This window comes from Takifugu rubripes, chromosome 1, assembly GCF_901000725.2.
Source record: "Takifugu rubripes chromosome 1, fTakRub1.2, whole genome shotgun sequence".
Classification (NCBI taxonomy): domain Eukaryota; kingdom Metazoa; phylum Chordata; class Actinopteri; order Tetraodontiformes; family Tetraodontidae; genus Takifugu; species Takifugu rubripes.
Window position 1 is genome coordinate 7,511,169 of NC_042285.1, and position 576,716 is coordinate 8,087,884.

At 41.6% G+C, this 576,716-nt stretch overlaps 8 protein-coding genes, 2 long non-coding RNA genes and 1 pseudogene across 34 annotated transcripts; 6 read left to right on the forward strand and 5 right to left on the reverse strand.

Moving 5' to 3' along the window:
- Positions 1–2,084: 2,084 nt before the first annotated feature.
- Positions 2,085–81,398, forward strand: LOC101072745 (protein shisa-6-like). Of its 7 annotated transcripts, none has more exons than XM_029834834.1 (9): positions 2,085–2,162; positions 2,440–3,315; positions 4,872–5,032; positions 11,981–12,082; positions 69,757–69,819; positions 70,963–70,983; positions 73,803–73,955; positions 77,010–77,113; positions 78,964–81,398. In XM_029834834.1, exons 2-9 carry the CDS (start codon positions 2,792–2,794, stop codon positions 79,801–79,803), a joined length of 1,968 nt encoding a protein of 655 aa, XP_029690694.1. In that variant the 5' UTR covers positions 2,085–2,162; positions 2,440–2,791; the 3' UTR covers positions 79,804–81,398. The 7 variants fall into 7 exon arrangements, with proteins under 7 accessions (XP_029690694.1, XP_029690697.1, XP_029690707.1 ...); XM_029834837.1 differs by having other exon boundaries at positions 77,013–77,113; XM_029834847.1 differs by lacking the exon at positions 73,803–73,955.
- Positions 42,850–45,416, reverse strand: LOC105418689 (uncharacterized). The gene is made up of 2 exons (XR_965780.2): positions 44,468–45,416; positions 42,850–44,389 (listed from the first exon to the last, which is right to left on the reverse strand). It is a non-coding gene; the product is annotated as an uncharacterized lncRNA (long non-coding RNA).
- Positions 81,399–90,953: 9,555 nt separating the features above from the next.
- Positions 90,954–260,719, reverse strand: dnah9 (dynein, axonemal, heavy chain 9). 4 transcript variants are annotated; one of them, XM_029831089.1, is made up of 78 exons: positions 259,799–260,689; positions 257,196–257,386; positions 256,879–257,034; positions 256,077–256,207; positions 253,774–253,985; positions 253,368–253,601; positions 252,664–252,831; positions 252,154–252,270; positions 251,756–251,906; positions 250,972–251,086; positions 250,712–250,780; positions 248,670–248,796; positions 248,327–248,473; positions 247,440–247,548; positions 238,469–238,710; positions 238,199–238,334; positions 235,812–236,008; positions 227,264–227,520; positions 226,782–226,943; positions 225,927–226,149; positions 225,556–225,722; positions 223,543–223,686; positions 223,247–223,406; positions 222,818–222,973; positions 221,925–222,057; positions 221,418–221,695; positions 220,950–221,080; positions 220,742–220,868; positions 220,188–220,340; positions 212,726–212,851; positions 209,898–210,137; positions 209,572–209,732; positions 200,791–200,947; positions 199,759–199,863; positions 194,293–194,450; positions 194,070–194,208; positions 191,568–191,855; positions 185,244–185,454; positions 185,045–185,172; positions 182,680–182,788; positions 182,389–182,536; positions 181,036–181,210; positions 180,172–180,345; positions 179,730–179,937; positions 178,999–179,164; positions 178,231–178,333; positions 176,988–177,149; positions 171,815–171,976; positions 170,812–171,017; positions 169,670–169,832; positions 168,941–169,064; positions 167,918–168,060; positions 166,124–166,285; positions 165,702–165,935; positions 161,894–161,974; positions 161,432–161,611; positions 150,603–150,833; positions 149,763–149,957; positions 148,363–148,482; positions 147,421–147,609; positions 143,274–143,509; positions 143,070–143,192; positions 141,154–141,358; positions 131,635–131,799; positions 130,823–130,963; positions 126,085–126,255; positions 125,794–125,916; positions 123,131–123,324; positions 122,252–122,400; positions 118,451–118,578; positions 112,366–112,593; positions 106,696–106,887; positions 106,374–106,565; positions 99,514–99,684; positions 95,541–95,723; positions 93,565–93,818; positions 93,351–93,486; positions 90,954–91,287 (listed from the first exon to the last, which is right to left on the reverse strand). In XM_029831089.1, exons 1-78 carry the CDS (start codon positions 260,153–260,155, stop codon positions 91,060–91,062), a joined length of 13,317 nt encoding a protein of 4,438 aa, XP_029686949.1. In that variant the 5' UTR covers positions 260,156–260,689; the 3' UTR covers positions 90,954–91,059. The 4 variants fall into 4 exon arrangements, with proteins under 4 accessions (XP_029686949.1, XP_029686875.1, XP_029686913.1 ...); XM_029831015.1 differs by having other exon boundaries at positions 176,910–177,149; XM_029831053.1 differs by having other exon boundaries at positions 91,060–91,287; positions 170,812–171,008; positions 176,910–177,149; positions 259,799–260,690.
- On the forward strand, positions 247,434–262,317 carry LOC115247997 (uncharacterized). The gene is made up of 3 exons (XR_003887034.1): positions 247,434–247,566; positions 248,347–248,443; positions 261,981–262,317. It is a non-coding gene; the product is annotated as an uncharacterized lncRNA (long non-coding RNA).
- Positions 262,318–314,138: 51,821 nt separating this feature from the next.
- myocd (myocardin) lies at positions 314,139–405,212 on the forward strand. Of its 6 annotated transcripts, XM_029834762.1 has the most exons (13): positions 314,139–314,250; positions 361,840–362,012; positions 389,840–389,905; positions 396,644–396,825; positions 397,637–397,741; positions 397,848–398,149; positions 398,287–398,443; positions 398,526–399,059; positions 399,131–399,628; positions 399,719–399,859; positions 400,180–400,308; positions 400,971–401,028; positions 401,714–405,212. In XM_029834762.1, exons 2-13 carry the CDS (start codon positions 361,865–361,867, stop codon positions 402,328–402,330), a joined length of 2,937 nt encoding a protein of 978 aa, XP_029690622.1. In that variant the 5' UTR covers positions 314,139–314,250; positions 361,840–361,864; the 3' UTR covers positions 402,331–405,212. The 6 variants fall into 6 exon arrangements, with proteins under 6 accessions (XP_029690622.1, XP_029690634.1, XP_029690624.1 ...); XM_029834774.1 differs by lacking the exon at positions 400,180–400,308; XM_029834764.1 differs by lacking the exon at positions 389,840–389,905.
- Positions 405,213–422,774: 17,562 nt separating this feature from the next.
- Positions 422,775–448,228, reverse strand: LOC101064151 (dual specificity mitogen-activated protein kinase kinase 4-like). Of its 4 annotated transcripts, XM_011619605.2 has the most exons (15): positions 447,697–448,228; positions 447,482–447,624; positions 447,095–447,214; positions 446,486–446,638; positions 441,015–441,050; positions 435,605–435,707; positions 434,709–434,883; positions 434,425–434,544; positions 434,131–434,250; positions 434,004–434,055; positions 433,787–433,914; positions 433,599–433,676; positions 433,339–433,487; positions 433,203–433,248; positions 422,775–423,762 (listed from the first exon to the last, which is right to left on the reverse strand). In XM_011619605.2, the coding sequence occupies exons 1-15, from the start codon at positions 448,035–448,037 to the stop codon at positions 423,649–423,651; spliced, it is 1,878 nt and encodes a 625-aa protein (XP_011617907.1). In that variant the 5' UTR covers positions 448,038–448,228; the 3' UTR covers positions 422,775–423,648. The 4 variants fall into 4 exon arrangements, with proteins under 4 accessions (XP_011617907.1, XP_029695477.1, XP_029695487.1 ...); XM_029839617.1 differs by having other exon boundaries at positions 447,482–448,227; XM_029839627.1 differs by lacking the exon at positions 447,095–447,214 and having other exon boundaries at positions 446,486–446,608; positions 447,482–448,228.
- Positions 448,229–448,515: 287 nt separating this feature from the next.
- On the reverse strand, positions 448,516–451,842 carry LOC101064816 (radial spoke head 1 homolog). Its single transcript, XM_029843242.1, has 8 exons — positions 451,677–451,842; positions 451,485–451,598; positions 450,281–450,386; positions 450,113–450,203; positions 449,894–450,029; positions 449,264–449,335; positions 449,049–449,127; positions 448,516–448,901 (listed from the first exon to the last, which is right to left on the reverse strand). The coding sequence occupies exons 1-8, from the start codon at positions 451,677–451,679 to the stop codon at positions 448,843–448,845; spliced, it is 660 nt and encodes a 219-aa protein (XP_029699102.1). The 5' UTR covers positions 451,680–451,842; the 3' UTR covers positions 448,516–448,842.
- A 3,014-nt stretch (positions 451,843–454,856) lies between these two features.
- Positions 454,857–460,315, reverse strand: LOC101065031 (radial spoke head 1 homolog). Of its 7 annotated transcripts, none has more exons than XM_029851508.1 (8): positions 460,152–460,315; positions 459,093–459,206; positions 458,609–458,714; positions 458,422–458,512; positions 458,184–458,319; positions 457,579–457,650; positions 456,987–457,065; positions 454,857–454,911 (listed from the first exon to the last, which is right to left on the reverse strand). In XM_029851508.1, exons 1-8 carry the CDS (start codon positions 460,191–460,193, stop codon positions 454,880–454,882), a joined length of 672 nt encoding a protein of 223 aa, XP_029707368.1. In that variant the 5' UTR covers positions 460,194–460,315; the 3' UTR covers positions 454,857–454,879. The 7 variants fall into 7 exon arrangements, with proteins under 7 accessions (XP_029707368.1, XP_029707389.1, XP_029707370.1 ...); XM_029851510.1 differs by lacking the exon at positions 454,857–454,911 and adding an exon at positions 456,619–456,748; XM_029851529.1 differs by lacking the exon at positions 457,579–457,650.
- A 426-nt stretch (positions 460,316–460,741) lies between these two features.
- On the forward strand, positions 460,742–478,303 carry LOC101065257 (myosin-7-like; annotated as a pseudogene).
- Positions 478,304–479,928: 1,625 nt separating this feature from the next.
- On the forward strand, positions 479,929–525,745 carry LOC101076389 (growth arrest-specific protein 7-like). Its single transcript, XM_029836054.1, has 17 exons — positions 479,929–479,966; positions 480,041–480,075; positions 480,280–480,413; positions 480,493–480,676; positions 503,749–503,866; positions 506,975–507,052; positions 507,633–507,715; positions 508,417–508,470; positions 510,373–510,462; positions 511,777–511,892; positions 512,086–512,160; positions 516,478–516,556; positions 518,700–518,828; positions 519,401–519,524; positions 523,612–523,691; positions 524,233–524,331; positions 524,642–525,745. The coding sequence occupies exons 1-17, from the start codon at positions 479,960–479,962 to the stop codon at positions 524,753–524,755; spliced, it is 1,599 nt and encodes a 532-aa protein (XP_029691914.1). The 5' UTR covers positions 479,929–479,959; the 3' UTR covers positions 524,756–525,745.
- Positions 525,746–551,948: 26,203 nt separating this feature from the next.
- Positions 551,949–556,967, forward strand: uts2r (urotensin 2 receptor). Of its 2 annotated transcripts, none has more exons than XM_003978734.3 (3): positions 551,949–552,015; positions 553,786–554,498; positions 555,793–556,967. In XM_003978734.3, exons 1-3 carry the CDS (start codon positions 551,979–551,981, stop codon positions 556,168–556,170), a joined length of 1,128 nt encoding a protein of 375 aa, XP_003978783.2. In that variant the 5' UTR covers positions 551,949–551,978; the 3' UTR covers positions 556,171–556,967. The 2 variants fall into 2 exon arrangements, with proteins under 2 accessions (XP_003978783.2, XP_029692074.1); XM_029836214.1 differs by lacking the exon at positions 551,949–552,015 and adding an exon at positions 552,067–553,015.
- Positions 556,968–576,716: the final 19,749 nt, after the last annotated feature.

Consider the following 576,716-nt stretch of genomic DNA (forward strand, 5'->3'; position numbering starts at 1 on the left):
CTCATTGTCCGGGGTGCTGTGGGTCTCCTGAAGAAAGGTCACGCTCAGTCGTTTGCTGGTGATGAGGGCAAACACTGAGGCTCTTTTTGTGTCCTCCCGAGCACCATTAATGTTCAGAGTTCCTACCCTGATATCTGCCATGATGAGGTTGCTTGACAACACAGAGGGAACGTGTGAGGCCTAGTCGGCGCCCTCAAGACTAGACCGAACCTTCTGCAGCAGTTTTTTGAGGCGGTATATCTCCTGGTCAGTAAAAGAGGGCTCGCCGAGGCTCCCAGCCCTCATGAGGTGCCTGACGGACTCCTGAAATAGCTGGAGGTCCGGGAAGTAGTCCCCCGCCTGTACCGACCTCATCCCCTTTGTGTTCTTGAGGAAGGACCTAATCTTTGAGAGAGAGTAATGATGATGTGTCTCCACCCGAAAGTCATCACTATCATTAAAGGTCTCCTGCATGTCCTGTGAAACGTTGCTTTCCTGTGTATCTAACAAAGCGTTTTGTGCACTTTGTGTGTCCATTGGGGTGCTTTGTGCGTCCTGTGAGTTGTGTGTGTCCAGTGAGCTGTGTGTGTGAGGTGAGTCAATTATAACCTGTGTGTGCTGTGGTGGGGAGGTTGTGTGTTGCGACCTTACCATGACCTGCCCGTCCTGCAGGCCAGGTGCGTCCACCGCCGGCCCAAAAGCAGAAGACACCTGTTCTTCGGTGGACAGTTTCTTTATCTTATCATTTTTTGCCTTCGTATCTGTGTTTTTCCTTTTGATCGACACATTGAGGCCGTTCTCCTCCACGACAGCATCCTCCATCTCTAGGACAGTCTCAGCCACTCTTATGGCCGTCTGCTCCACCAGCTCCCTGGTGATACGCTCACTCCCCAGTTCTAGGTGGTCTCCCTGCATCCCTGCTGGCTCTTCCGCCTCCACGGTCGTGCCTGCCATTGTGCCCTGTGTGTGTCCCAGTGACTCTCTGTCTGTGTTGTCCGTAAGCGCGATCTTACCTGTATCACCCTGCGCGGGCTCGCTGTGCCCGTCATGCGCGTGCGGCGCTGCACTGACGGGCGGGTCGGCTGGCTGGCGAGCCTCCGCGCCCTTCGGGCACGACCGGATCAGGTGGCCCTCCTCCCCACAACAAAGACATTTCTGAGAGTCGGTGGTGACAAACACAGTATAATCGTAATCATCCACCCTGAAACGAAGACTCAGCCGGAGCTCCTCCACATTATTGCTCAGGACCATGGATACTTGCCGTCTAAACGACACGACATGCCTCAGCAGCGGGGACTTGGTCCCGAGAGGAATTAGCCTCATCGGGGACACTATGCGCCCGTGCCTGCTGAGCTCCCGCAACAACATGTCATTCTTAAAAAACGGAGGGACGTTGGACACCACCACCTTCTTTACCGGGTTCGACAGGGGAAGCACCGGCGTCAGTTCACCATTAATTACCACCCCCGTCGTCACCAGCTGATCGGCTTTGTCCGTGTTGTCCACAAACACCACCACCATTTTACTCATTCTGGACGCGGACTTCACATTTCCGTGCCCCACAATGTCCCCCACAGCCAGCGCGCACTCCTCCACGGACACACCGGTCGGTGGAGAGAGTTTGACGCCGTGTCTGCGGGTGAGTTTTTCAAACGCGAAGGCTCCCGGCGCCGCTGCCATGACGGGCACGGCGGCCGTGGCCACCAAACAATTTGACCAAAAACAGTGAATCAACGCTCGAAACTGCAGAGAAGTGCTCCCCCAAAGTGAATAAACACCACCCGGTGTGACAATAAAAATTAGAATATAGGGAAAGTTTTGAAAAAACGTGGAAATCTGTCTCTCACTCACGGAGCCGACGCACTCACCACCCTCACGCTCAGAGAGAGAGAGAGAGAGAGAGAGAGAGAGAGAGAGAGATGAGAGAGAGGAGGGAGAGAGAGGAGAGAGGAGAGAGAGAGAGAGAGAGAGGAGAGAGGAGAGAGAGAGAGAGAGAGAGAGAGAGAGAGGAGAGAGAGAGAGAGAGAGAGAGAGAGAGAGAGAGATGAGAGAGGAGAGAGAGAGAGAGAGAGAGAGAGAGAGAGAGAGAGAGAGAGAGAGAGAGAGAGAGAGAGAGAGAGAGAGAGACTCGTGACTTTCAGAGACCCAGGCAGAGCAACTCCCCAACGGTTATCCTGACTGAGGTAGGCCAGCTACATTCAACTCACATTACATAAATATATGAAGGAAAAGGAAATGTCCCTGTTGACTCAAAAAGAGGGTGAATAGACAGAATTGCAATGAAATAATACAGCAGGAATACATGACTGTGTTTGTGAGCTGAATAGAAATGAGATGGAAATCGAATGGTTTTTTTTACGTCTAAAATCTGTCAAGTGGAATGGACGCCTGCCTCTTAGATTAATGACGCCATTGTGACGTGATGTTAATACCTAACGAGCTATTAATGGGTTTATCCAGGTGAACTTTGGCTGAAACAGAGAACAAGCAGAACCGCTCCTAGAATCAGCACGACGGACAGCGACACTGCTAGGCGGAGGAGCCCGCACCGCCCGGCCAGCCGTCTCTCGCCCACCGATGAGGATATGCTGCCTTCCTGCTGCTGCTGATGGGTCGCTTTGGGCTTTTATAGAGCGTCCATTGCGTAATAACAGCCGATGAATGCCCTTAGCAGAGTCGAATTTAGCATGACGGTGACACCGGAGCGGGCAGGGAGATACTTAGTGGCGAAACTAAGACAAGACTAACCCCCCGCGTGTTTCACTATAGTTTAAGTGCAGTGAAGATACGACTCGAATAGTTCCGCGCTGCCATGGAGACAAAGTACCTCCTGCTACTGATCTATCTGGACATTCTGTGCGTCATGGGTGCTGCTATGAGCGGCAAAAAGTCCAAACAGGGGGGAAGAAAGGATCTCAAACCCACCATAGTCCCGACTGTCGTCCCGCACAAGACCCCGCTGCCGCCCTCCCCCAGCAACCATGATGTTTGCCTGGGCTACTACGACGTGAGCGGCCAGTACGATAAAATGTTCGAGTGTAACAATACGGACCACCGGTACTGCTGCGGTACGTGCTACTTGCGCTTCTGCTGCGAGTACAAGAAGGACCGGCTGGAACAGAAAGCGTGTAAGAACTATCAGACCCCGGTCTGGGTGGTGACAGCCGCCCCATCGCCTATTCCGACCGGTGATACCTACGACCCGAGCATGGACCAGACTAACACGGCGGTCTATATCGCCTGTGGGATCATTGCCTTTATCATCGTGTTGGGAGTCTCAGCCAAAGTCGCGTATGACAAAGCCACGGAGCCACCCCAGGAAATGAATATTCACAGGTAAGCAAGCCTTTAAAGACCCCGATTCACACACTAACAGGCATGGCATATATTATGAGACCAAGATTTATAGACAAGTTTGACTTTTTCTTTGGCTGTAAAACCAAGAAAGACTTGGAAACAAATAATAAATGCTAAATGATAGTAAATGCTCAGAGAGACCAGTTCTTGGACCCAGGTTTCTCAAATAAAGCAGATCGGTCAACAAATTTTCACATTAATACTGTTAAAGGGAGATCACAATGTGTTTAATATGATCCAAACATAGCTCCTGTCAATTTGTAAAGGGTAGATATTTATTCTTCTTAGGATCATAATATCAAAAGTTGTTTAATCTTAATTGTCTTACCTACTTTGGTATTCTTTCTTGATCTGAGAAAAGGGATCCCATATTTTTTTTCCACCTTTATCATGATTTATGTCACAATTCATGTTTGTAAGCTTTGTGCCACTTTGATTGCTATTTCCTAAGAAAGTGTTTTCCTAAGAAAGAAGATTAATATATACACAGAATACACAGGTGGGGGTCAGGGTGCTTTCCTATAACCTCAGAAGCTCTAGCATAGAAATCAGGTTGATAATCTGTTTTATATAATTTACAGATTGTTCTATAGAGTACGTTCAGATTAGATCCTATCAGATCCTGAATCTGAACAGAAATGTACAGTATTTACAGGATAGCCAATTGAGGTGGTGGAAGTCTGATGTGTAGAGTTTATTTGTGGGAAAGATATTTATATTCATAATATTTATATTCAAGCATATTTACTTTCATGTTTGTTAGCTCATCCTGTATAAATTAAAAAGTAAAAATAAAAATGTCATCTTTTATTTCTATATAGTGCCCATAAGGCACCCAAAAGGTTAGCTATGTTAAGATCTGCCACTGACTCCATTTCACCAACTCAACTGGTTTCAGCCTCCTCCAGAGGCTTCACCATAGCAGTGTTATGACACATTGTGGTCTATTTGTGAACATTGCTGACACACATTATTTCCTCAGGATACTTGAGCAATGTTAAGATGGTAAATAATGGATAGTGTTAACATTGGAGCAGTATCAACAGGTCGTTTGACATGTATGCGCCCGTGCACAATAAATAGCGGGGATAGAGGGTAGATGAGGAGTGGGGCCAAATTTTAAAAGCTTGATGTCCTTAATGTTTTTGTCATGCAAAAGCCTTGAGATGAGGCAATACTGCAACAGTAATCTGTTCCTGTCTTTTAAAAGCAGTGCCAGGAAAAGGAAACACATACCTTTTGAACTTTTTTCATTGTAATTGCTGCTTTCTCCTTCCCATCCCACTCAAGGGCTTCATCCTTCCATATGCACCTGGTGGGTTCTAAAAAACATACTCAGCCCAATTAGTCATGTGCCCAAAACAATGATTATAATGACCAGAACTGAGTCACCCATAAAATCACAATACCGTCCCAACAATAATGAATCATTTGGAACAGAGCTGAAACAAAGATCTATCACAATTTTAACATTCAATCCCACTGCACAGAGCTAACGAAGCAAAACGACTCAGTGTAATTCTGTGGTTTCCCAGGGCGCTTGCAGACATCCTGAGGCAACAAGGCCCTATCCCCATATCGCAGTATGACTGCGAGAACTTTGCAGCGATGAATGGCTCACCAAAAGACAACACACCTGCCAGAACTTCATCAAAGAACCACTACACCCCTGTGCACACCTCCAAATCCAACCATGGTAAGAGCTCTTTCATCAAACTCTCCGTTTGCTTGCCACTGTTCCTGCCTCAGTTTGTATGAGCAAAGAACAAAAAACTACTAGCAGAAATAATAATTGGTTGGTATGGTAAAGTGGTTCTGCAGTGCCTGACAGGTGAGAAGTGATGACCTCTCAGTCGCTCTTTGGCATGATTTAAGACCTCCGCTCCAGGAAACAGACAGGGAAAATAAATCAGTGATTATGGCTGAACACTGGAAAGACTGTGTTATCAGATTGGCATTGGAAAAGGCACAGATGGAAAATAATGAAAAAATACAAAGGATTTACACTGTAGAAAATATTATTCTTATTATCTTATCATTCTTATTCTTATTCTTCTTATTGTTGTTGTTGTTATACCAAGAAGAAACGACAATGCTGATTACTTTAATGACTGATGCACAAGTAAGCTTAAGTTACTTCTGTTTTCTTTGCATTAAAAATGTATCTACCATCATCATTTGGATTAGATGTATTTTTACTAGGTTCTCTTTATAGGATCATTTGGAATCTGAAACATGACAGAAGTCCCTTCCTCTGAAAATACAAGGCAAATACCCCTCTGCATGTATTTGTTGTGTGTGGGATTTGAGCTCCACGAAAGTAAAAAATATTGATTCCTTGTAGATAAAAAATTATACTGTCTTGGGCCTGCCTAAATGTGGCCTCTTCTCACCAATTTGCCATCAGTCAACTATTTCCTGTAGTTCTGGGTTCGCAGTGACCAAAAGGTGTGGTCATTTACTTAAACTCCCTGCCAATCAGCTGCTACAGAAAAAGGCGTTTAATGGTCACTTGGCTTGCCACACGGCAGACACAGCTGAGGCAAAAGCTGTACGTGCTTTGCTTGTATTTCATTTCTAATCTGTAAAGGTCGGCCTCACATCATCAGCTTAAGTGGTCTGGGTTTTTTCCTGCTTACATAAAATCTTTGATTCAGAGTGATATAGCTCAGTCTGCCCCAGCTAAAAACACACACGTGCGCGCGCACGCACATACACACACTCCCTCCAATCACAGACCATAGTAGTCCTAATGGGGCTGGACATGAAAGGTGCTGAAAGCTCAGGCGGAAAGCATGGCTAATGTGCACATACAATTTGGGAGTTCCAACCTGTGTTATGAAATACTTTGAGGCGCCACTGAAAAGGGATGAAGAGTACACTCATATTCATCTGTACTTAAACAGGCATTAACAGCACAGTGAACCATGGCTCTTCAGCTGCAGTCACCTCAAGTAATTACATTTCTTGAAATGATGACAAAATAGGCTACTTGCCCTGTCTCCTTTTCATACATTTCATGCATAGTACACCAAGTTATAACAAAAGTTACCAAATACTTTTGTTGCAGGTACTACTTTCAAACAGTTGTACTGTGTTCAGTGTCTTGCATGCAGTCATTTAAATTTGTGTCACATTTAAACTACCAATGTCTGTTCTACCCAGAGTTTGTGGAGTATCTTTCCCACTTCATCAAGTACACTTACAACAAATATAACAACTAGCATTTAAGGATTGATTTGTAGTGCTTTCTAACATCTTTCAAGACTTCTGTGTAAAAAAAAGGTAAGTTGGACTTTTTCTCCAGGAGGGTAAAAATGAACATGAACATAGTGATTGTGCCCCGGTGTCCTTGTTATGTTTATTTTACTTTTTTTTTAAAAAAGCAAAGGGGGTTTGAGGTCATCAGATTATCTTTTTTTTGGTTCAGGCGCAAACACAAAGCGCCCACTGCAGCAAAAACAGACGAAGACAAAAATGCCTTGTGGGACTTTGCCTTTGGTCAAAGTAAACAATAAACATGTCTGTGAGTAATGAATTTGGCTCCTGGTTGACATCTCCCTTCCTGATAAATCTGATTTATTTACTACAGACTATATTTTGCCTTTTTTTCTTTGTGAGTATTGCTTAGCTTTCTCTTTACACACCAAAGAATAGAATTCTACATCTCCATTCAGCCTCAGATTACTTGACAGAAATTCTATACAATACCTCTACTACTAAAAAGGTCAATCAAACAGGGTAACTGACTTCAGATTAATGATAATTCATGATTAATCGTTCCTCTTGGAAAGGTTGAAAATAGACAGGGTAATAGTTTAAGATTTACATAATGAAGCTTTAATCTCAGCTGCTGTAGATAATCAGATGTCGTACAATTAATAATTAATATACAGCATGTAGCCATTTACCCAGCCTTGACATGACCTTCAGTTATTTCTATTGTTCCTCTTCTCCAAGCATTATCAAAATCAAAACCAGTCATAACAATTGCTCAATGAACAGATGAGTCATATGTCAATAAATCTTTTATTTGTTGTTAAGAAGGTGGAAATATATCTTGCACGGATACCCAAATATTTCTAGTTTGGGCATGATAATGACTCTATTTGGGATTAAAGATGATGTCATCACATGACATGACAGTGAATAAAAAGGATGTCCTTTTTATCCACAACAATGTGCCCAATGCAATTTCTTGCAGTGAATTCATGAAATAAAACCAAAAACACACACTAAATTTTGTTATACTTAAACATTTTAAGCTTTTCTTTCTCACTTTCTGGTTTGGAGACAGTATCATTAAGGTCATAACGAACATTTTTAAAACTAATGTAATGTTTTAATTAAAAAAAAAACATGAGGACGGACAAAGCTGAATGTCCCCATCTGCACTGCTGGCTAAAACATAATCACAGCAAGAGGATTTTCTTTGCCCGTGATGAAGTTTAAGCAACGTGTGAGCTTACCATGGCCATATCATCATTTAATATTTTTAATTTTTCCACATTTTTCCACCTTTATAGGTACTTTTGTTGTACAGATGTCAAGAAAAGAGGAAGAATATGTAGAATCATTCTGGATTATTTAAGGATTACCAGAGTGAGTGGTGGAGCCACCTACAAATCACAAATGTAACAAATGTTTACAATGCTTGACTTGCAGCTGCTGTTATGATGGGAACAGCTGTGTGTCTGCAGCAACTGGAATTGCAGGGAGACAGGAATGAGTTAAGAGTGCACTGATATGTGGGTATTTAATCCACATTTATTTTTCGTTGCTTTTTTCGACAACTGCCCTTTAGCTGTGCCTGAAGATACGGCTCCATGTTTAATTTAATGGTGATCATGGAAAAAAGACAAGTTCTTTCTATTTTATCATTTGTAAGAACATAATCGATGAGCTGCACTTGATCAATTCATCTTAGTTTTGTGTTTTCATACCTGCCCCTGAAAAATGTTAGCTACTGCTTTTTAAGGAAATTATGTCTTTTCACTGCCACATTGTAGGCCCACCTGACCTAAAACATTCAAGATCTAAATGAATTGTTAACATCCAGATTTATTTCTCAAAACTTTGACTTTTGGACTTCAGTGATTGATTAGATCAATGAGTCACTTGGTGTTTGACATGATCACTAGTTTTCTTATGTTTGTCAGATGGACCTTTGACACGAGTGACTACTGTGACATGTTTATGATCTTTTTTCCTTTATATATTTTCCTCACACAAACCATGTTTGAATTCTATTATTATTTACAGTGAGAGTCGAGTCAATCCAAAGACCACACAGATGTTATATTAAAAGTCTATACTTTGTTATCTATAATTTTATTTTCCAGTGCATTTTTCAAAATTTCAAATAATTTTTAAAATGTCATAATTATAGACTGTGACTTGTAACTGCAGAATATCACAACTTGGGAGCAGTCTTTAGTGAGCAGCATGCTCTCTCTCTGCCACCTCATCGCCCTTATGACTGTGGCATCGACCTCCTCCCAGGAGCTTCTCTGCCTTCGAGTTGGCTATACAACATCTCATAGCCAGAGCAGGAAGCTATGGAAAGGTACATCAGTGAGTTCTTGGCAACTGGCCTAATCCGCCCTTTCTGCTTCCCTGTGGGAGCGGGGTTCTTTTTTGTTTAGTAGAAAGATGGCTCCTTTCGACCCTCTATTGATTATCAAGCTCTGAATGACATCACTTCCAAGAACAAGTACCTGTTACCCCTCATCGATGTGGCGAATTGGTCCTCTCCACAAGGCTCGGGTCTTTTCTCAGCTTGACCTTCGCAATGCTTACCATCTGGTTTAGATACGTCAAGGTGAAGAATGGAAGACAGCGTTTAACACACCCTTGGGCCACTTTGAGTATCTGGTCATGCCTTTTGGTCTTACCAATGCCCCAGCCGTGTCCCAGTCTCTGGTTAATGATGTCCTTCGCGACATGCTAAATGAGTTCCTCTTCGTTTATCTTGATGACATCCTCATTTTTTCTGAAATGAAGGAGGAACATGTAGAGAATGTCTGCCTAGTTCTCCAGCGCCTCTTAGAGAACAAGCTTTTCATTAAGGCAGAGGAATATGACTTCCACAGCACTTCCATTGCCTTCCTGAGATTCATTGTTGGGCAGGGATAACTTTCACCTGATCCTGCCAAGGTGAGTGCAGTGGCGGATTGGCCCACCCCAGCTTCCCACAAATGGCTCTAGCGGTTCTTGGGGTTTGCAAATTTCTGTCGGCACTTCAATCACAATTATAGTAAAGATGTTGCTCCCCTCACCAAGCTAACTTCCTCACTAAGGTTTTTTCAGTGGTCCCATGAAGATGAGGCAGCTTTCAGTCACTTAAAAACCCTGTTTTCCTCCGCGCCGATTCTGTCTCACCCAGACCCCAGCTGAAGGGGGATGCTTCGGACATTGGTGTCAGCGCTGTTCTCTCCCAACAGGACCCAGCTGATCAGAAGCTCCATTCTTGTGCCTTCTACAGTCGACGACTGACGCCGGCTGAGGTAAATTACGATGTTGGGAACAGAGAGCTGCTTGCAGTCATGCTTGCCTTGCAGGAGTGGAGACAATGGCTGGAGGGTTCTTCCCACCCGTTTGTAGTGTGGACCGACCATAAAAACCTGCCATACGTTTGAAACACAGAGGTTGAACTTCCGGCAAGCACGATGGGTGCTTTTCCTTGACCGTTTTTAAATTCTCCCTCACTTAACACCCAGGTTCCCATAATGTCAAGCCAGAAGCCTTGTCTCGCCAGTTTTCCCTAGATCCCTCCAGTTCAGAGCTAGGCCCCATCCTGTCTCTATCCTGCATTGTTGTTGCTGCTTCATGGCAGGTGGACAGAGGGTCCTAGAGGCAAAGCAATTGACTCCAGAACCTGGGAGCGGCCCACCTAACCGACTCTTTGTTCAGAGTTCTGGACATCCTGGTCAATCTTCCAGATTTCCCTGCCACCCTGGTCTCTCACGGACTCTGCACTTCCTTAGGCAGTGCTTCTGGTGGCCTTCCATGGCTCGAGATGCCAAGGCTTTCATAACAGCCTGTCAAGTTTGTGCCCGTGGAAAGTCCTTCCACCAACCTCTGGCTGGCCGCCTCAATCCAATAGACACCTCTCGGTGCCCCTGGTCACACATCGCTGTGGACTTTGTCACTGGTCATCCCCCATCAGATAGGAATAATGCCATCCTCCTCGTGGTGGATAGTTTTTCCAAGGGTGTCCACTTCATTCCTCTCAAAAAACTCCCTTCCGCAGCAGAGACTAGGGATCTTCTGGTCCAACTTGTTTTTTGTCTCCATGGTTTCCCTACAGATATTGTGTCAGACCGATGACCCCAATTTACATCCCAAGTCTGGAGAGCTTTCTGCACTGCTCTGGGAGCCTTGGTGAGCCTCTCATCTGGATATCATCCGCAGTCCAATGGTCAAGCAGAGAGGACCAGAGTTTGGAGAGTGCCCTCAGGTGTGGGGTTGCTGAAATCCTGCTTCCTGGAGTTTGTTTCTACCCTGGGTGGAGTATGCCCATAACTCGCTGGTCTCTGCTGCCAATGGATTGTTGCCCTTCATGGCTTCCCTGGGATACCAACCACTATTTTTTGAATTACAGGAGTATGAAGTGGCCATGCCCTCTGTCCGGGCCAACCTCTGTCATATTTCTCGGGTTAAGCCAGTCACTGGATCAGATCTGGTTCCTCTGTCCGAACCCCTGCCTCTCCCTCGTGTTATTGATGGTAGCCCAGCCTACACAGTTCAGCATATCCTGGACGTCCGCTGGCATGGACGTGGCTTACAATTCCTGGTGGACTGGGCAGAGTACAGTCGGGAGGAGCGGACATGGATTCCCAGGCATTACATCTTGCATAACAGTCTCCTGCATTATTTTTACAGGGACCATCCTGGCAAGCCCGGTAGGGTGCCAGGAGGTGACCATTGAGGGGAAGGTACTGACAGGGTCCTGGGTGTTTGTTTTGGTTTCTTTGGTGTGTTTTCCGTGTCCTTGTCCTCTGTTCTGCCTCCAGGGGGGGGCGTGGTGGAGCCTCTTTCTCACAGCTGGCATTGGTGACAGCAACATCTGCTGTTAATCGACCGGGGTTCCTGTTCACCACTGTGGTGTTCCGTCAGTTTTATGCTTCACTCAGGGTCACCACGCCTCCCTACTTTCGTGAAGAATTGGGCAGGATCTTTTCCCCGTGCTAAGTGGGTTTTTTCTCCTCGCAGCTTTTGAGGCTTCTTTCATTTAAAATAAACTTTTTTGAGACTGAGTTGGCTGTTTCCTGTCTGCATTTGGGTCCTGTTCGAACTAAACCGTAACAGAATAGGTCTTTATGTTCATGCAAAAGTGACTGAATTTTAAGTATAATGGGAGTATTGTGGTTAAGTACTGTGGTTATGTGACACATTGGCACAAGAAATATCATGAGGACAAAGTTAATAAGAACGGAGCCAAAAAACAATCTCCTTAAAAGACAGAGTCTTTACTTCTCTAAAATAAAACCTTTACTTCTAAGACCATACAAATGATTAGTAAATTAATGTGTAAAATAACTGGATAGTGGATTTATTTGAAATTTAACAAGTCTCCGTTGCTCCAATTTTTTTTCCTTTTTTAACTGACATTGTGTGTGTGTATGCATATGTTCTTGAACAGGTCTTCACTATGGAAAGGAGAATATCAGGAGTAGTGGAGGTGCCAATCATCATAACTTCATCTCCTCTGGCTTTGTGACACTGGGACGAGGTCTTCCGAAAGGTAAAACCACTCTTTTCCTATTCCCTCTCTCTGTATAGAGTAGAATAAAATTATTCCTTATCTTCTCCCCACAAATGAACAGTGAACTGAAAGCTAAATTCAAATTAGCTTGTAACACATTTGATAGACAGAATGTTCTCATGTTAAGCTTCCTCCTTGAACAATACACACCAATACTTGTTTCTGAAGCGAACTTGCACAATCATGTTGATCGAAAATCAGAGTGAAAAAGGTCCACACACACACATAGGTGCACATATGCAGCCATTAGTCAGTTGAGGGTAAAGTATTCCTACTGGGTAATACAGATTACGTATTCAACTATATTGTCCAGGCTCTGGTGATTTATTCCATTTCCCTCTAGCAATGACGACCTTGCAGAGCTTGTCTGGTAGATGTTGTGCATGTTTGGGGCAAGCTCTTTTGCGTGATGCTGATTTGAAATGCCTGTCTGGAAGCTTAATAGTAGCTTCAGTATAGCTCTTCCTCTATTCGTCCCCTCAGATTTCCTGATCTTCTACCTTATCACAGATAGCTCAGAACCTGCTGTCAAGTTCAGAAATACAAGTTAGCATTAGTACTAACCTTGCTTGTGAGGAACTTGCAGGGGTCTTTCTACTTTTACCTCTAATGAGGAGCCATTTATGTATATAATTGTAATGCAATTAAATATATTCCTGTCTGTATGAGCTGCAACATAACTACATTCCTGCTACTTCTCTGTCTCAGCTTTGCCAGAACAATAGCACAAGGATTGAGTGAGTGTTATGAATCAACACAGCCAGCACCATGTTTGCTAGTAGCTTTTGATACCTCTGCTGCTGCTGAAAAAAGGGACAGTGTCAGATTAGGATCTTCAAAACATCTGCTGACTGTAGAATTTGGTACAAATAAAAACGGGATTATGGGAAACGTGTTCAGTAAGTCTTGGTTCTAGTATTCTTTCTTTTGACACTTGTATGCATGAAATTCTGACTCATGCACAAAGGCAGGTATTACTGAGGAATGAGTCTGAAAATCAATTAAATGCAGCCGTGACGTGTGACCATAGTTTGGTGTTATTGTTAGTGATTGACCAGAGAACAGTCACCTCATAGTACAGAAGAAACTGAAGAATTTAAAGATCTCACATCTATGTCTTTGTTCAAGAGCCATTTAAATGTATACATGCAACTCATCTCAAAAAAAGGCAAAAAGCCAACTAGAAATTTGTGTATGGTTACTCATAAAAGTGGGACAGTGTAACACTACTCCTCTTCCATCAAAAATGTAAAATCATTATTAAAAATTATACCCTTTAAACCCTTTATCAGACAAAATAACATGTAAAATAGCATTCCACCACTGCTTTCCAAAAAAAAAAAAAACATTCTTTTCGAGGGCTTTTAAATGGAGGATTCAGATTCACCAGCAGTTAAAAACATGTCAATAAAGTAAAAAGAGTTGTCTCGTAAATCCTTTTGGAAGACTGCTTACTTGTTAATTAAAGGGTGAGCTGTACCACTGTGTGTTGCAATGCAGCCCTTGGGAAGGACATGTAAGGTCACAGCAGCTGGATGTATAACATCTGTGTAGCAGGGTACAAAACAACCTAGTGGTGAACTCCAAAAGGGAATTGCCTCAATTGCTGGGATGGAAAATCTCCAATCCAACCTCTGGAGCTTGCAGCTTGAGAGTTGTTTTTTCTAATGTACCTGATGCTGACATTCCCCTTAGCTCAATTGTGTGCTATAACACTTCAACCCCTGTTCTAGTTTGACTAAAACACCTTTCAAAAGCACAACAATTGTTTGCCCCAGAGTTCAGACTTTCAGTTTGTGTCCTCATTTCACATTTCAACAAATTCAAGTGGTTTGCAATAAACTGAGACAATGCAAACAAAATAAAAATCTGACCTGCCCTTAGCAACCCGCTAATTTGTCATTATTTGATGTGTGCCAAGCCATACTATCAAACCGCATATGGTGGCATTATGAGCTGAGCAATAAAACCCTCGATAGACTTGTAAACTGACGTTTTTTTGTCTGGATATTGTCAACTTTTGTCCTTGCTGAATGTCATGCCCACTCAACTCTGACTTCTGCACTTTATTAGGGGTTTCTTGTTGTGAATGATTATACTATACTACTCTCACCATCTGAAACTGGTGAAGACTTATACATTCAAAGGTTTTTTGAACATTTTGCAGCTTCTAAGTCTTAGATGTAAGATTTTTCTAAAGATCAAATCAACCTTTATTTATATAGCATCTGTTACAATAAAATTGTTTCTAGGCGCTTTACAGAATCCCAAGGCCTGACCCCCAACAATCAACAGTGGCAAGGAAAAACTTCCCTTTAACAGGAAGAAACCTTGAGCAGGACCGGGCTCATGTCGGGGGACCCTCCTGCTGATGGTCGGCTGGGTAGAGAGAGAGGAGAAGGGGGGCGGACAGGTAGAGGATAGAATAGGCAGAGATCATAGAAATACATTAATAATACAAGCTGCTGGATTAAGAGTAGAGTGGGTCAGCAGGGTCGGAGGTCGGCAGGCCAGCATACAGCTATAAAGGCGGCTAAACCTGTAGATGGATATGGGGGGAGGGGGGTTTGGCAGAGAAACTATACAAAAAATAAAATCATCAATAATTTACTCGGAGAGGAGAGGAGAGGCAGTCATGACCCAACAGGGTGATAGAGGTCTTTCAGGTGATCATGATTCTGGACCCTGGCAGCCTCAGCCTATAGCAGCATAACTAAGATGTTAACCTGATAATTAGATGAACCTCTACGTATGAGAATTTGTCTGTCTAGGATAATAACTGGAACTACAGAATCAATGATAATACGCTTTTTCAAAGAGCTAGGTTTTAAGTCTAATCCTAAAAGTAGAGATGGAGTCAGCCTCCCATACCTGGACATGGAGCTGGTTCCACAGCAGGGGGGGCTGGAGGCTAAATGCTTGGCCCCCCGTTCTACCCTTAGAGACTCTGGGGGCCACAAGTAAACCAGCATTCTGAGAGTGGAGCGGTCATTTGAGATGAAGGTGTCACTAGCTCTTCCAGGTAGGATGGAGCTAGGCCTCTGAGGATCTTATAGGTCAGAAGAAGAATTTTAAAAATTATTCTAAATTGAATGGGACTCCAGTAGAGTTATGTGATCTCTTTTTTCATGCCTGTCAGAACTCTAGCTGAGGCATTTTGGATAAACTGGGCATGTACAAGGTGAAAAGGATTGGTCCAAGTACAGAACCTTGTGGAACTCCATGGCTAACCCTACTGTTTGAAGAGGGAACACCATGAGCAAACTGGTATCTATCAGATAAATACGATCTAAACCAATCTAGTGCTGTCCCTTTAATCCCAATCATATGTTCCAATCTCAACAGGATGCTGTGAACTGTATCAAAGCTGCACTGAGGTCCAACAGAACCAGCATAGAAACCAGTCTATGATCTGAAGCTATAAGAAGATCATTAGTAACTTTAATAAGTGCTGTTTCTGTGTTGCGGTGAGCTCTAAAGCCTGACTGAAACATCTCAAACAGACTGTTTCTCTGCAGGTACTCCAGTAACTGAGTCACCACCACCTTAAGAATTTTAGAGATAACAGGAAGGATAGATATAGGCCTATAATTTCCAAACACATCGGGATCTAGTCATGGTTTTTTAAGCAACGGTTTAATCACTGCCACCTTGTAGAACCGGGGTACATAACCTGTCACTAAAGAACAATTGATCTGGTCCAGGATAGAACTGCCTATCATTGGTAAGACATCCTTCAACAGGTGTGTTGGGATTGGATCTAAAAGACAGGTGGTGGACTTGGATTTCTGAATTAGCGAAGATGCCTCAGAGAATTATATAGGGGTGAAGGAGTTTAAGGGCTCGTTGGAGACCCTGTATATTCCCACAGTCAGCACATCTGGTGATGGTCCAGTGTTTGGGATGGCCTGGTTTTTCTCTGATAGCTAGAGCTTTATCAATGAAGAGGCTCAGGAAGTCTTCACCACTAAGTAAAGAAAAGATACGTGGATCTAAAATGCTGTGATTCTTGGTTAATTTGGCCAGTGTTAAAAGGAAATCTGGGGTTATTCTGGTTGTCTTCAATTAAAGAAGTAAAATAGTTTTAACCTTACCTTTTTGTAAGCTGCAAGACAGTTTGTCCAGGCTAAATGGTAGGTATCTATTTTACAAGAATACCACTTCTATTGTAGTGTTGGCACTTTCTGCTTGAGGGTCCTAATGTGTGAATTATACCAGGGGGCACACCTCCTCTGATTTACTATTTTCTTTTTCAGGGGGGGAAACAGAATAAAGCGTGATTCTCAGTGAGGTTGGTGCACCTTTAGCAACAGAGTCGACCTTGGCAAGCTGTCTGTGTAGATTCTCAATCATCCAGGTCATTGACATAGAAAACTACCTTGGAGACCTTGGCAAGGCTAACATGATTGATCCCTGGAGAAGCACATGGTGGTCCTGGGATTAGCATCGGGATCGCTTCCTTAAACTTAGCTACAGCATTATCTGAAAGACATTTGCAATAGTAAGACTGTGTTCTGAACATAGAAGAATCCTTAATCATAAATGTAAACATGATCAAAGAATGATCTGACAGGAGTGGGTTCTGAGGGAACACTAACACATGTTCTACCTCCATACTGTAAATCAGAACTAGATCAAGGGTGTGGTTGAAGCTATGAGTTGGTTGATTTATCTGTTGAAGAAAAAACCAACTATCTCAAGTAATGAAATGAAACCATTTCTAAAGCTGTAATTTATAACATCTACATGGATGTTAAAGTCACCAATAATGACTTTATCTGCACCAAGTACCAAGTCAGATAAGAAGTCAGAGAACTCAGACAACATTTTATTTCAAACAAAATTCCTCAAATATATGGGGTTTCTGCAGGTATTTCTGTTTCATATCACAGTCCAATGGGTGCATTTTAGGCAACTGGAGACTCTTAATTGCTCCATGGAGTGAGTGGATGAATTTAGGCTTTATTGAGCTGACATGCTTCCATGGTCTGTTCCAATTTCTCACAGATGAACCATGGAATAAGGCCCATGGTTATAAGATCTTGATATGCGCAAAAGAGATCTCATAATAACAATGAGATGTTCTTTTGTTTCATTATTTCCTTGACTGAAAGTCTGTTTTCAAAGACTGTTCAGGTCAGTTTGGGTGTTTTTACATTATAGTTGCAATATTTCTTGGACTCTCTTGAATGTAGTCATAGGCAGTGAAGCCAGTCATTATGTCTTTTGAGAGGATTTTACAGCGCAACCAGGCAGGGTCATTTTGTTTGTTCCACGCTAAACTGTGTTTTGCACACAGCTGCTCAGCTCACTCCTATCCTCTCAGCCATCGGTCCACATAAATATTCAGCCTCAGACATCCCTCTGCTCCTGCTCTTTGCTGTCCTTTTGTCCAAAGTATGGAGGAAAGAAGATTAAGGTTGCTATCAAACTGAGACTAGCAATTCAGTTTTTCAGCACTGTATAATGTCATTTTTTAAAAATTTATTCAAACCATCCATTATCAACATTGTCACAGCACATGCATTTGTTTGGATTGGATACTTTTGTAGTTGTTTTGGGCAGCAGAATTTGCCTGATATTTTATCATAGTATGTTTTGTGATCATATGTGAAGAGTTATTTCTTGATTTGTAGTAATTTTTGCCTCCATTTATCATGCTGCTGGAGTTTTGGTATGGAAACATCAATGTGCAGAAATGTAAATCACTATACTTTTATCTCAAGGTGAGCTGGCAAAGGTCAAATTCAGGCAAAGTCTGTATGTAGTTCAGGCTTATAAAGATCATTTTTGAATTTCCTTTTTGTCACAAAACTTTGACAGACTTTATTGTTCACTCAGTGCGAGTCCCAGTGTTGTAAATCACTGCTCTCTCTGTTGCTACTCTTCTTCCTGTATCACCTTGATTGATTGAATTTTTCTCTACCCAGACTGGCTTGACAGCCAGCATGCTAATGTGACAGTGTAGTATAAATGTGGTTTACAATGCATTTGGTTGAATGCATACATTTTAATATTTTCCATGTCACTCTATTTGATATGAGACACACCAGAAGCATAAACAGTGGTGATTACTTCAGACAAAGGCTTCATCCTTGACTTGAGAATTTTACTTCTTTAACTTGCTAAACAGAACTTTTATTTCAGCTTGTCTGAGGAAGTAAATTTAGATTTCAGGCAGGCAATCATTAGCTTTTTTCATTCAGTAATTTGTGTCTGGTATGAGTATGTGAATGAGTTGAATATGGTGCTGGACTTGCAGAATTAGTTGTAGATGTTGTCACAGGACTTCTGTTTATGGTGCAATGTTGGCACATTAGGGACTCAAAATCAGGCATTTCTTCTGCAGCAATTTGTGCAACAGTACAATTTGAAGACACTCAAGTAGTAAAGAAACTGTACACTGTCATTTGGTATCACAGTTACGGGCTAACAGCTTCAATGTCCAAAACTTACCTAGGTTTTTAGCTATATTAACTACTTTCCCATTAAAAAAAAATCCCATTATTATTTTAATCTGCATGTCAACATGCAGCATTTTCTATTAGGTGTAATGTTCAACTAGCGCAAACAGGATAGCATCACCAAACAAAGCAGTCACTTCACACTTTTCACTCATGACTCATTGATGATTTTTGCATTTTGCTCTGAGGTCCCACCTACAGTTGCATTAATTAAACTTTAAAACATTTCTAATTTCTTGTAAACTTGTGTTCTGTTTTTAAAAATTGATTTTGGTTCTCCTAATATTTTCTGCCTTTCACCCCAAACCTCAAAGTTATTAAATTTATAGAATAGAATTTAACTTTTTTTTGTGGAGTTCATCTGTGAGACACAGCAAAATCTGTTATCTATCTTCTGAAAGTACAGTGGTCACAAACCCTGTTCATTTCATCACTAATGGTCAGAAAATTGCTTCAATAAATGTAAACTAAAAGCTGCTTGCTTTCCACAGCTTTTTAACTTGCATGTGATGACAGAATTCTAGTTTTTCTTAATGCTTAACAAATGTTTATAACATTTCCAAAAAATAATACATAATTCTAAGTATAAGCACAAGCAATATATACTTAACAGCATAACATAATATGTAAAATACTGACTCATGGAATCCAAATATAAATTTTTAATATTAAATTATATTTTCATGCAACACTGACAGGAAAATAAAGATAATGTAGACAGTGAATATATATATATATATATATATATATATATATATATATATATATATATATATTAATATAAAAAACAGTATTTAATCCAACTGGTCTATTAACTTGTCAAACACTTTTGCCCATCATATAAAATCAAATCACTAATATCTTCTGAATGTAGATTAATTCTGATACTTTTTGTAATCTTCCTTATTTTATTGAGGGGCCCTCCTAACTCTGTTTGAAGGGGGTGAGGGGGGCATGAAGAGAGCCATCATTTTTAGTATTTTAGTATTCTAGGATGTCAGTTAGGTGGATGACAGCATCATGCCATCTGTGGATTAAAACTCTTTTGAAATATTATAATACTATTGGTTATTGTCCGCAAGAGAAGTCCTTCAGAGCCAAACTGAGTGATTATATAAAGTTCTTGTGTTGTTGAAAGAGGAGAATACAAGATTTCTATCCTCTAAAATTTCACTGAAGAAAAATAATCTCTTCCTAACCAATTCGAATGCTATAGTATTTAAAATATTCCCCTGAATATGTGTGGACCACTCCATGTCCCTCACCAACATGTCAGCAGATGAAACATCCTCGTTTACAAAGAGATATGGGTACAGATCTGAGCAGTCAATCTGCTTAAAAGAACAATTCAAACCATATTCATAATGGCAGGTGATGCAATAATGGGTTTTTTGTAATTAATCTCATTTTAAAAAATCCTAAAAGTACATAATAATGAGTAACTGGATAGCCACTTTGAGTCATTGTGATTGACCAGAAAAATGAAAGCATTGTAACTCATATTATGTTAAGGGTCAGTTTGACCTGTTTCAGATTTTGTGTTGTCCAAAGTGCTGGCTATCCTTTTTTTCTTTTTTTTTCATGAAATTTGGTGACTTTTCCTCATTTAGGGTCATGAACAGGTGTGCAAAATCTGGATACGTTGGTGTGTCTGTGCAGTGTTTAGATATGTTGATGATGTTGCAGTTCAATTTGACCCGGACATGTTAATAGGGGTGTGTGTAATGTAATGAGTAAAATGCACAAAGATGCATCTCTGAGCATTAGAGAAGACAAGAAGCCACAAATGATCCTGGACAAAGTAACAGCAACATACAGCTGCCAGCGCAAGACTGCCCATTGGCCTTTGTTGATTTTTTTTTTTTTTCGCCACATTTTGGACATGTCTGCTTATAATGCCTATGTCATGTGGACTGAAATCAACCAGCAATGGAATTCCAACAAATTGTACAGACTTTGGATTTTCCTGGAAGAACTCAGCAAAACGCTTGACACTCAAACGAGCCAGGCCAGCTCGATCCCCAGTGGCTGCAGCCATGATTGAAAAGGTCAAGCTCAGGACACCCAACCAACCTCCAGTGGACACAGGTGGGAAAAGAAAGGAAAATATGCCAGGTCTGTCCCTCCAGAGAGGACAGTAAAACAAGTACCTCTTGTATGAAATGCAAGAATTACATCTGCAGAAGGCACACAGTAACACTCTGACCATCATGGAGAACAGTGAAACTGTTGAACATTCAAGATTTACTTTATTCATCCCCGTAGGGAAATTGAATTGTAGTAGCAGCCTACACATGGAGGAATATAACTGTATTTACAAAGTACAGAAATAGAATAAATAAAACGCAAATAAGATTAGAATGTGGACAAGAATAAATTATAAGAATATTTACATAAATATAGAATAATATAGAAATAAAATTACAACATAAACATTAAACACCTATTGTGATTGAAGGGTTTGGACCTGAGCTGATGCATAAGTCCAGTCAAGAGAGCTCAGCTCTGACAGAGAGGGATAAATTATACAGTTCGATGGCGGACAGCAGGAATGACTTCCTGTACCGTTCCTTAGAGCAGTGAGGCTGCAGGAGTCTGTTGCTGAAGCTGCTTCTCAGTTTGTCCACTTTGTTATGGAGGGGGTGGGAGGGATTGTCTACCATTGTCCAACCATCCCGTCCCTCACCACCTCGTCCAAGTTTGCAAGATTACAGCCAGACCCTGCCTTTTTAATGAGTTTGTTGAGTCTGTTGGCATCCTTAGCTTTAATGCCTGCTCCCCAGCACACTACACCAAAGAAGATGATGCTAGCCATGACAGACTGATAGAACATGTGGTGCAAACACTGAAGGACCTGAGTCTCCTGAGGAAATAGATTCTGCTCATGGTCTTCTTGTAGACAGCATCAGTGTTTGTGGACCACTCCAATTTATTGTCCAGCTGAACACCCAGGAACTTGTAAAATGGGACTATTTCCACATCTTTCCCAGTAATGCAGACCGGGGAGGCTGGGGACTTGCTTTTACTGAAATCCACCACCATCTCCTTTGTCTTGGTCATGTTGAGCTGCAGGTAGTCCTCCCTGCTCCACCTAACTCTCCACAAGGTCCCTGCATTCCTCCTCTTATCCATTCTCCACACATCCGACTATGACTGTGTCATCCGAGTACTTCTGGAGGTGACATGACTCAGGGGGACAGCACAGTTCCTTGAGGAGCCCCAGTGTTGCTCATCAGGGGGTCAGACACACAGCTCTGCAGTCTCACAAACTGTGGTCGACTTGTCAGGTAGTCCTCAATCCAAGAGACAAGGGGAGCATCCATCTGCATGTTCTCCAACTTAGCCCTCAGCAGTCTTGGCTGGATGGTGTTGAAGGCAGAAGAGAAGTCAAAGAACATGACTCGATGTAATTTTTTTCCCCAACATAATATGAGGGTTAAGTGGTTTACTTTTCAAATAAATATAATATAAAGGTGATAAAGTGATTTTTTTTCTTGATAGCCAGTCAAAAATGTAAAACGATGCAATGCCTTTTAAATCTCACAAATTATGTACATTAAACGCCAGCTGTAGTGTTTAGAGGTGGCTTTTCTTTGAGGCAAATTTTTTGTACATATTTTGATTTTTTTTGCTGTTTTTTTTAGTGTAGTGTTCTCCAACCAGTATGAGCTCATAAGTCATATCAAAAAGGCTATATGTTCCGCACAAATATACTTACATTTAGAACTAAAGTATGAGCGGATGGAAGATCACCATTGTCACTGAAAGTACAATATACTAAGCAAAAATTAGTTGACTGAATACCCTCAGCAGCTGGTCCACTCCGTATATAAAAACATGACATTGTTATATGAACAGCCAATGTCCTTCACAGAGCAGCTCCGAGTGATGAAGCAGATATTATATATATAAAAAAAGACAATCTAAGGTCATTTTAAGCATATTTCTCTGAGTATTTTTGAAAGAGGGCTACACAGACCTCAAGGAGCATCATACGTACCTTTCTGCAAGGAAAATTCCCGCTCTCATCTGTAATCTATTATTCATAGCAAAGAGGAAGAGCCTGGGGAAGGCAGATAGCTTGGTTATATTTTTGTGCATCTAGCCACCTCATTATGCAGAGGCCATTGTGTGTGAAAACAAATAGATTGTCTTTTGTTGTATAAAAGGAGGCAAGAATTTGTTTTCTGTACAGAATTTGAATGCACACTTGCTATTTAGAGCCCACAGCTACAACTACCAACCACATTGTGCAGACCATGATGAACAGGACGGATCAAATTAAAATGTATCCAGAGATCCATCACAGAATATATTTCCAGCAGATGAAAATTTTAAAAAGACAAATTAGACTGTGCATTTTCAGTTTGGTGTTGATTTGTTTTGTCACATTTTTTAAATGTCATCATTTCAGTGTTTACATTTATAACAAGAATTTAATGTTAACACAGCAGTGTGCCTTTTAAAAAAAAAGATTACTTTGGGTTTTTATATTTGTACCTGAGAAATAATTTATATCTGGCAACCTGGGATTGGAACAGCTGGTCGAACACCAGACCAGCAAAGCAGAAATTGGGCAAACATAAAAACTTGCAATTTGCTGTGTTGCTGTGTTGCTGCGCTGATCCATGTTCAGCCATGCATCTTGTACATCCGTGTACATAAATATTTATGGCAAAAACTAACTTTGCTGACTGTACAGGACTCTGCCTGTACAGCAGCCATGGCGGATAAATTGTCTGATGTGCTAATCAGTTAATCAAATCAAATCAAATCAATCTTTATTTATATAGCATCTTATACAATCACAATTGTTTCAAAGCGCTTTCCAGAATCCCAGGGGCCTAACCCCAGACAAGTAACAGTGGCAAGGAAAAACTCCCCTTTAACAGGAAAAAACCTTGAGCAGGACCAGGCTCATGCAGGGGGACCCTCCTGCTGATGGCCGGCTGGGTTAATCATTATCAATATTCAGTCCTTAATAGTTTACTGAACAATTCACTAATTTGTCATTCAGATGATAATCTATTAATAGCCAAAGTCTGCTTGTTGCTATTAGTCAATTAGGAGAGTTAGTCTAATTTGTTAAACTGGTCAGAACAAAGTTTTCATTGTGCATTTTAATTGCTGCAAACTAACAAAGACAAGCAAAGTCAGTATGACTGAGCCAGGCAGCTTTTCCAAGGCTTAGAATTTCACAGCACATAGTGCAAACATAAGTGACAAGGTTCAGTACCTTGTCAAACCTGGCATCAGTCTCCAACCCAAGAACATAACAAGACACAAGGGAGTCTCAACATGTTGATAGGAGGCCCGATAAGGCTGCTGGCTGAAACACAGCCAGATTTACATCCATCATCAGTGCCATTTCTCCAGCTGTACATAATCTCTCTACTCATACATACTGCATACATTCATACAGGTATACATACATGATAATTTACTGAAATTATATCCTCTCTGGAAAATTGATCCTGCCTTGCCACAATTGTGGTATCTATGAACATTTCACATGGCACTGGACTGTTTGAATTATTGCACATTGAGGCTGTGGTTATTCAAGATAACCAACTAGTCTCTGATCTAATTGATAAGGAGAGAGAGTGGCAAACCATATTATAATTGAAAGGATTTTAACAGCATCAACAAGAAGCTTCCAGGTTTGAATCCCTGGAGTTGGTCTGCATGGAGTTTACATGTTTGTGGTAGAAAATGGATGTGCTTGTGATTTAGGACAAATATATTGTTAACTAATTAATTAATTAATTAATTAATTAATTAATTATTAATGATAACATGTATCTGTAGCCTGAATGAGGTGTTTTGATGCAGAGAAAGACAAATATAGTTTTTTATTACCCAACAACACTGCTACCTTTATTATATTAGTAAAGTGCTATTGTGTACTATTACACACAGTAAACAATGTGGCTTTGAAGCACTTTTAAATAGTCTGTCAGGGTGCCAAATCTGACGGATATGTGCTTTTCAATCCTCTTTCCAAATGGCTGAAGGATGTCCGTGTCTTAATTACTGCATATTTAGTACAAAGCTACAGGGAGATGGGGGGCTCTGCTGAGACACTTGAGTACTTGCAGCTAACATGGCAAGGATGACAAGAGCATTATTGAAGAAGGACACAGATCCCCAAGGATGAGCAAAAGAAAAAGGAAGCACTAGCTCAAGGGACAATCCCCCTCAGGCACATCTGGCAGATTTGAAATATCCATATGCTGGTATAAAAAAGTATTCAGAATATTGGAAGCTCACAATATTTCATTCCTTTTGAAAGGATGCACTGGGGTTTTTTTGCATAAAAAAATCCCTCGAGAGTGCTGACAGAAGTAGATTCAAGATTTAGAAGCTAGAAGATCTAGATCAGAAATGTCACAGTCAATATAGCATAGACAGCAGCATTTGTTGTCTTATAAAAGGTTGTCTTATAAAACCAAAAGTTTGCTTTTCTCCACTGGCAACTCACATACTCATTTCTTTGGTTGGGGTGGGTGACTACTTGCTACTGATGATGCAGGTATGAAAATTTAATTGGCACACTGTCCCTGTAGGATGGTTCTAAAAAATGTCAATCGGTCAAACAGGCAGGTTACCAGCTGTTTTGTTGTTTATACCCTCTGTGACTTACTGTCTGTATTTTGCATTTTAATCACTGGCAATTTACAGAGTGCTGTTCTTTTTGACTGCATGCTGTGAATTTTGTCCTTTACATATTATTGGAATATGATGCTGACAGACTCAGCAGGCATGGAAATAATAATAATGGGGTGAATACTGACAAATACAGGGAAAGTTGCAAAAAATAACAATCTTTCCAAATACCTTAAATTGTGTAGTATTGAAAATAAATGTAAGTAATCCCACCAAATGGAGCAAATAGATATACGCAGTATACATTTCCAGCCCTTCTGCACTTTCACAAACACATCACAGTTGTCTCTTTGGTCAAAATCCAATCTGAGTATCAGAGGTTTTGACAGTTACTCTCGCCAAAATCAAATGTCAGTAGGTTCAAAACATTTAAATTAGTTCAGCTCATGAAAATCAGCTAAATTTTAAAAACTCGATCTCAAAACGTGGAAGAAAAAAAGAATGAACAATGTCCAGTTAGTGTTTTCTTCTGCACCAAAAAACTTGACTCTTGCATCCAAGTGACAACCATCTGCTGCCTAAAACATGTTTTCTCCGACTTTTAGTTGTGATAACCAGGTGACTGTGAGTTAGCCATACATAGAGGTCAGTAATATGACAATAATGCAGCACATTACAGGCAAGGTAGCTATCTAAAACAACTGATTGGTGTCCCCATTGACAAGCGAAGTTTCTGTTCTGCTGCTCTACAGTCCACCATGGCTTCATGTTTTAGCCTGTGGTGTGTAACTGCTGTCTATATTAAAGTACCCAAAGTAGATCAGCCTCCAGTTCAGTTGTGCTCCCTTCTCTATTCTGTCTCTGACCCCTTGATCCATCCACTCATAGCTTTGTCTGTGCCAGCCTGACTACTGTCATCAATATTGAATAAGCTTCAGCCTAACCAGTTCAGCACTCATTTGTAGTCCATCTTGGGGTGGAGAGAATAAAATCCACACCTGCCTTCAGCTTGAGACGAGCAAAGTAACTCAAATGGCAGTAGATTTCATTTTATACACCAGAGGGCAAAGTCCAGAAGGTGAAGGTGGGGAAATGATAATTTGGGGCGATGCAGAAAATGACTTTTACATTATTAATAATCTCTTACATTAATTAGCAATTATCATTTTTTGTTAATTGGCATTTGGTTTTTTTCATTATCCTGGAAGCTCTGCTCAAAACCCACATAGGATCTAGGAGAGTATTACTATTGTGTTGTCGTAGTTTAAAATGAGTATTGACAATTATTTTTAGAACTGTGTACGGTTGGTGCCACCCAGCCTTATTTATAGGGACAGAAGTGGTGCCGGCCTTGTCCCAAATCCCAGCAGATTTTTTATTGGCCCTGTCCCCACATTTCCAAAGACAATAGCTGTTTATCTGGCAGTCGCAGCAATGGGGGGAGGCATGAAGATATTAAATTAAATCAGATGGGATTCAGTCATGAAGCTGCCACAATGCAAAATTTAGTTAAAGGCAATAAAGGTTCCTCCCAATGATGTCTACATTGCTGTAGGTTCATTGTCATAAAAATTTGCGTTGGTGATTTGATAGCTGCTATTACCAAGCAGATTCTTGCTTTAATTAAACAAAGCTAAAGATTGAATCTCCTGGTGAGTACATTGAATGCACAAACAGAAAGTAATAGCTGCTGTTGATCAATTGATCGAAGTTCTTGGGTTAGCAGCTTGGCTAGCTAATGATCCCATCCAATGCCATTGGCTGCCATCAGATGCTAATTTTAAAGCACTCGCTGTGGTACTGACATTTTCATCTAAGAAAATTACATTTATAAATAAATATTTTCAGTCTCACAGGTCACACATCTGCATAGTAAAATAGTAAAGGCATATAAAGACATCTCACATCCAGGTATCTATGTGACAACATATATGTGAGAATACAGCCCAACTTCATAGTTTTGACAAAGTTGAAATTCAGACTCATACTCAAGGCAACCTTATTGTAACTATGTGGAAGTAACAATAAAAAAATGGATGGATTTTCATAATTCTAATGGCAGGAATTTGTTTTTAGTGCTTTAACATGGGTCGCTTAAGCAATGATAATGTAAAGAAAATAAGGGTGTGAATAATTATTTAACCATGCTCAATTACGTTCTCTGTAGATTTGAGTTCATGGTGGAAATAGCAACCTCAGAGCCCCCAAACAGGCTTGCAGCAGTGGAGATACCTCATTTTATGGGGTTAGAGCTAACACTCTCTCACTGTTCCACCGTGGAGATGCATTGCCATGTCAAGTCAAGGTCATCACAAACATATTCCTCCCAAAATACTTTTGACAGGAAAAACAATGACAGTCCTGGAGACAGACGGTGAGTGATAGCACTCAGGTTTCTTACATAAATAACATAGTTTCTATCTTTCCTTCACAACTTCCCTTCCCTGACAGACTGGTTGATTAGTAATGCACACAATCCATCATTTTTGAGGGCAATTCATTGAGCTAAGCAATCAAAGATTACTGTTGTAGCAGAGTCAGCCGGACCCTCCTAAGAGAAAAAAGCATCGCACAGGTGTCAACTGCAGACCCACTAATCACTCTATACTTTGAGACTATGAAATCAAAAAAAAAAAAAGCATTATCTCCACAGACCTTCGATCTGTCACCCTGACTCACTCTCGCCCTTTGACTAGGTTGCATGCCATATGAAATATGATGTTTTGCCATAGGGTGGGAACGTGCTACCATGCTGTAGTTAAACACAGCTGTAGTTGTCTCCTCTCATCTTCTTAACTGCTTTATCCCTTTCAGGATCATGGGGAGGTCACACAACGGGTGACAACAGGGTCCACCCCTAGATGAGTCACCATTTCATCGCAAAGCCCTGTATGGGGCTTGCTCAAGGGTACCTCAGCAGTACTCTGAAGATGTTCTGGCACCTTCCTCTATTAACATGTGCACTGGGGCTTGAACCGAGAACCCTTCCAATTCTCAGCCCAGTTGCCAACAGACTGAGCTATCACAGCCCACTGATTTCTCATGATATCTGTAGAGAAATGGCATGAGTACAAAAGCATGCCTTGCTTGTACACCATCAAAACCAGTCTGCCAGAGATTGATGTGTTTTGATGCAATCAGTCCGAGCACGGCTAACAGATCCTTTTGATGATTTCTGCTCTTAGGGAGAGAAAACATTTTTTTCTCCTAAGGATTAGACACACACTTATTTTCTAATGATTATATATTGGATTATCTCTTTTTCTCTCACCATGTGTTTAATATATTTGTCAACATATTGAATATATTATGGCATTAGATCTTATTTGATCTGTAGTTAATCACAAGTTTGACAGATATATGACATATAAATGGAAACACGTGACACTATCACTGCACCACTGCAATGAACGCTAAAGGAAGCAGAAAACCTTTTCAACAAGTTCCTATTTTAGCAAAGCAAATGTTAAATGAACAACAATGTTGTTCAATCAATTCCTTGAAAAAAAATGATGAAATGAACATGACTTGTGTTTTGTATGTCAAACAAATTTGGTGTTTGTCATTCTGAACAATGAATTTTACAGATTTGTATCCTTGGCTCTTTCAGCTTTTCTCTCAATGTGGGTTATTACCTAATTGCATTTTAGGAAGACTCCCCTGACTCTGACACTTAACCAATTACCATGCATCAATAAAAAAAATGACGTGTACAATATTATATTTTCACAATAATGAGTCCTACAATAAAAAACGTCTGTCAGAAAACAAACCCAGGAATGGTCAAAAGCACACAATTTTTGAAAACTATGAAGAACAATGTTTCCAGCGACACAGTAGTGAAGGCCTTTAAATGTGGTGGGATTGAGAGCCATCATTCCAGAAGAACCTTCCTGCCATATTGCATTTTAAAAAATAAATCTTTGTGGACATTTTGAGAGATAATATGAATAAATTAGATTAGATTAGATTAGATTCAACTTTGTCATTACACATGTCACAAGTACAAGGCAACAAAATGCAGTTAGCATCCAACCAGAAGTGCTTAAGTAGCGAATAAAACTGTGATGGGTATATACAATATATACACACAATGATATATGTTTATGATATCAATCTACAGTATATGTTTGTATTTACAGAGTTCACAGATATGTAAAGGATATATAACAGTCTTTACAACCAAGATAAATATATATACAGGCTGTAACTATGGTGCTGATGTGCAAAGTATGGAAAGCAGTGCAAGTAACCGGATGTGGGTAGTGCAAATAACAGATGTAAATAGTGCAAATAACAGATGTAAATAGTGCAATTATTGTAACAGATGTAGTCAGTGCAAATAGCGTGAATGTACAATCAGTCAGTCCAGACGGGGTTATTGTGCCTGAAGGGAGGTAAAGTGAGAGGGGTCGGAGTTCAGTAGGGAGACAGCAGTGGGGAAGAAGCTGTTTCTGAACCTGGTGGTTTTTGTCCGGAGGCTCCTGTAGCGCCTCCCAGAGGGCATGAGGGTAAACAGTCCATGCGCTGGGTGACAGGAGTCTTTAGAGACCTTCTTGGCCCTCCTGTGACAGCGCCTCCTGTATATGTCCTCGATGGAAGGAAGAGAAGCTCCAGCTATTCGCTGGGCGGTCTTCACCACCTTCTGCAATGCCTTCCGGTCTGAGGCAGAGCAGTTCCCATACCAGACCGTAACACAGCTGGTAAGGATGCTCTCGATGGTGCAGCGATAGAAGTTCACCAGGATGTCTGAAGAGAGGTGGTGTTTCTTCAGAGTCCTCAGGAAGAAGCGACGCTGGTGAGCCTTCTTCACCAAACTGGAGCAGTTAGTCGTCCAGGTGAGGTCCTGTGAGAGGTGGATCCCCAGGAATTTGAAGCTGGACACACGCTCCACCACTGCTCCGTTGATGTGGATGGGTGGGTGGATGTCCGTCTTCCTCCTGAAGTCCAGGACGAGTTCTTTAGTTTTATTGGTGTTGAGCAGCAGGTTGTTGTTGTGGCACCACGTAGCTAAACGGTCCACCTCCTCCCTGTAAGCTGACTCATCGTTATCCTTGATGAGGCCAATCACCGTGGTGTCATCTGCGAACTTGATGATGGTGTTGGAACCATGTAGAGCTCTGCAGTCGTGGGTGAAAAGGGAGTAGAGGAATGGGCTCATCACACAGCCTTGTGGTACTCCGGTGTTTACAGTGAGGGTAGGGGAGCAAGGATGATCTAGCCGCACATGTTGTGGTCTATTGGTCAGAAAGTCCAATAACCAGTTGCAGATGGAGATGCTGATGCCCAGGTCCCTGAGTTTGGTTATCAGCTTGGAGGGGATGACAGTGTTAAATGCTGAACTGAAGTCTATGAACAGCATTCGGGCGTATGTGTCTTTATTGTCCAGGTGTGAGAGGACAGAGTGCAGTGCTGTGGAGACTGCATCTTCTGTGCTCCTGTTCTTACGATAGGCGTACTGATGGGGGTCCAGGGTTGTGCCAAGACCAGCTGCTCTAAGCACTTAGTTATGATGGGAGTGAGTGCTACTGGACGATAGTCATTGAGACAAGCCGGGGTGGAATGTTTTGGTACTGGCACGATGGAGGTGGATTTGAAGCAGGTCGGCACAACTGCATGAGCCAGGGATAGATTGAATAAGTCCATCAGGACCCCTGCTAACTCCGCAGCACAAGTTCTGAGCACGCGTCCAGGGATGCCATCGGGGCCCGCAGCTTTGCGTGGATTGATCCTGCTCAGTTCCGGTCTGACATCAGTAGTGGAGAAAGTTAAGGGTTGGTGGCCAGCAGTCAGCTCTACCTTGCTCGCTTGTACTTGATTGTCCTTCTCAAACCGAGCATAGAAGTTGTTTAGCTCATTGAGGAAGGAGATGTCAGTTGAGGGGGGAGAGGCATTGGTGGGCTTGTAGTTGCTGATAACCTGAATGCCCTGCCACATAGATCGGGGGTTGGAGTTGGAGAAGTGCCCTTCTACCTTCAGCTTGTAGTCGTGTTTGGCTTTCTTAATACCCCGCTTCAGGTTAGCTCTGGCTGTGCTGTAGGTTTGTGCATCCCCCGATCGGAAGGCGATGTTACGGGCCTTCAGCAGGAGACGGACATCCCTATTCATCCAGGGCTTCTGATTAGGGTACATGGTGATCTGTTTCTGGGTGGTGACACTGTCTATGGAGGTGGAGATGTAGTCCAGTACAGATGAGGCATAGCATTCAATGTCAATGTGAGAGTCACAGGTTGCCTTAGTGGCAAATGTATTCCAGTCTGTGTGTTTGAACCGGTCCTGCAGCTTGGAGTCTGTCCCCTCCGGCCACACCTTTATTGTCCTCACTGTGGGTTCGACCCGTTGAATGAGTGGTGAATACTTTGGGGAGAGAATGAGAGAGAGGTGGTCTGACTGTCCAATGTGGGGGAGGGGTGTAGCTTTGTAAGCTCCAGCTATGTTGGAGTAAACATGGTCCAATGTTCTGTCTCCTCTAGTGTGGCAAGAGACATGTTGATAAAATCTGGGGAGGACTGTCTTCAAATTTGCGTGGTTGAAGTCCCCCGCAACAATAAAAGCAGCCTCAGGGTGTGTTGTCTGCTGTTTGCTAATGGCTGCATGTAGTTCTTTCAGTGCAAGCTTAGCATTAGCATCTGGTGGTATGTAAACAGCAGTAACTATGGCTGATGTGAGTTCTCTAAATCTGCTTTTAGTCTTGGTTTCAAATGGTATTAAAATACGACGCTGACCCAAAACAAATGTCAAAATAGCTGTTATTAAAGGACACAAAATCCAAAATCCTGAGTCTAGATCTTACCCTTTTGAGAATTCCTAAAAAAAAAAAAAAAAAAGACTCGCTAACTACTATTGATGACTATTGGGGGTACATAATTGTTTTGGTCTCCATGCATCCATATTCTGTGGTTACAGTGTCTTTGAATTAATGCCTCTATAAATTAACAAGCCTATGGTTTGGGCTGTTCCAACGTAGCATCCTTATCATGATCACTGTCTTAATGTAGTAATTGTAGTGTGATTGTATGCAGCACTTGTACTATAGCAGGCATGCTAAATTAATCAATTTTATTTACCATATTTTCACGACCATAAGGCGCACTGTAATAAAAGGCGCAGTCTCAGTTACGGGTGCTATATCTGTATTTAAAACATACATAAGGCGCACCGCATGCTAAAACATACAGTAAAAAATGACAACAGAAGTAAAATGGTGAGTTTCGACACATTTATTGAACAAAATATTCATTCTTCCGCCACAAAACCATCAAAGTTTTCATCTTCTGTATCTGAATTAAACAGCTGCGCTATTTCAATGTCCAACATCCCGAATTCCTCTTCAGAATCAGAAGCAGATTTATTGCCATTGTTCATGTAATACACAGTATTACACAAACTAGGAATTTGTCTTGGTGAGACGCTGCGACATTCAACATAAAGAAGACCACACTAGAATAAGATAAATAAAATAAAAATAAGACATATATACAGTATATACATAAATACTAAGTGGTAAGAGGTAAGTGGTAAGAAATAGTGCAGGTCAATGCAGGAGTAATGTGATGTATTGTCCGTGAGTCCGACTGGCTGCTGTACATGGTGCTTAAGTGATAAGTCACTTGGTGTTCAGCAGCCTGATGGCAGAGGGGAAGAAGCTGTTCATGTAGCGGGAGGTTTTGGTCCGAATGGACCGTAGTCTCCTGCCTGAGGGGAGGGGGGAAAACAGTCCGTGACCAGGGTGGGAAGGGTCGGCCGTGATCCGACCTGCACACCTCCGGGTCCTGGAGATATACAGGTCCTGGATGGATGGCAGCCTGCAGCCGATCACCTTCTCGGCAGTGTGCACGACGTGCTGCAGCCTCAGTCTGTCCCTGACGGTGGCACCAGCAAACCACACGGTGATGGAGGAGGTGAGGATGGATTCGATGATGGCCGTATAAAACTGCGCCAACATCCTGGGAGGCAGTTTGAGCTTCCTCAGCTGCCGTAGGAAGAACATCCTTTGCTGGGCCTTCTTGATGAGGGAGCTGATGGTTGGCTCCCACTTAAGGTCCCGGGTGATGGTGGTGCCCAGGAAGCGGAAGGAGTCCGCGATGGTGATGGGGGAGTCCATGAGGGCAAGGGGGGGGCAAAGGGGCTGTGACTTTCCTGAAGTCCACAATCATCTCCACTGTCTTCTGAGCATTCAGCTGCAGGTTGTTGTGTCCGCACCAGGACACCAGTCGAGCCACCTCCCTCCTGTAGGCAGTCTCATCGCCATTGGAGATGAGCCCGATGAGGGTGGTGTCATCCGCAAACTTGATCAGCTTGACAGACTGGTGGCTTGAGGTGCAGCAGTTAGTGTACAGGGAGAAGAGGAGGGGGGAAAGTACACAGCCCTGGGGTGATCCAGTGCTGATGGTGACGGAGTCCGAGACAGTCTTCCCCAGCCGCACGTACTGCCTCCGATCCGTCAGGAAGTGGGTGATCCACCTGCAGAGGGAGTCAGGCACACTAAGCTGGGACAGCTTGTCCTGTAGCAGAGCGGGGCGGATGGTGCTGAATGCAGAGCTGAAGTCCACGAACAGGATCCTCGCGTAGGTTCCCGGGGAGTCCAGATGCTGCAGGATGGAGTGAAGGGCCAGGTTGACCGCGTCGTCCACAGATCTGTTAGCTCTGTAGGCGAACTGCAGTGGATCCAGGAGGGGGCTGGTGATGGACTTGAGGTGTGGCAGGATCAGGCGCTCTAAGGACTTCATGACTACAGAGGTGAGCGCCACAGGTCTGTAGTCGTTAAGCCCGGTGATCCGTGGCTTCTTGGGGACAGGGACGATGGTTGAGGTTTTCAATCAATCAATCAATCAATCAATCAATCTTTATTTATATAGCGTCTTATACAATCAAAATTGTTTCAAGGCGCTTTCCAGAATCCCAGGGCCTGACCCCAGACAAGCAACAGTGGCAAGGAAAAACTCCCCTTTAACAGGAAGGGGCAGGCTGGCACCTGGCACGACTCCAGGGAGGAGTTGAAGATGTCTGTGAAGACAGGAGTCAGCTCCTCTGCGCAGTGCCTCAGGGTGGAAGGAGACACGCCGTCCGGGCCAGGGGCCTTGCGCGGGTTCAACCTGGCGAACTGCCTGCGCACATCCTGTTCACTGATGGTGAATGAAGGGGGGGAGGAGGGGGGAACTGGTGGTAAGTGATGGGGGGGGGACTGATGGTGAGTGGAGGGGGGTGGGGACTGCCTTTGATGGAGTGAGGTCCATGGGGGCAGTGGCACTGGGGGGAGGGGAGGTGTTGGGCATGGCTGACGAGGTGTCAAAGCGGGCATAGTGGAGGGACAGACTCTGACAAAGGGCTTTGTCGTCCTGACCCTTTGAAGCCTGAGGCCTGTAGTCGGTGATCTGCCTCAGGCCTCTCCACACAGAAGCAGAGTCGTTAGCAGTAAACTGCTGCTGAAGTTTCTCCGAATACACAGATTTAGCTCTCCTCAGTTCCTTGCTAAACCGGTATTTGGCCTCTCTGTAGCAGTCTCTGTCTCCACTTTTCAGCGCTGCTTCCTTTTCTTTCCTGATCTGTCTGAGTCTCGGTGTGAACCAGGGCTTGTCATTGGAATAACTCACCCTAGTGCGCGTTGGTAGAATGCGCTCCTCACAAAAGTGGATATATGAGGTCACAGTGTCTGTGTACTCATCCAGATCATGTGAGGCCCCTTTAAACATGTCCCAGTCAGTTGTATCCAGGCACGTGCAACATCATCTGAATCAGACTCACCGACCGGTTCCGCTTCAGCGTTGATGCTGGCTTTTGTGAAAGCTCTTACAATACATGAAGTCGGTATCATAGCTCATGCGTCTACAATCCACCCGCATAGGGTGGCATAACTTGCACACCGCTGCCTCATAGTCTTTGTGAAGGAGTGTTCGCCTTCCGTCATCCAGCGCTCTGTCCGTTTCTGTGGCAGCCGAGAACCACGGTGAACGACGACTTCTCATGCCCCGTTGTGCGTATCGCCACCATGCTGGTCCCTTTTTTCTCCACTGTGTGGGTAAAAGGGATGTCAAAAGTCAGAGGGATCTCATCCATGTTTGTGATGTGGCTGGGCGCGGTTATCTTGTTGCGGCAGTAGGTGCGGAAGATGGCCACCCTCTCCTGGTAATCCGTGCAGCCGCTGTGCAACAGCGCGTATGGAGAGATGCCACCTCCTCATAAAGTGGAAACGCCAAGACGGACCTCCTTGGAAGTGCTCAATGTCCATTCCTTTAGCAATCGCTTTGGCCTTTTGTCGAATGGTAGTAGAGACGCCCCTTCCAGTTGTTCGCTGTTCCACAACCAACTGTTCCACTCGGTCTTCCAGCTCGGGCCACCTTGCTTTGTTCCCACGGAAACTCAGCTTTGTCTTCCTCACTTGGCGCAGTTCATTTTCTTGTTTTCTCCACTTTCTGACCATGGACTCATTTACAGTAAAATGTCTTGCAGCTGCTCGATTGCCATTTTCAGCCGCATATTCGATGGCCTGCAGTTTAAAGGAGGCCTCATACGCGTGTCGCTTGACCGGTGCCATTTTAGGAGGTCCTTATGCATAGGTGTGCCGCTAATCGATGGGCGGAGCGTTTACCGTAGTGCACCCACCAAAGGCACACAGATTTTGGAACTCAGTGCACACACAAGGCGCACCATATTATAAGGCGCACCGTTGATTTTTGAGAAAATCTCAGTGTTTTTGGTGCGCCTTATAGTCGTGAAAGTGGCAAGGGAAAAACTCCCCTTTAACAGGAAGAAACCTTGAGCAGAACCAGGCTCATGTAGGGGGACCCTCCTGCTGATGGCCGGCTGGGTAGAGAGAGGAGAAGGGGAGAGGACATGTAGAGGAGAGAGTAAGTAGGAGAGGAGAGGAGAGGTAGAGGAGAGAATAGGCATAGATCATGCAATACAATACAATACAATACATACATACATACATACATACATACATACATACAGAAGTACATTATAATAAGTAAAGTAAGGTGCAAGTTGAGTGGGTCAGTGGGGTCGGAGGTCAGTATGCAGCTCTGAAGGCGGCGATACCTGCAGATAAATACAGAAGGAGGGGGGTCAGAAAAAGAGAGGAGAGGAGAGGAGAGGAGAGGAGAGGAGAGGAGAGGAGAGGAGAGGAGAGGAGAGGAGAGACCATTTCCCAGTGGGTTGACAGAGGCCTGTCAGGTGATCATGTTTCTGAACCCCGGCAGCCTTGGCCTACAGCAGCGTAACTAAGATGTTAACCTAATGATTAGAGGACCCCCTAACTATGGCAATTTGTCTGTCTAATGTAGTAACTGGGAGTACAGAAATAGTGAAAATAGGTTTTTTCAAAGAGGTAGGTTTTAAGCCTAATTTTAAAAGTAGAGATGGAGTCAGCCTCCTGTACCTGGACAGGGAGCTGGTTCCACAGCGGGAGGGGGGCTGGTAGCTAAATGCTCGGCCCCCCATTCTACCTCTAGAGACTCTGGGGACCACAAGTAGACCAGCATTCTGAGAGCAGAGCAGTCTATTGGGCTGGTAAGGTGTCACTAGCTCCTCCAGGCTCCTCCTCCAATTATTCTAAATTTAACGGGCAGCCAATGAAGAGATGCAGGAGTAATGTGCAGGAGTAATGTGATCTCTTTTGTCAATACCTGACCAATATTATCTCGAGTGATAATGTGATCTAATCTATCCCCGAGAGGTTCAGGACCAAACACCATGACCTCAGTATTTCCTGAATTAAGGAGAAGGAAATTTGAAGACATCCAAGACTTTATGTCTTTAAAACAGGTCTGAAGCTCTAATTACTGCTCTGTCTCCTCTGGTTTCATGGATAGATATAGCTGAGTGTCATCGGCATAACAATGAAAATTTATCTCATGCTGCTGAATAATGTTTCCTAAGGGAAGCATGTACAAGGTGAAAAGGATTGGTCCAAGTACAGAACCTTGTGGAACTCCATGGCTAACCCTACTGTATGAAGAGGGAACACCATGGACATGAGCAAACTGGTATCTATCAGATAAATATGATCTAAACCAGTCTAGTGCTGTCCCTTTAATCCCAATCACATGTTCCAGTCTATGTAACAGGATGCTGTGATCAACTGTATCAAAAGCAGCACTGAGATCCAGCAGAACCAGCATAGAGACCAGTCCATGATCTGAATCTATAAGAAGATCATTAGTAACTTTAAGAAGTGCTGTTTCTGTGCTGTGAAGAGCTCTAAAGTCTGACTGAAACATCTCAAACAGGCTGTTTCTCTGCAGGTGCTCCAGTAACTGAGTCACCACCACCTTAAGAATTTTAGAGATAAAAGGAAGGTTGGATACAGGCCTATAATTTGCTAGTACGTCCAGATCCAGTGATGGGTTTTTTAAGCAACAGCTTAATCACTACCACCTTGTAGGACCGGAGTACATAACCTGTCACTAAAGAACAATTGATCAGATCCAGGATAGAACTGCCTATCATTGGTAAAACATCCTTCAACAGGTGTGTTGGGATGGGATCTAAAAGACACATGGTGGTCTTGGATTTATGAATTAGCGAAGACGCCTCAGAAAAATATATAGGGGTGAAGGAGTTTAAGGGCTCGTTGGAGACTCTGTATGTTCCCACAGTCAGCACATCGGGTGATGGTCCAGTTGTTGGGATGGCCTGGTTAGCTTTTTCTTTGATAGCTAGAACTTTATCAGTGAAGAAGCTCATGAAATCTTCACCACGAAGGGAAGAAGGGATACGTGGATCTAAAACACTGTGACTCTCAGTTAATTTGGCCACAGTGCTGAAAAGAAACCTTGGGTTGTTCTTGTGTTCTTCAATTAAAGAAGGAAAATAAGCTGTTCTAGCCTTGCGAAGGGCCTTTTTGTAAACTACTAGACAGTCTTTCCAGGCTATATGATAGGTATCTATTTTACAAGAACACCGCTTCCTTTCTAGTCTTCGCACTTTCTGCTTAGGGGTCCTAATATGTGAATTACCATATTTTCACGACTATAAGGCGCAACTAAAACACTGAGATTTTCTCAAAAACCGACGGTGCGCCTTATAATATGGTGCGCCTTGTGTGTGGACTGAGTTCCAAAATCTCTGTGCACCTTTGGTGGGTGCACTACGGTAAACGCTCCACCAATCGATTAGTGGCACACCTACGCATAAGGATGCCCTAAAATGGCTCCATCGAATATGCGGCTGAAAATGGCAATCGAGCAATCTTAGTGTTTCCTCTTAATGAGGAGGCGGCATCTCTCCATACGCGCAAGGACAACTGTTGCACAGCGGCTGCCCGCAGGAGAGGGTGGCCATCTTCCGCACCTACTGCCGCGACAAGATAACCGCGCCCAGCCACATCACAAACATGGATGATATCCCTCTGACTTGACATCCCTTTTACCCACACAGTGGAGAAAAAGGGACCAACACGGTGGCGATATGCACAACGGGGCACGAGAAGTCATCGTTCACCGTGGTTCTCAGCTGCCACGGAAACGGACAGAGCGCTGGATGACGGAAGGCGAACACTCCTTCACAAAGACTATGAGGCAGCGGTGGGCAAGTTATGCCACCATATGCAGGTAGATTGTAGAGGCATGGGCTATGATACCATCTTCATGTATTGTAAGAGCTTTCACAAAATCAACGCTAAACCGGAACCGGTCGGTGAGTCCGATTCAGATGATGAAGAAGAGGAATTCGGGATGTTGGACATTGAAATAGTGCAGCTGTTTAATTCAGATACAGAAGATGAAATCTTTGATGGTTTTGTGGCAGAAGAATGAAAATTTTGTCCAATAAATGTGTCGAAACTCACTGTTTTACTTCCGTAGTCATTTTTTACTGTATGTTTCAGCATGCGCCTAATAATACGGTGCGCCTTATGTATGTTTTAAATACAGAAATTGCACCCATGACTGAGACTGCGCCTTTTAATACAGTGTGCCTTATGGTCGTGAAAATATGGTATACCACGGGGCACACCTGATTTACTATCTTTTTCAGGGGGGAAACAGAATCAAGTGTAACTCTTAGTGAGGCTGCTGCACCTTCAGCAACAGAGTCGACCTCGGCGGGGCTAACATTAATGATTGATCCCTGGAGAAACACACGGTGGTCCTGGGATCAGCACAAGGATTCATTAAACTTAGCTACAGCATTATCTGAAAGACATTTGCTATAGAAATACTGTGTTCTGAACATAGAAGAATCCTTAATCATGAATGCAAAAATGATCAAAGAATGATTTGACAGAAATGGGTTCTGAGGGAACACTGACACATGTTCTACCTCAACACCATAAGTCAGAACTAGATCTAGGGTGTGGTTGAAGCTATGAGTTGGTTCGTTTATCTGCTGGAGGAAACCAACTGACTCAAGTAATGAAATGAAGCCATTTATAAAGCTGTCATTTACAACATCTATATGTATAATAAAGTCTCCAATAATAATGACTTTGTCTGTTCTAAGGACCAAGTCAGATAAGAAATCAGAGAACCCAGACTGGAACTCTGAATTTCACCCAGCAGGGGGCCGATATACAACTACAAACAAAAGTGGCTTTTCTGCCTTCCAGTTCAGATGGGTGATGCCAAGAGTCAAATGAACTGGAGCCATGTTTTGGTCTAGGATTGATTAATAACTTGGAGTGATAGATTGCTGCCGCTCCCCCTCCTCGACCAGTAACAGAAGGAACATGAATGTGTTTCAGTATGTCAAAATAAGAAAATAGCACTGTCTGTACCTAAAGCTTTCATCAAAAAAGATACTATGTATTCCTGGAATGGATGAAAGGCCAAAAGTTTTTTGAGAAAGATATTTTTTTAATAGACATTTCACACTGTGGTGTGATATGTACGATCAGACAGATAAAGAACAGCAAAACTGAACAGTATTAAATCTACAGCACATGCGCCATATATCATCATCCCAAGTTGTCTAGCTGCACCAATTTCTGGCAAGTCAAAAACGAATCAGAATTGCTGCAATCAGTGCCACTATTGTGACTTCTCTGAAATGTAAATAAAGCCATATTAAATAGTCCACAGTTGCCCCTTGTTGCTCACTAAATTTCAGTGACATATAAGTGACGTTCCACACTGCCAGCAGCAATTAAAACACCACAGAAAGGAATTCTGTCCTTGGGCATTTCTGCTGACATGACTGATTCACTTTGCTAGACTGAGCAGGATGCTTGGGATATCAGTAGGCAGTATGGTGCATTAAATGCACTCAATAATCAGTTGCCTAATTTCACACCTTAGGCACACCTTGTCAAATACTGTCAGCCTTTAAGCTTCAATCTGTGTGGAAATGTTGCGGCTATCAATGTCCTGTCGTATTAGACTATATTCCAAATGAAAAAATGTCCCTTAGAAATGTCATAATTTTTTTCCCAAGAGCTAAACAGAATAGAAGGCAATGAAAAGGAACCTAAATGGCGTAACGGTCAGATTTTCTCCCAGCATGTTGAGAACTGGTTAATATTCAGCCCATTCTCTGGATTTATTCCTTATTCAAGGAGGGCAGAGCAAACTGAAAAATATGTAATTTTCAATGAATGTGTCAGGGTTTTAACTTCACTCTTTCTGCTGCCTTTTGAAGAAACACATTTCTATTCATGAAGAAAATCCTCTTTATTCATGACGCTGCATACATGTGTCTTTTGTCAAAACTTAAAAAAAAAAAGTTAATTAAATTGCAACTGTGGTTGTCCACTGCATGCACCTTTATCCTAACCAATGACTGACAATTGAATAGAACAAAAGGCAATACTTTCTTTTTTCCCCTTCCAAAGTGAAGGTGCTATACCTACACTTCCTTCTTTTGTAAAAATTATTGGTGTGTCTCTGCTGTTAATGAGTTTTAGAATTAACTTGCAGTAACTTGAAGTGGAATGTGAGGCGCCCACTGAGCCTGATTGTGCTGTTCAGTGGAGAACAGTCAGGGTCTCTATTTCGAGGCAGAACTCATGTGTGCAGATATCTGTGTCTGTTGATCACTCACTGAATAGCTGCCAGCGTTGTGAGGACATCATACTTTCTGTGTCCGTTCATTTACTTTAAGGGATTGGTTTTATTGAGATTTTATCAAGCAGTTAAATTACCTCAAGCTTAAAGTCACAATGACTCCATTATTCCACTCTAAATATTGCTCATTAGGAGACATTTGGCTACACTTTGGCTGTGTGTGTGTGTGTGTGTGTGTGTGTGTGTGTGTGTGTGTGTGTGTGTGTGTGTGTGTGTGTGTGTGTGAGCTAATAGTGGACTAATACTATTTAAGGGACTATGTCTCTCGGCTGGTCTGGGAACGCCTGGGGATTTTCCCGGAGGAGCTGGAAGAAGTAGCTGGGGAGAGGGAAGTCTGGGCCTCTCTGCTTAGGCTGCTGCCCCCGCGACCCGACCTTGGATAAGCGGTGGAAGATGGATGGATTTTTCAAAATGGAAAGTGTTTAAAAACTTTTGCAGGGAAAAGTGTGTGAAAATAATGGGCACCCTGCACCAGGAGGTAGTAGTCAGATCTGTGTGAATGTGGAAAATAAAGCTATACGTGAGTCTTCAAGAAATAAACATTGGAAAAGAGCAAATTTTTAAAATTGATTCCCAATGTTTACATGTGACTCATGGAGTAAAATTTAAGGATTTTTTTTTGTTTTTCTATATTTCATATTACTGAGTAGAACCAAGTGACCAGCTAAAATGGATTTATTCCATTCTACTTTTAAAATAACCTATGGTTAATATGTTAAAAAAAAACATTTTAAGTGTAATAACAGTAAACAAGGTCAAAAATGATCAGATTCTAAAACATGGTAATATCAATAAATACACTAAGTCAGATCTGAATAAGAATTATATGATTTGAGGGTCAGTTACACCAAATACCAAACTAATTTAAGTAATTTCAGGATGCAATGTGATGACCCTGGATAGATGCTCAGATATGGAACCAAGTTTCACTGTCTGCTGGATGTGGAACACAGGGACATTCCTCAGTGCTGCAGCAAAGATCACAACTGCCATTTTGGAAAATGCATATCTTATAGGTGCAGCGCAGTGACTGCAAGTGACCACTTGATGATTCATAGAACTAAAAGAGCATTTTCCACTTTGATTATCCATAAGTGTGTGAAGCACTAAAATAACTCTACCATTCTTTATTGAATCACTGCTGTCGCTCTCTAAATCTTTCCCTTGCTCTCTGTCTGAACTTGGAGGATACAATAGCTGTATGAGATGTCAAGATAATGGCAAAAGTTCCTTTACCCTTCCCTATAAGAAACCATTAAATTTCAGCAATGTTCTACTCCAATTTTCTTCATGACTTTCTGAGCAGCTGTCATTCTTTACAGTCCCAGATTCTAAGCATTAATTCATAAACATTTAACACATTCCCAGTCCCTTGAGAATGCCTTGAGCAACAGCAAAAGCTATTGCAACAGTGACTCGTGAGGATTTTCTTGGTGGGTGTACCCAAACGTCTAACGTTGAGTTGGGGTGGGGGGTTTGAGACATAGAACAAAATTAATGATAAAAACAGCACACTCTACATATAATCATTATTACAGCTCAATATCATAGAATAATTTCAAATACATAACTCAACTTATCACATATATAACCTGACATTTATAAAACTGGCGAGGGCAACATTATTGAGGATGAGGTGCTGAATTTCTTTGCAGTCAAAATTAGGATTTTAAACCAGGATTAAATCGTTTTATTGGCTCGAATAAATTTGACTCCAAGAGGATTGGATCCTCGGACAATTGTTTGACCTCTATGTCATGTAACAGCAGAATGTCGCGCACAAAAGACAACAAATTGAGACAACAATTGCATTAAAAGCTGTTTTAAAATGTTCAATGGTAATGGGACATTCCCTGATTTTGCATTACCTATAACTGCCTTCTGTGTCCTTTTCCAACATAGACACATCAAGCCTGTTCGGGAGACTGGAGCTCATATATGCTGAACTTTGCTATTTGCACAAAATGATGCAACTACAGGCTGTCATAAGTAAACTCTGTCATTAAGGATGTTCTTAACAGTGAGTGCACTGCAATCTCCCAATGATCTGACTGTCATTGATGGTTTGGTGAAGCCAAGTGCAGGTGTCGCCGTGGTGTCGGCTGACGTGGCTGGTGCTGTGCAGGAGCTGGCATCCACAATGCAAGGTACACTGGGTCTGAATGATAGTGATTGGCAATCACCTAAACTTGAAATCTTCAAAAAAAAAACAGCAGTAGAATTCAGTGCTTTGATTATTAGTGAAAGAAAGCTGGACAGCTATGTAGCCTTAAGAAAACCACTAATCAATGAGACTAATCAGGGGGTAAAAAATTAAATTGCATGTTGAGTGCAGATTTATCCTGTTCCAGAGTGATGGGTGCATCACAGTAAGAAGAGAGGCAGAAGAAGTGATGCTTTACAAGCCTGTGGAGGCAGTGCTATGATCTGTGGTTGCTGTAGTTGGCTGGTTCTAGGTTCGGCTACATTATGTGCCCAAAGAATGAGTTCACACTAACTGAATATCTCATCTTGGCTACTTAACAGCCTAACCCTTTCAGGGTCATGGAGAGGGTACATAACAGTCAGAGGAATGGTCTACCCCTGGATGAGTCATCAGTTCATCATAGGGCATATTTGAGCATTTGTGGGTTCTGCACCTTGCTCAAGGGTACCTCAGCACAATGATGGAGTGGTCAAACAGCTTTACTGACAAGGTGGGGGGGGGGAGAACACACAGAACATGAAGGCAGCCCTCCAGGACTGCATGGCACCCAGGGAACGGGTGCGGCCCTCCAGGCAACACAGAGCACGAGCGGCCCTCCAGGAAACACGGAGCACGAGCGGCCCTCCAGGAAACACAGAACAGCAACACACAACGAAGGAGACGAACAGACACGCTCACACGACAGTCACTCAGACAAGACAAACAGACACCCTGGCACTGACAGGCAGGCACAACCTGCTTAAATAGGCAGCAAGATATAAATTGCCTACAGGTACGCCTGCCCACAGTGCCAGCTGCCACCAATTGTGCTCCATTCCACCCCCTGCAGGACAAAGACCGACAACCCAGAACCCCAACATTGCCTCCCCCTCAACGGGCACCTCCTGGCGCCCTACAAGTACCATCAAGGCGGGCACAGCAGAAGTAATGGGGAACGTTACTGTCGGGGGGGGTGTGTCTGCAGCTCCACCGCATCCTGACCCGCCTGGTCCACACTGGCCAGGGTGTTCTGTTACCAAACGGGGTTGAACAGGACCTGAACGCAGACCAGGACACAATGGTGGAGTGGTCAAACAGCTTTACTTACAGGAAGGGGGACACACACAAAGGCAGCCCTCCAGGACTGCATGGCACCCATGGAACGGTTGCAGCCCTCCAGGGCGCAGGGAAACAGACGTGGCCCTCCAGGGCGCAGGGAAACAGATGCGGCACTCCAGGGCGCAGGGAACAGACGCGGCTCTCCAGGGCACAGGGAACAGACGCGGCCCTCCAGGGCACAGGGAACAGACACAGCCCTCCAGGAAACACAGAGCAGCAACACACAACAAAGGAGACAAACAGACATGCTCACACAATGGTCACACAGACAAGACAAACAGACACCCTAGCACTGACAGGCAGGCACAACCTGCTTAAACAGGCAGCAAGATGTAAATTGCCTACAGGTGCGCCTGCCGGCAGTGCCAGCTGCCGCCAATTGTGCTCCATTCCACCCCCTGCAGGACAAAGACCGACACAACCCAGAACCCCAACAAGAAGGAAAAAGAAAAAGACACTGCAAATTCCACAACACAGGAAAAGGGTTTCCAGGTGATATTTAAAACTTATGCTCATGGAACATAAAGTACCAACATCTTGTTATAGGGCTAGAGGAGGTAGTGGTGCATGTACAGTATATCTACAACAGAAGAGCAATTTCAAATAAGAATTATTCACTGAATTTTGGACAGACTTCCAAATGGTTTGATTTGTTAAGATCATACTTTTTTCTGGACTATAAGCCGCACCTGTATCAAATTTTAGAAAGTAAATCAATTTTGTACTTATACAAGCCACACCTGTCAATAAACCACATTTAAACATAGGTCACAGAAGAACTCAGACACAGACCTCTGCCAGCTTATTCTGCAGTTCAACTGCAGAACGCTACTTTATTAAACACTGTACAGAAGACGCATCAACGAAGGGAGGTCTTCAATCACACACATAACCTGGCTTATGGTGTGCAGGTGCAAACAGTAATTAAATACATCAACAACCAGAACTCAATAAATAGAACACTAACATTGAAAGTTGCAAAAGAACATTTACAACAAACAAAAACAGGGTTAACACCAACCTGAACCCATAGACACACTGCCACAAAGCATGCTGGGAAATTCCCACACTGACCCTCCCCAACACGCTACACTACCTTTGCTTTTCAAACAGTGCCTGTGACGCGGCAGTAACATTAAAATAACATACCGGTAAAAGTCACTCAGACGCGGCAGTAACATAACAGCAACACGGTAGCACAGCACCAACAGGGCTGGTTAAAAAATCAAAAACATACAGGTAAGTCAGAGAGCTGTCTTCATCTTCCTCCTGTGTACTGAAACCATGGAAGTCTTCCTCCTCCGTGTCAGATTGTAATAGCGTCAGAAATCCTGCTTTTTTCGTCTTTTTACATTGCTCCAGTTCTTCCCGCTGCCGTTTCCAGCGTCTCACCATCGATTCATTTATGTTAAGTTTACGTCTGTTTATGCTAATTTTATTCATACACAAAACGCAAAGTTACATTAAACTTTGCGTCTTCCTCGACACATATTGTACCTGTCTCACTCTTACCTTTTCTGCTCGAGCGCCCCTAGAAAAAAAAAAAAAAAAAAAAAAAACCTAAATAAGCCGCACCGTAGAATAAGCCGCAGTGTTTAAAGTGTAGGAAAAAAGTAGCGACTTATAGTCCGGAAAATATGGTAATCGTGCTTGAATATATTAAAATTCTGGTTTTACTACCCAAATACAAATTGTACTTCATGTTATTGGCAAAGTACTTGTTACGGTTCGTGGTGGTTTAGGACCCGAACGCAGGCAAGACGCAGTAATGAACGATCCAAAAAATGGTTTTATTAAACAAAAAGGGCAGCCACAAAAATCTCAAAAAAAAAAAAAAAAAACCCAACAAAGTTACCAGATCCACCTAGTCACACGAAATCATCCGACACTGGTAGGCCAGAGTCTTAGGCCTTAAATAGGCGGCTGATCACTGATGTCCTGCAGGTGCGCCAACAGGTGGCCGGAGCATGGCTCCACCACGCCCCCTGCAGGACAAACAACTGGGAATCCTGGATCACAACATTACCTCCCCCTCAACGGGCACCTCCTGGCGCCCTACCAGGTCTCTCCGGGTGGGGGCGGTAGAAGTCACGGGAGAGGTCGCTGTCCAGGATGAAAAGGCGGGGGGCCCACGATCGCCTCGTCGGCCCGTAACCCTCCCATTCGACGAGGAACTGGAACTCTCGTCCCCGTCGACGGACGTCCAGAATGCGCCGGACTCTGTAGGCAGCCCCCCTATCCCTGACCTGGGGGGGAGGCGGGGGCTCAGACGGAGGGACCAGGTCCGATTCAGCGACTGGCCCCCCCTGGAATGGGAGGTGCTTCGTAGGGAGGCAGACCCTCTGGTCAGGCTGATGGGACAGGGCCGGAGTCCGGTGCCGATTGGCCTGCCGTTGAGAGCGCTGGGAAGCACAACCACGTCTCCGCTCTTTCCTCCACCGCCGTACGTCTGCCGGCACCGAGGGCACCGCCACCTTGCCCTCTGGGACGAACAGCCGGTTCGACGGAATCCCACCTTGATCCAGAACTGATTGCTGGGCCGCTGGGACCGTCTTCTCCACTTGCCAGGATGTGGCCCCCAGGAAAACTGCAGCGGCTCTACTCCCGCGGCAGAGCGGACCACCGACCGTGGACGCCTGGATTGCGCCCCCTGGACGCACTGCAGGAGGGCAACGTCCCACCCTCTTAGCTTTCCTGGCGGAGTCCGAACCACCAGGTGTGGCGGTGAGTGCAGAGCGAAGACAGTTGGCCCGACAGGCCACGCTCCAACTCACTCTCCTGGTTGACCAATCGATCTGGGGTTGTGGCGAGCCAGCCAGGGAGACCCGAGAACCCCTGGGGAAGAGGATGCCAGGATGACGAGCAGGCGGATCTGCTCCCGATGGTTCCCGGAGACGATGAGGGTGAGGGGTTGGGTCTGGTGCGTTACCATAGCCGGGCTTGCACGGCCAAGTCCTGGCTTATGAAGCTGTCATCTGCGCCCGAGTCCACCAAGAATGGCACAGAGACCGACTCCTGGCCCCAGCGGAGCGTGCACGGCAGGGTTAAGCGGGGCAGCACGGAACAGGAAGCGCTCGCCAACACTCCCACGCGTGTTGACGAGCCTAGTTCCCCTGGCTGGGTCGGGCAATCAGCGACGAAATGGCGAGCCTGGCCGCAATTAAGGCAGAGGTTCGCCGACCGCCGGTACCGCCGCTCCGCGTGGGAGAGTCGGGATCGTCCCAACTGCATAGGTTCGCCATCCTCCTAAAGGTGGAGCAGGGGCTAGAGTTGACGATTTAACCGGAGCTCCACTTCGCCCGGACGCACTCTCCGAACTCCTCTCTGGCCAGCCCCTGTTACTCTGCCGGTGTCTCTCCCGCAGACGATTGTCCAGCCGGATCGCCAGGCTGATGAGCGTCTCCAGGTCCCCGGACTCCTCCCGGGCGGCCAACTCATCCTTGAGTGCCTCCGCGAGTCCTTGGGTGAACACCCCCTGGAGGGCCGCGTCGTTCCAGCCGCTTCTGGCTGCGAGAATGCGGAACCGGATGGAATAGTCCGCGACGGAGCTGGAACCTTGGCGCAGGGACAGGATCTGGGATGCCGCTTCTCCACTCTGGACCGGATGATCAAACACCCGCTTTAATTCCGCAGTGAACTCCGGGAAACCGGAAGAAGTGGGTGTCTGGTTCTCCAGGACTGCCGTGGCCCATTGCGCCACTCTCCCAGAGAGAAGATTCACGACGAAGGCGATCTTCGCCCTGTCGCCAGGGTAGGTGAGGGGCTGGAGATCGAAAACCAGAGAGCACTGAAGCAAAAAACTGGCACACACGCCAGCCTCACCAGAATATCGCTCCGGGATTGGTACGTGGGGCTCCCATGGTGCAGCGGCCACTCGCTGCGTAACGACTTCCAGCGCCTCCGGGGCTGGAGGAGACGGTACCTGCTCAGCCCGTCCCGAAGAGAGCAGGTCCGTTACGCTCGTGTTGAGCGACTGGAGCGAAGCCCAAATATCTGTGAGGAGCTGGTTGTGCTGTCCTAGCAACCTCCCTTGAGTCTCCAGCGTGCGGCGCACTGCGTCTTGATCTGCCGGGTCCATCCTGGTCGGAGGATTCTGTTACGGTTCGTGGTGGTTTAGGACCCGAACGCAGGCAAGACGCAGTGATGAACGATCCAAAAAATGGTTTTATTAAACAAACACAAAAGGGCAGCCACAAAAATCTCAAAAAAAACCAACAAAGTTACCAGATCCACCTAGTCACACGAAATCCTCCGACACTGGTAGGCCGGAGTCTTAGGCCTTAAATAGGCGGCTGATCACTGATGTCCTGCAGGTGCGGCAACAGGTGGCCGGAGCATGGCTCCACCACGCCCCCTGCAGGACAAACACAACTGGGAATCCTGGATCACAACAGTACTTCTGACAAAAGTTAAAAGATAACTTCTGAGCTGCATATGGGTGCTTTGAGTAGAACATAGAAACAAGTTCTTGTGGGAACACTTTTCACAGGTACAATTTAAGTAAACTTTCTTTAAGGTAAACTTTAAGGGAAACTATAGCGTGAGCAGATTGATTTATAGTGAAATAAACCCTGACTATATGGACAGAACCCTTCAGCTTTGACTGTGGGTCCTATCCATGATTTAACCAGCTATTGATGAAACAATGCAATGTCATGAATCTATAAACTACCTCTGGAAAACAGTTAAACAAGTGGCATCCCTGGCAATAGCCTATTACACAGAAAAAACACCTATGACTGCAATAATTGTTCATATAGAATACAGCACCTTTCTATGATTCATATGTCCATGTAAATATTTGAGTACTTAATGCCACACTTTTCTAAACTGTTTTTAAAGAAAAAGGTTTCAATTACTTTTTGATAATTCAAAGAACCTATTTAATCAATCTATTGGTTGATTATTTGGAATCTTTAAAATTATTTTATTCAGAGACATGATGATATTGATCAGGGGATAGGTGGAGTTTAGGAGCTGAACAGCCACAAGAAACTCTCCTCTTTGTGTTCCCCCATAAATTATGCCTATAGCTGTAAAATTGTTTTGGCATTGTCTCCTTTTATTTATCACACTACATCTTATTTAGTATCACACACACACACACACCAGAAATAAAAAGTAAGTTTGACAAAATACAATTGAGAGGCAACATTGTCAAAAAGTCATTTAAGCTGTTCTCATTTAATAAAGTAGCTGATGTTGGCTGGTGCTGGAGGAAAGGTTATGTAAACAGCTTTGTCAGGGCCTGATGGCAATCCAGCACACCCAGCAGTGCTGGAGCAGTTGTGTGTGTGTGTGTGTGTGTGTGTGTGTGTGTGTGTGTGTGTGTGTGTGTGTGCGTGTGTGTGTGTGTGTCTTTGTTTAAGAGAGAGAGACAAATCACACAATATGCTTTCCTAATATTATACACTGCTGTACAGATTTAGACAGATAAAGGCTTGTATTATTTGAACTGTTATGTTAATGATGAGCAAAGAGGTACACATGCTCGTCTTTGCTCAATAAGGTATTGATTAAAAGGAAATAAGTAAATGGTTGCTTAACAAATGTTTTGTTATGCCCCGATATCAAGACAGATATTTAAGTGATACATTTAAAGTTCAAAAGAGAAAAAATACTTTGTAAACAATGGAATATCAATGCAGGTAGTAAACAATGGAATGTCACTGCAAACACTTAACCATTTGTTTCAAATATTTAAACAAATGACTATGAAGATCAATTACTCTTTTAATTTTCAGTGGTAATGTCTGAAACACTAGGGATCTAGCTGTCACAGCTGCGGGCGATCCCGCCCGGGAGTCCTAGTACGCCCCGCGCACCTGGATCTGGCAGGGTATTTGCCCGGGCCTTGCTGAATACCTCGGCGAGGTCGTGGTAACACTCTGGAACCCCCCTGCCAGATCCAGTGATGTGCCGGCAGGGGCCGCGGTCCCCCACAGGGCTGGCGCTGGTATCAGCCAGGACCGGTGACACCGGCGGAGAGGAACTACGACGTGGGGAGCTGCTGGCCGTCAAGCTGGCGTTAGAGGAATGGCGGCACTGGCTGGAGGGTGCATGCGTGTGTGCGTGCATGCTATAACTGACCCACTGAGTGCATCTCATGTCCAAAAAACAGAGCCCTGTACAGTACACAATCACAACCAGTGCTGCTTGTGATTGTGCTGCCAGCTACATTTAAAAGAAATTCTATTTGGGTTTCCTGGTCGATAAATTCCCATCACTGGGTGTCAAAAAAACACTGACAGCTTCCCATTATCATAGTACAGTAGTCCAGGAAGCGATTTTCTAATGCCTGAGCTCTTCTTTACTAAAATATAGTCAGAACTTGAATGCCTCAAACTTCAAGGTTTGTAACAATTTTGATTTAAATAATGTATTTTCATGACCATAAGGCGCACTGTATTAAAAGGCGCAATCTCAGTTATGGGTGCTATTTCTGTATTTAAAACATACATAAGGCGAATCGTATTATTAGGCGCATGCTGAAACATACAGTAAAAAATGACAATGGAAGTAAAACTGTCACAGCTGCGGGCAATCATGCCCGTGAGCCGCTTCGCCCTGCACACCTGTTGTACACCAGGACTCTAATGAGCGCTCAACTTAAACCCTGGAGACACACCTGCTCTCTGCCAGATTGTTATTCATTCCCGATGACTTTCCAGCGTATTCCTGTTTGCCTGTCTGCCCGGTTCCGACCTTGCCTGTTCCTGACCATTCTGTTTAGCCTGCTCCCCTGTAAACTCTGTCTGCCTTCTTCCCGATCTCGACCTTGCCTGTCCCCGACTATTCTGTTCTGCTCGCTCTCTGGTGAATCCTGTCTGTTGTCTGTGTGTCCGACAATAAAGCGGTGTTCAGCCAAACTCGTGTGTCACATTTGGGTTCTTATCTGGTCCCTGACAGTACGATCTGGCCAGTAATGAACCCAGCGCACAACCTGTCCCAGCTGGACCGACTGGAACGGATTGAGGGAATAATTCAGCTGCACAAGGAGGCGGTGGCGGCTGCCGCCGCGGAGACGAGACGCGCCATGGAGGCGAACGAGCGGCCGCTTGCGGAGCTTTCCTATCTGCTCAGCCGACTGTCAGCGCGCCTGAAACCGATGGCGCCTCCCGCTTCTTCCGTACCTGCGTCAGCTCCTGTAATTCTGCAGCAGGACCCCGAACCTCGGGTTGGCGAACCCGAGCGCTATGAGGGTAATCCGGAGTCCTGCGACGCCTTCGTGGTGAATTGCTCCCTGCTGTTTTCCCTGCAGCCTCGCATGTTCGCTACTGAGGCAGCCAAGGTAGCGTACACCATTACACATCTCACAGGACGGGCATGGCTCTGGGGAACGGCCGAGTGGGAGCCTTCTCCGAGTTTGCTGCCGAGCTCCACAAGGTGTTCGGGCAAGGGAACTCCCGGTCCTCTGCAGGACGTCGACTGCTGGCGCTCCGCCAGGAAGAGAGGTCCGTGTCGGATTACTCAATTGACTTCCGCACCCTGGCCAGCCGGAGCCAGTGGAGCCCTGGCGCGCTAGTAGATACTTTTATACATGGATTAGCAGCCCACATTAAGGACACAATGGTGGCCTACGACGTTCCCAGTTCGCTGGATGGGGCCATTGACTAAGCAACCCGGGTGGATCTGAGGGTTCAGGCTCGTCGGCGGGAGAGGGCTCCGTGGCGACACTTCGTGGAGGCAGGCGAGCTCTTGACGGGAGTTCCTCCTCAGCCCGCAACATCTTCCAGCGAGTAGGAACCCACGCACGTCGCTCACGGGATGAGCGCAGGCGGCGGCGTGTGTTCAACTTGTGCCTCTACTGCGGTGGGCAAGGTCATTTTGTGGCGACCTGTCCAGTAAAAGCCCAGACTCACCGGTAATGGGGGGAATACTGGTGAGTCCTATTTCTGCTTCCTCTCAACGACCCCGCCTTTCACTCCAAGTTCGCTTCCTACTTCCTGGGGGACCACAGGACCTAGCTGTCCTTGTTGATTCTGGTGCTGACGCTTGCCTGATCAGCAGAGCAGTGGCTCGGCAGCTGGGTCTTGGACACGAACCACTGGCATCCACCATCCCAGCCCAAGCGTTGGACGGGCATCACCTGGGGAACATCCATCACCAGACGGGCCCGGTGAAGATGCTGCTTCAGGGCAATCACTGGGAGGAGATACGCTTCCACATCCTGGAGGGGACGCACTTCCCCTTGGTCTTGGGCTACCCATGGCTCCGCCGTCACAACCCGCAACTCAACTGGGAGACAGGGGAGATCCTGGAGTGGGAGGCAGACTGTCACTGGTCCTGTCTAGCGCCAGCCCTGAGGGGGACCTCGGCTCCTGACGTTACGCCCCCAGATCTGGTCGGTGTTCCAGAGCAGTACCACGACCTCGTCGAGGTGTTCAGCAAGGCCCGGGCGACCTCCTTTCCACCGCACTGACCATACGACTGCACGATTGACCTCCTCCCAGGCACCGCACCACCCAAGGGAAGACTCTACTCCCTCTCTGAACAGGAGCGAAAGGCCATTGAGTGAAAGGCGAAAGGCCATCTCCAGTTCTCTGTCTGCTGGGCTGATCCGGCCATCCTCCTCTCCCGCAGTTGCAAGATTCTTCTTTGTGGAGAAAAAAGATTAGTCTCTGCGACCCTGCATCGACTACCGGGGCCTCAACGAAATTACCATGAAGAACCGGTACCCGCTGCCTCTTGTCGCCTCTGCCTTTGAACTGTTCCAGGGGGCCACTGTCTTCACAAAATTAGATTTACGGAACGCCTACCACTTGGTTCGCATTCGGGAGGGCGACGAGTGTAAGACGGCGTTCAACACTCCGGCTGGCCACTACGAGTATTCTGGTAATGCCCTTTGGATTAACCAACGCACCGGCCGTCTTTCAGGCCTTAGTTAATGATGTTCTTCGGGACATGTTAGATCGGTTTGTCTTTGTGTACCTGGACGATATCTTAATCTTTTCTAAGGGGCACAAGGATCACGTGCGACATGTGCGGGCAGTACTACAGCGGCTACTGGACAACCAGCTGTTTGTTAAAGCCGAGAAGTGCCAGTTTCACGCCCCATCAGTGTCCTTCCATGGATTCATCATTGCGCCGGGAGCATCCAGATGGACCCAGGGAAGGTCTCGGCAGTCACGGACTGGCCACGCCCCGAGTCCCGCAAGCAGCTGCAGCGATTCCTGGGGTTCGCTAATTTCTACCGGCGCTTCATTTGGAATTATAGCTCCAGTGCAGGGCCACTCACGGCACTTACCAGCACCAAGACGGGGTTTGCTTGGACCCCAGAGGCGGAAGCAGCCTTCCGGGAGCTCAAGAAGCGGATCGCGACTGCCCCCATCCTGCAACTGCCAGACCCTAGCCGCCAGTTCGTGGTCGAGGTGGACGCCTCCGACACGGGGGTGGGAGCGGTGCTGTCAAAGAGGGCTCAGGAGGACCAGAAGCTGTACCTGTGCGCGTTCTTCTCCCGCCGCTTGACGCCAGCGGAAAGGAATTACGATGTGGGAAATCGGGAGCTGCTCTACTGCAACCTCTGCTGGTTCCTCGTCGACCCTGGACACACATCGCCCTGGACTTCGTCACTGGGCTGCCCCAGTCTGCGGGGAACATTGTCATTCTGACCATCACCGACAGGTTCAGTAAGATGGCTCACTTCGTGCCCCTGCCTAAGCTTCCGTCGGCAAAGGAGACGGCCCAACTTGTGATCCAGCACGTTTTTCGGCTTCATGGATTTCCGGAGAGTGTGGTGTCAGACAGGGGCCCTCAGTTTGCCTCTGTCTTCTGGAAAGAGTTCTGCGGGCATCTGTCCTCAGGATTCCACCTGCAGACCAACGGCCAGACAGAGAGGATAAATCAGGACCTGGAGATGGCCCTCCAGTGCATGGTGACACGGGACCCGGCCACATGGTGGACCTTTCTGGGCTGGGTCGAATATGCCCACAACTCCCTGATCAGTTCGGCGACGGGAATGTCGGGAGCAGCTTATTATGCCCGCCACTGCAGGTGGACGTGGGCCCAGGCTCGGGCCAATCTTCTGAGGTCACGGTACAAGGCGGCGGCCAACCGACACCGGCCCCCAGATACAGTAGGACAAAGCGTGTGGCTATCTACGTGGGACCTGCCTCTCCGGGGTGAATCCAGGAAAATGGCCCCGCGGTTCGTGGGACCATTTCCCATCGTCAGAGTCATCAGCCCGGTGGCAGTCAGACTCCGGCTTCCCCGGTCAATGCGCGTGCACCCCACCTTCCACGTTTCTCGGATTAAGCCTGCCCACGAGAGCCCCTTGGTCCCAGATCGCCCGGCCCCACCTCCCCCGCTGCTAGTGGATGGGGGTGCGGCATACACCATCAGTCGGCTCCTGTGCTCCAGACCCCGCGGCAGGGGTCTCCACTACCTGGTCAACTGGGAGGGTTATGGACCCGAGGAGAGGTCCTGGGTACCGGCACGTCACATCCTGGACAAGGAGCTAATTCGTGACTTCCACGCCAAACACCCGGATCAGCCTTCACGACCCAGGAGAGTGTCTGCCCGGTTCCGACCTTGCCTGTTCCTGACCATTCTGTTTAGCCTGCTCCCCTGTAAACTCCGTCTGCCTTCTTCCCGATCTCGACCTTGCCTGTCCCCGACTATTCTGTTCTGCTCGCTCTCCGGTAAATCCTGTCTGTTGTCTGTGTCCGACAATAAAGCAGTATTCAGCCAAACTCGTGTGTCGCATTTGGGTTCTTATCTGGTCCCTGACATAAAACAGTGAGTTTCGACACATTTATTGAACAAAATATTCATTCTTCTGCCGCAAAACCATCAAAGTTTTCATCTTCTGTATCTGAAGTAAACAGCTGAACTATTTCAATGTCCAACATCCCGAATTCCTCTTCTTAATCATCTGAATCGGACTCACCGACCGGTTCCGGTTCAGCGTTGATTTTGTGAAAGCTCCTACAATACATGAAGACGGTATCATAGCCCATGCTTCTACAATCCACCCGCATATGGTGGCATAACTCGCCCGCCTTTGCCTCATAGTCTTTGTGAAGGAGTGTTCACCTTCCGTCATCCAGCGCTTTGTCCGTTTTCGGTGCAGCTGAGAACCACGGTGAACGACGACTTCTTGTGCCCCGTTGTGTGTATCGCCACTGTGCTGGTCCCTTTTTCTCCACTTTGTGGGTCAAAAGGATGTCAAAAGTCAGAGGGATCTCATCCATGTTGGTGATGTGGCTGGGCGCGGTTATCTTGTCACGGCAGTAGGTGCGGAAGATGGCCACCCTCTCCTGGTAATCTGCGCAACAGTTGTCATCGCACATATGGAGAGATGCCGCCGCCTCATAAAGCGAAAACACTATGATTGCTCGATTGCCATTTTCAGCCGCATATTCGATGGCCTGCAGTTTAAAGTAAGCCTCATTCATACGCGTCTTGCTTGACCGGCGCCATTTTAGGGGATCCTTACGTGTAGGTGTGCCGCTAATTGATAGTGCACCCACCAAAGGCGCACAGCAGATTTCGAAACTCAGTCCACACACAAGGCGCTCCATATTATATGGCGCACCGTCGATTTTTGAGAAAATCCTCAGTGTTTTAGGTGCACCTTATAGTCATGAAAATACGGTAACAGGAGTGAAGATATTGAAAGGAAGTGGGCATGTGCTATTTTGCAGTGTTTTCTCAGAGTTTACTTTGGTCTTAAAGATGGTCCAAAATGTTGTTTGTTCAGTCCCGCTTGCTGCAAAACAATGAACCATACTTTTTTTTGTCTGAACAAGTTCAAAAGAGCAATGTAAGAATGTTTGAAAAATTTTGTAGTTTGTAGTCAGTTCTTATGCTCAAATACTCACTTATTGTTGTTAAGCTCATGCCAACTAGAATGCTGAACACACAATGCAGACCAAGACTGGAAACAGTTCAGAAGGGCTTTTAATTGCCAAAAGAAAAACAAAATGGATTTATCCAGGGAGAAAATCTTCAGGCTTGAGGCATACAATCTACGACTGAATGTGGCAGAAAGGGCTGGAGACAGGGATAAACAGATGACATGGAAAAAAAAGCAGGAATCTAAAAACACAATCCACATTTATGGTCTTCTTTTAAAGATAAACTGAGCCAGTTCAGAATAGTTACTACAACAGGGATGAGGACAAACTCGGAGTGTGTGGAAAAGTGAACAAAAGTTAAAAACAGCAGTCGACAAGCAGGTGAGATTGATGTGTGTGAGCTGGGCAGGCATCAATGGAGGAATGGTCTATGGAATGGATCAGCTATGCCCAGCCTGTACAGACAGGAGAGAGAGACAACACACAGAAACGCAAAGGGGAGGGAACACCAGGAAACCAAATATATAACGGTCCAAAACAGGATGTGAAAGATGAAAGAGTGGAGGTGTCCTCCAGAAGAAACACAATCATCTCTCTGCCTATGTTGCATTAAATTTCTGTTTTTCAACTGGAATAATATTAAAGGTCATCATGGAAAAATCTTCCATGACCCATTTAACATAACATTGTAAGGGATCAAATCAATGTTCTTACCTTTTCCTCTAAACTGTCCTAGAAAGTCTAAATGATGAATACTAATTGTGCTCATCAAGAAGTACTGATCAAAACTGTGTATAGAATCTCAGGAAATAAAATGGTGAATTTAAAGTTCTACATAATCTCATATTGTATTATTATTTTATAGAGAGTATGCTGGATTGAAGAAATGCACATTATATAAACAAGAATCTTTTTTTCTTTACTTTTTAATTATTTTCATATGAATGGATTATGTGTTAGCACATGGTGTTTGCACATTTCTCATTGGGAATTTTCTGTAAACCACCCATTGTTATCAGTACACTCATGCGGAAATAGTTTGCAAATCATGTTCATCAGTGTAATCACGAATGTACAATGTGCGCTTGGTCACTGTGTTTGGTTTAAATTCAGAAGTATTGTGCAGGTCATGTAGAGTGGGGGCAATACACCCCTGGAGTTTTGTACAGCTGTGTGGGAGGCCAAGGCCGTGAGAAGCTGATGATCAATCAATTTTGACTTATTTTACCAACTCTTTTCTTCTTTTTATGCTTGTTCCTTTACATCCTAGTTCAAATTTTGGATTTCTTTTTTTTTTTTTTTAGTCTTCAAAGTAATTCTAAATTCTCTTTCTCCAAAATAATTCAAACACATGTGTGGTGATTTCATGCTTTTCATCACAGTGCTTTGTAACACTGACCCTCTTGGGAAGATAAAGCGTGTATGTATATAGTCGATATCAGTGCACAGGAAATTCTTTCCAGAACCACCCATATCTGTATACAAGGTATGTTTTTATGACATGGCTGCACTGTAGAGGATGTAATTCATAAAATTAGGTAATTGTGTTGTTGCATTTTTAGAGACTATGATTATCATGATTGCAATAACTGGGCATTGAGTGTGAATGTGTTGCTCTAAGCTAGCTGTGAGTAAAGACTCCACTCTAATAAATAACAACTTGGTTCTGTTTTCTAGGGGAAAAACATTGGCCAGTCCGTTCCCAGAGTCATCATAGTAGGGTATGACTGTTTTTTAAGGGTTAAAGGTGTCTCTAACCACTGATTTTTCTCTTCTGAGTCTATTAAAAATTTAGATAAATTAAAATTAAAATATTTTATTGATCAGTGTTTGGAGGCACCCAGAGTTCCTTTTGTGGTGCAATGCTTTCATTTTGAACTTTTTTCTATCTGCAAATCTAACCTGTGTATTTTCACCTTCACCTTTCCTCTGTGTGTATAATGAATATGTGAACAGTCTGATATCCGTGACAAGCTTTGGGGTGGAACAGTACATTGAAGCCATAATTTGCTTAAATGAAAATTACAATTGGCCAAATTATATATCAGAGGGGAATAAAGTGAGCCAATAATTGGTCACTATGAACATTTTTAATTGTCCTGTATTTTCCAAAATATAACCCAGGAGGGAAATCTGTCAAGATTTTTTCTCCAGTCATAGTAACTCCAACATTTTGGTATTCGTGATCTGTTTGCCGTGTTTACCCAATTTTGGTCAAATTTGACCTAATGTCTGTAATTATTGGATATAGTTGTTGGGAATAAATGCATTTTGTGCTAAAGTACAGAGCTTCAAATAATTTCTAAATAACATAAACTACCTCTTTGTTTAAATTTTCCAATCTCAGGTTAATATGGCTGGTTACAGTCCATCTAATTAAAACGAAGAATAGAAGAAATGTACATACTGTTACACCCTGACTTGGCTTTGTTAAATCAGTGGTTTGGGAATGTGAGCTTGATTAAAAGTAATTATTTTCAGTTGGGGTACACTTTAGTTGTCAACTAAAAGTAGATTCAGTGAAGGCTTGTGCCTTATAAATGTAAAGACTAACAGATCTAGGACATTCTATGTGAACACTAGACTATTTTGTGCTGTTGATTTTTTGCTGCAGTTGGCCCACATTTTGCTTTATTTTAGTGTGCTATGCCTTATAAAGAAATGGTTCCATGTCACTCTGTTGTAATCTCTTCCTTTTGAAATGTATGTTTTGAACTGTTTCACTAAACCCTTTCTCTGTGTTACCCATCTGGCTGAAGTGAGTGTCCTAACTTTTGTGGTGTGTATGGTTTTCCACTGTGTCCATCACATTGTAGAGGAGGGTTGGTCATTAAAGGTATGGATAAAGGCAGTTTTGATGATGTCACTTCTTTTATTTTAAGAAGACATCAGATAAATCTGTGCTTATCCTTGCTTAAGATATACGTACCCTAATCTTCTACCTCCTCTACCTCTTCCTCCGCCTTCTCTCAAAGGAAGTCTGCTTCTCAACACCTTGCAATTGGAGCCAGTTGGTATGGTATGCCAAGCAACTATTGAGATAAATGGGGTTTTTTTTATATTTATATATAAGTGTTTTATTCTTGTGACATCTGATGAAAATGCCAAACTGTTTGATTTTCAGGAAAATTGATTACCTTTCAAACCTACTGAATCACATCTGCGTTGTAGTGAGAGAACAGTCAAAGAAGACAAGCTCTCCAGGAGCATCGTAAAGCACTTCTTCAATAAAATAGATCTTTTATTGCCTTTTAACAAGCAGGGTCACAATAGTCCACAGTGGGTTAACTGTCTATCATGTATCAAATTAAACTGGATATAAAGCCTCATTTGAATCTCCACCCTTGCTGTGGATGTCTTTGCACATTTATAAAGCCAAACAGACAGTGACACATCAAGTAACTGTTTGGCCTTTGGTGTCATGGGGTTGATTGTGAGTAATGACATAAAGACTGACTGTTATTTTTTTATAGAGATCGAAGCGATCTGCACTAGGGTTTTATTGTACTTGCAAGTAGCATGATGGATCTCATCCACCCCCGGAGCCTTTTTTGACTACCTTGGCAACTTCAGCCCTGGAGATACAGTATGAGAGCCTGTCCCCAGGTCCCCAGGCCCGAGTTAATGTCAGCAGCACAGCATCGCCACTATACACAGTGCTGACAGTGCACAGCTTCCCCTTCCTCAGATGCCGGATGGTGGTCCAGAACCTTTTCAAAGCCGTCCGGAAGTCGTTCTCCATGGCCTCACCGAACTCTTCCCATGCCCGGGTCTTTGCCTCGGCAACTGCCGTAGCTGCACTCCGCTTAGCCTGGCGGTACATATCTGCTGCCTCAGGAGTCCCACAGGCCAGTAAGGCCCGATACGACTCCTTCTTCAGCCTGACAGCATCCCTCACGCTAGTGTCCACCAGCGGGTTCAGGCATTGCCGCCACGACAGGCACCAACCACCTTGCGGCCACAGCACCCGTCAGCCGCCTCAACAATGGAGGCATGGAACATGGTCCACTTGGACTCAATGTCCCCCGCCTCCCCTGGGACATAGTCAAAGCTCTCCTGGAGGTGTGAGTTGAAGTTCCTTCTAATGGGAGACTCTGCCAGGCGTTCCCAGCAGACCCTCACAATACGGGTCTGTCCGGCATCCTTCCCCACCGTCGGAACCAACTCACCACCAGGTGGTGATCAGTTGACAGCTCCGCCCCCTCTTCACCCGAGTGTCCAGAACATGCGGCCGCAAATCTGATGACACGACCACAAAGTCGATTATCAATCTGTGGCCCAAGGCGTCCTGGTGCCAAGGGCACATGTGGACACTTTTATGCCTTAACAAGGTGTTCATTATGGACAATCTGAGACGAGCACAGAAGTCCAATAACAAAACACCACTTGGGTTCAGATCAGGGGGGCCGTTCTTCCCAATCACACCTCTCCAGGTCACACTGTTGTTGCCAATGTGAGCATTGAAGTCACCGAGGAGGACGAGGGAGCCCCCAGAATGAGCGCTCTCCAGCCCCCAGAATGAGCGCTCTCCCTCTAAGGACTCCAAAAACGGTGGATACGCTGAACAGCTGTTTGGAGAACAGTCAGGGTTCATCCCCCCATCTGAAGGCAAAGGGAGGCCTCTCATTCACTGGGGTAAACTCCAACATACAGGCACTGAGCTAGGGAGCAATGAGAATTGCCACTCCTGCCCATCGCCTCTCACCATCGGCAACTCCAGAGTGATAGAGAGTCCAACCCCTCTTGAGAAGACTGGTTCCAGAGCCCTTGCTGTGCGTCAAGGTGAGGCTGACTATATCTAGTCGGAACTTCTCAACCTCGCGCACCAGCTCAGGCTTCTTTCCCACCAGAGAGGTGACATTCCATGTCCCTAGAGCCAGTTTATGTAGCCGGAGATCAGACCGCCAAGGTCCCTGCCTTCAGCCGCTACCCAACACCCAATGCACCCGACCCCCTTGGCCCCTCCTGCAGGTGGTGAGCCCACGGGAAGGGGATCCCATGTTACCTCTTCGGGTTGTGCCCGGCCGGACTCCATGGGCAGAGGTCCGGCCACCAGGCGCTCGCCAACGTGCCCCATGAGGGGTCCCCGGTGACCCGCATCTGGGCAAGGAAAACTTGGGACTAATAATCTTTCTCATCATTAGGGGGTCTTGGGCTATGCTTTGTCTGGTCCCTCACCTAGGACCTGTTGGACCTGGGTGGCCCTACCAGGGGCATAAAGCCCCAGACAACTGAGCTCCTAGGATCATTGTGACACGCAAACCCCTCCACCACGATAAGGTGGTAGCCCAGGAGGGGCTATTGAGAAATTTCATAAATTATTCTCAACAATAAAACAGTATTGTATAAAAAAGTATTGTATAAAACTCTTTCATTTAAACATAAATCCTTTTTCATAGAATATCTCCATCAAAAGAAACACAACCAAATTTCTGACTCTATAAAAAAAACTATTCTAGCATGTTTTACTTTTAAATGCATATGTGCGACCAATATAATGCCAAATATATGAATACTTAATCTTTATTAATCTTAAATATTGATAAAATTAAATATTTTATTATTAAATCTATGAATTACTCACATGCGTCATTACACACAAGAAATAAATTAACATAGAATATATATGCAATCATCGAGAGCTGTAAGGTGCTCTCGACAGATGCTCTGAGCATTTGGCGATTTGGGGCCGTGCTCACAGGCACATTGGCATGAACTCATGCTGGCTAATGCAGGCTCATTGAGATAAATAATATGGACTGCAGTTGAACTTTAATGTCGAGTCAGTAGAATGTTGAATGTGGTGCTGGCTGGATGTGTGAATTATAAATAAAGTTAATAAATCAGTAAATCATCAAACCAATCAGCTGCTGTTCAGGGCATTAAGGGGAAAAAAATAAATGTATGCAGTTTAACAAAAGTGAAAGACATCCAGTTTTGTAGCTTCATCCATGTTCACCTGCAAGCAGATTAAAAGAAAATAAAAAATAAATGTCTGAACTTAAAAAAAATCAATTTATACTCCTAATAAGAAAACTGTGGCTTCTAATGCATGCATTTCTGTTGTAAAATGCTTTTGATTCTAGAAATAGTCTTTATTTATGAAGTTAGGAGAGGTGTAGGAGTGAGTGTAATGCTTCAGTAGTTTTGAATTACCCCTGTGTTATTGCTTGTCAGATTGGGTTCCTAGTGCAGTTCTTCAAATTCACCTTTACTTTATTGGCTTCATGTGGTTGCATACAGTTTTGCCAAGGGTTTTCTGTTGTTTTCATTCTTATTTTTTTTTGTTATGTCTGCTAACTACTTGGTTCATTGCTCTGAACATAATTTTCATTTGTACTAACTGACTGAAAAAATACTTTCTAAACTCTATAAAAAATCCTTATACCACCCAGTCTTTACACCATGCAGTGCAGATTGTTTAGATTATTGGTTTATTCTCAGTGTGATGAGTGAACAATAATGGAAAAAGTTGTATTCAAATAGAGACAATCACTATGTTTAGACCCATATATAAGGAAGACAGACAGACAGACAGACAGACAGACAGACATACATACATACATACATACATACATACATACATACATACATACATACATACATACATACATACATACATACATACATACATACATACATACATACATACATACATGTAACTGGTCTGAAAATTGGAGGGTTCGTTGTTCAAGACAAACAAAACATGGAACGTGCTCTGTTAGCGGGGAGAGGTGCCAGGATATCTTCAGAGCACTGGCGAGATATCTGTGAGCAAAGTACCGAGTGTTCTAAGGGATTGTCTCCAGCACCCGCCCTGTGAAGGGAGAGTGGATGCAAACACTTGACTTGGGGTATCTGCTGAGTTAAAAATTAACACAGAAATGAATATAGAACACAAGAATTATCACAAAGAGTGTAACTGGATCAGAGTAAGCCTCTTGCTCAGCCAGTAGAATGAATCCAGATGTAGAAACTCCTTATCCCTACAGTTTTGTCCATAGCTGACTGAAATGGAGCTATTATGACAGTTAACATTTAGAGATTAAATGTTAACACTTTTTATCAGTTGTTAAATGCCAATCCCACCATGGCTTCCCTCTCCTGCACTGCTGAAGCAGGGTAGAGAGGCAGCTATATCAGCAGGCAGAACATCCACATTCATATCTGTCAGGCACATTTTATACATAAGCATATATGCACTCTCTGATCGCCATGGAGCCACCAGCTCTTCTGGGCCTTTCATAAGTCCTGTATTGCCCCTTGGCAGGGCACAAGCAACAGCCAGGCTGTCAGGATGTCATAAAGAGAGCAGAACAATGCGCAGCAAATAATTCTGGGTTGGTGGGGATAATTTAGGGGTGAAAAGTTGCCTTGTGATCATTAGCCCATGTTCCATTTTTTATCCCTCTCCCAGGCACATCCATTTTTCCCCCTCTTATCTGCTTTGTGTCTGGATTTATCTGCTATCCACCATATTTCTATTCCCTTTCTTTACTGACTTAAACCTCCCCCCCTCACATTCTAATGAAATACCGAGCCTTTAGGGTTTCCATTATGTTGAGCCCGTTTTTGTGCAGTGAATGTTTTCTTGAACATCTTCATTTTTAGAGCAGTTCATTGGCTTCAATGCTCTTAAATGCTTGGTTTTTGGGAACTTTATCGAGAGGTCTGTGCTGGTCCTTTAGAACCATTTGACCTTGTGATATCCAGATATATTTAGTATTTAGTCAGAAATTATCAGATGTACTATTGTTACAGCCTTGAGTCCAAGTCTCAATCAGCTTTACACACCTGAGTGGTTTTCCACATTAACAGCCATTGTTTTGCTGATTTTTTTTTTCTTCTCCCAAAATTGCTGTTGTCTTCCAGATTGTCCCCAAGGGTTTTTTTTCGTTTTATTGTAAATATTCATGTCCAACAAGTCCTACAGGGCTGAAGAGAAGCAGCTCAGTTGCACAATGCTGAAGCCATCATTCTTGGTAATAATGTGGTTTCTTGTGATTTTCTTGTGTTTGCCATCCATCAATCCACAGCAAGTGGCTCAGAACCTTAACATCTTCCACTTGAGTTTTTGTGAACTGTAATCACCATCTCACGAAGATGTAAAAGGAAACAGTCTGGACTGTAGTCAAGATCACTGAGGACAGAAACCTCACCATCGAAGTCTACAGAAAACCTAAACATACCGACCAATACCTCCAGTTTGACTCTCACCACCCACTGGAACACAAGTTGGGAGTGATCAAAACCCTCTAACACTGGGCCAAAGAAATACCCACCACATCCCAAGGCAGGAAGGAACAGGACCACATTAAGACAGCTCTCAAAACATGTGGCTACCCAGACTGGGCCTTCACCAAGTCCTCAAGAAAACGAGACCCCCCAAAGAAGAGGAGAGAAACAAACACCACAGCATTTCGATCCCCTATCTGTCCGGGGTCTCTGAGAAGTTTAGGAGGATCCTCCAGAAATACAACATACCAGTTCAGTTCAAACCAAGCAATACTTTCAGACAGAGACTGGTACACCCGAAGGACAAGACACCAAGACACAAATAATGTAATGTTGTTTATGCTGTACAGTGCCAGGAGGAATGCAAGGAACTGTACATTGGGGAACCCAAACAACCTCTCCAAAGAAGAATGGCACAACACAGACGTGCCACCTCTTCAGGTCAGGACTCAGCAGTCCACTTACACCTAAAGGAGAGCGGGCACTCCTTCGAGGACAGCCAAGTACAGGTACTGGCCAGAGAAGACCGCTGGTTTGAGAGGGGTGTCAAGGAAGCTATCCATGTCAAATTAGAAAAACCATCCTTAAACAGAGGTGGTGGGCTGAGGCACTTCCTATCACCCACGTACAATGCAATCCTCCACTCCTTCCAACAACAAACCAAACATTCACACCATTCCAGGAGACCTGGTGACTCACCACCAAGTGAGCCAGCAGACAAAGGGGAGACACATCAACCGAAACCAGGTGAACGACCCTACCAACAACCCTGTCAACGACTCTCAGGTGACCACTCAGATCATTAACATGCCAATGGTCCACAGGGGCTATATTTTCAAGCTCGGTCGAGTTCAGAGCTGAAGGAGCCTTCTGGATAGAAGGTGAAACGTCTTCAAAGAGAAGAAACACATTCCAGTTGCTAACATCGCGTCCGACAGGAGGAACATCAAAAACATCAGACCGTGAGTTAACATTTTACACGGAACACAGATCACTTTGAAGAGCAGACACCGGTGCGGAGGATCTTAAAATTTTAAGTTTTATCGATCTCGCGGAGTCACCTGCCCGCTGCTAGCACGGTGCTAACCTGGACTCACCTCCGTGTGCTGGCACGGTGCCTAGTGTGGCTGTCCCCCGGCTCAGGCTGCAGGCATGATGGCGGTGTGTGAGTCCTGCCTCCCCACATTCTCCAAACTGAGGGAGAGCTCCAGTCCGAACTCAAGGAGAGGGACAAATTCATACTCGAGTCATCTGCTGTCGCCTCGACCCAGGAGAAACATATCGCCCGTTTGAGGTCCGAGGGACAGGGTCTGCGGGTCGACCTGCTGGACCTCTCCACTGTTGCTATGTCCCAGGTGAAACAAATCGCCCTCCTGAAGGCATCCGGCGCTGGTGACCGGAGCACAACGGCCACGAATGACACCACCCTGCCATGGACCGGGGCCATCAACGCTGAAATTCCAGCTACAGCACCGGCGGAGTCCCGCCGGCACCGCCAGGGAGCCATGCCCAAAGGAGCGGCTCATTCCACCTCCTTCCTCCGCTCCACGGAATCGCAGGGTTTCATCGCCAGGGACGGAGCAGGAGCCCTAGTGAGCTCAACACCGCTCAAACCAAGGGAACCCTGGTCGGTGGTGGCCAGGGGCACTGGGGCTCATCCATCTCCCCCTCCTCCGCCCCCGTATCTGCCACTGGATAACAGGTACGATATCCTAAGCCTGCAGGACTTCCCTCCCGTGGGCGCTTCTTCCAGTTCGCCTCCTGGTCCTGTCCGTCCAGCTGGCTCTCACCAGACGAGGAACCAGGGTCAGCTCGCTCGACATGGCCCTCCGCTACCATCCTGGTCAGGAGCAGCCACGACCCGGCGCCACCATCCCCAGGCTCCTCGCCGCCACCGCCGCACCTCCAGACGATCAGAGGCGGCCACTCAGGTGCAGCGCACCCCCACGGTGCTGGTGGTCGGGACCTCAATGGTCAGGCATGTGGCGGTGCACGATGGCCGGACCTTCTGTCACCCCGGTGCCCGTGTTGCGGAGGTTACATCCTCGGCCCTGCAGCTGAGTGCACAGTACCCCTCGGCCTCCACGCTGGTTCTGGAAGCCGGCATCAACGACCTCAAATTTCAGCAGTCGGAGGTTCTGAAGCAGGACTTCATCTCCCTGGTGGACCGTCTGCTGGACACGGGGAAGCAGCTAATTATCTCCGGCCCGCTTCCCCCACCTCGCTACGGTGACGTCATCACCAGCCGCCTTCGCCAGCTGCACCTGTGGCTGAAGGGGTACTGCTTGGGCAACAGTTTTTGGTTTTCCTCAACTCTAAATAAGACATTTAACTTGATATATTTAAAATTAATTTTCCCATATTGACTAGTTCTCAGCTAAGGTCGGAGCTAAACATCACTGCTCTGAAAGTATAACCGTTTGCCACAGATAAATTAGTCATTAAAGTCTGTAGAGGTAGAGATATCTTTGAAAATCATTTGTTTTTGGTTTCACTTGTCTAATTTTATTATGACCTTGTAGTAGTTGCATTGGCCTCGCTTGACTTTGATGAGGTAGCTCACAATTGGAATCTACTCACTTGTTTAACTTTTACAATTAGTGTCCATTTGTCTCATCATTGCACCTATCTATCTTCTTACTAATAACAAAAGTCTTATCTAGAGAGCTGACTGTCATGATGCTGCTTTGCTTATTGAACCTGAGTGCAAAAAGAAAATGATTTTTTTCCCCCAGATACCACTTTGTATGTGACTACAGTAAACAGTATAAATGATAAATTACCTTGGCTCAGGTTTCAAGGTTGTTTCATCTTGGCTGTTGACAGAGAATAATCCATCTAATTTGCACTTAAGCTGTAGAACCAGGGGGACATGTCAGTCAAATGATTTGTGATTTTATAGGAGCTACTTTTTAGTAGCAGTCTGATCGGGCTCTGTTGTATGTTTTCTTATTCAGTGATGCTTTTTCTTTGCAGCAGCTTTATGGTAACTTCCCACATGGGGGAATTTTTTTTGTCATGCCAGCTTAAAGAGGTGGGCAAGAAGGCATCGTGTGTTCAGGGCCGATAAGAAACCTCTGCTCTAACTCTTCAAGCTAAAGAGCAGGTCTTGCTTGGAGTCTTTCTGAAAATGGCTAATTGGCCCCAGGTTACAAAACTAAACACTGACAGCAAGGTTTTTAATGAACCTTTAGTCTTTTGTGTCCTCTTATTGGCCTTTCAGCCCAGCACATGTCTTCTGTTGCCTCAGAATGAACTTTGCTTGGGCAGCAGCAGACTTTGATGAAAAGCTTTATGTTATAATGTACATTGTGTGACACTGGTCTCTGTCTGGGCTTTCTAATTGAACATTAAAACAAAGACGTGTGTGGTCAATTCTGTTACATAATAAAACTGTAAAGTACAGAAAGAATCCTTAATAACACATCCCAAGAAAATATTTACACAAGCAAAAGACTGAGGGTTATTCATCTTCATGTCAATCAATTTGGGATTCGATTGACAATTACGGAAAAGGTAGAATTATTAAATGAAAGACCATTGCAATTCACAAACGTCATCTTTTCCTATTGGACATTTACACTTTTTAAAATTATCTTATTTTAGCTACTAAATTTACAACACTATCTGTGTTTGGTTCTGTGCCACCTTGATAAATTCTTCATTTGAATAGCAAAAAACACTTTCAAGCTGCAGCTAAATTAAAATGATTCTCTTTATCATTTTAAGCAAACAATCAATCATCTAGTGATGATTTCCATGGTTTACCATCTTATAATCCTAGTAATCTTGTGTTGTTATTAAGTGTCATTTTCATTCCATATGAGCAAATTCACCAATTTGCTTTCAAGGTAGTTGAAAAAAGTGCTTAATAAATGAATGGTATTGGGTTGCTTATACTAAATTTAGATATAAAAATTAGTGCTTTGGGTATTTACAGAAAATGCTTAAATTATTGTATGAATTTCAACTAGATGCATGGGAATAATACCTTTCTGGTAAAAATGTCCCGTTGGGTAGGACCCCCATAGCTCATATAAACGAATTTGATATCTCTGTCTGGCTGTAACTTATTTTCTTCTCGTAACATCATAGAGTAGCTAAGTAGACGTGGATTTTCAGTGTAATGTATTGGATGTATTCCAAGCATAGTCTCAGATGATTCACTGATCTGCTTGGAGCTCTATAAAGTATTTATATGAAAAGAAAGACCCACAGCATCCCTCTCTATCACTCACATAAATATTAAAATCCATAATCAGAGTGTCAGAACCCCCTCTACTCCTTCGCTCCTGTGGCTGATGTGGATGGAAGGTTCAACCGTTTGACTCCACTGCATTTTTAAACAGAAAATTAACATGTAGCACCAGCAAATGTCTCATCCTCATGTGTAAGCACCTTTAAACCAATACACCTGCAGTCCAGCATACCACTATCATTTATCACCTTCCTTATTATAATGGCTTCAGGAAAGGCCTTCAATTAAAGCACCTCCACACTGGTGCCCAGCTGAACATTGCATTTCAGTATGACATTCCCTGTCAGCTACAAACCTTCCTGGGCTGTAGAATAAGTGGACAATTGGCTGAGGCTGTTTCTGCTGATTAGATCATCCTGCCGTGGCCAGAGTACCCCAGAAAATACTGCAGTGACCAGAGACGCTGTGTGTTTGTATATGTGCATGTGTGAGCGGGTATACGTGTTTGTGATGGAGGTCTTTATGATATGTGCTCTGAGTAGACTTGTTAAATTACATAATGCAGATTGTGATGAATAGAAAGGTCCTGCGTGTTCCAGGACGGGATTTGATAAATAATTTGTGTGGGCTTGTTTTTCCCTCTGTTATGTTTTTCACCCTTTTTGAGACTTCTGCTGTAGTACATGGTTTTATGGATTCAGTTTGATCTGTTGTAACATTTTTTGCAGAAAGGTTATAGTTCAGTCTACCTCCTGTACTTTCAACCATTCTCATTTCTGTTTATTCTAGCTTTATTCAAAGAAATTAAAGAGATATTTCACACAACTAAATAATATGCTACACAATGTTACTTGAAATTTCATATAAAAGAATAAAATATAAAGTTGTTCTTTTTGTTACATATGATCACACATGTTATCTACCACCTGTAACTCATTTACAAAAATGTTGCATTAATTATCTCTTTAATTCCCCTCTTACATTGCTACAAGCTTTTTGGTTTTCTCATGGACATTAAAAAGAGTTTCGTTCCTTTTGTCATTTCAGGTACCCATCTGCACAACTATAACCATGTGGCTTTAGGTAGCCCTACACGCACACCTAAGAATGGTAAGATAATGAGATGGGGAGGAAAAGGATTTCATAGTGTTGATTGGAGGCCATTAAAGCCAGAAATCACTAAATAACTGAGTAGAAAAGAAAAGTTCATTTTTCTGCAGGAGGGTAATAGCCACATATTGAAATATGACACACAAAGGCATGGCAACAAAGAGAGACTTTTTAATATAATACATCATATATCAGTTCATGCCCCATGCTACATGCTGTGACTCGGTTTGTTGAAAACCGAGTCACAGAAATGTCACATTCCATGCTCTCTCTATCTATCCCACTATCTACCTCTTATGACACACAAAGGCATGGCAACAAAGAGAGACTTTTTAATATAATACATCATATATCAGTTCATGCCCCATGCTACATGCTGTGACTCGGTTTGTTGAAAACCGAGTCACAGAAATGTCACATTCCATGCTCTCTCTATCTATCCCACTATCTACCTCTTTCCACCCCTTCACTGTGGGAGCAAAATTGCTGTGAATCACCTTAATGTTCTGTTGAGGTCATTCTGTCATTCATTGGTTGACACAGCATTTGTAACCCACAATGTTATGTATTTTTTTTACCAAGCAAATGTTAATAACTTCCCCTCATATGAAGATAAGCAAATGGATAATGAAGGGAGGTGGGGAGCAGAAAGATAGTGATGATATTACATCATTCTGATCTCTTTAATTGATCAGTCTTCTGTTTATTTACATTACAATTGTGGAAAAGGTCTAATTTTCTCTCAGGCAGTCCAAAACTGTGATACAATTCTCCAACCAGAATGCTCTCTCTCTCATTCTCTCTCTCTCTCACTGTTTTTCCATCCTGCTGCAAATGCAACAGTGGAGAAAGGCCTTGGAGATCTATGGAAAACATGAAAAATCCATTTGCAACAACACATGTAACACAGAAATTTCAGACTTCATCCTGTGGTGTGTTTTCTGAGTAGACTGTGCCTTGGTGCATTTGCCAGGAAATACATCTGTAAAAATACACTGATGCATGTGATGCATCTGGAAATAAAAAATGATTTAATATGAATTCTTTTCAGAGAGAAGAATATGGAGTAGCATATGTCTTTATTCCATTTTTTTCCCATCATTAACATGTTTCTGAAATCTTTGTTTCACCCTGGTTTGGTAGCTCCCCGTTCATTGAGGCGTGGTAAGTCATTTGATTTAGTGGAAAACCTCATTTCTTACACATATATGTGTATGCACACATCAGATACCAACCTGTACATGTGTATTTATTTCTATTTCAGACCTGATTTAAGTAGCATTTGTGAAGACTGATTGCTATTTTTTTAACCTTTCCAAAGTCTGGGACATCACATGGACCAAAATTCTCATTAGAATGCTTTTTCATTTGAAAAGAATGTTTCAACCACAACCAACAATGTCTCAGTCCAGTCAATGTCCTTGAGTGACCCTTTTCAATGTCCCTCAGTAGCTGAATAATCTAAAAAAAAAGTTCAAGCTGTCTTAATCTTTGTTAAGGAGATAAAAAATATTTGATATATGGGTCATTATTGACTCTAAAATATGCTGAAAGACTGTTTGAATCAGGTGTGACTTGTTTTCTTCATTGTGCTGAAGCTGTAAAATAAACAGCAGCATGCCACAGTCTGTGTCGATTTTCCCCATTGCAGTGTAGCAGTCTACTCAATGTGCCAAAGTTCTTCCTTTCAGGAACCCCTGCTGTTACCTGGCCCTGTTGCTGCCACTTAATTACCTCCATACCATTTTCTGTCCATACTGTACGAAACTCTATTTTATTTTCTTCTAGATTTTCATATCTCTGCCACCCTCTCACCATCCTGCAGCAGCTACTAAATATGTATTCTTATCTATTAATTGGAGGTTTGTTGGAAATCACACCCATGCCCACTGCTCTGTACTGCGTGACAGACACACAGCTCACTTGGGAGGGAGGGTGAGAAGAAAAATTAGAGCAAGAGCACTGGACAAGTAAGAAATAAAGAGTGAGGGGGTGGCAGCATGGCTGATTGGCAGTGTGAAGACAGCAATGAATTTGACACACTGAGCCAGAACATGTGTGGGAAAGAGTGATAAAGAACAATGGTGAGCATAAAATGGACCTTTGGTTCAGACACCCCACCCCCTTGCATCTTCTTGGCATCATATTGCATCACATCAGCGATAGCCAGTCCAAGCTCTGCTCCCCGCTCTGCCCCAGATCACATCACTGCACTCACATACAGGGGTCACCAGAACACATTGTGTTCTGCTCTGTTCTCTCCTCTTTTGGTTTTTCTCTTTCTAGCCCATTAGTTTTCTGTCTCGTCAGACCACAATGTCACCTGTCAAGTCCACCCATTCAGTTCACTGATGTGATGTGTTGGCTTTGCTCCCTGATTGCTGCCACCAGCAAGCTGGAGGTTTAGATATGCTTGCACTCCTTAATGCCTAGAACTTCAAAAGACTAACATATCTTGAATATTTATGTTTAGTTAAAAAAAAAAAGAGGGGGGGAAAGGACAAAACTGATTGTTGCTATTCAGACCACAGTTTTTTAAAGGCAACATTCATATACCGTATTTTCTGGACTATATGTCGCTCCCGAGTTTAAGTCGCACTAGCCAAAAAATGCATAATAAAGAAGAAAAATAGACTGGACTATAAGTCGCATTTTGGTGGAAAATTGATTTGATAAAATCCGAGACCAAGAACATACATTTCATCTTGAAAGGCAATTAGCAAACCATTAGCATGGATTAGCAATAGGGTTACGGTATGCTAATGTAACAAATTCAGCTACATGACCCACAACGAACTGAGTACGTGTCTGCTTTGTTAACGTAACATATTAACAGTTATTCAGATAACTATAGCATAAAGAACATCCGAGCAAGTTCACCAAACAATGAAGTCTAACTCCATAGACGAAGCACCACTTCTTCTTCTGGGTTGCTGAAGGAACTCGTTCTTCAGATACACATGCCTAGAGCGCCCCTTGTGGTTGTCAATGTTAAAATAACGAACATGTGAAATTCTGTAATAATGTATTTATTTAACATATTAGTTGCTCCGGAGTACAAGTCGCACCCCCTGATAAACTATGAAAAAAAGTGTGACTTATAGTCCGGAAAATAGTAGTAGTTATATATAGGGCTATAGTTACTCAGACTGTGAATCTATAGAGACAAACAGTAACAAAGCTTTTAAAATAAATTTAAAGATGGAACACTGTAATATTTGTTTACTTTCTTAAGCTTTTGAATTAAATTAAAATCAAATTCTAAAAAAAAACAGTCTAAAGAAGAAACTGTATCTTGTAGTATTTCATTTTATACTTTTAATTACTATATTTGTGTTGTCTATAACCTAAATTTTCATGAGAGTAAATGTTTCACATCATATCACTCCTCAGAATGTCTAATGGCACAACACCAGTCCCCAATAAATTTGGAATTTTGGTTTTAAACTGCCTGTTTAATTACATCATATTTGTTAATTCGTAAAATTTCCGTAATCTTTTACATTCAGGTATCAGCAATGATCACTTGCGCTGGCTGTCGGTTAAACCACCACATGGGGAGTTGACAGCTAGGAAACAAAACAAGCTAAAATTACGAGATTAATGATGTACAATAATGTAATGTGATTCCTTAAAGGCATATACAGTATAAAACCATGAAATCAAAGTTACATGTAATAATTGAACCATTTAACAACATTTTTATATGTACAATTATTTCACCCCTAAGAAATACTGGTGTATCCAAGCTATGGCCTCAGCTACAATAATCAAGTTTTTTCAGCCATTTGTTTTTTTCTACCAAATGAGAAGTACTCATGACACTTACACTCAGGCCTGCCTCCATCCTCCTGATAAGTCAGTCTCAGCAGGTGGTGTTCCATGATGATGCTGGATTTTCTTTTTTTTTTAAGATAGCTTGCCTACTTTTCTTTTTCTTTCCTTGTCTGTGTCTGTATATGTACGTATGTATATGTCTCCAGAAAACAATCGGATAAGCAGCATCCTGACGTCACAGACGGAGCCATATGACCTGTCTTTATCGCGCTCCTTCCAGAGCCTGTCGCACCTGCCACCTTCCTATGAGGTGGCCATCAAAGCTGACCTCAGCCGATTCTCATCCTTGAAGAAGCTCAGTAGGTCCATATTTGCAGCTGTAATGCAAGAGTTGGTCAACAGCCTCTTCGTCCCGCATAAAAAGAAATACTGTGTTATATTTGCATATAGTTATAGGTTATAGGTATCTACCAAAAATCAGAAAGTGCTTTAAATTAAAATAGAATTAAGATAAAAAATAACAGGATTGGCGCTTTTGTCTGCGAGATTGTCATGATGACAACCTGCAAGGTCATAAAATACTCTCATCGATACCACATATACTATATGATATATGTTTATTTTCAAATGCAATAATGATTTTTCCATACCTTCTCTTAATACAGTGAAATGTATACCAGTTACTGTAGCACAAATATTTAATATGTCATTGTTTATGACGTCCCATAAGCAAAAACTTTAAGATCATGCTGCAATATTTCTCTTGGTGCGTATGCATTGCCCGTGGCAATGGTTTGATAAGCTTCTGCAATGTCCTGTCTCGTCTTCTTGACCACTTTATCCCTTTCGGGGTCATGGGTAGAGGACACATATGGGCGAAGGCAGGGTCCACCCCTGGATGAGATGCCAGTTCATCACTGGGCCACATGTGAGCATTTGTGGTTTCGGCAGTGCTTTGAAGGTGTTCTAGCACCTTCGCCTACTGTCAGAACACCTTCTTCTTCAACAATGTCATGAGAATTATTTCTCTGAAGTGCTACATTAATTTTCCACCAAGATCTTGTATTGATGTCGGGAGAGTTGGACCACTGTGCTGTGCTCCATCACATCTCATAGGGTGAAGGTCAGGGCAAGAAGGTAGCCAATCCATGTGGGAAAATGATGTCTCAAGATTCCTAAATCAATCTGTGAGAATTATGAATTCTGGCATTGTCACCTTGAAAATGCCCGTTCCAATTAGGGAAGAAAAAAATCCTTTGGTGGAATAATCTGGTCATTCATTGTATCCGGGTAGTCAAATGACTTCATTCATTGGGCACATAATGTCCCTATTAACCTCATTGATTAGTGGTTTTCTTAAGGCTGTTCAGTTCAAATTCCTTGATTTCCCTTTGCATAGTGCATGTGGAAATACTGGTTCACTATGAACGTAATACTGAGTTAAATGGTTATTTTTCCAAGATTTGATTTTACCCAAAATTTAAGGGATCACGGTCCGACCACATTTCTTCCTCAAACGCAAATGTTTTCCCACTATCCTTCAGGATTTAATAAGTGCGTTGGATAGTTCTTAACCCAAATTTAATAGCTTGTGCGACCTCTTTTGATTTTCCCATGTTTGATGCATGCCAATGATTGGACCTTTCCCGAACAAGATTAACATTTTTTTCCACTTGAAAGACCACAAGATACTGTATGTCTTTCAACATGGATTTTTTTTAGAAATGAGAAGCCCCTTATTGCATCACTTGAGAGTTATATAAGTTGTTTCTAGCTGAAATATAATTATCAATGCAGTATTTAAATCTTGGTTGTGACTTTTTTTTTGGTCATAGTAGCAGTTTCTGATACTTGGCCTTGCTTGGTATTGATTTCATAGTGCTACACTGGATTTCTGCTGTGTAATGAGGTCTCATTCCAAGCAGGATGCCAATGTCCCTCTAAGGCTTGTGAAATTTCATCATGACTGCCACTTACTACTGCCTCGCAGCTCCGAATGAAGGCTGACGATCTACAACTCATCCCATCAGTGCTCACTCGGTGTTGTCGTGTAGCTGCTGGGCACCATTTCAAACTGGAACAGGCTTGCACGATATTTTACTTGTCCTTATAAATAAAAGCCATGCAAATGTATGTAACAGGACTGCCAGAACATACCAGTAGTATTTCCTGAGAGGAGATAAAACACAACTAAATGAAATAAATCTTGTCAAATCCATTAGCCCACAAAAAAGATATCTTGTTAAAATGGAGGGATTTCCTCAGGCAGTGTACTTCAGTCCTACCAACTTTCTTTTATTCTTCCAAAACAAATTACTTGTTGTAAGTAAACAGCAAAAATACGCTGCATTGTTTTCGCTGCTCAACTAGTGTCTGCACACATATCATGACAGGTTGTGCTGGCTTTTCATTGTTGACACAGTAAAAAAGAAGAATGCTGCTGCCCATTAATGCTAATTGGTTTCAAACTGAAGCAAAGCACCTAGCCTGACAACCTGACAGCACACGTGTGTCAGGCTAAATGACATGACTCCTGAGTTATTTGTTTCATTCCAAGGTAATATGGTGGATGAGTCTATGGCACCCTATCCAGATTTGGAAGACTATTGTGCTTAAGAAAGAAACATTTTGTTTTTATTATCTCTCATAATATTTTTTAGTGAGCATTATGGGGAGTTTGGGTGTGATCGTGAAAAGTGGCATGAACACTGAAAAAGATGGAGACACCCGCTCTCTATAGCCTATTTCTTCCATTTTAATAACTTTAGAGTCATTTATGATAGCATGATGTGTAAACATCACATCTTTCTACTAATATACCAATGAATGTTTCCTTTGTTAATGTGTTGTAACAACTAATGATCTTGATAGTTTTTGTAAACCTTGCTGTGTGTCATTCTGTTGTTATAGGTCTCTATGCACCTTTTTGCTACAGTCAAGTCTGAACTGTGGACATTTTTTTTGTGTATTTTTGTGTTAGGAAATACCTCTAAATGCATGTTGTGAATCACAAATAAGAAAAGATTGACGCCTGTGTATGAGATGCCTGTGTGCTTCCCTTCATCTGTCTATGGTATATACAGTATGTCGGCACAGTCTACGACCTTTCAAAAGTTTGCCCAAACAGCCAGACATGCCTGTAGAATCCCAGATGAACCTTGGATATGAGGATGTTGTGTCAAGCATGTACTACACTTCAAATGTAATTCCTTCGTCGTTTTCTATTCCTCCTTGAGCTTGTAAAGGTGAAGCACAGATGGTAGCATAAACACTTTTCTCTGATTTCTGCTCAAATTTCCCCAATACTACTTGATTTCAACCCAAGCATTCAAACACCTACCCTTTTCTCTTTTGCTTTTGCCATCTGAACCCTGTTCTTAACTCATTTTTTTTATTCCCATTTTCCCCTGCAGCAGATAAAGAAGTTGAAGACTACTACACTCGTAAACGCCATCTGCCTGACCTGGCAGCAAGAGGCACTCTTCCCCTCCATGTTCTCAAGATCAGTCAAGAGCAGGTGGGCACACAAGGGCTTTTTTAAATGGTGCAGACATTCAAGCCATTATTTCTTATGGCTCTTTCTACCATGCTTGTGCTATTTTTGTGCCAATTAATGTGTTTTCTCTGAGTTATTGTTTAGGATTTCCTATTTTTTTAACTTTATCTCAGCCGCATATGGTTTTAGAAGATGGAGCTTTTTTCCCTCATTTAGCTCTTTTGCAATATGAGGGTTCTTATTAATGCATGAGAGAATAGAGATCAGTATTGTGAATACTGTATCCTTTACAATAGCTTCATTTTCAGAGATTTCAGGATTAGGGCTACTCTAAACACTCACTGAAAAAAGGGTATGAGCACCGCAGGCTCATATCCATTTAGCCTTTAACTTTGGGCAGGCACGATGGAGGTGGCTTAATGCATTTTGGCGCAGCTGCTTGGCCTACAGACAAATCGAAAATGTCCATTAAAACGCCAACCAGCTGCTCAGCACATGGCCTCTGTCCACATCTTTTGGTATTTCAACAGGGCTAGCAGCTGAGTATAGAGCCAAGACCGTAGCGGCAAAGAGTGGCACTTATAGTCAAGTCATAGTGCTCTGCCACATACGTTTCAGATGGCAAAATGATCTTTGGTCAACAATAGAAACCACAGTTTAAAAAAATCTCATATTTCATAAATAAGGATGGGAAAATGTTGCATTTATGGGTGTGATATGCTGTAAAGACAAAAAAAAGAAAAAAACACCATGTCTTTGTCTTTGCCTGGAACAGGATTTTAATCCTGGTTAGACAAGAGACATGCTGATAGAATTTTGAGAGCAGTCTCTTCAAGATAAAATGATTGAATGCACTCCGAACAATGAAAGCAATCTTTGGGGTTTACTTTTTCTTGTTTTCTAATGGCTACATTTCAGTTTCATCAAAGGGAACAGTAATGAATTAAATGACGTTATTATTGCCTACTCTCAGGCAAGCATTTGTCTATTGTTTTTTTTGGGTTAATTCTCTGAATGCTATTAAATTTATTGGTGGGGTTGTTAGCTCTATCCAACCATTGAGCTCATTAAAAGTATATCACCATTTACACAAAATACTCTGTGCCAGACTTATCCTCTATTTTGTCAACTGAAATTATGTCTGTTTTGTCAGTTGAAATGTGCCTGACTTGAGCTTGTCTTTAATTAGGGTATAACATTAAAATGAGCTTGATGACAAACTTTAGCTTGTCAGATGCACAAAAGAAACAAGCAAACAGAGAATCAATTGTCCTGCTGTGGCTAAACATAGATCAAATCAAATCAAATCAAATCAATCTTTATTTATATAGCATCTTATACAATCAAAATTGTTTCAAGGCACTTTCCAGAATCCCAGGGCCTAACCCCAGACAAGCAACAGTGGCAAGGAAAACCTTGAGCAGGACCAGGCTCATGTAGGGGGACCCTCCTGCTGATGGCCGGCTGGGTAAAGAGAGAGGAGAGGAGAGGAGAGGAGAGGAGAGGAGAGGAGAGGAGAGGAGAGGAGAGGAGAGGAGAGGAGAGGAGAGGAGAGGAGAGGAGAGGAGAGGAGAGGAGAGGAGAGGAGAGGAGAGGAGAGGAGAGGAGAGGAGAGGAGAGGAGAGGCACAGAGCACAGAGCACAGAGCACAGAGCACAGAAACACACACAAAAATACACTATACAACGGGTCAGCGGGGCCGGAGGTCATCATGCAGCTCCGAAGGCGGCAATACCTGTAAACAAATAGAGGGGGGGAGGAAAAAGAAGCAGAAAAACTACACAGGAATCAGCATAACTAGTCTGATAGATGAATTTTGTGTTTTTTTAAACCTCAGCTTGTGATTAAAAGCTCTATCTTTTGCTCAACAGCATCGAGAGCAGCAGCACCAGAGTCAGGCCCTGCAGTCCTCTATCTCCCCAACTCCAACCTCATCAAAATCCTCACAGCAGCAGTTGCAGCAAAGGCAGAGGCCTCGTCGAGTTCAGCGGGCCATGTCCCAAGACCGTGTCTTGTCCCCTCAGAGGGCCCCACAGCAGGAATACAGCATGTCCTCCAATGGGATGTCACCATATGGAGGCAGGATCCTGTCTGATGAACAGCTCCTATCTGCAGAACGTCTTCGATCCCAGGAGCATCTTCTTCCACAGGACCGTCATACTTCCCAAGAACGCCTCTGCTCCAAGGACCGCATGTTTTCCAAAGACCGCCTGTTGTCCCAAGATCACCTTTATTCAAAAGACCGCCATTACTCTCAAGAACGCCTCTTTTCACAAGAACGCCTCTACTCTCAAGACCACCTCTTATCCCAGGATCCCCTGCTCTCGCCAGACAAATTAATGTCGATTAAGCGTGGCAAGGTGAGCAGCATCTCTGGTGGGTTTTACGGCAGTGACTTATCAATGTCCCGTGCCATCTCTCACACAGATGTGTTCATACCAACAACACCACTTATGGACCGCTATAAGATGACCAAAATGCACTCACATCCCAGTGCATCTAACAATGGTACTGGTGGGGCACAGGGAGCAGGAGGAACTGCACACTCCAACACTTTAGTAATGAACCAGACATCTTCTAAGAGGCAGGCATTTGCCTCCAGACGGACTCACACTGTAGAACAACTCCACTATATCCCACAACACCAGCAGCAGCAGCAACCACAGCCACAGCACTACCGTACAGGTAGCAAGACTGAGGTGACTGTGTAATGGCATTCACAACTAGTTTAACTGCACATGAAGAAGAGATATGTTGAATGAGGTTTCTGCAAAGGACCACAAAACATCTACCAACTTACTCTAAGAGACCGGAACAATGAGCTACACTGTACACTGCATACATGGGACCTGGTAGATCCAATGCCAGAGAGGGTGGCAGATGGATGAAGATAACATTTTCCAGTTAGATTCTTGTTCCACTGTCTAGGATATCTTGTTCATTTATTGCCTTGTCCCTGATTCTGCACAGTGACCAAACACTGATTATGTCGGTTCAAGCCTTTATTACTAAAACCTTTATCCAACAAATCTCTTCTATGACCTTTTCTGGTGAAATTTCAAAGGGCTTTGCATGGATGAACACGGAGAGCGACTGCTTTTGAGACAGGCAATGAACTAAAGTGGGGTACACACATAAGGATTTTAAAAAAAAAATCTTAAGAGATTTTTTATCGGGTAGAGACCCTACACATTCACATAAAAAAATGAGGCAAAAAGTTTTGACCATACTGTGTGTGGTGTGCTCACATGATCACATGTAATCTAGCAGAAATAAAGAACAAAACAGTGAAAACTGGAAAATACACCACGTGGAGGGCGTGGAAGAAGGCAGGTCATGGGACTATCTTTAAAATAAAATAAAAAGGATAAAATCTTGAAAACAGCAATAAATTCACTCATAACAAACGTCAGACCAAAGGATAATCTTTAGATAACTTGGCGTTTTCTGTCCTTGGTTGGTAAGGGACAAAATCGGGGCAAAATCAGCACGATCACGTTATGTGGGTACCCCTACGTCACTGTAGATGAGCCTGTAATAACTTATTATTTATTTGTTTGTTTGTTTATTTATTTATAGACACACACTTATTTATACATATATATATAATATACATACTTATTTATATATAGAAAGATTTTGTTTTTGTGACTTACCCTATTTTAGTCATAGTTCTAGATAATCTCAGATAATCTCAATCAGAAATGGATGTTATTAGCACTTCTACCAGGTACCTCTGACAAATGTTCCATTTATTCAAAGTGATTTTGTGGGTTATAAAGCACAATTAATAAAATTTTGTTTTCTTATTAGTTTATTTTTTAATAGTGCTGGATAACTTTTTTCTTTCTAAAGCAATGGCGGTTTATTATGTTTCAAGTAGATGATTGTAAATAAGCTATTCTAGCAGCAGTATTCTGGACAAACCTGTACTGGATGGACTTTGTAATAGATTGTCTGTTTTCAGTAGATTCTTCAAAAACAAATATGATTCATCGCTGTTTTGTGATTTCAGATTAGAAACCCACGTAACCAAGTATATGACAGGATCAATTAATAACATACTATGTGTATCTTTGCCAAATTGTAGAAGAAGTGAATGAATGTGCTGTGACAAGAGATATTCAGCTGTTCATACTTTGATGTAGACTGTGATCCATTGATTTCAGAGGATTTGGGTACCATGGAGATGGATTTTAATGGTTGTTGTAGAAAGATTAAATAAACCATCCATATTTTTCGAAACACTTATTGGTATTTTTTGGAATCAGTGTTTTTGTGTGCGAATAAATGTCATCGACATACTCATCTATGTTTCACTGAATCATACTTGTTTCACCTCAGTTGCCCAGCACCAGCATTATTTCATGCTGCCTTTCTATTGGATCATAGCAGCAGTCATATCCTGAGGGAATTTTTCAAAGTTTTTGTTGGCAAGTTGTGAGTATTTCACACAGTGCGAAGCAGGGTTTCCTTGTTCAATCACAACTGCTGATAATACCATATTTCTGCCACAAATGAACTTGCCTCCAACAAACCAAATCACGTGACCAGCATACATTCCCCATCAAATACAAAGACGTGTTTGGATGAATGCAGTATGTTTATTACTTAGTGTTAAATTTGAACGACCTAAAACATACGAGAAACAAATTAGGCAACAGCCTTAAGTTTTACTTGCAGCAAGGAGGACGGAGAGATGTGTTCAGTTACAGATCTCCAACACGCCCTGAGGCACATCTTCTGCCATCCTTCTTTTATTGAGATAAGAGGTCCCTAGTTACACAGAATTCAAACGTACCTAAAGGGAGGGGGAAACACAAGATAGCAGATCCCATACAAAGCAAAGACTGTAAACCATAATGGTGAGTATATGAGTAGGTCTTCACTGATTTAATTAACTTGGCTCGCATCCAGCACGTTCTTCCATAACAGATACATAAAAGAAGAAATCCTCCTGCCCCTCCCGTGTCATGCTCTGCAGCACTATCTCCAGTCAATGTCACTTCCTAATACTCCTTACAGCAGTTGCATTCCGGTTGTCCTTGAACAAAGGGGTGCGAGCTTACACATCAAGCATCATGAACATTAAGCATTAACAAATAATAAGAAACATTAAGTAATGAGAAACAATATAACAAGAATAAAGAATATAACAAGGTAAAAGCAAATAAGAGATAACTTTATTAATAATGACTCTAACACTTAGAAAGCTAATTAGTTGAGATTAACATACATGAAATCTTTATGCTGAGGTTGACTCGATTGCTGAAGGTGTAGCAACCTCACTGAGAATCACGTTTGATTCTGTTGCCCCCCAGAAAAAGAAAATAGTAAATCAGAGGAGGTGTGCCCCGTGGTATAATTCACACATTAGGACCCTCAAGCAGAAGACTAGAAAGGAAGTGGCATTCTTGTAAAATAGATAGCTATCATGTAGCCTGGAAAGACTGTCTATTAGTTTACAAAAAGGCCCTCCGTAAGGCTAGAACAGCTTATTTTTCTTCTTTAATTGAAGAACACAAGAACAAATCCAGGTTTCTTTTCAGCAGTATGGCCAAATTAACCAAGAGTCACAGTATTTTAGATCCACGTATCCCTTCTTCCCTTAGTGGTGAAGACTTCATGAGCTTCTTCACTGATAAAGTTCTAGCTATCAGAGAAAAAGCTAACCAGGCCATCCCAAGAACTGGACCATCACCAGATGTGCTGACTGTGGGAACATACAGGGTCTCCAACGAGCCCTTAAACTCATTCACCCCTATATATTTTTCAGAGGTGACATCGCTAATTCAGAAATCCAAGACCACTATGTGTCTTTTAGATCCCATCCCAACACACCTGTTGAAGGATGTTTTACCAATGATAGGCAGTTCTATCCTGGACCAGATCACTTGTTCTTTAGTGACAGGTTATGTAGCCCGGTCCTACAAGGTGGCAGTGATTAAGCCATTGGTTAAAAAAACCATCACTGGATCCTGATGTCTTCGCAAATTACAGGCCAATATCCAACCTTCCTTTTATCTCTAAAATTCTTGAGAAGGTTGTGGTGACTCAGTTACTGGAATCAGTTACCTGCAGAAAAACAGCCGGTTTGAGATGTTTCAGTCAGGCTTTAGAGCTCATCACAGCACAGAAACAGCACTTCTTAAAGTTAGTAATGATCTTCTTATAGCTTCAGATCGTGGACTGGATTCTATGCTGGTTCTGCTGGACCTCAGTGCTGCTTTTGATACAGTTGATCACAGCATCCTGTTACAGAGACTGGAACATGTGATTGGGATTAAAGGGACAGCACTAGACTGGTTTAGATTATATTTATCTGATAGATACCAGTTTGCTCATGTCCATGGTGTTCCCTCTTCATACAGTAGGGTTAGCCATGGAGTTCCACAAGGTTCTCTACTTGGACCAATCCTTTTCACCTTGTACATGCTTCCCTGAGGGAACATTATTCGACAGCATGGGATAAATTTTCATTGTTATGCTGATGACACTCAGCTTTATTTATCCATGAAACCAGAGGAGACAGAGAAGTTAGTGAAGCGTCAGACCTGTCATAAAGTCCTGGTGTGACGGGTGCAGTTTGGACCCAAATGCAGCACTCTGGAAAGCTGGACCGTGGTAATGACTTTTATTAACACATGGGCAAACAGGAACTCAGGCAGACAAGGAAACACAGGAAATTGTCCGTTCTTCAGGCTCAGAGCCTGCACAAAGTCCTGGTCCTGAACCTCTCAGGGATAGATTAGATCACATGATCACTCTAGATGGTATCTCATTAACATCTAGTCTCTCTGTGAGGAATCTAGGAGTAACTTTTGATCAAAATCTCTCCTTCAACTCACACATTAAATTAGTCTCTAGAAGTGCCTTTTTTAACCTGAGGAACATCACAAAGATTAGAAAACTACTGACGCAGCATGATGCTGAAAAGTTAGTCCATGCATCTGTTACTTCAAGGCTGGACTATTGTAATTCTTTATTATCAGGGTGTCCAAACAACTCTTTAATAAGCCTCCAGCTGATCCAAAATGCTGCAGCCAGAGTTCTGACAGGTATTGACAAAAGAGATCACATAACTCCTGTAATGGTGTCTCTTCATTGGCTGCCTGTTAAATTTAGAATAATTTTTAAATCCTTCTTTTGACCTACAAGGTCCTCAGAGGCCTAGCTCCATCCTACCTGGAGGAGCTAGTGATACCTTATCAGCCCAATAGACCGCTCCGCTCTCAGAATGCTGGTCTACTTGTGGTTCCCAGAGTTTCTAGGAGTAGAATGGGGGGCCGAGCATTTAGCTACCAGGCCCCCCTGCTATGGAACCAGCTTCCTGTCCAGGTACGGGAGGCTGACTCCATCGCTACTTTTAAGATCAGACTCTGATCTGATACCTCTTTGAAAAAGCTTATTGTTACTAATTCTGTAGTTCCAGTTACTATTATAGACAGACAAATTATCATACTTAGGGGGTCATCTAATCATTAGGTTAACATCTTAGCTGTGCTGTTATAGGCCAAGGCTGCCGGGGTCCGGAAACATGATCACCTGACAGGCCTCTGTCACCCCACTGGGTCATGGTTTTCCTCTCCTCTCCTCTCCTTTCCTCCTCCTCATCAAGCAGACTAGTTATGCTGATTCTTGTGTAGTTTTTCTGCTTCCCCCCCACCCCCCTTCGAGGCTTCGAGGGTGCATGGGAGTTTTCCCAACCAGTCCACGTGTGTTTTGTGGACAGTCATGGTATTGAGGGGGTCCGGTTTGGTGACCTCAGGATGTGGTCCTGTTGGCGTCATCGGCCCGTGACCTCCAACGATCACTGGATCAGTTCGCCACCACGTGTGAAGCGGTCGGGATGAGAAGCAGCACCTCCAAATCCAAGGCCATGGTTCTCAACCGGAAAAAGGTCAAGGAGGAGATCCTGCCCCAAGTGGAGGAGTTCAAGTACCTCGGGGTCTTGTTCACGAGTGAGGGAAGAATGGAGCAGGAGATCGACCGGCGGATCGGTGCGGCGCCAGCCGCAATGCGGACTCTGCACCGGTCCGTTGTGGTGGTTGTTGTGGCGAAGCTCCCGATTTACCGATCTTAATTCCTACCCTCACCTATGGTCATGAGCTTTGGGTAATGACCGAAAGAACAAGATCACAGGTACAAGCGGCCAAAATGAGCTTCCTCCGTAGGGTGGCTGGGCTCTCCCTTAAAGATAGGGTGAGAAGCTCTGCCATCCGGGAGGAGCTCACAGAAGAGCCGCTGCTCCTCCGCGTTGAGAGGAGCCAGATGAGGTGGCTTGGGCATCTAGTTAGGATGCCCCCTGGACGCCTCCCTGGTGAGGTGTTCAGGGCATGTCCCTCCGGTGGGAGGCCCCTGGGAAGACCCAGGACACGTTGGAGAGACTATGTCTCTCGACTGGTCTGGGAATGCCTGGGGATCCCCCCGGATGAGCTGAAGAAGTAGCTGGGGAGAAGGAAGTCTGGGCCTCTCTGCTTAGGCTGCTGCCCCTGCGACCCGACCCCGGATAAGCGGTAGAGGATGGATGGATGGATGGATCTTTATGAGAAAGCAACAAGCAAGCATTTCTATTATTATTTTCCTTTTATAGATTGTTTAAATATATATTTATTTATATTATATTTATAAATATATTATATTTATAAATATTTATATATTTATAGATTGTTTAAATATATATTTATTCATCTGAGACAAAATGTTTTATTTTTATTCCTACAGTTTTATCTGGGCTGTGGTAGGTCAGTCTGTTGGGGACTCGACTGAGTTGTGGAGGGTTCACAGTGGAGCACTTTCCAAAACATGAAAGGTGTTCTGGTCGTAGGGGGAGTCGCCTTGCGATGATTTGGCGACTCATCCAGGGGTATGCCCTGCCTTTGCAGCCAGGATAGGCTCCAGCACCTTCCTCATGACTCCAAAAGTGATAAAGCAGTTAAGAAACGTAACAAAACAATTTTTATCGATTATATTACTTCAAATATAGCTTGATCGTATTTCAATGAGCAACTGTTGTCAGCTCCAATTAGGCTAACGTTTTTTACAAATAATTGAACACACACACACACACACACACACACACACACACACACACACACACACACACACACACACGACTGCTGACTGTAACTGTAATTAACCAAACTGTAATTAATCAAATAATAAATTAGATAAAACTAGAAAATAACATAAATAATCCAGTTTGCCAGCAACTGATTCAGTTTGCTGATTTTTTTGGGGGGTGGGTGGGTATCTTACATATATAATAGGATTTTAGATTGATGTTCCAGTATAACCTAAATAAGAGTAATTATGACGTAAATAAGAATAATTCATCATAATTTTATTTTTCAAAAGCTACCCTCTGATCTTAATTCATTTTTTAAATGAATAATTGCACAAAACAAGAGGTAGTCAACATTGAAGGCTGCAATCTATTCTGCCAAATGTGAAGTGAAACCGCACAGAAAAGGTTCGAGACATGAATAGAAGTGGAACTTCTTAATTTCCAGTTAGCTGGATCCTGAAATGATGTTAAATTATTACTGCTGGTGAGTGAGGCTAGTATATTTAATGTATAATCTGGTTAGTTTGCCAGGTTTAAAAAAGAGAAAAAAAAGTTGTTCAAATAAATAATGCTTTTCTTTTCTTAGGCCTTATCTAAAGGAACAGCCAGACCGTATCTTTAACTGCCGCTGTCACCATGATCTATGGCACAACTGGTGGCCTGGGCACTACTTCAGTCTGACACCTTAATTCTTTTGTCTTTAATTCTGGTCAGTGCAATTTCAGCCCTCCCTTAAATTCATGACAATCTACATTGCAAACAATAGCATTGTGCTCCACCACCATTGGACATCAAGGAGAAATAATGGAAAGGGAAATGCAAAATACATTTGGCTTTCCAATTTACACTTATCATCTCCATCATCAACATTTAAGTCAAAATATGAATCAGAAATCAAAAGGAATCTGTGGTGAGAGAAAGAGAGAGAGCATCTGAGATGCAAGATGGCTACAATGGCTGGACACAAGTTCAGCAAATCAAGTCGGGGAAGAAGAGAGAGAGGTGAACCTGGATTTCCAAATAATAGTCAGCTGCTTTCAATCTGTCTCTGCACATTTCATAATAGACATGGTTCTTCAACAATGTATTTCATTACCTTGCTCTTCCACTTTTAATGCAACCATGATCTCGAGAGCAGCGGTTATTCTGACGTTGAAATATTTAGTGTCAGCTGGCTGTACTCCATTTCTCCTTTGCTTTTGTACTTCTGCCAGAATGCAAAAGCTTTCTGGATTTGAAAGACTTTGGATTTTGATCATCAGAGGGTGTCATGGTGAAAAGCAAAGAAGGACGAATCACACTTGAATGTCAAACCCTGGAGGTAAAGAAAATAACTGTTTTCACCCATTACTGCAAATGAAAAAAGTACAGTACATATGTTTTCTTTCTTTTCTTTTTTTTTTTTTTTTTACCAGTAATTACATTTCAGACAGTTTGAAAAAACTGGTATCTGGATCTGAAATAATATTGAGGTATATTAAATGTGTCCAACTAAGGAAAAACCAGGAGCAAGTCTCCCAGTGGGTATTTTGAGTTACCGTATTTTCACGACCATAAGGCGCACTGTAATAAAAGGTGCAGTCTCAGTTATGGGTGCTATATCTGTATTTAATACATACATAACGCGCACCATATTATTAGGCGCATGCTAAAGTAAAAAGTGATAACGGAAGTAAAACAGTGAGTTTCAACACATTTATTGAACAAAATATTCATTCTTCCGCCACAAAACCATCAAAGTTTTCATCTATTTCAATATCCAACATCCCGAATTCCGCTTCTTCATCATCTGAATCAGACTCACCAACCGGTTCCGCTTCAGCGTTGATGCCGGCTTTTGTGAAAGCTCTTACAATACATGAAGACGGTATCATAGTCCATGCGTCTACAATCCACCCGCATATGGTGGTATAACTTGCCCGGCGCTGCCTCATAGATGTGACTGGGCGCGGTAATCTTGTCGCGGTAGTAGGTGCGGAAGATGGCCACCCTCTCCTGGTAATCCGCGGGCAGCCGCTGCACAACAGTTGTCCTTGCGCGTATGGAGAGATAAAGTGAAAACACCAAGATGGACCTCCTTGGAAGTGCTCAATTTTAGGGCATCCGCTAATCGATGGGCTGAGCGTTTTCCGTAGTGCACCTACCAAAGGCACACAGCAGATTTTGGAACTCAGTCCACACACAAGGCGCACCATATTATAAGGTGCACCGTCAATTTTTGAGAAAATCTCAGTGTTTTAGGTGCGCCTTATAGTCGTGAAAATACAGTATTTATAGATCCTGAATGTGTAGTTTCTAAGCTTCTAATGTGAATTAAGTAGGTATGTGTTCACATTTCCTCTTTAATAATTATGTAAATTTCTGAGTCCATTTGGTTTTCAGTGACTCTTTTCAGTGACTCTGTTTAAGTGCAGTCGGCTGGAGTTTCTATGAGGTTGCTCTGTTCACTTGACAAACCTGATAGTGCTCTCACCATCTGGGCAATTTGAGGATGATTTCTGCATACTCCAGATCAGGTTGCTCAGTAACATACAGTATGTTCACCCTTCTGCAGTTTTTCAAGCTGTGCTCAATATGCCCTGCCAGCTCAGTTACTCCTACCCTAAACTGTTCACAATCCCGTGGCCAACCGCTGGAAAAAACTGACAATCGAAGCTTCAAAGATGCAGTATGTAAGTTTGTTGCTAAAACTGGTTCTGCAATCACATTCAAAATAGTATGAATCATAGTATCCTCTGCTCCCCCATCAGACTAGTGGTTGACCGATGTACTGTCTCAATTACATTTGTTTTAACATTTTCTACAGCGTCACAGCATTTGTGCGAGAGATACTCGTTAGCAATGACAAATCACGGTTTTATTTATCAAATATTTTTTTACCTAATCGATTCAATGACCCACCTGCATATGTGTTACTGTACTATGAACGGACATTCATAACGTCATTCAACTGTTGAGAATATTTCAATTTTCCGTGCCTAAATAAATTATGATTATGATTGTGATTTTCAAATGCATCTTTTTATAAAGGCCCATGCTTTGTTTCTGACTTTCCCCAACATTGGGAATTATAACAAGGCCATTTAGGTTTAGTGTGAAGAGAATTGTGATTGCTTTTTTTCTATATGTTTCTGTTTTCTGTTACAGTTGGTTTAGAAGTCAGGAATAATATAATCTATGACACCAATTTGAAATGTTCGTAGCAGAAGCTCAGTGGTAACTGGCAACCTGGATGCTGAAATGCAGGCTGGAGCAACAGACCATAACACAAAATGAATTATTTACATTATTTATGGATGAAAATGTAATTATAATTCATTTGTTCCAGGACATTTTTTTTCTCTTATCGATGTTCTGATATAAATTTACTTGACTAAATTAAATTGAATTCTCCCTGTGCGTAGGCCCAGATGAATGTACAATCACGATTTACGTGTGAATCTTGTTAATGTAATTATTATTAACCTTCAAACCAATTCAATAAATATTGTGCTTACATCAAATACACACCCATGTATCTCTGCTGCATTCCCACATGCTTCACTGCACTGATCTGTAACCTAGCAACTGTCTACATCTCACACAAGCAAATGATTAAAGGTACCTTTTTTCATTCTAAGCATGAACCCTTTGGATAGATTCCTCCTCTTCAAGCTTTCTCTCCTCTGTAGCATACCAAGAACACTCATATTACCGACAAAAATGAAATGTGAATTGCTGCACCATTCTGCAACCTTCAGATTCAGATTCAGATCCTGAGTTCTATCCTTGTCATGGAAGGCAATGGCCTGTCATTAACCTCTCTGAAGAGAAATTAGTTACAGATACTGTTTCAAATACAGTAGTTGTTCTGCTGAGAATGCTCGGAAACTTTATATTTATGGTTCTCTGCATTGCTTAAACATGTCAGTGTCAGAAGAGCTTGGATATTTCAACCATGTTATATATAAAATTAAGTGGTAAAAAATGGTTAAAGATACAGGTGAGTTTTGGATAAGATTCAGGAAAGATTATTTAAAATTGAAGAGATATTTTAGAGAGGACTCCAAATTTTTGCTTTGGTTAGAGTTACTTCATCTCCAACACTGAAGAGAGGGGAGTGAGGGAGGAGAAAAGAGTAAGAGAGCGTTGGACATTGGATGGGGTTGTAAGCATGAAGGAAGGCTTCTTCTTCTATCTAGAAGAAGCCCTCTGGATAGAAGGCAAAACATTTTCAAAAGAGAAGAAAAACAGTCCAGTTGACACAAAAAACTACCTTGGACATCTATGAATCAATAGATTGTAGCGGTCACTTGTATATCATAATTCACCATAATTGTTCATATCTGTTCCATTGCCATAGTCCTGTTGAGCATTTTGCTATGTATGAGTTCCTCATTCGCTCGCACTATTTGCCGACAACTAAGTCGGGTAATTTGGCACGGCCCCTTTAACGGACCGTGGGAGTTGAGGGGCGGGGGTGTGTTTTTCCCGCTCTGATTTGATTTTTTCTACTACTTGTGGTGGCTTCAATAAAAGACACACACGATTGTGTGTCAATGGTAATCTAAGTTGTATTGCCTTTACTTTGCAAACGCAACACGATTCAGATTCAATCTAACCAGCCATCATATCCAGCCACAATGTGTAGCTTTGGCGAACCCCTATATAATATCATATTGAATATCACATGTGACATTCTTTTTTGTAATTATGTATGTGTCTAATATAAAGTTGTAATCTATCACTACATTTTTAAATAAAAAATGAATTTACATCAAATTTATAGTGCCAGAAAAAGAAAAAAAGAAAAGATTATGGAAGAAATCAGTGACAATGTTTATTTCTTTTGATTTCTCAACCTGATACAAGCTGTTGAAGTGAAACCCCTTAGAGGTCCCAAACAAACAAGGATTTTCTGTTAACTCTGCAGCAGCATAGCCACTCCAGCTAAAGTCCACTTGGATGCCTTCTCTTTGGTCTTTAGATTGAATGTCCACACGTACGTGGGTCCCCTTTGGCGGGTCTTGTAGACGGGACACTGGTACATATTCTTGTTGTCTTGTTTATCTATAGGAATGGCTCTGATGAACAGGACTGGCATAGCTGGTGTAAGGTCTTTCAGGCGAGCTTCAACAATCATGCAGGACTGAAAGACAAAAAACAATAAAAATTGGTGTCTGCTCCATTTTGCTGGATTTAATTATGTGTAAAATAACAAATAATATACATTAGTGATGTTAGAATTACATTGCTATACCCTTGAGAAGTGGATAAAGTCAGCAGACTTCACTTATATTTACTTAAGAAAACACACTTAAACACACCAAAACAGATGTGTCATTTTTATTAATTAATTTGCCAACATTTAGCACCTGACAGAAGTTTCACCATTCATGCACGGTGACTTTCAGGAATGAATATAATCCTGATGACTTTGGAAAGCTCTGAGGAGAAATCTCTAATTGCATCTGCATTTCCTGTAAAACTTGTCTCACAGCCAAAACTCTGTGTTTGAGTAAACTCAAACCGCGCATCTTAAAGCAGGCCACCAAGGCTCAGCCACATTCAATATAACGACGACACCACAAACACTGTTCCTACATCAACTTATATCTGGATTTTTGGGTACAGCACAGTATAGAGGTGATGACAACAGTAGGTCATAAAATCATAGAATGAAGATTCCTTTGTAAGCAAAGACTTAGGTTTTTTTAACAAGTTTTTAGATTTTGAATTTAGGCACTATGACAACAACCTCTTTGATTATAGATAGCATGGATTTATTAATTACGTATTTAGCTTCAGGCATGGTTACAGTCAATGTCTACAAATAATTTATTGGATACAGACAACAAAAAAGTGGTGAAATGACATATGCGATGGCATTTGTATTATAAAAAAAATACCCTTTAATAGCATGTAAGAGATGTTTCCATTCCTGAGAGGACACCTTTAATTAATTTCAGAGGTAAAAAGAACTCATGACAGGTTATCCTGGTGAGCATCTTTATCATATTTAGCACACATGAGCATTTCTCACTCACACACTTGTGTGTGAAATCCCTGGGTTCATTAAAATAGATGATTGCATTTATGATACATTGGACTCTTGTTACTTCCAAGAGCTTTGTCAATGGACTGTAGTTGCCTGTAGACTGCTTTTCATTCAAAATTCTGTGCAAGGAGGACACGGTGAGAGGAGGACTGAGGCAGAAGGCTGAAGGAGCTGCTTGGAGAGAACTCCCTGGACTTTCTGTCTTCCTGTCAATTTGCATGCAACTCCAGCTTTAATGAAGAAAAGAGAAAAGCGCTCCACTAAGGGGTGATTTAAATGTTCAAGTGCAAAGTGTGCACATTCCCTAATTAAGGGGTCTACAGGGATGCTCCTTGAAAGCTGGATGCATTTACAGAAGCTTTCTGTTCGTGGACAGATAGAAGCCTAGGAAGCTGACGAATGCAACACACTCTTGGGACTGGGCACAAGCAAGCTGCAGAGCAAAAAATCAGGCCACAGAGGGGATATGGAAACCCTTCAGCGACAGGTTTCTTTGCTCGACTCCATTTAAGGATGAATTTGAGGTTAGTTCACCTCATGCTCATGTGGTCTTCTATCATCCATCATCAGAAGAAATGAGTAAAGGAATCTTTCAGGATGTAAAGTCTGAATCACAGTATACATTTGCTCATTTATAGCTTACAGTTAAACATAGCAAGACCAAAAAGAGTAGAATCTTGGGACCTGCAGCATCTCCATTAAATTCAATGTACTGTAATTTAGCATCATTAAAAGAAAATTAAAGACTGACAGGTTTTTATACTAAATACATAGCCCATAAATAAGGATACACATTTACTTATTTTATTTGTAGTAAATTATGTTCATAAGTATGTACAGTATGCCTACTCTACCACCTTTGACAAATGTGCAGAACATTAGTGTGAATTGGTGAAAGGACTCGTCACACCAGATCATTTAGCTTCTAATGCTTCTCGTTAATGATGATGGGAAAGACACCTTTATGTTTCAGCTGCTATTGAAATAAACTGTGAGAATGATGCTCAAAGTGTAGGCTATGTTTCACCCTCATTCAAGTACTTTTCTTCATCTGAGCTGTTAAAGGGCCATGTCAAAAACCACAACTCCATTGCCCTTGTGTTCAAAAATGAAAACAGACAAAAACAGACAGAAATCAATGACTGAATTAGTACCTGTGTGTCCCAGCGTGCACCTTCCATGTAAAGCCCATGAACATAGGCCCCCTCACGTGGTGCAACACTGAAGTCCTCGCGATTCTTCTTGGTAACATCGCACTGCAGACACATGCTGTCCAGAGGCCACTTGTTTCTATCATGCAGAGATACAGAGATGTTCAATCAAATACTAATGTATGGTCATCTCAACTGTCGTCATGTATTTCACTACCTTCGAGCCATAGTTTGCATGATAGCTGTGAGAAAAGACTGCGGATTAAAGAAGCCAGCCAGCCACACTGCAGAGGGTAACAGGAAGTCAGATGACCAGGTGTCCAGCTCCCTAATCCTGGCCAGCAGGTCAATGAACCACATGGTCAGGCCAGACATGGATGGGTAGGCACGCATGTTCCAACTGTCTGGCACCATATCCAGGAAGACAGCATTCTGGAGGCTCTCCATGCCACTGGTCATGGTTAGCTCTCCCTGAGGCAACACGAAAGGACAGAATTCAGCTAAAATAACAACAGAGCATGGCCTTAATTGCTGTTTGATAACTTTTTTGTCATGTGTAAAGAGATACACTTGCATGTGTAAAGAGATACTTATAAAAATACAATTTAAAAAATTTGAGACATGTCAGCAAGCTTTGTTTTGTATGTCTAATTTAGTCATCCTATTTTTTTTTTTTTTTACAAAAATCGCCAAAAAATGTTCTAGGCTCTTTACAGAATCTCAGGGCCTGACCCCCAACAAGCAATGGTGGCAGAGCAGCTACAAGCATGTTTACGGTCGCTAAACTCCGCAATCTGCGAGTAGCAACGGTAGAGTATTTTTGCTTTTCGTATCCTGAAATTTCTTTCGTAACAAGAGGAAACATTTTCCCGTTGAGACGTGTCGTAACCTGAAAATTCCGCATGTAGAGACGTTTGTAAGTAGAGGGCCCACTGTACATCCATCATGACAAACATGTGTCCACATCATACAAAATAGAGCTTGTTGTGCTCTCAATGTTCTGAAGCATGACAGATGCATGAAAGATGCTTCTGCCACCAACAAACAGAATAAAATTCCTAGCTGGTGTGTGAACATTTATCCCCAGGTATTTGATCTGCCATATCCTATTTGTCTCAGCAGCTCAACATCAGTTTTGATACCACAGAGCCACAAATAGAATTCATCACTGCAAAGAAAAACAAAGAGAACTTTGCAAGATATTGTCAATATTGTTGAAGACTACTATGATAGTGACTGTACAGATATCCATTTATAAGAATCATAACAAAACTTTATTATCCTGTTCTATAGAACAACATACCGTTGAATTTAAAGTAAATCTCACACCCTTCTACTTAAATGTCAGTTCAGCCACACCTGCATGACTATAGTAAACCACGTCACCAGCAGTCTGGTAGATTCTATTTATTCCGCTATAAATGCGAACTCAGATTCCATTTGCTGGTACAACAGTCAACATGGCTTTTAAATCACTGAGTCAATTTATTGGGGCTTGAAGTGATAGAAGATCGAAGTTTCAAACCACGTGACAATCACTTTCACATGTTTCGGTCACTCCCTCCTTTTCTTATTGTTTAGCTGTCAGCACATAACTCAGTCAGGCTTCAAACCTGCATACACTCACATGTACACTCACACGTACACCCACAGCAAGGACACCTAATTTCTTTCTGCTGCTCTTTAAGGGACAACCTGAGTCACAACAGAGTAAATGGTTTTGTTGTGCAAAAATGTTAACACAGCAGAATCAAAATCAATGCACCATCGGTGTTCACAACAAATTAAGGGGACTCTGGTTGATTTTGAAGGGCAGTTCACTACATGTTTATGCGTTTTATTGTAGTAACCCTCATGCCATGTGGAATTTAGACAAGAAGCCAACAGATGAACATCCCCCATGTTTGCAGCATTTTTTTAAATAACATATTAGCTTTGAGTTGCCTTGCTGAATGATGTCATAGAAACAATGGTTCATCACAGAACAATTGTAGTAACTAACTAAAATGTTTGAGGTCTGAGAAAGATCAGCACACAACTATTGTTCACAGATTAGGTTATCTATCTAAAATGTATTGGTGGGTAGAGACATGCATGCTTCAATGAATCTTCAGAGGTATCACATGTCTACTGACACATGATAGATGATGCCCAAGACTCATTAATTAGCTTATGAGTGCCATCTCTCTTCACCTTGAGTCCCAAGCTGAGCTCCTGGAGGGAGCGTCTGATCTCCTGTGTGAGGATATTCATTCGTTCACACTCCTGCAGCGCCACCACTTTGTAGGGAGTCTTCTCCTCTGCCTTTCCCAAAAGTTCCCCAATGTTGAACTCATATGGAAGTTTCTCCAGTATCTCCTCCAGTGTAGTACGCACCTGTTAATGCAAAAGTAAAAAAGTGGGACAGTGACTGAGCTTAAACGCAGATACATGATACCAATTATTGATCCATGTTATTGGTACAAATGAAAGTGTTGTCGGCAAGAAACACAAAACAAGTAGAGAATAAATGCACAAACACTTGGGTCATAGTAATTTGCTGGTTATGATAAGACAACACTGCTAACAATGGCAGCCATTGGAACAGGGGTGCTCAATACGCCGATCGCGATCTACCGGTCAATCGCCAACGTACTATTGGTAGATTGCATGACAATAAAAATAAATTAGACAGCCTATCATCCATCCCGTCACTTGATTGATCTACAGGGCAGCCAGTCAGATGACATCTGAATTTTTGACACTTTTGACTTTTGGTCACTGCGCATGCGCAAACAATGGCTCAAAGTGCAGCAAAGTTAACAAACTAGTCAGTTTGTTACTGTTAATTTTTCGATTTTGTTTTTTTCTCTTAAACTTAAGAAAGGGTATAAAAAGGAGTGGAGGAGCTGGACCAAGTAAGAAGAATAAAACTAACCCTAACCACTTTCATATGGAATGGGAGGACGACTTTTTTCACGATGACATTTTCAAAGAGCGTTTGCCTCATCTGCCCGTCTACCATCGCAACACCAAAGAAGGGAAGTGTGGAGTGCCATTTTTGGACTGTTCATGGAAAATACACTGAATTCACACGAAAAGGGAGCTGAGAAAAAGAAAGATGAAGGAACTAAAATCCCAGTTGTTTTTCCATAATGGCAAAAAATGTACATAGTTAATTATGTTGTGTTGTGCAACATATGCGGTTATGCAATGTACATCGACAAATTGTAAGAATCCTGAATATATTTCTAAATAAATATAATGGGGTGATCATTTTGACTTGCTCATTTCATAAATAGCTCGCTGTAACGTTCTGGGTTTTAATAGGACCCGAAAGCAGGCACGAATGCAGTGGTGTAAAATCCAAAAATAGGTTTTATTTAACCAACACAAAAAGGGCAGTCCTCCTGCACTACAGGGAAGCACTAGTTCAAACTTCTGGTGCGCACAGAGAGCTCCAGCACGGAGCCAACACAGGAGTCGGGTTCTGCACGATTTTGAAGTCCAGCCGGACGGCATGAAGATAGCCAGTCTGACCTCCTGCTGAGAGGTGCGTGACTGTTTTTTTCCTCCCTCTAATACGTCATCACATCAACAATGTCAACATTATGCCTTTATATACACCAGGGACACGTCGGGGTAAGCAAAGGACAGCATGAACGTCAGAAAGTCGATGGTCAGTGTTGTTTCATGCTTTGCAATGTTGGCCCTTTTTAAAAGATTTTAATAGATGATATCTGAGTATTTAGTCAAACTTATTGCTCCAGTGATTAGTTTACTAAGTAAACTAATTTATTCCCAAAGAATTTGTCTAAACAATAATAATAAAGACACCGTGTGCTATTTTCATGCAGTGTGAAAGGGACTATAGTCTGCCAATTCTTGTGTGTCTATGATCAGTGTCCGCTGTGCTCCAATGTCTCCTGTGCTCTGTGGTTTCATATTGCAGGAGACCCGCTAATTTCCTGGGTCCATTGCAGGGCCATTCGACCCAGACAAAATGCTGTGACAACCCTTTTACAATGCCAAAACAACCCACGTAGACCTGGGATGACGTGTTATTTTATGCGCTGTGCAAGGGGCTTTAGAGTGACTGGTTGGATGCACATTTAATTGCACAGATCAACAGCGAGACTGTCTTTTATGAAAGTGAAATATTTTCTGTTTCTAAGCCACACATGTACACCAAATGGAATGTTTCAAATAACGCTATACATTCTGTTATTTACGCTTCCACTAACTAAATACATATTTAAACTGCTCCAAATGTGTTATGTTTTGATTATCTTTTGAGTATTATTTCAGATCCCTAAATCTAAGGATTTGAAAAGGAAAAAGTTAAAATGCTAATTAACGGCACATAAACATTTAATGTAGTGACAAAGGGCTTAAATGCACTGGAAACATATGTAACACAAACACCCTCACCAAAATTTGGAAAAAAAATCCTTTTAAGATCTGGGATTATGAGGATAATCAAGGTTCCTTTGTATGTGTGCACATCCTTCCGTCCCTTTGTAAAGATTAAACAAGTTATGCCAATGATGATGGCCGGCTGGGTAGAGAGGGAGGAGAAGGGGGAGGACAGGTAGAGGAGAGATCAGAGAAATACATTAATTATAACAAAGTGCTGGTGTAGGAGTTGAGTGGGTCAGCGGGGTCAGGGGTCAGCACACAGCTATGAAGGTGGCAAGAACGATGGACACACAGAGGGAATGGGGAGAAAAGCAGAGAAACTACACAAGGAAAAACATCACTCAGCTTTATTTATCCATGAAACCAGAAACCTGTCCATATTGGCGTCCCTCCTAACCAATGGGATGACAGGAAGATGCTAAGCGATAGCCAATGGCAGAGCAGCTACAAGCATGTTTATGTTTGCTAAACTCCGCGAGCTGCGAGTAGCAGCGGTAGCGTATTTTTGCCTTTCGTATCCTGAAATTACTTTCGTAACAAGAGGAAATATTTTCCCGTTGAGACGTGTCGTAACCTGAAAATTCCGCATGTAGAGACGTTCGTAAGTAGAGGGCCCACTGTACATCCATCATGACAAACATGTGTCCACATCATACAAAATAGAGCTTGTTATGCTCTCAATGTTCTGAAGCATGACAGATGCATGAAAGATGCTTCAGCCACCAACAAACAGAATAAAATTCCTAGCTGGTGTGTGAACATTTATCCCCAGGTATTTGATCTACCATATCCTATTTTTCTCAGCAGCACAACATCAGTTTTGATACCACAGAGCCACAAATAGAATTCATCACTGCAAAGAAAAACAGAGAATCATAACAAAACTTTATTATCCTGTTCTATAGAACAACATACCGTTGAATTTAAAGTAAATCTCACACCCTTCTACTTAAATGTCAATGATATGCCAATGATTACCAATAACATAATTTAATGTGGTGGTGGGAAACGGGAGGATGATGGCTAAACTGTCATCCATGTTGAACAACACATCCCAACCCCTACAGGACACCCTGACAGCACTGGGCAGCTCATTTAGTGAGCGGCTGCTCCACCCTCGCTGTGTGAAGGAGAGGTATCGCAGATCTTTCCTGCCGGCTGCTGTCAGACTGCACAATAAACATAACACCCGCTAGCACAATCTGAATATTATATATTCTGATATGTATATTGTATTCACTGTGTGGGACAATAAAGGATCTGAATCTGAATTAAATTAGTATTTTTAAAGACACCACATATGTACAACACTAAAAAAAGGTTCTGTGCCGGTCTACTGTGGCACCTGTAGATTGATTGGTTTACTGCATCTTGCTAACCAAACACACCAATAGGTTACCGGTAATTAGGAGAATAACTCAGTCTTAAAACAACTGCATGATGAAGAGATCTTATTTCACCTTTGAAATAAGAAAATTGGTCAGGACACACTGTATATGCACCAAGATTGTACATACAGGAAGGTGCACTTAAGATGAAAAAAATAAACCCTTAACCTTGACTGAGTACATTTTGTAACTAGGATAGTTAATAATTTTCCCCAGAAAAAATTGTGCATTAATCAGTTACCTTGATGGTACAGATTTATCCACCGACAGTCTTAAAAACAATCACTATTTAAATAAGCTACATTTAATTGGGACACCTTAATGATGGTGGACCAAAATGACATTATTGCTTGCTTTCTTGTATGACGAGTTTTCTTTACCTTTTCTTCACAAGTAGTCCCGCTTCCCTCACAGACTGCACAGTCCCTGGGCTGCATCTCCAGTAAGGTTCGGAAAAGCTTCTCTGAAGTCTGTGTGAGGAAGCCAATCTCAGCATTGGGATGAAGACCATAGAGGTACGGGGACTCTGGAGGTAGGGTGTTATCAATGTACTGTGCAGGGAAAAGAAAAGTATCAGAAATATAAGGAACAGTTTAACAATCTGAAATCAAGACTCTGAGCTTCATTTAAATTTGTTGTTAAAAAATCATTTAAAAGATCAATTCAGTCATGTAGCTGTAATAATTTTATGGAAACTAAACAATAATTGAATCATGAGGACAAAAGTTTTAAAAAAAAATAACTGTTTACATTCATTTCAAACCTCCAATCAAGTTTGAAAACCTGGTCTAAGAATATGAATTTAGCATGCATTACAGAAAAAACACATTGCAGGCTGCATAAGAAATTTTGAACAAGGGTTATCAAGTAAAGACGTTCTGAAAAACAAGAAGAAGTAGTGTTTTAATCCTCAAAATTAGGACACCTTAAACCCAATTTAAAAGGACAATGTTTCAATAATTATGTTAAAACCCTCTCATAATAAACATATTAGAGCTTGAAAGCTGGCAACTTTGTTTTGTCCAGTCTGAAAGTCTATTTTTTTCCTTTTCTAATCTTTCTTATGTAGTGATGCTGACAAAGGACAAGAATGGAGACATATCAATGATGAGATACGTCTCAAAGAGATTCGAACATTAAGGATCAATGACAGCCTGTTAATGACTATTGTCACGGAGTGAGCCGTGCCACTTACGCACACACTTCATACGCACACACAAACATTTCATTTCCATTCTGTTCTGTCTTGGGTTACTCGGTTTAAGCATTTCACACACACCACTTTTTTACCATAGCTCACCAGCAGGACATACTTCCTCATTTGGGGAAACCGAAGGACTGGTCCATGATTGTATATATGGAGGGGTTTCGCGGGGTGCTACGGCACAATCTATTTTAGCGGGGGTGTTTTATTGGGGTAAATTGAACATGTATTTTACTGTGCACTGGGTGGTTGTTGGTGGATGAAATTTGTTTTGGAAGTTTTACGCATATTTTGTATTTTCTTTTCGGTTGTAATTTTGAGTTTGTAAATGTATCAGTTAGCGTAATAATTTTGATAATTGGTTTCACCTGTGGGAGGGGCTACAGGTATAAAAGCCCTGTAGTAGGCCCAAGAGAGGGCTTCTTGTTGGTTGTTGAGTTGGTTGGTCATTGTTTTGGAGGAAAAAGAAAATTGTTGGAAAAAGAGTTAAAGGAGTGGTGTGTAAGAGTGTGCAGGGTCTGTATGTATTGTATGGATTTAGCCTGTCATCTTCTGACGCCACTTTATTTTTGGTAAATAAAAAATTGCATTTTTGGAGTAAAGAATCTCCCATCTCCCTCTGTCTCCTCCACCGCCGTTCATCCTTGCGACAACTATAACAAGGAGAAATAAATGTGGTATTTTCCATCTGCTGCTCGATAATGCTTTAAAGTTTTTCCAGATAAAATAAGTTCAGGCTGCTTTTTGTCAGTCACAAAAATTAAATAGAAAAAGAGGAAAAAAAGATCTTCTAATCAGAACCCACAGATGCTGTGATGGCGAAAATTTTGTTTTTAATAGAGAAACACTTTGAAGTTACTCCTCTGTAAGTGTTGGCTAAATTTAGCTGGTTTAGCTGGTTTCAAATCATTCTTCATCTTGGTGAGCTAACAGATCAATGCCAAAAAGCTCAAAACACTCCACCATGTGCCAGTGGTGCTAGAATCCTCCTCATGAGCAGTACCCAGACTCAGGAAAATTAAGCTACTCCCTGTGTGAACACATGGACTAAATCTGAACAGAGTTACCGATCACATTTGAGCTACAGCACAAATACAAACAATCATTGTTAGTTCACACAAAACCATAAATCAATCCACATTCATCCATCCATCCATCCATCCTCTACCGCTTATCCGGGGTCAGGTCGCGGGGGCAGCAGCCTAAGAAGAGAAGCCCAGACTTCCCTCTCATTTTGCCAAATGAATCAGCATTCAGACTAAACCAAGAAGTGAACAAACGTACCACTTCCACATGTAAATCCACTGCATGTACAAACACCTGTAAATTCTCAGGATTGATATGTATGTATGTATGTATGTATGTATGTATGTATGTATGACATTATATTACATGCCATTAGTGAGGTGACATCTTCAGCAATAATACTGACTCCTTATTTTAGTGACATATAGTGACTTATTTTCATCTCCTCTCCCCCTCCCTCTCCTTCTCCTCTCCTCTACCTCCCCTTCACTTTACCTCTCCTCTACCCCTCTCCTCTCCTCTCCTACCTATTCTATCCTCTACCTGTACTCCCCCTTCTCCTCTCTCTTTACCCAGCCGGCCATCAGCAGGAGGGTCCCCCTACATGAGCCTGGTCCTGCTCAAGGTTTCTTCCTGTTAAAGGGGAGTTTTTCCTTGCCACTGTTGCTTGTCTGGGGTCAGGCCCTGGGATTCTGGAAAGCGCCTTGAAACAATTTTGATTGTATAAGACGCTATATAAATAAAGATTGATTTGATTTGATTTGAGTATATAGTGTGGCTTAATTTAAAAGTGAGGCAACCACAAGGTATATTTTTATATCTTTTGAGCCATGTTGTTTACTGCTAATGTTTGATGCCTCATACTACACAAAACACATCAAATGTAGTAATCATAGGTACACAACGAATAAATTAATGCTGTGAAAAACCTGGTCACCTCTTCAAATGATTAGCATCAGTGTGAAACATTAACCTTTCATCTCAGAGTCTCACACCTAAGCCAGACAACATGAAATCACAGTCCTGTTGATGGTATTAAATTATTTTACTTTTGGTTGTGCCCTGTGGCGATGTTTACAATGTCATCAGCTAATATGATTCTGTCCTGCAGAAAAGTTATATCAGCTCCACAAAAGGTCAGACACTGTTTGCGTTGATATTATTTCATAGGTCCTTGGCTAGGCAGGACACATTATTCTTCCTTCGTCTATGCAACCAAGAAAACAAAATCTTTAAAACAGAAGATAATTGTTAACTGATACCTTACACACAAACCCCCCCACACAGCCACTTGGAGATGGATGCTACACTGTCTAATTAATGCATGTAAATAGAAATTAGAGATGGTGTTGTAAAATAAATCACAAACATCAGAGCTCCTTAATTACTCATAATAATAAAAATAAAAATAAACAAAGCAGTTGACAGTCACGTTTTATAGGGATTTACATAAAATACTTGTATGCATTTGAAAGTGTCAGGGTTTTTGGGTTGTGTCGGTCGTTGTCCTACAGGGGGTGGTGTGGGGCACAATTGGTGGCAGCTGGCACTGCTTGCAGGCGCACCTGTAGGCAATTTACATCGGGCTGCCTATTTAAGCAGGTTGCGCCTGCCTGTCAGTGCCAGGGTGTCTGCTTGTCTTGTGAGGGTGTTCTGTTCGTCCTGTCAGGGTGTTTGTTTGTCTCCCTCGTCGTGTGCTCCTGCTGCTCTGTGTCTCCTAGAGGGCTGCTCCAGCTGCTCTGTGTCTCCTGGAGGGTTGCTCCAGCTGCTCTGTGTCTCCTGGAGGGCCGCTCCAGCTGCTCTGTGTCTCCTGGAGGGCCGCTCCAGCTGCTCTGTGTCTCCTGGAGGGCCGCTCCAGCTGCTCTGTGTCTCCTGGAGGGCCGCTCCAGCTGCTCTGTGTCTCCTGGCGGGCCGCTCCAGCTTCGTGTCTCCTGGCGTGCCGCTCCAGCTTCGTGTCTCCTGGCGTGCCGCTCCAGCTTCGTGTCTCCTGGAGTGCCGCTCCAGCTTCGTGTCTCCTGGAGTGCCGCTCGAGCTTCGTGTCTCCTGGAGTGCCGCTCCTGTTCCCTGCACCCTGGAGGGCCGCCCCTGTTCCCTGCGCCCTGGAGCGCCGCTCCAGCTTCGTGTCTCCTGGAGGGCGGCCTTCGTGTTCCTCGTGTTCTTTGTGTGCCCCCTCCCCCCTGTAAATAAAGCTTGTTTGACCATGTTACCACTGTGTCCTGGCCTGCGTTCGGGTCCTGATCACCCCGTCCGTGACAGAAAGGATCTATAATTAGATTTCAAGATGTTGATAGATATCCTCTCCTTTAGGCCTTATCTCCTCCTCTCCTTATCTTCTCCTTTATGCTCCTCATCCTCTCAGGTCAGTGATGATGTCATTAACACATTTTCTTGTGTAGCTTTTGTGCTTGTCACCCCACCTCCTCTCTCTGTAACCATCTGAAGGTATTGCTGACTTCATAGCTGTGCACTGACCTGCCAACCTCTGATCCCCACTCAACTCTATGTCTATGTTTATGTCCATATCTGTTCGCCTCTCTTCTCCTCCCTCTCTACCCAGCTGGCCAACAGCAGGAGGGACTACCATATGAGCCTGGTCCTGTTCAAGGTTTCTTCCTGTTAAGGGGGAGTTTTTCCACTGCAATAATTCCAATAATTTTTTTAATTTCCATTTGCCACTGTTGCTTGTTGGGGGTCAGGCTCTGGGATTCTTTAAAGTGCCTAGAGACAGTTTTGATTGCAACAAACGCTATATAAAAATGAGTTTATTTGGTATTTAGAATATATATGTATATATACTGCTCACAAAAATTAAAGGAGCACTTTAAAGAAACACATTAGATACATCAGATCTCAATATGAAGTTGGATATCTATACAAATAACGACAGGGCAGTGTCTTAGGAACAAAAGGATGCCAAGTCTTTTAATGGAAATAAAAGTTTTCAGCCTACAGAGGGCTCAATTGTGTAGACACCATAAAATCAGAGTGAAGTGAAGATGTGGCAGGCTAGTCCATTTTTTCCAAAACTTAATTTCTGCAACTCAAAATGCTTTTCAGTATCTTGTGTGGCCCCCACGAGCTTGTATGCATGCTTGACAACGTCGCGGCATGCTCCTAATGAGACGACGGATGGTGTCTTGTGGCATTTCCTCCCAGATCTGTGTGAGGGCATCCCTGAGCTGTTGTACAGTCTGAGGAGCAACCTGGCGGCGCCTAATGGACCGAAACATAATGTCCCAGAGATGTTCTATTGGGTTTAAGTCAGGGGGTCGTGAAGGCCATTCAATTGTTTCAATTCCTTCATCCTCCAGGTACTGCCTGCATACTCTTGCCACGTGAGGCCGGGCATTGTTGTGCATTAGGAGGAAACCAGGACCTACTGCACCAGCGTAGGGTCTGACAATGGGTTCAAGGATTTCATCTCGATACCTTATGGCAGTCAGAGCACCATTTCCTAGGCAATAGGTCTGTGCGTCCCTCCATGGATATGCCTCCCCAGACCATCACTGACCCACCACCAAACCTGTCATGTTGAACAACATTGCAGGCAGCATAACGTTCTCCTTGTCTTCTCCAGACTCTTTCACGTCTATCACAGGTGCTCAGGGTGAACCTGCTCTCGTCTGTGAAAAGTACAGGGCGCCAGTGGCGGACTTGCCAATTCTGGTGTTCTTGAGCAAATGCCAGTCGAGCTCCACGGTGCTGGGCAGTGAGCACAGGGCCCACTACAGGACGTCGGGCCCTCAGGCCACCTTCATGAAGTCTGTTCCTGATTGTTTGGGTAGAGACATTCACACCAGTGGCCCTCTGGAGGTCATTCTGTAGGGCACGAGCAGTGCTCAGCCTGTTCCGCCTTGCACAAAGGAGCAGGTATCGGTCCTGCTGAGGGGTTGAGGACCTTCTACGGCCCTGTCCAGCTCTCCGAGAATAACCACCAGTCTCCTGAAATCTCCTCCATGTTCTGGAGATTGTGCTGGGAGACACATTAAACCTTCTTGCTGCAGCGCGTGTGGATGTGCCATCCTAGAGAAGTTGGACAACCTGTGCAACTTCTGTAGGGTTAAGGAATCGCCTCATACTGCCAGTAGAGATAATTACGCAAGCCAAAATCAGCACGAGTGGAAAACCAGCCAAAAAAGATCAAGAGGGAGAAACTTGAAATGACCTTCACATGTAAAACCAGTCCTGTTTTGAGGGTTTTCTAATTGTTGCCACTGAAGTGCACCAGTTGTTAATTCCATGAACACCAATACAGCTGAAATTGATTAACGAGGCCCTCAGCTGCTTAACCAACCAGAAAATTATCAGACAGGTTTAATTCAATTCATGCCAGGCCCAATAAAAAAAGTGTTCCTTTAATTTTTGTGAGCAGTGTATATATAGTATGTTTCAAAGTCATTCATTTCAAGGTCAGCCTGACTAAACTACGCAATTTCTCTTCAGTACATTTTGTGGTGAAAGTTTCTAGATTTGGTACCTAACATAACTTGCTTACTATTGCTTGGTATTTTTCTTACTCAGTCTTAGCACTTCAGTCCCTGTTTCAATTTTACAAAAGCAAACTGTTCCCACAAACGGAATAAGCTCTAGCTTGCAGAATTATTTCAAACTACAACGATGATCTATAATAAGACTTTTGTTATTAATAATTAATTAATAGTTAACATTAAACAGTAACAGTACTGTATGTGTAAAATTATGATGGTTGAAATTAAAATGTTAAAGGCAATGACAGCACTATATAAGTATTAAAGTGTAAGTTTGTAAGTATCTATCTGAACATGATTTCTAGATATCCATTGAAATACCAGGGTCATTTTATGATTACTTCAAGTAAATGTCTTATGTACTCCTTGTGCTATTAAGCTGTAGCTGGCCACACAGAAGCCTGTTACATTGAGTGTCACAGTGTTTAAGGTTTTAGTAGTTATGGGTTTTTATTGCTCTCTTGTTTCCATTATTTTTTGATTTCTTCTTTAAAAAATGTAATTATATGAGTCAGTGCCTCACCTGGTGGTAACTGTTGTAGTCCATGTTTCCAGGCAAGGGGAAGCCAGGAGCAAGATATAACTCTTCCTCCATCATTTCAGGTTTAATATACTCCTCCAGGTATGTGCGACATAGGCGGCGGTCCCAGTCATCAGTGATGTGACCCCCATACATGATCTCCCCAAATAGGTAGCGCAGGTCATCAAATGGCACCTAGGACTCAGCTTTGTTAGAAAAGTTTCCTGGGTCCTTTGCTGACATATGTCCAGGTTTTCCATTAAGATTATAAAAGGTGGTCTTTGTACACCAAAGAGAGACTAAAAGAAAAAAAAGAAACATTTACCTTAAGATTGGCTTCCAGGTAGTTGTAGAGGACATTAATGGAAATGGTAAGGTCTCCAGTGTTAAAGGGATACGATCTGTTCCATCCTTGAGGTCCAAACTTCCTCCTCTCTGCCACCACTGCATGGAAGTAACACAGGGCAAACCATATGCCCTTGAACTCATTCTCCCGCGCACACATTTCCAGCGTGTTCTGAAATAAAACAAGAAACAATGTTTGAGTGCTCGGCTGTGCAATGCCAGTTGCTGAATCTAAATGAAACCAGATGATTAAACCAGTACTAAATTTACTCCTGTGTTTAAACTTATTGTAAAATTTGTAAACTTTGGCGCTTACATTTTGGCCAGAAATCCCTGTGCGCATTGAACTCTGACCCTTCGTTATAATTTGCATTTTTTTGACAATGTAAACACAGTTATAATATGACATATACATATACATTTAATGTAATATTACAATACATCTCAGAATATTCAGTCAGGTAATTAATAAATTGTTATTTTGCCTATGTCAATATCCATCCATACATCTAGAGGTATTATAAAAAATGTAAGCCTCACCCTATCTTTAAATTTTTTTTTAAAAAAAATAGAAATTGACTTTGAATGTCTCCAGTGGATCTTCAGTTATGTTTTTTTCCCGACCCTCATTGCAGAACTCTGGCAGCAGGAAGGAGGAGCTTTTCACCAGTATTATGGTGTTTAACTGCCTCCTTTCTACTGCTGCACAATACTCTGCCCCAGTGGCATTGTTTAATCGGTTTTCAGCCTGCAATTCCTCTAACCTTTCTATTAAAAGCTCAACAAACTTTTCCACCAAAAATGGGTCAAAATGAAGCCAGAGTTGGTTTCATACTGTAATTGGCTAGTGATTCTTTGCAAATAGCACATTGTGGGAGTGGAGTATCATCAATGCCTGCGCACTGTAATACAAACTTTAAATGAATGAGATCATAATATCTGTACTTTCTGCCAGGGCCATGTTACGGAACAGTTAAGGAGGCCAGGACCCAGACGCAGAGTGCAAACAAAAGGTTCTTTATTGACAAAATATCCAAAACATTCAAACCAAGTAACAATGAAAGGTCTGAGACAGTAACAACGGAAAAGAAAAGAAAAAATCACCATAAAAATGGGAAAAAACCGTCGAGGAAAAAGTACAACTGAAAGGAGTGACTAAGCACTGAAAAGCTTACTACTTGAAAGAACAAACGAGGCGAAGGGCTAGTGATCACAGGGAGCTGGAGGTAGGTTCAAAAACACAAGCATCAAGCTACATTCGCAGTAGTTTTACATCAGCGATTGATGACTGACCGCTTTGAAATTGCATTCTGGGAAACATTTAAGCCATTGCATTTTTTTTCTAAAGCATCCACCATCTTCACAAGCAGAGTGTTACACTTCTGTCAACCACATGATCAAATTAACAGAGACAATGACTAAATGGCCATTAAACCAATGATGAGAGGCTCTTTTAATTGTCACAACTTTTAAGGCATTTATAACCCCAACTATCTTCCAGTCTCATTACGCTAGACAAAAAAAATAAAATAAAAAATGGATATAAATGTGTTTTAACCTCGGTTAGAGCCAGTTAAATGACCATGCCTAAAACAATCTCTTCAGAAAAAAGGACGGCTTAATTTTCCTTGTTCCAGCATATATCACGGTGAGTGCCTCAGTGAAAGCTCTTCTTGGCGCAGTGCCCCCGAGAGCTGACAGCATTCACAAGTACAGTGAAGACTGACTACCACACACACCCCATGGGAGATTTAGTTAATATTCTGCATGGTACTCCTCTGCACAACACGAAAGAAAGTGATGCATAAGCAGCCAGCTCATGGACTGGAGGAAATAACGTGCAGTCAGTCACACAAGAACACATTCACTGAAATACCTAATTCAGTATGTCTGAACAGAGTAACAAGAAGTATGTGCAAGTCTGAATAACTAGGAAAATTGAAAAATAAAGGATTGATCATGTTTAACATTAGTAAACAGAATAATCCATACTCATCGGCAGAATTACATAAATGTTATCTGAATAAAAAAATAATTTTACCAGATCTTAACTTCAATTCACCACAGCTCCATCTTACAAGAATGAATACAGGCACTAACGCTTGCAGCTGAAAAGGTCAAGAGTGACAAAACAGTCATTTCTTTGGCTTAGCCAAGGGACTATTACAGGGACTTAGTCTAACAATGCTTAGCTTTCAATGACTACAGATACCTGTAATATTCCCTCCTTTATTTATGTTCTGCATAATGCAGGTTTCACAAGCATAATGCTCTGATTAGCCATTTACTCAGACAGCAAGATGTATTGGCAGTGAGGCTGTGTTAAGGCTTCAATGCAGATAAGATAAAGAATAACTGGAAGAGACAGCGGCGCACTGCATCACAGCTTTATAGCTATAGGGACTAAAGAAGAAGGTTGAAATATGCTGCCTTAACACTGGCCTTCGATCAACATTTGGACATCTTCACATTACCAATGGTAGCAGGTCTGACCTACTGCCAAGAGGGGAATCACTGTTTCCATCTCCCAACCCCCACTGGAATTTGTGGCTAATCTGTAAAGCTTCTAATGGATGAAATTTGATTTATTTGTTGAATACACAACTCTGGTGATTAGGCTGCTAAGCAAAAGAGTAATTCCCAGAGGATTTGTCGGTAGATTTCTTTGAAAATGGATTTATGTTGGCGAATGGACACAGAAGGTCCTGGTGCTACTGAAGCTTGCGATGTGTTGTGGAGGATTTTGTTCAAAAAGCACTCTGGATACTTCTAAAATGAAAAACCACAAAGCACCAATCGGGAAGAAAGTTTATATTGCGAAATCTGTAGACAGCAAAAGTCCAGTACAGGTGTACATCAGAAAAGTGCCTCCCCGAAGTGAAAATTCAGACAGAATATATAAAACATTGAGCCCTCATACAAAAGCGAAATTCCCGCTCCAAACCCCTGCCTACCATTGACATCAGAAGGCTGAGTTTCTGGAAAAGATGCAATCATCTTTCCAAAGTAGCCAGGTACCTGTTGTTGTCCAAATGATAAATTCAACATGGCTCTAAAAGTCAGAGAATTTCCTTAGTGTCGAGAAGCCATATACTAATTTGAAAAATTCACAATAAGGCTGCCTATTGTGTCTCAGGCTGATAATATTGCCATAAATAACTGTGTCGATGAAAGCCCGAAATCTGCCGCCAGATCTCTTCTCCACAGAAGCTGAGCAGTTCACTGCCAGGACCAAAAAGTTCTATCATATCACTATCACTTTATGCAAGAAATCCACAATCTGTGGAATTTCCCGAGCATGACGTACCTCGCATTCGTGCTTTTCATTAAAGATTGTGTAGCTCACATTTGATTTGACAAATCTAAAATAGTCTAATTTAACATGACAACAAAAAGACATAAATAATATTTGTAATACATTGCTTGGCTGATTGAGTTTAACTAAGAAACTAAATAAGAGCCTCCTATTGGATAATTACTGCATTTAAGCTGGCAACTAGTTATTTAACCCCAAATAATGTAATGAGCTTTTCGTTTCATGTCAAAGAAGAAGAATCATGTCAAAATGCACATCCTGTCGTTTTGAAAAAGATGTAAGTCTCTTTGAGAATGGTCAAATCATTGACGTGCAGCAAACAGTGATATCTAAAAGGATTGCAAAAACTACTAAAACTGGGTAAATAACTTTCGAAAGTATTGGTAAAAACTGGAAAGTTAGTGGGGAACCATCATCTTCGAGGAAGACATGTGATAGGGTAAGAACCCTGAATGACGTGTTAGGGTTAGGGTTAGGGTTAGTGTTCAGCAATCATTTAAACTAGTCAAATCAAACAGTAGAAATCAGGGTTATGTTTAATAGTGATAGTAAGCACATTTCCACTTGTACAATGCAAAGTGAACTCAAAGGATTGTGACTTAAGGAATCCACTGATCAGTGAAACAATGGAATAATCAGACAGCCAACAGCCAACGCCCTGCGGAAGCCCGGGAGTTCCCCAGCCCGAACACCTTGCGGAGCTCGGCAGCGAACACCGAAAAAGTGGAGCAAGCCTCCGACTGACGCTCTCACTCGGCCGTTCCCCAGAGCGACGCCCATCCGGTGAGGTGCGAGATGGTGTACGCTACCTTGGCAGCCTCCGTTGCGAACGTGCGAGGTTGCAGGGACAACAGCAGGGAACAGTTCACCACGAAGGCGTCGCAGGTCTCCGGATCGCCTTCGTATTGTTCAGGTTCACCAACCCGAGGTTCAGGACCCTGTTGCAGAAACTCCGGAGCTGACGTTGGTACGGGAGAAGCGGAGGGCGTCGGCGGGTCCAGGAGCGCTGACAGTCGGCTGAACTGTCCAGAAAGTGCCGTGAACTGCGCGTTTGCCTCTGCGGTGCATTCCGTCTCCGTGGCGGCAGCCGCCACTGCCTCCTCATGCTGCTGCAGGATCCCCTCTATTCGCTCCAAACGGTCAAGCGGGGACAGGTTGTGCGCTGGGTTCATTGCTGGCCAGATTGTACTGTCAGGCAGCAGACGAGAACCCAAGAGCGACACCAGAGTTCGGTTGAACACAGCTTTATTATCAGGAACCGAAGGCAGACAGGATATTCCAGGGAACAGGAAAAACAGAGTCGTCAGAAACAGGCAGGGTTGAAACCAGGAAAACAGGCAGGCAGGAAAACACTGGAGAGTCATGTGGAACACAGAGGACAATCTGGGAGGGAGGCAGCGTAGGGCAGGGGCTCTTGATTCCTGATTTGCCCCAGGTGCGTGGAATGAGCGAGGACACACGGGCGGAATTGCCCACAGCTGTGACAGTGCTATGATCTGGATTTGCTGCAGTTGGTCAGATCAAGGTTCAGCAACATACTGTATGTGCCCAGTTTATATAGCATAGAGACTTCTACCCTTTAGTTTACAATAGTGTCACTTTAAGGTGTTTACATATTTTGCACCTTGTTTGTTTGCACTGTATAATTTTTAAATAATATTTCTTTTGCCATTTTCACTAGTTTAATACTCTTATTTTTACACTTTTACTTACTCTCTACTTTTTTTTACACCCAATGTTTTCCCTATGGTAACACTATTGGTCCTTGAGTAATAATATTTTAATACTCTGTATGTGTAGTACACTTAGATTAAGGTCAGCTGACCAACTGAATATTCTGAATGACCAGGTTATTCCATCAATTGATTTTTTTTCTTTCCTGATGGCACAGGCCTATTCCAAGATGAAAGTACCAGGATGGTTCAGGGAGCATGAGAAATTATTTTCACACATGAATTGGCCACCACAGAATCCAGATCTTAACCCCATTGAGAATCTTGTGCAGTGGTCTGACCCTCCTATTGTCAATACAAGCTATTGGTGAAAAATGAATACTGGATGAAAATAAATCTTGTGACTTTGCAGAAGCATTTTTAAAACAAAGCCACAGCGAACACCTGTCGTAATCAAAGCTAAAGTTGTTCTGGGGAAATATTAGCATATGTGACCTTTTTTTGGTACAACTTTTCTTTTTTGACCAAGCAGTGTAATTGATTTGAAAAAAAAGTTTAATTTAATTGTGCTAAACTATGCTATGATCTTGATTAACTTGATCTTGTCTCAGAGAGCTAAGAAATATTATTCTAGTGACAATAATTAGCCCTTTGTTTGTACCTGGCTAAAGTTGTCCAGTGCCTTGTGCAGATTGGCATGCATCCCTGTAGGAGGCTCATTGGTGATCTTGATTGAGTTCTCCAAGATTCCTTGTGGGATTTTGTGGCCTTCAGGGGTGGAGGAGGGTTCGGCACTGACAAATACCCTGAAGTTCTCATGGCTTGCCTCTGCGTGCTGCTCCAGTCGTTTCTCTAGTGTACCTAGCCAGCTAGCTACCAAGTGGATATTCTGGATTAAGTGTAAAAGAGAACAGAGGTTACAGAGTTAATTGCAGCTAATATTTAACTTACATGAAACAAGAAGTCAAAACATTGCATTTAATGAAGAAATAAGACTTAAATGATTAACTGCCGGGCAGTAATAACTCAGTTTGTTGCGAGTCTGGGCTGAGAAGTGGAGGGTTCTTGGTTTGAGGCCTGATGCCAACAAAACATTGAAGGTGTTCTTGAACCTTCCTCCACTCCCAGAACACAATCAAACCACTGCTGAGGTGCTCTTGAACAAGGTACCGAACCCACAAATGCCCACATAGGGTGCTGTAAACTGGCAACTCATCCAGGAGTGTACCCTGCCTTTGTCCATATGTGTAACAGAAAAAAGTGGTTAAGACAAGAATAAACTTTAGAACTGTGCAATGTAACAGGCTGCAGTGAAGGTAGTGGAACTGATGTCACAAACTGTTTTTTTTTTAAAAATTATTTATTTTTGTTTTTCTTATTACAATGACATTGATTCCAGCAAATTAAAGGGTAAAATGTATTTAAAACCCACATCAGAGTTTTTGACATTCAGTGGACATTTTTTGGTAGCACATCATTCACACTTTTCTGCATATTCATCTGTCAAAGCAGCACAGTCAGTGACTTCACTGTGACTGTATTGCACAAGCCTGGATGAGGTCATTTTTCCATCTTCACTGTTCTGACAGTTAGAGGATATCTTGTGAATAAGGATAAGGATAAAGGATAAAAAACTTTATTGATCCCACATCGGGGAAATTACATGTTACAGCAGTAGCCCGTGGTGTACAATACAGAATAGTACTAAAAGAAAAAAAATTAAAAGACTTATATTATGTAGATTACTATGTACATTATACAGTATATACAGAAATTAAAAATTATGTACAGAAGGAATGTCAGACAGTGTGAAGAAAAATGAAGGTGCAAATAAGATGTGCAAATAAGACATTCCAGAGGTAGGATGATTAGTTAGTGCAAATATGCCAACGTTGGGTTATTGGTGCTACATTAAGAGTTGTGAATGTTGTACAATCTGACGGCAGTTGGGATAAATGACCTGCGGTAACGTTCCCTTTTACACCGTGGGTGTAACAGTCTGCTGCTGAAGGAGCTGTTTAAGGCCCCCACAGTCTCATGTAGGGGGTGAGAGGGGGTGTTCATAATTGATGTCAGCTTGGCTAACATCCTCCTCTCACCCACCTCATCAACGGAGTCCAAAGAACAGTCCAGGAGTGAGCCAGCCCTTCTTACCAGTTTTTTAAAGAAGCCTTACACACAAGTCTAACCATGCAGCACTGCGTACTCCCTAAATCCAATTACAGCACTAATAACTGCAGTCATTAATTCATAAGCCTCTTGACTTTGTCATTTCTCTTTGCCCCTCATTTTTAATCTTCCTTGCAATGGCTGAAGTTGGACTGCTTTTCAAATGAAGGGACCAGAACACCACTGAGGTTGGTGTATGTAGGGGGAGTCATTTTCAAACATGAAAAGAGGAAAAAACAAAACAGAAAGCCAGAAGGAGCAAGGTGCTGTATAGTTAGTTTGCCTAAAAGTGCCCCAGAGAATAATGAATAGTTTACAAATTAAAAGTCTTAACCCAAAAGGTTTTTCATGAAACCAGAGTGTAATGCTTCCTTCTGGCATGTAAAGAATTTGGCAGCAAAGACCAAACAAAAGAAAAGTGAGAGACTGCCTCAGAACTCATCACTGTAATGAAACCATTCATCCTTGGGTGAGAGAAAAAAAAGAGACAAACAAACAAGACAGAGGAGCAGCCACTACTTTATGGCTTTTTAATTAACTTTCAGGTGCAGTACTTTTTGTTCCCTTAACGTCTTCTTGATAAGGGCCTCTCAGCTTCTGTGATGGCTGCACAGATACTGCATCAAACAGTCAGCTATTTACATAATAATATAAAAGTGGAATCTAAAACTGTTTAGAAGACACCACTGGCTAGGTCTTTGAAGCATCACAATCAAATACAACGTGAGGTAAAGTGCAACACACATGCATGTGAACTGGAAAATTGTTTCTCTTTCACACACAGAAATCCATTCAATAGAGATCAACAGAGACAACAGCTGCATAGCTGGGCTGCAGTGGTAAGGACACATTCTAGAGTTGTGAACGAGACAGATGCCATACTGACATAAGCAGTAAGATAAACATCTGAAGGAAAATTGCTCACTCCATTACATACACTCACTGGCCAATTTATTAGGTACACATGTAAAACGTCTTGTTAACACAAATAGCTAATCAGCTAATCACATGGCTGCAACTCATCTCTTTTAGGAATGTAGGCATAATCAAGATACCTTGATGAAGTTCAAACTGAGCATTAGAATGGGGAAAGAAGGGGATTTTAGTGACTTCACACATGGCACGGTTGTTGGTGCCAGAGGGGCTTTCTGAGTATTTCAGAAACTGGTGTTGGGGTCCAAGGTTCCGGGTTGTGTGTTTGTGTGTGTTTCTTCCTGCAGGGGTGTGGAGGAGCCGATATTGGTAACAGCTGGCGCTGCAGGCAGACGCACCTGTTGGCGGTCTTCATCAGGCCACCTATTTATGGACGGAGCGCCTGTCTACCAGCGCTGGAGAGTTTGGTGTTTCGCCATGGTGGAGCTGACTCTTGTTTCCTCTTCACTGATTGTTCTACAACTCGTTGATACGCTTCTCCCTGCACGTTCGAGGTCTCCACGCCGCCCAGCTGGACTGGAGAACACACAGGACCTGACTCCTGTGTTGGGTCCGCGCTGGAGCTCTCTGTGCGCCCCGGAAGACTGGACAAGTGCTTTCCTGCGGTCCAGGAGGACTGCTAATTTGATGTTTTGAATAAAGACTTGGTCTTGAACTTTTACCACTGCGTTTTGCCTGCTTTCGGGTCCGGGAAGAAACTTAAACCCTAACAACTGGAGATCTACTGAGATTTTCATGCATAACCATCTCAAAGAACGGTGTACATAATGTGTAGAGAGAAATTCCTTGTTGATGTGAATGTGACTTGTTTGAGAATGGCAGCAGTAACTCAAATAACTACTCATTACAGGCAAGGAATTCCAGACACCATCTCTGAACGCACAACATGTCAAACCTTGAAGAAGATAGGTTACAGCAGCAGATCACACCGAGTACCCTCCTGTAAGCTAAGAACAGGAAGTGATGCTCATCAAAATTTGGTCTTACAAACTGGTCTTACAAATCTTGATTTCAGATGCAACATTCCGATGATAAGGTCAGAATTTAAAATGATGGATACACTTTGTTCATGACCATAGGTGAGAGTAGGAGCGTAGACTGACCGGTAAATCGAGAGCTTCACCTTGCAACTTAGCTCTCTCTTTACCATAACAGTCCAGTACAAATGACTGCATAACTGCAGAGGCTGCACCGATTCACTCTCAATCTCATGCTCAAGCTTTCCCTCACTCGTGAACAAGACCTCACGATACCTGAACTCCTCCACCTGAGGCAGGAGGCAAACCACCCTTTTCGAGTTGAGAACCTTGGCCTTGGATTTAGAGGGCACTAATTTTCATTCTAGCTGCTTCGAACTCGGCACCAAAACCACTCAAGTACATGCTGGAGCTCCTGTTTTGATGAGGCCAACTGGACAACACCATCTTCAAAAAGCGGAGAAGAACTCCTGTGGTACACACACTGGACTCCCTCTGGTCCCTGGCTACGCCAATAAATTCTGTCCATAAAGATTACGAACAGAACTGGTGACAAAGGACCGCCCTGCTAAAGTCCAACATGCTCTGGAAACAGGTCTGACTTACTGCCAGCAATGTGAACCAAGCTCCTGCTCCGGTGGTACAGAGACCAAACCCTTAACAGAGGGCCTCAAACCCCATACTCATAGAACACCCCCCATAGAATACCCTGGGGGACACGGTCGGATGACTTTTCCAGATCAACAAAACACATGTTGACCGGTTGGGCAAAGTCCCATGAACCCTCAAGCACCCTGCTGAGGGTATAGAGTTGGTCCAGTGTTCCACATCCAGGATGAAAACCACATTGTTCCTCCTGAATCCGAGGTTTTACTATCGGCCAAATTCTCCTCTCCGGTACCCTGGCGAAGACTTTGCCAAGGAGGCTGAGGAGTGTGATCCCCCTATAGTTAGAATAAACCCTCCAGTTTCAAAAAGAGGTACCACCATCCTTCAATGGCAGTGTTCCCAACTACCACACGACGTTGCAGAGGCAGAGACATGAGGTACTCAGGGCGGATCTCATCCACCCCCAACGTCTTGCCACCAAGGACCTTGTTAACCATCTCGGTGACTTCAGCTTCGGTGATGGCAGAGTCCTCCTCAGAGGACTCCCCAAGCTCTACTTCCTCAGTGGAAGGTGAGACAACCTGATTGAGGAGCTCCTCAAAATATTTCTTCCACTGTCCAACAATATCCCATGTTGAGGTCAGAAGATCCCTATCTGCACTATAAAAATTGTTGGTGGAGTGCTGCTTCCCCCTCATAAGGTGCCAATTGTGTAATCATCTTACAAGATTTTGCTGTTCCACTTTAAGTCAACAATAGTGACCAAATTTAGCATTATGTATACAATAATCGGCATACCTTGTTTTCAAGATTTTTTTTTTCTTTTGTGTTGGCAGTGACTGCCCACTTCTGAAAACATGTTCCATCTGATATGTTCCTTCAAATGATGCAGTTCCTCAAATATTGCACCCAAACTGGCAGAAAAATGCTGAAAGTATAGCTACATTAGTCTCCTGGTTGGTATGATTTGAAAACTCATTTAATCGTGACATCTTAACCTGTGCTTGATGATTGGAGAGTGTGGCTGCAACTTTTTTGGCATCTTGTAATTAGAGCAAGTCAGAAAGAATGAAAACATACACATAAACAAGACTCTGTCTCCATAAGATACAGCAGGGTAAGAAAATGCAGGTGTTTGTACTTAACTGTGCTAACTGTGAATGGGGACAAATCAAATAATATAAAGCTGTGGTTCAAAGTCAAAAGAACAACACATGAGATTTTGATCACAACTAAAAAAATATGGTAAGTCTATTTTATTTATCCACTCTCCCCACTTGAGAAGGTTAGAGTGGTGATGAGAACTATTTCCTTTTCTTGGTTTTCCTCCATGCCACAGAGATGGCTCTCCATAGGCAGACAGCTGATGATAATGCAAGTGGGAGGTTTGTTGCCAAGGGGACAATGCAATTTTAAAGCTATCGATTGGGATTCTTATGCAAAGGTAATTACACAAGTGCTTGTCTTTGCTATCCTGAGTCTGAGGCAAAGAATGATGGCACCCTTTTTAATTGATTTATTTTTTATACTTCTACCAGCTGTTTAAACTAAAAGAAAGAGGGTGTCCTGCAGTGGCTGGCCTGCAGCTCATGTCTGTCGATACTTCCCATTAGAATTCCACCAAGGTTTCCACTTAAAATGCAAACACCAGAGTTGCCCTCCAGATAAGACCGGAACAGACACAGCTGCTGTGTGTGTGTGTGTGTGTGTGTGTGTGTGTGTGTGTGTGTGTGTGTGTGTGTATATATATATATTTATTATATTGTATTATATCTAGTACAGCAGCACTAGATATAATACACAAAAAATTCAGTCTAGAGTTAGTGTACCATATGTGTTCAGTTATCTAAAAATGCTAGATTCCTGAGTGCTATTCTTGATATAAATTAGTTCTAAACTTGCAAAAGATATATCTAATAGATTTTACAAATGGGCTATTTCACACTATAGTTGTCTGAGTAAATATACACTCAACTTGGGTATATACAAAAAACATTAAAGAATGATTGACAGAGCGAGAACAACAAAGAACAACAAATCTGAGACGTTTCACTGTACCTGCAAAATAACCCAGTGACCTTTCTTGGCAGCCAGCTCAAGTGTTTGTTCCGCAATAATTTCCTGACCTTGACCCAGAGAAACATTGTGGAAGTTGTTGTTGTCAAATGTAAAACCAAGCTTCTTTCCTGAAACAAAACAAGATATTATGATGGGATTTCATACAAAATGTCACAAATATGATGTTTTTGGGGGAAAAAATGGAGGGTGTGGTATAAGGGAGAGGTGCCAGAACACTTTCAGAGCAATGGCAAGGTACTTTTGAGCAAGGTACCAAACCCACAATTGCTCACATAAGGCCCAGCGATGAGCTTGCAAATCATCCAGGGGGGGGATACCCTATGTTCAACAATATGCAGCTGGGATAGGCTCCAGCACCCTCCCCGTGACCCTCAAAAGTGATAACATTTCAAGAAAAAGAAAATAAATGAAATAAAGTTCTGGAATAGAGGCACCATCATTGGGGAGGAGCTCAGATGAAACCATATCACCCCATTATAAAGAGCCAGATGAGCAGTTTGGGCAACTGGTTGGAATGCCCTCTGGAGTGTCCCTGGTGAGATTTTCAGGGCACATCCCACTTTGAGGAGGCCACATGTAATACCCAGGGCATGGTGAGGTTTAATGCCTCCCTACTGGCCTGGGAATACCATATTTTCATGACCATAAGGCGCACTGTAATAAAAGGTGCAGTCTCAGTTATGGGTGCTATATCTGTATTTAAAACATACATAAGGCGCACTGTATTATTAGGCACGTGCTAAAACATACAGCAAAAACTGACAGAAATAAAACAGTGAGTTTGGACACATTTATTGAACAAAATATTCATTCTTCCGCCACAAAACCATCAAAGTTTTCATTTTCTGTATCTGAATTAAACAGCTGCGCTATTTCAATGTCCAACATCCCAAATTCCTCTTCTTCATCATCTGAATCAGACTCACCGACCGGTTCCGCTTCAGCGTTGATGCCGACTTTTGTGAAAGCTCTTACAATACAGTACATGAATATCATAGCCCATGCGTCTACAATCCACCCGCATATGGTGGCATAACTTGCGCGCCGCTGCCTCATAGATGTGGCTGGGTTATCTTGGTTGTCTTGTCACAGCAGTAGGTGCGGAACATGGCCACCCTCTCCTGGTAATCTGTGGGCAGCCGCTGCGCAACAGCGCGTATGGAGAGATGCCGCCTCCTCATAAAGTGAAAACACCAAGATGCACCTCCTTGGAAGTGCTCAATGTCCATTTCTTCAGCAATCGCTTTGGCCTTTTGTCGAATGGTGGCAGTAGAGACGCCCCTTCCAGTTGTTTGCTGTTCCACAACCAACTGTTCCACTCGGTCTTCCAGCTCGGGCCACCTTGTTTTGTTCCCACAGAAACTCAGCTTCGTCTTCCTCACTTTTGTTCGCTTTCTTGTTTTCTCCACTTTCTGACCATGGACTCATTTACATTAAAATGTCTTGCAGCTGCTCGATTGCCATTTTCAGCCGCATATTCGATGGCCTGTAGTTTAAAGTATAGTATTAAAGTACTAGTATGAGTATAAAGTATGAGTATCGACTACCGGGGCCTCAACAAAATCACTGTTAAGAACCGGTACCCGCTGCCCCTTATCTCCTCAGCCTTCAAACTGCTCCAGGGATCAAGGATCTTCACCAAGCTGGATCTATGAAATGCTTACCACTTGGTCCGCATACGGGAGGGCGACGAGTGGAAGATAGCGTTCAACACCCTGGCCGGCCACTACGATCACTATCTGGTGATGCCTTTTGGATTGATAAAGCTGTGTTCAACCGAACTCTGGTGTCGCTCTTGGGTTCTTGTATGGTTCCTGACACCCCTTTCAGTAAATCTCCAACCTCAAACTGAACACTAGAGAAGCTTTTGTCTCATATTAACCCTCTGCAGAGCATGCAAAAATCACATTGCCTATCGAATGGAAATCTAATTGATGCCAAATACCAATTAGAAACCCAATAGTCACAGCAATAAATGAAAAGCATCTCTCGTGGTTCAGTGTAACATGGCTCATGCTATTCATCATCTTGCTCTCTCTGTAGCAGAGGCCGTGATTGGTTACTTTCAGCTTTAGTGCAATTGACTTAAATTGAGGGCATTGCTATTTATCAACAAAAGCCCTTATAAACAGGAGAGCTCTCTGCTATTGTATTGGCAGAGGATTTTCCCAAAAAGCAGCCAAGAATTCTGTGTGTGGCAACTTTACAGTTAATTTAACTGATGTTGTGTCAATCTAATGCTATTTAAAATATAAAACTACACCACATAAAATAAAAACAAAATATTTGTATGAATTTCCGATTGTGTCACCTATAGGTCTGTTCAGTTCCAATTCAGCAGTATTTAAACTGAGTGTTGCTTAATGTTACCTTTTATCTAAAAAAGAGACAATTAATGTCTTCTTTTTTTAATTGATGCATATTGAATAATTATTGATTGAATGATTAAATTATAAAATATTCCTCATTGTGTTTATTTTATTCTTGATATTAATCTAACTATTTTCATATTCCTGCAAATCAATATATTTTTGTTCTCGCAAAAGATTCAAAAGTGTCCATTCAGTGGATTTTCAGTTGTTGCTTTTCAGCCAATTTGAGGTCAAACATAAAATCATATCATCTTTCCGCCATCAACGTTATTTAAATAGTAATGCAAAATATGACATTTTCTTTTTGATGTCTCAAACAAGTGTAGTGATCTCATATATTCATGACCTTTAATACAATCCCTTCAATCTACCCAGAAGTTGTTGTGCATCAGCAGAGATGGCTGATAACGGCACCAGCACACAGCAATGTGTTGGAAAAAACACTATTTCTTGTCAAGTAGTAATCCACCTGGAAATCATGCAATCTTAACTATAACAGGCTTTCTCTTTATAAAGGACTTTATATGTTGAAATGACGAGATAATAGGAAAATAATATTAATTAAAAAAACAAAATCCATCCATCCATCCATTCTCTACCGCTTATCCGGGGTCGGGTCGCGGGGGCAGCAGCCTAAGGAGAGAAGCCCAGACTTCCCTCTCCCCAGCTACCTCCTCCAGCTCATCCGGAGGGATCCCCAGGCGTTCCCAGGCCAGCCGAGAGACATAGTCTCTCCAACGTGTCCTGGGTCTCCCCGGGGGTCTCCTACCGGAGGGACATGCCCTGAACACCTCACCAGGGAGGCGTCCAGGGGGCATCCTGACTAGATGCCCAAGCCACCCCATCTGGCTCCTCTCAACGCGGAGGAGCAGCGACTCTACTCCGAGCTCCTCCCGGATGGCAGAGCTTCTCACCCTATCTCTAAGGGAGAGCCCAGCCACCCTACGGAGGAAGCTCATTTCAGCCGCTTGTACCCGTGATCTTGTTCTTTCGGTCATTACCCAAAGCTCATGACCATAGGTGAGGGTAGGAACGAAGATCGGCCGGTAAATCGAGAGCTTCGCCTTTCGGCTCAGCTCTCTCTTCACCACAACGGACCGGTGCAGAGTCCGCATTACTGTGGACGCCGCACCAATCCGCCTGTCGATCTCCCGCTCCATTCTTCCCTCACTCGTGAACAAGACCCCGAGGTACTTAAACTCCTCCACTTGGGGCAGGATCTCCTCCTTAACCCGGAGAAGGCACTCCACCTTTTTCCGGTCGAGAACCATGGCCTCGGATTTGGAACAAAAATCCGAGGCCAAAACAAATACTCAATGCAGTGTTTCTGTTAAGGCATGAAAATAAACATACTTAAAAGGCTGAATTTAATGGCTCAGTATATATAAAAACAAATGGAAAATATTACCATGTTTCTCCACATCCTTCAAAGGATCAACTCCAGGAGAGAGGATGAAAAACATTGGTGTAGCTGGGCCTGATTCTTCAAAAGAGACAGCGAAGTCCAGTGTTCTGCCAATCACATACTTGCTCCCGAGTTTCTCCTCTACAAAGTCTCTGTGGGGAGAATATGAATGACTCAGTTCTGCTCAACACTTTTTTATTATCTTAGTGCGACAAGCTGCATAGCTGCAGGAGTTCTGTAGCAGTTACTTATACGTACTGACAGCTGCATAAAGGAAACATATTAACTTTAGTCACGACTCAGCAGTCACTGGCACTTTTTAACTTCCTGCATCCATTGAAGGGCTAATTTGAAGGATGCTTAGTTCATCAAATATACTGATACAATATCACAGATTTATTCTGTGTGATAATCGTTGGGCTTTATACAGTTTGCTGCTTCTTACCATTGCTAATTTCTGCATTTCATAATGATCCAGAATCACATTTTTAATCGCTTGGCTTTTATACATCACCACAGTGCGCTTGATTGCATTTTTCTAAATCACTAGCAAGAAATAAAAAAATGTTACTAATAAATGCATTTTTCAATGCAGTTAATTAGCCATTATCACTTACTAAATGTAATTTCAAAAGGAATTTTAAAGTCTCTTTCAAAAGAATAAATGCCTACATGTTGCAAAATAACAAAGAATTACCATTCAAATGACAATTAGAACTAGTATAGCATGTATCTGCAATGAAAAATGTGCTGCAGCAAAAGGAGGGTTGCAGAAGTTAAGTTGTTAGATAAACGCCAGAGGTTAAGATGTTTAACATTTTCCCTTTCATCAAATGTGCAGGTCAAAAGATCAAGAAGTAAAGCTATGACCCCACTTCTCACCTGACTGCGTATGTCATACGGTCAGACCTCAGTACTCTCATCATGCACAGTTTCTGGAGTGATGTTTTATTCTTCCACTCCTGTGGAAATTTCTCTTTTTCTGGACACTCACACTCCACAAACTTCTTCCAGCATTTGGCTGAGCCCTCAATGTCTCGGTCTAGATCTTTGAACTGTTCCATGGAGCACAGGGCCTGGTGTTGACGACAAGAAAAATAGCACACCCAGAAAAACATGAAAAAGCTAATGTATTTTTAAAAGCTCTGCTAGTCTGTGTTCAGTGATGCATGTTACATTTCTTGACCACTTGAGCAACATTTGGCTGTGCACAGCAAAAGCATAAACTTTGTTTGCAAAAATTGGTGAAAAAAAGAAACCAAACAAAAACGCGATAAAGAACAGAAATGTGTGCTTATCTGTACTCATGTGTATAACAGAAATGCTGAGTAAACAGCATCTCTTTCATAATGGGTTGAGGGTTGAATGTGCATCCACTGCAGAAATGGTTTGATGTGATGCTGTAGATGACAGAAACCTTATTTCCTAAAGAAGACAGCAGTGTCATATTGCACAGCCTCCAGCTGGTCTGCGCCATGATGAGTACACAGACACACACACGCACAGCCTTTTGGACTGCAGGGTGCTCAAACTAATAGCTGAAAGATAAAATAATGTGTCAGAGAAAAAGGAGATTCCATACTGAATAATTAGGAGATTCTATACTGAATATCAGAAATATAATTTTGGCTGACAAAAATCAAAAGCATGAAACTCAAATGTAAATATTACGATACATAATCAAACCAGCAAGGGAGGAAGATTCCAGTAGTTGAATCTTAACAACTGGACTGCATCGCAAAGCATTGAGCTGACTGCCAAAGTTACCTCTCCTGCTAGTGGTTACAGTATGATCAGTGACCGTTCTTGAGGTATGGACTATAGCTAGTTCATTGCATGTGTGTGCCCTATGGATTCCTTCCTTCCTTCCTACAGCTTCACCTGCAGGTGAGTTTATTGTGTATTAATCTCTGTTGGTATAGGCTGCATGTGCACTGCCTCCCCCCAGCAGTTTGTTGTCTGTTTTGCTGGACAATGGTATATTTCCTCAGATCTGTTTAGAATAATGCTTTACTCTGTTTTCCTGGTGGAATATTTGTCAGTGATAGTTTCATTTGCACATTTACCTCCTGACATCTAGTGATTGAAAGAGCCAACTTTATTTGCTTGTGGACTTTTTGGTTGGGTGTGTCACCTTTTGTTGGTACACGCCGTGAGTGTGCTGCCTCCCACCAGCATAAGGTTGGTCTTTGCTAAACAGGGGTTACAGGTGGTATTGCTGTTATAAATACCCACACTGTGCATGCTAATGGGAATATTTATTGCCTACTGTAGTTACATTCATAACTTTTCATTCTGTAGGATACAGTGGCAAGTTAGAGCAATTTTTCAACAAGGCTTCTTCAAGAGTTCAAAATTAAACCCAAAATGTCACAAACTGAGTGTTGCCTGAAGTATATATTACTGCTTGCTTAGCTCAGTAGATGTCACGGAGTTATTGTCTTTCAGATAGTTCCTCTTTCCATTACAATGATACATGTATAAAATATGGAGTCTATTTCTCTAATTTCATTTAACTATGTTCCCTCAAAATTTTGGCCACAATGACTGTAACTTCAACAAATTTGATGATCTCCAGCTACTGTACGATGGTGGGTTTCCAGTCACTATAAAATACAATACTTACTTAAGGAAATCTTAATTTCTCTTGGGCCATTATTCTGATATATTTATTTACAAATAGCATTCATTTATTTTAGGAGGTAATATTAAATATGTTGATTGAAATATGGGATAAAATGCAAACAATTGTATATTGTATCCTAGGAAGAATATCCTAGTACAGGGTGAAAAATTCATGCGCATAGTGGGCTAAAAACATACTACTGGTTGGTTTAATCTGCAACTAAACTGATATGACAAGACAGGGAAGCTCTGCTGCTCTACATCCCAATGCTGCTTTGCCAGACGTTGTTTCTGTGAGTTGTTTGCCAGGCAAAATTTGTTCCAGTGCCCTTTCAATGTTGAAATGCAATAGTGTCACAAGGGTAAAGCCCTGCAGTCTGAGTGCTGGTTTTGCTCAAACACAACCCTGATGGCATTTTCAAGAATATTTTAGGAAACCATATCACTGAATGACTTGGCTGTGCAAATTATGTCATAATAACAACATGAGCTAAGTGCTTAAAGTACTGGAGGCTAAAAAAAACAAAACCACTGTTATCTTCCTCCAAAATGACAGGCATAAAGATAGGCCAAAAGAGTCCAAAAATATTTTACATAAAATCATTTTTGCAAACATAAAATAAAGAGGTCTTGAGTTGGAAAACTCATTATGTAATACAATTTTGTAAAAATTTTGACTACATGTTTTTGCAGAAGCAGTGTGGACAATGGTGAATCACAGTGACAGAAAAGTGCAGGTAGGATTCTGGGATGGATAACTAAATTCTGGACAAAACTAATAAAATTCCTAAAATAATTTTTTTTCTTTTCATCTTTGCATGCGACAAGAAATTGTACAACAAATCCAACCTATAAACACAAAAGAACAATACTCTTTTATATTTAAAAGCAACAATGATGTGAGTAGCTCCATTCTGTACCTTGATTCCTCCCCAGGAGTGGTTGGACAGGAAAACTACAGGTGATGTTGCACCTGGCTGGACAGGATATCTTAGAAGGAAATCCAGTTCTGCAGTGTTTATATCTTTATTGATCATCAGAATCTTGAGACACAGCAAACAAGAATAAGTTTAAATGAAAATATTTTTAGCATGCAACATTTCTCTTTTTTGCTTAATTAGATCCAAAAGGGGATGGCAGGTCTTGGGCAAGTAATCGATTTAGCAGTGAGGCTGCAGCATAACAGATATGCAAGTGTTCCATGCCTGTACCTGGAAAGCAAGCTGAGCGATGTATGTAAGCTTGTCACACTCAAACAATCCTCTGGTCGTGTATTGGAAAACAGAGGAGGTGATGCTCTCAATTAGGTTCAACACCCGTTGTTTCAGATCCTCGTCTGGCTCAGCCTTCAGAACCGCTTTCTGGAAGACGACACTGAACGCCTGAGGGTTTGCAAAGTAGATACGACATTCAGTTCAATGTCCATATGTACTACTGAACATGAACCAAAGTAGTCAAAATCATTATACATTCCATAGGTGTATACAGTTTCTTTTTTTGCATGTTTGTCACACTTTTTGTCATGTTTCAGTTTATCAACCAAATTTAAGTATTAGACAAAGATAATAAAGATAAACCCCTTCATTTACTATTGGGGGGGAGGCAAACCTTTCCTGTATGGATAAAGTGAGTACCCATCCTGTTAAAGCATAGATTAAACTAGCATTTGTTTATCATTCAGTGTAAAGTAATACAGCATTTCAGAAAAGGGACATCATACTAGCAGTAAAATTTGGTAGTGTAATGATTTGGGATAGTAGTGCCCAACCCAAAGGGTCTCCTGGGGCACCACCTTGCCTGATAAGAGAGGGAAATGATGCAGAATAGATTTTTACAATTTCAGTCAAATGTTCCTTTTGCCTAGTTGTGTGACTACATGCATAATGAATTATATAAACTACAATTCTTCCAACTGACATTCATTCACCACTGAATATCAATAGACACCAATTCATCTTGGGGCACTGGTCTCAGTGCCCCAGCAGTGCAGCAAAATAGCCAGTTGTGGATAGTTGCATGGGATAATTAATAAATATTATGGCCACTCAATACCACAGAATTTTATTGCCTGGTGCTGAAAATATTGCCCTCTATACAGAAAAATGCAAAAATCCTGGTTTAGAAAAGAAAAGGTTGTGGTCATGGTGAGTCAGTCAATCAGAGGGATGATGGAAAAAATAAGGAGCGAGGTGCATATTCCACTGAATTTGGTGAGATCCTTATTTGTCTACAAATTCACAAGGACGATGGAAGAGAAAATCCGTGTTAAGAAGCTGAGACCTGACAAGCCTGACCTTATCATCACCCAGCAGACCAAGGAGAAAAATAAAGCCAAGAACTGGAGTTTTTGGAGGAGTGCAAATTGGGGCTGACAGGCTGTGGGAAAGCTAATGTACTTTTCTGTTTTCCCTGCATTTGTAACATCTCGATAACATTCACCTTTGAAACACATATTATTATATTATTATAAAATATTTGATTTGCATAAATTCAGCTGATCATACATAAAGTTCTCTCAAGAACTACAATAATGTGTATGTGTGTGTGTATATGTGTGTGTGGGTGTGTGTGTGTGGGTGGGTGGGTGTGTTGACAACCATCCGTACCACTACCATCACTGAGACCAATCTGCTGATGTATGCAGTGGCAACAGTAATCCTACAGATGCTTGGCTATAAGATGAAGAGCATTAACAGCCAGAAGGAGCAAATGGCCCCATGAAGGAGAAGGCTAAACTGTCTACGATTGTCCACTGGAGACTGCTAAGCAAAGGCTCACAGCCCTGGCTACCCGACCGAAGCGGTACACAAGAGAAGTGGAGGCAAGGAAAATAAACAAGGTGTTCTCCACCAAGCAAAGGTCTACTCTCAATGGCAGGGCAACAAGATGACAACAGACCCACCCAGGGCTGAGACTGAACAATACTGGAAGAGTATCTGGGAGAAAGGGGCAACACACAACACTAATGCCCAATGGCTGTAAGACCTATAGTCAGAGCACAGCCAACTTACAGAACAAGAGGCAGTAGTCATCACCTTAGTAGATATCCAAACAAGAGAGTCCAAAATGAAGAGCTGGACAGCACCAGGGTCTGATAAGATCCATGCCTACTGGCTTAAGAAGCTGACTGCACTCCATGAACGCCTGGCAGCACAGATGAACCAGCTGCTAAAATCAGGGAACCACCCAGCGCGGCTAACCCAGGGCCGGGCAGTCCTCATAATGAAGGACCCCCAAAAGGGCACAATACCATCCAACTACCGGCCCATAATTTGCCTCAGCACCACATGGAAGCTCCTATCAGGCATCATAGTGGCTAAGATCAGCAGGCACATGGATCAATACATGAGCAGAGCACAGAAAGACATAGGCAACAACACCAGAGGTGCCAAGCACCAACTACGGGTCGACAGGGCAATCACCCAGGACTGTAGGACACAACACACCAACCTGTGCACTGCCTGGATTGATTACAAGAACGCCTATGACTCGATGCTGCACACGTGGATACTGGAGAATCTAAAGCTGTATAACATCAACAGGACACTGAGAGTGTTAATCCAGAACTTCATGAAGCTGTGGAACACGACTCTGGAGGCCAACTCAAAGCCAATTGCGCAGGTGAGCATCACATGTGGCATATATCAAGCAGATGCCCTGTCCCCCCTGCTGTTCTGCATGGGCCTAAACCCCCTCAGCCAGATCATCACAAAGAGTGGCTAAGGGTACAAGTTCCGAAGTGGAACAACCATCAGCCACCTCCTCTACATGGATGACATCAAGCTGTATGCCAAGAAAGAGCGTGACATTGACTCCCTGATCCACCTCACTGGGATCTACAGCAAAGACATCGGGATGTCATGCCAAGTAGATAAATGTGGGTGCATGATATCTAGAAGAGGAAAGGTGATCGCAACTGATGGGGTTGAACCACCAGAAGGTAACATCACAGATGTGCAGGACAGCTACAAATACCTGGGGATCCCACAAGCAAATAGTTACCATGAGGAGGTAGCTAGGAGCTCAGCCACAGCTAAGTACCTACAGAGGTTAATGCAGATCCTGATAAATAAGCTGAATGGTAAGCATAAGATCCAGGCCATAAAAACCTATGCCCTGCCAGTAATCAGATAACCTGCGGGCATAATACCCTGGCCACTGGAAGAGATACAAGCCACTGACATCAAGACATGGAAACTCCCCACCATGCATGGAGGGTTTCACCCTAAGTCCAGCGTCCTGAAGTCCAACTGTACACAAAGTGAAAGGAAGGGGGCCAAGGACTAGTAAGTGTCTGAACTACTGTCCATGAGGAAACAACAACCCTCTGAGAGTACATCAAGAAGATGGCCCCCACTGACCGGCTGCTGAGTGAATGCCTCAGGCAACAAAAGCCTACCAAGGAGGAGCCTGAGGGATCATGGAAGGATAAGCCCCTGCATGGTACGTACAACCAACAAATTGAGGAATTGGCTGATATCGAGAAAACCTACCAGTGGCTGGATAAGGCCAGACTGAAAGACAGCACAGAGGCACTACTCATGGCCACACAAGAACAGGCCCTGTATACCAGAGCAAATAGAGGCCAGGGTCTACCATACCAGACAAGACCCCAGGTGTAGGTTGTGTGGAGACACCCCTGAGACAGTCCAGCATATCACAGCAGGGTGCAATATGTTGGCAGGCAAGGCATACATGGAGCGGCATAACCAGGTGGCTGGCATAGTAAACAGGAACATCTACACTGAGTATGGACTTGAGGTCCCAGGGTCCAGGTGGGAGACACCCCCAAAAGTGCTGGAGAACAAGCAGGCCAAGATCCTGTGGGACTTCCAGATCCAGACTGAAAAGATGGTGGTGGCCAATCAGCCTGACATAGTGGTGATAGATAAACACCAGAAGACAGTGGTGGTGATAGATGTAGCAATTCCAAGTGACAGCAGCATCAGAAAGAAGGAACACGAGAAGCTGGAGAAAAGGGGGAATACACTTCTCCCCTCCTGCACATGTGTCTGTACATTTGCAGACATACATGTATATGTGTATTTTTGCTTTTGTTGTCTGACTCAAAATGTATGTATTGGTTCTATCATATCATTATTATCATCATTATAATGGGCGATACAGGAAGTCGTTCCTGCCGCCTGCCATTGGACTCTATAATTCATCCTTCTCTGTCAGAGCTGTGCTCTCTGAATTATGCATCAGCTCAGGTGCCCTCCAAACCCATTCAATTACAATAATTGTTTAATGTTCTAATCTTATTTCTATATTATTCTATATTTATGTAAATATGCTTATAATTTATTCTTGTTTTTATCTCTATGCCTACATTCTAATCTTATTTGTATTTTATTTTATTCTATTTCTATCCTTTGTAAATACACCTGCTGCTATTTGTGTCTATACACTATAGTTATATTCCTTCATGTCTATAGTGCTATGACAATTCTATTTCCCTACAGGGATGAATAAAGTAAATCTTGAATCTTGAGACTGAGATGGGAATATGCGGGTGGATAAGAAAAATGATTTTAAAAAAACTCTCTAAGTGCTTTAATATCTTTAACCTTGTGTAGACAACACAGATGATAACAAACATTTTTACGACATTCTGTTCAGGACACAAATATGCATACATACTCTGAATGTATTTTCATTCTATTATGTTGGGTAATAACTTGTGCCGAGGCAGCTACCTGCCAAGTCAAGAGTGATTGCAAACCATATCTCAGACTGCCTCCTCTCAGCGCTTGTTGGCCAACAATAAGAAAGACATTGTGCTCTACATTACCACATTACCGAGACACAAACACAATAAAAGAAGGGCAAAGATCAGAAAGACCATAGAGCAAATGGAAGGAAGACAGTTAGAATGAGTTTAAAGAGGGGTCTCAATGAGGACCAGAAAGGCATGGAGGAAACATAATGTGTCAACAGATCAGCTACCTTGAGAGAGAACTGGTACATGGGGTGGATTTTATTGAGGTCGTTCATTATGAAGTACAATAAAGAAGCCTGTGCAGCTGCTGGTCGGTAGTGCTCCCGAGCTTCATTAATTTTAACCTCCGTCACCTTGGCTTCCTTTACCTACAGTGAAAATAACGCAAGAATGTGACACTCAAGGACACAGACCAGGACACACTTAAGACTCAGCAGTCAGCTAAACACAAAATTAAGTGCTGTTCAATAAAACAACCTCCAGTGAAGAGCAGAGCTACTTCAATTGCACGGTTCCACTATAAATGTTTTCACAATGAGAACTTGAAACTGATGTGCTTCTTACTTTCTCTTCCTGTCTTCTGCAGCAGACGTACATCTGCACTAAATTTGTCACTGACAGACTGCAGAACAACACATTATCTCACAGTGCTGTCTCATAAGTATCTTGAAATATAAAATTAGTTAGTTATACTCTTTTGAAATTACACAATAAGAATGTAGCTAAAGATGACAGTGAACAATATCCTGCAAATTACAGATCAAGCACTGCTGTTAAGCCGACCTGCCTGCTTTGGTACAGAATAAAGTGTACAATGCACTACATACTGTATGATATGAACAGTACGGCACTTTAACATTTGATCTAAGACAACTGTAAACCTGGAAATGTAATTAAAAAAAATCAATTGGTAAAATTTGAGATGATGCAACATGTAGTGAGCATAAAAATATTATAAAATGAGATTTGAAACTTTACTGTATATGAATAACTGCAATAAGAAGAAGATCAGAAGTGCAGTATATGAGCTGTAGGCAACCTTTTCTTCAATTTCAGCTGCGGTATGTTTGGTTATTTCCAGGTTTTCCACCAGCTCATTATCACCCAGGAAGTTTCCCGAAGCTGCGGACAGATGGGATAAGAGGTTGTCTTCCAATGTCTTCAGAGTGATCTTGAAGCCATTCTGCTCCTTTGTCAGGTCAGACTAATAAAATAAAGAAAAGCAGAAGCATCTTCAATTTTGCAAATCCACACAAGCATCAGACATTGCACACGGACATTAACACTATTTTTGATAGTCCGCGATATTCAAGGTGTGGGTCAAATTAGAGTATGAATGCTGAAGGGTGCCACAAAGGTGGAGTCAATTTGGCATCAGTTATACGGGCACATAAAAGTGCTCCTGGCTGGATTAGAGGGATTCCGTCTAGTTACCAACATCAAACATTTGCTGGGTGACCTAACCCTAAATGTGATAAGACTGTCGATTTAGTCGAGGAAGTAGAGAAACTTTGATGGTGGAACACATACATCCATTGACGTATTTTGGAAGAATATGCACTAATGTAATGAGTTACCTAATCCTGCCTGTAATCCAAGTAAAATCATATTCAGACATTTTAAGGTTCAGCAAAATGTCTGCCTCTTTGTCTGTTTTATTTTTTATTGATTCTCAGATGAACAAAAGGTTGGCCATTATTATTCTAATTATTTATATAGCTATTATTTATATTATATTTTTATTATTTATTTGCCCTTTCTATCAGTTTGGCATTAGAAGCATTCCAATGTGTCCAATATTTTAATCATATTGGCCAGAATTGTTCATACACAACTGATCATCTTTTTTAGTTGTAAATTTAAAAAATCCTAAAGAAAAAAATATAAAAAACTGACCATATAAACATTATGTTAGTTTTTAAAAAATATAGACTGATATATCTGTGCCACTCAGCTGCTTGAATTTAATATTCACCGCCCACCTATAGTTAAAAAAACCTTGTAAATCTAATCCATAACTTTTGCTTGCAGCAGGGCTTCAGCAGAGGTAACTAATACAGGCATTTCATAGACTACACACATCCATGGTTCTCTGTTAATAGCTTTTACTCAACAAATGGATTACCTGTCCTCTAATAAGGTTTAAAACAGTACTTTTTATGCTCCATTTAAACAAAACATTTGGCCCTTTAAAGGCTACTGTTTGAAAGCCATTGAATGAGCAAAGTATAGTATGTTTTTACTGCTTCATCTCTCTTTAAAATGTGTGGTGTTCGGTTGAGCAGTTTTGACTAGTTAGAGTTTCCATAAACATTAGTCTCTGTGCTCTTGTAATTACAGGGATGCATGGTTGTATCATTCATCTACTCCAGTTTTGCTGGGATCTGATGTTGGTTTTTAAGCATCATGGTAGATGGAAACCCCCACCCACTTTAATCACTGCAGGTGGCAGCTGTGGGAGCGTTTCCCCTCCACAAAAAACATGCATTTCTCAGATTGTACCACAGAAAGTTAAAGAATTTTCTACTAATCTGCATTTTTTAACCAACCCCTAAATAACTGGGTCCTAAAAAGGGTCCCAATACATACAGGTACACACATTTCAAACTTCGATAGATATGAACAATCAAAACGCCTTTTAAGATATAGCTTTATTTGAGCAATAGCAAATAGTGTAGAAAAGGTTTAAAACTAGTAAAATGAATTTTGTAGTTGTGCTTCCAACTGAGGCAAATAAAACAAAGGTATTAACAAAATTCACGTCAATTGTAAGTTTGAGTTACAAGCTGAGAAAATTCACCAAAAAAGAGGCATTTGAGATATTTGCGAGATGTTAAGCTGAGACATTAAGGGGTCAGCTTTCTGTTACAAAAGCACATCATAAATTTTGAGTGGTGGACTTCTAAGCAGTGTGAGTTAGCTGTGACCTTGTATCTTGGCACGTGTGTGTGTGTGTGTGTGGGGGGGGGGGGGGGGGGGGGGGGGGGGGCACAAAAGCATTCTAAACTCGGGGATCGGGTAATTAGTAAATTTTAAAGATTAACTCTCCTCTGGCACAGTGTGCTTCTAATTACCCTTTCTTGCGGGAAAACAAACACTTAACAGTCAGCAGAAGACACTAATTCGGATTAAAATGAAATATTCAGTCTATCATTTTTCTAGGCAAATGATTGCAGTGTACCATAGAGCTGCTCTGTTAATATCGTTTGGGAAGTGGAGCATTTAGTATCTCATTAGGTTTGAATTATTTCAGTGCAAAAACTCAAATACATGCTTGTATGTGCACAAGGAGGTGGTGCTGCTACTTATTGTGGTAAAAGGTTATTCAGAGCATTATTTGAGTCCCAGAGCTTTTTTTCAATGTGCACCCTCTGATCTCAGCAAAATGCTAAATGAACAAGCTTCACTAAATCACAATTGACTCCCTTTTCACTGGAACTTGCTGAAGCAATATGAACTTAAAATAACTTTTTGATTTTATTTAGTCTGAATGTGCTGCTCCACTTATTTAAAATGCTTCTGATTTGGCCATGATGAAAGACTACAGGTCTGCCTATAGAGACTTTATTCAAACTGGAACACCTCCAGAAAAGCCATCAAAATGCAAATAGAGCTTGGTGGGTGTTAATCTTTCAGTTCTGTTAGCAGACAAACTACATTATCTCCCATTTCAGATTTTTAGAGTCACATTTTTTTTGTTTCTATTAGCTAATAAGAGGTGCAATTAAGGAGCTTTGCTGTGTTACTTTAACACTACTTATTGATAGATCTAAAATGGCAAACAGGGGTTAGGCATCATTAGAAGCTGCAGCTTTGATCAAGTGAGTTTCCCATTGATTACAAACATTTACAGTCAGACTGTGGACCATATAGTGGATGTGAAAGTTATGTGCTGATCATTATCTCTCCAAAGCCAGCTGTGCAGCTGGCAAGCAAGTACAGAAGCTGCCATTAACTCCAACAGCTTTGAGCTACAGCTGTTTACATGTCACAATCAACAAAGTCGGCTCAACATGAAAGTCATTTACATCACAAAAGAACACCACAACTTAACAAATTTGACTCTGATTTGATCTTTGGAGAGGTGAATATATGATCATAAACAAGTGAAATCAAGTGAAAAGAGAAAAAGTTGCACCCTGGAGGAAATCACCAGGGCATTATTTGACTGACTTTAGGTTTGAGTGCAGCACACATTTGCTGTGGCATTGTTTTTATAATGTCTAGCTCATTTTGTCTTCTTAAAAACTTTATCCTTTTTGGGGTCATGGGGAGGGTACACAATGGACGAAGATAAGAAGGCAGGGTCCACCCCTGGATGAATCACCACTTCATCACAGGGCCCTATATGAGCAACTCAAAACCAATGGTTCCCCACTATCCTTCCAGTTTTTAATAATACGTTGGATAGTTCTTAACCCAGTTTTGGTGGTTTCTTCAATCTCCTTACATCCTTTCTCTGCTTGGTGCATGCCAATGATTTCATTTTGCACAACCACTCCCAAGGCTGAGTGACTGTTTTTAAATCAAACTCTGAACCTGCTGTCTTTATAAGACACACATTTTGTTTGAGATCTGTCCTGTTACAGGTGGACAGTGAAACGTGACAGCAGTGAAGTCCTGCTGCAGCTGTAAGAGAGTCAAAATATGTTAACAAGGACTTTTGAAGATCCCGCTCTCCCAAACTTTTTTCGACCTTCACTTTTTCTAGCCCCCTCTCCACCCGCTACCGCCCGGAACAACATCGTAGAGAGATCGCAACGTCATGACACGCTTTGAAATGACAAGTAAGAGTGCAAAACAAAATAAAAAAGACTCCACGCCTCCCGACGCCGCGACTGCTAACGAGTTTAGCATGGCCGCGCTAACAAGCCTCCTAGACCGGCACAAGGCCGATTTAGCTGCGGAGTTCAAGACAGCCTTCACGGTGCAAAATCGACCTCATCCAAACCACCGTGTCTAGTCACGGCCAACGCATCGCCTCTCTGGAGACTAACGCGGACTCGGTGGATGGCTGCCTGCTCGGCCTTGAAGCTACGTGTGCGGAGCTAACCGCGGCTAACGAGAAGCTAAAAGCCAAAACAGCAGACCTCGAGGGTCGCAGCCGCCGCAACAATGTCCGTATTATAGGACTTCCTGAATCGATTGAAGGCCCTCGACCGACCCAACTGCTGGGTGAGGAGACACTGCCGAAACCACCTGTACTGGACCGTGCTCACAGATCCCTGGCCCCAAAACCTAAACAAGGCGAGAGACCACGGCCGGTCATCATCCGATTCCACGACTACCAAACCAAAGAGAGGGTCCTCCGTGAAGCCCGCAAGAGGAGGTCCGACCTGCGATATCTGGAGAGCCCCGTGGCAATCTTTGAGGACTTCTCCCCCGAGGTGATGGCACAACGGGCTGCATACCGAGAAGTCATGGCCCTCCTCTAAAAGCGTGGCCTGAAACCCAGTCTTCGCTACCCTGCGAAGCTGTACATCACCACAAACAACGGGGAAAGGATCCTGCTTTCATCGGCTGTAAAGGCTAAAGAATACCTCTCCAGTGACAACACTTGAAGATGACCCTCGATCACACGGTAACAATACCTAATTTGCTGGCCACTTAGCACTTTGATAACACTGAAAAATGTGGACTGTGCAATTCCAACTGCACAAATACTTAACTGACAAAGGTGGCTGATTTTGTCCATGGACTCTGTTTACATCCAGTTAAGCATCTTTATAATGTGTATGAGGCACCTGTTGTAATTTATATTCAGATTTTCCCTTTGGAAGTTTATAATGGTAGACATTCATGATGGTAATGTTTTAATTCTTTGCTCCCAAGTTCCATTATAAAGTTGGGGCCTGTTAGGCCCGCTTTTCTTTCAATGTTCCTTCTGATGCCTCATGTGTTAAGATTTCTGTTTTACTATAACATTGCTAACAACATTAGGAAGAGGTTCTCAGGCAACGGTGTAACACCATACCAGCATTCTTTTTTACTCCTTTTTTCCCCTTTCTTTACACTGCGGGTTAATTTAGATTCATGCAGCTTTACCACTATATACTGTTTGTATGCATATTGTTACTCAATAGGGCTGCTTTGTAAGAAGGTGTTATATATCCTCCTGGTTTGTGGCCTAGTTTTTAGACCCAAGTTTAGGCAAAATGCTTTGTGCTCCATCTTTGTTGATGCTCTCCTGTCCTTATTACTTGGAGAGGAGTTGGGCAATATGTTTTTGACCAATGGGAATGGGATAGTTAGAAAGCAATTGTATCTGGAAGATACTCATTGTTGTATTCCTACAAGGATTGGTTTTTGTGTATGTTCCCCCCCCCTTTTTTTTCCTTTTTTCCTCCCCCTCCCCTCTCCCCATGGGCTCAGCAGAATGACAGCAGGACCAGACAATGTCGATGAACGACAAGAGTATTCGCCTCATCTCCTGGAATGTCAAGGGGATGAATAATAATGTCAAAGCCAATAAGGTAATATCTCACTTGCAAGATCTTAAAGGGGACCTATTTTTCCTGCAGGAGACTCACCTGCGCAAATTGGAATTCTCTCGCATTAAGAAACCTTGGATGGGTCACCTTTTTCACTCTAGGTTCTCTGAGAGGGCGAGGGGTGCAGCCATTATTGTACACAAAGACGTTGCCTTTGAATCTTCCTCTGTTGTTTCCGACAGGGCAAATTACAAAATACTCCTGTGGTCCTGGCCTCAATATATGCTCCAACATGGGACGACGACAAATTTATGTCCAAAATCTTTTCAAACATCCCAAATGCTGCAGATCATCACATAATAATTGGAGGTGACTTTAACCAGGTCCAGGACCTTGACCTCGATAGATCTTCCACCAGCCAGTCCAGCCTGTCTAAAGCAACCAGTATGTTAAAGTTTCACGCAGACCAATTAGGCCTATCTGATCCATGGAGAACTATGTACCCTCACACGAAAGCTTTCTCTTTCTTCTCGCATGTTCACAGGTCTTACTCTCGGATTGACTTTTTCTTACTCGATAATAGATTATTAGACAACATACAATCGTGTGAGTACCACAGCATAGTAATTTCTGATCACTCTCCGATCACTTTAAATATTAATCTCTCTCAAGACAAATTGCCTACGAAGCCCTGGAGATTCAACTCCCACCTATTATCCGAACCAAAATTCAAAGACTATCTAACTAATCAGATTCAGCTCTTCTTCGATACCAATGATACGCCGGATATTGGTAGTGGTGTGCTTTGGGAGACTCTTAAAGCTTATTTGTGTGGTCAAATTATTTCTTTCATCTCTGGCTTTAGGAGGGAGGAGCGCACCAAATTGAAACAAATATCAGATGAAATACAACTGTTAGATGCCCAGTATTCAGTTAACCCCTCAGATGTGCTATATAAAAAACGAGTACAGCTCCAGTCACAATATAACTTGTTAATCTCCGGTCGGATTGAGAAACAACTTTTACACACTAAACAGCGCTTTTTCGAGCAAGGTGATAAAGCAGGCAAACTCCTGGCTTACTAAGCACGAACTGAGGCCGCTTCTAGACTTATTCCTCGGATCAGGTCAGCCCCTGACAACATCACGTCCAATCCTATCGCCATTAATAATGCATTTGTGGATTACTACGCTAAACTGTACTCTTCCGAAACCTCTCTATGCGATTGGGATGACCCAAACCCTCTCGACATGCTCGCATACCCTCAACTTGACCCAACGACTGCGACCAAGTTAGGTGCTCCAATCACGATCTCTGAGGTCAAAGATGCAATAAGTTCTCTACAGAGTAATAAGTCACCAGGACCTGATGGTTTCACTACGGAGTTCTACAAAACCTACTCCGAAGCTATTGCCCCAACTCTAGTTAGAGTTTTCAATGATGCTCGGGCAAAAGGACTCCTACCTCCCACAATGTCAGAGGCTTCAATCACACTCCTATTGAAAAAGGACAAAGATCCACTTCTTTGTAGCAGTTATAGACCAATTTCCCTTTTAAATGTAGATTTTAAGATACTGGCGAAAGTCTTAGCCAGCCGTCTCCAGAGAGTAATTTCGGCCCTAATCCTGACCAGACTGGCTTTATTTTAGGGAGGCATTCATCCTCAAACACACGCAGATTACTTAATGTTCTCTACTCTCCCCCTACTGACTCTCCTGAACTAGTTTCGTCCTTAGACGCTGAAAAAGCGTTCGACCGCGTAGAGTGGAAATACCTCTTTTTTACCCTTAACAAATTTGGCCTCAGCCCTGACTTTGTTGATTGGATTAAACTACTTTACACTTCTCCCCTTGCCTCTGTCAGCACTAATGGGGTTAGATCACGCCAATTCTCCCTGCACAGGGGCACTCGACAGGGTTGCCCCCTTTCCCCGCTTTTGTTCGCCCTGGCAGTCGAACCTCTGGCCATATGGTTGCGTAGCGAGAACGGGTTTGAGGGTATCACTCGTCATGGACAGCTTCACAAAATCTCTTTTTATGCTGATGATCTTTTACTGTACATGTCCAACCCTACCTCCAGTCTCCCTGTAATTTTAGATATTTTTGAAAAATTTGGCAAATACTCTGGTTACAAACTCAATTTTGGAAAAAGTGACTACATACCAATTAATTCAGCTGCCGACCTTTTACCACAAGGTCTCCTACCCTTTAGGAAGGCCTCAGACGGTTTTAAATACTTGGGAATTTTAGTGACAAGATCATTTTCTGAACTATTTGCCAAAAATTATATCCCATTAATCGAACGTTGCAAATCAGACCTTGCCAGATGGTCCTCTCTCCCCCTCTCTCTGATCGGCCGTGTCAACCTAATAAAAATGTCAATACTCCCTCAGTTCCTCTATCTTTTCCAACATATACCAGTCTTTATCAGGAAATCATTCTTTTCAAAACTTGACCAGCTGATTAGTTCCTTTCTCTGGTGCAATAAACGGGCACGAATTGGTCGCTCAGCTCTCCGCCTTCCTAAACCCCTGGGAGGTTTAGCGCTCCCAGACTTCCGTTATTATTACTGGGCTTGTAACATCAATAATCTTCTTCACTGGAACACTGGTAAAGCTGTATCTGAATGCCCACAATGGGCCCTGCTTGAAATTTCCTCCTCATGTTTTTGCCTCTGGTCTGTAGTATGCTCCCAACTACCACTGTTAGTTAAACAGGTCAGCCCCAATCCAATTGTAACCAACACACTGATGATTTGGAACCAGTTTAGAAAAACTTTTGGCCTCCACACCCAATCAAGTTTATCCCCAATATTCCGTAACCACCTTTTCGCTCCTTCATGCTCTGATCTTGCCTTTCGTACCTGGTCTGAGAGGGGCCTAGCAACGCTTAATGACCTTTTTATTAATGGTGTTTTTGCTTAATTTACCGATTTGGCAGCAAAGTTTAAACTACCAAATTCTCACCTCTTTCGTTTTTTTCAAATAAGACATTTTGTGAAATCTTGTTTTCCCCAGTTTCCCAACGGACCCCCGAACTCTCTTATTGACCAATTCTTAACCCTTAACACCAGGAAGAAAGGACTCATAGGGATCACATACAAGCAAATTTATACTCTGTCTCCCCATCAACTGACTTCGCTAAGAGCCGCTTGGGGCCAGGACCTTGGAGCTCCCTTGCATGATGAGCAATGGGAAAAGATATTAAAAAATATCCACTCGTCCTCTATTTGTGCGAGGCATAGCCTTCTACAATGTAAAATTTTGCATAGAGCCTATCTCACTAATGCCAAGCTGGCCAAAATCTATCCTGACAGAACAGATTCATGCAACAGATGTGGGCAGGCCCCTGCCGATCTCGTTCATATGCTTTTGTCGTGCCCTAAATTATCTGAATTCTGGACAGCAATATTTGAAACAATTAGTAAAATAACAGGTCAAACCATCCTGTTCGAACCCCTCACTGCCCTCTTTGGATTATACTCGCCACACACTGTGCCACAAATAAGATCATTGCATTCACTACATTGCTTGCCCGAAGACTTATTCTTTTAAAATGGTCCCACGTTTCCCCCCCAACCCATAATAAATGGATTCAGGATGTGCTGCAGTGTCTTACACTGGAGAAAATGAGGTTCTCCCTCAAAGGGTCCCTGAGCAGTTTTTATAAGATATGGCAGCCCTTCATCACGCACATCGACTCTCTGACCATTGTAGCAGAACCTGACTGAGCCCCAACCCCCCCCCGAACCATTAATTTTATTTAATTTATTTAACTATTTATTTTTGAACAGTCTCGTATGTGGTTTTCCTTCATTTTCACCTTTATCATTTTATTATTTATTTTTCTATATATGGGTATGTATATGTGTGTCTGTGCATGTGTGTATATATATACATATATATATATATTTTTTTTTTTTTTACTATTGGAAATTTGTTACACTGCTATACCAATGTTTTTGATTCCCTATCTGTGAAAAACATCAATAAAGAAAGTTTGTATAAAAAAAATATGTTAACAAGGAGCAATTGATTGCTCTCAGAACAACTAAACCATGTGAGAGACATTTAGAAAACTTAGATAAATGTCAGAGATCTGCCAAAATTTTCACTTATACTTTCTCACCTTCAAATGTTCAAGGTCAGGTCTCTCCATGCTGACTACAGCAGCCAGCAGCTGGTCCTCAAGTCCGTCTTTAGTGACGGTAAAGTTTATTAAGGTGCACTGAGCCTGCATCTCAGGTTGGTAATGAGGACTGGCAAGCTTGGTGTGCAGGATGAGGCGGAAACAGGGATTAAACTCACACTCCTTGTCTCCAATCTTTATGTACCTGTTAGGAAAAATAAGTATCAAAACACTACTCTTCATTTACAGCTCTGTGAATCAAGGAAAGTAGGTACAAAAGGACTTCACGATAGGCAGTATTTCAACTGTCACGACGTAATTACTTGCCATTATTTCAAAGATTCAGAATAGTTCTTACAAGTCCTGCTTCTTCTGACAGACACATTTCGAATCAACAATTCTAAAAAATATTCTGCTCACAAATCTGTTCAAAGTTTGTTTTACCATCAAAAGACAAAAACTGTGTAATCAATCTTGAAATATTTTCAATTTCAATATAAATTGTACAACTTTTTGATTGTATAATGCACGATACGCCATCTTGTACTGTAAACATAAAGTTTGTAAAGTTGTTAAATTCTTATGTATTGATACACATAATTTTGTCAAAATTTCCATAACATGCATGCAGGTAAGTTAACATACATTGCCCATATAAAAAAAAGTTGCAATCTGGAATTAAACAAGTAACCTAGTAACCATTGTAATATATATTAATGGCAATATCTAACAATGGTGCCAAAGCTGCCATTAATGTTAACAGTGTTTTCTGCACCATTTCATGCATACTATTATATCCACCTATGTAATTGCAAAGACGTAGGCGTGTTAATTATTGTTCATCTGTTTATTGCTAATGTGTGCATAACCCTCAGGAGTGCTCTTTTGAACATTATTAACAGTTTCCCAGTGTACCTCTGAGGGTCACCAATAGCTAAAAAGCCCTAGAAATCTGTGTCTGCCAGCTACACATTTGGCATCGAGCACCGCAGATTTCCAAGGTTATTCCACTCTTGATTAATATGAACGTGAGTGTAGAAAAGTGTTTGTACATGAGGCACCAGTTCTTTCGGTCAAAGGACTTTTTCTTCTCTGATGGCATCAACATATTCAAAAATGACAAGGTGAGGATTCAACCATCTCACATTGTGAATTAGTGGTCCAGAGAGCACGAGAGGTCATTTTGACTTATGGCTTGGCCACTATCGATAAGACCGCAGTCCCAGAATCTTTGGGATGTGATGGAGAAGACTGAAGTCAATATAAGGTCCTAGCATAACATTATTGTAACTCTGGAAAGAAAAAAAAATGTTAGAAGCTAAAATTCCACATTACAGGAAATGGGTAGTCAAAGTAGTTAAATGGAATGTTAGAACACATAAATGTTTATTTTTGGATGGGTCAGTGCATCACTCTGCATAAAGGGTATGTCACTTATGATAGATTGTATGATGCATGATGCCGATATATCCCCATACACTTACAGAGGCCAGCTTTTATACTGTGCACTCACGAACAGGATAACCCCCATTTCTCTCTGTGGAAAGAAGGCTGTCCTTTCACTTCACAGAAATGTAAACATTTTTATCTTATTCTCTGTAAAATGTTCAACAAGCTATTTAAGCATCACACACTCCTAACAGTGATTGTATATATAAGTGCTATGACAAACACTAATACAACACACAATACTTGGGAGTCATCTATGAGTCAAAAACTGACGTTCTTTGTATTCTATGAAAATAGCTTGACTGATGTTCTCAAAACATTTAAAATAAACATTAGAAATATCAATGATAAACGATTCACCTGTTTATGGAGATCATTTAAAAAGTCTGAAAAACACTTCTAATAATAAAAATATAGATTGTCTAAACAGCAAAATTTACTAATCAGCAACAATGACATCTTTTTACCTGCCCTTCTTGATGGTTTCTCTGCCCATCAATGGTCCAAGAACAGGATCCAATGTTTCTTCTATGTTCTCAATCAAAACTGCATCACCTGCTGCCAGTGCTGTCTCTATGGCATCCAGGTACCTTTAAAAAAAATATCAGAATCCTTCCACAAAATTTTTTAACATAGGAATATGTACTCATCTTTTTTCATAGCTTCTTTACCCTTTCTGTCCAGTGTGAATGACCTTTAGATCATTGCCATATTTGTTCTTGATCCACTTGATTCCTTGCAGCTGTGGGTCTACCATGAGTGGCCAACGCTGACAGGAATTGAGAATGGTGGCATTCTCGGTGGACATTCGGTCAGCAGGCAGGCCTTCATTTTGCCATGCCGCAATATCCGCATCATCTGTCAGCATGGTGAGAGGGTCCAGGTCAGGCGTCACTGGGATGGGAACCTTAAAAAATAAGTGGGACAGAAAACATTGCTTGGTTATCCAAAATAACCACAGTTCTTAGAATAACATGAGTGAGGTTTGTCATGATGGGATGCAGACTCCTGTTGCCCTGACAGAAGCATTTATTGCAATCTGCCAATCTGATTGGCTGGTAAAAAGTGTTCAACCGTGCCACAGCCAGTAGTCCCATCTACTATATAAGAGTTTGGTGAAGAAGGCTCACCAGCGTCTCTTCTTCCTGAGGACTCTGAAGAAACACCACCTCTCTTCAGACATCCTGGTGAACTTCTATCACTGCACCATCAAGAGCATCCTTATCAGCTGTGTTACGGTCTGGTATGGGAACTGCTCTGCCTCAGACCGGAAGGCACTGCAGAAGGTGGTGAAGACCGCCCAGCGAATAGCTGGAGCTTCTCTTCCTTCCATTGAGGACATATACAGGAGGCGCTGTCACAGGAGGGCCAAGAAGGTCACTAAAGACTCCTGTCACCCAGCACATGGACTGTTTACCCTCATGCCCTCTGGGAAGTGCTACAGGAGCCTCCGGACAAAAACCACCAGGTTCAGAAACAGCTTCTTCCCTACTGCTGTCTCCCTGCTGAACTCCAACCCCTCTCACTTTACCTCCCTTCAGGCGCAATAACCCCGTCTGGACTGACTGATTGTACATTCACGCTATTTGCACTGATTACATCTGTTGCAATAATTGCACTATTTACATCTGTTATTTGCACTACTTACATCTGTTATTTGCACTACCCACATCCGGTTACTTGCACTGCTTTCCATACTTTGCACATTTTTACCATGTTTTATCATTATTGTATAGTTAAAACATTCACATAGTTAAAAACTGCATAAATAACCTCTATTGATTCCCGTAGGAAATTCAGCACCATAGTTACAGCCTGTGTATATATATATATCTTGGTTGCAAAGACTTTTATATACCGTTTACATATCTGTGAACATATAGATTGATATCATAAACATATATCATTGTGTGTATATATTGTATATACCCATCACAGTTTTATTCGCTACTTAAGCACTTCTGGTTAGATGCTAACTGCATTTCGTTGCCTTGTACTTGTGACATGTGTAATGACAATAAAGTTGAATCTAATCTAATCTAATCTAATCTACTATAAAGAGTGCATGTGGATAACATCCCCTCAATTCAGTAAGCAAACCTCTTCTCACCGCCCAGCCAGAAGTATTGTTCAACGAGATACAAATCTTAATGTTGAACCATAATGTTCCTTCGGTGTCTTTCCATGGGATATGGCAATTCCGGTATTGCCAGACAGCTTATCAAACAAGTTCCGGCCAGTAGGGAGGATCCCTAAGTGGGTAGGACTCACTAGCCACTAGAAGACTCCACTAGCCATGGAGAGCCCTGACACGTAAAGCATGTAGAAACGAACAAAAGGGAGAGGAGACTCACCGAACTGCTACTAAACAGATACTCCCCTAAAAAGAGCCCAGAATGCTGCCATCCCTTCGGTAGAGCCCGCATGCAAACCTATGAGTTGCTGCAGACTCATGGTCATATATGTCAAAGCTATAGGCTCCACATCCCAGTGGGCAAGGTGTTGCTTTGTGACTGACTGTCCCCTCCCCTCCCCTCCCCTCCCCTCTCGTCTCCTCTCCTCTCCTTTCTATCCTCTACCTGTCCTGGCTGATGCGATCAGACCCAGCAACCAAAGACAGTCTGAACTGGACGGAACTGCGTCGAATGAAGTGGCACTCTCTGCAGTGAATAACATGGAACGCAGGTATAATCTGAGAAAGATATCTCCTGTGCTGGAGTTGGCTTTTTTCCATATTTATCACCACACCCAATTCTACTATGTATTTCATGACAATGTCTGTGTGAACCCTGGCCTCCTGCTTGGACTGTACCAACAAGAGCCCATCATGCATAGGTGGTCAACGATATGCCCCGGCCTCTGAGCGGGGCGGCGGCAGCAGCAGTGTACCATATAAAAAGCTTTGGGCTGAGAGAGAGACCACAAAGGAGAACCTGGTATTCATAGCACATCCTCTCATAAGTCAGATATATTGCCTGTGAGGGGCTAAATGGGAATGGGAAAATACGAGTCTTTCAGATTCAGGGATGAAAACATATTGTTCGGACTTACTGCACTCAGCAGTGCTGTTTGTGTCAGCATACTGAACTTGTATTTCCGCAGAAACTTGTTCAAAGCCTGCAAGTTTAGGGCGAATTCATGTTTTCCTCCTTCCCACATTTGGGAATGAAGAAATATCTGGTGAAAAAAATCTGACACTCTGCTCAGGAGATACAATAGAAAATGGTCCTTAATCTAACAGAGAAAGGATTTCCTCCTGTAAGACTTGAGCTGATTCCCCCTGTGCTTGTGATTGTATTTCACCAGAGAAGCGGGGAGGGACGCGGGCAAATTGGACACCCATGGCGAGGCTGCATTCACTGTCCAGTTTTCTAGTTTGTAGCTGAAAGACATCTTGCAGCCTCTGTTCCATCACCAGAGGAGCTAACAGCTGTGGCAGAGCTGCAGAGGGCTCAAAAGCCACTCTGCTTATAGACAGGGTATTTTCGCTTGATTTGGCTTCTTAACCATCTGCACCTTTGTCTCGTGGCTTGGCTGTGACAGACCTTTTACACGAGAGGAACAGTGAATGGCAGGATGCTCCATCCAGAGAGAGGAAGGCAGTCAGGCTGCTCTCTTTTTCTTCTTCATCTGGGAGACTGTGGTGGGACTGCGGTCAGGGCAGGAGATTTTCTGTGCTAGCCAGCTCAAGGCCCTTTTTTGGCCGGAGGGACAGCTGGACTGTTGCAGCCACTTTGGAATTTTGAAATGGAAACCGGATTGAGCAAATGATTTTCGCTTGTACTTCTTTGCCTCACATCTTTGCTGCATCAACATCAATGCAGAATCAAAGATGCCCCTTGGGACGATTGGCATATCTAGTATGTCACCCCTCTCCCTGTCATTCAAATTGGCAAGTTGCTTGTTCCTGAACGACAATGGTCACCATAACCTTGCCCGAGGCCTGGACTGAGACATACTGGATATGGAGGGACAGGTCAGCAATGACTGCCATTTCCTCCCATGTGTCAGCGTTCTGCTCATCAGCGGCTGCCCAAACCAATCTTCCTGGTAGGCAGTAAGGATGGACAGAGCGCTGAGAGCAGAAGGAGGATGCAGGCTTGTGCTGCCTGGGCAGAGATGTGCAGCTACAGGGGCTTCCATGGAAGGCATCAACAGAAGTCAGAGTTCCAGTCCCAGGATAGGGATAGTGTTGCTGTATGAGCAGTTACTCCAAATTTTGGACAGCCCGGCCAGCATCTCGGGAAAGACAGGTAGCTGTTTTACAGCACGCCATAGTCTCCTCTGGTGTGAGGATCTGTGGCAGTAGCCTTTTTGTAGACAAGATCGGAAAAATGGCTGTGGCTAGCTGGTGTGACAAAGGCAGAAGCTGGTGACGGAAAGCAAAGATCCATCTGGTAAACTGTTGAGCTAGCGAGCTATGATGTGAGAAGCCCCTTTTCTCAGTTGAGAAGAGGTTTTGAATTGAGGGGGTGTTATTCTACTGGGAATACTGGGTTCAGCCAGGATGAATACTTTTCACCGACCAATCAGGATTGGCGGATTGAGATTAATCTATCAGGGCTACAGCCAATAGCGAGACACAAGTGAATATTATGAAGAACTGATAGTTCCATGAGATCTGAATAGACCAACTCTTATACTGCTTCTGAGACTCAGCATGTATTCAAATTTACTGTGGATTAAAGCAGACTAAAATGTCCAATGAGTGGATGCCACTTTGGAGAGTCCAAGTCCTGTTATAAATTCCTGCTATTTTTGATTTTGAAACCTAATGATAAAGAAGCATGTTTTGTGCACACAAACAAGTTCACATACTTTGAGCTGGCTGAGATAAGGCTTCCAGATGTTGTCCATCAACTGGACACGATAGTGTTTTGTGAAATATCCCAGGTAGGAGATGAAGGCTGTTATGAGTAGGACATCACCGCACAGAGTTTTCTCCTGTTTCCTGAAGTTCTCCACAGCCTCTGCCCAGCGGACATTCTCCAATGCTAGACCTCCAACCTGCAAGTAAGAGGCAAAGATTCATATCACAACAGAATCCTGGCGATATGGCAATACGGTAATCCTTAAATTGACTACCTTTGTTTTCAATATACAGTTCATTTTAACATTATGAACCTTTTGTCAAAAGTATTTTTTCTCAAAGTATTTTTTCCTCAAAAGTATTTTTTTTATTCTTCTTGCAATCACCAGAGCATCAGATTATAAAAAAATCAGCATGTATGTTGTAACACAACAATTGTATATGGCTGTCTGTGTTTCTGCTCGTATAAATGTCATCTTCTGATCTCAAGCAGGCTTTCTCCCTTTTTAAATATCATACAGTATATACCGGTATGTCTGGGGACCTGCATCTTGCCGCTGATTTGGCAGGTTTATGATTATAACTATTATCACCTCTTTGCTTATGTACCAAGACCATTGTTTGCAGCAATTTCCTCTCAAAGTTCAGTAAAAAGGTGCCCTAATATCTTATCCCTCCCAAACCATTGGTACAGACTGCAACTCCTCCTGAAGTCAGACTCTCAGCCTATTGTTGATCTTTTCAGGTTTTCCATTTGAAAACTTCCTGTCAATAATTTAGATTATCATTCAATAACTTTTTTTCTAATGTGCTGGTGTCAGCAGAGCATTTCCCTGAATGTTGGAAGGGACAAAAGACCTGAAGATCTATTCAAATGTTTTTCTAACATTCACTCAGTTGTGTTTGAATAATTCCCATAACAAAACATGTAAACATGAATGTATTCTCACCAGACGATTAGCAAGAGAAATGGTGTACGCCGTTGATTCTGCTTCCTGTTGGCAATTGAGCTTGTCTGCAGTGGCTTTCTTAAAATTGGTTGTCAGCTTGGCCAGGTTCTTATTTAGTTGCTGATAGTGCAAGCGGGCATGTGCAAAACAAAGAGGAAGAACAGTGGCATTTGTTAACTCAGATTGTGACAATGATGTCTATAGAATCCAAAACAATGAGAACTGAACAGCAATAAAAGCGTGTGGATACTTTATTTGGCATAGAGAAGAAAATTGGCACAAGGATAAATGGATGGCAAGAGACAGATTCAGTAGATTAGTATGAGGATAGTATAAATTCCCTTTAGCTTCACACCTACATTTCGCTCAGGAGGACAAACTGACAAACCACGTTGGATCCAATTACGAGCTGCTTTTTTTGAATGTGAGTATTGTGTTCATCCATGTGCTGAATGTGAAACGCCACTGTAAATCTATTGTTTACAGCCTCTTAATTTGATAGAATTTTTTTAAAATGGCAGTATAAATGACAATATAAAATCAATTTGGGACGTTTACAGTTGCCTATGAATTGTTCAGTCCTCAATCAGAGTTCAATCTGAAACCTCCACACCAAAAAGAGCCCACCCTCTTATTGTAGTGTATAGTATTTTAATGCATTATTGTCATTTTACTTCAAGGCTTTCGTGTCTACCAAAGTTACAGCTAACCCAGCTATCATTTAAAGGAAAGTTCTTTAAACCTAACCCGAAACAATGGTCATATCATTAAAAATGGACAATGCCAGAACAATATCTTAGGATTTCCGTTTAAACCATAATAACGGCCTGCACATCAGCTACACTTGAAGTATAATGACATAACACTCATTCAAAAAGGTTTGCCTGCATCAATTCTGCAGAAGAATTAGTTATTTAGGATTTGGAAAATGATTGTTTGGAGTCAATTCCTGTGGGAGCTGTTGTATTTTTGGTGTTCTGCAATACTTTGTGTTGTCATCAATGAATCAGGGTATGGACATTTCTGTCCATAAATGCTCATTTAGACTTGAGTCTGGATACTTTCCTCTTGTTATTTCTGTGATGCTGCACATCAGGTGATGTCAGGATCTTCACGTCAGTGATATCTCTTTGATATCTCTTTGATTCTGATTAGAAGCTCAGCCTTTCAGAAAGAAATCAATTGGTACATTTTTCTGAGAATTTTGGAGCAGCTAGTTGGTTTTTCTGTCAATTGTCATTCTTGATCATGTCTCAACCCCTCAATTTTTACAATTTTAATAGTTTGTGCCAGTGCAAGAACAAGAGAATGACACAGTTGTATAAAAGTTTTACATTACATTTTCAACAAAATGGATGGTGTGGTTGCCCAAACACAATAAAACTGATGTCCCAACTTACATTAATCTTGGTCTTGATGGCACTTAGTTTTTCCTGCGCAACTGCAAGCTCTGCATTGGCCTTGTTCAGAGCCTGACGCTTGGGCTCCACTTTGCAATAAACCTCATAAAACTTGACAATGTTTAAAACCCAGGAGCACAGGCCAGCAGCTGCATATGACTTGGAGCCCACCAGATCTGGCTGGAACTCTGGATCCTATTGACAAATAACAAGGTAAAGCAGATCTCAGGTCATTGATATTCAGGAAAAGTGTCCCTGTAATTTCATTTAAAACAAAGTCACTAATGTTTTACTGAAAGCAATTACACAACTGAGGAAAGTGAAAATTATGTTTGGAGGCTACAGCTATTTCAGGCACGTGGTCAAACATAATGATAGAAAATAATGACCACCATAATATATAGATTTTATTTAAAGTCTTTTCAATAAATGTTTTTAGAAGAAATAATTTGATCGGCATTTATTCAAATTGTGCTGTTTTCATTGTTGAAATGGCTTTACCCTATTTTTTTTTTATTGTTACACATATTTATAATAATGTATAATCAATCATCTCTGAACTGAATCTCTGCGGCATACAAAGTGAATTTAAACTTAATTTAATATCTAATGGATAAACTTACCTTTTATCTGCTCCACTGAATATCACAATTAGAGCGATTGTATAATTTGTAACAATTTAGCTGGTAATTTTCTGTACTGTCAGTTTTAACCCCAGTGAATTGTATGGTCACACCCCTGCCAGGTTTTTGACTTATCTTTTAATCTTGTTAAGTAGCAGGTGCTGCATGCTGTGTATAAACTGATGTTCATCAATAGAAACTGAAGTTAAAAGCTCACTTGTAAGTATGGCTGAATGGCTTTGAGGCAAGTCTCAGGGATGTTCTCTTTGTCGAAATTTATCAGAGCGTCCAGGAATGCGTCAACTTTGGCCATCATCACCTTTGCGGCCTTCCAGCTCCGATCCTTTGGGATTCTGCCCCCGGGAGCCATCAAAACCATGACCGCCGCTGTGACATTGGTCACAGCAGCCACCGGTGAGCCAAACGACTTCAACTCTGTTAGGTTGCTCTGTAGTAGTCAAAAGCAAGTAACGGGCAGCAAAATAAAAGAGTTGTGCATTAGTTGAGTTTGGACAAGCACATATCTCTATTGTGTGCTGGAAGGAAAGGGAAAAGTAACAACAATGGATTATAAGGAAGAAAGAGAGACCTGTGATGACAAAGCAAAGAGCAGAGAATGCTAATTAGGGCATCTTTTGAGAACACTAAGAAATGACTGAACTGTCAGTTCTATGTGTTTGAATAGAAAACACCTTTTAAATAGTCTGTTTTTTTTCAGTCCTGGCTACACATAGAACAAAACGTTATAGCTATAACTTCTGTTTCCTGAAGGAGAGGAACGAGGTACAACACATTTGTATGGGATATCACGCCCTCGCGTGGTCTGCTGAAGCAACCTCTATTCATGCCTTTTAAGGCAAATGACCCATAGTATATGACCCATATAAATTCTCATCGCCACGGTCATTTCTCAGTTCGATAGCCACTCTTCACCGAGCCCGGCTGCACAACCTAGTGTTGTACCTCGTTCCTTTCCTTCAGGGAACAGAAGTTATAGCCATAACATTTTGTTCCTTTTCAGTCGATTCATTCGGTACAACACATTTGTATGGGACATGTATACACGCCCCACAGAGCGGCTACCAAACAAGAGTTAAAACCTCAACACGCTAGTGTATTGTTGACCTAGCAGAGAGGACAGAGTGAACCACCGAAGGGGTTGCCACGTCCAAACGATAAAACCATACAAAAGCGTGGAGTGATGACCAACTGGCCACAGAGCAGATGTCACTCAAAGATACTCCTTTTATCAAACACACTTTAAACAACTGGTTGAATGAGCTCTCATACCTGGAGGCAGGTGTGAGAGCTGTTGTACCCCAGGGAGACAGCCTCCACAATCCAGCTGGAAAGCCTCTGTTTAGACAGTGCTTTGCCCTTAGCCGGATTAGCATAACAAACAAACAATTTGTCACATAAACGCTCACCTTGGGTGCGGTCCATATACAGTGGTGGTCAAAAGTTTACATACACTTGTAAAGAACATAATGTCATGGCTGTCTTGAGTTTCCAGTTATTTCTACAAATCTGATTTTCCTCTGATAGAATGATTGGAACAGATACTTCTTTGTCACAAAAAACAATCATGAAGTTTGATTCTTTTATGACTTTATTATGGGTAAACTGAAAATGTGACCAAATCAGCTGGGTCAAAAATATACATACAGCAATGCTAATATTTGGTTACATGTCCCTTGGCCATTTCTACTTCAATTAGGCGCTTTTGGTAGCCATCCACAAGCTTCTGGCAAGTTTCTGGTTGAATCTTTAACCACTCCTCTTGACAGAATTGGTGCAGTTCAGTTAAATTTGTTGGCTTTCTGACATGGACTTGTTTCTTCAGCATTGTCCACATGTTCTCAATGGGGTTTAAGTCAGGACTTTGGGAAGGCCATTCTAAAACCTTAATTCTAGCCTGATTTAGCCATTCCATTACCACTTTTGATGCGTGTTTGGGGTCATTGTCCTGTTGGAACACCCAACTGCGCCCAAGACCCAACCTTCGGGCTGATGACTTTAGGTTTTCTTGAATAATTTGAAGGTAATCCTCCTTCTTCATTGTCCCATTGACTCTCTGTAAAGCACCAGTTCCATTGGCAGCAAAACAGGCCCACAGCATAATACTACCACCGCCCTGCTTGATGGTAGGCATGGTGTTCTTGGGGTTAAAGGCCTCACCTTTTCTCCTCCAAACATATTGCTGGGCATTGTGGCCAAACAGCTCAATTTTTGTTTCATCTGACCACAGAACTTTCCTCCAGAAGGTCTTATCTTTGTCCATGTGATCAGCAGCAAACTTTAGTCGAGCCTTAAGGTGCCGCTTTTGGAGCAAGGGCTTCCTTCTTGCACGGCAGCCTCTCAGTCCTTGGCGATGCAAAACACGCTTGACTGTGGACACTGACACCTGTGTTCCAGCAGCTTCTAATTCTTGGCAGATGTGCTTTTTGGTGCTCCTGGGTTGACTCTTCACCCTCCTGACCAGTTTTCTCTCAGCAGCAGGTGACAGCTTGCACTCCACTTCCCGTGGCAGTAACAAAACAGCGCCATGCACTTTATACTTACAAACCTGCAGCTGCTTTGAAATGGCTCCAAGTGACTTTCCTGACTTGTTCAAGTCAATGATTCTCTTTTTCAGATCTGTGCTGAGCTCCTTTGACTTTCCCATTGTAGCATTTGTGGGTGTTTTTATCCAATGAGCCCTTTTTAAATGGCCTCAGAGAAGTCACCAGCTGAGGCCATGCTATGAAGCTCATGTCATTGACACAACTTTCTAAGTCTCCAAAATTGCTCATTCATGTTGCTGTATGTATATTTTTGACCCAGCAGATTTGGTCACACTTTCAGTTTACCCATAATAAAATCATAAAAGAACCAAACTTCATGAATGTTTTTTGTGACAAAGAAGGATCTGTTCCAATCACTATATCAGAGAAAAATCAGAGTTGTAGAAATAACTGGAAACTCAAGACAGCCATGACATTATGTTCTTTAGTGTATGTAAACTTTTGACCACCACTGTACTGTATGTGCGTAATGCACACACAGGGCATAAGGAGTGCAACCTCCTCTGCTCCTCAGAAGCAAACGGAGGAGGAGAGAAACTCAAAATTTCAAACGCCATAGAATTAATAGACAAGATAACTTTAGGTAGATAAGCTGCACTGGGACACAGTGTAACTTTAGAACCATCCTGAGTGAACTGGGTACATGAGGGATGAACGGACAAAGCATGAAGTTTTCCCACTCGCTTCGCCAAAGTCACAGCAAGAAGAAATGCAGTCTTAAGAGAAAGAAACTTCATATCAAAAGACTCAACAGGCTCAAAAGGGGAATCACAAATAGCCTCTAGCACCAACGGCAAATCCCATGAGGGAATGCTGGGCTTAATTACAGGTCTTAACCTGCGGACTCCCTTTAAGAATCGCATGGTCAGAAGGTGAGCATCTGGCGTGATCCCATTAAACCCGACATGACAGGTAGAAATTGCTGCCAAATAGACCTTAATTGTAGAAAAGGAAAGACCCTTATCCAATAGTTCCTGAAGGAATGTTAACATATTCACAATGGAACACTAAAACGAGAGAATATTTTGGTCCTGGCACCACTTCTCAAATGCCTGCCATTTGTAGGCATAAAGGCCTCTAGTAGATGATGCCCTTGCACTCTCAATCGTCGCCACCACAATAGGGGGTAAACCAGTAGCTAACAAGTTGGACCTTTCAACAGGTAGGGATGCAGCTGCCACAGTTCCGGTCGTGAATGAAGAATCTCCCCCACTGCCTGGGAAAGGAGATCCCTGCGGAGAAGAAGTTGCCAGGGTCTGGTTGCCAGTAAACTGATTATCTCCACATACCATGATTTTGCCAGCCAGCAAGGGGCCACCAGGATCAGGGACAGCCCCTGCTGGCATACTCTCTCCAGCACCAGCAAAATCATTTCCACTGCGGGAAATGTGTACTGCAAAGTGAGGAGCCATAGTTGCGCTAATGCGTCCATTCCCAAGGGTGCGCTGCAGTCTGTCATGGAAAAGAACAAGGGGGCAGTGGGTGTTTGTCCTGGAGGCAAACAGATCCACCTCTGCCCTGCTAAAACGGCTAAATATCTGTGCCACCACAGACGGTTGGAGCCTCCATTCTCTCACTAGAGAACTGCCTCTGGAGAGAAGGTCCAGTCCCAGGTTCAAGTGACCCAGAACATGCATAGCTCTGAGAGACAGGAACTGCGCATTGCAACAGAGAGTGAGACAGGTTCAAGAGGGGAAGAGAACGAGTCCCTCCCTGTCTGTTTGTGTAAGAAACCACTGTCGTATTGTCTGTCCTGATCAGAACATGACAGCTTGTAAGAACAGGATGGAAATGTTTCAGAGCCAAAAATGTTGCCAACAGTTCCAAATAGTTGATGTGGAGCCTGCATTTCAGCGTAGTCCACAACTCTCTCACTACTGCTCTGTCGCACAGTGCCCCCCACCCTGTCAGGGACGTAAAGTGGTGTCCACAGATGCGTCCCTGATACGGTGGAGGGCACTGTGCAAAAGTGGACACCACTGCGAAAAGACATCCTCCCTATAGGAGATCCTAGGCATTTTTTTTCCCCCACTCGGCGACACACCCGCTGAGAAATCGACTCTGGTAATTGGCGACCCTGTTTTGCGCTACATGAAGCCGACTCCAGCGACCATAGTTAAGTGCATTCCAAGGGCCAGAGCGGGCAACACAGAAGCCAATCTAAAGCTGCTGGCGAGAAGTAAACGTAAATTCAGTAAAGTTATTATTCACTTTGGAGCAAACGACACCTGGCTTCGTCAGTCGGAGGTCACCAAAATTAACATAGAGTCGGTGTGCAATTACGCTAAAACGATGTCAGACTCCGTAGCATTCTCTGGTCCCCTCCCCAATCTGGCCAGCAATGAAATGTTTGGTCGCATGTCGTCGCTTCGTTGCTGGTTGTCACGGTGGTGCCCCAAAAACCAGGTGTCTATAGACAATTGGAGCAGTTTTTGGGGAAAACCTGGTCTGATTAGGAAAGACGGTGTCCATCTTACCAGGGATGGTGCCTCTCTCATTTCTAGTGACTTGGCCAATTTGACTAGACCCAATGTGACCTGACAAACCAGGGTCCGGACCAGGATGCAGAGTTGTAGTCTTACACACCTCTCTGCTGCTTCCATAGAACCCTCATCCACCAACAATAATATATTTAACACTATAGAGGTAGTGTCTGTTCCACGGTCAAAGCTTCACCAAGCACAGAGCAATCCCCATAATCTCATTAAAATTAATACCGCAGCACAAATTGGAGAAACTAACATCACAATTAAATGTGGACTATGAAATATTAGATGTCTTTTGTGCAAATCTGTTAGTGCACGACCTGATAGTGGATCATCACAGGAGGAGGAGTATGTTAGCTTAAATGAATCTACTCCTTTTACCTATCTTAATCATCAAATTCCTCGTGTTACTGGTCGAGGAGGGGGAGTGGCAGCAATCTATCACTCCAACATATTAATTCATCCTAGACCAAAACTTGGTTCCAGTTCATTTGAAAGCCTGACTCTTGGCATCACCCATCTGAACCGGAAGGCAGAAAAGACACTTTTGTTTGTAGCCCCCTGCTGGACCACATTCAGAATTCCTATCTGAGTTCTCTGATTTCTTATCTGACTTGGTCCTTAGAACAGGTAAAGTCATTATTATTGGAGACTTTAACATCCATGTAGACATTGTAAATGACAGCTTTAGAAATGGCTTCATTTCATTACTTGATTCAATTGGTTTCCTTCAACAGATAAACCAACCAACTTATAACTTCAACCACACCCTAGATCTAGTTCTGACTTACGGTGTTGAGGTAGAACATGTGTCAGTGTTCCCTCAGAACCCACTCCTGTCAGATCATTCTTTGATAACTTTTACATTTATGATTAAGGATTCTTTTATGCTCAGTACACAGTCTTACAATATCAGATGTCTTTCAGATAATGTTGTAGCTAAGTTTGAGGATGCCAATCCCAGGACCACCGTGTGCTTCTCCAGGGATCAATCATTATCATCTTAGCCCTGCAGAGGTTGACTCTATTGCTGAAGGTGCAGCAACCTCACTGAGAATCACGCTTGATTCTGTTGCCCCCCTGAAAAAGAAAATAGTAAATCAGAGGAGGTGTGCCCCGTGGTATAATTCACATATTAGGACCCTCAAGCAGAAAGTGCGAAGACTAGAAAGGAAGTGGTATTCTTGTAAAATAGATAGCTATAGATCATGTAGCCTGGAAAGACTCTCGTAGTTTACAAAAAGGCCCTCCGTAAGAATAGAACAGCTTATTTTTCTTCTTTAATTGAAGAAAACAAGAACAACCCCAGGTTTCTTATTAAAGTTACAAATGATCTTCTTAGAGCTTCAGATGACGGACTGGTTTCTATGCTGGTTCTGCTTTAAAACAGTCTCTAGAAGTGCCTTTTTTTCACCTGAGGAACATCTCCAAGATCAGGAAACTACTGACACGACATGATGCTGAAAAGTTAGTCCATGCATTTGTTACTTCCAGGCAGAACTACTGTAATTCTTTATTATCAGGGTGTCCAAACAACTCTTGAAGAAGCCTCCAGATGATCCAAAATGCCGCAGCCAGAGTTCTGACAGGTATTGACAAAAGAGATCACATTACTCCTGTACTGGCATCTCTTCATTGGATGCCCATTAAATTTAGAATAATTTTTAAAACCCTTCTTCTGACCTACAAGGTCCTCACAGGCCTAGCTCCATCCTACCTGGAGGAGCTAGTGACACCTTATCAGCCCGATAGACCGCTCCGCTCTCAGAATGCTGGAATACTTGTGGTCTCCAGAGTCTCTAGAGGTAGGATGGGGGGCCGACCATTTAGCTACCAGGCCCCCCTGCTGTGGAACCAGCTCCCTGTCCTGGTACAGGAGGCTGACTCCATCTCTACTTTTAAAATTAGGCTTAAGACCTACCTCTTTGAAAAAGCTTATTGTCACTAATTCTGTAGTCCCAGTTACTGTCATAGACAAATTATCATACTTAGGAGGTCGTCTAATTATTAGGTTAACATCTTAGCTATGCTGCTATAGGCCGAGGCTGCCGGCGTCCAGAAACATGATCACCTGACAGGCCTCTGTCACCCCACTGGGAAATGGTCTCCTTTCTGCTCCTCTCCTCTCCTACCTATTCTCTCCTCGACCTGTCCTCCCCCCTTCTCCTCTCTCTCTACCCAGCCGGCCATCAGCAGGAGGGTCCCCCTAAATGAGCCTGGTCCTGCTCAAGGTTTCTTCCTGTTAAAGGGTTTTCCTTGCCACTGTTGCTTGTTTGGGGTTAGGCCCTGGGATTATGTAAAGCGCCTAGAAACAATTTTGATTGTAAAAGACGCTATATAAATAAAGATTGATTGATTAATTGATTGATTGATTTATTGTAACAGCCACAGGAGGAGAGTCGTCATGCAAGATGGCGTTATCACCAGTTTTATTTGGAGGTGATATGGTACACAAAGCCAGTGAGATAGCATCTAGTGTTGAAACGCCCGCATCTTTAACAGCCCGAGTAGTACCTCTGCGATCATTGACGCCATCATGCCTGTCAGCTGTAAAACCATTCGGAAACGTAGTCTGCGTCCCAACTGAAATTGAGAGAGACAGCGGTGAAACGCCACCACCCTGTGCTCTGACAGACGTGCCTGACCTGAGAGGGAACATTTTACCAACCCGAGGAAGGAAAACTGTTGACTGTGGATCATTGAAATTTTCTGAAGATTTACTGAACACCCCAGTGCTCGGATGTGCGTCAGTGTTTGTGACAGCTGCGCAGCTGCCCACTCCTAGGAGCTCGCAACTAAAGCCCAATCGTCCAGATAGGCTAATATGCGAACACCCGTTTGTCGAAGAAGAGCCAATGCTGCCTTGAAACATGCGGGGAGCAAGCAAAAGACCGAACGGCAGAACCCAGTATTCATAGGACGTGCCTTCAAACGTGAACCTCAGAAACTGCCTGTGGTCTGTGTGTATCGCTATGTGAAAGTAAGCGTCTGTGAGATCGATCATTGTGAACCAATCTCCTGGGCTTATAGTGCTCAGCAGCTGTCTTAGTGTTAGCATCTTGAATCTGTAAGTGCATAGGAATCTGCCCAAGGTAGTTTTCTCCGTCAACTGGACTGTGTTTTTTCTCTTTGAAGACGTTTCGCCTTCTATCCAGAGGGCTTCTTCAGTTCTGAACTTGCTGGCAAGTTGGCATGTTAATGATCTGAGTGGTCACCTGAGAGTCGTTGGCAGGGTCGTTGGCAGGGTCGTTCACCTTGTTGAGGTGTCTCCACTTTGTCTGCTGGATCACTTGGTGGTGAGTTACCAGGTCTCCTGGAATGGTGTGAACGTTTGGTTTGCTGTTGGAACACCACCTCTGTTTAAGGATGGTTTTTCCAATTTGACATGGATAGCTTCCTTGACACCCCTTTCAAACCAGCGGTCTTCTCTGGCAAGCATCCGTACTTGGCTGTCCTCGAAGGAGTGCCTGCTCTCCTTTAGGTGTAAGTGGACTGCTGAGTCCTGACCTGAAGAGGTGGCACATCTGTGTTGTGCCATTCTTCTGTGGAGAGGTTGTTTGGTTTCCCCAATGTACAGTTCCTTGCATTCCTCCTGGCACTGTACAGCATAAACAACATTACTTTGTTTGTGTCTTGGTGTCTTGTCCTTCGGGTGTACCAACCTCTGTCTGAGAGTGTTGCTTGGTTTGAACTGAACCGGTATGTCGTGTTTCTGGAGAATCCCCCTAAACTTCTCAGAGACCCCGGACAGATAGGGGATCGGAATGCTGTGGCGTTTGTTTCTTTCCTCCTCTTTTTTGCTGGGGTCTCGTTTTCTTGAGGTTTTGGTGAAGGCCCAGTCTGGGTAGCCACATGTTTTGAGAGCTGTCTTAATGTAGTCCTGCCGCCTCTTTCCCCATAACTGTATATACAACACTGTAGAAACGAGGTGGCCAAACTTTGAACTGTAAACGGTAGACTGTGGCAACGGTCCTCTCGACCCAAGGTGAGACTGCGCATGCGTGCCACCGAGGGAGGTAAACAGCCAGCCGACTGACCTGCAGTACTGTGGGACGAGGGACTGTCGCCCCCTGGCGTGCTGGTGGGAAGCGGCATTACCAGTCCACCCCGATGTTCGTGATTCACATTTTTTTGGGAAAATAATTGGACCTTTATTGAACTTAATTGCACATTTGGAACATTCAAACAGTGAACAATGGGCACCTTTATTGGGGCATTTGTGTGATCTGAAACAGTTTGCTTGGGAGACTGTATGGGGAAAACGGAGCGCCTCTCGGGGCTCGTTGTCCAAACAAAATGAAAGCGCAGCCTTTTGGCAACAGATGAGGGTCAGCTGTGTCTCCCTGCTGCATAAGCCCCTCCTGAGTCAATCCTAAATCAGGACGACTGAGGCTTTTTTCGTCTGGGTGCTGAGCCTTTGTGAAGGCCACGCGGCGGGCCCGTGTTCCAAACCAAGTAGCGTGGGTTTCCACCAGACAAACTCTTTGTTGGCTGAGGCTCCAAACCCGCAGCTGGTGCCGATCTTTTAGGAGGATGCGGTAGGGCAGATCTGTGGAGGTTAGCAGGCTGTTTAGGTTTGATATTGCACCTGGGAATTATGCTGCTGAGAGCTTCAGTGTGCTTCTTCCTCTGCTCAAACTTCGTCTGGATGGCATCAAGTGACTGACCAAACAAGCCACCAGCCGGTAAAGATTCGTCCAGATAGATTGCCCGGTCCCTCTCTGGGACATCAGACAGAGTTAACTACAGGTGGTTGTGCCACAACCATGGAAGCCATCCCTCTCCCCATGGAGAGCACGGCACAGCGGGACACATGAAGGATATGATCCGTAGCGATCCTAACTTCGTTAAGCAGAGGGACCAGTGGACTATCTGGAGGCATATTCTCCCTGGGTTCTGCCAGAGACATAGTTTGGTATGTCTGGAGCATAGTGATGGAGCCCAAAGCACGAGCTGTGCATGCCTGCGACCGGTAATTTTTTTCCAGTTGTGAAGCAAAGAACCTGCAGTGCTTCAACGGGAGTGTGGCAGAGCCACCGACACCATGATTATAGTATGGGGCCAGGTACGAGGCCAAGGAAAATTCAGCTTTTTTCTTGCAATTGTAGACAGCATGTGCTTGTTCCCAAGGCCAATGTGCAAGTAAAAAGTAATGTGCAAATGATCAAAGAAATGTGCAAGTGCAAGAATGTCTTTTTTTCTTTCAAAATGGTGAAAACATGAGCATACTTGTACTAACCCAAGAGTTCCACCAGACATTCTTCAAACATGGATGTTTTCCAAAACACCAGCTTGAACACTGCTGTGTATCGTGGCAGGAATTACTTCATTACTACTGTTGATGCTCTCCATGTGTTCATCATCAATAGGTGGGATTTGACTTTTCTGAATTCCTGGAATTAACTTATACAAACCTGATTCCCCCCCAAATTGATTCAGATATTTTATTTACAGCAGAATTAAAAACTATAGTTAGTGCAATATACCAATTAGAATAGCCCCTGTTGTCTTCCCGACTGAGTATTGTTGAAGAATCTTCATATGAAATTATAAAATATGAGAGGCCTCAAGGTGCAAGGTGTTGGATACTATATACAGAATCATATTTAATAGGGTCAGTGGGAAACTTCCCAAAAGGTACCAGAAAGAGTCTCCTATTACAAGCTATTGTTTGTTTTGTTCTGAGATAATGGGCGTTTCTAAGAGGCATGAATTTAGATACATCCTCTGATTTGCCTTTTCTACACTTTAATTATGTGTGAATGGAACTTATTCCACTTAAGTTGGGAAGAAGAAATCAAAGACAGAAAGAAAGAAAGAAAGACAGAAAGAAAGAAAGAAAGAAAGACAGAAAGACAGAAAGAAAGACAGAAAGACAGAAAGAAAGAAAGAAAGAAAGAAAAAAAAATAATAGGAAAAGGAAAAAAGGAAGATCAGATGCTGGTATGACAAAACAGATCGATATGGCTCAGCAATGCGTTAATAGGAAATCTGACCTTATTGAGAGTGTTAAGGGCATCCTGTGCAGCCAGGAGAGCTGGTTCCGCTTTCGCCAAATCCTCCTCACAATCCCTCTGTTTTCCGCTTACCACCACAGCAATGGCCGCCACTTTGCGTTCTTCCTCATCAGCTACAAATTTCTCCTTGGACATTTTCTCTGTTTCTATACCAACAACCTGAATACAGCAAATAACATTTATCGAGCTGTAGTTTCCAGTCCAAGACTCTAGTTTTATAACAAAAAAAGAAAAACTTGCAGTCCAAGCAATTTGGAAAGCTGGCAAAACTCAAGCTAGTTCACAGTAGATTAGCTCCCCCCCTTCATATTTGGTACAGTGCACAAGACAGATATATGAGCAATTTAAACTTAACACATGGCTGAACCATCGTAAAAGTATGGTAAATGGGGAAACATATGCATTTGACTGTTAATGCCTGTTCAAATCCAATGCTCTTGCCTGAATCAGCTTGTCAGCATCCTTGTTTTTTTGCTTCAGGTTAACTTCCTGAGCAGCCAGCTTGGCCTTGAGGTCATCCACCTGTCAACACATGAGATGAAAAGGTCAGGGATATAAAGGACTGTTATAAAAAGAAAAAATAAATAAATAAAAAAGGCAAAGACACCTTTTAATTCAATTTAGGCTAATCTAAGAGTCCTACATCAGTATAAACCTACTAAGAACATTTCAGCCAGAATGGAGTTTTATTTGCTTTTTTCTTTTCAGTTGACCTGATGTGACAGCATCAAAACATAGGATTTTGATGTTTTGCAAAAGATCATATTTCAGTTTTTTGAAAGTCTATTCTCTCTATCATGATATTTACAATATTTTCTTTATTTAACACTTATTAGTTATTTTGACTGCACTATACAAGAGAATTCTTACAGTGACTTATTTTGGTTCCATTTTGTGGTATAAGTATCAATCAGCATATGTATAAAGGACTTGATTGGACAATGATTAGGCCACTATCACAATCATAATAATCCAAATCTCATTTATTTGGATGATTTTCAAAAAGGTTATTCTTAAAGCCTGGTCTTTGGTTTTGTTTTCTGACAAAGGTTTGTTCAATAAAACCTCTTTGTGTGTTAATATGAATACTGAGGTTTTTATTTTTCTATTTATTTTATTAGTACAATGCCCCTTGGTCAACATGTCAACAAAAAACATCTGGCAAAGTATTTCCAAGCTGAGCATTTTCTATATTGTAGAAAATTATCAAACGGATTGGGTGACAAAATAAATGCATGATTGTTCAGTGGGTCATGCACCATGACCTTTAATCCATTACTACAAACAAACCTTTTTCTGACAAGGTGGATCAAGGCAAGGGAAAAGGAATACATTAATGTGATAAATATATGGTGCAAATAAAGCCTTTGGAATCAAGAGCTAATATCAGGGGACAGAAATACAAAAAAGAGCCCAAGGAAGGACGTAAAAATAAATTAAAGCTCTTACACTGAGAACTGCCCATAAAATGGTCCTTGACTATGCTGTCCAAGTCCATCAATATTTTACTCATGGGAAATCAAAGCATAATGTTTTCCATGCTTGTCTTTCAGCTAATTAAGAAACAGCAAATCAGGATGTCAGGAAGGGAGCTGCAAGGATGCTAAAGATTTGGTCAAACATTAGATGAGCACCAGGTGACCTATAAACATGATGAATAAGTACAAAATGAGGAGGTTTGGGGGTGGTGGGGCTGAACTAATCAGTCGGAGAAAAGATTGATGCTCAGTGCATTTGTTCATGTGCTGCAGCCAATTATCTGAACAAGACATATTTGTACTGAAATGGGTACACAAAACAACCTTATTCTGGATAACACAGTTCAATTACTACTACCACTAGTTCTAATGCCAATATCTTATTTATCCTAATTATGTACACCTTTAGTTTTACCTTCAGTAAGGAAGTTATATTGTCAGCATTGGATGTGTAATATAAGGAGCGTGTACGGATGTGTTAATGTACCAATCAAAAAGGTTAAGTACCCGTCATTGACATCTCAGAGTTTAAGAAGTGATGAAAAAATGGAAAAGCAACACCCAATCCAAACTTTCAACAATTGCTGAATATTTCGTTTTAAAAATTAACAGTACTGATAAATTTAACAAACCTTTTAAAATGTGAATTTTGAAACCTTATTTATAAGTATCAAAGACGATCTCCCCAGTCATCTTAACTGTAATCGTTAGCATTCAGTTTAAACTCAGTTAAAATGAAGGTACTCACTAATTTCCTTTACTTTTTTCCAGTGCATACCTGCATTTATTCCAAAGTCCTTTTTCCACAAATATGGCCTTTTGAGGTATGAAGGGGTTCCCCACTGCATAAGTCCACAGAAGCCAACAAAAGATAGTAGTATGGCAATGCTTAACTTTTTATACTACTTGAATACCAACTACTGCCATACTACTAAATGGCTACCAGTATACAACCAACCCTACACTGGATACAGAAAAATTATGAATCCCCTTCATATCTGGAATCATCATTTCATCTTCCTGCTCTGTGTGCTAGTTTGGAGCCTAGTAACAACATATAGTAGTCTAATCTGCATATATGGAGACAATTCTGTAAAAATAGTGATGCTCTGATTGACAATTTATAAAAAAAACAAACACCTTATGTTTCCTCCTTTAATGCAGGCTAAGGTATTTGAGTTGTGGTTTCAGAATGACAAATTGTGGTTTCAAAATGGGATATTTTTTAAGCTTTTGAAGCTCCTTGCTTCATTTCAGCAGCTACCTGAGAAATTTCTCATTTATTTAGATACCTTCAAGTAAAAATCTTACTGAAAGATGTATGGATTCTCTACACTCAAGAAAATACATATATTGAGATCATCTTAAAATATTTAATATTTTAAATATTCTCTTGTATAAATTACTACTATAGTCCATCCATCCAACATCCAAAAAATGCACTTCCTTTGACCACTCCTGCTATTATACTAGTAAAATGTGTACCAGTAAAATATTCACTATTATTACTGCAGATATTATCACAATTGGTGGTGCCAACCTGAACCATGTGTGCAGATGACTAATGGTATCCCCAAAACACATGCCAAAAAACACACTAACCTTTCTTGTTTGTCAAGACTAGAGCAGCCCCCATGAACCATCAATTCTTCACACAATGTTAAATAACAGCACTCATAGAAGTGCTGTGTTAGCTGTGACTGCACTACCAAACACAAACAGTGCATTAATGGCTTCTTGCTGCTGTAAAGGCTGCACTAAAAGCTTCTCATTTGCCATCCAGTCAATGTGTGTTTGTGCATCTATGTGCTCTATCACAGAGGGTGGCAGGAAACAAAAAATGCAGGGCCCTGTGAGTTATTTAACACACTGATGTTACTAATATGTAAAGGGATGCACATGGGCTTGTTTATGCAAGTGTTTCAATGCATTTATTTACCAAGTGATCATTTGTATATGTTTGTGGTTTCTTTCCAGTTTACCATCTAAATAGAGAATCTACAGCCATAGACTTTGTGTTGATGCATATTATTTTTGTAAAATTGTGAAATTGCAAACACTTATACAAAGAAGACCAATGCATTAATATTAAAGACACCAAATTATGAAAATATAAAATAAGGAAAGGTGGAGCAAGTGATTGTACAATGTGCGCCTTAATTGGGCTACCTGATAGTCTGAATAAAACAGCCAACAGCAACCCCTAAAACTGATCAGACCATTGCTGTGGTGGTACTCCTAGCTATTTCAGTAGATCTGTTATAGGAACCCCCCCTCCTGATATTAAGATCAAATTAACTACATATACATTTCTGTGATGTAATTGTTCTATACCATAAATAGAATAGAATCTAGGTATTTACCCTGCAATAAGCTTGTGACTTGACCAACATGTACACATCTAAAAGGAAATAAAGGAGTCAATGATTGATCTATAGACATAACCTCAGATGAAGAAGAGTGGTTACTACACAATTCTGACAAAATGTGTTCAAGCAAGAGAGTGTGGGTTGATGTCAAAACTCTCCAACAGATTCAACAAAAGGCTTTTGCTCCACCCATGCCCCACTTTAAAACTATCAGGTCTGGCTCTAATCTTTGAACTGCCTGGTTAATTGCTTCTACAATTGGAGATCGTTTTTTACACAGATTTTTGACTGCTTTAGGTTGGGATGTTTACTGAAGTGGAAAAATGGTTAAGAAAACAAGGATTTCCTCTTCAATTTGTTTGCACAATTGCTCATTAGAAGTTTGGAAATGGGGTACGGTACCTGTGCAGAGGTGCTGTTGAGCTTTGTCAGGCCATTCTGCAGGCGCTCCATCTTGTTGCTGAGGTCTTTGCTTTTTTGGCCCAGAAGACTACAATATAGCTTGATCTGCTCCAGGAAAGACTTGGGAGTTGTGTAATTGTAGCGCCGCTCATTGGCCAGGTACTCTTTGGACTTGTCATTGACACTCATGTGGACATATGCCATAAACTTACTGAATGACTCCTTCATTTGTGGCTGCATGAATCATATTTACAGAGTTGGTTGATGGAACATTTAAAAAAAGAGGTTTCTGCAATTTTGGTTCTTAACTTCATTTTCAGGTTCTCAGGTCATGTGTCAACATTTTTAATTGCATTTTGACTGCTTCAAAATCACTTTTGGGTTTGTACTTGAATAGACAAAAACATTCATTCTTAACTCACCTCAATATTTTCTACTTTCTGGAGAAACTTGAAACTGACTGACTCCAGAGCCTCCTGTGGCCACTCATGGAACCAGTCAATGGCTGTGCAATTCACTACTGCAGGGAACTTCCTACTGCGATCCCTGAGTTTATTACCAACTGGAGAAAAACAAAGAGCCACCTGAAGTAGACACACAAAAACAAGGGCAAACAGAGCAAAATGTAAAGCCTGATGCGAGAACAAGATTATAGTAATTTTAATTTACTCTATTAGAACGACTCAAAAATGAGTTAAAAAGGGCAACAGTGGATTCTTGCCCTCACATCACTTCTTCACAGTTGGGGGGAGACGGAAAACAGTAAATTAATTATTTGAAATCACATCATTAAGTAAACACAGCCTCCAGCCAGAATATGAATTAAAAGAGTGTGTTCAGCTGCAGGCCCCATTGTCTGAGTTTCACTGTTGAAGACAAACAGCTGGCTTGTTGCGAGGCTCAGCCAGCTGCTTGATGCCATTAGATTGAAGAAAGAAACACACGGGACGCAAAGACACTACTAATGATAATGATGTGTAAAGCAAAATGTGCTAATTTAGAAAACTTCATTAATAATAATGCATAACCCTCATAAAGGTACACAATTTTATTTATGCTACATACAGGTAAAGAGGTTTAAAATTTGGATGCTCTACTGTATCTCACATTGCTACTTAATACATCTCATAATTGGTTGCATATCATTATAAACAAGAAGGTTCAATATCAAAATGTGGGCCTCTGAATTGTAAATTTTCTCCACAGGAGATTACCGTAGCCTTCGCCAATAGGAGGCACATACCTAGATCTATCAGAGTATTGGTCTTAAAAGATTTACGACTAGTATATAGATGTTTAATCACAGGCAAGAGGGACATCATTCACATTTGGTTTGGTTTCATTTGAGATTGATTAAAGAGACTACTGATGGTCTCACTAGTCAAATTAAGGCAAGTACATTTGAATGTTTGAATATTTTTAAATTCTATTAACAATATGTAGTGTCAATTAGATGCTTTAGAGGTTAAGTGCAATTTGATAGCAATCCCAAATTCTTAATATGAGTTAATGTAACAGAATGTGCTTCAGGCAGCCAGCTTAAACATTTAGAATCAGATTTTATGCAAGAAAGTGTCTTTTTCCAAACATTCCCATAGTAACACCGAAAACCAACTGATTTGAAATCCACTCTTTATGTTTATACCCACAGGCTTGCCTTTCCCATTTATTCACTTTCCATTGCAGGGAGGCTTGAGGTACAACTGAGGTGGCAATGGAAGATGTGGGTGGTAGTGATGGGGGGAGGTGCAATGTTATAATGGCAAGATAAGAAACCTGCTGGAATCCTCCTCTCCCCAGGGGAATCAAAAAAGTCTACACACTGGTGAAATAATGTGCAGTTAAATAGCACCTTTTTGTGTTCCCACTAATGCTTTATAATAATATCCAGTGTCTTGGAAAGTATTCATGTTCATATAAAAATGTTGGGAAAAAAATGCCTAGGCGAAGCTCCATAATAAAGTCAGATATTGATCAAAGAGTGAGGGATTCAATACCAGACTGGTAAATTACAACATGAGGGGGCAAGATATGACTATATTAAAAGACACTAGTAATCAAATTGTGATGCAGTCCTTTGAAACAGCTCAATAGCAAATATCTTCCCCCAAGGAAAATCATTGAGAACAACTTTTCTCTGGACGATTAGCTGTGAAATGCCAGGAAAAAAAACAAAACAAAAAGAAAACACAAGTTGTTCTCTACAGAAGTCTTACCTTAAGCTGTCTACGAACTCGGTCGATGAAGAACTTCCAGCAGTTTTCTTTTGTATCCATCAATCCTAAGGCACAAACCTCTGGCATCACGCTGCCAATGATGTGTTCCACCTCTTCATCTGGGAACATGTCGGGAATCTCTCCTTGAATAAGAAAAATTATGGATGTCAATGAAACAAAGACAAAATATGCAGATCCAGAAACAAACTGTACATGAAGTTCTTTAGGACCAATATATAACCACCTCAAACATCCTACAAACCTTTTTAGCTGATTGAAGATAGATTACTTACTTAGGATGACAATGATAAACTATGATAATATATATGTACCGTATACACCGTATATATATACACATATATATATATATGTATATGTATATATATGTGTGTATATGTGTATATATATATATATATATATATATATATATACACATATACACACACACATATATATATACATATATATACACACACACACATATATATATACATATATATACACACACACATATATATATATACATATATATACACACACACACACATATATATATATATATATATATATATATATATATATATATATATATATACTGTATATATATATATATATATGACATGAACCTCAAGAAATTACTTCAATTCACTGACATAAATTTTGGGACACCCTCTTAATATGATTGCAGTAAACTGATAGAGTCTGGTGTTCACCACAACAAGTGTTAGACATTTCCAAGAAAAAAAAAATCAAAATTCCTTATCAAAATATTGGCACCTTATCATGTATGAGGAAGGGGTCAGGATTATTTATTTTTTAGCTCATAGTGCTACAGTCTAATGGAACTGCCAAGAAATTACAGATGTACCAATAATTCTGTATGTTTCTATCTGATATAAATTTCATTGAGGCACTGCTTTCTTTTGTTTTTGATGTGTTACAGCACTAAACTAAAGGCAATGAAGCAATCAGGTTAATGGGTTGCAAAACACAGCACATGGAATCAGTGGGGTATGGTGTTACCCGATGCTAGCAAGTCGTTGACCAGAACTAGGAACTTTTCATCAGCCACTTGAGCGTCAGTCATTAGGAACATTGTGCCGATGTTCTTCATGCCAGCTTTGATGTAGAGAGATGCTAGATCCATCTAGTCAGACAGTGATATACATAATCAAAATGAGCTGACACTTGAGGGACAGGTCTGAGATTTCCCTTACTTTTGCTCTGTAATACAGTGTCCAGTATGAAGTGACAAACTAAAGATAATGAAACTAGGAAATAGAAATGTTGTTGACATTTTCTAACAAAAAGCTTAATACAAACACTGAAAACTGTGATTAACAGCAGGCTAGTGCAGTGTTATTTGATTTTTTTGTTTACATTGGGCAAATTCTAAGAATTAATAGGATATTTAGTGTAGCCCAGCACTTCTGCAACATTGTGTTACAACATTCCCTTTAATTGTAAAAAGTAGCTTTAGACAAGACAATTCAATAGTAATTCAGTTTAAACTTTCTGTAATGTGAAATCTTTTGTTGCTTTTTTGTTTCGCTGCTCATAGAAGCCATTGTTGTCCTGTATTCTCTTATTTAAAGACAAAGAAACATATATTCTTGAGATAAGACAAGACGCTGGATTAAAAAAAATGTCATTGTGGACAAAATATTTTCTTGAAAAAGGCTTATTTGCAATTATACAACACCCACAGATGATGTGAGCAGCAGCTGTATTGTTGATGAATGCCACACAAACCTTGAGGTCACTGACACTGTAGCCTTTTCTCAAGGTGATCTGGAAAACGTCCAGACTGGAGATGAAAGCAGCCAATCGAGCCAGGCTCTGCTTGCCGCTTCCGCCCACTCCCACCAGCAGCGCATTTCCCCGTGGAGACTCCAGAATTCGGTTTATATGGCAACTACATGCGGAGGTGCAGACAGTCAGTTGTAGGAGGAAATGTGTAAGGGATAAAGAAACTGACTCATGAAACCAAAAACAACGCATTCTTTCCATCTCTTTTCTGAGCTCTTTATACCATGTGACACTATCATTCAGATATAGTTGCAAAAATGCATATCAAACATTAGCTGATACAAAATCTATAGAATCTGTAAATTCTGTAAGATTTTTTTCATTTGAGGGAAAATTCCTATATTCTTACTTTTTTATTTGAACTTTGCCACATCACTTTGCAAAATGATACTTGATCACTGGTATGTCACATGTCTATTTAACCACTTTCATCTTTCTGTCAATTTATGGTGCTTTATCTCCACTGTTCATCAACATCTGAAGTACATTTCTGAGGTAATTTTAATATACTTTCCAGCACAGTAGTGATATAAGGTGTATATATGCTCAAAATATATATATTTCCTGCACTATCTCATGTAAAATAGAACTACGAAATTTTCTTGTGATTTACATGCAGCATCAAATGCTAAAAAGCAAAACATTTGTCACTTCGTCTTCAGAAATCAGGACAAACCAAAGACAATATTGTTATTTTTTTGTGAGCAGCAGCATCCTCTTAAACTTCCAAATCGTACTAACTTGTCAAACTGGCAGAATTTACACATGACAGATAAGCAGTTGGCAGGAAAAAGGGAAAAGTATTGTTATTTTTGGTGCTCTAAAAGTCCCCTTTATGGTATATGAAAGACACAACCTTGATGTTGCAGTACAATTTTATGCTGACAGACTGAAGCAAATATAATCTGTCCATGGTACACAATATGCTTACAGATTACTCATTTTGGCACTCTCTGAAATGAAACTACAATTCTAACCTGCTAAAGATGCCATTTAATTTTGCTGACAGACAATAAAGAAACAGACAAAATCCTATTTTTTTAAAACTTCTCCACATTTCCCAGATGTTCCAAGCTCTCACTCACACATGAGCCATGGCGTCTTCAAACAACACCAAGTTTAGGGTGGCATTGACCTCGTTGTAATTGTCCAGCATCTCTAGTAGGGTTCTGTTAAGGCTGCTCCAGGACTCTGCTGGCATGTACCTGGCCTCCCCCAGCCCATGGGTAAAGTGGCAGTACACATTCATCTGCCTGGTCTGTGCAAGTGTTTCCTCCACATCCTCAGGGACCAACACAGACACACAGAAGTAAACATAAAAACCCACACAGTGACTTTGTCAGAATCAAGTTAGTGAAGTTTAAACAGCGCAAACAAGGACTCAACTGAAGACTCCAGCTGCACACAAGGTGATCAAGTTCTCTTTCACTCCAGAAACTCTTGTTTTCAAAATTATATTGGGACACATATTTCATATAAATCACATGAATTTTATAATTTTAGGACTGGACATTGTATGTTCAAAACATATCTTTGTTGTCATAACAATCATTGGCAGATATATGGCAATTATTCTATTTTATAACCTAAGAACCTGATACTCAATTTATCAGCCCATTAACCCGTTTCTCAAATAAACTCATAATAAACTGATACAAGATAGTATTAGGACAGTATTTTACTGAATGTGTAATCTTTAAATCTAAAAGTACACTTGCTGGACTGGACAGTGCTATTCTCAGCTCTTTCTGTAGGAATGGATACACAGACACTTGTCAGGTTCTTCATTCTGGCATGACTTGTGTGCATGCTGCAGCCAGGAAGGGTAGAGAGCAGAGCAGGAAACCATTAAAATGTTTTCCAATTTGCCAGGCAGAGAGTGCAGACTCTGACAGCTGGACTCCCGTACCACACTGATTGACATTATCTCCTACCCCCTGCAGGAGCCTCCATGCTAATCTTTTTTTTCTTGCTCTTACTAGGTTGGATACTAAAGTCCAGGTCCAGACACAGAGCAGACAACCAAATGATTCTTCCCCTCTCCCTCACCCCTTGCACCTTTGCCTTTTGAAGTTTTAAGATTCTCACCTCATATAACTTTTTTACAGTGTCTCTTTGTAGCTTATCAAACAGTTGAAAGTCTTTCTCTTCCACCAGCTTGTCTCTGTAGACCCGGTTGGACTCATGCAGGTAGATTTTAAGCAGGTCTGCAGGGGCTTTGAGGCACTCGCTTGTACAAAAGAGAATGCCCTGGGAAGAGAGGGAACAGAGAAATGCTTCAGCTGAGACATTCTGCAGTGGATCTGTTCTGGAACATTGTGGTCTAAAAACAAAACAAAATCTTTCAAAAGGTGAATATTAGTCAGGGCAAACCTTTGCCCTTTCAGCAGCTTAAGGCATCATGGCCTTATCGAACATTAAAATGGTTTAAAAAGATATGTGTAGAAATGTCGCATGTGACCATTCAAATGTCCTTTCAGTGAACAAACATATGTTCTGGATACTTTTTCTGTAAGAAAATTACAAGTACCGTATTTTCACGACTATAAGGCGCACCTAAAAGCCTAGAATTTTCTAAAAAATCTACGGTGCGCCTTTTAACCCGGAGCGCCTTTTGTATGGATTACGGTAATATTGGTTAATCGCGGCTACCGTAGTCAGTAGGCGTGGCCGAGGTAACAGCAGTAAATTCAGTCCCAAACCATTTCTGTCTGTAAAGACCCCAAAATGGCTCCTTGCAAGAGACGCGCTTTTGACGCAGAGTTCAAACTGAAGGCTATCAGTCACGCAGTTGAACACGGAAATAGAGCAGCGGCAAGAGGATTTAACGTGAACGAATCAATGGTGCGGAAGTGGAGGAAGCAACAAGACGACCTGCGCCAGGTAAAGAAGACTCAACGGAGCTTCCGAGGAAACAAAGCATTAAGTGGATTAACAAAGGAACTCCAGCCGCTAGATATTAGTGTCAACGGGGCATTCAAAACTAGACTGCGAACTGCGTGGGAGCGGTAGATGACGAACGGCGAACACACGTTCACCAAGACGGGGAGACGGCGCCGAGCGTCATACGTCACTATCTGCCAGTGGATCGTAAATGCCTGGGCATCGACCGTGGTCCGAGCTTTCGGGAAGGCAGGGATTGTCACTGAAATGCCAGACAACACCAGCGACACCGACCCTGATGACGACTTTGACGAGACGGAGCCGGCCATGTTGGACGCCGTATTAGCACAACTGTTCAATTCGGACACCGAAGAAGAAGAATTCGAGGGATTCCTGGATGAGGAATGAACTGATAAAGTGATCTTTACGTGTTTCTTTTGTGTGTTCACAACTTAACAAGGCTGGTCATACTGTGAATATGGACATTACCGTTTGAACAACGTTGTTATATTGCTATTGTTATATTGCTATCGCTTTGCACTACTTCGAGAGTTCGAGTTACCGTATATTGTGTTTGCACTAACGTTTGATTTACCGCAACGGTACTACGTGATAAAAATGTTGCACTAAATCGAAGATTTATTAAACTCCACTTGTGATAAAAATGTTGCACTGCCTGTTATAACTCGCTGTTATTAAACGAACTGTGTTACGCAAAAACACTACGTCACTCGGGGAAAAAAAATAAAACAGCTGTTTATTCGTTTTGGGAGTGAATAGAGTTGTGAGAACGACGGTTTGTATTCTATTAATAAAGTTTGACTGACTTATCTGGCTGTTTTATTGACATTCCTTTTAGCGCAGCTCGATCTAGTGAACGCGTCATGAAACCACAGGCACTACGCAGTTTCTATGCTATGCGCCTTATAACACGGTGCGCCCCGTGTATGAAAATATTTCTAAAATAGGCTGTTAATTGAAGGTGCGCCCTATAATACGGCGCGCCTTATGGTTGTGAAAATACGGTATTGGTAAAGAGTGTCCTATTAATGTGCAGAGCACGATTGAGCACAGATGCTTTTTAAAAAAAAGCCAAATGTGAAAATGCTTTACTCACAAATAAATTGCGAATGCCCTTTTAGTTGCCTTTCTTGCAAAGAAAACAGTGAAAAACCCTTGTGGATGCCCAAGTGACCAAGACACCCTGTAGAGGTTTGTTTTCACCTCTCGGGTGCAAATAATACAAATGTTGTATTTGAGGATTAAATATATTGATGATTTTACACATTAATGTACTTGAAAGGGAATAAATTCATTAAAGTGCCCACTTGAATATTTTTAAGAAAGTAAGATAATGTGATTTCTGGCCTCCCTGATTTTCCCAATGGGCCACCTACTGACACAGACAATAAAGAATCTGACTTTCCACTGTGTTTTACATGCTGCAGATTATTTATTCACTGCAAAATTACTCTTTGGTTCAGAGGACCAACAAAATATGCTAGCAAATGCACAACCATTCATTACTCACCTTAGTTCCACTTTGGAACAGAAAATGCTTCTAATAAAGAGAGAAATGAAAAGGAAAGCATACTGTGTCTTGTGTGTGTGTGTGTCTTGTGTGTGTGTGTGTGTGTGTGTGTGAATAAAAAAATGTCAACTTTTGGTAATATGCTAAATATCCTCGCTTGTAAGTTTAAATTGGAGTAAGATCAGGACCCTCGAGCTTAAGGTTATGAATCCCTATCTACAGTAGATTGGATATATATTGTGCTACAAGGGAAGAAAACAAGCACAAGCCTGATAGAAAATTTGGTTTGCCATCAGTGAAAGATATCACTGTACCAGTGTAGCAAAAAGGGAACTCAGTTTGGGCCAAACATTGGGCTAAATTTTCACCATTTGGTAAGGAGGGTGTGAAGCTTTATATTTGTTTTGCAGCAACTTCAAATTTTAAGTTTTTAACCTGCGGCCACACAATGATATAATCCCAGAAAACCAGATGAAACTGAATAAATTGTTACTTGTCATGTTAAAATATTTTCACAGTTGATCTAACCATTGATTTTTTGGCACCTAGTCAGCAAAAATGTTGTAAACAGATGTGTTTGCTTGATTGCAGGTCATTACTGTCATTTGGATCTGGATAATTAGCAGGTAAGAGATTAATGAATGACTGATAAATAATGTGCTTCCACAGGAGGCCTATGTGACATGCTTGCTGGGTCATGAGAACAATGGTGGTGAGGCAAAAACAATTTTTAAAAAAAATCACAGATGCTGTAGTTTGTGACAATCAGGAAACCCAAGTAACGCTTCCTCACTTCATCCAGCACAAAAGAGATGTTGCGGGTTCACAGCCCCACAACTTATTCTAATCAACAGAACCATCAACAGGGATAAATACGGCTTACTTTAGTCCATCCTTCATCTATCCAAGTCTGATGAATGTGAAAATCAGTTCCTAAATCCACTGTGTATTGACACAGATGGGAGGTGTGTCTGTGTGTGCCGAAAATTCAAACTGAACTTGATGGCTGCTACCAAGATGTTTTTACATGCGTATAAATGAATGATCTAATACTGACTTTAAATAGATCTGCATTTTCAACTCCATTTAATTATTTAATGGCGTCAATCATGTGTCAGCTCTTGGGCCGCTCTGTCCTTGGATTCACGCCTCTACTCAGCCTCTACTTAGGAGACTGACTTTTCTCCGTGTTGCCATGATTTTTGCCTCTAGCCTTCTCCTCCATTGGGCCACTTGCTCCTTATGACTATTCATGCTCTTCATCTTATAGCCCAGCATCAGATTCATCTGGTACTTTGTGTGTTAGCCTTGGCAGGGACGTAGTTGAGTTCCCCCAGGACTTCATGATTCTCTCTCTCAGGTCAGCTGCCCTTGTCCTGATTCCGTCTGTCATTGGGGCTTTGTACCCAATCTCGATATTGATAGGTGATGATGAAATTACCCCAATACTGACCTGGCGTCCTGGCTCCCCCTTGCCGTAGCATATTTGTTCCGTGGGTGAGGCTGAATCTCTAGCTGTGATAGCAGCTTCTTATTGTGGGCATTCGAACACTGAGCTAAGAGCTGCTTCTTGGTCTGGGATTGGTTTCGAAGTACCCATTTCTCCCACATCCTCTGCATGTACCCTCTCTTGCTGGGGTTACTCCGGTAGTAACACTCCATCAGTACCACGCTCTCTGCCCTGCTCCATGAATGCCTTGTTCCAGTAGCCAATTTGACATCAGGTGGCCCTGGTTCCCTGACGCGGATCTTGTTGACCCGGGCGACGTCCGAGCCGGTATGACTATCAGTTATCGTTCCGCTCATACCCAGATGTAGGCATATATGCGCAAGGAGCCATGCTTAAGGGCTCGCCTGGATTCGAACCGATAATCTTCCGCACCAAAGTCAGTGGTGTGTGTGTATATGTATCACAGTATATTTACCAATGTACATTTGTTGGGAACTGCAAACTGGGCTGAGAAGAGGAGGGTTCTCCATTCAAACCCCAGTGCATACAAAGCGTGGACGGTGTTCTGGTTCTAAGGGAAGGTGCCAGAACACCTTCAGAACACTGCCAAGGTACCCTTGAGCAAATTACCGAACCCACAAATGCTCATATAAGGAACTGCGATGAACTGTTGACTCAATCAGGAGTGGACCCTGCCTTCACCCGAAGTGCACCCTCATCATGACCCCGACGGGAAATAAAGTGGTTAAGACAAGACAAGACAAGATTTACACACATTTGTAATCACATTTAAATAATAATTAATAACTGTACAATTAAAACTTTTGGAGGACTTACACGTAGTTAATTGGTCTAAGAAAGTAGTTCTGTTGCAAAATAGAGAATAATACATTTTGTAGTTCATACAACAGTGGAGAGACTCTGCACTGTTATATGTAGCGTGGCTGAAAGCATTAATTATAAAAGCTAGTGTGGTAAATGAGGGAACCTATCCTCCATGAAACCGTGTAGGATTGTGACACAAATATGCCCCAAAGCCTATCCGTGACAGCATCCTTGCTCTGATAGTATATTCATTTAAATACATTAAAGCATCTCTAACTCCCGCAGAAGTACAAGTCAATTCTATTTTCTGTTACACTTATTTCACACCTCTTTCTAGCTCTCTGACCCAGCTTTTGAATCAATAATAATTTAGATGAGAAATTAGTGACAGAAGCTTGAATCTCTGCAAGTGGATGGAGAGCTGAGAGAGACTGTTTTGGTTTGGCTTAAAAGTAAATACAGTGATTTGAGGTTGAATTTCAGTGTGTCTTCACCTGGAATATGTTGGAGAGGTCTCGCAGGTTGAAAATATAGTGAAATTTGATTGCAGTAGGAAGGAAGGTGGAAGAGACCTGCTGGTGAACTGCTAGAGCCAGCTGAACCAGCTTGGGACAACTGTTGTGCAGGGCAGCCATAAAGCCTTCTCCTTTCAGGTGCTGGGACAGGATCGAGGTGTAGATTGTGGTCAAGGCTTCAACTCCAGGAAATGATAGGGCAAAGACAGAGAAGTGGCGCTACAAAGTGAGGAAAAATATTATTTAATTATTAAACTTAAATATAACTAATAATAAGTGTAATGAAAGAACTAAAAGGCAAGCATACTGTGTTACACTTGGAATCGCTGTTGGGGTGTAACATGTTCCAAGCAACACGTAATCAGTTCAATTTGTTTTACTTTTACCATCATAACAGTTCATTTTAGCCTCAATTTCCAAGCAATAAACAGACCTAATAATGATTTAAGGTAAAAAAAAAAAAAAATGTTACTACTGTTGGGCAAAATTCTGAAAAAAAACCAAAACCTTTGAGATTAAGGATCTAGAGTCAAATGCAAAAGTAAAATCAGGACAATTATTCTTATGCATTTGTGTTTAATTTCTGTAGCAGGATAGCATGAACTTGTATGTGTGAATGTTGTCAACAGAAACAGGAGCAGGAAGTCAAATAGCTAACTCTCGTAGTCCTTTGGCATAAGCTAATCTTATACTGTGCATTAAGTGAAAGAAAATGTATAAATATTTTTGTTGGAAAATCATTTGCACAATACACCCATAAGTCAATCTGTTCAGTTTAACAAATAAATTGGATTTATGACTGCTGAATTAAGAATTAAATAAAATCAATTATTTTATAATAATATTATAAAAAATATTACTATCCAGACATTGTGCAAAACAGGCTTGTAGAAGAAACAGCTTTAAATTCCTGGGTAGGTTATTAGATGTACATTACAAAAGACAAAAATATTTTGTCAAAATATTATTGGGAGCAGAGGTAATACATCATCTTTTCTTCAGTTCTAGCAAAGCAGTGACCTATATAATGCTTCTGTACAAATAAGAAGAAATATTTGGTGCTGTCTGAAGAAGCAATTAAAACATTACCACTGTTTAATAAACTGAGTATTTAATTAATGTCATAATTTAAAAATAAATAACAACCTACAAGATATAAAGGAGTCTCCAGATACACTTGGAATTTGTGATTTATTTATTTTCATTGTACCATGGTCATGAAAAATGCTTCTACGTTTCATTCTCTACAAGGATTCTTTGGACTGTCTGCGTGCGTACGTGCGTGTGTATGTGAATGCACCTGCAGTCGTGGGTTGATTGTAAAGCTGCCGGCTGTGGGGTTCATACAGGATACATATTGAACATTGTGTACTTCCTTCAACAGGATCTTATTACGATCATACCTGCGAGTGCACACATATACAGAGAAAAGAGAGGGTGTGACATAACCATTAATCTGCAGTATATCCACACTGATTCTCCCTCATTATTTTTTCCCCATGTTTTTTGATATGGAAACCTGATCTCTTATTTAATCTACTTTATTTTGGCAACATATTCTCTTCTCTCAATTTAATACCTGATATGTTACTACTATAGCTGTAATAGGGTGACCATATAAGTCAGTCAGCCTATGGCTGATGCAGTGGAACCCTGTTCTGAATGGCTGTCCATCATTTAAGCAATTACAACAATGAGCAGTTGAGGTTCCTTTGGACCAACAATATGATCCTAAAACTCAATTATGATTTTGTATGGAGTAGGTATGAAACTCAATCACTTTTGACTCATCCATTGGAAACATTAATTCTGTGTAGAACCTTCATAGAAACATACATTTTACAGGTAAAGCCCTTATAGCCCTGATATATTTTGACTTCCTTTTAACAATTTTGTAGTTGAAATAATCGTAATGTGGTTTCTATGTCAAACCCTTGAAACACAAAAAGGAATAACGCAGAACTACTGAGGTTTCACGTGATATTCACTGGTTCTTCTAATTAAACGTGATCATGTTTGACAACAAATTGGTGTTTATACATATACCGAATACAAATGACAGCCATACCAGTGACTGTAGTCCATGTGTTGTCGTATGAGTGTGTGCGGCTGCACCGTGCCATATGCGTCCACCTCAGGCATATTCATGTCATCTAAGAAGTAGATTAGCCTTTTACTGCCTGGAGGTCCGTAGTTACGGCCTGCTTTCTTCTCCAGGGGCTTTTCCAACATGGCTGCATGAGAGGAAAACATGAGCAAAGAAAGGAAACAAAACACGGTGAATGGCAAGTTTAAGAAAAACAAGGCAAAAAAGAACTGTGAGATCAAGAGAAATATATGATTCATGACATGGTGGATACATCTGACAACTACAGATACCAGGGGTGTTAAACTCAGGGTTTAAACAACACAAGTTTAAAATTAGAATACTGTGTGGATCTGGTTTTAAGGTAGAGAGATAACAAGTTCCATGTACTTTTCAGTGCCTTTTTTCAAACTATATTACCAAAAATATTTTACATCATTGGGGCCAATGTATACAATATTTTCTACATATTTTTTCTTCTGCACTTTCTTTTGAAGAAATATTTCTCATGCTTTATAGACACTGCTGACAGAATATAGAAATAAACTAAACTCAAAATCTTATTCTCCATAATTGTGAGTCGCACAAGATAAATGCTATCCTTAGTGTTAAGCTGATTGTATAAAAAGCATTATTTGTTTCATTTTAAGAGCTGTGAAAATATTTATTTAAAAAAAAAAAAAAAAAAAAAAAAAATTGAAGCAACACGATACCTTGAAGCATAGCTGATGTGGTGTAATAGTTAAATGGAACATTCTTAAGGACATATTTCTCTGTGTCCATTGACCCCAGTTTTTCTCCAACTAAGACAGATTTCCCTGTCCCAGCATTCCCCACCAGCATGAGGGGACGTTGACGTTCCAAGAGACGATCCATGAAATATCGAATCCTAATAGTCTCTGTGGTGTGAACCAGACACACCTCCACATGGGAAATATAGCATACATGAAAGAATTAAAAACTGATTTCAATTGTATTTTTAATTGTCTAAATGTCATTAAACAATGTCAGGGTATCAGAAAACTGGATAATAAAACAATACTGTGATATTAGCAAATGGATGCAAGCTTTCATGGAATAGTCTACACATAAAAAAACATTTAATTTTATTTTAAAAAATCCCTTTGTTAGAACAGTTGTAATAAAATGTCATACCTGAAGAGGTATATCTGCATCTATCTCAAATCTGGGCACCATCTTGGACCAGGGTTCAAACTTTTTGCTTTCAGGATCGATATAATAGTCAAACACAGTGCCCTGGGATGGGAACTTGATGGCTTTGAACTCGGTCACCCACCATTTGCTGAACTGCATTCTACAGTCAATCAGCTAGACTCACAAAGAAAAACAGAAGCAGTTAGTGTGTGGTCAATGCCCTAAAAAGACTTCCTATATCCCCCCGCTCCCCACCACCACACTGGCCATAAATCTGTATGGCCAGTGGACAGATAAATGTGACAACACTGTAACAGAACCACAGCTGCCGCAGTGTACAAAATGAGAGATGGCAGGTCCATATATCTATCTGTCTATTTCAGACAGTGAAAGAGCCTCATTACCTGCTGCCTGGCAAATCGTCGCCGTCCTCCAATTCCTCCTCATCCCTAGATACCTGTCTAGTCTGTTCAGTACAAACTCTCTAGTCAATAAAACCACTTAGCATTTAAATGCATATGTGATGGGAAAATAAAGTGCAGTGCATTTGTAACAATGGAAGCACTGTTTTATCCCATAACTTAGATGGGCACACGTACAGTAGAGTGATAACTGGATTGCTTAGCAACTGCTTCAATACAGCTTTCTTATGATTTATATTCTGCTAGACTATTCTGCTAGCCCACATTATCTCAGAGGGAGATCTGTAGTTTTGTTTTTTTTTCTGAAACAATTTCTTCAACTAAAAATAAACTTCAAATGATGTTTCACAGCTACAGAGTGTGTTCAGTCATAGCTATTAAAGATAAAATAGTAATCAAGAAACATCCATGTATTGCAGACCATCACAGCTACATACAGTACCTGGTCTTGGAACAAGGCCCCCCCAAAGGCCCAGACTGCAGCAAAGACAAAATAGAGCTCATAAACTTCCTTGGCACAGTCTGGTGGGGTGTTTTCTGGAGTTAGGAGACACTCTAACAGATAACAGAGCATCTGGACCATACTCTGCTCAGGGATGGGAATGATCTTCTTAAACCTGATCAGATAAGATATGTAACAAGAAAAATAAATCCATAAGATATTAAAATAACAAGATAAAAGAAATTCAATGAAACTACACTGTATTAGAAATGGCAGCCACTCACAAACAATCCAAAGCACACTCAATTCCCAACAAAGTAGATGACGTATGTTAATATTCATGATCAATTATTCCTTCTCTGGCTCTTTTTTTGTTGTATGCTCTCGAACCAGTGGTGGTAGGTATATTGGAAGGGGCGGGTTCCTGATATATTACGCGTAATGGCATCCACTTCTTCTGAGTCAGTTGGTTTTGTTTCAAATTGTTACAATATTTTTGTCTTATTAAAACCTGACTCAAATTGAGCAGACCAGTGAAATCAGGCCTGGCCACAAAGATGACTGGGGCCCTATTAAGTGAATGCCAAAATCTGTTTTACAAGTCATCAACTCGGATCAAAGAATGTAGGGTTTTGTTGCTTTGGTTTGGCTTTTTTTGCTATTTAAAAAACCAAGCAACATTAGTAGCACATAAATTAGTGCTGGTTTCAACTGAAAAATGTATACTAAACAATTAATAAAAACTAAAAAGCCATAGAACATTTGTGAATGTGAATATTAATGGGGACAAAATAAATAAAGTTCAGAATTAATATTAATATTATCAACATTAGGACAGCAACTTTTTCAAAATCATAATTTTTGTGAGGTTGAAGTACAGTTTGTTATTACCTCTTCCTTCTGTGAGGATATGGCGACAATAAGTATACAGCTGACATAACTATAATGTCGGTGAGGACTCTACAGACTAATGTGTACATCACCTCCCTTATTAGGAGATGATGTACACATCACATATGATGCACAGAGCACATGTGATGCACACAAAGTGTGATGTTTATTGTGTAGATAAGGATTATTGAGATATGCCTTGCATACTTTTCCCATGCATTCAAGCAATGATACACACTGAAATACACCTGTATTAGTCTTTACTAAAATATCCAGCCCAAAAAAAGAACATTAATAATCAGATAAGCTGTGGTTGTAAAGTAAATGCAATGCAGCAGAAATACAAAAAATAAGAAAAAAATGTTCATTATGGGAATTGATAGATGCATCAATAGGCTACAGTGCAATGCTCTGCATAGTTGATGGACATTAATAATTCAGAAGCCGCTGAGGAGTTACTACCTTGTTCTGAGGGTATCAAGACAGACTGGCAGATACTTGTCAAACAGTATAATCAGGTTGGCTTTCTCTGATTGGACCTCTCTCCTATCAATCCAGCTTGACACTGGAGGGTTCCAGCCCAAGTCTCCTGGATTAATATACAGGATGCCTGTAGAAGTAACCAGGAATATATCCATAAATGAACCAACTGTACAAAAGTGTACAAAGACAAACAAAAAAAAGCCTGCCTGCCCCTACAGCAGTAATGGAGGTAATGAGGTAATACCCTTTCTAAAGCAAATAGAAGGGTACCTGCTCTTGATACAGTAGCGGGGGTGGCAGTGCAGAGGTGGCTGATCTCAAACACCAGCCTCATGGTGGGATTCAAAGGAATCCGCTCATTACTGGCCAGAGTCAGAACCTGACAGAAGGAAACAGGGTGTTTAAACAGTGGATGCAGTGTTGTTTACACAGTGTTAGCCTGGATTACCACCTGCTATTCTCAGCTCTTATTCTTCTCTTCTCACTCACTATATCATCTGGTGGTTAATGTATACTGTCCCATATTTCAACCAAATGTAGTTCTGACTTACACATAAGCTTCTATCAAATACAGTGAGAGTAAAAAGTATTTGATCCCTTGCTGATTTTGTTGGTTTGTCCACTAATAAAGACATGATCATTCTATACTTTTAATGGTAGATGTATTCTAACATGGAGAGACAGAATATCAGGAAAATAACTTTAAAGAATTTATTTTAATTTATTTGTTTTTCATTGAGGGAAATAAGTATTTGATCCCCTAGTATGCATTAGGAGTTCTGGCTTTCACAGACCAGTTAGACGCTCCCAAACAACTTGTTACCTGAATTGAAGACACCAGGTCTAACTAATCACCTGTATGTAAGACAACTGTTCACAGAATCAGACAATCAGACAGATTCCAAACTCTCCACCATGGGTAAGACCAAAGAACTCTCTCAGGACCTCAGAGACAGGATTGTTGACCTGCATAAATTGGGAATGGGCTACAAAAACATTAGCAAATTGCTGGGTATTAAAGTAACAACTATTGGTGCAATTGTGAGAAAATGTAAGAAGTATAACATGACCATCAATAGACCTCGGTCTGGTGCTCCACAGAAGATTTAACCTCGTGGGGTGGCAATGATCATGAGAACAGTGAGAAATTGGCCTGCAACCACACAGCAGGAGTTAGTGAATGACCTCCAGGCAGCTGGGACCAAAGCCACCAGGAAAACAATTGGCAACACTTTGCGCCGCAATGGATTAAAATCCTGCAGTGCCCGAAAGGTACCCCTGCTTTAGAAGGCACATGTGGAGGCTCGCCTAAAGTATGCCAATGATCACCTCAAAGATGCACAAAGTGATTGGGAGAAGGTTCTGTGGTCAGACGAGACCAAAATTGAACTATTTGGCCTAAACTCTACTCGTCATGTGTGGAGGAAGAAAAATGCTGCCTATGATCCCAGGAACACTGTGCCCACCGTCAAGCATGGAGGTGGAAACATTATGTTTTGGGGGTGTTTCTCTGCCAAGGGCACAGGGCTACTTCACTGCATCACTGGGAAGATAGACGGAGCCATGTACCGTGCAGTGCTGAGGGACAACCGCCTCCCCTCTGCTAGGAAGCTGAAAATGGGCCGTGGCTGGGTCTTCCAACATGACAACGACCCAAAGCATACAGCAAAGGCAACAAAGGAGTGGCTCAAGAAGAACCATATTAAGGTCATGGAGTGGCCCAGCCAGTCTCCGGACCTCAATCCAATTGAAAATCTATGGAGAGAGCTGAAGGTCCGAGTTGCCAAGCGACAGCCCACCAACCTTAATGATTTAGAGAGGATCTGCAAAGAAGAGTGGGCCAAAATTCCCCCTGATATGTGTGCTAACCTTGTGGTTAACTACAACAAACGTTTGACCGCTGTGCTTGCAAACAATGGCTTTGCCACCAAATATTAAGTGCTTTTGGATAGAGGGATCAAATACTTATTACCCTCAATGAAAAACAAATAAATTAAATTCTTTAAAGTTATTTTCTGGATTTTCTTTTTGATATTCTGTCTCTCCATGTTAGAATACATTTACCATTAAAAGTATAGAATGATCATGTCTTTATTAGTGGACAAACCAACAAAATCAGCAAGGGATCAAATACTTTTTACTCTCACTGTATGTGTCTCCTGTCACGGAAAGGGTCATGGAGATATTTTTTTTTATTGAACTGTAGATTTGGAGATTTCCGTTAGATTTTTGTTTTTTATTTTCGTGATGACTAGTTGACCCATGGTTTAAGCAGTTTCTTGTTTGTATACGTTGAAAACAGGGGGAATGCACATTTTGATTGCCGACATGCTCTGATGCAATTGCTGTGACAAGCTTTTGTTTGCTATAATGAAATGTTACAGTAATGCTGTAATAAGAAATACAGGAAGACTGTGCCGAGTTACACACAAAAGTTACACAACTCCGATACACCCAGTGGAAATTTGAATAAAAAGTATTTGTATTGAGATTTAGGACGTAATAGGTCCTCAAAGATCTTGATCTTCTGTGTCAGTAATGAATTAGCCATAACCTTCAATTATATCTAAATGCTATTTTAATCAGCACAAACAGACTTTAGATGGGGAGCCCCCGCTACACATTATCATCACACCTTGTTGTCATCCATCACTGTGTTGAGTGATTCAATCCACATTGGATCAATGTCTCCATCCAAAACAATCCACTTGGGTCCACTGTGGCTGATATTAGCCAGTTCACGCATGATGTTGGAGAAGAGGCCTGTCAGGAGGCATTGCATAATAAACTCTGTGTACTGATCCAACAATGCAGTTGCCATACTCTGTAATCACCATCTTTCCACTCTCTGGTTGCTGGGTTGATGATGCCGAACAGCTCGTCATTGGTCACGGCTTTTGGGTTAAGGTCCGCCCACACAGGTTTGCGTTTCATGTTTTGATAGGTCCTTTGCAGTGACCTCATCACCTCACTCTTTCCAGTGCCTGCATTCCCGATAACAAAAACAGAGTGACGGATGGCCAGCAGCTCCTCCAACTGCACAACCTAACACACGAAAACAGAAATGAAACATTGTACTTATGCTTTGTTTCAGTCGCACGAAGGGTACTGTTGACAAGGTGCACATATGAACAGTGACCCTTTAACAGAAGCACTGTCAATAGCCTGGCATTTCATGGCCCAGTACACTGTGACACTCTACTTGATGGCATTCTTAATGCTTGATGGTGAGCATAAAATAATACAGGCTGAGGGAAGACTGACAGGGTTACAGTGCTTACACACTAATGAAAAAAATTATGGCAGCACTCTACATTAAGGACAGCTATGTGCAACCCCACAATTGCAAATCAATTCAAATACCAGTCTTGTAATTATCCATTTATCTTGGATTATTATATACCGTATTTTCACGACTATAAGGCACACCTAAAACACTGAGATTTTCTCAAAAATCTACGGTGCGCCTTAGAATATGGAGCGCCTTGTGTGTGGACTGAGTTAGAAAATCTGCTGTGCGCCTTTGGTGGGTGCACGATGGTAAACGCTCCGCCAATTGATTAGTGGCACACCTACGCATAAGGATCCCCTAAAATGGCGCCGGTCAAGCGAGACGCGTATGAATGAGGCTTACTTTAAACTGCAGGCCATCGAATGTGCGGCTGAAAATGGCAATCGAGCAATCTTAGTGTTTTCGCTTTATGAGGAGGCGGCATCTCTCCATACGCGCAAGGACAACTGTTGCGCAGCGGCTGCCCGCGGACTACCAGGAGAGGGTGGCCATCTTCCGCACCTACTGCCGCGACAAGATAACCGCGCCCAGCCACATCACCAACATGGATGAGATCCCTCTGACTTTTAACATCCCTTTGACCCACAAAGTGGAGAAAAAGGGACCAGCACAGTGGCGATACGCACAATGGGGCACGAGAAGTCGTCGTTCACCGTGGTTCTCGGCTGCCACGGAAACGGACAGAGCTCTGGATGACGGAAGGCGAACACTCCTTCACAAAGACTATGAGGCAGCGGCGGGCAAGTTATGCCACCATATGCGGGTGGATTGTAGACGCATGGGCTATGATACCGTCTTCATGGATTGTAAGAGCTTTCACAAAATCAACGCTGAACCGGAACCGGTCGGTGAGTCCGATTCAGATGAAGAGAGGAATTCGGGATGTTGGACATTGAAATAGTGCAGCTGTTTAATTCAGATACAGAAGATGAAAACTTTGATGGTTTTGTGGCGGAAGAATGAATATTTTGTTCAATAAATGTGTCAAAACTCAGTTTTACTTCCGTTGTCATTTTTTTACTGTATGTTTCAGCATGCGCCTAATAATACGGTGCGCCTTATGTATGTTTTAAATACAGAAATAGCACCCATAACTGAGACTACGCCTTTTAATACATAATAATAATCCAAGTACAGTGCGGTTGTGAAAATACGGTATATGTATTCTTTTTTATATATTTTCTATTCTTATTTCCATTTTTTTTCTCTACTTGTTTTTGCTGCTGTTGCGCTGTATATTTCCCCATTGTGGGACAAATAAAGGAATCTGAATCTAAAAGTTCCTAAAACTCTTGCCAAACCTAAGCTAAATGTGTCATTTATTACATTGCCATCACCTTAAAAGTGCAAAATTTACATTCATACATGTAAGTTGACACGTAAAAAGTCCTTGCAGACAATACAGGTTTGTGAGGTGACAGCTGAATGAGAGATTTTCTCCCTGTTTCCTTTCAAACATACGTATGTGTGCTCAATCGATGCCATCGACCAGGCTCCTTGCAGGTCTCCATTCAGCCAGAGGGCAGGCTCACTCTGGCTCTCAACAGCCCAAGCTGAATTCTGCTTTGGTGTAGGCGAGCCTGATGCTGGCACACGCTTAAGTTAAAGGTATGCAAGCTCTCACTGCCACCGCACACCCACCCATGCCATCTAAAATCAAAAGTAAAAGTTCAGGCTCTGGGGTGGATGGTTGTTATTGACCACTCTCCCATTCTGTCTGTTTCACAGTGTTTTTCCCTCCTCTTTGTTTATTTTCACTAGCGTGATGTCAGGGTTAAGTGGCATGGTGTGGAGCCAGCTTTCATTGATGGAGTGTTATGTGTTTCCCCTGTCTGTTTGACCTGAGGCAGATTGCACTTATTTCCCTTGGTCCTGTGTTCATCTGTCTCTGACATTTATTGACTTATGTGTGCACGTGTGTGTTTGTGCATGTAACCGCATGTTTCTATTTCTATTTCTAATGTAATGGCTGAAATTAGGTCAGCAACTCGGGCACCTGAACTCTTATTGCCGCGAAATGTTGGTTTTCAGCAATATTTGGCCAATTCATCCAGATGCTGTAGACTTGTGTGACACTAATGTGTATTTCCCCCAGAACATTATGACATGAGGTAAATAACTTTTAGAAAAAAACAAGATAAATCTAAATGAAAGCACTACAGCTGTAATAGCTGTTGAAACTACTGAAGATGAAAGCTCCATTTTGGGATTTCTTGGTGACTTGTGATTTTGTTTGTCTCAGTCCACACTCTTAAAAATAAGGCTGTTAAGTCAATCCAACAAAAGAGTTGGTATTGGATCATTCTAATTTTTCAAAATTCAACCAAAATGTTTGTTTAAAAGAAAAACTACTTTGGGAGTAAAAAGTTGAATCAGTTATTAAAAAGGAATTTTGATTTACCAGGGTAATTATAATTACCCGTGGAAAAAATGTTCTTGAACCCAAAACATTCCTGAAAAAAGTACTCAGGGTGGAACTAATTCTGTGGAATTTTGCGTGCTGAAGAATGAAATTTGTTGGAACATAATTGTAGCCTTTATTTTTACTTCTACATACTTCATGTCTTTTGTGTTTTGAATAGTGATCAATAGCAAATAATGATATGCAAAATAGATAGACAAAAGGGGGTGGGGGGTGGAGCATATTTGAGGATATGTAACAAATAATGAGAGAGAAACTCATCATGTTTCTGTTGGTAGCCTGGGTCTATAATAAGCTGAACTTACTCTAACTTACCCTGAAAGACTGTTTCAACACAACCCTGTGGGATGCATTTAGTGACGCCCACGGGGAGGACATTGACAACCTCACCCACTGCATCACGGACTATATTAATTTTTGTGTGGAGAACACCGTACCCACCAGGACTGTACGGAGCTTCTCCAACAGCAAGCCCTGGATCACCCCAGACATAAAGGCCCTCCTGAAGGAGAAGAAGAGGGCTTTTGTGTCTGGAGACAAGGAGGAGCTGAAGACTGTGCAGAGGGAACTGAGGAGGAAGATCAGACAAGAGAAGGACAACTACAGGAGGAAGATGGAAAACCAGCTGCAACAGAACAACATCTGTGGGGTATGGAAGGGACTGAAGACCATCTCGGGCTTCAAGAAGCAGAAGTCCCAACCTGTGGGTGACCAGGGGTGGGCTAACGACCTGAACTTGTTTTTCAATAGATTTGATCAGATACCCACCCCTCCCCCAGCCCAGTCTCCTCTGCTGCTACCCCCACCACTGTCTGTGCCCCCAATAGACTGTTCCTCCAGTCCCCCCTCCCCCTCTCTCATGACCTTCAGCTCACACATACCTGACCCTTCACACTCTGGCCCATGCCCATCCCCCCCACCAACACCTCCCTGCTCTAGCCTGTCCCTCACACACCAGGTGAGGAAGGCCCTGAAGAAGAACAGGGCCAGGAAAGCGATGGGTCCGGATGGCATCAGCTCCAGGCTCCTGAAGTCCTGTGCAGACCAGCTGTGTGGGATCTTCAGTCACACGTTCAACCTGAGCCTGAAGCTGCGGAGAGTGCCACAGCTGTGGAAGACGTCTTTCATCGTTCCAGTGCCGAAGACACCGCACCCTAAGGAGCCCAACAGCTACAGGCCGGTGGCTCTGACGTCCCACCTGATGAAGACGCTGGAGAGACATATCCTTGCCCACCTGTGCCCACTGGTGAGCTCCTTCATGGACCCGTTGCAGTTCGCCTACCAGCCGAGCATCGGGGTGGATGATGCCGTCATCTACCTCCACCACACCTCCCTCACTCACCTGGAGAAGGCTGGAAGCACTGTGAGGATCCTGTTTTTAGATTTCTCCAGTGCATTCAACAACATCCAGCCCAGGCTGCTGGGGGACAAGCTGCAGGTAGCTAGGGTGGATCACCACCTCGTAACATGGATTCTGGACTACCTCGCACAAAGACCACAGTTTGTGAGGGTGAAGGGCTCCAAGTCAGATTGGCTTCTCTGCAGCACTGGTGTCCCACAGGGAACAGTTCTGGCTCCTTTCCTGTTCACCCTCTACACCGCACCGACCACTTTTCACACAGTACGTCTTCATGTCACCTCCAGAAGTTCTCTGACGACTATGCTGCTGTCGGCCTCATCACTGATGGGGACGAAACGGAGTACAGAGGACTTATTCAGGACTTTGTGGACTGGAGCCTGTGGAATAACCTCCAGATCAACGCTAGCAAAACCAAGGAGCTGGTAGTGAATTTCCGCATGCGTAACAACCCCCCGCCTGCACCAGTGAACATCCTGGGAATGGATGTTGACGTGGTGGAGTCCTATAAGTACCTGGGTGTTCACTTAAACAATAACCTGGACTGGACACAGAACACAGACGCCCTTGTCAGGAAGGGCAATAGCCGACTGTTTCTTCTCAGGAGGCTGAGGTCTTTTGGTGTGCAGGGACCACTCCTGAGGACTTTCTATGACTCTGTGGTGGGATCAGCCATCTTCTATGGGATTGTCTGCTGGTCCAGTAGCATCACGGAGAGGGACAGGAAGAGGATGGACAGACTGGTAAGGAGGACCAGCTCTGTCCTGGGATGTCCCCTGGACTCGGTGGAGGTGGTGGGAAACGGGAGGATGATGGCTAAGATGTCATCCATGTTGAACAACACGTCCCACCCCCTACAGGACAGCCTGGCAGCACTGGGCAGCTCATTCAGTGAGCGGCTCCTCCACCCTCGCTGTGTGAAGGAGAGGTATGGCAGACCTTTCCTGCCAGCTGCTGTCATACTGCACAATAAACATAGCACCCGCTAGCACAATCTGAATATTATATATTCTGATATGTATATTGTATTCACCCTCTGTACTATGTACAGGTATACAGGGTATACCTGAGTATCCATTTATCTGGATTATTGTAAATATACATCCTCTTTGTATATTCCGAATTCTATTCTATTTTATTTTTATCTTAATTGTCTCTGAGTGCTCTTGCTGTTGTTGCGCTGTAAATTTTCCCGTGTGGGACAATAAAGCACCTGAATCTGAATCTGAATCTAACTATGAGAACTAATATGGCTAGAAAATTGACTGTAGCCATACAACAGCAGACAAAATGATTTCTCAAGGAGGAAGGTTTTAAGCCTAATTAAAAATGTGATGCCAGGTTCCCAAAACTTATTTGGGCAGACAGAGCAGTTTGCTCTACATGTTCAAAATCTGACAGATACAGACCAAATGTTGCAGTAGCACTGACAATTTCTGTGGTAAAGTGGTTCCCCTTGGCTGAGAGTACAAGCAGAGTAAGTTTTGGTGCTGGTATAAATTGCCGTATATGTTTTTTACTAGTCACCCATCCATCTACTGACACCTACAGTATAGCTAATGCCCTAATGAGTCATTAATGCGACACTGATACCAGCTGGTCGAGGCACGAATGGAAATGTCCAAGATGCAACATGAATAGAGATGTTTCCCTTTCCTTATCACTTTTTCTTCTGCCCAGAGTCAACTCCAAGGTAAACAGTCTGTCAAACAGCTTGACCACCTTTGTCCTGAGAAACACAATGCGCACTAAATCCAAAAAAAACACAGCTTGTGAAACTCTGAAAGATCGCCAAGCTACGAAAATCTGACAAAAGTAGGTCAGGTTGTTCTATCTGCCTTTATTTGCCCTCTACAGAGCAGTCCCTGAAAGCAAATGACTTTGAATCCAGCTTGTTGTTTAGTCTCCAAGTATCTGACAACAGAATAAGACAAGAGCAGCTGCTCTAAAAGACCACATATGATTTGTACCTTTATTTTACCTGTTGACTTAGCAACAACTGATAGTTGTATTTAAAAGATTAAATACAAGTTGTTCCTGTGCTAAATTGATGTAGGGTCCTGAGATAACCGTGGAGTCATGCTCACCTTGAGTACAAAGTTGTCCTCAGCCTGTAACTTCAGTTCTAGAATGGATTCCCTCACATGCTTCTCAAACTCCTGATCTCTCTTCCTGGCCACATCCAAAGCAGGGAACAAATCACCAATGAGTCCCATAAACACAGGCATATCATCAGTAATAATTTTAGGGATATTGAAGTCTCTAAGAGCTCGCATCAGCACTTGATCCTCTTCTCGGCCAGGGTCTTCTCTCTTCAGAGAGCCAGCTACAACCAAGACTGATTTGATTGCTCGGAGGCCCCAGTCATAGTGATCCTTTGGAAAAGTGGAGAAACACATTGTTAAAAAAAATTAGAGGAACACTTCGAAAACACATCAGATCTAAACGGGGGGAAAGTGATCTTGAATATCTTTCCTTCTGATAGAAATGAAAATGATCACCCTATAGAGGGGGGAACTCAAAGACACCCCAAAAATGAAAGTGAAAAAATGATGCAGCAGACTAGTCCATTTTGCCAAAATGTCATTGTAGCAACTCAAAATGATTCTCAGTAGTTTGTGTGGCCCCCACGAACTTGTACGCATGCCTGACAACGTCGGGGCATGCTCCTAATGAGACGACGAATGGTGTCCTGGGGGATCTCCTCCCAGATCTGGACCAGGCCATCACTGAGTTCCTGGATAGTCTGAGGATCAACCTGGCGGCACCGAATGGACCTAAACATAATGTCCGAGAGGTGTTCTATTAGGTTTAGGTCAGGTGAACATGGGGGGCAGTCAATGGTATCAATTCCTTCATCCTGAAGGAACTACCTGCATACTCTAGCCACATGAGGTCGGGCATTGTCGTGGACTAGGAGGAACCCAGGTCCCACTGCACCAGCGTAGGTTCTGACAATGGGTCCAAGGATTTCATCCCAATACCTAATAGCAGTCAGGGTGTCATTATCTAACCTGTAGAGGTCTGTGCATCCTTCCAGGGATATGCTTTCCCAGACCATCACTGACCCATCACCAAACCGGTCATGCTGGATGATGTTGCAGGCAGCATAACGTTCTCCACGGCATCTCCAGACCCTTTCACATCTGTCGCATGTGCTCAGGTTGAACCTGCTCTCATCGGTAAAGAGCACAGAGCGCCAGTGGTGTAGTTGCCAATTCTGGTGGTCTATGGCAAATGCCAATCAAGCTCGACGGTGCTGGGCAGGGAGCACAGGGCCCACTACAGGATGTCGGGCCCCCAGGCCACCCTCATGGAGCCTGTTTCTGATCGTTTGGTCAGAAACATTCATACCAGTGGCTTGCTAGAGGTCATTTTGTAGGGCTCTGGCAGTGCTCATCCTGTTCCTCCTTGCACAAAGGAGCACATACCGATCCTGCTAAGGGTTTAAGGACCTTCTACGGCCCTGTCCAACTCTCCTGGAGTAACTACCTGTCTCCTGGAATCTCCTCCATCCTCATGAGACTGTGCTGGGAGACACAGCAAATCTTCTTGCAACGGCACATATTGATGTGCCATACTGGCGGAGTTTGACTACTTGTGCAACCTCTGTAGCGTCCAGGTACCACACCATGCTATCAACAGAGATGTTGATCTTAGCCAAATGAATAACTACAGCAGTAGAAAGTCAGTCAGTAAGAAATCAGCCAAAAGAGATGGAGGGGGAAAAAAAAGTATCAGTGGCCTCAACCTGGAAAGCCATTCCTGTTTTGGGGGCCATCTCATTGTTGCCCCTGATGCTCCTGGTGTTGATTTCATTAACAACAAAGCAGCAGAAACTAATTAACAACCCCATATGCTACTTAACTGACCAGATCAATATCCCAGAAGTTTGACTGATAGGTCGCTATACTCTGATTAAAAAGTGTTCCTCTAATTTTTTTGAGCAGTGTACATCAATGAGTCAGAGATCCTCAATTTATCTCTAAAACTTTTGTGCATTTGTCAGATTGATAATGGTCAGATTCCCTAGTCTACACAAACACACACACACAAACACGCACACACACACACACACACACGCACGCACATAAACACACACACACACATAAAACACATAAACGTTAGTAACAGTTCAGGGTGTTTAACATAAATTTCCCCTGCTTAATTTTAGCACATTGTAAACACCTTAATATGTATAGCCATGTCATACATGACCTGGATGCTGTACCGTGAAGTATTTTCAAGGACAACCAATATGCAGTCAGCATGCTAAAGTACCCACAGTCCTCTGCAGTTGAGCTTGGCTCATGTAGTCTGAAGGATGTTGGTACGTCACATTTATTATTATTTGCATAATTCTGAATGAATTTTGCTCCTCAGAACAATAGGGGTTTAACTGGTACTTCTTTTATTTCAAACAATTGTCAATATGTGCTAATGCCACTTAGTTTGGCTCTTTTGTGAAGGAATGCTGCATAATTTAAAGCATCTGAAAGTATAATTATAAAGAGACACTTGAAAAGGGAAATAATGTGGTATAGCACTTAATTTGGTCTGTGTACACTGTCAAAGGACACTGGCAGTACCTGTTTGGACAACAGCTCCTTACACAGAGTGTAAAGCGTGATGAACTTTCTTGCAAGGGCCCGAGCATTAATGAAGCCTTCAGCCACCAGCATTATTTCACATATCAGCTCAAAGTCTGGCACCACCATGGCACATGGTCTGTGGGAGATGGCATTAAGGGCAGAGCTCAGTGGAATACCGTTTTCTTAGGATCAAAGGGGTTGAACCAATTTGGAGAAATACCTGAACAGAGCCTTGAGGTTCTCAGGAAGCTCAGTCCTACCGGCATAACCTGGATTCATCGTGATGAAGATGCCAACAGAAGGGCAGAGATTTACATCCTCTCCTAAGAAGTTAAACCTCTTCTTCTTATCTCGAATAGCATCCTGGATGCTTTTGACCTGCATATTAAAGAAAGGTTTTATACTAAAAGTTGTGGAACTATGGCAAAAAAGAACATATCCAAAACAAAGAAGTAACAGAGTTAAAAAACTTAATGCCATGTTGTAGTTATTTCCACAAAAAAGCACAATGTGTGATACTTACAAAATAGTTTACTTATTTTCACACATCCTTTGAGTTTCATTGCTAACATGTTAAAATGGATGCCGAGACAAATGCTCTCATATTGTTAATTTACTTGCAACTAGGGGAATGCTTAGCTGGACATCTTTTAAGTGTGCAAGGGTGACTAAAAATATATATATAAAACATTTTATAGGCTAAACAAGATTTTCTGAATCAAACATGCATGTGCTAGAAGAATGTAGTCAGCCAACAGCTGGAGCAAAGAACATCTATTCATGGATGAGTATTCAACCAAACATCGCTCACTCATACAAACAGGGCACAGCGGTCACTAAACACAAAAACATAAATTACAACAGGAAAATAAAGAATAAGAAAAAGGAACCAAATTTGTGATCACAACATCATCAGCACTTTGGAGTTTATGTGTAGAACAACAGAAGCCCACCACTGTAATCCAAGAGAGACTGTAAAAAAAAACCCAAAAAAACAAACAAAAAAAACCCCAGTAAGAACAGAGAACAGATGCAAACAAGTGATCCAGTGGATCTGGGCTGTGTCTTAGAAAGAACCAGCCTACATTAGGTTCACTGTTGTCATTCTCTGAGCTGGTTCATGGATGACGTGAGATAGCTGAATATTCATTTTTACTTTTTCTTTTCAAGTTTTTAGTTTTAATCAGTTTTCCTAAGCATACTTACATCTTGTAGTACTTTTTTTCTCACATTTCTGCCTTTGCCTTCTGTTCCTCATAAATAACTACTTTATTCAGAGATATACCGTTATCTTTTTTCATAGGGTGTTTTATCATTATGGTAATCGGAGATGCCAATGTTTAAATGTGGAAAAAGGGGATAATATGGAATCATTACTGTCACATCAGTCTCAAAACCTATTTGAGGTGGAATTTTTAAAACATATTTGCAGACTATATATCTAGAATTGATTAATGCTTACAGCTTATTTTCCTGTCTCCCAGAACTGCCAGCATTAGAAAATCCATCACTGGGTTGATTTTTCATACAGAATAGTTAATCATGTCAGCTGGAACCAAAGAATGAAGTATGGGCTGTGCTTGGTGTCAGTATTTTTATTTTGTTTGTCTTACATTTATAAAATAAAAGACACAGCACTGAGATTGCTTGTCAAATTAATTTAAAATGGCAACATTTTAGAATAAAAAGCACATGAGTCCCACACTTTTGCAAAGCAATCATAAAACTGTCATATGTCTAAGGTAATGTTAAATGTCTCAAACAGTTTTGAGTTTTATATTGATTATTGATCTATCACAATATCATTGTGGTCCATACCCATGCTCTGAACATTGTATTGTGAGCTTTGCTGTCATTTAACCTTTACTTTTGACCTTGTTTCCCATTCACAAGCCTTTTGTTTCTCCACAACACATTGCAGCTCTACTTGTATGAATTGAACTTTTTTGGGTGATGAGGGTCACATGTTCAATCTTTGTGTTTAACTGTATCAGATGTGTGTTTGTGTCTGACAGCCTTCTGTGAGGTTCCAAACTATTTGATGTTGAACCAGCGACCACACAGGTGTGCAAGTGAACCCTATTGGAGGCTGAGTATGTCAGCAAGGTATATGCTAGGTGGTCACTCTGTCAGAGGATGAATTGGGTGTGCACTTTAGCGAGGAATGTCTCCACTGAAGCATAGTGAACTTTGGTGCTCAGCTGTCATCAAAGCACAGTGATGCTTCTCTGATTGCAAGGTCTACTTCTCAATGTAGCAGCTCCTGTGATTTATTATTCAGCACACCAGCACCCTTTCATGCTTTTGGCCCTTCAAGATTTTCTAAGCACTCCAGACATCTGCAGCTAAATGAAGATGACTGCTTGACTTTTATTGTTGCTTAAAAGAGACAAAAGGAAGGAGCCGACAAGTCAGGTTAGGTTTAGTGATGAATTCTCCACTATCATCACTCAGTATCAGTATTGCTGTTCACATTGTGCTGTGTACAGTGTTGTCTGTGAATACATTTATCAATGTAATCTACCAGAGGGGCTTAAACAAGAGAGAGGAGACTGATCTGGGGTAACAGAATGCAAGATGGCAGGAAAGCTAGCTCAGCTGAACAACACAATGTTTGGCTGAATTTTCCTTAGACTGAAAACAGAGGTTTGGATTGCCCAGAGCACATGTAGAACTGAGCATTAAGAAAAATGACAGGGAACATTTTTTTTTTTTTTCCGTAAATATTTAATATCCACTAAGGGTGGAGGTACAGAAACATTTTACTGCACTGGTAAATGTGTTACCTTTGGAACTGTGTTTTTATTGGAAAAAAGCCCCAATGTCGATACACACAGGCCAAAAGTTTCATTGGTTAATAGGAAAACTAGCGCTGTGCTCTCTTAAATAAAATTAAAGGTCTTTATCCTTAAGGTTATATATTTTTTTGTGCTGGCCTGTGGAGATTTAATTGGACATTTGTTATATGAGGTAAACCATGCGCAGGCCATGCCTTTTTCTGATCAGGGATCAATTTGAATACCGTATTTTCATGACCATAAGGTGCACTGTATTAAAAGGCGCAGTCTCAGTCATGGGTGCTATTTCTGTATTTAAAACATACATAAGGTGCACCGTATTATTAGGCGCATGCTGAAACATACAGTAAAAAATGACAATGGAAGTAAAACAGTGAGTTTCGACACATTTATTGAACAAAATATTCATTCTTCCGCCACAAAACCATCAAAGTTTTCATCTTCTGTATCTGAATTAAACAGCTGCACTATTTCAATGTCCAACATCCCGAATTCCTCTTCTTAATCATCTGAATCGGACTCACCGACCGGTTCCGGTTCAGCGTCGATTTTGTGAGAGCTTTTACAATACATGAAGACGGTATCATAGCCCATGCGTCTACAATCCACCCACATAACTTGCATAACTTGCTGGCATAACTTGCCTGCCGCTGCCTCATAGTCTTTGTGAAGGAGTGTTCGCCTTCCGTCATCCAGAGCTCTGTCCGTTTCCGTGGCAGCCGAGAACCACGGTGAACGACCACTTCTCGTGCACCATTGTGCGTATTGCCACCGTGCTGGTCCCTTTTTCTCCACTTTGTGGGTCAAAGGGATGTTAAAAGTCAGAGGGATCTCATCCATGTTGGTGATGTGGCTGGGTGTGGTTATCTTCTTGCGGCAGTAGGTGCGGAAGATGGCCACCCTCTCCTGGTAGTCGCTGCGCAACAGTTGTCCTTGCGCGTATGGAGAGATGCCGCCTCCTCATAAAACGAAAACACTAAGATTGCTCGATTGCCATTTTCAGCCGCATATTCGATGGCCTGCAGTTTAAAGTAAGCCTCATTCATACACGTCCCGCTTGACCGGCACCATTTTAAGGGAACCTTATGCGTAGGTGTGCCACTAATCAATTGGCGGAGCGTTTACCGTAGTGCACCCACCAAAGGCGCACAGCAGATTTCGGAACTCAGTCCACACACAAGGCGCACCATATTATAAGGCGCACCGTCGATTTTTGAGAAAATCTGAGTGTTTTAGGTGTGCCTTATAGTCGTGAAACTACATAAAAATAGTTGAAGGGTCATGCTGCATTATTCCAAAGAGGAAATGCCTTTTTAATGGGTGTTCAACAAGACCTCAAACACACCAGTAATTGAGCAACATGTTGGTTCTCCATCAACAGGATTAATATTATGGAGTGGCTAGCCCAGTCTCCAGACCTCAAACCAAAAGAAAATGTGCGGGATAATCAAAAATGTTGCTTCTGAAACAAAACAAAATTAATTGTGGAATGTTATTTCAGTGATTTATAAATTAGCTAAATCAAGCATGTTCTGTTTACACAGTAATTATTTAACTTCATAATTAAAAATGGATACAGTGCTATTATTTCGAACAGCCAGCTTTTTTAATGTCTGTAAAATTATAAGCCTTATCATTTTTCTTAATTTGGAATACAAGGAGCACTGTTTTTGATGTATTTTCATATATGAATTCAAAACCTTTTATAAATATTTTGAGTTTAATTAACTTTTTTACGCAGAGTGTTATTATTTTGAACACAAGTTCCACATACTTGTAAAAACAGGAAGCATGTATTGGTTAAAAAATACACTATGACATTGTTCTGTCATATCATAAAAAAGGAAAAAGTATTCAATGTCAAACTGAAGACTAACAAAGATAATCCAAGTAATTGGCAGTCAGCTGAGACCTCTGTCTGCAAACATGTTAAAGCAGACGGAATGTATTACAGCCGATTTTGTAGATATATATCTGTTTGCATTTTGAGATCTGATGATGTGTGTCGGACCAAAATGCAACAAGAGAAAAAAAAAAGAGGTCACAGGACCTGATGGGAGTATATCTAATACAATAAAATGCAGCTAAAAGATATGTCAGCCTAGTTGTTATAATAAATCTTGTTACAACCTCCTGTGAAGTCTGTCAGAATTGCTGCTATTAATGCAGAAAGAGGCTAGCATCATGGCTAGCTCTGAAGACAACCAATAAATGAGAAATTTTTGATTCGTGAATGAGGTCAGTGAATGTCCAATTATATCCCTTAGTACAATGCAAATATACAGCCATGGTGGATTAGTCTCAGAGCAGAGGTGATGTGAAGCATACAATTAGTGATGATAAGGCTGTTTACTTCTGTTGGTGTTATTTTTAATCATAATTAAACCTGGATAAAACTATTTCACAATTTACATATAAACATACTCATTTAAGAAGAACGGGAATCACCAGACCCTATCAAATCCATTCTGACACTGTACCATTGTCTTATAATATTGTGCTTTGATAATGCTTTACTTAATGATTGCTTTGATTAGCTTTACAATACAAAATAGCCCTGATTGAGCATAGTCGGCAGAGTTACACATTTAGTTCTGTGGACTGTCGAGCTCTTGGCTGGGATAGGGTGTGAAGGGTCAGGAGTCTTGCCTGAAATCGAACAACTCCATGGCATAATTCACGTGAAGTTACTGGGGCAGTTTTTGGTTCCTTCCACTTTGAGGATTGTGGCCCACAGTTAGGTGTGGCTCACTCTATCAGATAATAAGCACTTACTACCATCTAGTGGATAAGATTTTTTTTTCTGGTACTAGTAATTTTTGATTATATATTTATGCATAAATGAGCTGTTTAGTCTTGACTTGAAGGAAGAGGAGCCCGGTCCTTACCTGCACAGCCACCACAGACAGCACCTCCACTGAGATCCTGTTAAACTCATCAAAGCAGCCCCATGCCCCTGTCTGAGCAAGGCCTTTGTAAATGTTACCACAGGACTGTTGGGACAAAAAGAGACAAAGACAAATAATCAAATACCAAAAAATAAAAAGGGGTCGTGGCACTTCAGAAATACATGAGCGTGTTTTTCATTTATTAGTTTACTTAACTCATGAGTCTTAGTCTTATTTCTCATGAAATGTTCTGAACAGAAGGACAAGAGGACAAAAACATTTTCCTCTAAAATCATAAAAAGTGCCTTGACAAAACACAGGTACCGTAGTTATCATTACTGTTATTGTTGATGTCTTCCAGAATGCTTTCACCATTTCTCCCCCTTTACGGTCAGTCCTCTGTGGGGGTGATGGCTGATTGACTCACTGATAAGCCCAGGCATAAATATGACTAATTACTTTGAAGATGCACTTATTGTACAGGTGACTAGCCTCTAGCTTCTCTCCAATTACAGGGCAAGGAGACCTTCTCTGGCGCAAACTGAGGGTGACTGTGGGATTAATTCAACACTGTAGGTGTGTGCGTGCATGTTTGGTGTTCTTTCTGGAGTGTACTTGCTCTTCTCTCAGACACTTCATCGTGGTACATAGCCAGAGGTGCACCTATACTGCAATGATGAAGCCAATGATAAGATTATGTTGAGGCTCCCTTTAGTACTGCAAAAACAAGTGTTTATGAGCACACAGTAAAGTGAGAAGCCGAGATCCGATAGGAAGTTTTTTAGGACAGGGTTTAGCATAGAAATAATGATCATACTTTTGCTAATCACTTCATCTTTCATTGGGGAAGCAGACAAATGATAGCTGAAAGCAGAAAAAGATGAAAAGAGGAGAGTTTAAAGTCAGACTGATGACTTTAATGAAAAATGCACAGCATATCGCTGACAAAGTCAAAGAGGAAAAGGAACATGCATACATATTACTGGATGCTGCAAAGGCACCTAAAGGATGGGCATGGGCTGTAAATCTCACCTTGTAGTCCATCTGTTCAGAACAGTTAAATACATAGACCATGATGCCCAAAGCACGGCCTAGATCTTTAGTCGTCTCAGTCTTTCCCGTTCCAGCAGGGCCTGCAGGAGCGCCACTCATGGTCAGATGAAGGGACTGGGTCAGGGTGATGTAGCATCTAAATTGGAGCGAAATCATTCCAGAAGTTTTATTGATATCATCTGAACATGAGCATTGGATTTATAGCAAAAAGTTAAAAAATAATTTCTTTTAGGTTAAGGTAAGCTCGATCAGCTAAATCACTACCAATGTTTGGCTGACAAAGTGGGAGATTGCACATCTGTCAAATCAGTATTTATCAATGGCTTATATAACCTTTCAATATCAGTGCTTGACAGAAAACAAAACCAGCAGATAAAAAAAGGCTGTAGAACCTTGCAACAAGAACCAGAACTAGAAGCAAATGCATCACTAGCCAGAAAGAAGAAATATTTTCACATATTTTAATGATAAAGTTATTGAAAGGCCAACAAACATGCCACAATAGTTGTCGATGCTCTTCCTTAGGTCAAGGCCACCTGTCTTGGCTTGTGCATTTTGTTTTGTTGTCTTGTTTCTCTCTCTCTAGGGGGTATTGTGGATTCACTTTTGTGTTGCGTTCACTGGTGACGTTACACCTGCAGCTGGTTACAAATCAACAGTTTTCATAAGCTGCTACCTTTTGTTCACCAGCTTCTGATCGTTTCGATTGTGCGTGCGTAACACCACCCACTCTGATTTCCTATTGGCTTCATTATTGCTTCTAAATAGCAAGCAGTGGAATAATATGCTCTGTCACAGCTGTGGGTGATCCCGTCCCTGTGTCCTCGCTCACTCCGCGCACCTGTGGCAAATCAGTAATTAAGAGCCCTTATAGTTCCCTGCACTACACTGCCTCCCTGCCAGATTGTCCTCTGTGTTTCACATGACCCTCCAGCGTTTTCCTGCCTGCCTGTTTTCCTGGTTCTGACCCTGCCTGTTTCTGACGACTCTGTTTTACCTGTTCCCCGGTATATCCTGTCTGCCTTCGGTTCCTGTTAATAAAGTTGTGTTCAACCGAACTCTGGTGTCGCTCTTGGGTTCTCATCTGCTGCCTGACAATGCTCTCATACATATGCTAACTACACAGTGTTTGTACAATACACTACACAATCAAATCAATAGCACACATTTGTAGACACATCTATCTGTAGAAAAAACTGACACATCCAGTATTCCCAGAAAGGAATTACCATTCGGGTAAACATCCTCAGGTAGATGGGAATGGAACTGTCAACTACAAAGCAGTAGAGTAGTCTTTTAATTAATACATCTGGGGAAAAACTAAAATGATTTCTACAATAACTGCAAACAAAGGAAAGAAAGATAAGCTCAGAGTTGGCTTCTTGGAATCAGCATTAATGTCTGAGCTGTCATCAGATATAACCTCATTAAATGATTATACAATCTGCTCCTATATGCTTTGGATTATCACATTGTCTGATTAGCCATACTGGTCATTGCTCCGCCCTGCACAACTTGTCAGGATTAGCAGTGAGCCCATCTCATATCAATAAACACTGGCAACGTAACCAATGTAAACTGAGGGAGGCAATCAGGACTATATACTGCAATGACCACAGTAATTTGTCTCAATTATCAATACAGCAATGATTCTAAACATCTGCTGCTTAATAGATAATTTATGGAAGGGAATAGTGTTAGAAAACACAAGAACAGAGGAAGCTTGGGGAAGAAAAACGGTCCCATCTGCAAACATGTTTTCATGTGGATACCAGTGCCAACCGGTTTTACAGTATAGATTTTCCCATGGCCAAAACAGAAAGTGGAATAAGGATGTGCTGGATGGGAATAATGAAAAATTCTGTTACATAAAGGGTGCAAAGGAATTTTAAAAAGTGACTCATGAGAAACAGCCGTAAAATCATCAATCATTATTAATTTGTGTTGACTGCTTACTAAATATACATATGAGTAAAAACATTCAACATACTGTACAACTCTGAGGAACCTGGACTATCTATTGAACAAATAATAACCCCTTGAATATACTGGTTCTATTTCTATAGATTAAGGAACATAATTTCTTTAGGCATGTGAGACATACTGTTTGAATTTGAATTTGAATGCCGGACCGGACTGCATCAGCCTACAAGTGCTGAAGAACTGCTCCAGGCAGCTGTGTGGAATACTGCAGCACCTGTTCAACCAGAGCCTTCATCTTCAGAGGATCCCAGTGCTTTGGAAGACATCCTGCCTGGTGCCGGTGCCGAAGAAGACCCATCCTGTGGCACCGAGTGATTACAGGCCAATAGCACTGACCTCCCACATTATGAAGGTCATGGAGCGGTTGGTGCTGACACACCTCAGACCTCTGGTGAGCCCCTTTCAAGACCCTCTGCAGTTTGCCTATCAACCCAAGGTGGGGGTTGATGACACAGTGATATACTTGCTACAGAGGGCTTACTCCTCCTTGGACAGACTAAACACCACAGTGTGGGTCATGTTCTTTGACTTCTCTTCTGCCTTCAACACCATCAAGCCAAGACTGCTGGGGGCTAAGTTGGAGAACATGCAGATGGATGCTTCCCTTATTTCTTGGATCGAGGACTACCTGACAGGTCGACCACAGTTTGTGAGACTGCGGAGCTGTGTGTTTGACCCCCTGATGAGCAACACAGGGGCTCCCCAGGGAACTGTGCTGTCCCCCTTTCTGTTCACCACCTACGCAGCTGACTTCCAGTACCACTCTGAGACATGTCACCTCCAGAAGTACTCGGATGACAGTCATAGTCGGATGTGTGGAGAATGGACAAGAGGATGAATACAGGGACCTTGTGGAGAGTTTTGTTAGGTGGAGCAGGGAGAACCTTCTGCAGCTCAACGTGACCAAGACAAAGGAGATGGTGGTGGATTTCAGTAAAAGCAAGTCCTCACCCTCCCCAGTCTGCATTAGTGGGAAAGATGTGGAAATAGTCCCATCTTACAGGTTCCTGGGTGTTCAGCTGGACAATAAACTGGAGTGGTCCACAAACACCGATGCTGTCTACAAGAAGGCCATGAGCAGACTCAGGTCCTTCAGTGTTTGCAGCAGGATGCTCCACATGTTTTATCAGTCTGTCACGGCTAGCACCATCTTCTTTGCTGTAGTGTGCTGGGGTGCAGGCAATAAAGCAAAGGATGCCAACAGACTCAACAAACTCATTAAAAAGGCAAGGTCTGTTGTTGGCTGTAAACTTGAAAACTTGGACGAGGTGGTGAGGGAAGTGGTGGACAATCCCTCCCACCCCCTCCATAACACAGTGGACAAACTGAGAAGCAGCTTTAGCAACAGACTCCAGCAGCCTCGCTGCTCTAAGGAACGGTACAGGAAGTCATTCCTGCTGTCCGCCATCATACTCTATAATTCATCCAAACCCAGTCAATAACAATAATTGTCTAATGTTTATGTTGTAATTTTATTTCTATTTTATTCTATATTTATGTATATATGCGTATATATATTAGATGTGTATGTGTGTGTGTGTATATATACATATACACACACATATATATACATGCATACACATATATATACACATACATACATATATACACACGTGTATATATATATATACACACACACACACATATATATATATACACACACACACACACACACACACATATATACACACACGCACATACATACACACACACACACATATATATATAAGATGAAGAGCAGGAATAGCCATAAGGAGCAAATGGCCCCATGGAGGAGACGGCTAGAGGCAAAAATCATGGCAACACGGAGAGAAGTCAGCCTCCTAACAGAGCTGAGTAGAGGCGTGAATCTAAGGACAGAGCGGCCCAAGAAGTACAACAAACTGTCCATACCTGAGGCACTGGAGACTGCTAAGCAAAGGCTCACAGCCCTGGCTACCCGACTAAAGCGGTAAACAAGAGAAGTAGAGGAAAGGAGAATAAAAAGGGTGTTCTCCACTACCCCAGCAAAGGTCTACTCTCAATGGCAGGGCAACAGGATGACAACAGACCCCCCCAGGACTGAGACGTAACAATACTGGAAGAGTATCTGGGAGAAAGAGGCAACGCATAACACTAATGCCCAATTGCTGCAAGACCTACAGCCAACTCCCAGAACAAGACCCAGTAGTCATCACCTTAGCAGACATCCAAACAAGAGTGTCCAAAATGAAGAGCTGGACAGCACCAGGGCCCGATAAGACTGGATTGTAGGATGCGGCACACCAGCCTGTGCACTGCCTGGATTGATTACAAGAAAGCCTATGACTCAATGCCGCACACATGGATACTAGAGTGCTTAAAGCTGTATAACATCAACAGGACACTAAGAGAGTTCATCCAGAACTCCATGAAGCTGTGGAACACGACTCTGGAGGCCAACTCAAAGCCAATTGCGCAGGTGAGCATCAGATGTGGCATATATCAAGGAGATGCTCTGTCCCCCCTGCTGTTCTGCATAGGCCTAAACCCCCTCAGCCAGATCATCACCAAGAGTGGCTATGGGTACCAGTTCCGAAGTGGAACAACTGTCAGCCACCTCCTCTACATGGACAACATCAAGCTGTATGCCAAGGACGAGCGTGACATCGATCTACAGCAAAGACATCGGGATGTCATTCGGGCTAGACAAATGTGGGCGGACGATATCTAGAAGGGGAAAGGTGATCGCAACTGACGGGGTTGAACTACCTGAAGGGAACATCACAGATGTGCAGGACAGTTACAAATACCTGGGGATCCCACAGGCAAATGGTAACCATGAGGAGGCAGCTAGGAGGTCAACCACAGCCAAATACCTGCAGAGGTTAAGACAGGTCCTGAAAAGATCCAGGCCATAAACACCTACGCCCTGCCAGTAATCAGATACCCTGCTGGCATAATACCCTGGCCACTGGAAGAGATACAAGCCACTGACATCAAGACAAGGAAGCTCCTCACCATGCACGGAGGGTTTCATCCTAAGTCCAGTGTCCTGAGTCTGTACACAAAGCGAAAGGAAGGGGGCCGAGGACTAGTAAGTGTCCGAACTACTGTCCAGGAGGAAACAACAAGCCTCCAAGAATACAGCAAGAAGACGATCGGGACACTAGGGGCAGTAACACCCAACCTGAGTAGATGGCTCCAACAGATACCAGGAACCGCACCAGAGATCTCTGTCCAGAAGAGCAAAGTCCTAGGAACAGCTAAGATCCTGCGCAGAACCCTCAGACTCCCAGGCCTCTGGTAGAGGACCCGAGTCTGAAGGAAGGAGGCACCCCAGGAGGGCGAGGAAGAGATTTAAAAAAAAAAAAAAAATATATATATATATATATGCTGTATATATGCTTATAACGTTCTAATCTTATTTGTATTTATTTATTCTATTTCTATACTTTGTAAATACAAAACCTACACTACAGTTATATTAATCCACTTTAGGCTGCTACTACAATTTAATTTCCCTACGGGGATGAATAAAGTACATCATGAATCTTAAGTCTTGAAAATTCTCTCCATAAAGATTTTATTTCTGCAATATTTGATGAAGATTACATTTATAACATTAACAAACAATACAAGGATCAAATAATTACTAAAATTTATTTTAGATGGCTTACAGATCTCCAACTAACAGATGAATTAGCTTAAAACTTGGAAGGCCCTGATACAGTAACAGAAAGTCATATAGCAATATCCTCACTCCAGTCAGGTAAAAGTCCAGAGACTTATGGATTCTGTGTACAGTTTTATAAAAAAAAAAAAGATGTTCGTATTCAACAAAAATATTGAAGAGAATGAACTCCAAAATCTATGTACTTAGATATATTATAGTTATCTCCAACAAAGTAAAATATTTAGAATTACGTGCTTTTTATCGCCCAATTATCCTACTTGAAGTGGACGTTAAAAGTATCGTATTTTCACGACTATAAGGCGCACCTAAAACACTGAGATTTTCTCAAAAATCGACGGTGCGCCTTATAATATGGTGTGCCTTGTGTGTGGACTGAGTTCCAAAATCTGCTGTGCGCCTTTGGTGGGTGCACTACGGTAAACGCTTCGCCAATCGATGAGCGGCACACCTACGCGTAAGGATCCCCTAAAATGGCGCCGGTCAAGCGAGACGCGTACGAATGAGGCTTACTTTAAACTGCAGGACATCGAATATGTAATAATATATGCGCGAGGACAACTGTTGCGCAGCAGCTGCCCGCGGATTACCAGGAGAGGGTGGCCATCTTCCGCACCTACTGCCGTGACAAGATAACCGCGCCCAGCCACATCACCAACATGGATGAGATCCCTCTGACTTTTGACATCCCTTTGACCCACAAAGTGGAGAAAAAGGGACCAGCACGGTGGCGATATGCACAAAGGGGCACGAGAAGTGGTCGTTCACCGTGGTTCTCGGCTGCCACGGAAACGGACAGAGCGCTGGATGATGGAAGGCGAACACTCCTTCAAAAAGACTATGAGGCAGCGGCGGGCAAGTTATGCCACCATATGTGGGTGGATTGTAGACGCCTGGGCTATGATACCGTCTTCATGGATTGTAAGAGCTTTCACAAAATCAACGCTGAACCGGAACCGGTCGGTGAGTCCGATTCAGATGAAGAGAGGAATTCGGGATGTTGGACATTGAAATAGTGCAGCTGTTTAGTTCAGATACAGAAGATGAAAACTTTGATGGTTTTGTGGCGGAAGAATGAATATTTTGTTCAATAAATGTGTCGAAACTCACTGTTTTACTTCCGTTGTCATTTTATATTAATAATACGGTGCGCCTTATGTATGTTTTAAATACAGAAATAGCACCCATAACTGAGACTGCGCCTTTTAATACAGTGCGCCTTATGGTCGTGAAAATACGGTACTCGCCAGCCCAGCTATAGTTATAGAGCCATTAGCAATTGCTTTTTGACCTACAATAGTAAAGGAATGGTGATAGGAACAACATAGCACAACTTCAACTTTGCACGAATAATATCCTCTGATCCTTAACAGGATCGGCCGCTAGGGGCGCTCGAACAGAAAAGGTAAGAGAGACAGGTGGAATATATGTGTCAAGGAAGACGCAAGTTTAACGTAACTTTGCGCTTTGTGTATGAATAAAATTATCATAAACAGACCCTCATCATGGAAAATGCAAGAAGAAATTTTACCGGTATGTTTTTTTAACCAGCCCTGTTGGTGCTGTGCTACCGTGTTGCTGTTATGTTATGTTACTGCCGCGTCTGAGTGACTTTTACCGGTATGTTTTTTTAACCAGCCCTGTTAGTGCTGTGTTACTGCTGTATTGCTGCTGTGTTACTGCCGCGTCACAGGCACTGTTTGAAAAGTAAAGCAAAGGTAGTGTAGCGTGTTGGGGAAGGTCAGTGTGGGAATTTCCCAGCAGGCTCTGTGGCAGTGTGTCTGTGGGTTCAGGTTGGTGTTACCCTTGTTTTTGTTCGTTGTAAATGTTATCTTTTGCAACTTTCAATGTTAGTGTTCTATTTATTGAGTTCTGGTTGTTGATGTATTTAATTACTGTTTTAATTACTATTTGCACCTGCACACCATAAGCCAGGTTATGTGTGTGATTGAAGACCTCCCTTCATTGACGTGTCTTCCTTTCAGTGTTTAATAAAGTAGCTGGCAGAAGTCTGTGTCTGAGTTCTTCCACGTTCTTCCATGTTTCCATGCGGCTTATAGACAGGTGTGGCTTGTATAAGTACAAAATGGGTGGGAGAGAAAACTCCTCAATAACTACTGCAATTCAGCTCCAATGTTGTAACTATGGTGTCGGGTTGGTAAGTTGATGCTGAGAAATGTGTTTAAAAAAAATAATTATAGGGTAATGTAATATAAAAAAGTCTAGAATGTCACCACACTGCTGTTTTGTGTCTATATGAAAATTGTGTAGCCTTAGCAGAGCTCAGAACAATAAAGTTCAAATTAGTTTAAATAATTTGAGGATGATTCCTTAAAATGATCAGAGCTTCCATCAGGCCTACAATTAAGATGAGAAGTGGTTTGTCCAGCAGATATTCTGGAATAGTTAATGTAGATTGTATCTTTTGTTTGTGTTATTTGTAAATCTTTTCCAAATTGTGACTAAAACAGAAGAAAAACATAAATCCCAGTGTTTTGTTTTTTTACATTTTGCTTCATTCTTCTTTTAATGTCATTTCATTTGCAGCTATGGTGTTTTAAAATGCATTTACAACATAAATCATTGAACTTTTTGTAGCTGCAAATAAGTTGGGGGTGATTAAAAAAAAGATGTTTTGGGCCGTTTTCAAAAGTCAAGGATTAAAGGATTTATCACCCAGTGCATTGGTACACCATTCATTGTGGAAATGAAAGCCAGTTGCAAACTGTGCGTGTCACAGCAAGGGCATGCACCAGATGGTGAGGTCTTGCTGCATTGCTGCTGATCAGCCCATCAAAGCCCATTGGTTTTGTTTGTTCAGGCTTCAAAGGGAACATTGGTCAGTTCGGAAAACCACACAGGCAAATGCCGCAAACTGCCCAAGAGTTCTGGGAAGCAGCATCTTTGTCTATTTTGAAATGTATCAAAAATCCCATATAGACCTGTACATGTGAACAAACAAGCTTGAGGCAAAGTGTCTGCACTGTTTTGAAAGTTTTGCTTTTTATGACGTAGAGGATTGCTAAATGTTGTTTTTAAAAATGTGTTTGAGATACATTAGCAGTAATTCATGGCATTTGGAGGATGAAGTCTAGTTTAGCCTTCAGAAGATGAAGTCTACAAACCTGTCTGTGAGAGGAGTGATGACTAATCGTGGTGTGTTTCCCAGGTACTCATAGGAGTAGAGGAATTGTGCATCACAAATGTTGGCAAAACAGTGTTTCTTCTTGTCATCCCATCGGTGTCTCAGCTGAGAGAGCCACAGAAATGCTTGAGAATTCTCCACCTAAGGTGCAATAAATTACAGCCATGAGTAATCAATGCTTTTCCACTTTCTGATTACTATAATGACCTACTATTCTCCATTGTATTAAGCGTATTCACTGCGTAGAGTCAGCATGTGAATAAAATGAAGTGTGCCTCACCATGTCATCAAGCTAATATGGTTCACCTTCTGAGCGATCATCTTCGCTATGATGTCTCTGGCATGGACGTCAATGGTGCAGATGGTCATGATCTTTTGCCGATCACCCTGTGTGAGCTGTCCAATCAGCATGGAGATGAGGGTGTTAAGCTGGGACACCTGTTTCCTATAGTACTCCTTGAGAGCATTATCATAGCCCTCTTCCATGCGGGTAAAGGCAATATTTACATCGGAAGTCCACCATATCTGAGTGCACGTCAGTGCCACCTGGAGCAACAGATGAAAAATTACATAGTCAGGCTCTTACTAGAAACAACCAATCAGAATAATGTAAATGTAAAGGAAATAAACTAGGTCCTGAATTGTTGCTACATGTTTATGCAACAAACCTCGGGAAGGGGGGGGCTTCTCTGTCACTTCCAAAATTATTGCATTTCAGGGTTGTTTGGTATTTAATAACCATAGAATTTTAAGAATATTGTCATTTATGTATTTTTTCCTTGAAGGAAAACACCCAGCTGATATTTTTCAGAGACATATTATTCTTATCAGAAAGGATATCCTCTCTCTTTCCATCTCTACCTGTCACACCCATCAGATATGATTCAAGACTGAATATGCCCTCCAAACCACTACAGAAAATTACTTCAATTGACTTACAAATGATTATTCAGACTCTTTCCATTCAGATATTGTATTTAATGATAGATGTTCAATTTTGTCACATTATTGGACCACAAATGTACAGGGACTCATAGAAGAAATGTGTTTTGATTGCAGTTTGTAATGCACACATTTGAGAAGGGACAAACAAAGGAGAACTGCAAACTGAACCTTATTATGTATTTATGTCACACTATTTGAATCTGTCACTCTCTGTCTGGACAACTGTAAAAGATTATCAGAGACAAAAAATGGAACAATTCAATAATCAAAGTACTCTAATCTCAGCAGATTGCAGAAAGGTGTTTAAGTTCAGTCAAGTTCAAGTTGACCAATAACATCAGTGTTCTGGGAAATTACAGGACTATCTCAACATGATTTATTTTTCTAATTTCTTTGTTGACTGTGCTGTTGTTTTTAAATTATTTAAATGTAATAAGGTTTGTCACAATTAATGTAATAAAAGATTAATCCATCATTATGGATTAATCCATCATTATGGTTCATCTGGTTAAAAAAGTTAAAATAACCGATCTGTAGAGGAGAATGACTGGCCAGCCCTGGTAACACATTTTGGGCAATTTGTCCAAGGAGAGTAACCATGACGCATGTGCAAATAGGCATTTGGTCTAGTAGTGAGAGGCAGAAGAAACTGTTCCAAAAAACCCCATGATGGAACAGTCAACCATCATACAGTACTATACACACTCTGCAGGAAGGTGTTTTCTTTTCACTGAGGCATTTCTAGCGTAAATAAAACATTAACGCGAAGCATGTTTTTGTCAGGTTTCTGCTAGCACTTCTGCTAATGTGTCACCCAGATTGTGACAAATCACCCTTTCTTATTCCTAGAGTCTGTCTGCTTATGCAAAATACAATGCAATTAATATTTAATCATGAAAATTAAAGTAGTCCACAGCAATCCTTTGATTAATCTGATTAAATGTTTTACATTTTTTGAAAGCACTAAATGCAAGTTAAAGTAATTCCCTGTTTGTTCGGTTGGATCCTACCTGTGGAAGGCCTTAAGGCTACTTGGAATTAACTGAATATTAAAGTAATATTTGAGTTTCGTTACATGCATGTTTTACAATTTTTTAGTTTAACAGAGCTCTGAGCAGCAATAGTATGACTCTAGTGAGGTGAATTTATCCATGATAAATATTTGTGAAATCACTGTTTTCACCAGGACTATTCAGCAATCTCAAAGAAATCCCTGCACTCATCTGTTCCTGCAAGTTCTCCTCCACTGGCAGAGTATGTCTGCTGGGCAGTACCGGTAGTTGATTTTGAATGAGCTGCTGCAGTGGAAACTCTGAGCGTACACAGGCAGAATACTGATTCTTACACTGCTCTCACATTTAATATCAATTCCAGCATGCGCATTTGTTCTGCTGATAGTTCATTTTGAAATATCTTTAAACAACCAAAGACCACATTTGACAGAATTTAGGAAAACTTCAAACTAGCACCTGAGATAATGACATAGAGGATGTTCTAATTGCAATCATCTGGAAACGTGTCATCCAATGAGAGTAAAGGAATAGGCAGAAGACTGCAATCTGTAACTTTTCAAGCGTGATCAGGATGTAGAAGCAGCGTGACTACCGATCTCCTTCCCATTCTGCTTCATAGCTCCACACTGGGTAACAACTGCATAGCACTCTAATTCTTGACTTTTGTCTGCTTTGTACATATAATTTCCTTATAAATGTTTGGCCTCATTTATAGCAGAAAGACCAGTTTATGGCAATCTATCAGTTAAGTTGTTGGTCATGATTTAGACTCATTAATTGATGTTTAGGGGAAGGGGCTGCTCCTTTATATATCTATGATTCTGGGAAGGGAATAATTAAGGAAATCAAAAAGACCTGGAAAACAGAAGAATAATTAAATCCTGAGAGAATTCCCCAAATATTTAAGTAGTGAGAACATTAGACTCTGTTTTTCAGATGTTTCATCATGTGTGAGTCCTTTAAAAAATTGGCAAACCCGATAACGTTGATTCAGTCATTTTTGTTGCAATTTCTGATCAAATTCATGCCCTTGTAAGCACTCACACTGAAGTGAGGCACTAAACTTTGCATTTTCATGAAAGAATGTCTGCAATACTGGCTCCATTCTCTGTAATGGCTGGGGATGAGACCGTCCCAGTGTTGCTAGTTAAATTCATAATAGCTGAGTCAGTTTACCTGAGCTGGATAGTCAAACAGCCACTGTTCCCTGGGTTTGTCTTCATAAGCTAGGACTGCCTCGGTCATCTCATCTCGCACTGTGGAGCGCATGGTGTCCAGAAGACGGGTCAACCACACCTCCACCTTACACACGTAAAAACACAACACACATAAAGATGAGCCTCAGAATACAAATGAAAAACAGGACTATATAGATCCTCTCCTGGGCTACCACCTTATTGTGGTGGAGGGGTTTGCGTGTCCCAATGACCCTAGGAGCTCCGTTGTCTGGGGCTTTACGCCCCTGGTAGGGCCACCCATGGCAAACAGGTCCTAGGTGAGGGACCAGTCAAAGCATAGCCCAGGACCCCCTAATGACAATTAACAACATTGGTTCTAAGTTTCCCTTGCCCGGATGCGGGTCACCAGGGCCCCCTCCTGGAGCCAGGCCTGGGGGCAGGGTACGTTGGCGTGCGCCTGGTGGCCGGACCTTTGCCCATGGAGTCCGGCCGGGCACAGCCCGAAGAGGCAACATGGCCTTCCCGTGGGCTCACCACCTGCAGGAGGGGCTAAGGAGGTCGGGTGCATTGTGTATTGGGTAGCGGCTAAAGGCAGAGACCTTGGCGGTCTGATCCCCGGCTGCAGAAACTGGCTCTAGGGACATGGAATGTCACCTCTCTAATGGGAAAGGAGCCTGAGCTGGTGCGTGAGGTTGAGAAGTTCCGACTGGATATAGTCGGCCTCACCTCGACGCATAGCAAGGGCTCTGGAACCAGTCTTCTCGAGAGGGGTTGGACTCTCTACCACTCTGGAGTTGCCAATGGTGAGAGGCAATGGGTAGGGGTGGCAATTCTCGTTGCTTCCCAGCTCAGTGGCTGTATATTGGAGTTTACTCCGGTGGATGAGAGGGTAGCCTTCCTTCGCCTTCGGGTGGGGGTACGGATCCTGACTGTTGTTTGTGCCTATGGCCCAAACAGCAGTTCAGCGTATCCACCCTTTTTGGAGTCCTTAGAGGGAGTGCTGGAGAGTGCTCCTTCTGGGGGCTCCCTCGTCCTCCTTGGTGACTTCAATGCTCACATTGGCAACGACAGTGAGACCTGGAGAGGTGTGATTGGGAAGAACGGCCCCCCTGATCTGAACCCAAGTGGTGTTTTGTTATTGGACTTCTGTGCTCGTCTCAGATTGTCCATAACAAACACCTTGTTGAGGCATAAAGGAGTCCACATGTGCACTTGGCACCAGGATGCCTTAGGCCACAGATCGATGATCGACTTTGTGGCCGTGTCATCAGATTTGTGGCCGCATGTTCTGGACACTTGGGTAAAGAGAGGGGCAGAGCTGTCAGCTGATCACCAACTGGTGGTGAGTTGGCTCCGATGGTGTGGAAGGATGCCAGACAGACCCGTATTGTGGGGGTCTGCTGGGAATGCCTGGCAGAGTCTCCTGTCAGAAGGAGCTTAAACTCACACCTCCAGAAGAGCTTTGACCATATGCCGGGGGAGGCGGGGGACATTGAGTCAGAGTGGACCATGTTCCGTGCCTCCATTGTTGAGGCGGCTGACCGGTGCTGTGGCCGCAAGGTGGTTGGTGCTTGTCGTGGTGGCAATGCCTGAACCCGCTGATGTCCACCAGCGGTGAGGGATGCCGTCAGGCTGAAGAAGGAGTCGTATCGGGCCTTACTGGTTTGTGGGACTCCTGAGGCCGGTTGCCGAGGCAAAGACCCAGGCATGGGAAAAGTTCGGTGAGGCCATCGAGAACGACTTCCGGACGGCTTCGAAAAGGTTCTGGACGGCTTCAAAAAGGTTCCGGACGGCTTCTAAAAAGGTTCTGGACCACCATCCGGCGTCTGAGGAAGGGGAAGCAGTGCACTGTCAACACTGTGTATAGTGGCGATGGTATGCTGCTGACCCCAATTCGGAATGTTGTGGATCGGTGGAAAGAATACTTCAAAGACCTCCTTAATTCCACCAACGCGCCTTCCAGTGAGGGAGAAGGGCATGGGGACCTGGGGACAGGCTCTTGGATCTCCGGGGCTGAAGTTGCCGAGGTAGTCAAAAAAGTCCTCGGTGGCAAGGCCCCGGGGGTGGATGAGATTCACCCAGAGTTTCTTAAGGCTCTGGATGTTGTAGGGCTGTTGTGGTTGACTTGACTCTGCAACATCGCAAGGACATCGGGGCGGTGCCGCTGGATTGGCAGACTGGGGTGGTAGTCCCTCTTTTTAAGAAGGGGGACCGGAGGGTGTGTTCCAACTATAGGGGGACACACTCCTCAGCCTCCCTGCTAAGGTCTATTCAGGGGTACTAGAGAGGAGGTTCCACCAGATAGTCGAACCTCGGATTCAGGAGGAGCAATGTGGTTTTCGTCCTGGGCGTGGAACGGTGGACCAGCCTACAACCTCAGCAGGGTCTTCGAGGTTGGGAATTTGCCCAACCAGTCCATATGTGTTTTGTGGACTTGGAGAAGGCATTCGACCGTGTCCCTCGGGGGGTCCTCCGAGAGTATGGGGTGTCGGGCCCCCTGATACAGGCCGTCCACTCCCTGTATGATCGGTGTCAGAGTTTGGTCCGCATTGCTGGCAGTAAGTCGAACTCATTTCCAGTGAGGGTTGGTCTTCGCCAGGGCTGCCCTTTGTCACCGATTCTGTTCATAACCTTTATGGACAGAATTTCTAGGTGCAGTCATGGTGTTGAGGGGGTCCGGTTTGGTGACCTCAAGATCGGGTCTCTGCTTTTTGCAGATGATGTGGTCCTGTTGGCATCATCGGCCCGTGACCTCCAACGATCACTGGATTGGTTCACCGCCGCGTGTGAAGCGGCTGGGATGAAAATCAGCACCTCCAAATCTGAGGCCATGGTTCTCAACCGGAAAAAGGTGGAGTGCCTTCTCCGGGTCAAGGAGGAGATCCTGCCCCAAGTGGAGGAGTTCAAGTACCTCGGGGTCTTTTTCACGTGTGAGGGAAGAATAGAGCAGGAGCTCGACAGGCGGATCGGTGTGGCGTCGGCAGTAATGCGGACTCTGCACCGGTCCGTTGTGGTGAAGAGAGAGCTGAGCCAAAAGGCGAAGCTCTCGATTTACCGGTCGATCGTCGTTTCTACCCTCACGAGCTTTGGGTAATGAACGAAAGAACAAGATCACGGGTACAAGCGGCCGAAATGAGCTTCCTCCATAGGGTGGCTGGGCTCTTCCTTAGAGATAGGATGAGAAGCTCTGCCATCCGGGAGGAGCTTGGAGTGGAGCCGCTGCTCCTACGCGTTGAGAGGAGCCAGATGAGGTGGCTTGGGCATCTAGTTAGGATGCCCCCTGGACGCCTCCTTGGTGAGGTGTTCAGGGCATGTCCCTCCAGTAGGAGGCCCCCGGGAAGACCCAGGACACGATGGAGAGACTATGTCTCTCGACTGGTGTGGGAACGCCTGGGGATCCCCCCGGACAAGCTGGAAGAAGTAGCTGGGGAGAGGGAAGTCTGGGCCTCTCTGCTTAGGCTGCTGCCCCCGCGACCCAACCCCGGATAAGCGGTAGAGGATGGATGGATGGATGGATGGATGGATGGATGGATGGATGGACGGACGGATGGACTATATAGATATGAGCATGAATGGGTTCCCTTATCAACAGACGCTAATGAGGTTATTAATAAGGGTAAAAGTAAAAAAAGGAGTCTGGCTAATATTATGGAATATAATGGAAAATGAATGAATTTGTAGACTTAGATTTTCAAAATCCTGGGCGGTAACAGAATTTCAATTTAATTTGTTGATATGATTATTGGACGGTGAAAATTATTGAGAATTGCCTTATATAGCTGTCAGATTCGTTTAGACACAAGGCATGTGTCATTTTTGCATTGAATTAAGATTAAGATTAAGATTAACTTTATTCATCCCCGTGGGGAAATTGAATTATAGTAGCAGCGTATGCAGAGTAAAGAGACAGAAAAAAATAAATACAGATAAGATTAGAATGTTATAAGCATATATACAGCATATATTATAAGCATATATATAATATATACATAATATAATATATACATATTATAAGCATATATACATAAATATAGAATAAATTAGAAATAAAATTACAACATGAACATTACACAGTTGTTGTTATTGGCTGGGTTTGGATGAGTTATATAGTCTGATGGCGGACGGCAGGAATGACTTCCTGTACCGTTCCTTGGAGCAGCGAGGCTGCAGGAGTCTGTTGCTGAAGCTGCTCCTCAGTTTGTCCACTGTGTTATGGAGGGGGTGGGAGGGACTGTCCATGATTGTCCGCAGTTTCAACACCATCCTGTCCCTCACCACCTCGTCCAAGTTATCAAGTCTACAGCCAACAACAGACCCTGCCTTTTTGATGAGTTTGTTGAGTCTGTTGGCATCCTTAGCTTTAATGCCTGCACCCCAGCACACTGCAGCAAAGAAGATGGTGCTAGCCATGACAGACTGGTAGAACATCTGGAGCATCCTGCTGCAAACACTGAAGGACCTGAGTCTCCTGAGGAAGTAGAGTCTGCTCATGGCCTTCTTGTAGACAGCATCGGTGTTTGTGGACCACTCCAGTTTATTGTCCAGCTGAACACCCAGGAACCTGTAAGATGGGACTAGTTCCACTTCTTTCCCACTAATGCAGACTGGGGAGGGTGGGGACTTGCTTTTTCTGAAATCCACCACCATCTCCTTCGTCTTGGTCACGTTGAGCTGCAGAAGGTTCTCCCTGCTCCACCTGACAAAACTCTCCACAAGGTCCCTGTATTCATCCTCCTGTCCATTCTCCACACACCCGACTATGACTGTGTCATCCGAGTACTTCTGGAGATGACATGTCTCAGAGTGGTACTGGAAGTCGGCTGTGTAGGTGGTGAACAGGAATGGGGAGAGCACAGTTCCTTGAGGAGCTCCTGTGTTGCTCATCAGGGGGTCAAACACACAGCTCCGCAGTCTCACAAACTGTGGCCGACCTGTCAGGTAGTCCTCGATCCAAGAAACAAGGGGAGCATCCATCTGCATCTTCTCCAACTTCGCCCTCAGCAGTCTTGGCTGGATGGTATTGAAGGCAGAAGAGAAGTCGAAGAACATGACCCGCACTGTGGTGTTTAGTCTGTCCAAGGAGGAGTAAGCCCTCTGCAGCAGGTATATCACTGCGTCATCAACCCCCACCTTGGGCTGATAGGCAAACTGCAGAGGGTCCTGAAAGGGGCTCACCAGAGGTCTGAGGTGTGACAGCACCAGCCGCTCCATGACCTTCATAATGTGGGAGGTCAGTGTTATTGGCCTGTAGTCACTCGGTGCCACAGGATGGGTCTTCTTTGGCACCGGGACCAGGCAGGATGTCTTCCAAAGCACTGGGATCCTCTGAAGATGAAGGCTCTGGTTGAACAGGTGCTGCAGTATTCCACACAGCTGCCTGGAGCAGTTCCTCAGCACTCGTGGGCTGATGCCGTCCGGTCCGGCAGCCTTTCTCTGGTTGAGCCTCTCCAGCTCTCTCTTCACCTGGCCAGACGTGAAGGACAGTCCTGTCGGGGGGATGGGTGACATGCTGGGATCCATGTAGGGTGTCAGCAGGGGGGAGGGGGAAGAAGTTGGCAGAGGTGTTAGGGGCTCTGGGAGGTGTGAAGGGGACCCATTGTTATCCAGAGGAATATTGGGACAGCTGGGGGAGGGGGAGCTAGAGTCAAACCTGTTGAAAAACTGGTTCAACTCATTAGCTTGGTCCACGTTCCCATCAGCTGAGCGTATTCCTTTCTTCTGGAAGCCAGTGATCGTCCTCATCCCACTCCAAACATCCCTGGTCTGGTTCCTCTCCAGTCTCTCCTCCAGCTTCTTCCTGTAGGCGTCCTTGCTCTCCTTCAGACTGCGTTTCAGTTCCTTCTGTACACTCCTGCGCTCAGCCGGGTCCCCAGCAGTGAAGGCCCTCTTCTTCTTATTCAAAAGGGCCTTCAGGTCACTTGTCACCCATGGTTTGTTGTTTGGGTAACAGCGTACTTTCTTGGTGGGGACGGAGTTCTCAGTGCAGAACTTGATGTAGTCGGAAACACAGTCTGTCAGTCCATCCAGGTCCTCACCATGTGGTTCACAGAGAGCAGACCAGTTGGTGGTCTCCAGGGCATCCCGCAGACAGTCCATGGCACCATCAGACCATTTCATAACAGTCCTCACAGTGACTGGTTGCTGCTGAACCACAGGTGTGTATGATGGGGAGAGCAGCACGAGATTGTGGTCAGACTTGCCTAGCGGAGGGAGTGCAGTGGAGGTGTATGCATTGGTGATATTAGCATACAGTAGATCCAAAGTCTTCCTGTCTCTCGTGCTGCACTGGACATACTGGTGGAATGTAGGGAGAGTGGACTTAAGGGAGGCATGATTGAAGTCACCTGTGATGAGGATAAAGGCTCCGGGATGTTTAGTCTGCAGGTCAGCTGTGACAGAGTGGATGACGTCACAGGCCGAGTCCGCTTTACCGGTCGGAGGAATATAAACGGTGATGGCGATGACGTTAGTAAACTCCCGTGGCAAATAGTATGGACGGAGTCCGAGAGCAATAAGTTCCACGTCGGGACTGCACACGCGTGAATATGCTCCGGGCTGCACCACCTGTTGCAAATGAACACAGCAAGTCCCCCTCCTTTCTTCTTACCGGCCGCGGTGGTGTCTCGGTCCGCTCGCAGTGGTGAAACCAGCGATCGTCACATTAGAGTCCGGTATCAGTCCATGGAGCCATGTCTCCGTGAAACACATGATACTGGCCTCTCTGTACTCCCGCTGGGTCCGTGTGAGCGCCTCCAGCTCGTCCATCTTATTTGCCAGGGACCTGACATTCCCCGTTATGACCACGGGGACGCAGGGTTTAAAACGTCGCCTCTTCATCCTCTGTTTAACTCCAGCCTTAGTCCCTCGTTGTTTCCTCCTCACCTCCTTAGGGATTTGGGGCTTCTCTCCGACCACGAAGGATGGTGGTCTTAGAGCCATCAGCTGGTCGCGTGTATAGACAATACCGCTCCGCTTCTCGGCACAGCTGATGGGGGCCGCGAATAACCCAAGCACCGCAAAACAGAGAAAAAAGTATTCGAGCCTCCAAAACATGGTGTCTGAATACTCCAGTTGAAAATGGAAAGAAAGAAAGAAAATCCAAATAGAAAAGAATGTAAACAAGTATAGAAAACACTACGAAAGTTTAACAAAGAACAATTAAGTTTAGGGAGCTGCTACTACTGGCTGCCGCCTGAGACAGCGCCATTTTGAGAATTTTTTTTTTTTGTGTCCCTACGCTAAATATTTACAGCAAGCTCAATTATGTGAGACATTACACAATCAAACTATTGATATTAATTAATTAGGTTGCTAGGATTTAATTTACAAATCCTTTTAGAACCATTTAAATTAAGATCTTTTTTTTATTTTTATAGTTGACCTCCAATTGGGGTCACTACGAGCTCAATCTGTACTCTAAAGAAGTGAATATGCCCCTTAAAGATCACAAGCTCACTTACCTGTCCGGTGCATTCACAGCAATGGCTAAATGGAACATACTCTTCCTCTTTGCTGTACATCCCCAGACCAGTCTTGGAAGGATTCCCCTCTTCGTCTGTCTCAAATCGCATCTCAGCTATGTTGTCAAATAGCTTTGACAAATGTTTCTGGACCTGAGAAAACAAACGGGCACTTTTAACGTGAGGGGGCTGGGGATGCACTGTGCAAACAAATAATGTTTCATTACTGTTTTTCAGAAGGATAGAACCCACATTTTGCAAAACCCTGCTAACTTCCTCTTAAAGAGATTTAGTGGCAAGTTGTGCATAACAGTGATTTCATTCAGTGAGGCGATGCATAGGAAAGCATCCTTATGATGGAGCTGGGAGAATTGCAAAACTGTGAGAGACAGCCCCCCTGAGTGGACGATGGGAATTCTGCAGAATCAGAGCTTCACTAATAAGTGGACAAATTGTACAATCAAGTAGCTGAAAAAACAAATCTGTAACATATTTTCAATTACTAAACAAACATATTTAAGCTATTAATGCCCAGTATAAATTAGCATAGCCACCTGCTGTGGGTTGGTTCCATTAGAAAGGATGTCCAAGAGATCAGCGGAAGAGACAAAGTAAAACCTGGGGAAAGCCAGACGCTTGGTGTCCAGATATTCTCTCAGAGCTTTTTCACACAGAGATAGCCTGCAGAAGAATACAAGGTATAGGAAATTTGTGCGAATCATACAAACTCTGTGAAAATGATGATGGCTGATAATGGCTCACCTGCTCTGGATGCCTTCCAGTTTACTAAACAGACCAGGTGTAATGGTGGATTCCACCACATTGGGGGTCTGATAAGCAGCATATGCGAGCACTTTGAAATCAGCATCAATCCCTTCGAAGCGTTTGGTGTCCTGCAAATTATTTTAGCAGAAATTCGCGTCAAAGTGTTACGTTTCCAGAAAGAGACAGAAAGGGGGTAAACGGGTTGAATAAGAGACATGTAAGTTTACATACAGCCATAACATTACAGTAGGAATAAAGACTGTTTAAATAACCTCTGAAACTGTGTTTTGACCAGTTCCAAAAATGAGAAGATAATTTAACAATGGTTAAAACAGTCTTTCATATTGATCAAAATCTTCCCATAAATAAGCAGGAACATTTTTAATTGCCTAGTGTTGACACGCGGTAACGTCACAACACCCACACAGTTGTAATCAGCTGTGCGCGATCAATTCAGTGCATCACCTCAGGCATCTGGGAGCGGATGTCCTCGGAGCCAATAAAAATGCTTTCCAGGTGGGTCCATGTACGCTGCACCTCGAACCAGATGGAAATGACAGTGTCGACCACAGATAGCCTGTTCTGCCATGAAGACACCTCATCCAGGAAGTGGGCCACATATTTGGATGATATGAGGTTCTGCAGCTGCACCTGGTTATCCTCCAGTATCTCCATCAGCTCCTCATCCATGCACAGCAGTGGCACCTGCGTCCGGTGGTGCAGCTCGTACTGAAACTGCCTCCCTGTGTGAAATCAATACCAGGAGTCATTATTGATGCCGCCAGAATGTAAAAAAGCAGAAGGGAAAGTTTAAAGTTGTTGAGTCCCCATATTTTATTTTAAATATATAGTAAACTGAATTATTTTCACAACGAGCAGATTACGAATGATGAAATGTTATACTAATATGGATGTTGGCTTTCAATCGGCCAATGAAAAAGGTTTCCATGACTTCCTGCCAGACTCCTTTACCTCTCCATGTTGAGTTGAGCTCAGAGAGGACTTTCTCCATCCCCATCTCTTTTACAGCCTTGTCCACAATCCCCTTCACGTCCTCTTCAAAGCAGTGAAGGTTCAGCTGCAGAAGGTCAGCCAGGGAAATCTCCTGCATAAAAAATAAAATAAAAATTTGGCCCTGCAATTTTTCTGATATTATCAGAAGAATTTAACTATAGAACATTGAGTGTGATTATAGGTTTTAGCTTAAGGCAAGTATGAGGTGGTCAAAACCAGCCATTAAAATCAAAACACATAGTGACTGGGTCACAGAAATACAACATAGTGACATTGATAAAGACCGTGGCCTAGTTTGCAATCCTGATTTCACATAAGCTGCCATACTTTGGAATTTTAAAGAATTCTAGTTCTCCACACACAATGGTCTATTAATTTTCTAAAGCGTATCACAAACAGGTGAAAATCAGCTCATTCCTGTCAATGATCTTTTTCAGAGAATCCATTTCTTATCCAGTTATAGAAGGAATGTTCAGAGAAGAAATAACTAAAGCAGAATGAATCCAAAATTATGGAAAAGAAACAGTTTGTCGAACTACCTGTTTGTCCAATCAGTTTATTAAATTAAAGCGCTATCCTGTGATTGTGTAAGAATATGATCCCTGCAACAGCTGCTGAATAATTTATCTAACTAAGCATGCAAAAGCAGCAGTTCCTTGTGGAGACATGGAACATGATTTTGCCCAGAATGATTCCATTCCCACTATTGATTTTTTTTTTTTTCATACTTGTTGGATTTATGTCATTGTTAAGGAACGTTAAAAATGTTCAGCAAGACTACTGACTCTGGACACAGGGACTACAAGTGTATTGCATGTATACATACAATATATCAGGAATAAAGCAGAAACCTTATCCATTGTGAAGTGAACACCAGTAGCAGCCATTAGCTGATGCCAGTGTCGGTCTCGTATGGCCGGATTTTGGAGCTCAGTTATGGCCCGCAGGGATGTGAGAAGGTTCCTTACTTTACTGTCCAAACCAGTAAAAGCTTCCCATGCTCTGACCTGACATAGAAACAGGCCAGGAATAAGTATAAAGACTTTTTCCACAGACATTTCAGTTTTTTAGTATTGTTGATATTTAATTTGGCACCTCTCAGAATTCCTAGAGCCTGAAACTCCATGGTGAAGTTAAAAAGTATGAAAGAGGGGCTTGCTGATTTTTTTCATGACAAACCACTTTTAAAATGAGGATTCCAGCAATCATGTCTGTAGCCACAGTATTGTCAAATGCAAATAGTCAGTCTAATTATATAGATTACTTCTCTCTTCACTCACCTCTTTATCCAGAACCTTTATGTCTTTAGCAAACTGTTTGCACTGCAGCTCCATGTCCTCCACATTAATCTCCCTCCAGGGAGTTGTGCTCCATGCAGCTATGCTGGATTCCACCATGGTGATCATGTCCCAGAGTTCCTTTAGCAGGACCACATCATGCCTTTGCCAAGGACAAAGTCACCAAAAAATGAATGAAAGCAGCACCATAACTTGGAACTCAATGCCTCATATAAAGGCTCCCCAGTTTCAAGTAGAGCACCATTTTGTATCTTCTCCCTCCTAGATTTAAACTTTACCTGCATTGCTGAAGCTGTTTGTACTCTGAGACAGTGACCTCGAACAGGCTGGCAGACTCCACCAGTGAAGCCATCACTGCCTCCCTCTCCTGGATTTGTTGGTGGAACTCATCCAACATCTGGTGGGGGCTCTTGCTGTCAAATCTGGGCCAAAACACCAGCATCACACACACACACACACACACACACACACATTTTGAACATACTCAGTGTAAATCAGACTGTGTTGAGGTAATAAAGAGCTGCAGTAAATGCCAAAGCTGACTTGGCTTCAACATAACAAGACCAGTCTCCAGCTCCAAATGCATGCAATTTCAATTAAAAGCGACTTCAGTCGCATTAATGGGAAAATAATCACCAATTACAAACATAACTAATCTGACAATTAGACATTATGATGAAGCATCTATAATATAACTATGAATTAATTATCATTATGATAAGATTCAATTAGACTTGTCAGATGTAAGTGCAACAAGACAAACCTCACTAAACTACTCACAACAGAATGAGAAAATGTAACAATTCTATGGTTTGAAAGAAAAATGTAGAAGAAAATAGAACATGTACATCTGTTTCACTGTATTCAAGATTCCAATATAGAATACACTGCATGGCAAAAACAAACAAACTTGGATTTAACGAAGCAAATAGGTAAGAGCCTCTTTGGAAAAGTCCTGCATGGGACGAAAAACACATCTTGTGGTCGTGGAAAAGATATTTTGAGAAGGATAGTGGAGAACCATCCACTCCAAGGAAGAAATGCGGTTGGAAAAAAATCCAGAATGATCGTGAATGACAATCACTTCAAATCATAGAAAAACAACAGTGGTAACAGAACTAAAGTAAGAGACAAACACATAATGCAAAGGGAACTCAAGATTGGGAATGAGCAGCTGTGTAGCCTGTTGGGGAGAAAATGATCAGTTTTCTTCCCGTGCTGTTGCCATCAGAGGAATGAGACGGAAGCTTCAGTTTACTTGCTGCAAGGGCAACCACACGTCTGCAGTGTGAGCTACAAGTGTGGGCCCTGGTGAGGTTTATTCTTATACTAGCACACGAACATGTAAGATTACAATAAGCATAAGTGTAAATGTCATATGATAAAGCGCAAGTGTCACATGATAAAACAAAGCATGATATATACAAAAAGGAACATATAAGGAAATGAGGGATGTGTCACAGGATGTTCAGGTTGTCCCCTGCTATCCCGAGGTGATAGAACATCAGCTAAAGTAGGTCACAGGGTTCTGCAAAGGAGTGATAATAAGTATATGAACAGTTTGAACCTAACATAGCCTTAAGAAAGCCACTAATTATTCAAACTAATCAAGGACAGCCTTCAATTTGCTTTAGAACATAAAGATGGGACTCCAGCAGTGGAAAGTCAAGTGGTCTGATGAGTCCAGATTTGTCCTACTCCAGAGTATGGGCGGATCAGGGTAAGAAGAGAGACAAATGAAGCTGCACCCATTCTTTTCTTCACTAACAGCATGGGTATATTCCAAGATGACAAAGCTAGAACAGGACTGAAATTAGGAAAGAGTGGTTCAGGGAGCATGAGACATCATTTTCACACATGGATTGGCCACCGCAGTCGAGACCTCAACCTTGAGAATCTTTGGGATTTGCTAGAGAAGACTTTGTATCATCAATACAAGATCTTGGTGAAAACTAAAGCAAAACTAGACAGAAGTAAATCTTATGACATTTCAGATGCATATCCAAACAATGCTATCTTGACTGCTTGCCGTAGTCAAAGCTAAAGGTGGTCCAACCAAATATTACAGTGTGTGACTTTTTTTTGGTGGTGAGTTTTTTATTTTTTGCCAGGCATTATGTTTATATTTCAAGAGAAATCACTGTAAATATTGAATGTTCAAGCTGTGTAAAGATTATTATTGGTATTGCCTTTAATGGGAATCTGTTAGATTTAAAATAAATATTTATATACAGCTCTGAAGCTATACATTAGAGGTGTTCGTGTAGAATTCCCTAGAAGATCATTTATACCTGAAGGGTCCGTGGTTGCGAAAATTCACCCTGAAGGTACACTGTTCAACATCGAACGCAGTGCACTTTCGGCGCAGACTGACCACTTCAGTCGCCTGCAGCGGTGCCACCTTCTGTTTGACTACTGCGGCCTGCTTCCGCACACTGTTCCATCTCTCTGGCAACTCCTGTGGAGTGACAGTCAGATAGAAAGTTAGATGTAGAAATAGGGAGATGAATGGAGAGAGGGAAACGTGAAGCAGACAGGAGTGAGCAGGAGAATAGAGAGAAGATGGGCAATTGTAAGACACAAAGAAAAAGTAATGAGTCTGTCTCAGCTGAGAGAAAATGGGCTGGGGAAAAGAATGTGATGTGGATGAACGGCAGTTTACCTCTAACTGCTTATAGACAACATCAGGCAGTTCCTGTTCGTACACCTTTAACAGGGCAATGGTGTGCTGCAGGGGCTCAAACATGGTGTCTGTGGCATTTTGTCTTTCCTTAACAGCCAGCAGGTGACCCATGACCTCTACCAGACTAGTATAATTTCCTTCCTCCACTGTCTGGCTCAGGCCAGCCTCTACCACGATGATAAACTTCTCCAGGTCTGAAAGACTGTAAAATACAGGGATCTCAAATTCAAGAAGAGACTGGCCACATTCACATCAGCCACAAAAGGATTGAATTTGTCCCAAAAAAACAAACAAATTAAATTTGTGGTGCTGTCTGAATGCATTCCCACTCTAATATGAGGTCCCTTATCAAATATTTCTGACTTATCATATAAATGCTCATGCATTCTGAATAGATTTTTTCCATTTAATTAAATTTTGGCTCTGCATGTGTATAGACCTACCGCCAACTGTTTTACTATTTTTAAATATATATATGTGTGTGTGTGTGTGTGTGTGTGTGTGTGTGTGAGAGAGAGCTCTGTTTGCAACATAGGGGTGGTTGGAGAAATATTGCAGTTAACCCATATGATGTGTGTTAAGTCTTGACACTATGAACAAGAATGGAATATAAATCCATCAACATCGTTGTCAAATACACCACACATTGGAGAATGTTATGTTTTCAACTCTTAATTGTGTGCAACCCTTTTTTTTTTAGATCGTGTGATATCAACTGCTGTTTTTTACAATCCTAAAATGGTATGTTAATTAGGACTGGTAAAACCAATACTGTATTTATCTCCAAAAAAAGTCAAGCAAGAGCTCCATTCAAGTCAAAATATGGTAATTTACCTTTTAGTTACATGGTTAATAAGGTGCTGTTTGAACATGAAGCTCCATTTCTTGATGATGTTGAGCAGAGCAATCTTCACAGCGTGACCATCTACCCTCAGCCATCCCAAGACAATATGGATAGGCTCCAGGCCCTGGACCTCATCATAGATTTTCTCATAGCTGCAGGGTAACATTAACAGTTTTCAAAAAAATAAAATAAAAAAGGACAAACATGCCTTTATATTCTGCGAGCAGTGGTAGCTCAGTCTGTAGGGGCCTGGGATGAGAAGTGGAGGGTTCTGGGATCAAGCCCAAGGCAGACAAAACTTGAAGGGTGTTCTGGTAGCAGGTGCCAGGACACTTTCAGAGCACTGCTGAGGTACCCTCGAGCAAGGCACTGCTATGAGCCAGCAACTCATTCAGGGATGTCCTGCCTTTGCCCTTGTGGGTGCCATCTCAAAAGGGACATACTGTAGCTGTCAAGAAAAACAAATACTCACTGATCCACCTGCTCCTTGAATTTGTCCAGAGTTGGCAGACTTTCAGACATACAATCATGACTGAAATCATCCATCTCTTGGCTGACGTGACCATTTAGTAGAAAATCCCGCATAAACTCCTTCCTGTCATCCACATACAGGTAGCTATAGCACTCCAGGAAGTTTCGAAACTGGCAGCATGATGCCATGGCATCTTTTACACGCCCCATGAGGAGCTGACGCATGTCAGCAAGATCTGCCATGTCCTCCATGTCGGCCTGTGTGCACATGTTGCATGTTGATGGGACAAGTTACATTTTGGAAAACTGAATGTAGCGCCTCTCTAGTGTATTTTACTATTTGAGAGGTGGCTAACCTGAGCTTTTTCTAAAATATGAAATAATGAATAAGGTTTCTGCAATGAACTTAAACCAAGGAATTCAAAGACCAACACTGTTTCAGTGGAAAATAAAAAATAAAAAATAAAAAAGATTTACCCAACAAATAGATTCAAGAACATTAACATTTGTAAACAGGCTTCATTCACATATTCAAAATATGCACAATAAACCGTTACTGTGGGGCCCCCAATAAAATAAAATAGCCGGCAATACGAAGTTAAGTTATCGTAGCAGGCCTGGTTGCAACTCAGGTACGTGGTAGGCTCCAACGACTGGCTACTTCACCTTACAGGCCAAAACAAAAGTGTAGCTGTGCCTCAGGTGTTACCTCAGGTGAGAAGAATAACTGCTGAAACAGGGGAAGGGAGGATCCAAAGGAAGGTAAGAAACTCCGGACTCAGATCACTCCACCGCGGACGACGATCCACCTCTGCTCGGCTCCACCAGGTTGCTAGCCGCTAGCTCGTTAGCCAAGTTCAGAGTTAGCAGCCACTTATTCAGCAGCTACGTGCACTGTCCTCTTCGTCCGTTTGTCATATCGAGTTCTCCACTCAACACTTACTTGAAAGTCACCACTCAGTCTTCAAAAAGAGTTCTGGTCGAACACTAGAATGACTAGAATGGCTATAATGACAAACTTCTATCACACTTGATCAACCTTCTTCGTTTTTTTTTTTTTCGCGCTCCTCTCTCTCTCCTTTCTCCGACTCTCCTCTTTTTTTCCCGCTGTCCCACTAACCTCACTCACACCTGTGCATTAGCTTTTCAACATAAAATACATTTTGTTCCACTTGTCTATTTCTTCTGTTTCCCCGGGACATTATAACATATACATTCACAGACAACGCATCAAACATGCAATATACATCTTGGAAAACACATATACTTCACAGAACTCACCCCCTACCGCTAAATCACTCCGTCATACTTTTAATCTGAAGTGGCCTTTTAATTACTAACTTATTTATCATGAACTGTTTCTTTTTAGCCCTAACTGCTATTTATTCCTTTATTTATTTTAACTGATGTCTTTGTTTTTTAACATGCCTGGTTTTACCCAGGGCTACACTCTCCCCCTTTTTAAATGTCTGAGTGTCCTCATCAGACACTAATAAACGTAACTAAGGAGACTTAAGAGTGTAACAACTCAGTCTGACTTGTGTTTTCCTATTTTAATGACTATTCCTCTGTGCACAATAGTCAATGGCTGATCTCTTGATTTACCAGGCTCGTCATAGGTAAGTCTAATAGTTGTCTTAGCCGTTCTCTTTGGTCTAAGTCTAGGCTCAGGTCTGATTACCACTCTTCTGTTCTGGTCCTCTTCTTGGTCAGACTCCGATCCAGTTTCGCTTGTCTCTTCCAATGTTATTCCTCGTTCACCCTCTTCATTCCTCTCACACTCAGGTTCGAGGTCAGGTTCCTGGTCATCCTCTTCAAGGTCAGAAATGTTGTCATTGACAGGTTCAGGTTCAATGTCCTTCTCCTTTTCTGTGTCATCGTCCAGTTCTGTTTCAGGATCAGGTTCCGTGTCCACTACTGACTTTGGGGTTATTGTCACTCTCGGGACAAAGTCCTTCCGATTGGCAGAATGGGTTATATAATACTCCATGTCAGAGGACGAATCAGAAAACTCCTGATACTCCTGAGTCTCAGGTCTTGCATCTCTTTGACTTTCCCTACGAGTGACTGCTCTGGTTTTAGGCCTAGCAGGGGGATCTTCAACCTGATCAGTGGATGGTACTCTCACATGTTGACCAATTGGCAGAAGGTGATCCCTGTGGATGGTCTTTGAGCCTGGTCTTCCATCCTCCCTCTTGACCTTGAACACAGGTAGGTTTGGCATTTTTCCGACGACAACATAGGGGGCAGGGTTCCACTTACTCTCAGCTTGTGCATACCTCTGAGGCCCAAGTTCCGGAGCAGAACTCTGTCACCAATGTCAAGTGTCCGAAATGTAACTCTGCAGTCATACAACCTCCGGTTTCTCTGATGTCTCTTGTCTGCGGCCTCGGAAGCTAACTTGTAGGCCTGCTTCAAGTCTTCCTTCAATTTTGCGACATAGCGGATGTGGCATGCAGTCTCAGTGCCATCTGGGGACGTCCCAAAGCATACATCTACAGGAAGCCTCGCTTCTCATCCGAACATCAGGTGGTATGGTGAGTACCCTGTGGCATCACACTTTGTGCTATTATATGCATGGACCAAATAAGGCACATGTTGACTCCATGAACGTTTCTTCTCTCTGCCCAGCGTACCCAGCATAGAGAGTAGCGTTCGATTGAAACGCTCCGGCTGAGGGTCTCCCTGAGGATGGTATGATGTGGTCCGCGACTTCCGTATCCCCATCAATGTCAATAATTCTCGGATCAATCTGCTCTCAAAATCCCTACCTTGATCCGAATGGATCCTTGAGGGCAGACCATAGTGCACAAAGTATTTTTCCATTAGGACCTTGGCCACCACTGGCGCCTTCTGGCTTCTTGTTGGAAAGGCCTGCGCGTACCTTGTAAAATGGTCCATGACGACCAACACATTGCTTATCCCTTTCAGGCTCCATGGAAAGAAAGTCCATGCACACTAGATCCATAGGCCCATGGCTAATGATCTGGTACAACGGAGCAGCTCTTTGTACTGGCGTCTTGTGAGTGACACACTCTCCGCAATTTTTAATATACTCCTCCACATCTAAAGACATTCTCGGCCAAAAGAATCTACTACGGAGCAGGTCAACTGTTCTCTCCTGCCCAAGATGCCCAAGGTCGTCATGCATGGCCCTCATGACCATCTCCCGGAACTCCTTTGGCAGAACCATCTGACCGACTGTCTCTCCAGAGGATCTTTTACTGTAACGGTACAGCAGTCCATCTTTCATGGAAAGCTTTCTAGCCTCTCGCTTCAACCTTGTCACCTCTGGGCTTAGGTTTGCTTCACTTGGCCAGCATCCGGTTTTAAGAGCCTTGATGGCAGGTCCAGTGACCTCATCTTTCTCTTGAGCACTCCTGAGGCTCGCCTTACTCAGGAGTTCAAGTGACTTTAACTCCATGTGTGTTGGACAAGCATAAACATCAGGAACACAGTGGGAAGATGCGCCAAGTTGGGCAACATAAACAGGTGTATGGCGGTCAGTCTCTGGGACGCAGACTTTCTGACAGATTGTCTTAACCCCAGACGGAGGTATAGTCACCCAACCATCACCATCCGCACCTAGCATGTTTCGTGACAACAGGTCAGCATCAATGTTATGGCGGCCAGGGCGATATTGAACGTCAAACTCATATGTCGATAGAGCAGCTAGCCAGCGATGGCCGACTGCATTGAGCTTGGCTGTGCTCAAAACGTACGTTAACGGATTGTTATCAGTACGCACAGTAAATCTTGCCCCGTAAAGGTAGTCATGGAATTTGTCAACCACTGCCCACTTCAACGACAAAAATTCCAACTGATGAATGGGATAATTTGTCTCTGCAGAACTCAGTTTACGACTCGCAAACGCAACTGGTCTCAGACCTTCAGGGGATTCTTGGTTTAATACAGCACCGAGACCCTTCAAGCTCGCATCCACATGGAGGATGTATGGCATTTGTGGATCAGCGAATGCCAGGACAGGGGCATGGGTCAAACAGTGGATGATCTGGTGGAATGCATCTGTGCAAGATTTGTCCCACCTATCTCCAAAGGGCTCTGATTCTTTTAGGTAGACTTTGTCTACATCGGGGGCACGCTTGATTCTTTTTTGAGGTGGAGCATAGCCCTTGGTGAGTTCAGTCAGCGGCCTAACAATGGCAGAATAGTTCTGTATAAATCTGCGGTAGTAGCCGCAAAAGCCAAGGAAAGACTGTAGCGTCTTCAGGTTTGTTGGCTTAGGCCAGGAGGTAACAGCCTCGATCTTGTCTGGATCGGGAGCAACACCTTCGGCAGACACAATATGCCCTAGGTACTTGACCCTTGGCAAGCAGATCTGACACTTATCCACCGAAAGCTTCAACCCAACTTCTCCAAGGCAATCCAAGACCTTGAGCAGTCTCTCTTCGTGTTCCTCAAGCGTCCTTCCAAACACAATCAGGTCGTCAAGGTACACCAACACTTGCAAGAGGTTCATGTCCCCTACCGCTTTCTCCGTCAACCTCTGAAAGGTTGCTGGAGCTCCCGTAATGCCCTGCGGCATGCGGTCAAACTGGTAAAACCCTAACCCTAACCCTTTTTTCTTTGTCCTCTTCGGACATAGCTATCTGGTAATAGCCTGAACGCAAATCCAAAACAGAGAACCACTGACTCCCTGTGAGGGCATTCAGTGTATCCTCAATGCAAGGTGTTGTATATTGGTCAGGTACGGTTCGACTATTCAACAGCCGGTAATCTATGCACATCCTAATAGCGCCAGTCTTTTTTCAGACTACAACTATTGGGGAGGCATAGGGGCTTCGTGACTCAGTTATGATCCCTGCTTGAAGCAACTCTTGTAAATGCTTTCGAACATCTTCGATGTCCGCAGGGGCCAGTCGGCGGGATCGTTGACGAAAGGCCGTGAATCAGTGAGCCGGATTTTGTGCTCCACACCTTTGGCCAAACCCATGTCCCACTCATGCATGGAGAACACATGAGACTTTTGAGCCGGTTTCTTTCGTAGTCTGTCTTTCCATTGTTCGGAAATGGGAGAATCTCCAAAGTTAACAACACTCTCATCAAATTCTGAGTGGGCAGCCTCTTTGGGGGGAATGGTAGTGACAGAATCAACGTAATACATACCACCAATCACTGCCCCCTCAGGTATGGATGTTTCTCTGGAGGACTCATTCTTGACTAGTACTCTCAGGCTGTTGACATGGGCATAACCATGGGAAGGAGAAAAACGTCAGCAGGTAAGGCAGCTGTTGGGGCTGAACCTACCATCAGTATTTCTTGTTCAACAGGTTTGTTCAACTCCACTTTACAAAGCACCTGAGTGTCACCATCAGGGGATAAGATCAAAGTGCCTGGACCCATCCACCTGACCCGGCCAGCCTCATCATCACTTGTGGGAAAAACCATCCCCTTGAGGGCAGGCTGACCCTCTTGGACATTAACTCAAAACCCAAGTGTTTTTGTGACATCAATACCTTCCACAATGCATTGGTTCACCAAGCGTCTGACATGGCTAGCGTTGGTGCCCACCACCACAGATGCCTCGTCCGATGTCCTTGGGCTGGGGCAAATGAGTGCAAGGACAGTGACAGTCTGGCTTGTCCCCAGCACCTCTGCTGGATACTCTAAATCAACCACCACATATCCACGGTAGGGGTAGCTAACTCCAGACTCACTCAAACCCCACAGTGAAAGACCGGACACCGGCTGAATAGGGATATCCGATAGGTGTTTCTGATACCAGGGCTCAAATATGATTGTCACTTGTGAGCTGCTATCTAACAGAGCAGTGCAGGGTTGCTCATTAACTTTCAATGACACCAGGCTAGGTGGACCCACCAATCCATCAGGAAAACCTGCTTGGTCTGACATGTCAGCAGCGCTTTCCTCCACTGAAGTGTTAACCCTACTAACTGTGGCATCAGTTGATGACTTATCAGTTTTTGACAACTTCAAAGCCTGAATAAGTCTCTTGATAACTTTAGCCTGGTTTTCTGGGTTCCGGCACCTACCCGCATAATGTCCATTTTCTCCACATCAATAGCAGAAATGTTCATCTGGGACTTTAAAGGATCTTTGTGGAGAGCCGGCAACTGGCTTCAAGGCGTTAATGGCTGAAACAGAGGCTCGAGGTTCAGCCACTTTATTATTGAATTTCTGCTGTAGATGCTTTAACTGTTTTTTTAAAGCTGCTACTTCACTATCAGAACTGCAATCACTGGTTGTGGAGTTTGGCAAAGCTTTCTCGTGGCTAGCTGGCACTTCTTGAGCTGTTTTGGAAACAACAGCAGCAACTAATGACTTGAGTTCTTTGATTTCAGACCTCAAATTTTGAATTTCAACTTGCTTTGCCTCAACATTTTGTTTGTTCGCACCATGCACAACAGGCTCTATCTGCATAACCAGGGGAAATACCACCTCTCTGCACGACCCTACCCAACGACTGCTCTAGCCGTCTAAGGAAATCAGAGAGCTTCTCTCCTGATTGTTGCTGCAACAAACGAAAAGCAAAATATAACTCTTCCCCTGATTCTGCGGTCCCAAATGCGTGTTCAAGTGCCTCCAAACAGTCCTCAGGGCACACATCAGGATTGCTGGCTCGTGCAGATTTTACAATGTCAAGAGCAGGACCTCTAAGACTTTCCATCGTTCTCCGCCTCTTTTCTTTCAGTGAGCAGTCGCACTCTTCCACTATGAGCCGTGCTTGACCCAGCCAGTGATCAAACTGTTCTTCTCCAGCTGGGGTGGGAGATATGGCAGAGAAAACCCGTAGGCGGCGATAGCTTCCATGTTCACTGGATGACTTGGATGTTTTGTCCAGCAAATTGCTCACTGCTCGCAGTATAGCCTCGGTTGACTTGGCTGCAGTATAGCCTCGGTTGACTTGGCTGCAGCGTCTTCTGCAGGGAACAATGTGCTGAGGTTTTCCACGGGCTGAGCTTCAGCTGGTGACCGCCCAAACACAGGTGCTTTTGGATCTGTGGTAATAACGGGCCATGGCCCCCCACCCTGAGTAGGAAACACTTCAGGGGGAACTATGTCACCTTTCACCTCTTCCTTGCATTCACATAAAACATGGTACTTGTTGTGTTGCAGGTTGAAAATCCGACCTCTGACGCGCACACGTCCCAAACACTTCACTGAGTGCATCGTCTCTTCAATGGTGTCCGTGGATACATCTTCTTGAGTGATAATCATGACCACATGAGCCTCATCTAATGTCTCTCCACGGCACCATCCCTTTAGCTCTGATACTCAGCTTGAGTTCCCATTTTAACTTTAGTTAGCACAATTTACTTAAAAAATGCTAATTTTCCTTGAACACATACAAAAACCCAACCCACAGTAGAATAACACAGTAAAATTACAAAAATCCCAGCGGTGCCTCCATTTTGTGTAGCGCCTCTCTAGTGTATTTTACTATTTGAGAGGTGGCTAACCTGAGCTCTTTCTAAAATATGAAATAATGAATAAGGTTTCTGCAATGAACTTAAACCAAGGAATTCAAAGACCAACACTGTTTCAGTGGAAAATAAAAAATAAAAAAGATTTACCCAACAAATAGATTCAAGAACATTAACATTGGTAAACATGCTTCATTCACGTATTCAAAATATGCACAATAAACCGTTACTGTGGGGCCCCCAATAAAATAAAATAGCTGGCAATACTTAAGTTATCGTAGCAGGCCTGGTTGCAACTCGGGTACGTGGTAGGCTCCAACGACTGGCTACTTCACCTTACAGGCCAAAACAAAAGTGTAGCTGTGCCTCAGGTGTTACCTCGGGTGAGAAGAATAACTGCTGAAACAGGGGAAGGGAGGATCCAAAGGAAGGTAAGAAACTCCAGACTCAGATCACTCCACCGCGGACGACGATCCACCTCTGCTCGGCTCCACCAGGTTGCTAGCCGCTAGCTCGTTAGCCAAGTTCAGAGTTAGCAGCCACTTATTCAGCAGCTACGTGCACTGTCCTCTTCGTCCGTTTGTCGTATCGAGTTCTCCACTCAACACTTACTTGAAAGTCACCACTCAGTCTTCAAAAAGAGTTCTGGTCGAACACTAGAATGACTAGAATGGCTATAATGACGAACTTCTATCACACTTGATCAACCTTCTTCGTTTTTTTTTCGCGCTCCTCTCTCTCTCCTTTCTCCGACTCTCCACTTTTTTTCCCGCTGTCCCGCTCACCTCCCTCACACCTGTGCATTAGCTTTTCAACATAAAATACATTTTGTTCCACTTGTCTATTTTTTCTGTTTCCCCGGGACATTATAACATATACATTCACAGACAACGCATCAAACATGCAATATACATCTTGGAAAACACATATACTACACAGAACTCACCCCCTACCGCTAAATCACTCCGTCATACTTTTAATCTGAAGTGGCCTTTTAATTACTAACTTATTTATCACGAACTGTTTCTTTTTAGCCCTAACTGCTATTTATTCCTTTATTTATTTTAACTGATGTCTTTGTTTTTTAACATGCCTGGTTTTACCCAGGGCTACATGAAAATATAAACAATAAGCAAAAATCACCTGATAGTGAGGGAAAGTGCTGTGCTGGGCGACACGTGGTACAAGGGAAGAAATTCTGAAGACGTCATTGATGAGTGTCTCCACAAGCTCGAAGAAACTGTCTCCTGCTCCAAAGTCCAGAGGTGGTGTAAAGACCAGATGAGGAACCTTGAGATCCAGCTGAGCCTCAAACAGAGGTGCCACAAATGGTCTCTGATCTAGATGAAAGAAAATTAATATTTAGATGTAGCCGACAGTTTTTTCACCAAAACCAAATTAAATCCTGCATAAATGCATGAATCCTTTCATGCATGAAGAAAAGAAATTAAATTTTACTAACATACTGTATCCAGACCATGACTGTACAATTTGCAAACCTGTTTTTACTTCCCTGCTCCAGTCACAAAAGCTGCTAAAGCGGCTTTTATTTTCTTTTAAATTTTCATTTTTCTAATTTTCCAATATGTCCGTTGAGAGCTACAGGAAGACAGGAGCTGTTCCTTTTAGCCTCTTGGTTGCATAAGAGGCATCAAGCTTATTAACATAAAAAGGTGAATTCTATTTATTCACAAGGTAATTGCATAGATCAGATGCATGGGAGGTTAGAAAAAAGCAAAGGAGTTAGGGCTTGCATGAATCACTCAGTACCTTTCTCACGTGACATTATAGATTTCTGTCCCTCCCCCGCAATTTCAATAAGAGAAAAAAAAATGACTGCTTAACTATGTGATGTTCAACATACTCTCAGAATGATGCTTTAATATTGACACTAAATTTAAGTTTCAAAAACACTCGTTTTTTGAAATGTCATTTTCAAAAACATGATGTGTTCAAAAACATATCAAATCCCACATTGAAAACAATAAAAAAAAGACAATAAAAAGATTGCTAATGTCAGAGTCATTCTTAATCCAATGTCTACTGTCTACTGCACTCACTACAGAGCATTTTCAATCATTAAAGGCTGACTGCACAAACAAAGGGATGGAGGGGAAATCTGAGAAAATTGAAATTAAAGGACATGTAGAGAGATAGAGGACAACACTGCCTGGCAACAAGCCTGCCTGTCTTAAACCACATATAACCTCATATAAACAGCTTGTCAAGACTCCTGCTAGCGAGTATGTCAATATTTATTTCCTGTCTCCAGCCAAAATAGGAGATCAGAATATCAATCCCCTGAAGACATGTTGTTGACAAGCTGTCCAACCCAGCACTGGCACAGAAAGGATGTTAAGGGGCTAAGTTAAGGACATGTGACACTCTACTTATGATTTGGGATGTGTATGTAGCTTTTCATATCTCAACTTTATTATTAGTTTGTTCATCATCCAAGAAGACTTGAAATTGTTCAAAGGTCTTTACAAGCAGAATAGAGGGCCTGATTTACTAAATGTTTGTGTGTACTGCAAAACAGCACCTACTGTCCATTTAGCATCTTGGCCCTAATGAATATGGAATATAGGGCATTTCTGCCCAGGTGAGCAAAATACTGGGATGACAAAATGCAAATAAGAAATATGTATATGCAGTTGGATTGACTGAAGTATTTGCGGGTGTTGTGATTGCATTTAAATATAGTACATTGGAAGGGAACATGAGAATATCTTGTTGCACAATCATATTTTCAACAGGAGACACAGAAACAATGAAGGCAAACACCAAAGGCAGATTTTTCTCATCCATGTCAGTAACCAGCTCATCTTGGAGCTGGAGGTTTGCTCTCAGATGTGTTAAATACAAAGATACTAAGAATGGGCAGGTAGATAAAACTGTTTTAAGCTTCCCAAAAGTAATCAGACTGTATACATTTATTAACCAGCTGCTCGGTCTGTGTAGAAATGGCCCGAGGGATTTTTATTTTGTTCTGCTGGAGCACATGGACCTTAATGAACACTGCTTGCAAATAGCCTGTGCAAATAGCCTGTGATCTAGAGCTGCAGACTGTTTCATTTTTGTTTTTTGTAATTCCAGCAACATATTCTTAAGAGAGTTTGTCAGTCGGACATCTTATTAAATCATGCCCTTAGTTTATTGAGTAAATTTGCACAGAAGCTGCAGAAAAATTCTGTTACATTGTAGGTATTCTTGACTCCCAATTGTGGTAAAATGTGTTTTAACTCAAGATGATGTAAATTCAAGACCACAACATGACAGATAAAATAAAATGCAGTAAACTAATATTTATCTGAGCCTCCTATAAAGCCAATAAATTAGTGCCGTTGAGATGATTCCCTTTAATTTAGAAATGTGTTGGATGACAATGTGAGAAGGAGCAGAAGGATTTAGAATTTTGGAGGTTTGGAGATGATGGGTGTAGGGGAGTGTCTTCAGACATACTGAGGACAACTGTAACCTTTGCAGGGATCGTAATCTAAAGCTGAATATTCTCATCATCAGCACCTTACCAGTATTATTCAGGAAGAACCGAAGTGAGCACTCAATGCTGTTGAAGAGTCCATCGATGACCATATCATCAATATACTCTACGTAGGCCTTCCACTCCTCTGAGTCATGCTCGGCTCTGAAGAGCTGCAGGTTTTGCTAAGACACGAAAAGATATCACACTCACATTTGAAAATTACTGTGGGATTTTCAAAGTAAACCAAGCACCTCTTAATGCATGATAACAAAAGTTAGCGTTATTAAGTGTGCAGAACCAAATCTTTCTTACCCACCTTAAGGAGGACGTGTATCTTCTCCCCAGAGGAGCAGATCACACCATAAAACTTGTTCAGTCTCTCAGCCCTGTCCTCTAGGCTCAGCAGTGCATCTTTTCTGCCATCCTTCCTCTCAAACACCGGCGTCACCCAGGACCTCATGTAGCTCTGCATCTCCTCGACATTGTCTTTGGTTCTCTGAAGTCGACTCTCCAGGTCACTTACTGAGTCTCTCACCTCCTGGATGTATGGCCAAATATCTGGAACACCATTGTGATCAAAAACAATTTACATAGTGGGATTAGTGGGAAATCTGTTGCCATGGAAGTGGTATTCTGTGACATTGACCATGCAAAGTATAGTTTGACACAATCAGAAGTAAAAAAGTAAAAAAAGCTTAAATGCTTTTTTCTTACTGTACGTCATTTAGGTCAAAAGGGTCTGTTAACTCTGGTTTGATTCATTGGGTTTAATTGCTGTCACATTTATGTTTCAGGTGATACATTTAAAAATGCAAAACAGACTTTACTGCCTGAATAACTGCTTGGTGCTGAGAACAGGTCTTAATACTTGACAAAGTGTTAGTCTGCGCTGGTGTTTGATTTGCATTTCAGAGTATCTTGCCAGAGTAAATCATTGTCACAAAATCAATGACAGTCTGCAGTTACAGTAGACAGAACCAGCCTCCATCTGCAGCAGAGGCATTTTAACAAAACGGAATATCAGAAAGACAGATTAAAAAAACCTAGACTTGGTGAAATTTCAAATAATTATTGGATAACTGGAGCATTTGAGTTTTATATCCATCATAAAATGAATTGTCTCTATAGTATGATCTGTTGTGCTACATTAAGGTAAAAATAATTCCCCACTCAAGTGTTATCAGAGCAAAATGATAAAGTGTGACAACTGATGCACTGCAAAGACAGGGTAGATTGTCTCTACATACAAACCAAATAAATCTACAACATGGAGAAACTTTCCCCTTATTCCAAACTGAACTGCCATTTGCTCTCGATTCCTGCTGAGGAAACATAAAAATTCCTATGCATCATTTTCATCATTCTTATACTCCTGCTAGGCTCATCAGTGTGAGTGAGGAGCCTAAGAACATGCTTTTTTTATGGATTAAACACCATCCACTTCATTTATTCACGACAGACATTCATTACAAGTTTCTGTATTCATGGCTACACGTGTCTCTGTCCTAGAACTGGCAAGGATGGATGGAAACACCACGGAGCAGAGCTGAGGAGGAGAAAAAGTGTTCCTGGTTCAAGTGTGAGTTCAAAACCTTCCAGAACCTTTCAGATATAAATGTAATCTGAGGTCAAACTTTCTGAAAGTGTTTTCAGCAGGAGATTTTATTAAAGCTTTTAAGAGGGACCAAATAGGGTAAATAAATCTCATTCTGGGAGTGAAATTACCAACAATGGGCTTGATATCTCTGATAGAAAAACTGGGTAATGTGCATGCCAAAAGGTCTGCTGAATGTTATGCTGATTTGTTCCAACTCTACAACTGATATTGATTTTTATTAGTTGAATAAATAAAGGTAAGGTCTGAAATATATTTGCTTTGTGTACTGACCACAGCATTGTATAGGTTAAAATTTGATGGTCAAGTCTGTTAAAAACATAAAGATGTCCAATATAGTAAAAAATAAATAAATAAATGTTGAGTTTGGGGCGCGGTAGCGGAGCAGCGCACCTGTGTAAATGGGAGCGTGGTTTTGCCATCTACTGGGCGGAGTTGACATTGCACCTTCAGGCGCTTTGACGGCACTCACCCAAAACACCGCGGTTTTGATGACGGACAACGGTAGCGAAGCATCGTAGTTCCAGCTGCTGAGCTAGAAAGCGTTCCAGCCTTGGAGACCATTTGTCTGTAAGTCTGTTCTATACAGAAGTTGTAGCTGTACTGTAGATTCTGTAGCGTTAGTTTAATTATTCTTTGCGTTGTTAGTCCGTGGTAATTAGCGAGTGATGCTAGCTAACATATTAGCACGTGGAGCTGTGTCGTGAGTTATATATAGATCGTCTGAGTGTGTTTGGAGTACGTGAGTTTTTTATGCTGTTCTATTTTCTGTATTGTTTCAGTTTTACAAAAAATAATGGATAAAAGGAAGAAACAACACAGTTGAGCCTTGTTGTGGTTCTTTCAAACTCCATACTGTTAGCTGACTGCCTAGCCTCGCCCGAGAGAGAGAGAACGCGTCGCGAGGGCAGTACAGTAAAAAGACAAGAACACAGCGGGCTGAAGAAAAGGGTCAGCTTAGCAAACATGAGTCTACGATCAGGAAAGTATTACTTGAAAGAGTTCCCTCTACTTCAAGATAAAACAAATGAAGAACCACCAGCACGTGCTACAGAAAACACAAGCCAGGAGCCTCCTATGTGGGAGGTTGTGGAACAAGAGGCTACGAAGGAAGACCCTTCGAAAACAATGGATGCCAGATCCCAAATATCTAAATCCACCAGAAGCTCGCAACGATCATCAGCTTCATCAGCAGCAGCAAAGGCTTATGCGAAGGCAAAGGCAGCCAAAGCCCAACTTGTCTATGCTGAAAAGGAAGCAAGTGTGATGAAACAGAAGGCAGATATGGAAGCAAGTATGTTAAAGCAAAAGGCTGACTATGATGCCAGCCTCCATCTTCTCCAGTGCCAAAAGGCTGCTGCTGCAGCTGAAGCAGAAGCCACCGCCTATGAGGAAGTCGAAAGCGGGGAGCTGAGCCAGATCGGGGATGAGCCCATGGACATAGCTAAGCGCACCAGCGACTATGTTCACCAACAGTCCCAGCTTCTCTTTTCTGAACAGCCAGCAGAACGGGAGACCAGGGAGCTACTGGAGAAGAAAATCAGCAGAATGGTAATATCAGACACCAGACCAGCCTCTCCAGACGCAAAGAATACCACACAGACAGCTTACAAAGAGGTTAAAGGAGAACCAACAGCACAAGCTGAGGCTCATGAGACAACGCCTCATCCATATCCATCACGCACAAGCTTCCCAGAAAGAGGATATGTCCCCGAACCCCAAGGCGCACAAGACCTTGCAAGATATCTCATCCGCAAAGAAATGGTGAGTTCTGGCCTCCTGAAATTCGACGACAAACCTGAAAATTATTGGTCATGGAAAGCCTCATTTATAAGTGCAACAAAAGACTTAGATCTTACAGCCAGAGAAGAGCTTGACCTGATGACAAAATGGCTTGGACCTGGATCGTCAGAACAAGCTAAACGAATTCGTGCAGTCCACGTCTTCAATCCCGGAGCAGGAGTCAACATGGTCTGGCAACGTCTTGAGGAATGTTATGGGACGCCAGAAGTCATAGAGGATGCTCTTCTAAGAAAGATTGAACAGTTTCCAAAACTGCACAACAGAGACACTGTCAGGTTAAGAGAGTTAGGTGACATTCTCCTCGAACTTGAGTGTGCAAAAGAAGATGGTGCACTTCCGGGTCTTCTGTATTTAGATACAGCACGTGGAATAAAGCAAATTGTGGAGAAACTGCCATACAACCTGCAAGAAAAATGGACAGGTTTTGGAAGCAAATACAAGGAGGATCACAGAGTTGCTTTTCCTCCCTTTTTTGTTTTCTCCAACTTCGTCAGGCAACAAGCAAAGATAAAAAATGACCCAAGTTTCACCATATCTACTACCAACAGTTCACCGCCTATGAAGACAGACAAACTGGAAAGACACTACAGCAAACCTTTTGTGAAAGTGCACAAAACTGACGTTCCTGCGGAACCACCAGACACACGAGGCAATCTCTTCATAAATAAACCAGAAGAGCCAGATCGCCAGTGCCCCATACACAAAAAGCCCCATCCATTGAGAAAATGTAAACTCTTCAGGGAAAAACCATTAGAAGAACGCAAAGTGTATCTCAGGGAAAATCGCATTTGTTTCAGATGTTGCGGGTCTGTACAACACATGGCAAGAGACTGCAAAATAGATGTCAAATGCTTTGAATGTGGCAGTGATAAACACATTTCAGCGTTACATCCAGGTCCTCCTCCATCAAGACTACAGAACCATGCAGCTGGCAACGATGCCGAAGAGCAAACTGGAGGCTCATCTCCTTCTGTCACCTCCAAGTGCACAGAAGTATGTGGAAATGTTGAAGGTTCCCGCTCATGTGCCAAAATACTTTTAGTGAAAGTGTATCCTGCCGGAGAAAAAGAGAAAGCAGTGAAGATGTATGCGGTGCTGGACGAACAGAGCAATAAGTCTCTCGCCAAAAGTGACTTCTTCGACCTCTTTAACATCCAAACCAACTCCACTCCGTACACGTTGAGAACGTGTTCAGGAAAAATAGACACTTCTGGGAGGAGAGGTACCAATTTTATCCTAGAGTCTGTAAACGGGAAGTTGCACCTTCCCCTTCCACCATTAATTGAATGTGACATGGTGCCTGATGATAGAGCGGAGATTCCCTCCCCAGAGATTGCACTACATCACCCCCACTTAAAGCCAGTTGCTGACAAGATCCAACCCGTTGACGACGACGCTCCAATTCTTCTGCTCATTGGAAGAGATATGGTGAGAGTCCATAAGATTCGTGAGCAAATCAATGGGCCTCATGATGCACCTTACGCACAGCGGCTTGACTTGGGGTGGGTGATTGTGGGGGAAGTTTGTTTAGGGCAGGCACATAAGTCGTCAGAAATCAATGTGTACAAAACAAACATGTTACACAGCGGTCGCTCATCGTTTCTCCCACCTTGTCCAAACACCATGTTTGTAAAGGACAGCTATGCTTGCATGTCACAGTGTAATAGTCTTACAGTAAGAGAAGAAAGCGCTAAACCAAGCCAGCTCAAGGACAACCTAGGATACTCAATCTTTGAAAGGTCCAAGGAGGATGACAAACCAGCGTTATCAATTGACGACAAAACCTTTCTTGCAATTATGGATGCAGAAGTCAAACAGGATGAAGGAAACAGCTGGGTGGCACCTTTACCCTTTCGTTTGCCCAGAAGACAGTTGCCTAACAACAGGGAACAAGCCTTGAAACGTCTCCAATCTCTCAGAAAAATGCTTGAGAAAAAACCGAAAATGAAAGAGCATTATATCAAGTTCATGCAGCAGATGATTGAAAACGATCAAGCGGAACCAGCCCCACCTATCGGCAAAGGTACAGAATGCTGGTACCTGCCAACATTTGGTGTTTACCATCCCCAAAAACCAGACCAGATAAGGGTGGTTTTCGATTCAAGCGCTGAATACGAAGGAATATCCCTTAATGACGTGCTGTTGAAGGGACCGGACTTGAACAACTCTTTGCTCGGAGTTCTAATGCGGTTCCGGAAAAACCCGGTAGCCCTGACAGCCGACGTCCAGCAAATGTTTTATTGTTTTATCGTCCAAGAAGAGCACAGAGACTATTTAAGGTACCTCTGGTATGAAGATAACGACGTCAATAAAAAGGTAGTTGAGTTCCGAATGAAAGTCCACGTGTTCGGGAACAGCCCTTCACCTGCTGTCGCCATCTACTGCATGAGAAGAGCCGCCGAAACAGGTGAAGAGGAACATGGTTCGGACGCAAGACAGTTTGTTGAGAGGCAGTTTTATGTCGACGACGGTCTCACCTCAGTTCCTACTTGCAAAGAAGCTGTAAATCTTTTGACCCGAACCAAAGAAATGTTGGCAGAATCCAATCTGCGACTGCACAAAGTGGCGTCAAATAAGAAAGAGGTAATGGAAGCCTTTTCTCCAGAAGATCTCGCCAAGGATCTGAAGGATCTGGAACTTGGAGTGGATCCTCTCCCACTGCAAAGGAGTCTAGGGCTCTCTTGGAATTTGGAAGCAGACTGCTTCACTTACCTTGTGTCTCAAGAAGAGAAACCATTTACCCGCAGGGGAGTGTTATCAACGGTCAACAGTTTGTACGACCCCTTGGGCTTCGTAGCTCCCATAACAATGCAGGGAAAAGCACTAGTCCGTGAGTTGTCATCTGATCAGACCGAGTGGGATGCTCCTCTCTCCCCAAAGAAGGAATCAGAATGGAATTTATGGAAAGACTCTTTGAAGGCACTCGAAGACCTACAGATACCGAGGTGCTACATCTCAACCTCTTTGTCTTCCAACCAAAGAAAAGAACTTTGCATCTTCTCAGACGCCTCCACCAAGGCGATTGGCGCCGTAGCCTATCTGAGAATAACTGACACTGAAGGACAACATAACGTGGGTTTTGTTATGGGAAAGTCAAAGTTGGCCCCACGCCCTGCCCACACAATTCCCCGTCTAGAGCTTTGTGCTGCAGTTTTGGCTGTGGAGCTATATGAGTTGATCAGAGACGAGATTGATGTAGAAGTGGATGTTGTGAAGTTTTTCACCGATAGCAAAATCGTGCTTGGTTACATCTGTAACTCCACAAGAAGATTTTACATGTATGTTTCAAACAGGGTCATCCGAATCAGAAGGTCCACTCACCCCGATCAGTGGCACTATGTACCCACAGAGCTCAATCCAGCTGATGTGGCAACCAGAACCATACCTTCAACCCAACTCCAAAGAAGTATTTGGTTCTCTGGTCCAGCCTTCCTGTATCACGACAAAACAAGAGAAACAATGGAATCAAGCTCCTTCTCACTGGTTGATCCTGAAGCTGATGAAGAAATTCGTCCTGAGGTCAAGACCTTTGTTACCAAAACTTCCAATGGTCAGTTGGGCTCACATCGTTTTGAGAGATGTTCAAGTTGGACAGGCCTCAACAAAACGATAGCCAGACTCATTCACATTGGAACGTCTTACAGAAGATCAGTAAATGCAGGGAAGAAAGGTTGGAGATGCTTCAAAGAGGAGGTGAGCTTGCACGAACTCGCACAATCCAAGACTGTGATTATTCGGTCTGTCCAACAGGAAGCCTTTAAGGAGGAATTGAAATGTCTGGGAAAAGGACACAAAATGCCTGGACGCAGTACACTGGAAAGGCTCAATCCAATCATAGATGAAGATGGTCTGCTTCGCATTGGAGGTCGGCTATCTTCAGCTGATTTGTCAAAAGAGGAGAAGCACCCTTTGATTATGCCTCACAACCACCACGTTTCAACATTGTTAGTAAGGCACTTTCACGAACAAGTAGCTCACCAAGGGCGACACATCACCGAAGGAGCACTACGAGCTGCCGGCTACTGGATGATGGGCAGCAAGCGCTTGGTGTCTTCAATCATTTACAAGTGTGTCATGTGTCGCAAGCTACGAGGCAGGTTAGAAGAACAGAAAATGGCAGACCTGCCGCCTGATAGACTCAGTCCTGAACCTCCATTCACTACTGTCGGTCTTGACATCTTCGGCCCTTGGGCTGTGTCAACGCGACGCACAAGAGGAGGAAGTGCAGATAGCAAGCGCTGGGCAGTGCTTTTTACATGCATGGCAACCAGAGCAGTCCACATCGAACTTATTGAAGCCATGTCAGCAGACAGTTTTATTAATGCATTGAGAAGGTTTTTCTCAATTCGAGGCCCAGCAAAACTTCTGCGATCTGACAGAGGAACCAATTTTGTGGGCGCTTGCCGAGAATTGGACATGGCAACAAACGATTCGGCAGTCAATAGGTTTCTCCAAGAAAAAGGATGCTCCTGGGCCTTCAACCCTGCGCATGCTTCTCACATGGGTGGCGCCTGGGAAAGGTTGATTGGAGTTGCCAGGCGCATTCTAGATGCTATCTTGCTCCAAAAAAGTCCAATTCGCTTGACGCATGAAATCCTGTCTACATTCATGGCAGAGGTGATGGCAATAATCAATGCAAGACCCCTTGTGCCCATATCAACCGACCCAGAGATGCCTGCAGTTCTTACTCCGGCGATGCTTCTGACCCAGAAAATGAGTACTGTCTCCGCTCCCTCTGGAGACTTTTGTTCAGCTTCGTTGTACAGGAAACAATGGAAACAAGTCCAGTGTCTGGCTGACACCTTCTGGAAGCGGTGGAAAGGAGAGTATCTTTCAACGCTGCAGTGCAGCAGAAAATGGACTAATGTAAAGCCAAATGTGAAGGAAGGAGATGTGGTCCTACTGAAAGACAGCCAGGCGCACAGGAATGAATGGCCTGTTGGACTGGTTGTGAAAGCGTTACCAAGCAGAGACAGTAAGGTCAGGAAGGTGGAGGTACGAGTTGTGAAAGAAGGGAAGGCCAAAGTGTTCTTGAGACCAATCACAGAGATTGTAGTTCTTCTTTCAGAGATTTAAGTGTGGTGTTATATTTGGTAGAAATTCATATTTTGTGTTTGTAGTGATATAATGTTATTATATCAAGCGGGGAGTGTACTGACCACAGCATTGTATAGGTTAAAATTTGATGGTCAAGTCTGTTAAAAACATAAAGATGTCCAATATAGTAAAAAATAAATAAATAAATGTTGAGTTTGGGGCGCGGTAGCGGAGCAGCGCACCTGTGTAAATGGGAGCGTGGTTTTGCCATCTACTGGGCGGAGTTGACATTGCACCTTCAGGCGCTTTGACGGCACTCACCCAAAACACCGCGGTTTTGATGACGGACAACGGTAGCGAAGCATCGTAGTTCCAGCTGCTGAGCTAGAAAGCGTTCCAGCCTTGGAGACCATTTGTCTGTAAGTCTGTTCTATACAGAAGTTGTAGCTGTACTGTAGATTCTGTAGCGTTAGTTTAATTATTCTTTGCGTTGTTAGTCCGTGGTAATTAGCGAGTGATGCTAGCTAACATATTAGCACGTGGAGCTGTGTCGTGAGTTATATATAGATCGTCTGAGTGTGTTTGGTGTACGTGAGTTTTTTATGCTGTTCTATTTTCTGTATTGTTTCAGTTTTACAAAAAATAATGGATAAAAGGAAGAAACAACACAGTTGAGCCTTGTTGTGGTTCTTTCAAACTCCATACTGTTAGCTGACTGCCTAGCCTCGCCCGAGAGAGAGAGAACGCGTCGCGAGGGCAGTACACTTTGAATTGTCGCTTTAAATGTTTTTGCTAGAGTGAGGCCTAGATTTGTATTTCAAAGAGAACTGACCTTCACTGTTCCACTTCAGACTCTCCTCTGCCTTTTTGAGATGAACATCAATGTCTCTAATTTGGCCCTGAACCAGAGGTTTCTCCACATCAAGCACAGAGTCGATGACCTGGGGAGAATGACAGAGGTATTTTATAATCTAAGCTTCTTTGTTAATGTTTGCAGGAATATCATATCAATGAAACTTCAATGTGAAAACTGAAAGGTCACACAGTGTCCCTGGGCAACAATGAGAAGGATGCAAGGGAAAGGACTTCACTCTCATTAAGTTTTTTTTTTTTTTTAGAAAAAACATTCGGTTGCATTAACTTAATTGGACTTGAACTTTTAGCAACCTGAAACTGTGGTATTTAATATGCAGTCAGTGACTGAGGTAGCTGCTGAATTTTTGTCCTCTTCCACCAGTTAATTAAACTGCCCATCGCTTCTTCATTGTTCAGTGTTATTATTAAAATTGACTTTTTGCCCCCAAGCCCCATTACAATTATGACCAACAATATAATCAAGTGTGTGATAGTGTCTCCAGCAAAAAAGAAGCATTCGGTATTTTATGCACCAAATCACATCATACACAATCAGAAATTCTACATTATAGGTCATTCTCTAGGCAAATTTGGGAAATAATCACTCAGTTTGTTAATGTCACTCATCCAATGGAATCACTGGATCAGAATGTAAATGATCCAAACCACAAGCTTACCTATTAAAAGCTCAGACAACAAAAATATTTACAAAAAATAAAGCATCTCTACAGACCAGCATACATTATTCTTAGCCATGTGGATGTCTGTGAGGTTGCAGTAGCTTAAAGATTACTGAACAGCTATGTTATCCTACATTAATCTGTAATTTTTAAGTGCTAAGGCTCATATCAGGCTTATTATAACCTTGTTATATCTGCCCACAGCCATCGCCAGGTTGGTCACATACTGCCACAGCTGCCCTCTGGTGGTGTAGATCTGCATCGCAGTGACAGGGATCGTCTCAGTCTGTCTGAATTGCAGGTACTTCACTTCTCTCAGTACAGATGCAAGCTGGCCAAAGGTGTAAAAAAAATGGAAGCATTGTACAAAAAAACCCTCTGAAATTAAATGAATACTCTATATTGTGCCGAATTTCCAAGAAATTAGCATAATATTTTTGAACAAATAAGGACAATCAGATGGACATCCAAAATCCTTTACAACAAGTCAGGTTTTCAAGCATGCAGATCCAAAACACTAAATAAACCTCTTGGTTAAAGTTGACCGATATGAGCCTTGTGACGGAGTCTCTGATGATTAACGGCAGGCCAAGGTTGTACTGGGAGCTCTCACTCACACTCTCAGTCCATGTTGTGTACAGCTCTGCACAGTATCTGGAACACAGAGAACTCAATCAAGTTTAGGATACAACCACAGAAAACACTGGTAAATATAAAACAGCTAACAGGTGTTACAATAACCTGAGAATACATGTTGAGGTATCATGCTAGAAAATTATATTGATACAATGATTAATGACATATATCTTCTTAGCATTTTATTTTTAACCTTTGTGCAAATTAAATATTTTTTCTAACTCCCTTTCTCCTAACTAAACCATAAATGCTTTGTGTTCACTAGAATTAGTTTCTATAAATCATTTTTCCAATTTAAAAGTAAACATATTTCTTGACAAGAATAAAATAATTTTTAAAAGTTCCCTTTTTTAATTTATATTACATTTGCATTAAGGTGATCTACCATTATTTACTTCGATTTCTATATGTGTCTATATCTGGCAAGCTCCCCTGATAAGCTCTCTAAACTCTTCTGTGTTCTTGTTATGAGTTGTGTCTAAGTCACAGTGACTGCTGAAATTTCTTGTAGCATAAATTACTGTACTCATGCAGCCTAATCAAATTGACATAATAGGATCATCAATATTCTGTAATAAACGGTAGAAATTTTGCCACTACTCCAAATAGAACTGTTTCACATTAATGTTGATGGAAGGCAAAGTTTTATTTGATAGAGCCACAGTTTAATTTAAGATGTTTCCCCCAGTTGTAAGCAGAGGCAGGATTAATTTGTCCATTTTAAATTGACAATCCAGAGATATAGGTGTAGGTGTGTGTTGGAGGTTTCTGGGGTAGGTATATACTGATTCATCTTGCTCGTAACAGTGAATATGCCAGGTGTCTGTGCAGCTATGTTAATCTGTAAATCGCCATAATTATGATGAGTGCCTCGCCGTGATCTCCTTATTGGATTTGTGCTGTGAGGTTCATTTCCTGACAGCGCCACTCCAGACGCAGAAGCAATCAAATGCCTCCGTCTTGGTCGTAAATCATGCCACATTTTGTCCATGGAGGAAATAAGTGTGCGCAGCCATCCTGCTCCTTACTGGAATATGTATAATCCCGTGGCAGTTCATCAGAGGCAGCAGCAATGATTATGAAAGTATAACAAGGGTTCTAATTTCTGATGGGAGTAAATTGAGGGTAGGAAACTGATGCCGTTCATCACTGCATTTTAACATGGGGCGGGCCATGAAACAATGACATATTAGCAAGCATGTGAAGCTTAAACAACTGGTGATTTAATATGCTTAGGAGTGAGAATGTGGATAAATGCAAAAGAGATTTACTTTTGCTCATAAATATCAGGACACACATTACAGAAACTGCAAGATTTCTTAATCACTTTTGAAAAATATTTTGAAAAAAATAATTAGTGTAGAACCTTTGCACATGCCATCATTTCACATACATAAATCTTTGAAAAACACCAAAAGAGGGCAGCTCAATGTGTCAGTTATATGATATGAGAGCGTGAGATCTTACATGGCCAAATTACAAATGTTACCATAGTATTTCCTATGATGTGTTAAAAAAAATGTTCTCGGTTCCTCTTTGACCCTTCTGCCACATAGCATTTTGCTTCACATCAGTTGTTTTATCATGCATGAATTGATATTGGATGTGGTCCAAAAGGCTATATTCTCAGTAAGGGGATCATATGGGATTATGTGAACCCTGTGAAACAGACTGCAGAGAAGTGGTGCAGGCTGAATGTCTCTATGCTGTTCTACTAGGAACAGCTTTACAACATTAACTCATAAACTGCACAACTCAACAAACAGAAATATTTAGTATAAAAAACATATTGGTCTGAAATTAGGGGAAAAAGGTAATCCAGAGCTACTTCTGTGTTGAAAGAAGCTGAAAAGAACGTCTGCGTATTCATTCAGGAAGTATACATCTAAGCATGATGATATTTGGTGTAGTGGGCTTTAAAATCCACACACACCTATCCAGCCATTGCATCAAAACCTCATATTTTTGCAGGACCCTGACACCGTCTGGAGTCTCCAAGCACCTGAAGAGAAGAACACAATTTAAAAGTCATGCAAAGCTTTTATCTGAAATCTTCCCAGGGGCCAATGATCCAAAAACATCAGTTCATGAAGCATTTAAAGCATCTTGTTGGGCAATTATCACTGCAGATGGATGGCCATCATGAAGTAAAATTCATAATCTGTTGTACTGGGAGTAAGAGAGTACACTCACGGGTAGTAGAGATGTCTGAACTTGGAGAAAGGGGTTTGGATTCGCTGCTGGAGCTCCTGGACCCAATTAAGACCTCCAGCTACTGCTGGCATATTCTTATTCACTAAAGGCCAACCTGAAGAATCAATAACCATTACTAACAGGTAGAAGAATACACACACGATATAGAATACACATGATGCATTTATTATCAGTTGTAGAGTACTTTTCCTGAAAAAGTTGACCCCGGTGGAAGCTCTTGTTGATTACTGTAGTAGGATGGAGTATGACAAACGTGTGTGTGTGTGTGTGTGACATGAGTCAAATGACTTTAAGCTGCATCAATAAGTTGGGAACCTTCAGAAAAATTGTTCTGGAAGACTGTACTATATATTTGTATTCACACTGACATACACATTTACTAGACTCCTAACTGATGGTAAAGCTGGTCAAGCAACTTTACTTAGTTATCTTATTTCAAATTTATTTCAAATCAGGTGCTACCAATGGAATATATGTCAGTCTAGTCAACATTAGGATAAGGGGACCTGGTATGGCCAAGATCTTTGGGTGTTAACCAAAGATTTGCCACACAGACATAAGTGGCAAAATTAATTTTAGCACTCCGATATAGAATTAGAATTAAAAATTGAATTAATAAATAATGATAAAAAATAATAAATTATTATTGAAAAATAAGTAATGTATATTAATTATACTGTCAGTATTTCATCGCAAATCATCCAATAATCTTGAGAACTAGGAAATTGTTTTGAAAACAGCCCCAGACTGTTTGGACTCTCACCCAGGTCCTCTAAGGTTTGGACGTGTCTGTCAAAAATCACTTTGCAGCAGTCCAGCTCTTTGTCAAACATGGCAATGAGGCGAGGGTATTGGTTCAAAGCACATGCAGCCACCAGGGGACGCTCCAGCAAACTCCCAAACATATCCAGGACCTGCATGGATTAGTCAGACTAGAATAAACTATTTTAAGCCATGCTTCAAAATTATGATGTTGATTTGAACCACATATAGTTGGCTTTTTTCCACCCGGAGAGTACAATAAGAAACCTACCACACCAATATGGAGTAATCATTTAAATATTTGAGAGAGTGAATTGTTACACACAAGCTGGAAGAACCATTAAAAACCTTTTTAGTGCTTTATGTAAACATGCATGTGGTGTGATAGGGTTCTCAGACCTTGAAGGCATGTTCCAGGCTAGCGGCATCTTCAAAGGCCTGACAGAAGATGGTTCCTAGCTGACATTCAGTATCATCCACCTTACATTTGAACTCTGTCAAATCATTTTCAAATTGCTGTAAGACAGAAAACTACACTCAGCGCCATCCAAGAAAGCAAGCTAACGAACATGCCAACATGGCATACAGTATATCCCCTTTACATCTAACTACCTGTAAGTTATTCAAAAGCAAGAATCCACCAGCTCCTGAAGGAAGAGCAAATTGCTTTTTCTCTCAAGAATGAAGCAACATCTTGGTTGAGCTATTCAATGGCATTGGAAAAAAGGTCTTTTTGGGCTAAGGAAAGGCAGGAGTGACCTGCCTGTTTTTTGGGTTTGCTAGCTTGGAAAAAGGTCACCTATTGAAAATATTAAACTACATAGCAGATTTTCCTGTGAAAATGAAGAGAGCTTTAACACTGAGTCACACAACAAAAAAACATGAGAAAAGCCTTCCTAGTTATGTTACCTTGTTGTCAAGGTCCAAACAGTCGTAGTGTTTCTCTGCGAAGACTTTGTACACTTCCATGAACACCTGCTGGAGCTGCAGGATGTGCAGGCTCAGGGCTCGGCCTCGAAGACCTCCAACCTCTAATTTCTCCAGCTTCATCATATCCAAAGCTGTCAGCAGGATGTCCTACAACATTCAAATGCAACTCATAATAATCAAATGATTTTACATCTCACTACTAAACCACGATTTTTTTTTCACTTTCTTCTCACTGCCCCACTACTTCATAGTTAATATTTAAATAAGGATGTATTTTTAAAAGGCCTTAAGTTGCCTTTCTTAAAAAATAAACCCATCGAAGAAAACAAAATAAAATAACTTGGTAATTGACCTTTTTTCAACAGATTTCTTTCCTGTTTTTCATTAAATGCCCCGAAATTGTCTTAAAAATCTTTTTTTTAATGATTTTTACTTTAAATATATTCCAAATAAAATTTCTCACATTTACTTTGAGACAATTTGTTTATTTAATTTACAGTTCTCTTTTTTTATAAGTATAGACCGAACTAGAATATAAAAACATTTCTGAATAGTATTTTCTAATATACAAGTAATTTAATATACTCAATATGTTGTAAACCTGTTGCAAAAGGAAAAAAGAATTGGAGCATTAAATGTCATCACATTAATTAAGAAATGTGAGTCCATGTATGATGACTTACTTTAATGGATTTCACTCTGTCCATAAACTGATTGAGTCCAGAAAATACAAGCAGTGTTGAAAAGTTCCATGGCCTCACAGAGGCGCCATTCTTCTGGTAATTGTTCAGATTGGCACGGCGGTCCTCGTAGATGGTCCTGAAGAGCTCCAGGATCTCCAGGCTTGTCTGCACCTTTAGAAGACTCTCAGACACCTCTCCTCTCAGAATCTCCTCTGGGACTAGATACAGGCGGGCCTAGTGTTGGACCACAAAGACAAGTTAGCTCTGCTATTATCTAAAATATATTGAGCTCATTAAACAGTGTGATCAAAAAAGAATCACTTCACACACATCAGTGACTGATTACAAATTGTTAAAGTCATCTTTCATCAGATCAAAGAGAGGAGAGTGATTGGCTGCAGCTGACCTGCTGTATGAAGAGGTTACAGGTCGCCTGCAACAGAACAATGATGCGTGCTGGACTGTTGTAGTATTGGGAGTTGGCCCATACCAGGCACACCATGTGCATCAAAGGCCTGATCTGAGCCTTGACGTCAGGGAACTCCGTGTTCTCCAGGTCCGCAAATAAAGGCTGAAGAGGTCTCAGGTACCTGCAGATGTCTCTTGCCTCCTCTAAGGCTGAATAATTGAATTCAGTTCAGGGACAAGGACAACACAGAAATCTCTGGATTACGGGCAATAATTGATGAAAACCACATATTTTGTTATTAGTAGTAGTAATAGCAGTAGTTGTAGTAGTAGTAGTAGCAGTAGTATTAGCAACACGCCTATTAACGTTCGTTTGAAACGATTAACGATTAACATTAACAGACCGAACTGGACTTAATAACAGGAGTGCATATAAGTTTAGTAAATTATTCCGGTGAGTATCAGCTGCGCTGGGTATGTAAATCGGGCATCCTGCTGCGGTGCTGATCCGACGACTCTCGTGCCAAAAATCCAGACAAATGTCACTTGATCAAGCTGCATCACATCAGCTGACTCTGCGTGTGCAGTTTGTGCACTGTGCACAACGGTGTGTACTTTGTGTGTTGACAACAAAAACCCATATATGAAAGTGGTGCGCAAAAGCAGTTCTTGTCCACTCCCAAAAAAAGCAGCAGTGCGGTGTGGCATCAATGCTCTCATCGCATGCGATGGAGTAAAAATCAAAAGCACAGGCTTTATCCGACAGTTTCAGTTTAATGTTGGCTGACATTTCTTCATTGTGTCGCACAACTGTATTTCTGGACATGCTGACGTGGTAGCAGTCTTGCACTTTTTCCGGGCACATTATTTCGGCGACTTTACCGAGGCAGTGTTTTATGAGGTCTCCATCTGAAAAAGGCTTGCGATGTCTTGCGTTGGGCGACCTCATAGCACAGACCACATAGTTATTGTAGCCTTTTCCTGGACCTTTTGAGGACGAAAAAAAAATACTGTTCCTGAACCAGCAGGATAGCTACCATTTGCTTTACATTCTGCTCTTGCTCAGCACCAGTGTTGGCCGCATAGGCCTGATGTTTGTTTTCAAAATGATGTCTGACGTACATTATACTGTTTCATAACTGCCGCAGTTTCAGTGCAGATCAAACACAAACACTTTCCCTTGCATTCTTTGAAGAAATATTGACTCTCCCACCGTGTCTGAAATTTTCTGCACTCACTTTCATCCTTTCGCGTCTTTGTATCTGCCATGTTTAGTAACTTTGGGTAAATTTCTTCTCTAATTGTCCTTTTTGGTGGAGCAACTGCCTTGATCAACAGTAGGTCACCCTGGTGTTAAAACTAAGAAGTGCAATACACTCAAGCAAAAGTTGAAGTGCGGGCCAAATTCTATTCTGTTTATAAAATTTCTTGTGGGCCAATTAAAAATGGATGGCCCACGGGCCGTAGTTTGGGCACCCCTGTCTTAGGCAAAGTACTTAGAAGCCAGTCTCAAAGCAGCACCTCTCTAACTGGATTGTTGAGTCTATTGATTTAGCTTATAGCTATTAAGGTTTGGACTCACGAGAGGGATGCCTTGCACATTCTACCAGGGGCTTTGCCACCTCTTGGGCTTTTTTCAAATGAATCTCCATTTAGGAGATTTGTCTTGCAGCAAGTTTCACTTCTCTATAGTAAAGGTACCTTTACTATGTTCTAGACATTTTTCATCCATTAGCCCATTCAGTGGTACCAAGAGACCAAACCAAAATTTTAGATTACTTGCATAACCCTGGATCTCTGAGTAGCAGGTGTCTCACCAGACCACCTTTCTTGTTTGTAGTGAGGAAGAGATGATTTTTTTTGGAATGAGTGATGATGCTGTGTAGAGGCCTTTTATAGGGGTGGGTCTCTTATGTCAGAATGCAATAGGAGCATCTGATGATGTCGCTCCATAGGCTTTTCCAATGTGAGACACACTTACTCAAAGAAACAGCTTATGCAAGTAGCCTAGTTATTGCTGGCTTTGGCATTAAATAACGTAAAACTTGAGATAATGAATTCAGTATGGCCCCAATACTGAGCGGCAGAGTGCTTACAATACCATCACTGGAATGTAGGGAATATGTTATACAACAACAGGTATCAGTGGGCCTTTCATGAAATGTTGCTTGTCTGTTTTCTTTCCAAACAGATTTAGTTCATCATCACTACATATTTTATAGAGGTCGAGAGGTCCCTTAACATACTATCAGGTGAAAGCATAGATGGACTCCAGACATCAGCAAACAATTATTTATTTACCTGCAAAGACGTGTTGTTTCATGTTATCAAAAGCAGGACAATAGCTGCTCTCCACAGCCTCTAGTAGCATAATCATCTTATCCACCTTGGAGGATTTGAGTTGTGAGTGGATGCATTCCAGATCCAACAACCTTCCAGGATAAAATGAAGTGAAACGTTTATTATTATTATTATTATTATTATTATTATTATTATTATTGTTGTTGTTGTTGTTGTTGTTGTTATTGGTGGTGTTGTTGTTTAAACAAGTTGAATATGTTACACAGCTAGTCTGTGTGAATATTTGCTGAAATTTACTATATTGTATAAATCTCCATGACTCTGCCTGAAATGCATGACACATTTTAACACAATACAATCGTGCTATAACTTTCTACAGTGTGAGATACAACTGGAATAGCATATTTTAGGTTTTTCTAAATGATTAGAATACAGGATTCTGTACTTACCGTACATACATTGTTCATGTATAGTGTACTACATCATGCTGTGTATGTATGAATGACTTTAAAGGATGTATATTGATAAAAAAAAAATGGAAAATTGTATTATTAAAATTGAAAGGACAGGGTGTTTTCAGGCAAATGTTAAATCTTAGTACTCATGTAAGTATTAATCTAAGTATTTATTATTAATAATATTGTGCTATTCATTTGATAATTAGTAAAAATAGAAAAAACAAATGACAAAAGTCATAGATATCCCTAAGTTTGCTACACCAGCCGGATCATTTCTGATTTCAAATCAAGGTTTTTTTTTTTTAAATGAATGTCACCAGTCAGCACAGTGTCGAGGCTCTGACCTGTTTTTCCAGAATAGCAGCTCTGTTTGAGGCATCGGCTTTCTCCTTTCCAGCAGAACTTCACACGAATCTTTCCTTAAGATTCTGTGAATCTGAGGAATCCACTCAATTACTGTTGACTCCAGTGAGTAAATGATGCTCTTATCCACCTCCACTCTGTGAAATACAGCAGTCATGCTCAATAAATAATATGAATTAGTGATTTTTACTGAACAAAGAAGTAGTTTTTTTTTTAATGTCATTAAATTCATGCTTCATACTTATGACCCAATGCACTTGGGAATGTAAATGTGAACAGCTGTTGTCTGAGGTGTCACCTTTGGTCTTTTCCAAGGGCAGCGATTCCCTCAGCTACTGCTGGGAGTGCTAGCAAAGTCTTGCCCTGGACCTGTCCTGCCAACACAAACATGCTGGTTCTGAGGGCATGAACATGGCGCCCCATGTCTTGAGATAAGGACTGCGTCCATTCAGACTGGTTGTTTGTGTTAGACAGCACCGGAACCACAACCTGAGACACAGAGGAAAGAAAAACCGAAATGTTTAATTTTTTTTTTTTTAACAGAACAGTCAGATTTAAATATTTTTAAAAAATGGAATAATAAATGCATGAGCCTGTTGTCAAACTCTGGCCTGTGGGCCAAATTAGGCCCGCAATGTAATTATATTTGGCCAGCGAAACCATACCAATCAATTATTAGAGCTGGCCCGCCGGTATTGTCGCTTAAAGCACATGTGCTAATACTACAGAATGCTCTGCTGGTGTCTTGGTGTGAAAATCCACACTTTACATCAGTTGTTGGTGGTAATGCACTAATTTGTGGCTTGCCAACCACCAAGGAAGCCCACAAAGATGAAGGAGTCATAGCGACCTCATATGCTAACGCTAATTTTGGCACCGCATTACCCCTCTGAAAAATGGTAAAAAGAAAGACAGAAAACAGGACCTTTTTGGAAAAGTGGGAGGCAGAATATTTATTTAGAAATGTAAAAGATGGATCTGTCCCTCTTGTATGTGGAGCCAATGTACATTACATGGAGGACAACATCAGATGACACTATAAAACGCAACACCAACATAAGCACCTGGATATGACTCAAAGGCATACGATTTTTATTTAACTTTTATTTAAGAAATGAATGCTAGTGATGTGTTTTTTTTTATTATTTGAATTTCAGTTTTGCATGTGAGCAGTAATAAAACACATATTGTATAGTGTTAAGCTTTGCTTGTTCCATGTTCAGTTGTTAAGCAAAACTAGTTTGGGTTGTTATCAAAAGGTTCAGCGTTATAGCTGGAGGAAGATTTTTTTAATAAACATCAATGTTGGCCCACGACTTTATCCCAGTTTTGAATTTTGGCCTATTGGGTATTTGAGTTTGACACCTCTGTTAAAGTCTCAATCAACTGTGTAGATTCTCAGTCATCCAGGTCATTGTATCCAAGGTAGTTTTCTCTGTCAACTGGACTGGGTTTCTTCTCTTGAAGACGTTTCGCCTTCTATCCAGAAGGCTTCTTCAGACTGGGCCTTCACCAGAACCTCAAGAAAGCGAGACCTCAGCAAAGGAGAGGAGGAGAGAAACAAACACCGCAGCGTTTCCATCCCCTACCTGTCTGGAGTCTCGGAGAAGTTTAGGAGGATCCTCCAGAAACACGACATACCGGTTCATTTCAAACCCAGCAACACTCTCAGACAGAGGTTAGTACACCCAAAGGACAAGACACCAAGACCCAAACAAAGTAATGTTGTTTATGCTGTACAGTGCCAGGAGGAATGCAAGGAACTGTACATTGGGGAAACCAAACAACCTCTCCACAGAAGAATGGCACAACACAGACGTGCCACCTCTTCGGGTCAGGATTCAGCAGTCCACTTACACTTAAAGGAGAGTGGGCACTCCTTCGAGGACAGCCAAGTAAGGATACTGGCCAGAGAAGACCGCTGGTTTGAAAGGGGGGTCAAGGAAGCTATCCATGTTAAATTGGAGAAACCATCCTTGAACAGAGGTGGTGGCCTGAGGCACTTCCTATCACCCACATACAATGCAGTCCTCCACTCCTTCCAACAGCAAAACAAACATTCACACCATTCCAGACTCATCACCACGTGACCCAGCAGACAAAGGGGAGACACCTCAACAGAAACTAGGTGAACGACCCGACCAACGACCCTGCTAACGACTCTCAGGTGACCACCCGGATCATTAGCATGCAAATGGTCCACAGGGGCTATATATTTTCAAGCTCTCTCCCCAGCGATTTCAGAACTGAAGAAGCCTTCTGGATAGAAGGCGAAACGTCTTCAAGAGAAGAAACCCAGTCCAGTTGACAGAGAAAACTACCTTGGTCTCAATCAACATTAATAAAAGAATTTAAGAATTAGTGTTTCTTTTACACCCTGGTATGTCCAAGCCAAGTCATGCACTTTTATGGTTAACTCAACTCAAGTCACCAGTTAAAATGGCAGGAGATCATGACGTTTAGATCTGCCAACTATTATAAATCTGCAGTAAACACCACAGTTTTGAAATGGATCACAGTCTCTCAGAGCTACATATTTTCACTTGACACCAACTCAAAACATCATTCAAAGACTTTTAAGGATCTTTTTTATGTAATGTGTGTCAATATGCAAACATAACTGTGGTCAGGAAAAAAGGAACAGACACTGGGGAGGTTTCTCCTGTGTGTGAGTGTGTGTGTGTGTGTGTGTGGGGGGGGCACTCCCACTCCCATGATGCATTACTACCAAGTATGGGAAGTTACCACTGGTGAGATTACCACTGATGTACATGCATGAAAGTTCAGGCTATATTTCTGATACTTAACTCAGTGTTGCATATCTTCCCTTATCGTGCCTGTTTTAAGTTTGAGTTTACTATAGTCACACACACACACACACACACGTTTGGAGCCTCTCACCTGCTGAACTACAGTAGAAAACTGGTTCAGCACAGCGGGACATATTTCTCCATACACCAGCTGTTCCGTCATTAAATCCGGATTGAGTGTAGCTCCGCTTCGCTTCACAAAGTAAACCGCCTTGTTTCTGGAGGCCATGAACGTGGTGGAGGGCTGCAGTAACCCGGCCGTGGTTACAGAAACCACCAGGGTCCTGTTCTCGACCCGGTCCAGGAATTCCTGTACGACTCGCCTGTTTTCCTCACTGAACAGGAGCTTCTCCCACTTGCCCTGCTTCAGTTTCAGAGTCTTTAACACATAGTCGCAAATAAAGTCCAGCCTGGAGTCCACTGCGGGAGACTCCTCCGTGTCTTCCATGGCTGTGGTGAGCAATGCTCTCTGTGTGTACGCACTGATTGTGTCCCTGCTGTCATGGAAACGCGGTGTTTGCGATTATTCTTCGGTCGCCCGGGGACGCAGGGGCGGCCCATTCCTCTTTCAGTCCACCTGGTAAACAACACTTATTGTTCCTCCATGACTTCTCTGTTTGGCAGGAAAGGCTGTTGACGCACTCAATGATAATGTGTTTAATTTGAACTTTGGCATTTGGCATGTCCAGCATCAGCAGCAAATACCAACCCCAACACCAATGTTATCCCAGTACTGCTGCAACCTAATTGTTTTTCTTTAAATGTATATAGCAACTATCCATTTTGTTGTCCTTCTCGTCCCTCATTTGTTTGATGTTAAGGTCCATCGCTTTTAGTACTCCAGTAGTTCACAGGCAGTTCACAGGTATTTCGGGCAATAGCTAGGAAAAAAAACATGAAATTTGAATTGCCTATTCAAAAAATGTATAAAATCCCCCTAAACAAGTGAAATATTTCAATCATTTTGGATACCACTCTATGTTAAAACATTAATTTCATAATAGGCCTCGCGGGAGTTAGTTAAATAGATGCAATGGGGCACCCTTTTTGAAGTATACCATACTCAGCCACAAGATAGAGCTAATGCGCTGTTGAAGATTATTTTCCAAAGGAAATCCGCATTTCAGATGTGATTTCTTGCAGTATCTACCCTGCAAAGACAAGCTTTCTCCATTTTCCTTTGTTGTGTGATGGCTATAATCTGAAAAAACCTTCACATTGTTCAGGATGCTATTCTACACTGTAATTATATTTACAAAAAATAAACTAGAATGACGAAAATGAGGGCCATTCATAGACCATTTTAAGATTCAGATTCAGATTTCCTTTATTTGTCCCACGCGGGGAAATTTACAGCGCAACAGCAAAAGCACGCAGTGAAAAAAGTAAAATAAAATAGAATTTGGGGTAACATATACAGAAAAAGGATGTATATATATATATATATATATATATAATAATCCAAGATAAATGGATAATTGGCCCTTGTATACCTGTACATGGTACAGACGCTGTATACAATATACACATCGATATACATATCAATACAATATACTTCTCAGAATATATTGATGTCATTACTTGATAACCTGACGTTTTTCTGACAATGATTTGCTGGTCTCACAGTTGTATTAACAATGATTTACCAGCAGAGGTGAGGAACGTTCCAAAAAATAATCCCTCCTTTAAAAGTTGGATGTGAGCGAAAGATGATGTTGGGTTGGCATGGACTAGGTCTAATTGATCTTCTGTGACCCCGGTTGGATGGTCAGGTGTCCACTGGGTGGGGAGCAAAGGGTTTGAGTTACCTGTTTGTGTACCGGTAAGTCTATTTGTGAGAAGGTGAAAAGGAATCTAACCTAGAGACGAATTTACCACTTGACAACAATTTTCAAATTGTTCTTCAAATTCTGAATGGTACCGTACATTTTCTGTTCAGCCTAAACTCTAACACTGTCTGAACACAGTAAACAAATTAAAATAAAATAAGGGTATGGTAAAAATAAAGCTGTGGTATTTCAGCCAATCAGAAATGGGCAGCACTAAAGTTCCCACCTCAATGTTCCTACAATGCTTTATGGTTCCTGGTGAAGATCTGATCTAAAAGCAGCTTTAGTCAATCACACAGCAGTTCACTCTGTAAAGCTGACTAATTTCCAAGTTCACATAAAAACTGATGCGGTATCCAAGAGTATTTAGCAACTTGTAAAAATTATTCAATCATTATTGAAATTGTGCCAGTCACTTTTTCTTTCTTGCTTTATTGCTTTCAGATGTGTAATAGCGGTGGTATAAGCAAGCCCAGTTGGATTCCATTCAAGAGAACTAAGGTTGTTGGTATTTGTGTGAAAGTATCTGTCAACACATCCTTATTTCTTGCATAATAAAGCTGAATGCAACCAAGTCAGAACATCAAACATGTCCAAGTTTGTGAGTCACTTGCATGTTTTGATACATGTTGTGGGGCCTCATAAACATTCTTTCACGTCTGAGCTTTTTAAATGGCTTGTTCTTGATCAGAATCCAGGTTGTCTGGTTTGAACACGAACTGAAAAAAGCTTTTGTGCTGGGTCTTTTGCACTTTTTATGGTTTTTATTTAAAATATACTATTAAAATAAAGATATCCATCCTTAATTGTAGAGGAAAACTCAGTAATGGTCTCCATTTGAGTATTTCAGTAGTTTTGGGGTGGAACTATCTTACTATTTTATCATAGTGCATATGCATCTAGCTGCAGCATTTCCACTCAGAAACACTGTTCACTATATTTTCCTCAACTTGGTTTCTGATACACGAATGATATAATTCTGTCAATTCTATAATTCTGTTTTCTTTATGCTTGTCTGTTTTACAGCTAGCAGTATTATGTAGACACTCTTCGCATATTTGTGTTTTCCTATGTCTTTTTTCTTCTTTTTTTATTTTATTGTATGTAAAGAAAAAGGATGATAAGCCAACAAATAAAAAATAACTCAAATACTCAGCATTTCAAAAATCAAAGATATTTGTTATTTGGAATTAAAATTCATAGCAGCCTCTGTTAGTCATTCATCAGAGCTGTGTTTTTCAGTGGTATCTGTGTGAGCACTATGGTGGAAAAGTGTGTGATGGCTGTTTTCATTTCAAAACAATGTCCCACTGGCACATTATACCAATTTCATGCAGACTATCAGAAAACTGTCTCACAATATTTCCTTTAAGGAATGTTAATTACATTACAAACTGCAGCCTGTCATCTGCACAGGGGACAGTTACAGCCTTTACCACCCACATTCATGTCCTTGTAAACCTCTCACCAATCTCTCTCTCTCTCTCTCTCTCTCACTCTCACTCTCACTCTCACACACAGACACGCACACACACACACACACACACACACACACACACACACACACACACACACACACACACACACAGCTAATTGGGGCTATTTGCTGTCAACTTTAACAGCTTCAGACAGTGAAATCACAAGAAAATGTCACAAGAGGACATTAAAAAGTAATTCTTCTTCCATCATTTACTACTGAAGTCCCCACAATTTGCACTTGTATTTTCCATGCTGTTGGAAATGCACACTCACTGTCTAACCTCTCCCAATTCTGCGGAACCATTATTTACCCTATTACCAAGCCAAAATTGACAACCCTTAGTAACACAGCATCTGACATCTGATGCTGCATGACTGCTCTCATGGAATCAGATGAACATTTCACCCTCTGTGGAATGTCAGTAATCCCGAATGTTTCTGAATAATGCATCTTGGTTTGGATTCACCCCTTGACTTGTGCTGTCTTCTATGAAATAATGTTGGAGGTGTAGCTTAATTTTAATGGCAATCTCGTAACAGATGGTAATCATTTGCATCAGCATGGCTTTAGAATCCCTTCCTGTCATTGATCTAAAAATGCAAAGTGTGAAGTATGCAAGTTAAGACATGTATCCCAGTAATATTTTGTGTTACTCTCTGCCAATAGTGAAGGAGAACAGACAGATACAGCATGTCAGGATATTTCTGGGTCTGACACTGCAGATGGGGGCATGTGACACACTGAGCGAAGCAGGGGAAAAAGCAGCTGGTCTCGCCCATGTGAGGAAACTGATAAGAAGCTGGGAGGAAGCTAATGACATTCATCTTTAACTGTATTGCCTTGTGGTTGCTTAAAGAACTCAGAAATATCTTGTTCCACCTTTGATTGTTGGTAGTGGGGGGATGCTGTCAGCGGCAATAGTGCTGAGCATGGTCAGAAGAAAACTTGATGGTCTCTAAAGAGTGGATGATTTTCGAGATAATTTTCATAATTTGGCAGTTAGTGGTGGAGAGCGAACAGAAACAAGATGGAGTCTGAATCTCTGAAACCTGATTTTTGTATGGCCATTATGGGACAGCAGAATGACATAAATGTTAGGCTTGTTTTCATCACCAGCAGAAAACTAGACAGCTAGCAGGATTCTTAGCCTACTGCAAGGTCTATGTTTATTGCTTGTTTATTATTAGATTACATTTTAATAATAGATTAAGAGACTTTGGTGGTTACCAAGGATTAAGCCGACCTTGATTCAAAAGAAGACACCAGACACTCAGACGTGCCCTCACACACCACACAAACCACCCCACAACACACACACCGACATACACTCACATACTTATACGTGCACCTCCACATATGCACACACCCACACAGAACTGAGCCACAGCCAATTTCGTCTTAAATGGACAGTTTGTGTGGGCACTCCAGAGCACAGATCCCCACACCTCACCAATAGTCATGGTCCTGAATCCTGAATGATTATGATCAGAGATCTTTTGGTGAACTCTATTGTTGAAAAACAATAGTAGAACTCAGAGGTATGTTCAATTGTGAAAGTGAGACCTTTTCCACACGCACAATGTGAAGGGAACTCAAGGGCTTGGGACTGAACAGCTATGAAGCCTTCAGAAAAAAATAATCAGTAAGACTGATTGGAAAAAAGGCTCCAGTTTGCTACAGAGCATACAGATTGGACTCTGGAATATAGGAAGAAAGTCATGTGGCCTGAGTAGTCCAGAGTTAGTTACCCTGTTTCAGAGTGATGGCTGCATCAGAGTAATACGAGAGGCACATAAACTGAAAGACCCATCATGCTCACTGTCCCCTGTACAAGCCTGTGGGGGCAGTGCTATGAACTATAGTTGCTGCAGTTGGTTAGGTCAAGGTTTAGCAGCAATATGTGCACATAGAATTAGGTCATCTGACTAACTGAATATGACTAACTAAATCCATCAATGGATTTTTTTCTTCCTTGATGGATTAGTCCAAGCTGAGAAGGCCAGGATTCAGAATGCTCAAATTGTAAAAGAGTGGTTCAGGGATTGTGGGACATGATTTTCACACATGGATTGGGCAACACAGAGTCCACACCTTAACCCCATTGAGAATCTTTGGGATGCGCTGGAGAAGACTCGAACTCTCCTATTATCAATACAAGACCCTGGTGAATAAATCTGGTGACATTGCAGAGACTTATCAAAACAATTCCACAGCGAATATATGCTGTAATCAAAGCTAAAGACAAAATATTAGTGTCTGACCTTTTTTTCTGGTGATGATTTCTATTTTGGCCGGCCAGTGTATTTTTAAGACAGAAATAAAATGGAACAGTTCTGATTTGTTAGTTTAAAGCAATTTGTCTACACAGGAGTGTTTTTCTGATTCGTACATGTTAAATGTAAATCATTACAATCTGAATTCTATGAGGGACATTTAAAAGTGAACCTCAAACTTGACAAAGGCGACCACACCCATGCTAAAGAACCTGCCTACAAGAACACAGACCCACAAACTCTTAAATGAAAATAATGCTGGGAGCTTTTTTTCTTTGTGTTACATTTGGTGTTAGCAGTAAATGTTTTTACTGCTTAATAATAAGCCTTTATGTTTTATTTTATTTGTGTTATATTCATCAATCATCAATAAATGTGTTCATGTGTTAAAAGTGTAACAAGGTACCATTTGGTATTGGAAAAGAGGTTCTGTTTTGGAGCAGGTACTGACTGGTCAGTTTTATGATTTATATATCCTTTTTTTTTAACCACAATGTATCTGCATTATTTAGTCCATCATTATTCTTTAATTACTCTTGTTTTTTTATTTTCTTTCTTTTTTTGTTAAATTGAATAAAATTACTTGAGAATCAGAGAAACATAATATGCTTAATTTAGGCTATAACTGTAGGCCCTCTGTGTTTTAGCCCCACAGTGACACTTTACTTAGGTTTCATAACAATGTCTGCCAGACCTTATTGGTCCCACTTTGTGGCCTGGCCTCGATCAGTTCTGACTCTTAATAGCCGCATAATTAAGTTCAATTATCATTTTAGTAGTTGCAAAGTTTTACCTCTGAGGTCAGTGTCCATTTCAGAGCTGGATAATCAACAGTTTCAAGAATCTACAGGTCCATGTACAGGTCCGAGCCATGATTGTATCAGTTTTGTTGTTATAATAAAAAGCAAACTTCATTATATTTTAATAATACATCAGATAACATCATCTCATGTATGTAAACCAAACGTTGCAGCATCGACCACAGTTCAAAACTGATGAACTAAAGTAGAATCACAGAAAAGACTGTAAATTGATTAAAAGGTATTCAATTTTCAGTGTGCTGATGTTCTTCATAAATACAATTGTCTTAAAAGTCTACATAAATATTAGAATCACAAAACAACCTGCCTCATCTGCATTCCAGGAAGACTTTGATCTATGCCTGATTCTGTCTTAGCCTGCATCTTGCCTGGTTTCTGTCTTCCCAATCCTCAAACCTTGGATAAATCGAGTCCCTGGATTGTCACGTTTTGGATAATTTACCCATGGGATTTAATCTGTGGATAATTTCCTGTCAGGCTTTACCTTCTTTTGTGTGAGTCTGGTGATGTCTTTAGAAACTTGGTATCACATAGCAGACTGTAAACAACTTGGTGGGATGCTTTTGTGCCCAGGTCAGCAAAACATAAGCAAAATGCAGCGGATATATGGATTGCATATGTTGCAAGTTTTATCATATGGAATGATTTGTTTTGGCATGATTTTATGGTTGAATTTTTATTCTGCATGGTTTTTATTTATTTGTTTTTATTTTATTATTAGTGTGTTTTACCTGGTGTATTTTGATTGGTTTGCTTCTGCATATTTTGAAATAGTTTTGTTATATGCTGTCATGCACCTCCAAGTTTTGATGAACTGATCAGTCACATATGGTGAGGTTAGCATCATCCTACAGCCAATCACAAAATCGCATGGAGACCCACACTGAAAAGAAGAGTTGCCTGGAACAAAAGGGTTGTATTATGCCACAGAAACAATGAGGACAGACACCAGGGATATAGAGCTACTGAGGATGAAGAGCGTGTGGCCATACAAATTACTCCCAGCAAGCCAACACAGTGACCAAAGACATTCAGCAACAAAAGGTTACCTGCAGGAGTAGACTTGAACTTATTTTTTATTTTCCTAATTAGGTTTTAATGTTTAATTGCAATAATGGGTAAAACCATGTTAACCATAATGGTTTAATTTTAGTCCATTTTTAGAACATGTTGGTAAAGACATTTTTACAGTTTTTAGTTTTAAATGGGGGTTAACACTGTACACTCCCAATTAGATTTAAAAACAACATGTCTGACCAGCCATGAATTCATTATTGCCTCACTCCTTTTGACCACTCTCAGCGTTCCTCTCCCCCGCTACAACACCACAAACAGGCTATAGCAGTAACTTACTCTTTTAAACTACACACTGTAAACTACTTCATTTGACACATAGGCTAGCTCGCTGTCCACATGCTCTTGTACATTGACTCACAACCACGCTCTCGGGGGGTATTAGTCTAACTTCATTCAAAAGCTACTCCAGTGACAGAGACTGGTATCTAATCACAAAAAGGATCAAGACCCATAATGCAGCCTGTGCAAAGCTGGTAATGAATCCGCTGAGGGTAGCTGCATTTTCTGCTTTAGACTGATCACGTGCTGGTGGATAAATAGGCAGACAAAGCAGCAGTATATACTGGGAAGAATGAACACTATAAACTCAAAAAAACAAAGATGAAATGAGAAGCCAGAGATGTTGTAGGGAGTGAAGAGCCTCTAGTAGAACTTTGAAGCTTAATAGGGCACATGTAGGAGATATATTTGATGTTGTAGCACCTCTAGGCATTACTATGTCTAGATGTGAAAAAAATCAACTTCCATTGGCTCCTTTTCACACATTTTTAAGCTCTCAAGATAAAAAACTAATTTAATTCCTTTCTTTAAAGACTTATTGCTGTTATTGCTTTATTTACAACTTGAATTCAAGAAGTTGGGAAGCAATTCATTTCTCGGTGGGCCATGCCAGACACAGAGCAGCTCAAATGTCACCAAATGCACAGTAGTCAGTTTTTCTGAGTAGGCATATGAGCTCAATTGTTGTTGAAAAGATGTAAGATGACATTAAAAGATATCATCTCTGGCATGGCTGGTGAGTGTCCTTTAGCTCACAGATTCCTGTGATACGGCTAAAGTAAATTTGGGCCTTGCTGTATATGCCTTACAGAAGTATACTGTTTATTTAACATCTCCAGTGTGCTGAGTTATGACTAGTAATGATTACTCAAATGCCCAGTGTTTGGGCCGTTGTACCAGCAGTGCCTACAAACAGGCCTGCTGATGTTTATTTGAATTTTCCATTTTATATTGCCACGTGTCATTAGGTTGTTTAGAGTTTACTCAGAATGATGGATCATTTCCTTCATGCCTCTGCTAAAAATGTGCTGGATGGTGAATCCGTGTCCTAAAGGTAACCATAACTTGAGATCATGGCACCAAAAAGCTTGACAGATGTCTTATGTCATCACAAGAGCGAAAACCTCAGATCAGGCTGACACTAAAAGAAGCAAGAACTAATCTTAACTTACCCACCTAACGTAACACTTTATGTATATACACAGCAATAAATGCAACCACTACCTAAGTTGGTCATTTAAAGTTCCTGCACATTTAAACTAACTGTATCATTAATTAAAAAAAAACATTCAAAGTCCATCACATTCCCTTAAAAGTTAATACTCTTTATATATTTAATAATAAAAATTGACTGTCAACTAAGTTTTGATTAATTAGAATTTAGTATTCAGGTAAAACATGCAAAAACATCAATTAAAAAGCCAAATGTTTGTTTTACGATTTGTTCTGAAGGCTTGTATTTTGTCAGCCTGCATTGTGTCCAGGTTTAATGAACATTCTCTTGTTGCACAACTCATATTGCTTTGCTCCTTTTAACTAGAAAATAAAATGTTTAAACCTGGGTTTAAATCTATTTGGAGGGGTACTTTTTTGGTTCAGAATCTGACAAATAGTTAAAGTACAAATGCCAAAACATTTGAAGCCCTGAATTGTTATCTTTTCTTTGATAAACTAAATTTTAACAGCGGAATAGTCGTTTCCCAGCAAAAAAGAAGTATTTTTACAAACTTTAGCTATTGCTTTTTCTCCATCTGTTATTTCCTGTTAAATCTGTAATTACAATAAAGTGAAGCAGTAATAGTAATTTTATACTATGCATTTTAATTTTGTAAGACTTGACTTGAGAAGACTTGATCTTGTTCAGTTCGGCTGCAGTGTATTGATGGAAGGTTCTGGTCACATTAATGTGCCTTAATGAATGATCATTTCATGACATGAATCATTCAGAGATCAGAAGTCTGAAATGACAGAAAGAAATAAAAAGACAATGTTATGTGGACAATGAAACAACATTGGGGATGTGTTTTTTGTATGCTAATGAGACTCACTATCAATGTAAATTTTGGAGATGCAGCTAGTCTAAACTCAGCATTCCGACAAGGAATTGATATCTGAAGTTGTTGTTCCTGGCTGAACCTGTCACTCGGTTAGCAGGAGGAAAGTTTTTCCAAGATTCTTTCCAGCTAATTTAATATCTGATATGACTTCAGTTTTGTTTTGCTTTTTCACCTACAGTCAAAGGTTTACTGGGATGGGGGGGGGTGGGTCCTTGTAGGAGAACCTACAAACAAACCCGTTTGTACAGGCACAATTTCATGATGAGGAATAAAGCAGAGTACCCTGAGCCACGAGCTCATTCTTTTTCAATATCAGATGTTATTAAAACAAATGAAAGTAGAATAGTGCAGGATATTTACAATGAAGTGAAAAAACTGAAATTTTCATACTTCTCAGACAAAGTGTTCTGTACCTGCTTACTGAAGAGGAGTGCTTTGGTGTGTTTCTTTTCAGCCCTGAAACTAATGAGTCAGACAAGAAAGGGCTCATAAATTAGCTTCCTCTGCAGTCTCCACACCTTGGCTGACTGTCCCAAGTTGTCCTCCAGGACTTTCAAACCAGCAGCGTAATGTTTATGTTGGCTGATGGAGAATATGCAGCAACCTTTAGGTGATGTATTGGAGACACCACTGTATTTTCTACAGTCAGGCAAAAGCCTGGTGGATAAAACCAGTTTTGTTTTTCTATCTGTTTGAAGTTAGAAATCAATCAAGATAAGAGCTTTGACTCTATGGTCTTCTCTGTTTCATGTGCAGCCTTGAGTGATAAGGTGTGATGAACTCCCAATTGTACACTCATTGCACGAGTAATTTCATGAAATATTCATGTGAATTAAAAAATGTGTGAACAGTATATTTGAGATTGATCTAAAAATAAAAGATTTTCCTGCCATTTTCCCCTGAAGAAATAAAGAATCTTGACATGAAACAGCCTGGATTGTCACAATGGCCACAGAAAAAAAATACTTGTAACATAAGCATGGCGTCAGAACACACGCTAACACTGAATTCTTTCATGATATTTATGGTTGAAGTAAGCCTGATCGAGATGATCCATGAGAACATCAATATCGTTTGACAGAGTAGGGCTTAATATGAATAGCATACACTCATAAATCTTATTTCACACCCAGTTGTATGACATGTCTGAAAAATGGAAGCATACATGTGAGTTAATTTTGATGATGATCATTGTTATGATGAAAAGCATTTTAAGATACACTTTGTGAAAACCTTCTTGTGTCTGTATATCACATAATAAGCAGTTTGGAAGTCAAATGAAGTATATAAGGATAAAATATTTTCATTTATTAATTAACATGACTGATAAAATAACTGATGTGATCCAAAAACTTGATATTGTGAAAAATGTTCACTGTAAATGTTCATTGTTAAGCTCTGTATTTTTGACTAGGTCTACTAGGAACCTCAGAGGTCTAAATCTTCACATTGAGAAGGGAAGTCTAACCATTATGATAATTTTTACAACATTTTTCTGAAAACTGTTTACTGTTAGGATATCAAAATAAATGTTATATTTATCAAACTCAATAGGCATGTTCGTGGAAGTCATGTCAACAGCACCAAATTACTTGATTGAAAGGATTCCATTGCAAGCAGTGAAATGCTAAATCAAATAGTTGACATTCAACTCCTCACAGTGCAGGCCGATCACATCGTTCCTGCTGCATTCTCTGGCCGAGAACATATTATATTAAATTTGTTAGGAGTTTTCCTTAGTGTTTTCCTCTCCCCTCCCCTTCTGTTTCTTGTCTGTGTTTCCCTTGTCTGTCTGTTTCCAGGCTGGGCAGGGCTGCTTCCTGGTTCACTCCCATTGTGCAATCTACACACCTGCAACTCATCTCCAGATAATCATCTGCACCTTCCTCCTGTTTTAAAAGACTGTCCCCCGCTCCCACCTTTACCAATTTGTTGTTCAACTCTCCACTCATTCAGATCCCTGTTCGTGCTGCCCAGCCTGTTCTGGCCAAATAGTTTTCCAACTTTGGTTCTTTGTGGGATTCTCAGCCTGCTCTGACAAAGAGTTTTCTAATATTGGTTCTTTGTGGGATTCTTCCGCCACATTTTCAGTAAAGTCTAATCTGGTCAAATCTACTCGGTCCTGTGTGTGTCTGCTTTTTGGGGTTTAGTTCATGTCTACCGCTCCTAACAAAATTAAAGAATGGTGATAGTGCCAATAGAGAGTGGCAGTAATTAGAAAAAAAATGTATCCAGCCTAAATGCAGGTGCGTCCTGAATTTAGATTTACAAAGCACCGGGTTGTTTCAAATAAGACATTGATTTTATCTTTGAAAGTTTATTTACATTTGAGATATTACTTATTAATTGACTAGTTATCTAGTACAGTAACTATTTTCTAATTAAATATTGATCTTAACAAATATCTGTGAATAAAAAACGATTATGAATACCCTGTCCATTTAAATATGTTACACAATAAGTGCAAATTTGTCTCTCCATTGTCAATCCTCAAAACTTTTTAAAGAACTGAAAAAAATCATGATGTAAAAACAGATAAGCACATTTGTTTGGCCTTGGTTCAAATTATATCCCATTAAAATTTGGAACTAGTTAAAAAAAAGATCTTAAAAAGAAGCTGCTTTAAACAGTTCCCTAATATTGCAAGACTAGACCATCATTACTGTAATAGCTTTGGGCTGTTAAAAATAATGTGAGAGGGAAAATGGTTCAAATCATTTGGCTTGTCACCAGTCAGCACATCAGGCACGAAAGTCCTTGTAAGGCTAAATGTTTAAAAGAGATGCAATCTAATCAAATGTAAATGGTAATTTTCCAAAAAGGAAATGTTTCTTTCAGCAGAAGGACTGCATATATCAACTTAAAACCAACATTACATGTATTCATAATGGTTTCTCAGTATTTTAGAATCTATCTATCTATCTGTCTATCTGTCTGTCTATCATAGATAGAGCTATCTATGATTGATAGAAAGATATGTAATTTTAGTGGAAAGTTAAATATATATTTTTATAAACTGAATCATGCATCATTGTCTCATCTTTCATTTCGCATCAATCTGCAGTTCATACTAGGGTTTAATTCGATGTACCCTACTATTTTTTTTCACAAACAGTAACATTTGGGGTGGTTATGGGGGATGGGGGGTTGAGTAAACCCAGACCACCTGGCAACTCTGGCCCTCTTTTACTCACTGTGTGAGTAGTGCCGCTATCACTCTGATCATGTTTTCGGTTTGAGGCACTAAAAATAAAATATCTGGATGTGAACACCCCGGTGCTTGTTTTAACAGCACGGTCCATGTTGGGCCGAGTTCAACATTACATTAGTTGTTATTACGACTGGTTGACAGCAGCCTTTCTGCCCAGTCTTCCAGCACGGCTGAGGTAATTCCTGGGTCGCAGGCCAGAAATCTATGCTCAGCACAGGGATAGGCAGTCAAATCTAAATTTAGGGTATTGTTAAGTAGACTCTGTCACAGTTTCATCAATCAAACAGGATGACATCCCCTTATAATGTTTTACAAAAGAAGGTTTTCTACATTTTATTGCTGTGTATCAAAGATTACGTCATTTGCAAAGCACTTGGTGGTGTCACATTTAAAATGTCTGACTTCAACATAACTTTAGTCAGCTATGTTTTAACCCCAGATACATTTTTCCTCTTTACTTTCCACATGTGTGCGCTCCACATGACCAAGAACTGAACCCCTGCCTGACAGAAATTGAGAGAGTCTTATCCTCGAAAGAGTGCTCAGAAGAAGGTTCTCTGCTCATCCTCAGAATGTTTTCATACTTTGGTCTTGATCTGAGGTGAATGATGCAAGCTTCTGGTAAATACCAAACTGACTATAAAATATTAGCCCTATTCTTAAAGTAGAGTATCACATGAGCTTGCCTTGGGGCGTCACTCAGAGCTCTTAATGCCTTCCACTCCACTGCAATGCCACTTTTCCCAGGAGCTGAACTGTCTGTCAAATTGCTTTCTTTGAGGAGATAAATCATATAATGTTTTTTGGCAAAAATAAATTTCATTAAAACATCTTGCTGAATTTAGGAAAGGACACTTACAGACAGACTTATTTAGCTCCTACAGCATTTGAGTCCCCAGTATCAAGAATTACTCTTCGCGTAGGTTTGCTTATATATGTCTTCATTTACATTATTATAAAACTAACACATTTTCAGTACAATGTTATATTGCAGAAAAATATAAACCTTTTTACTAAAGATTAAACACCCTGAAGTGCTTAGTGCCAGAGGAGACATGTTTGGGTTTTTCTGCATTTGTTTCAGCTCATGAGACCCTGAAAATGCTCAATAGAATTAGAACAGTAAATAAAGAAATGAATCTAAAAATAAGAAAACAGAATTATGTTGTGTTTCCAATGTGTTTTTGATATAAAATAGACAAAACTAGTGTCACCATGCATGTACTGTTGCATTTGTGCACAAGGTTATAGATTCATGTTAAAAAGTCCCGGATGTTTATTCCCTTGTTTAATGTATGGATATAGGGAGTATACCCCTCCTGGGTTACCACCTTATCATGGTAGAGGTAAAGAGTTTGTGTGTCCCAATGATCCTAGGAGCTCTGTTGTCTGGGGCTTTATGCCCCTGGTAGGGCCACCCATGGTCCTAGGTAAGGGATCAGACAAAGTGTAGCCCAGGACCCCCTAATGACAAGTAACAATATTGGTTCCAAGTTTCCCTTGCCCGGACGCGGGTCACCGGGGACCCCTCCTGGAGCCAGGCCTGGGGGCGGGGCACATTGGTGAGCGCCTGGTGGCCAGATCTCTGCCCATGGGCGCTCTGGAGTCCGTTCCGTTGGGTAACGTATTGCGTCACTTCCTTCTCAATAGTTTGTTGGTGCACTGTGCACGGTGTGTGTTGGATTCACTTTACTTAAAATTGAATACTCGGGAAACTCTAGTCATTCGATAACAACCGTGAGAAATAACCCATATTAAACAAATACAGGACTCCGCCGATTATTAGCAATAGCATGGCCTCACCGTCTGTTTCATCCAGTGTCTGTGTCTGTTCAGAGTGTGAAATGTTTAGCTACTCCTCTGCCTCCTTTAGTGAAGGGAATAGGTGCAGAAAGGGTAGTTTATTACTGGCTCTGGAGGCAAGACTTGACTCTGGAGGCTTGAGACGCGGTTCCCCAGCTTGGAGTTGTCTGGAGTTGCGTCAGGTAGCCAGGAGAAGGTAGCTGCTGCGGAGCTGCCTAGCGTAGCTACAGCTAGCGGTCCCCAGCAGCCGGCTAGCCAGGGCGGTTGGGTGACGTTCACAGGAAGTGTAGCCCAAATCAAAGGCCCATGGTGCACCACCAACCGCTTCCCATGGCTAACCGTTTTTCCCCACTCAGCAACACACCCGCTGAGAAACCGACCCTGGTAATTGCCGACTGTTTTGCGCTACATTAAGCTGACTCCAGCAACCATAGATAAGTGTATTCCTGGGACCTGACAAACCAAGGTCTAGACCAGGATGCAGAGTTGTAGTCTTACACACCTCTCTGCTACTTCCATAGAACCCTCATTCACCAACAATAATATATTTAATGCTATGGAGGTAGTCTCTGTTCCACGGTTAAAAGTTCACCAAGCACAGAGCAGGGGAGTGGTCAATCACCATAATCTTATTTAAAATAATACCAAAGCACAAATTGGAGAAATTAACATCACAATTAAATGTGGACTATTAAATATTAGATCTTTTTTGTGCAAATCCCTGTTAGTGCACGACCTGATAGTGGATCATCACATTGATTTATTTTGTCTTACTGAGACCTGGCTTCAGGAGGAGTATGTTAGCTTAAATGAATCTACTCCTTCTACCCATCTTAATTATCATATTCCTCGTGCTACTGGTCGAGGAGGGGGAGTGGCAGCAATCTATCACTCCAAGTTATTCATTAATCCTAGACTAAAACATGCTTCCAGTTCATTTGAAAGCCTGACTCTTGGCATCACCCATCTGAACCGGAAGGCAGAAAAGCCACTTTTGTTTGTAGTTGTATATCGGCCCCCTGCTGGGCCACATTCAGAGTTCCTGTCTGAGTTCTCTGATTTCTTATCTGACTTGGTCCTTAGAACAGACAAAGTCATTATTATTGGAGACTTTAACAAACATATAGACATTATAAATGACAGCTTTAGAAATGGCTTCATTTCATTACTTGAGTCAGTTGGTTTCCTCCAGCAGATAAACCAACCAACTCATAGCTTTGATCACTTTTACATTTATGATTAAGGATTATTTTATGCTCAGTACACAGTCTTACAATAGCAGATGTCTTTCAGGTAATGCTGTAGCAGAGTTTAAGGAAGTGATCCCTGTGCTAATCCCAGGACCACCGTGTGCTTCTCCATGGACCAATCATTATAATCTTAGCCCCGCAGAGACTGACTCTATTGCTGAAGGTGTAGCAACCTCACTGAGAATCACGCTTGATTCTGTTGCCCCCCTGAAAAAGAAAATATTAAATCAGAGGAGGTGTGCCCCCTGGTATAATTCACATATTCGGACCCTCAAGCAGAAAGTGCGAAGACTAGAAAGGACGTGGTATTCTTGTAAAATAGATAGCTATCATGTAGCCTGGAAAGACTGTTTGGTAGTTTACAAAAAGGCCCTCCGTAAGGCTAGAACAGCTTATTTTTCTTCTTTAATTGAAGAAAATAAGAACAACCTGTTAGATCCATTATATTAAAGTTATCTCTTATTTGCTTTTACCTTGTTATATTGCTTCTCATTACTTAATGTTTCTTATTATTTGCTAATGCTTAATGTTCATGATGCTTGATGTGTCAACTCGAACTTCTCTGGTCAAGGGCGACAGAAATGCAGCTGCTGTGGAGAAGTGGCATTGACTGGAGATAGAGCTGCAGGACATGACCCAGGAGGTGTTCTTTTAATCTGTCTGATATGGAAGAATGTGCTGTGTGCGAGCTAAGCTAATCAAATCAGTGAATACCTACGTATAATCTCACCATTATGATTTACAGTCTTTTGCTTTGTATGGGACCTGCTATCTTGTGTTTTCCCCCTCCCTTTAGGCACATTTGAATTCTGTGTAACTAGGAACCTCCTAATTTCAATAAAAGAAGGATGGCGGAAGTTGTCAGAACGTGTTGGAGATCTGTAACTGAGCACATCTCTCCGTTCTCCTTGCAAGTAAAATTCAGAACTGTTGTCTTTGCCTCATTTGTTTTTCTCATGTTTCAGGTTGTTTGAACCTAACACAACCCCAGGTTTCTTTTCAGCACTGTGGCCAAAGTAACCAAGAGTCACAGTGTTTTAGATCCAAGTATCCCTTATTCCCTTAGTGGTGAAGACTTCATGAGCTTCTTCACTGATAAAGTTCTAGCTATCAAAGAAAAAGCTAACCAGGCCATCCCAACAACTGGACCATCACCCGATGTGCTGACTGTGGGAACATACAGAGTCTCCAACGAGCCCTTAAACTCCTTCACCCCTATATATTTTTCAGAGGTGACATTGCTAATTCATAAATCCAAGACCACCACGTGTCTTTAAGATCCCATCCCAACACACCTGTTGAAGAAAGTTTTACCACTGGATCCTGATGTGTTAGCAAATTATAGGCCGATATCCAACCTTCCTTTCATCTCTAAAATTCTTGAGAATGTTGTGGGGACTCAGTTACTGGAGCACCTACAGAGAAACAGCCGGTTTGAGATGTTTCAGTCAGGCTTTAGAGCTCATCACAGCACAGGAACAGCACTTCTTAAAGTTAGTAATGATCTTCTTATAGCTTCAGATCATGGACTGGTCTCTATGCTGGTTCTGCTGGACCTCAGTGCTGCCTTTGATACAATTGATCATAGCATCCTGTTACAGAGACTGGAACATGTGATTGGGGTTAAAGGGACAGCACTAGACTGATTTAGATCGTATTTATCTGATAGATTTCAGTTTGCTCATGTCCATTGCAGTCCCTCTTCATACAGTAGGGTTAGCCATGGAGTTCCACAAGGTTATGTACTTGGACCAATCCTTTTCACCTTGTACATGCTTCCCTTAGGAAACATTATTCGGCAGCATGGGATAAATTTCCATTGTTATGCTGATGACACTCAGCTATATTTATCCATGAAACCAGAGGAGACAGAGCAGTTAGTGAAGCTCCAGACCTGTCTTAAAGACATAAGGTCTTGGATGTTTTCAAATTTCCTTCTCCTTAACTCTGGAAAAACTGAGGTCATGGTGTTTGGTCCTGAACCTCTCAGGGATAGATTAGATTACATGATCACTCTAGATGGTATCTTATTAACATCTAGTCTCTCTGTGAGGAATCTAGGAGTAACTTTTGATCAAAATCTCTCCTTCAACTCACACATTAAATTAGTCTCTAGAAGTGCCTTTTTTCACCTGAGGGACATCACAAAGATCAGGAAGCTACTGACCGACATGATGCTGAAAAGTTAATTCATGCTTTTGTTACTTCCAGGCTGGACTATTGTAATTCTTTATTATCAGGGTATTCAAACAACTCTTTAAGAAGCCTCCAGTTGATCCAAAATGCTGCAGCCAGAGTTCTGACAGGTATTGACAAAAGAGATCACATAACTCCTGTAATGGCATCTCTTCATTGGCTGCCCGTTAAATTTAGAATAATTTTTAAAACCCTTCTTTTGACCTACAAGGTCCTCAGAGGCCTAGCTCCATCCTACCTGGAGGAGCTAGTGATACCTTATCAGCCCAATAGACCGCTCCGCTCTCAGAATGCTGGAATACTTGTGGTTCCCAGAGTTTCCAGGAGTAGAATGGGGGGCCGAGCATTTAGCTACCAGGCCCCCCTGCTATGGAACCAGCTCCCTGTCCAGGTACGGGAGGCTGACTCCATCGCTACTTTTAAGATCAGACTTAAAACCTACCTTTTTGAAAAAGCTTATTGTTGTTAATTCTGTAGTTCCAGTTAATATCATAGATAGACAAATTATCATACTTAGGGGGTCGTCTAATCGTTAGGTCACATCTTAGCTATGCTGTTATAGGCCAAAGCTGTCGGGGTCCGGAAACATGATCACCTGACAGGCCTCTGTCACCCCACTGGGTCATGGTTTCCTCTCCTCTCCTTTCCTTTCCTCTCCTTTCCTCCTCCTCATCAAGCAGACTAGTTATGATGATTCCTGTGTAATTTTTCTGCTTCTCCCCCTCCTCCCCTCTCTATTTATTTACAGGTATCGCCGCCTTCGGAGCTGCATGATGACCTCCGGCCCCGCCGACCCATTGTATAGTGTATTTTTGTGTGTGTTTCTGTGCTCTGTGCCTCGCCTCTCCTCTCCTTCTCCTTCTCCTTCTCCTTCTCCTCTCCTCTCTCTTTACCCAACCAGCCATCAGCAGGAGGGTCCCCCTACATGAGCCTGGTCCTGCTCAAGGTTTCTTCCTGTTAAAGGGGAGTTTTTCCTTGCCACTGTTGCTTGTCTGGGGTTAGGCCCTGGGTTTCTGGAAAGCGCCTTGAAACAAGTTTGATTGTATAAGACGCTATATAAATAAAGATTGATTTGATTTTGGAGTCCTTAGAGGGAGTACTAGAGAGTGCTTCTTCTGGGGGTTCCCTCATCCTCCTGGGTGACTTCAATGCTCACGATGGCAGCGACAGTGAGACCTGAAGAGGTGTGATTAGGAAGAACGCCCCCCTGATCTGAACCCGAATGGTGTTCTATTCTTGGACTTCTGTGCTCATCTCAAGATTGTCCATAACGAACACCTTGTTCAGGCATAAAGGCGTCCACATGTGCACTTGGCACCAGGAATGCCTTAGGCCACAGATTGATGATCGACTTTGTGGTCGTATCATCGGATTTGCGGCCACATGTGCTGGATACTTGGGTAAAGACAGGGATAGAGCTGTCAGCTGATCACCACCTGATCATCACCCGGTGGATGCCGGACAGACCTGTATTGTGAGGGTCTGCTGGGAATGCCTGTCAGAAGGAGCTTCAACTCACACCTCCGGGAGAGCTTTGACCATGTCCCGGAGCAGGCGGGGGTCATTGAGTCCAAGTGGACCATGTTCCGTGCGTCCATTATTGAGGCGGCTGACCGGTGCCTGTCGTGGTGGCAATGCCCGAACCCGCTGGTGGACAACAGCGGTGAGGGATGCCGTCAGGCTGAAAAAGGAGTCGTATTGGGCCTTACTGGCCTGAGGGACTTCTGAGGCAGCAGATAGGTACCGGCAGGCCAAGCAGAGTGCAGCTACAGCTGTTGCCGAGGCAAAGACCCGGGCATGGGAAGAGTTCAGTGAGGCCATGGAGAACAACTTCGACTTCAAAACTTCAAAAGGTTCTGGACCACCATCCGGTTTCTGAGGAAGGGGAAGTAGTGTACTGTCAACATTGTGCATAGTGGCGATGGTGTGATGCTGACTTCACCTCGGGATGTTGTGGATCGGTGAAAGGAATACTTCGAAATCCTTCTTAATCCCACCAGCGTGCCTTCCAGTGATGAAGCAGGGTATGGGGACCTGGGGACAGACTCTTGTATCTCTGGGGCTGAAGTTGCCATGGTAGTCAAAAAACTCCTTGGTGGCAGGGCTCCGGGGGTGGATGAGATCCGCCCGGAGTTCCTTCAGTTCTCTCGATGTTGTAGAGCTGTCGTGGTTGACTTGACTCTGCAACATAGCGTGGACATCGGGGGTGGTGCTGCTGGATTGGCCAACCGGGGTGGTAGTTCCTCTTTTTAAGAAGGGGGGCCAGAGGATGTGTTCCACTCCTTAGCCTTCCTGGTAAGGTATATTCAGCGGTACAGGAGAGGAGGGTCCAATGGATAGTCGTACCTCGGATTCAGGAGGAGCAACGTGGTTTTCGTCCTGGGCGTGGAACGGTCGACCAGCACTACACCCTCAGCAGGGCCTTTGAAGGTGCATGGGAGTTTGCTCAACCAGTCCACATGTGTTTCGCGGACTTGGAGAAGGCATTCGACAGTGTCCCTCGGGGAGTCCTGTGGGGGGTTCTCCAAGAGTATGGGGTGTCGGGCCCTCTGATACAGACCGTCCGCTCCCTGTATGATCGGTGTCAGAGTTTGGTCCGCATTGCTTGTTGAACTTGTTTCCAGTGAGGGTTGGTCTCCGCCAGGGCTGCCCTTTGTCACCAATTCTGTTCATAACTTTTCTAGACAGAATTTCTAGGGGCAGTCGTGGTGTTGAGGGGGTCCGGTTTGGTGACCTCGGGATTGGGTCTCTGGTCTTTGCAGATGATGTGGTCCTGTTCGTGTCATCGGCCCGTGACCTCCAACTATCGCTGGATCGGTTCGCCGCCGCGTGTGAAGCGGCTGGGGTGAGAATCAGCACCTCCAAATCTGAAGCCATGGTTCTCAGTCAGAAAAAGGTGGAGTGCCTTCTCCAGGTCAGGGAGGAGATCCTGCCCCAATTGGAGGAGTTCAAGTACCTCGGGGTCTTGTTCATGAGTGAGGGAAGAATGAAGCAGGAAATCGACAGGTGGATCGGTGCTGCGGATGCCCCACCGAAAGAACAATACCGAAAGAACAAGATCACGGGTACAAGCAGCCGAAATGAGCTTCCTACGTAGGGTGACTGGGCTCTCCCTTAGAGATAGGGTGAGAAGCTCTGCCATCTGGGAGGAGCGCGGAGTAGAGCCACTGGACCTCCGCGTTGAAAGGAACCAGATGAGGTGGCTTGGGCATCTAGTCAGGATGCCCCCTGGACGCCTCCCTGGTGAGGTGTTCAGGGCATATCTCTCTGGTAGGAGGCCCCCGGGAAGACCCAGGACACGTTGGAGAGACTTCGTCTCTCGGCTGGTCTGGAAATGCCTGGGGATCCCCCCGGATGAGCTGGAAAAAGTAGCTGGGGAGAGCGAAGTTTGGGCCTCTCTGCTTAGGCTGCTGCCCCTGTGACCTGACCCCAGATAAGCAGCGGAAGATGGATGGATGGATGGATGGATGGATAGGGAGTATAGGGAGGTATATGACTCTATGGCGGATCTATCCATCACACTTTTTTTGTCTTGCCTGTAGATGGTGTCTTACATTACAGATCCTGCTTTGATATATTAAAAAAACAATTACACATAGATATAAATTACTATAAGTCTACTAGTATGTTTTTTTTAAAAAAGCAGGGCATGGGAGATGATTTCTTGTATTTCAGTTCTCATAAAGTCTGGACCTAATTTATACATACATTTTTGGGGTTTTTTGGTTTGGTGTTTAACATGTTCTTGAACATAAATCCAGAGTTCTAAATTCAATTGATTTGGTGCTAGCATGCGACTGGAAAAAATGTCGCAAGACTGACCCCAAAGAAACACTAAACATAGTTCTAACTGAAAGATGCAATTCATGCATTTTCATTAAGTGAGGGTTAAAAGATTTAAAAAAAACTCTCATTAAAATGAATCCAAGAATGTTCATTGTGTCTATTTTTCCAACTAGCGCTTTCTTTTCTTTCCTTGTGTCAGACATGTAGTTAATTTGTTTCATATACAGTATACCTAATATGCTTTCAGTGTAATTCAGACAGATCAATACATCAGAGGTGATGAGAACAGAAGCATGCTGTCGAAACATGTTAGATAATTAAGAAACAAATTATCTATGCGCCTGACACAAAAGATGCCGAAGAAGAAGTCATCATAATCAAGTTTATTGCCACACTGAAAATATTAAGACTAGATGTGGCCTGACAAAAAAGGATAAGGAAATAATATGACAGAGACTAAATATCATTAAGTAGTTTGTCTGAACTTAAGATCTTGTAGATATGAGAACAGAACGTCAAAGATCAAGGCAGATGAAAGAAAGCAGTGGTTAAGCCTGTCTGAATGATGGCAATGCCACTGAGCCACTGAAACTCATCAATTATAAGCAGTGGTATGCTTGCATTGTGGAAATTACTCTTATCCCGTGACCTCACTATGTTATCAAAGATAAGTTAGTGGAGGTAACAACCCCGACTGCAAACAAAACCTTTATTATAAATAGTGCTTCACACTGCTGTGCATACACACATCCACACACACACAGACTCACGCATGCACATGCACACACCGAGCTGGACATTTACAGCTGAAGCCTGGCTGGGCAAGGACACCCCCTCACTGGATAAAGATTACCCAGTCAAGTCTGCACTGACCAGATCGTCTGTGTTATGCAATACATCCTCCTTCATCTTGACAGTCTGATGCATACCCAAGGTAAACCATTATATGAATAGAATGCTGTGTGTAGATTGTTTATTTCATCAGGACATACTTTTATAAGTAAAGCAATTTGTAAAAGCAAGGTTAAAGCATAAATAATGGTGATAAAATATTGTGTCATGTCATTCATCAATGATTGCACAGCTCTCATGTCCTCTGTCTGACTCTCAATTTTAAGTTCTTGTAGGATTTTCTTTTGTGCTTCACTCCTACTTTTTTGATCAAAGCGTAGCAGAAAAGGATGATGATATTTCACCAAAGTATGCATTGTGATATTCAGTTCAAAGGCAGCGCAGTTTTAGGATTCATAACTGCAGGCTTTGGATAGGTATCTTTAGAAAGATTTTGGCCCTAGCACACATTCAGGGTGATAATGCAGAGTTGAAATTGTTTTTCTCACTCTGGGGGAGAAGTGGTGACTAGTTTGTGTGTCAAGGGGGGGTCAGGTAATGAACACCTGGAGAACTGAGAGAAAACAGTGCTTTGGCAGAGTGAATGAAAAAGGTGAGACATGAGAAAGAGCATGGAATGATGGTGTAGTTACTCAGTTATGATATTAAATCTACTTCAGTGATATTTTTTAGAATGATACCTAGGTCATTGTATTTTTTTACAATTTCTGTAAAAAATACTTCTTATATTTCTGTCAACAACTATATTAGTAAAGCACTGACATGGCTACATTATAGAAGATAGTAAACATAAATCAAATTTTAATTCAAATCTAAGATAAACAGGTAATCACCCAAAATGTCAATTTCAGTATTTCTTTATAACAGGTTAGACAGACAGACGGTCGGACGGACAGACAGACAGAGAGAGAAAGGAATAAAATAATCCTAAAATAAAGTAGGAGCAAACATCATGGAAACTAAGAAAGGTCACACTCTTCATATGTTCATGTATTGGAAGGAAACTTGACAACTGTTGCTACCAAAGATTGCAGTTTTTAATGTGGTTTATGTCATTTTCAACAATATGTTGTAACTGATAACCTCTTGCCAAGCCCAGATAAATGACTCAAGCACAGGTTTGGAATAATCTCTACTCTAGAGTCAAGAAAACATTGCTGTGTCATTTCCAGACAAGTTCATAGACATATAAGTTATATTTTTTCATCAAGTGGCTAAAACAAATGTAAGAACAGTACCCAAAATGAACAATGACCTGCTGTAAGTCATTCAATATCTATTGTTTACTGCCAAGCTTTACTCTACTGTTTATCATCAACAATTATTTTAAAGATGCACACTATTCATCAAAAAGGACATTTAACATATAGACTTCTAAGCACGGCCGGAGGCCTCACTCAGCTGAGGGAATCAGAGGACAGTTGTTTATAGAAGCTGAGACATTCAGGAGGAACCTATCTTCTGTCCTGATCCCAGGAGCCAGGCCTAATTAGAAACAACTGGTTTAAATTCACTTCAATGGCTGCACATATCTCTCTTTTTATGTTACTTGGCTGCTGCTGCGTGTTCATCAGCTGCACCTTGAGGCTCATCTCCATCTCTTAAGACTCTTCTGGCTGCTGTGGCTGTTTGTGGATTACATGGATGGTAAAAAGAAATTTGAGACTGGCCAGTGCTGTAAAAAACACAAAAAAGTCATACTTGAATAAGTAATAAGTATACTGTGTTGAAATATGAATAAAATAAAACTTTATGGAGTTACAACAAAATGAGAAATAGTAAAAAGACACATTTTTCTCTTACCTATAACCAACTCCTTGTCACAAACCATGAAGGAAAAAAAAAAAATTTTGTTTCATCCTGTAATATACACAAGGGTAAATACACTTAGCAGTGGTCGCTACAAAATTTTGTCACTCAATTGAAAGATCATGATTACACTATGAATCTGCTTTTTATTATTTTAGTTAAAGAAAATGTAATAGTAGGTCTTTCAGAAGCCCCCAGACATGTCCTGGGCCCCCAATAAATTCTCTGCTTAACCCCTGACTCTTCACCATTCTTTTTTTCTCTCTCTCTCCCCCTCCCTCTCTCTGTCTGAGCTGTGATTGAGGAGCTGAGGGCAAATCGCTTTCATTCATTTTTTGTGCAGTTTTCAATGGAACTTCTTTATGTTTTGTTTGTTAAAGGGGTTGTGGATTAGACTTTGTGCACATGTGAGTGAGTGAGTGAGTGAGTGAGTGAGTGAGTGAGTGCCACGTTTGGTTGGCGTCATGCCAGTGGTTGGGAGCGCACCTGTGGAGTTTGAGAAGCTGACTTGCCGCCATGTTAGCGAGCTGGTCGAGAAAGGGTCATACACACCACTTTCACCACCGTTTCCCCTCTCAGCAACCCAGCCACTAAGGTGATGATCTTCAGTGTACCCCTGTTCATCAGAAACAAGTCCCTTGTGGAGAAGCTGTCACGGTATGAGCAGCTGGTTTCCCCCATTAGGATGGTCTCTCCGGGCTGCAGGTCACTGAAGCTAAAGCACATTGGGCCAGATTCACGAAACGTTCTTACGAACAAATTTGTTCTTAAGTCCCACTTACGAACATTTTATGAAGATTGTGGCATTCACCAATTTATTCTTATCCTGGATTTATGCGTAGGTAAGAACAAATCCTACGAACACTCAGGAGTACTCTTAGGCACATTTCAGTGCCGACATGTTGGCATGGTTGTGTTTTCTTCTCTTGTGGAGTTCAATAAAATTCAATATTACAATGATAATTATGTCATATTTATTTATTTCCTATTTTTGGTGATTCACGGAGAATTTTAAAATTACGTAAATGTGCCAATGACTTAACTTTAATCAACCAAATTGTAAACCATGCCAAAACTGTCTTTTTATTTGATTTTATCTTGATTTGTTTTATTAGGGGATGAGGATATGCCCTGGCTCCCTGGTTGTTGACACCACTGACCAACCCTCAGACTCCACAGGAAATTTTATTCAATCAGATGCATGCGCGCAGTCGCTCCACCATTGAACGCACCATCGGCATTTTAAAGGGGCACTGGATGTGTTTGGACACAGAGCCACAACCCCCTGAGGATGTGCGTCCTGACGCAATGATGGGGCCAGACTGCAGGCACGCGGTTCACGTTTGAGCGCGATTAATTGCCCGTTTGTGAATAAAATGCATTATTGTCACAATTTTAGTCTAACAGTCTTGATTCACTTCAAAAAGAAAAAAATAAGAGAGACCGGTGTCAGAGCACAGCTTTTACACGTTTTTATTCTTTTTACATTCTTATTTTTTTTACATTCTCGTTGATTTCTTTAAGCATGTTGGCTATAGTCATCAGGGTTGAGGCAATTTTATCAAGCATGTTAGCCATCCTTTCTTGATTGTTCAACACGGCGTCAGAAATCAGGCGTGGAGAGGCAAGCTTTGGGCATTTCGCTTTGGGCATTTTGCTGCTTTTTGCTCTGTCTACAGGGTCCTGCTGCAGTTCCTTTTATGGGCATTGGTGGGTGGTGACTAATGCTAATCATATGTTAATTAGACTCACCTGGCACACGCTTTCAACTTACGAACAGATGGCATTCATCAATCTAAGAACACAGCTGCGAACAATTCTGGGGTTTACGAACGCGTTGGTGAATCCAACAGGGTTTTCTTAAGGAACTTCTTAAGAACAACTTAAGAAAGAATCTAAGAAGATTCTTAAGAACATATTGGTGAATCTGGCCCATTGTTTGCCACAGGACACAGGTAAGGATGATCCTCAAAGACAAAGAAAGTCACTAAACCTGTCCTTCTCTCTAATCTTTGATGGCTTTAACAACATGGTGTTTGCATCCTCTGAGAACATGAGGTGTTTTGGCTGTGGAGCGGAGGGACATCAGGTCCACTCCTGCCCTGAGAAATGTGGGGCTCAATGGACCCAGCCAGCCATGGCTGTCGCTGCTGCTGGGCCTGTGAGTGCGTTTCCGCGGTCTTTTGCTGCTGCTGCTGTGGCTGGGACGGCCCCGGCACCAGTCGCGGTTCCAGTGGATTCTGCCGTTGTTGTGGTGCCGGTGGCTCCCACTCCGGTGGTGGCGCTCGCGGAGGGGGTTTCCCCCACTGCGGACTTGCCCTTGGTCATGGAGGCCCCAGTCACCGTGGAGAACAATATTGTGGGAGAGAGTCCCGGAGCTTTATTTGATCCATCAGTGGATGAAACTTTTGTCTCACAATCAGGTAGCAAAAGTGAACAACCAATGGATGACTTGATTGTTGTCAGGAAGAAAAAGAAGGGGGGAAAAAAGGGTAATCCCTGAGGAAACACTGGTGACAGAAATGTCTGTCGATGACCTAATGAAAATCTCCCAGAAAAGGCAAAACATGGATTAAGAGCAAAAGACTCAGCCAAAAAAGGCCGAACAAAGACGTACCAGTGTCGGCTGAGCCGGAGAGTGACAACTCCGTCCTGAGACTAAGAGAAATTGTTGGGGAGTTCTTCCCTGATCTTTTGTGAGATTGGCTGGGGTTTCAACTAGGAAGTCATCGGGGAAGAGTAGTGAGGACTTACTGAACGATCAGGAGGTCTATCCTTTAAGAAAACTTGTTTGAAGGGTAAAGAACCAGCTAATCAATGATGATGATGGTTTCTAGGTTGTTGTTTTTTAACCCTTTCAAGAATGTGTTCACTGCCCTTTTTTTTTTTTTTTTAATCAATGTGTGATTTTAATATCAGTACCTTAAACCTTAATGGAGCTAGTACTGATTTTAAATGAAGGGAACTTAAGCATATTGACGTTATGCTAGTTCAAGAAACCCACAGTTTTCCCAACATGGAAAGTGAATGGAGGAGAGTTTTTAATGGGGAGGCCATTTTAAGCCATTGGTCCAGTCTGAGCGAGGGGAAGGAATTTTTTTTCGAGGATAGGGGTGTCCAAACTTTTTTCACTGAGGGCCATATACATAAACATATAGGAGGGGCTGGGCCTCTTAATAGAAATTAGGTATACAGCCTTAACTTTAGTGTATCAAAGTTAGAAAAATCCATTAAAAGTGGTCAAATATTTTATATTATTGAATATAATTAAAGACAAAACTGCCTTCATCACAGCTTTCCATAAATGGATTTTAGTGAGTTGTTCCCAGAACAGCAGCCTCAGATTTCTTCTTAGACAGAAGATTTACAGTACAGAGAAAAAACAATTAAGGGAAAAATGGAACTGGAAAATTTCAAGCGTGTTATTTAAGTTATTAGGCTTAGGAACACGCCTAATAACGTTCATTTGAAACGGTTATCAACATTAACATTGACTGAACTGGACCTAATAACAGGAGTGCATATAATTTTAATAAATTATTCTGATGAGTATCAGCTGCACTGGGTATGTAAATCGGGCCATCAAGCTGCAGTACTGATCTCACACCACTTGTGCCAAAAATCTGGACAAATGCCACTTGATCAAGGAGCAAATCTGCATCAGATGAGATGAGCTGCTTTTGCGTGTGCACTGTGTGCGCTGTACTCAGCAGTGTGTACTCTGTGTGTTAACAAGAAAATATAAGAAAGTGGTGCGCAAAAGCAGGGTTCGTCCTGTTTGGTGGAGCAACTGACTTGATGCCAACAGTAGCTCTCCCTGGTGTTAAAACTAAGAAGTTGAAGTGCGGGCCATATTCTATTCTATTTATAAAATGTCACAGTTGGCTCGCAGGCCGTAGTCGAGGAGGTTTCTAGCTGTCGCTTTTACTATTGATGAAGTCATTCCCGGTGTTTTATTGACAGGTAAAGCTGTTTTAAAAAAATGTGAAAATTGTGCTTTTAAATGTATATGCTCCCATATGAACCGAGTGGAGAGAATAGCATTTTTCAGCAAGTTAAGTGACTGTGTAGCAAATTCTGTTAAACATGGTTTTATGATTTTATGAGTGAGGATTCTCAGTGCATTTAAAATCCCCACTCAGACAGGAACCATCCTGAGCCACACCCAGCTTCATCCCACATGCTCAGACAGCTGATAGAGAGTTGGGAGCTGACCGATGTGTGGACAACTTTTAAAATGAAGGGAGGGCAGTACAGTTACAGTCACAGAAGGGGAATGAGTTTATCCGTAGCCAGACTGAACCACTTTTATTGTTTTAAACACCATTTAAATATTTTCAAAGGGTGTTTTATCAATCCTGTGGTTTTTAGTGATCATCGTCTTGTGTCTTGTCATGTTTTTATTAAGAACATTCGTGTAAAGAGTGCCTGTTGGCATTTTAACACTGCTCTTTTGAATGACCAGGATTTTCGAAACAGTTTTAAACTTTTCTGGTTGTCCCACCCAGAGAACAGGCCTGCCGTCGCCAACATATAGCGGTGGTGGGCTTCGGTAAGGCCCAGGTGAGGCAGCTCTGCAAGCAGTTGACTCGTGGTGTCATCACGGACTTGGCGAGGGAAATGAAAGATCTGGAGAGGCAGGTAGGAGAGCTGAGCATTTCAGCTGCTTCTACGGAAAACATGGGGCTACTTAATGGCCTCAAGTCAAAAAAGTCAGCTTTGGCAAACCTGTTGGGCGTCTCAGCCCAAGGCACTCTGGCCAGGCACAGGTTCATGATCGCTTCCCAGATGGATGCTCTCTCCTGTTTCTTCTTTGGACTAGAGAAGAACAGACAAAGGAATATCATTCATTGGAACTCCTAACCTGGCGCCGTGCGAGTGGCAGCCTGTAACAAGAGCTCCTGCTCACCTTCGAGCTTTTCTTTACTTTTTCTTCTTTTCTCCACACCTACTACTTTTGTTTTTGTGTGTTCGGTTTGTTTTCACTTATCTTCATCATGTACATAAGACTTGTGGAGTTTGCATTGTTGGCTCTACTTGTTTTTTCACTTTTCGATACCGTGTCCGGAGACCTATCACAAAGCCGCGGCTCACTTGTTTACAACAGGGACCAGCTGTTCGCCCTGCGGAGCTCTGCAGCGCTGCCTAAGGAGCGACCCGATGTGCCCCTTGAGCTGAGGAGGAGGAAAAGGGGGACGCTGCGCCGGGGTCGAGCGCCATGCCAGGAGGAGACGCTATCGGCCCGTCCCGCCCTCCATCATCATGGGGAACGTCAGATCTCTACCCAATATGATGGACAAGCTGGCGGCGGTGACCCGGCATCAGCGGGAGTACCGGGAGTGCAGCCTGCTGCTGTTCACGGAGAGCTGGCTAACCGTGCTAACTACGGACATGGCCACACAACTTGACGGATATACAGTACTCTTCTGCGGGTAGACAGAAGCAAGGAGAGTGGTAAGAGGAAGGGAGGAGGACTGGCAGTGTTTGAACGACAGATGGTGTAACTCTGGGCACATCACTATCAAGGAGCAGCACTGCTGTAAGGATATTGAACTGTTATCCGTTAGCATTAGGCCTCACTACCTGCCGAGGGAGTTCACACATGCCCTCGCTGTGGTTGTGTACATCCCCCCCTCTGCTAACGCTGATGCAGCCTGTGATGTCCTGCTCTCAGCAGTGAGCAGGCTGCAGACATAACACCCTGACGCCCTCCTCCTCATCTCTGGAGACTTCAATCATGCCTCTCCATCATCTTCTCTGCCCAAATTCACCCAGTTCGTCACTTGCCACACCAGGGACAATAAAACACTGGACCTGTTCTATGCCAACACCAAGGAGGCATACCACTCTCTCCCCTGGCCCGTGCCGACCACAACCTTGTAAACCTCCAGCCTGTGTACAAACCTCAGAAGTCCCAATCTGTGGGTGACCGGGGGTGGGCTAACGACCTGAACTTGTTCTTCAATAGATTTGATCAGGCACCCACCCCTCCCCCAGCCCAGTCTCTGCTGCTGCTACCCTCGCCACTGTCTGTGCCCCCAATCGACCATTTCTCCTGTCCCCCCTCCCCCTTTCTCATGACCTTCAGCCCACTAATGCGCGACACTTCGCACTCTAGCCCATGCCCATCCCCCCCACCAACACCTGCCTGCTCCAGCCTGTCCCTCACACCACACCAGGTGAGGATGGCCCTGAAGAAGAACAGGGCCAGGAAAGTGACGGGTTCGGATGGCATCAGCCCCAGGCTCCTTAAGTCCTGCGCAGACCAGCTGTGTGGGATCTTCAGTCCCATATTCAACCTGAGCCTGAAGCTGCGGAGAGTGCCGCAGCTGTGGAAGACGTCCTGCATCGTCCCAGTGCCGAAGACACCGCACCCCAAGAAGCTCAACAGCTACAGGGCGGTAGCTCTGAGGTCTCACCTGATGAAGACGCTGGAGAGACTCATCCTCGCCCACCTACGCCGACTGGTGAGCTCCTTCATGGAGCCGCTGCAGTTCGCCTACCAGCCGAGCATCGGGGTGGACGATGCCGTCATCTACCTCCTCCACACCTCCCTCACTCACCTAGAGAAGGCTGGAAGCACTGCGAGGATCATGTTTTTTTATTCCTCCAGTGCATTCAACACCACCCAGCCCATGCTGCTGGGGGACAAGCTGCGGGTAGCTGGGGTGGATCACCACCTCACAACATGGATTCTGGACTACCTCACACAAAGACCACAGCTTGTGACGGTGAAGGGCTCCGAGTCAGATCGGCTTCTCTGCAGCACTGGTGTCCCACAGGGAACAGTTCTGGCTCCTTTCCTGTTCACCCTCTACACCGCAGACTTTTCATACAGTACGTCATCATGTCACCTCCAGAAGTTCTCTGACTCTGCTGCTGTCGGCCTCATCACTGATGGGGGGATGGACAGACTGGTAAGGAGGGCCAGCTCTGTCTTGGGATGTCCCCTGGACTCGGTGGAGATGGTGGGAAACGGGAGGATGATGGCTAAGCTGTCATCCATGTTGAACAACACGTCCCACCCCCTGCAGGACACCCTGGCAGCACTGGGCAGTTCCTTCAGTGAGCGGCTGCTCCACCCTCGCTGTGTGAAGGAGAGGAATCGCAGATCTTTCCTGCCAGCTGCTGTCAGACTCAAATCAAATCAATCTTTATTTATATAGCGTCTTTTACAATCAAAATTGTTTCAAGGCTCTTTCCAGAATCCCAGGGCCTAACCCCAGACAAGCAACAGTGGCTAGGAAAAACTTCCCTTTAACAGGAAGAAACCTTGAGCAGGACCAGGCTCATGTAGGGGGACTCTCCTGCTGATGGCCAGCTGGGTAGAGAAAGAGGAGAGGGGGAGGACAGGTAGCGGAGAGGAGAGGAGAGGAGAGGAGAGGAGAGGAGAGGAGAGGAGAGGAGAGGAAACCATGACCCAGTGGGGTGACAGAGGCCGGTCAGGTGATCATGTTTCTGGACCCCGGCAGCCTTGGACTATAACAGCATAGCTAAGATGTTAACCTAATGATTAGACGACCCCCTAAGTATGATGGTTTGTCTGTCTATGATAGTAACTGGAACTGCAGAATTAGTCACAATAAGCTTTTTCAAAGAGGTAGGTTTTGAGTCTGATCTTAAAAGTAGCGATGGAGTCAGCCTCCCGTACCTGGACAGGGAGCTGGTTCCATAGCAGGGATGCCTGGTAGCTAAATGCTCGGCCCCCTATTCTACTCCTAGAGACTCTGGGAACCACAAGTAGACCAGCATTCTGAGAGCGGAGCGGTCTATTGGGCTGATAAGGTATCACTAGCTCCTCCAGGTAGGATGGAGCTAGGCCTCTGAGGACCTTGTAGGTCAAAAGAAGGGTTTTAAAAAAACGGGCAGCCAACAAAGAGACGCCAGTACAGGAGTAATGTGATTTCTTTAGTCAATACCTGTCAAACCTCTGGCTGCAGCATTTTGGATCAGCTGGAGGCTTCTTAAAGAGTTGTTTGAACACCCTGATAATAAAGAATTATAATAGTCAAGCCTGGAAGTAACAAATGCAAGGACTAACTCAGTTTTTCCTGAGTTAAGGAGGAGGAAATTTGAAGACATCCAGGACTTTATGTCTTTAAGACAGGTCTGAAGCTTCACTAACTTCTCTGTCTCCTCTGGTTTCATGGATAAATAAAGCTGAGTGTCATCAGCATAACAATGAAAATGTATCTCATGCTGCCGAATAATGTTCCCTAAGGGAAGCATGTACAAGGTGAAGAGGATTGGTCCAAGTACAGAACCTGGAGGAACTCCATGGCTAACCCTACTGTATGAGGAAGGAACACCATGGACATGAGCAAACTGGTATCTATCAGATAAATATGATCTAAACCAGTCTAGTGCTGTCCCTTTAATCCCAATCACATGTTCCAGTCTCTGTAACAGGATGCTGTGATCAACTGTATCAAAAGCAGCACTGAGGACCATCAGAACCAGCATAGAAACCAGTCCATGATCTGAAGCTCTAAGAAGATCATTAGTAACTTCAAGAAGTGCTGTTTAGAATTAGAAGAATTAGAATTAGAATCAGGTTTATTGCCATTGTTCATGTAATACACAGTATTACACAAGCTAGGAATTTGTCCTGGTGTGATGCTGCGACATTCAACATAAAAAAGACAACATTAGAATAAGATAAATAAAATAAGACATATGTACAGTATATATATAAATAGTAAGAAATAGTGCAGGTCAATGCAGGAGTAATGTGATGTTCGTGAGTCCGACTGGCTGCTGTACATGGTGCTTAAGTGATAAGTCACTTGGTGTTCAGCAGCCTGATGGCAGAGGGGAAGAAGCTGTTCGTGTAGCAGGAGGTTTTGGTCCGAATGGACCGTAGTCTCCTGCCTGAGGGGAGGGGGGAAAACAGTCCGTGACCAGGGTGGGAAGGGTCGGCCGTGATCCGACCTGCACGCCTCCGGGTCCTGGAGATATACAGGTCCTGGGTGGATGGAAGCCTGCAGCCGATCACCTTCTCGGCAGCGCGCATGATGCACTGCAGCCTCAGTCTGTCCCTGGCGGTGGCACCAGCATACCACACGGTGATGGAGGAGGTGAGGATGGACTCGATGATGGCCGTATAAAACTGCGCCAACATCCTGGGAGGCAGTTTGAGCTTCCTCAGCTGCCGTAGGAAGAACATCCTTTGCTGGGCCTTCTTGATGAGGGAGCTGATGGTTGGCTCCCACTTAAGGTCCCGGGTGATGGTGGTGCCCAGGAAGCGGAAGGAGTCCACGATGGTGATGGGGGAGTCCATGAGGGCAAGGGGGGGGCAAAGTACTGTGATGAGCTCTAAGGCCTGACTGAAACATCTCAAACAGACTGATTCTCTGCAGGTGAGTCACCACCACCTTCTCAAGAATTTTAGAGATAAAAGGAAGGTTGGATATCGGCCTATAATTTGCTAAGACATCAGGATCCAGTGATGTTTTTTTAAGCAATGGCTTAATCACTGCCACCTTGTAGGACCGGGGTACATAACCTGTCACTAAAGAACAATTGATCTGATCCAGGATAGAGCTGCCTATCAATGGTAAAACATCCTTCAACAGGTGTGTTGGGATGGGATCTAAAAGACATGTGGTGGACTTGGATTTCTGAATTAGCGATGACGCCTCCAAAAAATATATAGGGCTATATGTAACAAGACTCCACAATAAACACAATGCCCGCTAGCACAGACTGAATACTATATATTCTGATGTGTATATTGTATTCACCCGCTGTACTATGTACAGGTATACAGGGGCTGAGTATCCATTTACCTGGATTATTTTATATACACATCCTCTTTGTATATTCACAATTTTATTTTATTCTATTTTATTTTTATTTCATTTTTCTCTGCGTGGTCTTGCTGTAAATTTCCCCATGTGGGACAAATAAAGGACCTGAACCTGAACCTGAACCATTCACTCCTTACGTACGGGTGGCTGCTCCGGAATCTCAGACTCACCTGAGATCAGGAAGAACGCTGCTAGGTTTTATAAGAACCTCTATAGGAGTGAGTGGTCAAGTAATCCAGATGTGCAAGACAGCTTCTTCGGGGGTCTCCCTCAGGTCAGTGAGGACACCAACACAGGGTTGGCAGCAAGGCTAACCCTGCAGGAGCTCCACGGTGCCAACTTAAGCTTGCAAAATGGCAGAGTGCCAGGGTTGGATGGCCTACCGGTTGAGTTTTACAAGGCTTTCTGGGAGATCATTGGTCGTGATTTGCTGGAGATGGTCTTGGACAGCCTGAAATTGGGCAGAAGGCCCATGAGTGGAAGGAGAGCTGTCATCACCCTGCTGCCAAAGAAGGGAGACCCACAGAATGTAAACAACTGCTGTGCACAGGGACACTGGCCATGTCAAATTGGAAAAACCATCCTTAAACAGAGGTGGTGGGCTAAGGCACTTTCTATCACCCACATACAATGCAGTCCTCCACTCCTTCCAACAACAAACCAAACATTAACACCATTTCAGGAGACCTGGTGACTCACCACCAAGTGATCCAGCAGACAAAGGGGAGACACCTCAACTAGGTGAACGACCCTGCCAACGACTCTCAGGTGACCACTCAGATCATTAACATGCCAATGGTCCACAAGGGCTATATTTTCAAGCTCTGTCCCTAGCGAGTTCAGAACTGAAGAAGCCTTCTGGATAGAAGGCGAAACGTCTTCAAAGAGAAAAAACACAGTCCAGTTGACAGAGAAAACTACCTTGGATAATTATGACCTTAATGATTGAGAATCTAGACAGACATATATGCGATAGTCATCAAGCCTCTGTTGCACAAATTGCGACAAAAACTAGTTGGCATACATCTACCCCAGTGCTTTTTAAATTATCTACTTGTGCTGATGATGCTATCATTTTAATTGATTCACAGGAAGACATTGATGTTTTAACAAACATTATTAATGAATTTGGTTTTATTTCATCAGCCAAGGGGAACTGGGGAAAGAGCGAGGCTCTGATGGCTGAAGGGGGGCTAGGAGGAGGTCTCATACTGCCCAGGGGTCTTCAGTGGAAGACAGGGGGAATCCGGTACCTTGGGGTCTTCCGGGAGGAAGAGGACTTTATGGGAAAAAAAACTGGGAAGATTCCCTTGTTAGAGTTAAAGGTCCACTGGAGAAGTGGTGGCTTCTCCCGATGATGTCCTTTAGAGGTAGGACACTCATTGTGAACAATCTGGTGTCCACCCTGTGGCACAAGATGATGTGTGTCGACCCTCCGGCTCCCCTCCTTAGTCAGATTCAACAGGTTTTAGTTGGTTTTATCTGGGACAAGCTACACTGGAGTCCACAGAGTGTTCTTTTTCTCCCTAAAGATGAGGTGGGTCAGGGGTTGATCCACTGAGCTAGTAAGAGTGCTACCTTTTGTTTGTAGTTCTTGCAGCGTTTACTAACTGGACCAAAGGACGCTCTGTGGAGACCGTTGTCCCACTGTATTCTGCAGTGTTGTAATGGCCTTGGATAAGATTTTAGTCTGTTTTTAATGAACACATCAGAAATGAGTGCATCTCCTCTGCCTTCTTTTTCTAAGAGTTTTTTTTAAGGTGTGGAACATGTTGGTTAAAGAAAGGAGGGGGCAGTCGGAATAAGCGTACTGGAACCAGCAAGAGCTGGTCCTATGGGGGACCAAGTTGGACCTTCCCAGATGGGCAGGGGAGTTGATGGCCAGGAAGGTGGTGACTGCAAGAGTTGTCACATTGGGCTAGGTGGTGGCGTTGACGGGCCCTCAGGTGGATGACCCCTCTGGCCTTGCTGCCCGGTTTAATGTCACAGAGGACTGTGCAAAAAGTGCTGGACCACTGGAAAACCAAGCTCTCCCGTCATGACCACCTGCTTCTGACCTCATCCACAACCATGGTGGTAGAGGAGGATCCATTCCGTGCCATTTTCCTGGCACCAGATTTGAAAGACTGCTCAGGTCCCCTTTTGAAAACCTCGACATCTGTTTCCATACAGGATGCATCTGGTAAGACGCTGTAGTGTACAAGATGCTGGTGAAGACCATGAACAGGCACACACTGAACCAGAGAGCTGACACGCCCTGGAGAAGGTACTTTGGCCTGGCTCCAGACTGCAGGCCTCAGTGGAGGGAGCTCTCCACTCTCTAAGAGACACTCTGTCCTCTACTGGAGAGCCCTCCATAGTATCTTCCCAGTAAACTCATTTGTGTCAACCATTAATGAAACGGTGGAAGACAAGTGCCCCTTTTGTGACAATAGAGAGAGAATATTTCACTGTTTTTATGAATGTCAGTGTCTTTCACCATTGTTTTTATTTCTACAAGATGTTTTTTCAAGGTGTGGGGAATGTTTTAACAAACAGTCTTTCATCAGAAGTACAAGTGGCAGCTTTTAAACTTTGTTTTACCAAGATGGCAGTGTATTTAAGTCGTAGGAAAATGATAGAAGAGGGTTTTATTGCTGAATGTGTCCTGGTGTGTATTAATATGATCAAGTCCAGACTCCTTATTGATTTTAAATTTCACAAGGCAGCCAGAGATCTGGACTCTTTTGAGCAGGTCTGGTGTTGTGACTCCTACTCTGGCCCCACCTCCTCCTGGGCAATCAGCTCAACCACCACCACCTGGGCCCTCTCCTTCAGCTGTACCCAATCCGCCCAAACGACTCTGCACCCATAAAAGGCCCCTATGCACTCAGGCCAGTGCTTGATCTTACTGATGTTTTTGGCAACACTTCCCGTCGACCCAGCATCTCTCCAGGCTCCCCAGCGACTCCCTGCGTCTCCCTGCGTCTTCCAGCGACTCCCTGCGACTCCCAGCATCTCCCTCCTCTGCAACCTTCCTAGCCCCTCTTCCTCTGACCTCTTCCTCTTCCCCTTCCTCGGACGGATTTCTCCTGGCCTCTGGACACTTGGACTCCCCCACGGACTCTCGCCCCTGGATCTCGAACTTGGTTCGTCTGCCGCATCACGCACCTATAGTTTGTCTCGGCCTCTCTCATTTAGTTTCTTCCCTCCTGTTTTTTTGCTTCATTAAACCGTCTGAGTTTACTTTTAATTCCCGTGTCTGTCTGCCTTCTTTGGGGTTCCGCCACACTTGACCGCCAGTCCTCTCGAGCTTAACAGAAAGATCAAGCCAAGATGAGTCAAGGTGGAACCCCGGGGCAGCCGGGCGGCCCTAGGACCCCCACGTTACCCTCCCCCCTCGAAAGAAGAGTGGAGGCCCACTCTGCCCAGCTCTCCTCCCTTCAGTCGGAGCTAACCAAGGCCTTCCCCACAATCCAAGGGGAGATTTCCGAGCTCCAGAGCTCCTCCCAGACCACCTCCAGTACTCTGTCCGCCCTCTCCAACCAGATGTCCGCCATGGCAACCGTTTTGGCTTCCATTCTGCTGAAGCTAGGCAGCGACCCCGGTGGGGCTGCTCCATCAGAACCATCTCTCCCGCTTTCTCCCCGAGCCGAGCCCAACCTTGCCAGCCCCCGTGTGTTCGGCGGGGATTTCGACCTGGGCAAGGGGTTCCTCCACCAATGTGAGCTGCTCTTCCGCCATCAGCCCTCCAGATTTGTTTCCGACGAGGCCAAGGTTGGATTTATAACCTCCCTCCTGGCCGACAAGGCATTGAGCTGGGCCATAGCTGCCGTCGACCTGGACCCCCGCCTCTCCTCAGACTACAGCGCCTTTCGACGGGAGTTCAAGGCTGTGTTCGAGCACCCCACCTACGGTGAAGACGCCGCGAGTCGTCTGCTCGCTCTCCAGCAGGGGTCACGGTCAGTTGCGGAGTACACCCTTGAGTTCCGCATCCTGGCTGCAGAGAGCCGCTGGGGCGAGACCGCGCTCCGTAGCGCCTATCGACGGGGCCTGAGTGAGGCAATCAAGGACCTGATTGTGAGGGACCGCCCCTCGTCACTCAACGAGCTGATCACCCTCTCGCTCCAGATGGATGAACGACTACGGGAGCGCCGCCAGGAGCGCGCCCAACGTGCGGGTGGTTCTACCCGCCAACTCTCCCACCGCACTTCCTCTGCCCCTGACTTCTCCCCTACCAGCACTGCCGCCCCGCCTCCTCACATCCCCTTGCAATCCCCAGCTCACTCCTCCCCCAGAGCCGGAGAGGAACCCATGCAGATCGGCCGGTCCCGTCTCTCACGGCAGGAGCGGGAGCAAAGACTCCGAGACCAGTTGTGCCTGTACTGCGGAAACAACGGCCACTTCATCCAAGCCTGCCCCGTCCGACCAAAAGGGCCTGCTCACCAGTAGGGGGAGTACTGGTGAGCCGAGCTGTGATTCCCCAACCCACCGAGCAACACAACCGCCTCTTCCCCGCAACCCTCTCCTGGGATAAGGAGTCTATTCCGGTGAGTGTTCTCATTGACTCTGGGGCTGATGAGTCCCTGATGGACTTTTCTCTCGCGCGTCAAGCTGGCATTCCCCTGGTTCCTCTCGATCGCTCCCTGTCCCCCCAGGCGATCGATGGCCGCTCTCTGGGTAACATCACGCATCGCACCATCCCACTCACCCTAACACTCTCGGGTAATCACATAGAGAGTACACGTTTCCTGGTTTTGCACGCCCCCACCGCTCCACTCGTGTTAGGAAGACCGTGGTTGGAAAGGCACGACCCCCACATCTCATGGGCTTCGGGTCGGATCCTGGGGTGGAGCGTGGCCTGTCACGCCAACTGCCTTCGCTCCGCCCCCTCTCCATCCAGTAATCCCCGGCCCGCGCTCACTCCCCCGGATCTCACTGGTGTTCCCCCTATCTACCATGATTTAGCCCCAGTGTTCAGTAAGGACAATGCTCTGTCCCTTCCCCCTCACCGGCCCTATGATTGCCCCATCGACCTCCTCCCCGGGGCTCCCTACCCCACGGGTCGACTTTACAATCTCTCCATCCCAGAGAAGGAGGTGATGCGCAATTACATCACAGAATCCCTTGCCTCTGGTATCATAAGACCATCTTCATCCCCCTTAGCAGCAGGTTTCTTCTTTGTAGCCAAGAAGGATGGCGGCCTGAGGCCCTGCATCGACTTCCGCAAACTTAACAACATCACCGTTAAGAATAAGTACCCTCTTCCCCTTATGAGTTCCACGTTCGAGCCTCTCACTCATGCCCGGGTGTTCACCAAGTTAGACCTCCGCAACGCTTACCACTTGGTGCGGATCAGGAAAGGGGACGAATGGAAGACCGCCTTCAACACTCACCTCGGGCATGTCGAATACCTGGTCATGCCCTTCGGCCTCTCCAACGCCCCCGCCGTCTTCCAGGAGTTGGTCAACGATGTGCTCCGAGACATGATCAACGTCTTTGTGGTGGTCTACTTGGACGACATCTTGATCTTCTCCCGCACCATGGAGGAGCACCACCAGCATGTTCGCCTGGTCCTCCAACGGCTTTTGGAGAACCGACTCTTCATCAAAGCCGAGAAGTGCGTCTTCCACTCCGCCTCAGTGGGGTACCTCGGCTACATCGTGGAGGAGGGGCGGGTGCGCGCAGATCCGGCCAAGATCCAGGCGGTGGTGGAGTGGCCACGCCCCACCGACCGCACTCAGCTTCGCCGGTTCCTTGGGTTCGCCGGGTTCATCCGGCGGTTCATCAAAGGGTTCAGCCAAGTGGCTGCCCCTCTCTCCGCTCTCACCTCCACCTCGCGCCCTTTCACCTGGACACCGGAGGCTGAGACCGCCTTCTCGGCCCTCAAGGACAGGTTCACGACGGCTCCGGTGCTCGCCCATCCAGACCCCGCTCGGCAGTTCATCGTCGAGGTCGATGCTTCGGACGCGGGCTTCGGGGCAGTCCTCTCCCAGCGGTCCGAGGCAGACCAGAAGATTCACCCATGTGCCTACTTTTCCCGCCGTTTTGATCCGGCTGAACGAAATTACGATGTGGGCAACAGGGAACTTCTGGCGGTCTATGGAGCCTTGGTGGAGTGGAGACACTGGCTGGAGGGAGCAAGACACCCGTTCCTTGTGTGGTCGGACCATAAGAACTTGACCTATGTGAGAACGGCCAAGAGACTCAATCCCAGACAGGGCCGCTGGGCTCTCTTCTTCAGTCGGTTTGACTTCACCCTCACTTTCCGTCCAGGTTCCAAGAATATCCGGGCTGATGCCCTCTCCAGCCAGTTTCCGGAGGAATTCCCCGGCGCCCCCAGGGATCCTGACACCATCGTTCCCCCGGCCCGGGTCATAGGGGTCATCTCCTGGCCGATCGAGACGGCCGTCGAGCAAGCCCAGAGAGATGAGCCAGATCCTGGGAACGGGCCTCAGGACCGAATGTTCGTGCCTTCCTCCGTCCGGCCGCAGGTGCTAGAGTGGGGCCACTCCAGTTGTTTCACCTGCCATCCTGGCGTGCGTCGGATGGCGGAGTTTGTGCAGCGGCGCTTCTGGTGGCCCAACCTCCAAGAGGATGTTCGGGAGTTTGTGGGCGCCTGCACGGTCTGTGCCCGCAGCAAGGCCTCCCATCGCTCGCCAGCAGGCCTTCTGCACCCCCTTCCCGTCCCCAGTCGACCCTGGTCTCACATAGCCCTGGATTTTGTGACGGGCCTCCCCGTCTCGCAGGGGAACGACACCATCCTGACCATTGTGGACCGCTTCTCCAAGGGGGTCCACTTTGTCGCTCTCCCCAAACTCCCTTCTGATGCAGAAACTGCTGAACTCCTGGTCTCCCACGTCGTACGTCTCCACGGGATCCCCCTTGACGTGGTCTCTGACCGTGGCCCTCAATTCACTTCTAGGGTGTGGCAGGCCTTCTGCAAGGGGATTGGGGCCACGGTCAGCCTGTCCTCTGGGTACCACCCCCAGTCCAACGGACAAGCCGAACGGGCCAACCAGGCTTTGGAGGCGGCCCCTGCTTACCGGCCTGGCCAGAAGGTCTGGCTGTTGGCCCGGGACCTCCCCCTCCAGACCTCGCAGACTTCGTCCAGAAAACTGAACCCCCGCTACATCGGTCCCTACACCATCTGCAGCATCATCAACCCCTCTGCAGTCCGTTTGGATCTCCCTGCCGCCCTCAAGGTTCACCCGGTCTTCCACGTCTCGCTCATTAAACCCTGCTCCGACTCCACCTCCCCCACAGGTCCTGTCGGACGGAGAGCCGGTGTGGAGCGTTAACAAGCTGCTGGCGGTCCGCCGACGGGGAAGGGGCTTCCAGTACCTGGTGGATTGGGTGGGTTACGGCCCCGAAGACCGGAGCTGGGTGCCCCCATCCTATCTCGCTGACCCCTCCCTCCTCGAAGACTTCTACCGAGACCACCCGGATGCTCCTGGGCGGTCGTCCGGTACCTCCCGTAAGGGGGGGGGGTACTGTTGTGACTCCTACTCTGGCCCCACCTCCTCCTGGGCAATCAGCTCAACCACCACCACCTGGGCCCTCTCCTTCAGCTGTACCCAATCCGCCCAAACGACTCTGCACCCATAAAAGGCCCCTATGCACTCAGGCCAGTGCTTGATCTTACTGATGTTTTTGGCAACACTTCCCGTCGACCCAGCATCTCTCCAGGCTCCCCAGCGACTCCCTGCGTCTCCCTGCGTCTTCCAGCGACTCCCTGCGACTCCCAGCATCTCCCCCGGCTCCTCTGCAACCTTCCTAGCCCCTCTTCCTCTGACCTCTTCCTCTTCCCCTTCCTCGGACGGATTTCTCCTGGCCTCTGGACACTTGGACTCCCCCACGGACTCTCGCCCCTGGATCTCGAACTTGGTTCGTCTGCCGCATCACGCACCTATAGTTTGTCTCGGCCTCTCTCATTTAGTTTCTTCCCTCCTGTTTTTTTGCTTCATTAAACCGTCTGAGTTTACTTTTAATTCCCGTGTCTGTCTGCCTTCTTTGGGGTTCCGCCACACTTGACCGCCAGTCCTCTCGAGCTTAACATCTGGTGTTTTAATCCTGTCCTTTGTTTTTTTGCAGGTAATTCTGCATCTTGGAGATGCACTCATGTAGATTAGATAGATTATTTATATATTTATTCTGAGTGTTTTTAAAGATCTAAATTATATGGATGTTCTTTATAAGAGCAGTGAATAAAGCTGTTTCAGAATTCTATGACAAAAAAAATTCAAACACACACACACTACAACAGGCTACAGCCACACTAAGGGTCAGATGTGTATCTAATTGGTCCTGGACTATTTTGAAGTGGCCCCGTTGTTATTCAGAAACATGATATCATGGATCTGCTCTACTGTAGCCATAGTGTAACCCAACTGCATCTCTCACCCTTCTCCTGTTTGGATTTCAGTCAGTTATCATAAGCGATGAGATCACTGAAAAAAGGAGTGTTCCCCATCACGATTTAGGGAACCTGACCAGCACAACCGATGCGATGATGAACGGGTATATGCAATGATTTCTACCATAATCTTGTATCATACAGTGATTTCACGTCTGGTAGTATTGCACTTGGCAGACATGGATCCAGACATGAACCCCATCAGGCTTTCAAGTCAATCTGATCCTGTCATCAGACCATCTCATGAGGGAGTTCCTCATGCAATTGGCATTTGAGCATTTGCTTTCAGATGAGCGCTGGCAGAGACTCTGGCTCATATTTGAACCAGGTGATGGAGTTTTACATCAATATTTCTTATAATACAGACTAAATAATCACAGCCCTGGTTTATTGTTACCTTTTTGACACAATTGCTCACAGTGCAGATGATGTTATTTAAAACAAACAAAAAAAACCTTTATTTTTTCACATGTACCTTTTAATTAGACATTTGCAAAAACATAGATGGGGCTCTTATGACAGTGATGTGATGTTTTACAGATGAGCGAAGGAGTGATCTTGAAGCAGATGCAGTCAAAACAAATCAATTACTAGGGGAAAATAAATTCTGTATCAGCTGTTGAACTGGTCAGACATAACAATAATCCCTGGAATTAACTTTCAACATGGTGCCTTGAAAAATGGAAGAAAAAAAGTGCCTTTTAAAATATATTTTATTCCTATAATGAAGAAGACTTTTTTGTTCTTGTTCTTCCACATTCTGATAGTTTATCTGGATGAAAATGCATATAAAATAAAAAAAGGTTAAAGTATAAACAATACACATTTATGTAAAGAGATTTACGATGTTATTGATATTTTATTAGAAACATTCAATAAAACTTGGTGTTACGTCTTACCTTCTTAAAAACATGCAGTTGAGAAACAGTACAATATTTCCAGGCAAAATGCTCAATTTAAATTTAAGTATCCTAAAAAAAAAGTACAGCACAACAAATGTACCTAGTTATGCTGTAATGCTGATTTTGGGGTCTAAAATGCAGATGTCTGTTTGAGTCCAGTGAGTAATAGATTCACAGTGAGATGATTTACCGCTCTCTGTCTCCAACAGAGATAGAACAAAAAGTATCCCAATGAAAGCTGATATGTTTCTGGACCTTCATCTTAAGCATGTAACACAGGGAGGGCTTAGCTGCAAGCTTAAAGGCAATGTTTCAGGCCAAGGGGAACCTTTCCAGACAAATGGTATCAATTTGCTCTGAATCATTAGAGCATACTGTTGACTAAAATGACATACAGTAAAATGAAGCTAGCAGTGACTTTGGTGGTGCAAAATATAACAGCCAGCTAACACACAGATACACCGCAACAGATGTTCTTTAGCAATTTAGAGGAGATCTTGTGGGAAGGAGTAATTGAAAATTTCAGTTCTTATTCTTTCCACTTTTATCCTTTTTTAGAAATTTTTCTTTTAGAGAAAAAAAAACCCTCTTCTTCCCCCTTTCAGAATCCTTCCTGGAGAGAAGTATCAGAAACAGCAAACATAATTAGAGCTTTTATTTTCAGTCTGGACTTATTTTTAGAAATAAAAGAGGCACGTTCGGCATGGAATTACAACATCATAAGGTCATTCTAACCCCCTTCTTTTTACCCACCAGTCCATGACTCAACTGTAAGTATGCAATGACGTTATCCCACGCTATCAATCCCTCTGTTCTGATCAGTGTTGTATAAAAGTAACACTAAAACAATACTGAAAATGAGTGCTTGTACAACATATGGAAGTAAAAAAGGCATGCAAAATCATAACTTGTAATCAATGCTGGTCTTTAGTTTAAATCTGATGTTCCACAAGCTATGTTGACATTATGATATGTTGTTTTGTTTCAGCGTAGTTGCATCCCTGGTACCCATTGGAAGGATGTAAATTAACATTACTGTAGTGAATAGAACAGTAGAAACATGCAACAAGATTAAGCGGTTGTTGCTATAGCAGCATAAAGAAACACATGCTTTTAATTGTTCCTATTCTTTTTTGGTGTTAAATCCCATCAGGGATTTATGTGTTAGATATAAAAAGGTGGTTAAGATTATAGCCTTGGTTTGGGATCATCTACAATATATCAAATATATGTAACTAATGAGTCATCCACACAGAAACACAGAAAACTTAATTCAACCCTTAACATCACTCTATGAAATAGCTGGAAATCCAAAATTTCAACCTTGTGCCATCATGTATTTTAGATATTAGAATAATTTCTTTCCTCTCTTTCCTCTTTGGAGAAATCCTGTGGTTCTGCTGGAGAGGCAGATCATTCCATTATCGAATTTACCAAATATGATCACTTGCTACAAAAAAGTTATTAAAACCTCTTTTCTCCTTCCAAAGCTATAGTCAGGACTGTCTGCCAACTCTTTATCCATGTAGAAAAATGGCTGCTGCTTGTTTTCATGTTCTACACATGTATTAGACCAGAAATTTCACCTGCTCACATGGAGTAGGAATCAATATATTTTCAGTCACTTTATGTTTAAATCTAGACAAGGACATTTCTAAATATGGTTCTATGTCTATGTAATTACCTTAGTAAATATGAAAACAAACATCCAAACATGTATATTTAACTATTTTTACACATCTCTATCTATTGATACAGATAAATATGTCAATTTTTTAAAAAAATACACAATTTTCAGTTGATCAAAGGATAAATCCCCATAAATGTCATAGTCAATGCCTTTGCAAACCGTGCCAAACAAAAGTCATATTTCATCATTTTCAAAAAAAAAAAAAGAACTTTGGAGAACTTTAGGTCTTTGGGGAAAAATCAGAAGTATTTTTTTTATTGCTACAGTGTATGACAGTGGCCATATTTGTCAACTGAAAGCTAGCTACAGTCGACCTAGGATTTACAATGAATATTGAGGTTGGAAATAAAATGTGTATTGCTGATTTTCTGATCTGAACATTTACACACATTTACATCTGCACATTGTCTTGAACACACAGCATGCATATATAACTGATTCATGCATATAAAGTTTATAAGAAATGACATATTTTTTGGCAACACTCAGGGGCAGCTTCCTTTGCTTGTCATTCCAGGAGCATTATGTGTTTTTCTTCAAAACCAATGGTCACTTGGGTCAACAACAGCAACAGAAATGACTATTTATAGTCAATGTGCTCCAAAGATGAAACAACATAATTAAAGAATGTTATAACAATAGATCAGTGTAATTTCTGTCTCAGACAGTGGACTCCCCTTTTGCTTTTCAGGGTGCTCTATAATTAATCTTCATACTGTTTGTATGTGTTATATGAGTAAAATACATTACAGATCTTGACTTTCCTAAATAAGCCTGTTTTGAATATTTGTTGAATTCATGTGCTGCTAAAGTAAACTATGTAAAATCTACTGCAGAAGGAAGAACTAACTGAATCTGCAGTTTTGAAAGAGTGGCTCATTTTCTCTTCTTGTGGCTAGATTGTTGAAGATCTCTGTGGTAATGCTTGGCTAGCCTTCCTAAACTGTCAGGGTTTCTGGGTTGTGTTGGTCGTTGTCCTGCAGGGGGTGGTGTGGGGCACAATTGGTGGCAGCTGGCACTGCTGGCAGGCGCACCGGTAGGCAATTTATATCGTGCTGCCTATTTAAGCAGGTTGCTGCCTGTCAGTGCCAGGGTGTCTGTTTGTCTTGTCAACGTGTCTGTTGGTCTCGAGGCTGTCTGTTCGTCTTCCTCGTCATGTGCTGGTGTTCTGTGTTTCCTGGGGGGCCGCTCCAGCTTTGTGTCTCCTGGAGGGCAGCCCCTGTTCCCTGCGCGCTGGAGGGCCGCCCCTGTTCACTGCGCCCTGGAGGGCTGCTCCAGCTTTGTGTCTCCTGGAGGGCCGCTCCAGCTTCATGTCTCCTGGAGGACCGCCCCTGTTCCCTGCACCCTGGAGGGTGATGAGAATTGTCTTTATCTTGTGGTTATGTGTTTTACCATATGTTCCTGTCTTCTCTTAGAAGTCATTAGCAGATGTAACAAAGATTAGAGACATTCCTTTCACAGGATTGTTGTTTGTTGTTCCTTTGTTATCTCAGGAGCCAGTCAGGCTGGGGGTGTTAAACACCCATTATAAACGGGACATCATGGTGGGGTTGATGAACTTATTTGCATGAAGAATGGGAACTTTGATCTGGCCACCTGGGAAGATAATGGAGAAGAAGGACTGTACCAACACCAAATGGGACTGGAAGAAGAGGACGAGGTCATCCCAGCAGAGGATCTGGATTGGATTGCATGAACATTGTGAATTTGCATGTGTATTTCTATAAAAGACTGGGCCAAGGGATAGTTAGGTTGTCAGACTTCATGCCCTGATAATTGACTCTGTTGTTGCCAGGGTTATGAACTGGCCCAGAGCTCTGTAATATTTGTATCTCAAATTGGTTCTATTGTTAAATACATTTTGAAATTGGCATTTTTCTTCTTGAAGTCTTCATTCAAAGAACACGCGGATTAGCAGCTACACATGAGAGGTATTGCGATCCAACAATTGACGCTCCAGCTTCGTGTCTCCTGGAGGGCCGCCCCTGTTCTCTGCACCCTCCGCAGTCCTGGAGGGCTGCCCTCGTGTCCCTCGTGTGCGCCGCAGGCCTGGAGGGCTGCCCTCGTGTCCCTCGTGTGCTCCGCAGCCCTGGAGGGCTGCCCTCATGTTCCTCGTGTGCTCCGTGTTCTTTGTGTGCCCCCTTCCCCCTGTAAATAAAGCTTGTTTGACCATTTTACCACTGTGTCCTGGCCTGCGTTCGGGTCCTGATCAACCCCTCCGTGACATAAACAGCCCTTGGATATTTACTATACTTTGCTTGCCTGCATTTGTAAGTCTTAACTGACCTCACTTTTGACTTTTTTTTTTTTTTTCGTAGTTTCCGGATTACTGCCATTCAGATCAGCCTGGGCATTACCTGTTATCAGCAGCCTAGCCTTACTGTAACCCTTTTAAAAACAAAACCTTTGAATAGATGGGTTTGTCCATGTCTGCATTTTGGGTCCAGTTTCTGGCCCAAGCAGACTCGGAAAGCTGTTCTCTATCAAGCCAGGGTGCACTCCTTGGCCAACATGAGAAGATGATCCGAGCCTTGTACGACAGCAATTTAACTCTCACCAACCATGCAGGATGCAGAGTTGTAGTCTTACACACCTCTCTGCTGCTTCCTTAGAACCCTCATCCACCAACAATAACATATTTAACACTGTAGAGGTAGTCTCTGTTCCACAGTTAAAAGTTCACCAAGCACAGAGCAGGGGAGCGGTCAATCACCATAATCTTATTAAAATTAATACTGAAGCACAAGTTGGAGAAACTAATATCACAATTAAGTGTGGACTGTTAAATATTAGATCTCTTTTGTGTAAATCCCTGTTAGTACACGACCTGATAGCGGATCATCACATTGATTTATTTTGTCTTACTGAGACCTGGCTTCAGGAGGAGGAGTATGTTAGCTTAAATGAATCTACTCCTCCTACCCATCTTAATTATCATATTCCACGTGTTACTGGTCGAGGAGGGGGAGTGGCAGCAATCTGTCACTCCAAGTTATTAATTAATCCCAGACCAAAACATGGCTTCAGTTCATTTGAAAGCCTGACTCTTGGCATCACTCATCTGAACTGGAGGACAGAAAAGCCACTTCTGTTTGTAGTTGTATATCGGCCCCCTGCTGGTCCACATTCAGAGTTCCTGTCTGAGTTCTCTGATTTCTTATCTGACTTGGTCCTTAGAACGGACAAAGTCATTATCATTGGAGACTTTAATATCCATATGGACGTTATAAATGACAGCTTTAGAAATGGCTTCATTTCATTACTTGAGTCAGTTGGTTTCCTCCAGCAGATAAACCAACCAACTCATAGCTTTAACCACACCCTAGATCTAGTCCTGATTTATGGTGTTGAGGTAGAACATGTGTCAGTGTTCCCTCAGAACCCAGTCCTGTCAGACCATTCTTTGATCACTTTTACATTTATGATTAAGGATTCTTCTATCCTCAGAGCACAGTCTTACTATAGCAGATGTCTTTCAGATAATGCTGTAGCTAAGTTTAAGGAAGCGATCCCTGTGCTGATCCCAGGACCACCGTGTGTTTCCCCAAGGATAAATCACTATAATCTTAGCCCTGCTGAGGTTGACTCTGTTGCTGAAGGTACAGCAACCTCACTGAGAATCACACTTGATTCTGTTGCCCCCCTGAAAAAGAAAATAGTAAATCAGAGGAGGTGTGCCCCCTGGTATAATTCACATATCAGGACCCTCAAGCAGAAAGTGCGAAGACTGGAAAGGAAGTGGCATTCTTGTAAAATAGACAGCTATCATGTAGCCTGGAAAGACTGTCTATTAGGTTACAAAAAGGCCCTTCGCAAGGCTGAACAGCTTATTTTTCTTCTTTGATTGAGGAAAATAAGAGCAACCCCAGGTTTCTTTTCAGCACTGTGGCCAAATTAACTCAGAGTCACAGTGTTTTAGATCCACGTATCCCTTCTTCCCTTCGTGGTGAAGACTTCATGAGCTTCTTCACTGATAAAGTTCTAGCTATCAGAGAGAAAGCTAACCAGGCTATCCCAACAACTGGACCATCACCAGATGTGCCGACTGTGGGAACATACAAGTTCTCCAACGAGCCCTTAAACTCCTTCAGCCCTATATATTTTTCTGAGGCGTCATCGCTAATTCAGAAATCCAAGACCACCACGTGTCTTTTAGATCCCATCCCAACACACCTGTTGAAGGATGTTCTACCACTGATAGGCAGTTCTATCCTGGACCAGATCAATGGTTCTTTAGTGTCAGGTTATGTACCCCGGTCCTACAAGGTGGCAGTGATTAAGCCGTTGCTTAAAAAACCATCACTGGATCCTGATGTCTTAGCAAATTATAGGCCAATATCCAACCTTCCTTTTATCTCAAAAGTTCTAGAGAAGGTGGTGGTTACTCAGTTACTGGAGCACCTGCAGAGGAACAGCCTGTTTGAGATGTTTCAGTCAGGCTTTAGAGCTCATCACAGCACAGAAACAGCACTTCTTAAAGTCACTAATGATCTTCTCATAGCTTCAGATCATGGACTGGTCTCTATACTGGTTCTGCTGGATCTCAGTGCTGCTTTTGATACAGTTGATCAGATGGTATCTCATTAACATCTAGTCTCTCTGTGAGGAATCTAGGAGTAACTTTTGATCAAAATCTCTCCTTCAACTCACACATTAAATTAGTCTCTAGAAGTGCCTTTTTTCACTTGAGGAACATCACAAAGATCAGGAAGCTGCTGACCAACCATGATGCTGAAAAGTTAGTCCATGCATTTGTTACTTCCAGGCTGGACTACTGTAACTTTTTATTATCAGGGTGTCCAAACAACTCTTTAAGAAGCCTCCAGTTGATCCAAAATGCTGCAGCCAGAGTTCTGACTGATGTCGCTTCATTGGCTGCCCGTTAAATTTAGAATCATTTTTAAAACCCTTCTTTTGACCTACAAGGTCCTCAGAGGCCTAGCTCCATCCTACCTGGAGGAGCTAGTGATACCTTATCAGCCCAATAGACCGCTCCGCTCTCAGAATGCTGGTCTACTTGTGGTTCCCAGAGTTTCTAGGAGTAGAATGGGGGGCCGAGCATTTAGCTACCAGGCCCCCCTGCTATGGAACCAGCTCCCTGTCCAGGTACGGGAGGCTGACTCCATCGCTACTTTTAAGATCAGACTCAAAACCTACCTCTTTGAAAAAGCTTATTGTTACTAATTCAGTAGTTCCAGTTACTATCATAGACAGACAAATTATCATACTTAGGGGGTCGTCTAATCGTTAGGTCACATCTTAGTTATGCTGTTATAGGCCAAGGCTGCCGGGTCCGGAAACATGATCACCTGACAGGCCTCTGTCACTCCACTGGGTCATGGTTTCCTCTCCTCTCCTCTCCTTTCCTCTCCTCATCAAGCAGACTAGTTCTTGTGTAGTTTTTCTGCCCCCCCCCCCCCATCTATTTATTTACAGGTATCGCCGCCCTCGGAGCTGCATAATGACCTCCGGCCCCGCTGAAGTGATTGTATATCATATTTTTTGTCTGTGTTTCTGTGCTCTGTGCCTCTCCTCCCCTGTCCTCTCCTCTCCTCTCCTCTCCCCCTCCTTCTCCTTTTCCTCTCCCTCTCCTCTCCCTTCCTCTCTTCTTTCCCCTCCTCCTCCTTCTCCTCTCCTCTACCTCCCCTTCACTCTACTTCTCCTCTCCTCTACCCCTCCCCTCTCCTCTCCTTTCCTCTCCTACCTATCCTATCTTCTACCTGTCCTCCCCCTTCTCCTCTCTCTTTACCCAGCCGGCCATCAGCAGGAGGGTCCCCCTACATGAGCCTGGTCCTGCTCAAGGTTTCTTCCTGTTAAAGGGGAGTTTTTCCTTGCCACTGTTGCTTGTCTGGGGTCAGGCCCTGGGATTCTGGAAAGCGCATTGAAACAATTTTGATTGTATAAGACGCTATATAAATAAAGATTGATTTGATTTAAATAAAGATTGAACCAGGTGACTGAGATGTATCATCTTCTCTCGTCAGGATCTCTCCCCACCACCCACCTAATTTCTACTTGGCGGTAGGTGATGTTAGAATCCCATGCACAGAGACTTTTCCTGGTGAGCAGGACAAGTGCTGTTTTGTTTTTTTGTTTTTTTTTACAGTGTGACCTGGTTTTTCAATTAAGAGCCCTATGAGATGCCTATGACGTGGCTAAGATCAGTTACATTGTGAGCCTTCTCCACGACAGAACATTTGGTTGGGCAGAGGCTGTGAATTTCAGTCATTCCATTGGATTACTGGCTTTTAAAGAATTTGTGGCCGTTTTCAAATCGGATTTCGACAACCCTAGTTACACTATAACCACCTCATGTTGGTTGATAGGACTTCGACAGGAGTCCAGGTTAGTAGTGGATTACTTGGTGGAGTTTGGACCTTCACTGCGGACACAGGCCAGAATGAGGTGGCACTGCAGGAGGAGTTCATTAAGGGACTCAACAACCAGGTGAAGGCTGAGGTAGCTGCCCGCGATCCGCCCATGAATCTTCAGTCCCTGGTAACTTTCCAGGCTCACCAGCGAGTAAGGGGACACTTGTGAGTAAGACACCTGATCCGAACTCTTCCCCAAAGACTTGCTTCCAGGTGGCAGAATCTGTCTGCTGGGAGGGTGATGTGCTCCATGTAGTGGCCCTGTTGGATTCTGTAACTGAAGCAAACTTACTGGATCAGACCTGAGGTCCCTGGAAGTCCTTTGGCAGCAGCACTCACCTGGGGCATCGAAGATAATCAGAAGCACAGCAGCATGAACTACACCCAGGCAATCATTCGTTCCACAGTCTGTGTAGTCGCATGTGCTGCAGTCAGCACAAAGCTCACTCTTTGTCCATCACCTTGATGTGTGACGAACCTTAACCTGCTGTTGTCACACTCTGCTCCAGCCCATGGACTCAGTACTTTTCCACTGCCCTGCTCACACCACACCCTCTGATCACCACACCTGCTCTCAGTCACTGATCACACACCTGCTCTCAGTCACTGATCACACACCTGCTCTCGGTCACTGATCACACACCTGCTCTCACTCATCTATCAGCTCACCTACCAGTATATGGCTGTGTCCGAAACCACACACTCGTTCCCTATTCACTACTCACTACATGGGGGACATGGATTGAGTGAACTACGTAGCGCACTCAATTCAAAATTAGCTTACGGACCCTACGGCCCACGTAAAATGACGTAATGTTGTCGCATAATAATAACGAATCGTTCCCCAGGAAAAGTGGCCAGGTCCATTTAATTATTCTAACCCATCCGAAACATACCCAAACACATTCAGCGATCGTTTCTTTGAAAATGCAATATTTTACCCTATTATAATCTTTATATAATAATAATAGATTAAAATATTAATGTCAATAACAATAACATAACACTTCCTTATTATCTCAAATAATTAGTGTCCGGTGACATTTCCGGTGACGTAATCTAATAAGATGCTTATAGTCGCATATAAATAAATAAAGGCAAAAAACAGCAGCAATGTTCCACTAAAGTGAAAGAATTTTACGCTGTAGTAAGATATGTGAAACAAATAGCATATAATAATAATAACATAATATTACATACATTTGTACGTCATTACTGCTCGTTTACCCGCCATCGACAGATTACCACGTGATACCGTAAAGGCTGATGGGATATATTACCAAGTTCGGGTGCATCGGTTGTACACTACTTTTTGCAGTGCATTGTGGGATACATTGAGTGCACTCGCGATGCTCGCTAAGAATTCGGACACTATTTCAAAATGGCGTCCACACGATTGAGTGCACTATGTAGGGTATAGGGGGTGGTTTCGGACACAGCCTATATTCTCCAGCCTCACACTCACTCAGTGCCAGATTGTTCTCTGTAATGCAAGACTTTCCAGCGTTTACCTGCCTGTCTTCCCGGTCTCGACCCTGCCTGTGTACGACCTGCCTGTTCTGCCTGACCCCCAGTAAATTAACTCTGTCTTCTGTTTTGACCACGAGCTCAGCCAGTCTCCCTCTGGATTGTTTGCCTGATTCTGCCTGCCTCCCGGTTACTGAACTTTTGCCTGCCTCGACCAAGTCCACTGCCCCACCCTCGAACTGTTTTTTGTGTGCCAGATTGCAGTTAATAAACCTGTTAACTGATCATCAGTTCATTGCCTGTTTTGTACTGCACTTGGGTCCATACCATACCTGTCGCAGCTGTCAAATATGCTTAAAATATAACATGTTAACCCAATTCTGACTGTACACTAATATCATGCTGTCATTAAGTACTACTGACCTTTAATAATACTGACCTTTTTTTTTAGACTGTCTGAATTCTAAATACAGCCTGACATAATTAGTTCAACAATTCACTTTTTTGGGTTTTATGTATCAAATCTTATCTGTCAGTATTCATGGCTGTCATAGAGTAGCTTGCTAGGGGGAAAATTGTTCTGAGATAATCTACAGACCTTTGTATTCAGTTTTCCTTCACTGACTTATTACAAGATGTCCTCCCATCCACTGTAATAAAAGCTTCTTCCTCTTTTCTTTCGGTGCCACATTACCTCGTCTATATGTCAATGGTGCCCAGCATTTTACCAGTTTTTGCACATTATAACAGTTTTTGGCAAGGACACTGCAATATTTTGCTTGAATCACCTGATGCATAATGTAACCTAGATTGAATTAACCATTGTTTAACGTTTTTCACCTGTCTGAACTTATTTAAGATGTTTAGTCAGGTCTTGTAACGTTGAACAGTTCCACAGCACTGAGGCTCTGATGGATCAAATTCTTTAACCCCAACTTGACTGTGCTGCTATCATTCCTTTGGGTATCATTAGCAGTATACCAAGAGACATATCTATTTCCATTGATAATGACAGTAACATGAAGGAAGTTGCTGTCAGATGTGCTTTATGCAAATGTAGTGTGGTGGCAGCTCATTCTGCATGCCTCACACTTGTTAAAGAGAGCCTGTGAGGGCAGGTTACTGCATGAGAGAAGATCCAGCTGGTTGAGTGCTGTTCAGAAAAATGCCTACATGATCATGTGAGGTGAGTTATGCACTAATTATTACAATGTGTTTCTGGAAAGCAGCTGCCTGAGAAGCATTTAGGGAGTGAAGCTATGAAGCCGATGTTGAGTTTTGGAGCTTTAAACACCAATTAAATGGTCTAAGATCAATCATTATATTTATTATCATAAATACTAGTTTCTGAGGGTGCTGTTACATCTTAAGAGGATAATTTGCCTCAATGGGGTGACAGAAAACAGAGGGTAGAGTTTGCCCATAGTCATGTACAAACCATGTTATTTGTTTATTTACATACACTTAATCAATTAATCTGTGATACAGCCAACAGTCATGTACTGGGTAAGCTTTCATTACAAAACATTTGGATTTAATTATCATAGGGATATGATATCCAAACAATCTGGTCTCTTTCATTAATAACATGGCTGTGCTGCAGCAGTGTGAGCTAAGGCTGCTACATATTTATATATATTTTTTGGCAGCTTTTGAGCCGTATGAGCACTATAGTGAGACATATCTCACTATAGCGCAATGACATGGTTAACTTTTGGAGTTTTAAAAGTTCTCTGCAAGGACATTTCTCTGGTCCACAAGCTTAACTATCCCAAAAACTTTATCCATGTGAATTTTCCATGATAACAGACTTCTCACTCTGGGCCTTTTGCAGGTCATAGCTGCCGACATGTGGGGGAAGGGAAATGGGCCAATACTATTGTGTAACTGATATCTAAAACATGATGCATTGAGGAAGCACAAGCAGTGTGTTACTTCAAAGATAAAGTTTGACCGAATATGGTCTATTTATAGGAATTAACCCTGTGTTTTGTCCTCCTACAGTGGACTCTACACAGGACATAAATGTTGAATTGACACTTGATTTAAGCCCGGTACTTGGCTTCACAGCTCCTCACTTTTTGAAATGTACATACTTGGTGATTTTGACATACCATTCCGAGCTCACGTTAAGATTAAGATGTACTTTATTCACACCCGTGAGGAAATTTAATTGTAGTAGCAACCTATACAAAGTATAGAAACAGAATAAATAAATACAGATAAGATTAGAACGTTATAAGCATATATATATATACAGTGTATATACACTGTGTGTATGTATATATATATATATATATATATATATATATATATATATATATACATTATAAACATAAACATTACACAATTATTGTTATTGGCTGGGTTAGGATGAGTTATACAGTTTGATGGCAGACGGCAGGAATGACTTCTTGTACCGTTCCTTAGAGCAGCGAGCCTGCAGGAGTCTGCTGCTGAATCTAATTCTATTATGACTAGGATTATGTTAATCATGAAGTCATTTTTGATAGTCATGGTACACAAACTTTTATTGCAATTTCCCAAAATAGCCACATGCACCTGTATATGTGAAGACATGGCCTCAGATAATGTGGTTTGCCGTTGTGTTTTACCTTTATTGTTTACATGGTCAGAAACTTTTAGCTTTTACTCGGTCCCCAAAATACAGACATGAAGCAGGAACTAGTCTTCAAAGAGCTTATTTAAAATCCAAGAAATGAAGGTGATGAGGCTCTGGAATGTGGGGAGGGAGTGCTGAAAAATTCAGACAGAAATCTACATTGGAACAGATATCCCAGGTGCGCGAAGAGCTGCTCTTTCAAGCTTCCCTTCGCTGGCTCCAAGTCCATTTTAGAATTAATCTTAAAATTGTAATGTTTGTTTTTAAAGCATAAAACAAATCAGCCCCAAAATACATTTCTGACCTCGTTAATATCTACACTCCCTCACAATCTCTTGGGTCAGCTGAACAGCTATCCCTCGTCATCCCCCAAAAGTAGGCAAAAATAGCAGAAGAACAAATTCATTTCATTCTTTGGGAGTTGTGTGATCTTTCCGCTTGTTTGTCTTTTATTCCAATTTTACTGCATTTTATTTGTTAGGTTTTTGTTTCTTTCTAATCATTTTTAGTTGTTACTTTTATTCTTTCTAAACCAACTTTTTTACATACATATATATATGTATACATACATATATATGTGTGTGTATGTGTGTATATATATATATATATATACACGTGTGTGTGTATATATATATATGTGTATATACATATACGTATATATATATGTGTATATATATATATATATATATATATATATATATATATGTGTGTATATATATATATATATACGTATATGTGTATATATATATATATATATATATATACGTATATATGTGTATATATATATATATGTGTGTATATATATGTGTATGTATATATATATATATATATATATATATACATACATATATATATATATATATATATATATACGTATATGTATATATATACATACATATATATATATATATATGTATATGTGTGTGTGGTGGTTAGCACTGTTGCCTCACAGCAAGAAGGCCCCGGGTTCGATCCCCGGTTGGGACTGAGGCTGGGGACTTTCTGTGTGGAGTTTGCATGTTCTCCCTGTGCTTGCGTGGGTTCTCTCCGGGTACTCCAGCTTCCTCCCACAGTCCAAAGACATGCATGATTGGGGATTAGGCTAATTGGAAACTCTAAATTGCCCGTGAGTGTGAGAGTGAATGGTTGTCTGTGTATATGTGTTAGCCCTGCGATTGACTGGCGTCCAGTCCAGGGTGTACCCTGCCTCCGCCCGTTGTGCTGGGATAGGCTCCAGCCCCCCCGCGATATATATATATATATATATATATATATATATATATATATATATATATATATATATATATATATATATATATATATATATATATACACAATGTGGTACATTTTAAAGTATATACAGTTTAAATTAACTTTTCAGGTTGTATTTTTTTTTTGAGGGGATGAATTCAAATGAGTTTGAGCCATTACGGCAGCAATTGTGTCAATCCTACCTACTCGCCACAGATTGCAGAGGGGAGGTCAAACAGTGGTGGTTTGTGACGAAAGCTGCGTCTAAAAACCGGCCTCCCTCTCAGCTAATGGCAAAAGAGATTGCAATAGTTTTGTTTCAACCCACAGAGGGCAGTCACTCTTACATTTTTATAACAAAATATGCCAATTTTAAATAGTTTTATTGAAATGTCAGACATTTGAGCAGAAACAAAACAACACTTCACCTCCAAATACATTTCAGCAGAAAAAGTGGTCTTATGGTCTATCATCACTCACACACCCACACACACATGAGTTGATGTTTTGTTTCTTTTACAATAAAGAAAATAATGCTCAGAAGTTTGGTAAATACCTGACAGCTTAATCTGAATCTACAATCATAGATATAATGGTTTGGTCTTATGATTACAAAGCAGGCTGTTGATGCTTTTTTATGTTTCAGTATGTATGCAGTGTCAAGACAAATATGAAATAAAAATTTAGGCAGCTATTGCAAACAAGAAAATTTTCCTTTTGTTGTGAAGGACTTGAGAATTTAGTTGAATTGTGTCAGTGTTCTAGAAACTAAACAATGTCATTGCTTACTTTTTTTTAGGTCGCGGTAAATAGCTAATTCACTTTAGAAAGACTCGTTTTTTGCATATGTTCCCACATCTAAGAATATCATAATGGGAAATGTGCACATTTCCGAAGGAGTCTGTGTGCAACATTGCTGCTGATGGAGTACATCCCAGGCCTTGTTGATTTATGCTCTTATATTTATCTTAATTAATGTTAATGCTATCTGCATGTTTAATTACAATCTTACTTCAATTGTTGCACATAAATTTTGCCATTGGGTCAACTTAGACTTCCAGGAACCTGAAACAGCACACACATCCAACATTTTTTTGCCTTGTGAAACCTGACCAATGCATTTATGAAGATGTTTAATCCCATCGTAAGACATGGGTGAGTTCGATAATAGTTAGCGTGTTTAGTGTACACAGAAGTCGAACCCAGATGCAAAACATCTGTCTTGAAAAATAATTGCTCTTTCGTCAGCCTACATGGTTTTATGAGAGTTTCTGTCTTGTGTGTTCTTATCTAATGAAAATATTCGCCAATGTGAGCATATGCCTATCATGGTGGAAATATATTGTGTAAATTCAAATTAAAATGAATTTCACAGCCCCATGTAAAGCAGGAGTCCCATCACACAAAGTGTAACACAGTAGCATTATTGTACTGATACCTGTTAGAAGTGATTAGACCTCTACCTTTCTGCTGACTTAGCAACCCTATCTGTTACTGTTAGCGTTACATGTCTCACATGAAGCAACGCGTGGAGCGTATAGATGAGAAAATGCCACCTACTCAGCCAAGTAAAAAGACAAGGATAAAAAGAGAATAATCCCCATGATCAACAGCCAAACTGCTAAGTCAAAGGGAGCCATAATGGATTGTTACTGGACTTTTATGGACTTAGTATCATAAAAGAGAGTGAGCAGTAACATCAAACTAGAGATTATCCAGTGTCCTGTGTCTTTGAGTCCTGCATCAATGCAGGTATGGCTGCTGAGAATCATAATATAGCACATGAGTGATGAAAACGGTAGGACACAAAGATAGCCCATGTCTAACTCTACATATCAACACTGGGTTCTCTTTCTTTATAAAAGCACACAAGGTACCTGGGAGACCTTTGTCCATTGTTGCACTGCAATTTTAGCATTCTTAGATGCACAATGAGATGGATGTTTGCAGATGACATGATAACCACTGATTAGCAAACTATTGGTTAGTTAATAAGCGAATCGTAGCAGCAGTCACGTCTTGATGGTGTCAGTCTTTCAACACAGGCTGTCTGACACAGTCTCTGTTCTCACACTGTGCAATGTAAGTCATATCTGCCAAGCCATATCTGTTGTCTCTCCTCTGGGATGGCCTCACAATCACACTGCTTGTACCAGGCATAAGATTTTTGAGTCAGGCAGAAGGTATTGTTTTATAGTTATGAGCAAACTAGTATATGTTTGTAGTGCATGTGTTAAGGACAGTCAAGGAGACCAGGACCCAGATGCAGAGTAAAAGTAAAAAGGTTCTTTATTGATAACAAAATGCAGGGCCAAGCACAAAGGAATCAAAGTAGCAACATAAACTCTTAGCAAAGTAACAACGAAAACTTCGAACTAATAATCACCACAAAGGGGACAAAAACCGTTGAGAAAAGTTCAAAAGTAAAGCAGTTACGAGGCACTGGTACAGGTCACAGCACTAGAAACGGGCACGGGAAAACTCGAGGCGAAAACTGGAGGTATCATAGGGTCACAGCTAGACGCTGCAGCGAAGACAACAATTCGGCACCGGAGGCAAAGAGGAGAGCTTAACTAGCCGCCGAGTTAAGGTGATGAGCTGCAGGTGCGCCAGAGGCTCAGCGCTCATCAGAGTCCGGCCCGCCCCTGCCTGCAGATCCTGCCGAATAATGTTCCCTAAGGGAAGCATGTACAAGGTGAAGAGGATTGGTCCAAGTACAGAACCTTGAGGAACTCCATGGCTAACCCTACTGTATGAGGAGGGAACACCATGGACATGAGCAAACTGGTATCTGTAAGATAGATATGATCTAAACCAGTCTAGTGCTGTCCCTTTAATCCCAATCACATGTTCCAGTCTATGTAACAGGATGCTGTGATCAACTGTATCAAAAGCAGCACTGAGATCCAGCAGAACCAGTATAGAGACCAGTCCATGATCTGAAGCTATGAGAAGATCATTAGTGACTTTAAGAAGTGCTGTTTCTGTGCTGTGATGAGCTCTAAAGCCTGACTGAAACATCTCAAACAGGCTGTTCCTCTGCAGGTGCGCCAGTAACTGAGTCACCACCACCTTCTCTAGAACTTTTGAGATAAAAGGAAGGTTGGATATTGGCCTATAATTTGCTAAGACATCAGGATCCAGTGATGGTTTTTTAAGCAACGGCTTAATCACTGCCACCTTGTAGGACCGGGGTACATGACCTGACACTAAAGAACCAATTATCTGGTCCAGGATAGAACTGCCTATCAGTGGTAGAACATCCTTCAACAGGTGTTGACACGTGGTGGTCTTGGATTTCTGAATTAGCGATGACGCCTCAGAAAAATATATAGGGCTGAAGGAGTTTAAGGGCTCGTTGGAGAACCTGTATGTTCCCACAGTCGGCACATCTGGTGATGGTCCAGTTGTTGGGATAGCCTGGTTAGCTTTCTCTCTGATAGCTAGAACTTTATCAGTGAAGAAGCTCATGAAGTCTTCACCACGAAGGGAACACTTTCTGCCTGAGGGTCCTAATATGTGAATTATACCAGGGGGCACACCTCCTCTGATTTACTATTTTCTTTTTCAGGGGGGCAACAGAATCAAGTGTGATTCTCAGTGAGGTTGCTGTACCTTCAGCAACAGAGTCAACCTCAGCAGGGCTAAGATTATAGTGATTTATCCTTGGGGAAACACACGGTGGTCCTGGGATCAGCACAGGGATCGCTTCCTTAAACTTAGCTACAGCATTATCTGAAAGACATCTGCTATAGTAAGACTGTGCTCTGAGGATAGAAGAATCCTTAATCATAAATGTAAAAGTGATCAAAGAATGGTCTGACAGGACTGGGTTCTGAAGGAACACTGACACATGTTCTACCTCAACACCATAAATCAGGACTAGATCTAGGGTGTGGTTAAAGCTATGAGTTGGTTGGTTTATCTGCTAGAGGAAACCAACTGACTCAAGTAATGAAATGAAGCCATTTCTAAAGCTGTCATTTATAACGTCCATATGGATATTAAAGTCTCCAATGATAATGACTTTGTCCGTTCTAAGGACCAAGTCAGATAAGAAATCAGAGAACTCAGACAGGAACTCTGAATGTGGACCAGCAGGGGGCCGATATACAACTACAAACAGAAGTGGCTTTTCTGTCCTCCAGTTCAGATGAGTGATGCCAAGAGTCAGGCTTTCAAATGAACTGAAGCCATGTTTTGGTCTGGGATTAATTAATAACTTGGAGTGATAGATTGATGCCACTCCCCCTCCTCGACCAGTAACACGTGGAATATGATAATTAAGATGGGTAGGAGGAGTAGATTCATTTAAGCTAACATACTCCTCCTCCTGAAGCCAGGTCTCAGTAAGACAAAATAAATCAATGTGATGATCCGCTATCAGGTCGTGTACTAACAGGGATTTACACAAAAGAGATCTAATATTTAACAGTCCACACTTAATTGTGATATTAGTTTCTCGAACTTGTGCTTTAGTATTAATTTTAATAAGATTATGGTGATTGACCGCTCCCCTGCTCTGTGCTTGGTGAACTTTTAACCGTGGAACAGAGACTACCTCTATAGTGTTAAATATGTTATTGTTGGTGGATGAGGGTTCTAAGGAAGCAGCAGAGAGGTGTGTAAGACTACAACTCCGCATCCTGGTCTGGACCCTGGGTTGTCAGGTCACTTTGGGTCTAAAATAATTAGCCAGATTACTAGAAATGAGAGAAGCACCATCTCTTGTGGGATGGACACCGTCTCTCTTAATCAGACCAGGTTTTCCCCAAAAGGTGCTCCAATTGTCTATAAAGGCCACCTGGTTTTCGGGGCACCACCGTGACAGCCAGCGTCGAAGCAACGACATGCGGCTAAACATTTCATCGCTGGCCAGATTGGGGAGGGGACCAGAGAATGCTACGGAGTCCGACATCGTTTTTGCGTAGTTACACACCGACTCCAAGTTAATTTTGGTGACCTCCGACTGACGAAGCCGGGTGTCGTTGGCTCCGACGTGAATAATAACTTTACCAAATTTACGATTACTTCTCGCCAGCAGCCATAAATTTGCTTCTATGTCGCCCGCTCTGGCCCCCGGAATGCACCTAACTATGGTCGCTGGAGTCGGCTTCACGTGGCGCAAAACAGAGTCGCCAATTACCAGGGTCGGTTTCTCAGCGGGTGTGTTGCCGAGTGGGGAAAAGCGGTTAGCCACGGGAAGCGGTTGGTGGTGCACCGTGTGCCTTTGTTTTGGGCTACGCTTCCTACGAACCGTCACCCTGCTGCCCTGGCTAGCCGGCTGCTGCCGGGGGACCGCTAGCTGTAGCTACGCTAGGCGGCTCCGCAGCAGCTAGCTTACCCTGGCTACTTGACGCAACTCCAGCTAACTCCAAGCTGCGGAACCGCGTCTCAAGCTCACTAAGTCTCGCCTCCATAGCCATAAATAAACGACACTTTCTGCACCTATTCCCTTCACTAAGGGAGGCAGAGGAGTAACTAAATTTCGCACGCTGAACAGACAAAGACAGCGGGTGAAACAGACGGTGAGGCCATGCTAATGCTAGTAATCGGCGAAGCTCTGTATTTGTTTAATATGGGTTGTTTCTCACTGTTGATATCAGGTGACTAGAATGTCCCAAGTGTTCAAAATTTTAAGTAAAGTGAATACAACACACCAAGTGTTCAATATTAAGTGAATACAACACACCAAGTGTTCAATATTAAGTGAATACGGCACCCCGTGCACAATGCAACCAACGAACGATAAAGGAGACAGGAAGTGACGTAATACTCACCTTCCAGAGTGAAAGACAGGAACACTGTTTGGATCCTTGTAGCTTTCTCAGCAGACCACCAGCAGGCCACCTGTAAAAAATCTACACAGACACCTGTAAATCTGGTGTTCCATATGTTTGTGTACATCATCCATCCATCCATCCATCCATCCATCCATCCATCCATCCATCCATCCATCCATCCATCCATCGTCCTATCAAGTAACAGTGTTAAAGGAGGGTCTGGAGCCTAGCCCTGCAATCACACCTAAGGTAGATTTAGAATCTTTCATTTCTTGATCCCAAGATGTATTGCTTTAGACTGTGGGAAAAATCTAGAGATAAACTATGCTGACAAAAGGAGAACATGGAGATACAGAGGGAATCAAACTAGGCCTTCTTGCTGTGAGGCAATAATGCTATCCATATTACACCATCGTGCAGTCTCATGTCATTACTTGTAAACTGCTATTTATTAAAATCAGGATTGTGGAGGATCCCTGTCCTTTTCCAAGATTTAAAAAAAAGACTACACCTTGGGCAGGTTGTGAGTCCATTGCATGGCACACACTAAGTAAAAATGATTTAGTTCTTTCAGAAAATAACTACATTTTTAAAATAATTTTTATATGACCTCATAAGAAACAATAGAACTAGTGACAGTGGACTAATTTCACGTGTCTGGCCTAAGGTTGAACAAGAGTTGAACATAAAACATACAACTGAACACATGAAATTTCTAAACACAGATGTCAGGGAAGAATTGCACTCAATTCATGAAAAGTGAAAAATACAGTTTAATGGACCTTCAGTTGTTTCTTTAGAATATGGCTATCATTGGCTGCAGTCACTTGAACAACGACTAAAACCATATTTATCATAATGATTAAATGACTGACTTTTTTTTCTTGTCAATAGTAGATTAATGTGACGATAGTGTCATTTGAGTCAGTTCACTTGTATGTGACTATAGTTTTACAAAGCACAACATCTGGTCACAGTTAGTTATTCATCATGTATGCTGCATTTATGTACACTTACCGTAGGATATAGTGTCTACCGAATGAATTTAAATTAGATATGCATTAACCTGAGTTTAGCCACTGATCTTATTAATCAAATTGTCTGCAACAAGCTGATATTTACGATTACTTTTGTTATTTGTCTTTGACTTGACAGAACATTGCTGACCGTGCCTGATTAGACTAGGGCTGTGTAATTCAACCTTTCCTCAAGAATGTTATGATCTCACACATCTGACAGATGTTCACAATCAATATTTGGTGATTTGAGAGCCCATTACTTTGATAATTACATTTGCATAAACATCTCACCGTTTTATATTTACTATGCTAAATTGATTTTCAGACAGTTGACACACAGTGTGCACCAGTGCTTACATAACAGTGTATACAGGTTCATATGCAGCCAGTTACATACAGTATTTGTCTATGTTCACAGTTGCACTCAGAGACGAAAAACCAAAGCTCAACAGCATCTCACACTGCTTGCATTCCTTAGTGGTGAGTCAGAGTAAACAAACATTTATCTGCTTGTTTAGCAAATCAACAGTGCGGCAGCGATGTTTGTTTGGTGGACACCACAATACAGCATAAACTCGCAATTTAACTTTGTTTAAGGGAAGGTGGTGTGGACATTTAGAGAGGCCTTTCATCTAAACTTCTGTGCTTTGGCTGGATGAGCAGTGAAGGACCAGGTGGACATGTAGTGATCAGGAGTCAAGCCAAAGTCTAGTTTATATGTTTACATTTCAGTCAGGGTAGGACCAGGGGAAATTTAATATCCTTGGATGTTTTTTCCAATTTACTTGAATTTCAGTGCTCCTGCTTTGCTTTGAAAAAATATTGTTGGAAATATAGCATGCAATCTTTAAAATTGAATGTAATACATTTCATGAAATATGACAAACAGAGGGAAAAAAACCAACATTTTTAAAAAAAATGCATGTTACTATTAAAAAATATAAGGGAACATTTTGGCAGATTTTTGAGAATTATTTTATGGTTATTAGCTAAGTCCTAGATTGTTGTTACATCCACTGAACAGCTCTTCTTTTTGAAATAAAATACATACAATAATACAATTTAATATTTACTATAATGTGTTCCATATAATTAACCATTGTACTCAAGCTCCATTTCAGGAGGAAAATCTAAATTAGACAGATATTTTTGGAATCAAGATGTGATGGCAAATGAAAATCTGTCATTTTTTATTTATTCAGAGATAATTTGATTAGAGTCAGATGACAGGATAAGTGTGTCTGCAAGCAAGTTTTGTGTTTCAATCATCTTTCCTTTACTTCTATATACTGACATGCAGAATGAAGTTTCAAAAAGTCTGGTTTCACTCATGTAAATTGCTCAATTGTATGTATAAGCCTTTGTCATTTCTCATTTTACTTCTACCTTTACTTAGTTTCACAGTACAATGGTATTTTCATTTTTTGCTACTTCTGACACCCCATTTTGTTTGGTTTTGTGGATGAATATATGTACAGTATAATGCAACATTGATTTGAAGTCTCAGAAAGGTAATATTCTAATAGAGCCAGGAAAAATAAACCTTTCAACTTTTTTCAAATCATTTTTTAAATCATTTTTTCAGTCTCCCTTTTCCCCTGAACTTTGTAGAGTTCAGGAAGAACTGATATGAATCTTGTTTGTATACATATAAATGTACCTTTCCTTGCAGTTTTTCATGCTACTCCAAGTGTATGTATTTAAAATTATTTACATTTAATGCACTTTAAACTTAGTATCTCCACAAAGGTTGGAACAAGTTAAAAAAATACAGGGCAAAACAAATTTATATCATTCATCATGATGTTCATCCTCATATCAATGCCCTTAGTATTTAGTGAAGCCTGTGGTGTCCTCCTGAATTTAAACAATTTTTGCAACTACAAATTGTATTTCTTGCAAACCCAAGTTGTCCGTGACTTTCTCAATTATAAATATTTCTTTGACAATGCTCACCCACCTTTGTGCATATTGCTGTAATTTTTTTGTTCACCCATTGCTTTATCAACAGCCCCCGTTATAAACCTGGAATCAAACGCCAACAAACAAAATATTTTCCAGACTCAATTCTTTTGTCAAACTGCCATTTATTTTGATTCATGTCCTTGGTTTCTGATACAATGATCTAATACACTTAAAAGATTGTAACAACTGATACATTGATTTATAAAATTAACATTGTTAATTGAATCAAAATGCTTAATTATAATTTACAATGTCAAAAGTGTTTTTTTGAATCATCTGTGCTTACCAGAATTCGACTTTTCTCCTCACCTCTGGATATTTTCTATAACATGTAAACTCCTACTATTATCTTGCCTTTCTTTGATAAGCCCTGAAAAGCCCTCATCAATCAGATCCTGCATGTATGTCTCTGATCTCCTAGCTATAAATTAAAGATTTTTAATCCACATTAAAAGTGTTATGGGTCTGTATTTGCTCCCAATGTTCTGTTATTATCCTTTGGAATAATAGGGATACTGGTCTAATTTCATGATGGAAGAATCTATCTTTACCTGAGAGTATAGTTTGTTTGTTTTAAATATTAATTGCACAAAATTGGAATTTCTTCAATAGTCAAAGACTATACAGTTCATTGATGCAAACAAAGCCTCCTTATACTATGGCAGATGATTTATTCATGTGTTTGCTATATCACATACCTTCAGGGTGACAGGACTCAGGGTGAGCCGTTTTGGAAGTTATGCTAACCCCGCATTTGCCCACTGTTCGGATTAATGGCTGTTTTGGCAACAAATGAGCTCATGGGTAATTGGCTGAGGTGATGTTTCCTGTTGAATGCTACCTGGAACTTCTGTGGGTATTGTCATGGTTGATCACCGTCCCTGCAAAGAACACTGGTAATTGACCAGCACTTGTTTGACACCAGCTGCATACCGTGATGAGGAAGTTATATGTTTTGTCAAGTGTCAGAGGAGAGGGTGAAAGCAAAGCATTGTTTTCATCCATACTTCCTTTTCTTGTAGCTACTGTGGTAATTTCAATGTGATAACTTATAGATCAACTGTCTTTAATTTATTTTAACTTTAGATTTTATCATCATGTTACATCATATTTGGATTTCATCAACATTATAATTCTATTATGTTACATGTCTTATTTTACACAGAGCTCAATGTATAAGAAAACAGTGAGTCAAAGTCTATAGCCTTAGAAATAAGATATCCATATATATGTTCTTTTCAAGACTCTTTTCAAAAGGTTCTGCCCACACCTTTTTTAAATTTATATGTTGTTAAAATAGTTTTCATTTAATCCAATAGTTTTTTAAACCCTTTTGAGAAGTAATTAATGTATTGAAAGAGCAAAAAGTGCTCCCTCCCATTTTGTCAAATAAAGACATTTGTGTCAGCACAGGCCTTATACAACTGAAATGACTGATATAGTTGCAATATTTTATGCTTTTTGTTATGGAAATATTATGTGACAGGTTAAAGGTTATATTTAGACATACATTTTTCATTCACACAGCAGAATTATGTTTGCATTCTTTCTTTTCACCATCAGCTTTCTATCAGCCTGCCTGTGACTAAAGAAAATCCATCAGCTGACATTCTCAACCTGTCCACGAGATGCCATTTTCATTTTTTGATCTTAAACAGTACCTGTCCCTCTTAGCATACCTTATGCCCACCTAACACATACAACAACAGATCATTCTTCTCCTTAGCCAAGTGAAGATTTGTGTTATAAATTAAAATGGACCACATGAGGTGACATCCCCCTTGCAATAATGCTTCAGGTTGTTTTTATATTTAAAAACAAAATGAACATTACTTATCAATATGATAAGTACTATCTAGTTTCGGCAAAAGTAAGAAATAAGGATGTTTTTAATTATTGTGCTTTTTACTCACTAAAATTTAAGCCCATTTGCTTTGCCTAAATTGTACGTGCCAGCAAGCAGTGGAAAAATGGAGTGAGAAATAAGATATCCAATTAAATTAATTATTAATTCTCCCAGGGAGAATTAATACCAAAATGGCTTAAACTGTATTGGAGTTGATTAGCGCATTTAAACAAATAAATAAATAAATATACTTTCATTTTTAATAAAAAGATAATCCATAATAGATGTTCCACACAAAACACACGTCAACTAAAGTCATATAACAGGGAGGTAGTAAGCCTCCTCCAACAACAACATTAAACAATAAATTTGTTAAACTGTAGCAGGAGACTTGTGATATTTAGATCCAAAATTTGCCTCTAATCAGAGTCACAAGAGGACAAAAGGTCCTCTGCTCTCCTCTATTCCTCTGCATATATGCTGTAGATCAAAATAACAGGGTTGAGAAAGACCAAAGTAAAACTGTTAAGGCTGAGCAACGGTGTGGATGAATGAACATGGAAAAATCTATGAATTCTTTTGCTGCCTTGTTTTCAGTATCTGAAGCAGATGTTACCCAAGGTTATCACTCAATAGGAAAAAAGATACACATGATTCCAAAACAACAAATCACTCTCGAGCATCACTATTCTTATATTGGATAATAAACAGTCTTTGTATATTGACCCTGAAAAGATCCCTGCAGTGCTTCAGTGATCCAAAAGAGATCATGCAAAAGACATTATTGTTGTGGTTGGCTGTTGCACCAATAAAATGCATTATACTGTCAAGAAATCGTATGATTCCATGTCTACGTCATTTTCTTGGAAAGGTTTTGTCTTATCACATGGGAAAGAATATTTATAGGATCTATTAAACCTTGCAAGTTGTTTTTTAGTGACTCAACAACATAAAAGCATCAGAAAATGAAGTTGTTATTGTGCTTGACAATAGAGGCGCTTATATATAAAACCCCAGGACTTAGTTCATCCCAGGCACTTGAGCTTACAGAGAGATTTATACCTGATCTATTCATTCTTTTGTTGAGATGCAGGAATAGTCGTGATGTGGAATTGTACTGGATGGGGAAATCATAGACACAAAAGCAGATGCATGCTCTAGTTTTAAACATTAGCTCCACATTGTTATGTAAGAGGCAGAGGTGCTTTTACTTCGAGTTCTAAAGATAGTCTTTAATCAACTTGAATGTGTGCAGTTTTCCAGTTGAAGCCACTGCTAGTTTTGATATTTTTTTCTTATAATGGGCTAAATTAACCTGAGGTGTCAGCCAAGAATGCTGTGAAAGTGACAAACCAGGGGACAGGTGTGCAGGTAGGCGTTTTGCAATGTCTGACTTCTTTAGTAAAATGATTTCAAGCCTTCAGATCCAGAAAATATGGACAACTAACTATGGATAGGAATGAGGACATCTGCAATGCTGATATCCACATTAGTTCACCCTCTCCTCATAACCAGAATGATGGACGGACGGACGGACAGACAGACAGACAGACAGACAGACAGACAGACAGACAGACAGAACTGGGTTTAGGTTAGAACTGGGTTTAGGTTAAAGAGGTCAGACATTAAGTTGAAATAGTTAGAGATACCTAGGGGATTCACCATACAAAAAAGTCCTCCCAAAGCTGGGAGAACAAATGGTTATGTGTTTGTGGCGCATGAATAGAGTTTTTCTCCATTTCCTCATTATTCAAAAGCAGGTTGCATGTAAGGAATTCTGGGTTTGATTGGGACTGAATTCTGAAATCAAGTTAGGCAAATAAAACCCTTGGTTACTATTTCAAAACATGATCTCAGTACTGTCTTTCAAGTTTTTGTGAGTGTCTCATTGATTTTATAGTTTTTTGCAAAAAGAAATAGCTGTAACAAATCAGCTGTAAGAATCAGTTTATTCTTGTATTTTAACAACTAGCACTTTTTGTACCTGTGGTCATGTTTTAGCAATGGTGTAATTGTTAGATAGGTAATTGGTTTCTTTAAGTGGTTTTGCAAAACAAATTACTGGAAAAAATTTAAGCAAATGTCAAATGGTAGAAAATTACTCCAAATATCCTTTTTTGTTCTGTGGTACACAGCGTATTTCACCGCTGACAAAAATGTTGGTGTGAAATAGTTGTTTGGTTCCACAATCATGATTAGATGAACCATTAATAGATTTACCTGCATGTCAAAAGAAGCCTATTTCTCAATGGAAGTATCGATCCAGGAATCATCTAGTTTTCTCATCCTGCCTGCTGTTGGTACCAGAGGCATGTTTTTGTAAAACTATTCCTGTATGCAGGGTAAGCATAAAGAGCACTGACACTTGTATAGTGTCTCTGAATGATGATTTTACAGCTAGTCTGCAGGGATTTAAATATTTCAGGCCCTCTTGAAAATTGACTACCAGTATGTACATTTTCCATGCCATAAATGTTCCCTCCCCAAATACCATAATACATATCAATCTACAGTAGCGGCTGCAGACACTCAAGTGATTCTGCAGGCCTGCTGTGTGTTACCTCTTGGATGTCGTGTCTTATGTCTGAGCTCGAGTCCTCGTTTGTGGCATTTATTACAGCTCGACAGAGAGGCCCTTCTTTCCGTCAAACTTTGACGCGTTTTCAAACTGTAACATCAAAATAGTGTTACTCAGACATCCCTGTGGTTTGTGTAAGTGGATTTACTGTTTTCGTTCTCTTAGACTTAAGAGATATGACCGCTGGTCCATCATAATGTCACATTTCACCTCTCCTTTGGAATTTGGCATCTACGTTCTTTTAGGAGACAAACTGGACATAATTTATCACTCCCTAAAAATAAAAACACACACACACACCCCTAAAAATAAAAACACACATACACACACACACACACACACACACACATATATATAGTGTATATATATATATATATATATATCCTCGCCCAAGGCGTGCCTCCTTCAGACTTCGGGTCGTCTACCAGAGGCCTGGAAGTCTGAGGGTTCTACGCAAGATCTTAGCTGCTCCTAGAACTGCGCTCTTCTGGACAGAGTGACGCGGATGTGGTGGGATCCACTTCCACCACGGCAGTTCCGGACAGTTTTAACAAACAGCTTTATTTGTATACTTGCCGGTAACAGCACACAAGAAAGCACAGGCCTCCGTGGAATGGAGAAAACACTCCACAGTTACAGGTGGGCAACGGTCCGAATTAACACAAAGCAAAGTCTTGGTCAGGAACAGAAAGTTATCAGGTTTAACAGTGTAGAGACACAAAAAAGAAAAGTTCAAGGCAGGCAGTGTCAAAGCCAATAAGTCCAATCAAACAATGTGCTGGAAAGTCCGGCATGGAGCATGTTATTTGTTTCTTATGCTGCTATCGCTTGGGTTTAAGCCCTTGAGACAGTCTAACATATCACGGCAGGGTGCAAGATGCTGGCAGGCAAGGCATACACAGAGCGGCATAACCAGGTGGCGGGCATAGTGTGCAGGAATACCTGTACTGAGTATGGACTGGAAGTCCCAGGGTCCAGATGGGAGACACCCCTGAAAATGATAGGGAAGGAGCAGGCCAAGATCCTGTGGGACTTCTAGATCCAGACTGTCAGGATGGTGGTGGCCAATCAGCCTGAAATAGTGGTGGTAGATAAACATCAGAAAACAGCGGTGGTGATAGATGTAGCAATCCCAAGTGATAGCAACATCAGGAAGAAAGAACACAAGAAGCTGGAGAAATACCAAGGGCTGAAAAAGGAGTTAGAGAGAATGTGGGGTATGAAGACAACAGTGGTCCCAATATTGTGAAAGTTTAATGTATACTCTTTGCTAGAAATATCATCAAAACAATTTTTTCATATCCAAACTATGATACTGTATAATCGTATACTTGTTCCACCTGAGAGAGGCCACAGGTGACACTGATACGGTGGATCAGAGGGTGTATTTCCCACTTTGACATGACTGGGTTGCACTCACATAACATATACACTTCAGTTTTAAATATTAAAAACTATAAAAACTTCCTTTATAGGAAAACATAAGTAAAAAACACACAATATTTTAGGTTGTAAGATAAAGTGAATTCTAAGAAATACAGTATTATTTCTGAAGTCTGAATTTATTGGTCAATCTCTTGTGATGCTAGCATCAGTAAAACATAGTCAGAAATAAGAAACAGTTAATTGAAAGTGGATATACATTTCATGACACCCTGAGGTCAGTTTGGTGGCACTTTGGCCATTGTCATTTCATCTCCTCTGATCAGTTAATGCCTTTTACGGACAGAATGTTACTCTTCTTTTAAAACTTCCTTCAGGTCAAAGGTGAACTTAGAGGCCACACTGCTGTTCCCAAAGTTGTAAACCAGGCAAGTTCGAGAGAGCGTTTCAAAAACATTTTGAAAAATGTCAGGAGATTTCACAAGATCACATCTTTCTCTGATCTGACTATCTGTTGTCTTGATTTCCTCTGCTGAGGGTGGATCACTTGACCTCTGATGGGGGGATTCTGATGTCAAGGTGCTGTATGTGAGCAGAGTAAAGAATTTGAAAGTTTATTTTAACTCATAAATTAAAATTTTTCCATAATTACATTAACATATTTTGATGAATCTTTGTGAAAGTGCAATAGTGCAGAAAGTTTCATTGATGTTTAACTTCTCATTTATGTCCATTGAGCCTTTAAAATTCAAGTGTTTCCTGAATAGGAGCCATTGTAAAATCGGATATAATAATGGAAGCCCTTTTTTTTAACCTGCTAATAGAGTCAGCTCTGATTAGGTCCAGGTCCAAGCCAGACTTTGTGACCCCATTAATTATGTCAAAAATAAGACAAAATAGTCGAATCAATCAAATCAAATCAATCTTTATTTATATAGCATCTTATACAATCAAAATTGTTTCAAGGCGCTTTCCAGAATCCCAGGGCCTAACCCCAGACAAGCAACAGTGGCAAGGAAAAACTCCCCTTTAACAGGAAGAAACCTTGAGCAGGACCAGGCTCATGTAGTGGGACCCTCCTGCTGATGGCTGGCTGGGTCAAGAGAGAGGAGAGGAGAGGGAGAGGGAGAGGAGAGGAGGAGAAGGAGGGGGAGAGGAGAGGAGAGGAGAGGAGAGGCACAGAGTACAGAAACACACACAAAAATACACTATACAACGGGTCAGCGGGGCCGGAGGTCATCATGCAGCTCCGAAGGCGGCGATACCTGTAAATGAATAGGTGGGGGGCGGAAAAACTACACAGGAATCATCATAACTACTATCGGAGGAAAGGAGGAGGAGGAAAGGAGAGGAGAGGAGACCATGACCCAGTGGGGTGACAGAGGTCTGTCGGGTGATCATGTTTCCGGACCCGGCAGCCTTGGCCTATAACAGCATAGCTAAGATGTGACCTAACGATTAGACAACCCCCTAAGTATGATAATTTGTCTATTTATGATAGTAACTGGAACTACAGAATTAGTAACAATAAGCTTTTTCAAAGAGGTAGGTTTTAAGTCTGATCTTAAAAGTAGCGATGGAGTCAGCCTCCCGTACCTGGACAGGAAGCTGGTTCCATAGCAGGGGGGCCTGGTAGCTAAATGCTCGGCCCCCCATTCTACTCCTAGAAACTCTGGGAACCACAAGTAGACCAGCATTCTGAGAGCGGAGCGGTCTATTGGGCTGATAAGGTATCACTAGCTCCTCCAGGTAGGATGGAGCTAGGCCTCTGAGGACCTTGTAGGTCAAAAGAAGGGTTTTAAAAATGATTCTAAATTTAACGGGCAGCCAATGAAGCGACGCCAGTACAGGAGTTATGTGATCTCTTTTGTCAATACCTGTCAGAACTCTGGCTGCAGCATTTTGGATCAACTGGAGGCTTCTTAAAGAGTTTTTTGGACACCCTGATAATAAAGAATTACAATAGTCCAGCCTGGAAGTAACTAATGCATGGACTAATTTTTCAGCATCATGGTGGGTCAGTAGCTTCCTGATCTTTGTGATGTTTCTCAGGTGAAAAAGGCACTTCGAGAGACTGTTTTAATGTGTGAGTTGAAGGAGAGATTTTGGTCAAAAGTTACTCCTAGATTCCTCACAGAGAGACGAGATGTTAATGAGATACCATCTAGAGTGATCATGTGATCTAATCTATCCCTGAGAGGTTCAGGACCAAACACCATGACCTCAGTTTTTCCTGGGTTAAGGAGGAGGAAATTTGAAGACATCCAGGACGTTATGTCTTTAAGACAGGTCTGGAGCTTCACTAACTTCTCTGTCTCCTCTGGTTTCATGGATAAATAAAGCTGAGTGTCATCAGCATAACACTGAAAATTTACCCCATGCTGCCGAATAATGTTCCCTAAGGGAAGCATGTACAAGGTGAAGAGGATTGGTCCAAGTACAGAACCTTGAGGAACTCCATGGCTAACCCTACTGTATGAGGAGGGAACACCATGGACATGAGCAAACTGGTATCTATCAGATAGATATGATCTAAACCAGTCTAGTGCTGTCCCTTTAATCCCAATCACATGTTCCAGTCTATGTAACAGGATGCTGTGATCAACTGTATCAAAAGCAGCACTGAGATCCAGCAGAACCAACATAGAGACCAGTCCATGATCTGAATCTATAAGAAGATCATTAGTAACTTTAAGAAGTGCTGTTCCTGTGCTGTGATGACCTGACTGAAACATCTCAAACAGGCTGTTTTTCTGCAGGTGCTCCAGTAACTGAGTCACCACAACCTTCTCTAGAATTTTAGGGATAAAAGGAAGGTTGGATATCGGCCTATAGTTTGCTAGCACATCAGGATCCAGTAATGGTTTTTTTAAGCAACGGCTTAATCACTGCCACCTTGTAGGACCGGGTGTCACGGATGGGTTGACTATGAGAAGATCACTAGTAACTTTAAGAAGTGCTGTTTCTGTGCTGTGATGACCTTTAAAGCCTGACTGAAACATCTCAAACAGGCTGTTTCTCTGCAAGTGCTCCAGTAACCGAGAAGAAGGGATAAGTGGATCTAAAACACTGTGACTCTTAGTTAATTTGGCCACAGTGCTGAAAAGAAACCTGGGATTGCTCTTATTTTCATCAATTAAAGAAGAAAAATAAGCTGTTCTAGCCTTACGGAGGGCATTTTTGTAAACTAATAGACAGTCTTTCCAGGCTACATGATAGCTGTCTATTTTACAAGAATGCCACTTCCTTTCCAGTCTTCGCACTTTCTGCTTGAGGGTCCTGATATGTGAATTATACCAGGGGGCACACCTCCTCTGATCTACCATTTTCTTTTACAGGGGGGCAACAGCATCAAGCATGAGTCTCAGTGAGGTTGCTGCACCTTCCGCAATAGAGTCAACCTCAGCAGGTCTAAGATTATCATGATTTATCCTTGGGAAAACACACGGTGGTCCTGGGATTAGCACGGGGATCACTTCCTTAAACTTAGCTACAGCATTATCTGAAAGACATCTGCTATAGTAAGACTTTGTTCTGAGCATAGAAGAATCCTTAACCATAAATGTGAAAGTGATCAAAGAATGGTCTGACAGGAGTGGGTTCTGAGGGAACACTGACACATGTTCTAACTCAACACCATAAGTCAGAACTAGATCTAGGGTGTGGTTGAAGTTATGAGTTGGTTGGTTTATCTGCTGGAGGGAACCAACTGACTCAAGTAATGAAATGAAGCCATTTCTAAAGCTGTCAACGTCTACATGGATATTAAAGTCTCCAATGATAATGACTTTGTCCATTCTAAGGACTAGTGAGTCATAAACATGCAGCATAATGAGGTTCAGATGGCAGAATGGGAGCTTGTCTATGCTGTGGGAGAAAACAAGAACGGGAGGTTGAGCATCGAACAAAACTCTTCAGCTTGATGCCTGTAAATTCTCCCACTTAAAGACAAATTCATGTGACAGTGTTTAAATATAGATCTACTCTGTGGCAGTAATTTGATAGAATTTAGCTTCGCTGCATTTGTATTAAGTATATAAATGTGGGACCTTCTATTTTTAATTCACGCTACATGTCATCACATATCCTGCTTTTATGAAATGGTAAGTCTGGTCCTTCACTTGTTCATCAGTTTGGACAAGGAAAATACATTTTAAATTTATGGGCACACATAGATCACAGGTGGACTAGTTCACCTGATGGAACAAGGGACCAAAACAAAAATGTCAGCAGTTCTGGATCATCTAGTGTGATTTCATGGTAGGATGTTCAGACTTCATCTTTTTCTGGTTGCAGTAATGATTTTTTTTTCTGTGTCTGTCATTTCCCTTAGATGTGAAATGACAGACACATCCCATCTTCAGTGACACCCCATCTGACTACTTTCAATGTATTGCATAACTTTCTGCAGGAGTCATATAGTACGTCTCTCCAGACTTTCTAAATATTTTGGGATGTGCAGCCGTGTTAGGAAAGGAAAACAGTGGTATCCAATGTGGGATCATGTCCATTGACCCCTGAACAGAAAGTAATAGTCAGAAAACTTATATTTAAAAAGGGCCAGTTTGGCTGGAAATCTGTCAGGTTTTCATAGCCTTTAATTGTTCTTGTTGTGAATCTCAGTACATCAGTTGGTGAAATGTCCACCCACCAAGTGTTCCTTTAGGGGAAAATCCATGAGTGTTGTCTCCTCTCTGAATCTCTGAGCTGTCCTCATGTAAACAACCTCCCTGCATTACTCCACCTGACAAAGCCATTTACTTCTGAAGAATGCATCTTTAGATTGTGAATGCTCCCTTTGCTTTATCACACAAAACAAACAGTGCTGACTTATTAGGAGGATTATGAATAACTTTTTTTCCTCCAGTGGAAAAAGGGAGATGTGGCCAAGACAGAGTCAGAGAGATCCCTAAAATAGAGTGTAGTCTGAGAATGAAGCAGAGAAAAGGTGAACGGTGCTGGTTGGTGTGCTTCAGTAAAGCCGATTCTGCTCCATCGCCCCTAAAGATCCAGATTCATTTCAGTAGAATCCTTTCTTTTCTTTGCTGGATATAGCCTGTTTGGGTTTTCAGTGATGCTTCAGCTTTGTAAGCTGTGAAGCATTACTGATTTATTTTAGTAAGTGCTACTTCGTGTGATGTCAAATGTAAATGTGTTAATTGGGCACGACTGTATTTACTTTGGAGATAATTGTTGACATGCCCTGTTTTTCCTTATAGGATTTCACTTCTGCTTTTTGTGAAGTGATTTTAATTGTTGTTTTTACCGAGGCAAGTCAGCATGGCATCACCACAAAAACATATTCAATCAGGAACAGATGCAAACACAGATGGAAGCAGTCGCCCTCATATTGTGTATTTATCAGTTACCAAAGATAAACGAGTACTTGCATTTGTGAGTTTTAGCAATAAATAGAGAATTTTGAAATTAATGTTTCATTTATTCTACTCAAATCTCCACAGACAGTTTAGTGTGGTTCCCATGACAGGGTCGCAACAGTAGAGTGGGCGGCTCCCACCAGCCCCTTGAATTTATTTTAGATCTGGGACTCATGGGAAAGCTACTTCAAGACTTTTTCCTGTTGGTCTCAGAAAACAGAGTGATTGTTTAAAAGGTGTAAAGAGACCAGAATGACCAAGCAGGCAGGCAGGCAGGCAGACAGACAGACAGACAGACAGACAGAGGAACAAAATAATCCTAAAAAATAAAGTTGGAAGTAACATCATAGAAACTAATGAGGGTCCCAATCTTCACTATTTTTTTGTTTTATATTTTAGTCTATTTCTAGCTCATGATGATGTACTTCATGCTTTTAATGTAAACCGTATGAACATCTGTAAAAGTACTTATATATAAATTTATGATGTTTATTATTATTTATGTCTTCAAAAATTGAAAGAAAACTTTGCAACTGTTGCTACCAATAATCATAGTTTTTAATGTGGTTTATATCATTAACAAATGTCAATTAATTAAGAATATATCGAGTAAAATAAGTGTTTGCATTAATATTCACTGCAACCACAGCACTGAGTCTGAGTCAGGCTGGCACATGTGAATGCTGCAACTTTCCTAATATTTCCATACAAAATCACAAACATGGTTTGGCTCAAAAGGCTTTTTAAGCTGCACAGTTGCGACACCCTCTGTCCTTGGACCCTTGAAACTGGTTGGGACATACTCACCACATATAGAGAGAACATCACAATTAACATTAGTAATACCGTAATTTCCGAACTTTAAGCCGCTACTTTTTTCCCACACTTTAAACACTGCGGCTTATTCTACGGTGCGGCTTATTTATGTTTTTTTTCGTGGCGCACTATCACAACTATTGTGAATCAGTTATTTTTACTAACCCTCATCAATGTGGAAAATACTAGAAGAAAAGCATATGATGCGGCTTTTAAGTTAAAAGCAATCACTCTGGCGATTGAAGAAGGAAATCGAGCTGGGGCACGTAATCTTGGCATACATTACGGTAATCAATGGCGAGAAGGTGGAGATACCAGCATGAAGAACTGATCCAAAGCAAAAAGATGACAAAAGCTTTTAGACCTAAACATCGCAGGTGGCCCGAGTGTGAAAACGTTCTGGAAGACTGGGTCAACACACAGAGAGCAGGTGGCCACGATGTTTCCGCTGTACAATTCAGACGAAAGGCAAAAGCATAACTTCTATTTTCATCGCGGTGGCGATGAAAATAGAAGATTTTAGAGGTGGGCCATCGGGGAGTTTTAGATTGTTCATTGTTTGAGTAAAAAAGCATAAACATCGTAATTTGTGTGTAGCTGATACAAACATATATTTCAAGATGGCTGCATTACAGACACCGTTAGAAAAAAAAAAGCATTTACCGGTACAATATATTTATATTGCTAAGCGGATTAAATTAAAAGAAAAGTTAAAAAATCCTGACATTATAAAAATTGGATTTAAGGTCTCTGTATAAACATACAAGTGAAAAGAGTGCCTGTTGTTTCTTACCTGGCTGTTTGTCACTCGTCAGTGACTCGTCTCTTACAGTAATAAAAACATATACCGGTACTGAATGTTTTCGATCTAATTTTTCATATTATTACGTGGGATACCTGCGGCTTAAAATCCGGTGCTGCTTGTATAAGTACAAAATTGATTTTCTTTTTAAAATTAGATTATGCGGCTTTTAATCAGGTGCGCTCTGTAGTCCGGAAATTACGGTACACAGTATATGTCCAATAGAATTAGCAATATATGCAGCATAGTCTGTCCATAGACAAAGGTATTAATGGTGATCTGTGGGCTTCCAGTCAAAGCTTCAGATGTCCTCTGATGTCCACTCAATATTCGGGTATTGATGAACCATATCCAGGATCAGTAAGACTAGAGATAAACAAGACAGGCTCTGGCAGTAATATGTATATCAATGTTGTATACACCAACACAACTCTGTATATAGATATATAACTATATATGTATGCATGAATATAGATGTATATTATATTGATTCTATTGAGCACAACAGTTATTAATCTACTAGTGAGGACATTTCTGGGAGGTGAAGAGACTTTAGATGGTCCTTAGTATTTCAAAGGATGTGTGTGTGTGTGTGTGTGTGTGTTTGTGTGTGGAAGACTAAAGGACAGGAGTGAGGGTGGGCCTGCCAATAACATAAAGAATGAGTGAGCTATCGAAAGGAGAGAAAATCATGTCTTTGGGAGCAGGACGACCCATGTGACTTGGCCTGCCCCTCTTTGTTTTTCCCACACAGCCTGACTTGACCAGAGCTATATCCACACGATCACATTAACAAGGGCCTCTGTCTGCAAACTTCCCCCTACTTATGATTCATAGCTCAGAAAAGGGCACTATGTTTGCTTATGTACTGCCAGCTGCACATGGCATCACCAGCACATTTCGTTTTCTTTTTGCAAGAAGGCTGCTTAAAATATTACCCCCCCACCACCACTTTCCCTTTACCCTCAGCAAGTTGAAGAAGTTAGCTTTCTTTCACATTCTCACATTTCATTTTTTTATTCTAGCTTCTTCAGTTTTGTTTTTCTCACAATATATACTAATTTCTTTGTATTTGTGACTGTTAAAAATGTGTTTTCTGCAGCTTGTGGGAATAATCAGATAACATACTCTCATTGAAGAAAGTGGAAAGCACCAACGGTATTTTGATGCTGTTGCCATGAGCACAGACCTATAGCATGTATTTTCAGTTTGTTTCCAACACAATCAAACATTACACAAAGTACACGTTGCAACTAAACATTAAATCATATGTTTGCTTTTACAATATGAATGGGGCACAATTCATTGTACACGATACCTTCTGCTTAATGATCCATGGTCAAATTATGCCATACAGCCATTTAAAATGTTTGTATCGAATAAAATCTGATGAAAGTGGAAGACTAGGAGCTGACTTCTGCCCAGTGTAGGAATGCTAGATAGTTTTAGAAGTCTGAAGGAGACATTTACTGTTTTAATATCTTGTCAAACAAGAACTCCAAGTCTAATTATGTTAGTTAAAACTTGATTTTAACCTATGATGAAATTGAAATTAATGTGAAGGCAAAATGATTAACTATTTATTAACACAGAGATATGTAAATGGAAAACAATAACCAGTTGATATGTGGATGCCTCTATGGTGGACTGAATAAGTAATTACCATTCATTTTGCTCTTTTGTTTCCACATACAATTATTATTGGCAGTTAGTTTCCTGGTTTTTCATGACATCCTTCTGAGACTAATGTTATCCCACAGAAGAAAAAAGCTTCCAAAAAATTGGAAAAGCAGGCATTCATTCAAAAAGTTTGTAATTAGAGATTAAATGTCAATATATTTACAAAAATATGTCATAAAGGACGGAAACAGATTACAACACTTCTTTTTTCCTTTCCTGGTGTAGGTCTGTCTTCTAATTGTTTTCCCTCACCCTTTTATGTTTAATTACCTTTCCTTAGAGTCAGTGCAATTTAAGAAAGACTTAGATGTATAGGGTTACGGCATAGGGTCACTGCTGCCATGCCATTGAAATGGCACTTTGGCAGAATCTCCTCCCTTAGGTCCTCTGCCCCCCTTAGGAACCCTCGTGAACATGGAACCAGCTGGTTTCCCATCTTTAATGCCCCAAACAGAACTAACAAAAAAATGTTGTATATAGTTGCCAAAAAGTCCATCATTCAACGCTACTACTGAAAGGACAGCTTGCTACTACATCTGTGCATCCATCAGACAGAACTGCGGTCACTGTCCCAGAATTTACAGGGGCTTTCCCCGTAGTCTGGGCTGCTATTTTCATTTTACTCTTCTCTGCTCTTACTCCAGCAGTCCCAAATATTGGCTTTTGTCCAGAAGCATTGTGTTTACTTTTGTGCGTGTGTGTGTATTTTGTTTTTTAAAATAATTTCTGGCCGTCACATAATCTTAAGTGAGATAATAGGACGAGTAAAAGACTCAAAGAAAATGTAAACAGACGGTGTGAAAGTTCACATGGAGCGGCTGGGCACTTTAGAGGGCTGATACTAACAGAAATTATTTGTGGGTCCCCAGCCTCTCGGCCTTTGTGACATGATCACTGTCTGCTGAGACAGAAAGCATGGGATTTCCCATACATTCATCTGGCGTGTTAGCAGCATCTCTGATAAGGGAATAATAATGCCCCTTATCAACTATGAGTCAATTCGTAGTCATCCTTTTCTATTATGAGTAAACTGCCTCAGGAAAGTCTGCAATGTGTGTTTTCATTTTAATTAGAAAAGTAATATCAGAGGCTCTTGAGTAAATATCCTAAAGAGTGAAGAATTTTTGTCATTGCTGCTGTTTTAGTATTAGACTAATGCAGTCTGAAGATACCAGACTCTCAGACCATAACACATTAAAATGACTCCGGAAACATAGTTGCCATTCAACAATTTATTGTACAAATCAGCTTATTATGTCATTAATCTTTGCACATCTATGAAGTGGGGCCAGACCACATATGTGGCTTCCAGTTGACCCCACTGAGACACACACAGGGAGAACAGGAAAATAAGTGTCTCTGGATCTCTTAGGGAGTAAGGAAAAGGCAGGAGTTATGTGTGAAGTCAGACTGAAAGTCCAAGGCAATGACCAAAAGCTTCAGCCAGTGGTTCAGATTTGGACAAAGAAGGAGAGAGAAGATCCAGCAGCAGTGAGTACTTGGAGCTAAGTGGAGGTATTTTGAGTATAGGAACGCCATGTGATCTCCTCCTCTGTCTCTCGTTCTCTTCAGGGGGCTAGGGATGGGAGAAATTGTTTTGGGATACTGGGTTCCCAGTCCAGGAAACCTCCCCTGCAATTCTTGGCAGACTGCTAGGCCATTCTGGTGGTGGCCCACCTCAAATGTTTTCCCTGCAGACCCTGGGCCTTGATTCATTGTTATAGATATGACTCTCAGTGGCATATATTTGTAAAGAAAAGTGGGGTGGGAATCTTTTCAAATTAAAAAAAAAAGGTGTGCTGTTAGCTTCAAAGGTAAAGCTTAGGTACAGCACTGAGATCTACTAGAGTTTTATATTAGCTTCCCAAATATATATCTGTAATCAAAAAATCCCCCCCCCCCAATGAACCGTCTGTTTTATGGGCTTTTTAAAACTGGAGAAATATGGAATTGTGATAATGACCTTTTTTGCTTTTTTCACTTTTTTCTTTTTCCTTAACTGTCAGATGTCATTTTCCAAACTTAATTTTTGGGATATTGATAAAGGTTCATTTTAGGCTCTTTTATGCCTATAGTAGTCATTGGAAGCCAAAGTGACTCAATATCACCTATCAAGGCCAAGGATAATTTATTGCCATTTCAATTGAAGCATTTGGTTTAAAAATCTTGACATGAACAGTGTTAAGGAATGATCACGAGCTGTAAACAGGTTATATGATTATGTGAAACAGTTTTCATTTTGTTTTCCATTTTTTACTCAAAGAAAAGTTTTCCATCCAAAAAACTGGCCGTGTGAATGATTGGAGGATCTAGGTTGGCCTCACTGTGAGTGTGTGAGTGAATGGTACCTGGTGATGGATGGATGGATGGATGGATGGACGGACAGACAGACGGACGGACGGACGGGCGGGCAGGCGGACGGATGGATGGATGGACGGATGGACGGATGGATAAAAGAGTTAATTTATGTGTCTTTACTCCAGATACAACACAACATTCACATATACGGCTTTAAAATTAGTGAGGTCAAATGTTAATTTCCAGGAATGTGGTGTGGACAGAGGTTCTTAATGGGAACCAGTATAGATATTTCCAATAAAGCAAACAGACATAGCATCACTGTTTTACTTCTTCCCTTGTAGGTTCCTCCTTATATAGATAATTCATGTTCAGTTTAGCTTGAATACATTTTTTTAAATTGAGGGATTGTGTAAGACTTGAATTTACCCATTTTAAATTGTATTGTTATCCTGGAAGCTAAATCAATATAATATGATATGCCTGCCTGCTGTCATTGAGAACAGAATTTCAGACTGGAGAAGAAGGTACTTCAAAATATTCAGTATCATTCATGTGACATATTATTTTTTTGTGGGTTAAATGCAATTTTTTTGTCTGAACATGGTTGTTAATGTATGGTTATTAATGGAAAACAATTGGTATTTCAATCAGTTTTTTAAAAAAAAAAACAGACTGATGATTTAGTGTACATTTTAGCAGAAGGTTCTAAGCTAAGCAAATCCAATATGCTACTAGAAGGTCTTGCAGTAGAGGTCTACAATGGACTCCTAATATTAGAGCTTTAGTTCAGAGCAGACCTGGTAAAAGGCAGAAGGTGAATGCAATATGAACAGGGAACACAACAAAACAGTAGTCCTGGGAGATGAGGTGCAGCTGAAAGAATCTTTCAGGGTAAAGGAGGGATTAAAGTGGACAGCTCTGGATGGGGCTGCCGAGCGTGTGCACCATAATTGAATTTCACGCTCTCTGCCTTCTTCTGATGTCGTGTAGCAAAGCGATCATTTGAAAAGAAAGCTATGAGTTAAGTCCTCTGCTAAGCCCAAAGCAGTGCCAAAGGAAATCTGGGATTACCCTGGCAATGGGCTTTAGTGTATTTGGTCAAAACGCAAGTGTCATGATGAGCTGGAGGAATGAGGGACAGCAGGAGTGTGCTGTGAAACAGTGATGAACACATCACTTACCTTGTGGGCATTCCAGTTTTTTTACACAATGCTTGGTTAATGTTCAGATGTTATATGTATTTCTCTCTCTTTCCTGTAAATACTAAAGAAGTGATTTTCACATGTGTAATTTAAGGCATGAAACCGTAGAAATCCCATCGGCTATGTTAACAAGGGAAAACAGAGTGTATGCAGAACTGCCACACAAACACTGAGGTTCAGTGGAACAGTTTGTTCTGAAGAAAATAGAAATTTGTTATGTTGTCCATTTTGGTAAAAGTGTTCATATCATCATTGTCAGTGACATCAAATCAAATCAATCTTTATAGCGCCTGTTACAATGATAATTGTTTCAATCTCAGGGCCTGACCCCCAACAAGCAACCGTGGCAAGGAAAAACTCCCCTATAACAGGATGAAAGCTTGAGCAGGACCAGGCTCATATAGGGGGACCCTCCTGCTGATGGCCGGCTGGGTAGAGAAAGAGAGGAGAAGGGGGAGAACAGGTAGAGGAGAGAATAGGTAGAGACCATAGAGATGCATTAATAGTACAAGATGCTGGTGTAAGAGTAAAGTGGGTCAACAGGGTCGGAGGTCGGCAGGCCAGCATACAGCTATAAAGGCGGCTAGACCTGTTGATGGATACGGGGGGGGGGGGGGGCAGAGAAACTATATAAGAAACAACATCATCACTGATCTACTCGGAGAGGAGAGGAGAGGAGAGGAGAGGAGAGGAGAGGAGAGGAGAGGAGAGGAGAGGAGAGGAGAGGAGAGGAAGCCATGACCCAGAGGCCTGTCACCGCACTGGGTCATGGAAATAGGGAATCAAGATGTGCATGCAATTGGACTCTGAACACATAAGGACTTGGTGCTTCATTAAAACTGAAAGGTGCAACCACATTATTATGAGGTGTCATTTGTATAGTAGCAAAATGCACAAAAATACATTTTACACGTAAATGTTAAATCCAAATGTTAAATATGAATTCTAAATTGAAATAGTAAATCTAAATGTAATCGAATCTAAATGGTAAATCTAAACATCTTGGGTCAAAGTTAATGTTCAGATAATATGCAAATTTACACTGCTATACAAGATAGTAAATGTAAAAATGTTTACTTCTCCAGATATATTGGATTTAATTTAGTATTTGATTCTGTATATACATCACAAGCTCCTGGGTTTTTATTATTATTTAAGAAAAAGAATATTCCACATTTTATATATCACACCTAAGGTGGACAAAACTGATATAATTTCTGTTTTCTTATTACTTTTCCATCACAAAACTTGTCATTTGTACAGAGGTGTGTTGATGTTTTTCACCGACTGATGGTCAAGTATCTTCATTAGACAGCATTTCTACTTTTTGTAGTTTGGGTTTCCAAACAAAAAATAATGTGTTGTATACTGACTGATGTGTACAGTGAGTCAAGTCTTTCAGTGGAAGGGCAAGTCTGAGTCTCATGAAGGCGACTAAAGCTGTTTGTTTGGTTGCTCAGAATCTGGGAAAACAAACATGGTGATGGCACATTAATTGGAGACTGAAATGTTGCTTTTTACTTCCAATTTCCCAGAACCTACAAAGGCACTGGGCATGACTTTACATGGCCAAGCTGGAGTTTCTCATTAGATAATTAAAGTATCTTGTGTATGAACACACTGTCCAGTAAAATGACAAGCATTGCAAACTGTTTATTATACATATTTCTTACAGAGATACATTAAAAATAAATTTTTTGAGGAGCTAAGTGCACCAAGTGGTTTAAATCAAATTTGAGTATCCTCTGTCTTAGTCACCCTGAACTGGACATCCTACTGTAAAATCTTACCTAAAATTAACTTCAGATGACTTCAGATTTGGTCATACCTTCAGATTCAGTCCATGCCTTTTGGGGATGCATGATATTTATCTATCTAAGAATCAGCTGAGAATTTGAAAAAGAATAAAATGAGAATATTTTTATTTTTATGATAAAATTTCACTTGTGAACAACAGCACCTGATAACAGCTTTAATGTATTTAACAAATCTAGACAGTAACATCTGGCATTATTTAAAGACAGGAAGGAGATGCATCTGCTGTAATTTTTTAAGACAGTCAGTGTAACATCACCGGTGAGGCTGTTGCCACTGGGCTCTGCAAATATGATGAGAGACCAGAATTTTTTTTTAAATATCAGCTCACATGACCTGAGATATTTGTTTACAGATGGACCACGGTCAGAACTTTGCATTCCACAAACCAGAAATGAACTCCTCACCACTAGGCATCTGTGATTTGACCCATAAAATTATTTTTTTACTGACTGAAATGCTAGAGAAATGGAAGTTGAAATGGCAAATGAGAGACTGTTGCATATCAAGGATTTCAATTAAAATACTGGGACACCAGACTTCCACGATGAGTCATTGTACAGCAAGTTCACCTTTTCACCATAATACAGTAATTTTCACATCTTCATGGCATCTTCATGCATGAAGGATGATTGTGGGCATTTTTTTCAGTGTTGATTTACAACTTTCCATTTTCTAAAACAGGGAAGACACATGGATTAACATTCAAATTCTTACATTGTTCAAGGAACAGAAATGCATGAGTGAGGGCTGTATTTCCACGTTCTGAAGCCAAGAGCTTATTAATCACACCAGTAGAAGCTTCCATGGACAGCAGTGGAGATAGATCTTTCTCATGGTCAGGTTGTAATTGGGATGATGTAAATCATCTCAGACACCATTATAAGACTACACCATGCTGGACCCAAACACTGATGGCAAAGCATGTGATAAACTTCAACAATGACTTAATTTTAATTTAGATAATGGTAAACATCTTGTACCCACCCTACAATTCCCTTTGAATCAGTAAATACTAGCCTTTATCCTGATTTTGTATATCTGAGTTGATTCCATGTTTAAAGGTGTTAAAATTTTAAAACAATGTCACACTTCAAATATAGACCCAAACGCCAATGATACCATAAAATTATGACTTTTTTTCTTCTTTTTTTCCAATGAGAAGATAAAAATATTTAGTGTACTGAGTCCCATTGCTGACTTACAGAACCATTTTTTTTCATTCAGGATATTTTCTTCTTTATTTCATAAAAGAACCTTAGTAGAAGTTTAAAATGATGATAAAGAAATGTTTTTTTTATATCATTAATATAAGATGAACATATATATGACATGGCTAAAACTTGTCTGTACACCTTAATAGAGAATTAGATTTTAATAATAAACAGTAAAAATAGATAAGTTACATAAAACTCTGTAATAACCATAAAAGTACCTGCAGCAAGCAAAATGCAGCAAGCAAAGTGGATTACATTCAAGTCAACTAAGATCTAGGATCAACAAGGATCTAAAGGTGCAGAGGTATGAGCCAGACTCCAAATAAATTCACTGCATAGAGTTTCAAGACACAGTAGAGATTGTGGACCAGTGGAATTTCTCCTCAGGAAAAAAGAATGTGGGAATAAGATGACAATAGGCCTACCTTCTGTTTTTGTGTAAAAGTTTGAAGGACATAGTGCAGGTATCTCCAAACAGACTCTCCATTTTTCATATCGACTGTGGCAGATTAGGTCTAGTATCTTTGAGTGTGAGTTTGTGAGACTACTTTAAGAGTACAAACACATTGTCCTCCTTTTTTTAGTCTCTCCTGTCATGCAGGAATCCCAGCCCTAAAATGTTAAACATAACATTCCTCCGTGTAAACTGTGTGTTAGTCGACACAGTAGAGGAGAGAAGACCTTTTTTGTCTTCATATACACCACTGCAATCAGATTGTTGTGGAAGATAGTTTGAGGATCTATGATGGCTGATGACTATTACAGGACGTGAGGCAATGCAATTGTTGCTGTCCTCCTTGACGCCAGCATGAGAATTGGCAGTTCAGACTCGTTTGCCCATTTGCAGTCAATTAAAAAGCTGATGTTTGAGCATGACACCCCAGAGTTTGTTTCCTGCAACAATAGGGTCTGGTTGTGGATTACTGCTCACTGGCTCTGTAAACACAGAGAGACTTCAAATTTGACTCACACACATACACAAGCACTGGCTTTGATGGACTAAATCAACAGGAAGGCTTAGGTTTTACTGATGTTATGAACACTGGTTTTCAGGCAGGTTTTTTTGTATGTGCATTTGGAAGTAATGTTGATTATAATATGTAATCATTAGGATCTAACATTCATAAAATAACAGTAACATTAGCACTAATCCTTTTAATCCTTTGGGTTTTTTTTAAACTGAAATGGGATAGAAATGAGTACTGGACCAATATATGGGATTTACTGGTATTTAGCTGTGATGCCACAGATTGTACCCAAATTCAAGACTGTCAACCTTGAACAAATGCAATTTTACCAAGTTTAGGTTTCAAATCAGGTCAGGTCGTTCTAAAATAAACTGAGAAGGAAGAGTTTACATCCAATTGGATAGGCAACTCATCTCAGATCAATCTAAGATGCTATGGGCTGCAGGGTCTGTGGAATAAACAACAATATTAACTGTATCTGCCATGTAAGTACCCTGACATCATCACAGTACATTATGCAGATGGGTTTTGTAGCTCTCTGAGAGAAGAAAATTCAACAAAGATCCACTACACATAAGAACACTCCCTAAACCTTCAGAAGTGTAGTGCAAGTAGTCAAAAATAAAGGCTAAAAAAAGTTTGAGACTTGATATGATTAAGAAGGACAGTGTCTTTAGTGATTTGCTCTCATTAGATAAAAGAGGTAGTTGTATTTCAGAGGCCGATTTCATCTGTTCTGCTCAGGGAGAGGAAAAATTTCCTTGTTAGCAGTGTAATGTTAAATGTCAGAAGTTATGTCATGACTCATTGGGCTGCAAACTTCACAAGTGGGACACAACTGCAAAAACTGCAAAGAATCAATTAAGCATTTTACGATTCTGGTGTTTTCCTTCAAAGTGATGCTGTCATCTCGAGCACATTTTTGTGATCCGCTTGCATACTCGAGTCTCAGAACTCAGAAGACCTTTACTATTTTACTATTTATCTACATCTGAGCTGTCATCCCCACATTTCATTGTAGCTCTATACTCGGATAACAGCAATCCCTTAAATGTCACGGCTTCATCTGATTGCAATTTTGTCTCTCCTATTACTGCTAACACCCCTTTATTTTGGGGTGGGGGGGGTGCATCCCACCCAGGCTACAATGAAGACCTGCTGGTGCTGGCTTTGCTTGTCTTGGAAATAAAGATAAATCACAAAAGGAAAGTGCAAAGAGATAAGACATTGTGTATGTCAGAACCGTTTGTCTTTTGTGTGTGTAAAGCTTATTAAATGTGAGATAGCACATTAGTGCCTCACAACATTTTGCCTTCTCACCCCTCACACAACAGCGATACAGTAGGACACTAAACCAACAGAAATTTGGGGGTGCATGTTTTACAGTTTACGAATCTTTGAGCTTTGCCAGTCGGACAAAATAGAATCACCATATTTGTCCTCCCTTATCTCCACTTGTTGCAAATATTATTTATTATATTTTTTTTCAAAGCCACTGTCCAAAGAACATCTATTAATTATATTAGCAACATACAAATGAAACAGCACTCTTTAATTTAGATGAGATCATTCATTAGAAATTCCTCCTGTACTCATCTGCATTATATCTCTCTAAACACTCAGAGATGTCGAATTATTTCCCCTTGAATAAATATAACAAAAGTCTACAAGGTTTTCATTTTGAACTATTTGGATACACAAAGGTAAGTGCTAAAAACTGAGCAGCAGGCCCTGAACATTGAGAAAAAACACTGTCTACATGTTTCTCTTACAGTATGTGCTCTTATAAAACAATGAAAGTACACAGGCTACATTGATCTTGAGCCTCAGGAATGGAACAAAATCCCTTCTTGGATGTCTGTTTCGAGTCTTTTGGAGCTGATATGACACCTATTAAACAAGTATAACATCTCTCTGGTCTCTCTTTGTGTGATGAGGCCAGCAGGCAGCCTATCAGATCCAAAAAAGTGCTGTTTTCCCAACATTATGCATATGCAAACATGTATACTGTACTGTCGTACTGGGTGTGTGTGTGTGTGTGTGGGGGGGGGGGGGGGGGGGGGGGGGGGGAGGGTTTAAAATGATTTTCATGAAAAAACACATGTCCCCATCAAGGAGTCGCCTCAGTCTGAGGTGAACCTGCAGCACGTCATGTTCAGATGTTTGGGTTGGAGGAATGTGCTGGTGTGTGTCTGTGTGAGCAGCTCCACTCACGTTGAAGTCACAGTGGACTGGGATTTTTGTCATAAAATCTGGTGTTGTAACATCAGCCGCTATATGCCAACATTCCAGTTAGGATACTGCATGGGTTCACCTCAGTTTATCATGAACAAATTCAATAGTTTTAAAATTATTACTTCATGCAGACAATTAAGGCCACTAAATTGCTTTTTGGCTTTTCCATCACATGGCACTGACACAACCATAGCTCTGGGTTTGATATAGGGAGTTTCTTTCTGACCTGTGAAATAGGAAATCTTATTTGATGTATTTGCTAATGGGAAAATAAAGCCTTACCTAACAAGAAGAGTGTTGGACTCTTTACTTCCAAATAATTTAACCAGATTTTACCAATGACACATGTAAACTTTAGCAAATATACTTCTATTTGCTAAACATTTTTATGAAGTTAAGCCATGTTACAACACTCCAAATTTGACCTATTTCTTTAGATTGGGCAGAAAGTTTTTAAGTTTTCTATGACAAATTTATTGATTGCAGACTTTAAACACCCATATTGTACCATATTTATGACCCCTGTACATTTTTTTATTCTTTTTTATGGTTTATTGTGTAATTCATATCCAAAATGTAAACTGAGAGCCTTTTCTCATCTTTGTGAACACTTCATCCCCTTCAAGGTTACGGGTAAGGGGCACATAAGGGCAAAGGCAAGGTCCACACTTAGATGAGTCACTAGCTCATTGCAGGGCCCTATGTGTGCATTTGTGGGTTCAGGATACCTTGGTAGTGCTCTAAAGGTGTTCTGGCACCTTCCCCTACTGAGCTACCACCACCATAACCCTAAGTACATGGAGAGCCATATTGGGGGGAATATTGTTGTTATATTGGAATATATATATTTAATTGTATAGTATGTTTCTCCCCATGTACTATAAGAAAAGAGGCAGAAAAAAAGTGAAAACTGGCCACCGCAGAAGCATCAACATAAGTAACCAAGGGGGAAAAAACACATTTTTTTGTCTCACTAGAATTTCTTCATGATAGCCAGCTATGTATGTAAGCACACTTTAACATGTTTGTCTGATAGATATCCCTACATGTCTGCCAAATTAGCTATAAAAGGCAGATGGATGGTACAAACAAGTCTGAGACAAGCATACGTTAAAGGTCTAAATTCTGATATTGTGACCTTTATCATTTCAGCCAGTCACTCTGATTTGCAACAATTTCCTCCCTGCTGGAGCAGAGTCCAAACATTAACAAAGTTATTCTTGAAACAAATTTTGTGCCAGTACAAGAGTGCAGTTTGTAGATATACAGTGAGGTAATGCTGGTGAGCCTGGAAGTTGCCAGGTCTCCTTCTAGAGTCCTTTTTGACTAGGGATCTTAAGTTGAGGAGACTAGCAGCGAGCGTGTCCTCTGTCACTTGGAATTAATGTCACCACAAAACAGATATTTCTTACTCGCTGATGGTTTGTAATAATGAATGAATGGAGATCAGAAATGTTGTGTCACAATCCAACAGTTGAGAAGGTGAAAATATTTTCTTTTTCAAGGATTTTGAAAAATATGGGCAGTTGTGTATAGTCATAATTTTAAGCCATAATTCATAAGATGCTTCTATTTCTAACTACATTCAACACAATAAATACATATATTTTCATCCTGAATATTCAGTGTAGCAGAAAATGCTATTAAAAAACTTATAAGTGGTCAACAACATTTTCTTGAATTCATTTTCTTAACACTATCACATGTATGTGTGTGTTCTGCTGGTGCTTACATAATCCAGAAGTCTATGATCAACACATGAAATACTTTTCAAATGTCAAAATCTATTTTTAGCCATGTGACATTAACTTTTACCTGCTTTTACTATGACTGTTAAGCATCAACAAGAATACTTTTAAGATCCGCAGCACCTTGTGTATTGTAAACATTAGTGTTGAAGGATGAGGCTTCCTAGAACTGACATCATGGAGATGCGTTATTATTAGAAATATCTGCAGAGTTTAAATAACAGATCAATGTAGTCCTGTCTTTAACTCCAAGCGAGACGGCGTCTATTCATTCTGAACAGAGTAAACACAAGGCATTTTTGGGCCTCCATGTCCAAACACAAATAAAACATCTTTCACATTTACTTTGAATCAAGTAAAGTGCATCTGTGAATACCAAGACCATGGTATCATTATGACCAGTGTCATTCAAATGCTGTATCACATATCCCCCTTAAATGTTTTTTATGGGTAGTATATTTCCAGAAATGTTTAAAATCTGCAAATGATGGTTCAAGAAACAAAAATCAGATCAAGTGCCATACTGAATTAAGTCTAGTGTTGGTCATTTTGTACTCACTGTATAAAATGAACGAGGAGTTCACACGGACGATCTTAGAGTGCATCTCTGCAAACCCAAATCATACCTCCAACCACTAGGGGCACAAATGAAAGCCGGAAATGACAGGAAAGAAGTGCAACATTGTCAGATGAAACCAATGACATAGCTAATGCCATTACAATACTTCCTTTTTTTCTCTAAATTGGCTCACCCTTACCATATCACCAGCACCAGAATATAACATTCAAATCAAAAAGCAATTTATATGTCTATTTACTTTTCTCCTCCATGTAGGTAAGCTATAAAGAGTCAGTTCAAAGATGTTCATCCATCATCTATTTGTGCTATCTAAAATTAGCACAAATCGTATCAACTTTCCCCAAATAATTCAGACCTCAAGAAGCCTTTCAGATGAGAGGGAATATGTTTTTATGTCTTCCATTTGCTTTGAACCATCCAATTGACTTTACTAGGTCTTTATGGATCTGCACTTTATAACACTGTGGCTGCCAGTCTGCGTGGAATAGACCTGCTTAATACCTTTTTGTCCATGAAGTGTGAATGAGATATTTTCTGAAACTGTGAACCTTTAAAGCCGACAAAAAATACTTTTATTTTTTATAATAACATTATGGAAAAATTGAAGGCATGTTGGTTGTTTTATTAGTTTAACACTAGCCTATCATGTAGCTTTTCTGATTGGATGCCAAGGCATCTTTTCTTGTGCAAATAAATTGTAACATTGAAAACGCCTTGTATTTTTTTCAACCCTGGCCCACAACGTGACATGAGTTGGGTCAAAGACAAGCTGACCACACTCTTAGCTTGTAGCCTGACAAAAAACAGAATATTTATTGTTGACACAGGTTCCTTTGACATTTGTTGCTGAAAGAAGCTATAATATGCATGGAAATCTATGGAAAGTGGCAGAGTGGATTCCAGGGAGGTCTGTGGCTGTTTTGCTGCTGATAGGTATGGTGTGTTAAAGCTTGTCACACAAAGCCCAGCAGAAGTACATTCTCTGTAAACTTTCTGGATGCTTTTTAAACACAGAGAGTGCCAGCCTACCTAACCAGAGATGGAGCAGGAGGCACAGGCAGTGTCACAGTCACACACACACTTGCAACCTTGGTGTGCTAGGTTATATGGTTCTTTTCTATTTATGTTACTATATGTATTTAGATTACATGGCTTCTTTGTATTGAGCAAGTTAAACACACAGGCCATTATTCACAATGCCAGCGAGGAGCCTGTTCATTAGAACTAAGACCATCATGATGCCAGAGGAGTTGATGCAGGGTTGCTTGCAGTGAACATCCCTAGATTTAAATAGAAGCTGAAATAACCAGTGCTGGTTTGTCATTCTCCACAGGATGAAATGATTGCAGTTATAGACAGAAATGTATATCATGAAATGATTCACAGGTTGCACCACCACAATCTGTGACTTTGCAGGGGAAAAGGTCATATGTTTGCACGATCTTTCCTTGTTCTGTCTTTTCTGATGAGTCTGTAATTTTCTCCATAACTCACTCTAAATTTCCCATGGATGTGAGTATATATGGTCCATGGATTTAATGACTTCAACAGAAACCTCAACTGTTTCTGCTGTTGATGAATGTGATGTTTGAAAACAAACATGATTTCTTCCCAATGAGACCACCATATTTTTTGGCTGAGATTTTATGGATGATGAGTCCCAGTTTTGATGATAACACCATTACCTTGAAAACTCGCAACATCTGGCCAGGAAACCATTCTTTCAAATGTTTATTTCCTGCTAAAGAACCCAAAGCTTTCCAGATTGGTTCTCAATGTTCCTGTGAGTTGGAGCAGCTTTACGTCTGTTCGGAAGAGGTCATGGTCATTTCTGCTTAAATTAGAACAATCCATTTCTTGACCATTATTCTAGGCTCTAGTACTTTGTGCAAGACAAATAATTTGTTGAAAGCCAATCAGAATCTTATTTTGTTGTTGTTTTCTATCACTTTTCACACGTACACAGTTTTGTGTGTAAATTCTCTTGTGATATGTGCAGCAGATGACATATATATGAGGCCTGAGTACACAGCCAAAGTACAGGGGCGCAAATCATCATGCGTGGTTGTGACAAAGCTTTTCAAATACAGTCTATGACTGTCTGTATGTCTGTTTTTGAATGTTTTGGAATTTCAAAATTGACATATAGTATACTGTATAGAGCCCTTTTGGCCTCTTTGTGTTACCGTACTATACAGCTCAGCTGGATACTGTAACATCCTAGTAGGGTATGCACAAGTAGCTGCTATGACTTCTAAGGGAGGACAGACTAGTTAGGATTCAGTGAAAATCCAATTTTCACAACATACCTGGAGATGAATTTTTAACAAATCTGAAAAAAGATTTATCTGAACTCTAGAGAGATAAGCCCCTCTTATTTCTGTTGCATATGTGCATAAATAGATATGGGACATCTTGTACTTTTTTGTTGGGAGGTGTGGATGGAGCTCTCATACCTCTAATTGTAATATCATTAATGGTAAAAAATGCTGCAGCGCAGTTTGACCAATGGGACCAGTAGACCATCTTTACCAAAGTTAAGAGCTCCTTTACGTGCTAATCACCATCTTCATCCAGCAGTCATTCAACAGGAGCTGCTTCAGTGAAACTCTTTCACCAGAGATTCTGTAGCACTGACACAAGGAATAAAAACAACTATTTTAATCTAAAAGAGTTCCTCATTGGTATCCATGTTAACCTCATCTAACAAGATATTGTGCTTTTTGACTGAAAGAGAGATCTTTATCTAAATAAATAAAACAGGATTGTGACAAATTTCCTAGATGTTTTCCAAGGGACTAGCAAGGGTTATGTTGTCCTAGAGATGTCACACAGTAGGTAGCTGGCAATTGAATAGAAATTTGTAAGAAGATAGCAAAACCTCACACATATAACTCGCATTTTTGTACACAAATTTGTTCAAACTTTAACTCCATAGCTTGTGGATGTCTTCTCAACTTATGTCACAATGTGCAGCAGAAAAAGTTATTATTGTCTCACCCTGTTTATTTGAGACATGCAACCTTTCAACTTTTTCTAACGCTTGATCTGCCATAACTTACGGCAGCACTGTGTATGCAACTGTCACCCACTGCTTTTAGGGGCCTTCTAGACTAAACCACATTGGTCATAAAACAGGTTAAAGTAACAAAAAATGTTAGGCTTGTTTAACGGACTTTCAGACGAATAAGCTCAATAATCCCATGTTTGATAATAAATCCGAGAAAGAGTTGAGGCTGAGAAGGTGCAGTAATTTCAAGAAGCATTTTATCTTTATGTCTTATTTTTTTGTTTACATTTGAAGTGTTACTGAGCAGTTCTGTTTTTTTTTGTTCTTCCTGATGTCAGCGTAATCGTCTGCCAATTCCATCTTACTTTAAAGTTTTGCAGCACTATAACATTGCTATTGTTTATAAATGCTACAAATGAGGAATGAAAAAAAGCCACTAGTCTTTTTTGGAAAGTTCTTCAAAAGCCCAGCTCTGTGTTTACAGGTTAGGAAAGGGCTGGGCTCAGGGATGTGGAGCCTGCACTCTTTTACAGCGCAGTCTGGTCAGTCACTTGACAGTTGACAGCCCCCCCCCCACCCCCCCCACACACACACACATACACACATACATACAGATACAGGCTGGGCAAATAGAAACTGTGATATTTTCCATTTCAAAAAACCTTCAGGGTCACCACTGTGGCTCTTTTGGCCAAAGACAGAAAGGGGTATTCCTATTCCTACAAGTGCACAGGTTATATTTATAAAAGTTTGTGGCATCTGACACCATGACATTGTTTAGTGGCCAAAGTTGCCATAAGTCACTTTAAAGAATTAAGTAAATATTTTCATTTTGACCATGTCATTGTTTATTATGGAATGCAAAACTTCTAAATCTTGCCAAATCCTCTGTTAAAAATTATTTAGTGTGACAACTTGTCTAAAGTGAAGCACCACATACATAAAAAGGTTTTGTTTCATTATTTATCAGTCAATTTTGTTTCAAACAAATCCTTGAACACCACCTGAACAAAGTATCACGGACAGTGATGACTGAAAAAAATTTGGTTTTGATCTTGCCACACTCCTCTTTAGCTTCACAGATTATTTACAGATTAACATTAATCAGAATTCTGAGTTTAGAAGACAAAACTCTGAAATAAAAAAAATGACAGATTTTAAATTGAAAGTCAAAGTCTCAAGAATTTTGCTGGAACATCTCTATGCTATGCTTTGCTGCTACAGTGCTAAATCCAGATAGGGTGCTCTTTTCAAAATGTGCAGAACCACTGTTATTAATCAAACCTCGAAGCAGAATTATGATAATGAGCTCAGGTCGAGGATCACTCTTATTGATTCCAAGACAAGTTCACAATCAGCAGTAAAATTCCTGGATGTCTCTCAGTAAAAATATGACTAGCAAAAAAGCCTCCCATAAGTTTGGCCTGTCAGCAACTCAGCAGGTGGTCGCCTGCAACTGCTGGACAGCATGTGAGGGGCGAAACGACACAAAAGGAGAACACACCAGATGTGACCATTCAAGTGGATAATTTAGCAATGACGGATGAAAGTTCTAATGAAGAGATTCAGTCCTCATCGAGACTAGATTTTGGAATTTTTGGTTTTACTTTAAATAACGGAACATTAAAATTCAGTATGGAACATTATAACCTGTGATTGTAATAAAGTTCAGTAAATAAAAGCTCAGTTACACACAAATTTGCTTATGAATGCAACAAAAAAGTCTGTTAATGACAAAGTTTGTCAGAGTTTCTGGGTTGTGTCGGTCGTTGTCCTACAGGGGGTGGTGTGGGGCACAATTGGTGGCAGCTGGCCCTGCTGGCAGGCGCACCTGTAGGCAATTTACATCGGACTGCCTATTTAAGCAGGTTGCGCCTGCCTGTCGGTGCTAGGGTGTCTGTTTGTCTGCTGAGGGTGTTCTGTTTGTCTTGTCAGCGTCGCTGGTCGTCTTCCTTGTCGTGTGCTGGTGTTCTGTGTCTCCTGGGGGGCAGCTCCAGCTTTGTGTCTCCTGGAGGGCCGCTCCAGCTTCGTGTCTGCTGGAGGGCCGCCCCTGTTCCCTGCGCCCCCCGCAGTCCTGGAGGGCTGCCCTCGTGTCCATCGTGTGCTCCGCAGCCCCGGAGGGCTGCCCTCGTGTTCTTTGTGTGCCCCCTCCCCCCTGTAAATAAAGCTTGTTTGACCATTTTACCACTGTGTCCTGGCCTGCGTTCGGGGCCTAGTCAAGCCGTCCGTGACAAAAGTTGATGGATGAATACTGTTCAGTTTACTATTAGTAAAAAGTTGAGGGACTGTGATCATGTGGGGTCCCATATTCCTTATTGGAAAAATTACATTTTTCATCAGTGGAGTTCATCTCAATGCAGAGAGATGTTCCAATTAGATTTTATAACCAGCGGCAACCTCAAATGTCGCCACAGTCTGGGAGCAAACAAAAAATGGTGTCATCAGACAACAGTGTGTGACCAAGCTGGTGACCAACATGAGGAGGAGGTTCCAGGGTGTTGTGGATGTGTACGCTTCTTCCACATTTCTGGCTTCAGTCATCCAATTCAAACAGTAAACATGAATCAGAATCCTACATACCCCAATGCTTATCCACATTGCATATTCCTTACGAACATTTAAAAGGAAACATTTAAAATTTCAAAATGGAAATAGAGGCTTTCTAATACCATGACAATATTTTTAAGGAACATAACACCGAAGAACTAGTCTACCAAACACAGATTTCCTTACTTTTTGTCCTAAGTTCACATTTTTATTATAAGAAAATTTAATAAAATTGATACAAACATAACAACTGAGACTGGTGGCTTGGTAGTAATGACATTTTCAGTTTAGTTTGTAAATGTTTCTATCAGTGAAAAAGATCTCAACCATGGTGTCTTCAAGTGGTACGTCACTAAACGTGTGTTCTGCAACCAATAACTTAGACACTGCCAGGTAATAAAGATTAACATAGGACCATGCTGAAGATATAAGAGGTCATAAACGTCTGTGTCTGAGTGACTGTCTACCCTTCCATTCACTCCTTAAACCATGGGACATTAGAGAGAAGATAAAACAACAGGCATTCGACCAGTCTGATTTTTCTTGATAAAAAGACAACTGTTCAGTGGAACATCCTATCAGCTCATCTTGATGAGTCTTCAAGTGCCACGTGTCTTGGCTCTTATGGTGTTGATACAGGGATATGATGCAGTTTTCACTCAACCCAGATGCCTCAGATAGCATCAGATAGCAAACCTGGATCCTTTGAAGACGTGTTTTTCTTCTCTCTTGTTTTCATCCACGCATTTCCCTTTAAGTCCTAAGTAAACAGCTTCCTTGTTCATTTGATGAAAAGCAGATTTCATGTAAATTCTAACACCTTGTAATCAATTATTTAAGTTCTACAAAAGTATCTCTGATGTCTAGTAAAGTAAAAATTTATTCTTAATTCTGCTTAATCTCTCATCTAATACGTCATTATCTGAGACAAACAATAAAGCCCATATTCTACATTGTGTCATTAAAATTTTAAAAACAATATAGTGTATACAATAAAAAAGAAGTGCTAAATTTTAAGAATTTGATGTTAAAAATCCCAGTTCTGAAGTTTGTTTTAAAATTTTAACATTAAATTCCCTGACTGGTTTCACTTCACCTCGCTGACGGTGTAATAGATAAAGCAGATTTTTGCTACGGTACATCTTCCCTGTTGGGGTATTCTCTGAGGTCTAAAGGATCTGTGTGGACCCTTTCTGTGTGTGTGTGGGCCCGAGGATGGCTTTTAAGCCCTATCCCATCAGTTAAGACTTCATTAAAGAGGTTTCCCCTGCATGATGCTGCGTGGAGGAGTATCCAGGCTCCTCCGGACTTTTACCCGACTTTGATTTAACCTGATGGCCGTCTTGTTTCTGAAGGCAATGTAGCGTTTTGTTATTTTTTGCCGGATTGTTTATGTACAGTAGTTTTGGGACCTTCAAACACACAATTTGTAATCTCTGCGTGTCAAGATATGGCCTGAGCTGATGCAGTGTCTCTTACCCGAATAGGACAGTGCAGTTCCAGAAAATTGTGTACTTAAGAACAATGATCTTGAGAACAATGATACATACTCAGTTATTGTACAGTATTGTATGATGCTGCAGTAAGCACAGGCTCCTTTATAGCAAGTGCCCTTTGTAACCTTCCACTATGCGCAATATAAAGAGAGTTCATATTGTGTCCTCCTATGACAGCATGCCTGAATCTAGACATTTAAGAATCGGTGGAACAGTGTGTGTAACTCCACACAATGGGGAAAACATGAATATGAATATTAGATCAAATGAATACCCTAATTTGTGTCTGAGAGTGTATTCCTGACTCTCACCTGCTGATTGCTTGCACACACTCCAGCCAACCATGTAACAAAAAAAGGAAAAGCTGTTAGTTCAGAAAAAAATCAATAACAACACTGTGGCACTTGCATTTGCACTAGTATTTAAAATTTCTTTTTAACTTTATACTCACCAGAAGCAAATGCTGTACTCAATGTGCATGAGTGCATTTTATCATGTGTCAGTGTGAATATGGGCCTAAAAAAAATGTAATCTGTATGCCTACAAACAAATCAAGTTCATTAGTTCAATTCCCATCTTTAACAGTGGATGATTACATGCACTCGGGCAGACATGATTATTAGCTGTGTCCAAGTTTGTACCCTGATGGCAGTCACTGAGATTTTTAACAGGAGGCTATTGGGTTTTGGGTTAACCACCATCTCGGCAGTTAAAAGGAGCAGACATTACAAGTGAGGGCTAATGCCTGTAAACCTGCTGACTCTAGACCACTGTTGGCCTGCTTATGACCGCCACATTAGCTGTATTTAAAATCACCTACAATTAGAAACACCGACACTTGTGTTATTGGCTGCCATAATCAGCTCAAGATACTGGAATATACAGTAGATGTCCTTTTTTGAGACCGCTGACTATCAGTCTTTCACACATGAAATAAATATCAAAATATAAAGTGTGTTTTATAAATGTGTGTTGTGACTTACGAGAGGGAGGATATCCAAAACATACTAGGCATAATGCTATGGCTGTGTGACTTGTCAAGTACTTATGTCAAGTTTACAACAGTGAAAATCTATAGTAATTTTGACATTAATTATTCTAGTTTATTCCACAATATGGATATGGAAATCACACCATATTAAGTCAATATTTTAATTTGTTATGCCAGCTGTCATTCTGTCACTGAAAATGATGCTGGATTAATGAATTTATACTATAATCATATACTAATTCTATGTTGTAGTAACACTTTTATCTTGGTCATATACTAACATGCTGACCTAGTCGCTCTCTCTAAACACTGCATATTGAAATCAAATCAAATCAATCTTTATTTATATAGCGTCTTATACAATCAAAATTGTTTCAAGGCGCTTTCCAGAATCCCAGGGCCTAACCCCAGACAAGCAACAGTGGCAAGGAAAAACTCCCCTTTAACAGGAACAAACCTTGAGCAGGACCAGGCTCATGTAGGGGGACCCTCCTGCTGATGGCCGGCTGGGTAGAGTGAGAGGAGAGGAGAGGAGAGGAGAGGAGAGGAGAGGAGAGGAGAGGAGAGGAGAGGAGAGGAGAGGAGAGGAGAGGAGAGGAGAGGAGAGGAGAGGAGAGGAGAGGAGAGGAGAGGAGAGGAGAGGAGAGGAGAGGAGAGGAGAGGAGAGGAGAGGAGAGGAGAGGAGAGGAGAGGAGAGGAGAGGAGAGGAGAGGAGAGGCACAGAGCACAGAAACACACAGAAAAATACACTATACAACGGGTCAGCAGGGCCGGAGGTCATCATGCAGCTCCGAAAGGCGGCGATACCTGTAAATAAACAGAGAGCGGAGGGGGGGAGAAGCAGAAAAACTACACAGGAATCATCATAACTAGTCTGCTTGATGAGGAGGAGGAAAGGAGAGGAAAGGAGAGGAGAGGAAACCATGGCCCAGTGGGGTGACAGAGGCCTGTCAGGTGATCATGAAAGAAAATATTGTTTTACAAGTGTTCAGCTCAGAGAGGCGGTGTCCATGCAGTGCATGGAACTTTGACAGGCCTTGCAGAAGACTCGGTTTGTCTAGAATCAAAATAAAGAGGCTATTTTTTCACATTGACACAGGAGCTTGCTAAGCTACTGTATATACCACAAGGAGCTGATGAATATTTGCTCAGAAAACAATGGATGTCTGCTTTTTGTATATGTAAGAACAAAAAAAATCAGCTAAATAGAATGACAGAATTGTTATGTAGAGGAGATGCATCTGTAAGGCTGTGTGTCTGCCTAAAGCTCTTTAAACAAAAGCTCTCCCCCTCTCCTCCGCCAGAGCTGAATGTGGAGCTTGTGTTATATTATTCACTAACATGGCTGTGCTCCCGCTTGTGACACTGTTAAGGTTTCTTGTAAAATGCAAACATTCAAACATATTTGCTGTGTCTTTCATCCCTATTCGAATTCAATTACTGTCAGCGCTCGGTTACAGCGGTTACAACTGAGTGAGATGGGAGATTGAGTCAAGTGTTTTGGCAAAAGCTTTTACACTCCTGCCTCTTTTCTTTGAAAGGGGATTGGACGTGACCCGAGAAAAGATGTCTGAGGTCCTGGTCAATGGTCCAGAGGAAAGACAGAGTTCTGTGCACCTGCAGAGGTCTGCACGGGGTCACAGAGACACCAGACAGCTGAAAGAGAAGAGAAACCATGCTCAGGAGAGGCAGTTACCAGAGGAAGGCCACAGTGGTTAGTGCAGATGATTCTTTGATATCCATCTATCTATCCATCCATCCCACTGCTCATATATACTGAACAACCAAAACACCTTATAAAGCTGTGTCCTTTGTTTGCAAATGTTGTTCTTATGGTTAGTCCTAATGTGGCACCAGTGTGTGACTGGATGAATTCAGACGTGTAATGCAAAGAGCTGTGAAAGGACAATGATGATATTGACGTGCTGGAGGTAATTCTCTAGGCCTCTGGCAGTGCTCCTTGCTGGGAGGCAGCTAACCCTCTAATGCACATCTAAATGCGTCATATATATTTTGAAAAAATACTAAACTAGCCAAGAATCAGCCCAAAAGGATGATGACAGGGACATGGCCTGTGATTACCACCTAAAAAAATAATATGTAAATTGTTATGGACTTTTTCTCATATCAGCTGCCATTTGCACAACTACTGGTGGAAATATATTATTCTTACTTTCTAACTGGATTTTTCAATATCCAAAATTGTGACTGACTTGGAGTTACACTGGAATGGTTACCTTTATTGTTTTAATATATGGATCTGGTCAACTTTTTTTGTGTCATCTATAACTGTTAGTTAGTAATGGCTGCTCAGGTTTTCTGAATTTTTTATACCCATCTCCACCGTCATAAGGCCATGTATTTACAAGACCATTCATTTAAAGATCCTCTTTCTTCTCTTCTTAATGTAGAGTAATGGAAAGACACATTGTACTGCCAAAATTAGAGTTCTTCAAGAAGTGTCTCTATGTCTCTTAGACTTGAGCAGTGTTGAGATTGGTTTTACTTTTTGGATGCTGCCAATCTCGTACACCAAAAGCCTAAAAGAGTGGATATGTTAAAAAGCATATCAGTGAGCCCCAGTAATGTTTTCTGTACTGTGCAACTCCATTTAAAAAACATGCATTAATTTTTAATTCTTTGCTCACTTTACATTCTTTCTAAAAATTTCCAAAATGTATTGCCTTCCATTCAAAGTCCAGTGAAAAAAGAAATGTAATAAGATCTTAAAGTCAAAAAAATATATACCGTTTTTTCCGGACTATAAGTCGCACTTTTTTTCATAGTTTGTCAGGGGGTGCGACTTGTACTCCGGAGCGACTTAAATAAATACATTATTACAGAATTTCACATGTTCGTTATTTTCACACTGACAACCACAAGAGGGCGCTCTAGGTGTGTGTGCCTGAGGAACGAGTTATTTTAGTGACGCAGAAGAAGAAGCAGTGCTTCGCCTATGGAGTTAGACTTGATTGTTTGGTAAACTTGCTCGGATGTACTTTATGCTATAATTATCTGAATAACTGTTAATATGTTACGTTAACAAAGTAGACACGTACTCAGTTCATTGTGGGTCATGTAGCTGAATTTGTTACGTTAGCATACCATAACCCTATTGCTAATCCATGCTAATTGCCTTTCAAGATGAAATGTATGTTCTTGGTCTCAGATTTTATCAAAGAAATTTTCCCCCAAAATGCGACTTATAGTCCAGTGCGACTTATATATCTATTTTTCTTCTTTATTATGCATTTTTTGGCTAGTGCAACTTAAACCCCGGAGCGACATATAGTCCAGAAAATGCGGTACATATACATTTCAATGAGTAGTTTTATATAAAAAATAATAAATAATGAAAGACAAATTATATGTTACACATACTTGCCAAGAACGCAGGATAAAACAAGATTTGTGAACTCTCTTTTTAATTGAATCCATCAGATTATTAATTCATTGTAAAACATCCCTACTTTTCAGCTTCATAGCCCAACAATGTTTAAATGCCACTCACATCTCAGGGATGAAAGTGAAAGTATCCATGGAATCCTCTGATTTAAAATGGTATTTTTAGACTGATTCATCCTCAACAGCCTCAAGTGCAGTGAGAGCATCATAGTGTTCCCCTCCAAATTTCTAAACCTTCCAAAGTTTTCCATGATGTCATGTGTGATGGAGGAGTCAAGGCAGTCAGGGAGGCAGGTGAGCATAAAACTTGTTTGATCGTCCAATTTGCAAATCAACATCCAGACATCAGCTTTTCGTCTTTCTTCCTTTTGTCAGTTTCTTCCTCACATACTGATGAAGATAAGAACAAATATCATATCCTAACCTCGTGTTTAAAGAGAAGGTTAGCTATTCCTTATCAAGAAAAGGCTGAAGGATACCGTTAAGTGACAAACAAGTCATCGTTACTGACTATGATTGTACAGTTGAATTCAAACTAAACCTCAGACTCCAGTTTCAAATCCAGTCACTTGTAAAAGTGGTGATGGTAACCATATCCTGTTTATTGGTCAGTGGAAGTGATGAGTGGTCAGTGAGTCCTACAAGTAGACACATTCACCTCATTCAGATGATCTTTCATTTTACTAGAGAACAGGGTAGAGGAAAATTTTGAGCTTGTAAGAGGGGTTCATTGGCAGATCAAGCATCTCGAGCACCAGCAGTAAAAAGAGCAACGGTTAGTTCACCACATTGCTCCCATCTGGAGGAAATTATTCAATGAGGCTGATGCATCAGATCTGCCTGACACTTCAGCTGATTAACACAGAATTAGTTTCAGTTTGAATAAGCGACATTCACTTACCTTAACATGTTTTAGTGCAAATTCCTTGTAGTGTTTAAAGTATGAACTTTTAGTTCATTAGAAAAAACAACTTAAGCGTACATAATGAGCAGATATTACTGTAGACATGATAATAACAGCTTGTTCTATAAATATGCAGAGCATATTTACTTACTTTTCTATCCTCATTATCAAAAATGTTCTCTGCTGACTGGCTCGTGCCTTCTGTCTAAGCCCTAATTAGCACAGAAACTTTTTATTCACCAAAAGAAACAGGTTGAACATGTGCAGATGCAGTTTTCCCTGCTGTTGTTTCTAGTTCACTAACTGATCCATGAAATTACTAACGTGTCCATTCATCATTTGAACAAAAGTTGAGACCAGCAAGCCCTCAATAAGCTCTTGGTTCATGAACAGTCCATTTCAGTCCATGTGAGTAGTAAAGTGGTTAATTATTTGCCAAATTATATTTCTGTGATGTGAAGGAAAGCCATTGGAGAGCATGAAACAAATACCAAATGTGTAGTCAGTTGTTTGTTGTGCTGGCCCACTTTTAGAATTGGTTTCATATTTAGTTACTCCACTTATTGAAAGGTAGATTAGAGTTCTGTGAGCTCAGAGCCATAAATAAAGTTTCCCTACCTCCTCCTCATGCCAAGTGTTTTGTTTACTGGCCATTGATTGCCCCCTTTCTTTCTCCCCTTTCATTTAAACTTTGATACATGCATCTCCTTGAGCCAAGTGTTGTTCACCTACCAGGAATGTACAGTTAAAATTGCTCCCAAGCTAACATAAATACAGGCCGTGGCTGTTGTAGTGGAGGGAGATGGCAGACACTTGTGTTTGAGCACGAGCAGGTCTTAGTCTTTTTAGCTTTCATTAATCTGTGAGTCAGTTTGTGTCAAGATCCTGCCTCTGATTACAAGTAAATTCTATGAGGTCACAATGAAAATGTGGTGAGTGTGATCCTCACTGTATTTAACACACAAATAGATGACAAAAGAAGAAAAAAATCACTATAGTCCCTTTTCTGACTTTTCAGATTTCCTGGAATACCAATATTTGTCCTACCCAAATGTCCCTCCATCTATGTATCCATGCATGCATCCATTTTCTGTTGATATCAACTGATTCCTAGTCAAATTTTCAGGGTATGCTGAAGTCTATATTCCCTAGGTTCGATAGATAGATAGGAATATGAGATCTACAGATCACCAGTCCATGACCAGACACACACTGGTGTGTATCACTTACTCAAACACACACATGCACGCATGCACACACATACACGCATGCACACACACAGACCATTTTAGCAAAAAAGGTTGTGACAATGCAGTACCCTTCTTGATTTATGTAAATGGTTGATTGGCATCCATTATATTGTGAAACCAGTTCAAAAACAGGACATAATTTCCATCGATGCCACGCTAGAGATATAATTCGAGAAACTTTTTTTCTGCAGAAACTTTTTCTCTACAATTACTTTCATTCAAATTGGCATCCATATTTAGGCAGCAAGAGCAGTGACATATTGTATTCTCACATATGATAACATTAGCGGGGACTACAAGGTATTGTGATTTCATGACTTATTATTATGAAAGGGATTTTAAGATTTGAAGTTACTGACCACTTGGAAAAAAAAAACTCAGACGGGTGGCTCTTAAGCCTTCCGTGATTGTCACTAATATGCACTGTGGATATGAGTGAGTACAAATGCAATATTAAGGGAATTAAAGGGCTTACTTCAGAAGCTTCTATTTAGTGCTTTCAATGACTTTTTAAAAATAGTGTTCCTGAAAGAAAGGATTTAAAATGTGTCCCGTGTCACCGGTCATTGCAGATACTGGCCATGTTTATTATAAAAGCCTTAAAAGATTGTCTGATATACAAACACAGTCCTCATGGAGGAGACAGGAAAAAGAAAGTTCAAACAGTTAATAACATGGACCATATCCTGCAGGTTTGCATGATTTAACTCTCTTGAGTCAAGAACAACACCAACAGTGATCTAATCTATGGCCTGTGTAAAAATGCATTCATCAGCTGCACGTCAAAGAGATAAAGGCTGTTAAGGATTAACTATCTCTCCAAAACCGCAAAAAAAGATTAGGTCATAGCATCTACAGTGCTATTTTTAGAGGTCTTTAACATTGGCATATTAAACAAAACTCTTCGAAATTCAATTAAGAAACCACTCGCCCACAATGACCTGAAAATAACCCTGAGTTATTCTAAAACAAAGGCTCTGCTGAACAGCCGCTGTGCCGCCTCACATGTGGTTTGGAAACAGGAGTGCTTAATACCACAGATTCTTAGAGGCTGTGCCGATTAATGAAGAGTTTCTTTTTCCAGGTGTTGTATTGTGGATACAAGAGATTTGAGGAGTGATTTTTTTATTTTTTTTTACCAAGGGGAGAAATCCTCATGGCAGTAATGAAAACAGTAACACAATATACAGACCTGATCTGACTCGCGGTTCGGATGCAGGAGCAGCAGCGCATTCCAGGTTCCATGAGATAGAAGTAATAGTGCTCACAACACTTTTGATAGCAAACACTGACAGAAAAATCTGTGAGATTGATCTACTTTGTTCTGACACTTAAAGTTGCTGCATCTGTTACAAAAATAGAAGTATACTTTATGAATTCCACAGAGAAAGAATAACTGTTTTTACACCACCTTTATTATACACAAGCTACATGGAGGATATATGAATGTATGTTGAACACACAATAGGGAGTGCTGTTAGGGTGACATGTAACAGGCACTGTCAGTATGTGGAACCTTGCTCAAGGGATCCATAGCAAGGCTCTAGAAATATTTATTATCTATCTACTGCTACTGCAGCTACCATCCCAATTTCCAATTTTGATTTACAACCACAACTTAAACCAGAAATCCTCCAACCCACAGCCAAATAGACAAAAATCTGGTCCCACTGAAATTTGACTGATTGCTAGATTTAGCTTCCAGAGTGCTAATCATAAACCCATGTAGACCATGTTGAGTATCCTGAACAACAAACAGCTCTGATGCAATTGAGTTCTTGGACTTTAACCTGGAGTTTATTTAGTTTAGCTATTCTGTCCAATACTTCTTTTGTTGCTGTAAAGAGAGAATTGGTCAGCAAATTTAAAAAAAAAAAAATCAAATCTACATTTTGACTAACTATGCCAGTTAAGTTTTGCATTTGCATTTTTTGTAGTCCTTTGGCCTATAGGTCTATTAACATGATTATTAATCATTCTTTCTAACACACACAGTTCTTATAGCCACCACATTATTTGCTATTAACTGTCTCATTTACAATGTTAGCTGGAAAGTATACTGAACATTAAACTTGGAGAATAAAAAAGTCTCATTATGCAGGATTGAGCACTGCACCATTGCCACATCACTCCATTGCCACTCTTTTAACTTATAACCCACCTTATATGTGTGGCCATTGTGTTAAAACAAAAACTGCAATGTTCTGTTCAACAGCAACCTCTGGTCATGAAAAATCCCAAAGTCTGCCAATACACTTTTAAAATACAAACAAATACCACACAAAAGTATACAAATATAAAACAACAAACTACAATGGATCCTGCTGCTATGACAAGTGCATTTGGTGCATTAGGTAACATAGTGGCAGCGGGTTGCCTGCAAAGTGAAATCAGTTTTGTTCGGTTTTGTTCCACCTCTTTCCCTCCTCTGTCCTCATATTGTGCATAGCAATAGTAAAAGCCTTTACCCTTTTGCTGTAAGTAACACAGGTGTGCACAGGTGTGTGGTAAAATATATTGAAAGTTGAAACCATATACCGTATTAATTTGAATGGAAGGCACCTTGTTGTGATTAGGATGACAGAAACAGACATGCTGGGCTCCACTCACAGAGAGCACCACAGATGGATCAGAACTGTCTAAAATCAGAATATAAACATTTATAAGATCATAAGATCTGAAGGAATATATTCAGTAAACAGGCTGATACATAAGCTGGCTGAGGTTACATGTGCTGTGTTTAAGAGCAGACAACCACATTTTCCATCAATTATATGAAAAAATATTGTACTGCTCTTATCTCAGATTGGCTTACAAGGTGTGCTTGTGTGCTTTCCTTTGCTTGAAGGGCACCAGAGGGAGTATTTTATTGTGATTTCGGAGCTTGTTTTATTTATGGTATTTTTTTGTCCACTGCTTGGACATCCCAGACATTTATATTTTTCTTTTGGAATAATACCTGAGAGGATTTAATACATTTCATCTGCTGAAACAAAAGCAATTTTCTGATGTGTGTAAGACAAGTGCTTTTTGAGCAACATGAAACTGCATGCAGCATTTACAAAAAGACCAATTATAGCCAACTTGTCATGTATATCACTGTGCTCCGTTAATTAGGTTTGAAGATTAAATGTAAATAAAATACATTTATACTATTATCATAGGTGGATGCTTGGGTGTAAAAAGTGTAAAAAAACAAAACAAAACTATTTATAGTATTTTAGTAGATAAAACACTACAGTAAATTGTAGTAAATTAAGATATTTGAGCTGTACAAGACTCTGGAGTTTGAACCAATAAGGGTGGGATATTTCCCTTAAATCACTCTATTGTTATATATACGGATCTTATGATTCCTGTGACTGCATGCACATCAGACACTTTAAATACAACATCAGAAAAGCCAGTTTTGGGACTGCAGTAAATCAGACAGTGGCGACTAGAGTAATCTGAGGGTAACTTCAATGGTGTAATCTTTACCACTCAGGAATTTGAATCCAGCAATTTGAGTTCAAATCTCAGTTTGAACTCCAGCCATGTGCTAATGTGTATGGTGTAAACAGTGTGAAAATGTCAGTTTCCCCTTCTGGCATCAATGAAAGTGACCCAAGATGTGCACCTTAATTTTGAAATGTAAAAGAAATAACAATTTTATGATTGTTTATTTCTGTTTTGTGACTGACTACCCTTGTTATCACTGTTTGATCCTCACATCCAGGCTTCCCAAGGTATAAGTGTGGAAAAGTGAATCCATCAAAGGTTACCTCCTAAATGTCTCCTAAATGCTGCTTCTCCAAAAGCCAAGAGCCAAGATAACAAGGCACAGAAGATCATATTTTTGAAGGTTTCGGCTGACATACCAGAAGCTATGGGAATTGGTTTCAGCAAAAACAACTTTTTATATTGCGATCAAGCTCGGGCCAATCACATGGAGATCTTATCAGGGGTCAAGTATGTGTTCATTACAGATGTTCTCCAATTAACACTGATCATTCCTTGTTTATGTACACTACTCTTTATTTTCAATACACCTTGGAAATTTCATTAAACTGAAGAAGAGCTCCAACAGGTATTCGGCCTTTGATCCATTGTTTGCTTTAGTTTGATGTAGACGGCTGTCCAATGATACTAAGTATCGTGCTGGTTGGCTTTACTCTGAAATTACCAACTGGGCTAAGAGAGACTTTGTACCTAATAAGAAAGGAAGAATGGGCTACTTTCTATGTTTTTTTATTAATACAGAAAAATAAATGTGCACTTATGTGAAACTACATTTTGCCTATTTATGGAATCTGTCAGGGAAAGTGTGAGATATTATTCTTTCACCAGAGTCACCCCTGCATTCTTTTCAGAGATAAAAGGGAGACTTTTTTTAAAATCTGTCCATTCTTTGTCAAACTCTGTTGCATACAGTTCCCATAATGGTGCTCAACCCCTGAAGAGTTATAATGACCTAACATAGTCCAGAGACTCATCGAGCAGTATAAAGAGGACCGTGAGGTCAAGAACTTTTCAATTTCCTTCCAAATCAACGGTGATTCCAATAAAATCACTCAGTCATGCAAAATATAAATCACCATAGAGGCTCATCTAGAGCCAGATCACAGCTCCTCTATTAACTTGAATAAATCTTATATTTTCTTGGTGTAAAACTGAATATTTGTTTAACATGAGACCAAACTTGGTTGTGGCAGTTGGGGATTATTATCTAGTAATTAGCGATTATTAGATAATAATTGTTGTATGATTAGGGTTGTTGTAACTTCTCTTACACCTAAAATATGTCTATGTGAAAATACAAAAAAGTACACTTTCACAGAGATTGCTGTAAATGGACAGTCCTCGGTTGTGAGGTTAAAACAATAGGTGTTAGAAGTTGCATAGATTACAGTTAAAGTAATAATTTCTTCTTCTAGACATGCTATTAATTACTCATTCATTTACAAACAAGAGTAGAAAAGAGTCTCTAAAGTCATATACATCCAACATGAATGTTTTCTGACCTGTTTTGGTAATTTCTGTCTTTATCTGCTCATGCAGACCATATCAAATTTCTGTATTGGGTTGAGTGACACAGTTGACATTCCGTTGCTTTCAGCAAACTTTAGCATCTAGATCCAGACATAATGACTACTGAAGTTTAAATAACATTTAAATAATATAACCTCCATAAAAATGTATTGAAACAATAATGAAAGAAGCTATTGCAACTCAAAAGCTTTTTCTCTGTAAATGCAGGTCTTCTATGTATGCTGACCTTCTCGCATATTGTCAGAGGCTTATGTGTTCTTTGGCCTGCAGTGTCTGATTGAGCGGCAGACCACTCCAGAGAAATTCAGGCAGCCATTTCTGCAGGCTATGTTCCCATCTCTGACAGACAGGAATGATAAGAGTCGCCTGGCAGCACCAAGAAGCCAAAGTCCTGTAGTACATACAAGGTCACCCATTACAATTTAAAATAAAAGGATACCTGGCAAGGACCTTTAATTTACTTTTGCAAGTACAATTTGTGAGATCCCATGAGAAGTGCAGTAAAGGTGACAGACTTTGACCTAGATGGTCTTTGAGAACATAGAGCAAGCTTTAGTTTCTTATGCAAACAAAAGAGGTGAGAATATCCAGTTTTAGTTTTTTTTTTATCCAGACCCCAAAGCGGAAAGACCCCCCATTATCTCCTTTGTTATAGCCCCGATTAGTACAATCCACAATGATGGAGATAAACCCAGAGATCTCTCAGTCAAATCTACTTTCTTTGCTTCTTTCCACTGGTCCGAGAAGCTGGTCATGCCTGCTCCCGAGTGCTGTTGATCTGACAAATTGCACCTCGCACATGTCAACAGACCCCAACATTTGCGAGCTGTCACTTAAGCTGATGACCAGGAGAGCAGCAGACAGATTGCAGATGTGTGGAATATTATGAGTGGGAACTCTGCATATGATGATGTCTGTGTGTTTACATATCAATTTAGATGTCCTTTTCCACCCAACAGAGGCTGTGCAGACATGTGACACCTGCAGATATTAGACACCTCGCTGTTCTTCCTTAATCTCTGTCACCTATGTTTACTCTGTTTTCATGGATCCATGTTTATATGTTGTATCATGTTATTTATGTTCTATGTTAACATTGAATCATGTTTTTAGTTGTTTTTTCCAGCATGGATCACAGACCGCAGAGAATGAAATGGTCTTCAGGCACTTTGAAAGAAGAAATGGAAGAGTGAAAAAGAAATTAGAGTTGGAATTACTACAAACTTCCAAAGGGGCCTGCTCTAATTTTTGATGGTTCTTGCACTAAATAGTGAAAAGCGATCTGAATTACTGTACACAGACAAGGTTAAAATATGATGTCACATCATCTGGATTGATGACAACTCTTCAGACATTGATGGGAAGGAATCCTTGCTGTCTCTCAGATTCCAGCATCATTTCTCTGAAGCTGAGGACACTGTGTACGGTAGTTGTATTTTGCCTCCTCCCCTTACTTGTCCCCACCTCCCAGCTCCTATGGAGCCAATGAGTCGTTCAGGCCTGTGATCATCATCGTCGGTCCACAACTCAACACACAGGCAGCCAGTGACTTTGCCATGGAAATGAGTGTGTGGTGGGGGGGACAGACAGCTAGTGTGTTGCAATGACTGGAGGTGTCACCTTTTTGAATCCACCACATTTTTGCTTCGAGTCAGTTCTAATTGTGTTCATAAGGATGTTTGTATTGGTATTGCAGATGTCTTTCCTTTATCTGAAAAACCTTTATGATTTTGATGCTGCTATAGACTAGATAAATACTAGATAAATACTAGAAAAATACTAGAAAATACAAAATTATAATATAAATACTAGAATATCATTATTCCTAATTACATGCAAGCTACAGCCATTGCTCAAGTCCTTAACAATGGTAATAAGATTGTAAACAATAAGTAGGATCATTTCATACTGTTCAGAGCATAAAATGTATACAAAAAAGGCCACCCTTTCAGTTCTAATCTGTGTGATAGTTTGGATAATTTATAATAGAACTGTCATTTAGATAAAGTAAATCCATAGACTGTGGACACTGTGACCGTACACTGGGTGATAATCACCACATACTGAGGATTATGTGTTTCAAAGCTGTCTATGTTGCAATAAAATAAAACCTCAAAGAACAGCAGATCTCAGAGAAAAGTTCCTGGATTTGTTGGAGAAATTTAAGGGAGTTAGATGCAAGGACACACTTAAGAGGTAGTTTTTACTCTGGACCACCAGAGTAAATAAGAATTTTAAAGTGAAGAATAGACACAGAATATATCAGAGAAAATGTCTGATGCAAACAAGACTCAAGGACATATTAACAAAAAGATGCCATGTAAGTTGTGTGTTGATTTGAACAATTGATTTGTTTAAATCACTAACTTTTTAAGCATGTCAAATTCTGACCGGAAGTGAAATATCTTGATTAAAGTCCTCTTTTACAAACCAACCCTTTACTTTTCAAACAACCGTCCCAGTTTAACACCCTTGAATCATCAGACTCACAGTTTTGGTCTAATATGGAAATGGCTCCAGTGCATGCTCTCTTAAGAGGTGAGCTTATTTGTTTATTTGATGATTTATTGATTTATTTGTTCAGTTTTCTCTAATATTTATTCTTCCATTTTCTGCAGTAAATAATATTGAGTCGCTAGACCCCTTAATTACTACATGATGTTGTTGTATTTCTGTTTTAGAAGAGTAGACCAATGATCCCCACCTTTCATTACTTTTGATACTTGTGAAAAAAAGTTATTCTTGATGCCTTTTTATACTGGTTTGATTGTTACTGCTCTTCTATCATCAGGGATGTTTGATCTCCTTTAAACAGACCACAGTTCAATTTCTCAGATAGTCTGATTTGTTCAGCTAGGTGAGAAAGCTCATCTGAGCTGCAATGTTTTTTCCTCCTGGTTGGTGCTCATTTCCCGGCAGTTTGGTCCGCTTACAAAAACGCAGTGTGAAAGTGAACAGAACAAAACCTTTGGCATTCACCACTCAATGGAACTGAGTTACTCAAAATATCATAGTGTGAAAGTGCCTTTATATAACACTCAAATGCTTTTTGAGATTTGCTGTAAAAAAAAAAATCATGATTAGACATGAGCGCATTGCTATTATAACATAACAGCCCAAGATTGCCTGTCATTGTAAAATCCAGAATACCACATGATGACTGAGCTTACTGCCTGACAACTGATAAAGCACATTGTAAGACAGTAATACATGAAAGTTTAGTTCTCTGCTTTGTTTCAGTTTGATTTGCCTTTCCTATTTTTTGCTGCTGCCTGCTCTTGAGGCCATTAAAATTGCCATACCCAATGAGGTAAAGGCAATAGCTTTATATGGTCCCTAATCCTGTTAACTGCGTCAGCAGGACCAGATTTGTGTGATTCTTTTTCACTCAGTCAGGAGTGTTGTACAGTTTTCCAAACCTAACAAATAAATGTAGTGTGGCGGGGTTTACACATACATACATACATACACACACACACACACACACACACACACACACACATACATACATACATACATACATACATACATACATACGTAAAAGAAGCGGGAAAAAAGACATCAAGAAACCCCAATACATATACAGACATCCCCATTCTCAACCCTACAAAAATGACCTACCAATGGTCCCTGGGGTCTTAAAAGCAACAGTGTTGTTAGTGTGAGCTTGTTGTTTCAGCTTTTGGAATCAGATGAGGAAGAAAGTAAGGTTTGTCTCCAAACTACCTATCTAGGGCAAAATCACAAAAAAAGAAGGCAACATACCGAATCAATGGGTCGGCATGACGATAGCATAATTCCTTACTTACAATTCACATAAGTCAGCCCTCTGTAGATAGCACATGTAGCCTAGTATTTGGTTTGAATGTGGAATAGCAAAAAATGTCAGCCCTGATAAATGTTCAGGGTTGGTGATTAGACAAACTACCCTCCGGGTGAGTGTGCAATTACGTAGTACACACGTGCACATGTAGCTAGAAACACACCACACACACAAACACACACACACACGTAGACCTATAAATAAGGCTGTGGTCCTGCTGGGTCAAGTGGAGTCCAGCCTGGCAGATACCAGCCCTGTACACAGGGATCAGTCTGTGGCCCATGGCAACCCTTGTGTCTGCTTCCTATTTGTACCTAGATCAGATTACCGACCCAGCCGTAGACCCTCTTCAAAACTGTTTTTGCAAGAACTAAAATCTTACCCGGTATCACTGTTGCATGTTTTATTCTGTCACACAGATGTCAGTGGGGGAAAGGAGGGGTTGCGAGGTTGTGGGGAGGTGGGGTCATACCAATAAAAACACGGCTCCAGTTGGTCCTGAATGAGAGAAGGAATGTGCTGCCTGACAGGCCATTTCAGCTAGGTCATTTAGAAGTTCTGGAGCAGGCCAGGAGATTCAGATAGCTAAATATTTGCAGTACTGAGACCTTTCTGTATGTCTTCTATGAATCATGCAGTGATGAGATGATGCAAATCTACTGTGTCATTGGTATTGGTTTTTAATCACAATGGAAAAAGGCAGAAGCCAGCTACTGATTTGGCCTATGATGAGTTGATACAATATTTCAGTCCTCCATTATCCATTGAAATGAAACCAGTTAAAATCAGTGACTTCGAATATATTTTAGTTATTTATCGTTGCTGCTTTATTTTGATATGATTTGAAAGAAATGTAGATAGACCCAAACAAAACTCATAGGGGAAGATTCAGTTGTGTCAGTTGATTCATTAGAACTTACGGCCAAGCAACCAGTTGATTGAGCTTGTTGGGAACATTGTCTTTGTCCCAGTACACACCGATGGGAGTGAAATCATTTTTTGTAGAAATTGTGTTGGTTCTGCTACAATAGCCATTTATGCTCTTTCTGATAATATTGGATCATTTATTTGTGAACAAGTTTCCAACAAATTAGTGTAAATATGAACAAAATAAGCTGTTACAGTTTACTTGCACAACCAGACCATGCTAAATTTAAACGTGACATCTTCACCTGAAAATATTTTAGGCATTATTCAGTCATTCTATTTGTTCAAGTTTTTACTTAATTCATTTCTTTTTGCACTCTGTCAAGCATCATAAGTCTTAAACCTAGCACACATGGTTTCTCTTTATGTGCCGTCTATTGCCCTGTTAGTCATGGACACACATTAACAAGACTACAGCCCTTATTAATAGGCAGGAGTTAGTGTTAAGCTGTGGTGATGCGGACCTGTCTCTTTGTTGAAGCCTTTACAGTCACCCCAGTCTGCCTCCTGCTCGCTTCTGTGGCCGCCAGCCAGAGCCTGTAGACGGCACTGGAGGCAATGTCAATTGCTGAAACCTAAACAAGCAGGAAAGCACACACAACATCATCCCCTCCCTGTGTTTTCACTCTTACATGAAGCGGAGACAGTCAGAGCCCCTCGCACCCAGTGCTCGGGTTTGGGATTCCTTTCAGCTCATTTTCCCAAACATTCTGACATGTCCAGAAGTCTGAGCAAGGGGACAGCAGTAAAGATGACCAAACTGAAGACAAGATAAAGCATGACCACAGAGGAGTGGGTGTAATTGGAGACAGGAGTGGAGGTGGTTGGCTTGGGCTCGTCTTTCTGTCACTGCTGGTTTGGATTCAGTTGGCTCCCTTTGGAAATTGTTCATTATAACCACTGCTCAAAGAAGGGAAACACTCAACCGCATTTTGGCTCCATCCCTACGTTTTTTTCCAAGCCTCCGTCAACTCCTCTCACAGTATATTTCTGACTCCTCCACCCTCTCCTCTGCTCTTATATTCTTTATAGTTCATCCAATTTGTTTTCATTCCTTAATCTTCTTCGTTTCCTTGTTTTTTGTCAGTGACCAATGTCATGAGAACATTCAGCATTCTGATAACACTGATTGCCTGCTGATAAAGGACTGACTCACTCTGAAGTTAAATCTGTTGACAAATCTAGTGTCCATCATCTAACCTCATTTTACCCTATTGCCCTGTTTTTCTTTGCAGTGCAGTGATAGTTTTTTAAAAAAGGTGTCTACTTTTTAATATTTATGCAAAACACATAATTGTTTTATGGAGAATAGAAAAATAATTGGGCTGTGGAAAGTGAGGGACACATGACACTACAACTGAAATATTGTAAATGTGGGAATTATTTAAATAGCATATTACACTGTTGGTGCCGGTGGTGACAAGTATAGTGGGGACCAGTGAAAACTGGAAGTGTTGGATTCATCATACTTCCAAATTTTGACACTGTGAATAGAAATTGGTTCAAGAGCATCTGTCTTCTGTTATTTGTCACTTATTTCTACCCAGAGTCATAGGAAGGTGCTGTCATCTACCCCAGCCAATGGTACTTTTAAGCACTTTATTGGGACTGTTGTCTTTGTGCCAGTACACGTGCTTGGGAGAGTAACTGATCTATGGTTGAAATCACGTGACCTACATGACAATAAGTAGCTCCATTCCGACTGGTCCGTAGCTTGAGAACTGATTTCAAACGTGCTTGTGTGCACTTTAAAGTGCAGTTTTGGTTGTAATAATTTGGGATATTATTAGGTGTCGTCTTAATATTTTATGGGAGGTTTGCTGTCAGTTTTTAATTATTTTGCTTTTATTTAATGCTTTTACATTGCAACATATCTGAGGTCATTTTTTTCACATGTGATAAATAAGGCAGCATGTAATACCAGCAGTTTACATTGAAACGAAATGCAAGGTAGTTAGCACCGGTCTTTAAAAAATATATTACATACAAGCTTTTGTTTACAGTGGAAAGTACATAAACTCCCTTCTCCCCAAATTTAAAAATAGAATTTGTCTGATTTCTGGGAGTTCTTACAATGATGTACAGTGAAGCATTCATTTTCTTCCAACTCTGGCAGTTATCATCTTACATTGTCAGCAGATAAAAGATGATGCATATTTTAGCTTCCTTTTACATCTTTTATGAGTACTGCTATTCTCGTCAGCTGTATTTGCACATTGAATCACCATTGATTCACTTATGGCGTTTATCTGAGAACCACCCAGCAATGAAACATCACCAGGAGCCAGGACCGCATCTAGAAGACTGAGGCAGAATTGCAAGACAAAATAAAGACTGACAGGGCACTATTACCACCTCCAACCTCTGTAAGCCACAGATAACTGAAAACTAATTAAGGTAAAATCCTGAATCCTGCTTTTGCATTCATTCAGTACAGCCGATCTTCCATTCATGCTGCTTTTGCCAGTACACTTAAGTATGCTTCTTTATGTTCGCCAGTGATGCTCTTGAAAGCAATTGGTCAAGGGACAGCTGGATTCCAAAGATGGTAGAGACATTTAAAGCATTTGAAATATGTATGTGTGTGTTCCTATCAGCAGCTGCTCAGCTGCAGTGGTGGTGTGGGGGTGAATAAGACTGATTCGGTGTTTATGGGAACTGATGGCAACAACAATGGGAAGCAGTTGCTTAAATCACCACCCAGTCACTTTGTATGACATAGCCGTGCAGTCCGCTGACTTTTGGATGTCATTTTTATAATATTTTGTGCAGTTTGAGCATTTCAACTCCTCACATCTGTTACATCTTAAAGCACAAGAATGGACACCAAACATTGGCTGTCATGGTTTTTGATCTAGATGTCTGCACAGTTGGCCAATAAACTCACTGGGCTTAGGTTGTAGCATCATGGAATGTGGGTTTTCACCAAGTCGTGCACATTTATTGTATCAGAGATCTTGCAGTGCATCAGAGGGAGGAGCACAAAAACGTGTCTTATGACAGCCTGCTGCACGCTTAATGTATATAATGTAAAAAAAACATGCTCTTGGATCTGTCTAATTGGTTTATGAGCATGAACTTCTTTTGTCTCTTTCTTTACACACATGTGCAACTCCAGACGGTTCAGATGAGACTTGTCACATTCGTTGACATAGGCCCCAATTAAAGGGGAGGATTAAGCCAGGGCTGGGTGACCTCTCCTGGAATCTTTCAGAGATGCTGTGTGTACACTGTCAAACCCTTTGACAAACCTTCCCTTTAAGCACTTTCACCTGTTAATTAAGACACTGGACTCCTGTGCATGTGTATGTGTGTGTGTTCATTCACAGTGCATGCAAGATGAATGTACCCGTGACTGTCATCTCAAGATTTGCAGCCTGAGAAGCTTCTATGTAAATATTTGAGTTAAGCGTTGTGCTGCTTTTTGGAGTTCACTGAGGCGCACATCAGCACGCGGGTTACAGAAATGGAACCATTGCCGTCATTTATTACATTGAATCATTTAATGTTTTGGCGTGTCCATCGCTGCTGTGTGCATGTCAAAGCTCAGCAACAAAAGCCGAGCAGTGTTTATGGTGTGATGGGATTAAAATGGATGGCGGTGGGGCAGAAGCAGTGAGCTGTTGCCGTAAGAAGCTTTGAGTGGCTGATTAGTGTGGGGTTGCTGTGGAAAGTGGAGAAAAGAGCTGCAGTCACACACTTTTCTTTGGTGTAGTTTGTATTTACAGTAGCAAAATTGGAAAGTGGTGAGGATATTAGGGAATGTTTTTGGGGACTTGTGGAGAGCGACAAGCTGGAGATGGAGCTGAAGGAGATGAAAAGATATGGAGAAAATATTTTTATATTAGGAGACAAACCTTTGGGCCTAAATTAAGGAAAACCTTTAAAATTTCAACAAGAAAAAATGTTATCTAGAGAGATTTCTTGATATACTGTAGCCTCCGTGACCCCAGCTGCTCTTGGGAAAGTTGAGGATGAAATATATTTGGGAGTGGCAACCGCTGGAAAATAAGCATATTTACCAAATGTTCCACTGTTCTTTTAAATATAACAATAAAAATCACGTTTGGACTTTAGCATGTGACCAAAACCCACAGTCATCATCATGACAGTGACAATGACATTTCTGTTGGTGATAAAATGGAATTTGGGGAATTGATGTTTTACATGATTAGCCCAACCAATGCTTTTACATTTTTTGCATCTTAATTTATTTATTTATAACCTTGATCTAACCAAGCATCTAACAACAATATAGTATCTTACATTAATGTAGCAAGTACAACAGATATATTATGTATACAAACTGTATACAAAGTCCTAATATAGAAAATCCCATTTGTTAAATAAGTACTTATGGTCTAGTATATTACTTCATGGCTATGTTGTGTGCAAAGCATCTACAATGACTGAATAGGTGAAATTATTGGAAATTTAGCTCCTGTGAGACAGATTCTGTCAATATTAGATTTTTTCCAACACTGGAAAGTTACTGTCTCTGCTTTTCCCAGTTTCTCCCTCCTGGCTGTACTGTTGCTCCACTATCTGTGTCTCTATCTGGATCTAATCGCTCCCCCTCTCTCCTCTTCAATGACGGCCAACAGGGCTGATAGGCAGATATATTTACACTGGTGAAGGAAAGGAAGAAAGGAGGAAGAAGTCATCAGCAGGGGCCTATCTGCCCAGCCTCGCAGACTCTGGCAGGCGGAGCAAACTTTAAGGCTCCTCCCCATACAGGGCATATCTCTCTCTCTCTGTGCTCTCCCTGGGCCTCAGAGTTTTCAGCTGGATGGGACCAAAGCTTGACCAGACTCACACAGTCCCACGTCAGCCTCTCGGGGATAGGAAGCAGAAGACATAGTCTGCAGCCAGCACTTACACCGGCTGCTGATAGATTCCACAAAGCCAGTGAATTATTTTCCCTACATCACTTTTCCACTAGAGCACTTGATGAAGCAGGCTGCTACATTTAATCTTCATCCAGAGCTGACCAGGAGGGTCAAAGTGCACACTGCAAATCGAATGACTTCATTTTGCACCTCTTAAACACTGGACCTGTATTGTTAGCATTATGACTCTTTTGGGCTCCGAACACTCCATACTGATACGAAGCAAGTTTAGATCAGGTAAGTCACCTGATGACTCTGTGTGAAAGTTATGTCTTCTTTGTTGTTCCTCTCAGCAACCTGGCAAAACAAATGTCAACACATGGCATTTACAGGCAATCCTTCACACATTAATATCACTCTAAGTTGCGTTGACACTTGTGATGAGCTTTTCAGTTCACACAAGCAAACAGGTGTGTCATAAATTGATGCTGAGAAGAAAATCAGAGGGAGGCTGGCCGAGGTCAAGAAATCCTGCACAGTAACAACTGAGCCCTGACGATGTGCCCTGTCAAGCTGTGAGAGATTCATAGGCTGGCTGTATTTCTTTGATGATGTTTCTTCCCTCATAAAAAGAGGACATGTGAGGGTGGTGTCTTGGGCAGGTTACTGCACTTGCTCCATGCCAACTTGCTGCTGAGGCAAACCAGAGAGATATTTCCCAGTGTGTGCAGGCTGATAATGGCAGATTATGGAACTGGAGAGGGGTCACAGGTTATCTTGCTGTAGTTCAGTGGGAAGCTGTGTATGTGGGTGTATATGGGTCTATTTGAGAGATGGGGGAAGAGCGTGTATAATAGCAACAATTATATCTCCATCTTATGTACAGCAGCTGTTGGAGCGTTATTTCCACATACTCTATTCTCTTGCTGTTAAACGTTTAACATTATGAAGAACGTATTTCTGTGTGTAGTCTGAGCAACACTGCCACCTCCCTGAGGGAAGTGTAACTGTCAGTGACAATTGCAAAGTGCAAAACCCAGCTTTCTCTGTTGCCTCTAAAACTCTAAATTCTCTAAAAGCAACTCTCCAAACTGCTGTGAATGTGCCAAATGTTGCTGTCAGCTTTTCTTTACAGTTTGCCTGTGAGTTCTAATTGCTTACCAGAAATGGCAGAGTAAATGATGCCTTTCCTCTGAGTTGTTTAGAGCAGATCTGTGGGTTGGGAAATGACCCCTAGTGCTCCAGGGAGGACAACAAGGCAGATGTTTCAGAAGTGAATGAGAGGTGTCCCATTGGCCATGTCCAAGCTACTCCACAATAATTCACTTAATAAAATTGTCCAAAGGGGCCATGTGAGTTGGCAGTTTATCTAACATGCATTTAGCAGTTTTGTTTTGGCTTTCGAGAATGGATTTGTCTTGACATATTTTTTAAGTTGTTAAATTTCCTCTGATTTAATGTGACTACTCGAAAAGTCACACCATATTTTGATTTTGACTGGCTCAACCAAGGTGGTAGTGCCTTTACTTGTACTGTACATTTTCAAAATTATTAACTCAGGCTCAGTGAAAATTCACTGGCTTGATCTGACAAAAATCTGTGGAGCTCAAAGTCAAATGATTATTCTGCTGCGAGTTTAGTAAAACTGGGTTTAGAAAACTGAAGGTCAGTTTAGAACCTGAGAAGAGGTTGCAGTAGATTACATGCACAATTGCCCATGCACAGAAATTCAATCATGACCAACATGTATATATGGATTCATGTCAATCTATTCGTGTCTGCTGTTACATTACATGTTCCCACGATGCATAGTTCAAACACTTTGCTTTTGAATGCAGCACATTAAAATGAATGACAACTCTTTTTTATATGATATCTGTGAGCAGAGCTGCAACAGTTTATTGTACTTCGGGCCATTTCCAATTCAGTTTTGATAAGGTTACTATAAAGTAGGGTCATGACTGTGCAAAGATTGAGTCTTTACTGCCACGGAAAACAGCCTATAGTTAGGATTAAAATATGGTGATGCAAGGTAACAACCAATTTGAAGGGTCAAGGGAATTTATGAGTGCACGAGTGAAATATTGAGCGTAAAAGAGGTGAAGCTGCACATAATTCTCTCCATGATAACCGTTGATGTAAAGGGGAGTCTCAGACAGTCAGGTGGTTCAAGAATTACAGCTTTCTTTAAGTTGATGCTCATGAGTTGCATTTTGAGATCCATTTAAACCAGTTGTCTGTCTGTTAACTGTATTTTCCTGTTGGCAAGTCTATGTGAACTACTGCTGTCCAATACTAAAATTATAGATTAAGAGGTCATTACAGACTTTCCCCAGTCTAGAGGTTGCTGGTTCATTGATGTTCCATTTTCATTTCAAATGGTTGTAGTCCAAGTTTTCATGTTTTGCCTCATCATGGCTTCACCTGTAGCTAAGGTGGGAGAGCATAACTGATTATAATACCATCACTACATCAATGCACACTGTGAGTTGTTAAAGATTACTCGAAAAATTTACAAAGGATAAAAAATATAGTCCTTTCAATATTTAAAGCAGGTGCTGTCAGTGTATTAGCAGTGCATAGAGATGCCCTGACCTGTTGCTCTGTGCGAGCTAGCAGCTACATGTTGAGACGAATTTACACCCGTGCCAAACTTATCATCCTGAAGCAACACTAGACTGGCTGGAGTGATCCAGCAGAAAGATTTCGACTTTTTTTGCTGAGAGGATACAATGGGCCGTGAAGCGGCACCACCAAGAAGACAACAGAAGCGAGGCAAACAAGGGCTATGCTAACTGTCACTGCACAAAAACCAGCAGTTTGGCCATGTTTGTCCCCATTTTACCAAAATGGGCAAGATTAAACTTCATTTACAATCAAATAGACAGTTGCATTAGGGTGATAACGGGGACCTGGCTGCATGTGAACATTCTGGACCTATCTGTGGAGCTAGCAATCTTTTGGGCAGACCACACATCAGACTTGGGGAAAGGTCCATTTAAGCTTCTGCTTCTGAGTAGCTTGTGGGGGTTTGTGTCAATATTGCATCATCTGTGACCATCACAGAGGCACATCGTGCTCCTCCTAAAAATTATAACTGTATAGAGAGGGACTGCAGACCATGGCAGACCAGTGACTAGTTCAGCAAACTAAGTAAATTCTAGGTGTCATTATTCCAACTTTACTTTGTTTTGTGCCATGACGTTTTTGTTTTGGCCAGGGTGATCTAATTTTTCACTATCAATTTGAATTCAGCAAAGAAACTGGTCATATATCCTTTATTTGAGCATTTGAGCTAAATGACAAATGGAATAGCTTGTCTGATTTTCTTATTGCCCACTCATAGAGTGTTCTCTGTCTGTTTTGTTTTTTTCTACAATGGATGTCTTGGTGTATGTGCTTTTCGCTAATCAAAACTTTCTAATAATTCACATGTGTCAAACTCAGTCCTCGAGGGCCACGATCCTGCCAGGTTTTCTGTCCTACCAGGCTGAAAATGCATTCAGTGGGATAGAAAACCCGGCAGGATCGTGGCCCTCGAGGACTGAGTTTGACATGCCTGGAGGGATTGTCAGTAAATATAATTATGAAGGTTTCCCCTCTGCACTCATTGGGATTCAAACAGAGAAGCAGATGACAGACCGTTAAAAATGGTATGGCATCTATCACTTATATGGAAAGTTTCATAGCAAACCAGACGACAGTCTATAGAAGTATAGATGATGAATCCCATCTATATAGAAAACGTGTTCATGTGGCCGACAGGCTACGCAGAAGCATAACGAGGCCTTAAGATAAGAGGAGGGGCATGTGCGTCTATATTTACAGCAGTTTACGCATGGTCACTGCCGTTATTGAGAGACACTGCTTTCCAGACGTGGAATTTTTATCGATGTTATGTAGATTTTTTTAACTGCCACGTTAAATTCCAGTGGTTGTAGCTTCTGTATATTACTACTCAAGGGCTAATGTAGCTGCATGAGAGAATTAGAAAGCAACAGAAAAAAGACTCAGAGGGCTTCTGCATTGCTGCAGGAGCCATTAACCACACAAAATGAAAGACTTTGCTCATCGGATTTTAGAATCAATAAATCAATCTTTTTTATATAGCGTCTTTTACAATCAAAATTGTTTCTAGACGCTTTACAGAATCTCAGGGCCTGACCCCAAACAAGCAACAGTGGCAAAGAAAAACTCCCCTTTAACAGGAAGAAACCTTGAGCTGGACCAGGCTCATGTAGGGGGACCCTCCTGCTGATGGCCGACTGGGTAGAGTGAGAGGAGAGGAGAGGAGAGGAGAGGAGAGGAGAGGAGAGGAGAGGAGAGGAGAGGAGAGGAGAGGAGAGGAGAGGAGAGGAGAGGAGAGGAGAGGAGAGAATATGCATAGATCATAGAAAATACATACAGAAATACATTATATTAACTAAATTAAGCTGCCAGTAGAGTCGAGTTGAGTGGATCAGCGGGGTTGGAGAGGAGAGGAGAGGAGAGGAGAGGAGAGGAGAGGAGAGGAGAGGAGAGGAGAGGAGAGGAGAGGAGAGGAGAGGAGAGGAGAGGAGACCATTTCCTAGTAGGGTGACAGAGGCCTGTCAGGTGACAAGAAGGTTGACGTTAAAACAAGGATTGTAGGAACACTAGATGAGGTCCACACAAACATTTCGGGAGCCTACAAGACCTGCCCTTCCCCTCACATATGACACTTGGACCATATTTCCTTGTTTCTGACACCAACTTACAAACCCTCATTTGCAGGCCTGAGCCACAGTACAAGCCAACTATCTCCTTGTAGGCCACACTATCCTTGTAGGACTGTTTTGAGAACATGTTATGGGAGATCCTTGAGGACTCAGACATGGAGTTGTGATGACCCTCTGTGCTGTCTTAAATCAGTTTCTGCATGGACCGTGTAACGACAAGAAAACAGGTGAACATGTTCTCCAACCCAAACCCTGGTTTAACACCAACATCAGAGCACTACTCCCAGTCAGGGATTCAGCACCGAGGTTGTGACACAGGTAGGACTACAGGAAGGCTAAAGCAGACCTGAAGAGAGGCACCAAAGCTGCTAAAACAAAATACAGAAAGCAGAGCCAAACAAGTCCATGTGGAAGTCCATCCAGAACAATACAGACTACACACAGTGCAAAACACACACCCCCTTTAGTAACATTTCTCTCCCAGACTAGCTCAATGTCTTTCCCCCACTTTGAAGGGGATAAGCAAGCAGGCAGAGTACAAAAAGCTGACTTAAGGCTGACCAGCCCCCCACCACCCAAAAACATTAGTTACTGCAAGTCCTGCATGGCATCGACATTAGCAAAGCACTACGACCAGATGGAGCACCAGGGAAGATGCTGAAATTATGTGCCTACCAGCCTGCTGCAGTATGCACTAATATTAACCATTCACTACAGCGAGCTATAGTCCCTACCTCCTACCAGACCCCACCAGGTCAGAATGGGCACTCCCACATTCTCTCCCATGTGTTCTGAGTCCAGTCTTGTACATACTGGGACTGCGTCACAACTCATGGCTCCAGTACCTCATCAAATTGCCAGATGCTACTGCAAATTTGTGGAGCTGATCAACAACAATGGCAAAGCACCATATAGGGAAGATGTCCAATTGCTGGTGGCCTGCTGCAGTGACACCCACCTCAACCCCAACACCAAGAAGACACAAAGAAATCTCCATTAGCACCTGGAAGTTGAGGACCGAACTGCTCTAAGCCCTGAGCATCAATTGAGAAGAATTGAAGCAGGTCACAAGTTTCACAGACCAAAACAAAGGATCTGAATGGACTGTAAACATGTTTCACATTATTATAAAGCAGCAGCATCTCTTTTTCTTGATAACGCTGAGAGGGAACAAAGTCTTTCAACCTCCACTGAAAAACTTTTACCACGGCAGAATAGAGAGTGTCCTGACCCAAGGATGTAAAGTGTAGTATGCCAGCTCCACTGCATCTAAGAAGAAACAACTGCAGGATCTTCAAGACTGCTCAGTGGTGGTTCCCACTCCCATGCAAAGGTTACAAGCTCGGTGCAGATTGAATAATGTCCGAGTGCTACTGTGACAAAGGTGGATAAAATTTGTGGCTAATCTAGAAAGACTGCAACGGATGACAATTGACTAATATCGAATTTTTTGCTCCAGTGATTAAGTTACAAAGGAAAAGAGTAATTTCCTAAGAATTTTTCAGAAGAATTTCTTTTAAACCTAATTGATGGTAACAAATAATATGTGTGACTCTCAAATTTCTGACAGTGAAGGCTTTGGAGTAGATATTAGATTTAGTTGGAGTAAACTGGAGATGCTCAGGAGATTTATCTAGTACGTAGAGGCCACTCATAGCATCCCAGGTTGGCTATATTAGCATAAATAACCATGTCCCGCACAGTAGTCAAAATCTGCCCTCCAAACTTCACCGCAGAAGCTGAGCTGCTGGTGAATCTGGTGATCTTTTCAGTTCACTGCCATGATCAATAAAAATGTTGTCATATCTTCACAAGCTGTATATAAATAATCCCCAACCGGTGGGATTTTTCCCAAGCATTATCTCGTGTGCATGCACATATGCTTATCCATTAAAGCCCGTGTGTGATGAAAGGATGTCTAGTGACTAAATTAGAACACGACTGGGAGGTACACACACGTCCTCAGCTACAGTAGCAGGACAACACTGGATCCCTTTTATATTCCAGGTAACCTCTGTCGTAATTGATCTTGCAAATGACCCTTATACGAAATGCCACGACAACCCTTATGCAGTGCCGAAAATGAACCATTTGGACTCTTCCTCGTGGCTGTGAAGAGGTTGCTGCAGGAAATTTCATTGTATTCTTGTATGACAAAAAAGCTTCTTAATCCAATAAGAAAAGCCATGTTTGAAACAAGGTCACTGAGATTTTCACAATATTTTTGCTTTTCATTTGTAAACAATTGATGAAAGAATATGCTGCTGGGTCATCTGGAACGTTTTGTCAGTGTGGTTCTAGTTAACACTGTGCCAGCCCAGCTGCAGATGATCTGCTTTTGAAGACAAATTGATCAGTGATAGCTCAAAATGCTATTTATATAAACACATCATCTTGTAAATTAAGTGACATTTCAACTCATTATTAATGAGGACTCCATTGGTCAAATTTAGTTGACTTAGATTACTTCAAAGTGAACACTTCCCTCAAGCTTATTACTAAATGCTTATCAAAATTAATTCCATATTTAAACATTTTGGAATGATTGATAGTGGCACCTTTGGATATTGCTGCTGTTTCCAAACAATAAATAGAATTCAAGCCTGAACCATCCAGTCAATTTCAATGACATTCTGGCAACAGATAAGAAGAAACTTACCTCTGGAATGAGTTGGCTTGTGTGCTGAAGTGCTGTCTGGATCACACTGGTATCCCACTGTTGACTACTGAAAAGTCTTGAGCAACTTTCTGGTAATTTTGGAATGCTGACCCAACTTGTACCTGACTCCTGTTCATGCGATGACCTTGAACTACTAGGCTGATTTTTGTTTTCTGTGTCAGTATAAACACAAATGTCTGTTTATTAAAAGTCACACTGATACATCTGTCACAAATACATTCCTGTGAACCCTGAAGGAAACGTCCGAGGAATTTATGTAACAAATGCCACAAACCCCTAAGTTTAAGTGTAAAAAGTGTTATTATTACTGTAACAATAACAGATTGGTAAATCAGAGCATTACTAAACTGTTCAGAGTAATGATCATCACTTTACCAGTGCAAACCAGGACAAATAATTTTCTATTTACATAATAAATCTGACAACTGTTGTGGATTTGTGTGTCCTTTGTTGTCAAGAAAGTTGAAACAAATTTCTTCAGTTTGAACATCAATAGTGAGAGGGGCAGAGTAGCACACGGTTCAGTGATCTGTGATTACGCAGTCTGGCTCTGCTCTTTTTTCTGTCACATGTGCACTTTGCAATCAGGACAGATTGTCCCTGGGAGGGAATCACTTACAGAAGAAAAGTAGATTACACAGTTTTTCTTTTTTTTCAGGGATAATTATTGATAAGCCTTCAGTGAACACAGAGCATTTTGGCCTCTAAGGGAAAACCTATATTCAGAAATTAGCATGTCTCAGTGTGTAAGAGAATGAAAGGAAAACCTTTACCATGTGGGATTATTTGCAGAAAAAAATATTGTACTGATAACAAATCAAATCATTTTATAAATGGAGCAAAGTAAGTACATGCTGTGCTTTACCCAGAAAAAATGGTAAGTAAAACAGTGAAGTAAGGTCTACGTATATCACCTAGCATGTTTGCCATGTGTTTATGGAGATTAGGGATTGAAAAAAGTCAATTATGCAGCCTTATGCAAAACAAAAACTAAATCATAACCACAAATCTATTATAACAATTTTAAACACTGACATGTAGAAAGAAAATATTTGTTGATAGAATAAATGTGTATTTTTCTGTATTTTTGAACAAAACCTATATCAGTTGTACATTTACAGCCATGTTTCAGGCCGCAGTGCTGACAGTCGCGGCATTTGATGTTGTGACTCAAAGGTTACAGCCTCCTAACTGTAAACCAAAGCAGATGTTGGGTGAAGAGAAGGGTCTCCTGTTACATAATGAAGGTGCAGTGTTATGAAGTGGCACCCGAGCTTGTCGACTCAGTCAGACTCCTAAGAATAGCTAAAGAGAAATTCATACAATGCATGACGTTTGTCTACATCAAAATGAAATATTCGATGGGGTTAAAAATAGGCAAGATGGGAAGAAAAGTGAATAGGGCCTTACGAAAAAGAAAACATTTAATGCTGGTGTGTCAGATCTAGGCTTTGTAGAAAGATATTGGAGATAAAAGTGAAGAGGGAAAACCTACATGGTTTTTATTTTGGAGAAATAAAAAGCAAGAGTCACAGACACGAGTCACAAGCAGACACAGGGGAGGATCTATGTTTATGACCCTGCACTCCCACCTAGACCATTTCTCTACACTGAAACGTGCGCATACCCTGCAGACCACACACTGCCTCATCTGATCTGTTTAAAAGCCAGGAGCTGTGTTTATCATTCTCCATCCTGCTCATAGAAATATTTGTGAGCAAGCCACGCTGTTTTCTTTGTGTTTTCCGTATGCATATGCATATACAGTTCAAACTGCACATTTGTCTGATCACACTGTAAACTGACATCTGATGCTTTCTGGCTTGTAGATGATGTGGGTTTAAAAAATTTTTTAAAAAAAATCCAACCCTGTGTTACTAAGTGGTTTGCAGTATCTGTCTTTTCTCACTTTTTTGTCTGTACCTTACCTGTCTTTCCACACCTTGATCTCACCTTCCCTTTTGCTCTTCTTCTCCTTCCCCATTCTGACTTCAGTCCTACAGTTAAGACTTCAGCAGAGGAGGACACGCAAGCAGCTGGCAGACCAAGGCATCATGCCTCGTGAGTAACACTGAGCCTGAACAAATGCAGAAACAAGCTTGCATGTGCATGCACACATGCACACACTCTCTTTCTGTCTCACACACTCCTCCCCTTATTTGGTTTTAGATAGCAAAATGAAAACATACAGAAGAAAGCTAACATAGATAACACAACAAGATAACACTGATATAAAAATATATCTTTTATATCAGAGTCTGGAGGTATGTCTGGTTTTATTTGACCTTTAGGGACATATTCAGATGGGGGAATGGATTAATCACAATCCATTTGTTTGCTTATCGATTACGTAGACTAATCACATGGTTACTGGTGTACAATAATAGTTTGTGTTAATGTAAATCCATAATGAGCATTTTAACTAAAACTTAGCAAGTAGATATTTTTTTAAAATTCCTTTGTACTTTTGTTGAAGTTAAGGTACTAATGTCAACATAATAGCTTCGAAATATTCCACCCGGACAACATGTGCATTAAAAAATATTCTTCAAAAGTTTTGTGGTGTTGAACTGGTTTATCAGAGTTTTGTTCAAAAAAACCAGAACAAAAATATTACAGTAACAATGAACTATCAAAATTAACTGTACTGTCAAAATGGTTAAAAATATTGTAAAATATTTACAAAGTTATCAATCTTTGTGGAAAGCAACATTTCAGTTGTTTAAATTGAATTGTTTGTGGTTTTTAAATGTGAACAGATAATGGCTTATTAAAACTAATAATAGGACCAAATTTTTGAATCAAACAATAAAATACATCTATTGTGACAGTCATTACAGGATTCCTCTCATTTTTATGACTTCTGCTGCTAAATGATTTGTAAATACATTAGGTGCTTGGCCGACTTAAAAAGTCTTTGAAGGAAAGATTAAAACACCAAAGCCGACAAAGACAAACTGAATAAAAACGACCAAGATGACAAATGTTGTGAAGAGAAGCAGCTCCAGATTCCAGAGGTGGATAAATCCACAGGTACAGACAGGGCAGGAGTGGAGACAGAGGAAGCAGGTGGATAAATGTGCCAGATATCCAGCAAGGAAGGCAGCATAGCCTGTGAGTGGCCTTCAAGGAATGTTCCTGTACTGGAAGAAGCTCTCAGCGCAGCAATGTTTACCTATTTACAGCACGCAAATAGCAGAACAGCACATCAAAGTGGAGGAACACCCAGACACCAAAACATGATGAGATGAATTACATTTTGTGTAACATGTTACTGTTTTAAAATCCTATGAGCAAGGGGAAAAATGCACAGTAACGTTAACTTATTAGGCCTTTTAAATGGTCTACTCAGTATTTTTCCTTAGAACTGCTCATTTTAGTCTTAAATGGTTTTCATTTATCCACTTTTGTGTAAGACAAAGGTACAACCTTTGGTGTTTTGGTCCCCCAAAAAAGGATACCAATAAGTATTTGTTTGACAAACACAAATCTTTTGTTTCTAAAATTATTAGTAAGCCTGCTTTAGCTAGTATCATCTGTCCTACACTGTCCGAAAGGCACAGCTCCAATTTCACTTTCAGTTTTGAAACATGGACAATATCTTGTGTTTGTAATGCCAGGTGCAAATGTTAATCAGTGGGGATATGTTCCCTCATTCCAGAGGATCAGATTTTCATCATAAAGAAATAAAAAATTACAATATTGAGGTTGTTTAAATCTTATCAGTCACTCTGGCAAAAGGGGGTGGTCTTGGCAAACAAGAGCACTTAGCGATGTCAGTGTTTCAACTCGCCAGCGCGGACAACGATGGGACAGGACAAGGGGAGGGCCGAGACTTCAGGCCAGGGATTTGTTGATATCTCTGGCACCATTTGCCATTTTGCAGAGGCTCAGCCTCCTGATAAAACCAGTAAGTGTGCAGGGGAATGGAATCCAGAGATCCAGTGAGGTCCTATCAGTTTCTAGGAGTTTGTCACAGATAAGGTGGCAGTCAGGACTGCAATTTGCCCCATGGTTGCTACATGTCCCTTTTAATTAAGTAGTCATGTCTATGTTGGATGTATTCCAACAGAGGCAAACCCTTGCATTTGTTAGTGCACTCCCTCTTACTCTCTTACTCGTTCACCAAAGACTTCTTTCTGTCTTGACTAGGATCAACCTCCTTCTCTTCACTGAGTCAAGTGATCCAATATTTAAGCCCAGCCTGATTGTGTTAGACCCACTGGGAGATGAACACTGTACAGAGTCGGTGTAGATTTTACCGAGGGAACATCAAGTGTTTATTGGCCTGTCCAAAAATCCTCTTCAGGCCCAACTGGCGTGCGGTCTGCAACGAAACGCACTGTTGGCCAGCAGGCAACAGGTCTAAATGCACACAACATCCATTTTCTTATTAAGATAATAGGACCAGGGCTGTAAGTTTATGGTGCTCCTTCTTCTTGAAAAGCATTTATTTTTATTCTATCAACAGCGGCACTTTAATCCTCAGTAAATGGAAACACAAAGGACTTACTTGTGCCTAGCTCACCATACATCTTACCTCTTACTGTGATGTTTACCTTTGACAGCTACAGTCAGCAGATACATGATACATTCCAGTAAGTGCCTAGTGTGTTTTAATACTGTTACAGAATGTTTAAAAGCCTGAAATCCAGCTTTTGCCTTCCTGGCTCACATTACATCATGCTGAAACCAATTGAAAGCTTTCCGTGTCCCTTGATGTCAAATCAGATTCTAAATCAGGCTGGTGACAGGTGAGACAAGAGACTTGGGCTGGTTATTAACTCTGCTGCTGGATGGTCACCGGCAGTGACTGAGGAAGCAAGCCACTAGAACCAAAAGATCTAAGTGGTCAAATTTGCTGTTCCCATCATCGTCTTTGTTGTATTTACCTCAAATGGTCTTGCACCTCCATTTTCCAACAGTCATCCCTCTCATTCATGGCTTGTTACTGATGTGAAAGTTACATATTGAAAAAGTTTTTTCAGCTGTTTTTATTGTTTTTGTTGTTATGACCTGTAAAGTAGGTGCCAGTGATGGGAATATATTGTGTCTTCGGGATGTAAATAAAAAGTTTAGAGAGGTTAAGTATCTATAGAACGAGTATTTATTCCTTCTTACTGGGCTTTCTACCCTCCTCTAAATTTCAAAGGATTTCATGAATCTAGTTTGAATAACAAATTAAGCCAAATATTTGCTCCATTTGGAGACAAATATTGCTAAATATTGCTCATTACACATAAGTTATTTAGTTTATTTTGTTTGATGTCTTTGTAAATTTCTCCATGACATGGTGCCTTCATAGCCCATTTGTCATGAGACATAATATCCTTAAATTATGTTACACAAAGCTTGACATTATTTCTTCTATTTTGGCCATGTAACCTTTAATCTTTGGAAATATCTCACTATCTCAATATATTTTTGACCAAATAAGTGCCTCATTCTCCTCTCAGCCATGTCCTTCTCTCATCACTGACACCTTAGGTCAAAATATTAAATAAAAAAATGTGTGCAGTTTCCTGTAAGCAATAGTACAAGTAGAGATTGTTTGGCTGTTGACGTTGTGGTGCTGATGTTCTGTTGTGCAGACTCAGCCAGATGAGGTAGAATTATAAGAAACTAGCTCTCAGCCTGGGGCCACTGATGCTGGTTCAAATGAATATTATCCCTTTAGACTGTGATATCACAATGACAGGTATCAGAGTGGGACACTCGCCAGTTGACTCCACGTGTATGTGTATGTGTGTTTAGTAGTTTGTTTTGATGAAGAAGAGCATCTACTCCCATCCCAGATGTGTGTATTAACAAACCACTGTTCTAGCTTGATGCTCAGTAGTGTGAAGTGCTCTGTTGGAGATGGTAATCTGCTCTAACAAGCATGACTTCAGCATTTTGTCAAACAAAAAGGTAAAATGTTTAAAGTAGGCCTTTCAACATTAGATTATACTTTGACAAAGTCAGCCAGAATGAAATAACAAAGGCATTTTGTGCCCTAAAAATAACTATCATTTCCATTCTTCCCATCCCATCAATTTTTTTTTTTTAAGAAGCTTACTTAATTTGAATGGAGGTTAAGGCCTTTTAGTTTTGGGAATCTAATGCAGTCTTTTGACTTTGCAGACTCTGGTTTTATATGATGCCACCTGCACAAGAGCATTGCTTTCATCCTGATTTTTCATACAGAAAGTAATCTATTATCGATAGCACTGTGGTTTGTCTTTTGTGTGGTCAAGTCTTTTTACTGTTCTTCTGAGCATTTTCTCAGACAGATCAGCAGATCCAACGACATTTGTTAATGTCTGGACAAATGTTAAAGTTATTTTTTTAATATCTTAGAAATTAAGCATTCGTAAGCATTCCCCTGATTGAAAAGGGTGAAAACATTCATTTGATTCATTTGTTTGTCACTTATTTTCAAGCATATTCATGGTGAATCAGGGCAGTGCAGCCTTCCTGTGCGACACATTTTTCCGAAGTTCTCTAGTTGTTTTTATGAGTTTAATTAGAGGCCAATTGGGACATTTACCTAGTAAAGTCTAATGCATTAACAATACTTTATGTTGATGCTGCCCACATCAACATTCATAAAGCACTGTAGAAATGATTCATGATAGTATTTAAAAGTGTCTAATGTCTCAAAGTGTCTAATTTAAACTCTTGCGGGTTTATAAACTAGAGATCAAGCAATTGGGCTGAAAATATATGGTTGGTTGTATACACCTCAGCTAGGCTAGTGTGATCATATCACTGGGTGTCATCGTAACCATTGATGGTGTGTAGATTTCTTTACCTACATTACTGACCATAGGTAGTGAGCACCAAATGAACATACACATTGTTGATGTGAGAATATACTTACATTTTTTTCCAGTTTGTCAGGCTTATTCCAGAGAGTGCCTAAAACTTGTTTCAGGTCTCCAAAAATCTTGTTAGCATGGCTTTGAAAAGTTCTCTTCAACACGGTTCTTTGAACAACATGCGTGCTCTGATTTAGATACTTTAGATACTCTGATTTAGCGATGTTTCAAATCAGGCCCAAGTTATCCAACTGCAGCACTCTGCCCTCACGCTGTTAGTCTTCAAATGTTCAACATGTAACTCACTCTCTCTATATCATTCTAGGCAGGACAACCATTTTGTTTTTCTGTCTGGACTGTGGTGCTTTAGCGTTTTTATGTTTGCCCTCTTGAGCTCTGAGTAAACATGTTGCGAAAAAGAGACGGTGGGCTGCGGTCAGCTGGTTTACACTACACTACCTTCGGCAAGAGGAGTGAACCGTTTATTGAGACGAACAGCAGCTGTATTTTGTTCCACCCTTTTCCTTCAGAAGTGGTGATGTATTTTTGAGCCAGAGTGCATCTTTACATGTATGTGTGGGTGTACCTGTGTATGTTTTTTGCCCCCTCCTCCAACATTTTGTGACAGGACCAGGCTGTTGGGCTTGCCTGCAGCATTAACCCCTCACCTTAAAGCTCCACGTTCTCTCACACAACACTCCCAATGATGTCTTCAACCTCCATGCGGTAATGTTGGAAACTATGTGACCCATCTGTTAGCAGCCACTTGGACAGCGGATGTGTACATGGCTTACAGATTTCCTGTAATTCTGTCACCTCAATCTGGTAATGACAGTGAAGACTTATATGAGCAGCCAATAGAAGAGATAAAGCTCCTGATATATATATATATATATATATATATATATATATATATATATATATATGCACATGTAAAATCCTCATGTAAATAGGGCAGTCCCCATTGAAAATTATGTATGCAATCATAATAGATAATGCAATCACCCCACTACTCGTATGTGCAGTTTTGTAGTGTCCTCAATTTAGCGCTAGTAGATCAGACCATAACTGTCTTTGCAAGTCCATTGATGTTTGTATGTTATGTCCTGTGTGTGTGTGTGTGTGCATGCATGGTGTGTATGAGTGAGGGAGAAAGAGAGAGCGAGAGAGAGAATGGAGCTATGATTGAAACCAGGGTCTATTCCTGTCCTCTCACATGAATGCAAAATAATGTTATATCATTACTCACACACATGTGAATATCATTAAGACATGCGTGCATTCATGCACTCACACAAGTCAGATAGCTAATCTAAAGCTGGGTACAGTCCAGCCAATCAGCATTATTGTGGAAGTAAAGTGGCAATATCAGGTTCATATCCACACAGTGTAACACCTTTGGGGTTAATGTTGCACTTGGCATCAGGGATCAACAAACAGCATGTAAATACTACCGCAAGGTTCCCATAAACAACATTCATGGCAACAATCAAAGGACAGTCTCTGCCCATTGTAACCTAGCAGAATATAGCCCCCAAATGTTTTTGCCATTTAATGTAATACTACTTTATTCATAAAGTGTCTATTAAATTAAATTCTTAATGATTAAATTCTTAGTCAGTTTACAGAAACTCAAAAACTGAGTCCAAGCCAACAGTGGCAACAAAAAAAACCTCCCTTTTAACAAAGAAACCTTGAGGAGGACCAGAGGTCAAATTGGGGGGCCTTCCTGTTGATGGCTGGTCTGGTAAAGGAGGAGGAGAATGGGGCATAGAGCAAGGAGAAGGATAGAAAGAGCAGAGGAGCAACACATTCATCATACATAAAAATTACAATTAACATGGCCTTTGACCCCTAAAACTAGGGAGTCAGTGGGGTCAGAAGTCAGAAGAAACATTACTACAATTCAAGATTTTCACAGCTGTCACAGTTAAAGAGCTGATGCCCTGCTTGTCCAGAGATCTTGTCTGAAATGAATACCGTTGTACTTTCTTCGCAGTAAACCATGGCAATTTCCCAAAGCAGGAGGATTCCTATGCATTCGAGGAGGACAGCAGCAGTGAGTGTTTGTCCCCCGAGCAGCACAACAGTGATGAATCGCAAGGATCGGCATGCCCTTCATCTGATGTTGTTGGCAGGGCAGCCTCCTCATCCTCACCTGAACTTACCAGCTCACAAGAGGTAAAAATAAAAAGCCTTGTTTTCTTTATGTTAATTTTATTATTTTATATACCTTCCAGAAAGAACTACTTTGCACCTTCTGCCTTCTGGTGGTGACAGAGTGAACTGCACCACTAACTGGCAGAATCAGTTGAACTGGTGACACACTCCTGCATACCAAGCCTGCAGCCTCCACAGCTGCTGTTATTTTTACGTTGCTTACCTTGCTCCAATGATCGTCATTTATAACGGTCACAAAATTCCTCGTTCCTCGTGCCAGAAAAGGTCCGTTCATAGTCGTCTCCAAAATGTTCTCCTGTCAGTGGAAAGTTGGTGTTTGGAACTTTTCGGGATAGTTCTGTAAATTGAACATCAATACATGTTCATATTTGTGTATAATTATTCCATTTCATGTAAACTCTCTTGTAACTGTGCCTCCTCACTTCAGCTATAATTCAGATATAGTATGTTAAGGAAGGATTGAAATCACAAAATATGAGGAATCTACACAGAGAAAACTAAAGTAAATAGACATTATTATAGTATAGTATAAGATTTAAAGACGCACTGTCCAGGTGTTATTTGTATGCATAAAATAGGGGTGCTTGGGCATGTTTTAATTTAACAATTACACAACCATTAGAGCCTACAGTGAATGCCCCCCCAAATTTATTTCCAAAAAATATGGCAAAATGTACTAAAAATGGTAAATCAATCAAAAGATTTTTAAGTGTTGGTTTTATGTTGTTTGACCCACTTTGAGGTAGATTTATTATATAAATACTGTATATACATAAGCACTATAGCTTTTTTTAAATTCTTTTTTAAATAGGGAAATGTGACCCAAGATCCACCTGATCAAAATGGGGATCAAGGCCTGTCTGGAGCCAACGGCCCTCAGAATACTTCTCCAATAAGTGTTCCTGCCATTGTCAAGGTCAGAAACATGTATCATTCTTTTCATTCCTCTGTGATAGTTAATTTGAATAATTTAAAGTGGCTAGTTAAATCATGCATGTTGACCATGTTCTCATTCATAACAGTCAAAGACATCAGACAAGAACCGCCATAAGAAGCCCAAAGATGTGAAACCAAAAATTAAAAAACTCAAGTACCATCAGTACATTCCTCCAGACCAGAAAGCAGAGAGGTCCCCTCCACCCATGGACTCTGCCTATGCCCGACTGCTCCAGCAGCAGCAGCTTTTCCTGCAGCTACAGATCCTCAGCCAGCAGAAACAAGCTCAGGCACATCAGCAGCCATCACAGAGCCAGAGCCAAGCCCAAATCCAACAGCGACAGCCTACATTCAGCTACCAGCCTCACCTACAGAGCCAAACTCAGAAGTAAGTTACTGTAGATGCCTCTAAATAGGTTTTTAACCAAAACTAAATTACACAGAAGGGTCTTTTACAAGTGTCAGTCTGATGAAGTGCAATTTGCAGCTCAGTGTCGACGTCAACTTTCAAATTTCACCCTGCAGAGGTGTCAGTGAGCAGCTACTGGGCTGCAGCTCCAGTGGTCCATCCAATCAAGCCAACAGCAACACTTCCTCTCCAGTTAAGAACACATATCCTAACCAGAACATCATCTCACCAGTCAAACCTGGGCCCCTGCCACCTAATCTTGATGACCTGAAGGTAAATGCCTCGAAGTGAAAGAAACTATTTAACAGAAATACCTAAAGAGGACCTGAGAAACTTTCAAATCTTGTTGCTGTAGGTATCAGAGCTCAGGCAGCACCTCCGTATTCGTGGTATGCCTGTCTCCGGCACCAAGACAGCTCTCATTGAGCGACTCAGACCATTTAAAGATTCCACCACTGGCTCCTCCCCTTCGGGTTGTTCTGATATCACCACAGTGACTTTCCCTGTCACGCCCACGGGATCTCTGTCCTCCTACCAGTCCCCGTCCTCCTCCAGTGCTGTTTCCCAGGGAGGATATTACCCCTACCCCAGCACCTCCTCCACCCCTCCTATCTCCCCAGCATCCTCGGACCTGTCCCTCAGTGGCTCCCTTCCCGACAGCTTCAGTGATGTGCCAATGTCTTCGCCAACCCAGTTTGGCCTCCAGCCATCCCCACCACAGTTTGCCGTAGAGGACGGTCTCGGGGGAGGCAGTTTTGGCACTGGGGGACTAAGAGCAGGTGATGGTGGCTGTATGGCGGGAATGGAAGCTGAGAAGGATAAGATGTTGGTGGAAAAGCAGAAGGTTATTGAAGAGCTGACATGGAAGCTCCATCAGGAGCAGAGACAGGTGAGCTACAATGAACTATGCGTTATTTGAAAATATACAAGCAAAATGCCAAATGTGGGATTTCTTTTCAGGTTGAAGAACTAAAAATGCAGCTTCACAAGAGGAAACGCTGTTATGGAGCAACACAAGACTCCATTCCGCCTCACTCTCACCCCTCCATGCATCAGCAGCAAAGCCCAGCAATCATGGATCAGCACTTCTTCGGGGTGACCGTCAAACAGGAGTCAATATCATTGTCTTCCAACTGTCCATTGTCCTCTCCCAAACAGCTGAAGAGTTCTTCCCGCAGCTGCATGGAGGAGATGGGACATTGTGCAACTCCCCACTCTAACATGCCAGGCCATGATGGGCCAGGATGCATGGACATCGTCCCATCCTCTGGCAGCCCATGTACAATGTCGGCTTTTCTAAGTCCCCAATGTTCACCACAGGACTCCCCTACTGGAAAGCCTTGCAGTAGCCCTCACCCACCCTCTCCCCGGAACACCTATTTACTATCACCAGCACTAGGAAGAGATGGCTCCATTCACCCCCACTCTCAAGCCAACAACAAAGTACACAGCATGCAGGTATGATGTGCAAATGGAAGGTTCACTACCTGCAGTTGTGTGTGGATTTTGATGTGTGTGGATTTTCTAAAATTTGTCTGCTTACTCCAGGTACCCCAGAAGAAAAGTGACCATGCAGCCAACTGCTCTTATCTGTCAGACCAAAGTGGCCTTAAGGGCGTCTTTTCAAACTCAGATGAATGTGAACATGGCTGCCCAGCCAAGCCTGACAACTCAAATGTTCACCCAAAGGTGAGGTGAATGAATTACAGTGCATTTTTTGCCATGTCAGTGTTGTGTATGTCCCCCGGATCGTCTTACCTAACATTATTCTTTTTCTATTACTTTGTGTTCTGGCTTCTCTGATGAGTTTCGGTATTACTTAAACTTTGATTAAATCACTCCTTTCTTTACACGTTAGTGGCTTTTTCCCCAAGAATGACCCTACACCCAAACCTAGTTCCAAATTCGAAATGTATGAAGACTAAAATCGGCAGTTCACATAAAACATTTAGCAAATACTCCTCCAAAAATTGGTTGCTAATATCGCTTTTCACCTATTTCTCATATAGATGTCAATAATGCCCTCTCTGTGGCATGTTGGCCAAAAGGGCCAGGTCTCCCCACCTTCCTTCAGTAGCTCAGATTCAGATGCTTCTGACTTAAGACAGCCCCCTTGCTATGAGGATGCAGTCAAGCAGGTAAACATAAATTCATGCTGAAATTCAGTAGCCAATGGCTGGTCAGAGATTTTAGTAAACCTACCGGCATTGCTCTTATCCATCATTCTACCTGACTCCTGTGTCTCATCATCTGTCTTAAATCATTTTTTTCATTTCCAAACTCCAATGAGTCTGAAGCAGTTTAGTGTTTTCCTTGAATAAACATGTTTACTGAAAGTGAGAGCTATGAGAATCTAAAACAATGGACACTCTGGTGTTCAAATGTTATTTGCATCAATAACAGTCTAGAAATGTCCAAAATATGTTGACAGTAATTCGATCAATTTTGCTTAAACTTATAGGAATCTGCAAAGCCAATAACCAGAGCAAGGCTGCAGACATCCATCAGTTGAGTCCCTCAGTATTCTGCAGATGAGAATTTGTGACTATATGCTGAGTAGCTCTAAAATTATTCATATGCAATATCTAACGATTTGGTCACCTGACAACATATTATAAATTCTTATCAAAAAATGTGCTCACAATTGACAAGCTAATTCCAAAAGTCTATTATCTGTATTGTGCAAAAACTGAATGCCTATATTTGTATATTTTATATGTTGTGCATTGTAAGATGCTGCTGTGTAATCAAATCATTGAGACACTGGTTAAAACAATCAGTGTTTTTATTACTGTTACAGCAACTGAGTAGAAGCCAGCAAATGGATGAACTACTGGATGTGCTCATAGAGAGTGGAGGTAAGATGATATTTAATATTGAATAGTATTGTGTTTTTTGTTTATTTTTTACCTCTGGAAGTAAAGGAAATCTACCATATAAGACAACAGAGCTGCTGATTTCAATGTATCATTTTGCTTTCTTTTTTCATCATCATCATTTTCAGTATAAAATGTGCCAATTTTAAATCAAATCAAAATCAAATCAAAAATCAAAATCAAATCAAATCAAATCAAATCAATCTTTATTTATATAGCGTCTTTTCTAATCAAAATTGTTTCAAGGCGCTTTCCAGAATCCCAGGGCCTAACCCCAAACAAGCAACAGTGGCAAGGAAAAACTCCCCTTTAACAGGAAGAAACCTTGAGCAGGACCGGGCTCATGTAGGGGGACCCTCCTGCTGATGGCCGGCTAGGTAGAGAGAGGAGAAGGGGGAGGACAGGTAGAGGAGAGGAGAGGAGAGGAGAGGAGAGGAGAGGAGAGGAGAGGAGAGGAGAGGAGAGGAGAGGAGAGGAGAGGAGAGGCACAGAGCACAGAAACACATATAAAAATACACTATTTATGCAAGCCGCCGGCCGAGTGGGTCAGCGGGGCCGGAGGTCATCATGCAGCTCTGACATTTTGACATTTAAACATTTTGATGACTAGCAACAAGACACACCAGTAAATGATGGATGTGCTCCTGTATTTCTCTTTCTCTTTAAGAGATGCCAGCAAATGCCAAAGAAGACCGGGAGAGGTCCTCCAACACCAAAGGTGCACCTCATGTAAATGTATCTCAGGTGTGCCCTGGACTCCGCATCCCGAGGTTTCACAGACTCTATGAACACCTGTCCCCTGCCCAGCTTACCCTCGACCATACGACCAATCCTGCAAATGATAACCAATTTGAGATTATTCTGGGAAGTGCATCTGGCCGTGGAGGGGAAGTGCCACTCATTAAATCAGCTACTGAGGCTCGGGGACAGGAAGCTAATGGGACCCGGGAGCCTGAAGAATACAGCAGCCCACACAACCTCCACTGTCACCCTCAATATACCCAACATGAGAAAATTTTGACCAACAGAGACCTGGTTGAGACACCTCTGTCACCTTTCAGCACCAAGCTTTTGACCATCCCCGAAGTGCAAGGGATGGTGAGTATGACTTTTAGCGAGACATCCTGGGAGACAATGGAGTGGCTGGATCTTACGCCACCCAGCTCAGCCACAGCCTTCAGCATTGCACCTCCCAGTGCTCCCAGCATATTTAATGCAGAGTTTCTGGATGTCACTGACATTAATTTGAACTCTGCTATGGACCTTTACCTGGAGCACTGGTGAAAACCAAAATAAATATCATGCTAGTGTGAAACACAAGACACCAGCTTACATTAGCTGTTCAGAGTAATCATATCAACCACACCAAAGAACTATTGAGTTCTACCAAAAACCAAGTGCCAGACATTGTCTCTTGTTATTTATCAGAGGCATATTGACCATTCAACACTATTGCTCAGACTAACTTGTAAAGTGTGCAGTTCACACTACAGGACTTGCTGTTTTGTGATCAGGAGTCATGGAATCTTTTACTTTTAAACGAAAGTTACTCAAAGGAATTGGTGAGTGAATAGTAAACAGACAGCTGAATTATAAAATAGACATCCAACAAAACACTTTGGGTTATAAAATATGGTAGATTATCATGTTTATACTTTAATCATTTTCTGAGTACCCAGCCATTTACTGTTATTGACAAGTTCAAGATATTTAGCCATAATAAACAGGATTTTGTAAGCGATCTGCAAAAAATTGGGATCAAAGTTGTGTAGTGTGAACAAAAGACACAGAATTATGGGTGTTATACTTTTACATAAATGGGAACATGTGATTTATTTCACCACTGTTTTATATCAGTATTATGCCACCTTAACTTGAAGACACATTTTGAAAATCATTGTATCTTTTCTAAGATGTGTTACTGGAAAAAAATTAAAGGAATTACAAGGTGAATTGGGTTGCCATTATTAAGGCCATTATGTAAATATCCTGACTAGCTGTACTGAGAGAGACAAGGAGACGTCTGCACATATTTGTCTGTAGCATGAGAGTACACAAAACACGATTCAAGTGTATTATGTAAAAGGTTTATTATTTGTAATGTAAATATAACTAAATCTCACTTTATACCACTAGCTAAATGCACATTTATCACAGTTTGATTGACTTTAGTTCTTGTGTGTAGAAATGGCTCTTATTGTTTGATTGTTTGTTTGTTTGTTTGTTTGTTTTTTTTTGGGGGGGGGTTGTTTATTTTATTTTAAATACAGGCCTCTTTTCACTGTCTTTTTTATATGGAGGACCAAAAATGACTTAAGCATGAACAAATACATTGATAAATTAACACAGGATAATATACAAATATTTTGGTCCATAAAAATTTTATATAGGCTAGTACATTTGCTATTTACTGTTTTTACATTAATTTTTATATTTCTTAATTTATTCATTTTTTGTGTCACTATGTGCAATTTGTTGGGTGGTGCTGAACTCAAATTAAGACAGCTAGTATGGCGAGATCTCTAGTCTTGATTTTTACTGCCTGTTGTTGCCAAGGTATTCACTTGCCTTTAGCTAGCTAAGAGGCCCTTTAATTCGTTGCTGTCTACACTTTGTTTAGGATTCTGATGGCAGTTTTTATGAGCCATTGCCCAGCAGTTAAGACCATTAGAAAACACATAGGATAAAAAGGTGAAAATAGATAAAAAAATAAATCGTTTCTATCTGGTTACCTTGGCTGACCTACAGCCCACCAATCTCACCCCACAAATTAGCATACAGTGGCACAGAAATAAAGAAACAAACAAAAAAAAACCCTGGAAATACAGAAAGAAAGAAAAAAACAATAAATGTGAATAAAGAAATGAAAAAAATCATAAATGAATGTAAAAACAAATGAATAAGTGAAACAAATTAATATACATATACACAAAGAGCTCATATTCAATTTCTACTGACCAAAATGTTTTCATTTTGTATATATGCCTGCATTTATATATCAATTTATGCTTTGCTAATTTTTGGTTCTCCCTGTTTTAACACGTGTATAACTAAGATAAATGTTTGGTCTTATAAGTTGTAATTGGCAGAAAAACTGTGCCTTATTTTTCAAAGCTTTTTATTACATATTTTTATATTTCTTTCCCCCTCACTTAAAAAATACTATTCCCTGAATATGTACGTTATCAATGAGCGCTCCTAAAATGTCTGCATTTTTTTAATGTTAGACTATTATTCAGAATTAAAACTTCATCTCTAATTCTTCTGAGTTCCAAGTTTCACCCTTTAAATTCCCAGGCCAAACAATTATTTATTTCTTATTTTTATATTTATATTTTATGCTGTATTTATACTGACATTCCTTTATATGCGCATGTAGCTGATTTAAACAAAAAGCCAACTAAAGCCAAAAAAAGAAACATGTGTAGCTCAGTTATTCTTAACCAATGTGATGCAAAGTGAATGAACTACTCCGAAAAGCCATGCTTACTTTTTAATCTTTTTTGAAAAGCTCAAATCATGTAGGGGTGAATCATTAGCACTTGACAATAGAAAAATGTAATATATTCAGATCTGTGAACACAGTGCAAATGCTTGTAGCTACAATAATACCATCATTTCACACTCTAAATAGCATTGGTCCAATAGCATGGTCCAATTTTTCACACTTAGAAGAGAGCAAACAAAGTAGTTAGTATGCAAAAATTGATGCCACTTGCAGCCTGCAGTCAGTTACTACGAACTGATGCTAAAAAAAAAAAAATCCAAAAATCTGCTTTTGGCCTCAGTCTTTCCATGCAGTCATCTTGAAAGAAAATTTGATTACACACCCTAAAATGCCGAACTATTACCTGAAGCAAACTACCGTGCTTGCATTCACATCCATACAGATCAGACTTGTGTTCTGTTTCGTTTATTTTTAATGGTTGATAAGTGTTGCACTTGATAAATGGGTTTTATTTTCTTGTATGTGGTTCAGCATCAGGATATTCTTCGTTAATGCTGTCTGGCCATTTTGCTCTTACTTTTGCAGGGACTCATTTGCAACACATGACAGAAGCTATAATGTCGCTTTGCCACCAACTTGATTTACTATTGTTTGAAATTAAACAGTATTTGCCTATGACCCTGTATACTACAGAGCAATAAACACACAGTAAAAACCATTTCTGAAGTCATTTTTCTTATATTCATGTCCAAACACACAATAACACAAAATTTCTTTTCAATGGAAACTTTATTTGTAACCCTTGATAAAGATACAATATAATATTCATCATTCTTAATATTATTTTAGAATCTACTAAGAACATTCTAGGTAATTGAAATTTATATTTTAAAAAAAAGATACCCTGGAGTTGACCAGTGGTAAACTAGCTTCCTGGAAATGAGTCTTGTGACAGGAGCACAGATCTGTGATCTGTTGTGTCACATGAAACTAGGGTTTTTAACTGGGCATGCACCAATGCACTGAAGAAGCTGCATCAAAGTTCCAACATGAATATCTGACCTGCACTGCATGTAAATTGACTATTTTAATGTTTCATCTCTATTAACTCGTCAGTGGTGGCCATTTCTGAAGGATGGCTTGTGTAGAGATCTTTAAACGAAAGTAAAATTAATTTCTTTTTTTTTAATTTTATCCCACAGATTTGAAGTTAAATGGCAGATTATTCTTTTGACAGTTTGGGATTCATATTTATTTTTAAGGAAGGTAGTTTTATCATTTAGAGACTAAAGTGGGCTGGTATAAAGTGGGTCTTTAACCACCAATAAGGACCATCACCATGCGCCATATGGGGCCAAATTCGAGCAGGTGTAACATTCCGGGTGGAATTTCAACAGTTTTCATTCTCTACTGTGGGGTTGTAATTTAGTACAGGGTCTGAAAAAAATGAGTCAGACTAATAAATCTGTGCTTTTGTATCCCATTCTATCAGTGCAAATCAGACACACCGAGTGTCAGAGCAACAGTCTTCAGGGTCAAAGAGATGCTGTTTGGTGAAAATATGTGGTGTTTAGCAGCATTGGTTGGTTTTTTGTTTTGCTCCCTGGGAGGGAACTCCCTTGCTAGGAGTTTTAATAATGTACTTACTACTCCTTGCCTCTGTGTGGCAGCAAGATGGATCAGTGAACATTGTCAACTGAGCACTTCAACTGTACAGTGCTAGAACAAGCTGCTGTAAAGGCTCATTGACAAACTAAAAACATGCACGGAATCTCAGCGGGCACCCTAAACCTAAATATCCTCACTGTCGCACTTGAGTTGTCTTCATGAGTCTAAATTGTAAAGCAGAACCATCCAGGAACAGCAGACTAGATGTACTATATACATACACATTTACATCAATGGACATAAGGTCCACCTAAAGCAACTTTATATTAGGCAATGTAGCATCAGGTTTTGCCCTGTCTGTATGCATCAAATACTGTCATCAATGATTTGAGTTGTAGGACTGAGTGTCTGAAATGAACAAACATGTTCTAATAACTTTCTGTCCCTCTGGATTGCAAAATCAAATCTCTCATATTAGATTTTATTTCCATTACCATTTTTTTTTACCATTTCACATGCTAGTTCAGAGGCATAGACACTGACTACTCAAAAGCCTTGTCTACGGAACATGCAGGTAAGTGAACAGAGCTAACGATTGCACGATTATGCTGACCATAATTGTCTCGGTTTATGCGGACATTGTTGTGTCCTTTTCTCCTTAGCTGAAAGTATATTTGTGTAATTGTGTCTACTTGTTGACAGAAACTCATCTACTTTAAAGTTTTGTTTGACTATTTGAAGGCATGTCTCATATAATCTCCAAAGTATCTTTGTTATAGATAATGCACCTGACTCATACTTCTTTTTGATGTAAAGCACCTTTGTTGGTGTGCCTGTTTTCTTGTCTTTGATGTCTTGTCTTTGACAGTGAGTCTAACAACCAAAGTGGAGCATCAAAGACACCAATAAAAACAGAGACCAGGCCAGGAGGGGGCATATGATGGGAGGTACAATAACTTTGTGATCATGCCAGATTAATCCACTCATACAAATATAGGGTTAGGAGAACAATGAGGTGTGAGGAACAGACAGGCTCATGATTTTAAGGTATAAAAGATGAGACACAATCATTAGTTTTCAGTACTCCCTTTGGAACTCCCATGGGAATGCTAACTTGTCCACAGCTGTATCGTCGCTGTCTTTGGGAATAAGCATTTTGGATTTAATTTTCCACGTCAAGATGGTGAGCCAGTCAGGAGGGGCGCAAGTCTCGAGGGCCTGCCTCACACTAGAGGCTCCTAAATTAAAGGTAAGCAGAAACTTGCACAATTTGGATGATGTTTAAATGTGCAGCACGCTGGACACACCATGGACAAAGTACGGACGGACTAATCCCTCAAAGAACCTAGCACAAATTTAGAACAAACCTATAAAGTGTAAAATTAACTAAAACAAGCTGAGGTAAAATTAAAATGCACGAGTCCAGCAGAAATAAGGTCAGGTATATTCTGCATGATCTGTAAGTCTGACCTCCAAAGCATCCTACATCGCCAACCAGACAAGCATACATGGGAACTAAATTAACAAAGGGGATATGTGCGCCATACTCGCCTGACAAAAAAACCAAAACAGCACCATCAGTATGTAGTGACGCCAGCACCTGCTATGGGAGAGGCACCAGGAGAATTTAGTGGAAAGTTGTCAGGAAAATTTAAAGTGACTGGCAAAAGAGACAGAAGGTGAACACACAGTGAGGGGAAAACTGACACTTCTGAGAGAGAAGAGAAATCCTATCATCCTTTCATTACTCCATCAAGGCAAAGTAGATGCCCAACTCCAGAATCTGAGATAGAAGATTACAGAGAAGTCAACTTGATGGTATTCAAAGAAAGTTGGAGGGTGTTTTAGAAGAGACCACGCTTGAAGAGAAATGGAGACAGGAACAGGAGACTGTAGCCGGTGCCAGAAGAAGCTGCCTACCAGACCAAAATCCACATCAAGCTGCTGCAGCATGTAGCACACCTAAGCCTACAAGAGAAACAGATCAGCAGCAAATAGAAATAATGCAACATTCAAACAACCTAATAAAAAAGTGTCTACAAATCCTTGACAAAGAATTAAGAAAGATACCTAGAGAGCTGAAAGAAAAATCAACAGATCCTGTTCCACAAACAGCAACAATGCAGCTGTCAGGCACCATGACGGAAGTGTGTAGGTGCCTGGTATCGTCAACTAGACTAAATTGAAGACACCCTTCAAGTTATAACAAGATCACAGAAGAAGGAAGAAGAGAGACTTCTGAGAAAAACTAAAGCAGATTGGTTTCCAGAACATTGAGGAGCAAGAGAACGCAGAAAAGTAAAAGTCAAACTAAAGGACCAGCTGAAATGAACCGAATTACACAATGAAGTGGGAAAGTGCTCCACTAGTAATACAGCATATTTGGCAGTGATAGTGATATGGATGAAGACATTGAGGCATGCTCTATGTTCCCGAATGTAACACAGACTTCAGGTCAATAAGAATGTTGCATGGTCTTTTTGTGAAATAGTAGGCCTCACTTGGAGACTGCAAGACCTTACTGAAGGAGCTAACAAGTGGATCATAACTGTGGAGGAGAATATGGCTGGAGTAATTCTGACATTGGGAGGCATAAAAGCATTACTCGTGCACATTGTTGGAAAACACACCATAGAAGACAATTCCCAGAATGCAGAATTACAAACGCTGATAAAGGGCAAGACTGTAGTTCGATTCAACACTTCAATGGATATTGAAACAGAGTGTGGATGGTATTGAGAAAACACTATCCAGAGAAGATGAATCCATCAAAGCTGGAAAAAGAATCTCCAGCCTGGGCTCAGGCTGGACATTTTTGAAATGAAAGGAGAGAAGAAACTGGCAGTGCAGGGAATGCTAACACCACCACTGAAAGCTTGTTCAAGGCAATGGTGACCTGTGGTCACAACCAAAGGTTCAATGAATGGGACCTCGACAATTAAGTCAGCCATTCCTTCAGCACAACAGCCGCCTGCAATTCATGTGCATTTCAACCAACCAGAAACGAATGGACAAACATTACCCTGAAGAGGTACATTTTGATGACCTCCATGGGGAGTGTGTCCCCTGTAACAAGAAGAATGCTCACGATCAACCTCTCATCTGAATTATGGACCAACTGACAGAAATGCATGTTGGGGATGTATCCAGCAAGGCACCAGCACAAAGATTGCCCAGATAACTCATGGAGGCCCAGAGAAGCTTGAGGGGTGATGAGAATTGTCTTTATCTTGTTGTATGTGTTTTACCATATGTTCCTGTCTTCTCTTAGAAGTTAGGCATGGTAGATTCATTGGCAACTATAACAAGGATCAGAGACATTCCTTTCACAGGATTGTTGTTTGTTGTTCCATTGTAATCTCAGGAGCCAGTCAGGCAGGGGGTGTTAAACACCCATCATAAACGGGACATCATGGTGGGGTTGGTGATCTTATTTGCATAAAGAATGGGAACTTTGATCTGGCCACCTGGGAAGATAATGGACAAGAAGGACTGTATCAACACCAAAGGAGGCTGGAAGAAGAGGACAAGGTCATCCCAGCAGAGGAACTGGATTGGATTGCATGAACATTGAGAATTTGCATGTGTGTTTCTATAAAAGACTGGGCCAAGGGATAGTTAGGTTGTCAGACTTCGTGCCCTGGCAATTGACTCTGTTGTTGCTAGGGTTATGAACTGGCCCGGAGCTCTGTAATATTTGTATCTCGAATTGGTTCTATTGTTAAATACATTTTGAAATTGGCATTTTTCTTTTTGAAGTCTTCATTCAAAGAACACGCGGATTAGCAGCTACATACGAGAGGTATTGCGATCCAACAGGGGGAAATAATGGCACCTGGAGTTTCGATACAACTGCAAGCTGAGCCAACTGTAGCTGTCACATTACAACGTCAAAACCATGATTGCATGGTACATTTCATATATGATGAGTGTCACACAAGGACTATAATGAATTAATGTTGGCAGAACATGATGAACCAACAGTCTTTTTTTTGGGGAAACGTGAGATATTTATATTGGCCCACAAAGTGTAGCTGCAACTATATATTATGTAATGTTTTATTTTAAGTCATTGATCTGTGAAAGCGGTTTCTCCCTGGTAGGATGCAAAGCCTGGCTAGATTCAAGCCTTCATGGATTGGACTTGCCCATCAGAGGAGGTCAAATCCATTCCTCGAGGGTTGAAGGCCGGGATTTACATCCTACCAGGCAGGAAATGCTTTCACCAAGTTAAATGAAACCCCAGGTGAAAGTGTTTACCTGTAGGACAGAAAGTCTGGCTTGGATACAGCCTTCGATGCCCACCCCTGAGCCAAGGGGAGGCCTAAGGTTAGTAAGGAAAAGTTACAATTCTGTCAGGATGAGGTGGAATATTTGGGAAGAAAATTATCAAAGGCACATATCCTCGTCACATATAGAGGCACTTACTAAAATGCCCAAACCACAAACTCTGGGACAGATGTTGTCTATTCTGGGAATGGCAGGATATAGCAGACCTTGGATTTGCGATTTTGCAATTTAATTTAATTTTTGCTCCTTCGTGCTGCAGGGCAATCAGACACTTCATTGGCTTTCAAGCACTAAAACATGACTTGCAAACTACAGCAGCTCTCAAAAATCCAGATTACAGTAAAGCATTATTGTTGTACACCGTGTTCTAAATTATTATGCAAATTATATATTTCTATTATTTTTTGTCGTCGACAGTCAGCATAATTTTAAAGTCTAAAGTGAATGTTAATGAACAAACCTTCCAATAATAACAGTATTTTATTCAAAAATTAAAAAAAAAAGCGCCGTTCCAAATTATTATGCACAAGAGTTTCAAAACATTTTATAGATTGTAAAGAACTGAAAATGGTCATTTGTGGAATTTGCTGCATTAGCAGTTCATATTTACTGAAACCAAAAGTTATTTCAAAAACATCTTAACAGGTCAAGTTACATTTTAACAGAGGAACCCTTATTTGATAGCAGCTTCACAATTCTTGCATCCATTGAACTTGTCAGTTTTTGGAGAGTTTCTATTTGAATTTCTTTGCAGGATGTCAGAATAGCCTCTCAGATATTTTGGTTAAGGATGCTCCAGAGGCTTAAAGTTATGCATAAGCCTTATATTTGGCCACCCCCAAACAATGCTCACAAGCCGATATGGCTGAAATACATGAAGACTAATTCTCAATCAGTCACTGATGAAGGCTGTGCAACCCAGGATGGTCCAGATGGATGGAGTAGTGGATGATTGGTGGATGGCCACCATGTCCCAGTAAGGCTGCGAGATCAGAACTTAGGTGGCGAGAGAGCTGATTGGCCACTTTAGGGTCACTGAGGATGTGAAAATGACCTCTGAATCGCAATAACCGTGTACATCCCTCCATCGGCTGATGCTGCCTGCGAGACCATACACACCATAGTGTCAAAGCTTCAGACATTGCACCCCCAGTCCCTCCTCCTCATCTCTGGTGACTTTAATCATGCTTATATGTCCTCTACTCTCCCAACCTTCACCCAGTACGTGAAATGCCACACACGAGACAATAGAACTTTGGATTTAATGTATGTGCACACCAAGGATGTATACTCCTCCTAACCCCTCCCCCCGCTGGGCCGTTCTGATCACAACCTGGTTCATCTGTCCCCTGTATACATACCTATGGTGAATAAACAACCACCCACCAAGAGGTATGTAAGGAGCTGGTCTGAGGAGACCAGCATGGCTCTGAGGGACTGCTTCGACACCACAGACTGGGATGTGTTATGTGAACCTCACGGGGAGGACATCGACGGCCTGACGACCTGCATCACGGACTACATCAACTTCTGTGTGGAAAATACTGTGCCTACCAGGAAGGTTCTGTGTTTCTCCAACAACAAACCCTGGGAGACCCCTGATCTAAAAGCCCTGCTGAATGAGAAGAAGAGGGTTTTTAAATCTGGGGACAAGGAGGAGCTGAGGAGAGTCCAGAAGGAGCTGAGAAAGGGAATAACGAGAGGCAAGGACAGCTACAGCTACTGGAGGAGCGCCTCAAGGGGAGCAATGCCAGGGAAGTCTGGAGAGGCCTAAAAACCATCTCAGGCCACACAAAGGACAGCGGGAGGGGCCCTGAATCTGGGGGCCTGGACTGGGCAAATGAGTTGAATTCCTTCTTCAACAGATTCGGCTGTGCTGCCCCTCCCTCTCCCACTTATCAAAGCCCAGACCTGACTGTGCTGTCACACCACCATCCCCCCTCTTCCCCCGTAACACCCCCGGCACCAGCAGCTCTCTCCTCACACTACGCCACCTCCCTCCACCCCCTGCCAGATCGACCCTCACACTCCAACCCTCATCCTCACCCACCAGGAGTGATCAGGTGAGGAAGGAGTTGAGGAGGACCAAGACGAGGAAAGCTACTGGCCCTGATGGCATCAACTCCAGACTACTTAAGGACTGTGCAGATCAGCTCTGTGGAGATCTTTAACCTGAGCCTCAGCCTCGAGAGAGTTCCACTCCTGTGGAAAACATCATGTATGGTTCCTTTTCCTAAGACTGCGCACTCCAGGGAGCCCAACCACTTCAGGCCAGTGGCTTTAACCTCTCACCTGATGAAGACCATGGAGAGGATCGTTCTCACCCACCTCCGGCAGCTGGTGGACGGCAAGATGGACCCTCTACAGTTTGCATATCGACCGGGCATTGGTGTGGATGACGCTGTCATCTACCTGCTGCACCGGTCACTTTCACACCTAGAGGGCACTGGGAGCACTGAGAGTCATGTTCTTTGACTTCTCCAGTGCCTTCAACACAAGGGTACAGTTCTCTCTCCCTTCCCCTTCACTCTCTACACATCGGACTTCAGCTACAACTCAGACAGCTGCCACCTCCAGAAGTTCTCTGACAATACAGCCATCGTTGGACGTGTGTCTGAGGGGAACAAACTGGAGTACAGGGAGGTCATCACCAACTTTGTCGCCTGGTGTGAACTTAACCATCTGCGCATCAACGGCAGCAAGACAAAGGAGGTGGTGATCGACTTCAGTAGGAAGGCTTCTCACATTGCACCCGTGAACATCCAGGGTTTGGACATTGAGATCGTGGAGGAGTACAAATACCTGGGTGTTCATCTCAACAATAAACTGGACTGGACTCACAACATAGACGCCCTGTACAAGAAGGGCCAAAGTTGTCTCCATCTGCTGAGGAGACTGAGGTCCTTTGGAGTGTGCACTGCTTAGGACTTTTTATGACACTGTGGTGGCATCGGTGATCTTCTTCGCTGTGGTCTGCTGGAGCTGTGGAAGCTCAGAGAGGGACAGGAAGAGACTTAACAAACTGGTCAGAAGGGCTGGCTCACTCCTGGACTGTTCTCTGGACTCCATTGATGAGGTGGGTGAAAGAGGGATGTTAGCCAAGCCGACATCAATTATGGACACCCCCTTTCACCCCCTACACGAGACTGTGGGGGCCTTAAGCAGCTCCTTCAGCAGCAGACTGTTACACCCACGGTGTAAAAAGGAACGGTACCGCAGGTCATTCATCCCAACTGCAGTCAGATTGTATTTTCATTCACAATTCTTAATGTACCACCAATTTTTGGTTTTCGCATATTTTTCTCCGCACTACTTAATCATAACTTCCTCCGGAATGTCTTATTTGCACATCTCTAACTTGCACCTTCATTTTTCTTCATATTGTCTGACATTCCTCCTGTATATAATTTTTAATTTCTGTATATAATGTATAATGTACATAGTAATGTACATAACATAAGAGTCTTTTTATTTATTTTTTCTTTTAATAATATACTGTACTGTACACCACGGGCTACTGCTGTAACACGTGAATTTCCCCGATGTGGGATCAATAAAGTTTATCCCTATCCCCTATCCCTGAAAAGCATGTGAAGTTTCTGACTGACCACTTTCTTCCATGGTACTAAAAGAAGAACTGTACTATTTGTAACAAAATCATTTTCATGCATGAGAATGCACCATTTCATGCTGCAAGGAATACCTCTGTATTGTTGGTTATTGGCATTGAAGGAGAGAAACTCATGGTGTGGCCACCCATCCTACCCTGACCTCAACCCTTTTGAGCATCCTTAAGTAAAATAACTATGAGGGTGGGAGACATCTACAAGGTTATCCTAACAACCCCAACTGCCTTGATAGTGCAAGGTAAGACAGTTGCAGAGCAAGAAGCCCAAGTGTTTCAGTGGAAACAGCCCAGGTTCGGCGAGGGTGACAACGTCACCCTGCAGGGAGGAGGTCAACCAAGAAGTGACAATCACAAAGAATGCAATGCCACCCCAAGAAAGATGCCACTCCCTTGTGGACTGTACAGAGAGCACTGCAAGTTGGTGCAAAGTGGCTACAAGCTGACAAGAAGCATAAAGAAATGCACTGCCAGAACAAGAGGAGAAAAAGTGGAAAGGAAGGTTCCTGACCTGCCTATACAGTGTAACAGATTCCGACGCTGAGCCTGAGTAACGACGGATGTTTTTGGGGTTTTTTGGGGTAAATTGGGGTATATGACATGCTCTGCCCCGTTAGCATGAGGCCTCACTACCTGCCGAGGGAGTTCACACATGCCCTCGCGGTGGTTGTGTACATCCCCACCCCTGCTAACGCTGATGCAGCCCGTGATGTCCTGCTCTCAGCAGTGAGCAGGCTGCAGACACAACACCCTGACACCCTCCTCCTCATCTCTGGAGACTTCAATCAAGCCTCTCCATCATCTTCTCTGACCAAATTCACCCAGTATGTCGCATGCCACACCAGGGACAATAAAACACTGGACCTCTTCTATGCCAACACCAAGGAGGCATACCACTCTCTCCCTCTTCCTCCCCTGGGCCGTGCCGACCACAACCTTATACACCTCCAGCCTGTGTACAAACCTCTTGTGCAGAGGCAGCCTGCTGTCACCCGCACAGTGAAGAAATGGTCCGAAGAAGCCGAGGAGGCCCTGAAAGACTGTTTCAACACAACCCTGTGGGATGTATTCAGCGACGCCCATGGGGAGGACATTGACAACCTCACCAACTGCATCACGGACTATATTATATATTATAACTTTTGTGTGGAGAACACGGTACCCACCAGGACTGTACGGAGCTTCTCCAACAGCAAGCCCTGGATCACCCCAGACATAAAGGCCCTCCTGAAGGTGAAGAAGAGGGCTTTTGTGTCTGGAGACAAGGAAGAGCTGAAGACTGTGCAGAGGGAAATGAGGAGGAAGATCAGACAGGAGAAGGACAACTACAGGAGGAAGATTGAAATCCAGCTGCAACAGAACAACATCTGTGGTGTATGGAAGGGACTGAAGACCATCTCGGGCTTCAAGGAGCAGAAGTCCCAACCTGTGGGTGACCGGGGGTGGGCTAACGACCTGAACTTGTTTTTCAATAGATTTGATCAGGTACCCACCCCTCCCCCAGCCCAGTCTCCTCTGCTGCTACCCCCGCCACTGTCTGTGCCCCCAATAGACTGTTCCTCCTGTCCCCCCTCCCCCTCTCTCATGAACTTCAGCTCACACATTCCCGACACTTCACATTCTGGCCCATGCCCATCCCCCCCACCAACACCTCCCTGCTCCAGCCTGTCCCTCACACCACACCAGGTGAGGAAGGCCCTGAAGAAGAATAGGGCCAGGAAAGCAACGGGTCCGGATGGCATCAGCTCCGGGCTCCTGAAGTCCTGCGCAGACCAGCTGTGTGGGATCATCAGTCACATGTTCAACCTGAGCCTGAAGCTGGGGAGAGTGCCACAGCTGTGGAAGACGTCCTGCATCGTCCCAGTGCCGAAGACACCGCACCCCAAGGAACTCAACAGCTACAGGCCAGTAGCTCTGACATCTCATCTGATGAAGACGCTGGAGAGGCTCATCCTCGCCCACCTGCGCCCACTGGTGAGCTCATTCATGGACCCGCTACAGTTTGCCTACCAGCCGAGCATCGGGGTAGACGATGCTGTCATCTACCTCCTCCACACCTCCCTCACTCACCTGGAGAAGGCTGGAAGCACTGTGAGGATCATGTTTTTTGATTTCTCCAGTGCATTCAACACCATCCAGCCCAGGCTGCTGGGGGACAAACTGCAGGTAGCTGGAGTGGATCACCGCCTCACAACATGGATTCTGGACTACCTCACACAAAGACCACAGTTTGTGACGGTGAAGGGCTCCGAGTCAGATTGGCTTCTCTGCAGCACTGGTGTCCCGCAGGGAACAGTTCTGGCTCCTTTCCTGTTCACCCTCTACACCGCGGACTTTTCACACAGTACATCTTCATGTCACCTCCAGAAGTTCTCTGATGACTCTGCTGCTGTCGGTCTCATCACTGATGGGGACGATACGGAGTACAGAGAACTTATTCAGGACTTTGTGGACTGGAGCCTGCGGAACAACCTCCAGATCAACGCTGGCAAAACCAAGGAGCTGGTGGTGGATTTCCGCAGGCGTATCAACCCCCTGCCTGCACCAGTGAACATCCTGGGAACTGATGTTGACGTGGTGGAGTCCTACAAGTACCTGGGTGTTCACCTAAACAATAACCTGGACTGGACACACAACACAGATGCCCTTGTCAAGAAGGGCAATAGCAGACTGTTCCTGCTCAGGAGGCTGAGGTCTTTTGGAGTGCAGGGACCACTCCTGAGGACTTTCTATGACTCTGTGGTGGGATCAGCATCTTCTGTGGGATTGTGTGCTGGTCCAGTAGCATCACGGACAGGGACAGGAAGAGGATGGACAGACTGGTAAGGAGGGCCAGCTCTGTCCTGTGATGTCCCCTGGACTCGGTGGAGGTGGTGGGAAACGGGAGGATGATGGCTAAGATGTCATCCATGTTGAACAACACGTCCTACCCCCTACAGGACACCCTGACAGCACTGGGCAGCTCCTTCAGTGAGCGGCTGCTCCACCCTCGCTGTGTGAAGGAGAGGTATCGCAGATCTTTCCTGCCGGCTGCTGTCAGACTGCACAATAACAATAATGCCCGCTAGCACAATCTGAATATTATATATTCTGATATGTATATTGTATTCACCCTCTGTACTATGTACAGGTATACAGGGGCCGAGTATCCATTTACCTGAATTATTGTAAATATACATCCTCTTTGTATATTCCAAATTCTATTCTATTCGATTTTATCTTATTTTTCTCTGTGTGCTCTTGCTGTTGTTGCACTGTAAATTTCCCCGTGTGGGACAATAAAGGACCTGAATCTGAATTTACCGCATACTACCTTCCACGAAAAATGCCTGTAAAACTCTGAACTCTTACCTCACTATGTTTTGAACTGTTACGATAATCTGGAATACCAAAGTGTTGTTTCCTGCTGATTTAATTCCTACTTAAGTCTTTGATCATGCTGTTTTATGTTAGGTGCTACTCTTTGGTTCCAAATATTCTATGCAACTACATACATTATACAACTAAGTTTTACATGTTCCTTCTGTTCTCAGCTAATTATTAGCAAGAGACAGTAACACATTTACTGAGTAGTTTAGTGATTTTTATCTCAGCATGGACTAGTGAGTGGTCATTTTTTTCCCTTTTGACCTGGCTTTGATCTTTTCAGTTGAGGGGATAACTAGACTATACAGTATATGTGATGTGTTGAATCCGTGCAGTTGGTTTATTTACACCCTGCATGTTACAGTGAATCAATGGGCAAGACATTTAACGCCTTTTAGTGAGAATATATCATGAAAGGGGGAAATGTAGCGTAGTCTTTTTCTCCCCGGCTGGAAATATGCGATTTGTGTAATTGTAAATATGTGTAATAGTTGTGCATCTTGTGGAAAACACCTGCTTGTTGACAGAAGTGCATCTACTTAAAAGCTGGCTCTGATGGCATGTTCACACCAGGCGACTGTGTAATCTCCAAAGTATCTTTGATATAGATAATGCACCTGACTCTTACTTTGATGGTGGGCCTGTTTTCTTGTCTTTGATTTAGACAGTGAGTCTGACAACCGTTTTATCTTTTACAAAAAATAAAAATAAAACAAAGCAGAGCAGAGCATCAAAGACACCAATAAAAACGAGAGGGGGCATATAAGAGGAAGTCCAATAACTGTGACACTAAATAAAAAAAGGTTTGTGTTGTGATTATACCAGATTAATCTGCAAATAGAAATAACTTAGATAAGGTTAGAAGAACAAAAGGAGGAGTGAGGAACTGACACTATCACCCCTGTTTTTAAGGTATAAAAGATGATACTGTAGCGGTCACTTGTATATCATAATTCACCATCATTGTTCATATCTGTTCCATTGCCATAGTCCTGTTGAGCATTTTGCTATGTACAAGTTCCTCATTCGCTCGCGCTATTTGCCGACAACTAAGTCGGGTAATTTGGCACGGCCCCTTTAACGGACCGTAGGAGTTGAGGGGCGGGGGTGTGGTTTTTCCCGCTCTGATTTGATTTTTTCTACTACTTGTTGTGGCTTCAATAAAAGGCACACACGATTGTGTGTCAATGGTAATCTAAGTTGTATTGCCTTTACTTTGCAAACGCAACACTGGTGACCCCGACTCTCGCTGGACGTATCATTCAGTGACTTTTATTTTCGACCATGGCGACGAATGCAGTTTCATTGAAGCTGCCGGAGTTTTGGGAGACTTCGGCGACTGCGTGGTTTGCTCAAGCGGAGGCACAGTTCGCGCTGCGAGAAATCACCGCAGATGAGACCAAATATTATTATGTGGTTTCTGCACTTGGGAGTGCTACGGCATCCAGAGTGGTAGGCATTCTTAAACAGCCACCGCCGGAGAACAAGTATGGCATTTTGAAGGCTCACCTCTTACGAACGTTCGAACTTTCCGACGCAGAGAGGGCTAGCCGCCTTTTCTCTTTGCAGGGGCTGGGTGATTCCAAGCCTTCCGAACTGATGGACAAAATGTTAGATCTTTTGGGTGAACACAAGCCCGATTTTCTCTTCATCCAGCTTTTCCTGCGACTGTTGCCTCCCCAAGTGCGGGCTGCTTTGGCCAACACAGCAATCTCGGACTGCCGTGCGCTTGCTGCTGAGGCGGATAAATTCTTCCTTGCCTCCCAACCGACCTATGTGGCTGCGTTCCTCCCGGCTGGCGCAGACGGTCCTGTGGTTGACGCTCCCGCTTTCACAGCTGCCGCAGCGGCTCCTCGGCATCAACAGGTTTCTGGGCTGTGCTTTTTCCATGCACGGTTTGGGGTCAAAGCCAGGCGGTGCCGCCCTCCATGCAGTTTCTCCGGCCCACCTCCGCAGGGAAACGCCAGGGCCGGCGCTCAGCAGTAGCCATGAGCGTCGGCCGAACTGGCAGGCTGCTGTTCATCCAGGACTCTCTCTCTGGACGACGGTTCCTCTGTGACACAGGTGCTCAGAGGAGTGTCCTGCCAGCGTCGAAGTTGGACATGCTGTCAGAGTCCCATGGGCCCCCTATGGAAGCAGCGAACGGCAGCCCCATCCGCACGTATGGGGTGAGGTATGTGGAGTTGTGTTTTGGTGGACAGCGTTTTGGATGGAACTTTGTGACTGCCAAGGTGACTGTGCCACTGATTGGTGCAGACTTCCTCTGCGCTTTTGGACTTCTGGTCGATGTCAAAAATAGACGCCTTGTGGATGCAGTCACTTTCTGTTCGTATGAATGCACTCTTGGTGTTACAGACTCAGTCAGGCTTTCCAACATGCTCCCCACTGCAGACATTTTCCTTCGCCTCCTCACCGAGTTTCCTGCTCTGACTCAGCCCACGTTTTCATCTGCCACGGCCAAGCATGGTGTGGAACACCACATCGCCACCACAGGCGCCCCTGTGCACGCTCGGGCCAGGCGTCTGGACCCGGCCAAGCTCTCCATTGCTCGAGCGGAGTTCGAGACAATGGAACGCCTGGGCATCATTCGCCGCTCCAAGAGCCCTTGGGCATCACCTCTGCACATGGTGGAGAAGCCGGGTGGGGGTTGGCGGCCATGTGGCGATTACCGCAGGCTCAACGATGCCACCACCCCGGACCGTTACCCTGTCCCCCACATACAAGATTTTTCCGCGCATCTGGCTGGGAAAACGGTCTTTTCGAAGGTGGACCTTGTCCGCGGCTACCACCAGGTACCAGTCCACCCTGCCGATGTCCCCAAGACGGCGGTAATCACCCCGTTCGGCCTGTTTGAGTTTTTACGGATGCCTTTTGGTCTTAAAAGCGCAGCACAGACTTTTCAGCGCCTGATGGACTCCGTCCTACGCGACCTGCCATTCCTATTTGTGTACTTGGATGACATCCTCGTCGCAAGCACGTCTCAGGCTGAGCACGTGGCACACCTCAGGGCTCTTTTCCAGCGCCTCAGCCAGCATGGGCTCATCATAAACCCGGCGAAGTGCCAGTTTGGACTGTCTACCATCGACTTCCTGGGCCATCACGTGACACGGTACGAAGCAGTTCCCCTGCCGGAAAAGGTGGAGGCCATCGCGAGCTTTCCTCGTCCAGTCACGGTCAAGGCGCTCCAGGAGTTCCTGGGTATGGTGAATTTTTACCACCGTTTCCTCCCCCGGGCAGCGGACCTCATGCGGCCACTGTATGACTGTTTGAAAGGGGCGGTTCCCAAGCACATGGTTGACTGGTCCGACGTGCGACAGCGCGCATTCGAGAATGTTAAGGCTGCTCTGGCCAATGCTACACTGTTGGCACACCCATTGCCTGACGCGCCAATCTCAATCACCACGGATGCCTCGGATTACGCAGTGGGTGCGGTGCATGAACAATGGGTAGAAGGTGCTTGGCAACCCCTGGCCTTTTTTAGTAGGCAGCTACGACCCAATGAGCGGAAGTACAGCACGTTTGACCGTGAGCTCCTTGGCCTCTACCTGGCCATTCGCCATTTCCGTCCTCTGCTTGAGGGCAGGTCTTTCACTGCCTTTGTGGATCACAAGCCCCTCACCTTCGCGATGGCAAAGACGGCAGAACCATGGTCGGCTCGGCAGCAGAGGCACCTTTCCTACATCTCCGAGTTCACCACGGACATTAAACACCTGGCTGGTAAGACCAATGTCGTTGCGGACTGCCTCTCCCGGGCCGTCACGGGCGCTGTCCACGTGGGACTTGACTACGGACAGATGGCAGTGGACCAAACCACAGACAGTGATGTCCAAGCTCTAAAGTCTGCAGCCACAGGGCTACAGCTGCGCGAGGTTCCTTTTGGGAGCACTGGTGTCACGCTTCTCTGTGATGTCAGTACCGGTCAGCTACGCCCTGTTGTGCCCGCGGTTTGGAGGCGGCGTGTGTTTGATTCAGTCCACAACCTCTCCCATCCGGGGAGGAAGGCTTCTCAACGTCTTGTAGCTGCTAAATTTGTTTGGCATGGGCTCAGAAAGGACGTCAGGGATTGGGCTGCCATGTGCGTCGCATGCCAGCGCTCAAAGGTACAGTGCCATGCTAGGGCCCCGCTGGCCCCATTTCCGGTGCCAGAGCGACGTTTTGACCATGTCCATGTGGACCTGGTTGGGCCTTTTCCCCCTTCCCGCGGCTGCACTTATCTCCTCACAATGGTGGACAGGACCACCCGCTGGCCGGAGGCGGTGCCCCTGCAGTCGGCCACCTCGGCCGAGGTGGCACGTGCATTTATTGGGACTTGGGTTGCCCGTTTCGGTCCCCCTGCTGACATCTCATCTGACCGTGGCTTGCAATTCACCTCTGAGCTCTGGACTTCTGTAGGGGAGAGCCTAGGGGTGAAACTGCATCACACAACGGCATACCACCCACAGGCCAACGGCATGTGTGAGCGGTTTCACCGCTCCATGAAGGCTGCTCTTCGGGCGTCTCTGAAGGACAGTAGCTGGGTGGACAGACTTCCTTGGGTCTTGTTGGGGCTGCGCACCGCCCCCAAAGATGACCTGCAGTGTTCCTCGGCGGAGATGGTGTATGGAGAGCCACTGCGGGTGCCAGGTGAGTTTGTCCCCAACACTACAGCGCCTTGGTCTGCGAGCGCACAGCGTGCAACACTCCTTGATGCTGCCAAGGTTTTTGCACCCATCCCTATTTCCCAGCATGGTTTGCCACCATCCCATGTCCCAGCATCCTTGGAGAGGGCAGACTATGTTTTTATCCGCCATGATGCTCATCGAGGCCCGCTGCAGCCACCTTATGATGGGCCTTTTCGTGTTTTGGAGAGCGGGGACAAGCATTTTCTGCAGCTCACTTGGACCTTGGTCAGCCAGTTGCCACGGCCGTGCCCCCGCGGCGTGGACGCCCCCCCGCTCGGCCCAGTCCTCTGAGAGGAACACAGATCCCTGAAAGCTCTGTCAGTGCCACTGACCGCCCTGCGCGTCCTGTTTCCCCTGCTCCTCTAGCACCACCAATACCGCTTCGACGCACACGGTCTGGCCGGCCCGTTCGAGCCCCGACTCGTTGACTTTTCTTGCTTTTCGATGGTGAATTCTGGGGGGGCATGTGTAGCCATCACTTGTATATCATAATTCACCATCATTGTTCATATCTGTTCCATTGCCATAGTCCTGTTGAGCATTTTGCTATGTACGAGTTCCTCATTCGCTCGCGCTATTTGCCGACAACTAAGTCGGGTAATTTGGCACGGCCCCTTTAACGGACCGTAGGAGTTGAGGGGCGGGGGTGTGGTTTTTCCCGCTCTGATTTGATTTTTTCTACTACTTGTTGTGGCTTCAATAAAAGGCACACACGATTGTGTGTCAATGGTAATCTAAGTTGTATTGCCTTTACTTTGCAAACGCAACAATACAATCATTAGTTTTCAATACTCCCTTGGGGATGCTCACATTTTTCCCTCTGCTGTACCATCACCGTCTTTTGGAAATAAACATTTTGAACTTAATTTTTCTGGACTCCTATGCTCATTTTAGTCTTTTTGGGAATTTTCACATCAATATCCTACAGGAAAATGTCTGAAAAACCATATAGAGCACAAAGGCCTAATATCAAATTTGTAACCTATAACAAATAATTTCTTCCAGATGGACAGAACAACGCTATGTGCTGAGCAGTGGGTCTGAAAGCAGTTCTCTCAATAAAGTGTTTGGCAGAACTCCCATAGGTTGCATATTGAGGATTAAAATAAAAAATAAAGACCACACTACCAAAACCATGAATGTATCAGAGAAAACACTTTTGCATACTTAAAGAGCCCAAAACAAACTATGTGATAGGTGCACGCTCTATCAGGAGACATCTGTACATGTTAGCGGCTTAGAGGTGAGCAAACACATTAGCATACATACAGTCCACAATGCAAAATCCAACAGGTGGCTATTTTTGTCATGAGTGTCACTGCTCAGTGACTTATTTGGTAAATTCTATTTTTATATACTCTTTTTCCTCAAATAAAAAGAAGTGTTGCATTTTACATTTTACAATCTGTCTTAATGTTTTTTTTTTCTTCTGGGCAGAGATACTATTCTGGATTTTTCTTTGCTTGACAACGCTCTTTCATGTTGCACTGGGTAATTTGGACTCAGTTCTTTGGAACATGCGGATACATGGGTTAATCTAAAAAACTCCCGAGAGTCAAGGTGTCAAACATTGCATCGGAAGGCTAAGTGGCCTCTTCTATGAGTCAGTCCACATACATAGGAGACACGGGAAAGGCTGGGATCTGATCCAGGATGTGACACACATAACTGGCAACGTCCACGAAACGTTCTTCGTACATCAGAATGAAGGGGTGTTTCTGGAAGAAAGAGATAAATCACAGAACATATTAAATTAAAAACATACATATACTGTATTTTTGTGACCATAAGGTGCACTTAAAAGTCTTTAATTTTCTCGCTTTTTTGTGCACCAAGTTCTAAAATCTGTAAATGCTTTTCGGCTTTCGCAAAAGCTATTTTCAGATTCATTTCGGATACAGAAGATGATGTATGTGAGTACTTTGCTAAATACACGCTAGCATGCATGTTTTAAGCTAGCGTACTGGTATGTTTTACCATGCCACTGCCCTATAATCCGGTGCACCTTATGTATGTGTTAAATACAGAAATAGCTCCCGTAACTGAAACTGTGCCTTTTAATACGGTGTGCCTTATGTCGCAAAAATATGGTAGTTTAGAAAATGATGGTTGCCAAGGTAACACCTCGACTGGAATTATGGAGTCCTGTTAATCTGATAAACACTATATGAACTGAATGAATGGACGCAAAATTATCAGAGGTTAATAAGTAAAAGAGTAAACACTAAACAAATTATTTACTTTCATTAAATGATTAATGAGTTATAATTTATTACAAATAAAACAATTGCACTGTGAGGTCATAACTGAAACAAAAAAATGAGGGAATATATGTTCATTGTGAGAGCTATGGATATGTGAAAATTAGTATTTTCTTAACATCACTATTGGCTCCTGGATTGTGTATCCACTTAAAACTGTCAGTGTTTCTGAGGAGGCACCAGGAGTATCCTGGAAGGAGACCAATGAAGATGTGAGGTCTGTATAGTCCAGTTCCCGCATTCCTGATAGGACCAACGCTAGCTACGTCGTTGAAGTGCTGATTGGACATCATCTTAACATTGCTTGACTGTTATCCTTAAACCAATAAAGTGCTACAATTCCATTTTCTCTCTTATTGTAAAGCCTATCAGTTAGGTTAGCATTACTTGAGCTAGGTGTTGCACAGCCATGGAGTACTATCAGGCACAACGGCACAACTGGGATATATGCTCATTATACTACTTCACATTACGTGAATTCACCTTTCCACTTTAGAAAGTGTTTTATATCATTCGATACCAACAATAATTGATATTTTTTATGATCTATTCAAAATTAGGACCAGGAGACAAATATATTAAATTTAGGAATAAAGCAAAGGCTGAGGGAAAGGAGGATAAGTGTACTGTTGGCCACAAAACTAGTACTAATACTTAGTATATGGTTACTGTCTGGTGATTTATAAATCATTGACACGTAACTATCAAGGATAATCAATAATTACATTAATCATTCAAAACAAACCAGCTGGATAGTAGACTTCTCTTAAATACATCTGTGGCATCCGTTCAATATTACGGGGAGACATTGTTCAGTTTAATGGCACATTAATTTTGTGCAATTAGAAGCTTAATTATTAACAATTAGTTCTCTCATATTAATGAATATCAGCAATATGTCCGGTTGTTCAGACTTGAGTAATATTCACAGGTTCTGCACTAGCAGATAAATAAAAACACATTTTCCAAAAGGACCTCACCATAATTGTTGCATTCTAAACTCTAAACTACAACCTGATTCTTAATTTATAATCAGAGTTATTCTGCAGATTAACACCTCTAACATAAACACATTGTTGTTTGATATTATTTCTTGTTTTGTTTTTTGTTAGTCTTATACATTATATTTTACAGTATAATTTACCTAACTGCCCTCTCTTCATAACGGTCACAGCAGCTCGGGCACATTCAGCCCATTAACAAGCTCATGCACGTACAGTGATAACCACAGACACTGTCAAATGAGCCCGAGAGAGACCTAGCAGTAGTTTGGCTTGCTTTTTGGAAATGCTAAAATGCTATGGGGCTATGGAGCGTGCTCTCAGACTCAGAAGTCTTCGTGCAGCATTGAGAAACTTTCATGGAAATGAAAGAAGGCTTCATCACCAACATGTTATCCAGTTCTCTTGATAGATCCATACTTTTTTCAGGCAACCAACCTTGCTACCGTATTTTCACGACTATAAGGCGCACCTAAAAGCCTAGAATTTTCTAAAAAATCTACGGTGCGCCTTTTAACCCGGAGCGCCTTTTGTATGGATTACGGTAATATTGGTTAATCGCGGCTACCGTAGTCAGTAGGCGTGGCCGAGGTAACAGCAGTAAATTCAGTCCCAAACCATTTCTGTCTGTAAAGACCCCAAAATGGCTCCTCGCAAGAGACGCGCTTTTGACGCAGAGTTCAAACTGAAGGCTATCAGTCACGCAGTTGAACACGGAAATAGAGCAGCGGCAAGAGGATTTAACGTGAACGAATCAATGGTGCGGAAGTGGAGGAAGCAACAAGACGACCTGCGCCAGGTAAAGAAAACTCAACGGAGCTTCCGAGGAAACAAAGCAAGAAGTGGATTAACAAAGGAACTCCAGCCGCTAGATATTAGTGTCAACGGGGCATTCAAAACTAGACTGCGAACTGCGTGGGAGCGGTAGATGACGAACGGCGAACACACGTTCACCAAGACGGGGAGACGGCGCTGAGCGTCATACGTCACTATCTGCCAGTGGATCGTAAATGCCTGGGCATCGACCGTGGTCCGAGCTTTCGGGAAGGCAGGGATTGTCACTGAAATGCCAGACAACACCAGCGACACCGACCCTGATGACGACTTTGACGAGACGGAGCCGGCCATGTTGGACGCCGTATTCGCACAACTGTTCAATTCGGACACCGAAGAAGAAGAATTCGAGGGATTCCTGGATGAGGAATGAACTGATAAAGTGATCTTTACTTGTTTCTTTTGTGTGTTCACAACTTAACAAGGCTGGTCATACTGTGAATATGGACATTACCGTTTGAACAATGTTGTTATATTGCTATTGTTATATTGCTATTGCTATCGCTTTGCACTACTTCGAGAGTTCGAGTTACCGTATATTGTGTTTGCACTAACGTTTGATTTACCGCAACGGTACTACGTGATAAAAATGTTGCACTAAATCGAAGATTTATTAAACTCCACTTGTGATAAAAATGTTGCACTGCCTGTTATAACTCGCTGTTATTAAACGAACTGTGTTACGCAAAAACACTACGTCACTCGGGAAAAAAAATAAAACAGCTGTTTATTCGTTTTGGGAGTGAATAGAGTTGTGAGAACGACGGTTTGTATTCTATTAATAAAGTTTGACTGACTTATCTGGCTGTTTTATTGACATTCCTTTTAGCGCAGCTCGATCTAGTGAACGCGTCATGAAACCACAGGCACTACGCAGTTTCTATGCTATGTGCCTTATAACACGGTGCGCCCTGTGTATGAAAATATTTCTAAAATAGGCTGTTAATTGAAGGTGCGCCCTATAATACGGCGCGCCTTATGGTTGTGAAAATACGGTACATTAATTCTGGCTTTGTCCGATGAAGAAGAAAAAAAAAAATCAAACGTTTTATCAAACACATTTCTATTGATATTGATTACGTGTCTATAAAACATATCATTATCAATTTATCACACAGCCCTACTTCCTTTACAAATTAATGAAAACTTTGATAATTTAGCAATATTATCACTTATAAAGTCCTTGACTATCTGCTCTTTCAGTCGAGCAGCTTTCTAAGCTTGAGGCCCTAATTATATTACTTAAAATTAAAGATGCTTGGACTCAATGCCAAATGCCAAATATTTTTCACGCTCATCTTCAGATTTTTTCAAGAGTGAAACATGTGCGGCAATGTGCTGTGTACCATGCCAAATTTGTGGATTGTGTATGCACATTTCTAGTGTTTTTCAGCTGTTGGCCACCACCAGTGGTGAAGCTGGAAAACTGTTAATGTCAAAAGAAGCACTCCTGAGGTTGATGTGCGCAGTGACAGTAAACAGATGAACAATTAACACATCCAGGTGTTTGCAATTACATTTGTGGATAAAAAGCATGAAATAGTGCAGAAAATCCTGTTAACATAAATGGCAGCTTTGGCACTATATCTACACTCTACAGAAGATATTGCCAATGGAACATTGTACAGTGAGAGTTTAAAGAGACAAAGAGGATTTTTTTCATTTAGGACGACAACTAGCTCATCGGCTACTTTAGGTTTCCAACTGTGAACTGTGTATGGAGCTACGGCCACATTTTGAGTGTGACACGGCCAGGAGTCTTGCCCTACCTGTGCTCATATAGGTTCTAACAACACTGGGCTTCTTAGTCATGGGGTCATTTCAGAGAGGGCTGGGCGACCGATCAGCACTGAGCCAGTTGTGTCATACCAGCTGTGTGGGATGGAAGTATCCAAATGTCAGCCACATATATCAAATTCCCATATACTGCAGCAGTTGAACAGGCCAACATAAAAGCGCAATATATAGCATGAGCTGGTCTTCATGTAAATGGAGCTATAAAGGGACCATCAGAAGATGTCTTTGGGAAGTATTTTCATTCAGTCAATGTACGGATCATTTTTGATGAGCAAATGAGATAAAACAATATTATTGGGAGGTGGCCTGGATCAAAAGACATTTTTTTCATTCTGACCAACCATGGTTGGCAACAGGCTACAGTGCAGGATGGGTGGCTTTTTGGGTCCTAAAAAGAATCCCCTTGACAGGCGTTGAGCATGTGCACCCCCGAATATAATCCTGTGTTCAGCAAAATGACTCACCAGTGGTTAGTGACTTACTGTTTTTTTGCTGCTTACACTAAGGAGTCAAAGCTTTCCAACATGCCCCTTATTGTCTCCATCTTTAAAGTATTTATTAAATACAAATGCAAGGCAAGTTTTTAACTCACAATTTTTCACTTCATGTTCAAAGCTTACATGGAGACCAAAAAAATGCACTTATTTCTCTTCTTTTATAAAAGAACATAGAAATGCTGGAATGTTCCACCTATTGCTCCTTATCCATCCTGAACTGTGATATAAAACTGTATGCAAAAGTCTGGAAAATGACCGGACATTTGTATCTCCTCCTTGATTCATCTAGACCAGGCTGGCTTCATTAAAATCACTTTGGCTATTGATAACATCTGCCAATAACTGCAGTTTATTAAAGCAGCACTGTCTCTCGAGCACCCATCTGCTATAATTTCTGTGTGCAGAAAACGCTTTCAAGTGTTTGGAGTGGGACCATCTCTGGGCAGTCTTAAAACATTTTGGATTTTTTCCCCACATTTATTAATATGGAGCATAACTTGTTTACCAGTCCCACTGCATGTGTTGAGACTGGCCACCCTCGTTCACCGGAGTCTGCACTATACAGATCTACTAAACAGGGGCCCTCTCGCACCTGGCCACATTGCAATTTCTTCAGAATCCTTGGCACCAGCACCATTAACATAACTCACCTATCTCAATCGCAGGAACATTTCATTCTATTTAAGTTTAGGAGATACATTTTTTCTTCATCCAAAATTCTTGCTCATTAGCTGAGTCATTTTAAAGCTGTCTGCAGAGGTTATTTTACCTCTGAATGGAGAATTAGAATGAAACTGGCTCGAAGTAATCTTTGTGATACTAGGTGCCCTCAGTCGAAACTAGGTAGCTCCATACATATTTTCCGAGACCGTGTACCAGTAAAAACTCTTCAAGTCTATGTTGCTCAAATGCTGTCAGATTTGTTGGATAAATAAATATCTACCACTTTGGTCAGCCTTTTGGCGTATTGGAGACTTTTTTCTGGAGACTCATATTTGTACAGAATTGTGTTTTCCATCATGTTTGCAATTGACTGCATGATTTTTATCTAATTGCATATAATTTATTGGTCAGTGTTGTATGGATATTTAATAAATGTTCTTCATTAACAGTCATTAACACAACTAATGCTACTAATGCTTTAATAGTTTACTCACCATATGAAACAGTAAAGAATTTTTTATATGAAATACTGTATATGATTTCCATTTTAGTTATTTTTTGTGGTTTGTTCTTATTAGTTTTTAAGCATTAATCTTTGGTTGTAGCTCTGCTAAGGGATTGTATTGTTTAAAAATCTAATGGTACTACAGTGAGAGTAAAAAGTATTTGATCCCTTGCTGATTTTGTTGGTTTGTCCACTAATAAAGACATGATCATTCTATACTTTTAATGGTAGATGTATTCTAACATGGAGAGACAGAATATCAAAAAGAAAATCCAGAAAATAACTTAGAAGAATTTAAAAGAATTTATTTTAATTTATTTGTTTTTCATTGAGGGTAATAAGTATTTGATCCCTCTATCCAAAAGCACTTAATATTTGGTGGCAAAGCCATTGTTTGCGAGCACAGCGGTCAAACGTTTGTTGTAGTTAACCACAAGGTTAGCACACATATCAGGGGGAATTTTGGCCTACTCTTCTTTGCAGATCCTCTCTAAATCATTAAGGTTGGTGGGCTGTCGCTTGGCAACTCGGACCTTCAGCTCTCTCCATAGATTTTCAATTGGATTGAGGTCTGGAGACTGGCTGGGCCACTCCATGACCTTAATATGGTTCTTCTTGAGCCACTCCTTTGTTGCCTTTGCTGTATGCTTTGGGTCGTTGTCATGTTGGAAGACCCAGCCACGGCCCATTTTCAGCTTCCTAGCAGAGGGGAGGAGGTTCTCCCTCAGCACTGCACGGTACATGGCTCCGTCCATCTACTTAGTGAAGCGGTGAAGTAGCCCTGTGCCCTTGGCAGAGAAACACCCCCAAAACATAATGTTTCCACCTCCATGCTTGACGGTGGGCACAGTGTTCCTGGGATCATACAGTGCCTTGCGAAAGTATTCGGCCCCCTTGAACCTTGCAACCTTTCGCCACATTTTAGGCTTCAAACATAAAGATATAAAATTTACATTTTTTGTCAAGAAACAACAACAAGTGGGACACAATCGTGAAGTGGAACGAAATTTATTGAATAATTTAAACTTTTTTAACAAATAAAAAACTGAAAAGTGGGGCGTGCAATATTATTCGGCCCCCTTGCGTTAATACTTTGTAGCGCCACCTTTTGCTCCAATTACAGCTGCAAGTCGCTTGGGGTATGTTTCTATCAGATTTGCACATCGAGAGACTGAAATTCTTGCCCATTCTTCCTTGCAAAACAGCTCGAGCTCAGTGAGGTTGGATGGAGAGCGTTTGTGAACAGCAGTCTTCAGCTCTTTCCACAGATTCTTGATTGGATTCAGGTCTGGACTTTGACTTGGCCATTCTAACACCTGGATACGTTTATTTGTGAACCATTCCATTGTAGATTTGGCTTTATGTTTTGGATCATTGTCCTGTTGGAAGATAAATCCAGTCTCAGGTCTTGTGCAGACTCCAACAGGTTTTCTTCCAGAATGGTCCTGTATTTGGCTCCATCCATCTTCCCATCAATTTTAACCATCTTCCCTGTCCCTGCTGAAGAAAAGCAGGCCCAAACCATGATGCTGCCACCACCATGTTTGACAGTGGGCATGGTGTGTTCAGGGTGATGAGCTGTGTTGCTTTTACGCCAAACATATCGTTTTGCATTGTGGCCAAAAAGCTCGATTTTGGTTTCATCTGACCAGAGCACCTTCTTCCACATGTTTGGTGTGTCTCCCAGGTGGCGTGTGGCAAACTTTAAACAAGACTTTTTATGGATATCTTTGAGAAATGGCTTTCTTCTTGCCACTCTTCCATAAAGGCCAGATTTGTGCAGTGTACGACTGATTGTTGTCCTATGGACAGACTCTCCCACCTCAGCTGTAGATCTCTGCAGTTCATCCAGAGTGATCATGGGCCTCTTGGCTGCATCTCTGATCAGTTTTCTCCTTGTTCGAGATGAAAGTTTGGAGGGACGGCCGGGTCTTGGTAGATTTGCAGTGGTCTGATACTCCTTCCATTTCAATATGATTGCTTGCACAGTGCTCCTTGAGATGTTTAAAGCTTGGGAAATCTTTTTGTATCCAAATCTGGCTTTAAACTTCTCCACAACAGTATCTCGGACCTGCCTGGTGTGTTCCTTGGTCTTCATCATGCTCTCTGCGCTTTAAACAGAACCCTGAGACTATCACAGAGCAGGTGGATTGTATTTATCATCATCACTCATTTAGGACAACATTGGATCATTCAGAGATCCTCACTGAACTTCTGGAGTGAGTTTGCTGCACTGAAAGTAAAGGGGCTGAATAATATTGCACGCCCCACTTTTCAGTTTTTTATTTGTTAAAAAAGTTTAAATTATTCAATAAATTTCGTTCCACTTCACGATTGTGTCCCACTTGTTGTTGTTTCTTGACAAAAAATTTAAATTTTATATCTTTATGTTTGAAGCCTGAAATGTGGCGAAAGTTTGCAAGGTTCAAGGGGGCCGAATACTTTCGCAAGGCACTGTGGGCAGCATTTTTCTTCCTCCACACATGACGAGTAGAGTTTAGGCCAAATAGTTCAATTTTGGTCTCGTCTGACCACAGAACCTTCTCCCAATCACTTTGTGCATCTTTGAGGTGATCATTGGCATACTTTAGGCGAGCCTCCACATGTGCCTTCTTAAGCAGGGGTACCTTTCGGGCACTGCAGGATTTTAATCCATTGTGGCGCAAAGTGTTGCCAATTGTTTTCCTGGTGACTTTGGTCCCAGCTGCCTGGAGGTCATTCACTAACTCCTGCTGTGTGGTTGCAGGCCGATTTCTCACTGTTCTCATGATCATTGCCACCCCACAAGGTGAAATCTTCTGTGGAGCACCAGACCGAGGTCTATTGATGGTCATGTTATACTTCTTACATTTTCTCACAATTGCACCAATAGTTGTTACTTTAATACCCAGCAATTTGCTAATGTTTTTGTAGCCCATCACAGATTTATGCAGGTCAACAATCCTGTCTCTGAGGTCCTGAGAGAGTTCTTTGGTCTTACCCATGGTGGAGAGTTTGGAATCTGTCTGATTGTCTGATTCTGTGAACAGTTGTCTTACATACAGGTGATTAGTTAGACCTGGTGTCTTCAATTCAGGTAACACGTTGTTTGGGAGCGTCTAACTGGTCTGTGAAAGCCAGAACTCCTAATGCATACTAGGGGATCAAATACTTATTTCCCTCAATGAAAAACAAATAAATTAAAATAAATTCTTTAAAGTTATTTTCTTGATTTTCTTTTTGATATTCTGTCTCTCCATGTTAGAATACATCTACCATTAAAAGTATAGAATGATAATGTCTTTATTAGTGGACAAACCAACAAAATCAGCAAGGGATCAAATACTTTTTACTCTCACTGTATGTCACATTCATATTGGCTAGGTACTGTTCAAAATCAAATAAAGAATTGTTAAAAAAATAAAAATAAAAAACACTGTATGAACTGGCAGTGTCTTGCCATCACAACTTTACAGCCTAACACAGCCTTTAATATTCCCATGATTCCTGGGGAAATTTCACTGTTATACTTTTTAACTTTCATAAACGTTAACAAAATCTGAATATTTCTAAGCCTGCGCAGTTACACTAACTTGTTGGTATATAAAATAAAAAGCTTACCAAAAGCTCCCTGTACTTTGGCCTTTTTGATTCATCCTTTGTAAGGCTGGAAGATAGCAGAACAAAATAATTTTAAATCTATTGGCTTCAACATACAAGTGAAATCTTTGCTGTGACAATGCTGAACTATTCTTACCATAAGTTAACAAAGTTGATGAACTTGGGGGAGAACTGCCTCTCCTCTGAGTTGCTGAGTTGTGGAGGTTCACCTTTCACCACTTGTGTCAGCTGATCAAAAACACTATTCCACTTGGGGTAAGGAAACCTTCCTGTAGCCAGCTCATACTGAAAGCAGACCCACAGCAGACTGACAAGCCTACCCTCTCCACAGCGCCTCTTCAATTCAAACTGACCCACAAAGAAGAATGTGGTTTTCTGTGAAAACCTGTGGCTTACCAGGGTGATTCCCAGGCTCCATACATCAGAACGGACATCGTAGCCTTGTCTTGAAGCACTGGGGTCTATCCTTTCAGGCTGAAACACACAGAAGAACAAAACCCCCCCCCCAAAAGGTCAAAGGTCAGTTTCTTCATTTCTGAGAGTGTACACAGTTTATCTGATAGATTTAACTGTTGTTTGCATACTGCCATATAAGGCCTGCAGCCTGCATCTCTAGTTTTGGCTATGGAGTCCACTAGTTGACCACTGATGCCAAAATCACACAGCTTGATGTTACCCCGTCGATCCATTAGAATGTTGGAAGGTTTGATGTCTAGGACACCAAAAAGAGACCAAATTATTGAGTTGAAGCAATTCAGACTGCAATAACATTTGAATGCAGAATCGATTATTTAAAATTACCTCTATGAATTATTTTCAAGTTTTCTTTTAAGTGGTTCAGTGCTTTCACAGTCTGTTGGGGGGAAAATAAAAATGCATTTAATTTTTGCAGATTATTTAACTGTACAAAAAGTGAAACACTACTTACCGCTAATGTTATTTTGCCTAATATTTCCTCTGGAATGACATTATCTAATGCACAGTATACATATTTGTAGAATTTGTCTAATGAGGTAGACATAAGTTCCATGCAAATCCAACAGTCCCCCTAAAACACAAGAGCTGTGGTTAGTTTTTCTTAGGGCATGATTCATTTCTGCATGTCTGAGGTTCCCTTTGCCTTTCACAGTTCTGACATGCCCCGCCTGTTCTCTACCAACATTGCTGAACTATATAGCAACCAAGAGGTTTCTGTCTATATAATTAGTGTAACAAGTCACACCTCCCTGAAGAGGGCGCCGTAGAACTGGACGATGTAGGGGCAGTCACTGCTCCTCATCACCACATCAAGATCCATCAGTAGCTGCTTCTGCTCCTTCTCATCCACAGTGGATCGAATCCTCTGATGAACAAACAGCAAGAAAAATCATTAAATGCAACTTTTCTCCCTCTTCCCTGTTTCATTTATCTCAGTCTGTAAGATTTGGAGTCACTTATGAGGCTGTAGAGCTGTTCTGTTCACTGTTCACTTAGCTACAATTACAGCTTCAACATGTTAAAAAGCACCTTTACAGCCATGATCTGGCCTGTGGGTTTGTGAACCATCTTGTTGACGGAGCCATAAGCCCCACGACCAATCTCCCCGAGGTCTTTCAGGTCTTCTGCTGTGAAGTCACAGTGATGCTCTGGAGAAATCTTCAACTTTCCTGACGACTCGATGCTGTGTGTACGCAGGCGTTCTCTGGAGAACAAGAGGACATTAAAGGATTGAATCAGGAAGTTAAGACTCAGGACAAAACCAAAGGCATGCCAAGGAAAGTAAAGAAAGACAGAAGCGACTACAAAGCCATTAGAGGAACATGGGTTTTGGATGCAACTAAAAAGAAATATGTTTCAGTCATTAACTCAGTAGCATCGTAGGCTGACATTTTTAATATGTGAACATTATTGGGGACGTTAATCAAAATTAGTATCCAACAAGGATAGAATATAGGACAACCTGACATTACTTTTGGATGTGGTTATTTGCCTAACACACATCTCCCCATGTTCTAAAGCCAGCTGGACTTAAACAGAAGGGCAATAGCCTGTGTTTCACCCTCATGTGGTTAAATATTCTATTTGTCACTTATCAGTTCTAACATATGACATCTGAGGTAATTCAACAGAGGCAGTGTATGGAATCTTAACATCCACTGAATCTATGACCCCCTTTTCAAAAAAGGGGGGTGTTGCAGGTCCATTTTTATTGCCTGGAGGCAAATAAATCTTCTGTGTGCTCCTAAACATTTTGAATAACGAATAAAAAATTGTATTCTAAAAAAGACATATTTTCAAACAACTCTTTTTAGACTTTGTGCAGAAATGTAACTGGTAATGCAGCCTTTTTTATAAAGAGATCAGCCAGGTGATAAACTAAAGTGAGACTGTGCCAGAAAGTCCATGTCTGCCATACTACTCACATGTGTGGGTTTTGGAAAGAGGGGGGAGTTGGAATGGGCGGCAGCCTCGATGTGGGTTTCACCGGGGGGTTGGCAAAATTCAGCTTGAGAGCTTTACGTTTACCTGGAGGCAAAAAGAGAAATAAACACTTCCGGATCCCCAACAACATGCACACCAGGCTGGACTCAAGCAACTGTCGCAAATCTTGCTTCAGTAATTTCTGTGTCTATGCACTTGAGATAAACCTTCACCTGTGCCAGAAGCAATAGTGCACAACTAGCCCGTCATTATTTCAGCAAATTAATGTTGCTAATAAGTCAGCAGAGAATGGCAAGCAGAAATATTGTTCCTGACAATGTTTTGGAAAGATTGAAGGATCCAGATTCTTGAGGAGCTGCTTTCACCCAGACTGACCATTGGGTTATCTCAAGCTGACAGAGGAAGCCCACAATTCACAAGCAAAGTATCCACAAGAACAGAGGTTCCCAATACATCTTTGTTTTCTACGTGTTTACACATTAGTCTGAAGAATCCACTGCTCTTCCTCTGCATGATACCTGCTCAGCTGATCCTTACTCTCAATGAATTTGATCTGGACTACAGTGGCATGAGAAAGTTTGGGCACCCTTGACATTTGGCATTATTTTTATTCACCAATCATTGTGTGTTTTAATTCACAACTTAATTTTGATATATCAAATAACTGATGAACACAATCATATTTCAGCAGTGAAATGAGGTTTATTGGGTTAACAGAAAATGTGCAATATGCCACAAAACAAAAAAAGGCCTGTGCATAAATTTGGGCACCCTAATAGAAAAATCATATTAGTGTTTAGTAGAGCCTCCTTTTGCAAAAACAACAGCCTGTATGAGTGTCTGGATCCTGGATGATGGTATTTTGGCCCATTCCACCTGGCAAAACCTCTGCAATTCAGTGATGTTTGAAGGATTCCGAGCTTGGACAGCCTGCCTCAAGTCATCCCACAGATTCTCGATGATATTCAAATCTGGGGACTGGGATGGCCATTCCAAAACATTGTACTTGTTCCTCTGCATGAATGCTCGGGTAGATTTTGAGCAATGTTTGGGGTCATTGTCTTGTTGAAACACCCATCCCCGGCGCAACTTCAACTTTGTGACAGACTCTTCAACATTATTCTCAAGTATCTGCTGATACTGAGTGGAATCCATGCGACCCTCAATTTTAACAAGATTCCCAGTACCAGCACTGGCCACACAGCCCCACAGCATGATGGAACCTCCACCAAATTTTACTGTGGGAAGCAGGTGTTTTTCTTCGAATTCAGAGTTCTTTTGCTGCCATGCATATTCCCTCTTGATGTGACCAAACAATTCAATTTTTGTTTCATCAGTCCAGAGTATCTTATTCCAAAATGATATTGGCTTGTCCAAATGTTCTTTCGCATACCTCAGGCGACTCAGTTTGTGGCAACTGTGAAGAAAAGGCTTCTTCCCCATCACTCTTTCGTACAGCCTTTCCTTGTGCAAATTGTGCTGTATTGTTGACCGATGCACAGCGACACCGTCTGCAGCAAGATATCCTTGCAAGTCTTTGGAGGTGGTCTGTGGGGTTTTTTTTAACCATTCTGACCATCCTTCGTCTTTGCCTCTCTGCAATTTTTCTTGGCCTACCACTTCTGGGCTTAACAAGAACTGTGCCCGTGGCCTTCCATTTCCTCACAATGTTCCTGACAGTGAAAACTGACAGCTGAAATCTTTTGGACAGCTTTTTGTAACCTTCCCCTAAACCATAATGCTGGATAATCTTGGTTTTGAGGTAATCAGAAAGTTGTTTTGAGGCTCCCATGTTGCAGCTCTTCAGAGGAGTGTCAAACAGAATGAGAACTGGCATTTGGCCACCTTAAATACCTTTTGTCATTATTTTATGCACCTGTCAATTAAGTTCAAGGCTTAACAAGCTCACCAAACCAACTTTGTGTGTCCAGTTATCTTGTGATGATTAGTTACAGGCCATCAAAGCAACAAAATGACAAGGGTGCCCACATTTTCGCACAGCCTATTTTTTTTTTTTTACATTTGATTTAATTTCATACAATTGCATACTACTTAAAATCTATGTTTGGAAATCAAGCTAACACTTGGCTCTTATGGGCAAATGAAGGACATGCCACCAAGATAATTTTGTGTGAAGTCAGAGTCCATTATTACACAACCTCAGAGGGGGTGCCCAAACTTTCTCATACCACTGTATGTCAAAGAAACATGTGTATTAATAATTAGAAAAATGAGACTGAATGTAACAGAATCCAATTGCATCTAGGGATGGTGACACTGGTCAGTGAATACCTTGCAATGATTTATATCAGTATTTTATTATTGCCTATTTAATAAATGATTCACTGTCAAATATAGCAGCTACCAAGTCTACCAATCAGTTGGCAGAGATTGTATCAGGGACAGAGCTTGAAAATATAGCCCTTGTGGACCATTAGCATGCTAATGATCTGGGTGGTCACCTGGGTCAGCGACCCTGCCAACAACTCTCAGGTGACCACCCAGATCATTAGCATGCTAATGGTCCACAAAGGCTGTATTTTCCAGCTCTGTCCTCAGCAATTTCAGAACTGAAGAAGCCTTCTGGATAGAAGGTGAAATCTCTTCAAAAGAGACGAAAAACAGTCCGGTTAACACAGAAAATTACCTTGGATACACATTTAAAAGGCATACAAATCCAAACAAAAATAAGTGTGTAACCTTCTACTCCTCTGGATGTAGGAAATGTTTTAAATAATGTCTACTTTTGTGGCTCATTTTATATACTATATAGTGGAAATATTACACGACCGTACTTGACCAATTCACTACTGCCTGCGGTGCTGCATTGAAGATGCAGCCAATGCATTTTAGTAGAGTGAACAGAGGACAGAGTGAACATGCAGTAAAGTCAGCCCAGACTGCAATTGCCTTCAGTGTGTTGTAAGTGCAATTACACGCACATTGAAATCAAACTACACTTGTTACTCAATTGGCATGCATAATTTATGCAACTGAACTTTGTCTACAAAGCAATTCACAGTACCGTATTTTCACAACTAAGGCGCACCTTTAGGCGCACCTAAAACACTGAGATTTTCTCAAAAATCGACGGTGCGCCTTATAATATGGTGCACCTTGTGTGTGGACTGGGTTCCAAAATCTGCTGTGTGCCTTTGGTAGGTGCACTACGGTAAACGCTCCGCCCATCGATTAGCGGTACACCTATGTGTAAGGATCCCCTAAAATGGCGCTGGTCAAGCGACACGCGTATCAGGCTTACTTTACTGGAGAAAACAAGAAAGTGAACTGCGCCAATTGAGGAAGACGAAGCTGAGTTTCCGCGGGAACAAAGCAAGGTGGCCCGAGCTGGAAGACCGAGTGGAACAGTTGGTTGTGTTACAGCGAACAACTGGAAGGGGCGTCTCTACTGTCACCATTCGACAAAAGGCCAAAGCGATTGCTGAAGAAATGGACATGGAGCACTTCCAAGGAGGTCGGCCTTGGTGTTTTCGCTTTATGAGGAGGCGGTATCTCTCCATACGCGCAAGGACAACACTTGCGCAGCGGCTGCCCGTGGATTACCAGGAGAAGGTGGCCATCTTCCGCACCTACTGCCGTGACAAGATAACCGCGCCCAGCCACATCAAAGAGGCAGCGGCGGGCAAGTTATGCCACCATATGCGGGTGGATTGTAGACGCATGGGCTATGATACCGACTTCATGTATTGTAAGAGCTTTCACAAAAGCCAGCATCAACACTGAAGCGGAACCAGTCGGGGAGTCTGATTCAGATGATGAAGAAGAGGAATTCGGGATGTTGGACATTGAAATAGTGCAGCTGTTTAATTCAGATACAGAAGATGAAAACTTTGATGATTTTGTGGCGGAAGAATGAATATTTTGTTCAATGAATGTGTCGAAACTCACTGTTTTACTTCCGTTGTTATTTTTTACTGTATGTTTTAGCATGCACCTAATAATACGGTGCACCTTATGTACGTTTTAAATACAGATATAGCACCCATAACTGAGACTGCGCCTTTTATTACAGAGCACCTTATGGTCGTGAAAATACGGTAGGTTGAATGTGGTTGGAGTCAAGCCAGTACAACAAACTATAAAGAAGTTAGTAGGCAAGGTAATAGCCACAGGTGAATCAATAGGAGTGATAGTTTGTGTCAATAGTCGGTATACTGTTTGTATGTCTTATTTTTGGAACGCTAAAGAGCCATAAGTGCTGTGATAATGGTGGTGCACGGGGCAAACATATATTGCAACGGGTTTGAGGCAGATACAGTCTATCGCCAGAGTCTAACCCATTTTGGATTTTGTGCCCATCCACAGAGTTTAAATTGAGTTCTTTCAGATGCATAAGCACCGTGGAGGTCTTCTCATCCTTTCAATAATACTTGGCCATACTGCTAATGCATACTGTTTCCCTGTCAATGAAATATAAGAGAATGTAGTGCATGTACGGATTACATCGGCCAGCAAGCTGTCCACATACTCTGGAAAGGCAACTCACATCATAAATGTGCATACTAAATAAAGTCTTTCAAACGTATCCTTAGTAGAATTATATTGATGAACTGGAATGTAAAAATAAAGCAGACATTGTGATATCGCAATTTTTGAAATGAGTACTACAGCTGATTATGACATAACATAGCAGGTTTTGAAGGAATAAATGATAGGGTTGGGTTAAATCCACTCATCCTGCTCTTTTTGTCTTTGTCCAACAGAAGAGTCATCCAATTCATCTATTACACAGGGGCAGCAAATTAGGCTCAACTCCTGGAACTACCTACACCAAACCACTTTACATTACCTCTTCCCCCACACACAGGTAGTCTGCAGCCCTGTTTTGTTTTGTTTTTTTAAATCTTACTGCAGTTCTAGTGCAGATACGTTTCTAAATCAAAATGAGTGGTCATATTCAGAAACTCTGATCTAATGAAAACCCCTAAGTCAATATGGAATCAATGTGCAATTACAAAAACATTATGCAGAGCAGCAACTGACCATGTCGACCATGTTTTATTGCAGATTTGGCAAGAAAGGTTGACCATAGTGTCATCCTATGCACTAATTATTGTTTGCTGATTTTCTTTACCCCCTTAAGTTAAAGTGGCAGATGAATTTCAATTAATTCTGTATTTACACTGTGGCAACAGCACCATAGGCCTGTCTGACATCTTCAGCCTATTATAAAGCAGCAGTACTGCAGCAGCACACTGCAACCTATTACATCTCCCACATGCACCCACCAGCCTGAGTGACCAAAAACATGCAGGAACTGCTGTGTGCTGTATGTAGAAAGACAAATGCGAAGAAACTCCTGATGATATTCTTAGCAGATCTGCTGGAGTCCATGTGTGAAAAGGGTTTTAAAAATATTGGCACGAATACCTGTTTCATTTTGACATCTCCAGTAGGTTTTGGTTTCTGTAAGGTTTAGATAAAACATTTCAGACTTCTGACACACAGAAAACAACACAGATAGCTTTTGCACTTAATATGTTATAGTTATAGTGTTCACAAGGTCGATCAATGCATGGAAATATTGTTATACGATGGCTGCCATCAAAATGACCTTTATGGGTTTATGACCCTGTATCACCTGCTTAAAGTATTATACATCATACTATCTGGACACAGGCAAGTTTGTTAAATGTTTTAGATTTTGATTCAAACAATTTGAAGTCAAAGTAAATATGTCTGAAATCAGAAGCTATCCCAAATAAGTCAACACTATACATCACTGATTTACCCACAGGCAAGCAGCAACAGTGATTAAATGGGAAATCTTAAAGATGTAATTTTGAGCTAGCCAAGTTTGCAGGGTTTCATTAGCTGTACTACTTACTATCATCTTTGAATTTTATTTCATTCTTCTAATTCCCGTCATAACACAATTGTTTTTTGTACATAATGCAGTTATGCTGCTAAATTGACCCTGATGTTGCCTGACAGAATTCTATCATATGAAAATTCACATCTTTTTTATCATTGTGATCATAGTACTTAAAACACAAAATAGTTACAACTGTGTTGTCGAAAACGTAAAAATATAGTTTCTGTTTAGAAGCGTAAAGGACGAACCTCATCTACGTAGGAAACGTGTTTACGTTGCAGACATGCTACGGAGAAGCAAAACGAGGCCTTTAGGGTTGAATGCATTATGTTAATTGTTTATATCGTACTACTTAACGTCTTAGAGTCTCGGCAAAGTAGCAGAATAAAGCATTCCCGAGTATTAATTACCATTTGAACAATTAATGTTATGAATAAACACCAGTTCAAACTCCAATACTACCGTCATATTTGAATGAGCGCAGACAGAAATGCATTTAAACTGTGGCCTTGCTTCAGAGAAATATTACTATGCAGGCTTTGATGATACATGTAACAGCCTGGTGCTAGTAATATCGTGATGTTTGAATTTATGGTTGTGTTTTAATGTAAACCGTGTTGGGAACAAATATCCATCACGCTATCTGCTGATCTGTTGGTTTAATCGCTAGCAACACAAGCTACAAGCTAGCAAAATAAAGCAAGATTCTTTAAAGGAAACTGGTAGCTCTTGACATAAATGCGACCGTTGGATAAATCGACCTGGTTCAAAATACAAGTAAATGTTGCGACTGGAAACGAAATTGCCATCTTAAACAAAAGCTGTTTGATATTTTACATCTTATACAGGAGATATCGGACTTCCAAGAAATTATTAAATTCGCCGAATCGACTTTTTTTAATGATTACCTAACATTTACACGGCAGCAAACTTAAATGGTGCGCTTTATTTTCAACAAGGCGATTTTATTTTGAAAAATCTGAACGGAACTATTAATTTCCATGTTGATTTCGACTAACAGTATTTTGTTTCTGGGAAGCTAAACACTATCATTTTCTCATAACTAGATGTTTTTAATTGAAATCGAATGAATGTTTAATATAGACCACTGTCAGATACCTTGCATGTTGCTGCTCTGCGTCTGCTGGTGAAAATGATGCGAAGTAGACCTTAAAATGCTGCTGTTATTGGAGCTAGTCGAGTTACTATCGGGACTGGGAGTCGCCATTGTTGTGTTGGATTCAAGCGTCGGCACCAAAATCCGCACTCTGGCAAAGGTGTGACCACAGGGGGGCGCTATTTTGCACTTCAATTCAGAAATAGTTTATAATAGTTGATATTAATATTAATTGATATTAATTAAGCTGCCCAACCCCATCAATTTAGTTAACTTTGAATAAATTGCAATTTTGAGTACTGGAACAAAGCATTCATGGAGCAGGGCAGAGAACCTGGTACTGATGGAGTTTTACTACGGGAGTAACCCCAGCGAGAGAGGGTACATGCAGAGGATGTGGGAGGAATGAGTTCTTCGAAACCCCACATCCTCACTGACTAAGAAGCAGCTCTTAGCTCAATGTTCGAATATCCGCAATAAGAAGTTGCTATCACAACTAGAGATTGATGAGGCACAGCATTGTACCTCATCCATAGTACAAATATGCAACAGCAAGGGGGAGCCAGGACGTCAGGTCAGCCTGGGGGTGATTTCATCATGAACAAATATCAAATATCAAGAAGAAGAATGGTTATAAAGCCCCAATGACAGAGAGAGACTCAACACAAGGGCAGGAGAGAATCATGAAGTCCTGGAGGAACTCAACTGCCGCCCTGCCAAGGCTAACAAACGAAGTACCAGACCAATCTCTACTGGAGGACATGAACACGGCACTGTCAACCATCCCGACCACTACCATCACTGAGACCAATTAGCTGATGTATCCAGCGGCAACAGTAATCCTACAGATGCTTGGCTACAAGATGAAGAGCATGAAAAGGCCAGAAGGAGCAAACGGCCCCATGGAGGAGAAGGTTAGAGGCATGGAGAGAAGTCAGCCTTCTAACAGAACTCAGTAGAGGCATGAATCTAAGGACAGAGCTGCCCAAGAAATATAACTAACTGTCCACAACTGAGGCACTGGAGACTGCTAAGCAAAGGCTCACAGCCCTAGCTACCCGACTGAAGAGGTACACAAGAGAAGTAGAGGCAAGGAGAATAAACAAGGTGTTCTCCACCAATCCAGCTAAAGTCTACTCTAAATGGCAGGGCAACCAGATGATAACAGACCCCCCTCAGGGCTGAGAATGAGCAATACTGGAAGAGTATTTGGGAGAAAGACGCCACACACAATACTAATACCCAATGGCTGTAAGACCTACAGACAGAGCACAGCCAACTTCCAGAACAAGACCCAGTAGTCATCACCTTAGCAGACATCCAAACAAGGGTGTCCAAAATGAAGAGCTGGGCAGCAAGATTCACACCTACTGGCTTAAGAATCTGACTGCACTCCATGAAAGCCTGGCAGCACAAATGAACTAGCTGCTAACATCAGGGAACCACCCAGCGTGGCTGGAGGACCCCCAGAAGGGCACAATACCATCCAACTACCGGCCCTTAACTTGCCTCAGCACCACATGGAAGCTCCTATCAGGCATCATAGCGGCTAAGATCAGGCAGGCACATGGATCAATAATGATGAGAGCACAGAAAGGCATAGGGAACACCACCAGAGGTGCCAAGCACCAGCTACTGGTCGACAGGGCAATCACCCAGGCACATGGATACTGGAGTGCCTAAAGCTGTATAACATCAACAGAACACTAAAAGAGTTCATCTAGAACTCCATGAAGCTGTGGAACACGACTCTGGAAGCCAACTCAAATTGCACAGGTGAGCATCAGATGCAGCATATATCAAGATGTTCTGTCCCCCCTGCTGTTCTGCATAGGCCTAAACCCCCTCAGCCAGATCATCACCATGAGTGGCTATGGGTACCAGTTCCGAAGTGGAACAACCATTGACATTGACACTGCGTGACATTGACTCCCTGATTCACCTCACTAGGATCTACAGCAAAGACATCGGGATGTCATTGGTACTAGATAAATGTGGGCGGATGATATCTAGAGGAGGAAAGGTCCCTGTTTATACTGTAGTGTAGGCAAATCCAATTTGTTGCTCAATTCTGAACTTGAACCCCAATTGTCCGCACTGTTTTTTGCAAGTGATCAAATCAGTTTGTGTTGCTTTCATACATGTTGTATCCAGATTGGTTTTCTTGATAATGCCGTGAGCTTCGGTACATGTGCGGGTGATGTGGTATAGCAAATGGAAGCATGGGCAGCAAGACAATGGATCCACAACAGCTCACTTTGCAGTTTCTACTTGCTGTGCCTCTTGTTAAATGTTGGGCTGTTATTACATCTTTGTGACTTCGGCTGTAGTTTATCATGCTGCAGAGACACAACGGGCTCGTCAGATCCAAGTGTTGATGCATATTTGGCCAAAAAGTTTGTTTAGGTTGGACCAGAGACACAGATCTTTGTGTCTCTTGCTCCAGAGAGCTGCATCTTGCATTCCATCAATACCTATGCATTAGTAGAAGAAATCTAAACATGCATTGTTCACATGATACCCCAAGTGTAATACAAACCCCGCATGACAAACCCCACAGACCATTGATAGAAATAATATTACCGGTACCTTTTGACCAATTAAAAATTTACAGGTTTTTTGGAATTTTGGGGTGGAATATTGACTTTTGTTATATGTGTAAAGTCTGTGCTGTAATAAAACAAATGTCACACACTTCAAAATACCAGATGAACCTGCATAAGTAATTCCAGACAATTGAAATAAGGTGGTTCTAGAGGGAAAGAAAGGCTGAAAGAACAATTAGAGAGGCATTCAAAAGCAATATTATCCAACACACATTCTATATTTATTCTTACATTTAACACAGTAGCATTTACATTTGAGTTACTTCCAAATATATTAGGACTTTTTTTAACTTATAGATAATAAAACTGCAACAATTTTGCTTCAATTAAACTAGAGAACAGTAAGGCAATTATTACAATATGATACGACACGATATTCAGTATACTATATATTCACGTACACATTCACTTACATATTCCCATACTACTGCTGGGTACTTATGATTAAACCAGTGTTACTCTATACCAGCAAGAATGTCACCACACCAGTTCAGGAGCAGGTGAGAGGGTGGCCAAAGGATACATCTCCTGCACTCCAGGACTGCTTGGAAACTACGGAGTGTGTTTATACAAGCAGCCAGTATATCTCAAGTCCCTATCACACTGCATGGAAATAAGATGATGCGGGCAAAGACCAAAGACCTTCCTCTTGCTGCCATGATTTTGCAATCATGACAGCAAGATCATGAGATTTCCAAGCTGCTCAGTTTCTGTGGAGAAGAGATTCACCTGGCAGATTTTGGGCAATGTGCGAGAAACAGTTATTTATGGCAATTTTGCCAGCCTCACTTTTTCTTATTTAAAAAAAAAAAAAAATCCTGATAGAAATTCTTTACGAACTACTCTTAGTAGTGATTAGTAGCCTAAACACTGGAGCAATAAATTTAACAAATAGACAAATGTTGCCCATAGAAATCTTTCCACAGAAGCCACATATTTCATCCATCTTTGCTGCATTAGTGCTTGGACATTGTTCAGTCCGCACAAGTATGAAAAAAAAATGCTGATTTAGGATTGTTCATGCTGTCCATCCTTTACCTCGAAGTGCTCCAGCAGACGTAAAGCTAAAACTGAAAAGGTTAAAATGACTTTTGAAATAAAATCTTTGCTTCCACTAAGAAAATCACCTCTCTGGCCTTTTTCCAGTCTTATGATCTGCAGCTTTGGGGAAAGAAAAATACTCGATCTGCCACTCTGCCACTCCCTTTCAGTTCCATTCTATCCTCATACACAGACACAATAGCAAAAGCATTGCTGTCAGGTGGAGTCTCTATTACACCCTCAAATGTCACATGATGTATACCTGTGTCTTCATCAAAGTAGTATCCTCCATCATGGTCATGTCCGGCCATGAAACACACCACACTGCTGTGGGACCGTATCACAGCCAGGACTTCATCAAAGTTCCAAAGCAGACAAAGAGGATCTGTGGAATTGGGGTGTACAGGAAGGTGACCTGGATATGGAATAAAAGAGTAAATAACCACAATATGATCTCTTGATCTTGTAAATTTCAAATGCTAAATCAAAGCGACAAAGTGCCATTAAAATGGATGCTTTGTACCCAGCTGGCACAGCAAGACTTCATAAGGATAGAAAAATAGAGGTAATAAAACATGTCATTTTACAAAGGCCTACATTAATTTTAGTTTTCAAACTGTATGTTGATACGTAGTGGGGGTTTCATTTGAGGACTATTTTCTCTGGGTTAGAGATTTGTAATTAATTTTAATCCCAATTTATATTACAGATTCATCCCCTGACACTGGAATTTTCCTGCACAGTACTTGTAGACTAAAAAACGACTTGATTTTTGGGCTGCATGCCAACAATAAACACACACTCAACACACAAAATCAAGTCTAATTTGGCAGCTTTGTACTTCAAATGTACCAAGGTTTATGTTACTTACAGGCAATCGTGACCTTTTCATGTCTTTCATCTGTAGAAGTCAGAACAGAATCTAACCAGCTGAGTTGTTTCTTGCTGAATCCACCATTGAACATCACAAACCTCTGCAGCAAACCCACACCTCAAACACAAAAAGTGTCACTAGCAATTCAGATCTGTTTTGAATGAAAAACATCTACTATACGTTTTTATTTTATGCTGAGATAAACGTAGCGTTCATTTTGTATTTACCTTTACAATTATATTGATTTATACCTTTGTATGAGGCATTATTGATACTGAGGCCCAAATTACAAATTGACTGTGTCACATTAAATAGTGGAAGACAAATTCGTGTTGTATTGAAACTTATTAATAGCATAAAGGCTAATGACATCAGCCACTGTACCTGGCGGACAGTTGAGATTGTCGTTTTTGTTGAAGCGTCTCAACAGTGTTAGAGCCTCTCTGTACCCCGGACTGGACTCTTCTCTGCCCAGCAGGGCCACATCATAGGCGTCCAGGACGATGAAGGTGAACCCGGGGTATGGGCTGAAATGGTAGGCATACACGTTACTCCCGACTTCTTTCTGACTGCCTTGGGGTGTGCTGTTGAGTTTGGACCTTAGCAGCCAGTCCCTGCTGAAGTTATAAAACTCGTGGTTGCCCCAGACGTGGTGCGCGTCGACGGAGCACAGCTCTTTCAGCACAGCGTCTACCGCTCGGTCTGAAGCAGCGAGAAGCTTATTATGGCCGTCGATTAGGTCCCCTAACTGTAGAATGAACCCTGGTCTTACCGCTGCCTTCGACCAACTGTCCAAAGCATTTCTGAGCAGCTCGATGCTGCTTCGGTAATATCGCCGATTTGTCCTCTGGAAATTATATCCGTCATCGATATCGGCATATTGAATGTCGGCGATCACTCCGAATGCAAATAGTGGCTGCTGTGGACGAGCGTCAACCATGACTGTCTGCCTGCGGACTATTGGCGTCTTTACGAATTTATTTCCACAACAGGAGCTGACTTTGTAGGGTAGATCCTAGCCCAACGCTTTAACTTTAACTGTGCTGCGACCTATTAGAGTGTAATCAAAGTTAGCTTTCGCTTTATGTCGCCTTCACGAGTTGTTGACATGGATGGGCGTGCTGGTTACGCCAGGACAACGCCCCCTTTTTGATGAGAACGCACGTGATTGGTGGTTCAGATGGGGAACGTCTCCTCAATTAAATATTTAAAAGTTAGAGTGTAATTTTAGCGGAGTAATACTGGAAAACGAGAGTTATGAAGGAGTGCTTATTTGTCAAAGTAATAATTTGAATTTATTCTAGACATACCTAAAATGATCATGTGACTTGACAGTTAAAGTAAATAGTGTGTGCGCGTGCGTGAGCATGCGTGGGTACCTTTGGCAGGAAAGAAAATGAAAATGCTGGTCATGATTTTAAAAAAGCAAATTTATGCAGCAAATTTCAAAACTGTTGAAGATACGTTTGTTTAAAATTTACAGGTATGTAAACTGCACTCATTTGTCTCTTATACATATCTGTATATTTTTGCTGAGTATAATTTCACCTCCTGTTTCAGTAAGTGTACATGGGGATTGGACAGCTCTGAAGTCCTATTACCTTGATCAAATGACACCACCTATGAGTTTTGCAATGACATAAAGCCACATTAATTTTGTCATTTGCTCTCTAAAAATCATTTACTATAAAAAAAATAGATTTGCTGTTGATACGCAGGTCGACTGATGCTGGGATTTAGGCTGATCATACGGATGAATTCTCCTTTGATTCCTTTCCAGTTGAACTAGATTTCTCTTGTCCAGCTGATAAACAGATATGCAGATCCATGCAAAGACCCACATATGCATGCGCACACACAGACGTACACACACACACACACACACACACACACGTTGTTTTTCAATCAAATTTAAATTCATACCAAGAAGTTTAGCCTGGCTTCACAGTACCTGGAGTGATAGGAGTAATGCATATGGGAATCCACTTGAAAACAGAGGGGGGTTCGGCATATTCCAACTCATCTGGGTCCTACATTAGAGCCAAAAAGGAAACAAGACTTCCAGTTTTGTTAAACAGTATTTTCAGTATAATTTCATCTACCAATTTGGTAATTCAGAGAACTTATCTTAATTAAAAATGCTACATTGAAATGTTCATAAATTACCTGCAGTATTTGATGATATTCACCATGTTGCTCGCACCCAATGTCAAATACAAACTTTCCAGAACCACAAGGCTGAAATGAAGAGGCAAAAAACCACTGAAAATTCTTTTTATATGAGCCTGATACTTCTATGTTTAGTCATTATGATATCATACCCATCAGTACACTAATTCTTGATTGATAACAGCAATTTGTTTATTTTGCACGTCACAATGTCCCATTAGAACACAATATCATCAGTGTTCACATTAAAAATGAAACATCAATCATTATTGTATACTGTGTTGCATACACTATTTGCTGCATACACTATTTCTGTATTTGGTTGTTGCGTTTACAGCATGAACTGTGTTTGAGGTTTTTTTTTTCTAATTGCATTGTTTTGTGTATTGCATGGCTAGTAACCCATTTTTCTGTTTGAGCTTCACTTGGATGTTCATTTTGCCATTTTGCAATGTTACTGTTGGAACCCTCCCAATCATCCTAAAAGAGCTCAATCGGTTAAGAAGATGAGACAAGACTGTTGGAAAAGTAAAACCTAACTGAGACGGTAGAGAAATAAGTAGTTACATCACACTTACTTATTTACATAAGCAGGAAAAGAATACTAATTAAACATGAAAAATTTACATTGTTGTTGCTAAAGTTTCCCTTGTATCTGTGATTGGAATGAATGTATTCTCCAGCATGTTCCATTTTGCCATTCATCCAGCTGCCTTTGTACTTTGAGCCAGTGGCGTGATAGTGATAAACTCCCTGTCCATGCCTGATGATTAAACATCAAGAAGCATCTGTAAATAATTGTAACTTGACCGCAGCCTGCCTTGACTATATTGACTGGGGCTGTACCTCATATGATTCAACCACTCCCCTTCATACATGTCTCCATTGGGGTAGGCATAGACACCATGACCCTCTCTCACATCCTTAACCCAGGTTCCTGACACACAAACAAAAGCACCAAAATGAAATCAATTATTTATCAGTACCTTTAGACATTTATCTAAAATGTATTACCTTCAAATTTAGAGCCATCTGGATAGTACAACGTGCCTTGACCATGTTTCATGTTCTGCTGATAGTTTCCCACATATCTAGAGCCATTCTTGAAGTGATATGTTCCCTATTAGAAGAAAGCATTAAATAATAGATGAAGTGATAACCAGTTTAGTACAACCAATTTAAATCCTTTAAATAATGTTGCTCAAGATGTTTTTTTACCCTTTAGTCATACCTCCACTAAATCCATAAAATTAAGTAGTTCTATTGTATTTTCAACCCCAAATCTTTTTTACATGAAGGAAGAACTTTTTACCTATCACACACAGTGAGTTTTCCATTTTCACAATGTAGAAAGATTGAAGTTAGCATGTGAATAGCATTTGTATTTATTTCAACATATCTGATATTGTTTTCTTAAGTGTAACAGGTTTTACATTATTAGTAAAGACACTACACAGGTAATCTCCTGCATGCTCCATTTTGCCATTAATTTTAATATTTATCAAAAGATTATATTAATGTACAATCTCTAAGCACCAGAATGTGTACAGAAAGTTGTTTTGAATGCACTTTATTAAAATGAACAGCATTCTTGCAAACTGATATAATCTTAAATGGGGATCCTACCTCAAACATCTTAACCATTAAAAAATATGTCTTACAAAATCCATCTCTTTTTACACGAACTTGTGTCTGATGTGTCTGGTGTGTTTACGTCTGTGAATGTGTCAGGTGTCCGGTCATGGATGGGTGATGCTGCACCTGTGAAAGAAAGTTCTAGTGTTTTGATGATCTATCTAAATATCTGTGTGCATTTGCCTATATATGATTTTTGGTATAAAACTGATTTTAACTGGTGGGACAAAACTGACCCTACCATTGTACTCTGTTGTCTCTTTAAGTAAAATGGAGGTTCAACTAAAAAAAGGAATTACCGGTAAGTGTTTTTTTCTGCTGTTAAGTGGTAAAAGTGGTGATCAGGTCATTTTGACCCTAAGACAATGCAAGGGAATGCTTATTAGTTCTTGTCTATTTTCCTTTTGATACATAAATGATGGATACAGATTTTGGGGTAGAAAGCTACAGAAATCCTGATTATTTTCTTGTTTAATGAGCTGGATGAAATCACAGTTTGTTTGACGAGGGGTAGTCTCCTTTGGACATGTAAATATGTATAGTATATAATTCCTTGATATGAATTTGACTAAACAATACTTACCTCTCCATGTCTTTTGCCATTCTCATAATTCCCTTGATAAATATCTCCATCGCCCAGAACAGCTCTACCAACTCCATGCCTCTCATCAGCCTCATTTCTGTCACCTTCATATTCCTTAGTCAAATTAAAAAGTACAGCTCATCAGCCCCTAATAATGCCCACAATTTGCCCTGTTTGTTGTCAACATCTTACCATGGTGTCCTTTTATATTTCTTTCTGTAGGTGCCGACTGTGGTTGAAGTAATTGCTATCAGTGATATAGAGGGCAGCTGTAATACACTGTAACAGTTTTGATGTAGTACTTTGGGTCAAAGGTCCTTTGATCATTGTGAGATCACATTTCAACACTTCTTAGAGCCTTTGGGTTTTTAGAGATGTTTGATTGGTTAGGCATGGTGATGGCGATAGTGATGGTGCTGTGTGTGTGTGTGTGTGTGTGTGTGTGTGTGTGTGTGTGTGTGTGCGTGCGTGCGTGCGTGCGTGCGTGCGTGCGTGTGTGCGTGCGTGCGCGCATGTCACAGCCAGGACTTCATCAAGTTCCAAAGCAGACAAAGATAATCTGTGGAATTGGGGTGTACAGCAAGGTGACCTGGATATGGAATAAAATAATCAATAATCAATAATGGAATAAAAGAATAAATAATCACATAATTTTAGTTTTCAAAACTATGTTAACTAGTGACACAGTTCATTTCCTCTTCAACCCAGAGAAGATTGTCAAGATAATTTTTAATTTTGACCTGTTAAATTACATGACACATCAATTAAATGCTTCTAACTAACCTCTAACCCAATTTATATTACAGATTCATCCCCACACACTGGGTTTTTCCTGCACAGTACTTGCCGACTAAAACATTTGACTTGGTTTTGGGGTTGTGTGCCAACAATAATCACACACGCACGCAAAAATCAAGTCAAATTTGGCACTTTGTACTTCAAGGTTTATGTTACTTGCAGGCAATTGTAAACTGTTTATGTTTCCATCTGCAAAAATGAGCAAAATGTGGAATTGACAGTCCAGCTTTGTTTTGAATTAATCACCTCTATGTGTTAGTTTATATTGAGGGCTAATAGTATGTCTTTTTTTATATTGATCCTAATTACTGATAGTGTGTTGCATTACTTATGATATTCCTAAAATACTACGTTCCTTACAAATTAAATGTGAGTCAGTCATTTTAACTCGTGGAAGACAGATTTATCTAGCATTACAAAACACTACTGCATTTTATCTTGTGCAGAAAGTTATTTAGACTTTAAACTTATTTACCTGGTGGACAGTTGAAATTGGCATTTTTGTTGAATTGTCTGTGAAGCATTAGAGCTTCTCAGTACCCCTGCTTGGACTCTTCTCTGCTCATCAGAGCCACATCATAGGTGTCCAGGATGATGAAGGTGAACCCAGGGTATGGGCTGAAATGGTAGGTGTACATTGACTGCTGCCCCTTTTCTGACTCACTTGCCATGTGCAGTTGAGCTTTGACCTCAATAGCCAGTCCCTGCTGAAGTTCTGAAACTTATGGTTGCCCGAGACACGGTTCGTGTTAGTGGCACAAGAGCTTTCGACACAGTGTCCAGTGCTCAGTTTGGGGCCATGTGCTTGTTATAGCTGTCCATAGCCACGACAAATAGGGCCAATTTGTTCTCTGGAAATGAAATGCAGCATCGATATCTGCGTATTGAATGTAGTTAAGGGTGGGCAAAAATTCAATATTAAAAAAGGCCAATTTTATCAACATAAGCTACAATACAGACACAAAAGGTATCAAGATAAAATACTTTGTATTTTCAAAATACCATGCAAAAGAATGACTGGCAGTCTATGAGGGCAATGCACTACAACAAAGAAAATCACCCTTGTTCGCTTCTGTCAGCCTACTTAGGAAAGGCATTACCATGGCATCAGTCTGGACTCATCACATAAGCTGTTTTTGTACAGTATTTCCACCTTTGGCTTTAATCAGCATTTCAGTAACCATTTAACAGGGCAAACAATTCATTAACTGAAAATTTACAAAGTGTGGCAGCTTAACAATTTATGTGGGCCACAAACAATTTCTGTAATAAATTTTGTTTAAACCAACAGTCTAAACACTTCAACCAAGAGTTTGTGATTATGCCCTCTAAATACTTGGCTAACCAAATTGATCCCTTCATGGATCCCTTCACAACACGTCCCACCCCCTACAGGACACCCTGACAGCACTGGGCAGCTCCTTCAGAGAGCGGCTGCTCCACCCTTGCTGAGTGAAGGAGAGGTACAGTATCTCAGATCTTTCCTGCCGGCTGCTGTCAAACTGCACAACAAACATAATGCCTGATAGCACACACTAAATATTATATATTCTGACATGTAAGTATATTGTATACACCCTCTGTACAATGTACAGGTATGCAAGGGCTGATTATCCATTTATCTTGGATTATTGTATATATGCATCCTTTTTTTCTTGTATATTTTCTATTATCTCAAATTTTATTTTATTTTATTTTTTCTGTGTGCTTTTGCTGCTGTTGCGCTGTAAATTTTCCCGTGTGGGACAAATAAAGGAAATCTGAATCTGAATCAAAGCAATTAATCAAGACAGTTCTAACATGCAAACAGCATTTTACAAGTGGTTAACTACATTATCTATTTTGACATTAATGGTATGTGTCATTATGAGAGTTGGTAAATGGAGGACAAGAGGCCCATATTGCCTATATTATGGGAGGTTCTTGTAATGTATTTTCAGCTGATGCTTTTCAGCACAACTTTTTAAACATTTTGGCTCAGACAGCAGACAATTAAGAATAACAGCTATACCGGAGCAGATGATGGAATGGTCATACTAAACCTTGAAAAAAGGAGTTTGATGAGACAATATTGGTCCAGGAAGCAAGGCCTTCCCTGGGTCCTACAGAAGTGAAGCGTTACAATGTCATCTTCTCAACAGACCTCAACATCTTTAAAAATGAAACAGTCTTCCTGTTCCTGTGTTGAAGTAGACAACATTAACATTAAAACAAACTTGTCGAGAATGCAAACAATTCATGGTTGAGAGCAATAACATAGGAAATAATCTGTTAAATAACTTGACAAATCTGTTTGTCTTGTTTTGCGTTTTCTGTTTTATTTTGAAAGTAACTTCTCCAATTGTAGATAACTTGACTTCTGAACCCAGGGTGTTTCCCACCTGTATGATTGTCTGAACTTCCCTGATTGTTTCCACCTCTTCCCTGCACATAGTCTGTGTAAAATCAAATCAAATCAATCTTTATTTATATAGCGTCTGTTACAGTCAAAATTGTTTCTAGGCGCTTTACAGAATTCCAGGGCCTGAAACCCAACAAGCAACAGTGGCAATAAGAAACTCCCCTTTAACAGGAAGAAACCTTGAGCAGGACCGGACTCATGTAGTGGGACCCTCCTGCTGATGGCCGTCTGGGTAGAGAGAGAGGAGAAGGGGGAGGACAAGTAGAGGAGAGAATAGGCAGAGATCAGAGAGATACATTACAAGCTCCTGGTATAAGAGTAGAGTGGGTCAGCAGGGTCGGAGGTCGGCAGGACATAGACACATAGTCTGTGTCTCCCTTGTCCTGCGCCAGTTAGTCTCGTCATGTCAAGTCAAATACTTCATCTTAGTGTTCCAGCATGTTAGCGATTGTAAAATCAAGTTAAGTATTTTCAAGAATCCTCTGGATTGCAAATTATGCTTGAAATAATTTGTGCTTGTTCTAGCATTTGAGTCCTTCTGAGATCTATAGCTTCTTTGAAACTAGCAAAATTAAACCCCTCATTCCAGTAGGCCAACATCCTCCACAGTGAGAGCTCAACAAGCCCAATTAGCATACCGTCAAATACTGAGGCAATTTCTATACAGTTAACTCCTTAAATATCAAGGTATTTTTATTTGCTTTAATAAAATACAAATTTTGAAATAGTATTTTGTATTTGAAATACATATTTTAGGTATTTGAAATACTGCCCATCCATGAATGTTGGCTATAGCAGCATAAGTGGTGGCTGACAGGCAACAATAGCTGTGCTAAATGTATTTATATCAGTGGCAGGAGCTGACTTTAAAGAAAACAAGTAGACACTGTCCAAGCCTGGCCAGGGAGTAATCAAAGTAAGTGCTTTATGTCGTCTCCATGAGTTGTCATAAATGGATGTTATTGTGAACCAGATTACCTTTGAATTTATAATGGGAATGCATATGATTGGTGTTTTAAGAGGGGAAACACCCCTTTTGACGTCATTTTGTAATAGTTACACCCTTCCCTAACAGCTCTTTTGGGTTGGAAATTTGTGGCCTTTCAAACATTGCCATTTAGTGTGGGCTATCAAACAGCACCATTACTTCCCATTTTACATAGTTGCCATTTAAAGTACAAACATCTTGACCGACCATGATACTCGTATTTTTGTACAAATGTTTATTATTTTTGCTATATCTCGTATTTTGTTTGATGTTAACTGCTAATATGCACTCTAATTTCCTAAGGCATTATTACAATTAATCAATTTTAAAACATAAACCTAAGAAAATCAGAGAGGCTATATTGTAAGGAGGTAATACTGGAAAATCAGGTAGTTTTGAAGGAGGTGTCTTATTTGCTCAACAGAGGAGTCATTTGAACTAGTCCTAGACATAGGCGTTAGTAACTCAATCTGGAAAGGCGCCTTCCCCTACTACCACAACACCTTCAGAGCATTGCTGAGGTACCCTTGAGCAAGCTATTGAACCCACATTTGCTCACATAGGGCCCTGTTCTGAACTGGTGAGCCATCCAGGGGTGTACCCAGCCTTTGTCCATATGTTCACATTCCCCGTGACCCCGAAAGCAATAAAGCGGAATAAAGGGTTCAAGAAGACAAGATGAGACTTCGTGTTATTTGACAGGTGTTAATAAAAGAAATCCTGCTCACGATTAAGAATGAATATTTCAAATTGTTAATGATATTTAAGAGACAGTTTACCAATTACATTACCCATTACCGTACTTATTCACAGCTGCATGTTCTTGTTTACTAGGAAAGTCACTTCCTAGGTGTTTCAGTAAGGGGATTGGGGCTTAGACAGGCCACATTACCTTAATTAAATAAACCTGCCTGTGAGTTTTATTATGACACAAAGGCACATAAATTCAGTTATTTTTTAATTGACATATTGATTCAAACAAAATGTTTATTTGCTGTCACTACAAAGGTTGGCTAATGTTGATTGTGGAATGATCATACAGGTGAACTATCCTTTCTTTCCTGTTTAACTACATTTCTATGGTTGAGTTGAGAAATATATATGCAAATACAGGTGCACATACAGACAGAAACACACACACAGACAGACACACACAGAGCATGTGAGACATTTGATTGTGTCAGACAATTGCAAGTTTAAAATGAAAGTGTGTCAGTATTTTAAATCAAACTCTTTGCAGCCTTTACGCTTGATTACAAGTAAGTAAATATAAACTGATACTTAAACTGAAGACTTTTTGGGTGTGTCACAATACCTGGAGTAACAAAAATAATGCATATGGGAGTCCACTTGATTGAAGTGGCTGGTATGGTATATTCCAACTCATCTGTGTCCTGGATGGGCCGAAAAAGATACCAAACTTGAGTTTTATGGAACATAGTATTTTTTGTATAATTTAATCTAAAAATTTGGTATTTGAGTGGAAATTTTCATTCAAAGTGATTTGATTCCACTTGCTTGAATATGCACCATTATCAAAATAAAATAAAATGTCAGAGAATGTTTTAGAACCACAGACCACTGCACTGAAACTTTTATATAATGTATTTCACATTGGTAATGTATTGTTGTACAAAAAAGGACAAAAGCGCACGTAAGACACCAATGCAGCACCAACGCAGTGGCACTTCTATGGAGGCAGGAGGCAGCACCTCCTATGCTCCTCCTGTGGTCAAGTTAAGAAAACTCTCTGCTCTGGCTCTGGCTTTGCATAGTTCTACTCACCAGTGGGAGTGAGTCAAGAAAGTGTTAAAGTGTTCTTTCAGTGTGCCCTTATAAATGACCAGATTAAAGACTATGTGTAGTTGTGTCAAATAAATACCCAGACTGAAATGCTAATAAATTACCTGATGTATTTGTTGGTATTCACCATTTTGCATGCAACCAATGTCAAACACAAACTTTCCAGTCCCACATGGCTAAAATGCAGAAATGAAAAGCAGATCAACCACTGAAAAAAATAATCTTTCATTGTGTAGTTGCTACAAATAATCATCTCAAAACATTAGATCAAAAACCTAATCTTAAAATCGAACAATAGTTTATTGCAAGCATAATTATATAACCCCTTATGCTTAGTCAGTATGACATAATACGTATCAGTACACTAACTTGTAGTTGAAAAACTTTAGACAATTTTTTCAGTAGTAAAAATAAAACATCAATTATTGTATACTGTGTTACATGAGGAATTCGGTAACTGGATCTGAGTGAGTGTTTACATCAAGTACTGTTTAGTTATACAGTATTCTTAATGTATTGTTCTGTGCTTCTTTTTTCTGTTGATGCTTTGGATTTGGATTTTTTTGGCTGCTGGAAACGTAAAATCCAACTGAGGCTGAACATAGGACATAAATAAATTGATATCAGTCATTTGTCAACAGAATGGAGCTGCATTAGCAGGAAATGAAAGTAAATATTCATCTTTCACAAAAATTCTTTAAAAACTTACATTGTTGTTGCTAAAATTTCCCTTGTATTTGTAGTTGGAATGAATGTACTCTCCAGCATGTTCCATTTTGCCATTCATCCAGCTGCCTTTGTACTTTGAGCCAGTGGCATGATAGTGATAAACTCCCTGCCCATGCCTGATAATTAAATATCAAGATGCAGTTTTTCAAATTTCCAGAACAAATAATTGTCACTTAACTGCAGACTGTCTTCTGTCTATGTTAAGACTGGGGCTGTACCTCATATGATTCAACCACTCCCCTTCATATATGTCTCCATTGGGATAGGTGTAGACACCGTGACCCTCTCTCACATCCTTAACCCAGGATCCTGACATGCAATCAAAAGCAATAAAATGAAAGCAATTTCAGATTTCAGCTATCAGGACCGTTAGAAATTTAACTAAAATCTACTGTGTAATAGTACCTTCGTATTTAGAGCCATCTGGATAGTAGAAAGTGCCTTGTCCATGTTTCATGTTCTGCTGATACTTTCCCACATATCTGGAGCCATTCTTGAAATGATATGTTCCCTGTTAGAAGAAAGAATTAAATGAAATATTTAAAGTTATGATTTGACTGTTCAGAAGGAAGAAAATAATTTCGTAAATTTCCTAAACCATCTTTTTCTGTCTGCAGCCAATATTGTTCCTACCAAACCACATAAGATTCCAAATGTTGCCACTGTGGTTGTTTTAAATAGAAAATGCAGTTTGAAATTGCTTTTTACTTCCTTTATGATACATGAATGATGAATACAGGTTAGAGGTAATAGAAAACTGTAAAAATCCTGGCACGTCTCCTGTTTACTGAGCTGAGTGAACATCTAGAGTTTGCTTGAGGGGGGCTAGCTTTCTTGTGTATCACATATACCTTAATACGACTTTGACTAAATAAAACATAATCCTTACCTTTCCATGTCTCTTGCCATTCTCATAATGACCCTGATAAATATGGCCATTGGCCAGAACAGCTTTTCCTACTCCGTGCCTCTCACCGGCTTCATTTCTGTCTCCTTCATATTCCTTAAACAGTAAAACAAATATAAAAGTGCGCATATTAAAATAGTTACATAGTAGTTTTTATAAATGTGTCATGATTTGCTGATTTTATTTCCTGCACTACAGATCAAAAATCCCACATTTATTCTTTACTGGTGTAAAGAAACTAGACTTTTACTATATTGAGTGATTTTGTATTGACCTAATTATAATTCAAATTATTAAAAGTTTACACATTCGGGTACTTACTTTTGCACAAGACAGGCACATTTTTCTAACAACAATAATAATAAAAATAATGAGGTAAAGCAGTAGGAGCAGTAGGACATTTGATTTCTATAAACACACTTTATTTACAATTTCACATAGTTGTTCACAAACACAAATACACTAAAATACCTGAAATAAATAAATAAAGCGGCAATACAGTCATTCATGAAGAAAATGTACAATTGGTCACCAACAACAGTGCAAAGAAGATTCTTGTGACACTAAATGTCTGAGAATTTGTTTGTCATTTGAAATAAACCAAACTCCATTACAAGTCTGCACCAGACATTGCAGCGCCACACTGAGGCACCATTCTGAACTGCTTTGTCCTCTTTTTTTTCTCGAAGTGTAAATTGCTAAATTGTACCCTGCTGCCAGAATAAACTTTTTAAATAAAATATTTCAGTAAAATGATTAAAAAATTTGTTATAAACACTGAGTCTCTCACACTCGCCATACACATGAAACACTGTCTGATGGAGGCAGCAGAATGGGCACTAGCTCGACACAGCAGGATTTATAACAAAATAAAAGCATTTGAGCCGATGGCTTAGTGTAGAATCCTCCACTGTAGATTGGCAGGTTGGCAGTTGGCAGTGTCGCCGACGACACGGTCGAAGCCGGACGACCAGGACAAGCCCTACCCCACATCAGCCGGCCAAGACGCTGAAGGTCCTTACATTATGTTGGCTAACTTACCCCAAGTTTGTTGTGTTCCTCATCGGATTCCGTATCTGACATTACTACGTATAAGTGCCCTTGTATTTTACACTTTAAGTGTAGAATAGCCCAAAAGATCAACCAACCAATATGTTCTTCCAACCCAGTACGCTATGTCTTGGTAACGGCTTCCATAACAACGGTCACGTGATCAGAATCTACATAGGCGGTCTATCGATTTCTGCTGTCAAATTTTGGTCTCGTTGCTTTTATAAGTCTATATTTGCACTGACGTTACACTATAAAAAAATAATGTGTATATATTAATTTATGTTTTCTCATTTTAGTAAATCATATAAAATCAACATTACCTGATTGCCCGAGCGTGATTAATGCCAGTGATGTGTTTTAGTCAATATTTTATGGGGAGCATAGTTTTAAAGATATGATGTCACAAATGCAATGGATAAGACATAAACATACAATTATTCACATAATTTTCACGAGATTTGATTTGTTTAAAACGTCATCTTCATATTCAACAGCAAAGCCTATATAGAATGTATATTAACTCCTATCCCGTTTATTTAAAAAAAAAAAAAAACAACGACATTTCAGATGATACGGAACGCACAACCACAGAACAGCGCTTTCCAATGGGAAGGAAATGCTGACAGAACCACCTGTGTGTAGCACAAATGTCAGCATTTCAGCAACTATGAAAATGCCCTGCAGACAGCGCCAGGTAAAGAATATCTCTTCATTTTCAAATCCCTTATGGTATTTATAAAAACCTTCTTGCTTGAAGCACCTGTTCACCTACATCCTCACAATATTATGTCCATGGGCAGAATAAGTATACATAACACAACAAAAAAAACCTTTTGACCAGTTTGTGATCAATAAACTATTGGGTCAGGCCAGCTCTTGTGGGGGTGTTCCCAGGTGTGTGCAGACTGGTCAGCATCCTTAAAAGGTTGTCCAAGGACGAGATAGTGGCGACCCAGCAATTGGGTCATGGTTGCCCCAGGCTCGCTGCTTGTCAGTGTATGTGCGGAGTAGATGCAGTTGGTGATGAAACTATTACTTGAATATCTAAATAATGGATACCATATTATTTTAAAGGAAGCAGTCATGTGTTTGTTAATAAAGGGCGTGTTTTTGGTTATTTGGGAAAGAGATTATTCCTTGTACTATATTTTTACTCTTTTCTCCAATGTAGAATGTCTCTTGTGACATAAGTAGATATACTGAAATCCTTCAGTAATATTTTAGATACCAGTCTGTAACTTGGATTGAAAAACAGACATTGAGCTTTGTACATATGAAAGGATGTTCTAAAATTAATTTGGTAGAATTGATTCAGCAGTGGAGGGTGCTGTTGTATATATTTTCACCAGAAAGGAACCTACGAATGATAGAAATTGAATACAGGGCAAAGTTCAAAATTAATTTAAATGCATTCATGAAATGAATTATTGTTCACAATTCTGTTTTGCATGGACAGTTGGTAATTAAGTCATTTCAAAGAGCATCAGCAAATCATTAATGGACCATGTGATATCTGCTTAGCAGGCCTTTATTTAGACAAGTTGAACTTGACATTAAGTCATAAGCCATGAGATTTTTCCATCTGCTCTATTAAAGGTTAAAATAAACTGCCATCAAAATCCATATATATATATATATAAATTATCGCTGGAGTGACAACCTGCCTTTCATTAGCTTTTTCCTGATGGCATGTCTGATTCCACTGATTAAATAACTGCTTCAGACATTTCTGAACATGGGCTCCTCAGAAAGCCAAGGTGAATGCAATGGATTTTGATGGTTTATATATATATATATATATATATATATATATATATATATATATATATATATATATATATATATATATATATATATATCTCATTACCATGCCCACATGCAGAAGTGTCTCTTTGAGGACAGGCCCTAAGAATATCTCAGTCTTCATTAATCCCTAAAGTAGCCAATGTTTAAGATGGCTGAGTAAGCCTTGGGTTCAATGGCTGCTTGTTCATGATTTAGCACCCTCCTTGCTAGTTTACAGGCACTTGATCTCTCTCATGATACAGGATAGAATGCCAGTTCGAAAACCGAATTTGATGCTGCATTACTTGGTCCATGTGGCATACGTCTGCACTAATTTAGGAAAATAAATCATTACAGAGATAGAGCGTCTTGTTGTGAATGGGCTTACTTTCTGTGGGCTCAGAGGATCAATCTCAATCTTGTGTGTTGAGGTCACATCAGCAAGTAGAACACCCAGTGGAGTTAAGTCTGTAAAATATAAATGAAAACAATATATTACAGTATGATGACATTTTTTTTAAACATTATTACTCCACCAAATCTAACAGCTTACTTAAAACTGAGAACTATTATTTGATTGAAATAATAGACAGATGAGATGAAGTCACAGTGTTGCATTAGATCATTTGACAACAGTCTGAAAGAACCAAAATTGCCAGCAGAGGAAAATTCTTATATTGCTATCTGGGGAAGGGTATCATCTAGTATTTCATGGTGATTAGTTAGCATCCACAAGTTGGGCAGCACATGTTTGTAAACACCTCTGACCAGGTGAAGAGAAAGGGCTAGATATGTCTAGGCACTTATTTCATCATTGATCTCTAAAGCCAGTCTCTTTTATTGATAGTATTCCTTATTTAAGCAAAATGAGTGACAGTATCTTTAAAAATTCTACATTACATAATTACATAATTCAGGTTTTCATGCATGCATATATGAAAAATGATGATGTTCTGGGATATTGCTTATCCATCACATATTTCTTATCCATCACATAAGGACCAGATGAGAACCCAAATGCGACACACGAGTTTGGCTAAAGACCGCTTTATTGTCAGAAACAGACAGGATTCACCGGGGAGCGAGCAGAATAGAATAGTCGGGGACAGGGAAGGTCGAGATCGGGCAGAAGGCAGACACAGTTTACCGGGGAGCAGGCAAAACAGAATTGTCAGGAACCGGCAAGGTCGGAACCGGGCAGGCAGGCAAACAGGAATACGCTGGAAAGTCATCGGAACACGAATAACGATCTGGCAGGGGGCAGGTGTGCCTCCGGGGATTAAGAAAGGGGGTCATTAGTGTCCTGATGCACAACAGGTGTGCGGGGCGAAGTGACTCACGGGCATAATTGCCCGCAGCTGTGACAACATAAAGTAATAAATCCTGGTCATTTTTACTGGTGGCAAAGTTCAGATCAGGTTGTTGTGTCAGCAGCACACTCTCAATGTCACCCGTTACATCACCAGATCAATCGGAGCTCTGGAGACCGAGATTATGGAACTGGAGCAGTTTCGTGAGTCCAGAGGAGATCGAGGGTGTTTGGAGACCCTCAAGACCAAAAAGATGGCCTTGGCCAACCTGCTGGACACTAAGGTACAAGGTGCGCTGGTGCGGTCCCGGATCCAGGACATCGCCGAGATGGATACCCCCTCGACATTCTTCTTTGGCCTGGACAGGAAACGTGGGTAGAGCAGGGTCATCCACTCCCTACTGTCGGAGGAAGGACTGGACCTGACGGAGACGGAGCAGATCCGGAGGAAGGCGGTGGACTTTTACTCCACTGTTCAGGAGTGAGTATAAGGAGGACAATGAACTGTTTGAGGAATACTGCTCTGGACTACCGCAGGTGCCAGAAGAGGCCAATGGCCAGCTGGAACACCCCCTGTCCGTCCCGGAACTCTATGCTGCTCTTCAAAACATGCAGAGCCTGAAGGCTCCGGGCATCGACGGACTGGGGGTGGACTTCTACAAGGCCTTCTGGAGCATCGTGGGGCAAGACCTCCTGGACGTCTTCAATGAGAGTCTTCGCTCTGGCTCCCTGCCGCTGTCCTGCAGGAGGGTAGTAATTGCCCTCCTACCAAAGAAGGGGAACCTGCAAGACATCAGGAACTGGCGCCCCGTTTCCCTGCTCTGCTCGGACTACAAAATCCTCTCCAAGGCCTTGGCCATCCGGCTGAGGGAGGCCATGGAACACGTCATCCACCGGGACCAGACGTACTGTGTGCCCAGCAGGTCAATGCTGGATAACATCCACCTCATTTGGGACGTTTTGGAAGTCTCCGCTTCATTAGGAACACAGGTTGGTCTCCTTTCTTTAGACCAAGAAAAGGCCTTCAACCGTGTTGAACACAGCTTCCTGTGGAGAACCATGGAGAGGTTTGGGTTCAGCGCTGGTCTGATAGCCATGATCAAGGTCTTGTATCGTGACATTGAGTGTCCTGAAGTTCAACGGTGGCTTGTGTGCTCTTTTTAGGGTGCATAGAGGTGTCCGTCAGGGCTTTGCCCTGTCAGGGATGCTCTATGCGCTCTGCCTAGAACCCCTCCTGATCAAATTACGTGCAAATGTTCAGGGTTTGGTTTTATCGGGTTTTACTGGAAACTTGGTTTTATCTGCTTATGTTGACGATGTCATTGTTTTTACTAGAGATCAACAGGACATCAACATTTTAAATCGCATAATGGACAGGTTTTCCATGGTGTCGGCGGCGAGGGTAAACTGGGGAAAGAGCAAAGCCCTTGCTGTCGGCAACTGAGGTGGGGGTCTCCCGGTTCTCCCAGGAGGCTTGACCTGGAAGCGCAATGGACTTCGGTATCTGGGGGTGTACCTCGGATGCCAGGAGATGGAAGCCAAGAACTGGGATGACATCGTGGAAAAGGTGGACAGCAAATTACACAAATGGAGCTGGATCAAGCCCCACATGTCTTTTAGAGGGAGGGTTTTGGTTTTAAATAACCTTGTAGCTTCGCTGCTGTGGCACTGACTGGCCTGCCTGGATCCACCGTCGGGCCTGCTGGCCCAGGTCCAGTCAAAGATGGTGGATTTCTTCTGGGACCGTCTACACTGGGTTCCACAGTCAGTATTGTTTTTACCTCGGGAGGAGGGGGTCAGGGCCTCATCCACCTGGCCAGTAGAGTGGCCACGTTTAGATTACAGTTTGTCCAGAGGTTCCTCGGAGGGCCTCCTGATTTAGTGTGGAGGGGTGTGACCGGCTGCATACTCAGATGTGTGAACAACCTGGGGCTGGATGCTGCTCTGTTTTTAACTAAGTTAAACTTTTTATCGTTACGGGGGCTACCACTATTTTATCAGGGTGTTTTTAAATCCTGTGCTCTTTATATGGAGCTTTGTTCAGACTGACTCTCTGCACTGGCTTTTAAAGGAGCCGTTAGTCTGTGGTGGCAGGCTAGACATCTGCAGCAGCGCCACCCCTGGGCTGAAGGAGGCCCTGATCAGAAGGAGGATGGTGACACTGGAGCAGCTGGTGGCGGCAGCGGGACCAGAGCTCACCAATGCCCAGGCTGTGAGCTCGGCACTGGGGGTCCGACTGATCCAGAGGAGCCTGGGCCTCTGGAAACAGACTGTCGACAAAGGAGAAGGGTCTCCTCCTCCTTCACAGGAGAGGAGAGGCTGAGACTGACCCCACGGACGATTTCCCTGAACTTCACCTGCACCTGGACCTCCTGGACCTTGGGGGCCCTCTCCTGGATGGCTGTGGCTCAGGATCCCTTCACAGCATGGACAGGAAGATTTTATATGGCAACATCATGAAGGCACTCAACAAAGACAAACTGAAAAACAGAGAGGTGACAGTATGGAAGGACAGGCTGGGGGGACAGAGTCCTCAGTGGAGGACTCTCTACAAGCCCCCCATCAAGAAGAGGACTGGTGACCTCCAATGGAGGATTTTACATGGAGCCATCGCCACCAGTGCCTTCCTGTTAATTTTAAATCCGAACACTTTAAGCAACTGCCCTTTCTGTGATTTTAACGAGTGTCTTCCATGTTTTTACCGGGTGCAGTAGGCTGGTGGGTCTTTTTAGGGTTTTAACTGATGTTTTTAGGCTTTCTAATGTCGTGTTCACCACTGCTGCTTTTATTTGTGATATAAGACACAAGAGGGCAGAAAAGGGGAAATGGCAGATTTTAAATTTTTAATAAGTGAGGCTAAACTTGCCATTTATTTGACCAGGAGGGATAAGATTAAAAATGGAGCAGCATGTGACGCGGTGGCTTTGTGGAAGCAGAACGTGAGGGTGCACCTGAATCTGGAGTTCTGCTTCTACAAAGCCACTGAGAACCTGGAAGCCTTTAAACAGCAGTGGGGACATGACAAGGTTTTAGGCTGTGGGGGGCATTGTGGGGCACGGGAGCGTGAAGTCCGCTTCCAGGATGAATAAAATGGTGATGGTTTTTGTGGGTAGCACTGATAAGGCCGATCAGCTGGTGGCGGCGGGGGTGGCTGTTAACGGTCAACTTACACCGGTGTTCCCCCTGTTCAACCCGGCAAGCAAGGTGGTGGGGTCTAACGTTCCTCTGTTCTTTAAGAACGATATGTTGTTGCGGGAGCTCGGCAGACACGGGCGCATAGTGTTCCCGATGAGGCTAATTCCTCTCGGGTCCAAGTCCCTGCTGCTGAGCCATGTGGTGTCTTTTCGATGGCAGGTATCGATGATCCTGAATAATAATGAGGAAGAGCTCAAACTGGCTCTTCGTTTCGGGGTGGATGATTTTGATTATACAGTTTTTGTCACCACTGACTCCCAAAAATGTTTTGGTTGTGGGGAGGAGGGCCATCTGATCCGGTCATGCCCGAATGGCGCGGAAGCTCGCCGGCCAGCCAACCCACCCATCAGCGCAGCGCCACGCACGCATGACAGAGACAGCGAGTCCGCGCAAAACACGCAGAGCGACGCGGGCACAACCGTGGAGGTGGAGGAGCCAGCAGGGCTGCAGGGGGACCACCTGGACCTGCAGAGTGAGCGTCTCACCGGAGAGATGGTGGAGCAGACGGTTCCAAGAATGATAGAGACCATCCTAGACAATGAGGATGTTGGAGTGGAGGTGAGCAGCCTCAGTGCGTCCACAAAAAGGAAGAGCACGGATACAAAGGTCAACAACGACAAAGTAAAGAAACTGTCCACAGCAGAACCTCATGACACACACAGGACACACACAGCTCACAGGACATGCACGGCACCCCAATGGACACACAAAGTACACAAAGCCCTTTGGTGGGCATACAGGAGGCTTCAGCTCATGATGATGATGTAAAGGTGGAGGTACGTCCTGCTTACACTCTGGAGAGCATTAAGTTTTTCCTCAGGGTCACGAAGAAGCAGAGGTCTGTACAAGTAGAGGACTACTATCCAGACCCCCAGCTCTTCCAGGATTGTGTTAAGATGTTCATGAAGATGGAGATACGGCGAGCCCGCTTTCAACGACCGGGAGACGTACCGCCTCAGGAAAATGCTGGTCAAGATTCGGTCTCAGCTTGAGAGCGCTGACTAGGACACACACGCTCCCTCTGCCTCTCCGATTAATTCTTGCTGGACAATAAACAACAATGAGGAATTCAAGAGCACAAAGTGCCTAAATAATGAAAACGTTTTTTCTTGTAAGAATCATGTTCTTGGTCTTTGTAATGTCAAAATAAATTGAGTTTTGAAATCTCAAATCTCTCTCTTAAAAAACACAGAGCGACCTTATAAAAGCAGAAAGGGTCAAAACCATCTGCATTATTCATCTGGGACATCTGCTGGTGAGGAAAATGCTTCAGTTTAGTTCATGTGTGAATGGGTTGTACAGCATATACAGTAATTTTGACTCAATATAATGTAAATTTACAGGTACATTTAATAGTGTGGTATTCCAAGGCAGCTTTGAAGTAAATGCACTATGCTTAATGATGTTGGTTGATATTGTTGCTTTTTTCAAAATGTATTTAATAAATTATTGACTGGATATGGAGGACATGTGATAACTGCGAAATATATTGAGTTCTAAACTGTCTTGATTTTAACATATATACATACTTATAAAACGTATAAACTAATTTTAGTTTATACTAATTTTAGTTTTTTTCAGAACAATCTGAAGTAAGAGCTGTTTTCCTATAATTAAAATCATATTTTACTTTATATTACTCTATTACTGGAGTTTTACTTTTGTATATTTTACTACAATGATAATGACATCAGCATTTAAACCTGCCCTTTCAGACACTTCTGGGTTGTAGCATACTGCAGAAATGAGTTCAGATTCTGAGATGACTGTGTTTGGCCAAGTTGCTCCATACCTCAGGAGACCAGAACAAGAACGGATTGAAGCCCAGAATTGGCCATTTGATGCTAAAACTGCTGTGTTTGTGGTGGATCCTAAAGAGCTGTTTGTCAAAGGAACCTTGCACAGCAAGGACAGTGGCAAAGCAACTGTAAAAACATGCATGGGGCAGATATATCAGCAGAACATTTATTTATTTGTTTATCTATTTATTACATAGTTTCCATTTTTACCGATTAATCTCTTCTCCCAGGTTGTAACAGTGAAGGATACGGAAGTGTTCCCCATGAACCCACCCAAGTTTGATAAGATCGAGGACATGGCCATGATGACTCACCTTAATGAGGCGACTGTGCTGTATAACCTCAAAGAGCGATATGCAGCATGGATGATCTATGTAAGTAATGACAAAAGTGGAACTTTACTGGAACTGATGGTGGTGACCTCCATGTAGCCTGACAATAGAGCTGCTGTATGGATCTGATGGGTGATGGCATGTAATTGTTTTCTTCACTTTTTTATGTCCACAAATGTCAATTTGAGGGATTACGGTAGATTAAAAACAACACTCAGGGTCAATAAAGGAAATGTTTAAAAGTGGGGAAAGTTAGCACAGGTACACATTTTTGCATTATAACTATTCCACACAGACAGTTTTATAGTTGTATTATTACCAGTGATGGAGACTGTTTTGTCAATGATAAAATCGATGGTCTTTTTATATGATGCTAACCATGAACCATGAGCACAACAATGTAGAGTTCTGTAGTTCTTCTGTTTTGTTGGTATTTTTTACTTTGGATTCTGTATATTTCTTTTATGTTTATTTGACAATCATTCCCCAAAACTGCTTTTCCTCTAACATTTTACAGACCTACTCTGGGTTGTTCTGTGTCACTGTTAACCCGTACAAGTGGCTCCCAGTTGACAGCCAGGAAGTAGTGTGGGCATACAGGGGCAAAAAACGTCAATAGGCTCCACCACACATCTTCTCCATCTCCGACAATGCCTATCAGTTCATGCTCACTGGTAAACTGGAATGTTTGAATGCATTTATATTCCATTTTCTAGAAACTTTTTGATGCCGTCATAATGCGACTTTTGTTATTTTGTTATAGATAGAGAAAACCAGTCTATTCTCATCACGTAAGTTGTGTGTTGATGGAAATGTCACAACTTGTCTGTGGTACATTTCCCACAAAAGGAGCAAGTTCACTCAAGAGAAAGTTCAATATTTCTGACCTTTTCCTACCTTCTACCTGTTTTATAGCAGAGAATCAGGTGCAGGAAAGACTGTAAACACCAAACATGTCATCCAGTTCTTTGCAACAATTGCAGGACTAAGGGACAGGAAGAAAGACACCATCTCCCCAGGGAAATTACATGTAACATTAACATAAGTTAACATGTGATCAACTGGTGTTACACATTTGACTGTAGCACTTTTTTTGACAGGGGAACCTGGAGGATCAGATCATCTCTGCCAACCCACTGTTAGAAGCGTTTGGAAATGCCAAAACCGTTAGGAATGATAACTCCTCTCGCTTTGTGAGTGAAAATATAAATATTTTGCATTTGCACTTCCATCAGTTATTGCATTACTCTTTTACGTGATAAAATGTTTTAGCTTTTTTTTAACCATTTTGCTTTTCATCTTCAGGGTAAATTCATAAGAATCCACTTTGGCACCACAGGAAAACTGTCATCTGCTGATATTGAGACATGTGAGTTACAAAACCCCACTAACCCTAACCCTAACATTTTTATACAGTTTGAGCTTATCCAGTTCTCTCTCTTCTCCCTACAGACTTATTGGAAAAATCCCGAGTGACATTTCAACTGTCAGCAGAGAGGAGCTATCATATTTTTTATCAGATCACGTCCAACAAGAAGCCTGCGTTGATAGGTAACATGAAACATGTCATTTTTTGTATACTAGAGGTAACCTGTAATATTACATGGTTACCGAACACAAGTGAAGATAAACTAAGAAAATAATAAGTATACTCTACAGTGGCCTTGGCACACTAAATAACGTCAGTCAAATGGGAATTAATTATACCTTTAATTCACACAACTATAAATTACTATTTGTGTGTAATTATATATTCTGTATTTATGTATTTTATGAGGCTTGCATTTATTTAGATATTTGTTTTTTGTTTACTCAGAGACACTCCTCATCACCACCAACCCCTACGACTACCCATTCATTAGCCAGGGGGAGATAACTGTGCCGAGTATTAATGACAGTGAGGAGCTGTTGGCCACGGACGTGAGACAGTATTTACTGTTGCCTCATGAAAAAAACCTTTTCAGATTCTTTCACCATGCTCCCTGTGCTTTCAGACAGCCATCGACACCCTGGGATTCACTAGAGATGAAAGGATCGACATCTACAAGCTAACAGGTGCCGTGCTGCATTATGGGAATATGAAGTTCAAGCAGAAGCAGAGAGAGGAGCAAGCAGAGCCAGATGGAACAGAGGGTAACTAGATTTATCTCAAACTTCAGTATTATACATCTTTTTTGGGCATATACTAAGAATATATTTTTCTGTTTTTTTTCACAAGTTACTGATAAAGCAGCTTATCTGATGGGGCTAAACTCTGCTGACCTGCAGAAAGCCCTGTGTTACCCACGAGTGAAGGTTGGGAACGAGTATGTGACCAAAGGACAGACAGTAGAGCAGGTAAAACCAAATTGATACTAAAAACTAATAATACTAATTTTGATATTCATGACAGCACATTAACAATAGTAAATTTCTTGTCAAGGAAAAAAAACACACATTAATGTTGTGCATGTGCCTTAATAAGAATCAACATAGTACAATGCATTTAAATATAGAGCGGCTCCCTTAAAATCCATATAATACTTACCGGTATATGTATTATTCAGCACACCATAACCAGCTGGACGGTCCCTTTGCTCTGTGGTATACACTTACACAGCAAGGCAGAGCTAAAAGAAGAGAAATATTTTTTTTAAATTTACATCAGGTCTGAAATAATTTTTCACGTATATGTTGCGTAGGTGTACAATTCTATTGGGGCTCTAGCCAAGTCAGTTTATGAGAAGATGTTCCTGTGGATGGTGCTCCGCATTAATCAGATGCTGGACACAAAGTAGCCCTGGCAGTTCTTCATCGGGGTCCTGGACATTGCTGGGTTTGAAATCTTTGATGTAAGTATGTGATGTATCAATGCCTTTACTGTAACATTTCAAACTCAAGTGACTCTGCCTTTATGCTCTAAATGTCTCGTCAGCTTAACAGTCTGGAGCAGCTATGTATTAATTTTACCAATGAGAAACTGCAACAGTTTTTCAACCATCACATGTTTGTACTGTAGCAAGAGGAGTATAAGAAGGAAGGCATTGAGTGGGAGTTCATTGACTTTGGGATGGACCTTGCTGCCTGTATAGACCTCATTGAAAAGGTTAGTTCATACAAGTCATCATATTAAGAGGTCTTGGTTTGAACAATTATTCATTATTTGTTAACCCATTCAGTATTTCTACTTCAAAAGAAAACTACTAGGAAAGAATGAATGCACTATTATTCATTTGAAAAAGTTAAAGATTTGCTACATTGAGACAAAATCCACATTTGAGGAAACTAAAAAGTTACATATCTGAATGCTAATTGCATCGATATATGCATATCATTAACTGTACCTCTACCTAAATGATCCACATGGAATAATTTTCTTAAATATATCTTAATTTTCATTTTAAAAGGTTAAATAGGACAACATGATTAAAAGTGAAATAAATGTCTAAGTAAGTCAAAGGCAATGTTAGAAAATCAGAAGTCTGGGGAACAAAACACATTTCTATATTTCCAGTTAATGTAACCTACATTTGTCTTCCAAATTTCCACTTTTTTTTTACATATACAGTTCAAAGTAGAAGGCATTTTATATTTCCACATTATTTTATTCTCTAAGTCCAGCCTCAGCACATAGGAGAAGAGACATGTTCAGCATTTATAAAATTTACAAATTCTTGACTAAATGGAAACATCTTTTGTTTTCAGATTTGAACAGCTATCATTATCTTTGCATTTTATGTAGGGACTGGAAAGTTATTCATTACTTATGCAATGTATTTTTTGTTCATAACAAATAAAAATAATTCACCCAACTAATCAATTTATTTATTTCAAACTAAACTTCTGTGATTCAACAGCCAATGGGAATCTTTTCCATCCTTGAGGAGGAGTGTATGTTTCCCAAGGCTTCAGACACCACTTTCAAAAACAAGTTGTATGACCAACATCTGGGAAAATCCAACAACTTCCAGAAGCCCAAACCTGTCAAAGGCAAGACTGAGGCCCATTTTTCCTTGGTGCTCTATGCTGGGACTGTGGACTACACCATCACAGGATGGTTGGACAAGAACAAGGACCCACTGAATGAGACTGTAGTCCAGCTGTACCAGAAAGCCAGCATCAAACTATTGGCCTTCCTCTACTCCACTTACTCTTCAGCTAATGGCAAGACAAATGATTAATATCATTAATGGTTATTTCTATCAATTAAAAAATGACTGAAACTCATCTTCATCTAGATGAATCTGGTGTAGCAGGTAAAAAAATCAAAGAAGAGGGGTTCATCCTTCCAGACTGTGTCGGCTCTCTTTATGGTACCTGAATACTCATACTAATAAGAGCACCAACCGAGTGATTTCAAGACAAAACACGATGAAAACACTCGTCTGATTACTGAAATAAACAGCCAAATGGCCAAACTTTGCAATGAAAATGGTAACCAACAGTCATGAATTTTAATAAACAAAACTACGAAAACAGAAGCTCTTTTTCTCATATTGTTTCCTGGAACCTCTTCAACAGGTGAGCTTTCTCATTGTCTTGAGGAGAAAGAAGCAGCACTCTCTAAGGCACTGAGAGCTAAACTAACCTTTTCTCAGCAAATTGAGGAACTGAAAAGGCAGATTGAGGAAGAATCTAAGGTTTGTCACCATCCAGGTGGACGAAGGCACTCACTTTCTACCGCTTGTTCCTCCACTGAGGGTCGCGGGGGGACTGGAGCCTATCCCAGCACAATGGGCAGAGGCAGGGTACACCCTGGACTGGACGCCAGTCAATCGCGAGCTAACACATATAGACAAACAGCAATTCTCTCTCACACTCACACCTACGGGCAATTTAGAGTTTCCAATTAGCCTAATCCCCAATCATGCATGTCTTTGGACTGTGGGAGGAAGCCAGAGTACCCAGTGAGAACCCAAGCAGGCACAGGGAGAACATGCAAACTCCACATAGAAAGTCCTCAATCCCAACCGGGGATCAAACCCAGGGCCTTCTTGCTGTGAGGCAACAGTGCTAACCACCACACCACCGTGCTGCCTTGGACGAAGGCAATTCTGTCAATTATAAAATGGCCAATATGCTATTTTTTTAAAGGACCTTACAACTTTAGCAGCATTTAGTCCAACATTTGATCACTTTGTTGACCTCATTTTCCACATCTGACGTTTTCTTTTTTCTTTTTCCATTTGATTATTTCCTGATTCTGTTAGGCAAAAAATGCACTGGCCCATGCTCTCCAGTCTGCCCGTCATGATTGTGATCTTCTTAGGGAGCAATTTGAGGAGGAGCAGGAGGCCAAAGCTGAGCTCCAAAGAGCCATGTCCAAGGCCAATAGTGAGGTGGCCCACTGAAGGGCCAAATATGAGACGGATGCCATCCAGCGCACTGAAGAACTGGAGGAGGCCAAGTGATGTTCCTCATATCAATTTTTTTGAATTGGAAGAGTGAAGGCTCAGTAGTTTATAGTGATTACTAAGTATGGTATTTTTCTTTGTTCTTAGGAAAAAGCTTGTCCAACGTCTGCAGGAAGCAGAGGAGGGCTATGAATCCGTAAATGCTAAGTGCTCTTCTTTGGAGAAGACAAAGTAGAGGCTACAGGGGGAGGTAGAGGACCTAATGTCTGATGTGGAGAGGGCAAACGCTCAAGCAGCAAGCCTGGATAAAAAGCAGAAAAGCTTTTATAAGGTGAGGCATCTTGATTATTATGTATTACATGTAAATTATGTTCTCTGCTGGTTAGTCACTATAGTCTATTAACAAAATAGTCTCTCATCTTAATCTCATTAACTTCATAAAACCTGCAGGTTTTGTCTGAATGGAAGCAAAAATACGAGGAGACTCAGGCTGAGCTTGATGGATCACAAAAGGAGTCTCGATCTCTGAGTACAGAGCTCTTCAAAATAAAGATTTCTTATGAAGAAGCTCTGGAGCACCTTGAAATCCTTAAACGAGACAATAAAAACCTGTAACGTGCGTACATTACTATCCAAAGGTCCATGTTAAATATGTGTGACATGATTAGAAATGATTATATGCCTGTTAATTATTATTCATGTCTGTTCATATAGTAACTGCAAACACATGTTTTCTGTTGTTTTTTTCTTTTACATATAAAGAGGAAATCTCTGATTTCACTGAACAACTTGGAGAGAACGTTAAAGCCCTTCATGAACAGGAGAAGATAAAGAAACAATTGGAGACAGAGAAGGCCTGCAGAATGCTTTGGAGGAAGCTGAGGTCAATTGATGGAAATGAAATACTTTCTGTTGCTTTTTCCTGCACTCATCAGTTAATTTTGAATTTGACCTGTCTTCACTCATCTCTGGAGCACGAAGAATCCAAAATCCTACGTGCCCAACTGGAGCTCTCTCAGGTCAAAGGAGAGGTGGATCGCCATGTGGCTGAGAAAGATGAAGAGATTGAGCAAATGAAACGAAACCACCAGCACATTGTGGAGAGTCTGCAGTCTGCTTTAGATGCTGAGACGCGCAGCAAGAATGACATCATGAGAATCAGGAAGAAGGTGGAGACAGACCTCAATGAGATGGAGATCCAGCTGAGTCACGCTAACAGACAAGCAGCTGAAGCCCAAAAACAGCTAAGGAAAGTCCAAGCCCACCTTAAAGTATAATTCTTTAACAGCTCAACCTTTTTCAATATTAATATTAATATTTAACATTTGCTTTATTTTTATAATATACATAGAATACAGATTCTGCCTTTTACACAAGTGTAGAGGAGAAAACAGCTTTTAAACATCTTAAGCAAAAAATTAAAAAGTGAGTGTATCTATACAAATGCATGTATTTTGAAAATGTTTTCAATTTTTACATAATTTCAGAGTTGCAAATTATTACAACTGCAGAGAGAACTCTGTGAAGATGACATCTGCAAAATGTTTCTATTTACCTTTAAAATATACACAAGCTCTACCACCCACCAGTAGATAATTTACCCCTTACAGTAACTGAGGTGCCTCAAACCTGGATTTTCACTCAGTACATAAAGTCATTTACTGTTTGATTATCCACTGTAATGTTAAATAAGTCATGACTCAGTGCAGGAGCAAACACTTCATCATGATGAGGCATTGCACAGTCAGGAGGAGCAGGTGAGCTCTCAGGTGAGCTGAGGTATGACGACAAAGACAGGAATGTGATATTGATTTTTCTCAATTTGTCTTAATCAATGAAGGTCCTTATTCACACGGGTCAGTAAAGATGTCAGAGCACACAATCAATGTTCTTTTAAAGGAGCTATGCAAGATAGTTTGTTTCACTGATAAGTCACATATGAAAGGATATAAAGCATATAGAATGGTAAACTTCTTCATATATGTCACCATATTGTGCATTGATGGATAGTTACTCAGAACATGACATTTATATGTAGTCCATATGATACTTAAGATTAAGATTAAGATGGACTTTATTCATCCCCGTGGGGAAATTGAATTATAGTAGCAGCGAATGCAGAGTAAAGAGACAGAAAAAAATAAATACAGATAGATTAGAATGTTATAAGCATATATACAGCATATATTATAAGCATATATATAATATATACATAATATAATATATACATATTATAAGCATTATAAGCATATATACATAAATATAGAATAAATTAGAAATAAAATTACAACATAAACATTACACAATTATTGTTGAGTTGGTTTGAGTGAATTGTACAGTTTAATGGCGGACGGCAGGAATGACTTCCTGTACCGTTCCTTGGAGCAGCGAGGCTGCAGGAGTCTGTTGCTGAAGCTGCTCCTCAGTTTGTCCACTGTGTTGTGGAGGGGGTGGGAGGGACTGTCCATGATTGTCCGCAGTTTCAACACCATCCTGTCCCTCACCACCTCGTCCAAGTTATCAAGTCTACAGCCAACAACAGACCCTGCCTTTTTGATGAGTTTGTTGAGTCTGTTGGCATCCTTTGCTTTAATGCCTGCACCCCAGCACACTGCAGCAAAGAAGATGGTGCTAGCCATAACAGACTGGTAGAACATCTGGAGCATCCTGCTGCAAACACTGAAGGACCTGAGTCTCCTGAGGAAGTAGAGTCTGCTCATGGCCTTCTTGTAGACAGCATCGGCATACTTATGGTGTATTGTAGTTTTAATAGCAGCATATCAAGTGTACACAGTTACACATGTGCTTGGATGCTTTTTATGTTGCTGTTCCTCTTTTGCAGAACACAGGTCTCCTAAATACCAAGAAGAAGTTGGATGCTGATGTGACCCAGCTGCAGGCTGAGGTGGAGGATTTCAACCAAGAAGCTTGCAATGCAGAAGAAAAAGCCAAGAAAGCCGTAAATGATGTAAATATCAGTCACTAAAAGAGTGCTTAAAAAAGTGCTCATAAACTTAATTTTCTTAAATTTATTGATTGCCATTGGGTATTAGCATTAAGTTGATATCCGCAATGCCAAAATGATGATTTTACTTTCACACACCTTTGAGTTATGGGTCCATCCTCGACACTGATTGTAGGCTGCCATGATGGCTGAGGAGCTGAAAAAAGAGCAGGACACCAGCAGTCATCTGGAGAGGATGAAGAATAATCTAGAGGGTTTGTTGAAAGACTTGCAGCACCGTCTGGATGAGGCAGAAAGTCTGGCTCTGAAGGGGGGCAAGAAAAAACTCCAGACTGGAGACTCGGGTATCAAACAACAAATCAGCTTCGATAAATAGCAAAATGGATGGGTGTTGTGGATTGTGGGGGTTTTGCACTCCCTGACTTCAGGTGCAAGAGCTAGAGCATGAGATGGAGAGTGAACAAAAGCGAGCTGCCGATGCTGTGAAGGGGATCCGTAAATATGAGAGGAGGATAAAGGAGCTGACCTACCAAAGTGAAGAGGAGAAAAAGACGGTGGTCAGACTGCAGAATGTGGTGGACAAACTGCAGTTCAAAGTCAAAGCATACAAACGTCAGATCGAAGAAGCTGTAAGGCTTTTTTTTGCAAATTAAATAAATCTTTTTTATAGAGAGCTGTATTTTTATTTTGCTTCAGGAGGAGCAGGCCAGCACTCATCTGGCTAAACTGAGAAAGGTGCAGCAAGAGCTGGAGGAAGCTCAGGAAAAGGTCGACATTGCTGAGACCCAGGCCAATAAGTTGAGAACCAAGAGCAGAGAGTTTGGAAAGGTACATTTTTTTTAACTTTATTTTGATGTATTTATGTCATTTTTCTTTTGCAGATTCCAGCAAATACAAACATTAATGCGTAGTATACACTGATGTATGCACTGAAAGTAAGCACTGAAAAAAAAACATAGTGCTGTTAAGGTTAACATATGTTTTTCCTTTTTCAGACTGCTGAATCTGAAAAATTGCTGCAGTGGTGATCAGATTAGTAAAAGTAGAAAAGGAACATTTTTGCTGTGCAAATTTAGTAGAATAAACTGGTGTTAAGCATCAGCCTTGTCTGCTTTTTTCACTGTGTAGCTTAATATTACCACTTATCTGAATACCACCAACAAATGGAGCCTGAGGTATGTTAATCACAGTTATTTGCAGATAAGGATAATAGATTTTGACTCTGATGGGAGTTTTTTTCCCCCTGCAATCTAATTAGCAGAGACCAGTCAATGTCAAAGGAGCTATGACCCTATCACCCAAATACCTACAGGACTAATAATATGAAACAGTAAGGATCATTTAACCAACTTTGTCTGGGACTAAGATTAGATTCAAGCATGTTGAAAGTCCACATAACCTGGCTTTTAGTCCAAATCCCACTACTGGCCCTTCTCTTAATAATCTTATAAAGTTCAATCTGAAACTAGGAGGGGAGGGGAGGGGAGGGGAGGGGAGAGGAGAGGAGAGGAGAGGAGAGGAGAGGAGAGGAGAGGAGAGGAGAGGAGAGAGGAGAGGAGAGGAGAGGAGAGGAGAGGAGAGGAGAGGAGAGGAGAGGAGAGGAGAGGAGAGGAGGAAAGAGAAGAAACCATGACCCAGTGGGGTGACAGAGGCCTGTCAGGTGATCATGTTTCTGGACTCCGGCAGCCTTGGCCTATAGCAGCATAGCTAAGATGTTAACCTAATGATTAGACGACTCCCTAAGTATGATAATTTGTCTGTCTATGATAATAACTGGAACTACAGAATTAGTAACAATAAGCTTTTTCAAAGATGTAGGTTTTAAGCCTAATCTTAAAAGTAGCGATGGAGTCAGCCTCCCGTACCTGGACAGGGAGCTGGTTCCATAGCAGGGGGGCCTGGTAGCTAAATGTTCGGCCCCCCATTCTACTCCTATAGACTCTGGGAACCACAAGTAGACCAGCATTCTGAGAGCGGAGCGGTCTATTGGGCTGGTAAGGTGTCACTAGCTCCTCCACCTGTTCCTCAGGTGAAAAAAGGCACTTCTAGAGACTGTTTTAATGTGTGAGTTGAAGGAGAATTTGGTCAAAAGTTACTCCAAAATTCCTCACAGAGATGTTAATGAGATACCATCTAGAGTGATCATGTAATCTGATCTATCCCTGAGAGGTTCAGGACCAAACACCATGACCTCAGTTTTTCCTGAGCTAAGGAGGAGGAAATTTGAAGACATCCAGGACTTTATGTCTTTAGGACAAGTCTGAAGCTTCACTAACTTCTCTGTCTCCTCTGGTTTAATTGATAAATAAAGCTGAGTGTCATCAGCATAACAATTGCATGTTCTTTATCAAAGGAAATAAACTCTATGTAAAACAGAAAATTTAGAATTAACTCTCATATATTTCCATTTGTGTATCTACACTAATCATGTTATTTCTTTTCTGAAACAAAGCCATAATGGGTCAAGTAAAAATATTGGTGCGGATTTGAAGTATTACTGTTACTGTTACTGAAGCTCTGCTGCACATCACAGCTTGAAACTACTCATCTAGAAGTTTTCAAATTTAGGTTGGGAAGATGGTTTTTAGGGTGACAGTATGTGGTCATGTATATATTTATTTGTTTTAAGAACAGTTTGAAACATGGCCACTGGATGGCGATATAACACTGTTGTGGCGAACATGCAACCCACTGTAAATTAACATTATTATTTCTATTCATTTCTGATCGATTTGAATACATTTATTACTTCAATAAAAATGTAACTGGGAGAAAGAGCACTCAGAGAGCACAGACCTCGCCAAGCAGGTCAATTCCCCAGATAATGACACACTTGAAATATAGTATTTAAAATATAGCAGGTTGATTTATGATCAAAACCCTTGAAATTGGAAGATCAAAGGTCACAGTCTCTCCTGTATTAGGTACAACCAGAGATCATTTTCTCTTCCTTAGCCCATTATCAAAATTTCCTGAAAATTTCAAAAACTCGTTAATACATATTTGAGGTACAGTATTTTGCTAACACGCAAACGCTGGCTGTTACAACTCCAGGTCGAGGTAACAAACATAAAAATCATGACAAGTAAGCTTCGAGCCATACAACCAGCGACAATCTTAGTAATAATTACGTGACATGTTAATTACCTTTACCCGTAGTGAGGCCTTCCAAAAGAAAAGTCAAGAATAAACAGGCAAGACTGAAAACGTAACGACACATAAGTCACTAGAAATCAACAGATAGCTCAATCATAAATAAATGTAATATCGTCTTAGAAGAGCTAACATCTTAACGGTAGCGCCTGAGTTTTAGCCTTAAAATACGCCTGTATTGATAGTTTCAATGAGTGTAATCATTTGAGTCTTTATTTTAAAAAGTCGTTTCGTTTCATTTCCAGTATGTGTTGCCTAACTTGACTACAGCCGACCGTGCAGCACGAGGAAGGGAGCAGAGCGACGAAGGGCGTCAGAGAGAGGAGGAGAAGGAGGAGAACCTGTCCGTCTACTCCAAGTTTTACTCCTTTACCAGCGCGTAAACGACAGGAGCGCCAGAACTGTGAACTTTATTTCAGTTTACCCGCAGAAAGATTTCCCCTTTGTTCTCATCGCAGTCCGATGTCTGGATCGTACTACAGAAGTTTGTACCCGTTTAGCGGGGACCAGCACCAGCAGGGACTGAGCTTCGATGCCGGGGAGATTATCAGAGTGGTCCAGGCTCTGCCTGGAGGTTGGTGGGAGGGAGAGCGTGATGGACACCGAGGATGGTTCCCCTCCAGCTACGTCCAGATCCTGGAGGTAAGTACTCCGATAGACGTTTGCATCGAAACGTAAAAAGTTTGGATTTCTCTGCAGTTGAATCGTGACATAGACCTTGCATGGATGTGTCACGGAACTCCACTCTTTGGATGATAAAGGCAGCACTGACACACAGACGTGTCGCGCTTACACATACACATGTGCTTATCACACTTCTCGATGCAAACTTCCTCCTTCCGCAAACATTCCAGGCGCATTCTCTGGTTCGCCTGATTGCACAGGACAGGCTGCTCTCTCCGGCCAACACCTATCCCCTACTTCCAGGCAGTCTTACTTCACTGTCTGTTTCTGCAAACCAAAGCATTTCACTTTCATACACGCTTTAAAAAACCCCAAAAACGAGTCATTCTCCAAGCACAGCTTTAATTTAAGTTTGCAAATATTCATTTTAGAAACATTACAGATTCAAAAACATCATTTTAATAGTTTTTTTTAGTCGGGTTGTGGAATAGGGTTGCATAAAAGTCAAATATCAATATCAGACTTCTGAATTTGGACTAATATTAGTCCAACATCATGATACCACAGCACATTTCTAATGGAACAGATTGGTTCTGTTCCATAGGTTTTCTGTAACCAGTTGTTGGAATACTCCTGTTAGAAAATGGAAGGTTTTGTCACACTCCGATTTATTCCAAATTTTAAATCTTTGTCTCTGACTTTTTCTTTTTTAGCTTGAGGTGAACATAAACCAGTTTTCTGTAGAGGTCTGGCGTTTACGGGCCACAACTAACAGGGAAATCTACCATACTCCCTTATAGAGGATGTGAATGTAAGAAATGTTCAAGCACAAGAGAGGCATTCAGGTGTATGTAATTCTCAGGAACTCTGACCACTCCACTGGTCATAGTGGTGCAGTGGTCAGCAGTCATTGCAAAAAAAAGTCCTGAGTTCGTTCCACCTCTAGAATCTAGATTTCCTCCCACAATCCACAGACATCTATGACCTCGCTGTTTTGATTTCACTGTTTGTATTTTGGGTGTTTGTTTCTGGGACCTTGAACTCTGACCCAGTGACATATGTGCAGTCTGTGTTTCAGACACTAGATCTTTTATATTCTTGACCTCAAACATTGAAATCCATTTTTCACTGAAGAGATGACAATAAGGAAGAAAGCTTTGGGCAAACAGGTCCTACCTCTGAGGCAGATGTAGACACATTTTATGAAATAATGATGCAACGTGAGATAAAGGCTTAACCCTCCAGCAAGGTTAAATTAACCACACACCACATGCTTATCTGATGGTGACTTTGGCTTATCACACATTCTCAGTGTCATGTGAGCCCTGCTGTTGGATGCTTGTCATGTTGCTACTTCAGATCACCAGCAATGCATTTTCCTGTCACCCCCCACCACCATTTTCCTGCAAAAGTCCTGGAAAATGTGTAAAAATGTGACAATTCAATGCTTTGTTTTGGTCTCTGCTGAAAGCTTCAGCATTGGAAAGACTCCTAGACACAGCTAAAGCTAAAGACAAACCAGAAGGAACAAAAACAATGGCTCAGATGTGCCTATTGCTGCCTGTTTCATAAACACACTTAAGGCATAGCTGAAGACTAGGATAAAATTTTATTAATCCGCACACTGGGGAATTCAATTGTCTTAGCAGCTGATTAAATGCATCTTACGACAAAACAATTTGTAGACATTTCTTGTAATTTTGAGTGTCTGATCTTTAAATACATATTCCCAGATGATTTTGCATAAATACAACATTATATTGTATTACGTTCCTTGCAGTCCTATCCACTGGACCTGGAACATACATTTGTTGAAAAAATATTAATTAGCAGAAAAAATCTAGGTTTACTGGAAACTATATCATATCCTGGTAATGGACGGCAACATTTCCTGTTCCTTTGGTATCAGTCGTACTGTATACATGAGAAATAAGGAACTGATCTGAAAGCTGTGCAGAGAATTTGCAGCTAATGTGAGGATGAACCCGAGCTGATGTGTGCTGTTCACCTAGATGTGTTTCCAAAGCTAGCAGCGTGAACAATGCAGGTCTGTTTTGGTTCTGTCATCATCAGGGCTGTGGCTCTACATGCAGTTTCATTCTCCCAGACATGATGAATCACTCAGAATGTTGCCATCTGCTGTGTCACACAATTCTTGTATTCTTTTGGAACTGCAACATGGACTGTGAAACATCTGATGCTAGCATACCTTAATTTTGTCATGAGAGATGAATAAACAATCTATTGGCTTTTTAAAACAGTGACGCTATAGAATAACATCAGTAGGGAAAATAAAAGAAAATTCTTATTCATATAAGTCAAGTGGCCCCCTGAGGGCTTGAATTGGAATCCTTCACACTGTGAGGAGACAATGATGACCGCTACACCACCGTGCTGCACTGTGTGCGGGACACTGTCAAGCAAATGTCCTTATTGGGGGTGAATCCAAAATATTGGATTCTGCCTCTGTCAATGTATTTGTTGTTTTTAAATCTAACTTATAACACTTATAAATGTCGCATATAAACTAACTTACATCCAAAATCCCGAAAAGTTATGAAATTTGTATCATGCTTGCTGAACCAGGAGAACCAAATCAAATCAAATCAAATCAAATCAAATCAAATCAAATCAAATCAAATCAATCTTTATTTATATAGCGTCTTATACAATCAAAATTGTTTCAAGGAGCTTTCCAGAATCCCAGGGCCTGACCCCAGACAAGCAACAGTGGCAAGGAAAAACTCCCCTTTAACAGGAAGAAACCTTGAGCAGGACCAGGCTCATGTAGGGGGACCCTCCTGCTGATGGCCGGCTGGGTAAAGAGAGAGGAGAAGGGAGAGGACAGGTAGAGGATAGAATGGAGAGGAGAGGAGAGGAGAGGAGAGGAGAGGAGAGGAGAGGAGAGGACAGGTAGAGGATAGAATGGAGAGGAGAGGAGAGGAGAGGAGAGGAGAGGAGAGGAGAGGAGAGGAGAGGAGAGGAGAGGAGTGGAGTAGAGGAGAGGAGAGGGGTGGAGGAGAGGAGAAGTAGAGTGAAGGGGAGGTAGAGGAGAGGAGAGGAGAGGAGAGGAGAGGAGAGGAGAGGAGAGGAGAGGAGAGGAGAGGAGAGGAGAGGAGAGGAGAGGAGAGGGAGAGGGAGAGGGAGAAGGAGAGGCACAGAGCACAGAAACACACACAAAAATACAATATACAATCACTTCATCGGGGCCGGAGGTCATTATGCAGCTCTGAACGCGGTGATACCTGTAAATAAATAGAGGGGTGGGGGGGGGGGGAGCAGAAAAACTACACAAGAATCAGCATAACTAGTCTGCTTGATGAGGAGGAGGAGAGGAGAGGAGAGGAAACCATGACCCAGTGGGGTGACAGAGGCCTGTCAGGTGATCATGTTTCCGGACCCCGGCAGACTTGGCCTATAGCAGCATAGCTAAGATGTGACCTAATGATTAGACGACCCCCTAAGTATGATAATCTGTCTGTCTATGATAGTAACTGGAACTACAGAATTAGTAGCAATAAGCTTTTTCAAAGAGGTAGGTTTTAAGTCTGATCTTAAAAGTGGCGATGGAGTCAGCCTCCCGTACCTGGACAGGGAGCTGGTTCCATAGCAGGGGGGCCTGGTAGCTAAATGCTCGGCCCCCCATTCTACTCCTAGAAACTCTGGGAACCACAAGTAGACCAGCATTCTGAGAGCGGAGCGGTCTATTTGGCTGATATGGTATCACTAGCTCCTCCAGGTAGGATGGAGCTAGGCCTCTGAGGACCTTGTAGGTCAAAAGAAGGGTTTTAAAAATTATTCTAAATTTAACGGGCAGCCAATGAAGCGACACCATTACAGGAGTTATGTGATCTCTTTTGTCAATACCTGTCAGAACTCTGGCTGGAGCATTTTGGATCAACTGGAGGCTTCTTAAAGAGTTGTTTGGACACCCTGATAATAAAGAATTACAGTAGTCCAGCCTGGAAGTAACAAATGCATGGACTAACTTTTCAGCATCATGCCGCGTCAGCAGCTTCCTGATCTTTGTGATGTTCCTCAAGTGAAAAAAGGCACTTCTAGAGACTACTTTAATGTGTGAGTTGAAGGAGCCTGCCTAATACACAGAGCAGCAACAGTTTAGCCTCAAATCAAACTACTGTATGCTAAGTAAACAGGTGGTGACATAATAATGTGATTTTTCCATCCTGCATCTATTATTAACACTTTTTTTTAATTATTGTTTAATTACAACTACCCATAAAGGTTGTGTGAGTACTGGGGGACAACTATATGATTTTCCAGGATTGGGGGGCCAGGGGGTCTGGTTTTACACTCTGTTTAATTCATGAACATATGTAAAACACTTGGAATCATTGAAGTAAGCTTCCCTTGACAGGCATTTGAGGGTTCAGTACCTTGCTCAAGGGCTCCTGGGCACTGGAAAGGTCCATAATTTTTGGTCTGCAGCTTGGGTTTGAAACAGAAACCCTTAGGGTGGCAACCCATCATGTGAGTGCTGTTGTCAACCGTATTGTTTTGCTCTGTTTAAACTGTAACAAATAGTTTAGCATTGCTACACTGGGCTGAGAAGCAAACACTTGAATGTACATTTTAATAAAAGCAATTAAAATCACAATTCTTTTTAGAGTTTGAGTATTTTTAGAGACATTGTTGTAAAACATTTTTCCTTAGTTTTTAATGAATTGTTTTTGGATGCACAGTAGATGAAATCTAAGGTTCTAATGAAGTAACCTCTTTTCTAAAGAACAGAAGATAAGATAATATTTCATTTCTGTACAGCACACAGCTCAGAGATTATGTTGTGATGTTAAACAGAGTTTAAACTCTGCTGCTCCCATGTGATTTTAAAATGCCCATTGTGAGCTGGAGTGACAACGACTTTGTCCCGAAGCATCATAAGCTACAAGAGTGAGTCAGATCAGCGTTTGCTTCATTATCACTCACTGTTCATCTAATAAAAAGAAAACGGGGTTCAAGGAGGTTAAGGCAGCAGTTGGAATTCACCAGCGATGACTCAGTAGCCGCAGGTTGTCATCGCTGCTTCCTTTAATAATCACTGTAATAACCTGCCTACTGGAAATTAACATGTTAGGTTGTGGTTGTGATACCATATTTAGACAGTCAGTCGTCAGTTATTGGTATTATTGCCCTGGTAATATCTCACCTGCTGTGTGTGTAATGGAAGAGGTGAGAAAGAGTGAAGGATGAGGTTAGGGACAGTGATTCAGCCTAGCACTAATGTACTGGTATGTCAAAGTGGGTCTGCTGTTGGCTGCACAGCTCCCAACAGATCCTTCCTCTGCATGCTGCAAATTTAACAGTAGTGAACTCTTACAAATATACAACCATTCTTGTCTTGGAGTCATTTTTTGACGTGCTAATAAATAGACTGTGAACACACGCCACTAACCACATGATACCCTTTGTTGGAGAAGAATTTTGGCATTTTTCAGATTTGGAACAGAGAGGGGAAAGAAGAAGCTATTGAGTTTCAGTCTGAGCAACATTTGCTGAGTCTGGACCTAACTACACCATTAAAAATAAAATAAAATTAGCCCACACTTTTATTTTTATCTATAGCCTGGTGTAGCTTTTAGATTTATCCGTTCACCCTTAGTGATACCAGTCCATTAAGAGTTTAAAGAAGCATGACTGTTTTTTTTATCAAGCTCTCCCCTCAATTTGTAATCTTCTGAGCATGGAAAAAAAGCATTGTAGAAGCAAATAAGTGTGGCAGTTTCAATTTTAGGTAATTTATTTTCCATCTTGTTGCTTGGCAACAGTTAAAATGCATGGGCTGGATCTTCTCCCCAAAGGAAACTTGTGTTATTGGCAACCTGCAATATACTATATGATTAGAATTTTATTTTTTAACTGGCAAACTGAAATTAAATCTCACTAATACTGTATCGATTTAAGTTTTTTGGGTATTGTAGCACAGAATCTAAAACACCAATGAACTGTATAATGTGATGATGTACAACATCTCAAGGCAAAAATAGAAAGCTGCCTTTTGCTCTTTCTTAAAGAGTAGCTTGAGTATCAGGTGGAAATATAAAAGTGTCCTGACAGAACAGAAAACACTCATAGAATCTAAAGATGGAGGAAAAATTAGGTCACCTGGATGGAGCAAGATTGAGCTTACTAGAATTTGCAAAATGCACATGCTCCCACAGAACCAGGACACCAGCTGTGTGAGCTCGTGCATGTCCTGCCTGTACATTTAACAGTACACTCCCCCATCTGCCGAAGCCAAAACAATATCTTCCAAATACAGATATGCACCACAGCCCCCAGTGGCCTTCTTCCCCCTTGTCCTCGTCTCACTCTGTCTTCCTGTTAGCCCTGTTGCATTATCTCCCCTCCATTCACTCCAGTTTTGTGACATACTGTATTTCAACACATTCTTTTCCAGTCCGTCTAGTTTTAGCAGCCAAAAGACTTCTCCCAGGCTATATTTCGCACATGAGATCCTAAGACTCCCGGGGCTGTGGCCCCAGCTTCAGACTTCATAACTAAGAGGTTAGAGTCCAGTCGGACAACTGGCCTAAGCATCAAGGAGTAACATTTCGAATGTTAGTTCGGTGGAGCTCGGTTCTGAGCAGTTCTTGATAGTTTTGAAAGGCATAACTAACGTAATTTGTTACATTACAGTCAACAATGTACAGTATGTTCACCAAACCAACTATGCAATCAGTGCTGCTTAAACTAGCACCCTTTCTGCAGATTAAGAAAAAAAAAAGTATTACCTTTGGTCATGCTTCAGCATATGTAGACATTTTTAAGTTTATGTTAATTTACTGACTCCATGGTGACATTTATATCCTCTCATGAAGTGATATGACTGCAGTTTTGTTCTCAAATATGATAAAGCTGTGTATTAAATTTAAATGCTTATAAAGGAGCACACCTGTTTATCATATGCAGCAATACAAAAAGTTGCCACATATGTAAGATCAAATCTTTAATATAAATGTCATGGTTGAATATTAAACTTTGATCTTTCCTTACTTTCCTCATAAAAAAAACCTTACAATGGCATAACATGCTGAAAGTAATAAATTAGCTTCATTCTAAGCTACACATGATATTTAAAGTTACCTTAGTGCACTGTTGCCATAGGGTAACCCAGATATTATTTTTTTAGGGCTATCAAGCGAAATTGTGAAAGTCAAATTTTGACAGAATACAAAACCAGTAACCAATCAATATTAGAAATTCTACACAATTTATTCAAGGCTTTGGAGTAACCACATGGTATGCGAATTATTTTTGTAGATTTTAGCTACACTTTGCATCACCTGTCCCACTTTCTGTTCTGTTCCAAAGCATGAACATCATTCTATGATGCAGTTTAGCCTGGTCACAATTAGACTTGTCTGGTGGAGAGGGGCTTCACAAGGCTGGTTGCTAATGGTTGCTATAGGAATTATGCTAGTTCAAGTTTATAAAGGTTTTACATCTTAAATTACATCATTATCCTGTTTAACATTATTATTTAGATTTCCATTATATGTGTTGTCCAGTTTATTATCAACTTATTAAATGTAATATTCTCCTCAAATATCAACTTAACCATTTCTTTTTACCCTAATTCTTCAAATTGATTATCCTATGCCTTTACTTGACTACAATGTTGCTTACACGGTAGAGAGGGTTGTTCCCCTGTTAACTAATTGTGTAGGTATGTGACCACTGCGTGCCAGTCAGAGTAAAACTAAAAATGAATTCAAGACCCCAATCAGTGGTGAAATACAAACTGCATGGTGATCCACCTACTGAATAATTTAGTCTTAACTGAACTATGTTAAAGTGCTTGGCTTTTTCCAGTAAATTGGCATTTAAGTTGAACATTTGACATATTTAGAACGACCAGAGTGCTTTATGGATGCCAGCATCGTATTTCTACTCTCACAGTGTTTTCTTTCTGAGTGCCAAACAGCTGTGTCTATGCTCACCATTTGTGTGTGAACTTCTCAGTGACTGGTGGTGTGCAGATGTGACAGCGTTGCCCTAGAAAGGGAAGGTGGAGGGATTCACGAGTGAACAATAGGAAACAGACACTTCCCCCTGACTGTCACACTCTGTTTCAATAAAATGATAAGCAAGAAGAACAACCAATTTAGGAATATTCCTCACAGTACAAATTCCATCAGTAGTAGAGGATTCAGACTATAGATAGGTTGGTCTGCTTCCTGGTTTGTGGTTTATTGCTTTGCTCTGGTGTGTATACAGCTGGAATTTGTTTGCTGTTAAAGCAGTGCATGCCTGTATACAGTATTAAATGTCTTAACAGTTATGCATGGTAGATAAACATACCACACACTTTCCGCTTTGGAAAGATTAACTGTAATAGTGTGCAGACATAATCTGTGAGTCATGTATTGTGACACTCTTGGCTCCCGTAAAAAAAAAAAAAAATCAAAATAACTAAAAGTATGTGTGTTAAACTTCTTTTGAACACAGATACTTGGTGTTAAACTTCTTTGTTCAGGTTTCTGCTTATCACATTTTGCTGGAATTGTATATGAGTAAAACATTTTATTCAGTGCTTTGGCTGGTTACCTCACCAGGTCAGGTTATCCAGTGATCAGCAAACAGCAGCAAGCAATGACTTACCTAATTTATAAATAAGTCTAAATACGTCACACCTGGTAAAACTCAGGAAAACTGCCATCTAGTTTAAAGCATTATTTTGGTTTGAACAGTGACTTTAACATTCTCTCACAAAAAAATACTGTGGCACTAATTAAATTAGCTTGATGTCAGAATAAAACAAAAGCATATATTTGCTCTTGTTAATTGTATGTGAGCCAGTGATATGGAAACTGCAACCATGGTTATCTATAAACAAGCACCCTTAGCCTAGCTGTGTTATTTAAAGATACAGTTTGTGGATGTATTTTAAGAATTAAATTTGATTTCTACATAGACTGTGGTGCATGAAGTTGTAAAGTTGGCCTGATAATCTTTGAGATTTATTTTGGTGGTAGACAAGGGAACCTGAGTAAAATCAGCTTTTACCTGGTGGATGCCACTAGCTGGTTGAAAATGAAACATTGCACACTATTGTGACAGTGTGGTGTGACTATTATCTCATAGGAAGATTTTTCACATTGTCGCCATAGCCCAGGAGCAATTTATTAACCACATTGTATGTTTATCTAGGAACTTCCCCAGCATGCATCTTTCCAGCTGGAGGGCCTTGACCCAACAGTCCCCCCCTTTCCTAATCCAGATGTTTCCACAGGGCCCACCACAAATCAGCTCCCACACTCGAGACAGGACTTGACAGACACAGTGCACACACTATACACTCAGTCAATCAAGTAGTGAGTTAATCAAGAGTAAATCCATTCTGTTGAAACTGCAGAAATGAACAAATATAGTATGTAATAATAATAATATTTAATATTTGCAGCCAGCTTCCTCTGAGGAGTTTTATATTACCATAATTTCTGGACTATAAGCCGCTACTTTTTTCCTACACTTTAAACACAGCGGCTTATTCTACAGTGTGGCTTATTTATGTTTTTTTTCGTGGCGCACTATCACAACTGAATTGGTCATTTTTACTAAATCCTCATCAACGTGGAAAATACTAGAAGAAAAGCATATGATGCTGGAGTCACGTGATCGGCTGGACAAGATGGCTGCCTAGGCTTACTGCTCTCTGCCCGGCGTTGTCAAATTGTTAATTAATTCGTAGCTACAGGTTTCTAGCTCGACATTTTGGGGTGGTACAAAACATATGCCTCTGATGTCCTCCAAGAAAAAAGTCCCCAGCGTCTCTCGAGACACCGACGTCGACGCAATTGCCGAGTACATGATGCAGAAGCAACGAGAGTACCTGGAGCCACGGCTCTCCGAAATCCAACAACTGGGGAAAGACAACGATGTGAAGCTAAGTGCCATTCAAGCTGAGCTAACTACGCTCACGACTGCCCTCAATGCCATTAAATCCGACGTAGACTCAATGAAAACTACTGTCGGAAGCAATTGTAGCAAAGTGGACAAGCACGACCGGGCTTTGCAGGCCATAGACTTTAAGCTAGCCGACATGGAAGACAGGAGTAGAAGCTGCAACATCCGTGTCATTGGCTTGGACGAAGGGCTTGAGGGCTCTAGCACTACCCAGTTTATTTCACAGTCTCTCCCTAAGTGGTTCCCCACTCTTGGCGACACCCGGATTGAGATCATGAGTGCACGCAGAATCTACAGCGACGGTGCCCGCACTCGTGGTGCTACTCGCACCCTGATTTTCAGCGTGCTTCGCTACTCTTCCCGCCTAGCCATCCTCCGTGCTGCCAAGAAGGATCCCCTCTCCATCAACGGTCGGAAGATTCGCTTTTCTCCGGATTACAGCAACTTCACTGTCAGGCGCCGTCAAAGTTTTCAACGAGCTATGGATACAGCTCGAGCTAAAGGTTTGGACTTTTTTCTGCTCTACCCGGCCACTCTCAAAATTAAAGACGGTGCCCAGGTCAAGGCCTTCACGTCGCCGAAAGAAGCGGAAGACTTTTTGGACGCTGGTGCGACCCACGAACCCAGTGGCTCCGGTACAGAATAACATTGCTTCATTGCCGTAAACGCAGCTCATTCTCGAGTATTATTGTTACGAGACCGAGTTCTACTCCGTTTTTCACCGGAATTGACTGCACCGATCTCATATCGGTTGGTATAGTGTACTGGCTTTGATTGGTGTTTACTCTTGTTACTTTGGTTCCAGAGCTACTTTGTCCCGAGATAGGTGCCCTGCACCTGCTCTGTACGTATCTCAATGTTAATTTGTAAATGAGCACAACGTTATTGTTCGCTTATGGTGTGTGTGTGTATATATATATATAAGCTACTTCACTTCCCTTAGGAGTGGTAGATTTCTTTATCTTATTTTTTCTGACTTGTTTTTGACGCTGTTGGCGCGATTTGAGTGAACATCTAAATACTAGTCTTACTGTATGCTACAATCATTTCTATTATTGTACTGCCGGGCTGGGCCTTCTACCCTGGCTGCCCCATATCCAATATGATCACAGGCCTACTTAACTATTTGCCTTTTGTATGCATGTTTATTGTGTTTTCTTTTTTCTTTTATTTTTGTGTTTTATATTTTATTTTACATATTCTTTTTGTTCTGTCTTTGTTTTATCCATATTGTTTAATGAGGGACCCTTTCTCAAATACACTTGTGATTGCACTATTAATGGAGGAGGACTATGGTAACATTTTCTCTTTGTTTGTGCCTAGAGCTTTTTTCTTAGAACATGGGTGATCTTAACATTTTAGTATGGAACTGTGGTGGATTGAATGCTCCCCATAAGCGTACTAGCACTCTTACTCTGCTTAAAAGAAAAAACATTGACATAGCACTGCTGCAGGAGACACACCTGCTGAAGGCTGACATGGGTCGTTCTGCAGACAGATTTTTTCACACTATAGCATTTTCCTCTGCAGACACAAAAACTAAAGGTGTGGCCATTGTTGTGAGACGTAGTTTGCCTGTAAAAACTGCAACATCCTGGGCTGATGAATCGGGTGGAGTTGCGATAGCTCAGATAGAAGTTCACTCAAGGAAGATAGCCCTTATATCTCTATATGCCCCTAATGATTTCAGAAAATATTTTTATAATTTAATCACAACAAAAATGCTAGAATTGACGGATTACTCTTTCATTGTAGGAGCGGATTTTAATGCAGTATGGGACCCAGTTTCTGATAGATCTAGCGCAACCTCATCGGGAGGCCAGTCTATGGCCACGAATGCTTTAAAATCTTGGGCTAATAACTTGGGCCTGATGGACATTTGGCGGTTAGTCAATCCCACCATCAGAGATTATACTTTCTTCTCTGGCCGCCACAAATCTTTTTCTAGGATAGACTACCTCTTCGCTTCTCCACAACTATTTCAACTTGTCAATACTGCAACCTTACTCCCAATAGCTCTTTCAGACCACAAGCGTGTCTTCTGCTCTGTAACTTTGAATTACGTCTCCAAACGCGCTGTTAGATGGCGCTTCAATACCTCATTACTTAAAAATGAAGAATACACCAAACAATTTGTTTCAGGCCTCAAAGAATTTCTCAACTTCAATGTTGGTTCTGTGGAGGACCCCAGAATCCTTTGGGATGCTATCAAAGGCTTTATTAGAAGCAATACTATTTTATTTAGCTCCAATGCACGAAAATCAAGATCCCTTCATTTACAAAATCTTGAACTAGAATTTACCAGGTTGGACTCCATTTTGCAATCCAATTTTACAGAACCAGTTGCTCTACAACGCACAATAATTAAAAAGGAAATCAACAACATTTTGAAACAGCAATCCGAATTTCAAATTCACAGGACCAGACAAAAATATTATTTTCATGGTGCCAGATCGAGCCATCTCCTGGCTATGAGAATCAGAGCTAATGACCATTTTGCAGACATCCCTGCCATTAAACTGGCAGATGGCAACACTAGCACTGATCCTAAACAGATAAATTGCACATTCCGAACTTTTTATTCTGAGCTATATAAAACAGAGGTGTCCTTGGATAAAATTCAATGTGACAGATTTTTAAATCAATTACGTTTACCCCAACTATCAGGAACTGACTCCTCTCACTTAGAAAGACCAATTCTCCTGGAAGAACTTGAAAAAGCTGCAAAAACAATGCAGAAAGGGAAATCACCAGGCATTGATGGCATCCCTCCTGAATTTTACGTTACTTTCTGGGAACATTTGGACCCATTTCTTTTAGATATGATTGTGTTCTCGATTGAAAGGGGTGGATTTTCGAGGGATGTTAACACAGTCCTCATTTCCCTACTGCTGAAAAAAGGATAAAGACCCCACTGATTGCTCGAGCTACCGTCCACTCAGCCTCCTAAACTCTGACTTGAAGATTTTTGCTAAACTCCTTGCTCGCCGTCTTGAACGTTACATGCCGTTGCTGGTCAACCCTGACCAGGTAGGTTTCATAAAGTCACGTTTGGCAACTGATAATGTTAGGCGTCTTCTTCACATTATTGAGGCAGCAACAGACAACAAAACACCTATGTCTGTACTCTCGCTGGATGCCATGAAAGCTTTTGACCGTCTAGAGTGGCCATTCTTGTGGTCTGTCTTAGAGACAATGGGCTTTGGCAAGAATTTTTTTGGAATGATTAAGACGCTTTATTCAAATCCTTCCGCTCAGGTTTTGACTGGTCAAATGTATTCTTCTCCTTTCTCAGTTTCCAGGTCCCCACGCCAGGGCTGCCCGCTCAGCCCTGCATTATTTGTACTTTCTCTGGAGCCTCTAGCCGAAGCAATTCGTCAATCTAATTTGATTTTGCCTATCTCTGTCTGCAACACCCAACATCAGCTGTCGCTATATGCGGATGATGTCTTAGTTTTCTTAGAAAATCCAGCTCAATCTGCATCACACCTACTGGCTATTTGTGAAGAGTTTGGGAATTTGTCAGGGTTTAAAATTAATTGGTCCAAATCTGCTCTCTTACATCTCAATGAGGCTGCTAAATCTTCTGTTCTTCCAATCAACATCCCCATAGTACCACACTTTACATATTTAGGAATTGAAATATTCCCCTCTCTAAACCAGATCACTAAATATAATTACTCTGTAGTTCTAAACAAAACATTAAGGGATTTGGACCGGTGGGTTGATCTTCCTATGTCTATCCGTGCCCGTGTCTCTGTCATCAAAATGAACATCTTGCCTAGAATTAACTTTGTTAGCTCTATGATTCCCCTCCCTCCTCCATCTGACCATTGGAGCAAGCTCCAATCTGCAACCACCAAATTTATATGGAACAAAAAGCGCCCTCGTCTGAAAATGTCCGTCCTGCAGAGAAGGAGGGAGGATGGAGGTTTGGCGGTACCTGACTTTAAGCTATATTTCTGGTCATTTGTGCTTAGGCCCTTACTCTCCTGGTTTAATCCTGATTGTTCTGTCTCCTGGCGTACGCTAGAAAGCAATGCAGTTCAACCATGGACTCTTCAGGATGTTCTCTTCAGCAACATTTCTAAAAAAAACAGTGTCAATTACGTTTTGGCACCCTAATTTCTTACCTTGTATCAACATGGAGACAAGTTGAGACACACTGTCGTCTGGCCTGCAAATGGCACCCCTTTTCCCCAATTTTCAACAATAATGGGATTTTAATAGGAGGACGGCCTATTGCTGCTCCTCAATGGCAACAGAGGGGTGTTTGCTATCTTAAGGATATCTGCAATGACTCTGGGTTACTCTCTTTCAATGATATTAGGGTGGCTTTTGACTTGCCAAATTCCTCTTTTTTCTTTTACTTACAACTAAGATCAGCACTTAAAGCACAAGGTGTGCCCCTGCAGTGCTCTTTACCTACCCACCCATTAAGAGACTTGTTTACTAAACATAAAGGAGCTAAGGGCGTAGTCTCTAAACTATACCGTTTTTTGCAAAGGGACCCAGCCTCACTCCCCATCGAGATAATTTGGAAAAAAGATTGTCCTGACCTTGCTCAGCAGTTTGATTGGAATGTGGTCTGGTCCAGTATAACGGAAGCATCCCGCAACCCAGACCATCAACATATCCACTTTAACTTTTTGCATAGAACATACCTTACCCCTGTTAAACTTCATCATATGAAAATTACCAATGACCCATATTGTACACTATGCTCTCTGAAAGCTCTAGGCACTTACATCCATATGTTTTGGGACTGCCCTCCCGTCCAAAGTTTCTGGAAGAATGTTGCTGCTAAGTTGTCTGACCTGACACATGTAGTGGTGCCTGTAACTATACCTGTTTTGATCTTAGATGATCTTTCAGTTTTTAAGATTTCCAAACCAAAAAAAAGACTAATTTTTGCTGGATTAACAGCAGCAAAAAAAATGATTGCAACTCGTTGGAAACCACCTCACTCTCTGACCACCCGATCTTGGGTATTGTCCCTGCTCGATGTCATTTACATGGAGCTTTCAACTGCTCGGATTAACTGCGCAAATGAAACTACAATCAATATATGGCGTATCGCCGCTGAGTCTTTGAGTAGCATGACATAAAATCTTATCTCCTCTAGCTCTTCTAATATAATTCCATTGCCGTTTCCCCCTTTTTTAAGTGCAATTCCCTCCATTTTTGTCAATATGTGATGTTATTTTTGTCCTGTCTTTCTTTCTTTATATACATATTTTTATTTTTTATTTTATTTTATTTATTTTAATTTCTGTAGTGTCTCTATTGTATTTTGTCCTATGGCATGTTCTTGGCCTTAGGCTTGTTCCTTCTGTATTGTATTTTTTGCCTTTACTTGAAAATAAAAAAAAATTGATCATAAAAAAAAAGAAGCATATGATGCTGCTTTTAAGTTAAAAGCGATCACTCTGGTGGTTGAAGAAGGAAATCGAGCTGGCGCACGTAATCTACGGTAATCAATGGCGAGAAGGTGGAGAGGCCAGCATAAAGAACTGATCCAAAGCAAAAAGACAACAAAAGCTTTTAGACGTAAACATCGCAGGTGGCCCGAGCTTGAAAACGTTCTGGAAGACTGGGTGAACACACAGAGAGCAGGCGGCCGCGGTGTTTCCGCTGTACAAATCAGACTGAAGGCAAAAGCAATCGCCACCGCGATGAAAATAGAAGATTTTAGAGGTGGGCCATCGGGGAGTTTTAGATTGTTCATTGTTTGACTAAAAAAAGCATAAACGTAATTTGTGTGTAGCTGATACAAACGTATATTTCACGGTAGCTGCGTTACAGACACCGTTAGAAGACCGTTAGTTGCTAAACGGATTAAATTAAATGAAAAATTAAAAAATCCTGATGTGATAAAAATTGGATTTAAGGTCTCTGTTTAAACATACAAGTGCAAAGAGTGGCTGTTGTTTTGTTTTGGCCAGCGCTGTCACCTCACAGCACCACTGTTCCCCCCTCACCTCACCATCATGTTTGGAGTTTGCATTGTGTTGCCATATGTTTGTGGATTTTGCTGTGGTTGCTCTGCTTTCCTCCTACAGTTGAGACATATGCATGCTAGGTTGATAAAGTGTCTTTTACAATCAGAATTGTTTCAAGGCGCTTTCCAGAATCCCAGGGCCTAACCCCAGACAAGCAACAGTGGCAAGGAAAAACTCCCCTTTAACAGGAAGAAACCTTGAGCAGGACCAGGCTCATGTAGGGGGACCCTCCTGCTGATGGCCGGCTGGGTAAAGAGAGAGAGAGGAGAAGGGGGAGGAGAGGTACAGGAAAGAATAGGTAGGAGAGGAGAGGAGAGCAGAGGAGAGGAGAGGAGAGGGGGAGAGGAGAGGGGTAGAGCATAGAAATACATACAAAAATACATTATATTGAATTAAATTGAATTGAATAAGCTACTGGTTGAGTGGGTCAGCGGGGTCGGAGGTCAGTATACAACTCTGAAGGCGGCGATACCTGTAAATGGATACAGAAGGGGGGAGGCAGAAAAACTACACAGGAAATAGCATTAATAGTCTACTTGATGAGGAGGAGGAGAGGAGAGGAGGAAAGAGAAGAAACCATGACCCAGTGGGGTGACAGAGGCCTGTCAGGTGATCATGTTTCTGGACTCCGGCAGCCTTGGCCTATAGCAGCATAGCTAAGATGTTAACCTAATGATTAGACGACCCCCTAAGTATGATAATTTGTCTGTCTATGATAATAACTGGAACTACAGAATTAGTAACAATAAGCTTTTTCAAAGATGTAGGTTTTAAGCCTAATCTTAAAAGTAGCGATGGAGTCAGCCTCCCGTACCTGGACAGGGAGCTGGTTCCATAGCAGGGGGGCTTGGTAGCTAAATGTTCGGCCCCCCATTCTACTCCTAGAATCTCTGGGGACCACAAGTAGACCAGCATTCTGAGAGCGGAGTGGTCTATTGGGCTGGTAAGGTGTCACTAGCTCCTCCAGGTAGGATGGAGCTAGGCCTCTGAGGACCTTGTAGGTCAAAAGAAGGGTTTTAAAAATTATTCTAAATTTAACGGGCAGCCAATGAAGCGACGCCAGTACAGGAGTAATGTGATCTCTTTTGTCAATACCTGTCAGAACTGTGGCTGCAGCATTTTGGATCAGCTGGAGGCTTCTTAAAGAAGAGTTTGGACACCCTGATAATAAAGAATTACAACAGTCCAGCCTGGAAGTAACAAATGCATGGACTAACTTTTCAGCATCATGGTGGTTCAGTAGTTTTCTAATCCTTGTGATGTTCCTCAGGTGAAAAAAAGGCACTTCTAGAGACTAATTTAATGTGTGAGTTGAAGGAGAGATTTTGATCAAAATTTACTCCAAGATTCCTTACACAGAGACTAGATGTTAATGAGATACCATCTAGAGTGATCATGTGATCTAATCTATCCCTGAGAGGTTCAGGACCAAACACCATGGCCTCAGTTTTTCCTGAGTTAAGGAGGAGGAAATTTGAAGACATCCAGGACTTTATGTCTTTAAGACAGGTCTGGAGCTTCACTAACTTCTCTGTCTCCTCTGGTTTCATGGATAGATAAAGCTGAGTGTCATCAGCATAACAATGAAAATGTATAAACAGACAAACATACATGTTTACATATTTATCACCAATTTTATTTCTCTCTTCTGCCACTAATTGGATTTGATCTTGATGAAGTCTGTCAAGGTCAAATATTCAGAATTTTAAAAGCATGTATCAAATGAGACTTAAAATTTAGGTCAAGGGCCAACATTTACTGCATTGTTATTCTGTGACTGACCTCAAAGCAGGACCAGCTATTTATTTTAAAATGTTTTCCAAGGGAATTTGACAAATTATTCTTGGTTTTCCAGGCAGGAAGCCAGTGGTACTCAAATAGACCGTGAGGTATTTTTTTCATTTTCCATAATAAGATGCTGCTTGTGTTTAGAGATGTGTGGGAAATGTCTATAATCTGCTAGAATTTGCATTTCCACAAAGACTAGAGAAGTATTTGCTTTCTTTATATCATTATGAAAAAAATATTTATCGTCCACATTTTAAAAATAATTTTATCTGTGTGTGAAAATCACACACACACACACACACACACACTTTTGTCCTGTTTCTGCTATCATGATGAGGACTTTCGCCTTCCCCGGCTCATTATCCGAACCCTAACCATCATAGCTACATGCCTTAACCTAACTCTAACATTCACCTGAACCCATCCAATGTCTAATCATAGCCTTAGAATCATGAGTGCCCCATGAGTATGGGCCCTCTACTGTGGGCCGTTCGGTCTCTGCACAATCAGACCACGAGAATGGTTCGCATTGCTGGCAGTAAGTCAGACCTGATTCTGTTGCATGTTGGACTTCGGCAGGGCTGTCCTTTGTCACTGGTTCTGTGCATAAGCTTTCCTCCATTTGGTGGCTTGGCGTTCCCTTACAGATAGGGTGAGAAACTCAGTCACTCAGGAACAACTCAGAGTAGAGAGGATTCAGCTGCAGTGGTTTAGGCACCTGTTTCGGATGCCCCCTGGGAGTAGTTCCAGGCATGTCCCACTGGGAGGAGGTCCGGAGGAAGACCCAGGACACGCTGGAGAGAATGCATCACTCGGCTCACCTGGGAGCACCTCGGAATAGCTGGAGGAAGTGTCTGGAGTGAGGGAAGTCTGGGCATCACTACTTAGGTTGCTGCCTCCGCAACTTGGTCCCAGATAAGCAGAAGAAGACGGGACGAGAACAGAAACCTTAGAACCTTAATACCAGAATCATCAAATGACCCTTTTGAAGTTGTGAGACTCCCAATGACACTGAAATGCAAATGCTGCTCCTCACTATGTATCAAGAATATACACATGGTTGTCAGAAAAAAACAAAATAAAAATGTTTTTTGCCACTCTCAGACAGCTATAAATGCATTTTTATTGTGTAGTAATGACTATGAGGCTTTTGTCTCTTTTGTTCCTCTGATGTTGTTGCTGTAATGATTAATCCAGCCTAAATTAAAAGACATGTCAGTGTCTGTGGTGTCCTGTCACGGTGTCTGAGCCAGTGATGGGCTCTCCAGTTCTGTGCCACAGGCTCTTCTGGCATGCTGTGAATGTGGAGCCAAAGGCAGTCTGGGGTTTACGGGGTCAACCATCTGGAATGGTGCATTATTTAATGTTGCATATGTCGAGAGAAGCAGGCTCTGAGAGCCTCCCTTTACATCAGCGGGATGCTGCCACTCTCTGACTCATGCGTGTTTTTCTTTCTGCTGGATCTCTGAGGAACACTCATTCGAAGCTTGGCTCGCTCTTTTGAGAGCACGTGCAGCAGATTGCAGACTGAACCAGATAAAGAATCCAGCATGTCTTCAAGGCCAAACAGTTTGAAACGTCTCTGTGCCCTGACTCTGAGTAGCCCACTACCGTCTGTCCTCTCCTCATCAGAGACATTTCTGTTTAGCACAGAGAAAAACAATACTGTTGTATCAGTCTGCATGTTTTTGTTAACACGTGACAAACCAGCGGCCCATCTCGTAAAATTCCTGTTCGAAAAATGTGTCTTTGTAACCAGTACATGCTAACAGTGACCTTTGGTCCGAATAGTGCTATTTCCATCACTCTGCACAATGTCAGTAATTCAAGAGCTGGTATGTATAAAAATATTGAACTTTAATGCAGTTTCACAGCATCTTTTACTGACATAAAGTTACTAATTCACTGACATAAAATAGTTTGCACATTCTACACAAATATATTAAAGCACTTCCATCTTGAAGTTAGATACCAATTCTACGCAAACTTTATGTTCACCCTCATAGGAACAGTGATTTGGTGATAGGTAAGTCTTCCTCTGATAATTTGGCTGGTACAATTGCTGAGTGGCTTGTAAAAAATGCCGCCAACAAAGTCAAACAATAAATACTAAATGGACTCATCTAAATGATTTGATCATTTCACAGCCCAAAAAATAAGACTACCGGTACAACGATTTCAAATTTTTACTTAGCTCCTACTACTTGTAATGGCCTGCATGCATTACCTCTTCAGAATGCTGTCACCCACTGGTTACTGAGGTCACTGAAAATAATGATGTTTATTCATAGTGACCATGTGCTCCACATGGGAATCATTCAGTTTTGTTCATTTTACTTTATGCAGCCATATTATCGTGTAATTAAGAAAGTATTTATTTGAAGAGGTGGCCTTCATTTTGCAGTGATTTTGTGATTGCACTGCATGGATAAGCAAATACAATCCCCTACCTTAATCTCTTGAGGGTGAAGGATTTTAATCTAACTTTATATTGGTTAATGATCATCAGTGTTAGAGGTTCACATATGTAAGTCATTTCTGTTTTGGCTAATTTGTGATTTTTCCACATGCCATCAAAACAGAATTTATATGCATATGCGATGTCTTTTTTAAACAGATCTGCTCCTGCTACTGTGTTGCATTTCCCCCCACATTTTAATTAGAACACTGAAAAGTTCATGTTGGTTATCTAAAAATTGATGGGGTTTTCAGAATATGACATATTTCACATACCGGTATGTTCTTCCCTTAAAGATTGTGTAGCTACAGATTTGAAAGAATCTCTGCTCTTCAGAGATCAGTCTCTGTTGACATCACAATGCGAAAAGCAGGTACATTGACATCATCTAGTAATGTAGCAGGCTGAGCCAGGACGCCTTTTATATTGCAACCCTAGCAAAGATGCTAATTTCCAAAAATGCCTTGACAACCATTTCACGGTGATGAAACGACTTGTGTTGACTCGGGGCAATGCACTATTTTGGTGCAAAGTGTAAGGGGCTTAATGGGCCATTGTGTTTCCCCACACATTTACATGCTGTAGCTTCATTCTAACTGTATCTGTGGTGTGATTGATTGTTTTTCTGCTTCAGTGCAATGTGATGAGTCTCTGTCACCAACTGACTGGAAATGCTTTAGATTTTCTATCTTACAACTGTTCATCAAATTTGCTTCTTGAAGGCGCACATGACCAGAAATATAACAGTGATCACCGTGACCATCAAAGGGTAAACAACTGCAATGCCCCAAGCAACTGTGTAATTACATGGTCATAAATCATGCTGGATTACTGTGGATTCATATATTCCATCCGTTTTGTGCTCTAGAGTATGACATAATTTTCTGAACTGATTCTGGATATTTAAAGCTCGTATCATATATGGATCATCACGTTGACAGGGTCGAATAGATTCCATATGTCTTTTGAATTTGTTAAGAAACGGGTTGTACAGGACCAGAACGCAGGCCAGGACACAGTGGTGGAGTGGTCAACAGCTTTATTTACAGGGAAGGGGAGCACACACCGCAGGGGGATCGGGAGGGAGTGTCCGCTCGTCACAGGTCCATCGGTGAGTCCCCAACCAGCCGCAGTCCCCCTGGACTGCGGGGAGCTCGGAACACCGGTGAGTCCTCAACCCGAAGCAGTCCCCCTGGACTGCAGAGAACTCGGTAGTCCGGTGCAACACACTCACCGGTCCAGCAACGGCATGAAGACCGCGAACATGCCCCGAGACACTGAAGACAGGGGCAGTCCTCCTAGACTGCAAGGGGAGCAGGAGCAGTCCTCCAGGAGACACGGAACAGGAACAGGAGCGGCCCTCCAGGAAAACCGGAAGCTCGGGAACAGGAGCGGCCCTCCAGGGCGACAGGAACTCAGGAACAGGAGCAGTCCTCCAGGAAAACCGCAAGCTTGGGAACAGGAGCGACCCTTCAGGAAATACAGAGCACCAACACACGACAGGGGAGGCAACCAAACAGCCTCACCACGAACAGACACCCTTACAAACACCAAGGAAACCGAACAGACACCTCTCACATACAGAAGGAAGATGTACAAACACCCACACTAGACAAACAGACACACTCCCCACACGAACAGACACCCCATCGCAGGCAGGCACAACCTGCTTAAATAGGCAACAAGATGCAAATCGCCCACAGGTGCCCTGCCTGCAGCGGCAGCTGCACCCAATTGTGCTCCCTTCCACCCCCTGCAGGACAAAGACCGACACAACCCAGAAACCCCTCCAGAATTGTTTCAATAAAATCAAACAATCAAAGTGACTTTATTTTTCCATGAGGAACTATATTGCAGCAAAAGAACATCAGTGTTTGCACAGCACTCTCCCTCCTCCTTGTCTTTCATTCCTCTTTCCCATCACCCACCTCATTCCAAAAAGGTCTCTACGCCTCCCAAAAAATTTCAGTCATAAGAGAATTTGGACTTAGAGTTTTGCTGATTACCCACTTCCTCAATTGTAACTGTTTCCTGTTTTCATTGACTGGCTTGCAACAAATGTGATATGTTACATGATCATCCTGGAGGTCTATGTAGACCTGAATTCATCATTTATTTGGGGACTTAGAAAAGATTTCATTATTAGAATTGAGTGACAATTGCACAGATACTGTTTAATTTTATTTATTTATTTATTTATTTTGAAATTTCATACTTAATAATGCAATGTTGTTGTTTGATCTTACATTACATGCGAGTCAATTTAGCACCTGGATATTTTTATCAAATGTGCTAAATGTGGTTTGACTGAAATAAGCAAGGCTTTTAAAGGGATGATCTTTTAATGTCATCAACCAGCTACAGTGATTCAGAGCATGTTTGCTAAAAAGATACTCTTCGAAATGATTTAATGAGTAGATGAAGTCCCTGCTACCCGAGCTGGAGGTGATATGGAATTTCATCCAGCTCTCCCTGGTCTCTGGACAACATCTTTGCTATGTTCCAGTGATCCCAATCCCTTGTTTTCCTGCTAATCACAAACATATGTGTGTAGTTTGTATCCCATGGTCCTCGGCTGTGTGTTGAAAATATCAGTATGGCTGCAGAGGTATGCAGAGGCGTTGCTCTCAGCATCTCTGCAGCAGCAGCTCAGCATGCTCTTCGATGATGTCATTGGTTGCTTGTTTGGAAAGTGTTGTGAAAATTAGAACCCGATTGAACCTTCTACAGCATGGTCTTGTTTGTCCTGATCTTTAGTGGTTTAGTTTCATCTTCTTTTAATGTTTGTTTTTCTTTTAACTAGCTGTTGTTTCAGTTGTGATACTCTTGAGAAATCCAGCCTTGTTATGAGTGCAAATTGATGATTTGTCAGTTATTAATATTAGCTGATATGGTGTTTGTGCTTTTTCTTGCAGAGGACTGCATCTCTGAGTCAGCTCCCAGTCGAGGACCTGCAAGACCCCCTGCCTCCTCAGTGGAAATGCTACATGTCACCACATGGGCGGCGATACTATGTCAACACCATCAACAATGGTGAGAGTCAACTGCTGGAAACACACAGTCTGCCTCAGTGGGAGTAGATATCTTCAATTGCTGCAATCACTGGGCAAGGAAAGCAAAGGGTTACATTGCTATGCAGTAAATTGGAACACAATATGAACTAAATATGAAATAAATGTGATAATCAGAACAGTCCTAGAAATTGCAGTTAACATTGTTTTTAACTATAGTTGTGTTTGTAGCATTCAGCTCACTCTTCCAACCTAATCTTTGTGTTATTCCTGCATTCATCAAGCCAATCTGTACCACCTGTGTGTGTCGGCGTTGTAAAACGCACCATATTCCAGAGGGACAGAATCAGAACATGATTAATGTGCCACAGAGACATTGTGTGCATTAGCCTTCATTTAAAGTGGCCGTGTGGTTGTGGTGCTGTAAAACTTGCCCCTGTGGACACAAAAATTCTCCAGGATTTATTTTTTTGCTTCCGCTTGCATGAACAAATGAAAGTTTGGTACTAACACATGCTCACTAAACCAGAGGCATGTGGTTCTTTTGAATTGTTCATCACAGCATCTGCTTCCACACAAAGCCATCTGATAACATTTTCGTTTGATAGCTGTTATTTATAACATCGCTCCTGTTTTCAATGGGTCTCACTTTTGTTTCTTTAAAGTTCAGCTAGATTACGTAGCATCCTGTGCCATTTGTGGATTTGTATTTCAGCATCACCGTGGCAACGGAGCAATGTGCGTGGGCGCAGGCTGCACGTCCTTGAATCAACTCTTTCTCATACTTTCTTGCTATTTCCCTTACTGTGTTGCTGGGTGCAGCCTTCTCCTCAGACTCTCCTCTTTTACTAGTCTGACAATTGAGTTGGTCACAAACCTAACCCAGTCAAATAATTTTGTATTTTTATTGTTTCAGATCCTCCTCAGTGTTTTTTTTCTCCCTTTTTTTTAATTGAAATCAATCATTATATTAAATTTTGATGTGACATTCCTCTATTGTGGCAACAACCTGACTGATTTAAAAAAAAGATGGCAGCAAACACCAAAACAATGAGCACAGATGAATGAATTAAATATAGTCATGGCATTAACTAGGGCATTTTTTTCTCTAATCATTAATGTTCTGTCACATTATGGTGATCTGATGCTACAGTGTTGTTTTTATTTTGTTCCTTTCTAAATCAGCTGATGATTGTTCATTTATGATTTCCCATTTCCATTGAGGGAAATATCCTCACTGCTTTTCTCTGTAGTTAGTCTGAAGTAGTGACACAACAGAATCTGACGTGAAAACTAGACTGATAATTCCTTTGCAAGACTCATCATTATCACTCTCAGTGAATATAACGTATTTATCTAACATCTTTTTCAATCCAAATTATTTCGAGATGCTTTACTTATCCCTCAGCAAGCAACAGTAGCAAAAAAATAATTTTAACAGGAATAACCCTTGCAGGAGCAATCTCATATGGGGTAAAGGAGGAGGTGAGTGGGAAATAGTGCAGGGTAGTAGGACAGAAGAATAATAGACAGATAAATAATAAATGCAAATAAGCTACACACATGTGCAACATTGTTATGTATTGTTACCCTGAAGATATTCATCTAATACTGAAGTGGTCAGTGTTGTCAGAGGTGAGTGCACAGCTATTTAGATAGATTCAAAGACAGAGAAGCCAAAAACTAAAGACGAAAAGGTGTTACAGGAGAGGAGAGCAAAGGGGGAGAGAGGAGGAGAGGAAAGGACTGCTATGCAATGAGTTCAGAGAAAAGTTATTACATGAGCAGGTGTGAATTGGACAGCATTCGCATCTGATCCGTCACCTCCACGAGAATCCATTTGCTGACCAAATAACAGCTGGCTTTTCAAGTGCATATTTGACAGTAAAATGAACCTAAACTATCTCAGATGTTATAATTTCATATGATATCTATCTGAAAGCATTGAAACTTTGCATCTTGGTTAGGACTTTTAAATTGCATATTATTAACATGCTTAGTGTTGTGTAAATTATGTTATGATTGCTTGTGTGTTGGCAAAGCTAGCAGCCACAATAAGAACCAGCTTTCCAGAGCTGCTATAAATAGATTAAGTGTAATTCTGCCTATATCAATGTCCTGTTTTTCCTCACTATATTGACTTGTTGCTGACAACCCAGTGAAGAGAAATTGAGACTCTGCGCTCAAACGTGAAGCCATGCTCTCTTTTTGTAAGCTTGCTGCTGCTCATTCCCTCCATGCGTGTCATTTGAGCTGATGGGCTTGCCTCAGCTGTATCCTCAGCTCGGCAGCACCAATGAGACCTGAAGCGGCTTAAAAGGCCCAAATGAAATAAAAGCACTTTCTATGTCCGTCCCTTTTTTATGTGCTCACAGTAAATGGATAATTGATTACAATTTGGACAGAACTGAAATTAAGGTCAGCACAAGAAATCTGGGAACAGGAGTGATACCGGTAATAAAGCAATTAGAAAAAAGGTGAATTTATCAGATTCTACTTTTTGAATTTTGTTGCTGACAACTTCTGTTGTAATAGCACAGGTACACTGATAAGGCTGTAGTGGATTGACTAGTTTTTCACATCTATATGCCAATGTTGCTGATTCAGTGGGTCAGAACAATCAGCTTCACAGTAAATCTCAGCTCAGTGTATGCTTCATCCTATGCAATGTGTCAATATCTAGTTTCTTCAGTATGATACACTACCATTCTTCATGCCAACACCCAAATTGCATTACATTAGGGAGGAATTTTCACATGATGTGGATTGCTGCCTGCAAATCCTGCTGTAGAGTGTCTACAGACATAAACAAAGAAGTTCACATATAGTGGCCTTACATTCTGAATTGTTGCCAGACCTCATGGCATGGAGGGATTTAATAATGTCATTGTCCATTTGGATTCAAGAGTCAGCTGCGAAGGAATTCATTATCACATCTCTCAACAAGGTAGTGTGCAGCTTGACTAGTTACTAATTGTAGTTCCTCTGGTTTAACTGATGAAGTATGACCAGCGCATAAATCAGATTGTGATAAATAGCTTTACCACTCCTGACAAAATGACAGAAATAGTAGGATATTGCTGCTGCTGCTCTACTAATGTCAATGTTATTTTCTTTTCCTCCCAAACAGAGACCACATGGGAGAGACCGTCCAGCACGCCCGGGACTCCTAAGATGTCTCTACGACACAAGACCTGCTTGCCAGCAGGTACTGCAGCTCTCTCTCTTCCCATCCAAGTTCTCTGTCACTACTGCTTCCTTAAGAATTAGTAGCCTGGGGCTGGGAATTCACCAAGAATTCCACAGTGGTACAAAGCAATCGTTCATGCACACCAAGCACATACTTTCTGTGACTAATTTCATCTGTAGCCTCAATGGTGGAACTGAGACCTCCTCTGTCTTTCTTTGGGCTCTGAAAACTTGTACAGGGACGATAAAGGTTTTCTACTCAGTGAAGTTTCAGAATGTTGGGGGCAGCCCTGATATATCTTTTTTTTCACTGTAAATTCCCTTGTTTCTTCCTGTGGCTGTGAGAAAGGAATAAAAATTATAAAGACAATATACACCACCACAGCACAGCAGTCACTGCTGGAAGTAACATTTTACATATCTGTCTGGCAACAAACCTTCTGCAAAGACTTCTAAGGCTTCTCCAGTGTTCAAAAGAACATTAGATACATAACAGTGATCTACGCTAACCTTATCTATTGGTTTAGCATGCTCAAATGTGCAACAAAGAGTGGTTTGAGTTATGTTTAAGCTATAAAGGATACACTTCTTTGTTTTAGTGAATGGATTTCACTCGGGGGGCAGTCCCCTGCATCATGCGGAGCACAACAGCCTGGTTAGGAAAAGCAGTACAGAGCTGCAGGTAAAGATACCAGATTCTCTTTTTTGTAGTTCTTGACAATGTGGCGAAGTCTGTTTGGATCGGCAGCAATCAGAAACTGGATTGACAGATTATTGTTGAGTTGAATAACATTTTCTAGAAATTGTTGGGACTTTTTTTCATGGTCTAATTTCAAAACTACATTATAAACCTAGTACAAAAAAGATGGCAGTGAATACATTTTTAAGATTCTTGATGTTTCCGTAGGTCTGTCACAAGCTCCCCCTTTATACACAACAAAAATGTCACACAATATTCAGACGCATCAAACCCCCTCACCGTTTTATGAAGATGGAGGCTGATGTCAGTTAGAGCTGATTAATCCTGCCTACAGTATCTCTTCCCTCCATCATAATTAACAAGGCAGCCAGGCTGCAGTTATCCTAATCTAAATCACTGCACACACACACACAATTATTCAGACCATATGAACAGACTCTTAACACCTGCTGATTCAATGTCCAATCCATTCACACATCTCATTCAGATCCACACTTATTCCCACATATGTATTATTCTAAGCTCAAGCGCTGGAAACACACAGTCATTCACAACAGCAGCAGTAATTTTAGACAGAGCACCACTAACTGCGACCGCAAGGAAATACAGCTGTGTTTTACTGCGTTCGCACGTCTGACATGGAGGGCGCTAGTTTTGAGGGAGCATCTTTTTTCTTTTGCCAGAGCCCAGGATCGACGTCGCCTACCAGAAAGCAGGGCAAGGAGAGCACTGTCACGGTGAGTGGGGCGATTAACTCTTACCACACTGATGATTGCCTGTGGCTTTTGGTAGCCCAAATGATTGATATGAACTGAGGAGAACTTGTAAAATTTTTGAAGTCCAATGTTCATGATTGTATCCTATTGTATCAAGTGTTTTTTTGTTTGTTTGTTTCTTTTTTGGCAATTTAATAGTCATACACACAGCATCTAGTTTTCTGCTTTGGTGTTAGGTTGTAACATTCTTCACACCTGATAAATATCAGATGTACTGCTACAACACAGCCAGTCATGTTAGGCAGTGGGATGGAATCTCTCTAAATTTATTTTAAGTAATACATATATTAGCAGCTTAAACCAACTAACTGCTTGTGTTCTGGGGTGTACCGGTATGTTGGGGGATAAATTATTCCAGAGCAATCTGCAGGGTACATATTTTCTCTAGGTTTTTATTTACTTAGTTTTTAGCCACTGTTTACATCTGTGCTGAGGTCCGTTTCTGCTCACCATCACAAAACATCACAAAACTAGCGACAAATGTTAATGGTGTTTTTATACAAATGATTAAAAGCACCATGTAATGACCAGCTCTGTGGAAAGGTGGGCAGAATTTGCACCGGTACTAGTATTGTACTGTGATTTATCATTAAGACTTCTTGTCAAAGACTGTCTGAAGCACAAGACTGAAGTGTTTGTTTTTATTTTTGTCCAAAATTTAGTCCAAAAGTTATAATACAGAGAAAGCTAATAATGTTTGGTGAAGATCAATGTTCGGCAAAGTCCAAATACTATAACAAACTTATCATGATCTCTCAAGATTTTTTTTAGAAAATTGCAATCAACAAGCTGTTTTGATAGTTGGAGTGCATGTGGGAGACGATAAAGGTCTAGTTGTTTTCCCAGGGAAGTTTGAGTCTGTATGGCCTGGATGCATGACAATGTACTATATTAACCTTAAAACTTTTACAGTTTTTTTCATCATAGTGGCAACGATGACAAACGTAGAATGGCCACCTTCTGTGGTTTTGACTCAAATTGTTCATTTTCTTCCATGCAGATCCCCCAGGTTTAAATACTGGACCAAAGATCTGGTCACCTTTCAGCCTTTTAATCTTCTTATACACAATGTTGTTTTGTGAAATTGAGCTGTTTAGCAGATATTGATATCAATGTAACACAGTTATTTGTAGTAAAAAACAGAGGGGCTTTAACACTATAGATTTTAGAGAAACCTTTTCCCCATCTTTCTAGCACCACTTGAAAGCAGCTCACACTGATCATATAGTTTAAGAATCTCCAAAGGAAATCTGCTATTCCTTCACCAAATTAATAATGCAGAGAGTTTAGAGGTAATTACCTTAATGTGGAGGTTTTAAACAAAGAATTAAAAAGTTTGGCATAAAAGTTCCAAAGACGAAACATCCTAGGCATGCATGGTATACTGTCCTATTAATAAGTGTGGAGGAGAAGCAGGCATCTCACAGCAGGGAGCACTGCAGCTGACATTGTTGCCACCACAGACAATTAACTTGGGAAATCAAAGGCAATAGGGTTTCAACTCCCTTGATTGCTCTCGGTAAAGATCAGAAGTTTTGAATGTTGTGTCAAACATTGGTTGATCACTCCTGATGAGAGCAGCGACCTGAAAGGCACCACATTTTGGCAAAGACAGAAGGCTCATTTAATATGTCTTTTTTTTTAAGAGGCTTTCTCTGCTTAGTTATCTGCTACATTTGCCATACATTTGCACTTGACGTCAGGAGATGAGGCGATAATGTTGCAGAACCAACAGAGTGCAAAATACCTTGAATACCTGATCTATGCACTGAGTGCACAGTTCTGTGGTATAAAAACAATGTTGGTTTATTGCATCATAAACCACCACAACCAACTGCTCTCCCGCTGGTATTTTCTCCACAGATCAACTATGTAACGTTCCCCTCCCTTGCTTGCATGACAGAGCAACAACTGCTGAAGCCAAAAGAGTGGAGCTACTGTGATTTCTTTTGGGTAAATTGACCTACACTATTCATTTCACCCACACCAATAATGCCATAATATGGTATGGATGTTATTAATCTGGAGTTGTTCCATAACAGCACAGAAATTGCAATATTGGCCTCTTCAGCTTACACACCAATCAACAAGAAACCCACTCTTTCACAATCAAAATATGATCCATCACTCAAATGTAGCAAACCAAACCTTATAGCAAAAGTACACCAAAAAATAGCTATTTAAACTGAAGAAGAATCTAAAGAGGACATGGGAATAATGCACAAAAAATGCTGTTTTTACACTTGTCCTTGACAGGTCACATGGTTCCATATGTGTGTGTGTGTGTGTGTGTGTGTGTGTATGTATGTATTTATGTATGTATGTATGTAGAGAGAAAAATGTGTGTGTGTGTGTGTGTGTGTGTGTATATATATATACACACATATACACACACACACACATATATATATATGTGTATATATATATATACATTTTTTTTTCTCTCTGTAGAACTCCTAGCTGTATATGAGTAGATCTATGAGCTATACAGGTTGTTTCACTTCCAGGTTTCAGCTGTGTTGGTAGGCAACTGCTGCTGTAAACAAACAAAGGCCTATGAGCAAAAACAATACATTGCTTTAGCAGGGACTTTTTTTTGATGTTGAAAAGTTCAGTTAAAAACCTGAAGTGTACATGACGATGTAGCTGAAAAACGATATTAAAGTACCACATGAAGAAAGAAAGAAACTTTAAAAAAAAAAGGGTTTTTCCCTGTTAAGGGGTCCAGCAAAACAGAAATAGCAACATTGTCCAGTATGCATACAGACATTCCACTTTATCATTTGGTTTGATAACACAACACATGTGAGTGCAGCAAGCCAGCTGTTTACTGTTGGACCCATGTGATGGGATCTGTTGGATGGATAGCGAGTAAAGTTCCTTGAATTTGATCTGAGAAATGCATACATTGGTAAAAAGAATTAAACTTTAAAGCAAAACACACTTTAGTCTCAAAACAAGGTGCTGAAAGGAGCTTTAAAATTATAGAGAAGAGAAATCACCCTGTAAGCCCATGATCATGCACGATTGATTGCTGTTATTATTGATTAATTGCTGTATATAGACATGATAAATATTGAACTACATATTATTTTAATAGTGTTACTAATTCTCAGGGACAAATCATACAAATATCTATAAAATATTGATAAATTCTCACATTTTTACTTTCTTAACATAACTTTTCATAACCCTTTTCATGCTAATTTCTCTCTGATCAAATCAATATCATTACATTTGCCATTTGATTTATTGCTAATATTACAGAATGATAAGAGGGATGCCCAGAGCAACAGCTGCGTCACAGGATTTGACGTTTTGCTGCAGAAACAGCTGAAGGGAAAACAGATGCAAAAAGAGATGGCCGAGTTCATACGAGAAAGGTATTGTTCCTCAGTTTTCTCCCATGCTTTCTTTTCTTTCACTGGTCCAGGACCCAACAAGTCGTTTCCCTTTTTCTGTATTCTTGCCTCGTGCATCGCTGCATTGCACAAGACCATGAAGTACACATGGAAATAGTCAGGTTGCAAAATGGCGTTAGTAGTTGAGTAATGAAACTCTCTACTTCCTTTTCAGGATAAAGATAGAAGAAGAGTATGCCAAGAATCTCTCCAAGCTCTCTCAGATTCCTCTGGCAGATCAAGAAGAAGGGTGAGCAACCTTTGTCCCTAAAGTCAGCTTGAGCAAAAAAGTGCTATTATTTGTTAAAATTGAGGGGAGCAAATTATGTCCTGCTCTTGAGACAACCTTTATGGGGCAACAGTAAAGCCTTTATTTGAAGACATTGTGAAATGATACAATACATTTTCAAAGCATTATTACAGTTGCAACCCTAACCCTAACCCTAACCACTTGAACTTAAAGCCACTTAATGGCATGTTAATTACTATATTTAATAAAGAATTTACTTTTGAAACAACTTACAAGTCCTCCACTCAGTAATAAAAGGAATTTGTCGCCAATCTGATGGTCAGCTTGCCAGACAGATAAGGTGACCTGGTGTGAGTCTAGGTCTCAAGGCCATGTCAGGGATTCTTTGAAACAGTGTGGCGCTCCTGTATATCACCAGTAGCTTTGTCTTGCAGCAGAGTTCAGCTACAGTGGCGGGAGGGTCAGTAGAAGATGAAAGTAGCAAGGTTTGGGGCATTGGTGGGCTTTGGCGGAAAATGGACTATAAGGAAACCCTTCAGGGATAAAGCAGCTACTCCTCTCTTCAGCAGCTTGACAGGAAAGGAAAGATCATGCTGAGAGAAGGTCTTTGTCTAATTATTGAAGGGGGTGGGGAACCAAGAACATGGAAAGTAAACTAACAGGAAGCCTGGAAGGCAGCTTTACACCCACAAAGAAAAGAAGCTGTGATTTGTTCAGACACCGCCCATGTCATCTGAATTAAACTCATTAAAAGATTCCACAAAGATGCAGCATGCACCACAGCAACAGGCTCAAATGTCATTCATACATCACAAAGGTTACACTAAACTTTTTAAAACAATCGTCGATTCAGGTGCACTTGATTTGAGACCTACTTGTCTTTCAGTTGTCAGTCCAGATGACATTAAAAAGGTGATTCAGGCAGTTTAGACTGGGACAGCAAAAGTCAGCCAGAGCTACATCTCAAACATTCAACTCACCCTCACAACCTTTGGTCCTAGTGGGGCGGAGATAGCTCAGTCTGTTGGTTACTGGGCTGAGGGTTCTCACCCCATTGTAGGCAAAACATGGAAGGTGTTCTGGTTGGAGGGGAAGGTGCCAGAACACCTTCAGAGCACTGCCGAGGTACCCTTGAGCAAGGTACCAAACCCACAAATGCTCATATAGGGCCCTGCGATTAAGCGGTTAAGAAGACCAGACGAGAGACAAGAGAGATGTAAGACCACCTTTCAAACATTTGTTGTCTCAAGAGGATGGTGTTCAGATTATCACGTGTTCACATGTAGGATAAACCCCCCATTACAAATAAATAGCCCAGAGTAGGATGGAGTTGTCTCATAAAAAATCCAGATTATACCAGTTAGATCAATCTGCCCACAGTCAGATATGCACAACACAATACTTCCATTATTTTCTCCCTCAGGCCAGCCCTGCCGTCATACTGGACAAGCAGAGTTTTGTCCACCAGTTCCTACTGTAGCCTAGAAACAGCTGCCTGTTTATTCCTGAAGTTATCATTCATCTTGTTGTCATACAGTTCTATACACCCTGTCTGGTCCAAAAAAGTCACCTCCTGGATTTAATTAAGCAAATACAGAAGAAGCCTCCTATTGCATAATTACTTCATGGGTGATTCTCTTTCAGCTGTCAACAAGTGATTAAGTCCAACTGATGCAATGTGTAGCTTCTCGTTTCTTAAATAACCATGTTGGAGGTCACATTCTGTGGTCATGGATAAGATGTTGGTCTGTTGGAGGAGAGTCAAATCATTGGCATGGATCAAGCAAATAAAACTTATAAGAAGATCACAGAAACTACTAAAATTGGGTTAAAAATTGTCCAATGTATTAACAACTAGAAGCATAGTGGTGAACCATTGTCTGTGGTCAGAAAATGTATGGCAAAATCAAATTGTAGAAAAACAACAGGGTTCAGAACTCATGTTTGCTTGTTTGTCATGTGTGTCATGTGATCAGGAATGTAAGAGCAATTCCACACAGGTGATATGAAGGAAACTCAAAGATTAGGACTGAACAACTGTGTAGCATTAAGAAAACCACTAATCGGTAAGACTAATCAGAAAGAAAGGCTTTAAGATTGGACTCTGGAATGGAAGAACGTCATTGGATCCAAAGAATGAGGTCAGCTGACTACTTGAACATACTGAATGACCAGGTTATTCCATCAATGGCATATAGCAAGATGACAATACCGGGATTCAGCAGGCTCAAATTGTGAAAGACTGGTATAAGGAGCAGGAGGCACCATTTTGAAAGATGAATTGGCCATGACTAGGTCCATAACTTAACCCCATTCAGAATTTTTGGGATGTGCCGGAGAAGGCTTTGCACAATGGTCAAACTCTCCCATCATCAATACAGGATCTTGGTTAAAAATACAATGCAACACAACGGAAAAAAATGTCCAACAAAGTGTGGTCCACAGTGTGTTGACTTTTTTTGGTGGCAGCATTTTTTTGGCCAGACAGCGTATTTATAAATCTCAAAAAAATAATGTGCTGTTGTGCTGACAGTGGAGGAAGAGATTTTTCATGATGAATTATCCCCAACTATTATTAATAGTGCTGCACTTTGGAATAATCAGAAAGCTTTGCTGGTGTTTATAAAATGGATAAATTGTTTTTTTTATGTTGTGAGCCTGTTGAATCTGCTTTCGCAGCACAGCTGCTCAAAATTGAGATGAATGTCCAGTAAGTCATCTATTTCCTCTGACAAACTGATTTGCAAGGAATGATACATGATTTAAACATGTTTTTTCTGGTACAGTGGGTTCTCTACTTACGAAATTAATTGGTTCTGGAAGTTGTTTTGTAACCTAAAAATTATGTAAGTAGAGACGCATTTTGCCCTAATCCGTTCCAAGCCCCCAAAATTTGGACATCATTTTTTTTTTTAAATCATAAAAATGCATCAAAACATGTAACAAATACATGTTACAATTAGATTACCGCACATTAAATGTAGGAATTCAGTGCAAGGCTTCTCCAGGAACAAAATGAACTTTGTTACAGGCTAATCATACATTAGCCGTCATTACTAGCAACGAACGTTAACACTTGTGGTAACACCGCCATCTAATGGACAAACATTTGAACACCCACAATAAATCCCGTGCCGATCGTCGATGTATTACGGCCATATGCTTTGGCGAGATCAACCAAACGCATCCCTTTTTCACGCTTTTCTATTATTTTTTGCTTCGTTTGTATGAACAAAAAGGCTCTCTTCTTCTTCTTTTCTTCTTTTTCAATTTTCTCCATCACTTTCCTGGTGTCCATAGCGAATAAGTTAAACGAAGACAACGCTGGGATACACACATACCTGTCCATATTGACGTCCCTCCTAGCCAATGGGATCAAATCAAATCAATCTTTATTTTTATAGTGTCTTTTACATTGAAAATTGTTTCAAGGGATGACAGGAAGATGCTAGGCGATAGCCAATGGCAGAGCAGCTACAAGCAAGTTTACGTTCGCTAAACTCCGCGAGCTGCGAGTAGCAGCGGTAGCGTATTTTTGCCTTTCGTATCCTGAAATTACTTTCGTAACAAGAGGAAATATTTTCCTGTTGAGACGTGTCGTAACCTGAAAATTCCGCATGTAGAGACGTTCGTAAGTAGAGGCCCCACTGTAATGTCTGATATTGTTTCAAGATATAGATTCCAGATATTGCTTTCCATAAATAAAAAATGGGATACTATTTCATAGCGGAGACTTGTAGGTGTTAAGACCCTACCCAGACAAGAATATTTGTGATGTCCCTCTGAATGAATTCCACTTATCTTTTATGCTGGACAATGCTTTGAAGTAACTCATAGTCACACCCATCATTTCTGCACTCCATGTTTTCCTTATTACTCCCTGCTGACTGGATTGTTTTTTAAAGTCATCCATTTGAAGAAACACGCTTTTTTCTCACCACTCTTGATTTCAAACAAGAGGAACATTACGTCATGCACTTATTTGTAATACTTATCTGGAACAATACAAGTCTTGTCAGTGTTATTGTCCCTCGCTGTATTGGAGAGCAGGGGGATGAAATGAGGCATATCTCTTGTTCCACACAGCTTCATCATCTGTTGAACTGGTTGTGGACCTGCACATTTATGGTTATTGCATATCTCTGAACTTTTCCACTAGCATTGCTGTTGAACCCCATGTGTACATACTTATGTGTACTGTAGTGCTGTCTGCCCTCCCTGCATGTTTGTATGTTAAAGTGTGTATGGCCATTTTTTCAGTAATATTAACCACACACACACACATACAGTCATCTACCTCTCTTTATCTCTCCACAGCACTCTGGGGGAGGCTTGGGCTCAGCTAAAAAAGAGCTTGGCCGATGAAGCTGAGGTTCACCTAAAGTTCTCTTCAAAGGTATTTCATCAGGCTTTTCTCCACCAGTGTCATTCCTGTGCTTTATATAATAGTCACACATGCATTACCTGTTTATAAGCATTTGAGTGATGAAATGTTATGTGAAGTCAGGGCATACGTTCCCTTTAGAAAGGAAAAGTCCATACAAACTGTCCAGATGTCAGCTGGAAACAGCTACCCCCCTACCGTATGTGAGGCCTGTGCTTTTCTGCACCCTACTCTGGCTAATTTTAGAAATCAGTCTGCAGGTTTTTCAGTCATCAACCAAATGTTGTTATATGATGATTCATATAATATTAGAATAGTTTTGCCTTGAGTCATATTACCCTGAGCAAATTTAGAGAGTTTCCTCATCACTGACATCTCTGTATTAATTTTATATGCATCTCTAAATGAGCACTGTATGCTCTGGATATTGAATTTATAGTCAGCAATGGATAATGCAGGGATATGAGGTGATGGGGTCTTACTCAGTTCTTGTCTGTAAACATGCATCTGATATTCATGAATTCATGGAAAAAAGCCTCAGTTGGAATGAGCCAGGTGTTGGAATGAGACGAGTGTCTCTGTTGAACATCAGTCTGTGAACTTTAGCATGATCAAGAGCTATTTGCAGCCCAGTATGAACCGCTGGGCTGAGTAAAAGAATAGATTGCTGTTGCTGAAATGACACTGTGTTGGGGCCCCAGTGTTTCACTGATATTGTCCTGAAGTGTCCTGAAGAGAACGTGTAGTGTTGTACCAGACAGACTTGATGAAGGAGGAGATGAAATTAGATCTTTACATTAATCAGTGTGTGTTGTTACTCTCACAACAGCACCGATACAGGGAGCTAAATGAGTTTTCCTGAGTGGAAGGCAGGGTCAGCATTGATTTCCCAGAGGGAGTGGTTGGAGTTAGATCTTCATCTGGTCCGTTTTCAGTAATGCTGCTCTTGGGGTTTCTGTTTATGATTTTCTACCACCCTGTGTTCTCTGCTCTCATTGGCTGTCATTGTTACCACTTTGGATAAATGCTGGTTGGAATCTTTGAGTGCACACGGTGTCATGTGAACAAATAGTTTTGGTCTGAGTGTTTTATGAGGAGTCAAACATCGCAATAAAAGTCGCATCAGTTATGTTGTTTGACACTAGCCACTCAGTCACAAATCAGACGGAGCCATTTTAGGAAAAGAAAGGAATTCTTGCATGAACCCGGAGGTCTTTGGATTACCTCGAGTATCCTGGTCATAATTTTAGAAAGGAAAGTTGTTGTTTTGTTGTGTGTTTTGCCTCTTTAAGTCATCCACTTTTAATGTTTTAACACATTTAGTGCCATCAATAATTTAGCGGGTATGTTCCAGCATATTAGTTAATATAAATTAGGCTGTTAGGGTTTAAAAGGGTGTGTGTCATTAAGCAACATTAATAAAAATGTAATTACATTTATTTCCTTGTGCACTTTCTCTGAAGTTAGGGGATTTCACTGGGATTTCTATGGAACAAAACACTGGGTCAGTTTTTCATGTAAGGTCAGACAGCAGATGTAAAAGCAGGCCTGGATTAGAGCTGGAGAGGTTGGGGAAATGGAAGCATTAATGTTAACATCTAGAGATGTGCCAATCTGAGGCGCAGCCCCAACATTCCACAGGAGAAGATAGGAACTGAGTAGAAATCTTGACCAGTTCAACATTTGACCAGCATGATCTATTTGATAAAGATCATATATCAATTATCAGCACTTGCTCCTCAAAGTTAAAGTTAAAATATCAGGGCTAAAGGAGCTCAAATCTAGCAACAGTAATGCTTTATTGAGCCAGAATCTGCATAATGATGAGGAAGCAATGGTATTTGATTTTGTTTTCATCCAATTGGAACAGAGGTCAGATTTCATGATGTGAAAAATCACTTTTTAGGACACTGAAAGAAAAACTGTACTGTAGAGCATGTTAGCAATAAATTTAGTTTAATTGTCCAGTTGTGGTCATGGAGTATGCGCTTCATGGGGTGAATAAGATTAAATAAGATTAGGTCTTATTTCAACATCAAACAGCCAGAAACTGGATTTTAATTTTGTCACATTTCTGCTTAATGACCAACCCCGTTTCTTCTTTCTTCTTACCTGATGCCAGTGTTGAGTTTTAATATGCTTTTGTTTTGAGCAGCTCCAAAGTGAAGTGGAAAAACCTCTGCTGACCTTCAGGGAGAACTTTAAGAAGGACATGAAGCGGTTTGACCATCACATCTCTGACCTTCGGAAGCAGCTGGCCAGCCGTTACGCTGCTGTGGAGAAGGTAGCTGATGGGGACATTAGATCAGTTCTACTATAGAAGCAGATAGATTTAGGGCATCATCTCACTGACTTAGGTTCTGGACTGACTCTAATGTTTTTTAATATTGTGACTGCAAATCCATCTGTCACTCACTGAAACAGTCTTTGATGAACAACTGAGCATTTATTCAAGGACAGGAAATTAGATTCTGCTTGTGTTGTACCATAGTAAAATAGCTTTATCTTTGTAACCCAGTAATGAAATGATGCTTTTAATATCACAATATTAATGTTTGGACTGTGAAGAATGGAAGAGTGAAACCTGGGAGTCGTTGCAGATCTTTTACTATTGATGAAATAATGTTCCTTACAATGCTTCTATAGCACCCTACTTACTTTTGAGGGCAATTATTGCGAGAGAACCAGTTTTGTTGTCAAATACTTCAAAACTGTTATTCAGGAAGTACTTATTAAGCCTTTTACCTTGGCCAATGTCATTCGTCAAGCTCATATTCTTAATTTTACTCAAGTAAGGTCATTTATGGGTTGCATCAGATTGTTACTCTGAATAGAGTCTGTTTATTTTTTCGGCAGGCACGTAAAGCCCTCGCAGACAGGCAGAAAGAGCTGGAGGTAAAGACACAGCAGCTGGAGATCAAACTCAGTAGCAAAATCGAAGAAGACATCAAGAAAGCTCGGAGGAAATCAACACAAGCAGGTGAGGGGCTGGGGTCAGAGGTTAAATAGGTGTTTTTGTGTTGGTGTTTTCAGGCATAAAGGAAGACTGTTACCTTTGATCATGTTACTGAGGTCCTCCTCAAGATGTTCCTACATTAGCAAAGAGACCTTTAAATTTATCACCATTCTGTGGTATGAAGCCTAGAACCAAATGCTTAAAAGCTGTGTGAACGTCAATCTTCTTGGGTAAATAAAATTACATTTACAGACTAGATTAAGCCATACAGACATTTTAAATAGACATTTTTGACTGTTTTCATTTCAGTAGAGCAAAAAAATAATTCTAGATGTATCTGAACCCATTGGGTGTCAGAGGAATCTTCTCCAACCATGGTGACAACTTGTGAACAAACTGAGAGGAAAATGGGAAGTTAACACAGCTTAGCTGTGTTAAATGGTAATGTATGGGAGCATGGTTTGTATAGCAAAAGGTTTTGCCATAGAAACATATTTTAAACCATCTGCTGCTGTGCAGTTTACTGAAAATCCTGAATGATCAGGGAATCAGTGTTAGGTGTTTTGTATACATTTGAATTAAGAGCTGAATACTTTGAACAGCTCCCTGAAAGAAAGGTCAAGGCTTTTACCAAAAACTTTCAGAACGATGATACACACTGTCTCAGGTCTAGCTTGACTCGAGTCACTATTCCTCTCCAGTCCTTATCCTCAAGGGATTACAAGTTATTGAACATGTTGGGAGCGCAATAGAAGTCTGTCTCACAGCCATGATGATCTGGAAGTCATTCATTGTCAGAGATCATCTGAGAATGATCCACATGCTTTGGGCTGGCTGCAACAAATCAGATTCCAGTCCCAGCAGATCTCCCTCTGAAGAACAGAATAGGCTGATTTCCTCCTCCAGTGTTTCTCTAGCCCGATTTGTCTGTATGGTGGAGATTTTGAGTTTTCACACTAGTGAAAATTTTTATCAGCCAGATGAAAGATTTTATTCTAATGTGAGAGATAGAATAGGGTCTGAGACATCCTCTGCAGACCCATTCACAACAGACTGACAACAGAAAGGCATGGCTGAATTCTTTAATGTTCAGATCACAAATTATCATCAGCATAGGGTAACTGATATAGCTGATTAATATGACTCTCATTGTAAGAATTTTTATTTTAGATCATCATTTTGATGGAAATGATAAATTGTAAAATTCCACTAAGAATGGAATTTCTCCAATGAGGAAAACCCCACATGAAGCTAATGTTTTTAATGAAAACTTTTCAAAGACAAACTGAGGGACTGAGCCATTCACTGTACTGCACATTCACTGTATCAACTCTGGGTTTACCAGTATTTACAAAATTACATTATTAATGTTAAATACCTATGGAACTTGCACTTCTTCTCTCTTGCTCCCCAGTGAGATCAGAGGGAGGCCACAATATGATTTTAAGTCTTATCTTCTCTGATACCTGACGCTCCTCTGAAATTGTTAATTCTGCTTTTATATTTTTACATCTTTCTGGTCAAACTCACAGTACTATAGCACCCTGCAGATGTGCTCACATCAGGAAATAAAAGAAAATAGAAAAAAATATGCAGAAACTTATGGAAAGTATTATTCATCTTTAGGCACGTGGAAGATAATTTTAGAATTGCTTGCCCACTTCCTAATACAAGTAAGAAGTAAGCACATTTTTTGGTTGTGAAAAGTTAAATGCAGTAAATTGCAGTTCCTGCTATTTAAAGACACAGTAATGCAACAGTCATCTTATATTGTAGGACTTATTTGAGTGTGCTCAATAAACTACCGTAATTTCTGGACTATAAGCCGCTACTTTTTTCCTACACTTTAGACACTGCGGCTTATTCTACGGTGCGGCTTATTTATGTTTTTCACAACTATTGTGAATCAGTCATTTTTACTAACCCTCATCAACATGGAAAATACTAGAAGAAAAGCATATGATGCGACTTTTAAGTTAAAAGCGATCACTTGAAGAAGGAAATTGAGCTGCCGTGCGTAATCTTGGCATACATTACGGTAATCAATGGTAAGAAGGAGGAGAGGCCAGCATAAAGAACTGATCCAAAGCAAAAAGACAAAAGCTTTTAGACGTAAACATCGCAAGTGGCCCGAGCTTGAAAACGTTCTGGAAGACTGGGTGAACACACAGGGAGCAGGCGGCTGCGGTGTTTCCGCTGTACAAATCAGACGGAAGGCAAAAGCAATCGCCACTGCGATGAAAATAGAAGATTTTAGAGGTGGACCATCGGGGGGTTTTAGATTGTTCATTGTTTGAGTAAAAAAGCATAAACAACGTAATTTGTGTGTAGCTGATACAAACGTATATTTCAAGGTAGCTGCATTACAGACACTGTTAGGAAAAAAAAGCATTTACCGGTAGAATATATTTTTTTATGTTGCTAAGTTAAAAAATCTTGACGTGATAAAATTTGGATTTAAGGTCTCTGTATAAACATACAAAAGAGTGGCTGTTGTTTCTTACCTGTCTGTTTGTCACTCGTCAGTGACTCGTCTCTTACGGTAATGAAAACATGTACCAGTACTGAATGTTTTCGATCTAATTTTTCATATTACTACGTGGGATACCCGCAGCTTAAAATCCAGTGCGGCTTGTATAAATACAAAATTGATTTTCTTTCTAAAATTAGATTATGGGGCTTATAATCAGGTGCGCTCTATAGTCCGGAAATTGCGGTACATTGGATCTCTAGCATGATTTAATGTTAAACTTAGATGCTGATGCATATTTGCAACTGTTACCTGTCTTGGAATAGGAAGATAATTCATTTGATAAGCAACACAAACATTATTTTATGGTGCTGAATGTTTATTTATTGGGAATACATGCGGAGCATTTAGTACCAAAAGTGTGGGAGCCAGTAATCATGCCAAAGTAAAATAAACAAGTAAAAGAAAGATCGAAAGTGTTATTTTGATAGATGATATTGTATAAATATCCTTGCTCGCCAATCTAATAGACAGTTTCTGTAAATAGGCTGCCCTCTTGTGGCGAATGGTCGCATTATATTGTCTGTACATGCAAAAGATAGCTACACATCTCCTACATTGTCTCATCTACGCTGCCTGTCACTTTACTCACGGGTTGTTAATTTGGCTGTAAATTTTTGACTTGCCAACAGATAAACACATATAGGTATGTAAATTAGCCCAGATGAATCCCCACATTTTTATCACTTTAGTGCCCCACAATAAGGCATATATGGTTTTGAAAGTTGGAAAGAAAAACAGGAATTGTGGAAGGTGGAGCCTGAGTATTGTGTTTATTTTTAAGAGACATGTGACCTAAAGAAAGTGACTGGCTAACAATAAACAGATGTGGACTTGCAGCCCATGATGTCATGACTCAACCAGGCACGACCGCATGCTGTCACAGTCCCCCATTGAAGCTATCCATCTTAACACACACACACACAAACACAAACAGTCATTCCCTCCTCCATGCTGGTTATGCAACCAGCCAGAAGAAGAGCAGCAGTTGTCGGTGGCGCTCTTGGTGTCTGGTGTACTGTGATGATGATTACAGTGTGAGGGAGAGAATAGGTGAGCATAGCCAAAACAAGCAAAAATGCAGCGTCTGTCGGCTTATCAAACACCTTCAGTCATTATTATCCTTTAGAATATGGAGTTACCATTTGAAGGTATTTGTTATTTGTTTATTTATCATTTACACAAATGCTGATGCTGAGGTACAGGTCTAGACTGGCCTGCTCAGAGTACATATCTGGACCCGACAGAACACCTATAGAGCAGAGTACCAAGGTTGGCTATCCTCATAAACACAACTAAACTTTGTTAAAAGCCTTCACAAAAGTCTAATTTGTTTTAGCTTCAAAAGGTGGGCCAACCGCATAATAAACCCTACAGATTAAGAATGGGATGTCATTAACATAGAGTGTATCTGTGGACCTGTTGGACCTATTCGCCGGTAGCATTTCCTCTTTGAATCAAATCCACTCTAAATGATCCACTCTCTTTAGCATAATCAGATGAGACATCAAGAAAGAATATACGCTTCGATTTGTGTCATTATTTTGTGCGAACGTGTTTAAACTCCTCTCTCTGTTAAAGGAGACGACCTGATGCGGTGTGTTGACCTATATAACCAGTCTCAGTCCAAATGGTTTGAGGAAATAGTTACCACAAGTCTGGTAAGAAATCATCCTTCTAGGTTCTGCTGCTTCAAACATTTCAACGGTGAATGATGATATTGCTGTTGTATTTAATTACAACTCCACTTACAACTCCACCATTTGAATTTAGTGTAGTAGATGATCACCTTATCCAGTCATAATGTTTTAGGTGTAATAAAGGTAGCTAACATGAATAGTTTTGTAATACACATATGTGAACTGTACCTGGAAAAAGGTTATTTATGTAAATCGTAGACCTTTGCGCACTTACAAAAGTTACATGTAACGGATTATGTGACTTTTGCTGCAAAAATAGGTGAACCCTATATCCAGTGCTTCAGCTTCCATCAATAATGGCTTTTATATGTTGACATCTGTCATGGTGTCACATTTTGAATAGGTTAAGGTTGACTTTTATGCCTCCTGCTTGTAAATCCGTTTGTAATTATTTAAAGTTTCTATACAGTTTGTGTTGGGAATTAACACCATCAGACCTTTGCTTTCCATTAAGTGGAGACAGGTAGTGTGCAGACATTCCTAAAACTGTTTATGTTCTCAGGAGCTTGAGCGGTTGGAGGTGGAGCGGGTGGAGATGATCAGGCAGCATCTTTGTCAGTACACCACCCTTCGCCATGAGACAGACATGTTTAACCAAAGTGTGAGTACAAGAGTGTGAATCAGAACAGCATTTTCTTCTCACTGGTATTTCTGTATTTTCAGTTTTTAGAAATGTTTTTCTCACCCTAACTCAATTGAATATAATAATCCACAATTTAAAGTAATAGCAGACAAATGGTATGAATATAAATGCATAATATATATAAATGTATGTACATTTAGTTTGTACAACATATTAGTCGCAGTGCTACAAAATCCGTGGGAACGTCAAACCTGTGATTCCATTGTTATCCACTAGAGGCAGGTATATTATCAAAATGAGGATATGAGAACTTGTTTGTTTTCCTCAGACGGTGGAGCCAGTGGACCAGCTGCTGCAGTGTGTGGACCCAGCCAAAGACAGAGAGCTGTGGGTGAGAGATAATAAAACAGGAGAAATCAGACCAGTGGACATGGAAATCTGAGCTCGGCATTTCAGGAGCACCAAGCACTTGCTCCAATCTGGAATCTGCTTGATCTTCCTGTGACTCCTGACAGGATTGGCCAGCCAATTCCTGCTCAGGTTGAAGGTGACTGTCTCTGGGGAGTTAACCTGAGCTATGAATGATGATGCCAGGTTTCAGTTTGTGCGGCCTGACATCACACTGAGGCGCTTTTGGGAATTGCAAATGATCAGGAGGCTACAAGAGAACATTTAGCACCTGTAAATGTTGGATAGCTTCATGTTGTGCAGCAATGTTACACTGCAGTTTTGTTTTTGCTCCGTGAGGTCACCCTGTGAGGGCACATGACTAAACAGATGCTGCTCAGCAAGATGCATTCTGACCTTAGAGTGTTTTATTACTGTACCAGAAACAATATCAGACTACTATTTCTATCCCTTCAGGATTTTGCATTGTGTTTTTGTTCTCCGTTAGGCCACACCCCTAGCTACTGTTTATTTTTTATAAATATACACTTTACATTTGAGTAAAAGACTGCAATGACAACTTACTACTTACACCACTTTTCCTCTGCTGGATACAATTAATTATCTAAACAGGTTATTATTCAAACATTCACTGACTTTTATTAAAAGCCAATATATGGAGCAAATTTAGCATTTATCAAAGTGGTTACCAATTTTGTTTCAAGAGATTAAACAAAAGTTGTTTTTTTAAATTGAGCTAGACCTATATGTAGATTCTGTATGGCAAAAGCTGTATACCGGTAATTGAAATTTTCATTAGTTATTTTATTTCTAATTAGGATAGATATTAATAAATATATTTGGTGGCAACTATTGGATGGAGCTTGATGTGACAATAACTAAAAACTGAAGAACAGAGGGAGTAGAATATATACTGGTAACAGTGGCGGGCCGTGCATTTCACACCTAGGCCTTCAGTAGTGCTCCGTCTGAATCAGTCCAACCCTCAATAACTATTTTATGGCTATAAAACTTCTACTGCAGCTGTGACACACATAAAAAAGCATAAAAAATAACCTGATAAAATTGCAATATTATTTAGGAATATAGCAACATTTTACTCACCAAAAATCCTGATTATTTGTACACAAAATCCATCCTCCTTTCTTTCCTCAAGAAGATTTCAATTACTTGTTGTTGTGCAGATTATCCGTGCGTTTCAGTTCCATCAAGAAGTCCTTTTCTATCGCCATCGAAGCTAATGCTGAAAGTCGAGCCTGCCCTGTCGTATTTCTGGCATAGGTTTTCATTCGCTTCAGGGCTGAGAATGTCCGTTTAACAGAAGCAGTAGACACGGGGATGGTCACCGCCAAACACACAAATGTATATAGCTGCCTCATGCTCACATTCAGATTTTTCTGCTGAAGGAAGTCAAGGAGATCAGTGGGAGATTTTCCTGCAAAATCATCCATGGCATACATTACAGTCAGTTCTGTTCTTAGCCGAGGCAGATCGAAAAGTGTTCCATGGCTCTGTGCTAAGCTGGAAAAGGCTGCATGCGGGAATTTTTTCTGGTATTCACGAAACTTCTGGGGGTCGAGGAGGGTGACAAATATCAGTTTTTCGTGGTCTTGAAATCTGGTCTGTGTCTGGCAAATAATATTGTCCAGAATCCTGCCGTGGAGTTGGCTGTAGTGCGCGCGAGGATCTTGCGCTGGACCTCTTCGTGCGCTCGGAGCGCCCGCGGTGCGTTCAGTAGCCTCGTAGATTTCCTCGTATCGGCTCCTCTCTCGCTCAACGGTGTCACAAAACTCCTTCACCCTTGCCACACAAAACTGTACATCCAGTTTTTTGTCCTGTAGTATTGAAAAGAGCACATCTGAGTACTCAAAAATGCCATTAAATGTGTGAAGCAAAAAACAAAACTCAAAATCATCCAGACGTGCTTTAAATCCCTCAGCACAGCGCACAGACTATCCAATCAAAGCGTGTGAATACGCTGACGTTTCCGTACGCCTGCTAGAAGGCCTTGGTGAAGGCCAACTCAAAATCTGATTGGTTGAAGCAACAGTTTGATCGACATTTATTTTGTGCTACAGGGCCCGCAGAACTGATTGTGAAGGCCTCCAGGCAGATTTCTTTGACCCTGGCAAGAAATAGTGGCTGAAATGTGATTGGTTAAATGCTTAAATATGAAAATACACGTCTGGAAGCAGCGCAACCAGGGGAATAGCAATGAAAGGAAGCGGACAGACCATTTGGAATTATTTAATACGTATTCATGGACAAAATATAATTAACATCAGTCTGTGATTGAGATATTTTTAGGCCAGCAGAGAAGGCCTTGCAGACCCTGATGGCCCACCACTGAGTGGTAAATACAAGCCAGTTAGATTCAGCCTCTAATGCTATCTCAACTTAAAAAGGCAACCAAAATTTCTTGCATTTTTCTTCAACCTATGTGTTTAGTATCAATTTTATCTATGTTGCATCATATCATTTACAGCAAATCTGAGCTGTATTGTTCAGTTTTGAAAAGATTAATTTTGATCAACAGGGACCTGACATTCATTTGAAACATTTATATAGTTTTTAAACTATTATATAGTACCGGTAGTTCAAATTGTAATGGTCAGATGTTTACCTTGTGGTGTCTGGAAGAGATATTGATATTTTAAGTGACTTAATTTTTGGTTTTGTCACATTTTTATATAGTTGAAAAGGTATTATAAAATTAATTATAGATTAATAGTTAATGTATGAATGGTTAATGATTAATCCTTAGGAACATGTGGCTACAATAATGTTGCATAACCTTGACCTTATCTAACATTATGGTCGACCTTAACTTATTAAGTCCTTAAGCAACAAATAGTAAACATCATGTGACTGAGGCAGGAAGTGACTTCTCCTTGTTGATGTTATCACCTGTATGCAAAACTGAACTGAAGGAAAGATCTGATTAAATTAATTATGTGTCTATTCTATCTCTGGCATTTATTGTGCACACCCTAACCCTAACCCTAACCCTAACACAGAAAGAATTGAACTGTACAAACATGTTTCCTACTGTGACAAAACTGACAAAAACACTTTAATAATAAATGACACTTGATAATGATATTGACACTTTGATAACGTTTGGCAAACAACTGGTCTACTGTGGTATATATCCCATAATTTTTCCTGAAAAAAATTACTCAAAGTTTGTGGTATTCTGTAAATTATACTTGATTGAGCTATATTTCCAATTTAATAAAGAGTGCATGTGAAAACCTAACAGCAATATTTGGAAGCCTAATCAATCCCTCCTTTGTGCCTTAGTAGTCTTGGCTTAGACTTCCCAAAAGAGGGTGCCATTGAGTCATTACTTCATGAAAATTGTGATAAAATAGTAATCTTGATTTATCTACTTATGGAAATAACTGCGGTATGTTTTGTATGACTTTCAATGATGGCTCATAAATAAGGCCCTCAGCTCCTCATGCTGCCCCATTTAACACATGTAATCCTGGTAATATTGGTTCGTTATTTAATATCCATTTTCTCATCTGGCTCACCGTGTTTGCCTCATGTCTTTACTGATATACAGTTACAAATAACAGTATATCTGAATCCCAAATTGGAAAAAATATTTTCAGCAGATGATTCAGAAAAGGAAATGAGCAAAGAACCAACTTACAGTAATCTTTTCATGTACTTATAAAGAATTATTTGACGTTTAGTGGAGTATTTTAAGAAGAGCCAAAAGAGACCTTCCCTGGTGAGCCAACACAGAATTAAAGCCAAGATCTTTTGAAAAATGTTTAAATAATTAACATAAATCTGCTCCTTCCTGTTTGAGTATTGTTGTTGGAACAAACACACAAAAACGATCAAACAAGTAGATTCTGGGAATAACAAAGGTCTGAAGAACCATATTTTATTCTTTTAGAGTTTTCTGGTTTCTTAATTACAAAGTCCACATTTTACACATTATGCAGAAATGATTTGGTTTCATAAAGAACCATAACTGGAATAATCAAAAATCTCTAAATTATTCCTTTTGGTTTAGTTTAGATATGAAATTGTAGCTCAATAGAACAAAATTACAATTGTCTCTAATAAAGTAAATTTCCCCATCTGGAACAGAACAGCTGTTTCCCAGCAATGGCTTGATTATCTTACAATTTCCTTTTGTCTCATGCTATTTTTATTTACTTCTTAGGTGTCCTGCTGTAAGAAGAATCCAACAATTGTTGAACTTCAGCTCAAAAATATACTGTTATGCTTCAGTATATGATGCACAACCCAAACTTTTTATAATTATTCCAGTGTGCTCATATCTACGGATGTTAACCAGATAGCAGTGCTTGTCTAGTGATTATCTCAAGGTTTTATATCATGGTTGTTCTGCATCAGCGATGCATTTAGAAACCAGTGCACTGATGTCAGTATTGATCACAGGCATTCAGAGCCACACAACAAAACCTGATAATGAACATTTAGTAATTTCTCGTTATTATCCAGGAATTTATCCCATCAATGTAATTGTTTTTCCATTGTTTCTGTGTTAACATGATGTCACATGGTTTTGTTCTTTTCACCAAATCTAACAAATAAAAAAATGTCCTGTTTTTCTAATGAAGTCTTTCACTACCCTCTTTCAAATAAAGATGCTGACCTGTGACTCATCAGCTAGGAAAGGCTGTTTTCTGATAGAACCTTCTTTAAAAGCTACTGTTTGATCAGCTGCCAATGGCCCTTATGAGAATTTCACATACTTACATTATGATCTGGATCCGCCTATCATTGTTTCACAGATAATTTTAACTATCCAGACATTTTATTCCAAAGTAGAATAATCCGGAAGCGGAATTCTGTATTATGACACTATACTGTAGAATATTTTTTTCTGTTTTCAGATGATGACATTTTAACAATGCTGTGCCAAAACTATCTTCAGACTTATTAGTTCCATGTTCCAGTGCAAAAGGCGTCATTGTGTTAAACCCTAACCATAGTTTAACCCAGTGTTTGTCAATTGCAGAAACTTGTTTCTTTAATTTCACCACATTGGTATACAGGTGATACCATCAAGTCCCCATCCAGTCACATGAATGTCACCTGATCACCTTTAAGGTTCATTTAAAGTAAAATGAAAATAATATTTTGTTTTGTCTTGTCGAAAGAAGTCATCCAAGGAAGGCAGGGGGCAGTAAATGATCTTTTGCACTGTCTTTATGACTCTCTGCAGGGCTTTTCTGTCCTTGGTAGTGCAGCTAGTGTACTATGCTGACTGACCCCCAGATGGCATTAGTTTAGCAGTCTTAAGAAGTGCAGCCTCTACTGCGCTTTGCTGACCACCGCAGCTGTGTTGACGTGCCAACTGAGGTCATCCGCTACATGCACACCCAGGAACCTAAATTAACCTACCCCGTACCTCCTCCCTGTAGGCTGTCTTACCGCCGTCGGAGATTAGACCTACCAATGTAGTATCATCGGTGAATTTCACGATAATGTTGGAATCATATATGGGGGCGAAATTGTGTGTACAATGTGAACAGGAAGGGACTCAGCACACAGCCCTGGAAGCCCATGCAGAGTGTTCGTGTGGAGGATGTGTGGGGCACCACCCTCACTGTCTGCTGTCGGTCCATTAGAAAGCTCCCAATCCAATTGCAGGTGAGGGTTGAGAAGTCAAGGTCTGTGAGCTTCCTGATTTGAATGTTAGGCAGGATGGTATTGAATGCCAAACTTAAATCAACAAAAAGTGTCCGAACATAACAGTTTCTCCCCATGGCTCGCAGTAGCAAGGGTGGAGATTGCATCAGCTCTTCACCTATTTTCCCTGTAGACAAACTGATGCTGGTCAAAGCTCTGAGGAAGGCTTTGAGATGGTGCCAAACTAGCCTCTCAAAACACTTCATGACCACCGCGGTCAGTGCCATTGGTCCATAGTCATTCAGGCTGCTTACGGTGTTTCTATCTTTGCAGTGGTGCTTAAATATAATATTTGTGTATATGCATAAGCTTTAAGTTGATTAAAACTTGATAAATAACATAATTGCAGCTGTTTCTAATTAGCATTAGCCACATTCATCATTGAAAATAAGCAAAACCTTACTTCAAAAAAATCCACTTTAATATTGTAATACCAATACAGGATCAACATCATGAAGCCTTAAATTGTGAAATTTCATTTGAAAGGTTTCAATGCTCAGCATGCTTTTTATGATGCTCAGGTAAGTGTACACATGTGGACATAAATAAAAGAGTGGAACTGTCTGCTAAATAAATAATAATTGGCTTGGAGGCTCTTTTTTTATGTTTATCCTTTGCTGAAAACAGAAGCTGTGGTTTCAGTTTATTCCAAGATCAAAGTGAACAGAGTGCCAAGAACAAAATGTTCACATCATCCAGAGAAGCTTGGATAATTCCACAAAAACCATAGCTGACACACAGATGCTCGACAGTTCATTTGAAAAGCGCTTTTCTTTTAATATACTGGATTTATTGCAAAAATGGCTGTTTTGATACCAAACTGATGAGCTTTCCTGTAGTTTTTGACTGATCTCAGATTATCTAGTTTGGTTGGAAATGTTACTATTCCAAAACAGTTCCAGTGCAGAAGGATGAAGCCCGCTGCACTTTGAGACCCTATGTAGACAGGTGGGTCTATATAGTGCAATAGTGTCATATGTCATATTGGTTGTATTTCATCGCTGACATGTGAAATTAACAATATTATAAGCTCTTTTTTTATATAATGTGGTTTTATTTCTGCTTCTCTCCTGGGTCTTATTTTCTATCCAGATGTCATTCATCCACTTCATTCCTGTTTACTCTAAAAACAAAGATTAAAGCCATTTTTGAGCATCAGTAAACCAAATTAGTGACGGACGTTAACAAACAACAGCAGGCTAAAAGGAATCCACAGTACTTACCAAATAAGGCAAAATTATTCTTTCTGCATCTTTTGCTGCATTTTTTGACATTTTGATTGTTGCACACTGCAGTGTGTTTTGTTTGAGCATTCTCTGCATTCTTGGTTGTGTAAGAAATATTAGTTTTCACCTGCAGACTTAAACAAATTACAAGAAAAACTATGGAACCCTCGTCACAGTTGTCTTCCGAAACGTAACATCCTGAGAATGACTTTAAACCCTATAAAAAAGCTGATTTATGTGATTTGTCCATATTTCTTTTATCCATAATCGGTGAACCAAGGCTATTTCTATCTTTTGATTTGTGACATATACCCACCAGAGGGAGGCTGTCAAGTCCACTGTTTATGTGGTATTGTATGTGGTCAAGCGTTTAATCTTTTCTTAAAGGAACAGACTTAAACTCCCATTTGTACAGTCCAGTAAAGAGTGAAATCATTTTTTTTATCATCAAATATGCAAACACAACAATTTTGAGTTGGTCTTTACTGAATCTTTTGGTATAAAGGTTTTTTAACTATGTGATCTTCGGGTGACATTGATCTGACTCAATGATAGCTCTCATGACCTACGTTCTTCCAAAGATATAAACTTGCTTGACTGTTATTCTTCATTAATCACAATTACTATAGTGATACGAGTTAGCTTGAGTAATAAAAGTCTTTGTCTATTCATGAAAAACAAGCAAAATGCCATTAAACCTATTGAATAATTGAAAAAACAAAACAAACAAACAAAAAAACCTGTCATTTTAGTCCATTTCAGTCTTCTGCTTAAAGTCCGTCAGTTTTCTTAAACGGCAATATGTGTGAGCCAATAAACCTGCAAATCAGGCTACATGTTGCTGTTGTGAAAGAATGCAATAAACCAGATTAATGAGTGCACAAAGACATTGGAGTCAAGAGAAATCTAGGTGTGTGTGAAAGGTTGTTGCAGCAATTCTGAGCAAAAACACCATCCATCATCCATCCATCCATCCATCCATCCATCCATCCATCCATCCATCCATCCTCTACCGCTTATCCGGGGTTGGGTCGCGGGGTCAGCAGCCTAAGAAGAGAAGCCCAGACTTCCCTCTCCCCAGCTTCTTCTTCCAGCTCATCCGGGGGGATCCCCAGGCGTTCCCAGACCAGTCGAGAGACATAGTCTCTCCAACGTGTGCTGGGTCTTCCCGGGGGTCTCCTACTGGAGGGACATGCCCTGAACACCTCACCAGGGAGGCGCCCAGGGGGCATCCTGACTAGGTGCCCAAGCCACCTCATCTGGCTCCTCTCAACGCGGAGGAGCAGCAGCTCTACTCCGAGCTCCTCCCGGATGGCAGAGCTTCTCACCCTATCTCTAAGGGAGAGCCCAGCCACCCTACGGAGGAAGCTCATTTCGGCGGCTTGTACCCGTGATCTTGTTCTTTTGGTCATTACCCAAAGCTCATGACCATAGGTGAGGGTAGGAACGACGATCGACCGGTAAATCGAGAGCTTCGCCTTTTGGCTCAGCTCTCTCTTCACCACTACGGACCGGTCTGCCTGTGGATCTCCTGCTCCATTCTTCCCTCACTCGTGAACAAGACTCCGAGGTACTTAAACTCCTCCAATTGGGGCAGGATCTCCTCCTTGACCCGGAGAAGGCACTCCACAAGACACGGTCGAATGCCTTCTCCAAGTCCACAAAACACATGTGGACTGGTTGGACAAACTCCCATGCACCCTCGAAGACCCTGCTGAGGGTGTAGAGCTGGTCCACTGTTCCATGCCAAGGACAAAAACCACATTGCTCCTCCTGAATCCGAGGTTCGACTATCCGGCAGACCCTCTTCTCCAGTACCCCTGAATAGACCTTACCAGGGAGGCTGAGGAGTGTGATCCAATGTTCCCTCTAATTTTCCATGTGTCTGATCAGACATACAAGCTCCCTGAGCACACTGAGGACCACTGTGAGCAACATCAGATGTGTACGCTGTGGCCACACACCAGTATCACTTGTTGTTCATGAGATGTGTACTATGTTATATGTGAGAGTCCTACTTTAACCATAGGAAGAGTCCTGCTTTGGCCTGGGAAAAAATCTCACTCAGTTTCACCGCTTGTTCTTCTACTTGCACATACTCCGACAGCCATTCCATCTTAAAAGAACCACATTTCTTTTTTACTTTGGCTTGATGAGTGGATGTGTCTCTGCCCATTCGTTTCGCCATGATAAGAGATTAGCATTTGCATCTCTTAGATCCGCTGCACTGTTGTTAGCTAGCTAACCTGCACGGTGAGTAAAGGCAGGGCACATACGCAAACACTGTCAATGTTATGATTGGCTGTGTAGCTTAAGTGAACTGTATCGGATTATTGGCTGGACACCTGTCGCTCATTGACTTATGTTGCGAAATGGTACAGAAAACAATATTACTGGTCTAATTAACTAGATTATATCAGTTCTAAAATTAGATGTTAATTAATACATTTCTGTTGATGTTAATTAATACATTCCTTCCTCACTGGAGGGCGTGTTGGTGGGATTGAGGAGGTCCTCGAAGTATTCCTTCCACTGATCCACAACATCCCGAGTTGAGGTCAGCAGCACACCATCACCACTATACACAGCGTTGACAGTGCACTGCTTCCCCTTCCTCAGACGCCGGATGGTGGTCCAGAACCTTTTCGAGGCCGTCCGAAAGTCGTTCTCCATGGCCTCACCGAACTCTTCCCATGCCTGGGTCTTTGCCACGGCAACAGCCGTAGCTGCACTCTGCTTGGCCTGCCGGTATCTTCGGCCGCTACCCAACACACAATGCACCCGACCCTCTTGGCCCCTCCTGCAGGTGGTGAGCCCACAGGAAGGGGGTCCCATGTTGTCTCTTCGGGCTGTGCCCGGCCGGACTCTATGGGCAGAGGTCTGGCCACCAGGCGCTCGCCAATGTGCCCCACCCCCAGGCCTGGCTCCAGGAGGGGGCCCCGGTGACCTGCATCCAGGCAAGGGAAACTTGGGACCAATGTTTTTACTCATCATAAGGGGGTCTTGGGCTACGCTTTGTCTGGTCCCTCACCTAGGACCTGTTTGCCATGGGTGGCCCTACCAGGGGCATAAAGCCCCAGACAACGGAGGTCCGAGGATCATTGGGACATGCTAACCCCTCCACCACGATAAGGTGGTAGCCCAGGAGGGCAGACCCTCACAATACGTTTGCAAAACACAACATTCTCAAAACAAAACAGAGCCATTCAATATTTTTGCAATCAGATAATGAAAATGATGTCAAACCACAGATCACATTATGCTGTTTACTTAATCACTAATCTGATAATTCCAGAATCATTCCATAATTGGATTGGTGTGGTCATGTAATCGGGTCTACTGACCCTGTGAAGGAGAACATACAAGATGATGAGTGTAATCTGGTTCCACATATGGAACTAGTAAACAGCCCACTGATTGTATAACCAATAGATATGAAATCGAATGGAAGTCTTAATACAAATGTCAGAGCCTGAAGGTGACTTGAGAAAAAAGTAAGGAGAGCTATAGCTTTGGGCAATAAATGCTATGGCAATAAATTTATGTTTTCACCTGGAGGTATGAGCCTTTTTTCTCCGGGCATGTGGATGTGTTTTGTACAGTGGCTGACAGGCAAATGCACTGCAAAATGATGAACATGCTGCAACCATAGAAACAATGCAAAAACACATAAACAAATGCAACAGAAAAATGCTGCAACAGAAAAATGTTGCAATCACAGAAACTAAGCAAAAGTAAAAACGTAAAACCCACAAACCAAATGCGAAAGGAAAAAAATGCTACAAATTCAATAACCTGCAAAATCTCAGAACAACTGGAAGTGCTACATGCCACTAGGAAGAGCTGTCTAGCAGATGAGTGGGGTACTGTCATAGTCAGTGGATTGTGTTATTGTAGGTTTCACCATCGTCTATATGTAACTAGAGATGCTACTCAGTGTAAAGTGTTGTGTAAAATGAAAAATATTGAAAAAAACACTATCGCTTTAGTCGTTTCTCTGTTACCTCTCTTGAATAGTCCACTCCGTGCTTAGTTTGGCAGAGGTTATCAAGAGCATTTCTGGTTACAGTTATTATCTCTGTCAGATCTGTTTAGATCTGCTATTGCTGGTCTGCTATGTACCGTATTTTCACGACTATAAGGCGCACCTAAAACACTGAGATTTTCTCAAAAATCCACGGTGCGCCTTATAATATCGAGCGCCTTGTGTGTGGACTGAGTTCCAAGATCTGCTGTGCGCCTTTGGTGGGTGCACTACGGTAAACACTCTGCCAATCGATTAGCGGCACACCTACGCGTAAGGATCCCCTAAAATGGCGCCGGTCAAGCGAGACGCGTATGAATGAGGCTTACTTTAAACTGCAGGCCATCGAATATGCGGCTGAAAATGGCAATCGAGCAATCTTAGTATTTTCGCTTTATGAGGAGGCGGCATCTCTCCATACGCGCAAGGACAACTGTTGTGCAGTGGCTGCCCGCGGACTACCAGGAGAGGGTGGCCATCTTCCGCACCTACTGCCGTTATAAGATAACCGCGCCCAGCCACATCACCAACATGGATGAGATCCCTCTGAATTTTAACATCCCTTTGACCCACAAAGGGGTAGAAAAAGGGACCGGCAGGTGGCGATACGCACAACGGGGCACGAGAAGTCGTCGTTCACCATGGTTCTCGGCTGCCACGGAAACGGACAGAGCGCTGGATGACGGAAGGCGAACACTCCTTCACAAAGACTATGAGACAGTGGCGGGCAAGTTATGCCACCATATGCGGGTGGATTGTAGACGCATGGGCTATGATACCGTCTTCATGTATTGTAAGAGCTTTCACAAAATCAGCGCTGAAGCAGAACCGGTCGGTGAGTCCGATTCAGATGATTAAGAAGAGGAATTCGGGATGTTGGACATTGAAATAGTGCAGCTGTTTAATTCAGATACAGAAGATGAAAACTTTGATGGTTTTGTGAATGAATGAAGAATGAATATTTTGTTCAATAAATGTGTCGAAACTCACTGTTTTACTTCCGTTGTCATTTTTTACTGTATGTTTCAGCATGCGCCTAATAATACGGTGCGCCTTATGTATGTTTTAAATACAGAAATAGCACCTATAACTGAGACTGCGCCTTTTAATACAGTGCGCCTTATGGTCGTGAAAATACAGTAAATAAGTTTTGTTCTCACTGTACTCATGAGTCTATAGGTAAGTACCGTAAATAAATTCCACAGTTGAACGGGAAGCCTTAGCTTTGATTCTACCTGTACAACTTTTTTAAGTTTTGAGCTCCTGTTTTGAGTCCAATAGATTAAACCAATCATAACCCATTGCTTTTCATTGATCGTATGAGGAAACAGAATAAATGCATCATGCATTGGAGTTTTACCCATTTTACCCCCTTCTATTTTCTGTACTGTCTAACACACTAACTTAAGACTTTCACACAATCTAGATATTTGTGGAAGTATGTTATTGGTACTTACTTAAATAAAGCTTTACTTTTGATTTAAAATTTTAAGATATATATTGATGTATAAGTAATGGTATACCTAATGGTATTTCAAGCAAGCCATTACAGATGTCATTAAAGATTATTAACCACACAGGGATCCATTCTCTGGGTTATGCAGCATTAGTGATCCCTACCTGTCTATGTCTCCATGCATTAATTAGGATTACTCCAAATCCTATCTGTAATCTGTACTGATGGACGGCAGTAAGTAGGGACTAGATAACTCAGTGAAGCAGAATGTTGCCAGTTCAAATCTAGGTGGCCTCTAAGGCAAAGCCCTTTACGCTTCATGCCTATACCTCGGAATGAGCGAAACCATAAATGAAAGAGTTGTACTGGCTCTGCCGTCAACCGGGAAAACAGGGTCCTCCTCAGGGGTCAGGGAACCAGGGCGACCTGATGTCAAATTGACTACTGGAACAGGGCAATCATGGAGCACAGTAGAGAACCTGGTACTGATGGAGTATTACTACGGGAGTAACCCAGGTACATGCAGAGGATGTGGGAGAAATGGTTGCTTTGAAACCCCACATCCTCACTGACTAAGAAGCAGCTCTTAGCTCAGTGTGAAAATATCTACAATAAGAAATTGTTGTCACAGCTAGAGAACGATGAGGGGAACATTACAGATGTGCAGGACAGTTAAAAATACCTGGGGATCCCACAGGCAAATGGTAACCACGAGGAGGCTGCTAGGAGGCCAAATACCTCCAGAGGTTAAGACAGATCTTGAAAAGTCAGCTGAATGATAAGAATAAGATCCAGGCCAGTAATCAGATACCCGGCTGGCGTAATATCCCCACCACTGGAAGAGATACAAGCCACTGACGTCAAGACAAGGAAGCTCCTCACCATGCATGGAGGGTTTCAGTCTAAGTCCTGCATCCTGGGGCTGTACACAAAGTGAAAGGAAGGGGGCGAGAACTAGTAAGCATACAAACTACTGTCCAGGAGGAAACAACAAGCCTTCGAGAATACATCAAGAAGATGGCCCCACTGACCGGCTGCTGAGTGAATGCCTTAGGCCCACCAAGGAGGAGGAGGGGCTATCATGGAAGGACAAACCCCTGCATGTACCACCAACAAATTGAGGAAGTGGCTGATATCGAGAAAACATACCAGTGGCTGAAAAAGGTCATTGATAGACCCCAGCCTCTATTGCTATGGTGTCTGGCCTTTTCCAGAAAGACAGCAGACTGAAAGACATCACAGTAGCACTACTCGTGGCTGCACAAGAACAGGCCTTGAACACCAGTGCAATAGGCGCTGGGGTCTACCATACCAGACAAGACTCCAGGTGTAGGCTGTGTGGAGAAGCCCCTGAGACAGTCCAGCATACCACAGCAGGGTGCAAGATGTTGGCAGGCAAAGCATACAAGGCATACATACAATAAAGAACATGATAAGCTGAAGCAATACAAAGGACTGAAAGAGGAGATAGAGAGAATGTGGGGTGTGAAGGCAACAGAGATCTCAGTAGTGATTGGGAAGGCAACAGAGATCTCAGTAGTGATTGGGACACTAGGGGCAGTAACATCCAAGCTGGAGAGAGAGAGAGGTACATACTCATAATGGCCAAACCAAAAAAAAACAGGGATTTGAGCAATAAATTGGGAATTAAGGCTTGCAGTGTGCTGAAGACGTAGCCTAAGACTTTGTTATTTCTCTACTGGCTTACTCCATCGTTGCAGTCTTTAATGTTTATAGTCTTCATGGCGACCTCTGTCACACTTCCATTTTTTTAGTGGCACAGAATTGTGACGTGCGTGGCTCCAGAAAGACTTGCTACCTCACTCTTCAGACTGTGGTCACTTTGAAGAATATCCGTATTCGATGTAAATATGTTTCTGTTTCATGACCAAGTTTGGAAGTGGCCTGAAATTGATTCAAAAGTCAAATTCAATGTGACTTCATACTGTCAAAAACAAAGCAGATTCAGGTCAAGTTTAGCAAAAAACTCAAATTACAGTCACAACTGTCACAGCAATTTAAATGTAGCCCAAGTGTGCTCCTCTCTACCAGACAAGACCCCAGGTGTAGGCTGTGTGGAGAAGCCCCTGAGACAGTCCAGCATACCACAGCAGGGTGCAAGATGTTGGCAGGCAAGGCATACAAGGCATACATACAATAAAGAACATGATAAGCTGAAGCAATACAAAGGACTGAAAGAGGAGATAGAGAGAATATGGGGTGTGAAGGCAACAGAGATCTCAGTAGTGATTGGGACACTAGGGGACCTAAGCTGAGTAAATGGCTGCAGCAGATACCAGGAACAACATCAGAGATCTCTGTCCAGAAGTAGCTGAATACAGTGTTTCTTCTATATTGTCTCCATGCATCCTCTCGTTGCATAATTACTCCAATGTGGAGCTTAGGCATTTACGTATTACTCAATTTCACTCCTTTAGTTCATGTTGCTAGCCAGTTATAAATTTCTATATTCTCTTGATATAATTCAAATATAAATCTTTTTATACTTTTTTTAAAAGTAAATTCTTTCACCTTTGGAAGCAGGAACACAACATTCATTAGAATTCAGCCCTGAAATGGACCCGGGACACCAGCATGATGCTTTTAACCTTCTTATTACCCCAACTTTGAAGTCATGGTTTGAAGTTCATTTAAGTATCATACCCATTGGGCTTTGGTGGAAAATGTTCCTTCCTCTCATTAAACTAGTCGCATCTCTGCAGAGAAGATTCTGTACTTTAGTTCCTAAAGTTGAAAATACAATTTCTGGTTAAAGGGAAAGTTGAACAGAAAATGGTATATGTGAAAAGTGACGTGTTTGAATCAATAGGCAGCAATGTAGGCAGAGGCAGAGTATCAGCAGGAGCATCAGCAAAACGGCACCAAAAAACAACTTAATGTTACAGCTGTTTTACAGAAGCTGATGCTTTATTTTCTTATGGCCCGTGTTTGTCTTATGGCCCGTGCTTGTCTTTCAGTGAAAAGAAATCATATGTGTGGCCAGTATACTGCTGGGACCTGTCTTAGTTTTCTCTAGAATTGCTGATTCCAGATATGGTCCATGAAGATGTGAAGGTCATCACATCAAACACTGACCCAAGTGGCCCATCCAATGTCATATGTCAATTTAGTTCATCTTTTTACACATTTTTAAAATGTATAAATAATCATAATCAGATATGTATATGGATGGTCAGAGCCAGGGAGTAATTTGAGACAGAAAACATTGTGGCACCGCCAATGTTGGATCTGGAACCTTCTTTATTGGATTCAGTGTATGTATCAAATATGTCCAGCCTGCCAGAATTGTCATTGTCATGACCGAGCACAAGTGACTGTTCATGATGATGTAATGCCTTATTATTGGCTGGCAGCTAGGCTAAGTAGGAAGCTACTTGTGAGATGACAGCATTTGACAAGGAAGGTAATTTTTTTCTTGTAACCATTGTTTATTACAATCTCAGCGTGGAAAATTAGAGGACTTCAATACCCTTCAACACATCTTAAAATGACAACTAAACCACAGGTGGTGATTTCTGGGATGGGGTGGTGATTTCTAATCTGTAGTGTATCTCATATTTCAAGATGGTAAACAACTTTGTGGACAGAGCTGGATGTCATCTTAAACAGTGGACAGAGTTGGATGTCATCCTAAAGTTCAATGATAGAGCTGAAAAATATGACGCAGGATCATTCTGGGCAGGAGTGGGGGAGACATATGTGCAGTCTTACTTCTGCATATCTTCTGTCAATATATCACCAATGGTCTTTACTCCTTTTTTGGTCTTTACCAAAGGTCATGACTTAACTGTTTCTTTCTTTGTCAGAGACAGGAATTTACTACTTCCGGAGCATTTTCCCACAACTATGATTTCTGTGAAAGATGACATTTGGGATGGATTTGGGCTGTTGATGATAAGCCATAAAGAAAGAAAATTCATAAAGAGTCTGGTGGCTGCTTGTACATAAACTGAAGTTTTAAAAAAATGGGAAATTCGATGTTACACTTTCGATACTTCCACAACCTGACTCACACCAGTGTGTAAAATCCCAAAAGAAGCAGGCGAGGATGAAGTATTGAAGGTTTTCATTTAAGGGCTCAAAGTTTTTTTCATTGATGTCTAAGCTCAGGTATTATGGGAAATACTGTGTTCATGGCAGAAAGATGGATCAATACACAGGGAACATCAACACTGCCAGAGTGTAATTACTGACAGCCTACTGAAAATCCCCCCTTCTCTCTAAATAAATATGTATATTTGAACCGGTAACCAGTAACACACACACACATCTACCGGTATATCGATATCAGGGGGTGATGATGACCAAACTGACCTGGCATCCTATTTGTACCATGGATGAGGCACTATATGTGTGTGTGTGTGTGTGTGTGTGTATTTTCTTTCAGCCCATACACACACATATATATATATATACCTGTGTATATATGTGTATATATGTATATATGTGTATGTATATATGTATATATGTGTATATATATATATGTATATATATACATACATATATATACATATATATATGTATATACGGCCCTTGGTGTATATATATATATATATATATACACCAAGGGCTGAAAGAGAAGGTAGAGAGAATGTGGGATATGAAGGCAGCAGTGGTCCCAGTAGTGATTGGGACACTAGGGGCAGTACCATCCAAGCTGGAGAGAGAGAGGTACATACTCATAATGGCCAAACCCAAAAAAAAAAGGGATTTGAGCAATAAATTGGGAATTAAGGCTTGCAGTGTGCTGAAGACGTAGCCTAAGACTTTGTTATTTCTCTACTGGCTTTCTCCATCGTTGCAGTCTTTAATGTTTATAGTCTTCATGGCGACCTCTGTCACACTTCCATTTTTTTAGTGGCACAGAATTGTGACGTGCGTGGCTCCAGAAAGACTTGCTACCTCACTCTTCAGACTGTGGTCACTTTGAAGAATATCCATATTCGATGTAAATATGTTTCTGTTTCATGACCAAGTTTGGAAGTGGCCTGAAATTGATTCAAAAGTCAAATTCAATGTGACTTCATATTGTCAAAAACAAAGCAGATTCAGGTCAAATTTTAGCAAAAAACTCAAATTACAGTCACAATTGTCACAGCAATTTAAATGTAGCCCAAGTGTGCTCCTCTATAATTAGGCAATCCAGTACACATGTATGTCTGTCACCAGTCTTCAGCTAATCCAGCACACCTGTTTTTCTCAGTTCTAGACCCCCAGCTATACACAACTCTCTGCCAGGTTCTCAGTTAGAAAAACAAAAGTGGTTGTTTTTACAAATAAGAAAAAAACTAAGTCAAATCAACCTTAGATTATATTGGGATTTGGTTTGGGTTTTGGTTTGGTTTTTCTATAGAATAATAGAATAATAAAGCAGAAAAACTACATAGGAATCATCATAACTAGTCTGCTTGATGAGGAGGAGGAAAGGAGAGGAGAGGAAACCATGACCCAGTGGGGTGACAGAGGCCTGTCAGGTGATCATGTTTCCGGACCCCGGCAGCCTTGGCCTATAACAGCATAGCTAAGATGTGACCTAACGATTAGACGACCCCCTAAGTATGATAATTTGTCTATCTATGATAGTAACTGGAACTACAGAATTAACAACAATAAGCTTTTTCAAAGAGGTAGGTTTTAAGTCTGATCTTAAAAGTAGCAATGGAGTCAGCCTCCCGTACCTGGACAGGGAGCTGGTTCCATAGCAGGGGGGCCTGGTAGCTAAATGCTCGGCCCCCCCATTCTATAGACTCTGGGAACCACAAGTAGACCAGCATTCTGAGAGCGGAGCGGTCCATTGGGCTGGTATTATGATCGCTTTACATCTGGAACAGAACATCTGGTGGTGGTTTATAAAGGAGTAATTGTATATTGATCTTTTACAGATGCTACTTAAATTCCCAAAGGAGAAATTTATATACCCACACCTGTGATAGTTTTTATAATGCCTGAACCATGTGGCGTTATGCATATGCCAGCAGCATAATGCATTAAGCATGGATTATTGAATCCTTGCAGTTCTGCCAGGGTAAGAGGCAGCAAACCAGCAGCAACTCATTCAGCTGCCACTGTTAAAAGGCCAGGCGGGGCATGCGGCCAACAAGGTCACAGCCTAGGCACCACATCACCACCCGTGATCTTATGCTGGCATCTGGCGGTATAATAACCTTCTTGGGCGACTCCCAGATGACAGCAGATGAATGAATTACGGATTTGCAAGATGTGATGATGTTGCAGCAATGTTGACTCACAGCAGGAATGTCCTGGGTTTGTGCATTTGTGACGTTTGCTTGTTCAATCCTGTATCTATGTGGGTTCTCACCAAGCCCTCCAAATTCCTTCCCCATTCCAAAGACATGCTTTTGGTAGATAGGTGAAAACCCTACTTTAAATTAACATTAGGTATGAATGTGAGAGTAATTAATTACTTGCTTTTTTTAAGCACTATTTTACTCTTCAAAGGATTGCACACAAAATTGCAGAAGCTTACCGGTACATGTCATTTTCCCCCTCCACCTGACAGACACTGTTATATATGCATCCATTCATATTTAGTTTCATTGCGTACTGTGGATACAAAGGCATCATGTTACAGCTGTGAATTTTGGATTCAGTAATTATGGCATTATGGCAGTTACCATTTAGCATCTGGCCAGACATGAAAATAGACAGTAATATATGCAGGGATGCAATCAGCATAAGAGTGCATGTCTGTCTATCATGGAAGAAGTGGGTGCCTTCTATATACATAGTTTATTGTCATTTGACCGATTACAGAATGAACAAAATACTGATTTTCAGGCCTTTACATGGTACAACACTGATTATTGATCATTCTCTGTGGCCTGATATTGATCATTGTTTAAGTGAAAAGGAAATTATTCAAGAGGCTAAATAGAATCCTGTTTTAAATCTTGTATCAATTAAATATTTTAGAGCCTTTAATAATTACTGGGGCTAATTTTAGCTGTAGCCCAAGTATTGATGCATTTACTGAAAGATATAGTTATTGTAAAATATTAAAATGTATTTTTCAACATTTCTAGATTCCAGTGTGGAAGTTGAGCTCTGTTGCATGTTATTTAAAAATGTTGTGAACTATTTTGTTGTTTTTTCAATCATACAAAATTTAACAAAAAAAATATTAACAACTATTAACTGAAAAGGCTGCAACAGGACCAGTGGAGCCAGTGTGAGGTTTTATTTGATTGCAGTGACACAGAATCAGCAAGAACTGAGTAATAGAAAAAAACAACTGGTGACTAGAGACCAACTGGGGACCAGCCAACCAGAAGAGAAACCTCCATATCTCTCCATAATGGCATGCTGTTGTCAAATCAATATGGAGAGACTGACCAGGTCAGAACCTGTATACTAGCTGCATCAGGGGTAATAAATGACACAGCAACCTGAGGTTGGAAACCATGTGAAAGGCTGGGCAGTTATAAAAGGACCGCTAAACTAAAATTATAGTCTCACACAAGAAATACACCCATTAAAATGTGCTCAGAAAGGAGCTTCTGTTAATATTTATGTAATATACTGATAACATTTCTTCCTGTTTCACTCTAACTAGTCCAGAGACTGACAAATTTATTGAAGCCTAATTTATTCTGCTATATACATAATCGCTGGAATAATCTGACTCAAAAAATTTGTTAAAGGTAAGGTTGATCAGACAATTAACATAAAATGAAGAGTACCACATTTTTTGCAAGAACATTGTAGTTTTTGTGGTCTCTTTCTTATTTTATTTATTTATTTTCTAAATTTAATTGAGTCACCATTATCACTTTATCTTAAAATCTTGGACAAATGCTCAGTAAATGTAGGTGGGGGATTTTTGATTGGCATACAGGAATGAATTAGTGGGCTCCTTTTTCTTGCTCAATTTCAAAATCTTCCAAACCAAACGGATGACCTAATCCAGATGTCGCAGGTTATTGTCTTATTAATTGGGATATAAGAAATGTGTTGTTGCTCAAGTTAATTTTAAAAATGTTTTTTTATGTATTTTTTTCCTTTAAACTCTACAAAGAGATGTTCCATGAGAGATGTTTTACTAAATTGTTTAGCATTTGACAGAATTAAAAAAAAAAAGAGCATGATGTTGCATCAAATGTCTTTTCCAATATCATTTCATTTCTACTGTGACTATTGATTTTTGTACTTACATGAAAACAGTAAGGACTGGTCCTTGCACCATTGGAAAACAGATTATTGACTGTGTGACTATTCATTAAATTAATTGTGTCACAATATAGGTTGCTGCCTTGTTTTAAATGAATGTTAACCATAAAGGTTAAAAGGTTAGAGCAGTTAATAGCAGACTGTTCAGAATTTGCCTGGTGGCTAGCTCCAAATAGATAAGTGTGTAATGAGAAGGGAAATGTGATTAATTTTAGTCTGCTGAATGGAATTGTTCGACAGGCAACGGACATAAAAATTAAACTGTGAGCAGTTTTCCAAATGTACAAATTAAAACCATATGTAATTTTCCGTCGATGTGGATCTTTTTCATAGTAAAATACCAATAATCCCAACATGGAAAACATATAAAATATTCCAATTAAAAATGTATATTTTCACAAAAGTAGGAAAATGGAGTAATCCAAACAAGGCTGAATATTTCCAATTTAGAATGAAATAATCCAAAGTGGAAACAAACATGGAGTAAACCAATCTAAAATATATACCGCTCAAGGGAGAAAAATTATGAAATATTCAAATTTTGAAGTACAGTATATCCTCAAAGAATAAAATCTTAAATAATCCAAATTGAAGTATTCCATAAAGATAAGAAGTGCTAAATTGCATGCACATGGTAAGATTTTGCGTGTGCAAAGAGCAGCATTTAAAAGAGTTTGTTCATGACGACTGCAAAGGTAGAATGAAAAATGAAATTCAAATAAACTAAGTTGGAATTGCTTGTAGAGGAAGTAACAAAACAGCTGAATAATCTTCAATGGAGGAATCAAAACAATACTGAAATAAATCTGATATGGAGCGACATCTGACCCGCTATCATCCATTGCATTGGATGGGCTAGCAGTGGTCCAATATGGTTTGTGTGCTCTGGCAGGACACTCAGGCCATTGCTGCACAACATAACAGCTGGTCAGAGCAAACCTTTTAGTGTTTTTTTTTTGTGTGTGTACACTAAAATGTGCAAATTTGACATAACCCACTAAAAATTTGCAAGCTGATCTACTAATGGAATGTACTGAGGACTGCATCTGTGATAGGAGCAAAACAACACACACTCTGCATTTAGCTCCTTGACATTGGAAGACAGAAAAGCCACTTTTGTTTGTAGTTGTATATCGGCCCCCTGCTGGTCCACATTCAGAGTTCCTGTCTGAGTTCTCTGATTTCTTATCTGACTTGGTCCTTAGAACGGACAGTCATTATCATTGGAGTCTTTAATATCCATATAGACGTTATAAATGACAGCTTTAGAAATGGCTTCATTTCATTACTTGAGTCAGTTGGTTTCCTCCAGCAGATAAACCAACCAACTCATAGCTTTAACCACACCCTAGATCTAGTTCTGACTTATGGTGTTGAGGTAGAACATGTGTCAGTGTTCCCTCAGAACCCACTCCTGTCAGACCATTCTTTGATCACTTTTACATTTATGATTAAGGATTCTTCTATCCTCAGAACAAAGTCTTACTACAGCAGATGTCTTTCAGATAATGCTGTAGCTAAGTTTAAGGAAGTGATCCCTGTGCTGATCCCAGGACCACCGTGTGTTTCCCCAGGGATCAATCATTATAATCTTAGCCCTGCAGAGGTTGACTCTATTGCTGAAGGTGCAGCAACCTCACTGAGAATCACGCTTGATTCTGTTGCCCCCCTGAAAAAGAAAATAGTAAATCAGAGGAGGTGTGCCCCCTGGTATAATTCACATATCAGGACCCTCAAGCAGAAAGTGTGAAGACTGGAAAGGAAGTGGCATTCTTGTAAAATAGACAGCTATCATGTAGCCTGGAAAGACTGTCTATTAGTTTACAAAAAGGCCCTTCACAAGGCTAGAACAGCTTATTGTTCTTCTTTGATTGAGGAAAATAAGAACAACCCCAGGTTTCTTTTCAGCACTGTGGCCAAATTAACCAAGAGTCACAGTGTTTTAGATCCACGTATCCCTTCTTCCCTTAGTGGTGAAGACTTCATGAGCTTCTTCACTGATAAAGTTCTAGCTATCAGAGAGAAAGCTAACCAGGCCATCCCTACAACTGGACCATCACCAGATGTGCTGACTGTGGGAACATACAGGTTCTCCAACGAGCCCTTAAACTCCTTCAGCCCTATATATTTTTCTGAGGCGTCTTCGCTAATTCAGAAATCCAAGACCACCACGTGTCTTTTAGATCCCATCCCAACACACCTGTTGAAGGATGTTTTACCATTGATAGGCAGTTCTATCCTGGACCAGATCAATGGTTCTTTAGTGTCAGGTTATGTACCCCGGTCCTCCAAGGTGGCAGTGATTAAGCCGTTGCTTAAAAAACCATCACTGGATCCTGATGTCAAATTATAGGCCAATATCCAACCTTCCTTTTATCTCTAAAGTTCTAGAGAAGGTGGTGGTGACTCAGTTACTGGAGCACCTGCAGAGGAACAGCCTGTTTGAGATGTTTCAGTCAGGCTTTAGAGCTCACCACAGCACAGAAACAGCACTTCTTAAAGTCACTAATGATCTTCTCATAGCTTCCGATCATGGACTGGTCTCTATGCTGGTTCTGCTGGACCTCAGTGCTGCTTTTGATACAGTTGATCACAGCATCCTGTTACAGAGACTGGAACATGTGATTGGGATTAAAGGGACAGCACTAGACTGGTTTAGATCATACTTATCTGATAGATACCAGTTTGCTCATGTCCATGGTGTTCCCTCCTCATACAGTAGGGTTAGCCGTTGGAGTTCCTCAAGGTTCTGTACTTGGACCGATCCTCTTCACCGTGTACATGCTTCCCTTAGGGAACATTATTCGGCAGCATGGGATACATTTTCATTGTTATGCTGATGACACTCAGCTTTATTTATCCATGAAACCAGAGGAGACAGAGAAGTTAGTGAAGCTTCAGACCTGTCTTAAAGACAAAAAGTCCTGGATGTCTTCAAATTTTCTCCTCCTTAACCCAGGAAAAACTGAGGTCATGGTGTTTGGTCCTGAACCTCTCAGGGATAGATTAGATCACATGATCACTCTAGATGGTATTTCATTAACATCTAGTCTCTCTGTGAGGAATCTAGGAGTAACTTTTGATCAAAATCTCTCCTTCAACTCACACATTAAATTAGTCTCTAGAAGTGCCTTTTTTCACTTGAGGAACATCACAAAGATCAGGAAGCTGCTGATGCGGCATGATGCTGAAAAGTTAGTCCATGCATTTATTACTTCCAGGCTGGACTACTGTAGTTCTTTATTATCAGGGTGTCCAAACAACTCTTTAAGAAGCCTCCAGTTGATCCAAAATGCTGCAGCCAGAGTTCTGACAGGTATTGACAAAAGAGATCACATAACTCCTGTAATGGCGTCGCTTCATTGGCTGCCCGTTAAATTTAGAATAATTTTTAAAACCCTTCTTTTGACCTACAAGGTCCTCAGAGGCCTAGCTCCATCCTACCTGGAGGAGCTAGTGATACCTTATCAGCCCAATAGACCGCTCCGCTCTCAGAATGCTGGTCTACTTGTGGTTCCCAGAGTTTCTAGGAGTAGAATGGGGGGCCGAGCATTTAGCCCCCCCTGCTATGGAACCAGCTCCCTGTCCAGGTACGGGAGGCTGACTCCATCGCCACTTTTAAGATCAGACTTAAAACCTACCTCTTTGAAAAAGCTTATTGCTACTAATTCTGTAGTTCCAGTTACTATCATAGACAGACAGATTATCATACTTAGGGGGTCGTCTAATCATTAGGTCACATCTTAGCTATGCTGCTATAGGCCAAGGCTGCCGGGGTCCGGAAACATGATCACCTGACAGGCCTCTGTCACCCCACTGGGTCATGGTTTCCTCTCCTCTCCTCTCCTTTCCTCTCTTTTCCTCCTCTTCATCAAGCAGACTAGTTATGCTGATTCTTGTGTAGTTTTTCTGCCCCCCCCCCCCCCCCCCTCGATTTATTTACAGGTATCGCCGCCTTCGGAGCTGCATGATGACCTCCAGCCCCGCCGACCCATTGTATAGTGTATTTTTGTGTGTGTTTCTGTGCTCTGTGCCTCTCCTCTCCTCTCCTCTCCTCTCCTCTCCTCTCCTCTCCTCTCCTCTCCTCTCCTCTCCTCTCCTCTCCTCTCCTCTCCTCTACCTCCCCTTCACTCTACTTCTCCTCTCCTCTACCCCTCTCCTCTCCTCTCCATTCTATCCTCTACCTGTCCTCTACCTGTCCTGTCCTGTCCTGTCCTGTCCTGTCCTCTCCTCTCCTCTCCTCTCCTCTCCTCTCCTCTCCTCTCCTCTCCTCTGCTCTGCTCTCCTCTCCTCTCCTCTCCTCTCCTCTCCTCTCCTCTCCCCTCCTCTCTTCTCCCCCTCCCTCTCCTTCTCCTCTCCTCTCCTCTCCCTTCCCTCTCCTTTCCTCTCCCTCTCCCTCTCCTCTCTCTTTACCCAGCCGGCCATCAGCAGGAGGGTCCCCCTACATGAGCCTGGTCCTGCTCAAGGTTTCTTCCTGTTAAAGGGGAGTTTTTCCTTGCCACTGTTGCTTGTCTGGGGTCAGGCCCTGGGATTCTGGAAAGCGCCTTGAAACAATTTTGATTGTATAAGACGCTATATAAATAAAGATTGATTTGATTTGATTTGATTAATAAAAATCGAATACAAGGCATTTTCAAATTAAATCTACTTTTTCTTGGTTTGCCATGTTTTATCATCTCTTAGGCAGGTAAAAAAAGACACACCTACCTAAAGTCATTTTTGTCTGGTCAAATATAACCTGCCTTGGCTGGTATTGGTTGGTTTGATTCGATATAGGAACTGATTCTAGAAAAAAAAAATCATGTTGAAAGTTTTCGAAATGCATTAATATCAGCATATCAACCACAAGTAACATGACTGAAAAACTTATACATCCAGCACTTTATTAGTTTCAAAATAAATGGCACCTCCAGTATGTTCATCATAATTTTAGAAAGCTGGAGAATGTAGTTCATAGTGTCTGAGTGAGGCTCCACCCACTGGCCCTATCTCTACTAAGTAGTATTTTGTTTTAGCTTTCTGACTTGGGTTTATAACTCTGGAAATAAAAGCATTAGTAGTCTTGTCAGAAAATTGAAGAAATTCTTTTATGGTTTGAAATCACACTGGCTGAGCAGCTGATTTATGAAACAAACACCCTTAATTCCATTAGATTACCAATATGACAAAAATAATTTTAAAAAAATACAAAAAAGAAGAAAAGAGCTTTGCTCATAAAGGCCAGCATTTTCCAGATGTTGAATCTTGTTCTTACTGTTGACTGCTGATGTGAATGCAATGAGAAAAAAAAAAAGGGGGGGGGGTGTATTCATTTAAAGTGGAGCTCTTGTTGGACTCTGCCAAGACAGTACTCCTTTTCCTCTTTTCATAGAGTAGCAGATAACAGTTTTGCAGTTGGACTGCTGCTGCTGGCCTTTCACCTTTTAACAATGGCTAGGGCTCTGGAAAAATGCAAAACAATCTAAGAATCAGCCAGAAAGGATGTGGAAATGGTATTTGGTCACCAGATAATTAACCATTTCTTAATCTCTCTCTAGTTACGTCTCCTTTCCACTGGGTGGCTGTCCCATTTGCACTTTAGCTAATGAAATTATCTGCCGTTAATTATGGCTTTCTGACTGGACATGTTAAAATCATTGATGTGCAACTGCTTTGGAGTAACAAAATTATTGAGTTTAATTTTCTGAGTAGTTGCTGTGGTGTGAGGGGATACATCATCACTGTAATAATACATAATACATCATGATAATAATCATGATAATACATCACTGCAGAATAATTTATCACCAACAGCAATGTTTTGGTTTTTTTTCACCTCAGTTGTGCACACCGTGAGACACATAGAGTTTTGCCTTTACAATCATAATGCTGATTATCTCTTTTACGAATAAACCATTTTATTAATTTTACCTGTCAAATACTTCCTCCAGTTGATTTAAAATCCATTGCTGGCTGCTTCAATACTATAACCATAGCCTGTAATCACTCCTTTCCTTCAGTGTCATTACTTGGTTCCAGCCAAATAACATTTTAACTTTAGGATCCTGCAAACCTTTCAAATGTAGCCACAACCTTGTTTGTCCATACTTGTCCATACCTCTGCACAATAATTGTAGTTATTGAAGTTTGCCTTAATACAGACTTTAAAATAAAATGCACTTTTGCAAACAGACAGTACTGTTCAGTTAAATTTTGTTTTTGTTAAAACTTCTGTTATTAAAATGTTTTACATATTGATTTAATTATTGTCTTTTCAAACGTAGTTGCATTTACCTTTTTGGACCTCTATCTACATAATGTACAAAATGTTATGAAGGTGTATATAATTCTTAGGCTATTTAAGTACACATTTAAATACCAAAAGTTTTATAGAGGGATGAGAATTCAATGAGCAAAATCCAACCACTCTGCCACCATTACTGCAGGTAGACATCATCTAAAGCCCCCCTCCCTGAAATTCATTATAGAAAGGATTAATGCAAAACTAAACAGGAAAGAAGAGTTGGAATGACATGGTGGGGATCCACAATCATCCACTCGTGCATCCTGGCTCGGGCGATTATTTTATTTAGGAACACTGGCCAGGTGTTCCCAGTTAAGTAATGATCATCAGCTGTGCAGCCAAGGATCTGCATACCAAGACACCTAGCAACCAAACTTCATGCATGCAAGCATGCACACAGGACCAAAAATGATAGGTGAGTGGATGAGGCTATGTGTAAAACCAAAGGCATATCTCTGCAGATGTAAAATTTAATAGGGTGGATTTACAGACCCAAAGTGAATGCATGAAATTGGACCAGTCAACTAGATGAACTATAATCTAATGCAGGCTGTCTTTCAGTTTGGTTGAGGTACCAGGCAGTGTCCATGACCACAGATAAAAGACTTACAATCATCACTAAAAAAAAGTCATTCAAATAAACCTAAGTTCTGATAAATTGCTAGACACTGACCTCTATCCTTTCTGAATACTAGACATTCCACACTTTGTCTGAGTTGACTGTATTGTAGCTATAAATTTATATTGCATGTGTGTCACTGGGTTGTTGTATATCTCATCTGTGACACACAGCCATGCTGCCAAATAAATGGCGCAGGGGTGAGAGAGGCACGCATCGAGCGAGAGCAGGGCACATTTCCTGCATACCTCCCTCCCGCTTTTTGTCTCCTCTTATTCACTTTGGACTTGTGAGAGAGTGCATCACCAGCTGCTCTCTCTCTTCCTCCCCCTCCCTCTCTCTTCCTTTCTCGCTGCCTCTGACACGTTCCTCCTGCTCACTCTCAGTCAGAGGGGATTCTCCGTAAAGCGGCGCCGGTAGCTTACTCACTTCTCATCACATCCCTGATGGCTCTTTTTTGCATTCCGAATTCAAATCCTCTGCCTTCAATGGCAGACTTTGCATCCAACGATGTTGTCATGGGTCTCCGAGGGTAGAAAAGGCTGGAGGAGAACTTTTCAAGCGACTGGATAAATAATTGAGCTCTGCAATGGAGCCATATCTGGCTCCTTTATGATTGCTGGATACATATTGTCCTATACATTCACTCCACCATGTGCTGGTGCTGTTGGGATTTTAGTGGAGTATAAATTCTTTTCTGGTAACGGAGGATTTTGGAGGAGCATATGTAACTCAAAACATGGATGATGGACGTACAGTGCAGGACTGAACATTCCTGTTAAATTCAGCAGCCCAGGTAGGATTATTTGTCTAAAACTCTACATTAATTCATCGAGGTATTCATGAAGTGTCACAAAGACAGTGGTGTAACATGATCAGCAGAACACTATGGCATGTGTGGCAAGAGAACAATATTTGATGAACGTTCAGTACCGCAAATTTATAAAAGTTTAATATGCCTTTAGCAGTTACATTTGGTTCTTTCTGAAATAGTGCAGTAGCGCCAATCCTGATAATAGCTGTTATTTAGTTACTCACTTACATGAGTATTTCTGTTAGTGAATATTTTATAATTCCAAAACTGCCATTATTGGTGTCCTTAATAGTATGAATGAGTGTTCTAATGAATAATATTTATTTATTATTATTAGACAAATACATGGTAAGACAAAAGCAAGGGAAATAAGCAGCTCTTTGCCAATTGAAACAACCTTCTCAATTAATGAATGTATAAATGTAAAATAACACCAGATATGAAAAATGACAAAAATAAAGAAGAGAAAAAAAATCAATCTTGGAAGTGCTGTCTGTGTAGATTGTCAATCATCCAGGTCATAGTTATCCAAGATAGTTTTCTTTGTTAACTGGACTGTTTTTCTTCTCTTTTGAAGACGTTTCGCCTTCTATCCAGAAGACTGACTCTTAAATGCGAACTAGGATAAAACAAAGCTAAAAGTGAAGAAAAAATGGCTAGTAAATTGTAATTTAATAAAATGCCTTTCAAGTGCTTGCTGTCTGGTTAACACCGACCACTGACCACATCTTTGTCTGATCCCACATGTCCAGATATGACCACATCTATGGAGCCTATGGGTGTTCTTGCAGATCGTGAAGCTAATGCGACAGACTTTCCTATGGACACACACGAGGACAAAGCTGTCACCTTTACTATCAGCACCATACTCTCTCTAATGTGTCTTGTCGGAGTCCTTGGAAATATCTACACGTTGATCATCATGTGCCGCTCCATGAGGACTGCAGCCTCTATGTATATCTACATCATAAACTTAGCATTAGCAGATCTGCTCTATCTTCTAACCATACCTTTTGTGGTCTGCACATACTTCTTAAAAGGATGGTATTTTGGTGATGTAGGTTGCAGGATTCTTATCAGCATGGACTTTTTGACAATGCATGCCAGCATCTTCACGCTCACAGTTATGAGCACAGAGCGCTACTTTGCTGTGGTCAAACCACTTGATACTGTCAAGCGGTCTAAGAGTTACAGGAAATCCATAGCTCTGTTGATCTGGGTGGCTTCTCTTGTCCTAACCCTACCGATGATTGTGAGCATACAGCTGAAGAGGGATGGCACCAAGGCTATGTGTCAGTCATTTCTGGCCGAATATTCCTATAATATATACATCTCCATCCTATTTTGCACCAGCATTGTCGCACCAGGATTGATCATTGGCTATCTTTATATCCAACTAGCGCGCACATATTGGGTTTCACAGACGGAGAACTACAGACAGACCAAGAAACTTCCCAATCAGAAGGTCAGTGATTCAAATTTCTGTAATTATTTGTAAATGTATTTTCACTTTTTGTTATTTAATTAGTTTTAATTTGGACTAATCATGCACACTTTTCATCTAAATAGTTATAAATAGTTATATATAAGTTTAAATCTAATTGAAAACAAGAGCCAGTACCATTATGTCACTGGTAACAATGCACTTTAACAAGGAAAAGGTTGATTTAAAGTGTTTTTGGTAGCACAGGAAACATGCCTGATACATAAATCTCAAGCACATTGTCATGCATACTTGGCACAGGGTTCTCTTCTTTCAAATGTGATAATAGTTATCAGCACTTTTGCATTAATCATCTGACAAGCCTGTTTAACATTGTTACCAGTGCACGACTGTGCACTACTCTCTGACGATTGGTTTTAGGGAGGCATAATAATGCTATTTAAGAGAGGACAAGGTGGAACTCAAATACCTGGCTTTACCAGCCCAAAAACAAACATATATTCCCCGCAAACATGGGGGGTGTATATGTTTGTGAAACACATGAAAAAAGGACATTGAGGAGAATGTAAACAAAAATAAAACACAAACCACATCAGAGAAATAGCAAATGCTACAAGAAAACATGAGTTTGGAAATACACAACTTTTGGGGTGAGAAACAAAACTTTTCCCCCATTTGGGCTGTCGATTTATTCAAGAATGTCTGAAATAAGAGCAATATGAAAAGAAATATGAATAGGGGCTCCAGAGTTGAATGATTTTAAAATGCCACAACATCCTTTGTGTAAATGCAAAGTGCATTTTAAGCGAATTTGGGCATGTGCATTACAGTTGCAGGTAAACGAGCTTGCATAGTTGTCGACCATACGTAAGCCTAAGACAAGAACTTTGAGAGCAGAAGAAGACAGACATAATCAATCAATCAATCAATCAATCATTTTTTATTTATATAGCGTCTTTTACTCCCAATCCCTGTTCTTTACAGGTTTTTCGTTTTGTAGTGTCGCTTGTAGGAGCAACTCCATGTTGTCGGCAGTCCACTGGAAAACTTTGGTGCTCGCCATTATAATTGCTGTTGTTTTAAATATGCTCAGTGTTTCTTTACACACTTACTTGTATGTCTGGGGCATTACCATCAACTATTAGCCTGACATGTGCACTACAGCGTATTGATTTGCACGGAGATCGTGTTTTAATACGTGTTCATCTGCACAGGGAGCTGTTTTTCAAATAAATCTGAAAATGGGGCCAAATATCCCTAAGATGTTTTTATTGGCAGGATTCCCATTCTTATGGCTGCATCTCTTTTTCAAAAGGTATTGTACCTGATCTTCACCATTGTGCTTCTCTTCTGGGCATGCTTCCTGCCCTTCTGGATCTGGCAGCTGCTGGGCCAGTTCAACCCCTTGCTTCCCCTGTCCCTCAAAGCCAAGCGCAACATTAACTATCTAACGACGTGCCTGACATATTCCAATAGCTGCATTAACCCTTTCCTCTACACACTTCTGACCAAGAACTACAAAGAATACATGAGGAAGCACAAGTTGTCATGGTCGACCGGCAGCTACTTCCAGCGGAGGAATCGCTTTCAGCAATCACCGCGTCGCTCATCGTCTGCAAGCAGTCAGCAGTGCACTGAGAGCTTTATGCTTACTCACACACCATCCCTGAAAGCAGACAACAGCAGTTTGTAAGGTAGAAGCCTTTGTAAGTGCTAACACATAAGATAACTCCTTGCACATGACAAGTAACAGTAATCAGGCTCACTTAACACTTTCATTCTCTATTAAAACAGAATAAGGTATCATGACTCCACCTGCCTGTGTTACTTCAGATAGAGATCTCATATACTCCAATTAAGGGAATAGAATAGAAAGCCTTTGTTGCTATTGTGCTTTACAAAAATAACATAATACACAGCAGCCGCACATGCAGAGCAAATACACAATACTGATTTGGCATGCATCTGTATTGGCACTGTGCTCCATGAAAAGAGCTAAAAACAAATGTGAATGACTATAGTTGCTTCAGTGTCTAGTACAGGGGTCGGCAACCCAAAATGTTGAAAGAGCCATATTGGACCAAAAAAACAAGAAACAAATCTGTCTGGAGCCGCAAAAAATTAAAAGCCTTATAATGAAGGCAACACAGGCTGTAAGTGTCTATATTAGCTGTATTAGCCTACTTTCCAAATGGTAAGTAGGCCACAAATACATAATGAGCATTCATGATTGTAGCTACACCGGTCCAATGAAATAATGGCCACGCATCACACAGATGTCTTTTGAAAAGAACCCTACAAGTGACCTATCAAAGGAAACATACATGAAGAATAATACATTTTAAGCCATTTCAACAATAACAAATTGAGACATTAAATGAAATTATGACCATTTTAAAAATGTAAAATAAATATTGACTGAATTTTTCAATTAACATGTCTCTCAGACAGTTACAATGATGAAATGTTTATTTTCCTGCCGCGCATCCTGGAGAGAATGACGCCCCATGTGACCACTCTGCTGTACGATGGTGCTTTAAGTTTAACTTCCATTATCATGGGATGATGAAAACTTTAAGAATGTTTGTCACGTTTTTCTCCTACAAAAATTATATTAAAACAATTTCCATTTTCATATTTTTGAAAAAGCTCCAGGGAGCCACTAGGGCGGCGCCAAAGAGCCGCATGCGGCTCCAGAGCCGCGGGTTGCCGACCCCTGGTCTAGTATATTGTATCAGAGAGAGAGAGAGAGTGTGTGTGTGTGTGTGTGTGTGTGTGTGTGTGTGTGTGTGTGTGTGTGTGTGTGTGATCTACAGATTTTGCTTTGTGTGGAAAAATCACTGCATCAAAACCAGAGGTAGATTGTGATTCCATTATCCAAATTCCATTTCGGACCTGATTGGAATCCTAATTCAAGAACTGTTTGTGTAACAGACCAGAAATGGATGTCATTTAAAGGTCTATTGGTTTATGATTGCAAATTTGAAAAGTTTCATCCACATTTGTTTGCATCAACAATTAATGCTAATGGTACCATGATGCGTTGTGGGCTGGTCGGAGTGTTTGGAATACATCAACGATGTATGTAATTGAATGCATTTTGAAAGTCATGTGGAGTGCAATGTCTGGAAATGTTGGCAGATAAAGTACATGTAAAGCTCACAGATGACTCATATTTCTTTAAAATTCAAACACAACATGGTATTTGCATGTCCTGTCATTGGAAAAAGAAAGTTAAAAGTCTGGAAGAAGTGATAGATGCTGGCATGCAACATTCAGCATACAACCCCTGGAGCCTTTTGACTTCACTAAGGCTCAAGAATGGACAGATTGCATACAGCAATTCGAAAGACAAATGAATAACCTGGCTCAGAAGCCAATTAGGTAAATGCAGTGATTCACCCATTTTCTTATTATTTGTGTGAGATGAGACAGACAATGAGGAGCATGAGGCTGAATTATGCTGATCTGTCTATGCCAAAGTGAGAAATTGCCTGTGAATGTTCACAGTTCAACAGGTGCAAGCAGGAAACTCATGAGAATGTTGATATTTGTGATTGCCCTATATAAATTATTGGAGCACTATAGCTGATAATGCTGTGACCTTCTCCCTAAAACACCCAGAAGAATTCCCTTGTTGCTGTTGTGAAAAGTTAGGGAGGAGCTTAGGGATATGGAGTAGCTGGGAGTAATCAGCCCAAGAACAGTCCAAGACTGAGGCTGTGTGTGGACTTTACCGGTTTGAAAAAGTACCGAGAAATGTACATTCTGCCATCACTGGAGCAGAGTCTTGGACACTTTGCTGGAGCTAAATTGTTTAGCAAATAGGTTGCGAATATGGCCTTATGGCAGATTTCTCTTTCTCAAGAATCAGTGATGGTCGTAACACCATTCAGGCAGTTCCACTTAAACTGTCTGCAAATCAACTCAGCAGTGGAGCAGCTTTAGTGTGTAATGGCAGAGGTCATATGCCTGGAGGGTGTCGTTTGCCAGACCAGTGATCTTTTGGTATGGGTGTTTGGACCAAGAAGAGCATGGTGGCCAAATGCATGCTATGAAGAAAGGATAAACCAATGAAGACACTGAATGTGGGACTGTGAACTCTCAAAGAGCAAGGTGGCTTTTCTCAGCAATTGACATGCGCCCTGATCTGAAAACGATTGATGGGATCATATGTGGCAGAGGTCATCTCTGTGCTGGCTATGTATGACCCTAATACAGACACTAACGTGTCAGCAGATGCGTCATTGTATGGCTTGGGAGATGTTTTACTCCAGTTTCTGGAGGAGGAATAGCATCTTGTGGCGTACGCATCACGTCACCAGCTAAACAGTGCGAAGCACAAGTGGAAAAGGAGACTTTGGGCCTCATGTCGCCATGTGAGCGATTCAGAGACTTTCTGCTGGGCACATGATTCACACTGGACACCAATCACAAATCCCTTCTCGGTCTTCTTGGAGCACAAGCACTCGATCTTCTGTCACCAACAACCCAGCAATTCAGAGTGAGACTCATGCACTATATGTACGCAATCGTGCATGCACCAGGAAAATTGATGTGGACAGCTGACACGCTGTCACACTATCCTCTGAATGTGAGCTTGTATGAGAGCTCATAAAGAGTACATATATATGGGGGACTGTATAGTTAAATACCTATATTGACAGCCTAAAGGAGGAGCTTGAGGCTGAAAGTGTCGGCTCATGTGTAATGATGTGTGCAGCCAGTGCATACAAAGCAAAAACCACTAGCAGGATTTTACTGGCCAGAGCAAGCTACACGTACAGTAAAAGATGGTCTTCTTCTGAAAGACTTGAGACTTGTGATACCGACATTGATGTGCAAGGTAAACTGCATGAAAGACACAAAGGTATTGTCAAATGTAAATCACATGCTTGCCAGTCTCTGTGGTGACCAGGGCTCAGACAGCAGATAAGTGAAACGTTACTCAAGTGCAGGAAATGCAAACACGAGAGGCACAACCATAGTAAGCCACTTCTGCCCTCTGAACACCCTGACCACGGCAAAATTTTGGGGCAAAGTTCTTTGATCTGGAGAGGAAGATGTACCTTCTGACTATTCATTATTATTCATGGTATGTTGAGATTAGACACTTACCACACAACAATTCCACTGACATCACAATGTATCTGATATCAATATTTGCATGCCAAGGTGTTCCAGTGGCTGTCATGTCAGATAATGGACTCCTCTTTTCCGAAGAAGCTTTGTCATTATGCAGGCACGTCATCAGCGTCTATGCACTACAGTGCCAATGATTCCTTCAACTGGACCCTGTGCTGCCAGATAGCAGCATTCTGGCTCAGAAGATAAACAAGAGGATATCAGATATTAGAAACTACGACAGGTGTCACAAAGATCCTGAGAGACAAAAATTCGGTGCATCACTGAGGTTTCCTAACCTGCCACTGAGAAAAGACCATTGAGTGGGACAAGAGAGATGAACGCTTCCTGCCCCCAGTGTTTATCAGGAACTCCTACAGTGGAAACACACAAATTGTACTATGGATATGCTGATTCATTTAATGTTTTTATGTTTACTGTGTGTCTAACATTTCCTCCAACATATTAGGAAAAGACTGTAAACAAAAAATATTTTCCAAAAATTGAGTTGTGTTTTTTGTTTTCCAAAAACATGTGCTGTAGAATACGTAAATGATGTATGTTCTCAAATGCAAATTGAGAGTCATGTCGGGTGTGTTGGCAGATTAAAAAAATATGTGAAATATACAGTCTTGATTCACATTTATTTGGAATAAAAACACAACAGGGTGGTGGTAAGATGGGTTCAGGGCCCAGATATCTCTCTAAAGTTTGATTTACAATATTAATGAAATATCAAGTGACATGTCTTATACTTTAAATAGGGGTTGGATGTCAGGTGCAAATGGTCTCTGCAGAAGGGCTGTAGTCCTCATGGAGTTGCAGAGAAGGGCAAAGGGGCAAACCAGAAGGTTTTGATCTCTGGATGCGCACAGAAATGGATACTTGTTAAATGGGTACTTGTTAGTTGTATGCCATATTGTGCACTGTGTATTTTGGGAATAATAAAACAGCAAACACTCTCCAGCAAATTAAATCTGCTGTATGTGACTAGACTAAACCCTTTATTTCTTTTAGGAATAACAATGATATTAAATAAAGTATCACAGATTTCAGCACCAACAGTTATTTTTATTGACACTAATGACTAACCAGAAGCAGTATGAGGTTCGGTTACTGGCAGCAGACATTAAGCCTTATATTTTCATCAATATTAGTTGGGCAACCCTCTGCTGAAATAAATAACAAAAAAAAAAAGAAAGAAAAAACATAGTAAAGCCAGAAACCTTTCTGCTTTATTGCTATATTTCCAATTACATTAGCTTTATATTTGTCTTCTCCCCAGAGTAAAGAAAGAATCATTTTTTCCCTAGGATTTCCCATAAATCACATGTGCTGCAAAAATGGCTTCATATTTGTGTCTGTGCCTGTATTCTTCTTCCAGCGCCTGCCCCCTGCTCTCTGTATATGTGTGCGTGTGTTAGGACAGCCATTACTACAAGTCCTGTAAGTGATCATGACTTTTTACTTTCAGACTCAAAATATACCAGAGAGCTGATTGCTGAAAGTTCAGCTCACAGTTCATGTTTGGTCCATGAAGGTGTTTGATGTGGTTATTGGTGCATTGATCTGTACTAGTCCAGACCAAGAACATAATTATTGGTCTTCACAACGACTAGGTGAATAATGTAACGTGTCATAGATGCATATTAGATTTGAATGAAAAGATTCAGTTAATAAGAGTCTCATTTCAGAAGAACTTCACAAGTTGATCTTGGCCTTGTTCATGATTTTTTGAGCATGATAAATTGTGTGTGAACACTGTAGATAACAACACTATAAAATAAATTGAATGGAAGAACATGAATGGAAGTATATGATATGTCCTAATTTTTTCTAAAATTAATTCTGTGAGGAATAATGTGGTATTTACATTATTTGTACAGTTGAAACTGATGGTCAGATACTTGTATGTTGCAGATGTTTCTCCATACAATAAAACAGTTTTAACGTTTTATAATGCTTGTTTATGCAGAATATGTATCTTACCAATTGGATGGACTTAACAGGACGTTCCCACTGAAAAGGCATTCTGGGACTCATAATTCTTAATTCACACACAAATTCACATTGTACTTTCTAGGATAAATAATACAGTGAACACGATGGCTTTGCTGACATGGTGGCTTTGCTTTCACAGAAGATTGAAACTCAGATACCCTAGCTTAAAAGCTTTTGACCCCTAGATCAATTGGACCTCATTCTCTTTGGATCTCCTAACATTGGTGTGATATTGACAATCTAAAGATCATTGAATGTGATTAGACTGACTAAAGAACACAGCTGAGTAAATGTTAAAAGAACACTTTACAGAGGTCATTTTGAGGACAGCATCAGTGTGTTTCAGTGTTTGGTCTGCCAGGTAATGGAACTGTCAACATTAGCTGCATGGCTGCCTGACCAAATGTGAGCTCCAAAGTGAAGAATTGAACCTATGTCCCATAACAAAGTCTGTGAAGGACTGCAGTACTGTAGTTCTACCTGTAGCTCATTAAAATGTGATGTCGAGACCAGGTGTGTTTAATTTAGTGATTTTGACTTAGTTATTTTAGTAACATTCAAACATTTAAAGGGACAGGAAGACATTATCTAACCTAAAGCATCCGGTAGTTCTTTTTTTTATTTAAGTGTAATTGCAAGGACTCAGAACAGCCTAACATCAATTATAAAATCATCCCCTTTAAACAGCAAGCGTCAAGATGCACTACCCTGTATATATATTAAGGTTGGCTTTGACGTGACTTGATTTTGACCACATAAAAATGCCAAGCAAGCTTTTTCTTCAGATAAAGTCAGACAAAGGTCTTTTCTATTTTCACACATCAACTCTACTATTATTTTACCTTTTATTTCACATTTCAGACTATTTGCTGATTGATAAATAATAGGTATTTCCTTCATAGATACCTAAGAACATAAAAAGTTCTGCTCAGACAGAGCTATTTACCGAATACGTTTTGGAAGAAATGAGCTTTTGGAAAATTTGAATGTATCAAAGGACATACTGTAAGTCCTTTCAATAAAATGATTACTTTTACTTACACTTTGTTTCCACACGCAGCTTTCCTCTGAAGGCTCGACAATCCATCACTGTTGGTCAACATGCAATTTTCCTAAACTCCCAAGTGTCCGATAAATGATGTAACAAGGTTCAGCCTAAATTCATGAATGCAGTAACAGCTGGCTAGCAGACTTTGAGGAAGGGTCACAACTGCTAATGCATGCTGATAATATCATGTTTATGTGCACAGGAAAGAGCAGGAAGCCACCAGTCCACACAGGAAATGGTCCAAGCAGGGGGTCCTTGTCATTACACATTAGGACCCTCAAGCAGAAAGTGCGATGGCTAGAAAGGAAGTGGTATTCTTGTAAAATAGATAGCTATCATGTAGCCTGGAAAGACTGTCTATTAGTTTACAAAAAGGCCCTTCACAAGGCTAGAACAGCTTATTTTTCTTCTTTAATTGAGGAAAATGAGAGCAACCCCAGGTTTCTTTTCAGCACTGTGGCCAAATTAACCAAGAGTCACAGTGTTTTAGATCCACGTATCCCTTCTTCCCTTAGTGGTGAAGACTTCATGAGCTTCTTCACTGATAAAGTTCTAGCTATCAGAGAGAAAGCTAACCAGGCCATCCCTACAACTGGACCATCACCAGATGTGCTGACTGGGAACATACAGGTTCTCCAATGAGCCCTTAAACTCCTTCACCCTGATATATTTTTCTGAGGCGTCTTCGCTAATTCAGAATTCCAAGTCCACCACGTGTCTTTTAGATCCCATCCCAACACACCTGTTGAAGGATGTTTTACCAATGATAGGCAGCTCTATTCTGGACCAGATCAATTGTTCCTTAGTGACAGGTTATGTATCCTGGTCCTACAAGGTGGCAGTGATTAAGCCGTTGCTTAAAAAACCATCACTGGATCCTGATGTCTTTTATTATAGGCCAATATCCAACCTTCCTTTTATCTCTAAAGTTCTAGAGAAGGTGGTGGTGACTCAGTTACTGGAGCACCTGCAGAGGAACAGCCTGTTTGAGATGTTTCAGTCAGGCTTTAGAGCTCACCATAGCACAGAAACAGCACTTCTTAAAGTTACTAATGATCTTCTTATAGTTTCAGATCATGGACTGGTTTCTATGCTGGTTCTGCTGAACCTCAGTGCTGCTTTCTGTCCTTCAACTCACACAGTAAAATAGTCTCTAGAAGTGCCTTTTTTCACCTGAGAACCATCACAAAGATCAGGAAACTACTGACGCGGCATGATGCTGAAAAGTTAGTCCATGCATTTGTTACTTCTGGGCTGGACTATTGTAATTCTTTATTTTCCGGGTGTCCAGACATCTCTTTAAGAAGCCCCCAGTTGATCCAAAATGCTGCAGCTAGAGTTGTGACAGGTATTGACAAAAGAGATCACATAACTCCTGTACTGGCATCTCTTCATTGGCTGCCCATTTTTAAAATTCTTCTTCTGGCCTACAAGGTCCTCAGAGGCCTAGCTCCATCCTACCTGGAGAAGCTAGTGACACCTTATCAGCCCAATAGACCGCTCCGCTCTCAGAATGCTGGTCTACTTGTGGTCCCCAGAGTCTCTAGGGCAGGGGTGGGCATCGAGGGCCGTAACCAAACCAGACTTTCTGTCCTACAGGTAAACACTTTCACCTGGGGTTTCATTTACCTTGGTGAAAGCATTTCCTGCCCGGCTTGAATTCTACCCTCAAGGAATAGATTTGGCAAGTCCAATCCATGAAGGCTGGAATCCAGCCAGGTTTTTTATCCTACCAGGGAGAAACCGCTTTCACCAAGGTAAATGGAACCCCAAGTGAAAGTATTTACCTGTAGGACAGAAAGTCTGGCTTGGATACGGCCCTCGAGGACTGGATTTGCCCACCCCTGCTCTAGGGGTAGAATGGGCAGCCCTGCATTTAGCTACCAGGCCCCCCTGCTGTGGAACCAGCTTACTGTCCAGGTACGGGAGGCTGACTCCATCTCTACTTTTAAGATTATACTTAAAACCTACCTCTTTGAAAAAACGTATTGTCACTAATTCTGTAGTCCCAGTTACTATCATAGACAGACAAATTATCATACTTAAGGGGTCGCCTAATCATTAGGTTAACATCTTAGTTATGCTGCTATAGGCCGAGGCTGCCGGGGTCCAGAAACATGATCAGCTGTTACCTGTTATCTGTTACCCCACTGGTTAATGGTCTCCTCTCCTCTCCTCTCCTCTCCTCTCCTCTCCTCTCCTCTCCTCTCCTCTCCTCTCCTCTCCCCTCCTCTTGTCTCCTCCTCACCAAGTAGAGTAGTGATGTTATTTCTTGTGTACTTTTTCTGCCCCCCCCCCCCCCCCCCCCCCCCCCTTCTGTATTCATCTACAGGTATCGCCGCCTTCAGAGCTGCATACTGACCTCCGACCCCGCTGACCCACTCAACTTGACTCTACAGCTTACTTTATTTAATATAATGTATTTCTGTATGTATTTTCTATAATCTATGCCTATTCTCTCCTCTACCTGTCCTGCCCCCTTCTCCCCTCTCTCTACCCAGCCGGCCATCAGCAGGAGGGTCCCCCTACATGAGCCTGGTCCTGCTCAAGGTTTCTTCCTGTTAAAAGGGAGTTTTTCGTTGCCACTGTTGCTTGTCTGGGGTCAGGCCCTGGGATTCTGGAAAGCGCCTTGAAACAATTTTGATTGTATAAGACGCTATATAAATAAAGATGTATTCTAACATGGAGAGACAGAATATCAAAAAGAAAATCCAGAAAATAACTTTAAAGAATTTATTTTAATTTATTTGTTTTTCATTGAGGGTAATAAGTATTTGATCCCTCTATCCAAAAGCACTTAATATTTGGTGGCAAAGCCATTGTTTGCAAGCACAGCGGTCAAACGTTTGTTGTAGTTAACCACAAGGTTAGCACACATATCAGGGGGAATTTTGGCCTACTCTTCTTTGCAGATCCTCTCTAAATCATTAAGGTTGGTGGGCTGTCGCTTGGCAACTCGGACCTTCAGCTCTCTCCATAGATTTTCAATTGGATTGAGGTCTGGAGACTGGCTGGGCCACTCCATGACCTTAATATGGTTCTTCTTGAGCCACTCCTTTGTTGCCTTTGCTGTATGCTTTGGGTCGTTGTCATGTTGGAAGACCCAGCCACGGCCCATTTTCAGCTTCCTAGCAGAGGGGAGGAGGTTGTCCCTCAGCACTGCACGGTACATGGCTCCGTCCATCTACTTAGTGATGCGGTGAAGTAGCCCTGTGCCCTTGGCAGAGAAACACCCCCAAAACATAATGTTTCCACCTCCATGCTTGACGGTGGGCACAGTGTTCCTGGGATCATAGGCAGCATTTTTCTTCCTCCACACATGACGAGTGGAGTTTAGGCCAAATAGTTCAATTTTGGTCTCGTCTGACCACAGGACCTTCTCTCAATCACTTTGTGCATCTTTGAGGTGATCATTGGCATACTTTAGGCGAGCCTCCACATGTGCCTTCTTAAGCAGGGGTACCTTTCGGGCACTGCAGGATTTTAATCCATTGCGGCGCAAAGTGTTGCCAATTGTTTTCCTGGTGACTTTGGTCCCAGCTGCCTGGAGGTCATTCACTAACTCCTGCTGTGTGGTTGCAGGCCGATTTCTCACTGTTCTCATGATCATTGCCACCCCACGAGGTGAAATCTTCTGTGGAGCACCAGACCGAGGTCTATTGATGGTCATGTTATACTTCTTAAATTTTCTCACAATTGCACCAATAGTTGTTACTTTAATACCCAGCAATTTGCTAATGTTTTTGTAGCCCATTCCCGATTTATGCAGGTCAACAATCCTGTCTCTGAGGTCCTGAGAGAGTTCTTTGGTCTTACCCATGGTGGAGAGTTTGGAATCTGTCTGATTGTCTGATTCTGTGAACAGTTGTCTTACATACAGGTGATTAGTTAGACCTGGTGTCTTCAATTCAGGTAACAAGTTGTTTGGGAGCGTCTAACTGGTCTGTGAAAGCCAGAACTCCTAATGCATACTAGGGGATCAAATACTTATTTCCCTCAATGAAAAACAAATAAATTAAAATAAATTCTTTAAAGTTATTTTCTTGATTTTCTTTTTGATATTCTGTCTCTCCATCTTAGAATACATCTACCATTAAAAGTATAGAATGATCATGTCTTTATTAGTGGACAAACCAACAAAATCAGCAAGGGATCAAATACTTTTTACTCTCACTGTATTAAATTTTAAAGCCAACAAACACAGCATCGGCAAAATAATCTACATACCTGAAACAAAAAAATGTTTTCAATTACCATTTTGCCCCAGGGATTGGCCTGCGTCTTGTTGAAAGGGAGGTTTTCCTCACCCCTGTTGCTACCGCAGAGATCCTTACCTGATGACACCATATTTATATATTTTTGTCATATGAAATCTGTCAGATATAACATGTCAACTGTATAATGGGAAACCATGGTGGCAGAAAAACCATGGTGTTGGGCTCCAGGGTCCCAGGCTGAGCGTTGTTTGGTTTTTACCTGCAGGGGGCTTAGAGGAGCGGATGATTTGCTGCAGCTGGCACTGCAGGGGGGCGCACCTGTCGGCAATCCACATCAGGCCACGTATTTAAGGATGCAGCGCCTGTCTGCCAGCATCAGAGAGTTTTGGTGTTTTCGCTGGTCTCCATGTTGCCCTGCGGGAGTGGAGAGTGCGTGGGACTTGACTCCTGTGTTGGCTCCGCTCTGGAGCTCTTTGTGTGCCCCGGAAGACTGGACAAGTGCTTCCCTGCAGTCCAGGAGAACTGCCAGTTTGTTTGTTAAATAAAAACTAGTTTCTGGACTTCTTATCACTGCATTTTGGCTGCTTTCGGGTCCTGTAAAAACCCAAACCTTAACACATAGTGCACAGAAATTCGTGGTAAAAGGTTTAGCAAAGGAAAGGTTGGAACACTGTCTTAATATAAATGAGTTTGTTGGGAGTCTCTCAAAACGAACAGGTGGGAATTCATTTTAGCCAAGAGGAAAACAAAAATATCGTTTTCGTGCTACAGGTGAAGTGCATCAGTGATTGTCAACAAGAGGCTGCACAGCATCTAAAAAGTGGTACCATGTGTGAGCCATATTTGAAAGCCTGATGACCAGTCGAGGTGGTCAGAAATTAGATAAATCAGCTCTGCAGTCAAACCTGCCTCCTTCCAACTCTCTAAGGTAAAAATTCCACTCTCATTGGCCTTACTTGGAACAATGACTTTGCTTTATTGTTTGCAATTATGCTATATTTTATGCTATATTTTACAGCCAACTCTGGTTCTTTTAAGTGTGCTTAATGGATAAAGTGGATTGAAAAATGTATTGCATTCAGTAGTCTGTAATAAGATACTTGAATGTTTTAAATTTTATTATTTTTTATGTTTTTATCTTATGTTAACTGAACATTTTATTATTTTCTTGCTTAGTTACTAAGCAAGGAAATAATAATATTTCATCTTAAATTTCCAATAATAAGCCTTAGTTTATTGTTGGCAAACAGATTTCAGTGGTGGTTTAGTCAGTTCTCAAAAATAGAGCAGAGCATTCTCAAAATGAAACCCATGTGTGTAATCAAAGCTGCTTAAACAGAACTCAGATATTTTGGGTCGCTGGCACTTACTCTTAATTCTTGAAATCAACTGTAATAGAAAATGTAACAGGGAAGTCTCTTCCTGCCACAGGGAGCTGGGCATAACCTACCATAGAAAAATGAATTGACCCATTTCATTCCAGTGAATTTATCTTTGAGGAAAAGTATTTTAAGTAAACTCAACTTTAAATTGGACTTTGCAAAATTCTGCAAAATGAAATTCCTGGCATATTTCCATGCTTTGACATCACTAGAATATTTCCAATATTTTCACCGATTCATCCAACATCCATTTTTGTGGGGGCATGGAAAATTCCACTGCTTTTCCAAGACAGAGCAAAACTATTTTCAAACAGCATGCTGGGAGCTGGCCTACCTGGAAGCATCTTCAGGAATTATAATCATTCCAACACTAAGCAGCTGGTGTGTCTTCAACACAGCTTTTCTCATATCGGTGGTAAGATATGAAAATAAAGGTTGAGATCATAAGACCATAAACTGAATAAAAATAAGGAACAGAACAGAGAATTTGGAAATTCCATTCTGATAAAAAAAGAACCAAGTCTTAAAAACAGGTGAAGTAAGACATGAGCCAGGAGATGGTGGAACATTTTTCACATGCTACTGTGTCACAAACAGAGAAGGTCAGGGATCAGATTTTGGTCCCAAACAATGATGATGTCATTTAGTTGAAAGAAATGTATAGCTATTGAACCATCAGGACATATTTTACATTTTGTGGGGAAAACCAAATAAACAGTCACCAATAAGCCAATAATAGATATGAATGTGCTCTTCAAAATGTTCTAACATAATAATTAATATGCTAAAAATAATAACGCTTCAGATGCAGCTAGTTATAGGGATGACAAAGGGATAATAAATCAGATTTAAATACAATTTTAAGATATAATTGGTTTTAAATATATCATGGTTTACCAAGCTTCAAAGAGGTATAAGTATAAATCTCTTCTCTCAGGATTGTTAAAGTTTAACACTCACAAAAAAAATGCAGAATCTCTTGTTTAATTTGAAAATCTTTTCAAAAATGCATTTTCCAGGGATTTTGCAGCACAAGACTTGCTAGCAACATCTGCATAAGAGTTGTTAATGTTGACTTCCACAGAATAATCCTGCCTATACACTCAACATGACTGCGCACAAAGTCTCACACTGTGGATGTCATTCGAGGCCGAATAAGCAGATTACTTGTATTTTAATTACCTAAGGTTGGGACACCTGCACCTTTTATTTCCTCCGCTGAGTAAGGAGCAGCACAGCTGTTTCAACTTTTACATCAATATTTAATTCAAATTATTGTAATATACATGCAACTATACACAATACACACATAATACAGCCCAGTATTCTACAGTAAAGTTTATGAATAAGAATGCTTTGTGTTCTAACCAGAAATATGGACACAAGTGTCACACACAAGTCTGAAATGAGTAGTGTCATTGGCCCCATTTACACTCACATTTCCAAGAACTTTATTTACATGGAGTTTATTCACCACCATCCATTTTTAACTACTTTTCCCTTACAAGGAAACAGTGTGTCTGAGCCTACTCTCTCACCGCCTCATTGTAGGGCTGACATAATATCCAGTCATGGTCAGAATCACAATCTAAGATCAATTTACATTATCTAAATCACCTATGCCAAAAATACATGTCTTTGGGCTATGGAAGGAAGCCAGAGTTCCAGGCCGATATAGTCGATATAGTTCCAGACTAGATATAGTCGGCCTCACCTCGACGCATAGCAGGGGCTCTGGAACCAGTCTTCTCGAGAGGGGTTGGACTCTCTACCACTCCTGAGTTGCCTACCACTCTGGAGTTGGTGAGAGGCGACAGGCAGGAGTGGCAATTCTCGTTGCTCCCCAGCAAGCCTGGTGGATGAGAGGGTAGCCTCCCTTCACCTCCAGGTGGGGGGACGGATCCTGACTGTTGTTTGTGCCTATGGCCCAAACAGCAGTTCAGCGTATCCACCCTTTTTGGAGTCCTTAGAGGGAGTGCTGGAGAGTGCTCCTTCTGGGGACTCCCTCGTCCTCCTGGGTGACTTCAATGCTCACGTTGGTAGTGACAGTGTGACCTGGAGAGAAGTGATTGGAAAAAACGGCCCCCCTGATCTGAACCCGAGTGGTGTTTTGTTATTGGACTTCTGTGCTCGTCTCAGTTTGTCCATAACAAACACCTTGTTCAGGCATAAAGGCATCCACATGTGCACTTGGCACAAGGACGCCTTAGGTCGCAGATCGATGATCAACTTTGTGGTCGTGTCATCAGATTTGCGGCCGGACTCATGTAGGGGGACCCTCCTGCTGATGGCCGGCTGGGTAGAGAGAGGAGAAGGGGAGAGGAAGAGGAGAGAATAGGCACACTCCTCAGCCTTCCTGGTAAGGTCTATTCAGGGGTACTGGAGAGGAGGGTCCGCCGGATAGTCGAACCTCGGATTCGAAAAATGTTGTTTTCGTCCTGGCCGTGGAACGGTGGACCAGCTCTACACCCTCAGCAGGGTCTTCAAGGGTGCAGTCCACATGTGTTTTGTGGACTTTGAGAAGGCATTCGACAATGTCCCTCGGGGGGTCCTGTGGGGGATCCTCCGGGCCACTGATACGGGCCGTCCGCTGACTGTACGATTGGTGTCAGAGTTTGGTCCGCATTGCTGGCAGTAAGTCAAACTCGTTTCCAGTGAGGGTTGGTCTCCACCAGGGCTGCCCTTTGTCACCGATTCTGTTCATAATTTTTATGGACAGAATTTCTAGGTGCAGTCATGATGTTGAGGGGTCCGGTTTGCTGACCTCAGGATCGGGTCTCTGCTCTTTGCAGATGATGTGGTCCTGTTGGCGTCATCAGCTCGTGACCTCCAATGATCACTGGATCGGTTCGCCGCCGCGTGTGAAGCAGCTGGGATGAGAATCAGCACCTCCAAATCCGAGGCTATCGTTCTCAACCGGAAAAAGGTGGAGTGCCTTCTCCGGGTCAAGGAGGAGATCCTGCCCCAAGTGGAGGAGTTTAAGTACCTCGGGGTCTTGTTCACGAGTGAGGGAAGAATGGAGCGGGAGATCGACAGGCGGATTGGTGCGGTGTCCGCAGTAATGCGGACTCTGCACCGGTCCGTTGTGGTGAAGAGAGAGCTGAGCCAAAAGGCGAAGCTCTTGACTTAGCAGTCAATCTTCGTTCATACCCTCACTTATGGCCATCAGCTTTGGGTAATGATCACGGGTACAAGCGGCCGAAATGAGCTTCCTCCGTAGGGTGGCTGGGCTCTCCCTTAGAGATAGGGTGAGAAGCTCTGCATCCGGGAGGAGCTCGGAGTAGAGCCACTGCTCCTCCGCGTTGAGAGGAGCCAGATGAGGTGGCTTGGGCATCTAGTTAGAATGTCCCCAGGATATCTCCCTGGTGAGGTGTTCTGGGCATGTCCCTCCGGTAGGAGGCCTCCAGGAAGATCCAGGGCACTTTGGAGAAACTATGTCTCTTCACTGGTCTGGGAACACCTGGGGATCCCCCTGGATGAGCTGTAAGAAGTAACTGGGGAGAGGGATGTCTGGGCCTCTCTACTTAGGCTGCTGCCCCCGCGACCCGACCCCGGATAAGCGGTAGAGGATGGATGGATGGATGAATTGTTACTCACCATTCCCTGATGAACTTTATGAGGAAAGCCTAGATAGAACTTACATCGTGGCCAACTCGATTTCACTTCTCGATCCTTCATCATCAGTTCTTGACAAGTTTGAACAAGCCAATTTGCGGAAAGATGACTAGACTGAGCTATTGAAACTACTTAATAGCTATAGTGATCTGCTGGATGGTCACCTTGGCCTCCATAATTGAACATAGTATTACTACTGAAAATACAAAACCTATCAACCTCCCTCCTTACCACAGCTCTCCTGTAAAACAAAATAATAATTGAGGAACAGGTGCAACAGATGTTGCGTGATGGCATAATTGAACCTGGATCCTGTGCACTGGTTTGCATTCTGATAGGAATCCTTAGTCTTGTATAAAAGTAAGAGTCAAACATTTGAAACAACTTTTTTTTAATAAGAAACTGATTGCTGTAGAAAAGCCATTATATTCTTAAATAATAATATTATAATATTACCCTACATCCATGGTGTCTGCATACAGCCATGAAAATCTTTACTCATATATTTCAATAAAGGTCAAAGGCTGTGTGTCTCCAGTTTCACAGACTGGAAAAATGTTTTCTCATACATCCTTAATCTGAGATGCCAAATTAAACAGTGCATGGGAGACTGAAGCAAAAGTCATCCCATGAAGGTCAAACTGAGACAAACACTAACTCATTCTCCTTCTGTCACATTGCTGAAAGGTCTATCGATCAATGGTCTAAATACATAAAAGCTTGACAGCATTGACTAGATTTCTGGGGAAAATGGAGAAAAGGATTTGTTGGTTTTCCTTACATTGTAGCATTGTAGATTTAAATGTGCGCATACAAATACTGCCGGCAGGTGCATTAGAAGCACTAATGGTGGATTAATGGTAGTTTAGGGGTAGACATGGTTAAAACTCAACACATAAAAATATTAAACACTATACAAACAAAAAGTTATTTATTTTAGAGTTTTTTCTTATTTTTCATAGTGACATAGGAGGTGCCAGATCAATAAAAAAGGTTCTAGATTCAATGGAAGAGGTGCGAGAACATGTTCCATTGTATTTCTGACTAAAAAAATCCCTGCTGTCACCTAAACCCCCACCCTTAACATTACCTTTACTTTTACCAAAACCATATATATACTGTATATATATATTACAAAAGGAGGACTGATTTGGTATCCATGGGAACAAACATATCTCCCTGTACGGTAACACGCACAATGTATTAACGGTTGTTTGCTGATGGACCCAGCTTCTGCTTGAAATGTTCTGGTAAAATAAATTAGTCATAAAAACCTGATGGCCCTAAAAGTCTTCCAAAGTTCAACATCTGCTCAGCTTGTGCGTTAATCTTCATAGATCAGTTTGCTGTCTATCCTCACTGCACCGATGAAAGAATCTGCTCAGAACCTTTTGCAAAATGTCAGTTTTGCAAACCTTTTGCATGACAAAATACCAAATCATCATACAAAACTGTTGCAACTACAATAAATGCAACTAAATAAATTTTCAGGGTGAGGGGTCGGGGGGCAGTAAACCAGTAAACTAATAAGTATATACTGTGTAAAAGATAACGCATAACAGACAACCATTACCATTTGACTCAAACTCAGATGATACTAATCTGTCAATCAGAAATCTATAATGACTGTAAATCAAATCAAATCAATCTTTATTTATATAGCGTCTTATACAATCAAAATTGTTTCAAGTCGCTTTCCAGAATTCCAGGGCCTAACCCCAGACAAGCAACAGTGGCAAGGAAAAACTCCCCTTTAACAGGAAGAAACCTTGAGCAGGACCAGGCTCATGTAGGGGGACCCTCCTGCTGATAGCCGGCTGGGTAAAGAGAGAGGAGAGGAGAGGAGAGGAGAGGAGAGGAGAGGAGAGGAGAGGAGAGGAGAGGAGAGGAGAGGAGAGGAGAGGAGAGGAGAGGAGAGGAGAGGAGAGGAGAGGAGAGGAGAGGAGAGGAGAGGAGAGGAGAGGAGAGGAGAGGAGAGGAGAGGAGAGGAGATTTCACCTGTTGTTCGTCAAATGTGATGCACAGCAGGTGGAAAGAGAGGCTGAGCCAAACAACCCCTATTATGGAAGGCTTATGTAGATGGTGGCCAAAGAGCATTTCCCTCTCCTCATCCTTTCTGGGTTGTCCACGGTTTGTTTTGAATTTTCCATGAGAAGGTCACTGTCGACCACAGAAGTGGCTCAATTGGTTCAAGCTGGAGGGGGCCATAGTAGGGCAAAAGTCCAGTAGCAATACCACTGGAGGAGCACTGCCAGAGGCCTAAACGGGGCCCCACAGCAGGCCACCCGTGTGCATGTTGTGCTCAAACTGTGAGAAAGTATCCATGAAGGTTATGCAAAGACATAACTATATTTTTTTTCTTGAAATTCACAGTAAGTTCTCGAAGGAAAATACAGGTTCAGATTGCAGACATATATATGGGCACATGGAGCCTGTCCACACTACAGAACCATATTCTTTGTGCACCTTGAATATTTGAATCGAATCCATAGCAGTTCAATGATTTAGGTTTACATTGATTCCATTGTTAATTTATTACTTTGTGAATTTCACTTTCAAATCACTTTCAAAATTATATCCAGTGACTCAATCATAAATACATCTGAAACATGAGTCCACTGAAACCTTTACACTTTAAAAGATGACTGGTCTTGTAATATTTATTATCCCCCAAGTTCATCTTTCACTAACATCTCACCAGTAATTTGGTTATATTTAATATTAATTTATCAAAGATACATGCATAATCATTAGTAATCCTGTTTTTATCACAGCATTCACATGAAATGAAATCAACCCACATGATCCTCACATTGACCAGTGCTTAAATGCTTATAATGCCAACAATCTAAAATTTCACAGTCTTACTGAAGTCGACATCGTTCCCAAGCCATATCCCCAAAAATTCCCTAAAGTCATCTTTAGCTCTCTTATGAGAAACAGGAAATGCAGTTTAAAAAAGCATTATAATCTCATTTTTCCCAATTACACAGCACATGCTCCCCAATAGTTTGCCTGTTAAGTGGTGCAACCAGTTATGGTCTATTCTAACTCCAATATTTCTCAAATACCTAATAGCAATATTCAGAAAATATCTATCACTATTATGCCATAATATCTGGCCCATAATATATTGACCCTACCTCTTTAAACACCACGAGAATCACCCAACACTATCTAATCCATTTATCTGAATGCAGAAAACACTTTAGGAATAGTTGGCTGGTCCTTTCCATTTGCCACATTAAAATTATGAATTTGGATGTTTACTAGTTCAACAAACCATATCCTGGTTCTCCACTGAGCAGCTGCCATCCACTACATGGGTTCTTGTTCAAAGAAGACAAACACTAACTGTATGTCATACAGGAATTCTTATGTTGATGACATTTTACTATTCAGAGACAGATGCATATTGTTGTCAGAAGCAAATAAATACCACCAAACATATTTTTCTTTCTCCATCTGGACTGCCAGAATCCTTCCTGTAACAACTGTACTATACATTCACCAAACACAGACTGATTCTATAATTACCACTGCCCACTGGAACGAAAACAGAGCATTCACACTAATCCCCCCGAGATGCAGTCTGTACGATTTTAGAGTCTGTAGGATATTGTTCCCAGTGTCTCTGGGAAAAGATGAAAAGTCTTTGAGTAATCATATCCTGTTTAAATTCATCGACATCAGTGGGCGGTCAACATATGAGAGGGAAGAAAGTATTTTTTGAGGATTACAATGCTTCCTGTTTTGGGCAGAGAAGATGGATGGTTTAACTGCTTTGTAACCATTCTAGAATTATTGGTGTATATATAATCAGTATGGGTTCTAAAAAATGAAATCAAGATACTCATGTGCAAACAGTTGGCCATTTTCAAAATGTCAAACATTTACAAAAAAAAAAAAAGTCTGCGCATTAGTTGCTGAGGTTGTGCGGTCAAACCTTACCTACAGCCCTACCTTTAACCTGATGCTTGGGAGTCATGGTCCAATAAATAAAGAATCCTCACTGCCAGAAAATACACCAGATAAAAATGATATTGCATCTGCATTTGTTTTCTCTTTCAGCTAAACCTGAAGTTAATATGTCTGCTGAGGAGGCCTAATGTAATCCTGATAATTCTTCCAGAAAGTTAAACACCAGAATAAATTCAACAACCTACCTGATTTCTCTCAGCAGCAATAGGACATGAAGGCTGCAAATGTAATCTTCTTTACTTCACTATTGGCTTCTGATAATCAACTGTAAATCAAATAAATTAGCAGACCTCGCAGACCCTAGCAGCCAAAGCTTGTGTTGTGGAAATAAAAATCAAGCATGTCAAACTCTTCCAGGAAATTTTATTGTAAACATCATTGAGACGCTCTTTTTATAAATCTGATTCATAAGCAAACAGGTCTGTGACAGGTTAGAGGGGTTGATGATTAGCAGCACTAATTAGTGGCTCCATTTAAATGCTGACAGGAGATGGCTGCTGCTGGTGTGGCCATTTTTTTCAAAAATTCCTTTTAAAATGCAGATTTAGCAACGTAGATGCAGTGGTATCCTCTGTCAAAGTTAATTTAATCCTAAATTCTCATTGTACCTGAGTGAGTGTTACAGGCAGGTTACCAGTTTTCTTTTTGCTGGTGTGTCATGCTTTTGTTATTTAAGGAGTAAATTAGATCTTTTATTTATAGGTTGCTGAGGTTTGTTTGGCTTAAAACAGTGATTAAGCCGCAGTGATTAAGCCGTTGCTTAAAAAGCATCACTGGATCCTGATGTATTAGCAAATTATAGGCCGATATCCAACCTTCCTTTTATCTCTGAAGTTCTTGAGAAGGTGGTGGTGACTCAGTTACTGGAGCA

Bases quoted from the DNA above. Each gene is read 5' to 3' on its own strand.
- LOC101064816 (XM_029843242.1), bottom strand. The intron at 450,387-451,484 runs GTAAGTATTGTT...TTCTTCTAATAG, and splicing joins ATGGCAAAAGACATGGAGAG to GGAACATATCACTTCAAGAA. The intron at 450,030-450,112 runs GTACAGCCCCAG...TTTAATCATCAG, and splicing joins GAGTGGTTGAATCATATGAG to GCATGGACAGGGAGTTTATC.
- dnah9 (XM_029831015.1), bottom strand. From the start codon at position 260,155: ATGGAAGACACGGAGGAGTCTCCCGCAGTGGACTCCAGGCTGGACTTT. The intron at 238,335-238,468 runs GTGGGTAAGAAA...TTCGTGTCTTAG, and splicing joins AGATACACGTCCTCCTTAAG to CAAAACCTGCAGCTCTTCAG. The intron at 210,138-212,725 runs GTAAACTGACTC...CTGTTGCTCCAG, and splicing joins TGTTTGACTATCCAGCTCAG to GTGGCACTGACGTGCACTCA.
- myocd (XM_029834762.1), top strand. From the start codon at position 361,865: ATGTCTGAGGTCCTGGTCAATGGTCCAGAGGAAAGACAGAGTTCTGTG. The intron at 398,150-398,286 runs GTAAGTTACTGT...TTCACCCTGCAG, and splicing joins CTACAGAGCCAAACTCAGAA to AGGTGTCAGTGAGCAGCTAC. The intron at 401,029-401,713 runs GTAAGATGATAT...TTTCTCTTTAAG, and splicing joins TGTGCTCATAGAGAGTGGAG to AGATGCCAGCAAATGCCAAA.
- uts2r (XM_003978734.3), top strand. From the start codon at position 551,979: ATGCATGCAAGCATGCACACAGGACCAAAAATGATAG. The intron at 552,016-553,785 runs GTGAGTGGATGA...CCACATGTCCAG, and splicing joins CACAGGACCAAAAATGATAG to ATATGACCACATCTATGGAG. The intron at 554,499-555,792 runs GTCAGTGATTCA...CTTTTTCAAAAG, and splicing joins AGAAACTTCCCAATCAGAAG to GTATTGTACCTGATCTTCAC.
- LOC101076389 (XM_029836054.1), top strand. The intron at 480,076-480,279 runs GCAAGACTGAAA...TTTCATTTCCAG, and splicing joins GAAAAGTCAAGAATAAACAG to TATGTGTTGCCTAACTTGAC. The intron at 480,414-480,492 runs GTAAACGACAGG...TTCTCATCGCAG, and splicing joins TTTTACTCCTTTACCAGCGC to TCCGATGTCTGGATCGTACT.
- LOC101072745 (XM_029834834.1), top strand. From the start codon at position 2,792: ATGGAGACAAAGTACCTCCTGCTACTGATCTATCTGGACATTCTGTGC. The intron at 12,083-69,756 runs GTAAAACCACTC...TTGTCATTTCAG, and splicing joins GGGACGAGGTCTTCCGAAAG to GTACCCATCTGCACAACTAT. The intron at 77,114-78,963 runs GTGGGCACACAA...TTTGCTCAACAG, and splicing joins TCAAGATCAGTCAAGAGCAG to CATCGAGAGCAGCAGCACCA.
- LOC101064151 (XM_029839617.1), bottom strand. From the start codon at position 448,037: ATGGTTGACGCTCGTCCACAGCAGCCACTATTTGCATTCGGAGTGATC. The intron at 441,051-446,485 runs GTATACATCATG...TAAACCTTACAG, and splicing joins CTACTTTGATGAAGACACAG to AAACCAAAACCTACTGGAGA. The intron at 423,763-433,202 runs GTAAGCTTTTTA...TCTTTCTTCCAG, and splicing joins CAAAGTACAGGGAGCTTTTG to AAACACCCCTTCATTCTGAT.
- LOC101065031 (XM_029851502.1), bottom strand. From the start codon at position 460,193: ATGTCAGATACGGAATCCGATGAGGAACACAACAAACTTGGG. The intron at 459,207-460,151 runs GTAAGTTAGCCA...TTACTGTTTAAG, and splicing joins AGGAACACAACAAACTTGGG to GAATATGAAGGAGACAGAAA. The intron at 457,651-458,183 runs GTAAGTTTTTAA...TCTGCATTTTAG, and splicing joins GAAATTTTAGCAACAACAAT to CCATGTGGGACTGGAAAGTT.